Source organism: Acinonyx jubatus, chromosome D1 (genome assembly GCF_027475565.1).
Source record: "Acinonyx jubatus isolate Ajub_Pintada_27869175 chromosome D1, VMU_Ajub_asm_v1.0, whole genome shotgun sequence".
In the NCBI taxonomy this organism is placed as follows: Eukaryota; Metazoa; Chordata; class Mammalia; order Carnivora; family Felidae; genus Acinonyx; species Acinonyx jubatus.
Genome location: NC_069390.1, coordinates 99,847,071 through 100,423,786, shown reverse-complemented (window position 1 = coordinate 100,423,786; position 576,716 = coordinate 99,847,071). Strand labels below are relative to the sequence as shown.

At 44.4% G+C, this 576,716-nt stretch overlaps 1 protein-coding gene, 2 long non-coding RNA genes and 1 other non-coding gene across 17 annotated transcripts; 1 reads left to right on the top strand and 3 right to left on the bottom strand.

The window, feature by feature from the left end:
• Window positions 1-41,870: 41,870 nt before the first annotated feature.
• LOC113593141 (uncharacterized) lies at window positions 41,871-46,894 on the bottom strand. The gene is made up of 2 exons (XR_003413190.2): window positions 45,840-46,894; window positions 41,871-42,041 (listed from the first exon to the last, which is right to left on the bottom strand). It is a non-coding gene; the product is annotated as an uncharacterized LOC113593141 (long non-coding RNA).
• Window positions 46,895-150,012: 103,118 nt separating this feature from the next.
• Window positions 150,013-574,931, bottom strand: CADM1 (cell adhesion molecule 1). 13 transcript variants are annotated; one of them, XM_053204083.1, is made up of 13 exons: window positions 574,866-574,931; window positions 564,551-564,677; window positions 217,132-217,278; window positions 215,418-215,570; window positions 208,858-208,995; window positions 206,780-206,938; window positions 193,728-193,827; window positions 189,819-189,991; window positions 185,104-185,184; window positions 174,130-174,162; window positions 166,800-166,853; window positions 155,151-155,282; window positions 150,013-153,084 (listed from the first exon to the last, which is right to left on the bottom strand). In XM_053204083.1, the coding sequence occupies exons 1-13, from the start codon at window positions 574,914-574,916 to the stop codon at window positions 152,966-152,968; spliced, it is 1,467 nt and encodes a 488-aa protein (XP_053060058.1). In that variant the 5' UTR covers window positions 574,917-574,931; the 3' UTR covers window positions 150,013-152,965. The 13 variants fall into 13 exon arrangements, with proteins under 13 accessions (XP_053060058.1, XP_053060059.1, XP_053060060.1 ...); XM_053204084.1 differs by lacking the exon at window positions 166,800-166,853; XM_053204085.1 differs by lacking the exon at window positions 185,104-185,184.
• Window positions 373,976-378,116, top strand: LOC128311935 (uncharacterized). Of its 2 annotated transcripts, none has more exons than XR_008290669.1 (2): window positions 373,976-375,739; window positions 376,115-378,116. It is a non-coding gene; the product is annotated as an uncharacterized LOC128311935 (long non-coding RNA). The 2 variants fall into 2 exon arrangements; XR_008290670.1 differs by having other exon boundaries at window positions 373,976-375,943.
• On the bottom strand, window positions 515,781-515,865 carry TRNAQ-UUG (transfer RNA glutamine (anticodon UUG)). The gene has a single exon. It is a non-coding gene; the product is annotated as a tRNA-Gln (tRNA).
• Window positions 574,932-576,716: the final 1,785 nt, after the last annotated feature.

Genomic DNA, 576,716 nt, shown 5'->3' with positions numbered 1-576,716 from the left:
TCAATGGAGGAGCTTCAGATGACTCCAGCCCCCACTGCTATCTAACTAAAATTACACAAGAGACTCCAAGTGAAAACAACCTAGGTGAGCTTAGGTAAGCCAGAGAACCACAAGAGATAATAATATATTTTTGTTTAAAGGCACTGGATTTTGAAGTGGCTTGTCAGGTGAAAATAGATACCAGAACACTTGGTTTTCAATTCATATTTAAAATGTGGCAATAGGAAGACTGATTATAGGCATCTGGGCTAGGCAATATTGGGCTGGTGGCCTTCATCCTAAAAATAGTGACTGAACCTTTCTCATTACCAAGTAGTATTCCGCTGGACATACAAACCACATCTTCTTTAGCCATTTGCAACAACATGGATGGAACTGGAGAGTATTATGTTCAGTGAAATAAGTCAGAGAAAGACTTGTTGGGTTGAACACTGGATGTTGTAAGTGATGAATTATGGGAATCTACCCCCAAAACCAAGAGTACACTGTATATACACTGGATGTTAACTAACTTGACAACAAATTAGATAGATAGATAGATAGATAGATAGATAGATAGATAGATAGATAGATAAAACAGTGATTGAACCTTATCTTTAAGACCTTAAATAATACCTGTGCATGGCTTTGCTCTAGATCACCAACACCTATACTAGTTGCTCTAGTTCTTTCCAGACAGTTCTTCAGAAAGAACACTGTGATTTTTTTCTTAGCCTGAGATGAAGTACCTGCTGAGGCCTCTCTCTGTGCAGGCGAAGGCAGGGCGATGATGAGGTAAGGTACATAAGCTACTCCATGTATACACCATAACTCTGCTTCCAGCTCTAATTTCTGCAGCTTGCCTTGTCTCAGTCCTCAGGGCATGCAATGGCAGACAAACTCCCTCCCATCCGCTTGGGTGGCTTTTCTCAGCTTAATCTTCTCCCCTCTACTGTTTCTTAGTCATGACTTTTTCTTCGGCTTTCCGTCTCCGAGAACTTTATGGAGATCTTTCTCTAGTTCATGGAAAACCTCCAATTCTGTTTTATTTTTGTGTGTGTTGTGGGGGGTGGAGAGGTTAATTTATTGTTTTATTCCTTTAAAATCATTTAAAATTTGATTTTAGACCATTTTTAATTTGGATAAAAATAGATGTGTTCACTCTACATTCTGGAATCTATGTTTTATCTAAATTTAAAATACTTTAATATGTCTCCTAAAAAGTTTCTTGGCTTGAAGACTTGAAAACAATTTGTTTTAAACTGGAAACCAAAAAATACAGAAAATCTAGATTCCATTTCCGGTTTGGATGGAGAATCTTACAGAACCGTCATTCTCATCCTAATAACCAATGCAGTCTAGATAACATACCAAATCAGAGATTAAAGACATTGATCAGAGATAGGAGAACACAGAGAAACCCAAATGAAATAAACTCCAGAAAATTAAATTGGGAGTCCCTTCTGGGGAAGAAAAGATCTGTCTTTCTCACCCCTAGTGAGTCTGTAGGAGGAGAAGAAATCCACTATAACACAATAAGGAGAATTTTGAAGGGAAGTCAAAAGAACTTGTTATGACCATGTGTGAACTGGCACAATAGATTGGAATCCTGAAGATCCACAGAGCAAGCACCATCCCTCCAATGCCCACGGATCCTCACAAAGCGTTTAGGATAGTACGCCAAAAGGAAGGGGCAAAGGAGAACTGAGAGAGCCCCCCTATGACACAGGAAGGACCACCACCAACACAGAGTAAGACCACCTCCCTCCTCATGAGGGAGGAATACAATAGGGATCCAAGAAAAACCCAACAAAAGCATCTCAAGCTCTCAGGCTGAAGGCAAGGAGAAGAGCTGAAACAACCAGGATCTCCAGGAACTCCAGACTTTAATCTGAGGGAGATTGGGATGGAGAAGAAAAGCCACAAGAAGACCTCGAGGCTTTTAACTACTGCCGAAAGACTGGGCAACAGGTAGAAAATCTGAAAAGAAATCGCTGTATTTATCCCAGGTGTTCACAGAGGGTAGGAAAGCTACCCTAAGGAGATCTAGGGGTGCAGCAACAGGACTGAGAAAGACATTCCTGGACTCAGAAAGAAGGGAGCTAGACTCAGGAGCAAAGAGAACTCAGAAGACAGATGGGTTGTAAATCAAGGAGAGATCTTGCATAGTTCAGAAAGCTTATATTAGTTCCCAGAGCTCTGGCAAAACTGAAGGAAATGTCCTGATTTTATCCTTAAAGTATTGAAGTTGGTGATACATTGAATGAAACTAAAACAACAACAAAAACCAGACCAGTTCAACTATAGATCTAGTGGTAAAGTGTAAGAAGGGGTGTGCCCCTCTCTGAGGACAAATATTACTTCTGTCAGTGCCTAGTCTCCTTTTATACAAAATGTCCAGAAAAAAAATTTTAACTCACAAAAATAAAAAAAGAAAGAAAGAAAGAAAATGACACCCATGGGTCAAGACAGTAAATAGTAGTCATAGAAGCAGATGACCCAGAGGACAAGAGGTCTTTAAAATAACTCTGATAGGGGGACCTGGGTGGCTTGGGCAGTGGGCGTCGAACTTTGGCTCAGATCATGATCTCAGGGTTCATGAGTTCAAGCCCCACATCAGGCTCTGTGCTGACATCTCAGAGCCTGGAGCCTGCTTCCAATTCTGTGTCTCCCTCTCTCTCTGCCCCTCCCCCACTCTCACACACACACACACACACACACACACACTCTCTCTCTCTCTCTCTCTCTCTCTCTCTCTCTCTCAAAAATACACATTAAATTGTTTCAAATAAATAAAATAACTCTGATAAAAATGCTAACAAATCTAGCTTTAAGATAGATAAGATGAAGAGATTCAAGATTTCAGAAGCATGAAAACAAGAAGATAGAATGAAATAAAAATATAAAAATAAATTCATGAGATAAGCTTAACAGCAGAATGAATACAAGCAAGGATTGGTGAATTAGAACAAGTAAAAAGAAACTATGCAAACTGAAATATAAATATCAGAAAAATAAGAAAGAAAAATAGTTAAGGGTTCCAGAAAGAGAGCACTCACGATCAGTAGAACAATGTCAACAGTCAAACTTATGTAAATGGACCATCAGAAGGACAGGAAGGAGAAATAGAGAAGAAATATTTGAGGAAATAATATCTAAGAACATGTACCTGGGAAAATCAACCTAGAGCAATAAATTCTGAGACACATGCTATTAATAGTACTAGAAAAACTATGCTGAGCCCCCAAGAAACAAGGAATATTGTACTCCTAAGCCATGTGGGAAACCTATGCAAGGACAACCTTCATCCAACACACAGAAGACTGGAGAATCTTAGGAAAAGGATGGTGAACATTGAACATATTTAGGCAGAGAACTAAAGCTAAAACAAGAGTGAAGACAAGAGTGCAAGACTAGTATGCGAACGTCAGAAGTTCTGAAAGAGTAGAAATAAAACATCTCAAATGAATGAGAAGACTAAGGGGAAAATGGGGGAAACAGAATAAATTCACTGACTGACACATAGTAAGTAGGAGGCAGAGGATATCACTTGAGTCTTAGAACTCAATAGAAGTCGCCCCTGTAAGGAAAAAGAGGACTACAGGCATTAAAATTTATTAGTATAAAGGTACATTCTGGCACAAATAAAACACAATTTCTTAAATGCCAAAAGAATTTTTTTAAAGAACAAAGAAAAAATATCATAAAGGAAAACATCAAATCAACAAAGATAGGCAATCCACAGTTTTTTAATGGGCAAAAGATTTAACAGACACTTTGTGAAAGAAGATATCCAAATGACCAGCATGCATATGAAGAGATGCTCAACAGCAATTAGCCACCTATTTAAATGCTTCAGAATGAGCACATTTTAAAAACTGACAGAACAAAATGTTGGAGGGACTAGGGAATAAGTGCAAGTTGTGCACACTGAAGGTGGTGCACAAATTGTACAACTACTTTGAAAGACTATGTGAGCACTGTCTAATTTTGAATATTTGCACAGATTATGACCTAGCAATTGGGCTCCTGATATGTATGTCCCCAACAGAAATGTATGCATATGTGCACACACAGACATGAACAAGCATATTCATAGCAGCTTTACTTACAAATGACCAACACTGGAAGCAACACAAACATCTATCAGCTGTAGAATACCTAAGTAAAGGGCAGTATATTCATAAAAAGGAATATATTACAGTCACAGTGCATAGCTAATGCATCTCTGGGACATAAATTTTGAGCAAAAAGGCCAGACAGAAAAGAGTACATACTATATCATTCCATCTATAGGAAGTTCAAAAGTAAATTTTGCATGAACCAAATGTAAAAGAAAAATCAATAAAAAAATTATAAACTAGTAAAAACAGTTGCAAAATAGATCATGCATAAAGGACTAATCTCCCTAATATATAAAATATTTGATTTTGAGGAAAATACCAAAACTCTATTTTTTAACAAGTGGGAGATGGGGCAAGTCATGAGCAGACCATCCACAAGAAAAGATATATAAATGTCCTTTAAACATGACAAAATGCTCACTCATACTAAGAGAAACATAAAATAAAACTACATCAAGATACCATTCCTTACCATCAGATTGCCAAGAATTCAAAATCTTGACAACATTCTGTTAGCAAGGCTGTCGGGAAACCAATAATTTCACACATTGCACATGGAAGCACAAAATAGTATCACCCGGTGGAGGGAGGTCTGGTAATATCAAACAAAACTGCATATATCTTAACCCTTTGATTCTGTAATAACCACTTCTAGGATTTTATCCTGAAGATATACTATGTGAGGTGGTGGACATTAGCTAAACTTACTGTGGTAATCATTTTGCAATATATGCATATATCAAATCATTATGCTGTACACCATGAACTAATATAACGTTATATATCAGTTAGATCTCAATAAAACTGGGGGGAAAAAGATACCACTCCAGAATGTATATAAACTTCTGGTTTCTAGCCCAACTTGTAAAAAGCTTGGAAGGCATCACTTTTCATCTCTACAACAAGAAAAAACAGCCAAGCGATGGTGGGGGGAAGAGGGGAAAATGGGTGATGGGCATTGAGGAAGGCATTTGTTGGGATGAGCACTGGGTGTGGTATGTAAGCAATGAATCCCGGGAATCTACCCCCAAAACCAAGAGTACACTGCATACACTGTATATTATTCAAGTTGAGCATAAATTATATTAAAAAAACAAAACAAAAAAACGCTGGGGCGCCTGGGTGGCTCAGTTGGTTAAGCATCCGACTTCAGGTCAGGTCATGATCTCACAGTCCATGAGTTCGAGACCAGCGTCAGGCTCTGGGCTGACAGCTCAGAGCCTGGAGCCTGCTTCAGATTCTGTGTCTTCCTCTCTTTCTGCCCCTCCCCTGCTTATTTATGCTCTGTCTCTGTCTCAAAAATAAATAAAAACATTTAAAAAAAAAGCTGAGCAAACTGGAAATCAACAACTGTTCTTAGGTTCATCAGAGAATTGGAGTCAAAGGAGAAACCACTGCCCTGAGAAGTGGACAGGAAAATACAGAGAACCACAGCCTACTGGGAGCAGAAACCAGCACTAGAGCCACCAACTGGTAGGAAATCAGTAGAAAAATGGAGGTAGTTGACTAATTAATTGGTAGGGACTGAATGTTGAGAGCCAAGAAAAATATCTTGGGGACCATGCATAAGGGGACCTACACTTTCATGAGCTTTATTTACCTCCAGGAGTCTCACAAGTTCTGAGGGCAAAGTTCTAAGAAAAATCTCCCCATATTTCCAGAAGGGGAAGGGGAAATTAACCATTTTGAAATATACCCAGAGCTTTCTCTTTTCTTTAACAAAGGCCTGCCCTCAAGGAAAAGTCTTTTGCCACCGCCTAAGGGACCTGGAAGAGGGGAAATACACAACTCCAGGCTCCTCTTGCCTTCTGGTCTCACCTAAAGGGAAGCAAATAAGCAGAGAAGCACTTGTGAAGCTCACAGCCTTGGGCATAGCTTCAGTAAAGACTGAGACCTGATCTAGGACGAGAGAACACCTCCTGACCCCCACCTCACCACCACATTAAGAGGGCTCATGTAGGATATCAGGGAAATATAATGGAAAGAACTGCAAGTTCTACACCTCATTTAAAAGGAAGTTTCAGGGCGCCTGGGTGGCTCAGTCAGTTAAGTGTCCGACTTCAGCTCAGGTCATGATCTCACGGTCCGTGAGTTTGAGCCCCACGCTGGGCTCTGTGCTGACAGCTCAGAGCCTGGAGCCTGCTTCAGATTCTGCGTCTCCCTCTCTCTCTGCGCCTCCCCCGCTCATGCTGTCTCTCTCTTCCTGTCAAAAATAAATAAACATTAAAAAAATTTAAAAAATAAAAATAAAAGGAAGTTTCTAAGGGGCGCCTGGGTGGCTCAGTCTGTTGAGCAGCCAGCCAACTCCGGCTCAGGTCATGATCTCGTGGTTCATCGGTTCAAGCCCCGAGTCAGGCTCTGTGCTGACAGCTCGGAGCCTGGAGCCTGCTTTCAAGTCTGTGTCTCCCTCTCTTTCTGCCCCTCCCTGCTTGTGCTCTGTCTCTAAGATAAATAAACATTAAAAAAAAATTTTTTAAGAACTTTCTAAGGAAACTGAAAGATAGCAGAAGAGACTTAAGTAAGGAAATTTGAGCCTGTGACACGTATATAAATAGTTATAGTGAACAGCAAACAAAGCCTAACTCCTAGCCAGATAAACATAAAACCTCACATTAATGGTCTATCTTAGTTACTTTCCCTTGATATAGCATGTCCAGTGTTCAACAAAAATGACAAATCATGCTAAAAGGCAAAACACACAATCTCAAGAGACAGAGCAAGCATCAGAACCAGACTCAGATATGGCAGAGATTTTGGAATTATCAAACCAGGAATCTGAAATAACTGTGATTAATATGCTAAGAGCTCTAAAGGAAAAGGGGAAGCAATGTAAAAACAAATTAGCAGTGTAAGAGAGATGGAAAGGATAAGAAAGAACCAAAAGAAAATGCCTGGGGTTGGGGGAGTGCCTGGGTGGCTCAGTCAGCTGAGCATCTGACTCTTGGTTTCAGCTCAAGTCATGATCTCATGGTTCCTGGGATCAAGCTCTGCCTCAGACTCCACACTGACAGCACAGAACCTGCTTGGGATTCTCTCTCCCTCTCTCTGCCCCTATCCTGCTTGCTGTCTGTCTGTCTGTCTCTCTCTCTCAAAATAAATAAATAAATAAACTTTAAAAAAAAAGAAAGAAAGAAAGTGCTAGGAACCAAAAACACAGTAACAGAAATGAAGAATATCTTTGATAGGCTCATCAGTAGACTAGACATGGCTGAGAGAAAGAATCAGGGAATTTGAATACATCTCACTAGAAACTTCCTGAACTAAAAGACAAAGAATTAAAAAATAAGTAAATAAAACAACAGAATATCCAAGAACTGTGGGACAATTATGAAAGATAGAATATATACAAGATGAGAATACCAAAGGAAAAGAGAGAGAGAGAGAGAGAGAGAGAGAAAAGAACGGAAGATACACCCCATAAATACCAAGAAACACATGCCCACACTCATTAAAGCACTATTTGTTGTAGCAAAATATCGCAAGGGACCTAAATGCTTATCCATAAAAGACTGGATAAACAAGCAATGATTTATCCTCTGACAGTGTCACAGTACATAGCAATAAGAAAGAATGGGGAAAGGTCTCTATGAACCGATATGGAGTGATTTCCAGGATAAACTGTTAAATTTTTATTTTTTTAAATAATTGACTTTTTAAAAAAAGTACAAAAGTAATATATATTAGTTATGTACTGTATATATTATTTATAGATATATTATGCACAGATACAGATATATTAGAATACTATTTTTTGTAAAAAAAAAAAAAGAAGAAGAAGAAGAAGAAGAGGAAGAGGAGGAAGAGGAGGAAGAGGAGGAGGGGGAGGAAGAGCATACTTTGGCAAAAAGAAACTCAGAAAAGATAAATTAGAAATAAATAAAAATTGTTATCTTAGTGGGTGAGAATGCAGAGGTTAATATGGGCATGAGAGGGAAATTTCTACAAATAGAACCTTTATATGGCTGTGACTATTGAGCCATGTAACCCTTTTGCATATTCAAAAGTAAAATTTACATCAATAAAGGATGAAAAAGCAAATCCTCAAAGAGAATGCAGAGATAAATAAACCCAACAAAATACTGGACGAAACCTAAATGCCTACCCATTAACAGTTTGGATAAACAAACTATTGTACTTATATAGCAGTAACATGACCATGCAAAGAAAAAGAATTTTTGAAAAAGCTCTCAAACACAGCATTCTGGTTGTATACACGTCATGGCCTATATTCTAAGATTTTCTTGTAAAAGCAACATATCTTGAACTTTATTCCAGAAGTTTGTTGCTAGAGGTGTTGTTGGTAGAGTAATTATGAAGCTCCTTATTACGTACAGTACGTATGTAAATGAATACATATGATGAGATTTGGGGGAACAGGGCTCTCACTGGGTAGAAAGGACAATCAGTGTGCCATGAGCAAAGGTGGGTGGTGCTGGATTTCAATGGAGTTATCAATATAAACTCACAATTTTGTGAGGTTTCCTAGCTCTGTCCACTGAAAGGACAAATGACGTCCAGCATATGTAATCTCACGCATATGTATCTCCATGCCTATCTTCATGTCATTCCCACCCACTTCCCATAGGTAACAATTTGATCTGTTTCTGATTTGTCCTTATAGAGTTTCTTTCTGCCAAATAAGCAGACACAAACACACACTAAATATTCTTACTTATGTTTTCATACACAAAATGGTGGGGGAGGGGGGGGAGCATATAATGAAACTTAATGCCCAGTATTTGATGTCTAAACACAAGTCCTCACTAAAAGAAACCGGGACTCCTTAAAGAAATGACTGATTCTAGATAGGAGGCACAAAAACTACAAAGTAAGCTTAGAACGTTTCTGTGCTAGGAAGCAAGGGAGACTCAAAGACTAAGGAGGATACCTCCGAAGGACATAGGAACTAGCTTGAAAGGGCTCTGATTAGAAAAATGTCAGACAATTTGAGCCTCAAAATTACTAGTGAAGATAATGGGCTATAATACATCGAATTTAAAAATCCATACATTCATAGTGATACTTAGCAAGGGAGAGAAGAGGAGAGTAGAAGAAGGTTCTTAATGGGAGAACGCCATCTAATAAAGGCACAAAGAATGAGAATTAGAAAAATCACCATTTTGCAGTCATCAATATAATTGCTTCAGGCAAGAATCATTAATGGATCCTAAAACCACTGGGTTAGAGTTTGTCAGGGAACAGTGTATTTACTTCTTACTTCAGCTAGTATTTATAGTTTACTTCTTAAGTATCAAGATAATGAGCTATTAAAATAGAGAGATCTGGAATACACCAGTTTATCCAAGTGACTAAATTTAGCATCACCAATAATGTAACGATCTGATATTATCTGCCTCCTTATAGGACGCATGAGAAGTACACAGCATCGACTATGTATCCTTGCTAAATATATAGAGATAAATGTACTGAATCCAAATCTAATCATGAAGATATAACCATACAAATCCAGATTATGGAAGACCCTACCAAAAAGCTTGCCTGGATTCTTTGAAATGTTAGTGTCATCAAACACACACACAGACACAGACAGACACACACACACACACACACCCCTTAGGCTGTAGGAGTGTTCTAGCTGTAAAAAGACTAAAGACAAATGGTAACCAAATGCAACATCTGACCCTTGATTGAATTTGGGATTGGACACGGGGACAAACTACCTTACAAGAAATGTTGGGCTCCATTAGGATAAGCCGAAAGCGGGCGATTCATTAAATAGTATTATTGTACTAATATTGAATCTCTCAGGCATGAGAACAGTGCTATGGTTTTATAGGGAAATAGTCACTCTTAAAAGACTCACACTGACAATTTGGAGATAAAATGTCGTGATGTTTGCAACTTACTTTCAAATGGTTCAGAAATAAAAATATATGTGCATATAGTGAAAGACACAAAGAGAGCTAGCTTAAGAGCCCATGGACGAGAGAAAGAGTGAGAGCACAAATGTGGCAAAACGTTAACAGCTGATAAATTCAGGGACAGGATATACCAATGTTTATTATTGCAATTTTTTTATAGGTTTGAAATTTCTCAAAATAAACACAGAGACAATATACAAAAAATTAGAAATAGGGATGCCTGGGCATCCGACTCTTGATTTTGGCTCAGGTCATGATCTCATGGTTCGTGAGAGTGAAATCTAGCCCCTCAATGGACTCTGCACTGAGAACCTGCTTGGGATTTTCTCTCTCTCCTTCTCTCTCTGCCCCTCCCATGCTTGCTCAATCTCTCTCTTTGCGCCTCTCCCCTGCTCATGTTCTCTCTCTCAAAATTAATAAGTAAACTTTTTGAAAATCAGAAATAGTTTGTAGGCTTGTAAATGAATTAAAGTAGGAGAGAAATACATTTTAACATAATGTGTCACTCTAACCAGGTGAATTACTTCAATTGGATATGACTGAGTAGTTGTGCTAGTTGGGATGATGATAAAACTGTAAAATGTAAAAAGAAAAAAAGATGAAGTTATGTTGTTTTGAGCATTAATAAAAAGTATACAATTTCAACAAAGAAAATTCAATTTCCTCACATCTCTGCTAAATAAACATTGAAAAAGTTTAAAGACTATCATTTAGGTTTGAGTTCAAGGCAGTGGATTTAATGTAATCATTTAGCTCTGCTCTCTCACAGATTCCAGATTTATTGTATTTTAGCTTTGGGAATAAACCCATGAGGACAAAGTAATAGAGAGGAAACTATAATAACAACATTTTGAAAGTTACAAAATAGAAGGGCAGGTAGGACCTGGCTCAGCAGTGAGAGAACACTGAATCCTAAACCTGTATAAGGAAAGCCAAGGAGCAAGTCAATTTACCTTGCAGAACTCCTGACTCAGAAATTGGCAACGTGAGGTATTTTTGGAAGTGACAGGTGAAGGTGGCTTAAAAAGAGGACTGGCCAGAACTTTGTTCAAAAGGCAGTATCTCTTTTGTACCCTCGGTAGCCCTGAGTCTGTCCATTCTCCATAAATTGGAAGGTTATTCTCTGAAAGCATACAATTACGCACATGCCATACTGAAAACAGAGAAATAGACTAACAGCTTCCCAGAGACTACTGAGAACAAACCTCCAACCTTCTTTCCCCACTCGACTCCCAGCAAGCGGACAGACAGGCATTTAACCACCACACGGGGAACTGGAAGGGTCCACACTGTGTGACCAGCCCAAAGAAGAGACATGAAGGGAGAGAAACAGGAGGTGCCCCAATATGGCAGCCCAGACAGATCACACCAGTTCTGTCCCGATGGCATTTACATTTGTCCCTGACATGCTCCTCTTCCAGGTATCAGCTCTACTTGTCCCCTTGGCTCCTTTGGGACTTAAGTCAAATGTCACCTTGGTGGGGCAGTCTTTGATTGGCTTACCTAAACCTGCAACCGTCCCATGGGCTGCGTGAGTGGCTTAGTTGGTTGGGCATCCAACTCTTTTTTTCTTATTTTTACTTTTTAATGTTTATTTATTTATGAGACACAGAGTGCAAGCAGGGGAGGGGCAGAGACACAGGGAGACACAGAATCTGAAGCAGGCTTCAGGCTCCGAGCTGTCAGCACAGACCCCGATGCAGGGCTCAAACCCATGAACCGTGAGATCATGACCTGAGCCGAAGTCACATGCTTAACCGACTGAGCCACCCAAGCACCCCGGGTATCCATCTCTTGATTTTGGCTCAGGCCCTGATCCCAGGATCACGAGTTCAAGCCCCACATTGGGCTCCGCATTGGGCTCCACACTGAATGTGGGATTTTCTATCTCTCTCCCTCTGCCCCTCTACCCACACCAAAATACATTTTTTTAATTTAAAAATTAAAAAAAAAACTGCAACCATCCCAAGCCTCCACCCACCAGAATTCCCTATCCCTGTTCCCTATTTTATGTCTCTTCATAGCAGTTATTATCACGTAATAACTGTTGTACTTGCTTAGTTTGCAGTCTTTCCCTTTTACTAGAATGTAAGCTCACTGAGCGCTGGGCATTGTCTCTGTTTTATTCTCTACTACATTGCCAGCATATAGAACAGTGCGTGGGACAGAGTGAGCACTCAAATATTTGTGGGATGGATTACTGAATAAACAATAAATGAATGTTCACTGAATACACAGCACAGTAGACGGAAATAGAACCACACCAAGAATATGGTAAGGAAGAAAGGGAGCCAGGGAGGCAGGAAAGAAGGATGGACAAACCCACAAACTTCCATAGACAAAAAATAGGTCATTTACAAAGGATCAAGAATGAGAATGGCATGAGTCTTTCAATAGCCATAACAGAAGGTTGATGCACTGGGGCAATTTCTTCAAAATTCTTTAAAAGTCACTTCCTCCCTAAATTCTCCACCCAAACTATCAATTAAATGTGAATTTACACTGAAGATGCTTATAAACCTGCCTTAAGGCCTTTATACTAGTATTCCCTCTATATGAAATATTCTTCCCCAAAATAACATCATGGGTAACTGCTGCACTTGTCTTTTCTCACATGTCAGCTTCCCAACAAGGCTATCCTGACTTTTTCTAACTATCCTTGCACTCCTGATCCAAATATCCCTCTGAGATTCAGGCAAGAGGGCCTCTGACATGGGCCAGCATTTTATAGGGCCCAGCCTATCTTTCTCTCTCTCTCTCTCTCCCTCTCTCTCTCTCTCTCTCTCTCACACACACACACACACACATGTATTTGAGAATATATGGATACCTCTGTCATTTGGAATCTAGCCCTCCAAACTGACTCAGCACGATGTCTTAACTGTAAACATCCACTCTCATGACTAACAGCATCCAGGCCCCAGGAAAAAGGCATCTCTCCATCTTTTCCCCCATGTCCCTGACATAAAGGGAAACTGTCTGAATGTATGAAGGTTTGTGGATTGGGCCACTACCAACATCAAAGAGGAACACTGCTTTGGAGTGTAGGGAGGATTTGAACGGCAGAAACACTTAAATAAGAGACAAATTAATTAACTTGTCAAATCGTTCCTCCTAGATAGCATGAATGCAATAGATTCTTACATAAGAAAGTAACGTTTTCTAGTGGTGCTGTATATCCATTTTCTTACTCTTCTCTGAATTCCAATTTGTGCCTCCAAGCTACTCACAAATGCAAGAGATCTCCACAGCAGTTGCATGTGGCAGCTGAGGAATATTTTGCAATAGAAATGATCCATATTGCTTTTAAATTTATATGTATGTACGTCTAGTCATATAAGTCAAGTATGATGTCAACTAAACGGGTCCTCACCTGAACTCTTGCTTCAGGCTCCACAGATGTTTGGTACAGGTCTATCTGATCCCCTCACTTTTCTCTACTTTTTCATTCTCCTTGGCACTTGCCACTTCCTAAAATTCTATGTAATTTACTTATTATGTTTATTTTTGTCATCGGATGTTCTCTGACAGAATATAAGGTCCATCAAAGGCAGGGATCTTGGATTTTGTTCACTGATGAGCCTCAAACACCTAGAAGAGTGCCCAACATAAAAAAAAAGGTTTACTTCCTAGAATTTTTAATAAGTAAGTGTTGAATGACACTGAATGAAGGAATCAGTCAATGGCTTGATTCTGTGTATTGTCCTTTAAAAAGGAACAGAAGCAGGTGCACCCCCAGAACAAAGGATAAAGCAAATAATAAGATGATATGGGGTTCACACACACGGAATCATTTGTAAGACTCAAAGAGCATATCCAGGATGATGGGGAAAGGATGTACAAGACCAGACCTAAGAGAGAATCAAAGAAAAGATGTGGTTTATATATCCAACAGAATACTACTTGGCAATGAGAAAGAATGAAATCATGCCATTTGCAGCAACATGGATGGAACTGGAAGGTATTATGCTAAATGAATTAAGTCAGGCAGAGAAAGACAGATACCATATGTTTTCCCTGTTATGTGGATCCTGCGAAACTTAACAGAAGACCATGGGGGAGGGGAGGGGGAAAAAATAGATACAAACAGCGAGGGAGGGAGGCAAACCACAAGAGACTATTAAATACAGAGAACAAATTGAGGGTGGGTGGGGGGGCAGGGAGAGGGGAAAATGAGTGATGGGCAGTGAGGAGGGCACTTGTTGGGAGGAGCACTGGGCGTTGTATGTAAGTCAATTTGATAGCAAATTATATTCGTAAAAAAAAAAGAGAGAGAATCAAAGAGCATGTCCAGGATGATGGGGGAAGAAAGGTGCAAGATGGTGGCCGTGCAACAGGCCTGGAGACTGGCCATCCAGACTGGAGCAGGTCAGAAGGCTCCAGAGAGATTTCAAGAAAATGAAACGGACTACATAGCAAATATGGCTGAACATATTGAGACAAAGTAGACACAAACGAGGAAGTATTTGAGGTTGAATTACTGACAATAACAGGGAAAAATAAACAAACAAGATAATTATTAACTCTAGGGAACAACGTGTTAGAAGAGGAAAAGTAGGCAGAGCGGACCACATGGTTTATCACAGTCATAATAACGTAAACATGAAACATGACTGTGTGGGGGACCAGGGAGAAAGACAACCAAATCCTCATTTTCCATATGGAGAGTCAAAAGATTATGCCTGAAACAAAAATCACGATAAGTAGTCATATAAGAAATGTCTTTGGCAACACGGGGTAAATACGCAAAGAACCAGCTAAGGGACTAGGGATGGATTGTTTCTGGAAAGAGGGATATGCAGGGGTAATGACAGAGGAAGACTTCAGTTTTTCATCATAATCCTAGACGAACAGCTGATTTGCTAAATCCAATGCATACAAAATTTGATAATAATAAAAATGAAATGAAATACGGACCAAACCCACAACACCAAATACACATACAGACGTACTGACATAGCTGGGTTAGAGACAGTAGTTACTTACGGTAACCAAGGTGTCTCTGAAGGAGGGAATGAGGTGTGGTGTGGGGGGTGGTGGGTGACTCTCCTCTTTTGCTGCATTTATTTTGATATTGTTTTTATCTTTCAAAATATTTCTTAATGTTTATTTTTGAGAAAGAGAGAGAAAGAGACAGAGCATGAGGAGGGGAGGGGCAGAGAGAGAAGGAGGCACAGAATCCGAAGCAGGCTCCAGGTTCCAAGCTGTCAGCACAGAGCCCAACGCGGGGCTTGAACCCGTGAACTGCGGGATCATGACCTGAGACAAAGTTGGACACTTGACCGACTGAACCACCCAGCACCCCTATTGCTTTTACCTTCGTGAAAATGTATTCATGCATGATTTGAGAAATTAGACAAGATACAATACATAGGTGGGGGGAAAGAATGCTATTGTGAAGAAGTATCAAATTAACAGTTAATCTGGGGCAGCCCCTGTTCTAAACATTACTGGGAATAGAAGGTTGAGAAAAGGAAAGAGGCAGAAGCCTACGTGAAGGTAGGAATATGAGCATCAGAGTCCTGCAGATACCTGAGCCCGAGGAGGACTTCCAACTCTGAACCAGTAACACAAACTTCTGAGTTCTAGAGAGGCATGATACGTCTGCAGAGAAACTGGTCCTCAGACCGTATCTGTGATGAAACCCCAAACTGGCCCCTCACAGGTGAACACACCAGTAGAGCCACGAGGGAAAAGAGGCCCTCCCATTCCCGTACCCTAGAATTTGGGTTTGCATCAGTCTGTGGGGGTTTGGTTTGGTTTTGCTTTTTGTGTGTTTTTGTTGTTGTCCTTGTTGTTTTGGCTTTGGTTTTTTTTTTTTAAGCCAAGAGAGTGCCTTCCTAGGAATGGAGTGCATGAAGCCCGCCTCCTGCCCTCTGGCCAGCCTCACAGATGGGCCACTCGGGCTAGCAGCCACCCAGCCCTGCCCTTGAGTGTTCTCGACTCACTCAGCCCTGGCCTGCTCCCCTGCCAGAGGCCTCTGGGAGCCGTAATACTGTGGGCCATTACAGCAGAACATTGCCTCTGCTGCAGGGACAGCTGGCTCGCCCCCGGAGAGCTGGGCCTCAGCAGATGTTACACTTCCCTCCCCACCATCGCCAGCGAGCAAGGGGAGCGTGTCTCCTACTGGACAGATCAGTGCCAGCCAGCAGGCCGGCAGGAGGCCTGAGAGGCAGGGCCTTTACCTAAAACAACACTCCTTGTCTAGTGATAGTTCAGAAAACATGATTTTTTGTGGGCTTTGCTTTATTTTGGGTCAAGGTGGTGTCTGAAAAAGGAAAGAGATTATCAAATCACAATGAATCATCTATCTACGCATATACTAATGCTTGCCTATCTCATTTATTGACACAATCGGGACTAATCAAGGCATAGTGTAATAACTGCTAACATTTGTTGAACTGTGTGCCTCACTCCATGCTAATACTTCATATCTGTTATCACAGTTAATCATCACAAACTTAGGCAGGACATGCTATGATCGCCCTAATTTTACAGATGAGGAAACGGGAATGGTGTTAAATAACTAGCCCAAGATAAAGAAGTTTGAGGGCCAGGATTGAATCATTTGTCCTAGTTTTTTTTTTTTTTTTTCCTAAAGTTTTGTTTTGTTTTGCTGAGAGAGAGAGAGAGAGAAAGAGAGAGAGCACACTGGGGAGGAGCAGAGAGAGGAGGGGAGAGAGAGAGAATCCCAAGCAGGCTCCACCCTATTGGTGCAGAGCCCAACGTGGGGCTGGAACCCACAATCTGTGAGACTATTACCTAAGCCAAAGCCAAGAGTCGGACACTCAACCAACTGAGCCACCCAGGCACCCCTAGTCCCTAGTTCCTTATACCCTACTGTTTCTCTTAAAATTAGGAGGTTTTAAGCTAGACACTCTGTCCACCAAGAAAGTTTGTATTTCCTTTAGGCTGTGGTCCACCGAACCATCTGGGGTTTGAGGACAATGAAGTTAAATACACATGGTTGGGGTTGGGGCAGAGAGGCACTGGTCTGGTGATAGCCCAGACTGTCTGGACTTGGGGTAAAGGATGAATCCACATTGTGGTCATTGGTGGAACATCAAATCCATTAACTACATGCCTGTCTCTCAGTGGCTGAGAAACCCTGCCAGGCTGAACATACAAGAAGGTGGCCTTCAGCCTCTGAGGCCAGGCAAGGTAAGGGCAGGCAGAAGCAGTGGACAGGACTCCAGCGGTCGGGGAGGGAGAAGGGTTAGCATCACAGGGTTAGTCAGAGAAGGTTACCTGAGATGCCACCAGAGTCGCTGAAGATTTCTGAACAGGGCAGAGTCATCATTACAAAAAAGAAAATTTTTTTTTTGGTATAGCAACTGTGTATATATAGCATTTGTATGCACAATGGGCTGGAACAAGGAAAGACTGGAATTAAAGAAGCAGTTCAAATGGTCATGAATCCATTCTTCTAAACCTTAAAGGCCTCATGGCCATGAAAATAATGAAAATGACATTTAAAATGATCAAAACAGCCTTGCAAAGGAAAGAGAACCCCGGCTTCCACCACCTTCTAAGAGATGCCCTCTGAACTGCCTTCCTGCCTGATTCCTTCTTCATTCCTTCTGTCCTCCTGCAGGAGAATTCTCTGTTGACAGTGACCACCGCGGGGCCAGGAGGCCAAGGATGATTTCTTTTCCGTGAGGACTGCTTTGCAATCGCCCAGTGCCAGCAATACATATGCGGCTGTGTGTAGAGAGGAGTTTGCATTGAATCTGTTAGAAAGGAAACTCCAAAAACCTCTGTCGGAAATGACAGCTCTTGACAAGATGAAAGGAGGTGTCTTGCTCAGATCTTCACTTAAAACAATCTGGAGTTCCATTAGTATTCATTGAGGAGAGGCAGCATGGAACAAGAAGAAGCCCCATGAATAAAATTAAAACTGGTACTGACTCTCAGCGCAGATGGAGGGGGGGAGGGGACTGCCAGGAGCTGGCTGGTGCTTTTGCAGCCCTGATTCTTAGGGGCCACATGTGGGCGCGTGTCCATTTCCATCCGGCCGGCGTCGACAGCTGCCCCACCCCCAGACCTTTAAGCCAACCCACAGCCACGTCCCGACTTCCAGGAGTGAAGTCAGCCACAGGCAACCACTGTGCTTTTCCCAACAGTCCTCCCGGAGGGACCCATCCAGCTCCTGACTCTCGGCTCCCTTCTGTGTTGAATTCTTACCCTGCCCTTTGGACTCCATGTTGCTACTTGTCCTAATTATGATGCTTGTGTCTTTGGCAGGCCTTTGGTTTATAGATTTCCCCCTCCCCACCCTGCCAGTCCATTCCACAGTGGACAGCAGCATACCCTGGCCTGGTCTTCCCACTGATCCCTAGTCTCCCAGCTCCAATCCAGCCTGCTTTGTTCAGCTTAAGGTGAGGCTTTATACAAATGGGCAGCAGGGCAAGGCCATCTTCCCACAATTGTCCCTTGCAAAGCCCATCTGGCTAAACCTGGTCACCGTCTTCGTTCCCTGCGCCAGCCCCAAGTGTATAATGCCCACCTAACAGGGACCAGGAAGGGGAAGGGAGAAGAGTCCCCTGGAAGGTGAAACTATTCCAGGAAAAAGACTTGAAGATTCCCACTTGATTTTTCTCAGCTCCCTTCTGTGATTCCTACAGGGTTAGGGTGACCCGACTTCTCTGCACCTCCGGTACGTCCTCAGCACTTATTTGCAAGGCCACGTTAGCCCCTAATTGTGTCTGCAGCTGTAGCTATCAGCCCCATAAGGTCCCCTGTTTGGGGAAGCATCTCCGTCTGTCGCTGCTGCCCGTATGTTTCCCATTTCCTAGACCCGCCTGAGCAGCTGTCTCCAATGAGCCACAGACGAGATTTCTGCTCCAGAGAATCCAAGCGGGGCAGGGTGTTCCCGAGGGCAATGTCCGCGGCACCAGGCCTGTGTGCTGTGACTGACCGGGGCCTGGGAGAAAGGGGGCTGGGGCGCTCGGGGGGACCCCCACGCTAGAGGGGCCACCCTGCATACAGTTTTCCAGGTTCGTTTTATGACCGAGAACAAAAGTTGCTCTCGGGGATGTTCAAGGGCTCTGGAAAATGCTGTTACAGGCCCACCCGCCCTCACAGTGCCCTTACTCCCCTCACCCCTTCCCTGCTTTGCTCCTGCCTCCCACAAAGTCCTCCCTTCTCCTCATCTCTGTTTTGTTTTTTTTATTTTCAAAAATCTTTTATTTATTTTTGAGACAAATACAGAGTGTGAGCAGGGGAAGAACGAGAAAGAGGAGACACAGAATCCGAAGCACGCTCCAGGCTCTGAGCTGTCAGCACAGAGCCCGACTCAGGGCTCGAACTCACAAACTGCAAGATCATGACCTGAGCTGAAGTTGGACACTTAACTGGCTGAGCCCCCCAGGCGTCCTTCCTCATCTCTGCTTCTTGAACAGCCTGAATCTGCTCAAAATAACTGGTTAGACTTGACTCTGCCTCCTGGTCTTACGAGGCCAGAGGCCAAAGTCCCTCATGAGGGACTGCCAGGAACCCTCTTCTGGTGAGGGCATGAGGTCGTGGGCCCTGGAGTGACTGGGGACTGGGGGCTCTGGACAGCTACTGCCTGCACACGGTTGCTCTCCTCGGGGAATCTCTCTGTTGCACGTAGTCCACACACAAAAAGGGTGGGATGGGAGCTGCTTTGGATACAGTAACTAACTCTCCTCCCCCCTTGTCATTCAGGTTAACTTCAGATGCCCTCGGGTCATTGCAAAAGGATTCAGAGCTAAAATATGGTGTCTCCCTTAACGAACTGCCTTTAAACAAGGTCACAGCTATACCCCCATCACCTGCCAGAAGCTGCCACCCGAAGACACAGCTGGGAAACGTGGGTGATGGTCACCTGGGAGGCAGAGGTGGACACCTTGGTGACATGAGCGAGTCAGAGTTCAGGAGCGTGTCTGTGTGCACAAGTCAGGGGCCTCAGGATCAAATTCAGATCTCACAGCCACCAGGATGCTCTCCTGACCGGCTCACAGTGCAGGGCTCTATCCTGTGCATGCTGTCTGTGCCCCCCCCCCCCCGAGGATGTGCATGCTGTCCATGACCCCCTGAGGATGTGCCTCCTCTGCCCTTTAACAACCACAGCAAAGATCTCCCCAGGGCTTACCCTGCACTGTGCACCTTGTATGGATGCTATTAACCCCCTCACTCCCCACCAACCGCACTTTAAAGCAGGTTCTGTTACTAACAACCCTGTATTTTAGATGAAGAAACTGGCAGAGAGGGGAATTAACCTTCTGCACCAGCATGTAGTGGTGGATGGATGTGGAGGCTGGAAGCCCGGCTTTACAACTCAGGTCTCATAAGTACCAGCATCCGATTCTTTTCTACGGCCATGTGCCTTCGTTTGCGTATTATGTGTTGCTCTTGCTCTGTCGTTGGTCATTTTGGGTGCCTATGCTTCATCTTTAAGTCAGATCAGAAGACACTTGAAGATCGTGACTCTGCTAGACGCATGTTTGTACTTTTCACAGCATCAGCACAGAATCCTACACGTATAATTGCTTAATGAATGATGAGTGAGTAACATGGTGAACAAAACAAGAGACACTAAGCAATTTCGGTCTTTTCTCTAACTTACTTTGCCTCCTAAGAATCCCTCCAAGAATATACTTTACTCCCCTAGGAGAAGTTATTTTAAAAACTAAATAACTAAGTACTTAAGAAAAATTCATCCCTCCTGATGAACTGATGCTCCTGCTGCTTCCCTTTTTATTTCTGCTACCATGAAGCTCAAGGCGGTCTTTTCTCTTTGGAAGTCTTGGTATACTTTAAATATTCTGCTGCAATTATACTCCCTTTATTATTTCTTAAATGCGTTATCTTTGTTTCCTTGTTTTAATTGCTTTAGAATCTTTACCCACATATTTGATCGTAAGCTACCTCATTTTCTCTTCAGAGTCCGATAGTCTGGAGTAGGTGTGCCTCAGTTTCCTCATCCATAAAATGGGGATAACAATAGTTCCTACGTCACAGGGTGTCATGAGGACTGAATGGGTTGAAGCATGAGAAACACCTGAGACAGAGCCTGGCAAGTAATAAGCACTTGGAGAAGAGGGAGGAGGGAGAATCAGAATATTCTTCCAGGTGTCCATAGAACATGTACATGCACGTGTGTGGAAAATAACTTACACCCTAGGTTAGCACTGTTTCTTGACCTCCAGGCTTGTACAGCCAGCCACGTGTCTGTTACCTCCGCGTCTACAGCTGATAGACATCTCAAGATGCCCCAAAGTGAACTCCTACAATTGCCATCCCAGATCTTTTCTTCCCCTCATCTTTCTCACCTTGGGTGATGGCCATGCCATGATTCCAGTTACTCAGGCCAAAACATTTAAAGACATCTTTATGCTCAATTTCCTCATACCTCACATCCAGGCCAGCTTGGCTCTACCTTCACAACAGACCCAGAAGTCCACCACCTCTCATCCCCTTTACTGCTGTTGCCCCACTCAGAAGCACCTGGAATCCTAGCTTCCAGCCCAGCTGTATCTTCCCTGCTCCTGTTTCCAACGAGTGATCCTGCCCAAACAGACTCAACTTGTCATTGTACTCACTGTGGAAGCCGACATCTTCACCGTGATCTTGATGGCCTGAATGTGTCTGCCTGACAGGTTCCCTCTGGCCCTCGCTCCTTCCCTGCCCCTCAACCTCCACATACCTCACAGCTCTCCCTTACCTCCTCTAGGTCTCAAATGCCACCTCCTCCTAAGTCCTTCCCGACCACTTTGTCCAAAACTGCAACCTCCCTACACACACCCCCATCCGTCTCCCCAGCCTTGCTTCTCTCAACAGCGCTAGGCACCAGTAACTTACCGTAGGGAGACACCATTTAGTTTACTGATCCAGGCCAAATCACCCGGGCTGAGTCCCAGATCTGCTCCTCACTAGCTGTGTCATCTTGTGCAAGTTACTTAGCCTTTCTGTGCAGCTTCCCCGTCTTTAAAACGGGATTATTGTGACAATTAAATGCGCTGACATGTATCTAGAACATCTGACATAAAGTAAGCACTCGGTAAGTGCCAGCTACTATTTATTTATTAATTATCTCTCCCACTAGAATGAAAGTTCCCCTAGGAAAGGAAGAGTTGCTTGCCTACTTTGATCACTGCTCTATTAGCAGTACGTAGAGAAGTGTCTGGTATTTATTAGGTGCTCAATAAATGTTTGCCAGATGAATGAAGCTACACCCTGGGAGAAAGCTCTTATACAGAATGAGCAGAGATTTGCTTAGAAGTAGCACTTGAAACTTTAAAAACAGAATAGAGAAAAAAATCTTGGATGCAAAGAAAAATTAACAACTGGATTTTAGGGGGTTTTTTTTGGGGGGGGGGTTGGCATCTACAGTCAGGGGAGACGTAGAGGAAGATTCAACAAATAAAGCCAAGAAGTGGCCAGCAAGGCTAGACGAGATGCAAGATAGCATGCTATCACAAAACACCAGGGAAAAGAAAACTTGAACTTGCAGCAAAAGCAAACAGAAAAGGAAAGTTGTCAAAATAGAGCTGTTCTCATTTCACACACAGAAGTCAGTCTTCACCAGGACTCTTTACAGGAAGCCCCTGTTTTCAAGTGAGGCATTGTTACGAGTTACTATTTATTTATACATAATACACTTATGATCACTATTTATGTACTGTTGCTACGTGCACAAAAATCTCTCTCCCTTTCCCTGTTTTTCTAGTCTTATATTATAAAGTGTGGTTTTTGTTTTTTTAACATTTATTCATTTTTGAGAGACAGACAGAGACAGCATGAGCGGGGGAGGGGCAGAGAGAGGGAGGCACAGAATCCAAAGCAGGCTCCGGGCTCTGAGCCGTCAGCACAGAGCCCAACGCAGGGCTGGAACTCACGGAACATGAGATCATGACCTGAGCTGAAGTCGGACAGTTAACCGACTGAGCCACCCAAGCACCCCTGTTTTGTTTTGTTTTGTTTTTTAAGAATAGGTGCAAGCTGGGCATATGTGTATATACTTGGTTCCTAAACGAGATTAGACCACAACCTTCATTAAATTCTCATTTATTTTTTACTCAGAGAACTCAAAATCTCTTTGTGGACTGAATCCATTAACACATGTATTTAAAAACTGATATGTTCTAGATTAGGGGCTCGAGAGAATACCCACTCCCCACCTCCCCTCTACAGGTATTAATTGATTTTCTAAGTTCGTTCACGGCAACCGAAACACGGAGGACTAGAGAGCTTGGGCTCCTCTTTTTTGTTATCTGCCCACAGCTACAGTAGCTGCCACGGGGTTAAGAAGCAAATGTCTCTGTCACCCAGAAGCACCACCAAGAGGCCCCTGTGAAACTGCAGGACCCTGAGGCTACCTTTAATGGGCTGCAGAGAAATGGGAGAATAGAGCAGCCAAATCCTGAGGGCCTCTGGCATACAAAGCGGCCAGAGGAGTGTGCCAGCTCCCCAGAGTTGTGCCCCGGAGTTAAATCCATAACACTCAAGACCAGGTTGTAAATTTCAGGCCATAGTTCATTAACTCCAGAAGTTCAAAACGATACCCCCTGCTCCTCCAGTCAATGCGGCTGAGAGTTTTCCCGGCGTGTGATGATCCATCAACAATTGGATTCCAATATCTTTTGCTTCATTAATAGAGTCACACGGGCCCCTCCTACGGAGATGGGTAAGGCTCCCGCCCGCATGCCTGCTTTCAGGGTTGCATCTTTGCCGGCTGCATCTTGAGCCTCGAGCTCCAGGCAGATTCCCAGGTGTGCCTTTTCCTGACCAGGATCTCCAGTTTGACCAAAAGCTAGCATCAAAATGCCTTCCATGGGGCCGCTTTAGCTTTAGAGAGAGAGAGAGATTCCCGGTGCTGATTCAAGGCAGTGCAGATCTTAAAAAACGCCATGCGGTTTTTGCAGTCAGTACTATCTCCTAAAACTCATACCTGCAGCCTACTTCCCTTTCAACCTGATGGTTTTCTACAGTCTAAGATGCAAGGCACGCCTGCTGGGCCCCTGGGAAGTCACTTCCTCTACACATGTTGCCTAAGCAGTCGTCATACCCCAGACCGGGACTGGGTGAGTCATAACAAGGGGTTGCGTGAACCACTGCCAAGAAGGGGATCGTAAGCTCAGGGTTTGTGAGGCTGTGGGTGATCCAGAGTGGCCAAAAGCATGAGAAAACAGAGGTATGAGCACAATCTATGCTTAGGGGACAGTCTAACTGTCAAAACAGGAAACCATAATCTGGCACTAAGTCTAAGGACAAATTCGGACTTGGGAATGAGGCAAAGCCAAGGTCAGGAGACCATCCAAGGAAGCAACGAGCGAGGGCAGCAGCGAAGGCAGGTGGATTTTAAGCTGTTTGCCGTAAACATCATGTGAGGTATGGTGGGTCAGGTTGGCTTACGAGCCCTGGGTGGGATCCTGCTGTAGGGGCTCCGAGTCACAAGGCTGTCCCCTTCCCTTACCCAAACCTCCCTCCTCCACCATCTGACAGCCTTTGAAACCGTAAGAGAGCACCACACACACAGGAGGGCACCACCACTACGATTTTCAAAACCTTTGTGAAATTCAAATGAAGCTTTTTTCCTTAGCAACCCTCCCCACTGGGGATTCTTTATTATTATTTTTTTTTTCGAGATCCCAAAGTCTCTTTCCTTCTAAGCCACTAAAACTACCTATATCGTGGACCCCATAAACCTCCATTGCCCATAAGCACTAGTAACATTTTCTGCCTCCTGTTAATAAATTGTTCCTCTCTTTGCACAGCAGAGAAAGATGAAGACGAAATTGGGGGGAATTATTTCCCAAGTATTGTTTCTCTAACAATAGCAATCCTTGCTCCTGAGAACTCTATTTTGCTTAATATGTTCTTTCTGCAAAGTGGTAAAATGTGACAGTGTAATAACCCAAAAAGCAGCGTGAAGGGCCTGATTCCCCAAAGTGTCCACTGAGAAAACATACAAGTGTTTCCATCAAGAAGGAATTGTGTGCATTGAGGGAAGGTAAGTGCACAAAATAAGGGTCTGCAACAAAGTGGGGTCCAGGCGTCAAGGATTAAATGTTTGGATTCTTTGCTTCACAATAGAAGCATTTGCAGGAAGAATGGGTCTCCATTTCTTTCCTTAATGGGGATATCACACGCACACAGCCAGTGAATGTCTCCTTCAGGATAAAAGGAAAATTGACTGGTTTAAACATAAAAAAAGCACCGGGCCAACAAAAACAGCAATAATGCTGAACAAAATCAGAATAGATTTCAACGACAGTGGGCCTCGGAGCTAGGTATTGGGGAGAACTTCCAGACATCATGTGTTATATCACCCCTGAGATATACAGCCAAGGAGTATTTTGGCGACGGGTCCAAAGTGATCTTTTAAGTCACTTCAAACATTTGCTGGCATCGGACAGGAGGAAGGGGCCAGATCTTCAAGTCCACATATTCTGGAAAACATTTTGTTCCCTCTCAATTCCTTACTGTTTCTCCCTTTTCTAGTTAACTCCTGAACATACCTTTGGATGGCAGCATGCCCACACAACACCTGGCCAGATGGGAAGAGGCTTGGAAGGGTGGAGAGGCAGGTGACACAGCCTGAAGTGTCAGAGGGTGATTTGCCAAGAGAGAAGGGTGGGATACTGGTCTGAAGAGATGAAAATCGTAAGCAGCAAGAAGGAAGGATGTATCACATTCTTGCCTGGTAAAGGTAACAGGTTTGAGGCATACATAGCATGGACACCAATGCAGGTCGGGCCGAGAGATCCAGTGCCCAGAAAGAAACTTCCTCTGTGCCAGGCAGGGCTGCAGGGTACTGTCAGGCATGTTTTGTCCTGCACGCAGTGCCTTCACGCATTAATGGCCCCTGGCTCCACATTTCACTCTTCACCGTGTGACTCTGCAACGCCTCTCACCAAATGGGTAACTTATATCTCCCTGCTCCTTGACTTTGGGTTTGGCCATGTGACAGGTTCTGGCTACCAGAATGTTAGCCAACATAATGGCCAAGGGCTCCAAAAGCACTTGTGCCTGCTTCATGCACTCAACCAGTGTCATGAGAAGACCAGGCACGGTCTAGCCTGCTAGTCCCAGGGGGGGAACGAGGGACATATGGGACAGAAGAGCACTGCCCAAGCTGAGCATTGCCTCTGGCCATCCCAGCCGCACAAATGAGGTGCAGGAGATCAGCAGAACCACCCAGCTGAACTCAGCTAACTCCCCTCCCCCTCCCTCCATTAGCCATGAGATTTGCAAGATAGAAGATTGCTATTTTATGCCTTGGAGTTTTGGTGTGATCTGTTACACAGCATTTTGTGGCAACAGCTAACAGATACAAGATGTCCAGCTGAGAAAGATGAGTGGTAGCTGAAATGCAGCCTGCGTTCTCCTGTGCAAACCAACCTGGAGCTGGGTCACCCGGAGGAATGGACTCTACTTGCTAAGACACACAAAGGCACCACGTGGGTTAGTGGCCACCCTCGTAAAAATCAGTGCTACCTACCCATTTTCCCATCCCTCTTCTCCATTCTCCTGTCCCCAATGCCTAAAAGCCTCCTCTGAGCTTCCCTTGGCCTCCTATTAGCCTGAAATCTAGATGCTGCCTATCAGCCTTGTTGCAGACAACTCTCTAGACTCTCTTATAACCCTGTCCTTCTAAAGCTGCTTCCACATCAGTCCCCTGGCCTGGTCACCCCCAGGGTGACTTTCCCTTCTTCCTTCTTCAGCACAGTTGGGTACTGGCTTGTCCCACCAGCCATGGCCCCAAAGCTCAGCAGGCTCTACACCTACCCTGGGTCAGCTCCCTGCTGCACTGGCCACCTTCCTTCCTCTAGCACACAGGGTCAGTCATGTTCTAGAGGCACAACGGGGTGCAGATGCCAGGGAGGCGACATGCCTGCAAAGCTCCTCTTACCAAGGTAAGACAACGATGCAGAACACAGAGCAGAGGGTGGTTTGCATCATCAACGAGCTACAGATTAAGGGCTCTCAGTGTTCAGGGGAGAAATTTACTTTGAGTTGGGGGTCTCAGGGGAGGTTTCAAGGAAGAAGTGACTTTGAACCAGATCTTGAAGGATGGAAAGGCTTTGCAGAGAAAGGGAGGGTAGGGAGGGTAAAGCCCTTCAGGCAGAAGCAGCAGGAGAACCGGGCGGACGCCTTCCTCAAAGTTACGAAATCACCTTAGAACTGCTGAGAGATATTTGGCGTGGGTCCATATGCAGCGCTGGCACACGGGGATGGGGAATCTCCTTCCAAAAACCTAATTTGTCAACACCCTGGGCTCGGAGGAGAAAAGCAGAAGCCAGAGTCTCGTTAGCTTTGAACGTCCACAGTCCCTTGCAACCGAGTGGCTGCTGTGACACAGACACAGCCTGTGTAAATAGCACCGGATGGGATTGCAGCTAATAGGGTTATTAATACCTGTCACATCCCAGGATGGCAGAATAATGCGGAGGTTTTCTACTATAGATTAAAACCAACCAACAGGGAATTCTCCGAGTCTGGCAGCCACAGCTTTCTCTTCAGACATCTTTTCCTCCAGCCACGCGGACAGGGGTAAGTAATTGTCCTGGGGAAGGATTGTCACCGTGGTAAATGCAAAAGCAGGAACAAACCTGCCTCACTTAGCCTCAGGCAAGAACATGGGTATTTGAAATTCACAGATAATCCCCAGACCTTGCTTCAGCCTGCAGCTTTGACCTCTTTTCTGGCCCAGGCAGTCACCCCAAAGAAAAGCCACCTTTATGCGGGCTTCGTGCGTTCTGCTCGTGGCAAGAATCAGAACAAGGCAGGGAGCTGGAGAGCGAAAGGGGATAGAATGTGGGGTCTGGACGTTCCGTTCCGCAGAAAGAAGCTGGGCTCTGGAACTGGGGCTCAGGTGGGGCAGTTCCACTGGGGCCAAGCGCCTTGTGAGCTGGTGAGTGTGAGCCTCTCTATTCCCTTTGGCTAAGGTGCCCAGGAGTCTTGAAGAAAGGGCTCCAGGAGTATATAGGTCAAAGGGTAGAATAGAAAGGGCTCCAAGAGTATATAGGTCAAAGGGAATATATAGGACAAAGGAGGTTTCTCCTTAAGTAAGACACTTCAGGGCCACCTCACCTGGAAGAACATCCATGGGAAAAGGCACCAGGTGGTGAGAACACAAGCGCGCACACTTTTGTGCGCTTGTGCAGAAGGTATCTCAGGAGAGCTTGCACGGAGCTTCGCCCTGCTTCCCCTTCCAAGTCTATTTCATCCCTCACTTCAAGAGGAAAGCTCTGGTCATTAGTGGGAGGCTAGGAACAACTTGGGGAGGGGACTTTAGCTGCTGCCAAGGGATGCGTGCCCCTCCTTAAAAACTCTGTCAAGAGTTAGGGGCACCTGGGTGGCTCAGTCGGTTAAGCAGCCGACTTTGGCTCAGGTCATGATCTCATGGCTCGTGAGTTCAAGCCCCGTGTCGGGCTCTGTGCTGACAGCTCGAAGCCGGGAGCCTGCTTCGGATTCTGTGCCTCCCTCTTCTCTCTGCCCCTCCCCAGCTCCCTCTCTCTCACGTGCTCTCTCTCTCAAAAATAAACAAACATTTAAAAAAATGAAGAAAAAAAACCACTCTGTCAGGGGCTCCAAGGGGGCCCTGGGTGAATCTCAGATACTCAGTACAGCAAGAAAAACAGGAGAACAAAAGCTGGGACTCACACTAGCCTCTTTGGGTGGGACCACTCCACAGTCACACTGGTTTAAGCCTCCCCTGGAGGAGCCAGGTTCTCAGGAGAAGGCCCCAACCCATGACATAGCAACGTCTGTGGTTCTCTTTGGAGAGAAAGGCTTGGTTGTTCTTGGTTGTTTGGATCCTTCCTTCTTTCCCCTTTGATTTTCAGCCACTCCTGGGAGTCAAATTCTTCACTCTGCTGTTAGGGACTGAATTGTGCACCTCCCCCCTCCCCCCCCCCCCCCACCCCAGGCCCTCGTCTGTATGTCGAAGCCCTAACCCTCAATGTGACTATATAGAAAAGAGCTTTTAGGGAGGTGATTAAGGTTAAAATAGGCCATAAAGATGGGGTCTTAATCCAATGTAACTGGTGTCCTTATAAGAACAGGAAGAGCAGGGCGCACAGGTGGCCCAGTCGGCTAAGCACCTGACTTCCGCTCAGGTCATGATCTCACAGTTCGTGGGTTTGAGCCCCGCGTTGGGCTCTGTGCTGACAGCTCAGAGCCTGGAGCCTGCTTCGGATTCTGTCTCCCTCTCTCTCCCCTCTCCCTCTCCCTCTCTCTCTGCCCCTCGCAGAGGCGCAAAAATAAACATTAAAGAAATTAATACATAAGAAGAGGAAGAGATGCCAGGAAAATGCATACGGAGGAAAGACCTAGGAGGACACGACCATAGGGCTGCAGTGTGCTAGAAAGGAGAGAGGTCTCACCAGAACCAGCCCTAATGGCACCTTGATCTCAGACTCCAGCCTCCAGAACTGTGAGAAAAGTCAATGTTTGTTGTTTAAGTCGCCTGATCTGTGACAGTCTATATGCAGCCTGAGCAGACTGATACACCTTCCATACCCATTCTGCCCCTGGGCACCTTGGTGTCTTACAGGAAAGGAGAAGGAGTCATTCTGGTTCCAGGAACCACCACAAATTGGCGTGGAGGACAGGAATACCGCAGACCAGATTAGAGGGCAGTATGGCCAATTGGTTAAGGACATGAGCTATGAATTGATGAGCTCAGTCCATGGGAAGGTTACTTTTCCTTCCTGTACAATGGGATAAGAACTGCTCTTATCACAGAGTTGTAGTAAAAATAAAGTTAAATAACAACACAGAGTAGGCACTTAATAAAATGATATCCATTGTGTTTATTATATTTGATTGGCCCTATCACCACCCTACAATACGACCTTGGACCTGGTTTCTCCATGTGAAAATAAGGAAGGTAGATGCTTGCCATCTACCAAGTATGGTGAGAGTTTGAAAAGAGGCAGACATAAGGAAGAGTCAAGGAAGAAAAATGCCTCAGAAATCCAAGAGGGGGTCTATCAACATCATCACCATCATCACCACCTGGCTGCTATGCTACTTCCCTGGAGGACTGAGGCCTGGAAGTCATGCCTTGAGATTTCCACCCTGTGCTTTGGCTTTTGCTCCTTCAGCAGACTCACAGGTATGGTCAGGCGGAGGGCCTGCTGCCTGCTAACACAGCCACTCGCACACGCGGAAACCCTCCTTCCCCATCGTTCCTGCACCACCCAGCCTCCACAGTACAAACGGCAGTGGGTGGGAGGGCAGGCAGGAAAACTGAGTGAGTCACTGTTGCCCCTTGCCCCTGCCATCTCTGCCAGGCCCTGGCCCGATGCCCACAGGAAGGGAGTGCCCTCACCTCCGACCCTCCAAGGTGGGGGCAAGGGACGGTGAAGAGGATACAGGGAGCCCTCAGAACAAAGCCCCCATCCAAATGTAAGCTGCATTGATGGGAATTAAGTGACAAGCCCACCCTCTCCATCCCCTACCTCAGCAGGAGTCTGGGAAAAGATGATGCCCAGCTGCTGGCAGCCCAGAGAGCCATCCTGGGTGGTCAGCCGTTTACAACCCAACCCTTCCCTCTTTCCTGATAATCCTTCTGCCCACCCAGCAGCTGAGGCACCATGCCAGCCTCAAGCTGAGCAGGGTTCTCAGACATCTCCAGATGATTCACAGGCTGGCGAAACAGACCAGAACATGAGGCCTTTAGGGGTCCCAGGTGCCCCTGAAATCTCAGGATTGAGATCTGCACTGGCTTTGTCTCTAGAAGCCACTGACACTCCCTCTCTCTCTCTACCAGAAAACTCTGGGAGGCCCAGGACAGAGGAAATCAAAGGCATACTTGGAAGGAGATTGAGAATATTCTGGAATGCATTCTCTGGGGCCAGGGCCAGCTCCCCATGAAAAGCCTTCACAAGTCCCTCCTCCTCTTCCCCAGCTCCTCTGAAAGAAAGAAAGAAAGAAAGAAAGAAAGAAAGAAAGAAAGAAAGAAAGAAAGAAAGAAAGAAAGAAAGAAAGATGGTGAGAAGCGCAATAAAATCAGTAGGTGACATTGCTATTAATCCCAGGACCCTCGCACATAGAACAATTTAAAGAGCTGGTAAAGAAGCACACATGAGAAGTGTTATTCCTGAGTGGGGACAAAACACTCAATACTACCAGAATGAGGGAGGCCCCTGCTCGCTGCCCTCCGCCCTCTCTGCTGTTTACAGTAAAACTTCATCACAAGATGCTATTAAGCTTGGCAGTTACTGGAAATGCTACTGTCGCTGTTGACTTCCATAGCCCCAGGAAATTTTATCCAAGACAGAGTGGATTCAACAGAGAGACCCAAACCACCAGTTGTTCCTCTTCAGAAAGTAGAAGGTGCCCTAGAGAGAGATATTAGCCATTCTTGGGCTGGGGAATGTCGGCTGCCTCCCCCTGCTCTGTGGGCCATAAGGACGATAATGAAATCAGCAGAGCTGGTGGGATAGATTCCAGAGCAAAATGAAAAGCAGTTTGGCCATTATGAGGAAGGCCAGAGAGCACAGTCCAACCTCTTCTGTCTTCTCAGCTACCTTGATGGAAGGAGAGAAATAGCCTATTCTGTGATCTATAAATAAAAAAAAAAATAGACACGGGGCCAGCTTGAATTATTTGGGGGAGCGAGGCAACAGGATTCACACTTGTCTGAATGATAGTGACAAGACACAAGGATACACTTACATATGTCAGCCACCTACAGCACTTTCCACTTCCCTTCCCCAAAGCAGATACAACCTCTGGATATAAGCCACCAAGGGACTTGTTTAAAATTCTCTGTGATTAATTCATGGCATTTATCTTACTTTCATCTGAATTTTAGACGGGAGAAAAGCTTTGGTGCCTCGCCCAACATCCTGAAGCAAAGCCTTATTCATCTCCCTATCTCTGGTGACACATCAAGGCATTCAGTGAGCGCTTCTTGAAGGGACGGTGTTGCCCACCGGAGCCAGACGGGCAAAAAGCGGTGGGCTTTCAGCAAGGAAACTTGGGGTCGAATCTTGGCTCCATGATTTACTAGCTTTGTAACTTTGAAGCATAGATTCAATTTCCTCTTTTGTAATTTGGGGATAATGATGCCCAGGTTATGAGGCCATTGGGCAGATTAAATGAAATAGAGATGCTGAAGTGCTTATCACCGTGGCTGACACATCAATAAATCTTGTTGAATCTGAATCTCAGGGATCAAATATTGACCTCACCCAGCCCCAGAGAGAGATGCCCACACCCCTGAATGGGGCACAGTCAGCAACAGGGCTTACCGGCTACAAATCCAGTGTCAGCTGCTGTTGCCTTCCAGCATCTCTGAGCCACTGGTTTCTATTTCTTTCCACCCACTCCCCAGCTTATGTATGCTCAGGGAAAGCTAACGAATTTTAATATCATCCTAAGTTAAACATCATTATGAAAGTAAACCTGCTGGAAAAAATCATATAATGCATCCCAAGGCCAAATGTAAATGGTTTTTAGATTTTCCATTATTTTAGGTTACCTGTGCCCAGGAGGTACTGGGAAGATAACCTAAATTCATGCGGATAATCAAGAACAGATTATAACTTCTGGGTGGCCTGCTCATTCTAGAGTCTAAAGCAAAGATCCTCAACCTGATCCCACTGAGAATCTACCACTTGTGGTCACTCAAGATAGGGACGGTAAGTGGGCAGATGATCCAAATTCCCGGGTGTGGTGACTGCCCTTGCTAATGGCTACCCTTCAGCAGTAGAGAGGTCTCCTGTTCTGGAAGCTTCTGAATAAAAGAGTTTGCCTCCGTCCTGAAATTTACTTAAACCCATCTGCAGGTGCCACTCTGCCCCAGTCTCAGATCAATCTCAGTTGGAAATGGGGAGACCAGCATACATCTCTCTCTCAGTGATGAGTCACTCACTCTCCATCTTGTGTCAGCTATTTGTTCCCTAGATATGACGTTGTGGTTATTGTCTTGCCCAACGTGGAGTAGTTCCAGAGCCAAGCTTCCTGCCTGAAAATCCAACAGTGGTGATGTTCTCCTTAACCGAGCCAGGGTGCCACCAGCACTGTCATGTATACCTGTAGTCTATGCCCTCCAGTGCCCTGGGAACCTTTGCACATTGTCTTCCGGGAGTTCAAACAGGCATCCTGGATCTAACATCCATCTTTGCACTTTGTTCATACCACTCCATAGATTATAAACTCAAAAAGGGCAGGTTTTTATCCAATGTATTCACTGATCGTAGAGCTCAATATTTACTGACTGAACGTCTTGCCTGTCTCTTTCCTTCGTCTCCTGGTTTTCCAGTCTTTGAACACAGGGACTTGTGTTTCCATCTCTAGAACACCCAGTCTCTGACTTTGCCCTAAAGAAGGTGTAGGGTATGGAAGAAAGTTCAAGGACTTCTTGAACAAATGTAGATTTAACTCTCAACCATACCATCTTTAAGTTCTACGCAGGCCTGGGTAAGCTGCTTAATTTTTGTCTGAGCTTCCTTACCTTTATCTCTAAAATGGGTAGAGAGCACTTACAGACTTGTTTAAAGGATTAAATTATGTATATAAAGTCCCTAGCAGGATTCCTGGCACTTAGATGAGGTTCAGCAAATGTTATTCTCTTCTCACTTTCCCTCATACAGAGATGTCTTCAAGAGTCAGTGGATAACTTAGATAACACTCCTTGCATATTTTGATGCCTAATAAATGCTAGCTTCATTGTCCCTATGTTCATTCAGTCCTGGAAGAAAACATTCACTGAGTTCCATGATGTGCCAGGCTTGGTGCACAGTGCTGGGGATATGGAGATGATAAGACATGGGCACTACCCCCAAAGAACTCATGCCTGGGGTAAAGGGAGGAGACAAGTCAGCAGATGATTGTATAAAACTAGGTAAGAGTGACAGTCAAGAAATGCACAGACTACTTGGGGGCCTTGAAGAGGGTACCTACCTTTGACCATCTGACTCCACCTGTGCATGAATTCTTGTGCTGGCTCAGCCAGCTGGGACCCATCCCTGACTGTAGCAAAGGCGCCAGTGATTGATAATAATTGGCCCTGTTGAGCCCCAAGCTTAACTCTCAGGCCACAGATCTATAGGATATTAGAATGCGGAGTTTCCCAAAACCCACTGAGCAGACCACTCCAGTAAACGGTCCCCTTCTTTCTACTGATCCCCTAGCCCTTCGGTGGCAGTAGGGACTGCTGCCAACTCCTCTCCTCCTTCACCCACTCCTGCGGTAGCAAAGAGTCTTTAAAAAAAAAAAAACAAGCTTCGAGTATTATTTTGTGTGGGAAGGGAAAGGAATCTAACATTTCCTATGTACGTGCTTTTGTGCCAGGAAACCTACTGGACATTTTACACATTTGCTCATGTAACTCTCACGGCCTCTCTGTAGGACAGGTAAGTATTGGTTTGCCCATTCCACAGATAGGGAAACTGAGAGTATAAATACTTGTTTAAAGTCACAAAGTTACCAACAAAGTCTGGTCTGGTCTCGTACAGCTTTGCAGGTTGTCCAGTAGCCATAGGCACTCAGCTGAGAGACTGAAATTCCACCTGTGTTCTGCTCACCAAGATGAGCACCTGGCATGGGGGTGTGCCCAACTGAGGGAAGGGACAACTGTTTCTAGGCACACAAGGGCACAGTCTGCTTGCCTGTCACCACCCACCAGGCTGCACCTGCCTTTCTCTTCTGCAGACCAAGGTGCCATATGGGCCAACAGCAGCCTTGGTTGGGACCCAGATTAATCCAATTCCAGAGTGCAAGTGCCCCCCCTCCCCGCCACATCCCCTGGCCCTCAACACCCCGGCATCTTCACTTTGTGGTTGAGGACACAGGGCCACTACTCACTGAGCACTGCCCTGTGCCGGTTGTTAGAACAACACTGCAGGTGAGAATTGCCCACCACAGCACACAAGAAAACAGACTGAAAATGGCTACAGGCATTGCCCTAAGTTACATGAATAAGTTCCAGAACAAGGACTTGAACTTAGAATTTTTTGACCTTAGGCACAAATTCTCTCATTATGCCAGGCTGCCTGAAGAGAACTATTTGTTCAGTCACAGAGCTTTCTCGCAGAGCACCTAGGGTTAGAACGTGGCCTTCTGATTCCAAATTCAATGAACAATTTCCATTGACTGGTTGGGGACAGTCCCAGTTATCTATTGGCACATGACAAACCACTCCAAAACAGTGACTTAAAAACAGTTCTTGACTTTGCTCAAAAGCCTACAATTTGGGGGAGGACTTGATATGGATGGCTGATGTCTTTTCCATGCGGCTTCAGCAGGGATGGCTTGATAGGGGCGGAAGGGCTCACTTCTTTTTTTTTTTTTTTTCTATTTTCTTCAATTTATTTTGAGAGAGAGAAGGAGGGAGGGAAGAGCAGTGAGAGGGGGAGAGAATCCCAAGCAGGCTCCATGTTGTCAGCACAGAGCCTAATGTGGGAGCTCAAACCCACAAACCGTGAGATCATGACCTGAGCTGAAATCAAGAGTCAGATGCTCAACTGACTGTGCCACCCAGGAGCCCCTGGAGAATTCACTTCTAAGATGACTGTCACTTAAGAGCTCAACGAGGGTTGTCATCTAAGGGCCTGGATTCCTCTCCATGTGGACCTCTCCACTGGAGTGGCTTGGGCTTCCTCACAACACGGTAGCCAGGTTCCAAGAACAAGACTTCGAAAAGACCTGCAAAGTTTCTTCCCACCTAGTCTTGAAAGTCCCAGAATGCAATTTCTTCTGCATTTCACCCATCAAGAAATCCAGAGGTCAGCCCAGATTCAAGAGGAGAAGAATCAGACTACCCCTCCCAATAGGAGTAGAAAACAATGGGCAGAAATCTCATTCACTACAGACTTTGGTTCTAGAGAAAGTTATCATTGACATTTTCCAAAAAAAAAAAGATTTCATTCAACTGTTACAGCATCAAACTGCCTTGCTACACAGATAGTCGAATGCCCAAGCATGGGGACAGGCACCCTCACCCCTGACCTACAGCGAATGTGACAGCCAGGAGGAGCGGAGACGATTCTGCGCCCAAAGCATTAGGGCACATCACAGGCCTGGCTGCCCCTCACCAACAGAAAAAAATCACCAGAGCAAAATCAATCCACATACCATCTGGTCTCCATGCACTTGCTGACTCCAGCCAGGCCCTCTGCCGCTCACTGTCACAGGTACTAAATTCCCCTGGACATGCATGCCCGAGAAAGCCAGGGTTGAAAAATACTAATAAATCCATCTGAACATTGTGCTCTCTTGGGGCTTATCACTATTTCAGTTCTAGTCACAAAAATAACATACTGTAAAAGACTGATTAGTCATCGGATAATTGAGTTCTTAAATGTCAAAAACAATATCGTATGAATATTCAACAGATCATGCTACTGAAACTTACCTGTTCCATCAACAATGACTAACATTTCTCCCCCATTGTTCTTTCCCAGAAATTATGTTAATATGACTTTTCTGAGGTGATGAATGTGGTTCTCTTTAAAACATATTGTCTTACAGGTTAATGCATAATGAGCTGGTGAAAAGAAAATGGCTTAAGAGTCATGCTGGATTCGCATCTCTCTGAGTTAGCTTCATCTCCCTTTTCAGGGAGAGGGGGTACCAGAATCCCTTCTAGCAACAGACAGACTTCAGAGCTCTACTCTTTGTGAATTCTATTTATTGTTTGACTGATTGATTGATTGATTGGTTGATTGACTGGTTAGTTGCCTAAGATGTGGGGGAGTTGCAGTGTTTTCACACAGCTTAAATTTAAACAAGGACCAAGGTTCAAGTTGTGTTGGACACTGGTGCATAACCGAATTCCACAGAACGTTAGAGTATGGTAGGCTAAACCTAAGAACTTACCTAGGTTTTTATGCACACACACACAAACACACACATACACACACACACACACACACACACACACACACACACACACCCCTCCCATCGGATAAGGGGAGGAGCCGGGTGAACAGTTGTGCCTGGGCGAAATTTTGAGCCTGGGGTCCAGAGAGGAAGAAACTTTCCCAAGCAGATCCTGCTTTCTGTTAGCCTGGCCTCAGCAGATGCTGCAACAGCTGGAGCCAGGAGCAGATTGGTGGGGTGGGAGCTGATGTTGGAGGCGGCTTGCAGGCCCCACAGTGTGTCAAAGGCCTTGCTCTTGGTGGGAGCAACAGGATATGCCAGGCACCAACTGCTCCTCCAGCCAGACGGTCTGCTCCGGAAGCTGTTCTAGCTCTTTCTAGCCAGAAGTGTGAGCATCCCTGGCTGGAGTTCTTCACTCCCAGCCGAAGCGCAGCCTCATGGGACTAGAATGTGGATGAAGATGCTCCGGGCTCACTGGCTCAAGGACTTGTAAGCACGCTTACCATCCCGTATCTCACCCCTGCTCTGTCGCCAGTCCATCTCTGCCCCGACCTAATCCCATTACACTACCATCTACTTCCAGGACCTCACAATGCTTCTGTTCTCCCCCAGTAGAGGCTTCCTGCCTCTCCCAGCCATCCTGGCAAACAGTCATCAAAACTTCCACAGGTGCAAAAAGTGTCCTCAAGCGTCGCCATGAGCGCTCACCCCATAATGTTCCTCGGTCGGTCCCCAAATACCCTACGCTTCCCCATGTTTCTGTCCTACAGACACTGGACTCCCTGGTGAATAGAGTAACACAAACCTCTCCAGAAAGCCACTTCTTTCCCCTCCTGAGGTTCCAGGAACTCAGAAGAGCAAGGAAACTCTAAATGATCATTCATTCATCCCAGAGTCTCCTCTGCCCGCTGCCTGGTTTCAAACGCACAGGCCCTGCTTTATGCAGTTGGGCTAGTCTACTGTCGTCTGATATTAAAGCAGCTCAACTTAGGGCAGTCCAGCAGGCCACGATGATGGTGTGCTGACCCCACACAGCCCTCACACCAGGCATCAGGGAGGAGGATGGGAGAGTGACCGGACAGAAGACGGTTCCTGCCCTGGAGGGGCTTACAGGCCACTTTCAGAAGCAGGGCGCCACGGAGAGCTACCCTGAGCAACTACACAGGCAGACAGCCTTCTGTTGCCCCAAGGGATGCCTTGGGCTCAGCTGCCAACCCACTGGGCCAAAACAGACTGGAAACTCGGCCGGCCCTAACCCTTGCCAGCCTCGTCTTATAAACAGAGGGGTTGAATCTTCTTAAGCATGTTTTTAATTACTGCAAAAATGTTTCATCCTGAGCGGCAGTGTGGTTCCCAGTTACCCACATGCAGATTGATGCTCTCCGTATGAAGCGGTTAGCACAGACATTTAAAAACAATTAGGATCGTGGTAAGGAAGCTCAGGAAGAGCTCGTTAGGTGGGGGGGTGGAGGGCGGGATGGGAAGTCAGGCATCGTGCTCACCAGATAACTAAGTTATTTGTACATTTGATGGGAAGGGAGAGGAATGATTGCTTTTTTTTTAATATTTCCCTTTTGATGTCAGACAGGAGCTCTGGACACAAATATACACACACGCATACACATGCACACAAACACACACAAGGAACATTTCCAGATAACCAGACAAAGGTGCCAGGAGCGTAGTGGCAATGAAGAGGGCTGCAGAAGGGCAGGTACCTGCCGGTGAGGCCTCTGACACCCAATTAGAGCCGGTTCTAGAGGTGTGGGAGAGCAGGACCCACAGGGAGGGGTGTGGCACATGCCTTCAGAAAGTGGTCCCTGGAACCAAGAAAATGCCTGGTTGTGGGGGTGGAGGGGAGGGGACTGCCTCTTGGGGAACGAGATGACTCTAGCTACACCTGCCTTGTGTCCTCAGTCAGTGCTAGGTAGGAGGCAAAACCCTCAGGGACTTTTGTAGGGTGGTGGGTGGAGGAAGGGAAGGGAAAAGGAAGAAAGATCTCTTGCCAGTCTTACTATGGAGTTCCTCTGTTCCTTCAAGAGTCATTGCAAGATGCCTCTGAATCCTGATTGAATGTCTGAACCCAGGCCTCCAGTGGGCAGTGAGATTTGTGTGTCTCATCCAACACCTGGGCTTACTTTTGCCTGCCCATGGGAGGCCTCCAAAGACAGTGTTCATGTTAACCCACTTTGTTCATAATCATATATATGTATATATATATATATATATATACACACACACATACACATATATACATATATGTGTGTGTGTGTGAATATATATGTGAATATATATATGAATATATATGAATATATATACATATATATATATATATATACACACACACACATATATATATATATATTCATTCACTCCAACATTTACGGAGGGGAGCATGCCATGAAGTATGCCAGGAGTGGATGGAAAGGCCCAGAAAAAACTGGGTAACCACAGTCAACAGTCTCAACCTCTGCTTCCATCCACGGGCCCCTCCTGGGCCTTCTCATCATGTTCCCACCACAGGCTGCTCCCTGAGGTCCATCACACCATGGAAAGAGCATAGGCTTTGGAGGCAGTCTGATCAAAGTTCAAAACCTGCTTCAACCACATACCAGCTGGTAGCCTTGGGTAGTTACTTAATTTCACTGAGGTTGTTTCACTCCATAGATTAGGAGCTGATGGGAAGATTAACTCAGATGACATAGAATATAGAGCAATTCTAACACTAACGACACTGGCATGGGTAGTAATAACGTCACATGGATCTCGTTGTACCTCTGCTTGTCCTCACAGATCTGAACGTACCAGCCACAAAGGTCTTCTGAACTTACACATTCCCTAGGGTCTGTGTCTCAGGCCAATGGTTCTCAAATTCTTTCTGATCATGACCTAGTACAACCTCTTGGCCCTATCTTGGCCCTACATTTTCCCACTTACTGGAGATTTTTCCAGAAATGGTGCCAAAAAGTTTCAGGTACATTAGACACATTACAGTCTTGTTCTCTGACAATGCCAACAAATATTATCCCAGTCAATGAGGAGAATGGTACTATTTTAAATAAGTATCAGTGACAACGTGCCTTTCAACTCAGCTCTCAGTATATAAGTGAACCACAGACCATGCTCCCAGATTTATTTCTAGAAGGCTTCTCGCTGAGCCCTGGGTCAGAAGCAGAGAACTCTTAGCAGAGGGCATTAAACAACCAGTGGGAGCCAGCTGCTGCCCCTCTGCGGGGGCGGATCCAGACCCCAGAGCTCCCCAGCGGTCAGCCCAACTATTTGCAAGCACCCAAGACACTGGGAGTATTTTGGAGCGCTGATGACTTTGTAATTTGCAGAAACGCTGGTATCTCCATATGTCGCCGCAGAGTGGGATTGTCTCACAACAAGCATGAGAGAATCGCACCTCGGCGAGTTCAGTAAATTCGTCTGTGAAACATATTTCAATTCCAAAGGCAATTTCCTAATTAGCAACAACACACAAAGCCTTGGCAATCTGAAAGCAGTTCTGGGTCTCGGGCTAAAGTAAGCCTGAGAATGAGGCATCAGCTGCATCCGTGGTCCAAGACATGGGCTTCTGAAAACCCGAAGATCTTGCTTTGGAATCGAGTGGAGGCACACAGGAGCCAGGACGCTTAGGAGCAAACAAAGCTGTGGATCTTCCTCTCTACCAGACCCATTCTCTTCCAAGCTGAGCTGAGAAAAAGGTGGGCTTAGTATACAGCAACGTGAATTCACTTATTCAACATTCACCAAAGACTTGCCAAGGGTGGGACCAAGAGAGACAGGATTTTCACTCTCCTGGAGCTGATAGAGGACTAGAAAACACAGAAATTGCTGAGTGATTAAGGAGTAGCAGGAAGGGTGGTGACGAGGGTCCTAGCTAGTCTGCAAGGGAAAGAAAGTTTTCTCAAAGGAAATGATGCTTAAGCATAGTGTGACAGATTTGAATTCCAACCATATCACTGTTTTACATGTCAACTGTGGCAAGTTAATCATATTCTCTGAGTCTCAGTATTTCCACCTATAAAATGGGCACATGATAACTACTTCATAGGCTCACTATAATGATTAGTTAAGATAATGGACTTATGGTGCCTGGCACAAAGTAAGGCACTTAATAGGTGTTCAATAAAAAGCAAACAAAACAACGCCTCTTGCTATGGTTTCAGAAGGCCTCTCAACTTGTGGCTGATGAGATGCGCAGGGGGCACAACTCAATCTCCCACCCCACCCATCTCCAAAAGAGTGCTGACACATTATCTAAGTGGACTGGTGGGGACCCAGCCAAGAATCCCAAACCCTGTTTCTAAAGGGAATCTGTAGCACCTGGGGCATCTCATTAGGAAGCCTGCCTGATAAGAAGGCCTCTGTAAGTAAATCAGATCCCATCAAGTCTTCCAAGCCTGGAACTGAGGTCATGAAGGTGGCCACCATGAAGAGGAAGACCCAGTGTGAGGAGAGAAGACAGCTGCAAGGCTGGAGGCCCTGCCTTTGTAGGAGCAGCAGTGTTCCCCCACCTCTAACTCAGGGTCTCGGACCCTCAGACTGTGCTCCCAGCTGTACCCTTAACTCAATGGTCTACATCACCCTCCCTTCCCAAGTTCTCACCTTTCCCATCCCTAAAACGGGAAGAATCTTTTCCTATTTTTTCCCCAATGTCTTATGCAGTTTGTAAATGCCTGCGTGGAAATGTGTGTTAAGCTCTCAAGAAGAAATCCCAAGGAGTGTCACCTGCAGCCAATCAGTTCGTCCTTTTCTCCCTGCAAAGCAGATGGCAGCACAGGGACCCCCAGGGACGGAGGCATCCCCTTCTCTCCACCTACATTCCCAAGCTGCGTTCCTGGGCTCTGCTGAATTCCGGGGGTGCACCCAAAGCACCTCGGGGACCCACTCTGCCCCTCCTCCCTTCACATCTCATGTCATTCCATCTCCCTTCCCAGGGGCCACACTCTCACTCACTGATCCCAGAGCCCTGAGCCCACTCAAGCTTCTGGCCGCCACCATCAGAGGCCCTGGGCATTTGATTCCTCGCTGCACGGGGCTGCACGCTGATACATTTGTACCACAGGAAGCAGAAAACTAGTTTAACATCTCATTTATTTCATAGATGAGAAAGTAATTCCCTGCTGAATGATTGTCCCGAACCAACAATTCAGAGAGGAGGAATTTACAGGGCTGCCAAGGACCGGGGTGCGTTACTGTAGTGCCGTTATATAACAGAGCTGGAACCTTTTTTCTCTCTCCTGTTAGCCTGAAGAGAAAAGCCATTAAATATGATTAAGGTTAAGAGATTGCTAAAATTACAAACAGCCGCCATTCAATTATTTTGCTCTATAAAATGCAACACAGATTGGAGTTATTTCTCTGAAATGTGTTTTTAGAAAATAACATAACACAACTAATGTGGTTTGATCTAGCAAATCAGGTTCCAGATACCACTTCTAATGCAAAGCTAAAAGGTTCATAATTTAACTCAAAGTTTGTAACTTAAAGTCGTCAGGTGCTTACTTTATAGAAAAGCTTTATAAAGAGAAAAAAATCAATACCATGCCAACTAATATTCTGAAGTCATCTACAGCCTAAGAGTCAATCAATTTTATCACCCATTAAAGGAATAGACAGAAAAATGTAAAAATAAAATTCTTAAAGAACCAGCAACAACTTGGCCTAACAGGTCCGTAAGTTGAGGGAAGGGGAGAGCACTGGGCAGGGCGGTGGGGAGGGATGGGGGGATGGGGGAGTAGAGCTCTCCAACATTTTGTCAGATGTCACGGGGCCCAAGTTGGGGACTGAGGGTGTTTGTCCACAGGCAAGGCAGCAGGGAAATGGAAAAGAAACTCCTCCAAATCTGTTCAATCCATATGGCTCCAGAGACTATTCCTTGTGGCAGAGAGAAGTCTGTGAGGACAGCCTCTTGCTGCCCCTGGACTTACGGTTCACACAGCAGATGACTTACTCTGGGCTTAAAAAGAATAAAAAGCTCAACTACACTGAAATGAATTTTCTGTCCAGTTTATGTTGAATGTTAAAATAATTGGAAATTCAGAAAAACCTGTATGCAGATATATTAGTGGCTGGAGACTTCTGGTTATTATGGTTAATAAAACACAAGAATGATATTACACTCTGCTCAGAGACTCTAGTCCAGGACTCACCGTCCCTCTAGACAGAGTATAAGCCATTTAGGAGAGTAAACTTTGTACACAAGCTAAACACATAAAGCCATGTATTAGGATTGGACAAAACATCACAGGCCAAATAAAAGCTAGCTAAATGCCATATTCCCAAGGGCAGCTGAGGTGAGCTTCTACTGTCAGGAACCACACATGGATTTTTCTCTCAGCAGTGCCAGCAACTAAAGAACAGCATTCTTGCACAACTGGTGGCCGAGAGGGAACCAGACAGGTTCTGTGCTCTGCGACCACGTTTTCAAGCCTCACTCATATCCAAAAATCGTAATACAGTGGACATGAACAGTCCTCTACGAGATGGAACAGAGGCAATGAATGTCAAAGGTTTGAGAGAGAGAAGGCTCCAGGGAAGGGGGATGGACCACTTTGCGCAGGCTATTAGGTACAGGGATGAAGTTCTCTAAAGCAGAAACAGAAAAACACTAAGGCCAGAAAAGGATTTCACCTGATTTGTTAATGTTATGTAGATAAAGAGAAAACAGGACTAAATATTTTTTCATGAGCAGAGTCCCTGAAAATCAATGACAAGTGGCCATTGGGGACAAGGCAGGGACACAAAGGCTGTCCTCACCCAAGATGCTTTCAGCTCCCCAGGGCCCCCCCCCACACACACACCTTCCAACTCCCATCTTGCAAACTTCTTACGTTTATTCATACTGCTTGTTGAGCACCTACAATCTACACTAAGCATCATGTTAGGACTTTAGTTCCTACATTCAAGCAGCTATTTAGTGAGGGAGAGCTACAGACGGACCAATAATTATAAATCAATATGATAAATGACAGAGATGCAAAAAATATACAGAGGATGATGCCCTGACTCAGGAGAGTTGGAAGAGGCTTCACGGAGAAGGGAGGTGCTCAGCCTGGTCTCAAGGGTGGGGTGATGTTAGCCAGGTAGGGGGGGCAGACAGAGGGAGGCAGCGGAGGGCCTTCCAGAATGGCAGAAGATGAGTCCAGAAGGATAGACTGAAGCCAAATTATAAAGATCCCTGGACACCACCCTAAAGATGACGGAGAGCGCCTGGAGGAAGTTTCCAGCAGGGCAGTGACATGATCACGTGTGTGTCTGAGCAAGACAGCCCTGGAGGCAATACGGTGGATTGAAGGAGAGGGTGGGATGAAGGCAGAGAGAACAGGTTGGAAGAGAAGAGGCAATGATCCCCCAGAGAAACTACCGGGGTCTGAACGAAATCCGTGGCTGTGGAGACAATCAGGCAGTGACTGATTTAAGAGGCATTTAGACAGCAGACTCTCTGGCACTTGGTGTTGATTAAATGTGAGCAATGAAAGAAAAGAATTCAGTTATGCATCTGCAGCAGAGATATCCAGCAGGCATCTTGGAAATAAGGGTATGAGGCTCAGGAGGGAATTCGGGGCCTCACAGGTACCACAAACTCTACTTGAGGTCACAGAGGGACAAGGCCATCCCACGTCCCGGAGAAGGACACTCACAGATCCCAGATTCATGGGCACGTGTGACCCTTTGCTGGGGCCAAAGTCCCTAACTCCACATCAAAGCAGAGATGGTGTGAAATGAAAAAGAAAAAGAAGATGGGAAAACACAGGTCTCTGTGGCAACCGTGCTCTCTGGGCCTCCGTTTCATCCACGAGATGAGATGGTTGTACACAGGGGAGGTACACCGGATCAAGGGGTACTGTTTTAATGAGTTCATAAGTAAAGTCCCTTAAAAGTCCAGAAGCAGAACAGGGTGCTTGGGGCCCAAAACACCAGAATCAGGGTGATGTGGTTACAGATTCCCAGCTTCTCCATGACATCGACCCAGGACACTGTTCTACTAGAGGGGTTCAAGGCGATCAGACAGAAAAGGTATCAAATCAAAAACAGGTAGGGGGTGCCTGGGTGGCTCAGCTGGCTGAACGTCTGACTTCGGTTCAGGTCATGATCTCACAGTCTATGAGTTTGAGCCCCGCATCAGGCTCTGTGCTAACAGCTCAGAGCCTGGAGCCTGCTTTGGATTCTGTGTCTCCCTCTCTCTCTGCCCCTCCCCCACTCATGCTCTGTCTCTCTCTCTCTCTCTCTCTCTCTCTCTCTCTCTGTGTCAAAAATAAATAAACATTAAAAAAAAATTTTTTAAAAACAGGTAGGGAGTTGGATCATGGGGTATTCAGCTCCCTGGCACCAGGAGATATTCTGGGCTCTGCTAGGCCCGTATGTAGGTTTATCCAGCTCTATCCACCTTACCCAGGGCCATGGATGGACTCCTCATCAATTTCTGCCACATTCAGCCAGCTCGGGGACAACTGGAGCTGGAAAAGAGGTCTCAGGTCCTGCACCCTGCATTACACAGGAGATGCTCAGACTTTCCAGCAGCAGATGTCCTGCCTGGGCCCTGGTAAGGGCTCAGCCATATCTCTACTCTGCCTCTTCAGCACCTTCTGACTGAGCAGGGGCAAGGTAGGCTTTAGGTGATGAGTCCTGAAAGCTCTGCAGACTCGGTGTGCTTTCAGAGGGAACACAGAAGACCCACAGAAGGCTCCAGTGGAGTCTGCATAGAAGGTGAGTGGAAGAGTGAGTTGCCAAGGGCACTGAGCACCCATTCACCTTTGGCAACTGCATTTGACCTCAAGGCTGTCTCGGGAGCATGCTATTCAAATTCCCTCTACTCTTCCAGGCTCGATGAAATATTTTAGGGGAAGAAAAAAGACAAAGAAGTGCCACAGCCATGGGTTTGTCTAAAACTATAGTCAGGCACAAGAGACACCTGTCCTGTAAGAAAGTTCTTATTATGCCAGAGTGGCTAACCAGGCATGCCTATGCCTGATTTTATTCCAACCCTCAAAACATCACCTCCCGCCAGCCACCTTCCATGACACTCGCTCTTCCACCCACTTACTTGCTTCTCTGCACTTGGCCAACTTGAGCCCAGGACCAACAACTGGACCCACATGGTGAGAGGCGGGCTCACTGCTCCCCAGGAAAGCGAGAAAGAAAAGATGTTAGCACACTGCCAAGGTTTCTGTTGTATAATGTTGTGGCAGGCGAGGCTGGGGCTCCTTTATATACTTAATCATGTTCCATTTCCAGCTGACACAACTCAACACTTTATGACACAGCACCACTTAATAAGACTCACTATCAACTTAGGAAGGGGGATGATAGGCTGGGGGAGGGAACAATGAGGGAAGATGCTGAATGGAAAGGATGGAAATGATAGGACTTTTTTAAAAAACCAGAACGTCTGTTGTCAGTTTAGATTATAGTCTAACAACCAGGGCAGGTCCTTAGGGGTTAGAAGCATCTCCCAGGCAGAGCAAAAGCTTGTGTACAGAGGCACTGAGCTGGAAGGAGCCAAATCCTTTCCTAAGAAAAAGGGATAGCTGTGGGCATAGGGTCGGGATGGCATTTATCTTGGCTTCTGAGAGCAAAGAGACCAAGGAAAGCAGTGGTTCCTTTTCACCATTCCTGACCTGGGCAGCTGTCCAAACTTCTATCCAACCAAATGACTCCAACCAGTCATTTCACTGAAGCTAAGGGGAGCATTTTGTCTTTATAAAATGTGCACACCAAATAGTTGCCGGCCTCACACCGGGCAGCCTGGAAAGAGTTGTGGATCTGACAACAAACACTGGTTCTAGCTTAGAGATGATCAAGAGCTGCCTTGAAGAGAGAGAAGTTTAGAGTACTTCTAAGGAGGCTTCAACATGGAATCACGGAATTTTCTTGTTTCACCCATTGGAAAGGTAGGCGCAAACATACACACGGCAAAGACATAACTCTCAGTGACCCAGCCAGGCCCCAAATCCGGGTCCAAATCCTCACAGCACTGCACCTTCAACAATACCTCACTGCCTCTGCAGAACGAGGGTGCGTCTGCAAATGACTTCAGAGGCATCTGCTGGTCCATCTGTCCATTCATCCTTCCTCCCTCCCTTCTACAATACGAGGCTGGGTGTGCGCATGGGTTAGTGCAGGGCAGGAGCATAAGAGGATGAATCAGACCACACCCTGCCTGGCTCCCTGCTCTCCTGACTTCCAAGAGTGAAAAGTATCCAGACACGAAGAATACATCCCAGCCCAATATGCTAAGAGTTAGTGTAGGTACATAGCGCTGTATGGTATAGCCTACAGAGTAGGCCAGTGGGATGGGAGTGGAAGGATTTGGGAGGACCTTACTAAAAAAGGCCCGATTTGAATTGCTCTAATAAACAATAGGTGGTAGTCAATCACAGGGGAAAAGAAGGCATGCTAGGCAGAGAGACCCCCAAAATGCTCCACAAAACTCTCTGAGCCTTTGGCTTTAGGTGCCCCATTCTGTTCCGGCTCTCCTGCCCTTTAGAGCACTCCATGGAGACTCTCTCAAGGGCAATCTCATAGTCATGCCACAACTGTAAAGCATCTATAGGATTTGGCAATGAAGTAACCCTAAGACACCATCGTGACCCAACAGCTAGGTCACATCTACCTGCCACTTCACTCTCATAGCACCACATCTCACATTTAGTCATGTCGCTGTATAAAGGTCTTCCTGCTCTACTAGATACAAGGAAGGTCCTAAACACCAGGAACCGCTTGGCTGTGTTCCCAACACCCAGTGTGTGTGTGGCATATAGTAAAGGCTCGGTTAATACTGTCCACCCGAAGCATGAGTCAACAGCGGAGCAGAAACTTATTCTCACAGACCGGAGAGCAAACGGAATAAAAACCAGGACAATAAATTTTGATTATTCCTTCAATGAAGTGTATGGTGGAAGGGAAGACAGTACAGAGAGGAGAAACGCAGGGTTTCGCGAGGGTCTTAGGAGGGGAAACTTTTTCAACTTTGCTCTCAGAAGAGAGGATCAGAGTGTCCCCCCTTGACAGCTTTGGTCCCCCAACCACTCTCCATAGAGCCCAGGGCACATCTTCCCACCCCTCCAAAAAACACCTGTTTGAAGGTCTCTGTCCCTCTCTCTATCCCATGATACCCTCCCCATGAGCTCCCTGCTCAGAAGCATCCAAGCCCAACCCCCTCAGGTGTCAGCCCATCTGCAAAGCCCTTTCCCTGTTGTATTTTAGGCCCCCTGAGCAGGTGCCTGGCTCACAATACCTCAACTCTCCTTTAGGGAGAAGATAAGACACTGGAAGCAAAGCTCAAGGCTTTCAGAGGCCTGAGGCTCCTGGGCACTGAAAGCACTGATCTCTCAGAGCTGGGTGTTTCCTCCAGGATGGGCACTGGCTCCTCTTACCTTCACTATCACAAACTGCTCTGGGCGCCTGGGTGGCTCAGTTGGTTAAGCATCCGACTTTGGCTCAGGTCATGATCTCACAGTTGGTGAGTTCGAGCCCCACACTGGGCTCTGTGCTGACAACGCCGAGCCTGCTTTCTCTCTCAAAAAAAAAAAAAAAAAAAAAAAGCCTGCTCGATGAACCCGGGAGCTGGGTTGGCAACAGCTGCCTGGCCCCTCCCAGGCCCCGCCTTTGCGGGCTGGACGGCCAGCCCCTCTATCTAGCTTCCACTCCCCTGTGTGACCCCAGGACTGCTTTCCAAGACCACATATCCAGTGCCTTTTCCCTCCGCCTGACTGGAAGAAAAAAAGGGACTCTCTGCTCAAGAGCGCGGGAAGCATGGTGACTACCCATCACCAAGCCACATAAGGAGAGAGGAACTGGTAAGGGCTCATAGAGAACGAGAGCTTACAGCATGGACCATCAGCCCCTTTTGTCTGGATCCACAGAACGACCCCACCAGCAGAAAGGATAACAATCCCGTCCTGATGCTTCTCTGAAGACAGAACCACCACTATGGAAAATTCTGGTAACCTCATGTAAATTGAAAAGGGAGTTCCCCGATTCTTTTTCTTTCCTGAATGATTGGTTGGGAAAACTTGGCCTATAAATGTGCATGGAAGAATGGTGTTGTCTTGGAGGTGAGCATGATGTCATGGATAGAGCACAAACTTCAGAGATCATTCTAGATCAAATTCTTCACCTGTTAGTAGCTGTGTGCCTCAGGGCAAGTTCCTTGGTCTCTCAGACCCCAAATTGCTCATACACACAATGAGGGTAACGATAGCATCTCACAGAGTTGTTGAGAGGGTCGGAAATAACACAGGGGAGGCACCCCACGCTGTGCCTGGCACACGGCAGGTATCGGCACATCAGACCATGTTATTATGACGAGAATATAGGCCTGAGAGCAGGCCTGAAGACCAGCACAACGTGTCACCGCCCCGTGCTGCCTCACGCCTCCCTTCCCCAATTTGCCTGTGTGCTTCAGAGCGACCAGACTTGCAGACAGCCTGGGGGTCAGGACCAGGAGCGGCAGCCGAGGGGGGTGGAGAAGGGACGGCATGTTCCCCCAGCTCACCCTTCTCTCGCTAACACGACAACGGCAATCAGCTTCTCCTCTTCCCTAACCTGTTTCCATGGTTCCCACCCAGACTGCCTGTAAAATCTGTCACACTTTTAGCATAATATGCAGCGAACACCACAGCAAATAGCTCTGTGTCAGCAGCAGGGTCCAGGCCAGGCCCTTCCTCCTGTTTCCCGGGGAAGCTTCTGGCCCGGGGGGCCAGTCTGGGCACCTGAAGCTCGGATCTCCTTTGAGTGCTCCACTCTGTCCAAATTACCTGTGCTCGCCAGGTCCCTCTCACAGGTGGACCCATTAGCAGCCTTGCGTGTACACCTGTCAGCCCTCTAATTACACCCTTCCGTGCAAGGCTGGCTGGGAGAGTTCCACGCTTTCTGCTGGGGATCTTGCTTCATGCTGTTGTCAGAAAAGTTGCGGCGCAGCCCGACTGTCCGAGGGTAGCTGCTGCCCCGGGTTGATTATTTGTTTTTCATTCTTTGTGGGTTTTGGGTTTTGCTGTCTTTGGTTTTGCTTTTTTTTTTTTTTTTTTTTAAGACAAGCTGGCTTTTGAAGGGAGGACTAAAAACAATGTCAAGTTGAAAGAATACAGAAATGAAGCCAGAAAACATGACTTTAAAGCTCCCTTTCCTCATTTATTTGCTGGGTAATCATGAGCACGGGGTAGAACCTCTCTGGGTCTATAGAATGGGAGTGACCATAATCCCTACCCCTACAGACTTGTGACGATCAGACAGGACTATGTATGAGGAGGTCTATCTTCACTACAAAGCAATAAATAAATGTGCATTATTCTTGTGGAACCTTGAATTTTGGACCCGAGACCCAGTTAACTTGTTGAATGACTTCGGATAAATCACTTAACCTGTTTTCAGTCTCTGTTTTCTTAAGTATAAAACGAGATTAAGAACCTATCCCGTCTTCTAGAACTGCTGTGAGGACCAGCCACGATTAAAGACATGAAGTCACTTTGAAAACTATAAAGAGCTCCATACCTACAAGCTGGCGGTGTCCCTTAAGGGAGACCTGCAGGTGAGAATGGTAGAGCCTTGTGCTGGAAATTCTACCAGCCCCATACTTTGGGCATGTACCACGGAGCTGGGGAGTAGACACCAGGAGGCAGGGGACAGGCAAGCCATGGAGGGAGTCTCGGTGGGCAGTGCAGAGCCCACAGATTACAACAACACTTACTGGGAGTTTGCCACGTTCTAGAGGACGAACCACATGCTTCGTGTATGTGGTCTCACTTCTCCTGTTAGCCACACGAGGACTAACAGAACTCCCAATCCATAGATAAGAAACTGAGGCCAGTGGCAGAGCTGGGGATCTACACACCTCCATCTGATACAAAAGCCAAAGAATAACAACAGCTGCTAACAGTTCTGGAGCGCCTACTGTGTGCAAGGCATGTTCTGATGCTTCCCATGCATTTATCCATTTTGTTCTCTCCTGTGGCGTAGGTATTTTATTGTCCTTATTTTACAGATGGGAAAACAGAGGCACAGAGAGTTTAAGTAACTTTCTCAGGATCTCACAGCTAGTAAAACCACCACACTCTTTATGCAACCCTTGAGTTATGGACATCCCTCATGTCTAAAAAGCCTGATCAGGGAGGAACAGGGGCCAAGGATTCTGACTGCTCAGATGTTTCACCCCAAAAGGGGAAACAGCTTCTTGCTCAGGATCTAACACCAAAGCTGTGCCCTAGCTCTACCCTGCACAGATGAGGGTGTGCTTAACCAAGATCTGTCATTTTTGGTCATGCAACTAATACTACCACCAGTTTTGTGAGTGATGATTTAGAGTTGCAAAAATATTTTCTTACTCATTACTTACTCATTGCTCATTACTTACTCATTTTCTTACTCATTGTTTTATTTGAAAATGGCGATATGGACCCGTGGATGAGAGGGCTACAGGCTAACATGGAATTAGCTTAGGTATGAGGGGGTGGGGGGGATGATGCATTTAGTGAATACCTTATGTTCCATGTCATGTGGTCACCTGCAATAGTCCCATCATACACGTGAGAACTCTGGGGCTCAAGACCCAAGTAACTGGCCCAAAGTCCCGACTAGTTAAGAGGCAAAGCTAGGATTTGAACTTATCTGCACACATTCCATGAAAGCCTGAGACGTACAACAGAAAACACCTCTGAGAGCTCTTAGGACACTCACCCCAGAAGATGGAGGGGTGACAAGCTAGGGAGAAAGCCCAAGGATAGGAGAGCTAGTATCAAATGCCAGGGGAGGCAGAGAAATCCTTAACAGAACATATAATATCACTCCTAGCAGAGAAGCTACAAATCATTGCCACTGTCCCGAGGGTAGTGTCCCCTCCACTAATGTGTGTGTGTGTGCACACACACGCACACACACTCCTGCTCCTCCATAGCCCAGACAGACAGAATACACCCCACGTGACTCTGAGGCCCCAGTACCCACTAGCGGCCTCACTGGGATGTCACCACCAGAAGCATCGATCACCAGCTCAGTCTTCATCCTCCCTGACAGCAGAGCAACACTCTTCACTCACCTCTGAGGGGCCTGTCTCTCTCAATGGACTCTGCTGGACAGATACAGAAAGTGAAATCCAGAGCAAGGCCCACCCTGCCCCAGGAATCCCACTTTCTAAAGAACACATTTCTCAATGCAAAAAGAGGGCCATGGAAAGTACTGCCCAGCAGAAAAAGCACCCCTTCCCAGGCCAGTTGCTGCACAGCCCTGTCCCCTCTGTCATCACAGATGCACCCAGCCCTGTAACTGGCCAGGCAGCATAAACAAAAGCTATGCCTTTGGAATCTAGAGAGCTGGAGTCAAGTTCCAACTTTGCTATGTGTCCTCAGGCAGTTTACATCTTCTCTCTGGGCTTCTTTTCCCTCCTCTGCAAAATCAAGAGGTTGATCTAAAAGCCTGGTTGGGCTGTAAGAGTCTATACCCACAGTCTCCACCAGAACAGGTCATTTCCCACCTCCCTGCATGGAGTACAAGGGAGCAATCAATGATGACTAGCAAAGTGTAGCTCTTCCCTGGAAGCTAGAGATCTGAGGTCCTAGGGTTCCACAACTCCTAAAGGCCAGCTCAGGTAGGAGTATCAGGGAGTTGCCAACCTGACTCAGGATAAATCCTGCTCCTGCCAGGGTGTCTGGCTCAGAAAGAGTGTTCTGAAAAGGACTGCTCAATAAAAGGATAAGTAAATGAATGAGCTTCTTTGGCTTTCTGCCTCCCTCCCTCCATTATCTTCTGGTCTACCCAAGGTGACTACCTCTGAGAGTCGGCTTCAGGACCCCATCTGGCCCCACAACCACACTTGGATGATGGTTTGCCCGCAGTGCTGGGGCCCTCATCTTTCCCATGCCCTGATGGATAACTGCCCTCTATGCAATGAGTAGCCCTTTATCTGACAGGTAATTGGCCATAGAGAAAGCCAATTAAAACAGCCTGTATTAGTGAGAGGGTACAGGTATGTATTTGATTACAGACACACAATGAATTATTTTAATTTACAAAGAAAACTCTTCTGGCCTGGAGAGCTTGTTTTGGTACCAGAGAGACAGATCCCTCCAGAAGTTGAGCCCCGAGGTGTCAGGGAAGCTCAGTGGGCCAGAAAGGCTCAGGATGCAAGTATTTGATTCACTTTTTTTTTTTTAATTTTTGTTTATTTATTTTGAGAGACAGACAGAGACAGCATGAGCAGGGGACGTGCAGAGAGAGGAGGAGAGAGAACCCAAGCAGGATCCCCACAGTTGGCACACAGCCCAATGCGGGGGCTTAAACTCACAAATTGTGAGATCATGATCTGAGCTGAAATTAAGAGTCAGGTGATTAACCCACAGAGCCACCCAGGCACCCCTTGATTCACTTCTTTAATCTGCATATTATTCAATGTCTGTACAGCTGCCTGGGGGTCAGCATCCCTCTTCCTGTGATGCCCATGCAGGGACGGCCCCCTGCAGCATCCATAGACAGAGGGGCCCCCTGCAGCATCCATAAACGGAGGGGCGCCATTTATTTCTACGGGCAGTGGGCTAAGGAGAGGAAGTGAGTCCTGGGACAATGTCACCTGGACACCAGAAGATGCCTGGGATTTAAAATCTGTGCACTGTGCCAGAAGCGTACCCCACTTTGCTGGACAAGCCCAGTGTGCCTGAGGACTCAGCTAAGTGCCACCTCCTATGGAAAGCTTCCCTAGCTGCCTAAGCCTTTGCAAGGAACCCAAAGCACTTTTCCATTTATTTATGAGGTGCCCAGAGACAGCCGGGTGGTGAAACACATACCTAGAGCCAAAGTATGTGGATTCAGATCCCTGTTCTGCAGGACTTTGGGCAAGTCACATAACCTCTCAGTGCCTGACTATTCTCATCTGCAAAATGGGCTGACAGCAACCCCCTCATATAGTTGTTATGAAAACTGAAATCAGCACTGGCACATGCTTCCTGCCTGTCCTCACCATGGTCCTTGTTTTCTGGGAACTCGCCAGTTCTGAGGGCAGGAGCCACACCCATCTCTCAGAGCTCCATAAACACTTGCTTGGTGAACAAAGGATGGACTGGGCGGTGCCCCTTCTCCAAACCGGACTCCAGATGGGGCTCACACCTGAAGGACAGCATGACCTGTCCCTTCAGACGACTCTCCCTCCCTGCCTTTCTTTCTAGGACAGTGACTCCTCCCTCCCACATCAGTTATACTTAATGCAAAGTGAGGAGGAGAAAGAGAAAAGAATAAACAGCTGAGAACAACCGGCTAGGCGCTCCCAGCCTCTGGAGAGGGAGGCAGCGGCATCAGCCCCTCGGGTGTGGACCCCGGGAGGTGCTGGTGACGTTAAATGCCGATTACCCCCTGGGCTGGTGGTTACAGCACCACGGGAACCCACCCCCTGAAGCGCCTGATTGCTTAAGCATCTCTTTGCAAAATGTTTACTTTATTTATTTTTTTTCCATGAATGTTTAATCAGGTACCTTGACGAGGCGCACAGCAGCTCTCTCCGGAGAGCAGCCGGGGGTGGCGTGATCAGCGCTGTTTTCCACGGAGGGCGGCTGAGCGAGGCCACTGCCCTGCGCCCTCCGCCTCCCTGTGCCCCGCCCACGCCCGCACGGTCCCCCGCCCACTGCGCGAAGCCCAGGGTGGCCAGCTCCCCAGCTGGCAGCAGACTCGAGGTGCGGCCACATAATCCCATGTGCCACGGTCTGGTAGTGCTCAGGGCCCCCGTTTTTACCCCGTCTGCGGTCTGCAGAATCTGGTCTCCTCCCAACCCCCCCGTGGGGGGGGGGGGGGTGGGGATCAGAGAGGAGGCAGAGGCCCTCTCAGGCAGCCCCCTTGGTGAACAGCTTGACCTCTCAGAACCCCAGACCTCAGCAGGAAGAAACCCTGGGCTGCCCACTTGAAGCCCTAAAGTGGCTTATTAATCCCTCTCTCGTGGACTCCCATCAGTTTTCTTGTGCAGAGCCATGTGCAGGAACAGGGACCAAAAAACTCTGTCCTTTCCTCCCTGACCCCAGTTCTGGCAGAAAAGGTTCCCAAGGTGGGGTGCCTGGTGGTTCAGTCTGTTGAGCTTCCAACTCTTGATCTCACAGTTCCTTAGTTCGAGTCCTGCATGGGGCTCTGCTCTGATGGCTCAGAGCCTGCTTGGGATTCTGTCTCTCCTCCTCTCTGCCTCTCCCCGGCTTATGCGCGCGTGCTCTCTCTCGCTCTCTCTCTCAAAATAAGTAAATAAAGTTAAAAAAAAAAATTAAAAGGAAAAACAAATTTTCCCAAGGTAACTTGCCATTTTGATGGCCTTGACCGCAGAGGCAGGCAGGGGTCATCTGGGAATCCTAGCAGAAGGGGGCAGCCGACCCTTCTTCTCCCCCTGCTCGGTTCCCCACCAGCTCTGAGCTCTGCTTCAGGCGGCTCCTGGATTCCTCCCCCTCCCTTATCCCCAGCCTCCTGGGATTATGGGGAAAGCCATTACCTCAGGATTAAGCTTCAGCTTGATTCTCATCAAAGACTCTGGTCACCGAGTATTTGCTTAACACCAGACCTTTCAGGCCCCATCAAATTTAACAAGGCCTGACAGATTTGGGATTAAACAGAGAAACCCAGACAAATCCATACTTTCATAGGAGCCCCCAGTGAGTGCAGCAGGACAAGCAGGATGCTTGGACACGGAGACCCTCAAGTCAGTGGGGTGACGGTGGCAAAGGCTGCAGTGCCCAGGCAGGCACCCCTCACCTCTTCCCAGCTGCCCCTGCATTGGATTCGATGCTCTCAGCCTGCTCGGGGCAGCCCTAACTCAGGACAGGGAGCACTGAGAGAGGAGAGAGGACTCCGCCCCTCGGAGTTCCCGCCCAGTCCCCACCTGGGCCCTGCACTTGCTAAGAGCCACTCTGATCTCCCACGGCCTCCCTCCCTCTGCAGTGGGTCTCAATGGCTCTCCTCACATCTCACCCCTCCAGCTCACACGGCCACCAGCACCACCCAATTCTTAGCTCTTAGTCGAGCCGGATGTAGACCGGTGACAACCCCAAGCTCCGGGACAGCAGACCCAGCGCAGCCTTGCAAATTGATTTCAAAACTCATTTTGTCAAGAGCTCTGGGGCCACAAAGCCGCTTCAAATCCAACTGACCAGTTGTGTCGCTTTGAGGCAGCTTTAAACCCTCAGTTTCCCCATCACTAACACGGGAGCCCATAGTAACTCCCTTCTCAAGAGAACCATCCAGGGAACGAGCTCAGAGCAGCTAGGTGGGATATCCCTCTTGTGGCGCTTGGGAAAGTCATGCCGAGGACACCTTCCTTCCTCCCTTCCTCCCTCCCTCCCTCCTTTCTCTCCTGCTTATTCGGTTATGCAACCAGACTAATTAAAAAATAATAATAAAACGCCTCCACCTCTTGCTTCCTTGTTAGTGTTTCTACCAGAAGGAAGCACATTGTACCTTCCCCTCTCCCGTCTTCTAAAAGGTGCAGAGTTGGATGAAAATTATACCCAACCAACACCAGAGGAGTAGCAATTGTTGCATTTCTTTGAGGCCTGCTGCCTGATTTCTCTCAGGCTCTCTGCCCAGTTCCTTTTGGCCTTGCCTGACTGCTAATTTGCCCGCCTCCGAGCGCCTGGCTTGGGCTCAAACTTCGTCTTTAGAAGCGGGGGAGATGGGGGGAGGGGGTGGTGGCGGCAGGCTAGGGAGGGCTTTGCTTTAACTTTTATTATAGATACAAAGAAAAACAATGGCTTGTGTTTACTGAAAATTAATTTTTTGGAAATTACTTTGTCATTTGTTTTACTCTTCTTAATTAAAATTTACTCGGTGAAGAGAACACCCCATAAATTAACTCAAATGCAACAGCAAATTAATTAGCATTTAGTTACTAGACATTACTCACAGGCCGGACAAATTGTTTTCAGGCTGTCGTCTGCATTTGGCATTCGGGGACACAGGCGGGGCTGGCAGGGTCCCATGGGTTATTTTGGCCAGGGCTCTCCAGTCTTTGCTGGGATTCCTCTGTCACCTGCCCTTCCAGGCACTCAGGACACTGTTGGAGCAAGACCCCTCTGAGCACAGGTCTGGGCAAGCCCTTTGTATCTTCATCTGGGGATACTCCTTCCCTCCCTGGAAACAATCAGGAAGAAATGTGTCATCAGGATAGCAAGGTGGTGTTGGTGTAGTCTTGCCTGGGGGCCGGAGGATGGGCACGGTGACCTCAGAGGCCCCTTTCGGCCACAGGGGTCCTAGGTTCTATGAAACACAGGCTTATGAAACGAGCGCCAAGCTCTCTCTATCCTTACGGTTTATGAGGAATTCCTGTCAGACCTGAGGGAGAGCTTCCCAAAGGAAAGAACCAGAGGGCAGAGGGTGGAAGGAAACTGTTTCTGCTGACAAACCATTCTTATTTCTTGCAAAAGGGGATAAGAGGCTTAGAACAAGGTGGTTAAGGACCGGGGGCAGGCCAACCGAATTGGAATCCAGCTCATCTTGCCCCTGTGTGACCTTGGGCAAGTTACTTAACCTCTCTCAGCTTCTGTTTCCCTGGGTCATAATAATCCCTATCTTTGAGGGCTGCTGGGAAGAATGAACAAGAGAATGCATGTAAAACCCTACAAATGGGGCCTGGCACAGAGCAAAGCCTCAGGCATCTCTGGCAAGGTCTGTGAGGATGGCTGGGTGTGCAGATGCACGGGCTTGAAACCCAGGCAAGCCGCTTACCAGTAACCAAACTTCTCTGCACCTCAGTTTCCTCATCTGCACAGTGGAGACAAAAGGAGGCTCTTGTTTTGAGGAATCAAAGGTTTAATGCTTGAAAGTGCTTAGAATAGTACAATCGTGTCCGGCACATCATAAATGCTCAGTAAATGGTTGGTGATGACGAACAGGTCAGGGGCGTGGAACCAAAAGCTTGTAAGGGAGCCAGTTCCCCCTCAGTTATCTGAGGAAAACCAAGCTGCCAGTGCAGAAGCGGGCTCTTCCAGAGAGAAACTTACCTCTTCACCGCACCAGGCCCTGCAAATGAACAAGCAAGGCAGCCCAGCCTGGCCAGCTTACAGCAGCACCAGCACGGCTAATGCAGCCTGATTCCCTATCTATGCAGAGTGGCAGCCCCAGAGTCCCCCTTGCTGACAAACAGGAGGGAAGGGCCTGAATTGAGCCCTTGCTGATAAACAATGATGCATGGCGGGCTTCTCCAACAAAACCATGCTCCTGCAGATTGCTCCTTCCTCCCGGAGGAAGGTGGACAGGGGAGTGACCTCCATCTGTGATCAGAAGAAGGGTCGTTACAAGGAGGCCTCTGACCCTCTCCGTCCTCTCCTTTCACTACACCCCAGTCTCCTTCATCCACCGAGAGAGAGGCCCCTCAGAGGTGGTCTACTGGCAATTCCAACGGCCAGGCACCAAGGACGGGAGCAGGGCAGATGCAGAGACAGCAGTTATCTCAGCAGGCAGGCTGCCCCCTCTTCAGTGGCCAGACACTGCTAGGACAGAGCCACCTAAAGCACCAGCCGTGGCTTTGCTGAGTACCTTGTTAAGATCAAGTACCCTGGGCCAGCTGAGCTGGTTCAATCCTAGACCCACCTGTTAACCTTCTATGTAGCCCAGAGGGAGCTAGTGAGGTCTCTGTGCCTCAGTTTTCCTAGATGTAAAATAGGGATAATTACAGCTCACAGGGTTGTGAGAATTATAGGAATTAACACACATTAAGTGCTTACTTAACCCAATGCTTGGAATGGAAGCAGCACTGTGTAAGCACTATCATAATTTCTTCCATAGAACATGTGCCATCCATTCACTTAACTCATTTTTAGGGAGCACTTATCAAGCGGAGGACATGGTTTTCGGTGCCGGTAGCACAAGAACAAGTGAGAAACATACTCCGGGCACTCGGCACGGGTTGTCTGTTACACAGTGAAGTGCAGCCAGCATTTTCATGTAAGTGGTGGTGTCCCATCAAATCCCACACTGCCTGTCATTTTATTTCAGTCAACAAATATTGACGGAGCATCTACAGTGTGCCAGGCACTGTGAGAGGCACCGGGGATATATCGGGCCACACAGAAATGGCCCCTACCTTCAGGTTATACAGTTTAACAAGCATAACAGAGTCTATGGCAGATGTTGTTGTTACGTACTCAGCACCCATCACCCACTGTCTTCCTGCTAGAGCCCCCATATGATCTGCTACCGCCCCTCTGGCAAACCTAGGAGCCTGATTGGTTTGAGTGTCCCCGCCTTTAATCTTTCAAGGAATGGGTGAATTAAGTAGTACAGAATAAGATGTAAGAGGAAGGGGCTGAAGATCTGGGAAAAGTTTCCTTTCTCTCTCCCACCAATGGTGCACGAGGGTCCTTTTTCTCCACATCTTCGCCAATACGTGTTTCCTGTGGTTTTGATTTTAGCCATTCTGACAGATGTGAAGTGATAGCTCATTGTGGTTTTTATTTGCATTTCCCCTGATGATTAGTGATGCTGAGCATCTTTTCATGTGTCTGTTGGCCGTCTGTAGGTCTTCTTCAGAAAAATGTCTCTTCAGGTCTTCTGCCCATTTTTTAGCTGGATTTTTGGGTGTTGGGTTGTATAAGTTCTTCATATATTTTGGGTATTACCCCTATCGGACACATCATCTGCAGATATCCTCTTCCACTCAGGAGGTTACCTTGTTTGTTGATGGTTTCCTTTGGCTGTGCAAAAGATTTTGTTTTGGTGTAGTCTCGACAGTTTATTTTTGCTTTTGTTTCCCTTGCCTGAGGAGACATATCTAGAAAAAATGTTAAGCCCCATGTCAAAGAGATGACTGCCAATGTTTTCTTCTAGGAGTTTTATAGCTTCAGGTGTCACATGTGGGTCTTTAAGTCACTTTGAGTTTATTTTTGTGGATGATGTGAGAAAGTGATCCAGTTTCATTCTTTTGAATGTTGCTTTTTCAGGTTTCCCAACACCATTCATTGAAGAGACTGTCTTTCCTCCATTGCACATTCTTGCCCCTTTTGTTGTAGATTAATTGACCATATAGTTGTGAGTTTATTTCTGGACATTTTATTCTGTCCCATGGATCTATGTGTCTATATTTGTGTACTTAGCATACCATTTTGATTACTACAGCTTTGTAGTATATCTTAAAATCTGAGATTGCAACACCTCCAACTTTGTTCTTATTTCTCCAAATTGTTTTGGCTCTTTAGGGTTTTGTTTTGTTTTGTTTTGTGGTCCCACACAAATTTTAGGATTATTTGTTCTAGTTCTATGAAAACTGCCATTGGTATTTTGACAGGGATTGCACTGAATTGTAGATTACAAATTGTAGTATGGATGTTTTAACAATATTACTTCTTCTACTCCACGAGCATTGAATATCTTTTCATTTGTGTCATCTTCAATGTCTTTCATCAGCGTTTTAGACTTTTCAGAGTACAGTCCTTTTGCTTCCTTGGTTAAGTTTCTTTCTAGGTATTTTATTCTTCTTGGTACAATTGTAAATGGTATTATTTTCCTAATTTTCCTTTCTGCTATTTCATTATTCGTGTATAGAAATACAACCTATTTCTGTACATTAATTTTGTATCCTGCAATGCTACAGAATTCATTTATTACTTCCAATAGTTATGTGGTGGAGTCTTTAGTGTTTCTTAGTATTATATCATCTGCAAATAACGACAGTTTATCTTCTATCTTACCTATTTGGATGCCTTTTCTTTTTCTTGTCTGATTGCTTTGGCTAGAAATTCCAGTGCTGTGTTGAATTAAAGTGGCAAGGATAGATATTCTTATCTTGGAAAAGCTCTCAGTTTTTCACCATTGAGTATGATGTTAGCTGTGGGTTTCTAATAAGTGGCCTTTACTATGTTGAAGTATGTTCCTTCTAAGCCCACTTTGTTGAAAGTTTTTATCATGAACTGATGTTGAATTTTGTCAAATGCTTTTTCTGCATCTATTGACATGATCATGTGGTTTATATCCTTTCTCTTCTGGATGTGGTATATTATATTTGATTGATTTGTGAATATTGAAATCATCCTTGTATCTCCAGAATAAATACCACGTGATCTTGGTAAATGATGCTTTTAATGTATTGTTAAGTGCATTTTGTTAATATTTTGTTGAGGATTATTACATCTATGTTCATCAGAGACATTGGCCTGCAGTTTTTTCTTCTTTGAAGTGTCTCTGTCTGATTTTCCTATCAGGGTAATTCTGGCCTCACAGAATGTATTTGGAAGCTTTCCTTCCTTTTCTATTTTTTGGAATAGTTTAAGGAGAATAAGTATTAACTCTTTTTTAAAATATTTGGTAGAATTCACCTCTGAATCTATCTGGTCCTGGACTTAAGGTTTTTTGGTGGGGAATTTTTTTTTATCACTGATTCAATTCCATCACTAGCAATTAGTCAGCTCAGATTTTGTATTTATTCCTGATTCAGTTTTGGAAGACTGCATGTTTATTTTAATTTGTTGGCATATAAATTTTCATAACATTCTATCATCCTTTGCATTTTCATAATGTCAGTTGTTACTTCTTCTCTTTCCTTTCTAATTTTATATATCTGGGTCCTCTCCCTTTTTAACTTGATGAATCAGCTAAACGTTTATCAATTTTGTTAATCTTTTCGAAGAAACAGCTCTTGGTTTTATTGATCTAATTTTTTTATCCTTTTAGTCTCTATTTTGTTTGTTCCTGCTCTGACCTTTCTTCCTTCCTTCCTTTTACTAATTTTGGGTTTTGTTATTCTTTTTCTAGTTCCCTTAGGTCTAAGGTTAGAATGTTTGAGATTTTTCTTATTTCTTGAGGTAGGTATAAATTTCCCTCTTAGAACTGCTTTCATTGCATCCCAGAGATTTTGCACCACTGTGTTTTCACTTCCATTTGTCCCCATGTTTTGTTTTAATTTCCTCTCTGATTGCATTATTGGCCCACTGGTTTAGTAGCACATTCTTTAGCCTCCACATGTTTGTGGGTTTTTTTCACTTTCTTGTAACTGATTTCTAGTTTTATACTGTTGTGGTCAGAAAAGTTACATGATATGATTTCAATCTTCTTAAATGTATTGAGACTTGTTTTGTGGCCTAACATGTGGTCTGCCCTGGAGAATATTCCACATACATTAAAAAAGAATGTGTTTTCAGTTGTTTTGGGTTGGAATTTTCTGTATGAATCTGTTAAGTCCATCTGGTCTCTTCCATTGATGTCAAAAGGTGTTAAAGTCCCCTACTATTTCTCCCTCTACCTTTGTTAATATTTGTTTTATATGGTTAGGTGCTTCAATGCTGGGTACATAGACATTTACAATTGTTATATCCTCTTGTTGGATTGATCCATTTATCATTTTGTAATGCCCTTTTGTGTCTCTTCCTACAGTCTTTGTTTTAAAGTACATTTTGACAGATATAAATATTGCTACCCCAGGGTTTTTTTTTTTTTTTTCCTGTCATTTGCTTAGAATATTTTCTTCCAGGGGCATTTGGGTGGCTTAGTTGGTTGAGTTTCCGACTTCGGGTCAGGTCATGATCTCATGGTTCATGCGTTCAAGCCCCATATTGGGCTCTGTGCTGACAGCTCAGAGCCTGGAGCCTGCTTCGGATTCTGTGCCTCCCTCTCTCTCTCTCTGCCCCTCCCCCTCCCTTGCTCATGCTCAGTTTCTCTCTCAAAAATAAACATTTAAAAAAATGTTTTTAAAGGAGTATTTTTTTCTCATCCATTCACCTCAGTCTGTGAGGGTCTTAAGGTATGAAATGTGTCTCTTGTAGGTAGCATACAGATGGGTCTTATTTCATCACCCATTCCGCCACCCTGTCTTTTGATTGGAGCATTTAGACCATTTATAGTTAAAGTAATTACTGACTGATAGGTATATACTTATCGTCATCAGTTTGCTAACTGTTTTCTAGTTGTTTTGTAGTTCTTCTCTGTTCCTTTTTTCTCTTGCTGTCTAGATTAATTTTAGTGTTATGCTTTGCTTTTTTTCTATTCCTTGTGTATCTATTATTGGTTTTGGGTTTGTAGTTACTATGAGGCTCATATATGACATCCTAGGTATACAGCAGTCTGTATTAAGGTCATGATCACTTAAGTTCAAACACATTCTAGAAGAACTTCTTACCCCCCTCCCCACATTTTATGTATATGTGGCCATATTTTACATTTTTTTAGCCATAATTTTCTTAATCCTAATTATGGCCTTTTACTTTATACTTAAAGAAGTCCCTTTAACATTTCTAGTAAGGCTGGTGTAGTGGTGATGAAATTCTTTAACTTTTGTTTGTCTGGGAACCTCTTTATCTCTCCCTCCTTTCTGAATTTTAAATTTAAACTTGCCAGGTAGGATATTCTTGCTTCTAGGTCTTTTTTTCCTTTTTTTTTTTTTTTTTTTTTCCTTTAAGCACTTTGAATACATTACACCACTCCCTGCTGGCTGAAGTCCTAGGGTACTCCACACAGAGATACCATGGCAGGTGACTGGATCTGAGCAGGGCATGGCCAGGGAGTCCCAGGTCGCTCCATGCTAGAGGCACCTCACAGAGCAGCGGGAGCTGAAGTGGGTGTAATCCAGGTGGGGGGGGGGGGGTGGTCCTCAGGGCATTCAGTGCCGGGGGCACGTTGGTGGATCATGTAGAGCCGAAGCAGTACAGGCCTGGAGTGTTCTGGATGCTTTGCACATGTTTCACTGTGGTGAGGGGGCTGGAGCTATGGTGAGTGCTGACCAGGAGTGTCCTAGCATGTGCCCCCAAGCTGGCTGTGTACTGAGCCTTAGTGGGATGACTGGGGCTGGTGTGACCCAGATCCCCCACCGTTTGGCAGAGTTCTAGAGCTGGATCCTTTATATTCCTGTTGTGCTTTCAATGAGGGCTTTTGTTCTGTGCTCCAGGGCATCCAGGGCTGATGTGCCAGGCCACCCATTGCACCTGGAAACCTGCTGTCTAGATTAATTTAGGGGAATGGAAACTGTGGCACTCACCAGCCTCGCCAACCAGGAGAGAGTTCCAGAAGCTCCCCCATCACCATTTGACAAGACTATAGGACTACTTCCTTTATCTTCTTCTTGCCCTTTCAAACCCAGGCTTTTTTTGCCCTGTGCCCCAGGGCTATCCCTCCTCTGGGTGGGGTTGCCTTCCTCACCATGCCTTTGGCTCTCCTGCCTTCTCTGTGTGTGGTCTGTCTTTTCTTGTGCAGAAGCTGGTCAATGTAGATTTGCTCTGTCCATGGAGGAGGTGAGTGAATGGCCTTCCTCTGCTACCATCTTGGACTGGAAGTTCCCAGGGTTTCTGTTCTTGGCGGCTAAAGCACCCTGTGGAATCATAGGCTAATAATAATACATCTTACTATTAACAGCTAACATTAAGAAGTGCCTGACATTTCACAGTATACCTGTACATTTATTCCTTGATTTGATCTCCAAACCAACACTGTCGGAAGGGCTTTCTTTCCAAATGGAGAAGCAAAAGCTTGCGCACGTGTGGTGACCTGCACAAGGTCATTCAGCTGTAAAGTGAGGAGCTGGTTCTGCCCATCTGAACTCCACCTCCGGTGTTCTCACTCCTAGACAACTAGAAGAGCAGCTAGAATGTTGCCACAGCTCTAGAATATTTTAGAGCATCTCTCCTGGAATTGACTGTAAGCAGTTGTTTTTGTTTTTTTAAATAAAGAACTGTTATTTTTTTTTAATGTTTATTTATTTTGAGAGAGTAAGTGTGGGGGAGGGGGAGGCAGAGAGAGGGAGAGAGAGAATCCCAAGCAGGCTCTGCACTGCCAACATGGAGCCCAACATGGGGCTCGAACCCACCAACTGTGAGATCCTGACCAGAGCCAAAACCAAGAGTCAGATGCTTAACCAACTGAGCCACCCAGGTGCTCCTTGACTGTAAGAGATTTTAATTAATAACAGCCATGGAAAGGGGCTTCCTGCTGTCTCGAGAGGAATCCAGGCATCCACTAGTGTTTTTCTTTCCATAAGGCTTCAGTAGATCTGGTCAGAAGTAGGAGATTTTTGTAGCTGTCAAAAAGGCAGACAAAGACTGCACCTTAATCTCTTGGGCAGTGACCTCCATTGACTTCTCCCAGTGGAGAGATACAGTTCAGTCCATGGACACTGGTAGAGATCACTGAAGAAGAGGGATGATCTGTGGTTGCCCTTAGCAGTGACATTTGTATCATCTCCCAGCACTGCTCTGGGGGGACTTGGTGCCACGACCAGGAAAAGAGTGCCAACACGAAAGAAGGAGCCACACGAAAGACCTATTAACAAGCACTGGTTCCAAAAAAAGCAAAGGACAGAGTGGAGCTAGATGCAACGTGGGGGATCTTGGGCCAGTAATTGTTCAGATCAGGAGGAGGGCAGACCAGGGCAGAAGCCTGCACGTGTTCGCAGTCAGAGCGAGGTAAGTCAACAAAGCAAAGACTAAGGTTGAGCCCAGGAAAATGACCAGAACCTGCAAGTGGGTGTGATGTCAGGGAATCCTCAAATAGTGAAAGGGAGGTCCCATAGGCAGAGTGGAGCTCAGACCAGATGCAGTGGAAAGAGATGGTCCAGCTGATGGCCCCTTGACCACACTGTACATTTGCTCTCCTGAGAGGAGCTGTGTACCGATTCTGAAGGTTTCAGAACAGGGGTGTTAGAGTTGCCCCTAAACCATTAATCCTGGTTCAAGCATGGGATGGGGAGCTGGGGAAGGAGTAATACTCTACTGTTACAGTTGAGGACTGTCTGGGGAACAGAAGAGGAAACAGAAATGACATCCTTTTCAGGAGAGTCACCAGACCCCCAAAATAAGATGAAGTAGGACCAACCTGATCAAAAACTACAGTGTGGCAGCAATCACAGATGCCAAGAGGCTGGTACATTGGGAAACTGGTCCCTTTACCTTTACAAGAATCCCTCAATGGTCCCTAGAAGAACACCACAACCCAGTAACAGCAGGAATAGGGAACAGAAGTGAAGGGTTTGAGAAGCCTGTGAGGGCTGAGAAGAGAGAGTAGCAATTTTTTTATGGGTACCTATGCCCTTCCACTCTGTGTTGCTGTAGCCTGGGAACTTAAGGTTACATACATGCCTGTCATAGAGTCTACTCTCCATTTTTGGAGCATGGATTTGAGATTTGCAAAGAATCTGAAGTCTTTGGGAGGCAATCACATTGAATAAAGTGGGTGACCAAGGTGGATAACATATTTTGGTCAGTAATCACCACTTTTTTTGGTTAACTGTTGCCATTTCTAAAAATGAGAACCCTGAGACTCAGAAAAAGTATGTGATTGCACAAGGTCACACACGTCTGCTCTTAGAGTTGGCACAGTTGAGTGGCAAGCCCAGGCTTTGAGTTTGGATGATGATTCTGCCAGTTTCTGTGTCCACCAAATAAAGACACAAATACCCATCCTGCAGCATTGTTCTCAGGGCATAATAAGACGACAAATGGAAAGAGTTTAGTCCAAAACCAGCCACATCACTGGCACTAAAATATTAGTTTTCCCCTTCTTCTACCTTAGAGACTTGCCTAAGCAAGGGATCACATTTTACTCTTTCTGTATAGTCCAAACTCTCTCGAATGCTTCAGAATTTCTACATTACAAGCCTGGTTGAGTGTTTGACCTTCTGGAATGAATTCTGTGTGAATAATGTTATTGATGTCAATGAAATAAATCAACATTGTCTTTACTTTTGGTCTTGGCTCTTACTTTCCATCATCTGAGAGATACTGAAATTCTCCATGGCATGCTTGGGCTCTTAGCTTCCAGCTCACAGCAGAAATGGCAACAGTGAACAATAACGAGGCACCTACTACCTAGCACCCAGATTTAATTTTTAATAGCATTCTCTAATAAGGAGAATCAAGTTTCCTTGGATAAATGTCTGATTCTGAGACTTGGTGCAAGAAATACAGAAGTTGAGCCTGGAGCATCTTGTACTACCAAAAGAGAAGGAAGTGCTCCAAAAAATAAAAGGATGGGCAAGTCAAAGGGACACAGGAGTCAACGTAAAAGAACTCTTATTGACCAAAGCCAGAAAAATTTGAGCAACAGAATAAATTATGTAGCATTTTTCTTACAACAAAAATACAAAATAAAATCCTTGAGTCCATACTGTTGTAAATAAATGGACAGGTACTAAATAATTATTTGCCTCTAATCTTATATGATCCAGCAGGCCTATGAAATAAGAATCATAATCTTTATTTTCTAGAGCAGGAAACTGAGGCTCAAGGGGTTAACTAACCTATTCAAGGCTACCCTGCTAGTTGTGGAAGAGACCAGAGTTAATCCCAGCCCCCTCCGGTGCTAACATCTATGCTCTTTTTCAATACTGCACACCATCCCAAGTTAACATTTTATTTCAAAATGTATTATCTGTCTACCTAAAACATACTGGAATAAATGCCAGGACTTTATTGTTTCTCTTCATCACTGAAAATGCATAGCAAAAGTTGTGTAAAAACTTTACTCCCGTTCAGATTTCGTTCCCGAATGAAACTGTTCCTGTATCTAATTTTAACTCCTCAGCCATCCTTCTATCTGAATGTGCGAAATCTCTGACCTTTTCAATATTTCCATTGGGCCATTGGACAGCTGCTCCATGCATCACTATGGACAGCTTGACTTTGGTCTTAAAAATGTGGGTGCCTTCACACAGACTTGCTTCTGGCATTACTCCATCTGCATATGCCACCTCCAATTTGCCAGGGCTCTCACCTGCAGATTTATTTGCTGCCGTCCAAAATGTGACTTTAAATTTTTGCTCTAAACATCAGCCACTCACCTGCATGTCAATACAGGGCCACTCCCACTCTCTGACCGCCAAAGCTACTCCCTCAAAGACAGAATGATCCACTCTGTACCGTATCTCAGTTTCAATCAAGGGTCCTCCTCCTCCACGAACCACTCAGAAATGTCATCTCAGCATACTGGATTCACACCACCAAGTGATGCTCAGATCTCTTCATATAATAGCAAGACTCGACTCTCTACCAAAATACAATGTCACAGTCGCCCTGGGACTCAGGGATACCACTTTTAATAACTTACCCTGAGGCAATAATTGAAACACCAAGACTTATGCAATGTTCACTGCATATTATGTGTAATAACCAAAACTTGGAAACCATCTCAACATCAACAATAAGAAAATGGTTAAATAAATCATAGTATATAACTACACTGGAATATTATGAAGCCTTTAAAGATCATGTTTTAAAGAATATTTAAAGACATGGGAAAATGTTCAGGATATAGAATTATATTTAAAAAAAGAAAAAAGCTATCTTCAAATGTATAAAGGGATGCTAATGGAAGAGGGAGTTAACTTATTCTGAGTGGCTCTGGAGGGAGAGAGTGAAATAGTATCAATAAGAGAAGGCCACCTAGAAACATAGTTGGGGACAATTATAATTTTTCTAATGGTTATAGCTGTCAAAAGGTGTAAAAGAGGTCCTCGGCAAGTCATGATCTCCCTGAGACAGGAGGAATCCAAATTGAGGCTGGGCAACCCCCAGATGGGGACATGGCAAAGGAGACCCAGGCAGAATGTGAGATCGGTCCAGATAACCCACAAGGGTCCTTCTTCCCCTAATAGTATAAAATTGTGTCAGAAGCTTTTGTATTCCAACCCTGTATCTGAGCATGATCAGTGTTAGAGACAACTAAACAAAAGAGGCCTGAAGGGTGAAGGCACAGATCTCCCCACGTGACAGCTGCCCGGGGTCCTATCTTATTACAGCATGGTTAACCCCCACTCAGACGACATGGGTCCGTCTTTGGCCCTCCCAAATCAAGAGATTCTTTTCTCTTCCTTAGTGGTCTATTTTGCATAGGACAACCCTCACATCCAGACATTTTCCTCTTGTCCACTTGGAGCCCATGTGTCTGTGTGTATCCTTTTAGTATAGAGAATTTTGGTTATTTGTTGAAGAGATTTACAATACAGAGTTAGAGAGTGAGAGCAGCCCATGATGACTTCTATCATTCCTTAGAAATAAGTTCACTATTGTGTACCTTATTACTGCAATAGCTTTTGATCAGGGTTATGTGATATAGGTTTAGTTTTACAAGGACTTTAAAAAATATTGGACAACTGATGATAGGCCATGAGAAGGGCTGGAGAAGTTCTGTTGTAAAAACCTAAGTAGAAAAGATTTGTATGATACAAATAGGAGCCTGAGGAGTGATGTTTTTAAAAAGTCTAAGGACGGGGCACCTGGGTGGCTCAGCCAGTTAAACGCCTGACTTTGGCTCAGGTCATGATACCATGGTTCACAGGTTTGAGGCCCACATCAGGCTCAGTGTCTCCCAATCTCTCTGCCCCTCCTCTGCTCACACTGTTTCTCGGTCTCTCAGGAATGAATAAAATGTTAAAATAAATAAAATGTCTAAGGAATCATCTAGCAGATATTGATTCGTAATACCATTCTCCAATAAAAAGAATCAAAAGCTCCTTGGAAAAATGGCTGGTTCTAGGTGTGGGGCAGGAAACAGCTATCTTGAGCCTAGATCATCTTGTAATATCAAAAAGTAAGGAAGTGCTCCAAAAATAGAAGGAGAAGCGGTTTAGGGAACCAACCTGAAAGAGCTCCCATTGGCCAAAATTGGAAAAATTTGAGCAACAAACAATGTAGCATTGTATTGTGATCCAGTTATAAAATAACACCATGATGTAAATACTGATGTAAATAAAAGATTAAATAAAATCAACAAATGGGGAAGAAGAGACAAATGGCAAAAGAATTCCAAGTAATTCATGTGGCACCTCTGTCCTCAATAAGGGATGATCATCACTCCCCACACCTGAAGTGTGGGCTGCAACGTGACTTCCCTCCCAAGAGTGCAGTGTGGAAAAAAGTGTAACCTCACAGCGGATTAAGCTAACAGACACAACCTCGGCCGGGCAATGAAGTCAGCACCAACAGTGATACATCGCGTGTGTGATGGCAGTGGCTCTTCACATGGCCCAATGAGGAGGACACCCTCCCTCTGTAGTTTTGCTCCTCAAACCCTTCACAACCCCAGTCTAACCATGAGGAAAATGTCAGCCAAATCCTAGCTGAGGCACATTCCACAAAATACCTGGCCAGTCCTCCTCAAAACTATCAAGGACATCAAAGATTTTCAAGAGTCTACAACACTGTTCCTGCCAAGAGCAGATTAGGTAGACACGATGACCAAATATCATGTGGTCTCCTGAGTGGGATCATGGACGGATAAAAGATACTGGCGACAAACAAGGAAATCAAAATAAAATACCAACTTTAGTTAACAATATGATATCAATACTGACTTGTTAATTATGACAAATGTACCACACTAATGTAAGATATTAACAATAGACAGAACTGGGATGGGCTATCTAGAACTTTCTTCCATTTTTTTAAAAAATTTTTTTTCAATGTTTGTTTATTTTTGGGACAGAGAGAGACAGAGCATGAACGGGGGAGGGGCAGAGAGAGAGGGAGACACAGAATCGGAAGCAGGCTCCAGGCTCTGAGCCATCAGCCCAGAGCCTGACGCGGGGCTCGAACTCCCGGACCGGAAGATCGTGACCTGGCTGAAGTCGGACGCTCAACCGACTGCGCCACCCAGGCACCCCTCTTCCATTTTTTATGTAAATCTAAAACTACTCTACAATATAAGTAAGTCTAAGGAAGACCCTAGAGGATTTGGCCTGTATGAGTACATTAGGGAAGGTAAGTGAAGCTAGATGCTCAGAGAAAGAGACAAAGCAGATGAATTTCCTACATTGGAAAACCAACAAGAACAAAGCAATAGGCCAGGAGAATGGGGGAACATTGGGGACAGCCAGTTTCATCCTGAACTTAGGGTTTTTGCCTGGCTCCTGCGGAAAATGCTCGAGTTTATCCTATCCTCCTAATCTGAAAGAGATAGTCTGCCTGGTTGGAAGCAAAGCAAGGCAGAGCAAAGATCAGAGGCTTTGTGTTAAGCAAGACAAAGCTAAACTCTGAAACTCTGCAGTACACCAGCCGTTTGAAAACCTGTTTTTTTCTCTAGTCCCAACTCCAGGACTTACTCACCTGGAATAAAGTCGTTCTTTTCATTTTTAACAAATAGCTGAGCAAGTCGATGGCTTAGGCGCCTTCCAACAGAGAAGACGGGGGTTAGACCTGGAATTGGGAGCAAGGCTACAGGTCCACAAGGTGCCATTTGGAATGGCACATGGGCACGTCTTCATTTTACAATTGCCAATTCATGTTTCTTGGAAGCAGAGAACCTGGAAGTTGAAAGGGAGGGTTTGGCAGAGTCCCTGGCTGCTGCCATCCTGGTGACACTGAGGACTGGAGAGGTCCAAGAAAAAAGAGGTCCAGGAATAAATGATAGGCTGGGAAGCCAAATACATCCTTCCCAGCAATGGGGAAACCAAATTTTAAGAGGGCTCTCAGAGCATAGTTTCCTGTGACTTCGAACCCTGTGTGCTTGGACCCTGCCCCTTGGGCTCTGGTCGTGAGCAGGTCTAACTCTGCCTCCCCACCTGTAATCTGCCAGACCTTGGACCTCCTTCATCCCAGAGCTGATTCCTCCCAGAGGCTTCTCTGGACCCGGCTGGCTCTTTGAGCTCAGAGGGTGCCCTCAAGCAGCACCTACTTATTTCTCCCACTTGCTCACATCCCAAGGAAAAGGAGTAGAGAAAAAAAATTTGGGGCGGGGGGGGGGCAGTTCTTATGATTAAAAAATTGTCTGGGCAATGTTTTATGCATGCATCTGTTATGCTAAAATAACCATCCTTTCCAACCAGGCCCACCTGCTGTCTTTTTCAATTTTAAGTATTTCTAAGTAGCAATCAAATCAGTATAATTTGTTCTTTATCTCGGCAAAACCATTGTGAAAGAAAAATGTGACCATTATGTTACATCAGGGAAAAATACAAGCCCTTTATTTTCAGCCTTCTCTATATTCTATCAGATCTCACAGTTGTCATTATGCCAGTTGTATTTAATGTTGTTCAAATGAACAGAGCTTTCTTTAATCACTACAGCCTTCTTTCCCCTAAATGCTTTTTCCAAGGTTATGGTTTTCCGAGATAAATACATAAATACCAATGTTATGAATACGTTAAGGGTATCCAAGAGACAGCTTTCAGGATTTGTAGCAAGAACCTGCTGTCATTGGAGTTACACAATAGCTGGCTGATGTTTTGAGAACGAAGTTACTGGGTATTAGGAGAAGGCCTGATACCCTGCACCGAGGCGGAAGGCTATTTTGAGCAGATCACAATAGACTACTCAGCAAACGCTGACTTTATAAATCTGGTATCAGGATCCTCACTGCTAATAACCGAAGGCAGCAAGTGCAGAGCCATGAGCACCTGCCCGTCAGAGCTGGGCCACAGCGATCCATCCCAGGGCTTCTGGATCATACCTGCAGGCAGGGTCGCTCACGTGGACCTGACACTAAAGGCAGGCAGATGTGAGGGCTGAGGTCAGGCTTTCAGACCATCTACCACAATAGATTTGACTTGCCGTTTGCAAATTAGGAGCAAGAGGTGTAAAGAGGTTAAATGACTCGCCCAAATGCGTTTGTCCGGTTAGCGGCAGAACTGGGATTCGAACCCAAGCCAGCTGAAATGTATTTCTGCTTCACCTACACTTGTGAGCACTTCAGCCTTTTAGCAGACATTACATGGGACGATTCCAAGCTTATAGGAATCCTGCATTTATTCATGCAGACACTTCCTTAGCCAATATTTACTCTTTGCTGAGATGCTGAGAATAACTATCAACAGCTAATACTTTTGAGTGCCTGCACCGTGTTAAGCATTAAATGTAAATGAAAGCATGTACCACTCCAGGTAGCCCTAAGGGGTAGGTGCTATTATCCCCATTTTACAGATAAGCTAGGTAAGGCACAGCAAGGTTAGGTAGCTTGCCCAACATCCCACACACACACACTGAGGAAACCAAGATTCATACCCAGCAATCTTTGTGGAGTCCACACCCTGAATCGCTACAAAGGGAAAATGTGTCCATGTCATTGTAAGTGGTGAAAAAAAAAAAGTGTTTGCTGAATAAAGCATTGTATCTTGCCCTTGAGAAACTTACAATACACAGAGGAACCGTTTATGTAAACAAATAACAGAAATGCAAGATATGATATAATGTGTCAAAAGAAAAACATAAACAACTACTTAATGGGAATGCAGAGGAGGGAGTTATGAATTCCAACCAGGCACTGGGTGGTGGGGAGGGGGGGCGCCGGAGGAGCAGAGCTCTGGGAAGAGTGGGGGTGGGAATGTCAATGGTGGGGGCAGGCACAGTGGGTCCCTCTGACGGTCTGTGATCAGGGCACATGGCAAGATGCCACTTCTCAGGTCCAGTAAGAGAACAATGGCTAGACTCTTGAACTATCAGATTTACATCCAGGTTTAAAGGAGAGAATATAAGCAAACGTAATTTATAAATTATAAGTTGCTTATTGATTTTATGCATAAGTGGTGGGCTGTGAGCTCCTCTAGGGCAGGAAAAACTTCTTATTCACCGATTGCATAATCTTTGCTTAGCTTGGTGTCTGACAGGCAACAGGCATTGTTGACTCATAGAAGTGAGGGAGAAGGACAGGAAAGAAGGAAGGAAAGAAAAGAAGGTTAGAGGGAGGTGGGAAGAAAGAAGGGGGAGTGGGGAGAGAAGGAAAGAGGAGGAAATTCGTTAAGATGTAAGAAAGGATGCTATGTTAGGGCTCTCCAGAGAAATGAAACCAAAGGCATCACACATACATATATACATACATACATATGTATGTATATTCAAAGATTTATTTTGAGTCAAGTTCCTGCACCTGAGGGGGCTAGCAAGTCTGAAATCCACAAAACATGATGGAAACACAGGCATCAGTTCATGCTGTAGGCTTGAGGCAGAAGTTCTTTTGGGGGACAGCGAGGATCTCAATGTCTGCTTATAATGCCTTCAACTGATTGGACAAGGTCCACCTACATTATCGAGGATAAGCTCTTTCACTTAAAGCCAGCTGATTGAAGATGTTTTAACCACGTCTATAAAATACCCTCACAGCAATGCCTAGATTAGGGTTTCATTAAATTACTGGCTACTGCAGCCTAGCCAATTTGACACACAAAACTATCACAGATGTCATTCCAAGAGGAGAAACTGACAGACCGGGGCACAGAGGCGAGGAACAGATGCCAAAGTCAGAAATCGACTTTTACCTTAGGGGTTTTGGCCAGGGGTCTGGGAGGGAGGGTGGGCTGCAAGCTGAAGCCATCACAGGCAGCTGGAGATCGCTGAAGGAACATGGGTGCTTATGGGGTACCTGCTCTTCCACGTCTGGTGGGGGCGTATGTGGAACTTGTTAAAACTGCAGGGGCCCCACTCCCAAACCTCTAAAACAGAACTCCAAGGTGGCCCCACCAATAGGAACTTGAAGCTCTCAGGTGATTCAGACATCACCAAGATGGTCATGTAGATCCGAAGACAGACTACCACAGGTGTCTTTTTGTAAGAGGATGAACTCAGGAATCTTGCAGACCTGCATTTATATTCTATACCCACCACTCATGAGCCAAGTGCCCACTGAAAAGTTACCTCCCCAGAGCCTCAGTTTTCCCATCTACAAAATGAACCTCTTCGTAGTACATCTAGGGTGCTTGTGGAAGAAAAACGACACATGTAAGGACAAGGCAGACACTCAAAGGTGCCCACCACAGACACGCACAGGACTAACACTAGCCACGTAGGCACAGTCAGTACCTAGTGCTGTGGGATCCCTGCAAGCCTGTTATCCCAAGGCTCCGGGATGAAGTGCTGGGAGGCCGTCCTGCGCTGACCCTGAGCCACAGCCAACCCGCTGTTTGCACAGAGCACACTGGTCACGGCAGGGGTAGCAGAACCCTCACCCAGGATCCTCTGTGTCACTGCTGAGATAACGGTCTAACCTAGGGAAGGCCAGCCCTGCCTCTTGGCTCAGGAAAGGCTGTGAATTCAAACACGGCCTCTGAGGCTCTGGAAGTTGCCTACTGCTCAGGTGGGGATTGGGATGTGGTTGCCAGGCTTTGCTGCTGTTTCTGTTTCCATTATACCAAAACGGTTACAAATTAGCTTCCTCATCTGCACACCCAGCATGCATGGGAGCATCTTTGGGAAGCATGGGTTTTTCCATGTCTCCAAAGGTCTTGGAAAACTAAAACCAAAACGTTTTCCTCAGGTATCCAATGTCCTAGAAAGCAGCAAAGTGATGCGGAAAGGTAGAGGCTTGAGGGACAAAAATCTTAGGCCGGTCTTACTGCTTCCCACCTCCGTGAGGAACACTGCATAATCTCGCAGAGCCTCAGTTTTGTCACCTGGAAAATGGGGAATATAACATCTGAGTTCACGGTCTGTAGGGACCAAATGGGATAATGCGGCACATGATGGCAGAGTCCCTCTCTTCTGCAGTACTTTCCTCAGGCTAAGCAGAACCACGCTCTGGGAACTAACTGCCCGGAATCTTCCCACCTGCCCCTCAACGCACACCCCCACACACCCCCACACCTCTGCCATTTGTCTGGTTGATACCATCTTAGGGATTAGGATAAAACTCACCACGTTCAAAAAGTTATTCTAGGGGAGGGGTCAAGATGGTGAAGCAGCAGGGAACTTTGTTTGTTTTTTGCATCTCTCGTCCCTGAAATGCAGCTAGATCCACACCAAACCGTCCCGCACACCTAGAAAACTGATCTGAGGATTAACACAACAATCTGTGCAACCTGAACCACAGGACTCGCAGGTATGCGGTGTGGAGAGGTGAAGTGGGGGAGACAGAAGCCACAGAAGGCAGAGAGCTGGTTTAGCTTGGGGGGGGGGGGGAGTACAGGAAGAGTACTCCGCACCCCCCCCCCAAAGTAGCTGGAGGGAAAGCAAAAGAGTAGACTGAACAAAGAAGGGAGAGAGGGGAGGGTTTAAATTCCATTAAGAGTCTATAAACAGGGGAAGCGCGAGTCTGAAACTCCGCAGCTCGACACCTGGCGGCGCTCTGGTGATAAGGGCGAATCCCCAAGAGCAGAGAGCGGGATCTGAGGGGGGACCGACCGCAGGCCACATGGGGAGAGGCAGTTCCCCTGCAGGGAGGACATTTGGTGGAGGCTGTGCAGTCTCCCCACGGGCCAAGGTTGCAGAGGACCCCAGAGAGCAACCACCTTCCCTGGTCCTGGAACAAGGTCGTAGGGGGTGAAGCCTGGTGCCAGGTGTGTGTTGTGACTTACCATAATCCCAGAAATGCTGCTGCTACACAATTGCATGAGCTTTCTCTGGGGCGGGCGGGCACCTGGCTGCAGTCTCTGGGCAACAGCAGGGTCTCCCTAACTTTCCTGCTTGCGGCCGGCACCGGCCAGTGCTGGGTGAGACCGTCCAGCAGAGGAGCAGAACGGGTCAAAGCCGCAGTCTTGCAGAAGCGAGGGGTCGGGAAACACAGCCGCATCTGAGATAAAACTCAGGAGGGAGGTGCCGCCTGGCAACCCGACGGCTTGGTCACGTACAGTGTAAAAGCCAGGAATGGACGGGAGCCAGAAACAAAGAACGGGTGTGCAATTGCCAGCTGGGAGAGCACGGAATTCCGTACCAGAGACTAGGTATCCGGGTGATGCCATTTTCACCCCTTGCCCGCATGCGCACACACGCCTACACGCACCGCAATGATCCACGCCAGTAAACTGTGCAGCGCCATCTAGTGGCGGATGGAGCCATTACACGAAGCCCCGCCCAAATGGGCCAACAGCCCTCTTGACCATCACTAGAAATCTCTCCACCTGCTTAGTTGACGGACTATAAGGCGTTTCGTCATTTGACTTCTGGGGGATACTGGATGTAATTTCAATCGTATTTCATTCTGTTTGCTGGTTCATTTTTTTTTCTTTTTCTTTTCTTATTCTTGAATACAGAAAGAAAAAAATTTTTGTTTTAATAAAACTTTTAATATTTCCACTATATTTTACTTCTTTGTAAATTTTTTAAACTCTATTTTACTTTCATTTCATTTTTTATTTTATCCATTCTTTAAATTTTTCAAACCTATTCATTTTTTCTTTTTCCTTTTCTTTCCCTTTTTTCTCTATTCTATCAAGCTTCTTTCAACAACCAGACCAAAGCACACCTAGGGGCTAGCATCCTTTATTTGATTTTTTTGTTTTGTTTTTAATTTATTTCTTATTGTAGTAATTATTTTTCTTCCTCCAAGATGAAGAAATGAAGAAATTTACCCCAAAAGAAAGAACAGGGAAAAAATGACAGCCAGGGACTAACTCAACACAGATACAAGCAAGGTGTCTGAACCAGGATTTAGAATCATGATTATAAGAATACTGGCTGGGGCTGAAAAAAGCATAGAATCCCCTTCTGCAGAGATAGAAGTAAAATCCAGCCAGGACAAAATTTAAAATGTTGTAACTGAGATGCAATCTCGAATGGATACGATGGTGGCAAAGTGGTTGAAGCATAGCAGCAAATCAGCATTATGGAGGACAAACTTATGGAGAATAATGAAGCAGAAAAAAAGAGGGAAACTAAGGCAAAAGAGCATGATATAAGATTTAGAGAACTCAGTGACTCATTAAAAAAGGAACAACATGAGAATATAGGGGTCCCAGAAGATGAAGAGAGAGAAAAAGGGGTAGAAGGGTTATGTGAGCAAATCATAGCAGAAAACTTTCCTCACCTGGGGAGAGACACAGACATCAAAATCCAGGAAACACAGAGGACTCCCATAAGATTCAACAAAAACTGACCATCAACAAGGCATATCATCATATCATAGTCAAATTCCCAAAATACTCAGGCAAGGAAAGAATCATGAAAGCAGGTAGGGGGAAAAAAAGTCCTTAACCTACAAGGGAAGACAGATCAGGCTTGCAGCAGACCTATCCACAGAAACTTGGCAGACCAGAAAGAAAGGAGTGGCCAGATATATTCAATGTGCTGAATCAGAAAAATATGCAGCCAAGAATTCTTTATCCAGCAAGGCTGTCATCCAAAATAGAAGGAGAGATAAAAAGTTTCCCAGACAAAAATTAAAGGAGTTTGTGACCACTAAACCAGCCCTGCAAGAAATTTTAAGGGGGAGAAAAGCCAAACAACAACAACAACCCCCAAAAATCAACAACAACAACAAAAAAGACTAAAAGCAGCAGAGAACAGAAGGACCGGAGACCACCACCAGTAACTCCAACTCTACAGGCAACATAATGGCAATAAATTCATGTCTTTCAGTACTCACCCTAAAGGTCAATGGACTAAATGCTCCAATCAAAAGACATAGGGTACATAATGGACAAGAAAAAAAGATCCATCTATATGCTGTTCACAAGAGACCAATTTTATTTTTTAAATTTTTTTGATATTTATTTTTGAGAGAGAGAGAACAAGCGAGTGCAGGGGAGGGGAAGGGGCAGAGAGAGAGGGAGACACAGAATCCGAAGCAGGCTCCAGGCTTTGAGCTGTCAGCACAGAGCCCAATACAGGGCTCAAACTCACGAACTATGAGATCATGACCTGAGCGGAAGTTGGATGCTAAACCAACTGGACCACCCAGGTGCCCCATAAGAGACCCATTTTAGACCTAAAGACACCTTCAGATTGAAAGTAAGGGAATGGAAAACCATCTGTCGTGCTATTAGTTGCCAAAAGAAAGCCAAAGTAGCCACGTTTGTATCAAGCAATATAGATTTTAAAATAAAGACTATAATAAGAAATAAAGAAGGCATTAGATCATAATTAAGGGGTCTATCCATCAAGATCTAACAATTATAAACATTTATGCTCCAAATGTGAAAGCACCCAAATATATAAGTTAATCTCAAACATATAGAAACTCATTTATAGTAATACCGTATTAGCAGGGACTTCAACACCCCACTTACAACAATGCACAGATCGTCTAAACAGAAAACCAACAAGGAAAAAATGGCTTTGAATGACACACTGGACCAGATGGACTTAACAGATATAGTCAGAAAGTTTAATCCTAAAGCAGCAGAGTACACATTCTTCTCGAGTGCACATGGAACATTCTTAAGAAGAGATCACATACTGGGACACACATCAGCCATTAACAAGTCCAAAAAGATCGAGATCATACTGTGCATATTTACAAACCACAATAGTATGAAACTTGAAATCAACCACAAGAACAAATTGGGAAAGACCACAAACACCTGGAGATTAAAGAACATCCTACTAAAGAATGAATGGGTTAACCAAGAAGTTAAAGAGGAAATTTAAAAAATACATGGAAGCCAATGAAAATGATAACACCACAGCCCACAACCTCTGGGACGCAGCAAAGGCGGTCATAAAAGGCAAGTATATAGCAACCCAGGCCTTCCTAATGAAAAAAGGGCTCAGATACACAACCTAGCCTTACCCCTTAAAGAGCTGGAAAAGGAACAGCAAATAAAACACAAAACCAGCAGAAGATGAGAAATAAAGATGAAAGTAGAAATCAATGCTATCAAAACCAAAACAACAACAACAACAACAACAACAACAACAACAACATTAGAACAGATCAATGAAACCAGGACCTGGTTCTTTGAAAGAGTTAACAAAATTGATAAACCACTAGCCAGTTGGATCAAAAAGAAAAAGGAAAGGACCCAAATAAATAAAATCAAAAATGAGAGATCACAACCAACACAGCAGAAATACAAACAATAATACTACGAGCAATTATATGCCAATAATATGGGTAATCTGGAAGAAATGGACAAATTCCTAGAAACATTTAAACTACCAAAACGGAAACAAGAAGAAATAGAAAATTTGAACAGACCCACAACCAGTAAAGAAATCGAATTAGTAATCAAAAATCTCCCAAAAAACAAGAGTCCAGGGCCAGATGGCTTTCCAGGGGGGGATTCTACCAAACATCTAAGGAAGATTTAACACCTATTCTCTTGAAGAGGTTCCAAAAAATAGAAATGGAAGGAAAACTTCCAAACTAATTTTATGAACCCAGCATTACCTTGATTCCAAAACCTGACAAAGAACGCACTAAAAAGGAGAACTCCAGACCAATCTCCCTGATGAACATGGATGCAAAAATCTTCAACAAGATACCAGCCAACTGGATCCAACAATAGAGTAGAAGAATTATTCACCACGACTAAGTGGGATTTATACCTGGGATGCAGGGCTGGTTCAAAATTCACAAAACAATCAACGTGATTCATCACATCAATAAAAGAAAGGACAAGAACCACATGATCCTCTCAACAGATGCAGAGAAAGCATTTGACAAAATACAGCAAGATTTCTCGATAAAAACTCTTAAGAATGCAGAGATAGAAGGATGATAACTCAAAATCATAAGAGCCATATATGAAAGACCCACCACTAATATCATCCTCAATGGGGAAAAGCGGAGAGCTTTCCCTCTAAGGTCAGGAACACAACAGGGATGTCTACTCTCACCACTACTATTCAATGTAGTATTGGAAGTCCTAGCCCCAGCAATCAGACAACACAAAGAAATAAAAGGCATCCAAATCGGCAAGGAGGAGGTTAAACTTTCACTTCTCACAGATGAAACATCTTTCACAGATGATACTCTATATGGAAAAGCCAAAAGATTCCACCAAAAAAATGCTAGAATTGAACCATGAATTCAGCAAAGTGCAGGATATAAAATCAATGTTCAGAAATCAGTTGCATTCCTATACACCAATAATGAAGCAACAGAAAGAGAAATCAAGAAATCAATCCCATTTACAATTGCACAAAAAACCATAAAATACCTAGGAATAAATTTAACCAAAGATGAGAAAAATCTATACACTGAACACTATAGAAAGCTTATGAAAAAAATTGAAGACAGAAAAAAATGGAAAAATATTCCATGCTTATGGATTGGAAGAACAAATACTGTTAAAATGTCGATACTACCCAAAGCAATCTACATATTCAATGCAATTCCTAGCAAAACAACACCAGCATTTTTCACAGAGCTAGAACAAACAATCCTAAAATTTGTACGGAACCAGGAAAGACCCCAAATAGCCAAAAAAAAATCTTGAAAAGAAAACCAAAGCTGGAGGCATCACAATCCCAGACTTCAAGCTGTATTACAAAGCTGTAATCATCAAGACAGTATGGTACTGGCACAAGAACACTCAGATCAATGGAACAGAATAGAGAACCCACAAATGGACCCACAAATGTATGGCCAACTAATCTTTGACAAAGCAGGAAGGAATATCCAATAGAATAAAGACAGTCTCTTCAGCAAGTGGTGTTAGGAAAACTGGACAGTGACATGCAGAAAAATGAACCTGAACCCCTTTCTTACACCATACAAAAAATAAACTCAAAATGGATGAAAGACCTAAACATAAGACAGGAAGCCATAAAAATCCTTGAGGAGAAAGCAGGCAAAAACCTGTTTGACCTCAGCCGCAGCAACTTCTCACTCAACACATCTCCAGAGGCAAGGAAAAAAAGGCAAAAATGAACTATTGGGACCTCATCAAAATAAAAAGCTTCTGCACAGTGAAGAAAATAATCAGCAAAACTAAAAGGCAACCGACAAAATAGGAGAAGATATTTGCAAATGACATATTGGATAAAGGGTTAGTGTCCAACATCTATAAAGAACTTATCAAACTCAACACCCAAAAAACAAATAATCCAGTGAAGAAATGGGCAAAAGACATGAATAGACACTTCTGCAAAGAAGACATCCAGATGGCCAACTGACACATGAAAAAATGCTAACATCACTCATCATCAGGGAAATACAAATCAAAACCACAATGAGATGCCACCTTACACCTGTCAGAATGGCTAACATGAACAACTCAGGCAACAACAGATACTGATGAGGATGTGCAGAGAGAGGATCTCTTTTGAACTGCTGGTGGGAATACAAACTGGTGCAGCCACTCTGGAAAACGGTATGGAGGTTCCTCAAAAAATTAAAAATAGAACTACCCTACAACTCAGCAATTGCACTACTAGGTATTTATCCAGGGGATACAGGTGTGCTGTTTCAAAGGGACACATGCACCCCCATGTTTATAGCAGCACAATCAACAATAGCCAAAGTACGGAAAGAGCCCAAATGTCTATCGATGGATGAATGGATAAAGAAGATGTGATGTATGTGTGTATATATATATACATATACATATATATATATACACACATACATATATATACATACATACACAAAATGGATTATTACTCGGCAATCAAAAAGAATGAAATCTTGCCATTTGCAACTACGTGAATGGAACTAGAGGGCATTATGCTAAGCAAAATTAGCCAGTCAGAGAAAAACAAACATCATATGACTTCACTCTTATGAGGCCTTTAAGATACAAAGCAGATGAACATAAGGGAAGAAAAGCGAAAATAATATAAAAACAAGGAAAGGGAAAAAACGTAAGAGACTCTTAGATACAGAGAGCAAACTGAGGGTTGCTGGAGGGTTTGGGTGGGGATGGGCAAAATGGGTTAAGGGCCATTAGGGAGGACACTTGTTGGGATGAGCACTGGGTGTTATACACAGGGAATGAATCACTGGAATGTACTCCTGAAATCATTATAGCACTACATGCTAACTCGGATGTAAATTTTAAAATAAATAGATAATTCTAACTGAGCTGTGGATGACCCAAACATGTTTAAACATGTTCACATTTGCAACATGAAAGAGAAACAGCCTTGGAGACCAAAGTGCTTTGGAGTATACACATCCAACAAACAGCCCAGCTCCAGCTGGGTCACCTTCATCAAGTCATTTTGCTTCTCTGAACCACACATTCAGCACCCATAATACAGGGATCGTCTTGGGGGAAGAAATGGGACAATTATGCACGTGAAACAGCACAAGCACAGATGTTGGTTAATCACGCCAAGTGAGCCTCTGGTTGTCGGAATGTGTGCATTAGTGGAAGCTTCCAGAAGCCCATAGCATTCCCTGCTCCCTCTGTCCACAGCAAACCAGGCTGTGAGTTGCAGTGCCCTTCCCAGAGGACAGTCTGGCTGTAGGGAGTGTGCTGCCGTGGACCAACAGCTCCAAGACCTCCAAACTAAAGGGAGTTCTCACATAACCACAACAGCCAAGGTGACCTGGAAAATCCTTCATGAAGTAAAGAATTTAGCTTGCACACACCTTTTCCCCCCTCGCCCCAACCACACACTCCTATGCCTGTAGATTCTCTGTCTTCTCTAGAGGGGGAACAGGCGAGCTACCATACAGGTGTAGGTGTTATTCTGAAATCCATCTTCAAGGCCAGGATAGGCTCAGTTCAGAATCTTCTGCCCTTTCTATGCAGGACTGTGCAGTGTTTTGAGAGGGGCACTGAGTCATCAAAAAGACAGCCTAGTTTGTTTCTAGCCCTACTTGCTAAGGCAGGAAAATAGGTTATTTTACAAAGATGTGTGACTGCACAGGTGAGGACAAAAGGGGTTTTCTCAGTTAATCGGAGAATTCAATTCACCATCACAGCCCGTTGCCACAAACATTGTGTAACGGAGATGTTAGACCGAGTAATTAACATTGTACAGGGGTGAAAGGGGGGGAGAGTATCGGGATTCATCTAATTAGAGGATTCTCAATGCTGGGGTGAAAGGGTGAGGTCTAATAATAGCTAAGAAGGAGATCCCAGCTTCCCTGATCTCCAACATGTGCCAGGAGCCCTGCACAACACCTCGGGATGAGCTCACTCACTCCCAGCAACAACTCAATTTGATTTAAGGCCCATTTTAAAGATGAGCAAACTGTGGCTGAGAAAGGTGATGTGTTTTGCTAAGGTGACAAGATATGGCGGAGTTGTCTGATCCCACATTTCCCTATTTTAGCCACAGTGATGGCAATCCTCAAAGTAACACAGCACATGGGGTCCTCTTACCATTGAACACTGGGAGTTTATAACGGACAGAGTGAACGGCAATTCTTCCAGAGTTTATCTACAGATGTTGCTCTAGGAGAAAGACAGCCAGTTCCAGGTCCTTTGTCCTAGTCCCTGGAAGTGACATTGGAACCTAGGAGATTAAAGGGAAGGGGGGCAGGGGCACCGGGGGCCTCAGTCGATTGAATGTCTGACTGTTGATTTCAGCTCAGGTCATGATCTCGCTGCTTGTGGGCTCAAGTCCTGTGTCAGGCTCTGTGCGGACAGCTCGGAGCCTAGAGCCTGCTTCAGATTCTGTCTCTGTCTCTCTGCCCCTGCCCTGTTGATGCACTCTAATATAAAACATAAAAAAATAAAATAAAATAAAAAAGGGAATAGGGATAGAGGAAATGCTATTCAGGAGTAATGACAACAGGGAGACGGTCCGCTTTGACAAGAAAAGCTTTCTTTCCCCAGTCCCTACCACCCCTCCTCCTCCTCCTCCCATTTTCCCTAAGATCTGCTGCCCCACCCCATTCTAGGAAAGCTCCCTCGGAACCTCTGGCAGCCCACGGAGAGCCAATCTGGCTCTGGAAAAAATATATATCACTAACGAACATACGTAATAATGCCTGACTTTACTAGTAATACTGGGAAATGGAACTAATCATGAAAAGGTTGGAAAGGTTTTAAAAGGAGCAAATGTACAGTCAAAATGCTTTCTACCTAATACTTATTCGATCGGATGCTCTCATTCAGGAGCTCCCAAGATGCCTCAGGATGTGAATAATTCAGATTTCACATTTTTACAACTTCTGAAATAATAGCATTCAGTATTTATTAGAATATAATAACCTACTGTAAATTTTATTTATATTATATAAACATTACACAAGTACATAATAGCATAGGATTATATAAATTATAATCGTTAAATCCTATTATTTTACTATTATAAAAATAACGGTATTTTGCACCAACAAAAACACCAATACTTTTGTATGCAAGCATAGTGTAGGACCCGTATTACCATCATGAATTATGTTCTTTTTCTGTATTACCTCCCACAAGGCTGGCAAATATTTTTACAGCTTCTTGAGAAGCACTTTCTTTGCACATTAGCTCATGTGCTCCTCGCATCAAAGGCATGACAAAGCAGGAATTATTTCTATACACATTCTGCACTTAGCACAACAGTCTCAGTGTCATACAGTTTGAAAGTGTCTGAGCCAGGACTTGAACCCAGGTTCGAGAAGTCCGGATCCCGAGCCTTGACCCGGTTTCCTCTGTCTGCCATCCTTGCTTCCTTTTGATGGTGGGTTGGGCCTCTAGCTGAGGCTTCTGTGCAGTGACTCTCGTTATCCAACCTGCTCTCTTCTCTGTCAAACACTTCTTCCTTTCCAGGTGGAGAGGGAAGGCGAGAGAGGCAGCGGGTGGCCAGGCTGGCCATGGCAAACGTCCCCCCAGCCCTGGCTGCCATTCAAAACCTCCAGGTTGCTCCCAGCCAAGGCCGAGCGGGGGGTTCTGCTGCTGCCAGGATGGAAAGGTTACAGTCATCTCTCCGGGTAGGGTGATCAATAACATACACAAATAGTCGTTTTTCACTCGGAGGGACCTCTTGACAAGAGCTAGGAGCAGGAGCTGCAGACACACTGGGAGAGAGCACACGTTTTTTTCTTCTGGCCTGGGCTACCAGCTGCACCCACCAGGAGCCACACAGGTGGAGGCAGACAGTCACCCCGCTGGCGACGCCTTAGGGAGAATCCGGCAGAGGGAGGGGCGCAGCAGCAGCCGCCTCTAGGGATTCTGCCCCGGGACCCACTGGGTCCTGGGATGCAGAAGGAAGGTTTGGACAAGGTCGAGGAAGAAGGCAGCAGCCAGGCCAGCGACAGCGGGATCACAGAAGCAGGGCTCAGCAGAGCTAAAGGCAGGGCTGGCTTCACAGTGCATCATGTGACCTCCGTGGTCACACAGGGACCCGTGCTCCAAAGAGAGCCCCAGGCCTGGGGTTTAAAGCTCTGCAGGTGTCATCTCCAATTCTTAATCATTTCATCTTTGAATTTGGGGTCTGTAGGTGAAGGCTGATAGGACCACGGAACATGGGCTGGGGCTTGGAGCATGGGCTTGGGTGGTTCTGACCCTCCTACTTCCTGCCTCCCCAGGACAGGTGCCCAGCAGCCCACTCCCCTGGGGTTGCAGGTACGGGAGGCTCCAGGGAACATACCCCATGTACCAAGTCACAAACCCGAACCTCTGAGCCGGTGAAGGTCAGTATCTGCCTACAAGTACGCCGTGCCCCAGCAGGCACACACTAAATAGCAAATAAACGCCAGGACACATCCAGGGAGAGAAAGAAAAGAGCTTTCTTCTTCCTTTTTGAACAAGAAGCCCTACACTTTTATTTTGCACTTGTCCCTGGAAATCATTGGCTGACCACTGAAAGGATACATATTACATGGGGAAATAGACACAAAGATGTAGCATCATCCCCGTTAGACTCCTGCAACAGAAATGGAACAGGGAAGGGATAAAACATGTAATTCTAGACACTCCTGTGTCCTCCGGCTACTCTCCTCCTTCACCCCAGGCTTCTTTTCTTTATTTCTCTTCCTTCCCTCCTATCAAAGCCAGATCTTGGCTGACCCTTTGCTGAAAAAGGTATAGTTATTCATACTGTAAAGATACTAAAAGATACTATGGATACTCATTCTATAGATACTGAAGATATTCATACCATACAGGTAATAAAAGATACTACAGATACTCATACTGTGAAGATATTGCAGATACTAAAGACGTTCATACTTTATGATACTAAAGGGTACTAAAGACATTGATAAGGACATCAGATCTTTACCCTCTCAGGGAAGCCAGGACCGTTTTGTTGTAAATGATGTTTAACTCAAAGGAGTTACTAGTAGATGGATTTCAAGTACTTTAAAAAGTCAATAGGATAATAATGATAATAGATAGCCATGATTTATTGAATGCCCACATTGCCAGATGTGAATAATAAACATTCTCTCTAATCCTCACATCGACTCTGAAAGGAACAGAATATCACCTCTATTTCACAGAGGAAGAAACTTCAGCTCAGAGAGGCATTTTGTCTGCAGTCATGCAACCAGGGAGTAATAAAATGGAATTTGAATTCACGTTTTTCTGACTCCGTGAAATTTTAGTGCAGAGTAACAGCATGTTACCGCTCCTATGCATAAGGACAGTACTGGATTTAAGAAGGAGGCCAGGAGGGCCTTGAGTAAAGGAAAGAGCTCTTGCAGGTCTCCATGCCCAGGCCCAGAGGGCTGCTGAGACAGGTAGAGAACTCTCCATGCAAACCCATGCAGGAAGGGAGGGTAGTCCTCACGCTGTGCATCTAAGCTGGCCTCTGTTCATCAGGTTAAATGTGACAAAAACAGTCAGCCCAAACCACGTACACTGTTTTTTTTTATTTTTTATTTTTGAGAGAGAGAGTGAGAGAGACAGAGCATGAGCAGGAGAGAGAGAGAGAGAGAGAGAGAGAGAGAGAGAGAGAGAGTATCTGAGGCAGGTTCCAGGCTCTAAGCTGTCAGCACACAGCCAGACATGGGGCTTGAACTGATGACCCATGAGATCATGACCTGAGCCAAAGTCAAAAGCTTAACTGACTGAGCTACCCAGGTGCCCCTCATCCACAGTTTCTAATTAAGGTTGCTGGTAGCTCAGGTCATGGAGAATTCATAAATTAAAAAAAAAAACAAACTGAAGTCCCTTTGTACAAGCACTGTGCTAGGCACTGGTGGGTCAGGGTAGATGAAACAGGTGGTCCCCAGACCCCACTGGATTTCCAGTCCTGGTAGGGCTGTGACTTCAAATGAGTTGGACCACAGCCAGATTAAGGAATACATTTTTCAAGTTAACCCAACCTACTGGACCACACAAGTTTCAGAGCATTCCTAATACTTACTATAAAGATACACTATTATGTGTCCTATTACGTCGTTTCTTTCTTTAAAATATTGCTCATGACCAACTGGATTGACTTTAAGACTGATGGATGGGTTACAGGAAAACTTTGAGGAAGAGATGCAATCAAGTAACTAGTCATGTGCTGAGAAGCTCCCCAGTTTCTGAAGGAACATCCGATGAAGAGCCCTTCACCCAGACAGAGGGCTCAGGGTGGGCTTCCTGAAAGAAATGACCTCGAAGCTGAAATGTGAATCGAAGAGAGGTAAGCAAGAGCCAGACCATGCAGAGATTGTGAAGTTCTGTGAAAGAATTTGGACTTAACCCCACGAGCCATTGAAAGCCATTGATGGGTATGAAACAGGGTTTGTCCCAAGAACTATCAGCATATACTCTAGTTCTCCTTTTAGGCATGGCTCAGCAATGCATTTTCCTCTCCCTTTTGAAGTCCCATGGAGCCAGGAGACTTGTTTGGTACCATGTAATATGAGCTTAAATGATATGTGTTATTTTCCGTGGAAGCTTTAAAAGCCAATGAACGGTTTGCCATGTTTATTTTCCCCTGCCATAGTGACCCTTAAAATAGAATTCAGCAATTCTAACTGATAGAACAGAAAGAGGCATGATTCACTGAAGTTACTGGTGAGTGCTAAGAAAAAATGATAAAGCAGAGAGGTGAAATATAAAAGCATTACATGACGACTTCACTGAAAAGGTAATTTTGAGTGAAGAGTTGAAGATGAAAGAGTTAGCCATACAGATATCTGGAGAGACAGCATAGCAACCAGAAGGAGCAGCAAGTGCAAAGGTCCTGAGGCAGGAGTGTGCCTAGCATATTTGAGGAAAAACAAAGGCACAAGTTTAGCTGGAGTGAACCAAGCGAAATAGAATGGGCAATGTTTCCCAGGCCCTCTGACTATGTAGTATTTACTCCAGGAGCCACAAACCCTGGGACTGTGGATCCACACAACACAATTTGGGGAAAAAAGGCTCCAGACTACCTCGGTTTAGAAAACGGGCAATGACGTGGGTGGATCTTGCGGTCATTATGGTAAGCAAAATATGTCAAATGGAGAAAGATACATACTGTATGAACTCGGTTGTATGTGGAATCTTAAAAACGAAACAAAAACAAAAACAACTCCTCAAAAAAGAGACCAGACATGCAGTTACCAGAGGTGGCTGACTGGGGGAAGGCGTTGAAGGAAGGGGGCTGAACTTTCAGTTCTAAGTATTAGGAATATAATGCATAATAAGACTACAGTTAATACTGTTTTATAGCATATTTGAAAGTTGCTAAGAGAGGTTTATATATACAGTGGAATACTACTTGGCAGTAAGAATGAAATCTGGCCACTTGCAGCAACATGGATGGAGGTGGAAGTTATTATGCTAAGTGAAACAAGTCAGTCAGAGAAAGAGATACCATACGTTTTCACTCATAGGTGGATCTTGAGAAACTTAACAGAAGACCATGGGGGAGGGGAAGGGGAAAAAAAAGTTACAGAGAGGGAGAGAGGCAAACCCTAAGAGACTGAGAACAAACTAAGGGTAGATGGGGGAGGAGCGGGGAGAGGGGGGCCATGGGTGATGGGCATTGAGGAGGGCACTTGTTGGGATGAGTACTGGGTGCTGTATGGAAACCAATTTGACAATAAATTATATTAAAAGAAAAAAAAAGAAAGTTGCTAAGAGAAGATCCTAGAAGAGAGAATAGAGGCACAAGTTCTCATCCTAAGGAAACAAATTTGTGACTATATGAAGTAATGGATGGTAAACTTACAGCAGTAATCATTTTGCATTTGCAATATGCGTAAGTCACTATGCTGTATACATAACGCAAACTTATACAGTATCATACACCAAGTATGTCTCAACAAAACTGGAAGAAAACAAGGTGCAAAGAGTGGCTGACAGGCTTGAAAAAGCAGAATATTCTTTATTTCTTGGATGGGTCCCCGGAAGCTTACCTGCTGGGATCAGGACTCCTGGGACTTCTGCAGAAACGGTATCACCCTCTGTGGTCAGAGGGGACAACTGTCAAACCTTCTTCAACTCCCTCCTGAGAAGTGACTTGCTTTAAGCAAACAAGTTGTACTGAATTGCCGGGATTTTAAATCTTTTCTTGCTAAAAATAAATCTATTGTGGAAAATCCCAAAAGATGAAGCGCATCTCTAACCTCAGGGGGTGGAGCTCCCCTCCCTCATGTACATGGAGCTGGTCTAGCAGCTCTTATCATTAGCAGTAATCTGGGGTCAGGAGGGGTTGCCTGGCTGTTCTCAGCTACGTGGGCTGCTTGCTGATTTCCCAGGGCCCTTGAGAGAGAAACACAAATTTTGCTTCAGAACAGTGCCTGTGTTTATTTAGCGGTAATGATCCTTTCCTTAAGATTCTTGAGTGCGTGGCTCTCCCTATAGTCCCGAAACCCACCTTGTCCCTGATCACTCCAATGTCTGCAATCCTGAGGGTCCAGGAGATCAAGGCCATGCTCATCACCCTCCAGCCAGGACCGAAGGGAAAAAAACCAAAACCAAACAAACAAAAAAACAAACCGCTCCCATGGTCTTCTCCAGGGTTTCCAGGAAGGAAGGAAGGAAGGGAGGGAGGGAGGGAGGGAGGGAGGGAGGGAGGGAGGGAGGGAGGGAGGGAGGGAGGGAGGAGGGAAGGAAGGAAGGAAGGAAGGAAGGAAGGAAGGAAGGAAGGAAGGAAGGAAGAAAGAAAAAAAGAAAGAAAGAAAGAAAGAAATTTCACCTGTCAGAAGCAAACTGCAGTGACAATTAGGCCACCTCTGCTCCTGCTGTCCCCAGCTATGTGGGTATTCCTCACCTTCCACATAGGCTTAATACTAAGAACTGCCTTGTGTCTGTATGGAGGGCTGAGTGTATTTTGATCTTTCTTTGCTACAAAGGCACACACTTATTCCCAGGTGGTCTCCTCATCACAGCAGGGACCTAGATCAAGAGTACAGATGGACTGGAGCAAGCCCCAACCCCAGCATTGGGAAAGGAGCATAAGGCACATGCACCATCAATTATTTCAGCCATTTTATCCTCAAGTAAGCCATTTTATCATCAAGTAAGCAGCTGCTAGATCTGAGACTAAATTACGAATTAGGCATAGACTCTGCCTACTGGTGTAGGTATATAGGCATAGATAGTACCTGTCTATATGCACAAATATTTATGAATGTATCAATGAGAACATCTGACTCTCACAATAATACTTGCATGAAAAGCTAGAGGAAGAGATGGTTAGGAGTAAGGGATGTGCAAGGAAGGGAGAAAGTCTGCAAGATGAAAATAAGTAACATTTGATTGGGTCTTAGATGAGCAGGGGAGGGTATCTCAGATGGGAGTAGCCACATATGTCCATGTATTGGGCCAGCGGTACTGGATAGCACATACCAAAGGGGAGTCAAGTAATGAGCCCACAGGCCTTAGCTCTAACCATCCCACAAAGTGTAGCTACATCATTCTTTCACTGCCTGCAAGGACCAGTCATCACCACACAGTCACATACACATGTAAAGGAACTATGTCCAAGGTCCGTGCCTAGTAGAGGGTCTGCAGATACGAATAATCATCAGTAAAAAGAACTAAAAGGATTTATTGAACACCTCGTACTTAGCAGAACCCACGGACCTTTTTGTGCTTATTTTCTAACTTATTCTCCCAATAATCTATGCTATTGTTGCTATTCTTATCTTATAAATGGAAGAACTAAAGTCCATAGATGAAGTCTCTACTGTAAGGAACTCACAAATGAGCTGTGGGGTGGGACATGCAGTATAAAGATAAGCTGGAATTGACAACATTGACCAACGTTTACTGAGCATTCACTGCGTAATGGCGCCAGGCCAAGGGCTTCACATGCATTCATCATGAAGTTTTGCAATACCCTATCAAGGGGATGCTGTTATTATACCCACTTTACAGAGAAGAAAACTGAAGCATAGAGAAATTAAAGAGCTTGCCCAGCATCACATACCTAGTCCAACTGTAGAGCCTATAACTTACAGGCCCCTATGCCTAACTCCGACAGTTCACTTCTGCCCACCTGTGCCTACCTCATGGGGTGCACAGAGCAGGGACGAGGGGACGTGGCTGAGGGGGCACACACTGTTGGCACCACTGGTGAGCATGGCTAAGCTGAGCCTTCTATGAAGGGTTGGCTTTAAAAGCAAGAAGCTAGGACACAGACTGGTTTCACTCCAAGCCAACAGTCCTCAAGAAGCTACTAAGGGTGGCATCTAAGTCCTTCATGGTTTTGCCCCATCAAGGTTTGACTGCAGGCTTTTTGCAGGCTGGAGCACTTGATTTTCTTAGCTCACCAAGAAAAGAGTCCTATTTCAGGGACTGTATGATATTAACATTTAGTATATATAAACTTGGAATGTCAGTTTATTTTTTTTTTATCAAGAATTATATGGTCCTGAGACGGGGTAGTTCTGTTCACTTGGCTTTCTACATGAGGGGATATACTAGTCAACTCATAATCAGATAAATAGCTCCTATTTGCTGAGTTCTTCCTCTGAAATATACACATGAAGAATTATCTAAGTAAGGAAAACAAAAGAGGTAAATATCTCTAATATGCAATGACATCACACTAAGATGAACTGATATATGTCTATCTCCCCAAGAAAGATGGTCTAGCGAGTGAGACAGAAATACTTGAAATAGAACAGTCACGTTGCTCACTTTCATCACCGAAACAAGGCTGACCATAATGTTTCACGTCTGTTGGCCCAAACTCTGTCTGCTTTGTATGGTCACTGCCTTGGTGACTCTCTTTTCTTTTTGCATCGTGGCTGAGCAGTGTCACTTCTGATTAACACATGCTTCCCGTAGGTGTGTTAATACATTCAATCAGGTTACTGTCAAGGCTTGCCGCCCAGGGAACCATTCTGTCTCCTGAAGGTGACTTTGCAGCTCTCTGCTCTGTACAGATCTTAAAGTTCAATTCTCAGCGGACCATCGTAGTTCCCTCATCTACAGATCCTCCGGAGATGCCTCACTTCAGCCCCCACATACAGGCAACATCAGAAAAAGATACCCAACGTATTGGTAAGCAGCGAGTTTTGCTGAAGCAGAAAACTTGTACAGGAAAACTGAAATTGGAGACTTGGGTTGGACCACGGAGCACCAAAAGCTAAAGTCATCGCTATCAAAACTCACCTCTGAAGCCTACTATGGTGCTGGATACCAAGTGTATCAAAGCCAAGGAAAAGTATGTGTCTATCTGTCTACCTAGGTGCACACACATGCACAGAATACCTGCCCTGCGTGGAGCTTTTATTTCAGAGTGGACACTACCACATCATCTGCAGGATCATAAATTCGTTTATTCACTTTTAAACTCACTGTTGTCATTCACTCCATCCACACTTATTCATTGGGTGCTTTCTACGGGTAAGGAAATCTCAGAAAGCCATCTTCTGATGTAACGGCGGCTCTCGCTCTCCTCCCCCCAGCCTTAACACAGAAGAACAGACTCAGAAGAGGAGGACATACATGCTCTGTAACCTGACCAAACTCAGCCCGTCCACCCCCAAAGAGGCACTGAACTGGGAAAGAGTATGTAAGATAAGACCATACCTCACTTCTGCTCCAAATCCAAAGCCTGGTTAGGGTTGGAGAAAGTGGAAGAGATAAGTCTGACTCTGATCTGGGATCTGAATTTTAAACTTGACTGCACTATGGCTTTCAAATACCAAAGGTGCCCATAAAATTCAAGACTTGGTCAAGGTGCCAAAGGGCAAAAAAAGTACATAGTTGGAAGGAGACGCTGTAAAATAGGAAACTTAAATCTAGTCCGTAAACGTTTAGAGGATTCTTTCTTGGCCCAATTCTCCCCAGCCCAGGGCCCTCACTATCTGTGGTTTCTCCTCCACCAGCTCTGACATGGACCCTGCAAAGGCCTCCTGCTAGGCCCATCTCCTCCTACTCTTGTCCCAATCCTGGCCGCTTGCACAGCCAGTCTGTTTTGAAAACCTTTGTGATCAAGTTCACCCCCTGCTTAAAACCTTCCATCACGTTCCCATTGATCTTAACAAATGGCAGACCACAAGAGCAGAGTTTATGGTTAAAGGGACATACCTGGGAATCCGATGTGCTGGGTTTAATCCTGGCTTTAATCCTAGCTTTGGGCCAGTCAATTGCCTCAGTTTCCTCAGTAAAATGGGGATAGTGATGGAAGCATCCGCTCACGGCACAGTCACGAGGATCTAATGCACAGGTAAGTGTGAAGCTCGTACAACAGTGCCTGGCTCACAGCAATCCCTGTATAGGGTCCCATGTTGTCATTATCTTAGGGAGCTGGAGATCTGGAGCTTAGTTAACGGGGAGTGGAGAGGTAGGTTCATGCCTGTATCCTCACTACCTGGCATGGAGCCTGGCACGTAGGAAGTGTTCAATAAATATTATTGGGTGGATGGAGGAGATAAAGTCCTCCTCCTAAACAAAGGCTTCTGGCTCGAGGCCTCGAGTACAGCTTGCACAGGACCCTGACGCCATCTGTACATCTCCCCTTCCCCAGCTCTAAAGGCCTGTGCAAGGGGCTGCGGTAACTTAGCAACCAGAGCTTCCAGAGACGAAACTGCAGACAATGAAATCAGGCGCCTGGTCCCGCCCGGGCTGGGGAGCAGAGCATGTGCGAACGGGAGCCTGTGCCAGACCCCATCAGGCCTGGACACCAAGGTCATGAGCAGGCCTGGCCCAAATTTACCTCGGGCTTCCTAGAAGGAGTATCTGCAATAGGTGAGATTGCTCTTTCTCCAAGTGTGGGGAAGTAAGACAGGCTCAGGAAGGTGAACGGACAGGAAGCTCTTTGGGACATTCTGAGGCCGGGGGAACAGCGAGAGAACCGGGGACCTTGGGTACCCCAGGCTCAATAGTGAAGGCCGGGAGATTTGCAGAAGGGTCCAAACAATCCATAGACCAGCCACCATGTGAGGTCCCAGGCTGGTGGTCACGGTGGTCAGAAGAGACCCCAGGATCCTTCACAAGCCACACTTAAACAGACAAGATGACCTCGCATGCTCTGGCAGGGGAGGCAAGGCCAAGCACAGGAAGACAATGGGCTGGAATATGCAAAATAGGATGCTGCCCGCAGAAGGTGTGTCCCTGGGCTGGCAGGGAGGGGACAGGATTCTGATAACCAGCCCAGAGTGTGTTCCCACTTGGCTGCAGGCTTCAATCTTCCCATCGTAAAGTAAGGAGATGGACTAGAGGAGCCCCACGGTCCCTCCAAAGCTGTTGGCCACGACTCCGTGCCAATTCCCACCCCGCCCTCCAAAAAGCATTTACTCATTTGTATTCCGTAAAAACAAGAAAAACAAGCAAAAAAGATCCCAAGTTCTGTCTCCGAGCACTCCACTGTCCTCTGGCCAAATACATTTTGCAGGGAACTTGTTTGCAAGATATAAGCCTTGGCATATCCTGCTCCATCATCCTAACCCCCCTCCTCCCCCTTCCCAGCCTGTGGGGCCCCTACGTTCTGCTCAGCAGAGTCCGAGGGGTGTTTCAAGTCACCCAGAGTGGGGACATGAAGTGGGTAGATCTGGGAGGGGTCAAGATGCCTGGGATCTAAGGACACCAGACAGGCCCTTCGCACCAAGCACCCGAAGCCACAGTGTGTGAGAGGTGGGGGGTCAGGGAAGGTGCAGGGGGACAATCAGACCTGAGACTCTGGCAGGGTCTTCACCAATTGTGACAGGCAGGAGCCGGGAGCTGGGCCGATGCTAAGTGAAAGGGAGTAGTTCGGGTGTGACCCTCGAGCCCGGCCAACCGTTAGTGCAAGCAGAGGAGGGGCCCCTGGAGCAGCGGCAAGAAGTGGCAAGCCTGGGCGGAGCGAGGGGTGACTTGGGGAGCACAATTTAGCTAGGCTACGGCAGCAGGGCCCAGCAGGCCGAGAAACCGGAGCTGGGAAGGGACCTTATGAGGGAAATGCCTGCCAAAAGGTGGTCACCTGTAATGAGGCAATAAACGGGGTAATTACCCGGTAATTACTGGCCCTCCAAGTGTCTGGGAAACTGCGGGTGAGAGCTTGGCCAACTCAAGGCCTCACGTCTCCCTGGAGCTGGAAGCCCAGCTGAAAATTAGACAGTGTGGAGGGGCTAGGGTGAGGCTGCTTTGTGAACGTGCACTTCATCTTTTCTTTCCTCTGGCCTTTCCTGCTCCTCTGGCACAAGTTCAAGGCTGTCAGCAAGGGTCTGAGGCCTGGCTTTGTGCTGGGAAATGTGCTGCTGCAGAGATCCACCCCCACCCCCCCCCACCCCCAGCATCTATGACGACCAGAGCCAACCACACCCCACCTGCTTCACCCACAGACCTAACTGCCCACAAGAAGTCCGGGACAGACACTGAACAGAGGTCAACTCCATTGTGTTACTGCAGGCTAGCAACCTGGGGTCAAAATGCAGCTTCTTTGCACAGTCTCCTCCTTTGAGCCCTGGGTCCTAACCCTATAACTCTTTTCTTCCCATTGGCCAAGTTGGACTAGTTAACCTGTAAAGTATGGGCATGATTAAACATGCCAGTTGTCTAGAACTATTAGAGCCAATGAGCAAAATGGGTTCATTAGCTCTGGCTGAGGACACGGTAGAGGTTCGGGGAGGATGTGGAAATGAACACAATCGTTTTTTTTTTGGTGACTTTTTATAGATCACATGTCACTTTGTTAGTTTAGGAGCATTAAAAATGTATAACAGAGCTTGTTCTATTCATAAAATGATCCTCTTTGGCATATTAAAATTTAAAGTATAGTTTATTCAGGCAGTAATTACACTTTTGCTAATTGAATTTACCTTTAAATATTTCAAAGTTTTGTAATAAATTGAGCTGCAAGATACCGAGCCTCAAGGTGTTTGTATTCAGTGGTGTTTGAGAAATAGGCAAAACCTTGAGAACAGGAGAAATCACCAGCATGGATATCAGATGGGAAAAGTTTTTGTTCTCTGGCATTTTCTAGTACCTATAAAGACAGGAGCCTAAGTAATAAGTGACATGGTCCTTCATGTTAGAAACCTCCTTCACGTACATTATTTTGATTTTCACAACAGAAGTAGAAAGAGGCGTTTGCATTTAAAAATAAGGGAAAGGGCACTCAGGGAAGCTGAGCAACCTGTCCAAGGTCACACAGGAATAGCAGAGCTCAGGCTTGTCTTGGGAGCCCAAATCCCATGCACGCTCACTGTCAGAAAAATTCTTGACCAAATGCCCATCAAGGGACAAATGGATTGATAAAACAGGAAATATACAAACAATGGAGTTTCATTCAGCCTTAAAAAGGAATCAAACTCTAATACCTGCTACAACATGGATGAAACTTAAGAACAGTATGCTAAGTGAAATAAGCCAAATAAATAACAAAAAATTAAACATTGCAAGATTGCATTTATGCAAGGTACGTGCTTAGATCAGGCAAATGGAATGGGAGCTGCCAGGGCAGGGGGTGGGGTGGGTGGGTGGGTGGGGTGGATGGGTAGTTTTTATTTGATGGGGACAGAGCTTCAGTTTGGGATGATGAAAAAGGCAGGCACAACACTGAATTTCTGCCAGTGAATCTACATTTAAAAAATGGTTAAAATGGTAACCAAGAAAAGAAAAGGTTCCTTGACTGTAATTTTTGCTTCCAAGGAATCCGTTTTATTTATTCAGTCACGCCTTTCAGCACTTCCTGCTTCTTCCACACCCTCCATTTCTTTTTTGCACACGGAGAACCAAAGCTTCGCCCTGGCTACCGCAAGATTCTGTTATGAACCACCCTAAACCAATTTGATACCTTCTGTAGATAGTTGAGGGCCATGCTCTCATTCCCAGGGGGTATGTTACAATAAACAACTTTCAGGCCGGACTCTCTCTCGTGCATACAAATATTTATTAGTAAGCCGGCCTCAAGCAAATAGTCTTCCACAATAAACAAAGAAGTTCCAGCCTCTGACCTTTGGGGCCACCTGACAGCACACTGCTGGAAGATGAGGCAATTTTCTAGTGGGGGGGGGGGGTGGTTAGGCATCGGGCTTTGAAATGCCGATTAGTGGCTATAAATAGAACTGGTTTAAAATCTTAGGGTGCTATTCCAAAGAGCATATGCTACTCCTGGACTTGGTAAATTTATATACCTTTCCCATATTGGGCAGGGTGTGTTCTGGTAGAACATTCTGGCCAATGTTCCTACATACTTCAAACTCTACTTGTTTCAAAGAAAGCCATTTCTAACATCCGTTATGCTAATTAGCAAAGCCTTTGGTGTTGATAAGAGAAAAAGAGCTGAAAATCTTGCTGTAGCTGCCCAGAGAGTGTGGCTTGTGCTTCAGTCTTTCAAATGTCAACTATCCAACCCTGAAATATGTATTCCAGATGAAGATTCTTCACATGGTGATTAATCGCCCCCTAGAATTTTGATCCAAAGGAGATCTCTCTGTTAGGGTTGGCAGATAAAACACATATAGCACTTGGGACATACTTACACTAGGAAATATTTGGTATTTGTCTGAAATTCACATTTAACTCTACGTTCTGCATTTTTATTTGCTAGAGTTAGCAACTCTGCTCCCACTCTATACTGTACTCGAGTATTTTGAAATAAAGTACAGAAATATAACCTACACCTTGTGCAAGAAAAAGACATTTTAATGTTTCCCTGCTTTGTGAATATTCCCAAGCCTGACTTCACACGCTGCAGGAAGCTGACTGGTCTGAGCAGAGGCATACCCACCAGCTACTTGTCTTAAAAATTCATGGAAATGAAGGGGTGTTCCTGGTCTCTCTGTGGTCCCTCACTCTCAGTCCTTTGACACCTGGGAACATAACAGCTGACATTGAGATCAGAATTCAGCAAGACCCACAAGCAAAGAAGTCCTGAATCTCTTTTCTGTATGTGTGCGAAATGGTATTGCCCCCGGATGCAGGAAAAGTGTCTTATACTCTTACATGTGATACTGCACTGCTCCTTCTTGGTGGACAGGAATTACAATGATCTGATATTCTAGGTGGTTTCACATTAAAATCTCTTCCTTGCATAGAGGGATTTAGAATTCACCGGTAGAGGGTGGGTAGGGAGAGGAATAATAAAGACAGGATAATAGCACCTTAGCTGAACGATTTTAATCATTCTAAAATAAAATGAATGTAATTTTTGCCCCTAAACTGAGTTTTATTTTTCAGAGTTTTCCTAATTTTAATTTTTATTACGGGGCGGGGGGCGGGGAGAGGATGCTCAGGGCAAAAATTGAAACATTCAAGAATCTGAGGAAGGCAAAAGACAGGAGGGAGACCTGTTCTTGCTTACTTAAATCAGTCCTTCCAAATGCCCCAGAGAAGGGGAATGGTTTTTAAAAAAAAAAAAAAAAAAAAAAAAGGCAGTGCCCCTGGATGTGGTACCTCAAGAGCTTCTGGGAAAGGTCACTGAGCAGGTCAAACCCTCCTCAGGGTGCTCTGGGAGGCCAGGCTCCCACCACCCCAGTCCCAGCAGCTGCAGCTTAATGAAAGGTATGATTGCCATGGCAACCTCAGTAACACTTTCAAATGGATGGCCAATTATTATTCACTCATTTACTGTTTATTGTAGCGATGCCAATCACAATGAACTCCAGGAGTGTATTAATGGAGATGTGATCTGAGCCTGGGGCCCCCGAGGGGAATGGCATTGTAATGCCTCATTCATTAGCATAGTGTGTTCAAGGTGGGTGGGCTCGCAGCCACTCCCTCCCGGAGCAGCCCCTGCACGTGCTCTGCACCCTCACAGGCCCAGAGGCCTGGAGGCAAGCAAGAGGTCACTCACTGCAGGACTCACTCCCCTGTAGGAAGGCCCCAACGCGCACTGGCATCCTAAAGACACAGACAGGTGGACGCGAAGCTTGCTCAGCCCCAGCAGGTATTTTCAGCAGGAGCTTTATTATTTTCACCTTCTCTTTGGACCCTTTCCCCATTTCAAATTCTATAAGCAAATACGCTGTATTGTTAAATCCTGGCCAAGACCTGAGGTGGGGTGGGGGTGGGGGGGAAGCAGACCAGACTGTTTCCCTATCCTGATGACTTTGAAATGGAGGTTTCAGGACACTGGGAGGGGAAGGTGTAGGTAGGTCTCTTCCTCTTATGAAGACTGTCCACCCACCCCAGGGCCTGCTCCCAAGTGGAGGTCACAGGAAGACAGGTTGGACGGATTATGCCAGGCATTCCCGGAAAAGGAAGAAAGAGGGCTAGCTGGGCACAGGGGAAGCAGAAGGATCTCTTAGATTTGTCAGGAGGGAGTGTCTCAGAGGGAATGGCTTATTGTGTATGCACAGAGCCCCAGCAAATACCCTTCCTATTCTCCAATCCGTTACAAGAGAAACGGAACCACCCCGCCTCCCGGTTCATGTAGGTCTGGTCATGGGGAGGTCAATGGGACCGGCAGGAACAGAAAACCAGTGCCTGCTCTGTGTATGACCCTGGCCCAAGGGAAAGGGTCTGCAAGAGTCTCTGCCAACCTGGTGGGAGGGGACCCTAAGGTCAGATTTCACTTAATTTAAAAAGTAAATAGAGTAGTAAGCCATTCCTTGCACGCTAGAGTACAGGGTAAAATCCAGACTCGCTACACTGGCTGGCAGCTTGTTACCAGGGAGACATCTACCCCGAAGCAGCCTGTTCTCCAGGGGGGCAGCTCATTCTTGCCCTGCCCGCTGGTTTCTGGGGTCCTGAGGCTTGGAGCCCCACCCTCATTCCTGCAGCACCTCCCACTCACTTTGCCAGTCCGGACGCAGACAGACTGGGGTGGGAAGGTGTAAAATGACTCACTTGCTTTTGCTTGTCTCTGCCTCTGCCCATGCTCAGGATGTGGGGGCAGTGCGAAAGAAAAAAGAAATATCCTGACACCCGTTAAAACGAGGAGGAAGACTTTATTCAGGACTACCAGGATTGTGGAGAGAGACTCAAGTCCAAATCCAGCAAGGACAAGTAGGGATTTATAGCCAAGGAGCAGAGGGCGTCAGCAGTGGGTAGAAAATTTCCAAGAGGAGACATCAAGGGTAGGGGGTTGGTTCTTGCTGAAGGCAGACCACATGAGCATATATCAAGGGGTGGGAGGGGGGACACTCTGAACTGGTGTCTCAGGATCCTGGCTACAAGTGGACTCTGCAAAGGTGAGCACAGAAGCCCAAGGTCACAGCCAAGGAGAGAAGACTGTTCAAAGGAACCTGACCAAAGTTTGGGTGGCAGGGGAAGGGGGGGGAGGGGAGTCTTCATCCACAACCACTTGAAGGGAAGTGGGGACAGGGCAGAAGAACAGGAAAAGTTGGATGGACAGGGTAGGGTGAATCTTTGCTTTTGGACAAAGTCAGGCAGCACTAGCTGGGAAGAGGGTGGCTACAAAGCAAAGCTCCAGAGGCTGGGTAAGCCCAGCAGGGAGCTAGCTGTCCCCTATGCTGGGGTTTAGGCTAATGTCAGGGCTGCTAGCAGCCATCCTAAGGCATTTCAGGTATCCAAGAGATTGAGGAAAGGCCTGGGGCAGAACAGAGAGGGATGCAAATCCTACCTCCACTAGTTTGTTCTCTGGTGACCTCAGATATGCTCCTTGCAAGCTCATTTTCCTCTTCAAGGAGGTGGGGGTGATGTGACCACCCTCGGGATCGATGAGAGTTCCTTGTAATGGTGTTTACAAAGGCCCAAGTGCTCATTGAAGGTGAGCTCCCCATCCTCCCCCCAGTCCCCGAGGGCCAGAGGAGTGAAAGGCTCTTTCTTCCAGTCTGCAGGAAGAACTTGAAGGATTTTGTCCCTTGTCATTTACACCCCACCCTTGGGATGCTGCTTAGTTCTCTTTGTGCACGTGGTCAGCGTTCATCCCTCTGGATGATTCCCACCTCATCCCACCCACAGGAATTCCCAGGGAGCCAGTGTACATGCTCCAGCTGCTTCTTTCCATGGTGCTGAGGTGTGGAGAGGGCTGGGGAGTAGCAGGGTGACAGAGACCTGCCACAATCACAGAGTAAGGGGGCCGTGGTGCCAAGACCAGCGACGTGACTCCTGACTCTCGTCAAATGTTTCTGAAAGGAGGAGACCCAGGGGAGGTCTTGAGGGGGCATGCATGGGCATGGATCTAAGAACCGTGCCCAGAAAGCAGACCCAGGTGGGGAGCAAATAGGGGGATAGCTCTGACAGTTTGACTAACTCAGCTCAAGAACGTCTGGAACACTTTTTGTGCCATAGACGGATTGCATGAGACACTGGAAACACAGGAGTAAATCAGACTCAGCCAGGAATGCCAAAGAACAAATAACAATACCCTATCATATGGAGGATACGGTAGAATCAGAGACCTGTGGAAACACGGAAGAGAACTACTGATTCTGCCTGGAGGGTCAGGAGAGGCCTCCCAGAGGAACAGAGTGTTCATTTTGCTGTTCGGAAAAAGGACTAAGACCTACATCTGCAAAGCACAGGGCAGGGCGGTGGGGGGAGATGGGGGAGGCGGTGAAAACAGGTGGCTACTTAGAAAGCTGAGGTTCTAACTACAGACTGAGGTGAGCACCAGCAGACAGGGTAGGAGAGATCTGGGAGACAAGCATGAGTGAGGCAAGAGGTATGGAGATGCCAATAGTCCTACCAAGAGACAAGGCCAGTATGGATTTGAATTCTGGCTCCCTCACTCACCAGCTATGGGATGCCAGGCAGTCCTTTTAGCCTCACTGGTCCCCAGGAACCCTGCTTATAAAATGGGGGTACTAGATAATACCTCCTTTGTAGTTGTGAGAATGGGTAGGCTATGAAGAGACACCCAATATGGTGGTCCTGGCTTATGTGGTAGGCAGTCAATCCACATAGGTTCACCTTCAGGCAAAGTCACAGGAGGGATGTGTTTGAAGTGAAAGATACACAAGTGTCTACTGCATAGTAGGCACTCACACAGCTGTAGAGATAATAAATTGAATCTAGGAAACGGGTGACACAGGAGTCAAAGAAGATCCAAAGGTTCTAGGATCATCTTGTCGACAGACACTGAAGGTAGACAGGTGGGAGTTGATGTGGCTGACTTAGGAGCGCTCCCATCTGCTCTCCTAACTTCCAGTTCTTCCCACATGCTGATGGTGGCCTTGTCCCGGTGCCGAATGCTGGAAGGGGGCTGGTCCTATCTGTGGTTCATTCCCTACACATTTTGAAAAGCCAAGATTAAAGCATATGTACATAGGCACAGTCCTTCAGTTTTCCAGGGGTGGGCAACCATTCTGATCTCTGGGGAGAGCAATAGAAGACAGTCATGTTAAGAACAGATCATTGGATGCCTGGGTCAAATTTATCACCTAGCTTCCAGGTGCTCATCTCAGGGCCTCATTCCCTGAATCCTCACAATAAACTTGTGAGTTTGGTACTACTACCATCATCCACACTTCACTCAAGAGCAAAGTAGGTCCCAGAGAAGCTAAGGGACTTGTGCAAGATCCTATAGCTCGTTAGTAGGGAAGGGAGATTCTAACCAGATTACCTCAGTTTGAAGCCCTTGATTTTTCCACTCCCCTTTCTAACATGCCAGAGACTGAAAAGAAAGAAACGTGTCTCAGTCTGTTCCAGCTACTATAGAAAAGAGTACCACAGAATGGGTGGCTTGTAAGCAAGAGAAATTTGTTTCTTACAGTTCTGGAAACTGGGCCGTGAAAGGTCAAGATGCCAGCAGAGGTGGGGGCTTGTGAAGGTCTGCTTCCTGGCTCATTGACTTTTAGTGTATCCTCACACAGTGGAGGGGGCAAGGGAGCTTTCTAGGGCGCCTCTTAGAAGGGTACTTATCTCATCCAAGATGGCTCCACCCTCATGACTTAATTACTTCCCAAAGACCCTACCTTCTAATAGCTTTATCTTAAGGATTTAGATTCAATATAGAAGTCTTATGGGGACACAAACATTTAAGACACAGCAGATGGGAACGCAGGCACCAAAAGAATATCAGAGTATGACAGACTGAAGAGTAGATATAGGGGTGGAACATTTATGGTGGGTCCCATCCTCCAGCCTCAAAGGGGACAGCATCTCCCAGCCAACTCACCTTCCCCTTGAACGGTAGCTGCTGGCTGAATCCTGCACTTTCTGCCTAGGTCACTCTTGACCCTGTCCTCTGAGCTCACCCCCCCAGCCAACCACCCTATTTATCCTAGTGCCCATAGGAGGCTGGCCCTTTTCAGAGAGGCTCCCACTCTCCAAGGACTCACAGTCCTAAGGAGATTGGGCCCACACGGCAGGAACTAATTCCCAAAGAAAAATAGGCTGGACTGGCCAACCCAGACAACCTAATGCAGGCCTCCCAACACCTGAATGATCTCTCAGGGCCACTGAGACTCAGATCCAGAGATACCCATTTACAGAGACCCCTCTTCTGTGAGGCCCTCCTGGCTGCATCATCTGGAATAATTGTTGTTGTGGGATAACCACATACTGGACATTCTACAGAGCATGTTATGTATATTTCCTCATTTAATACCCCCAGCAACCCAACGAGTAGATTCTACTGATCCCAGATCAGAGATAGAGGAACTGAGGTACAGAGGGTTTAAGTCATCTGTCCCAATGCCCACAGCTAGTAAGATACAAGACAGGGTACAGATGAATAGCCAGATGCAGAAGTACACAGGGTAAGGTGTGGAAGGGTCCCAAGTCCAAGACTTGTGTCCCCATAGACTTGGGATACACCACCTCCCACCTTGTGGATATGTTCTTCAATTTGGAGCTTTCTGAACTCAACACTCCGGGGGGTTTCACAGAGGCTCCCTACCATAGGCATGATCAATGATTAACTTCATGGCCCCTTTCCTCTCCCCTGAGGTAGGAGGAGAGCTGAAAGTTCTGGCCCTCAAATCATACCTTGGTCTTTCAGAAAGTGGTCTCCATCCAGAAGCTATGTAGGAGCTTCCTGCCTCCAGACATCTCCTTAACATACAAAGACATTTATATGACCCAGAGACATTGCAAAGGATTTACAACCTCCGTGTCAGGAATCAGGGTGAAAGAGCAAATATATGTAGATCACAGAATTTGAAAATTATGAGGAGTGATGAGCTAATAGGGCATGAGGACGTTGGACCAATGCCATTGCGGGAGGGGTAATTGGGTCCCTGGAAGGAGGACCTACTGAAATGGGTCCCTCAAGGCTGCCCACCCTCAAGGTAATCCCGGACAAGGCACTTAACTCCGAAAGCCTGATTTCCTTCATTAGAAGAATGGAAGTGATAATATTTGGTGTTAAGTCACCGGGTTGCATGGAGACTTAATGGGATAATGCACATGAAACACTTTATCAACTATAAAGTACCACCCAAATAGGAGGCTTTATTATAGATGAACACATGCATGCCCACACTCGTGCATCCACAGGTACCCTTTCATTCATACACACTCTTGCTTTAAAGAGGAATTAGCATAATGATGCAACCCCCTGTGAAATCACATGCTGGGACTTCCCTATGCCCTCGATCCTCCCTCCGCCATTACCCACTTAGACTGAGTGGGTTCAGCAAGATTGAGGAGGGGCTGAAGAGCTTCGAGGAGAAGCAGGTGGAGCTGGAACAGACCGCTCAGCCCACACCTGCCCATTCTGCCTGCCGTTTGCTCTTGTTTGCATTTCTGTAACTCACAGCACCTGGGAACCATAGGCACAGCCCCGCCCCTGGTGGAAAAATGCTTGGCAGAGCAGGGCTAGCCTCGGACAGGTGGTTCCCACTTGGCAGCTTATTTGGGGTACCCACTGTTCACTCATTCGTCTTCCAAGGCAACAGGATTTACTGAGCACCTACTACATCTGTACAGAACTGTACTTCACACTGGGAATCCAAAGATAACCAAGTGAATCCTGCCTTTGAGACACTTACAAAGGCAGCTCCACAAGCAAGGCCAGGGGGTGCATGACAGCGAGCACACTCAGGAGTGATGGGCAGCTTTGTGTGGGAAACAGTAGACTGTCCAAGTACTACCAGACAATTTACGGATCAAGAGGTCAAAGGCAGGGAGCCAATCCCAAGAGGGCTTGATGCTACGCCGATGAACTTTGACTTCCTTCTGTGTGAATCAGAAAGGCACTAAAGGTTATTAGAAAAGGAGGGACATAGACTGGACAAGTTGCTTTTTTTTTTTTTTTTTTTTTTTTAGTAATTTTCCCCTCTTTTACTGCATTCCTCTTCTAAACTGCCAAGTTATGTAAGTGTGCTAGAACCACTGAAAGAAATTCAAGTTATAGGAAGAAGACCTTCACCATCTCTCCTGCCCCATTTCTATCACAACTCTATATGGGAGCTTCTCAAAGCGTGTGCCCTGGAACAGCAGCATTGGCATTGTCTGGGTGCTTGTTAGAAATGCCATCCGATTGTAGTTAATGCTGTATTGTATGTTTGAACGTTGCCAAGAGACCAGATCTTACAAGTTCTCATCACAAGAAAAAAGTTGCAACGATACCTGGTGATGGATGTTAAGACTGACTGGTTCGTAGTAGGGCACCTGGCTGACTCAGTGGCTTAAGCATCGACTTCAGCTCAAGTCACGACCTCACAGTTCAGGAGTTTGAGCCCTGCGATGGGCTCTCTACTGTCAGCATAGAGCTGCTTCAGATCCTCTGTCTCCCCCTTTCCGCCCCTCAGGTCTTCTCATACACACACACACACTCTCTCAAAAATAAACGTTTAAAAAAAAAGACCTACTGTGGTAACCATTTTACACTATTTGTTTAATTATGTTCTGCACCTGAAATTCAGGTCAGAGGTCAATTCTATCTCATTTTTTTTTAATGGGAAGAAATTGGAAGGATTGGAGGAATGACACCTCCTTGCACCCATTGCAGATATGCCCTAGTACAAAGTTAAGCCCCCACCTTTCGTCAAGCCATTATTTTGGTGCTCTCATGTACCATCTTAGCATCTTAGTCTCCATTTTGGATATCTGGTACACGATGATAGAGAAAAAGCACAGCCTCCATTAAGACCTAACAAGAAGGCTGTATTAGGCACCATGGAGTGGACGGGTGGAAAAATGTTATCTGATAACATCTGATAAATAGATAATACAATCTCTTATCTGTTGTCATCCACCAGCTCCCAGTTGGTTGCTTTATAGGCCAAACCAAACTATTGCATGTGCCTTGAGAAGGCCTGATTACTCCCATCTTTTCTAGTTCTCTAATGGTGGCAGTAAGCTTGTCATACCCCTGCTCCCTATAGTTTATATATGGTCTTGCATTTATTCCTCTCTGGGAACCAAAAGCTAGGTGGGCTCCCATGTGGGGTGACCCACAATGACGGGTTTCACTACTCAGTTACGCAACCTCATCTCATCTTAGCTAGATCCAGACCTTGAAAAACATCTACACCCAAAATATATTCACGGATGGGGGAAATACGCACTAAGAAACCGTGGGGAGGAAGTGTGCAGATACGTAGAGACTGGTTTGTCCCCCAAAACCATCAACAGCTTTTATTTCTCCCTGAAATGTCCAAGGGTCTCCAAAGAGAAGTGTATATTCAGCTACAGTGTTTATTAGAGCCACTACAGTTTGTTTACTGGTGTGAGACCAATAAACGCTTAATTCCAAGTGGGGCCTTCGGTGGCCCCTTGTGCACAACCTAAAGGGCCTTGTTGACCTATCCCCTGGCCTTTAGGGGTGTGGTATCCACCTCTGAAATTCCTCCATCCACAGAGCGGCACTTGGCAACACGCATGCCTCTTTTGAGCCTTCCTTCCAGGGAGTAACCTGCTTTACCTTAAGCAAAGCCTTCCACAGTCTTAGCAAGACCCAACTGGGTTGTCTAGATTTTCTCTCCCAGTCCCAGAGGACATCAGATCTTGCCACAGTTGTTTACAAGAGACACTGATGGGCCTCCTTTCTGCCATCTTATCTTTGGCAGGATTCTTTGTTTTCCTGTTTCTCAACCCATTTATTTCCCTTATGATGGATTCTTTTGGTTCCACTGAAGTCAGCCACCACAGCAGCCACTGGAACAATGGGCCAATTAGCCACAGAGGCAACGACAGATACTCAAGTCCCGAACCATGCCCCTAGTGCTGCCAACAAGATTCGGTCTTCCCTACCAGAGGAAAGAAATTATTTGTCTGGGTCTCCAAAATCCTAGGTGTAAATGGCCCCTTTCATCCCCAGCTCACACAGTTTCCTGTAGCTCTTCCACAGAGGTCCAGCCTAAAGGACAGGAGGGAACATCCCCCTTCATTAGGGCAAATTATCTTAATGTTAACATTTATCCAATCAATCAAATTAGCTAAGCACCTGCTATTCCTAGCCATGCCTCGGCACAGGATCTTTGTTGTGAGGCAGGCCAAGTAGCAACTGAGGCCAACCCCAACATCTCAAACCCATGCAACCCAATCCCATCTCCCCCAGTCTCCTCCCAGTGGAAACAGCCCCCACCTCCCCTTAAAGCAGCTGGTGAGCAGCCCCAGTTCAGCGGCGGAAACCCTGGCCATCCTCTGACTCGTGGGAACCTCCCCTTGGGCATCTCCAGGCTCATGAGTGGGCCTGGCCTTTGTGTGCATCAAAGGTGTGCCTGAAAGTTTCTTTCCTCCCCTGTGATAATGTCCTCCTCATCAGAGGACCCATCATCCCAGGGGGCCCGTGCCTCGGCATCCCAGCTCTCCCGAGATACGATAGCACCTCACGCCTTTGCGTAGCAGCCCATACCCATGCATCTTCGCCATCAGACCTGCCATGACCTCCAAGCCTTGCTACTGCCTTTGGACCCTCCCGGGCACAGTGTCTGTACCAGAGGAACAACGTGCAGCCAGCACATGCCTCTCCAAAGCCATCGCTTCTCTGGTATGTTCCAAACCTCTCCTTACACATAACTCCCTTCCTATGGCGTCAGGAAAAGCACAGATCGATGGCCAACCCACTACTCCAAAAGCTTCTTCATTTCCCCTTCTGCATTTCCTTTTCCACACCGCTTCTGACAAGATCTTTAACAACCCCTAGGGCATTCTTGGGACGTCCCTGTATTTGAGACACTCCAGAGGACTGGCCATATCTCCCCATGTGGCAGTGGCCGGCCAGCATAGGGTTCTGCCCCCACAGCACCCTGTGCCGGTTTTCAGTCTCCTGCCTGGCCAGCCCGTGGCTAGAAGGTGCAGGACGGTCAGTAAAGCACCCTCCAGGCTGGCGAGGCACTTTAAGACCAAAAAACAAAGCATACCAGTCCATACCGTTCACAGTTTTATGCTGGATGACTTACTGACAGTGAGGGAATCTGGCAAACGATGATCCGGGCGTACTTGACCACCTTACACAGCTCTTCAGCGCCCAGTCTGGGCCTTCCGCCCCAGCTTTTATGGAGCAAAGGAGTGGTGGAGATCCACGGGGTAGTTATCTAAAGTGGGGCCTTCTGTGCACCAACCACCCCTAATAATTACCTAAAGTGAGGTCTTCTGGGCACCAGCCACCCCTAATAGTTATCTAAAGCGGAGGCGCACCTGGGTGGCTCAGTCGGTTCAGCGTCCGACTTCAGCTCAGGTTATGATCTCTCCGTTTATGAGTTCAAGCCTTGCCTCGGGCTTGCTACTCTCAGCGCATAGACCGCTCTGTCCCCTCCTTTCCCTCTGTCCCTTCCCTGCTCGCGCTCGCTCTCTTGAAAATAAACAAAACATTAAAAAATTAAATCTAAAGTGGGACCCTCTGTGCACCACTTTAGGGAAGGTCAGAAAGAGCCTCCCGCATTTGGGTCAGAACACACATTTATCTCCATGGGGTGTGGAACACATGGCCCCAAGAGGGGTCCTTGCAGGGCAAGAACAAGATGCAGGGCCAAAGATGGGCTCAGTGTTGTCAGCCCTCCTGCACCGCTCTTCCAGCTGCAGATGACAGGGAGGATAGGGGACCTAAGAGACACTGATCCAGAGAGCGGCTAGTGCTCTGTGGCTGGGGGGGAAAAGGATCATATTCTTCCTGGTGTTTGAGCAAAGACACAGGAAAACTGCCATTGGTGGTTGCAGGTAGTACAGCAGAAGGTTTGCATAGAGACTGGGGAGGCATGGGTGCAATCAGTATGAAATTATAGGTGAGCAGAAATGGTGAGTAAGCAGTACGAGCCGACTGGGGAGAATACAGAGCAGGTGCACACAGAAAAGCCGATGCTGAGAGAGAAAAATCAGGCTGCCCTAGGGGGACAGAGAAGCAGTTCCCAGGGGTTGCTGCGACCCCAGACTCCCCTTCACCTGAATTCCCCACACAGCCTGGCGGCACTGAGGCCCCTCCCCTCGGCACCTGTGGCTCTCTGGCTCCACCGCCTCTCCCCCCTTTTCACACACGCTTGAGTGTCCTTCTCGGGATCTCTGCTCTGCACAACCACAGCTCAGACAAGAACAGCAAAGCCACAGAGCTCCAAAGTATTAGAGTTTCCAAGATTTTCCAAATCTTGAAGTTACTTGATTTCAAATGACAGCTGTGCCAAAAAAAAAAAAAAGAAGGAAAAGAAAAAGACAATACATTCACTTGTCATTTACAAAGTGCTTTCTATGTACATTATCAATTTTGACTTTATCCCAACGAGGAAACAGAAGCTCAGTGGCAGGGAATAGCTTCTCCAACATCACACTATTAATAGATGGGGGTGGAGGCAAGTCCCTGAGTGTCAGTCACCTGTGAGCTTTGCCATCAGGTGACCGACTGCCCTGCTGAGATGACACCAAGGCCTCGGGGACCTGTTACACTTCATGCTTCACTCCCCGACCCACATCCCCTTTGTCACCTGGCTGTGGTTCTACAACCATTTGGTCCATGCTTCAGTTGAGCGGTGTGAGTTCTAGTTCAAATGAGGATTGTGGCAAATAGATCCAAACGTCCAGCTCGTGATCCACGTCTGGACCCTGCAACGCGCCCTGAGGGGGGTTACTGGGCGATTCCACCACTCAGGAGGGGTCTCTCCCACGGAGGAGTGACCTGGGGGCTAACACCGCCATACCTCTCTGGTAAGCCCTTTCCTCAACTAGATCTCCCCAAAAACACATCTATTTTAACTTTGGAGTGAGTCATTAGCCTCCACCAAGACAGGAGCACAAATAGGTTTAAAAACTAAAAATAACTAACATTTATTGAATGTTTATTATGCTTCAGGCATCGTGCTAAATTCTTTACAGACATTCATTTAAAACTCCCAATAACCCTATGAAGTAAGTATTATTGTCCTCATTTCTCAGATAAGGAAACAGAAGCTAAGAGAGGTTAATTAACTTGCCCAGGGATACGGGGCTAATACATGCCAGAACCCGGATTTGAACCCAGGCAGTCTGCCTTCACTAAGCCTGTCAGATTAGCCAGATCCTCTCACAGAGTGCAGGCCCTGAGGAAATGGATCGTGAGAAGAGAGCCTGCTGGTAGGCAGAGAGGGGCTGGGGGATGCCCACAGTATCTGGTGCTCCTTGACTGGATAAAACCCAGTCTAGGGCCCTAGGGAGTCCTGAGCATCTTAGAAGAGGCCAAGGGCAAACCATAAGAGACTCTTAAACACTGAGAATAAACTGAGGGTTGATGTGGGGTGGGAGGGAGGGGAAAGTGGGTGATGGACATTGAGGAGGGCACCTGTCGGGATGAGCACTGGGTGTTGTATGGAAACCAATTTGACAATAAATTTCATATTTAAAAAAAAAAAAAAAGAACAGGCCAAGGGCACGGGGTGACAGTCTTCGAGAGTAGGTAGATGATTCCAAGAGGAGGAGAAGGGAGGGAAGAAAGCAGCTTCCCAAGAGGACAGAACAACCCTTCTTTACACATTATTAGCTGGGAGCCAGGCGCCATTCCTCCCAGACTTCCGTCATCCTGTAGCTGCCTCAGGCCTGGTCTAGAGGACAAATCGGTACTATGACCCCAGACAAAGCCCAGGAGCAAACTGTCCCATCTGGCCCCCACCAATGGTCTCAGGTGCTTCCCAGGGGAATCCCATGGTAGAATTCCTAGTCTTCACTGAGACTTCACAGCCATACACTGTCACCGCCTGGTTAGGGAGCAGAAGCACCAGGCTGGACCCAGAACCCCCACCCATGACTGTGGCTAAGTCAGATTTCCTCCCTGGCCTGAAGGTTCCCCTTCCCAAAATAAAACAAAGGCATTCAGTGATAGTATGGTGATGCCTCATACTCCTTCCTGCCAGCTCAAAGTATCCCAAAGAGAAAGAAGGTCAGCTCTGGAGCCAGGAAGACCTAGGTTCAAGTCCAGCCATGTCACTTAAAGTTGTGTGAGTCCGGGTGAGTCACAGACTGCTTCACACCTCACTTCCCTCAGCTGTGCAAACGGCATAGGCTGCTCCGTGTGCATCCCAGGTTTGCTCGAATAAGATCATGCCCATGAAAACGCTTTGAACTTGGTAAAGCCCTTTGTACGTGCAAGTGCCAAGTACGAAAATCTGGGATTTGTTCCTTCCTCAGCGTCTCCTGAAGCCAATCTGCCAGCCCTACAGGGAGCAGAATCCAGAAGGATGGCACAGAGCCAGGACCACCCTCTCCCCCGCCCAAGCCCACTCAAGACCCTCACCCAGGGTGGGCATACGTCCTCTCAACATCAGAGGTGACTCTCCTTTGCCGCGATCCCTGCTGGTCTCTAACAGCCCTCCTCATCCCAATGTCACCTCAGAAAGTCAGATCTGCTCCCTGGACTGTAGTCACCTCCAAGTTGAACTTGGGATCGTGAGGGTTTGTGACAGGAGGTGCCCAGCCCCGTCTGCTCTGGAAAGTAGAAAGAGCTCACCGTACCTCCATCTCACAGTCCATTTTTCAAAGTTTGACGTCAATTTGCGGCCTTAGATTGGTTTTTGTTTCTCCGTACTTTGTTTTCTTTTTTGTGATGAATGGTTATTGTCAAGCTGGCTTAGAAGAAGCGATAGGCAGGAGGTGGGGGCCGGGGCGGAGATAGCACAGTGGTGGGTTTCTTAGTTGGGTTATTGTTTACATTTCTTTTTTCAGGGAAGAAAATGGAGTGGGAGGTGGCTGAGGTCACAGCCGGGTCATCTGAGATGTATCCCCGGGCTCTTGCTGTGGCTGCCTGCTCCCTTTGTCCAAGCCAGGAGACACTGAGACCTCTGCCCCTCTCTCTTCCCCACAAGTACATGCCTGGTCTGGGGGACAGGCGGCATGTCACGGCTGCAGCGGCTGATGCTGTCAACTGCAGATAAATACAACCAAAACAGACCCAGAAAATTATTTCCTCTTAATGGAAAAATTATCAGGCCCTGAGCAGCCTGATCTAAGGGCTTTTAGAAGTGCACAGAGAAATATACTTGAGTCTTCTCCCCGCCTCCTCTTTTCCCCACTGTCCCTCCGGGGAGGGTTCTGCAAAATCCATCTTCTCCCAGATTCTGTGCCGGGGCTTTGCCCGACTTGTGGACAATAGGATCTGAGAGATCGTGGCTTAGGATCACAGAGAGAGGTCTCTTAGGGTCTCCAGGGGTATGACCTTGAAAGGACAAAGACATCACCCGGCCTACCTCTCTCATCCCAGATAAGTAAATTGTTGTTCAGAGACAAGTGACTTGCCAAAGGTTCGCGGTCACTTAGCCGCTGGGACAAGAAACTAAGGCTTTTGACTCCAATTCCCCTTCCCATTGCCCCAAACAGCCGGGCAATCCTTCCAGATCTCTGAAGCCCCTTGCAGCATTCACTTAAACAAACAGTCCTTCAGGCCCAGGGACATTGGATTTTAGGCAGGCCGGCGCCTTATCAGAGATGGGGCTTGTGGTACAGTACGTGGTTTGTCCACCATTCTTCCCTTCGTACTCTGCCATGGCTCACCGTCTACAGAGTAAACATCTCCACCCGGCTGGCTCGATGCTTGCATCTTGCTTTGATTAATGAAATGTTGGTAGATGTATCATGAGCGGAAGCTCAAGTGTGCTTATGCAGTTTGGCTCAGTGGTTTTTCTGCTTCTGCCATCTGCCGTGAGGCTGCTGATCCCAGAATTACAGACACGTGGAACAGATTTGAACACAGTCCTCGGCCCGGAGCAGACCTGCCACCCTCGTCAACAAACATACCTGTGAGTGAGAAATAGAACTGCTTGTTGAAAACCTGTAGTTTTGCAGCATTATCACAGCGGAAATCTGACCGCTACAGTATGGCAACCCTCCCTAGCAAGGCAGGGCCTGGCCCAGCTTCTTCTTCTCCTGGTCGTCAGGGACCTCCTCAGGGTTACAGAGGAGCAGGAAGGCAGGGCCGAGAGATACCGATAACGCTGACAGGTGGCCCTCTCCTTGTGGAGCAATCTTCAAGGGCCCTCACTGGAGGGGCTGACTGCGGTAAAGTCTACATGCTTCTTTTTCTTCTAGGTGTCCCTCCTGGCAGGATACCTATTGCATGAGTTGGGAGAGGCTAAGTGCTATCTCAAACAGTCCCCAAGTCTCAGGGGCTTGAATAGTGCATGTTTATTTCCCAACCGTGTCACAATCCAAAATGGCAGCAGAGACGAGAGGAGAGGCGGACTCAGGGGCCATTTATCTAAAGTCATTCTGCCTTTGAGTTCTCCCCCGGACCCACTTCATCCAGCCAGGTGTTGGGCAAAAAGGATAGTGTGGAAGACCCCGTAAGAGCTTTTCAGGGCTGCGTCTGGAAGTGGTATGCATCGATTCTAGCTACATCTCACTGGCCAACACTCAGTGAAATGGTCCCATTCATTTGTAGAGGAGTTGGGGAGGATAGAGATGTCTGTTGAACTATGCACTGGGACCAGGAGAGGAAGCTGGTACTTGAGAGCAGCCGACCTCTGCTGCCACCATAATGTTATTCTTAGTCCACACCCGACTAGTCCCTCCTCTCTGCCCAAGACAGCAGATTATCTTATACGAATCCCCTGTGGCTAACCTCTCACAGCCTCTTGGAATTTCTCAGGGTTTCACCTGCCACTGGAACTCTGCCTCTCTTCTCATCTCCTCAGTTCCTGTAGCCTCGGGTCCAAACTCCCCAGCTACGCCCAGACTCTTCAGACTGACTTGTGTATGGCCTTTCTGACTGTGGTGTGTTTCTCTCCAGGACATTTCTTCTTGGACCCACCCCACTTCGTCTCCTTCTCCAGACACTACAGCCACTGTTAAATTTGACCAGCCTTCTGAGATACCACATTCTGGCTATGCCAAGAGCAAGAGCTTCTGTTTAATCAGAATAGCAGAGGTTATTTTGAGTTCTTAACCAGGAGAGTCACATCCAAATGGAATTGGGGTTCTAAGAAGTCATTCAGCGACTGACTGAGGTGAACGGGTGAACTAAGGGTGGACGGAAAGGGATTGAGATTGAGGAGAGGAGAGCAGTTAGAAGATGACTGTCCAGCATTCCGAAGAGAGAAATGGCAAGGGCCTGCACTAGAGCTGATGCTGTGGAATGAAAAGAGAAGGAGGCACCCAAGAGATGACGGGGAAGGTGGACTCAAGTTTGGAGGCACATTTAGCTTCAGGGATGGAGAGAGGGAGGAGGCAGGGCCGAGCCCTGGGTTTCCAGCCTCCACAGCATCTCTGATTGCCTGAACCCACTTGCTGGCCTCCCTCAACCCAGCCCCACCAAGTTGCAAGGCTGCTCGGCCCTTCCAATCTACTTGGAAGGAATGTGGAGTTACATTTAATTAAAAGTATCTACACAGAAACGAGATTAATTAAGTCTCTTTTACCCAGGAGCCCTCTCTTTGTGTTCACTTAAATGAGGTTTTAAATGTTGTCTCAATGTTATATCTGGGCAAGATTTCTCCAGACAACACTTCGCATGGTTCCGAGGCTCCCACATAGCTGGCTGGAAATTATTTAGTGATGAGAACAATCCAAGGGCAGTCTTCTCCCCCCCCTAAGTCAGTTGAGCTCCAGGCAGGTGGGGACCTTGGGCCACAGAAAGTCAAGTTTTATAATGAAATGGAGGGAAGTTCTTTCAGACAAGAGCTAACTCCCAAGGCCACCCCTTGATGCAGAACAGGTGGTCCAGAATGGTCTTCTGAGTCATGTTTATGGAGTACTCACCTGATCCAAGTTGTTCTGAATACAAATATGGCCTCCTGGAGCCAAGTGGCTCAGGCAGCATCACCCACAGGCAAGATGTCTCTTCCAATCAGCATTTTGTTAATGTAGCTCCACATGGGAGCTGGGGGCCTGGTTGAGCCCATGGGAAGCACCCCAACCACCCTCACCATCCTTCTGCAAGCTGCTGACCTTTACCCTAGTATCTTTTCTTAAAACTAACATTCCAGAAAAGTGCATCAAGCTGGGTCATTCTCAGGAGACACTTGCGGGAAACAGGAGATGTGGAATGCACCCTGGGCATTTACTATCACGTACAGCCAAGCATGTGACCCACTACAAAGCCAGTGGTGGGACAGGATGGAGACAGGGCAGGTGCAGCCACCATCACTACCTTAGCCCCTCAGCAGGTGTTCACTAATGAGCAGCCTTGAGACCAAAGGAGGCATAGAGGGAATGAGGAGCCCTCAATTGGTCCTTGAACTTTTAGAGCCTAATTAGGGAAGAGGTCTATACACAGACTGATCATTCCTGTCTCTGGGTTCTATCATTAAAAAACAAAGGGGGGGGAGGGTTCCCCCTATTGGATCAGGTGGTGCCTGTTGTAGGGAAAAATTTTGTAGGGATATTCAATTTAAAGTATTGCCCAGACTTGGGTCATTATTAATTTAATTTGATAAGCATGTCTTAAGCACCAAAAGGAGGGTGAGGCATTGTGTCAGATGCTAATGCTAGAAGACCCAATAAGATAAAACCTCATTCTTGGTCTCTCTCAGTCCCTGGAAAAGGCGACGAGCATCCAGCATCTTGGAGGAGCTGTGTCTTTAAGTGGCATGCACTTAAGTAGCAGGATCCATGCTAGGAAACCCTACCATCTCACACACCATGCGAACAGAGAGGAGGACCAGAAGTCTGACCTGAGGGTAGGGGATCCTGGAGAACTTCCCAGGAAAAGTGTATCTCAAAGCCTTACAAGATGAGCAGAGATGATCCAGACAGAGAAGGATATGTTCCAATAGGTCAAAGCCCACTCTGCTTAGCCAGGGCACCTCCAGCAGCATGGTCCTCTGCAAGAACCCAGACTGGGAGGGGCACCTGGGTGGCTCCATCGGTTAAGCGTCTGACTTCGGCTCAGGTCATGGTCTCATGGTTCGTGGGTCTGAGCCCTGCCTTGGGCTCTGTACTGCCAGCTCAGAGCCTGGAGCCTGCTTCGGATTCTGGCTCTGTCTCTCTGCCCCTCTCCCTCTCGTGCTCTGTCTCTCTCTCTCTCAAAAATAAATAAACATTAGAAGAAGAAGAAGAAGAAGAAGAAGAAGAAGAAGAAGAAGAGGAGGAGGAGGAGGAACCCAGAGCAGTGGAGCACAGCTACTTGGCTTCAACCCAGTTCTACCACCTACAGATGGCCAATACTCTGTGCCCATGGCTTCCTCATTGGTAAAATAAAGGAAATGATTCAGTAGGTGTTTCAAATGGTCTTGTAGGATCAAATGAAACAATTTCTGAGATCAGCCCATGCCAGCCTCTCCAGAAATCTGAACTTCCCTCCTCACCTCTTGTTCTGACCCAGAAAATGTAGTTTTGTAGTCAGGTGTGTTATTTCCAAGCAACAGAACAGATTCCTGGCAGATTTAAGCAGAAAATGAATTTATTTAAAAGATGTCCAATGGTTCCCAGTTATCAGGAAGGTCATCAGAAAATGAGGCTTAGAAAACGGGCAAAGGGAAGACAGAGGGGCGCCTGGGTGGCGAGCTGGTTAAGCGTCTGAGTCTTGATGTCCACTCAAGTCATGATCTCACAGTTTATGAGTTCAAGCCCTGCCATTGGGCTCTGTGCTGATGGTGCAGAGCCTACTTGGTGGTATTCTGTCTCTCTTTCTCTCTGCCCCTCCCCTGCTAGTGCACTCGCTCTCTCTCTCTCTCTCTCTCTTAAAATAAATAAACTTAAAAAAATTTTTTAAAGAAAGAAAATGGGTAAAGTGAAGATAGACTTTGCAGCCAGGAGCACCAGCAAAATCGGGTCACAGAATAGAACTCCTACCCCACGGATGGGACCAGCAATCTCACTAGTGGCCGTCACTGGAATCACATGTCCCTGCCACCATCTGCCTCCTGGGTTGGTCAGCTGAGAGTGGGAGCACCAGATTGGCCCAGCCTGGGGCATATGTGAGCCCTGCTTGGAAAGCAAGTAGTGGGACTTTTCCATTCCTTCAGAGGAAAGCACAGTCTGCCTCCCGCTGCAACTCAAATGACGGGGAATCCCCATACGACTAGCAAAGCAGCTCGATGCTGCAGAGGCCCCACAAAGGAAAGAACAAAACAAACGTCCACCACAATCCTCCACCACCCGTGTCCTCTCCTCCACGGCAGCCTCCCTGTGGATGGACCACCAGCAGGTGTTCTCACCGTCGGGACACTCCCCAGGGGGTGGCCAGACTATTTACCCCATGAGGACGGTGTTCTCCAGCTCCGAGATTCTGCAGTCACACCTGCTGCTGTCACTGTCCCCTCTTCCGCAGCTCACTCCTGAGCCCCAGCTCCCATTGATATGGTGAGCACGAGCCTCCTGTAGCTAAAGATTAATTGGTGGGGGATTGGGAGATTTCTCTTCCATAACAATGGGCTTTTCTGCTTGTATTAATAAGATGCCAATTAGGATATTTACATTTCGGGTTCAACCTGAAGTTATGCCCACTTTCCAGGAGGTGGACCAGAGGGGTGGGCTGTCCTAACTGGCTGTCAAGTGGGTGGATGTCAGGGCGGTCCTCGCTGGTTGAGGCTGAGCCCCTCCCTCCCTGGGACTCTGGGAGGAAGGCTGTTAGCTCTGGGGGAAATTCAAATGAAGCCAGGTCTCCCATCCCATTCCTTCCGTTAGGTTCCAACTCCTTGGAGCGGCTTCAGATAGCGTCTTATTATATATGCCAAATGTGGTTTCAGGAAAAAAAGAAAGAGAAAAACTCTATTAGACACAAGAAATCAATTCTGTTTTATTTTCACTTTCTTGCCCCAATCTCCTCTTGAGACCACACCTAATGTCATCCTCCCCATCCCCGCCCCTAAGGAAAGCTCAGGACAGGGATGCCGGACATTTGGCATGGGGTCGCTGATTCTGCCCGGACGTGGCCACTTTTGTTCTCACTACAGGAAGTAGGCGCCTACATTACAGAGTACTTTCACACCAACAGTATGCTTAACACAAAGCGTTGCAGAGTCCCTGGGGGAACACAGGCGTCATGGGGTGCTAGGTCCTCTGCCTGGACCATCTACAGAGAAGCCAGAGCACTTTCCAGCCTGTGCTAGAAACTTGACACAGTCAGGAGTTAAGGTGCCTGTTTCACAGGCAGGTACTTCATCATGCCCTGTCCTGTTCCATTTGTTAATTGTTTCGTGCCTCCGTGTGTGGCTTCCCCAGCCAGCCTGTGCACGTCTTGAGGGCATGGGCCACAGCTTCCGCTTCTCAGCTAAGGCCATAGTTCCAAGCAGCCCAGTGAGGGCCCAGTTAATGTCAACTGGTTGGCTGAGCTCAGCATCATCCCTACCAACCTGACCCTTCTTCTGAGGGAGGGACCCTTCCCCAAGCCGATGGATGGTGCGGTGGAGTTTGCGGCGGGGAGACCTGCGTCTGACTCCCCACAGACATGGCCTGGCTTCCCAGCTTCTGCCCTGCTGCCTGTGCGAGTGTCCTGTAGCTGCTCTTGCTGTAACAAGTGGTGCCAACTGGGTGGCTTAAGACAACAGAAATGTATTCTCTCATCATTCTGGAGGTCTGACCTTTGAAATCAACATCACTAGGCTGCAATCAAGGTGTCCCTCAGGGCGGGGCAGGGGTGGGGAGGAGTCTGTGCCTTGGCTCTTCCAGCTTCTGGTGGCTTCTGGGACTCCTTGGCTTGTAGCCACATCCCTCTAGTCGTCAAGGCCAGCATGTTCAAGTCTCTCCCTGCTCTGTCTTCACATTGCTGTGCGTGTGCGTGTGTGTTTGTGCACGTGTACAATCTCCCGCAGGCTCCCTCTTATAAGGACACTCATGATCGCAGCTAGGGTCCCCTTGAGAAAATGCAGGATGACTTCCCCATCTCAAAATCCTTCACGGAAGCTCATGTGCAAAGACCCTCTTTCCAAATAGGAAACATTCACAGGCTTCCAAGATTAGAAGCTGACATCTTTGCGGGGCATATCCGCCTACTACCGCCACCCCCTCCCCCCAGCCCCGTTACCTCTTCTGATCTGGAACAAGTGTCCAAGGGTCCTAGACTTGCTTCTCTGAGTCTCAGTTATCCCTTCTGTGGCCCAGGAATGATTTTTCCCCATCCACTGACTTCACGGGGTGGTGGTGAAGACCGAAAGATAATACATAGATTGAAAGCATTTTCTAAGCCGTAAAGCCCCACACAAATGCGAGACAATATTATTGCAGTGGGAGAGTGGCAAGTTCAGCACTTGAGAAAACTATCAGGTTTTAAAACATGTGAGGGAATGGAAACCAATGTTATTCAAAAACCTCATTTACAACCCCCACCAAAGCCTCCCGCCCTCCCTACCTCCATTCTCTCCCGTGGCTGTAGGGGTGTGACAGAGGCCTGTCTTGGGGGTGGCTTTGTGGCCTGAAAACAAATCATTCTTCACAGCTTGCTCCCAAGTCCAATAAGCCAGAAGGAATTGGTAGAGAGATTTAACGATATGTATTTCAAGAAAAAGATGAAAATGTGTCTACTTTTAGGAGATGCAGTAAAAATGCATCGGCCCCACAATAAACTTTGCAGTGAAGATGCATAGAGGGAAACATATAACGCAGTCAGGGCAGTAATGTCTCATTTATAGGGAAATCCTCTCAGAGATATATTAGATTTTGCCCCCCACCCATGCCCTACAGCACAGCGTCTGCAAACTGGGGGTCTCACTCCTCCAGCTCCCTCCAGCCTCTGCAGGAGGCACATTGTCTCAAAGGCAGCCTGACCCGTGGCCTCCCTCTGATGTCCCTACAAGACTTGCCAACTGAGTAGTTTGAAAATCAATTACACCCGGGATGGGGAGCGATGGCCCACAGACCATCACACACCCACAGCTGGCTTCTTGTTCTTATAAATAAAGCTTTATCGATTCACGGCCACACTTGTTCCATCTATGGCTGCTTTGGTGCTACAACAGAATCGGGAGGTTGTGACCGTATGGTCTGCTGAGGCCACTAGCTCACAGGTTCTCAGGCAGAACTGTCCCTAAAACTAAAACTAAAATAATAGCTAACACGTGGGAGCCTTCCTCTGTGCCAGGCACGGTGCCATGCCCATACTGACATTACCCTATGTCACCCTCACACGTGTCCCCAGGAAGCAAGTAGTACTAGTCGTACCGGGGAGAAGACTGAGGCTCGGGGACGTTCAGCAACTTTCTCAAGGTCCCAACGGCTGGAGACCATTCGAACTGGGATTCATCCCCAAGGCTGTGCAACTCTGCCGCCCTCCCTCTGGCCACCGCTTACAGCGTCAGCTTTCCAGGTGGGCATTCTCAAAACCCTCCTGCAGTCCTCGGCAGCTTCCAGTTGGGTGGGATCTTATTTTCTCCATCTGATTTCAGCACACCACCTGCCTACCGGGTTCCCTGTGCCAAGGAAGGGAACACGGAAGGTCTTCCTGGCTTCCTCCTCCTCCCCTTCCCTCGACTGCCCACCCGCCCCTGCTCCCCGTCCTGGTGCATGCTCAGGCTGGCTCTGCTGATCTCCTTCCACATTTCCATGTCCCAGCTGGGCCTGCCTGCCTGCCCTGCTCCTGGGTGAGTTTCTGCCTCTGTTCTCAAGGCTCCAGTCTGCTCCAAGGGGGCACGGGGAGAGAGGATGGGAAGCCAGGCATTTGCATTCCACTTCCCGGGGCTGTTCAGATCTTACCTGCAATTCTTCTGACAAATCCTTATCAGCGATGCCCATGGCGAAGTCTGTGGTGACTTTGTTCATTCTTATTAGCTCTGCACAGATTAGCTCTTCACAGCGCTTGGCTGGTTCATACCGATTCTTGATAAATGTTTTGACTGATTTTCCTGACTTGGGAACGGTTGGGGACTGGGGTGGGGTAAAGGTGGAGGACCGTGAGGAGAGGGGTGCTGGTGAGCCGGAAGGAGAGAAAATTGTGGACAGGATTACATCTGGGCTATGAAATATTCATCACATGCCTGCAAGAGCAGGGTCACACCGCTGCTTTGCTTCTCTCGGAACAGCTTCTCCACCCAGGCAGCGCTTTGAAATGCACCAGCTCAGGCGGGCTGGGAGCACCCCCGCCCCCAACTGGCCCCACCACCCCCCTCTGCCCCAGAGGCTTCTGAGGAAAGGGGGCGGAGAGAGCTAAAAGTAGGAAGAACAAACCGGCTCACTTGGGCTTCGCTGTCTTCCTTGGTCTCTCCTTTCTCACCTGCTCATCAAGAACAGCTTTTGATGGTGGAATACTGATGTTCCAGGTAGACCTAGCTGGGTCCCTCTTCTCGCCACGCCGGGAAGTGCGCCTGAGAACTGCGGTCCGCCTTCCTCTCCTTTCCGTGAGCTCCTCCGGCACCCCCACCTTCGAGGATTTCAGACAGGTGTGGATAACAGTGTTGTTCATCACTGTGTCCTGTATTTCTCCCATTAGACCGGAGTCTGCTTCAAGACTCATCTCCCCCTCCCAAGCTCCTAGCACAGGACTGGGCACATGAGATGCTGGAAAGAAACATCTTCACTGAGCCCACTATGCTCCATTCCCTTGGCAGGGCTGGCCAGCAGATACCATCACCCAGTGCAGGCATCGCTAAATGATGTTTGTCTTCTACATTCTCTTCCTGAACCTAGACGAGGCTTTCCAATTTTTCTTAGCACGAGCCTCCAAGCAACTACTTCCAACCCGACAGAATTGACTAGGACACAGACCCCCATTTGCCATCCTGGTTCTCGGGTCTTCCCCTCTAAGTTCCTTTCAAGCAGACACCATCTTTCTATTCTGAGACCCCGTAGGGTCCCCGAATAAAGGACACGTTCGGTATGTGTTTGGAGACGAAACAGATGACCATTGTCCTTCCGACGGGAATGTGCTCCTGGACCTGCAAAGGAAAGGTATCTCACCACTTTCCGTAGGTATCTGCTCAAGGCTTACTCTCCAACAATCCCTTCGTGTGCCTAACCCCAATCCTTCATGCCGTAAGTAGGATACTCCTGGGCTTTTCTCTCACGGGAGATGCCATATGCTTTGAGGAGTTCAGATCTCCTTTCTCACTGCCCTTCGCCACTGCCCACAGGGTTAAAAACTCTGGAGCCCGGCCGCCTCAGTCTGGAGGAACCCAACCCATGCCAACCAGATGCCCCTCACTCCAGTCCCAGGAAGATGACCCACTGCCCACAGCAAGGAGGCCTGGAAACTCTTGAAGGCCCTCTCTTGCCACAGCCACAGTTTACTCATTAGCCTTTTGCCAGATTTATCTTCTCCCTGGTAGCCTGCAGCGCTTTGATTTGTCCTGCTGTCACCAGGACTAATGTTGATGGCAGCACCCCCCGGGGGCGCGGGGCTCTCCAGCCTCCTGCCAGAGGCCTCGAGGAAAATGGATGAGCAACTGACCTGCAAAATAAATACCAGGCTTCCAGGTTCTGATAAAGATTAAATATTGGAGGAGTCATTTCAAATGAATATATAAAAGCAAATGGAAGAAGCCTTTTAGACACCGACAGAGTGAAATACAGGCAAACAAAGAGAGACGTCTTCGGGGAAGTTCAATGGCAGGGAAGTTGGAGGCTCAGAATGCAATCTGCCCACAAATACCCCAGCTTCAGCTTCAGGAAAGATTCCAAAACAGTCATCCCTGCTTCCCTCCCCCTTCCCCACCCAGACAGTGAAGAAGAGAAAGCGCTAAGCTCCAAAGCCACATGCCAGTGTGATGCTGAAGTCAGCTTTGCTGACGCTGGCCCATCCAACCGAGGGAGAAGCCCCATTACTCAACACCATCTGCCTTTGGCGTGGGGCAGCCAAGAGCCAGGATTATTGGCGGGGATGGGGCTCTGAGGCCCCAGAGGAGGGAGGTACTGGGGAAGAGCAAGGTCAGGCATGGCCGAGGCAGAACGGGGAGCGGGGAGAGAAGCCAAATGTCAGCAGATAGAGCCGGTGTTCCTTGAGCCTGGGGTAGAACGAGGTTTCTGGTCAGAAACTGGTGCAGATTGATTGCACATCCGGAAACCCAAAGTCACCGGGATTGCACGTCTAGACTCCAAGGCTGCTTGAGCTGGACGGGAATAGGAGGGACCTTACCTCGCCTGTGCCTGCTAGGGGCTGGGCGCTGCCCCAGGCACTGCACGCTGGGGTCTCACTGCCCCCGGGACGGCCCAGGTGACGTGGGTGTAGCCCTCCACGCTTTACAGGGGAGGTCACGGCTGTGGGAATTCATGCCAAGAGGTGGGGTGCAGAGAGAAAGGGGGAGGTGCGCTGACTGAGCTCTGAGGGTGGCTTGAGCACCATGCAGATTCTTTATCTAGTTCAGCGACTCCTCACAAGCTGGGCTGTGGGTGCTACTCCCCCCATTTTTACGGACTAGGCAGCTAGGATGCAGTGAGGTTGACAAGATGCAACATGAATGCAGGGGGTCCAACTGTGCCCCCAAATCCCATTCTCTCTCTAACAGGGATGATTTGTAGACAGCCTTGGGGGACGGGGAGATATATGAAGTGTCACTGAGTTTTAGGTGGAGCCGTAGAAACTGAGCCTTAAGTGGGTTTGTATGTGAAGGCCAAATGGGGATGTCAGCTCCCTTCATCCTCTTCTTCAAGCCATGGTGACAGCCCAGCCAGCCTGCAGGGCCCTGACTCCCCTGGCCTGAGGAGTCTCCAGGGAGGACTTCTCCCCAGAAGCTGGGTTGCACGGCATCCTGGCTGCACAACGCCAGGGTTGTATGCTGCTCCCATAGAGCATAACCTGCAATGACCACCATGGCTGCCCAGACACAGTCCAGCCCCCCAGCCCCATCTTCCTGAGGGCACAGCTCTTCCCACAGATGGAGCATAAGGGAAAAGGGGGTGCCCAGGACAAGGGGTAAAGTGGATTTTTTCCACATTTGGGGTTCAGAGTGAGCCTGACATGGGCTGGCTTCACTTCATCTTAATAATTTAGTTCAGATCAACAGATATTGATTGACTGAGTACCTGCTCAGTGCCCCGTCCCGTGCTCGCCACTGAGCATTCAGAGAGGAACAGGACAGTCCTTGCCCTCAGGAAGCCCACTCACTGCGTGGTGGGGGAGACAGACACAAACGGTCAGCATGCTCGGTAATAAAAAAAAAAATGACCTCGTTGTCTCTGCGAATCAATTTTTGCTCCCCAAAGTACTCTCCTATCCATTTTCTATTCCATTCCCGTAAAGTAGGTGTTGCTATTCCCATCTGGGGCCAAGAAATCCAGAGCCTAGCAAGGTTGTGAGGTCTGCCCCAGGCTACCCGGCAGCCAGCGGCAGGTCTGGGGACAGCCCTGGGGACAGGCCTCCCTGACCCTCCTCAGTTCCGCCCACTGCACCGGTCAGGCCTCTCCCTCAGGCCTCCCGCTGCCCGGTGCCTTCAGGGAGCCAAGAGCTCGTTCTTGGGTCTCTGGTGGCCCCGTAGGGCTCCCGACAGGCCGGGTCATTGGCCTGACAATCACAGAAGAGAAGGTCTATGGAGTCAGGGAAGAATGAAGTGTCCAGAACAATTCCCATCTCCTGGCCTTCGCTTCTCCCCGTATTACTGTGCAACTGTTTCCCCGGGCACCAGGGCAATTTAGCAAGTGTATTTTGCATCACTCAAGCAATTTCTGACATTAACTCTCCCTGGGCTTTCTTGGGTCACCTCTCCTGCTCTGATACCACCTGTCCTGGCTGGAGACAGCAGCAGGCGCCACCTGGGGCCAGCTGGGTCACCTGGGAGACTGACCCGCTCCAGGCCGAACTCTTAGAGCCAAGTTTCTCGGCTCTGATGGCTGGCTGGGATCTTTGATGATATCCTTGCATGGCCCCGGAGCACTTTTGCGGCAGACAGGATCGGGCCCATTTTACAAAGGCAGAAACTGAGTCACACTAAAGTTGCTTGACCTGCCACATAGGAAGGCTGCTGACTGATTTCCACGGCTCATTTCCCCCCCATTCTTCATTCCATCTCCCCCAAGAGAAAAAGCAAAACCGCTCCCGTTTTCCTCCGTGCTTTGGCCCAAGGTGATATTCAAAATATTTAACATCCTCTAATGCAAGGGCATGAGCCAAGCAGAACAAAAGCCTCAGGGCCCAGCAGGGTCCTGAAAGCCCCCCATCGTGCCAGGTGGAAACCCTTTACTGTGTACCCTTTAGTGGGGTGGGAGTGCTGGAGGAAGGGGGGATCAGGGGAGGGGCCGGAGCCAGGGGAGTGAGTGAGAACTCAAGGACCTTGAGCCCGCGAGTCTATACATGTTTCAATGTTTGATCCTGTGCCGCCACATCGGCCCTACTTGTGAATGCTAATCCTCCAGTGCTCAATCGCCTTCACTTGTCCCCCAACCCTCCTCCTCCTCCTCTCTCCCTCTCTCTGCTCTTCTCTTCCACCCTTTCTCTCTCTTTCCTTTTCACATAAAGATGAAAGAAAGGGGAGGGTTCATTCCAATACTTTGAGATCCCTTGCACAGATGAGGACATCAGGATTTGCAGACGAACAAAAGGGAAAGTTAGGAGAGGCTGAAAATTACCGCGTGCCTATTAAAAATCAGCCAGGCTGAAGCCGTCCTGACTAGCAGACAGGGCCTGTAGCTCCAGGGAAGTGGTACTTAAGGGAATTTGCAATTAAGAGGAGCTTGGAGCCTTGCCACAGATTGCTTCCCTCGTGTGTGTGTGTGTGTGTGTGTGTGTGTGTGTGTGTTTTAATTTAAAAAAGAATCACAAAGCAGGGACCTAAATGGAAGATGACAATAATGTAAAGTGACAGATGCTAGTTTGGCAGAAAACACCAGGAAGACCAAGTTACTTACCTGTAGCATTTGTGCCTCAGCCACACGCCCAGCGCTCCATCTCAGTCTGCAAGGCAGAGTCTTGGTGGCTGTCCAGGGACAGCTGTCCAAATTCCTGAGAACCAGGCTCAGCGTCCAGGTCCCTCCAGCCCACCCTGGGTAAACATGGGCATCTGCAGGCGGGAGCCCCAGCCCCAGCGGGCATGCCGGCTCCAGGAACCCTGCCTCTTCCAGCTGTCCTGCGGGGGGCAGGGAGCTGAGCCACCCACACCAGCCTTTCCAGGGACCTGGCAGCCCTGTCTGCCAGGAGCCACATAAATCGTTCAAGATGGCTTGGTTTCTGTTTTCAGAAGCAATTGACACAGGGGTCTGGGAAGGACAGTTTGTAGCTAAGGCCTGGGACGCTCAGGAGGAATAGGGCTGCTTCTGACGGCCGGCTTTAGGAGTAAGCAATCGCTCCGTGAGCGATTCCCCACCTGTTGGGTATCAGAATCATTTGGGGGAGCTTTATAAAAATATAGATTCTTAGGACCCACCTTCAGATACCATGATTCGGAAGAGCCTGGGTAGGATCTGTGGATCTGTGTGTTCTTCTTTTCAAAATCCCCCACATGATTTTGATGTGGGTTTGAGAACCAGTGGTCCATGTGGTAGGATCTGGAGGTGTTCTTTCCCTAAGAGCTTCCCCCCTACTGCTTGTGCTGGCTAGGGCCTCCTTCTCTGTGGGTAACACTTGGTGAGTAGAGACACAATGACATCTTAATCAGCCTTCTAGATCCTTCCCACCCTATCATCTAGCTGAAGCTGGGATTGCTGGGGGAGGCAGGTGCACGGGGGTGTGTGTGCGCGCTTGCGCAAGTGCTCCGCAGCGCGGGGGGAGGGGATCGACCACGGCAAGGGCGGGGGTGGGGTGGTGCAGGACACCGAAACAAACAACTCCCCCATCAGTATGGGGCTCCCTGGCCTCCCCGTTATGCTTCATTGTCACTTTATTAGCCACCGCTTGGCCACCTGTCCATGACAGTCACCCTCTGGAGCATTCCTCGTCACCTCCCCGGCATCGATTTTTACATGCGGTCCTAACACAGCATCACACGGCCCTTCACGGTTTACAAAGTAGTTTTCACGTATGTCATTTGTATCTGCTGTGGACAGCATTTTTGTGCCCCGCCCCCTTCCCCCAGTTTGTATGTTGAAATCCTATCCTCCCCCCCCCCCCCACCACAAAGTGATGACTTCGGAGGCGGAGGTGGCGGGAGGGGGGGGGGCCTTTGGGAGGTGCTTTGGTCATAAAGGTGGAGGCCTCCTGAATGGGATTAGTGCCCTAATAAAAGAGGCCCCACAGGGCTCCACACCCCTTCTGTCACACAAGAATACATCAAAAAGACTCATCTATGCACCAGGAAGTGAGCCCTCAACACACTGAATCTGCCGGCACCTTGATCTTGGACTTCCAGCCTCCAGAATGGTGAGAAATAAATGTCTACTGTTTATAAACTTCTCAGTCTATGGTGTTTTGTTACAGCAGCCCGAAAGGACGAAGGCAGCATCTGTGGGGCCACTTGTATTTCCATTTCACTGGCGAGGAAGCGGGTTCAGAAAGGAAAGTGACATGTCCCAAGGTGCACGATAGGTAAGGATTAGGCAGAATGGGGCCCCCGGACGCTAAATGCTGTGTCTTTCTAAAGACGTGTATAGGTGTTCAGTGAACAGGGCTCAGGGCACCAGCACTCTGCAGGTGAGCGGGCCTGGGTCTGTCAGGGTCAGGGATAGCACCTATCCCCTAGGTAATCAGAGTAGATCTTATGTCCTCTCCCAACAGGGCAAGCCTCACAGCAACATTCAGCTTTTGCCTTGTTCAGAGGAGCGGCCTCTTGTCCGGATCTATAACGTTTTTTTTTTTTAAGTTTATTTATTTACTTAGAGAGAAAGAGAATCCCAAGCAGGCAGAGTGCTCCATCCCACAAACCGTGAGATCATAACCTGAACTGAAATCAAGAGTCAGACGCGCACCTGAGTCACCCAGGTGCCCCAGGATCTATAACTCTAAATAAGGTTCTCAGCTTGGCTACGTGGGGGCCTGAAAACATGGGATGCACGGCGCTGACTCTCCAAGGTGATGCGTCTCGGCCCGTGGAGAGGGGAGGGTTTCAGGGTGAGGCAGGTAGCTGCCCCTGTCCATTATCATGGCTGCATCTTTCAGGAGCCAGGGCCCAGCGATGGAGCCCGAGCACATACACGTGCAAACACACACACGTACATACACAGCGGCCAAGCCTCTGGATCTCAGGCACGAGGACTCTCCCCTCCCCATAAGAGAGTGTCTGCAAGGGCAAAGATTCAGCTCCCTCCTCAGACAGGTAGATGCCCTAGGAGACTCAGGTTGCTGGCCTCCGCATCCTGGGAATGGGGTCACTGTCCTGGATTGGTGGAGGAGAGTGGCTACCATATGGGGTCGCCAGCTCCACTGGGGATGGGGAGGCCCAGACTCCAACCCACCTCCGTGCCTCGAGAGCTGTGGGACCTAGAAGTTGCTGCTGAACCTCTTTTAGCTAGAGCTTTCTCCACTAACCCATGGTGTGGTTATACTAAACATTCTGTCAGGTCCCACACAGTGAGTCCGTGACTTCTGTGATAGGCTTTCTCTTAAATATAATGGCTAATATTTACTGAGCCAGCCCTACGTGCCAACTGCTTTGCGCACATTATCTCATTTAAAGCTCATAATGAGAAGAAGCTTTTATTAACCCCAGTTAGTAGACAGAAAAGAAGTTCGGAGAGGTTAAGTAACTTGCTCAACATCCAATGGCTGTTCCGTGACAGAGCGAGGACTCCAGAGCCCTAGGCCTTACTTAACCACTGTTCTTCTCCTTTTTTTTTTTTTTATCTGCTTAAGAAAAGTATTTCTTGCTCTTAGAAACAATAGTCCACTCCACAGAAATAAAATTAGCTTAGGTAAGAAGCAGGAAACTTGTAATATAATTAAACCCAATGCTACTACTATTCAAGCAGAAACATTCCTGAAATGCACAACCAGGACAACCTTGCTTTGCCTTTGTTTCGCAAGCCTCTTCTGAGTCTACAGTGGATGTCTTTTGCTTTTACCAACTGGCAGCCGTGTGGCCTTCTTTGGGGAAAAAGGACCCCAATTTCTCTCCGGGGAATCACTCCTGTCCCTGCTCTGGATGTCACTGGCTCCAGGGAGTAGGGGGGTGGCTATGTGTCATGTAACTCTGGAATGATCGGTCAATCATTTCCCTGGCTGCAGTGCGGGTTTGGGAGATGTTCCTGTGACCCTAGACAAATCCAATGAGACACAAGACATTAAAAAAAAATTGTTTTAATGAGTCTGTTGAGAACTCCTTTCTCTCCCTGTGACATTGGATTTGGCTCTGGCAGGCTGTGGGCTCAGAGCTGGGAACAGTCACCTTGCCACTGCTGAAGCCCTGCCTTAAGACGCTGACATAAAAGGGAACGGGACTGGTAGGTGGAAATATCGTGCTGCCTGAATCCAGCCATTTCTGAAAATCTAGGTCTACCCTCCGGAGTTGTTGGTTACATATGCCAATAAGACTCTGTCTTGATTTAAAGCCTATTTGAGTCTTATGTCTGTCACTGGCAAACAGGAGAGTTCTAACTGATGTAAGACCAGCGTTCCAGGAGTCAAGAAGCCCAATTATCTGGCTTCAGCTCCCATCCTCATGGGAGGTGAGCCCCTTCCAAGGTGACACCTCCTTCCTAGGAAAGACTACCATGTGGCTGGCATTTCGGGGGCTCCCTGGACCTTTGAACTGAGGGGTGCCCAGAGTTTCCCTGACCACAGAGGTCGCCTCTGGGACTACTGGAACGACCGAGCTGGATACAAAGGCCTGAGAGTTGGTTGTGAGAAGTAGCCTTTCGCCTCCCTCAGGTGGCGAGACACATCATCGCTGCCCCGTGCATTTGAACAAGATCTGTCCTCTCCCTGCAAGCCACTTCCTGGAAAGGTCACGCACTAGGGAACACTTCTGGACAGAAATGTTAAATAAATCAATTCATAAATATAGATTCACATTTGGCATGCCCTGAATTGTCTCCTCCGTTCCTATATTGAAGTCCTAATGCCAATATCTCGGAACGTGACTGTATTTGGAGAGAGGGCCTTGAACATGAGGTCATGCGGGTGGGTCCCAGTCCAACATGACCAGTGTCCTTATGAGGAGATTAGGACACAGACACATGCAGAGGGAGACCACGCGAGGACACGAGAGAAGGCGGCCATCTGCAAACCGAGGACAGAGGCCTCAGGAGCAACCAGCCTGCCCACACCTCGATCTCAGTCCAGCCTCCAGAATACCGTGAGAAAGTAAATTTCGGTCTTTTAAGCGACCCAGTCTGTGGCACTTTGTTGTGGCAGCCCTGACCGCAAACGAATACCGTACAGAAATTATATAGTGATAGAATTACAAGACTATATACTCATATATGCATATACAGCTGTGTGTGTCTGTATCTAACTACATATGGTTGACTCCATCTATCTCTTTTGTATGCATATTCTTGCAAGACATCTCCATGGGCCCTTCAAGGTCACAGGACAAGAATACTTTCCTCCTCTGCACGCGCGGAACAGGTGCCCCTTGTCTTGGCCTGCCCACTGAATGAACATCTACTTGCCTGTGAGGTGGGCAAGTTTCTATGAGCTTTCCAAGAGAACCGGAGTCACCTCCTGCTCTGTACACACCTCTATTAAGGCCCTGATCCCATCGTGCAATAATTGTCCGCTCAGGGGTTGTCTCCCTCCCCAGCCCGCGGGTTCCTTCTCATCCTGGCCTTGCAGGCAGGGCCCGGGCTGGATGGAGAGGGTGCAGAACGCTGGGGGCGACCCCGGGCTCCCGAGCAGTCTGCTTGAGAAGTCACTCGTGGTGGGGGGACAGGACAGGAGTGTGGGGATCTCGTGCCCCCTCCGAGGGGATTAAGGGCACAGCTCGGAGCGCTCCACCGCTTGGGGAGCCCAGCTGATTGGACAAACAAAAGCCTCAAGTTCCGGGACCGCGGAGAGAGAATTGCAGGGGCTCTCGACAGCAAATTAGGCATTTAAAGCCAAGCGCAGTGGCTTTCGGAGATTAAATGCATTATAGATTTGCTAAACGCGAGGCGAGCCAAAGAACGCGTAGATGGCTCGGGCTCCCCTTCGGGCGGCCGTGTGGGCGGGACGCGGCGGGCAGGACGCAATCACGCCGCCAGAATGCCAGGCACGCGGGCTTAATTTTTCATTTGCAGTCAAGGCCACGTCCCCCCTTCTCCTAGTCCCAGAAACGCGGCCCTGCGTCGGGCTCACGGACCGTATTGCCGAGAGAAGGGAATATTATCCGCAGATAACGGTGTTGATGATGGGACGCAGCCGGTGCCTGCCGATGAGAGTGGGGATGCTGGACTGTCCGCCCCCTGGCGCCCTGGCGGGTCCCAACGCTCCTGCAACCCGGGGGGGCCTCGCATCCCTTCCTTGAATGGGGGGCACAGTTAGCCTCCTTGGAAAGTCCTTTTATTCTTTCATTTTATCCTCACTCTTTTTTTTAATCCAGGAAAGCAAACAAGAAAGTTCTAGAGTGCAGGGTGTTCAGAGAAGGGAAGCAGGTGCCATAACAGGAGGTGGAACAGTGGGAGTCAGATCAGGGAACCGGGGTGGGGGGGGGGATTCTCGTCCCTGCACCTGCCACAGACTCTGCTTTGTGGGTCTGGGTAAGGCCCTGGGTAAGATCCCTCTGGACCCATTGTCTGCACCTCTGAAACAGGATTAGGACCCAGTGAGCCCTGGGATTCTGTACTTCACAGGTGGGGAAAAGTCTTTCTGCTCCTGAAGAAATATCAGAAGACAACTGGGTGATTCTCACTCAGTCTCTTCTGAAAAGGAGACAAAAGAAAATTAACTGGAGTTGCAGCTTGAGGGACTCAGGTTAGACCAAAAACACCCGAATTATCACAGAGGACAGCTGTTGAAGCAGGGACTTGGATACACCAGGAAGTTTCAAAACTTCCTTGTCTCTAGAACCTTAAAGAATCACAGCAGTACATTAGTCCTGGGTACACTAGGCATAGACCTCCTGTAAGGTGGAGGATGGACCTCACTGCTCCCCGAACTCCCTGAACCAACTTAATTATATCTACTGTTTACCAAGTTCCTTCTGCAGGCCAGACACACATCCAGGCACCCTGCGTACCTGGTTTCATGTAGCCCTCCACTCAGACCCAGCAACGGAGCGTTCTGTCCCTAAAACAAGCACACACAAGTTCGGTGACTTCGCCAAAGCCGCCGCCAGCTGTAATCGGGAGCTGAATCTGAACCCCAGGTCTGACTGCTTCCAAAAGCCTCGCTTTTTCCAAGGCACCCTTCCTCTCTTGCTAGGACAAGGCAGCAGGGAAGGTGGGTGGTGAGGGCTCTGAGGGCATTTCCACACAACTTCAGACAGGAACCCACTGCTCACCGCTCCGCTGAAGGAACCACATTCCTTCCGCCAAGGAAGGGCGCCATCTGAGCAACACGTACCGTGTCCTGCAACCTCCCTTGCAGAGGTGACTGCAGAGTCCCGGGCTGGGGCTGTGGATGGGAAGGAGAGGCCTCGCAGGACTCCCCGCCGGCGGGCACAAGCACCCAGCCTGGGACTTCAGAGACTCAGGCTGACAGCAGCCACTTGTGATCAAATATTCCTTTTGCTTCTTTTTCGGGCTCAGAGAGTTGCTGCCACAGGGCCACGTGCTTCCTGATGGTGTGGAGGAGCCGGCCATGGAGTCCTGGGAGAGAGAGGAGGGGTGGTCAGCCTTGGAAGTATCGGGGCAGGGGGTGGGGGTGGGGGCGGGTGCTGGGCCTCTGAGCAGTCCCAGCACTGTCAGCGTCTCCGTGGCTGCAAAGCCATGAGCCCACGGCTCTGTCACTCAGCCTCTGACACAGGAGAAGCACGCGGGGACACTGTGGCTTCCAGAGAGAAAAGCCCAAATGGTCCTGCTTCCCCCAACCCTCCAGTGCCCATAAGACACAAGGTTCAAACGCCCCTGGGTGCTGATAGGAACCCAGGCCGAGAGCCCAGAGTCGTGGCTGCAGCTGAGCCCCGAGAGACGCACTGTGCGGGGGGGAAACTGCCAGCTTTGCATCACCGGGTGCATGTGACCTGTTTTATCCTCAGTTTCTTCACCTGTCGACAGCAACGATGAGGACACCTGCCTCAAAGAGCGGTCAGGAAGGCTAAACGAGTCCGTGCACGGACAGCGTCTGGAACGGTGCCTGCCACAGAGCGAGCACTGTGTGAGCATCAGCTATTAGGGTTGTCACTGTCGTCCCCACTGCTACTATGAAAGCCACTGGGAAGAGATAGCAGAGGGAGCAGTACAAACACAGGAGCAGGAGGAGCAAAAAGGTCTGATTTCTTTTTTGTGTGATTTCTTCCCCCGCACCCAAGACCCAGCAGCCCGGCCCCAGGCTGCTTCCTGGATGCCACCCCCAGCCTCGCTCAGGCAAAGGCCCTGCTCCACAGCACAGGCTGCGGGGAGAAAGACTGGGTGGACGAGGGCCACCAGCCAGCCCAGGCCTTAGCACCAAAGATGTCCCCCGTCCCAGGAAGCTCCTTACTCCCGAGCAGATTCTCATCTATTGTCACCTCTGAGAAGAAGGCAGTGGGGCCACACGTTCGCGCATATATGCAGTTATTTGGCACACAGTGCACTGGGGGCTGACCGCCCTCCTCCCTCCTTCCCTCCTTCCTTCTCTCCCTTCCTCCCTCCATCCCCCTGTCCTTCCTTCTTTTCTTCCTCCTCCCTTTCTCACACCTCCCCTCCCTCCTTCCTCCCTCCCTCCCTTCTGCTCGTATTTTATTTATTTTAGCCTGGATTCTCCTCTTCCCACCCCACCCCCTTAATGTACTCTCAAGGCAGGTGCAGACACACTCGTGAAAAGGCAGAATCCAAGGTCAGATATTAAGGGATGAAGGAAGCCTGTGAAATTACCAGGGTCTGGGGTCTGGAAGGTGGCCCAGCTCAACCTTGTTGTTTATTAATACTGAGGTTCTTGCCGGGGAGAGGAGAGGCAACATTTTTTTTCCCCCAAGTCCAAACTGCCCCTGGGCGGCCCTGGAGCCCTTGGCTCCTGAGGTGACTGAGGGATTGGAAGGGACAGGGGCTGGCCCCCCACACCTATGGCTCAGTGTCCCCTTCCTCTCAACATGGACTTACATGGCTATTAATTTCATCAAGACGTTCCCGGCATGTGAGACTCCGGCTGCTTCTTGATGCCCAGGCGTCTGTGCATGTTTGTTTAACACAGGGGGAGCAGACCAGAGAGCAAGCAAAGGCTCAGAGTTCAGGAAAGAGCGGGCTCACGTGTGCGGGTACCAGTGGGCAGGTCTGACTGACAAGATCTTTCAACAGCCCCGGCACACAGTTCTGAGAAGCCGTGAAGCCAGAGTGGCAGGGAGAACAGGGCGGGAGGAAAGGGAGGTGCTGGGAGAGGGTTCCAACAGAGGGGTCCCAGGGCTGGGGCCGTCACCCTTCCCTGCCATCCCCAGGGTCTGGGGTGTGGGCGGGGCCTCACATCGGGGACCCACACAGTCTTGGAACCTCGGTCCAATCCGTGGCAGGGAGAGGGGCCCCTCCCGACCCATGGTAGGTGCTGACGGGCTCCCGGCCTCTGACGGAGGACACTTGGCTGTTCTTTGTACCCCTCTCCTCAGCCTCAGCCACCCCCTCGGGGACATGATGAGTCGTTAGGAACAGGGAGAGCACAGCTGAGCGCCTCTCCCCAACAGACCTGCTCTGCATTGCAGATGGCAAGAAGGAAAGGGGTTCCGGAAAGGTGTTTCCAAGATTCCAAGTGTGGTCTTTCAGTGGCTGCGTTCTCTGATCTCTGCCTCGGCTCCCTTGCACCTTTCACAAGCCGCCGCCGTGAATGGGAGGACGGGGGCAGGGGGCTGTACCCCTCCATGGGCCAGGGACAGAGCTCTGGGCAGGAGAGAGCACTGTGCGTCGGGCCCCCGCTCTCTGCAGCCCTCTTTCTGGAGTGGAAGCCGGGCGCAGCTGCCTCCCACTACCTGTAACGTCACTCAGACTGCAGGTGCAAACCACTCCTTGCAAAGGGGTGAGGGGAGGGCTGGTTGAATGGCGGACCAGCCCCGTGGGCAGGAAGCCACTCAGAGGCCCTTCCCAGGTCCCCAGGCTGGAAAGTCAGTGGGGTCACCCCGGGATTCGAAGGAAGGGGAAGCGCCTCGCCAGTTCTCTGGACGTGGAGCCTCCGCCCATCCTTGTCCTATCACCTAACGGTCCTATCACGTAAAAACCTTCTGCTTTTCCCTGCACCCAGACAAGCGCTGAGCTCACTTAAACTTGTGGCACCAAGACGCGACTCAGGCAGCATTATTATCCCACCCCGCCCCCACTTTACAGGTGACAACACTGAGGCAGAGATGGCTTCATTAACTCACTCCTAAGGACCGCACCCCCCTCCCACCTTAGGCTTTTAGGGAAGGATGCTTACCAACAACCAGAATTCCCTGGTACTGAAAGTTCTTCTACTAGTCTGACTTGCTTCCGACCTCTACAAGGACAGCCCCTTTCCAGCCGTGAGGATCAGCTGAGAAACACATTGCCAAGGGGTCCCCCCTTCAGGTGAAGCAGGAGCTTCCAGGCAAGGCTGCCATCTTGGAGAGAAAGTCCTCAACCCCGAAACCCAAGTGGCTGGCTATATCTGGAGCCAACTCCACTATGCGTCTTTTACTGCGTGGAAGGGGAGGGGGGCTTGGAATTACTTTAGCTATAGATCTCACAATTACTCTCCCTCTCTCTAATTTGGATGTTAATGTATTAGCTGCAGCTTTGCCTAGAAGGCTAGAAATTGTTTCCCCCCGCACCCCCCCCCACCCTGAAATTATACATCCAGATAGAGTAGTGTTCATTAAAGTAAGATTAGGAGAGGATAATATGTGAGAGGTATGTAATCTTTTGCAAATGGTTAGTAAATTGGAACTACCCCAATTACAATCTTGTTCATCACACAGGGCTGAATGACTCTGCCTGGGACGGGAGTCTCAGCCACAACTCTGCTCAGCTCACATTTCATAAATATTGTATACACATGATATTCTCAGCCATCTGCTTCGCTGATCGCCGAGCACATTTTCTGACTTTCTGGTTGACTGCAGAGAGTGACAGGAGCAGGGCGGCCATCCTGCCTTCGCGCCTCGAAGCCCAGCTGGGCCGGCCCTCCCCAAGGGCTCCGCGACATCATGTGCCTGAGGCACGCACCCATGCACCTCACTCAGCACCGCGCCAGGCTGGATGGGGCCCTCCTCACCGGGAAGATGCCCCCACTAATGCCTCCAAGTGGCTCCCAGGGTCTCACGGAGCCGGCACCCGGGGGCTGTGGGGCTGTACTAGCAGAGATCATCTCTAGAAGGGGCACACGGAAGCTGACTTAGAGAACATGCTCCATCCCTGGCCCAGGATCGTGGGGGGCCCGGATGATGTCCTGGGTCAACTGCAGGGTTCTGCCTCTGGCTGGCAGGGGCCTCACGTGGCGTGAGGCACCCTCGGTTTTCAGGGTACGCTCGGCCTCACAGCTAGGTCAGATTTTCCACCCACCCCTTTGGGTGAGCCAGAGCTGCTCCAGCCGGCCCCTTTGTTTCCTCCAAATCCCACTTCTTTCAAAGGGGCAGTGAAGTACAATGATTTAGAGTAAAGATTCTGACCTCAGAGCGGCTTGATTTAAATCCTACCCTGCTATTGGCCAGTTGTGGGATCCTTAACAAGTAGCTTAACCAATCTGTGTTGAGCTTCCCCATCTGTAAAATGGGTATAATAATAACAATACCTACCCCTTAAGGTTGTGGTAGGACAGTACCTGGCATACAGCAAGTGCTTAATGAATGTTAGCTATTATTTTATTGCAGAGGTATTTGGGATCTCAGAATTCCCCACAAACAGCACATCTGTCTGAATCTGCATATATGTGGCTAAATGTAAACTCTATGTAGGAGGGAACCAGACAGAGAAGGGGCTGGCTCCTTGTGTTGGCAATGTGCCTGGCACCAGGTTTTACTGGGGTTATTTCATTTCCTTCTCAAAGGTCTTTGAAGCATGTATGTTTTTGTGTTCATTGTACAGACGAGGAAAGTGAGGCTCAAAGCATTTTAAAAAGATTTGCTGTTGCTGCCCTTTAAACGCCTGCAATGTACCGTTTTACAATAAAACCCCAAATCCTTAACACGGCTTGTAAAATCCTCCATGATCCGGCTGTAGCCCCACTGCCTTGTTCATCCACTGCTGGTCCCTGGCACTCCCACCTTGCTGGCCCGTCCCTTTGTCCACACCACATACCATCCTGCCTCAGGGACTTTGCACATGCTTGTTTCGTCTGCCTGGGCTTGACCTCCTTGTCCGTTTTTGCTGAAATAATTCCTGTTCATCCCTCACGTCTCAACTCCTGCTTCTCCAGAGAAGCCTTCCTGGGACAGCACCCCCCCCCCCCGGCCTGGAGAAGGCCCTGCTTCCACATGCTTTGATGGCAACCCCCATGTCTCCTTCATAGCATCTCTTGCAATTGTAACTGAATATTCCACTGTGTGCCTGTTGTTTGCTTCACTGAGGGCAAGACTCACGGGGGCACCGTCTGTGTTAGTCAGGAGAGGGTGGGCCATGCCACGGGGACATAAATCCCAAATGTCTTGTTTCTCTCTCATGCTACGAGTCCCACGTGGGTCAGTGCAGACCTCCTCCACCTGGTCACTCAGGGAAGGGGAACAGGGGAGATGCAGCACCTTGTGGCGGTACCATAGGGAACACCCGCCCTTCTCAGGGGCTGCCAGGGGGAGGAGAGAGACTGGGGAATCGTGTGTGGGCACATCTCCTCTGCTCTATGCTCTGCCCGACGGCGGCGAGGCGGGGAGATGTGGGGGGCAAGTGGGGTATTTGATCTGCCACAGAGACCTTACCCAAGGTGTTCCCTGACATGTTCCCCGCGCCTGGCACGCTGCCTGGCACATATGGGAGCTCCCCAGGGATCTGCGGAATGGATGAGGGTGGTTGTCAGGGCAGGGCAGTGAGGATCACCCAGCGAGTGGGGGAGCTAGGCCTTCAGACCACGACCCTCCTGATTTCAAAAGCTTTGGCCTTCACACTCTGCCTTGTTATCTCCCCAGTTGGACAGGATGCTTTTCTCCTCCCTACGGAGAGGACAGAGTAGCAGGCGGTCACATACTTGATAGATTTGTTTTTCCTGATGAAAGTAATGAAAGCTGCATGTCCCCCAATCAGCCTCGCCATTAGCCATCGAGCCACTCGCCAGAGACAAGGGGCAATTCACATTCAGCGAACGTTTCTTAAGTGCCTACTGTGTGCTGGGTGTGCCATCTCAGCTGGTGTGCGTTGAAGCCCGGGGCTTCCTGCTTTCCTTCCGGGCAGGGGTACCGATGCTCCATGCTCGGTAGTAAAGCTGGAATCAGAGGTTGGCTGGCTCTAAGCCTCGCACCCATCCCCCCTGCAGCCAGTATCTCCCGGAGGTTAGCAAGCCAAGCGTCAGAAGCATCTGGGGTGCTTGTGGACACGCAGGCTGCCTGGCCTCCACCCCTGCAGCTTCTGATTCAAAAGATATGGGTGGGGACTGCGACTCTGCACTGGTAATGAGCTCCGGGTGATGCTACCTGTAGGGCCAGGGCTCACCGTTGGGACGCACCTGCCGGGCAGCCTGCTGCCTGGTGGCGAAGGGCGAGGCGCGCTTCCCTCGTTAACTTGGCTCCGGTGTCTCGGCTGGGGAGGTGGGGATCAGGAATGCAACACCTCGGTGGCTGCTCTTTGGCACTTCTCTGTGAGACTGCCTGCATCCAAGTGTATAAAATGAGAGGGTTGGACTGGACGAGCTCTGAGGTGCTCTGCAGATCTGACATTCTATATTCTATGATTGGATGAACTAAACCAAAGCTACAGATCCCATTTAAGTCTCTTCCTAGGCGGGAAGTGCTACAGACTAAAAATTGTGTAACAATAAACGCCTAGGGAAGTCAAGGAGGTATCGAGTAGCCACTGTGAGCTCCGTGTACTGCAGGGCTCTGGGGAATCCAGGACAAGTGTGAGATGTGACCCAGCTGCGCCAGGCACCAGCAGCCTGGCGTGGAGCGGAAACACACGCTTGAGACAATGAGAGGGAAGTGTGTCAGGATGTAACCAAGTGCTAATTGGTGTCTGTTTAGGGGCTACTGGCAGGGTTTGGGAAACCCCAAGGGGGAGGTACGACTCCGGGAGCCCAGACGCTTGACAAGTACCTATAACCAACATCTGTGTAACCCCGTGGCATTTTAATCTGTGTGGTCGCCACAACCTGGGGGCGGGGCGGGAGGTGAGTGTTTTGAGGGTGAAGAAACAGACTCAGAGACTCGCCCAAAGCCAATTTTTATTATGAAGAAGTTGGGATTTGAACCTAGGTCTGCTGACAGCAAAGCTCGCGTCCTTCGGGGGACTGGGCAGGAGGGACGAGACGGATGGCACACCTTGCCCAGGCCACGTGCAGGGTTCTGAGATGGAGGAGGCGGGCTGGGTGAGGCGTATGCTAACTCAGTAGTCCCAGGAAGCCTTCCCGGGGTCCCTGATTAGGCTGGCAGTAATGCACGTCATGGGATGGCTGCAAGAAGGGCTTTATATGGCTAATGTGGTCATCCGCCAATGGCCTGGGGAGCAGCCAGGGCCCAGCTAGGGCAGTGCACTGTCGCAGTGCTCCTCTGGGTCCCGGAGGCTCTGGGTTTCTACTGCCTCTCTCCAGGCGGCCATCTTTGTGTGCACTGGAAAACAGGCATGCCTTCCAAGAAGATACAACTGGGCATCAGGTCACCGTGCTTGGCTAGCAGAGGGTGGGCTCTGGATCCCTGCCCTTGATCTGACACTCTTGTCAAACGAACGGTCTGTACAACTGTGTCTGGTAGCCTTGTCTCCCTCCCACCACACACGCACACCGGGACTGTCACCCTCTCCTTACCCAGGGAATTCACTTCCTCGGGGGAACTGGAAACCTCTGTGCCTTCAAGCCACTTCGTCCCTCCTTCCCCACATGCTTTCTAGCCGAATCCCTCCTACGAGGGGCTGCTGCTGGGGCTGGAAGCGGCTGGCAGAATAAAATCCACAAGGTCAGAGAGAAAGCACAGCCAGAAGCAGTGGCTATCTGACTTTAAGGATGGTGTAACAAAGGAGACAATGCCAGGAGGCAAGGCTTTGGAGGCATCCCCTCCCCTCATCAAACTGTTAAAATGGAATACCAAGCTCAAGTCTTTATCACAAAAAAAAAAAAAAAAAAAAAAAAAAAAAAAGTAGCAGCAGCTGAAGAGTGCAAGCCAGGGAGGGGGGAGAGAGAAGAGAGCCACACTGAAATCAATACCGGCCAGGACAAGCATTATCCCATGTGGAACACCTCAAGCCTCTGCCTAGAAAATTTGATTGGATCTTCAGAAAAACCTATTAGTGTGTTGTCAGGACCTTCTGGTGATAACTGACCAGCTCCTGCCAATCGATGTGCTTCACTTGTGTAGCTCCTGATTTTTTAACAGCATAATTGTTTTTTTAATAACGGGCTGGCTCAGCCACTCCAGCAAGCGGGGAGTCAGAGCCAGACTCCCAACTTAAAATATAGAGAAACACGAGGCTCCAGCCACTTCTTCCTAATTGCACAATTACTTTGAGGAGCGCCACGATGGAAGAAGGTGGGGGGGGGGGTGCGGTGAGGCTTGTTGCAGCGAAGCCAAGTTAAGGAAAGTCACAGAAGTAATTACACAAGTCAAAATTATTTGCTAAATGAAATCCGTTCGTCACAAAGGAACCTTTATTTAGTTTTTAAAGAAAAAGGGCAAAAATTGCACCATCTCAGCACGGCAAGGATACCATAAAGCAACAGTGGAATTAGCGGTCAATTATTACAGCTTCTTAATTTTCAACCCGAGAGCTTGCAACGCATTTTATTTGGGTTTTTAAATGCACTGTAACAACAGCAGTATTTCTGCTCTTTACCACGCCTTGGATCTGAGATGTCAAAGTACTTTACAAACAAATAACTCCAAACAATTTGGGATTGAGGCTCTTTATAGATGGAGAGCAGGGCCCAGGGAGGAAGCAATTTGCCCAAGGTCACGGGCTGAATCAGAGGCACAGCTGGAAACACTACTCATGAATGCTGGCTCCTGGAGCCTGAGCTCATCACCACCAGCCTGCCTCCCTCCCACACACACCAAAACAAAACCCCAAAGCCGGAAGACAGCAACAGGGCAGAGAAGTCACCTGCCCTCCAAGGCTCAGGGTGTCCACACTGACAATTTGCTGAACCGATCGGAAGCTGGGCGCGCAGGTCAGATATCTCTGCACACTGCCGTGGCTGAAACCAAGAGAATCAGTAGCTAGTGAAAGTTTACAGTGTTCTCTGCATATGTGGGACAGCCCAGCTTTCCATCTTGATTCCCCTGAATATTTGTCAGTGTCTTGCAAAGCGTCAGCCTTCCGGGCTTGATGGCTCACTCACAGTGGGACTCTGCCCACCTGGGCTGGCTCCCTCAGGAACCTGGCGCGGTGTGCTCAGTGTTGGGGTGCAGGATTCAGAAAAGGGGAGGAGAGAGAATGAGAGGGTGGGAGGAAGGAGGCAAGAAAATAAAGACAAGGTGGGGCTGACTTCAAACTTTCGCAGGCCCTGGGACCTCCTCTTACAGAGCCTCTATCCCACACTATAGCATTTCTATTACAATCCCCCGAATACAATTTATACGTGATTATTTGCCAGTTCAGTTTGGTTGTAGTTTACTGGTTGACAACATTATAGTTTTGTAGAGATTTAATTAAACATTTAATAATTTTGATTTTATAATTTTCTTCTCTGTATTTTGGAGGGTTTTGTTTTGTTTTGTTTTGTTTCCTCTTTCCAAGTCCCAAATACGGTCACAGGCCCTGGAAATGTTTAGAAGACACAGGCACTACCCACATTGACCTTGACGGGTAAAAGAGCCCAAAGAGATAGAAGAAGGGAGGGATGGGGGAAAACAAAGTTGACCAGGACAGCAAGAAAGCAGAATCAAAACCAAACTGAAACAAAAATTTAGCAAAGTGGACTGAGGGAGTTCTAGAAACTATAGAATTTCTGGTTAGAAAGAAGGAAGGCAGGCCTTACCAGGCTATTTCCAGGAAAGAGAAAGCCCACTCCAACCATAGATGAAAAAAAAATCTCTCATTATTCACTAATTTATTGAGCACACGGCCAGATACCGCACTTGGCTTCAGAGATACAGAGCTGGATCAGATACAGTCTCTACTCTCAAGGAATTTACCGTTTTATTGAGGGAGACAGAAAGGTAAACAAACAGTTCAGATATGTGATAAGGACTCAAAAGGAGGTGAGTGTGGGAGGCTGGGCAAGTGCAGAGAAGGAATCCAGGAGAAGGACGCTTGGAGTATTCAAAGGCACAGAGGTGTGGACGGCAATGAGCTGGAGCTTGAGGAAGGCCCGGCAGGGGGTGCGGGTACCGGAGGGCCACTGGGTGAGGCTGAAAAGCCAAACCAAGTTGACTCAGCCTCTGAGGATTTGGATGGAATCTGAAGCCAAAGGTCAGCCAGGAGTGGTTTCCAACCAGTTTACTTCCGTTTGGGACTGTGATGGGGCCAGGGCACAGGCTTGGGGAAACCAGAGAAAAGGCTGTCCCCCTCTTGCGGTGGGAGGTAAGGGGCCTGTGTGAGGGAGGGGGCAGGATGAGGTTGGGTCAAGTTGGAGAAGCGTTTAGGGGGCAGAGGGGCAGGAGCTGGGAACGGGTTGGAAGTGGGGGATGAGGGAGAGACAGGGATGAGGGAGGACCCCAGGGCTCATGGCCGCTGACCCTGTTTTCTGGAAGAGGGAGAAGAAAGGAAGGGGCAGGTGTGGAGGAAAGTTTTCATTTCCCCAGAGCCCTGTGATCCTAAGGCGGGTGCCATGCTAGAGGGATCATGTCCCAATAAGGCCTCTGAAAAGCTGTGGGAAAAAGCCAGAAAAACCCTTTGAGGGGTGGGGAGAGTAGGGATGGAGAGAGTCACTGGTAGATTATGAGTGTTTTAGGGAGCACTCCTGGCCAAGACAGAAACAACCCAGAGGCCAAACACTAGACATCTGTTCTTTCAGCCTTAGAAGAGAGGGGCTTGAAGTCAATAGGGACCCCGAGAGAACACGACTGAAACCTCTAAGACCACTCTGAGCGCAGGACTGGGGCTCCTGTTGCGATTCACGGTTGAAGGGGGTTTATTGGAAGTGAGCTAATGAAAGCTCCGAGCTATCCCCAGAAGTCTGTATGGCCCCTGGCCAGCTATACAACCTACGTAATAGCTAGTGTGATGGTGGGGTTGGATTGAGACACGGATACCTGTCAATCACGGCAAATTCATTGGGTTAAACTCCCATCACCCAGAGCTGACCCTTTCCTACCGAAGGAAGTAATGAGCTAGAAATAAGTGCCATCTGAAGCTGAGTCTAAGTAAATCTGTGCTCATGGACATCTCAAGCCACAGCTTCGGTTTGAGCTTTCAAACAGATGGATACTCTAGCATGAAATTGCCAAGATTAAGAAGAGAATGCTGGTTTAATACGTGTGGCTGGGGAAATAGCCCGGGGCGGTCCGTGGAGCTGGATTCCCGAATCCTGGCCCAGGACTCGCTCAGCACTCACGGGAAGTAAACAGCCCCAGAGCGAAAGCAACTGCGTTTCTTGCCCGGTCTTTGATGTTGGCAAAGGGAAGACAAACGAGGGATCTCTGGTTTGGGGACGGCATGAATGAACCACACATGTCCATAAATAAACCAGGAGCCCTCCAAACACGCTGCTCATTTGTTCACACAAAAGCCGGGCTGGCAGCCCTCTCTCTCGCCGAGCCATGTTCACAGTCGGATCCTTAATGCATTGTGAGCGTTCAATCAAACTTTTAGTGGTGAAACTCTGGGAGCAAAAAGCCAGCTAAGCCCAAACGGTCCCTTTGCTTTTCCATCTTTTGTGGCTGCCTGGCTGTGCTCTTATGGGTTTCTGTTGTCAACAAACTCCTGGCTTGCCTGTGAGCACTCCAAATTATTGAAAATGACTACAGCTTAAGACTGGCAGGATGATTGTTAAAAACAGCCCTGGCATTAATCATAGCTTAAGAGCTTTTGGAAAATGATTCTAATTCAGAAGGGGTGGCTTACAAAGAGGCTTGTCGAAAAGCGGAGCAGACATCAAATTCTGAAAGGTGAAAAGCCTCCTTGGTACCCACACCTGGCTCCTTCTGAAATCCAGCTGGCAGACGTCTGTGGGGGGCACAGCTCGTCCCCACCAGCTCAGCCCATCTGAGACCACCTTGGGTTTTCCACGAGTCTCAAGGCACCCCGGCCCCCTGAGCTGGGGGCCCCCGAGACGGGAAAGACTTCTCGGGAGTACCCACAGTTAGGAGTCTTACTGGCTGTCCTTGGAATAAGGAGGAGGTGGCCGGGCGCCTCGTATTCTGTCAAGAGTTGGAACGCCTTAGACCGGTGCTGAAATAAGCTGTGTGCACAGAGGCAGCTGCGTGGGCAAACACATGGTCAGCATTTGCAAGGAGCCAGGCAGGGCAACGAGCTAATACTTCTGCCTTTTGCCTGCCTGGCACAACAAAGGAGAATGATTTTTGCCATCAGCATTCTCCCTATCACGGACTCATTGCACAATTTAGTATGATTAATGGTTTCCATTTAGGAGAAGCCGAGAACGAGAACAGTGGGGGCGCGCCAGCAACCCGGCTGGGGGTGTTCGCGGTTACAACTAGTGTGCAATTGCAAGGGCAAAGGGGACGCGGCTGGTGCCTGCCGGCCGTGCCCTCCACCTTCCCTTCCCCGCACGACTGGGGAGGCACTATAGGGCGAAGAAGCGCATGGCTTTTGACATGCATTTGCACAAACAAGTCTGAAAACTGCCCCCTTGTGATGCACTGTCTGCTGTTTCGTCCTTGTAGCCTTGAAACGTTTGTGACCAGAAGCGACTCCCTCTTGACCTGCCAAAGGGAGCTTCGGTCCTGGAAGTTCCTACCTAAGGGCTGGGTCTGAGGCAGCGCGGTGGCGGGCGGTGCGGCGGGAGCTAGCAAACTAACCCACCACCTCTGTCTCTGGAGCCTGCAGGCTGGAAGACCTAGTCTCAGCTCCCATCTGCTGGCTCTCTGGGGAATTCTTCTTCTCCGCTCTGCAGGATCCTTTTCGTCCCACTTCTGACCGCACGGCTTCTGGTCGGATCTCACAGCTGCTGGAGGTGAGCGGTGAGACCGTGGCCGCCATAGCCAGAGACTTGTGGGTGCTGATAGAAACCAACCGGGAAAACAGAGGATTCAAGAGGGTCTGCATTTTTTTTTTTTTTTTTTAAAGCAACAGCTTTTGCAACCGAAGCCAGAAAAGGGAGAAAATTCGTGATCTTGGCTGGGTCTAACGTGACTCAAGACCCTTCTCGATGCATTGGTGTCTCTGCAAGGAAATCTATTATTTTCCATAAACTGTCTTAAGCATCTCCCGGGCTACATTTCTGGCTGTGTTAAGAATCAAGCCATCAAGAACAGCTGTGAATGTTATACACTTTCAGCAGCAGCAATGGGCTTTGGCAGGAAAGTGGGAGCAAAAAAACCCAAGTAGGACATTTCAGTTGACAGTAATGGCATTTTCCCTTCCTTGTCCAAACGATAAAAGATTCATGCTCCTAATTGCAACACTATAGCTGCCCCCATCACTTTATTCTGGGAGAGGAGGTTAGAGAAAACAGGCCTAGAGAGAGGGAGAGAAAGAGAGAGAGATGGATAGTAATTTCGTCACTAGCTAACAGAGACTGATTAGTGCAGAAGACTATCTTCCACAGCAATACTTTTTAATCAGGTCTGCTGTGTCTGGGCAAACAGCTTTTGTGGATTAGCTAGACTGGAGCCTGCCAGCATCCGTTGCAAGTTTAAACGATGAAATACACAACTACAGAGAAAACAAACCAAAAAGAGTAATAAAGTCACACATTTCAATATTCAGCAACCATTAAGGGATTTAAATATTTGCTTGCTATTAAAGGCTTGCATTAGGCTCTTCCAACACCAGCTCTGGAAGACTGAAATATCAATTACAGATCAATTTTCCCCCTAAGTAAACACTAATGCAGGATAAACAGTATTAGAAGATGCAATCGTCACATTGCTGACTTCAGGATGGACTTCCTGCTGGTAACAGCAAGTTTAAGCCTGGTGATTAATTAACCTGAGAAGATAGCACTTAAGGAAGATTTAAGGCGATCATGTCTGAAATAGGACTGTGAGCCAGCCCACATTTGGAGGGCAGCTGAAGTCCTGGACCTGGGGTATGTGCTGATCTGACCCTCTCTAGGTTTCCTCACTTTCCCCGGAATCACCGCCCCACAGCTCAACACCTCGAAGGATTAGGAGGGAGTGGCAGGGCATCGGCCGTGGGTGTGCTCGTGAGAGAGAAAGCACCTGACTTTGAAGTCAGGTTCCTTGTCCGGAGTAATTCCCTAGTTGAATACGCAAGACCTGAAGTGCAATTCCCGGCACCGACCAGCGGGGGCAGTAGACTTTGGAATGAAAAATACAAAAAAGAAAATTTCCTACGTAGGGGAGAGCCTGGAAACAGAGGATGGGAAGACTTGCAAAAAGAAACTTCTTGCTTTCAAGTCTCAGTTTTGGGGCGCTCACATGATCCTTGTGCCTAACACCCTCTTTCTGGCATGTGTAATGATTGGGGGGTTACTTGGGGGAATTGAATGATACGGCTCTTACTGGAGGCACATTGGACAATTTTGAAATGAACATGGACAAGGCAAGGAACGTGGCTTGAATTTTTCTAACACGCCGTACGTCACGTCACTCTGAAGGCCCTTCTCGGTATATGCTGACAATAGTGAGGCTTTGCTCAGCTATTACCAAATATGTCATTCCCTGTGGGAGAGAAGAGATATTCCGTCCCAGCAGGACCATGAGGACGATGGGCTGGCCGGTGCGTTCTTCACGGCCCCTGGCAAGCTGCCTACGCTGACGTGCTTGTCAATGTCAAGGTCTGAAATACAGAATTGGTGACCTGTCAGACTAGGTATAGTGAGACCCAGCAACGGGGCGCTCAGCTGGTGTCCCCGGAATAAACTATTCCTTGCCGAGTGCCTACTGTGTGCCCACCGCCGTGTGACCATTGGCCTACGAGGTCTGCGGATGACAGCCAGGAGCCCTCTCTTCCTTCGCCCGGACAGTGGCTAAGGACACCCAGCTGCTTCATTTTCGAAAGATTTCCAAAGTATACGTGTATGGCTGTTGGGTAGGCATTTCTCTCCCAAGGCATGTGGCTGCCAGTTTTTTATGACTAAGGGCTGTGTACTTGGTATCCTGACCAAAAAGGTCTTAAGTGAATTTTATAACGAAACAAAACGCTCTCACTCAAGCGGGCTCTTTCTACCTGTAGCATGGCGAACGGCATGGTTGCTTTAAGGTTCTGGATGTCAGAATCAAAGGAACATTTCTCCATGGAGTAAGTCCACGGGCAGTACAAGAATTACATTTCAAGCAGACAGAGGACAGTGAAAGATTGCACCAATTAACAGCCGCATATCACCTCGGGGTTCTAGTTGATGTATTTGGAGAATGCAAGCAGGCCAAAGCATTTGTGAAAACCCTCTGGAGGAAACGAGGGCCATTTTCACTCCCAGACCAAATGAAGGACCGGGCTACTTATCAGGCTCCTGCTCACATGGACTGCTTCTGGCACCTTCTCATTTGCATACCCTGTGGAACTCAACCGGCAACTGTGCAGCGAGGGGCCACCTCACGTCTGCCTCCGTTCAATGGACTTCTTGGGTCCCTTCATTGTAGGTTACAGCTGAATCGGGAGCCTCATGCTACAGACGAGGGGGTGGGGCTGGGGTCACTGAACGTGCCACATGGCCTGGAATAACCAGTGGATGGTGAGGATACAGGGGTGGTTACACCTTCCAAGGCAAGCGTCAAGAGGATGTGAGGTGTCCACACGCAGAGGAGCCCAATAGCTCCCTTCACTTGAGCAGTGACCACCTCTTGGTAGCCGTGGGGAACCTTCTAGCCTTTCACTCCCCCATTTCCCTCTCTCCTGTATGACTGACTGTGGTGCCTTATCTGCTAAGCTCCTCCTGCTTATCTCGTGTACGTCTCCTAACAGCACTGACGGTGAGCCTTACCTTCCAGAGCAGGAGACCAAGGCCAGGTAGGCTGGGTAACTTGCCCGAGGTTTCACGGCTGGTAAGTGGCAGAGCAGGGCCTGGGGCCCGTACTCCTGATCTCTGCCCTCTATCACCTCTGTAAAAAGCTATGGTGGATTAGAAGATCCCACAGCTCGTGCCTCCCCCCCCGCCCCCCAGAGGCCCGGACAGGCCCTGGAAATTTTGACTCCCATGCCTGGGCTGTGAGGGCGCCAGAGGACCGACCCCGCCTTCCGTGTCTCACTCATCTGGCTCTCGCCACACAGGCCAGCAGGCTGGCTGGCTTACTGCCCTCGGTGCTAAACCAGGCTTTCGGGCCCAGCGGGGGCCGGCTCCTCAGGGAAGCTGGTTTGGCTCTCCAGCCCATCTCCCTTCTCCAAGAAACTCCCCCGGCACTCTTGGGGCTCCTTAACCATCTTCGGCGAGGCCCCCACGTCTGAGGACCACTTCATGCGTTCGCACAGGTGGAACGGATGCCCTGGCTAGTCTCCAGCGACTACCTTCCGCTTCTCTGCGTTTATCATGACACTGAGCACCCAGCAGATGCCAGGTAACCGAGTATCTGATTGGCTGATGTTTTACAGAGACAGGCAAGGGACCAGGCCCGGGTGGAGGAGGCTGACATGAGAGACGTGGCCTTTGGCTTTTCTGGAGCTTACCTTTTCTTCCACTGCTGAGCATTTCCCCATTACCTGCCCGAGAGAGAGAGAGAGAGAGAGAGAGAGAGAAGGAAGCTCAACCCCGCCCCCCCCTCCACCCCGCCCCTCGCTGGGCTGATGGTGGGAAAAGGGCGGTGTGGGGCTGCTCACGTATAGTCTGTGCGTTTATGAGATCAGTCACCATGAAGTGCAGTCGTTGCTCCCTACGGCCTGCAAGGCAAGAGGACCACACACGGATCCTGCTGTCCACCCGCCCTGAGATCGCAGCGGCCTGAACAGGGACAGAGACGGGTCTCCCACAGGCGGCCAAGCCAGTCCTCCGCAGATCACACCATCTTTTTGTTAAAAGAGAGAGAGCTTGAAATGAAGAAGGCGGAATGAACTGTTAAGACACGAAATCCCAAAATAAGAGACAGGTGGAGCAGCCAACACAGGGACGTGGGTGGGGGTGGTGGGTGAAGGGGGGAGGGGCCGGCCGGCCCGCCGCCGCCGCATCCCGCACACCTGCACAGATCGCTGAGTCAGCGCTGCCGGAGCACCTGGAGCACCGGGCCCACCTGTCCGCTGCGCGGGGAGAAGAGAACAAGGGCAGGGAGGGTGAGCGGAGGAGAGAGAGCGAGAGAGAGCGAGAGCGAGCGAGCAGTTCCGAGCCGGGGCGGCTGCATCTCCCAGCACCTACTGCCCGCGTTCGTTCTTTCGCGTCGCTGCGCCCGACCCTGGGGAGGAAGCCGGCCCGCGCCCGCCCCGGGCGTCGGTAAGAAGTCCAGAATGAGATGAAGGGATCACTTGGTAACATTAATTTTTTTTTATTAAGAAGACAGATATTTTATAGTACTTCTTTTTTTTTCTTTTTTTTTGTAAAAATGGTATACATGAACCAATACAAAATGCGAATGGGAACATATGGATATGAAATTTCTTACACCATAACATTGTTCATGTACACCTCGAAAACAGAACTGGCCTAAAGGGAAAAATAATACGTCGGGGTGACTAAAGAACAAGCTTATTTGGCATCAATGATACATCCTTCATTATTTTATATTCCTTTAAAAAACACAGAAAACAAGTTTGTTCTTTCTTCACTCTAAAAAAAGTGATCAACCTGTACAAAGTAATACTCAACAATACATTTCAAACAGTGCACTGTATACTTAAGAAAAAATACATAAACCAATATACAACTAAAATCCATAATTTCCTGTTTTTGCTTTATTATTATTATTTTTTATTTTATTTTTTTCCAATGCGTGGGGCCTACACTTTGCAATCTACCTGAGACGGAAAAACACCAATCAGAACACATGAACCTGAGACATGTCAACATCGTAAAAGCCAGAAAGTTACATCAGGAACACTGCACTACCATACACTTTTCAAAACAAAGATGGAAGTTCCCAAAAATGAGATGCCAATTTGGTGAGCAATGGTAGTTGTTTTCTTTTTCTCCCCCCCCAAAAAGAACAACTGAAAAAAACCTTTTAACGACATGCTAAATGGTTCTCACCCTTTGATGTGGTTATACTATGGTCAGAATGGGCACTAAAGGGCTCGGGATAGAGCTGCACGTTATAAAATTCATCGAAAAAGGGATGTTCGTTGTGGCTTTTTGTCTTGGTTAAGTGCCTAGGGATGGGGGTGGGGTGGGGAGGGAAACAAAATGCTGCTCAATATGGATTTTCTTTTACATACCGGTCCGTTCCCAAAAGGCCCCCATATTGCAATGGTTCTATCAAAGGTTAAAACAAAGACAAGAAAAATCAACACACTTGCAAATAACAAAGAGTTGATACTTTTTTTTTCCCCCTTAAATAAATCAGCGTTAAGTTTTTCCACATAATGTAACAATAGTAAAAATGCACCTTGCAAAATCCAAAATTACTCACTGAAAATGTTATATAATATATATTTATATATATATAGATCTCTTTTTTTGATGCCATCTTTCCATAGGGACTGTATTCTGGAGTCTGGAGCCTTACCAACACATATGGTAAGAGTTTAGTTTTCGTCCTTTGGGACTACTTCTAGATTTCCTAGACGTTTCAGTGAAAATCCCCACATTTCTTTAAAAAAAATGTAAATGGTAACTTGACTCCTCTACCTTTTCCCAAGGCTCCCCATCTAAGATATGTTCAAGGTAACTTATTTTAGTAGCTATGCACTATGGCTGCCATCATGCGAAGATCAGTAATTTTTTGGCAGATGGTTCTTAAGGCTGAGGAAAGAGGCCAAGGCTAGTGTATGAAAGGTAAAAAGATAAAAACACTCACATTTGAGTTTTGATTAAGTAACTGAAAATCCCTACATGCTGTTTTTCCACCTCTGCTCTGACCTTTCGAGAACTAGATCGACAGCAGACCAGTGTGAGAATAATACCGGCCCTTCTTCTGTACCTCCTGCCTTTGTCAAGCCAAATCTGAAGGAATGAAAGTTTCACACGGATTCGAGTTGGAAATCCCAGCATGACAAATATCTGTAATATACAGTACATGCAGGCCACATCCTACTGTCTTCCTCACTAAACACAAAGGAAAAACAAAACAAAAACAAAAACCAAAAAAAAAAACAACAAAAAAACCCCCGAAAAACCAAACCCTGTCCCATCCAGTCATTCACACACCACGCGGACTTGCTTTTTTCCTACAAATTAGTGAGAAGTATGGCCGATTGGGAAAGGTGGATGGAATCGTTTGAAACAGAAATAACCAGAGCAGGACTTTCGTTCCCCCCCCTCCCGACTTCCCCTCCTGTGGCAACTCAAATTTGTCCACTTATATAAAAGGAACAGACCTCACCTGCCAGGTCTGTTTGGGGCGTTGAAAAAGGAGGAGCCCCTTCCGCCCCAAACCTTTCCGGACAGTGCGGGGTCTCTATGCTGAGCCGTCTACAGACACAGAATTAAAGACAGATTCGATCTCATTGTGACACGCCTCACTTTGCAGGTAACCCTGTACAGTAATGTAGTTCCACAGCAAACAGAACATTTTCTGAATCACAGTCTACGTTTCTAGTCTTCACTGCTCTACGTATTTGAAACATGGGTAGCAGCAAAGAGTCCTCGTTGTTTGTTCACCCAAATCTTTACGACAACAGAGTAAGAATGCATTATGGACACACTAAATTCTGAACTATGAAATCTAAACTGTGCTGGTTCTCCTTTCATGAAACTGAATCTTGAACAGAAAGCAGTTACTTAAAAAATAGACAAAAAAGGAAAGGAAAAACAACAACAAAATACGGGGGAAAAAGATTCTAAGGAATCCCAGCAGGCAAATTCCAAAATGGGAGATTTTGGGGAAAAAAAAAAAAATCCCAAAATTTTTGGGCAAAATAAATGTGCACAAAGGAAAAAAACAGAAAGAAAGAAACAGCAGGAAAAAAAATTTAAAAAGAGGAACACAACGAACAAACAAAAAAACAAGGCACAGAATTTTCTGCAATCTACCCAAACTAAATCCAAGCATCCAAGTTTGACTTGGTAGGAAGAAATGAAAATTTTAAAAAACCAACCAACCAACCAAAAAAAAAAAAAAGAAAAAAAAAAAGAGGTGTCAAACAGCAGAGTGTACTTTCAAAGAACATTTTTTTTTTTTACACAGCAAATCCCAAGCCTTCCCAGTCTCGCACCTTTCCACCCATTCATAAAAAAACACACGAATTTCTCGCAAGTTCCAATATCACTGTCTCTTTATCATCTAAATAGGGCCAGTTGGACACCTCATTGAAACAAAAAGGCTGATCTAGATGAAGTACTCTTTCTTTTCTTCGGAGTTGTTCTGTCCTCCTTCTGCATTGATTATAGCTGTGTCTGCGTCTGCTGCGTCATCGGCTCCTTTGGCTTCATGAGTGAAGTATGTACCTGAAAGATGAAGGGGTAAAGCACCGTGACTGTCTGATGGCCTCTGTGTAAAGTGGTACAGAGATGGCAACTTGCTTTATGGCCATCATCAGCCGAAGTGGTGTGCAGGCAGCAGAGGGGAAAAAACAATTGGAAGAAGAGAGCGAGGTGGATGAGACAAATGGGGATCCGGGGGTTCCAAAGGCACCACTCCAACTGAACCGCTGCGATATAATTCAGCAAATGAGACATTAGAGCAGTGATTATGACCAGAGAATGTCAGCAGAAGAAGACGTGAGTGGGAGCTAGAAATGCAGAGAGCTGGAGAGCCGCTGACTAGCATAAACAGTGCAGGCCACGACCAATGACCGGCAATGTGCGCGCACATGGTTAAGGACCAAAGCAAGGAAGAGCAATTAGCCAATTAATGAATTAGGGCCCTGACGATGTTCTACTGTCGTCTCAAATCGTTTGTTTGAGCCCCCGTCTCCTGGCTGCGCGAGTCACCGCTGCCTGTCCGTCAGGGAGGCCTCGCCGGGGCGTGTACGGGCACGTCGGACCGTCTCCTGCCCGCCCCCCTTCGGAGTGAGGGGTCCAGATCGCCACATCACTTGATACGACAACAGGCGTGAGCAAGGCTCGGGGTCTGTCTCAGGGGACGCGTGATTCTCGCTCGTGGTGTCAGTGTAGCCTGGACCCGGATTCATGGATTCGCTAATTGGCAAGGCCATGTTGCAATGACAACACACAGAACGTTCCAAAGCTGGAGACGCTCTCATCGGCAAGTCCCAACCCTTTACGGGAAAGGTGATGGAGAAAGACAAGGCCTGCACCTCGGTATGACGTCTGGGGAGAGTTTATGCTGCCCACCTAAACCACACAGCCCCTCCTCCCGTCATATATCCTCCAAGATTCTTAAAGGGGGAAAAAAAAAAGGCTGATAACGTTTGTTGTGTTTTCAGGTTTTCGTGAGTGACAAGTGTGAGCAGACAGGTGGCCAGATGTTCCCTGCCTGCATCCCTCCTCCCTCGGCACAGGACACCCTTTGCCCCCTCGTTCTCCACAGCTGCTGAGGAGACTTGGCCCCGCTCTCTGGCCTTACCCTCCTGGCTCTACCCCGCTCAACACCAAGAGGCTGGGCGTTCTCAGCCCAGCAGGCCGCCTCCGGGGCACGGGCAGAAGTACGCACAGCGCCGGGGGTCCCCAAACGGTTTATGCTGGAGACAGGCATTGTGGGTTCTGAAGGTGGTTTCCAGTACCTTGGACATCCACTGCTGTGCTCAAGGAATCCTCCCCAAACCCCAGCCCTGTGCTCACTATGCAAGTGCCTGGAGTTGATGCTCTAGGGCGGCCCCACACGCTCACAGCACAGCGCTCGAGAAAAACACCGGAGGAAGACAAGGGCTGACAGAGAAAGGGCAGAATAAATTACCAGGCGCGGGGGAGAGGGCTAGAGCAGCATGGGGCACAGAGGAGGAGCGTTGGAAAAGATGATTGCCCATCCAGGCTGCACAGTTGATACGTCTGATGATTAATGGCAATTTAAATCAATTGCACCGATGATTTAAAAAATACATATTTATGTGGCTTTTAAGGCACATCCAACCAAGGCAGGATTCTAGCCGCTGTGACCAGCTCACCCCAAGTTTGGGGCCAGGGGGACCAGAGCCCTGTCCAGCTGCTGCCCAGAAAGCAGACGGTTATGGGCACGTTCTTGGCGCGCTTGTCGTTTGGGGGTTCACGCCACACCTGGCCCACCGGCCCCTATTTTTACAATTTTTGCTCTATCCCCAATTACGGATTGCAGAATAACAAATCTAGAAAGCTTTTAGAGAAAATCGAAATCAAGACGTGCCACTCATCAACTCTCAGAGTCCTAATCAGCAGCTGCTAAGATTTCTGTTTTTCTTTTCTTTTTTTTTCTTTTTTTTTTTTCTTTTCTCTTCTCCTCTCTCCCAGTTTCAGGACCCGAACAGCCTATGCGGCCACGTGACCCAAACTGCCTAGCAAGGAAAACCTTGCCGAGTCCCCAGACGCAGGGGCTGTGGTGACGGGAGGCCTCCTGCCTACCAAAGCACCTTGCTTACCTTTATGTCTGGCAAAGTAGCGCCCCAGAATGATGAGCAAGCACAGCATGGCGAACACCACCACGGCCACGACCCCGCCGATCACGGCATGATCCACCGCTCTGATGGCGCCTTCTTCACCCGCTCGAGAATCTGTCGGGATCAGAAAAGGAACAGGGATGTAGAGCTCATCGCAAGACACCAGCAGCCCTGGCCGCACTGCCTCCAGGTCAGAGGTCACCTTCCCTTACACTGGAGGAGGCCGAGAGACCGTCCAGATGGATCAAGTCACACCAAGGGAACAGACTGACCTGTCCAGTGCCGAACCGATCTGTGCTCCCCACAGGGCGAGTTCACTGTAAGCAGCAGAGAAGCACTAGTGCGTGTGGAACCACGCTTAGGGGCCAGGGAGAGGAGAAACAGTCTGCGTCCAGTCCTGGCCTGGTCTCAGCGCTCGCCCTCTCTGTGTCCGGCTGCGGGTCCTAGTAAGGAGGCGACCTAACGACTTAAGGGTTCTCGGAATGGCACCTTCGGGCGGCAACAGGAGCTGCGGAGGGGAGGCTAAGGCAGCTTTCTGCAGGTGCCCAGCGACTTACTCCCTGCTGGGCACAGGCACAGGCAACCCAGCTCTCAAGCCACAGCTGCCTGGAGATAAAACAAGGCTTAGAAGACTAAAGTGACATGCTTGCTACATTTAGGATGCATGAGGGAGTAAGCCTCAATCTAAAGCCTAAAGACCTATCTCAAGAAAAGACAGCCGGGAATAATTGTCCATTGCCACAGACGGGTTTTATTTTATTTATTTAACACTTCACGGTGCAATTAATTTTCCTTTATAAGCATCACTCCCTCAGGATGTCTTCTTGCGACTGAGCGACGACATGTTTGGCCGGGGAACAACTCCAAAATGAACCCAGAATGAGCTATGGCGATGCGGAATGGATGTATGGCAGTGTAAACAATTTTAATTTAGGAATGTGGCTACATCACCCCTTGCCGAAACCCTAATGGCACCCGAGATTTATAAATGTAGTAAGAAACAATTATTCTCCTGTTGATTAATACATTAACATTTTGGAGTGGAAGCTAAACCATTGTCTTTTTTTTTATTGAGTCGAGTACGACACCTCCATTAAAATGATTTACTGGCTGTACCTTACAATTTAAGCACAGCAGCAACAGAAACGGTAAAAATCTTTTAACTTTACATGATTTGTGAAGTCATATGTGAAGGATTTACCATTTAAATCTTTCAGTACAAGAAGCACATGGCCTATAAATCTGTCCCCCTTGCAGTTGCTGGACGCCCGAGAGAAATGCATTTCACCGGGAAGACGGAGAGTGCAAATTCAAGTCAATTTTTAAGAAAGATTTATCTCTGTCTCTCTCCAAAGAACAGAGCAAATCTCTGAAGCCTCCACCTCTAATAATATTTGAAGTTTATCGATCAAGTGTACAGATCCGTGACAGCTAAAGGTAATGGTGCTCTTTTGAGCCGAAACCTGATACAACGCTTTCAGCAGGAGGGCATGATTTACACTTTCTATCGATATTTCCAATTCTGCTCTGAGATTAAGTACTGAAGGATGTGGGGGAAAGAACTCGTGACTGAGGGTTCCACGAGAAATGCTTTAATTAAAAGAGTTTAAATTAAGAAAAAAATGAAGCATTCAAAGCGTTTCATTAAGTTACCTTTCGAAGGACTACCAAAAAACCCAAAAACCCCAGCCCAAACAGAAATCCCGAATCAGAGGCGGCAGCGGCCGGTCGCCCAGGACGACGGGATGATGGGAGTGTAATTGGAGAAGGGAGATGGGTTGGAGGCAGAGTGCACTGCAGCCAATTAGCCCGCTCCGTGATGTGCGAGCCCCTCCAGCAACCTAATAAGCTCGACTTGAAACGTGGTGGAGAGGAATCGCCCTCCTCAGCCCCAAGTGTTACCTACTGTGGATGCAACAGCCTCTGTGTCTTGAAAATCATTTCAACGAGGCAGAACTTGGCCACGGAAACTTTTTCTTTTCCTTTAGAGACAACAGAGCTTGTCGAAGGGGAGCGCTCCCCTCCCCGGGGTGCCCCTCCAACACAGGGTACCTGCTGGGGGATATAGTGCTTCACACCCTGGAGACTCTCTCGCCCACCTGCACAGATTCGGAGTCGCTGATGGGAAGACCAGAGTTGGGAGCTGTGTTTTCCTTAGGGAGCTGTCAAAATAGGGGATCTTGTGGGAGTGAAAATGAACTAACCTCCCATTGCCATGAGCTTCAGACCTATTGAAAAATAGAGTCTTTCAACTCATTCTACAGGTCTTAGAATTGCATGGGGAAAACAAAGTGATACTAGCCATCGAGGAGAGGGGAAAGTTAGGGGTAAGAGGTGAAGAGAGGCTGAGAGCAGAGAGAAGCCGTCCCATGTAGGGGAAGGCACTCTCACGTCCACTGTTAACAGGCTGTCTCCTCCGTCCCTGGCACGGGAACATTCTCGAAGCCAGAGAGACAGAGAGAGAATCCCTGCGATAAAGAAAAACAGAAAACCTCACGGGGAGGTATCTGCGGGATTAACTTCTTTCGCCAAAACTAATCATTTGGCCTTTGCTGCCCAGGAACTTAGACCTAAATGTGCTGAGGGCTGCTTTTTTCCCCCCTGCACTTTGCCCACATTCAGTACCTGGGTTCTAGTGATCTTGCCCACCCTCAAGGACATACATATTTTACAGATACTTATTTATAAGGGTAATCTCTCCAGCTATCTCCTGATACTCACTTGATAAGGAAGTTTACTACCACCAGTTAATCACCAAGACATTTTTCCTGCCTTCCATTACTGCAGACGGACACAGAAGGTAACTGATGTTTAATTTACAGGGAACACTGAGGTGTGTGAGCTCCTCACGGCCTCCTTCCACCCCACCCCACCCCGGATTCACCGGCACCGGCCACGGCTTGGCGTCCTCCGTGAAGAGAGGAGCCCTTTCCTGCCTCCGTGCACTCCCACATTCCGTTGCCCTGCGAGGGGTGGGCGGGAGGGTTTTCATAGTGCTGTCGATTGGCTCGAGGTGGCGGGGGAGCAGGATGAAGGCTGGTTACCTTCTACCAGGGCAGGACTGCCTGCACCTGTGTGCCCGTGCCTCGCTCAAGGCCGGGAGCAAGGGCACGAGTCGTTACACAAAGAGGCAGTGGGCAAATGGAGGGAGTGGGGGGGGGGGGGTGGCAGGGAGGAATGACTGGCGTGGGCAGGGAGCATCAACCACCACAAGGATCACAGCTCTAACAAAGTCCGTCAGCCACCCAGCCTTTCCTGTCCTGCTCCTGAAGGAACAACTCTGCCTATGCCTGAGAAATGACTTCTCAGTGGAACACTTGGGAGAGTATCTGTCACCATCATCCAAAGATCCTGCTCCTCTTGGGGTGCAGATCTTTTCACTCTGGTTCTATGAGCTTTCCTGGGGTGTGGGGGGGGTGCATCTCCAGATTTTCGGTTCCTTTTCTGAATCGGGCAGAGAAGGAAATCAAAGAACGAGACTCCACGGATGCCTCCAGCTCCTACACTGAAAAGGAAACGTGAGTGCGGAAAGCACTTATAAACACGCCTGGTACTCAGGCGAATGGACAGGTCTTGGGCTTGGAAGGTAACGTTTCCTTGTTCTTTTAAGAAACGAAGCAACAGGTGTTACTAAGAGCGCTCATATTTCCGGGACTAAGCTTTGTCCCCATCATCCTGGAGGAGGAGCCATGTTCCTACTCGTGTATGCTCCTGGCGTCAAGGTTATCCCAGCCCTGAACCGAGTGTGTTCGGGGGAATAATGTCGCCCCAATCCTTTCACGTGTGAGGCCAAGTAACTTTGGCCTAGTCGTCCCATAGCTCTGGATTTTAGGTATGCCCTGTCAACGCAGGGAAGAGAAGAGGTTTTGCGGGCCCTCTCCTTCCAGCCTGTACTGTCCCCTCCTGCAGGCCCGTCTATGGCTCTAAGCGTGACACGAGTCTCTTTAAGGACAGATCCGTCATGAGCTGTTTAGTATTCGTGAGTTGGCTTTTCTTTTGGCAAAAAGCTGGGACGACTTGGCTCCAGGTGAGAGTTTACAAGCTGCCTGCGGAATGTTAAGTTGGCCACTACTGCTTGGGTCACAGCGTTGGCCACCCTGGGCTCGCATTAGCATCTTAGAAACCGTGAGGACAAAAACATTTCAAAGAAACTCCCAAGAGTGATGCCCCAAGAGCTCGGATTTCTTTACCTTGGGCCAGGTGACCTGGCCCGCTCCATTCCTCATGGGCAACATAAAGGCAGTGCTCTAAAGGCGGTGGTCTGCCGAGAAAAGTGATTGCCAGAGAGGAATTTCGGTCCCCCCACCCCCCGCGCTCCAGGGGACTCCTTTTTCTCCACTTGCTTTCCTTCCTTAAATTATTTGCCAGAGCTGTCCTTAACGCAGCGCTCCGGGGGTCACGCTGCCTGTGCTAAAACAGGGCCCTGCGACACATCTCGGTTTCTATGGCTACTTCGCCACCTGGCATGGGACGCCTCACAGAAGCTGCCAAGAGAATGCCTTCACCGTGGATCCATGATAAGCCTAGAAGGCTCTGCTGCCAGGGGCGGGGACTCATGGACAGCCAGGGAATGGCCGGTATGTCCTAGACAAGCTCCTGGCAGACAGGGACTCTGGCAGAGGACGTCACTGAGCAGAATGCTCGCTGCAGCACCACTGCTCACCTTGCAGCCCGGGGCTGGTCTCCTTGCCGAAAAGGACGCCCAGTCTCCTCCCTCTGACGAGCTGAAGTCTGATCCAGTTAACATGTAACACACAGTTAATACTACGGCAGGGGACCGCTACCCGGTGTTGGCGATCCCTTCACATTTCCTAACATCCCCGGCTCAGGCTAGCTGGCACATTTAAAACCTTGGGGAGTGTGGAATACACCTCTTCAAAGCACGTATTTATTCTTCCCCATACCTCACAAGCTACCTTAGGGCTCACCTTAGAAATTAACGTTTAAAACACGGAGGAGGTTCTGATGATACTGGTCTTCCTGCTTCTATTGGACAATTCCTATGTTGGACCTTCTCCCTTTCCCCATCTAATGAATGACTGGGGGAAAAAGTTAGGATTCTTGACTTTTTACAACAGTTCTGTTACGTGGTTTAGTTTGAGACTTTTTTTCCTGGGCTGAGGTCTTCCCGGACAAGTCAGTTTAAGTACAAACACTTGCAATCGTGTTTATAACGGAAACGTCGCCTCCAGCTTCCCGGGACCCTAGGGATTAGTCTACCTCAGAGGCCTCTTCGTGACTGTGCTGTCATGTGCTCCTTCTTGCCAGGAAGACATTTAAAAAAAGCCTGATGGTGGCTTTTCCAAATCTGAGGCAAAACCGAAATCTGAGCTCACAGACAAAACCAAAGCAAAGCAAATCCAACCCTGGTGCCTTCTGAAAAAATGGAGCCGCTCATTCCCATCACCTACGGTAGCTCCCTTCGTGGCAACAAAAATAAGTGTGCGTTTGAAAGAGCACAACTTTATTACTGAAGGGGAACAAACTGAATGGCACGCGCTGACAAAATGCCACATTATTTGCTAATCCTAATATGTTATTCTTCCTTAAGATTTGCTTTCCTCAGCACCAATTCAATTATAGATGCTACAAATCCTTCTGACATTTAATTCCCTCTTGTCAGAGAGTAGTAAATGTATACAGTACATGCACAGCTTTCCCATTAAGATGTTAATATATATTGGGAGCACACTAGCCTCTATGCAACATAACCTTTCTTTTCTGTCTTCTTAGAAAGCAGAAGGGGAGGAATCAGTGTAAGGCAAAAGAACAGTCAAGATCCCATAGCGCATCCCAGGCCGCCGGTTCTACCCTTCACCTGCATTTAATTCTAGCAATGGAACTGCAGCTGCACTAACATTTCAACGGCACGGTGTGAAGCTACTTAAAGGAAAACTGTGGCCCGCGTCCTCCCCTGTCACCCAGAGCTCAGGATGCGTTCCTTGAAATTAGAAGTACTGCTCCCAGGCTTTGGCTGTACATCGTCACTACCCAGTGATCAGGACTCGGGCTCTCCTAGGTTGTCATTGCCTAGGCGATCTCCAGGAACAGGCCCACACAGGAGACGCAGAAGAGTGAGGATCTCATCTCCTGCACAGCCCACTAGAGAGTGCGCTGGGCCCGCCGTTGGGTCTGGGGTACAAGTGGGGCTCTGTTACTTGTCTCCGTGATTTCAGGCGGGTCGATCAGGCCCTATGAGCCATCGAGCACAACCAGACACTTCACGGGGCTGTTCTGAGAGGCCGGTGTATTGCTGAATATGAAAGTGCCTCTCTGGGCCAGGCCTCGGCATATCATAGGTACTCAGCAAGTGTCTGTCAGATTTAAATCTGCTATATTGAAGGCCAAGGAGAGCGTTATCCCAGTTCTTTTAATATTACTGACTCAAGGCAAATACTTATCAAGGCTTTGGGGGAAGGGCTGTCCGCACACTCAGCACTGCTCTCAGATGGTAAGATGCCCCATAAACACTTGCTGAGTTGACTAAGCCCTCTTCCATTTTTGCAGAATGGCACACAGTGTGACTGATGGCCTAGCTGCCCTGTGTGGTCAAGGCTGAAGGCCACCTGGGCCAGGTCATGATTCAGGTGTACCATCGGAGTATGAGGATTTTAAATATTTGCTGTCAGCTAAATATGAGAACAAGTATTTTTTAGGTTGATTTTTCTCCCATCTCAAGTAACTTGATTTAGTTAATTTACCCAACACTAGAAATGCCTTAATGAACAGGAGGGGATCCTCCCCAAACATCCAGTGTCCCCAGAGACCAAGAGGCACACTCATGAGTCTGCCCCACTCATCTCATAATAAGCACTTAGAAGTATGAGTGCCTTTTCCATTTTAAGCAACAGGAAGGCACAGAAGATGAAACCACAGTTTTCCTTAAAAGAGTATACATCTGATAAAGAGGACAGTCATAAACTATTTCAAAACATACATTTCCCACTAGAATCTCTCTCTGGAGAAAGATGCTTCTGTGGACCTCAGGCATTTGGGGGTGTGTGGAGGATGGATTAATGAATATGGTGAAGTCACCCCAAAGCAGTGTCCAACCTGTAGAACTGGAATTCACATTTTGTGTTGTAATCTGGTGACTGGCTAGTTTGGAGAAAATGTTCCTATTTGATGGCCTCCTTCCTCCCCATGAGGGAAACAGTAGCATGTTGGATTATGGGAAGATCAGCAATCTGATGACCTTCAAACCTACATTGTGGGAAAGCCATGGACAGGCTGCCACAGACCCGATGCGATTGTTTCAGCCTCCTGCCTTGTATTAAACACAATTTTAAAAATAAGGAGCTCTATATGTTTCAACCTTTGTGACCCAAAACTTCCCTATGGCCTAGAGAACCATCTCAGTGGGAAATAGATCTCATAATTTTGGACACTCGATGCGACAACGGCACCGAAATCATCTGAGTTTAAGGACTTCTTTGAAGGAGAAAGAGCCTGGCTGGATGCTGGAGGAGATCTTTCCAGGTCACTCAGCATGTGGTTCTACCCCTGATGGGCTACAGAGAGCCCGACTTTTCCCTCCTCGTTCCCTGGACCCCTGCATTAAACTGAAAGGGGTCCAAGAGGAAAAAGACTGTCATGAAGACATCATAATAAGGGAAGGGTGGATTTCACAGGGGAAGGAGAGCTGCTCTAAAACTAAAGTCTCCATTTCCTGCAGAGGCCAGAAGAGCCATTTGTTCAAATTCTGACCCCGCCCCTTGAGTAAATCACTTAACTTTCGGAGCTCTCGCTTCCTCGTTTGCAAACTGAGACTAACAACCCTTCTTTGAGGATTCTCCTAGGATTCTCCTGAAAATCCTCTCACGGCTGGCTCACTCTCTCTGTCCCCATGGCCTTCCATGGTGAGCTTATGTTCTAAGCTAGCCTCCACCTCCTCCTAGCCCCAGTCACTCACTCCCAGTGTACCCACGTTTATTTCTTCCACAGCATTTGTCACTGTCTGCCATCATCTTGTGCTGTGAGCCTGGCTGCCCCACTAGAATGTCGCTGTAAGAGCAGAGGTCTGTGCTGTGAGATCCCCAGCAGCTGCAGCTCCTGGCTGGTCTTGTTTACCACTGCATGCCTGGTGCCCTGCCCAGAGCCTAGAAGACGGAGAAGCTCGAACAGTTGTGCCGAACAAAGAGCAGGTGAGATATGTGGAAGTTTTCTGAGCTGGAAAGGACTGGATAAATACAGGCTAACTACTACACCTTAGCTTTATGGGGCCATACCTTGAATTTGTCTACATAGTCCAGCTAGTTTTTCTTTACCATCATTATTGCTAGTCTACCACAGAGATGAAATCGCCTATTTGCCAAATCTGGGCCATAGCTTAGGTGGGGGCAAGGAAGGAAAGACACCCCCCCCCCCATGTTATGTCTGTTGAGTTTTTCACACACATTTCAAGCAAGTTCAGCCAACTTTGAGGACACTCACAATGACCAGATGGTCCTGTATCCTATCTCAGAACTGATCATCTGGACTCAAGGCCTTTAGGTGCTTCCATTAGCTAAATTTAGACTGTATTTTGAGCCCATGTTTCCTTCAGAATCCTTTTAGGGGACACCTAGGGTCTTCCATAATACCTGGCACGGATTATCAGGGCATTTAGAGACTTCCTTGCACCCACACTTTTCTACCGATCGTGAGGGAGATGTGGGGTTTTTCTAGATCACTTTCTCATTTGCAGGGCAAGAGTGGAAAACATGTTTTGGGGAAGCATGACAGCTCTGGAATTTCTTGTCGGGGCCTCTGCTTCAAAAGCAGAAGACTGATGGATTGCTCTAACAGTGCCAGAGGGTCATTCCCTGGAACACCGTCTATTTACCAATGCACTCCACTCAACAGTCCCCAAAGGCCCTTCCAGTGCTGAAAGGAGGGAGGCCGTGCAGACATTTTTTAAAAGTTTTAAAATAAAATAGAAGGATCAATATGCTTAAAGCTATTCTATTCCACATGGGTGGCAATAACCACCAGCTGTCACCGGGAAACAGCAGATGTAATTGATAAAACAACTGAAAACTCGTGTGGATCCATCGTCAATAAAGTTAGCACCCAAAAAAGTAAATGAGAGGGTTCAAGGTGGGACTGGACAAGCTCCCCAGGTCTGCCAATAATTAAATCACTGAGCTACACACAGGCATAATTTTTTACTGCAGGTTAAAGAGGAGGACCAGGTGGGCAACTTGCTCTGCTGGGTGAGGATGGAAAGCGGTATGTTGCTCATGAAATTGTCCTTGGTTGAGGTAGCGGTGGTGGATGGGGGAGGTGGGCAGAAGACAGACCATCATTATTTCTCAGGAAATGCAGGATAGAGCATTTATCCATAATAAGGCAAGGATGGAATTTCTCCCCAGATGGAACAGGGGATGGGTGGTAATATTATTCATTACCACAGTTTAGCATTAAATGCGCAACACCTACTCTCATTTATTGATGGACTGTTTAAGACGGGTGTTAACCTGTTTGTCTTGTATTATAATTGAATTCAGTCTCTAGGCTACAGAAATTTGAGAAGTTCATCCTTTCTCAATCAATATGCTCCCCTTCAGTGACCCATTTCAAGACAGCTTCATAAAAAATAATGTATTTTGTTTTAATAAATTTAAACACAATGACAGCTGCTCAATTTTTATTGGTTGTTTTTTTTTTTTTTTTCCCTTCAGATGTCTCTTTGCTGCCGAGGGAAGCCAAGCTCACAATCGATAGTAATTGATTAATCAGCATCCCCTTTGAACATAGGTGCTAATCAGTTTTTGATTAGTTCATCAAACCAGATGCAAAGGCAGCCCAAGCCCGGCCTGATAGATCATCAGTGTTCTACATGACTTATGGGTCCTGGGCAACACAGGACTGCAGCGTTCCTGGAGGGGGCGGGGGAGGGGGCACGTAAGTATTAATTTAACCAAATTATTAGGAGCACAAACAGTTGTTGGTTTATTGCTCCTGACTCTGGGTGATTGATAGAGCTGCAGCAAGGCCACATCTGACTTGGTGCAGAGCTGGGAGACACCCAGAGTATTTCCGCAATTGATGATGCTTGAGGAAGGGGTAGATGGCGGATTTAGTCCCATTTTCCTAAAGAGAAGAAAAATGACTTCTGCGTATCTCAGTGACCTTCATCTGACTAACAGGCCAAGAGGGATCAGGCCAATGAGAACTCCGTCCTCTTTTAGGGTCCTTGAGAAGTTCCAATCGCCAGGGCCACTGTGTCAGAGAGCTGTTTTATTGAGGGTCAGGACACGAACCGAGAGCACATTGCTTACGACCAGCCTTACGTTCTAAGTAAGGAGAAGGACTTAGCTCTCAAAATCGGGCTAATGTTTTTGCAACTTCTCTAAATACACCGCCAATAAGAGGCAAACATGAAACACTCCCCTGATGGGCTGGCTATCTTTCTAATCTTCTACTTATTTATCCGAATTCACTGGGACTGGGAACTTATTCATCCAACGAGTATCAATCGAGTGCCTACTACACGACAGGCATACAGCAGTGAACAAAACCAAAACGGCCTCCCGGAGCTTCCATTCTGTGGAAAAACCCGACAGCGAAGCTCACACTGCGACATGGTACATAGAAAAATAAAGGCATCCTCCCCTTTTTAAAGTTTGACAGAAGCACATAGGAGGCAATGAATCTGCATTTTGAGAGAGACTAGTGACTCTATCTTATTTTCTCACTGGGGGAAACCTGTCGTCAAGGACTGCTGCCACCTTAACAACCAACTATTCAAGGGCGCTCAAGTGAAATCTCTTCAGGAAGGAGAAATATGGAACCCTCCCAAAGGCTGGAGTAAGGGGCCACACACAGTCCTACGTCTTGGTTCCTCTATCGCAGTAATAAGGAACTGGCCTTCCTTATTGACTTATTAAGAACTGACTGATCCAAATGTTTAAGAAGCTCTAGCTGGTGGGCACTGAAATCCCAGAGCATCATGGCACCTCATATAATTGTTTAGCTCTGACCATTTTGAATCTCCTTGCCACCACCCCCCCTCCTTTTTAGGATATGCTTCTTATTCTGGATTAGTAACACCTAAATCCCTGAATCAAGCATGAAACCTACTTTTGCAAGAGCTCAGTGTGCTGTGAAAAAGGTCTGAGGTGGATAATTAGTTTACATCATGGTGTGTGACAAAACAATTGCCCCCCTTCCTCCCGCCCCCCCACCCCATGCTTCTAAGATACCTATGACATGGCTTTTCTAGTCCATTCTACAGAAGCAGATGGTCAACATGAGCTTTTTCTTTTTTAAATAAAGATCTTCTCTCATAATCCAACATCCTGACACTGCTTTGTGATGCAAAAAAATTTCTCTGGAACCATTCTACATCTAGAACATGAAAAATTATTTTAAGCCACTGAACACAGAGTGGCTTCAGTGCGATCCCCAAGATGACCTGGCCTTCCTTACATTAACGCCGTCAGTCCCAATCTGAAATAGATGCCCCTAGCACGGGGAAGAACGGGACATGGGGAGGAAGAAAGCGTTAATAAAAATTTGTTTTCCTTCCGTCTCAAAATCCACAATTGCTAATTAAGTGCTCAGGAAACCAAATGGGCATTTTGCAGGCTGGGACAGAGCGCCCACAGGTTGGACACCGCAGCGCCTTACCTAGTGACTAGCCCTTACCTGAGAGGTCCTCACTGTCCAGCTCTTCTGCGGAATTGGGCAACTGAGTAAGGCCTTACAAGTAAAAACAAATCGTTTTTCTTTCCATTCCTCAAGGGACATAAACAAAACACTTAAGAACTGAGGATGAATTTCTTAAAAAACATGAGCCAAATCTCTTGCTCTCTCTCTCTCTCTCTTTTTTTTTTGGATAGCTTGAATGCATTAATCCAGAAGTACATTTCTCCAATTGTTTCATTTTGTTATTGATACACAATCAAGGCAGAAAGATTCCTCAGTCTCCACTTTCAAAGCACATGAAACATGAAGATGAATGTTTAAAATCACTCGTTCATAACAGCGTGCAGAATGAAAAAATAAAGGCTGATTGTTAGCTGTCGATGCTCTGACACAGCTCTTAAAATACAAATATATTTAGATGTTACATACTGATGTATGTAAGTTTGATTTCACATTTTACCATAAATTGAAATCCTTTGCCAATACTGACAAATACATTTCATTATCAATTTATGACAATCTTGGATCGCTTATTTCAAAATGGTACAGCATCTGCTGACTACAGATTGCAGGTTGTGTCTTCATCAGAAAATCTGATTTCGCAAAATGACTTCTTAAAAAGGAGAATTAAAAAAAAAAAAATCAGTGGTTCTCCCGAAAAATAAAACCCTCAAAGCTGAGAAAGCAGTCAGGTCAGGAGATAATCGGGCGGGGGGCTTGCAAGGCCTCTACGAAGCCACCACCAGCGGTGGCTGGCTGTGACAGCTCTCAGCCAGCTCTGATCTGAATTAAAGGAGGGGAAGAAGGAGGTAGATAAACAACAGGAGGCTCAGCTGGGGGACAGATTCCATTTTCTCATGCTTTACTTATGCTCCTTTAATAAAATGTTCACCGCCACCAAATGTTAGACAATCAAGGAGGCCTCTGCTCGTTCCTTAACGTTCTGTTCAAAGTCCTGGCCGATCGCTGCGGATCCTCTACTTTGCTAGTACTTGTCTAATGGGATTTGTCGTTTTGCAAGACTCTGTGTGGACCTATAAAGCTGCAAGGACTTTGGGGAGAGCAGCGGGTCTTTATTTTTCACCTTTCCCTTCTCTTAGAGCCAAGCACAGAGTATACTCTCAGCAAGCATTTGCTGAACGAATGACGTGGGAGTAATGCTCAGTGAACTACCAGCCAGAGCATGAAACAAACGCTCTGGAAACCCGCAACGTCAAACTGATCGTGCTACTTAAAAACAAAACAAAACGAAACCAGGAACAAAAAACAGGAAACAAAAAACCGAAGTAACAGAAACAATCAAGTAGAAATGGTCAGTAAAAGTTTGGATTTTGTAGGTTGTTTTATAAAGCAGTCAAATGAATATTGATGGCTAGGCTGGTGCCATGAAAGGAAGCCATCATATCAGGTCTTGAAGAAGAATTTCCATTATGAACCCTGGGTGCCAATATTCAAGGGCAGGTGCCAATTAGAAATGGGAGGGTTTGAGCCCACGGATGGTTCCCAAACTATGGATTCGGGCAACAGAAGGGAAAGCAGAGAGTAATGCAATCAATTATAGAGGCAAGTGAGCAGGGATGCTATCCATTTGTTCTGAAATCTGATTGGCTGAAAGTGTTCCTGTTGCTAATTGGCTTTATCCATTGTATAAAGACTGATGAATACAATTATTTGAATAATTGTTATAAATGGGCAACATAAAGTACTTCTCTGTAGTTAATTATGAATTTGCAGTTCTCAGAAGGCTAATCCCTCACTTCTACGTGGCCCAACGAATATCAAAGCTTTCTATATACGTGCTTGGCACCCACTGAACCATATTAAACAAGGATGTTTCAAGTAGGCAGCTTTATTGCTGAATGCTTGCTTCCTTGGGGAGGGCATTAGAAAGCTAATTTTAAAAAATAAAGACAAATATGTTTATGAAATATCATTGATATGCAAAGTTTCCCATTAAAAAGCAACAGACAGTTGATATACACCTCATTAAAGATGAAACTGTCATTTTTAATGGCATAAATTTAAAAATATACCAAATCATCTGGAATCCACTGCTCAGATTACATCCGAAAGTGGGAAGCCATTTAGGTTAGTGGCGTTAAATTTGTTTTTGCAATACTGTTGTATTTTATGAATCTATAGTGCTCTGCCATAGTTGGATAATTTTTGAATAAATATAACTGGAAGAGTTTACTGAAGCACTGAGTATATACGTGAGGACGAGCAAAATTTACCTCCTAAAATTGCTTTGACTTAGGCAGTCAGTCCTCTTTCATGTTAAAAATTACACACCTCTTCTTAAAGAAAGGACGATGCGTTTCGTGAAACAGACAATATTCTTCAAAAGGAAACTTCACAAATCAACAACATGTGGGGAATCACTTCTTGGGTTTTTCTCTTTAAACTCCCATATCGTTTGTTAAAGCCCTTACCTTGTCATTTCTAATTAAAATGTATCCAATACATTTCTTTAAACTTTGTTAAACAAATGAAAGGTTTAACTTTTGATCTGTATGGAATTTTTTTTTTGAGCAATTAATTCCGAGTAATCCATACATGCTAATTTCATGTCTGCACTATCGGGGTCTCTTCTGTGGAGACGTGTTTTCCCTCTTCGTGGTCTATAAGGTGCTGCACATACCCGAGCCTCCTTAGCGTCCCTCTGCACGTGTTCCTTACTCCTCCTTTTTAGCAGACATCACTGGCTTCTAAAAGTGGTATAATGTGGCAATCTTTAACCAGGTGAAGGAAAACCTCAAACATTAGAAACAGCAAGAGATCCTGGAGATATTTAAATAAAGTCAAGGTCAGAGTCAAGCAAAATTTAAATGCTTGTGGGTTCAGTTCATTAGGGTTTCATTTTTTTTTTTTCAGATAACGTCATAAAAGAATGATCAAAGAAAACCTGAAGGAAACAAAAACGTAGCCCACTGGCTCCAGTACCATTTCCAGTATGAAAAAGTAGGCGATGGTCTCTTTCTTACCTAAGTGGCAGACATCTGATCACTTGGCCATATTATGGAAACTGTTACTTCCATCACCAGCCATAAGAGTTCAGACGCCCCCGGTAGTTTTAATCTAAAAGCTCAGTCATCCTGTTCTTCCTGCTTTGTCAGCTTTTGTGGAGAGTTTGTCCCTTCTTCCCATTGGCAGAAATTTGGTTCACGCCGTTAAACAGTAGCACATTGTTTCCAAACTGCATATCAAGGCTGAAACGCAATCTTCAGGTCCTGCAGCCATTCGTAAACCTCTTTAGCTTTGTTCTTGAGTAGAACGTACAATGTCTGCAGAGTCCCTTGACTGAATGACAGCCTTTGAATGCCACTGTTGCGTACTTGTACAGAGAGATGTGCAGAGAGGTGCATACACAGAAATGGTGGACATAGAGGTTGTAATAATGCGCACTGCTGGCTATTTTTCTTTAAAACGGGCTTCGGAATTTCCCCACAATTGAATAGAAAGCAATATGAGAGTTTCAAGTGCTTTTAGGATTCTCTCAAGGCTTGCACTACTAAAGAAATAAGTCAGGGAAAGGGCGATTCAGGGGGTGCTTTCCTGAGGGCAGCGGACTAGGGTAGGAGCATGTGTATCTAGCACAGGCCAAAGATTTTGAAATAAAACTGAAAGTGAAAAATGACTTCAGAGGGGTTCCTCGTTTGAGTCTTACCATAATTACGTACTGAATTAAAGACTGCTGAAAAACTTATCTGGGATATATCAATTCATGAGATCACCAGCCTCTGATATGTCAAGAGGTGGAAAGCGAAAGGACAGGTAGACTAGAAAATAATAAAACAGGGAGGAGAGAGAGGGGAGAGAGAAAGGGAGAGAGACAAAGAGGAGAGAGAGCGAGAGAGAGCGAGAGAGAGAGAGAGAGAGGACCTCAAACCCAGAGGAAGCCAGCTCACTGCAGTGCAGCAAAAGCACAAGCGCTAGTCCAGACCATGGACATGCTGTCACCCAGAACCTCACACAGGGGAGGCGGGTGGGGGAAGGGAGAGGGTACACGCAGGGCTGAAAAAGAACAAGGCACAAGACACTTACAGAGAAGCGCCCACATTTGAACAAACAAAAACCATCACACGCACCCACACATCAATAATCATAAGGACGACGACACCATCCGTGCTTTAAGTCACTCATGCATTTCTGCCATCAATTTCAGACCATGTGGTACCAGGATTTGGCAGAGTGTGTTTTTTGTTTGTTTGGTTTTTTTTTTGTTTTTTTTTTTGCATTGCTTAACATGCACACATAACACAGGATTCTTCCTGTCCAGGCCTTAAGGATGAGCTCCAAAAACACAAATGCTCAAGATCCTTATTCAAAGAAAATCCCTTCGGTCACCCGAGTCTAAAAATCCCATTCTTACACTCGCTTTTATCTTTACCATCAATTAGATCCTTAAAAAACACATTGTGACTGATTGTGGTTTGGTTTCTTTTTGGAGAAAATCCATTTCATTTTGAATCATGCCCATGCACTTCTAACCTTCCAGCACATGCTTATTCCAATCAGATATTGGTAAGAACAAATGGTCAACATACATAAACAACTGGTGTACTTCATACATACTCTAGCAACACAAGCTTGAATAAAGTATTGTAATGAGTCTTCAAAGGGAAAGATTTGCGGAAATGATTTTTTCCCCCTTTTTACAAAAGAAAAGAGAAATAGAGAAAGAACTCCAGTATGGAGATTTTTAAGACAAATCAAGTGGCCACGACTGGCTGACCTAATACGTCTTGTCATTTAAGTTGCCAAGTTCTCAGACCATGACATTTTTCTAGGCCCGGATCTCTATCGTGAACATCTCAAGGTTACTCTCAAGTGAATCCAAATCAAATGGTTGCTGTACTGAAGAAGTTGGGTTTTAGCCACAAGGCACTCAATTACAATCAGTTCCGGATCTTTATCTCTCTGGAAACCTGGTCCCCTGCTTTGTAGTTTCCATCGTATTCTACCCCCGTTGACGACTAACCTGAAGATGGGTCTTCCCTCCGCCAAGTAAAATTCTAGATATTACTGTTGCTTTCATTACAGCTTCTTGCAGTAGGCTGGAGGGTATGCTGTTCGAGATGGTGGTAGGACCTCTTGGTGAGGATGCTGTCAGGACTTTAGACAAGTCAGGAGGATGTGTTTATAAATGTATCAAACAGGGACCAACCTGGGCTATCACTTCTCTCCTTCTGCCGTTAAGGAACTGTGTGTGTGTGTGTGTGTGTGTGTGTGTGTGGCCATCGTTTTTTTTTTTTTTTTTCTCCCCAAGATTTCTTGGCTCTAGGTTGTTTCCCATGTACTGCCAGCCAGTGAACAACATCCTACTGGTGTATTGCTGGCTTGAACACTGTCCTTGAACTAATAAGGCAGTGGTTGCTTCTCTGTTTCCTGCCACAGGAATGCTATAAAGTCTTATTCCAAGTGTCTCTTTGTTATACCACAAAAAGAAATCACCATCACTTTCTTTCTAGACAGAAAGACCTAATCAAAAACCGTGCCCTAGACCAAGACTGGCCCCTAAGCTAACTTCTCATTTTTCAGGTCAGGGAACAGATTTCCTACTTGGAATACCTCACCCGACTCCAAGACCTACATCCATTAGATTCACATAAGTATACAGGTTTTATTGAAGGGACCTAGCAAATAGAACTCTGGAGTCTTAGGAGATAAATGATCAATATTTCTTCAAAGATCTCACACAATTCCAGAATCTTATGGTTACATTTGACCCTGGAGTCAATTATAGGAAGCTCAGAACTTAAAGCATCTTAAAAAGAATAGAACAAAATCTCTTGAACGACATTAAAATAGCCTTAAAGCTCTGAGACTAATCGATAACAGTCAGGAAGTGCTCAATTAATGACGAAACCTACAAATAACCAACCTTAATGGAGCACAGTGCCTGAGCCGTAGCAAGCACTATGGGGCATTACCTTAGAAAGTGAGAGCTTTATACCTAACTGACTTCTCCCGATTGTCAGTGTAACTGGCCCTTTAATTTTTCCCTTTGTGCCAACAACAGGAAAGGGCCAGGTGAGGTGGGCAGGGAGTGGGGAGGGATTTACTGCTCTTCGTACCTAAGTTCATTCTGCTTTCTTGGGATTCCTCATCACAAAGCGCAAATACGGGGGCGATGTGCCAAGCGTCAAGGCCTGACCTTCAAGGACAGCTCACCCAGGACAGGTTTTGCTTAGAGATTTCCAACTGACAAGTCCTCAAACGTAGGTCTGTTTTAAGGAAGTCAGTCTGTGCTAGGAAGAGATGCTTTGCTAAAGGTGCATGAACAGTAAAGTGTTGGCTGATCACCTCTAGGCACTTAAGCGATGCATTCCAACACTGTACAACATGCAAAGTGATTTAAATAGGCCCTTTACCAAAAAATTCCCTGGAACTCAATTATTAAAATTCTGCCCAATTTTTAACTAACGTATCTTTCTCTAAGCACAACATCACCAGGGTTGAGAGTTAAGAAATAAAGTCATATACAGATGAAACATAATTCTAATTTTCTGACTGAAGAGACACAGAAAAGTTAACGAACGTATTCCAACCTTCTAAGGTAGGATGAAGTTGTGAAAAGGATAGCCCGGTGGCCTTTTTTTTTTTTTTTTTAAACCACTTTTTGGTTAAAACCTTAACCAACTTTCTAGTTATTTTGCCTACAAGCTGCCTGTACACAAATGATTTTGTCAAGTCCTACTTAATGCTGCTAAAACTTATATATGGTGTCATTCTTCGTCCGGAGAGGGATCCTGCCAAATGCTGGTGTAAATAGCGTAAACCTTCACGCACGCATAGTGATTGAGAGCGAACTGGCGCTGGTTTGCAGAGGCAAACGGGATTGGGAACATAATTAAGAGAAGAGTGATGACCTCGTGAATTTAAATGGGACTCTTCTGTTCTCACCTGTCCTTTGGCCTCAACTAGTAAGTGATCCGAATGACCCCTCTTCCAAGTGTACCTGGGATTCTAGCCTATAAATGAAGAAAGCAATTGGGTCTTTAAACCAGAGGCTGTGATTTTCAGGCAAGTATTTGTTTTTGGAGTCCCTTGTATTTTGGTGTCTGCCTGGAGTTCTATCAACAAGGGCCATGACCTGCGTCCCAGCCAGTGAGGCGGCTACCTCGCCTCTGTCACCACTGGCTGCTGAACTCACAACAGAAATGACAAGACCCGACATCCTTTCAAGCCTTAAAAAATTATAGTATATTTATGAGATCAGTCTACTTGAAACACGATTTCCCTTGAAGACTGCATTTCTCTTTTTCCCAGGCTTGCCTTGCCTCTCAGCAGCGCTGAGAAAGTAGATAAACAGTAATGTGATACCAACCGTGAACTGCGGGCTCTGTCGTCGCTGCTGTGTCTACAGACGGGAACAGAGGATTGGAGGAAGGGAGGAAACAGGAGGAACGGCATGCAAAAAAAGGGAAAATGGAAAAAAAATGGAACAGATAATATATGAGCAAGCTTTCAAAGAACATCGCGTGACAAGCAATAATAAATGAAAAGCAAAAAGCATTTGAAGTGAGTTGCACTGTTTTAAGACATGCCTTCAGCTCAAAGCTGCGAGCCAGTGAGGAAAACAGTCAATTCTTTGGTTCTGGGGGTCTTGCCGGGACACATCTACTTGCTAGTCAATAGTCAGGGGAACATGCAGAGTGAGGAGAAACACCAGTGCAAACTCTTAACGCATCAAGGCTCAGGACTGTGACAGAAGAGCCCAGTCGGAAGGCTGGCCGAACAATGGATTCATACATTCAAACATTGCCTTTGTTTCAAGCCAGCCCACGCGGGCACTCGGCTTCGTGCCTGCCAATTAGGCATCACCGCAGCAATCACACTTTCAGGATCCTTGTGAGGCTGGTAGATGCCGGTAGACGAACACATGAGCTCAAGGTTTCCATCCCGTGTGTTATTCCAGCAGGGTTCAGCGGGAAAGTTCAGTTAACTGGGAGGCCATGGGAATGAACATATTAAAGGTTTCCGGGTGAGTTTCGGTACACACCCCGCCCCCCCCTGCCGCCACGACCCACCACGGATCCGTTCTTCACTCTGCAGCTCTTGCTGTCGTACAGCCTATGAGCAGAAGACGGTCAGGGAAATGGCCACGTCCACACCATTTGCCAAACGCCACTTGTGATCATGGGACGTTCCACGAATTAAAGGACCCAGCCGTCCCCGTGTTCACAGTTCGGAAGCACAATCGTTGTGGTGAGCTACCAGGAGCCCTGCCTTCACGGCGGCAGCACGAGACGGCACGTTCGCTTTTTCGCTGCCAGACGCGCTTGCTGGGGAAGAGGATGTGGTCTGTCTCTTCTTCTATTTCCCATGCTGTTCGAGTTTCCTCCTCCTCCTGCTAGGCTTCAAACCAGGCCGGCTGTCCTGGCTCCTCTTCACAGGAAAACTGCTCAAGGGGCTCAAGAAATTTCCTTTTTATTTTTGGCTAGAGGGATAGTGGGATAAATACCTAACAAAATGCACGATGACATTTTTTTCCAGTCTTTTTCTTTTTTTTTTTCTTAAACACCACTCCCATGGCCAACTCAATTCCAAAGTCAACCCATCTGGCCGCACTTCCGTGTTCAGCTCTATACCTCTCCAGTATGTTTCCTTCCACTAGCCCCTTCTGGCCTGAAAACGTCGGTGATACGGGCACAGCAGCTCATCATCTCTAGCTGGGGTGGCGTTCGTGGCTAAAACTGCAGGTAGTTACCTGTCCTTTTTTTTTTTTTCCTCTTTCTCTCATATAACGCAGCTACTTAAGCTGGTAATTATTTTTATGAATCCTAGAGACTTCCAAAAGACTCTTCCGGACACGACACAGGCAATGTTTAAATGCACTGGGATGCCAACTTTTTTTTTTTTTTTTTTTTTTTTGGTCATATGAGCCTGGTGCTTCTAGTTTGCAAATCTGACCCATGAATTCACACCAGTGTTCCTCTTCAGTTGCATGCTTTCCTTGGGACCCTATACCATCAAAAACTTGCAGCCCTTCTAAGGAGCCAGAATTAACCAGCAGTCTGAGAAGCCACTGCAGCTTAATATAACTTATAGCTGAGTTTCTGAAGATTAGATGAAGGAAAGAAAGACATAAAATACACCGCATAAGAACACAATACTTACTTACAAGTCAAGTCTGTGTGCATAAAATAGCAGTAAAAAACAATACCAAGAATTGTACAGTTGAAACATCGCTATACCAGACTGTCATGATGCAGCTGACACATCTCCTTACTTGAAACATTCAAGTCAAGCTTTAGTTTGAGGTGTTTTCAATTTCAGGGGCAACATCAAATGCACATTTGTACAGAAACATTTATATGCAGGTTAATACATTTTATGGGTAGGCATTGGCTCCTTTTCAAAATTAAAAAAACAAAACAAAACAATAAACACTTTGGCTTATTTTTATAGCAGCATTTTCTCATACGCTGTATCTTTTAGCAGATGAACAATTAGCATAGACTGAAAGAAAGGAGGTGGAGTAAATCCTAAAGGTTAGAGCCCTAAAAATCGTATCTCAGCATTAACCAGTGACTCCTCGATTTACTGTTTCCTACATCCCAACACTGTCCGCTTTATCACGAAATTAATCTGAGTGAACCTGGGCGTAGGCTTCTCTGTGGGTACTAGAAAATAAAGGAGAAAAGTCCACAGTGCAGCTTGCTTTCCCATTCTGGGGATGGGAAATCCATCAATTGCACCCAAACGGGGAGGAAAAAGGAATGCCGGGAGGGGGAAGAAACACCTTCGAGGACAGTTCAAAGCAAACACACGTTCACGTCAAACCACACAGTCACTGCGGCTGGAAATGGCAAAGTCATGGTCAGCAACGGAGCAGGAGAATAGAGCAGACACACAGGCTGGCCACAGAGTTCGAGCAAGGTTTGAGGGTGTGTCAGGGGGCACGCTGATTCTAATTCTCTGAGAGCACCTGGTGCGCTGTGTGAACAGAGGCGGTTTCGAGTAAAGAAGGAAAAAAAAAAAAAAGCAAAAAAAAAAAAACCCCTTCTTCAGAAGTGACTTTGTGCTCCCTGCAGGAGAGCACTGTCGCAGAATCTAATTCTCCTTCATAATTGCATTATGACTTCGTGCAGAAACCACAGACACCCTGGCTCTGAAGCAAGTGTGGCTCCGTGAGGTAGGATTTATTAGGGGCGTCTCCATCAGAAGGCTGCTGAGACGTGTGGGCCCGCCCCTGTGAATCGGCTTGTGGGGTCACTCTGTCGTCGGACAGCATTCTGAGGGTATGGGCAAAATGCGAGCGGTAACCTTCCAACACACGTCAGCAATGCTGCGCTTCACTTGAAAAATGACAGCTCCTAATTGTCCCAACGAAGACTTCTTTAAACTTCATTTTGCCTTTAAGAAACTAATCTCTGAGCTAGGCCCCGGGGAAAAAGAGGTCACAAAGAGTTGAGTTGGGCTCTCGGTGGCATAGGGTTATGAACCTGAAAAGGCCTTGCTGAGCTTCTGGCCCTATGTTAATTTTAATTACAAGAAGGGCAAATGTATTGGACGCTTATTTTAAATGGTCAACAACAACAACGACAAATCCCGTGGTTTTGCAAACCCGCTAAGTGTGTACGGCCTTAAGAGTCATTCTCTAGCTGCTTTATGAGTATAATCAAACAAGGTGGCCAAGGGCAGGCCCTGTGCTATTTGAAAGATGCGCATTTCACTAAATATTGACTTCTCGGTCCCCCAGCCATACACACAGTTTATGGCACCTTATCTTGAATAAATTAAACATCACCTATATTCCATGTGGCAGTGTAAGATACTTACAAAATGGAAAGGCTCTGACAATGTGTGAGATTAGAGACAGTAGCCATTTAACCAAGTAGAAAAAAAAAATTGCTGCATGAGAGGCAGCTGGGCAATATTTAGTAGAAACAGTCATGTGTAAGCTCCACTGTGGCACATTCTAATCCTTTCATATGGATTCTCTCCAACTTAGAATTGTTCATTGAGTGTGACAGACTGGGGGTTTAAAACTAATCCATAAATTAGTCCATGGTCTCAAACACAACGGGTGCCATAAATGAAAATGAAAATCCTAGAACAAAATTAAATTCACAACCTTAAATACTTTCTCTTCTCCAATTGCTCTGTAGTCCTCCTGTGTTACAATGCACAGATTCCCTGCAAGACTGCATTTTGGGGTGTGTGTGTGAGTTGGGTATACGTTAAAAAATACACAGGGTAATAACCCAGAGAACCCAATCTGCTCAAAAGCAGAGCTTAATTGTAAAGAATTTAAATTTTCCCATTTTGATTGTCATAAGCTTAAATGAAAGCATACTAAGCAGTCCAGACATATTTAATACACTTTCCCCCAGTTTATTTTCTTAACTAAAGTCAATAAGGAGCCAATGGGTTTTCTTAATTGAATTCCCCTTCAGTTTGTGTTACGGGGCTGCTTTAAATCTAGACACTAGGGCAGGCAAAGAATTCCCCTGACAATTTTATTTTCATAGTTGTGTTCTGCTGGCCAATATATATTAAATATATGGTTTTTTTAAAAAATTCTTTTCTTTATTTATTTCTGACTTATTTGAAATCTATTGAAAGCAAAAATACGTGCTGGAAAATTAAACTTCGAAATTTATTTTCTACCGGATTCCTGGTCAATTTTCTTTCCAACTATGTTAGGCTTTAATTAAACTCCCATTTCTGAGGGCCAGGAGAAAGGGGACAGGAACACACTGGAAGCTACAAAGGTCCAGATAGGAGAGTCACGATAAAACTCTCTTCCTTCTTAAAGTCACCCTCCGCTCCTTCCATAGAACAGCTGGATGGGGAGTGGACTGGTTTTTTTGTTAAGCAATTTCAAGTTTTGTTCAGAATCGTTCACTACTGCTGCTATGTCCCTGAGATCTTTTCATCTGCAAACCAGATGTTCTGAAAATCATAGGATCTTGTACAGTGGTTTCCTCTCACAAGGAAACAACTCCTCTGCCCTGGTGTGGGTGACGGCTGGGCAGGAGGGGCAGAGAGGGGGAAGGCACAGGTGAGGAGAGGGACGGAAGGGGCACTGCAAGGGAGGTGACAGTGCAGAGGGAAGGGGCTCTAGAAATAGTCACTTCTAGTCTTCTCTGCTTACGTGCTGGAGGGCTGGTTCCTTCTAAGTCCTACCTTTCCAACCAAGACGGATCCAACCATCACTTTCTAAGCCTGAGAAACCCATGTGTTTGAGGCTAGTTTTCTGCACTGTGGATAAATAATCTCTTGGATTATTTTTAAACAAGGAACATGAAAGTATGGAAATGATGATAGAAGCATTAGAAAAATAACCCTCAGTTCCTATCTCTCAGGCCTTTTTTTTTAAAAGGCAGAATCAGGTGACCTTCATCAGTAGAGTATTCTAACTCGTTTTATTCCCTCCTAAATCAGTGTGGGTCAAAAACTGGCTGGCTGGGGCGCCTGGGTGGCTCAGCAGGTTAAGCATTCAACTTCGGCTCAGGTCGTAATCTCGTAGTTCATGGGTTCAAGCCCCGAGTTGGGCTCTTTGCTGACAGCTCTGATTCTGTGTCTCCCTCTTTCTCTGGCTCTCTCTCTCTCTCAAAAATAAATAAACATTAAAAAAATTAAAAGACAAAGTTGGCTGGCTATGATGCTATTTGTAATGTAGGCTTATACTTGCCATCAAAATAAAAATCTATACACTGGAGACAGTATGAAAAAAAAATGGCCACGCAATTTTGGGCAAAAACTTGACAAGATGGCTCATTACAAAGATGTCTCCTTCATATTTGGTAGCACCTAATAAGATTCTTATTTGGGCACCTGGATGGCTGAGTTGGTTACGCATCCGACTTCGCCTCAGGTCATGATCTCATGGCTCATGAGTTCGAGCCCCGCTTTGGGCTCTGGGCTGACAGCAGGCCTGGATCCTGCTTCGGATTCTGTCTCCCCCTCTCTCTCTGTCCCTCCCCCACTCTTGCTCTGTCTCTCTCTCTCTCAAAAATAAATAAGCATTAAAAAAAAAAAAGATTCTTGTTACCACGCATCCTGGCCTATCAGTAACACTCAATACGCATTCAATAAATGAGGAGTGACAAACAGTCTTAATGGAGTAGATGCCAACTCTAGAAAAAAGGTAAGTTAGTAAACATTCTAGAATGAAAAGTGTGTATTTCCTAGCAATGGTGGTGTGATACATGCCTGGGACATAAATACACACAACGTACACACACACTGAACACAGATGCTTGAAGTAAAGTTGGGCCTTGGTGCTTAATTTCTAAAATGCCACCCTATCTTACCCACATTCTACCCAGTCCCTGATGGCAGACGGAACTAATTGTCCTGTGATGCCCTCCTTGCTCCTCTGCCCATGCCACCGAGTCAGCCCTTACTGCACAGTACCTCCTGTAATTGACTTCTAGTGTGTACAACCTATTCTCAGTGCCATATTTTAAGGGGTTCAAGGAATTTTCTGTCTCCACAGGCACTAGCATGAAGCTGTCCACATTACAGGGGCTTGGTATTTGATGAATGAATGCCTAAAAGCAGCTAAGCATATACCCCTCGCACCACGCAAATATCACAGAGTGATATATATAACCCACATACCCCTAGCACAGAGTTGGAATCATTAAACCAAGACCCTGGAGAACAGCAGCGTTACATGAAGCAAGGCTCTCGACCGTAATTCTGTCTTAAGCACAGGCGTACTTCTTTCCTTTGTATGTAAGACGTGGAAAACATGTGCTATGGTGTTGGACTTCCCTCGCTTGGCATACTCTGTGAACTATGGCTGCACTCTCCTTATTGTGACTGGATACACTTTACGCACACAATGGCTGACGACATTAGACTATGAAAGCCAAAATAACGTGAGCCTGGGGTTGGGACCCACTTTCTCCAAGGTATACTGGGTTTTGAGTGCTTAGACACCCGTAAGAAAAACCTTGCTGTTTTCTTTCCCAAGAAACACAAAACACTTCATTGGATACATACTTTTAAAAAGGGAAATACTCATTTAGAGATGACCTATTTCATGCCTGTGAAAGGATTTCTAAATGTGTTTCAGGATTTGGCCCTATAGCTATTCATCTCTTATTCTAAAGTGATTTTAGTGTTTTAATTTATGACAGTCACATGTGTAGTATGACCTGCATGTTGAACTCCCCCTGGGCCTGAATTTCCTACTTAAGCTGCTAAGGGTGTTTAAAACAGTGCTGAGTGCAGTCTAAGGTACATTCCTCGTTAAGCAACTAACTCCGGATGCAACTGGGCAGAGACAGTACAACATCCACATTATCTTGGGAGGGAAACACAAAATATTTTCCTAAGTTGACTATAGGGAAAAGTTGGATCCAACTGTTGGACAGGAGCAAAATCTGTCACCCCAGGAATAGGTAATTCTACGTACATCTCATACGCAAAGTCAACTAACTTCAAAGAAAATTCAAAACAAAATAAAATAAAACAAACCACCCCCCCCCCTCAGCCCCCCAGGAGGGTGGTAAGTTTTTCTTTGATTTTAATTTAGGAGGGAAATCTGCATGAAGGACTCTGACCCTGGGTAATGGTCTGGCTGTCTCTGTATTTTAACAGAGGACTCCAGGGACAATTTAGATTATGCAGTTTGCTCTTCAATATTACAGCATATATCTTCATGAATTAAACTACGTGGACAACTTGGCATGATATTAAAAAAAAAAAAAAGGAAACGAAAAAAAAAGGAAGTGGGGGCTTACCAATAGCAATAGTTGAAACAGAAGTATATGGTCGGAATGTCAATGTGCATGGGATGGAAGAGACAGAGAAGAAACTCAGGGCAAACCACAATGAGACTCTGGATGGCTCCCATTTCAGTTGGGTCCCTCTAATGGTTTTTTATTTAGAAAGGGATTCTAATGATACTAAAGGCCTAATAGTTGTAAGGCTGCAACAAGGTCAATGTGGCAAGTTGACATCAAATATTCCTTTCAGGACTCTAGAGCCTTCAAAAAGTCCTCCCGAGAGAAAGCTACCGCTAGATGTGAGCCTTCACACAAAGGTCAGGAGACCGACTCCACGCAGAAAGCACGGGACAGAGACGCCCAGCTCTTCCCCCTCCACCACCCCGCCGGGTCTAGGACTCTAGGTGGCACCAGCACATCGGATTGGGCTCACAATTTCTTGCTTTCAAGGGTCCCCAGGATGAAGCTTTAATGTGCTTTTGAGGGAGTCGGGCGACTGGGGGACTCAGTGGCAGTCTGCCTCCCTGACAAGGGGAGCAATTCGATATCCTGCTTATGGAAGGTACAAAGTAACACAGGAACACTTCCTTTCAGAGAAATCAGAAATCAACTATGCCCTTCGAGTTTCAAATTTTCTTCTATTGCATTTGTACATTTTCTTGTAATGAAACTCTGACCTGGGCAATGGGTTTCAGTTATTGCATCTGAGTGGGAGGAAAGAAATGGATGGCTATGGGCTGCCTCTTTCTCTTTCTTTCTTTCTTTCTTTCTTTCTTTCTTCCTTTCTTCTTTCTTTCTCTCTCTCTCTCTCTCTCTCTCTCTCTCTCTCTTTCTTTCTTTCTTTCAAGCTCAGGCTTTATGTACGTTCCTGTCACTGGATTTAGCTGTTGCAGCTTTTAAGGCTAATGGGGGCTGTAATGCAGCAAACAGTGCAAGAGAGAAGAGTGCAAATTAATTTAGCTATCCATTTGTCAAGATCCAGTCTGGAAGATTTTTTAGGAAACAATCTTAATCTCAGGGATAGCCTGGACCTTTAAAATGGGACACACAATCATTCAGCTCCATAACCTTTAGTCTGTTTGAAGTAAGGAGCAAATGTTAAATTCCACAAGTGTACTTTCTGGGCAAGATAAATATATGTAACACTGCTTGTTAAGACGCAGGAAGCCCATACGATCACATCCGTTAAGGCAACGGATTCTACAATGCTGTATGAGTGGCAATTTTACTTTATTCTTGGGTATGCCAGCAAGAATCTGGGTGCTCATTACCACAGATGCCTTTTGTGTGTAGAGAGGGTTCAAGCGCTAATGTTGAAAGGCTAAGGCACATCTACGAGATCATCATGCATCACGGGGAGACCCGAGGCCGGGAGCAGAGAGAGACAGAAGCAAAGACAAGTCCGTATGTAAAGGCAATTTCTATATGGACAGAAATGCAGCGTTGTTTGTTTTTAAAATTTCCTCTTAACCAGAGTCTCTGTGGTTGGAACAGTGATCACAGAGAGTTGCAGCTGTTGAAGGACACAAGATTAGCTTTACTCTGGGGTGAAAAATTAAAGCTGTGAGTGGGGGGGGGGGAGTAGTTCAGGGGTGCTAAGAAAGGTCTTAAAAAACAAAACAAAAACAAACCAAAAACCCAAACCAGCCTAAGCTAGCGAGAGGCTAGCCACAAATGAAAAGCATTGTTCCATGTAATGGAGAAATGGGGTATTTCTACAGAGTGAGTAAGACCTCCACTGCCTTGCAATACAGACCTGGCTAGCCACCTAGACGGAACCTTCTACAACAACGAGAGGTAATAAGGGCTGACTGATCCCTGGGCCCCTTCTGCAAAGATGAACAGACTAGTTGCAAAGGACAGTGGTGGGTGGAGGTGTAATTCACACGGACATCCAAAGGGCCGTTCATGGGAAATTTCAAGGAAACCTGCCGTTAAGAGCTCCAGCCCAATTCAGTTTACAACCTGGATAAGGGGCAAGAGATCACGAAAGGTAAAAACCTAGCTCCTGGGAAGTTGATAGCCTGGCTGACCTGGAACCAGTTAGGCGGGAGCAGCTTTGCTGTGTTTAGGAATGAGACAGAAAGTGGGAGGAGTCTATGCGCCATGGGACCAAGCGGCAGAAAGAAGGACGTGGAAGAAGGGAAACAAATAGACACTGAAGGGAATTTAGGAAGCAGCCTGGGTGGAGTGGAGTTTAGAGTGAGACACGAAAACCAATTGATGGATTTTCAGAAGATTTTAAGTGAAGTGCAGGCACTGATGTTTTCATAATTAACCTTCAGAAAAACCCTCGCTAGTGGCTCTTTTTTTAAGGTTCTCTTTGTCCCACTGTGAAGGTTAGAGAAAGTGAAGAAAATGAGATCAGGTGATCTATTGTCCTACTTCGTGAACCTCCTCTTCCACGGAACACTCTGGATTTTTGTCACGCCTGTCTCACCGACTCCCACGAAAACCAAACACATCTCCAGAAAGTCAGTGTCAAGGATGGCTGCCCGATCTCGGGTGGTAAAGAGGGCCTACACACGGAGAACGATCACTTCAACATTCAGTGGTTTAGAAGAAGTCCTGTGATACGACTGTATCCTGGGGCATGTGGCTCAGAGACCTGACAGTGTCTGCGGATAATGGAATGAAGCGGGAAAGCGGTCTTCTAAAGAGGTTATTATTATTATTTTTTTCCTCGCAGAATAACTACTTTTACGTGTTCTGGAGGAGGTACCTGTAAACAGTGGTTCGGGGAGTCCTTACCTAAGGAAATCCTACACATCTAATAGACGTGATGCAGCCATGACCTTTCCCAGCGTAGCAGGTGGGAGAAGCATCAAGGCTCCCAGACGAGCTCCCTCAAGCAGGAGGAGAGCCGCTGGGTATCAGAAAGGGATGCATCGCATACCCTCTCCCTTGGTGGTCGGCAGACACAGGAGACAGTGAAACTCATTTTGGAGAGTTTCAGACAGTCCACCAAGATAAAGCCACAGAGTTACAGCAGCTGTGGCCGCCTCTTCCGCCCCTCCAACAGTTAATGGAGGGCAGCAAGGGGTACGTGGGTGCCCGGCACGGAGAAGTCAGTGACTCCCCTCTGACCTCTTGACCCAGGCAACACAAACAGGTAGTAACACTGTCAGCAGATACTCTCTGGGGCAGGAAGGAGGGCGATGCATTTAGGAACACAGCCCGCAGGGGCATGTTAAAGGGTGTGTATTTTCTTTCGTACGAACGAACGATGGAATGAAGACAAGGAGAAGATCCAAAGCCAGAATACTTACCATTTCATCAACCGTGGCTACGCCTAAGCTACCGGCATGTTCTCTAATAGCCAGGCTGCTATGTTCCCTAGCGTTTTGCTTTGAACGGGGATGCTGGAAAAGAGAATCCTCTTAGGCACGAGCTGCAAAATATCTCATCTACTGTTAAAGGCCTGGATGTTGAAGATTTTCTGTGGTCCTTAGGAGTCAACGTAAGAATAAAGTATCTAACGCCTCTGAAGTCCCCAAATAAAGGAACGGTTAAATTCCAAGGATTCAAAGGGAACTGTCAGCCTTCTTGCATACATACCAGAAAGACAATATACATTCAGGACATTTTCAGTGGTAATGAAAGTACCGTACCTGTGATGATGGTAAGGATGGTGGTGGTGGTGGTGGTGGTGGTGGTGGTGGTGGTGGTGGGAGGGATAGTTGTGGGGGGATCTGGATAAAAAAAAAAAAGGAAAATCAAACCCACAGTGCTGAACACAACAATGATCAGTAATGACAAAACGAAGGCATGAGGACACGGAGATGTTTGTCTGATGACTTCCCCCTCTGCAGCCACAAGCCTCCCTTCCCCGCCTTCCCCCAAAGAGTTGTGTCCTGTGATCCTAACCCAAAACCTTAAATGGAAAAACTGAGACAAGAAGAAAAGAGATTTGCATTAATGAAGCGAACTAGGGATGAGGAGATGTGAAGGAGAGAAGGGAGGAGAAATCAAACCAGGACACCCCCACCCCAGTCTGATTTCAAAGGTGAGGTTAAGCCAGCCCCGCCCCCGAGAGGGTACAGCGACTGTCATTTCGTGTTATACTTTCGCAGATGGGAGAAAGGAGGAGGGGTGGTGCCGTTCTAAAGGGCTCCCGTCGGCCAAGGATGAGCGCGTTCCCGCTCCCCTGCTCTCCATGACGGCTAACTTCATTATTCCCCATCAATACATCCCAGCAGGAAGGAAAACTACTTCTACACACTTGTAATAAATACAAAGAAGACAGAATGTCACCGCTAAATATCAAGTTCCAGGCATGTGAGATTTTACCGAGATTTTATTTTTTAAAAGTCAATAAATTTTACAACTTATAAATATTAATACGTTAGTTGCCTTTGCTCCCGTTGAAAGCCCGACCTAAAGCGGAAGGTGGCGATAAAACCAAAAGACCGTCTTCCATCTTGTAAACAAGGGAACGATGTATAAACGAGGCTTGACCCTCAAAGCCAGGAATCCCATAGGGAATCCTCCGTCAGATGTTTGCTACATTGCATATTCTTGTATCAGCTCAAAAATTATTTGGGGGACAGGGGAAGGGCAAATATGAAAGAGAAAAAAGAAAATCCTAAGCACAAATGATCAAACTGAATGTGTTAAATTGTCAGCAAGACTTTGAACTAAGCAATCATTCTGCTATAATAGCGCATAAGACGATTTGAAGGCTTTTGATTTTAAATTTTATCTAAAGCACGTCAACTTTTTCTCCCTGACACATCTGGTGTCCTTTTATCTCCAAGTGAGCTCTCAGATTGTCTAATTAATACATCAAAACTTTAATTATATACTGCACCTTTATTGGCTTTGCTACAACTTCCTGAAAGTTTGTGAAAACACTATCTTGGTGCCCTGTTGTAAGGTCTGCTTAAAATGATTCCTACTACTGATCAATAATCTGGGGTTTTAATTTTCCTCGCCAACTTCTCTCACGCACACGCAACGTAGGAATGTGTTAGGGAGGGCTCAGCAGCAAAGTGTTCTGTTCTATGGGAGACTTTGCTCATTGAAGGTGGGGACACGGGCAGTGTAAAAGCAGCCTCACCCATGAGTCCAAAAAGGAATTCATTAAAAAATAAATAATACCAAATCTCATCCTCCTCCAAGAAGCAGGCTGATGATTAAATTAGTGGTTTCAAACTACCCTTGTAGGCAAACAGGCAGAATGTCGTCTTGCTCCTTGGACACTTTCTTATGGAGGCCCCAGGTAAGGAAGCATTCTGTGACCTAGCAGATCATTTGGACGCACCCACCCCTTGCTGTAGGCACTGGGACAGATACAGATGAGCGAGGTGCGCTGGCCCCCGAGCTGAGCTCTGAAGACATCCTGTGCCTTCTCCTACCCACCTCAACTGTACCCAGGGACGTGCCTGCTGCCCAGCATGGGGGCAGCTAATGCGCTTCTTCTGTTCTGGTTCAATTACAGTACTTATCACCTGAAAAGGAACATCTGTACCCGAGAGACTTCCCCTGATACACTCTAATGCTATTTCTGTACCTACCTTTCCAAGTATTGGCACAGAACGTGTGATATCCACAATGCAATCAAAGGGGACCCGGAGGCCCGGTTTTGAAATATGATTTTGAAAATACGATTACGAACGAGGGGTGGGCCAGACTAACAAGGGCAGAGACTTCAGAAAAAAGGTCACGGGTCCCTTTCATTTTGTGAAAATCACACACTTCCAATTATTTTCATCACTACTGGGGTAACTGTTGTCCTTCACATCTGGCTCAAGTGACCCGTTAACAGCGAGAACCTCATTGCTCAGATCGTTTCTAGCAATAAGAGCAACGAGAGGCCACTATTTAAGAAAATACCGAGTTGGAGCTAATGAGCTGTGTTTGACACATCGAGGCTAAAAGAACCAAACCAAATGGGACTCAGGCAGTAACCAGCTAGATTCTCCAAGTATAGAAGCTACTTCCAGAGAATTAAACATTTTAAAGGCACGTTAATGCTTAGTTCATAAGGTACTTTGAAAATTACCCTGGTAGTATGAGAAATCACCTTTGAAAAGAAGAGCTACTCGCAATCTTCCCAAATTGCTAGAACATTTTATTAATAGACTAGCAACACCTCAGGTTGGTAGTCTAGCCCACCATGCCGAGCAGTGCTACTAGCTTAGACTGAGGGACGCAGGTAGCATAACGTGCTGGGGAGGTGTGTGTGTGTGTGTGTGTGTGTGTGTGTGTGTGTGTGCGCGCGCGCGCGCGCTCACCTAAACAGGTAGGTCGCCGTTTCCTGGCTTTCAGTAATGCACTCTAGCCCAGAGAGTAAATTCTCAAAAACAGTCTTATGTTGGAGGGGGGCATTCTACTGGGAAGCAGTGAGAATAAGAGGAACTACAAAGAAAGACACAAATGTCCCTGAAGACTTGGCAGTCGAAGTATCGTGGCTCTGAAACATAGTTAGCAACCCTGGGAACTTGGGCAGCTTATGTGATCTTTCTAAGCTTCATCTGCCATCTGTAAAATAGGATGAGGATCTTGTTACCTCCTGACGTTACTGTGGAGATTAGAGGTGGTCATGCACGTGAAACAGTGGGACAAAGTGGGTGCTCGACAAATGCCAGCCAGAAGCTGGTATCCAAAATTATTCAATTATATCTGCGGTCCATGAAATCCACAAAATGTTCCTTATCTTGAGATGTGGGAACAGCAGGTACATTAAATCAGAATTGCTTTTCCAAATAACTTAGACTTCTGAGTCCAGGAAGCAAACCACAGACCAGTGGGAAATTTGCCACTGGTTTTGCTCACTGTAAACCTGGGAGTGGCATTGGAGGGGACTTGCAGGAGGCTCAAACCCTCACGCAGAGAGAGCAGAAGCGGTGTGGAAGCAGAAGAGAGGGATATGCCTCCCACTCCCCTTTTGCACGAACAGACTCTGAACAGTCTGAGGACCAAGGTGGCTCCGTGGAACGTCAACTGAGAATAGGGCATGTGGCACCCCCTCGCACCTAAAGGAACAGCCATCCCCTCTCCTCGGCTCTCTTAACCCCTGGATTAAGGGGTTGGATGGCAGGACTGACACCATTACACGTGCGGACCACAGACAACACGGGCATAGTGCCCAAAAGAAAAGAAGTCTCAGAAGTCTACAAATAAGGTGAGTGGATGTGATCCTGTAATTCTGCATTATGTTGAAAGAGAAAAACAAACAAACAAACAAAACCTCAAGTACAGGTTAAGGATTAAATTGCCACATCCGTGTTGATGTGTTATAAAGCATGCTTCTATGCCTTCAAAAGGAGTGACTCCTACTTTCTTCGTAAGGAAGGTGGACAGGTTCTAGGACATAAAGGTATAAATATTCTGTGGGTATAGTTGTGTGCGTATAGGTGTAGATTCCCATATACTTACACTTGGATTATTTACCGTGCTAACATGGAGAAGGAAACATACACACATATCCATAGATTTATAAGATACTGAAAATTTCATGCCTATGGTCACTCATTCTGGGTCATGTCAGTTCATGACTATGCTTCCTGGCATAAAACCAACCAAGAGACTTCAACTGGCCAGAAGAAACTCAATTTGCCATCTTAAGACTAGAGGAATGCAGTGCATTCCTCAACTAAGTTGAGAATATTCAACGTACACAAAATGGACAGTAAGCTATAAATGTGAAAAAGTTTAAAATGCCTGACACATAGATGTTCAATGAATATTTGCTGGGTTAGAGAACGTAATTCATGATAATATGCTTTAATAATCCTGTAAAAAGATATTCAGAAAACAGACAAATTAAAAAAAAAATGCATTCGTGTCTAAAGGAGTAGCTATTGGTGGTTTATGTAGCTACCAAGGACCTTATAACATATATATTTTTTTCCCAAGTATTTACTGGCTTGTGACATCTTCCGGAATGTAATAACTTCATGCTGAAAACAGGATACTTGTGTTCATCAAAGCAGGAGAAAGCCTAGCTGAGGTTTCACAGGGAAATACCACTGGGAATAAACTTTCTGAGCTAAATAGCCATTAATTGGCAAGGCTGAATTTTGCAGTCATTATTTCTAACATCATCTCCATTGCTTGTGCCTGAGGACACAGCTTTCCTACTCAGCATGACCAGGGACTGTGATCTAGCAGGAAAGCCCCGCAATTAGAGGGAGAGAAGAAAAGTCACTGCCCTCCCAGGTGGAGACACTGGGGTCCACCTCAGGCCAGGCTTCTTTAAGTTCTTGAAGAAAACACACTGGCTTTCGGTTTTCAACTTGACCAAAAGCTCTGAGAGTGATTTGCAAGCAGCGGCTACATGTGAATGAGTCTCGTAGAAGGAGTGTTTTATCTTTGCACGTACCGTAAACATACAGCATATAATCCGAGTGAGCTTTCCCCACTATGTTGGAAGCTTCACAGCGGTATGTACCATTATCTGTTTTGTTTAGGTTATTGATGAACAGGTTGGGCCCGGACAGGACGGCGTGCTGAGGCATTTCGTCATCGACTCTAACCCAGGTCACCATCACAGGCCTGCAGAGGAGAGAGGAAGAAGACAGGTGGCTTTAACATCTCCCACCAAGATGTCTGCGTCGGCTTCTCACCCACGCATTGAATGAGTCACATGCAGGGTGACACGATTAGAGAGGGCCCTGCTGGACATATTTTCAGTTCACAGAATTACAGCTGTGAAGTCTTCCCCCTCCAACAAAATCTGTTTGGAATATACTTTTTGGTCAACATTATCAGGTGTTGAAAAACCTTCAATAGGACCACAAACTGGAGCCTCATTATTTCCGGTTCATCTTTAAAAATCAGCAAATAAACCAATGTGCCCTATTTTTATGTCCTGCTGTGTGGTTTCACACCAATTCAGACAGGACAGAGCTCACCCGTTGTTAATCATCTCATTAATTAGGGGGAAAAATCAAATTCTTGGCTAGTGATATAACCATTAATCTGATGGTTACTAAATACCAAGACCCTTGCTTAGAAGCCAGTTGTGATCTTTAAATGGATTTGGAAGCATAAGAGACTCTTAAAAACGGAGAACAAACTGAGGGTTGATGGGGGGTGGGAGGGAGGGGAGGGTGGGTGATGGGCATTGAGGAGGGCACCTTTTGGGATGAGCACTGACTGGGTGTTGTACGGAAGCCAATTTGACAATAAACTTCATATATTGAAAAAAATAAAAAAATTATAAAAAAATGGATTTGGAGTTTTGCAAAAATAAATGGATTTTTTTTTTTTTTTTTTTTTTTTTTTTTTACATCTGAACACTGCTTTCTTTTGTCCTCTGCATTGGAAAAGCCACCTCTATTCATTCTAGAAGATGCAATCACTTCCTTTCTCCATTACCCTTGCTCATAACCTGCCTCCTTCAACCCAGTCCACCTTTTCTGTGTGTTCCTTGGCAAAATGCCTTGCTTTGCTGGCTCTCCAAGCCCCACACACTGTTACCCTCCCCCTCTGGGTGCACCGGCAGGCCCTGTGGCTCAAGGGTGAGGCTTCCGGGTCAGTCACTGAGGGGCACATCTCCACATGGGCTCCTTATGGCACTTTTTCAGAGGCATGTTATACCATGTTTGGGGGGCCTGGGTGGCTCAGTCAGTTAAGCATCCGACTCAGTTCAGGTCATGATCTCATGGTTCATGAGTTCGAGCCCCTGCATTGGGCTCTGTGCTCTCAGTGTGTTGCCTGCTTTGGATCCTCTGTCTTTCTTTCTCTGCACCTTCCCCACACACTCTCTCTCTCTCAAAAAAATAAATAAACATTAAAAAATGAATAAAGTATCACATTTGTGTCCATCAGGGAAAAGCAAATTTCACAAGATGCTCCAGAGCCAAAACTGCACACGCAGAGTATCTTTCAAACTCACTGACTCTAAAACTCCCATTCTTCAAGACAGCTCCCTCAACCTCCTATGAAACTGGGACCACAGGGAGGACTGTGCCTGAAACTTTCATTTTGTTTTTCTTTAAATTAAAAAAATAATAATGTTTATTTTTGAGAGAGAGCGCGAGCAGGGGAGGGGCAGAGAAAGAGGGAGATACAGTATCAGAAGCAGGCTCCAGGCTCTGAGCTGTCAGCACAGAGCCTGACGCAGGGCTTGAACTCACGGACCTCGAGATCATGACCTCAGCCGAAGTCAGACGCTTAACCGACGAAGCCACCCAGGCGCCCCTGAAACTTTCATTTTAAAGGAAGGGCACTAGAGACACGAGAACAGAAGTACCTTCCTTTCGGTCCCTGCTGCTACCTCCACGAGCGGTGACATGACAAGACCCAAGCTTAATGATGAACCAACACTCAAGTTAGCCCTGTCAGGTAGCATTCCAATTTTCAAATGGGATGTGAAGTTACAATTTTTCTTTAATTACACATGGGCTTGTCATCACAGCCCAGTAAATTATTTAAAAATTAGCACTGCATATGTCCCCCCCCTTGCAGGCAATGGAAAATGGGTCTGCCCGGCCATCAGATCTAATGCCCTGCTGCTTGACAGCTGAAACAATCAGTGGGGGTAAGTGCTGAGAATATTCACAACATTTAATGGCAAGTTAAATTACCATTTTTATTGTATGCAATTTCTTGGGAAAATAAATAGGTAATATGCTGGAAGGGATAGCAGAGTAACGGGTGCTAGCTCATACGACCACACACTCATTCCGATTTGAGAAGAGGAACAGACGAATACCCTCTCTGGCATAAATGTCCTGAAGGAAACATGTAATTTACTGTCCCCATGGCACATTCAATTGAACGCAGTACCTTCTTCTGGGGGGGAAAATACAGAAACAAAATATAGGCTAGCAAAGCCATCTCCGGTAAATGTGGTTAATGTGGCTGTATACAGTGGCAAGAGGCCTGTGAGAATTCTCTTTTTCTCCACCGGATTGTTTTGGAGGTAAGACAGGCCACGGACTAAGGCATAATCCAGTTTACAAAAAGAAAAATCTGAATCTTCTGCAGAGTTCAAAGGAGACGAAGACCACTCTGCCAAAGCTTAAAGTGTTTCAGAGCAAGTAACTTTGAAATAGCAGAGGAAAAGCGAAACAGAGCCAGGACCACCTCCTATTTCCTAAAGGTCATCTTTAAAACCCCGAAGGGTTAGTGGAGACAGACGCAGATTCTGGTCCACAGAGAGGGAAGCACAAAACAGGGAGGGCTGAAGCGGGAAGAGGGCGGACAGCAGCCAGCATCCCCCTGGTTCCCCTGTTCTCTTGTCATGGATCACTCCTTAGCCATCACGGGGACAGCGCTTTCCAGAGATCCTGGGGGAAGCTTTGGTGAGACGCTCAGAGCATGAGGACTGCGATCTTGATGTTGGTTAGCAAAACTCTGAGGGGGAAAAGAATCTTAGCACAGGGACGGCAGAGGGAGCTCAAAACAGAGTTTACTGTTGGGGACCACTCAGAGTTTGAGGGCTCCTAATCCCAACATTGACTCGTTCCAGCTCATGATTCCATGGATTGTTTTTTTCCCCTAAGAAACAGCTCAAAACAATCTTCACTCTCCTGGAAAGATGAGAGTCTCTCCTCTCCCCGGACGAAACTGAATGAGGTCTAAAGTGGCCCCACTGCATGGCTGTGATGAGCTACTGTAGTCCCTCTCATTCACTTGCATGCAGTTGGCAGGGAAGCAACTTCCTTGTACATTTCAGTCAAATAAGAGGGTTAGTACATTCTTTCTTTTACGCAATGGTGTGTAATATGTTCCTTGAGAAAAGTTCTGGGACAATTCCTTACCAATAAAAATATTCCCATGAGTCACTTTTATTTGAGAGAAGGAGAAGCAAAATTAAAGGTAGGGCAAATTCATTTTCTAACGGCTGGCCCTAATCACAGCGGCTTAATTTAAGTCTGAAAACCGTCTTTCCAGCAGCTTAGACATTAACACAGAAGTAGCAGATATATCATTAGATTGTGGGCATACTAAAAATTTATTAGGATTATTTTCTTGTGAGAGAAGATAGTTCTGGCAATCGTGTTGATGATAATAAAATAGAATTAGCTGAGATTTCAATCTTAGCTGGCATTTCATTTTTCTCCCAATCCTGACCATTAAGAACCAACCACAGATATTTATTCCCCCTTTCACTGAATATTCCTTATTTCATAAAACAAAACAAAACAAAACAAAACAAAAAAACCTTCCATCCTTTACAGCAGGAGACAGGTGACAGGCTGGTGAGTTGCAAATGCACATCTCCGTGTTGTGACATTTACTGCTCATGACCCTCTTGCCAACCTTGGCCTTCAGAACTTACTGGGGCTTGCCGATGGCTTCACATGTTAACTCGAGCGCATCCCCTTCCCGGGTTAGGCCTTGTAGAGGATAAGTCATCTGAATATGCACTTGAGGCTTATCTGTGTGACAACAACACAAAGTATAATGTTTAGCAAATGGTATCAGGCAAAAAATCAGACTTGCAAGCCGCCACAAACCCCACACCACCAGCACTCGCTCTCTCCCCAGCCTCATGCCTTCACGAACATCCTCCTAATTAGTTAGTAATCCTGGCATTTGCTCAAATTAAATTGACTAATAACTCTAAGGAGTGAACCGTGAGTAGATAAGAGATTCATAAGCCAACCGCGCCACATCAAACGTTTCCTGTGAAATACATTTTGTTACATTGAAGTTTATCTCCAAACTCACTCAAGCTAAAGGAAACTCATTTGCCTTCATGCTGAGGTGAAGCCACAGATATTTGTGGTGCTCAGAATTGATACATTTTATCATATATCACATATTACTATGTGACAATATGTTGTGACAATGCATATTAATAAGTTTGCCTCTTCTATGCTCTTGATTTCAAATGGGAAAGGCAAAACTTCTGAATTCCACTCCAATGCCCTTAAGAATGAAGAACTGGGAGGTTCTGGTGGTCCCAGTGAAACTCTTTGATGTCTCAATGTATACATGTGAGAAGGAAGGAAACTGACAGGTGCTGAGAGCCTACTATGGTGGGAACCATCATTGTTGGTGGAATAAGCCAGTTTTAGGGATGAGAACACTGGTACCCAGAGGATGCAGTAGCTAGACCAGGGTCCTAGGGAAGACGTAACGAGAGACAGCCCTGCGAATGTTGGGATTGCTGGTTCAAAACTACATTTCCCAATGGCCATCCAAAATTAAAACCAAGTACAGCATCCTAAGGCAGTCAAGGACTCCAGTAAGTGACACAAGTATTCTTATATCGATTAGCTACTGAAAAACTGTGTTTGGACCTTGTAGGGGTATGGGTAGGAGCCATGAATGACAGGAGCTGTGGGGCACAGGGAGGGAACCAAAAGGGGTTGGGATTAACTTAGATATATTACACAGATATATTTACCAACAAAACCTGAATGGAATCGGGAGGCTGTTTTGTTTTTTTTGTTTGTTTTTGTTTTTTTCTGTGCTGAACTAACAAGCTATTAATCCCTAAATCAGTTTTCTCATTTAATTCTGTGGCTTTGTAAATGTATATTTTTGGAAATGTACCCAAGAGTAATAAATGTGAGAGGGCAAGACATCACTTGGCTGAAAGGTCAAAACAATTTCCATAACTTTACTTTCTCAGACAATCATACCACCTAAACAACAGCTCCTTGGCCTTTTACAAGCAGTGCTTAGCTCATTAACATTCATCCTATGGACTGAGAGGGAAATCAGAAATATGGCAGGGCTCAACTGATCTGGGCCCATATGCAGCTAACAAAGCTGCACGAGGGAGTCCTCTCTGGGGTGGTTGCTTTCCAGACGCATTGGTACAGTCTCGTTCCCATCACAGATCTCTCTCTTATGTCTCTGGAACCCATGTGGCATTGCAAACCTTTTAAGAGAGGCCTCTTGTATACCACTGCGCCCTGCACGCCGTGAAATGGTAATGCTCTCTGGGAAGCTAAGTCACCTGCCGGAGGATAGAAGTTAGCAGCCCCCAAAGCTCCAGCAGACCCTCGCAAGTAACACGGCTGTATCCTTGGACTCGTTGGCAAAGGCAATGTTTGGGAGCAAAATGGTGTGGAGGTTTCTGGGGTACTGGTAACTGGGTTGGGAAAGCAGTCACTAGAGAAAGGCAGAAATACTCAGGATACACAGGATGACCTTGAATGGGGACTGGCTGCTGGGCAAAGGCAAGAGCTCCTGGGCACTGTTCTACAGACTACAGCTTACACTAAATACAACAATTGGGTGACATATGTGGGCCTATTGTTTTTGGTGGCATACACATAAACACAGAGCTGGCTGGTGAAGTTTATTAAAAACACAAAATACAAAAATAAATAAATAAATAAATAAATAAACAAACAAATAAATAAATAAAGGGGGAAACACAGACAGCTGAAGACCTGCTTCCTTATATTTCACATTCAGAAACAGCACCACTTAATGGGGTTCCTGGTTAGGAAACCTCTTGTCATTCTTCCCCAAGAAACATTCTGGGCAAGACTAAATTTAAAGCCCCAAATCTGGGGGCGCCTGGGTGGCTCAGTTGGTTAAGCATCCGACTTCGGCTCAGGTCATGATCTCGTGGTCGGTGACTCTGAGCCTGCGTTGGGCTCTGGGCTGACAGCTCAGGGCCTGGAGCCTGTTTCAGATTCTGTGTCTTCCTCTCTCTCTGACCCTCCCCCGTTCATGCTCTGTGTCTCTCTGTCTCAAAAATAAATAAAAATTAAAAAAAAAAAATTTAAAGCCCCAAATCTGGGCTGACATGCAGCATCTGCTTATAGGTTAATCTCTGATCTATGGAAGGACTACATTTTCCACGTGCTGCTGACTCCCGCCCATTAATTAAGAAGCAGGATGCCTACCGGCCTATGTGGAAGGTTTTTTAGTTTTTTGTTTTTTGTTTTTTTTCCCCTTGTGTAATTTACAAGCAAACAGAGAGGGTATGTTTTTCCGCACAGTGCGCCAAGGGTCTTATGTGCTCAACTTCCATTAATAATAAAGGGAGTGTTGAAAATCTAATGCAGTTTTGCCTCTTTTCAGTGCCACTGACTTTTAGTTAAATGCTTTTTTATGTTATTATGGCTGTTTCCCAGTTGCCTACTACTCACAGAAATTAGGAAGAACAAGCTAAGGATTTACGATACCTGGAACTTATTTTTATATATATATATATATATATATATATATATATATTTTAAATAACATACTAAACCATAGAAAATACACCTTCAACTTTGATAACTGATTTTCCCAATTTACTCCTCAGGTTTTTTGGAGAAACATCTACCATCTACTTATGGGGACAGCTGCCACAGTTACCTTAACAGCTAGCTGAAAAGGTAAACATTTATCTTGTTTGTATTATACAGAAAAAATGTCGTCCTCTGTTGACACATGCAGTATTTATAGGCATATTATCTGTGGGGCAGCTGAACTACCTTCACACCCAGCCGACGAACCAAAGAGCGAGAGTCTGTGAGCCAAGACCTGTGCCCTTCTTTTGCCCTGAAAGAGGAACTCAGGTGTGCTCAACAGTTGGACTGGAAACCCTGGGATTCCACTGGTACCTCTGGAACTCAGGGATGCTACATTTTCCCAGGAAGATCCAGACTATAAAGTGAGTATGTCAAAATACCGAACAATCCAGATGGCTGACTGACTAGCCCAAAGATCATCATTTATACTTTAATTATGTTCATAAATCAAATGTTATAACCCACCAAACCTATTCTGAGACAGACCCAGACTCCAAGATTTATTTTTAAGTAATGAGGTAAGGCCAAGTACGTTTTCTGGGTGATCACTTTACGCCTCGGTTGGTGTTCTAAGGCACAAGGCTACCAGCCAGACGACACTTTCTGCCCAAGTGCAATAACTACCCAGAAATGTATCGCGCAGAATGGCCTAATGTCATTATAAAATGGAACTGCTATATAAAAATAAGAAAAATAGTTAGGTCTGTGCACTTCTGGAGCGTTAGAGTTATGGAGATGGCATCACCAACAGCCAATCAATTAGGTCGAGTGATCTGAGGTTTTCATAATACACTGTAATTTTTTAAAACCCTATAAAAGACATTTAGCAAGACTCTTACAGCAGGCAGGATTTGTTCATTAGTCAAAGTTGCACAGAGGGTTAAATACCAGGAGGCTTTAGGTCACACTACAGTAGCAACCAATTAAAAAAATAATATTAGAAAGACATTCCAATTTGATGAGGCTTTCTTTAAATGTGCTTTGCTCTCTCCATAAAGGGAAAAAAATATATAAAAGGAAACTCTTAAAGAGGTTAGAACGGCTTGCTGGCAGATTACAATTGATTTCATGCCAGTCTGACCTTGCACCACATTCTATGATCTTTCCAGAAGATGAAACTCGAGACTCTATAACCTGTATATCACTTTCTTATGTAAATGAAAAGCCATCGTCTCCTCTCTATATCACAACACCAATGTATCGGGTTTCGAAATTTATTAATTAAAAAAAAAAAAAGGGTACTCTGCAGTTTCCTTTTGCCTGGGAGGTCATCCTTCCCATGTACCAGTCAGGAGTAGAGCTGAGGCGGGAGGAAGACGCCCCTGATATCCCAGCACGAGACTTATTACCACGCGGGGCTCCCGACACTCTCTCCTGCTAAGAATTTCTACTTCAGGTGATGTGGGCATCCAATGTCCTTGGGCGCTCTGACTGCAACCAGGTCCCAGGGCTTGGGTGTAAATTTGCTCCTGCAACTACATTCAGGATCCAGGCCCCTCATGGCCCTTCCTTAGCTTTCGTCCAATATTCTGAATATCCATCAGAGGGGGACTGAGGATGCCTGTGGAGCAAATGCGGATGGTTCCAGGGCCTAGCAGGGAGAGCTCAAGGGCAGTGAGGGCCCAGATGTATCAGAAGTTTGGGTCACCACCTGCGTGTTCGGCTGGGGAAGCACCAACCCAAGAGTCTTTGTCAATCATGGAGGATTACCGCAGTTTGCAGGAGCACGGCGATGCAAAGATTAACCTGAAATTTGGTGAGTATTAGGGGTTTTTTGAGCTCAAAGCGAGACTCGGCCCCCACGGTAGGGCTGCTTGGATGGCTGCAAGAGGGCGGCTTAGCCCTGAAGGAAGACAACTTCTGGTAGCGTGAGGTGATCGGGCCTGGTTAGGGAACAGTCACAGCGAGCTTTCAGAGGACCTCCGCATCTTGCAAAAGGTTTGCTTTCTAATGTCATGATACGTTCATGAATAATTTTCACTGCCATTTATTTTGTCTGTGTGCAAAAGGTGAAGGACCTCCCGCAGCTACATCTGTAGTAGAATCGGGCGCTGCAACTGCACCTGCGGAGGACAGAGCCATGGTCTGACAGAGTCAAACCTGGTGGGGGGCGGGACCGGAGGGCACGCGCCCCCCCCACCGCGGCAGGAATGCGGTTCCTTCCCGTTGCAACTTGCAAGTCGTTCTGTGGATACCGAAATTACTGTTTACCCAACAGAATCAAATTTTATTCGGCGACGTTTGCGACAGAAGGTGGTTTCCAGAGCTTGTGAAGCGGGCTGCACACTCGCACAGTACTCCTCCCGGTCTTGGAGAAATCTTTAAAATTTTGGAAGTGAACCCTGAGCAAGAAAAGTCTTAGAGCGTGATTTTCTCCCAAAGAAGGTCAGCTCTGTAAGAAGAAAAGTGTTCGATCGCTCTTTTATATCCCTGGTACCTAGTACGTTGCCAGTGCAGTAGGCATTCGATACTTGTTTACCAAGCTGATGGATGAATAAGAACGTGGAGAAATCTACCACGCAGCATGAACTCCTAGTCCAAGCTCTGCTACTCACTAAAAAGAGAAAATCAATTTGTGAATACATGCTAACCCTGTTATAAGATAAACTGGGCCCATTAAAATTTTTGAGGGCTTATGTGAGCATACGTTGATTCGAATAGGGCAACACCAAACTAAACATGCTCTAGCCACAGAGCCTAGGGAGAAGGTTTTTTACAGAGAAGACAGGGAAACAAAGCAAAGGACATTATTTGATTGTTCGTGGCTTAAGCAGTTGCCTTATTTGGGGAAAGCCTAGTTAGCGGTTCCTGAATGGTTGTGGCTTCAGTTTCATTTCTTTGGAGTATGGGGACTTTGGCTCTAGTTTAGGGTTGACCCCATAGGCTACCCAAGGCATTAGAGCCACCCCAGTCTTGTTTAGTCACTTCGACAGCCCTCAGCACAAATTATTATTGTATTATTCTTTCGAAGGTCAATCCAGCTCCCCAAATGTGAGATTCAGCTCAGATGTTCTGATTTGCTGCCTCCATTTCACTACACATATATTTAGCATTTCTGGCATAGCTCAAGCTGGTACCTTAAGGGAAATCATAAAGGATGCTGTTTGACCACTGGCTTTAGATTTTCAGAGTTTTAACTCCACAACCATTTATCCTTCCCCAGAATCGAATTTGACCTTGAGTTAAAAACCATTAGGAGCACACATTAGATGACTACTTTCACTGTGTAAGTGTTCGATGCCCACAAGCCCCAGGGACACGTCTTCCCCCAAATACGTCAGGTCAGACAGAGAGATGGTGGAGGACAGTCCTTTGTAAGAGGCCTCTGCCTACCAAGCGTGCCTTCAGAAGAAGGTAGGGGTGATGGCTTTCTTCCTTGAAGGATCATGTCATCCAAGTCTTGCTCATAATGCATTTGGCCTGACATTTACTCTTTTTTTTTAATGTTGGTCCCTCAGCCTCCTGCCCCCTCTGGTGCCGCAGAACGCTCCGTGAACAAGCTACAGAGTTAATAATAATGGGAATTTGGCCCCGCCACCGCTCTGTGACAATGCAAAAAATGACAGCTTAAACATTCGTTTGAATCAGGGGGTCTCTGTGAGGAATAATAAACACCAGAATAACTTCCCTGAAACTCAGTTCACTGCTTTTAAAAAAAAAAATAAATAAAAGAAAGGGAGAGTGGGAGGCAGAAGGTATTCTGTTAAAAGAGGAGACTGGAGATCAGAGAGAAACCGGCCCAATCGGGAAATGCCAGCTATTAGGCCGTGAAGAATACAATCTGGGAACAGAAATGAGGGGGGGGGGATCGATACAGAAGCCGCTTTTGGAAACTATGTCTTATTCTCCACTCCGAGCAGGAAAGATTTTCCTATTTCCAGGTTTTTCTCCCTCCTTCACTGCAGGGCACTGTCGATACCAGAGAAACATTTATTTTGGCACAGATAAAGAACAGGTTTTGATCATCCCCTCAATGCCCAATTTTCCCCCAATCAAGGGAATGAAAGAAGGAATCTAGCCTTCCCTGGATCTTGGATGAACAGGAATATGGATTCACAAACTATCTGCCTATGGGGAGTCAATAAAACTCATTTTGAAAATGATGCCTACGTACCCGATGAACCATCAGATGATAATCAGAGGAGGGAAGTTATTCAAACATCCATTTCTATAGTCTTTGTTTTCATTCTCCCTTTCAAAACTCATCTCAATTTCTCTCTCTCTCTCTCTTCTTCTTCTTCTTTTTAAAATATGTACACACACAAAACCCTCACAAGATGAGGATTTTTGCAAAACATTTTAAAGAGCAAGGCTGTGATGGGAGAAAGCAAAGGACACACGGCAGCGATTCAAGAGCTGCGGATTCACCTCAGTCCAGAGCGAGGCTTTTCCCGCTTTGCACGGCAATCTGAATTCCATACCGAGGGTCACAGATCCTCTTTGAATTGCCAGCTTATGTCGCTATGTGTTGCCACCTTGATGCTATTTAAACAGTTTTCTTTTAACGCTCAGACAGTGAACTGTTCTCCTTTAAACAGGCTTTTATTTGACAAGAGTACGTTCCTGCAGATCTGAAGCTCCACTAACCGTGCCACGATTGTGCCACGCTCCGCTATAATCAACCGTGTTGTACATTTGAGCAACGCTACCTACGCAGACACGCGGAAGGAAAAAAAAACGCGCAGAAAGAATTTAGGGTCATATAGCTCAGAACATTAAAAGGCAAAACTGTTCTCTGCCTCACATCTAAGGCAGGAGAGCTTTGAATGCCAGCTTCCGCGCATAATTATTTTCTGTTTTAAACATTTAACTGCGTGCTGCTGCTGTATCTATCCTTGCTGAGGCTCACAATGAAAGCTACAAAACTAAGAGCCCTACTGTATGTTCGTCATTCCCGGCAACGTTCCTATGAGAAAACCTTATTAATGAGCTTGCAAACGAGCACCCAACAGGGAAATGTCACAAACAAGAGTGGCTAATGCCCCAGAAAATCAAATAACTGAACACTTGGCTGATTGTGGTGCCTTTCATATTTATAATAAAAAAAGGGGGGGGGGCTTTAATTCACTAATTCTGAAGGGGTCAACACCTTGCTGAACAAAACAACTCATTTATTTATGTTCAGAAATCTCCAGATGATCAATTACATTGATGTTAATCACTTCAATGCATACCACACAATTAATATCTGTGCTCACCACAAACTTAAAGATTATTAAAAGTATGACAGCATACACATCTGGCTGATTTTTCACATAATTGGGCACACCAATTTCTCCTGGTACCACAAATAAGGGTCCTAACAAACAAACACTGCAAGACTCTGTGTTCAATCAATTAGGACTTAAATCCACAAGACGAAAGCGATTCCAAGTTGCCGCTGGAGCCTGGTCTTCTGTACAATATGGTAGCACTCTATCTCGCCCCTCCTCCTGTTCCCGCCATATTTAGGGTAAGCTATCTAGTGACATACAGTGTGGGTGTTCATTATTTCCTTTTTTAAAAGTAATTTCTTTGTTTTTTTTTTTAACGTTTATTTATTTTTGAGATGGAGACAGAGCATGGACGGGGGAGGGGCAGAGAGAGAGGGAGACACAGAATCGGAAGCATGCTCCAGGCTCTGAGCCATCAGCCCAGAGCCCGACGCGGGGCTCGAACCCACGGACCGCGAGATCGTGACCTGAGCCGAAGTCGGACGCTCCACCGACTGAGCCACCCAGGCGCCCCTAAGAGTAATTTCTTAAAAGAACATAATTTATACAGAATTCAAATCCATTGTCTGCCATTTAACCCTGTTCATATCCTGACTAATACCCATTTGTCTTTGATGAGGTAGAAAAGGTTTCCATAAGGCTTCATGTAACAAAATGGGTCAGGACTGAACCAAGTGGGTATATTTAATACCAACTCCATTAGGTCACATTTCCCCAGCAAGGTAGTCCTATTTACCCAGAAAACAGCAATGCTTAATCTGAGGTTCACGGACAAGCTCAGTATTTAATGGTAATAACCTAATGCTTATAACTGTTATCATCAGGAATTGTTTTAGGTAGCAAAGAAAAGGACATTAAAAAATAATAGCTATATATTTGCTGTGATGTTTATTAAACAAAATACATATAGCAAATAAAAATCCTAACTTGATAGATATTTTTACACAGGTCTTTGTTAGGGAAAAGTGATAGAGTGACTTAAAGGCAAATTCTTTATTATTATTATTATTATTATTATTATTATTTTTATTATTTATTTTTTTATTTTTTCTTTTTTTAAATTTAACATTTATTTATTTTTGAGAGACAGAGAGAGAAAGAGCATGAGCAAGGGAGGGGCAGAGAGAGAGGGAGACACAGAATCCAAAGCAGCCTCCAGGCTCTGAGCTGTCAGCACAGAGCCTGATGCAGGACTTGAACCCACGAACTGGGAGATCATGACCTGAGCCAAAGTCGGATGCTCAACCGACTGAGCCACCCAGGCGTCCCATTTTTTTATTAATTTTTAAATGCTTATTTATTTTTTAGAGAGAGAGCGAGCGAGTGCATGGGAGGGGCAAAGAGCGAGAGGGACAGAGTACCTGAAGCAGGCTCTGAGCAGTCAGCGCACAGCCTGACGCAGGGCTGCCATTCACAAACAGTGAGATCATGATCCGAGCCAAAGTCAGACGCTTAACCAACTAAGCCACGCAGTTGCCCCTTGAAGACAAATTCTAAATGAGGTAAAGGCACAGACGACCTGTGGATATGGGAAGAAAACTGGTCCTCGAATCAATGAAGTTAGGATAAGTCTTTAGGATAAATGGACTCCTTAAATTGTAAGCAAATTTGGTGAATATGTAATTTTGTTCCTCTTTTCCAGGTCTACGGGATTTTTATTTGTATCTGTTTATTTATTTATTTATTATTTTAATGTTCATTTATTTTTGAGAGGGGGGAGGGGCAGAGAGAGAGGGAGACAGAGAATCCGAAGCAGGCTCCAGGCTGTGAGCTGTCAGCACAGAGCCCGACGCGGGGCTCAAGCTCACGGACCATGAGATCATGACCTGAGCTGAAGTTGGTCACTTAACCTACTGGGCTTCCCAGACGCCCCAAGGTTTATGGGACCTTTAAAGGGCTTTTAAGAAGGTTAAGAGCTGCTGACTTTAAGGGTTTGGGCCGACTGAAAAGTGAGGGTCTAATGTAACTCCTCATAGAAGATCTCAAATAATTCCACATGCATGCACACTGGCTGCTGAATCTCATGTACTTAAGTATCTCTTCTTTTCTCACTGCCATCAAGACACGGGGCTGCCTGTCTGCAGAGAGAGATGGGGTTAAACCACCAAGTGTTGGCCAATGACTGACAGAGCTTTAGCGCCCAATGACTGAGTGCCTTCGGCATTTGAGGCAGGAGGCTTTTGCGTTATCGTACAGCTGCTGGTGTTCAGGAGAGGAAAGCTGGTAGGAAATGAGGTAGAGAATTCCAGTCGTGTTTGAAGGAGCTACTTAAGGAATTCCTAGCTGACTCTGCCAAGTAGTCAGTAATGCTCCAGGAATGGAGGGTAGTGAACTGTCAGGTGACTTTCTTGAGCACAGAGTCTTATTTAAGATGCCAAACCAGACTCTAAATTCCCATTCAGATTAATATAATGGTTGATAACTCTTAACCTTCTTTTATGCAAAAAGCCTTTCTCTTTATATACATTCTGTATAGGGAAGTATCAACAGTAAAATGCCTGTGTGGTTCACTTTGGATAACAACAACAACAACAACAATAATAATAATAATAATAAACCCAGCCTCCTATACGAGGGTGCCATGTTAGAATTCACAAGTGACAGACAGGTGTGTCTTCGTTTTTGGAAGGCACTGGTCACTTCCCTCTGGTGGAGGGCCCGCGGTACTCTGTAAGACTTAAGTCAGTCAAATGGATTCAGAGAGGAAGCTCTATTCCTTTTCCTAGAAGGACAAACCTCTCTTGAATCTACAGGACACGGAAGACAAAGACACTCTGGGGACCCGAAAAGAGTTTAGGGGTGGGGACTGGGTGAACTTCTAGTCAGGTTTCACAAAGGAGTTAATGTATTATTAAAGCTAATGGGCCCCTACAAGGAAAGTTAATGGATATTAAGTTTGCTTAAATGAATTACATATTAACAAAGTCACAAGAAATCTACTATCTGCCAATTTAGATAATATCTGATCATTTCTGTTTTCCCATTATAGGGACATTACACCACAATAGTTTTAGTGATATGAAAATTATAAGCATGATGCCCATAATGAAGCTACATAATGAAGGAGATGAGATGAATTAACAAGAAAAACCTGCATTATGTAATGTTAAATTGAGCCCAACTCACAGAGCAGGAAAAGGTTGAGAACGAGATCGGTGTCTTAGGAGCAACTTTTTATACCTTTTCCTGGCCCCTGTTTGGCTCGGGCAATTCAAACGTGTGATGGAGACCACAGTGGGCTGAACGGTGGCCCCCAAAAGATAGGCCCAGGTCCTAACCCCGGAGCCTGCAAATGCGACCTGACTTGGAAAAAGAGGTCTTTGCGGATGTAATCAAGTTCAGGATCGTGAGATGGGACCATTCTGGATTAGCAGGGTGGGCACTAACTCCCACAGCAAGTGTCCTTACAAGAGACATGCAGAGAAGAGAAGGCTGTGTCGAGGCAATGCAAGAGACTGGAAAGAGGCAGCCACAGATCAGGGAATACTGGGGCCCCCAGAAACCAGAAAAGACAAGGAAGCCTTTTCTCCTGGAGCCTTTTGAGGGAGTGTGGCCCTGTCAACCGTTCGATTTTAGACACCTGCCCTCTAGAACCATGAGAAAATAAATTTGTTGTTCTAAGCCACCAAGTTTGTGGTAATTTATTAGAGTGGCTCTAGCAAATGAACGGACGGATTCACTGGTGGTAATGCTTTGCGTCTATCAGACCTCCCCCCCAGTCACTCCGTTTCCAACCAAACTCTTACAGCATTTCCACGATGTACATTCACATATCAAACTGCAAGTTTTTCACAGGCCTCTCAGTTATAGAAGCTCCCTGATTAAAAAAAAAAAAAAAAAGTGAGAAGTTGGCTACTTGGTTGCAACTTTGCTGCAAGGATGGTTTTGTGCAGAAAACATTTTGGCGAGCGGAAGAGTCCAGAGAGAAAACAAGGGGAGCATCCTTAGTTCATCCGGCACAGTGAGGAGACAACCCCACTCACCACGATCTAGCTGCTACTGATGAAGCTACTGAGATGGTGGCACTGATCTCAAAGAGTTCCACTTTTAAACTCATTGCTACACTTTAAGCTGAAAAAGGAAGAGGATGTGCAATGGAAAACGACATGCTGATGCAGAATGGGAATAAAAGCCCCTCTATAAAAAAAAAAAAAAGAAAGAAAATTCAGTACTTCTGATGGGGCCAAGAAAGTGGGAGGGATCACCTTAGGTTGTAAAGTTCACAAAGGAATGATTACAGTCAATATTCACAAAAGGCAATTAATTAAGTCATGTGGTAGAACAGATTGGGATCATCTTAAAGTTTTGCATTTGGGTTAAACGCAGTATTTTGAAAATCCTCACTGGCAGTCGATAACATGGCAGCGTTTCAGGAAAATAATCCTTTGATTATTTTACTACTAAGACAACAAGATATAAACTCTATACTATATAAAACATATGTATTCAATAAATGGCTTCTGCAATGTTTCTAGGCAACTGCTCCTCTGCGTTCTCGGTATAAAATACTCGGTTACCGCTGCGGTTTGAACCTGTGTGTCCCGCCCTCCCCAAATCCGTCTGTCGAAGTCGCAACGCCCGCTGTTGAGGCTCTGAGGAGGCGGGGCCTTTGGGAGGCGCGTGCGGGCTCAGGTCCTGAGGGTGGAGCCTCACGCACGGGATCAGTGCCCTCGGACCTTGGAAAGCAGCCCCCAGAGAGGGCGCTAGCCGCTTCCGCCCCACGAGGACGCAGCGAGAAGGCGGTGGCTGAGAGCCAGGAAAAGGGCTTTCTCCTGAACAGAACCATGCTGGTTGGCCTTCATCTTGGACTTTCCGGCCTCCAGGGCTGTGAGAGAGAAATCACCGCTGCTTATAAGGCACGCCGTCTCTGGTACCTGGTTAAGGCAGCCCCGAGCGCACTGGCAGGTACTCACACTGTACTTCCAGGTACCGCTGCGTCTGCAAGTTTCCGGTCACGGCAGGGTGCTCTACCTGGCAGATCACTGGGACCCCATCATCCTCCTTGTGAACCTTTAGCATCAGCTGGCTCGTCACAGTGTACATGTCTGACCACTCCTCCACCTCCGATTTGCCTGGGGGACACAGGATACACCGAGACCTCAGTCGAGTGAATTTCTATCACCCTGATTTTATATATTCCCCACTGCTCGCCTGCCCCACCATCGCCACTTTAACAAAGGTGATGGAAGTCACCTGGGGCAGGGTAAGCTGTGGGCAGATCACGGATAAAATGGTAACTTCCTACTTTTCAACCTTGCAGGATAGTAGGTAAGATGTATTGCAACCCCACATAATATATACTATTTTAATTTAACTGTATTACATATGCGTCTTCTAGCTTAAAACCTCCCACCAAAAGGCAGCTGAAAGTTGAACCACCGTGCCATCTGACTGCTGACGGCGTTTTGGAGGAGGAAGAGAAGCGCTTTTCACCCCTACAACCATCTGAACTTGAAACGTCTAGTAGGCTGTCGTGCGGTTTAAAAATTCCAGGACATCATCCAAATCTCCTAAGTAATTCAATCAGGAATAGAGATATAAACAAGCCCCTCTGCCCACCCCATCAGCAACAATTAGGAGGGAAAGTGACTAAATGGATTTACATAATTGAAATTGTAATTGAAATGTTTCAACTCTGAGACTTTTGGAAGACCACGGAAAATGTAGAGCAAAGTCAGATACAGGCTTCGGGCCAGATGGGAGACATGTCCAAGAACACCCAGAAAAGGAGGGAGGAGGCTTCCGGATGGGATGAATAGGCCAACGTGGCCCCTTTCCTGAACTCAGCACTCCCCGGGACACAGCGCACCATTAACTTTCTTTTAATGTTTTGTATTTATTGGTACACATTTAATGGCTCAATTCACTTAGAAAAGCAGAGGGGAAATGGGAAACTCCTTCCTTCCAAAGCCATACCTAGGAAATAGGAGATTAAAACAGAGCAAGCTTTTTGAAACTTAGGCCGTTATATATAGATTTATCTCTTCCTAGATATAGATTTTTATATCCCCTTTCTAAAAGGGCTTATTCTTTTCTTCCTGGCACTCCTGATTTATTTAACAAGCACACACAGAGCACTCACCTTGCCCCAGATACCAGCTACAAGCTTTACAAACATTCACTCATTTCATCTTCCTAAGAATCCCATAAAATCTGTAATAGTAATACCCCCATGTTAGCAGAGACTGCGGCACACAGCCAGCATTTCTGTCCCATGACCAGAGGAGGTTAGCCCCCGGGGACTACTTGGAAAGGGATAAGAATGCCGACATGTACCTACAACTCAGGATGACTGACACTTAAGGGTCAAATAGGGGACGGGCTGTGGCCACGGCGATGACGAAGGTGGCAGACGTTTGCAGGATCTGCCTGTGCTGCTGTCACAAACTGGGAACTTGGCAAAAGAACGGGCTGGTGAAACGGGCAACTGAAGCACAGGTGCCATGAGAGAAGGGGGGCCTGCAGATTCACAGTGAAGATAAAATTCTTAGTCCACTTGGCAGAGCCGTCCCTGCAGGAAAGCACATGGTCCGTGAGCGGACAGTGCGGTAAGGCATGCTAGAATGACCTGGAGTTCAGCATGGAGGCTGTTAGACTGGTTTTTTTTTTTAATGTGTAACATGAGAAATTGGGGTTCTGACCCACCCTGGGTCACAGGGTAAATGAGAACCTGAGTTCAGTGACCCCTCTAACACCTCTTCCCGGTCTAAAGAGTTCTGGTGTATAAGTCTAGTTCTGTCTGGGCATTGGAGTAAATATCCAGGAACACGTATCACCACAAACCCTCAAACCACATAAGGAGGATATGCATTAGATTCAATAAAGTGCCCTTAGGCTTTGGCTTCAGATGCATTTAGCAATTGATTATAAACCACACTTATATGGATATTTTTGTTTTAGGGGCATGTCTTGCATTTATCTTGCATTTCCACAAAGGTAGATGCCCTTGCAGGAATCAGGTGCCCACTAACAGGGGCAGCCCGCGCCTCACCTTTTAGCTCCTTGTTCCCTTTGAACCACCTGATAGTCGTGGCTGGTTTGCTGGCCATGGCGGTGCAGTTGACTTCGATCTCCTCGCCTTCCACCGCGGTGTCTTTCTGGATATCGATCATCAGATTGCGTGGTGGGACTACAAATTAAACATGTGCGCTTTTTAAACACAGAATCCATTTCTGCACATGGCCTTCTTTTCATTAGAAACTAGCACCACTGCTATCAAAAAGAGGAGACAAATAACGGACGTTCCTGATGGGAATTTAAAACAAACCACTACCAGAGGGGAAAAAAGAAGTACAAAGCCATTATCAAACAAGGTGAATCATATCATGCACGAGTTGTGAGTTTAGAATCTCTCTCCTAAAGTCACCTTATAAAAAATGCCCATTCTCCCATTCCCCTAACTTTTCAATGACCAAGCTGTAACAATGTAGGTATCAGATGAGCTGTCAGTCGGTTATTAGAAAATTGAACAGGAAGTAGATACAAACGTAAGATGAGTAAACTCTATCGAAATTATCATCCTTATCTGGAAGGATGTGAAAGGACTGCTTCTCCTTGAACTCAATCCTTGGATTTCAATCTTCATATAAAAGATTCCAAAGACAACCAGCTTTGGAATCAAAGACCTGGAGTCCCTTAAAACAATCACCACCATAAATATACGTAGAAAAGTTGTGCCTCGGAACCAGTTGCATTCAGTTAAAAATATTCATAGAGCACCAGAATGCAATCATGACCTCCAATGGATGGCATGGTAAAAAACCACTGGCTATGAAGATGCAGTAATATAGGAAATGCCAGTTAATTTGCATTTTCCCACGTCATTTTCCCACATTCTGAAATCTCATGCTCCAGATTTTAGACAGCAGAGGTGAACAAGACTATTAAGTGCTTACAAGTCAACTTTATACATCAGAATTAAAGCCACTCTTTTTAAAACAAACTAGAGCATATGGAATAAGATGGTCAGGATAAAATATTTTAGGGCTACAATGCTGAATATCAAATCCAGAGTATGTAAGATGATGGGGATGGTGAAGAAAGTACGTTATCTTGTATGGAGCTGAGTTGGCAGTGAAACTTTGCATAAGGTGCAACCTTACCTCAAGACTGAGCTTCTTGAAATAAAAATCAGTAAGAATACTGAATTCAGGAGGGTGAATCTAAGACTATGTGCCCTGACCACCATGAATAAGCAAAGACAGTTCTGAGACTTATGATTAATAAGTTTCTCAACTCAGAAGAGAAACAAGAAATTAAATATGCATAAACATGCCATCCCGATGATCAAGTTGAATAATACATCTCTGATACCGCTTCAATAAATTATGGGATTAAACCACGTATTTGGGATTTCCAACTGTTCCAGCCCAATGTAAAATTCTGTGTACGGGAAGACTTTTACACTGAACTGAAGCCCTTAAAATTCCTACCGAGAACGACAGAAAAGGGAACAGACATGTTGCGTATGTTTCTCAGCAAGACAGTGTGTAGGGGGTGTGTGTGGAGGGGTAACTATTAGAGCAAAACCAGGCCTCTTCTTTGTTCCCCGTGTAAAAGGAAAAGAACACATTTGCTCAACTGGATGTGTTGCCCAAGTGATATGGCCCAAGTGGGTAGTTAAACGTGGCCAAAAACTACCCTTGCTTACGTTAATAAATAAATAAATACATAAATACATAAATAAATAAATAATAAGCAGAAAGAGAGTCTAACATCCAATGTGGAATTGCACATCTGCCAGCATTTTAAGAGACACAGAAAACCAGTTACAAAAGTAAATGGGATGACTTCAGCTAGCTATTTCCTTAACAGAGATATTCTTGCCAGATGACAATCAGGACAGTTATGGATTTTCATCACGCACCTAGATGGTTGATAGAGAATACACAGAGAGACTGGATGTTTAGGACCAACAAATACTATCCAATTCTAAGTGCAGTATCATAGGGATATTGAAACAAAATGCTATTGTTAGAGCAAATGTCAGAGGAGAAGGCTGCCCAAGCCTAGAGAAAATAAGATCTCGGTGAGCTAGGAGGAACAAAAGTAAGAGGCGCTAAGATAAAACGCCAAAGAGTAAAAGACGCGGGAATGTCCCCCTACAGATGGAGGAATCAAAGTCGAATGAGAATTCTTGTCAAGGTTCAGACAAAACTAAAAGTGATTTCTGATGTTGCCATACGCGATGATTCCCAATGAGAAACGTAACTGAAGAGATATTCCTCAGTTTAAGGAAATTCAAACTGAGTAGCGGAGACTCAAGGAAAGCGGTTCTCTTTGGCCATGACAAAGAGGGCAGATAGATAGCGTTCTCTTTCCTAGAAGTTACTACAGAACGGAGTCAGCTGCATTCCAGCTTGTGTGCACAACTTTGTGGAGGAAACCCTTAAGGCTCGCTCTGTGGTAACCTGGGGATCTTGATGGGAAGAGACCCAGGAGTAGTTAAAAAGGCTGCGGCACGTACTGCTGTCAAGTCTCAATGACACCCAGCCTCCAACACAGGCTTTGTCGGGTATTTGCTTTCTGTGTGTTCCTGAGTATCTTTCCTCCACACTCTCCTTGTTCATGCTGAGCCTGAAGACGGCTTTAGCTCCCCTCATCACAGGCTTCTCCTAACCATCACTAGGTGTTCTTCAGAGGTATTCTCTCTGCAAGATGGAGACGGTCATGGAGACGATGGCATGCTCTTTCCACATTACCAGTAATGTCTGCTGGTTCAAAAGAAGGAGCTGGAAAAGGTCAGGTATAAATGAGGCCAGAGGAATACTTACCAATGCCTCTTAGATTTTCTTTGGAGGCTGAGAGTCTGACCGGCAGCAAAGAGACCCTCATCTGGATTACTAGTGTTTGACATGGTCCCTGCTAACTCTTCCTCTTCCGCAGCAGATATACCGTGAAGTTCCCTAACCCTTCAGGGTGATGCAGCGCTGTCTCCTAGGGTTATCTTCCTGAAGAGCTAACGTCACCTAACTTTGTGGCTAAGGTACACATATGGAAAATTTCCCAAGTCTGGGAAAACAGGACCAGTGCAGAAGAATAAAGGACTCGTTTAGTGTGGAGAAGAGCATCCTGAGAGAGTGGAGTGATTTTTTTTTCCAAGTCCACAATGTTCTTAAGATTGTGGCCAGGATTTCTGACTTTACAAATATGAGAAGAAGAAAACAGTCAAGTACAGTGGGAGTCGTGTGGTTTACAAACATAAAATCAAATATGATCATGTGAGTCCTAATGGTTTATTGATATCAGTAATAGAGGTGACATCTCTCTGATTTTTTTTTTTTCAAAAGCAAGAAAGCTTTGGAAAATATAAATGAGGCAATTTAAGGGTTTCTGAAAAAATGGTGCAGGGCAAGAAAAACTTAAAGTTTATTTTGGTCTGTTAATTGTCCCCCGTTCTCCCTTTAACTCCATAACATCTACTCTAATACAAAAGTGGTTAGTAAAGTATAAAAATCCATTTATACGAAAAATGAATTAAAACTGCTACTAACCAGAGAATACACTTATACATGCTCTGCTAAACAGACACATTTAGTAAAAACTGCCTGCAGCCATTAATGAAAATAACCAAAGATGTATGTAAGGAGGTGCATACAGATGAAAACCTGAATGAAAATCACAGAAGGGAAATACTAGAAAATAGCAAAGAAATGTCAAGGTTCTTCTTAGCTAACCTCAAATCTATAAGAGTGCTCATTATAAACATCAACGCCCACAACATTAAAAAAAAAATCCGCAATATCAAGATGAGTCACACGTTAATTACAACAAAAGAGGAGTCTTAAAGCTGATCAGTATGTGAAATCTCACTCCCAAACCCTTTTAAATAATTAGGTTCTTCTGTTCCTGGAATCTTAAGAGTGAACACTAATTTTAAAAGGACAGGACTGTAATAATATTAGCTACTATTATCAGTAACTATAGTTATCTTAAAGCGGCGTATTCTATTTCTCGGGCCACTGTTTCCCTGAATACTGGTATAAAGAGAGTCCTGCACCATGAAAGGAACCAACTGACACAAGTGTAAGAAGTGAGTGGATATCCTACAAGGCACCCAAATGCACGCAGAGTATCATTGGAGGGTTTTCAGTTTTTACACGGATAACATAAATACGCATCATAGTACCCAACAAATAACCACCTCTGAACTCTTAGAATTATGCTGAAGGTTTTCCTGAATGCTTCCAACAACTAATAGGCACATGCACTAAAAGCAGTGTCTTCCACTCAACGAGAAGGTAGACAGCCGTGTGAGTACCTATATGGAGTCCTTTTCAGAGGAGCATGGATAGAAACAAAGACGCTAACAGGTCACTCTTCATTCACTCGAATATCTGAAAATTCTAAACCTTAGAAAAAAGGTTTGAATAGATGAGTACCAGTGAAAATTGTCAGATTTTGGAATATGAAAGACTCAAACACTGATGACAACAATTTCACTCCGTCAAAGAATCCTACAGTCAATTCAATGGTAAGAATATTAAATGAACACATAATATCTGCAGCGAGAGCATCAACTAGTGTTACTTTCAAGTATGTTTAAGTTAATGCTTCCACACAATATAAGCAGGAACCTATTACCTCTAGAATAATCAGACCTCCAGAAGGATTATAGGCATAAATGCCTCTCAAAAGTCTAGTGCCGTTGTGCTGACTCCCAACCACTGGGCATATTCAGTCAAACGGGGCCGATCTAGTGGGTCTGAGAACAAATGTACCAGATACTGGAAACTGACAGGCAGTCACTGCTTGCCTGTGGCCAGCTATGCTCCTGAAAACAAAAGATGTGCACCTTTGGGGAAAAATCTTGAAACGGCAGCATTTGGGATTTTATTAAGAACAACCTAGGCCAGAAGGCACAAAGGATGTGAGCCAGAACAGTGGGGTCTGTTTCAAGGTCTGTGATTCTAGATTCTTACCCGTGTGCTTTGTGAGGGGGGCAAGATGGCTAGTCTCTGTTATTATCATTTCTCTCTGTGAGATAGTCGTGTTTAAAGGTATACGTAGAAAAATATCCTGAAAACTCAAAATGCTGCAAGTTCATTTCCTTCTGTTGCTGTTACTCTTGTGGAAAGGCCAGAAACGATGACGGGTCGATGGGCAGATGGTCAGTTTGGAGTCTGTGCAGCCAATGACTTACTCCAAAAAGCCAACAGTGTTTTCAAATACTTCTGAACAATGAGGTGGACAGAAAACTTCAAGTGCATGTATGTGATTTTGCACGATACCAAAACAGTCATCCTTCCATGCTTATTTCTACAGGTCTCATACGGGTTAAGGCTAGAATTAAAGACAGACATGTACCTCTGAAAGCCGTTAAAGCCATCTACCGTTAAACACAGACCACGTTAGAAACTGCATGACCTGACATGAAACGTGACTTCCTGAAATCAGTGTTCCTCTTACCGAGAACATGTATGTAAGTGCTAGGAACATGTTTTAGTTTAATGGATAAAAAAAAAAATGTATTTTCCCTTCTACAGCTGTGTTTAAACAAAGTAACGGGGCAGCAGCTCCACGCGTAAATCCATTAAATACATATATGTTCACACACACCAAGCAAAAACGTCCTTCATGTTTATCTTTCCTTCTAATCTTCATATCATTACACCGAAAACCTGTACTCTGCCACCTCAAATAGACTTTGATTCATGATCTTTCTGAAGGTGTAAATCAGAGATCTTGCCTCATGTTAGAGCGAACGTCCTTGATAACTCAGTTTCAAAAACCCACATCAGCTGGTATTATGCCCTGGTATACAGCTTTGTCTAAAAAAGGTGACTAACTCAGGCCATCTTCAACACAGGGATATCTGCTGACTGTATCAAAATATAAATAGGGAAACGTAGCTACTGGGAATTTCCAGAAAGTCACAATCTGGTGATCATAACTGAAGACATTCAACTCACTAGAGGTGTTCTTAGCAGCCTGTCAACAGTCCTTGCTTATTATCAGCCTTCTCTCCCTAGAAACTCTTAATTCTTTTATGTCCAACGGTTGCAATTTGTGGCAAAGTGTGTGTTCATGGGGTATGATTTTTACAGCATAATCTAGAGCATAAGCAATACACAAGGCAGTGAGGAAAGCCAAAGATAAGGAGATCAACAATACTAAATGAGATGTAAGTCAGAAGAAAGAATCATTAAGCGGGTTTTAGAACCGCGCTCTGCCACAGGGTAGAGATGTGGCAGCCCATCTCCTCCTTCCCTGAACAGAAGAAAAAAAAAATCCCGGTAGTTAGAAGCAATGACATTTCATGTGGCGAGTGACTCATCGGAGGGCTCTAAATTCTCTTGATCTTTGCTTCTGAAGCTTGAGGGTTCAAGCCCAAGAACACATGGAATCTATAAAGACCGCTGATTGCCATTCCTTAGAGTGTTTGGTAAAAGAGGCTATTTTTTAAAGTCAGCAAGATGGGTGGTGATTCTTCCTAAAACAGGCTTGAACAGCAACACCATTAACCATTAACCTTTTCCTTGTTGCTGGAAGCCACCGGTAGTAAGGGCCACCCCACTCCGTTTCCCGGGACGCGCCCCACGCGTCTCTTACCCAGCACTGTGATTGTGGTGTAACTTTCCTGGGGAGGGTCAGTGTAGAGCTGGCAAAAGTATCTTCCTTCATCCGAAATCGAGACATTTGTCAGCGACACTTTGAGTTCACTGCTAGAAAAATTCAGCAACTGAAACCTGCTGTCCTTCAGAGCTGCGAGACAAAACACAGAGGCAGTGATTAGGAGGAAGCGGACGGACCATCCATTTTCCTTACCTCGGGGAGGAGGAAGTCAGGTGACTGGAAAGGCCGCTACAGAGTAGAAAAATCGAGTCAGTCTTTGTGCACCTGTTGGGTACTTCTTCATACTTCCTGAATTACTGTTTTGCGCTTCAACGATAACTGCACGTAGACAAATAACCTTGCCTGAAAGGAAAGTGACACACATGGGGCCTGTGGGTGTAAGAGCACACGCAAACACACGGACGTGCAGGCACGCGCCCACACCCACGCACACGCACATGTGCTCCCTGCTGTCAGTTTCAGCACGTGCTCATAAATCGTATCAGATTTTCCATTGGAGTTCGGCAAAATGAAAACAGAAGGAAGGGCAGGCTGTGAGGATCCTCTGGACGCCCAGGGACTAGGATGTACTCCCCTTGAAAAAGAGTGCTTCCAAATTATGAAACCCCCCAAAAATCATTATTAGTAATTTGAAAAACAACATGGAAGCAATTTAAAAACATTTTACAACAAAACAATCCCATTTGCATTCAACTTGGATGCATCTTTGTATCTGGTATGGTTGGAGGTGAAGCTTCCCGAAGCCCACGACCCAGGGCCTCCCAAAGCCTCAGGCCCCGCCTACAGTTTTCCAGCTTCAGCTTCAGCTTCACAACAGCAAAACAGAGGAGGATAAAGTAGGAAATCAGAGTCACCACAAAAGTAACGTTTGTGGGCTTTTCATTCATTTCAAACATTCACCTTTAAAGTCCTTCTACTAATTTTGGCAAAGGCTAGATTCATTTATAATGACCAAAATTCACTTTAAGAATGACTGGCTCCTCTCCTTTGACCTTCCTTCACCCTCTTAGATGCTCCTTGGGTTTATCAACTCTTTCCACACTTCCTGAATGTTCTGGGGCGTTGGGGAGGAGGGGGACAAGTAGATGGGAAGGGATGTTCCTCTACACGTGCTTTGATGAGGTACCGATGTTCTCAAAGAGCAGTTTTTTGAAAGACCTGACTCTTGGTCTTGCTAAGCTCAGACATCCATCTGAACCATTTCTAGGATATACAATTGAGTTTCAATGATTAGCTTCTGTGATATCATATTCGGTAAGGTTCCAGCACATGGTAACCTCCATCTACCAGAGGCTATGGTGATAGGAGAGTTTGGTTTTGTCTCCATAGGCACAGATTGCCTTGGAAACTTCAATCTTCAAACCAAACAGATTACCCTTCAGAATGCTATATTTTCTTTGCCTTACCCTATTTGAGTTGTTGTGTCCGGGACTCAATTGCAATTCACCTTGAATTACTACAATCAATTCCTATTGCAAAGTAAGACCGCTTTACTTTTAAAAGGGACCATTCAAGGTTTCTATTAGGTAGAAAGATTATGATTGCATGTCTCTTCTTCCCTCTGAAGAATTGACTAAACTTTAAGCATCTAACATTAAATTTAGAAAAGGAGGCCTTGGCAATCTCTTTATCAAGACAACATGTAGGAAAAAAAAAGTTGCCATCTAATACTATTGAGATGGAAACTTACGCCTGAAGTCCCTGAAATAAATGGTCTGCCTGTTGGGATTCAGCAGCTGGATCACAGAGTCGTCACTCTTATTGACTTGGCAGCTGATGGTCGCAACTTCTCCCTCGATCACTGTCACGTCTTTCGTAAACAAATTCTGTCCATCACCTTTAAAAAAAAAAAAAAAAGGAGAAAAGAATTTCCATCGATTAAAATTTGGCTCATGGCTCAGTTAAAACGAGAAGCAAGAAGTGTGTTAGAAAATGGACTCCAGAAGCAACATTGGTGTGGCTCCCTCACTCATCCCAGAGAGATCCAGGGGCCAAATGCAACTAAGCCTGGAGTCAACGCGCTCTCAAAAGTGGGGATGCCAACGTTCCAGCTTCCGCTATGTTATACCAGTTAAGGAGTGTGTTGGAGAGGTACGGAAAAGTCAGAGAATTCACTTCTCTAAGAAGCTGCAGCTGTCACAAATGGAGTGGGGGAGAAACATATACTCAACCTCAGCTCACACGCCCTTGAGCTAAGCTCTTTGGTCGCCTCACAGAAAACTCAAGGGACCACTTAATAGAAGTAGGGGAGGAGGGCTCAGTAAATAACTTTCTCTCGTTAGTGGCTGTCGACATTCCCAAGGTGTAGGCAGGTCAGTTGTTTACTGAGTGGGAGTGAGGACCTACCCAGCTAGGACTCTCTGGAATCTCCATCAAATCCTGGGAGAGCTTAGAGTTCAGTCTGTTACTCTGCTCTCGGAAACTAACACCTTGCAGACTCACTGAAAGCCCCAGGCAGTCCCAAACCATGCCCCTTCTGCAGCTTGCCCATCTAGCCACTCAGAACATCTCTTTCAGAACACATCAAAAAGTTAAGGGTTACAGATCCACTGACATGGGCTTCTCTCCAGATCTGCTCTAGTTTGTTGCTTCTAAGATTAGTGACCGTGGCCAGCGTGCCTCATGAATGTCCCATAGGATCCACAGCACGGGTAGGAGGAGAGCAGAATTCAATTCAATAGCAAAAGATGAAGCAACTGTTGAATGTCCAATTCTGCACCTGGAATAGCAGAGGATATAGAAATACAGGACCCTGTCCCAGCCTTTCAGAGGCTGCAATGTCGGCGGGGGCGGGGGATGGATACCTAATCTTCACTTACGGAACAAAACATGCAGAATGGGCAATGGGTATGTACAAAGGTCGGTCGGGAAGATTGCTTTTTGGCTGGATGATCTCAAGTAAATTATTTCAAGTCCCCGAGCCAGTGTCTCATCTGCAAAATGGGGACAGTAATTCAAAGTCCTCTCCCAGAGCCGTTGGAAGGATTGAGAAAGGTAATAAATATAAAGCGCTTAGCACTGTGTCTAGCTTCTTATAAAGCTGAATAAATGAGAGCTGCCCTCCTCATCACCATCATTTCTGTAGTTGTCAAATCCAAACATTTATTAGGCAATTCCACATGCTGGGGGGTAGTGTGCATGCAAGAACGAAGGCTCACACTCCCTCCTCTCAAGCTCTCTAGGTAATTACAGATCAGGGTGGTTTATTCACTCCTCCCGCCAAAATACAAAACAAAACAACAACCCCAAAACAACTGTGTCACATTTAGAGACAAAGGTCAAAATAAATCCTATTGCAAAAGAGAGAGAGAGAGAGAGAGGGCGTGAGAGCGCGCATAAGTAGAGATGCAATCGTTGTAAATGGAGGATATCCACCTGCTATCGTATTTCTGCTGAAGGATCCTTGTTTGCCAGGACACAGCGAGGAAGTGTGAGAAGGGTGTGAGATGGCATTAAGCCAAATCCACCTAGAAGCAGACCAGCCTCTGACAGAGGATTAGAAAGGAGAGGACTAGGGGTTAAGGACAAAATTATTAGAGCCGCAGATAAAACAAAAATTCTTGGTGCTCGAGGAGTAAACCGAATTAACCTAGGTGTGCGAACGCAGGCCCCCAGGGCTGGCGGTGAGCGGAGAGGGTAAATATTCCCTAGCTTGATCCAGCACTGAAAGCTTAGTGGGCTGAACAATGTTACAGAGTAACAACAAAAAGAAGACGTGATCAAAAAAAAAGCAAAACCAAAACCACAAAGGAACGCTTATTTTTTCCTCTGTGGATTACTGGGACAGACACGGAATTCAGAAGCCAGCTGGAGGGAGCGGTGTAGTCCCAGATTTGAGAAAAGAACAAGGAAAAGGGAATTCCTGCCAATCAAGCAAGCTTTTCAAGGTGGCTTTACTGGCCCTGGAAAGAGTATGTACAGAAAGGACAACACGCTAATTTCCTCGGGGTAACCCAATCCAGTAAGAAAATTAAGGAGACGTGAAACCGCACAATTCCAAAGCTGTGTTGGTCTTAAGTCATGGGAGTTGCCTTGAGGAGATTAGAATACCAAATGGGGTCCACTGGGGTCTACTGGGCCATGGGCAGAGATTTCCTCTACCTAAAGAAATCTATTGCCAACATAAATAAGAATCTTCACTTTATAGGAGGAACCTAAAGAAAGGCTAGCTGGTGATAGGCCTTAATCCCCTCAACATAAATCAAGGCCTTCCACTTCCTCACCACTACCTTGTAGGTACTGGAACTTATTAAAGTCAGTGGTAGTTCCACTGGACCCTGATAAAACAGTTTCTGTGGAACTAACTATACCATTTAATTACAGTCTTTCCTCGGCATGCTAGTATATGCTTTCTGAAGAGCGTCTACATCCACGTTAAGGCTCTCAACCATTTGCACAGGAGACGGGGACAAAGAGAAGTTGACCATGATGTTGTGTGTTAAGCAATTAAGGTCATAAAACGGAATCAGAGGAGTTTTGTCTGTTAAAAAGTCTGAACGTTCTTTTTTTTTTTTTTTTTAACTTTTATTTATCTATTTATTTGAGAAAGGGGAGGGAGGGGCAGAGAGGCAGAGAGAGAATCCCAAGCAGGCTCTGCAAGGGGCGTGGGGCTCCAACTCACAAACCATGAGACAGTGACCTGAGCCGAAATCAAGAGTCAGTCGCTTAACCGACTGAGCCACCCAGGCTCCCCAAAAAGCGTGAACATTCTTAATTATTACTCAAAGTAACGTAAGACCAGATCCCTTTACTGTGTTGTCACTGAGTAAATCATTCAGGTAGAGTTTTTGCCCTTGTGTGTGCGGGCAGAGAATGTGCTCTGCAAATCCACGGTGGTACCATCATCATTACTGTGTTATTTTTTGTAACTGCTAAAGCCAACCTAAAATCCAATGTCTCCGAAAATGACGGTTCCTAGCTATGTTAACATGGTCATAACACTAATGTTAAAAAATTACAAGCGATAGTGAAATATGTTGCTCAAAGAGATCAAAGCGCCTTGGCTGACAGTGGCCCAAGAACGTCACTGCAAAAATCACCAATAAATTATACGGATCAGCTGGACAGCAGTTATATTAAATAGAACTCCATACTTTGAGGTGCCGTAAGATGGCCGCAACGGGGTAATAATGACCTATTTATTTGAGGCAAAGAAAGTGAATGGCAGTGATGAGAATATATCTATGTCAGTACTCTTAACTGCCTGAAGCCTTTATGTAAAAATAATTTCTGCTCACAGCCTCAGATATTTCTTCCAAACAGAAGGGTGCACTGTGACTTGATAAATTTCCCCTTGAAACAGATATCATGACAATTAGGTTGTTGCAAAACACAACTTGATCTGGAGTAGAAGGGTACACGCAGGCAACATAGGTGCCTTTCTTAAAATAATCCACTTAAAAAAAAAAAAACCTTGCTGATTTTCTAAAACTCAATTAGCAGATGTACTGTCAAGGCAGAAACAGCACATGTTCTGGGCAAAAGAAATCAAGTAAGTACAAAATACTGTCGCCATTAAATAAGGGTGTTAACAGCAAGGTAATTTATTTTAAGGGCGGAACAATGTCTGACATGTATAGACATTTTTGACTGCTAATTCGTGTACACGGGTGAGGTTTAGGAGACAGAATCAAAGTGGATTTTAATTTATACCAATAATAGTATTCCCTATAACTTCTCTATTTGCTACCCCCCGCCCCCCCCAATTTCTAAAAACACAACACTGGCACTGGAGAAGCCTGTTCACTCACGAGCAAGTTTCCCGTAGTAAACTAGAAGTTGCTAGGACATTTATTTACAAGACAGACAAAGCACATTGTCTAAGAAAAGAAAAAAAAAATTTTTATTAGTAAAGACCATTTCAGCGGGGTTGGTTAGGGCTGGAGGGAGGGTGGGGGTGCCATTGGCTTATAAATCCCTTATTCAAGTGGCTTAACTCATGGATTCTTTCCTGAAACCTCATTTTGCTAGAAGCTCTATTTAAATGGCTTTACACCACACACTAGCACTGTCTGGATTCTACTCCATCCACAATATGGCCACCTGAAGGGGGTGACAGGGCAAATCTCAAAGCCAGAAGCCCAGATGAGAAACGGGGAAGGGAGCACGCGTCTATACAGTGCTAGGCACTGTGCTGGTCGCTCTGCACACGTTTCCCTCTCAAACTCCTGGAGTTCTCAATACCCCCACGTCAGAGACTAAGAACCTGAGACCCAGAAACATTCAAACAAGTCTCCTAGCATAACTCAGCTAAGTGTCGGAGCTGGTGTTTGAACCCAGTTCCGTCAGCTTCTCTGGCCCCAAACGGTTTGTAGTTTTTAGCCAGCCAACATCGGGATCGGCTGCCAAGGTTCTACTGGCTCAGCCTTGGAAAATTTACTTGTTTTTAAAGAGGGTTATTTCCCTACGAGCAACTTCTGATATTTTTTTTTTATTTCCATAATTTACCCAGAACACAATTACACACTTCAAGATGAGAGAGAAACTGTCCTGAATGTAAAACACCTTGTTTACTACCGCTTCTCTCCTTCAGCACTCAGCACACTTTGCCCCTGGAGAATGCCTTTATTACCGGTGCATGGCGGGCATTGGCCAGCACCGAGAGCTCGCCCCCGCGGCCTGGCTGTTGATCAAGAAAGCACTTCATTTACACCGGGGGAGTCTCTCCAGTCAAGTCTATAATAAAAGGGCAAGTCATAGTCAGAACAGAATTTGGTTTATACTATGGCAACTATGTAAACTCTTACTGACACTGAGGAACGCCGAGCACTCTTAAGTGGGAAGATAGTTTGCCCAGAGAAAGAGCAAATAGAGTCCCCTGACCTACTCCTTCAGTAGCAAAATCGTATCAGGGAAACCTTTTTAATCCCCCCAACTCTGCTATATGTTAGACTGAACCTCACATTAAATCAGCACAGTCAGGTTGTCTATCAAAATAGGCAAAAGTCAAACCAAAAATACAGATTGTTTAAAAAAAAAATCCTGCCAATGATCAACGTAGCCGTTAACTTCAAGGAGCCACCACAGTTCTGGAAATTTTGCACTAATTAAAGGCTCAGGACTATGAATTCTTCTCCTCTAAGAGGTATCTAAGTTTAGACTTTCCAAAGAGTCAAAAAACTTGTTTATGAGAACTTTATATTTTATTAGTCTGTGAGCCCTCTGTGTCTTTAAAAAAATTTTTTTCCAATGTTTATTTTATTTTTGAGAGAGAGAGAGAGACACACACACACACACACAGCGTGAGCAGGGGAGGGGCAGAGAGAGACACAGAATCTGAAACAGGCTCTAGGCTCTGAGCTGTCAGCACAGAGTCCAACGCGGGGCTTGAACTCACGAACCACGAGATCATGACCTGAGCCGAAGTTGGACGCTCAACTGACTGAGCCACCCAGGCATCTGGAGCCCTCTGTGTCTTAAAGTTTCAAATGGCTTTCCTCCATTCTCCTTTCTATGAGATCCCCATTTTTATAACCATGTTAAAGTATGTGCCCAACCCTTACCTCTACCCAAACAAAACCATCACCAACAGAGGCCTGGTGATTCCTGGGACGCTTCTGAGAGCTAGCACTAGAAATGAGTACATTTCAGGAAAAGAAAATTAAGATTCTGTTGAAATCCAGAGGGAAAAAAAAATCTTTCTAAATGCGTATGTTCCCCCAAGTCAACGTAAACACAGTGTTCACGACAAATCATTAACAAAGCCATTAAGATTTGATTTCTATCTAAGCAATTATTGTCAGCATATTTTGTACATTTCCTTTAAAAGGCTCAATCCTATCTTTCAATTCATTAAACTGTTCCTTGCATTTACAGCGTTTTATATCAAATCAGAAACCTATTTGAATTAATAAGAATTACAGTAAAAGTAATTTGAAAATAAATTATTTGAAGTTCAAGCCACGAAGGCTCTTGATGAAAGAGTTTAGTCCCATTTAAACATTACAGGAACGTTTTCAGTCATCCAAAGTGTAGACGAGAGACAGTGAGAACCAGTGTCCAAAAGGAGGAGTCCATCAGCATGCACCAAGGTTAAGGGCAAGCCCACTTCAACATAAATATAATTCTTTATTTCAGAGAGAGGTGACACTTCAACCTTTGTGGATACTTGAATATTTATTTAAAATCAAAAGCATTCAATCCGTCTGCTGTTTACAAAGCTTCTCTTAACCTTTTTGATCCCCGTCCATGTTCTGCTATCCCAAACAGTGAAGTTGAAATATGTCGATTGTCTGTTCCAAGGACTGCTACTCCTGGTCAAAGTAATTACGAATGCGAACTGCACGGCTCATAAGCCTGGAGTTCGAATAAACCGAGTCCACAAATAACTGCAACATCGACCAAAACATTTCATTTGTGTCCCCTTCTTCTTCACAGAACGCTTATGAAATCAAAGGTCAACAGAACTGAAAGGAACAGGGGGATCGACGCTCTCATTTCATGGATGAAGATACTGAGGCCCGGCCAAAAGCAGAGGCCACATCTCCTAACGGGTCACCAAGGTATTTCTGTTCTTGGCTATTTCTGAATAACATGTATGGATTTGTTTCTAATTACAGAAGTGATAGGTGCTCAAGGTTTTTTTGTTTGTTTGTTTGTTTTGTTTTTTTAAGCTTTGTTTTACAGGTAGCGTCTAGAACGCTATATATCCTACGGTATGGAGATGGTCAGGACCTCATTAAGAATCTCCTACAATAGAATTAGTGTAGTGTCACTTGAGCTTCTGGAAGGAAAAATACACCGAATTTAATCTAATCTCCTTTTATAATCAGTTAAAAAAAGGTGAGGCAAATTTTTGAACGGCAAGCTAAAGAGTAATCTTCCTCAGTGCTGGTTTTTTCTTCAATTAAAATTGTTGATTTCCCCTGAATACAAAACAAAAAAATATCATCTGACACCACATTAAGCTATTCATGAATATTCTGTATACACATTCTTGTTTAGTTGACTAATGGCAAATTAACGCTCTCTATTTTAGCTTAAACACATACTATAGGTATGTTTGATTAGCATTGAATTCCAAAAGCTGATTACTATGCATGCTTTGATTATGTAATTACATAATAGAGTATAATGGCTCCTTTGGAGTCATTATGATCTATATGGCAAATATGTTTCACTTTTGCTATAGTTTAAATACACGTTGAGATGACAGCTCGTAACAAGGCTCCACTTTTCAGTCTTATCAGCTAAATGGGCATTTCCCCATTCATCGTAACATCTCCTTGACACCAATTAAGGCCTATTGTGTCAGGCTGCATGCACTCTGAGAAATTCCCTTTGTTTTCTTGGCATTCAAAAAAGGACATTAATTTAAAAAGCTGTATTAAGCAAAAGGCCTGGTTTAAAAAAAAAGGCTGAAATTCCATCCTTCATCCACCCTTTGAAAGGTCTGCAGGGAATCACATCTGGTTCATCAATCACTGTTCAGAAAACCACAAGGGGGTTAAAGATGGAATTTCACCTTTAACTCCAAAATGCACATAATGGGAGATCAGCCAAGAATATTGATGCTGGTGGCCATGGCTGGCCACAACGCGTTCAGCTCAGGGTCTAACTAAACATCAACCACACCGAGTTATACAAAGGTCCAGTTCTGCAAATCTCAGGCCTTGCAAATCCCTTGTATTTTGAAGCTGCTTTTGGAAGGGGTAGCTATGAAACAGCACAGCCAGATTTTACCTCCACGGTTCCCAAGGCTAATTTTTGATGTATCCAAGGCCGACAAAATTTACCTGGTAAAAAGATTTTGGATAATTCCGCCATCAACTTAGAAACCGGAGCCATCGGGTTTTAAAAGAGGACAAAACGTTATTTTAAAGAATTACGTTAAGTTCCCCCTGTCCCCATGAAATCCTTTAATCTTGTACTACCTCATTTGCAAGAATTGCTGTTTCTGCTCTTTGCTTCCAAGAGAGCGATCCACGATCCATGCGGAACCAAAGGCGCCCAGAGTCTTAACTTTAAATCAAGCTGTTTTTACCTTTGTGTCTATTGGTTTTCAACATTAGGGCTGAAGAGCTGAGGTCAAGCACAGTCCAACTGGTATTTACATATAGGAGGAGAATCTCTTGTGTGAAAGGAAACATTGATTAGAGGTGTGAAAACTCTTTCCAAGGAAGACAGGGACAAAAGAAAGTACTTATAGTGTCTGTGCCTGTGCTATTTCAATTGTAACCATCACATTAGCTGCCTTCCTGTTAAAAGACTCTGAGCTCAATAGGACTTTTTAATCAGAGCCCCCAGCACTAAAGGGGCCAAGCAATTATGACTCTTAAGGTCTAAGCTGCCGTATCCCATAAAATGGAGAGGTGCAATCCCCTCTATGATGATGTTTATCGGCAGTCCTGGCCATCCACTAAGGACTAGAACCAGCTTTTCCACTAAATTTCGCTTATCAAGGAAACGAAGGGCAATCAAAGAAATGAACGTACAAATAAGCTATAAAAAAAGAGTAATGATCACTGAATTGTTTGGCTCTTAACACTGAAAGGTGAAAATCCTAGACTTGTTTTTGCCACGACTTCCTTTTCATAGCCGGGCAGGTTTTGTGGCTTTTGGCTGATGAAAAAGATGGCATCTGTTTTTGAAGGGAGGAGAGCCCAACCCTGAAGAAAAACTCCCCCCCCCCCCCCCCCGCCGGCGGACAGGTTTTACGAGAATTAAACAAGGAACCCTTGACGTCAAAAAGTCACTTTTATTTGCTGGTTAGGACGGCAATGAAGTCACCCTGTGGGAAGAGGCCTTCTAAGCCTGCTAAATCTGCTTAGAGGCTCTTGGGAGAAAGGGGGCTCTTAAAAACGTTCATTAAAAAATAACGACCGCCATCCAACTTGGACTTTGGAGGAGAACGATCTGAAGACAGAGGCTTCTTACAAAACTAATTGTGTTGGCAAAGCAAGTAGTTTCTTCTCAATGGATTTGATTCTGTGATGCTCGTTTATGGCAAAAGAAGAAAAAAAATGAACAGTTTTTAGACTGAGCTGCTCCATAGCAATTCAAAGCTGGGTGGTGTTCCAGCATTTCAAAACAGATTATTTCTGTTAGACAAAATGTGAAGGCTAACTGTTGATCTTGTGCCTCAACTGCTCCGCTAATGAACTGATAATACGATATTCTATTCCCTGGGATAGATCAAATGACGACTTCGTAGAGGGAGAGCTGGGCGTGCGAAATTCTGCTGTCTGTGCGCATGGGCTATTGGGGAAGAAAATCATATTCCACCAGGGAGGGATCCTGGAGACAGAAGCTGGTAGCTGACAAAACGCAGGCTCTCACAGCCTCTAACAGGGTGGTCTTGGGTCCACACCAGCTCAGGCCTGGGATGACGGGAATCGACAATCTTAATTCACATACAGAGCTATCTACTTTTCCCAAACCACATGCTACTCATAACTAAAGGTGAAGATTTACATGATTAAAACTCAAAATACATACTGAAATTTTTGGAAACCCACAAAAGAAGATGTAAACATTAGGTTATATTATTCCTAAAAAGACTCAAGGCAACTTGGACTTCTCTCTTACCCCAGAAGACCTATTAACAGCCCAACCATTTGTAACATACACTGCAACGGCCTCCAGTGAGATCTCACCCTGCAAGGAAATACGATGTTGCCTCTTTTTCTAACCAAACGAAAAATCTAGGATTTCAAGGCTATGTGGATGGCCTACTCTACTGTGGTTACTTTTACGGAAGTGATATTTGTCAATGCCCCTAAGTCACAAGCTGATTAGAGATGCAGCCTGTCTGTGACAGTTGCGGTTACTAACTGCTCCTCTGTAAAATACTTCAAATTGAATTTCCTTAGGACTCCAACCTCAAGTCTCAATGAAGAGGGCCCACGTACTTCGCTTATTTTTTATGCTCTGATTTTAAGCACCTAATTTAATATCATTTTCCCTTTGATAAGAGGTACCATGATTAAACTTGGGTCATTTTTTGCTTGGACTCACTAAAAGCGGATTCTTCTTTTTTTCTTCACATTTGCCTCCAGGACGTCAGAAGACTAACAATAAGATATTTAAAATCACAAGGCTATAACATGTAACAATAATTATTATACACAGGGAAGAAGAGGGAAGTGACTGCTTTCCTCTAAGTCTAGAGGCAAGAGAAACAAATTATTTCTTTTCCACAGTGTTCATTATTATTTAAAAAAATTTTTAATATCCTGAAAGCTCCCACTATTTCCTGAGGGGGTATTATTTTAATCATCGGCCTGGTAACAATACCTAATATATTTTTTAAATGTTTTCTATGTGCCAGGCGCTATGCTTCTTTACATTTTCTCATTTATCCCTCGCAATAATCGATATGGGGTTCATTTTATTTTAGCATCCTCCCCATTATACAGACGAAGAAACAGATTTCGGGAGGTTAATTGAGTGGTTGGAACCGATATCCGAACCCGTGCCTATTTAACTCTAGATCTGGTGCTATTAACAATTACACGATATTAATGAGGCTTTATGATGCCAAAAGAACAGAGGGGAACTACTGGAAGAATCTACTGTATCTCATTTCTGTGATTTAGGAATAAAACTAAAGTAATACTCTAAGCACATAAGGGAAGCTTAGCAGCAATCAGTGCGTTCTAATATCGCAACACTCATAAGATGAGCTCTACGTGCTCTATACCCACAGCCTAAACACTGGCCCTTCGGTATTTAGCGGAAAGATGCCTGTTCTGCCAACGGGTCCGAATTCAAAGACGGCTCAACTGCACCTTCAAGCATTTACAGTATCTGCTTCGAGGGTGTTCATTAGCATTGACAAGCTACGTGACTGAAATTTGGCTGCAACAGCAAGCCTCTCTCTACATCTCCTGGTTCGTTTTCCCTGCCAACAAGAGCCATTGAAAATCTTCCAAATTTAAAGCTTAGAGCCGACAGGACAAGCGAGTGAGGATATCAGTTGGAACACATCAGATATGGACTTAGAGTGAATGTCAGCTTCAACTGACATTACTACAGAAACAGAAAACGAGGAGATGGGAGGCGATGGAGGTTTCATATTCTCATTCTAGAGAGTACGCCGAGTGTGTGTAATATGGTTTGTGCAAGAAACAGCTGTAAACCCATGATAATCATCGTGCTGAATAATGCTGCGACATTCAACTTACTCACATCTCCTACCAGGAAGCCAAGTAGCTTCGGACTATTATATGAACTGACAATTTCTTAGCTGGAAAATCGGGGTCCGTGACTAAGGCCCTTATTGGTAAGTTATTCCCTGTATCCTCTGTCAGTCATAAAGCAAGTGGTGGTGTTTTTCACCTCTGGGCTCTTGAGTTGCTGGTCGCAGCTGAGTCTGGAGGGGGCATGCGAGTGAGAAAGCTCCTGTGATGTCAGGGTCTGAAGAACGGACTGTCTATGGAGAGTGGCCAAAGGAATTCCAGATTCTACTTTTCGTGGCTGTTGAGACCCTCCTCCCCCCGACCCTGCAAAGCCTGGGTCAGTCAGATACGCACTGTAACCATCTACACTGGTGCCATCATAAAAAATGACTTGATGAGCATCATCTGAGTGTGGGTTGCTGGTTAATCGCTGAAATTAGAGACAAGTGACAAGGACACGTGCCTGGTCTTTCCCTCGTAAGTGGGTACTGGAGGAGAAATGAGACCATCAGGACTTGGAGAACAGGAGTTTGTGCTGTGGTTTGAAGCCTACTGGCGGGACAACTGGGAGCAACTCTGAAAGTCTAAATCTGTTTTTAGATTTAGAAAGGGTAAACAGTATCTTTCTCCGGGGTTGTTGGAAGAATCGAGGGAGGAAACGCATGTCACGGTATTTTTTTTGTAAGCTCCAAAAAATGCTAAGTAAGTGACAGAATCTTCTCCGCCAACTTCTTCATTAGCATCATCACTAACTCCATGCAGCCTCTGTCTATATATCCAGGACCTTCCAACAATTCTGACAATTGTCCAGAATTCACTGCAATTTTTCCCATGTCAGAGCTCTCGCGATTCTTCTTTTCATTTTAAGGCTAACTTAAAAAAAAAAACCAACACAGAGCAAATTAAAAACATCTTCATCACTTACGTTAAAGGGCAAACTAAAGCTGTCCCAAGAAAAGTATAAGGCAGACAGCACGTGCAGGCAGAGGGCTGGATATCTGAAATTAGGTTCAGTTTACAGCATTAAACACATGACTTGTATCTGGGTTTCCCCCATTTAACTGTAGGACCATGAGTAGTTCTGAGGACAATCCTGTGTCCTCAGGATGTGAAGGGTCACCGGTGTCAGGTTACACAGCATCCTCAGTGGAAAACCTGGCTGCCATCCTGAGGGATTAGAACATTGCACAGAAGCGACCCTTCTGTAGCATTGGATCTCTAAATGCCACAATTAAAGTGAAATGAGGGGCGCCTGGGTGACTCTGTCGGCTGAACATCCGACTTTGGCTCAGGGCATGATCTCCTGGTTTGTGGGTGTGAGCCCTGCGTCAGGCTTTGTGCTAACAGAGTGGGGCCTGCCTGGGATTCTCTCTCCCTCTCTTGTCCCTCCCCTGCGCGCGCTGTCTTCTCTCTCTCTCTCTCTCTTCTCAAAAATAAGCATAAAAATATTAAAAACAAACAAAATGGAACAAAAGCAGTTTCCACACAGCTTGTTGACCTCCCCACTTTCTTGTCCTGTGCTTCCATCCAGGGAAGACCCCAGGAGTTAACGGAATGTGTAGGATTACCAGGCCCTTCTCTGAATAATCTCAGCCAGTGAGGCCTGTGTGTGTGTCCTCTGTCGCTTCCCTCCAATGCTGGCTGTCACTTCTCGCAGATGATTCTTTCCTTTATCATTAAGTGCAAGAGCTTTGCGAAAGCTACTGGCGTTGAGATCTTTCCTGCTTATTAATGAGTTCCTGGGTGTGTCCAGGGTATCTGAGGTCTTTAGAAACCTAACCTTCAACTAAGTGCTGTGCTACTAAGCGTGAGGGGGTGTGATTTTTCCCCCTTCGTGTGACACTGGAGGAAAGAAAAGTGCATAGACAAAATAATATTTGGTTTAGTTCGACAATTACACTTTGACACTAATAGACGTTCTTAGGGAAAAATAGACCTTTGGATGTAAGAAGCAAATCAATAAAGAAATTGGGGACTGACACTAGGTATTGACATTAATTTCTTATATTATCATTACTTGATCCAAACTACCCATTACTATTCTATTTACAAAAGCAGGGAAGCTGACCGTGGAGGAATCCCTACCTGTCCTGCAGGATCCAGCTCAAAGTCATTAGCTTTCTCTGTGGAACCCCAATGTCTCCCCAGGTTTCTAGGCTTCTGGCTCATGGTGCCTTGTACTTGCCCTGGTCTCCGCACTCACTACACTGAGACTCTGTGGGCTGTCTCCTTCTTTTGATGCTGATCTGGGTTCAAATGTTGGTGCCAGACTCTGGAGAGGCTCCTTTAGCCCTCTAAACCTCAGGTTTCTCACATGTAGTACAGGCATACAAGTATCTCTCTCACTAGGTTATTCTGAGAACCAGATGAGACCAGCAGCCTATTTGTGCTGCAGGAGACTTGGCACACGGGTCGTGTGCCCCCCAGCCTAGGTTCCTTCTTCACCTTTGTGTTTCCAAAGCATCACACAGTGTCGGCTTACACAGCGATCGTTTGGTGCAAGCTTTCGAATGAAGCTCCTAAGTGAAGGGCTGTTTTAAGACCTTCACAGGTCCCGGACACTCTCATTTTAGGAGAGAAATAAAAATATATTAAGGTGTACCGTGCCCCACCTTAAGTATAGTTTTGAATAAAAAATTGCAAGTGATTTCTGTCACTGTGCTTTTGGAATGATAATTCCAACTGCATATTTCGTTCTGAAGCCAACAGTTCTCTTTGGCACGGCTCAAACATTTTCACAAGGCTCTTGGAAAGACGTGGGGCCTAGTATTGTGTCTCTAGTGCTCGACGGAGAAAGAACCCGGCTTCAAGAAGTTCCCGATGTTGAGGGAGACAGACACATGTACTCACAATGACAACACGAAGTGGTATTCTAATGTGCTGTGGGAGCCTGGAGGAGGCCGAGGGGGGACGACTCCTTCGGGGTGGGGGTACGGGTCCTAGAGTGGGCAAGAGGAGACATTTCAAAGAAGGATCATGACATGTTTAGAAGAAAGGGAAGAGTGTAGCGCGCTCTGAAAAGTGAGAGGAAGGGACGCTTTCTGGAAAGGTCATTAGGTCCAGGTATTGAAGGGCATGGTATGCCAGGCCAGGGAATTTGCACTTTATCTTGTAATTAATAGGGGGCTAGTAAGCAATTTTAATCCAGGAGGTGATATGATCACACCTGCGTTTTGAAAGATAATGTCTAGGAGGAGAGGGAGGAAAGACTGCAAGTAGGGAAAGGGCCTGAGCCAAGATCAGTTAAGAGACTCCTGCCAGAGTGCTCACAGCTGATAAGAGCCGGTCAGGAAGTACGGGAGAGGACAGCAGAGCCCAGGGTGGAGGAGAAAGAGCAAGGAGATGAGAATGTTCGAGGTGAGTGAGGCACATGGGCTTTCGCATCAGCAGGTTTTCCATTCTGCAGAGGGGAATGACTGTTCCTTTGTCACCTCAACGGAACCCCAGTGCGTGGTCAGGAAAGACCAGCAGCGAGCTAACTTTATAAAGGAATTACAAGGCAAGTGCACACACATTCTCATGACTTCTGCTATTCGCCGCTGAGATGGGTTTTGGTAGCGCTCACTGGTACCAGAAACATAATCAGGGAACCTGTGTCCCTCACTCCCACCACCATTAGAGCCCCGCTATTCAGCGTGGGAACAGCAGCAGTTTTGTAAATCCCAGGGATGTTATTAAAATACAGAATCTCAAAGTCATATCGGCCTCCTGGGTCAGAATCTGCATTTTAACAACAGACTCCGATCATTCATACGCAGGGTCTGAGGAGCTCGGGCCTAGAGCCCAGTAATTCTAACTGCTCCCTGACATCGTGTGCACAAACAGGAGACTGCTGGCTTACCCAAGGAAGACCTTAGAACAGGGTGTGTTCCTCTAACAACCTGTTTCAAGGAAACTGGTGCATCAGTGAGTCATGGGATAAAGAAGGTCATGAAGCACTACCAAGTGATTCTCCAGGGACAAATGTGGCTTCAGCAACTTTTTTTCTTAATGTTCATTTATTTTTGAGACAGAGGGAGACAGAGCATGAGCATGGGATAGGGGCAGAGAGAGAGAGAGGGAGACACAGAATCCGAAGCAGGCTACAGGCCCCGAGCTGTCGGCACAGAGCCCGACATGGGGATTGAACCCACAAACTGTAAGGTCATGACCTGAGCTGAAGTCGGACACTCAACCGACTGAGCTACTACCCAGGCACCCCTTTTTGTTTTGTTTTTAATGTTTATTTACTTTTAAGAGAAAGAGAGACAGAGTGTGAGCAGGGGAGGGGCAGAGAGGGAGGGAGACGCAGAATCCGAAGCAGGCTCCAGGCTGTGAGCCATCAGCCTAGAGCCCAATGCGGGGCTCGAACTCATGAACCGCGAGATCACAACCTGAGCTGAAGTCGGATGCTCAACCGACTGAGCCACCCAGGGGCTCCTCAGCAACTTCGTATTTAAAAACAGATTTTGAAAATTCAAGTTCGCGCGAAGATAAACTGATGCGGATCATTCTCAAAGTCAACGGGAACGAGAATCTAGTATTCTTCCTCGAGTTTCACAGAGGAACCGTTACACAAATGAAAAATCCTCTCCCACAACAGCTACCCGACTGCAACCAAAGCCAACACATTATCGTGCATTCCGCTGCAAAAACTGTTGTAGCCGGCAAGCTCACACCGAGTGGGTCTGTCAGTTCACACGCGGGACCTGCTTCATTTTCACCTCTCCGGTTTTACTGTTACTGTATGTTCTGTGCCAGTGCGTGTTGAGCCGGTGGTGACAAAACAACAAATAGGGAAATAAAGCAAGTGGTCCACAACGAAAACCGCAAAGAGGCTGCTGAGGTTGCGACAAAAGTGATGAAATCCAACTACGTGATTGGAAGGGAGGGGAGAAAAAAGCTCTCCTACCCATTACCGCGGGCCTTTTCACTCTGCGTCTGTAGATAAAATTTGCTGCAAAAATACAGGTAATGACATAAACAGAAGCTTAAGAGAAACAGTAAGAGCCTTAAGCTGGAGGCGGAAAAGAAGCGGGCGCAGAAAGAGCCTCGTAGAACGCTCAGGGGAAGAAGAGGTAAGCAAGTGTCACTTCCCCGTGGCCTCTTAATGAACATCCACGCGTCAGCCCGGAATGCGCCCTGCCACCCGGACCAGGCTGATGGCATCCTTAACAGCTGCTCAGAACACTCACCTTGAAAAGCTTGGGGGAGTTGCTTCCTAACATTCTGAGGCTTTACGTACCCAGAATTTCAACCCGTGTGTAGGTTTCCAAATAAGCCTTTATAATTTTTTTTTTTTTTTTTTTTGGTTGGGGGGGAAGGAGGGTGGGGCAGCACGATGGTCCTTGCCACGTCTTATAGCTTCTGTTCTTTCTATTTCTTAACATAGGGCAATCGCAACTGGCTGGCACTTCATTCCCCCGACAGATTTGTTCTCGTCTGAAGGCTTTCGGCATTTTTACCACTGGCGCGCCCAGATGCCTTTACTGCAGTGGAAGCAGATCTCTGAACGGTTTTCTGCTGGGTTACTAAAGTGCAGTTTCAGAGAGAATAATGTTCTGAATTTTGGGCTCTTAAAAAAGTCGTTAGGTTTATGGGCAGTCATGCTTGTCACATTTAGAGTGTGAATTACGTACTTCATGGAAACACAGTTAAACCCCCACAGTTGTGCGCAGCCATAATTTCTGCAGAGAAAAGACCAACAATCGGGCAACTTTATTACTACTACTTTTCATGGATAAGATGCCAAAATCAACCCTCTCAACATTATAAGGTAGTTTTTCTTTTTAAAAAAGTTTTTTTTTTTAAATAAAGAAAAAGAAAAAAAGAAAACCCCTAATGGGCTACTTGCTGTTCTATTCACTTTTTAGATTTGTCAATTTTTGAGTGACTGCCAGCACCAGGGACGCTTTGTAGCACCTTGTACTTGGGATATAATAAAAACATGAAATGATTAAAAATACTGTGAGTGTAACTGCAGAAGGGACTATATATTCTGGGCCCCAAGGAAGGCCGTTTCTTTGCAGAATCAGACAGACTCCATTTATGTTATTAAATTGTAGCACCATTCACTGTCCAGGCTGGAAGCTTCCCGACACGTCAAAAGCACTAATATGTCCAAAGCACATATGAGAACATTAACCTTTAGAATGCTGGTGTCCTCTTGCCTTATAAATCAGGACTGCGGGAATTCTATATCCTGTCCTAGGACATCAGTTACAGGTCACAAATGTTTATCGGTCAAAAAACTGATTCTTTTTACCACTAATTTTCCTATGAATAATAATGATTAAAAAAACGATGAGGGTTGTAGAGTTCATAAACAGAATGATTCGTATACATGGTACGACTAAATAATGCAAATAATAAAAGCACCAATGAAATGCTGCTGCTTTGAACCCTAGCTCTGTGCCAGGCACTGTGGTGGTAGTTTTTTGGTTTTGTGTTTTTAAAGGAAAGGTTTTTATTTTATTATTTTAATATTTTATTCCTTTATTTTCAGAGAGAGAGAGAGAGAGAGAATGTGAATGGAGGAGGGACAGAGAGAGACACACAGAATCAGAAGCAGGCTCCAGGCTCTGAGCTGTCAGCACAGAGCCCGACGTGGGGCTCGAACCCACAAACCGCTAGATCATGACCTGAGCGGAAGTCAGACGCTAAACTGACTGAGCCACCCAGGCACCCCACTGTGGTGGTTGTTTTGCACACATCTGCTCAACTTTTTTTTGGAACGCATCAGAATTACCCAGAGGGCTCACTTGCTGCCCTCCCCCACCCCCCAGGGTTTCTAATTTGGCAGGGCTGGGGTAGGGCCCGAGAATTTGCATTTCTTTCAAGTTCACAGGTGCCCCTGATGCTGCTGATCCAGGGACCACACTCTGAGGACTGGCACACATAATCTCGCTGAATCCTTCCCCCAGGTCCCTTTCACAGATGAGGAAACTGAGGCTCAGAGAGAGGTGCTATACCGCTTGCTAGCTGTATAGATGTGGACAAAATACTGAACTTCTCCAGGTCTCTAGGGGGATGACCATTCCCATGAGAACTTTCCTCGTGGCCACATCTTGTCCTTTCCATCTACGTGTCAGCCCCCCGACTTTATCTGAACATTAACCCGTGTCCCCTTTCTGCTGCCCATTCCTAGTGCTGTATCGCCTCCGATCTGTGATCTGCCAGCAGTGTTGTGATTACACGTCATGCCTGTCTTTCTATTACTCCGATATTGATAGATACAATTCTGTGGTGATGTATTGCCTGCCCTTTCAAAGGTTACTGCCAGCAGATGCTAGGGATCAATACGGTTCTTATCTGTCACAAACCACAAGAAAAGCATGGTAAACAAGGTTCAATGAAAGGCCTGTGAACAGGTCAAAGAGACAACTCGGAGGTGCACCGCGTCACCAGCTTCGTTGCCCTACAGCCTCTCCGCAAGCTGGCTTTGGATCTCAACTCTCTGTTTAAGATTTGGGTCATGTAACATGGCGGTGCTCAGAACCAGGCCCTGGGTCCAAAACCAGCCCTGGTTTTAGCCTGGCTAGTCACGGACACTGGGACACGAGGCCAAGAGGCCACAACTCTACTTTTGTTACACATGCCACCAAGATCAGTGAGATATCTGAGCTCTCTGGAGGCAAGGGCTCAATGAATCCAAGGAGGTATCGTAGGTTCCCTTATACTTTTTTGTTGCCTCCATCCATCTTTCAATAGGCAAGGTCCCAGCTTGGGGGAAAATGAAGGTAAAAAGGCGCATCTTTTTTTATTTCTTAAGTTATTTTATTTATTTTTGAGAGACAGTTGGGGAGGGGCAGAGAGAGAGGGAAACAGAATCCAGTGCAGCCTCTGCACTATCAGCACAGAGCCCAACGCGGGGCTCGAACCCACAAACCTCGAGATCGTGCCCCGAGCTCAACTGACGGAGCCACCCAGGCGCCCCACATCTTTTTTATTTTTTAGATGCTTATAGCTCTCTACATAAGAAAACCACATGATAGTTATAGATGCCCTAGAAATCTGTTTTGGTTTTATTTTACTTTTTAATCTTTAAGAACATGCAAGTCAACTTTCTGATTTTCTTTTCCTCCCAAGGGAAGAGGTGCTTTATCAGAAGAAAACAGGCCTAGGGCCCCCCCCTCCTCCCCCCACCCCCAACCTGTTAGAGGCCTGCCCCTTTAAGATGGAGTACAGCCCAAGTGGAGGAAAGGAGCGTTTCCTCAAAGGACTCCAGGCAGGGATTTTGCCACGCCAAGGGCCCCGCTGCTCTTCTGCGCAGTTACCTCCCTCTCCCACTCCTGGCTCGACGCCTTTCCTCCTCATTTCACCTTGGTTCCAGACTCCCATTTGCTCAGTCCTACCTCAAGCTCTGGCACCTTAGTCAATTAACTTGCTTCTCCATCAGTCTGGCCCATCCTCAGGATGACAGCTCGTCTTTACCCTCTTCTTTGAAAGTGCTTGGACTGACTTCTCTGGCTTGCTCTTAGCACAGCCTCTAATGACCCACGTGCACAGAAGAAGCCTGGGCGAACAGGGCTTAGCACTCTAACAACTCTGCCCTTCCCTGGTTTGTAGCCTGAGCTCGCCGTATCAGGAAGCTGCCAATGCGGCCAGAGGGTCTCCATCTTTGCGCCTCGTGGCCCCTGGGTGGCCTAGGTCAGACCTACCTTTTCACGGTGACGATGGCTATGGTTGCTGACAGCGGGTCAAATGGCCACATGAGGATGGCTGACACTGACAGATGGCCGTGCTCGTTCCCCACGTTGAAATCAATTTTAAGAAAAAGATTGCCAAATGCTTTTATTGACACTATCAGTATCTTGTAGGAACTGGCAACGTACAATTCATCCACTTGCTACCCAGGCCAGGTAGTTTCCAGCACTTAGAGGGATGTGTAAGCTGCGAGAGAGCACCCACCAGGTGGGCCCAGGGTCCCGAGGTCGTACCTATCGTGGGCACGAGGTTTCTCCTTCATAAAAACCACCGAATATGTTACCTAGAAGCAAACTGAGAAAGAGTGCACAAAAATGAAGCTATTACGAAGTGACGATTTTTGCCTTTGCCTAGCTTTCCTGAGCTCTGGAAGGATTCTCATTTTACTGAAAGCATTTGTTATTCAACGACTGCATTAGGAGTCCTGGGACCTCTACACCAGCGATTTTAAGAATTAATACCCTTCTCAAATTTTAACTTTCATGCTAATTATTAAATCATACATTCTGATGGAAGTAAAAGTAAAACAAAAAAGTATAAGTAAGAAAATCCCATAACTCTGAGATAATTATCACTGATATTTTAGTGTGTTCCTTTTTCTTGCTCTATATGGAATGTGTGTGTCTAAAATTCTTAATTACTGTGTTAGAGTACATCATAGATGCAGCCCAGAAAAGTCGTTTAGAAACAATCTGAATATATATGAAGTGACATGTCTAAGTTTTACGATTTAAAAAAATGCTTCAATGAAAATCCTTCTGCATAAATTTTGGTTCTGATTTCAGTGTATTTTGAGCACATCTTCGTAACATCAAAAATTTCATGTACTTCTATGTTTTTACTATTCAATTTAAAGAACCAGCCATCTATCTGCTCCGTGCTACATATTTTTTGTTGCTAAACATAACTCAAGATAATGACTCCAACCTAAAGGAATCTGAAGATCCTTTGACCCCCTAACAAACTCTGTGGCATCCCTTAGGATCTGAGGCACATAAAACAGATGATTTTTATTCTTACTTTTAAGGCATTCAGAATCTAACACAATGAAATCACCTTCAAAATTTAAGTCACGGGTATGCGATTCCTATAGAAAACACTGAACACACTTGTAATGAAGGATTAAACGATGGGTGTACCCCTATTACGAAGGGCCATCAGGGAACCTTCACGGTGTCTCACGACTGGGTTATGTGCCAGCCCCGTGTGCTTCCCTAGCACCCCACTCGGCTCATTTCCACACTCGTGCCAACTGCCACATGCCCCACGAAGCTGTGCCACTAAGAGAAGCAGGTGATCAGCAACTATTTCCTCGGAATCAGGCGCTGTACCAAGCTATGCAAAGGAAGGGCGCCCACTTCCCTCTTTTGCCACTATATCCTCCGCATTCCCCACATCTGGCATCTGGCAACAAATATTTGTGGAGTGAATGAATGAGTAATAAGAGAATTAACCTTACAACTTCATTACCTCAAGCTTCCCTGTGCTCTTGAGATGTTTGTTTGTTTGTTTTAAGTAACGTTTTGACATGCTTTAAGACTTCTAGAAAAGTGGCAACAATAATACAGTGAGTTCTCATATACTTCCCCTAAAGTCAACACCTTACTTATCAGAGCTAAGAAATTAACATTGTATGATACTACTGATATACTACTGCATCTGCTGGACAGTCTCAGGAAGCACTGGTCAGAAGGTCCAGTAGAATGTCCCTCCGGTCAGGTTTCATGTTCTCTCCTGAGCGGCTGAGATCATGGCTTTAGGGAAGAATACGGCAGAGGTGGTGGGCCCTCCTCCTCCCATCAGTACCGGGGGATACAGAGGTACGTGATGTAAACCCTGTGCCCGTCGTGGCAAAGGTGACGCAGGCCGGGCTTCTCCAGCGGGAAATGACTACTTTTCCCCTTCCATTTGGTAGGATCAGAGCCACTCAGGTCCAGCCCACACTCACGGGAAGGAGGGGTATTCAGCTGCACCTCCCAGAGGGAGAGGCGTCAAAGAATTTGTGAACACATGTGCATGTTAAAACCAGCAGAGCAATTAATAAATATTTGGGGGAAGATACTTTGAGGCCATGTGACCATCCTATTTTTCTCCTTAAACTTTCACTCATTCGCTTGAGCATTCACTGGTGGATCCTGCCTGCAGTTATTACTACTGTGGTGTTCAAGTGGCAATTCTTTGTTTCTCTTGCTCCTTTCATTGAAGTTCTTCTGTGTAGAGTTTTCCCTTTTCTCCTATTTCCTCCGCCACTTATTTAGATTAGTACGGACTCAAATGGATGTTTATTTTATTCTTCACTTTATAATCCAATACTAGTGTTATTACTATTAGTGTTCCAATTGCCTCACCTTTGGCCACTGGGCGCTCATTCTGTTATCCCCAGCATGGCAGTTAGGGGGAACTTAAGACGAAGTTACCAGGAACCAATGGAAACAGCCAAGCCAGGAAAAGGGCAGAAGAGAAAATGAGCCCATGGAATGACATTTTAGAAACAGATTTTCGAAAAAGATAAAGAGGGAGAAAGTGCATTGTTTCAAAGCAAGGACGAGAACAGCAGAAGATCTGGGGATCTGCTGTAGTCTGTGTCTATACATCTCTTTTCCAATCCCAGCGTGACACTTTACATCCTCCTAAGGCAGCTGGGTGGTGAGGGCACAGTAGCAAGAGGGGCAAGATGAGATACAGAGTCAAATTCTAACAGACTTAGATGCTCCCTGCAGACCGCTGCCTCCACCCCGTATGGTTAAATACTACTCAATCAGGATCAACATTCATTTTTTATTGATGCTCTTCTGAGACAATGGCTCTTTTATCTGTGTTTCATCTTCCAGCTACATTAAGACCAAGGACACTCTCACAGAAGATCTAAAGGAGGAGACCCTGATGAATTGGGAGTTTAAAATACAAATGGAACTTCCTTTGTCAGTCTTGACTTGTTTTATTAACATCTGAAGGTTGATTTATAGCAGATTAGCAGGCGGGAGAGGACTGTTTGTCCAATCACTTTACTTAACACACACAATTAGGAAAAACAAACATTCAAAAATGGCTCCCTTCTATGAGCTAATAGATGGCACCTTCAGTTCTAGAACAGTCACTGCCATCGGTCATGTACCGTAGTGACCAAGGACAGGTGTACCTCAAGACCACGGAACACACTCAGTGCAAAATGCAGGTGAGAGACCTAGTTTTCCAGGAACACAAGGAAGTATATCTATGGTAATGATGGCAGGGTCAGGAGGACTGAGACTCAAATCCTGTTGCCACTTGTACGAGCTCTGTGACCTTGAGTACATGATGTAACCTAAGCCTCCACTTTGCCATCAACAAAAGTAGAAATATTAAAACCCATTGCAGAAGACTGACATGAAGGTTAAACCAAACGGGGCGCCTGGGTGGGTCAGTCAGTTAAGCGTCTGACTTCGGCTCAGGTCATGATCTCACAGTTCATGGGTTCGAGCCCTGCATGAGGCTCCGTGCTGACAGCTCAGAGCCTGGAGCCTGTTTTGGATTCTGTGTCTCCTCCTCTCTCTGCCCCTCCCACACTCGTGCTCTGGCTCTCTGTCTCTCAAAGATAAATAAAGGTTAAAATATTTTTTTAAACGATGTGAAAGCAGTCATTGATCTAGGCAAGAATTCCAAGTAGAAGAAAGAGTAAGCACCAAAAGCCTGCAAGTGGAAATAAGACTGTTGTTTTCAAAAAGAAAAAAAAAAAAAAAGAACGACTAGACAAGAGTGAGCAAGGTGGAAAGTGGCAGGAGAGGAAGTCAGAGACACAGGAAGATTCGGGATTATGTAAGATCCTGTAGAACACACTAGAGCTTGACTTTCCCCTGAATATGAGAAGGAATACAAGTTTCAAGCAAGAAACATGGCATAATTTGGGCTTTTCCTCTGCTGTGAGGATACTACAGCAATTAGAAAGGTAAAATATTGGTCTACGTGCAAGATGATAGTTTGAATCAGAGTGGTAAGTGAAGAAAATGGTAGGATCTGGACATATTTTTAAAAAAAGAGTAACGAGGGGCTCCTGGGTGGCTCAGTCTGTTAAGCATTCGACTTCGGCTGAGGTTATGATCTCACGGTTCACAGGTTCGAGCTCTGCATCAGGCTCAGTACTGACAGCTCAGAGCCCGGAGCCTGCTTTGGATTCTGTGTCTCCCTCTCTCTCTGCCCCTCCCCTGCTCACACTCTGTCTCTGTTGCCTCTCTCAAAAATAAACAAACATTTAAAAAAAGCAAAAAAAAAAAAAAAAAAAAAAAAAAAAAAAAAACACCAAAAAGAAAAGCAAAAAACAAAAGGACACATGTGCCTTGGGCCTGACTTGATAAACACCGGCTGGTATCTGATAATGACGATGAGGCCCTCTCACTGTCCTCGTTTCCACACCTAAAAGCGAGGATGAGCTGGAAGTAGGGTGTTTGCAGTCACCAAAGCGAAACACCGTGGGGGTATGTGAGTGGTCATATTTTTTCATCTCTTTGGAAGGAAATGCATGCATGCAAATCATTATGTTAGTAATGAAAAGTCAGTCAGAATTAAGGAAAACTTCAGGCATTCATTCGACCGTGTTTGCACTTGAAACACGGCATAATGACGCCGGCCACACTCCACTCCCCACCCCCTTCCTGAGTATGCTTCTACCAGTGAAGTTCACCCATTAAAACCAAGGAAGCCACACATCCTCCTGTTTTTAAAAGTTCAACACCGATACTGAAAGTTACTGGTTCCTCATCAGAAAAATGAGTTTAACCTCAATGAGGGGAGGAACCTGCGTGTTTTGTTCATGGTTTCTTTTCTAGGGCCCAGAACAGTGCCTGGCTCTCAATCTTCCTGGGCTTCTGGTGTCTTAGGTATAAAGTGGGTCATGCCAAATCCGGGCACCTTGGCTGGAACATCCCTGCTGTTGTATTTTTTAAAACTCCTGCATGTTCATCGCTTCTCACAGCTGCCCGAGCCCTGTCTCTGTCAAGACAATGGTTTTCTGTATGTATTTTGGGTATTCTTACAGGGCCCAGCACTCATAACTTCGTAACGCGGTGGGAAAGGATTCTCCACCTGTGTCATTTGCACACACACGCCTCCTACAGCAGCCTGCCTTTCCAGATGTATTTGGTCAGTCAAAAACATGACTTAGAGTGGGAACCATCAACAACAAAAAAATAGATGCTGTAAACATTTTAATTGAAAACATTTAGGGGTGCCTGGGTGGCTCGGTCGGTTGGGCGTCCGACTTCGGCTCAGGTCATGATCTCACGGTCCGTGAGTTTGAGCCCCGCGTCGGGCTCTGTGCTGACAGCTCAGAGCCTGGAGCCTGTTTCAGATTCTGTGTCTCCCTCTCTCTCTGCTCCTCCCCAGTTCATGCTCTGTCTCTCTCTGTCTCAAAAATAAATAAAAGTTAAAAAAAAAAATTAAAAAAAAAAAGAAAACATGTAGCTATACATTCGTTGGCTAATCTCTTGGTGTCAAGTTGGAACTTTTTCTTTGAGGCGGTCTGAGGACCCATGAAGTTGATTCTCGGTGAGCATATAAACTAGTAAGACGGTGGTCCTCAAATCATGGTCTCTTGACTGCAGTGTCCCATCAGGAGGAACACTTGTTAGCAATGCAAATTCTCAGGCCCCCCTCCAGACCTACTGAACCAGTAACTCTAGGGCCGGGGTCCAGCAATCAGCTTCCACACACTCACAGGGGGACCTGACATCTCAAAGTTTGAGATGAGTTTGGCAGGTGGGGGGCCAACATTCAAGCGTGCCGTGAGCATCAGTCAGTCGGATCTGCAGAGGGACCGACACGCCCCAGTTGTTCCAGTGAATCGGTCGCTGTACTTTACATCAAAGTAACATTGAGGCAGCTATGACCCAGCATTAGGCAGCCATTCTTCAGAGTGACTTTGACAGAGGCCGCTCGCAGCAGCAGCAAAATGGAACGTTTTCGCATCGTAACCAACATTTACAACTCTCAATTTTTCTAGTAATCAGCAGGGATCTACGCACAAGGGCTCGCTGGGCTACTCTACGCTGCCTACGGCCTCCGCTGATGATCTCCAGGAGAGCAGAGAAGCAGCCGGTCACGGTGAATGCTAGGTCTGTATCCCATCAGCCACCGAAACCCCGGTGCGGGTGGTGGGCTCCCACCCCCATCGGCCACGCGGGACTGGGCCACGGAGAGGCTTGCTACTTCCCCAAGGAGCAAGCCGAGACATGCGCCGTGTGCCATCTTTTCTCTATTTACTGACTTAATGCTCGCTCCTTCTTTTATTACCAGCTAATTTATAGCCACACGAGTGTAAACATTTCCTGGGTTCTTTTATCATTCACAACGTTGTTCTGTCAGTAATACTATCTGTCATTCTTTGTAGTTCGGTAAGCTCTCTCAAACCCAAGATATCTATATTTCTAAATGGAATCTGAGATGAATTTTGATAAACATGTATTCTGTATCTTAATAAAAAAGGGATTTCCCCCCCCAACTACCTGAATATATAAATGTTTAAAAAGTTTCTGAAACCTGCCTTTGCATTAGGTGAAAATTCAATGTCAAAATAATATTAAAAATACACAAAACTGTAGAAAATTGTTTTAACCATGATGTGATAAATAATAAATCAGGATGCAAGTTCCTCTGTGATTATGGGTTTTCTCCATTCTTTAAGCTTCTCGCCTGTTCCACATCAGTGGATCGACGGCCCTTTAGTTTAACAATTATGCACACAGGCAATCTTGTTAGGACTTGATAGAATGCTGTCACTGTCTTTGTCCCTGCCATGCAAAGATGCTACAGTCAAAGTTATGATGCACCAAGCTGCTGTGCACTGAGGCAATGTGCCCAAAGAAGAAAGTTCCAAGCAAAGTTCCAACGGATTGAATGGACGGTTACGTGCTTGGGGGCGAACGTAGGAGACAGAACCCAAATATTTCTCTGTTTGTAGGTGATTCTCCATAATTACAGCTGAGACCGACTTTCAGCTCATTTGGCTGGCTAGTACATCATGCCCCCTTTTGGAAGCGGATGCATTTCAGGTGCGGAGCCTTCTCCAAAAGCCAAAAGCTTCATTTTTAGCAGTGCAGTCTCCGAGGAGGCCAGCCAGCCTGCTATCTCCTTGAGGGATATTTACTTACATATTCAGTTCAAATTTACAGTGCCTGGCTTGCGAACGAAATGCCACTTAAGAAGAGAATGCCATACCATTGTGGGAGATAAATCAAACAAGCACTTCCTATTTTAGCACACGCTGGAAATCACACATTTCTAAAGCAGTATGTAGGTTATCTGCACAACAGAAACACGTTCCACCCCTTTCAGTGCATTTCCCTGGCTACTACACAAACTAACCTAAAATTGCTTTCTTCGGCAAAAGTCTCCTTACTGAAGAAACCAATTAACCCCTCTGTTGCCTTTGAAGAATATGATGCCGCTAAGGCAATGGAGCTATGGGGGAAAGTTTAACCTTTGGGAAGGACACTTGCAAACGGAGGGAGATCTGGGAACAGGCCCCCCTGGAGGTCAGGATCGTATTTATGACGCGGTCAACCGGTTGAATTCAGACCTCCGGGGAACAAAAACGAAGTGAGGTTGGTCCTGTTAGCAAAAGGATTATTTACTTGTGTGAGACTATATCGTTAACACATACCAAACTCAGAGAAGTGGTTTCACACAGCTGCTCCCTACTGCTGCTGATTTCACTGAATCATCTCAGTAAGTCTTTACCAAGAATTGTTTTTCCAGTAGTGTTGATGGGTTTGCATTGAATCATTCACACCACTGGCCTTGCAGCGACAGCCCACAGGTTTGTGAGGCAGCTGGCTCGGGGCAGCGGGGGGAAGAGGCTGTACCGGGAGTTATTAGCTGGAGATGGCTGTTAACAATTTGGAGGCATTCCGTGTCCTTAGAAGACATTCTTGATTTTTACACTCGAGCGTCTCTGGTCTGGCCACTGTACTAAAATATTTGCAGATGTGGGGATATGTATTTCAGCTTGGGAGGTGGAAAAGTTGCTGGAAAATGCTGGAGGCTTATTCTCAGTCCATCCTCTTCGTGCAAAGGAAAAAATAAAAAAAATCCTTACCACCAGGAACACAAGCCGCTCTCTATGAGCTCTCTCGAGCAATCTCTTCGGTGAGTCCTATAGTTACCTATAAAAGGTAGGAAAAGGGCCACAGAAGACCTGAGGCTCCAGGCTGAGAAGGAAGGAAGGAAGGAAGGGAGGGAGGGAGGGAGGGAGGAAGGAAGGAAGGAAGGAAGGAAGGAAGGAAGGAAGGAAGGAAGGAAGGAAGGAAGGAAGGAAGGAAGGAAGGAAAAAAGCCACAGGTCTGCAAGGAGGGAAGGACCCCCGGCCCCCAGCTCAGTGCTCTGGAAGTGCTATTGAGGGTAACCAGAGCAGGGCCCAGCACTGCCTCCATTTATTGTCTGCAGATTTTCTTCTCTGCTTTCTTGATGAAACTGTCAATCTTCATAATGGTGTTAGCAATCACAGGGATGTGCTGCGAAGCGGCTTTAAAGGCATCTGATAAAGAGAAAACCTGTGCTCTCCCGGTCCTGAGCCCCTCTTTAGAGTCAGTTACCGGTGATAAGGTTGGGCATTCTGACTTGTACGGAGTACGAGAAATTTGACTTGGCAAGTCAAACTGCCACCACCTCGACGGAGCAAGTGAGACCACAGAGCCGTACCCTTCAGTCCCTCACACGGGACCACCTGACATCACAACGCTGCCTCGTTCTGGTTGGCCGCACTGAGCAACGGGAGGTAAAAACGCTCAGGCGTCAGGTAGGGACCTATAACGTTTTGTTTTGATTTTTAAATGTTTGTTTATTTATGGGGGAGGAGGGGCAGAGAGGGAGGGAGACAGACTCCAAAGCAGGCTCCAGGCTCCGAGCTGTCAGCACAGAGCCTGACTCGGGGCTCAAACTCACGATCCGTGAGATCATGACCTGAGCCGAAGCCGGACGCTTAACCGACTGAGCCACCCAGGCGCCCCAAGGACCGACACTGTTGGACTCCTCAGATCAAATCATCTCTCGATTCTAGAATGGCTTCTAGAACTGGAGTCTCCATGTATGAACATCTGGTGCAACTCTAGCGTGTCAACTGCGTACCTTTGACATGCTGGTGCTTGAGCAAATCCAAACCAGCCCCGGGACCCACACTTTGCTCCTGTGCAATGAGACAGGGCAGGTTACGGACCCCAAGGGGTCAACGAGAGCTCCCCAACTCTCTCAGTTCCCCCCAGACCACGGTCAGAAACAACGCACAGACCTGAGAGGAGAGCCTGCCGTTGCTCCTCAGGGCAGTCTTACCCCAGCAGCTCACCCAAGCCAAGTGGGCAAATTGTCAAACTTCAGCAAGCTTCAACGGCTTCTTTGTAGGCCCTCCATTTCTGTTATTCAGGTCTCCTAAATTGCAAACCATTCAAGGGCAAAGTGAGGTTTATGCTCCCAATTAGTTGTTCTTGAAAACTAAGAGCTGTACTACACGTTAAAAAAGGAAAATTCTTTAGTACATACTCTGTGGGGGCCTCCAAACGGCAGGTGGTTCCACACACCATATGTGATCCAACATCTAAAGGCACCGAGGGGAGTAGAGGGCAGAGCGGGGCCTCAACTCTGACTCCAAACCAAAGAGGCCAAGAAATTCAGATTCAGAATGGCAAAGTGGCGTGAGATTCTGTAAACGATAATACCCATCAAGGCATGTGACGAAGGATCTGTCATCCAGCCCAGCATGCTCCCTTTCCCCTCTGCGAAAGTGGACCTGCCCTGAGCCATGCCCAGTGGTGCACATTTGGATAGGAGCCCCAAGAAGGAAATTTAGGTCCCTCTGGATTTTATGAGGCTTCTAAGGAACAGCTTCTCTGCTCCAGTATCTTAGAAAGTTGACTGTGCCAAAATAGGTCATTTGTCAAGCAGTTATGTGCTGTATTTTTCCTGCTGGAAAATGATGCCTTCTGTGAGGCAGGTTTAGGCAACGAGGAGGATTTGTGTAAAAGTGTGAAGCAGTCTACTCCCACTATTTCCTTCTCCTCAAATACGCCCCAAAAGGGACATGCATTTAAGCAGCACGGCAGGCTGGCATGACCAAAATGACAGTGCTCTTTCCAATTTATACTTCTCAAAGAGAATAAGCAGACACGCAATAACAAAAGCCTTTAGTCTAGATTTCATATCAGACACTTTGATGAATAGTAGCCTAAAGGGCAACATATTTATAAGTTTTAAGTCTCTCCTGCAACACAAACTGTCCTGATTTATCCCTATGATAAAGGCAGTTCGGAGAGCTACTTTCACATATTTATTATTTTACAGAGGGGGAAAAATGTTGATTCAGCCCTCAATCTGCCACTGTTGGAGTTATAAACGTTGGTAAGAGACCAATGCTGATGTCTATAAATATTAATCTATTAGCCATAAGTTCTGGGCCTCCCTCCCTTTCCTTCCAGAACATTTCCCCCTTCTTCCTGCTCCATCTACAGGATTTGCTTTATTGGTTTAAGTCTCAAAGGGACTGAAAAGGGTAGCCTCTTCGAAGCCCATTACTGACGGGTAGCTGATGGCCAGCAAAGCTCCAAATCAGTGTTTATTAAAATAAAGCTTTACGGACATATGTCCATACCCTCTTTTACCCACTGATAAAAACAGGTGCTCTTATCTGCCTGTATATACTCCCTGCTCTTAGCCCTACTCCCAGTAAAAACTTCAGTATGGAGTACTAGCGAAAATTATTAAATTCTCTTATTTAAGACATAATCCTCCCTACTCAGACCCTTGAATCAAAAAAAAAAAAAATCATAACAAAACAAAACCTCCCACTTTCTCTAAAATCCTATTTGCTCGGTTTAAGTCATAGTTAATAAATCATTTTTGGGATACAACTCAAGTCACTGCTTACTTCAGCTACCTGTGAACCACTGGGAGTTTATTCATTAGCAGGTACGAAAAACATCTGAACACAACCACCAGATTGTGTTTGTCTACAGTGTCAAAGTGAACTGTTCATTAGCATTTGTGAGAAACGATCAAGTCACCAAAGGGTATTAAGCCAACCTGGATGAGGGATAGAGGCTTAGGGACTGATGTGTTAATTCACTCTCCTGGATTAAACACACCAGAGACAGGTCCTTAGTACAGTTTCGTCTTCATTGGGCTAAGCATCGGGTCGGAAATGGACGTCCTCCCAGGAAGTCAAGGGCCAAGATATATTATTATAGCTGCTGCCAAATAATTAAATTGAAGTTCTTCTGCATGTAAGATTTTGGGCTAAGTACAGTCAGCTCCTTACTCTACATTGCTGAGTATTTGTATCCGTTATAGGTGAACACGGGTTACAGTCTTTCCTATTCTAAGAAGCACTTCTTGGAGATGGAGACTCTTAAGAGAGACTCTACCATACAAAGAGATGAAGGAATTTCAAGGCAGTTTTCAGAAGCTCCACTAATACCATTCTTGGCTGTATTTGAAACAGGCTTGGTAGAAACACTCTATGTGGGGGTGGGCTTGGCTGCCAAAGACCCGCTGGGATGTGGTATTCCATGTGGGTATGCATCTTTAATTAGTCTCAATAGATTCTGTATGTATTCAACATTAATCTATACCACCTGTCCCAGACTAAAAGCATGAAAATAGTTCTTCCCGACCACTCTCTCCCAGAGCAAGACTCTGTTCCTTCTTCCAGGAAATTCTGAAGGCTCTGTGGAAGGTCTTAAATGTTGGTTTAACATCACTTCTTCTACTATAGATTTTTTTTTAAAGGAACTTGCAAAGACCACTGCTCTGTGATTTTGTTAAAGGCAAAAGAAAGCAGTTCAAAGATACGTTATTAAAAATCCTGACCTGAGACACAAGTGTGAGCCTCGCACTTGCATTTTAATTGTAGACCGTGCGTTTCTCATTTCTATTAAGCCTCCTAGCCAAAGGATTATGTTCAGCTGCAACATTTCTCCAACTGTTGTATCCGCTCAGAAATCAATTAGCTTTTTAAGCTCACTCACTATAAACCTTTTTTTTTTTTTTTGCTTATCAAATAGTTTACTTGGGTTTCATATTTGTCCGGGTGCATACAAACAAACGGTGCTCATATTTTAACATACAGGAAAAACACAACACAAATTAACTTCAAAAGCCCTTACAATGAAATAGAACTTCTACAAAGACTAGATCATTAGGAGTTGAGACTAAAACAATGTATACATCTTTGGACTCTCCAGTGTTTCGCGAAGCTTACATTTTCAAAAGGATCCGATGCTAGCCATGTGAAGAGGACAGACTTCACGATGTTCACAAATAACTCAATAATTACTTTTCACAAGTATAGGGCCTCAAAAACAAGAACGTTCTGCTTTATTTCCTGACGAAAGAAAGCAACATCACAAAGTAGAAACGATGGACGGGCAGACAGAACGATTTTAACTTCTGCTTCATTGGTAAGCGGGTCAGAGGCCTTCAACGTCAGGGTGGCGGGGTCAATACAGAGCTGGAAAGATAAACCACTTCTACAGCAGGCCTGTTTCCTAGAAAGCTACTCAGTCTTCAACTCATGAACACGGTAGGTATCCTAGCAAGACACTAAAAGCTGTGTTTCTGACATGAGGACTACAGAATGAAGCTGTTTTGCTCTATCAAGTCACCTACGTTATGAACGAGCACTCGAAAAGGCCTAAATGGCTAACGCTTTGCTACATGTCAGAATACAAAAAAGTACAGAATCAAAAAACAAACAAAAACCAAATAAACCTTTGCTTGACCACAACCACCAAGCGTGGAGCGTCACCGCTGTCTAAATAAAGTATGTCTATACCACTGTGGTGGTCCGCCATTTTGCTATCACAGCGAATTTGGAAATGTCTCTTAAAGTGTTCCTCATTAACTGAACATATTATTTAATTCTGTGCTAAATTTCACAATAGCTCTTTTAACTAGAAACGAGAAACAAGAAGTCATACCAGATATCAGCTTGATAATTAAATGAGTTCACCAGTGTTTCAAAGACGGAGGGAAAAATGAAACCCACTGATCTTTGTTACTAGAAGCATCATGATTTTTATCACATACTTACCCAAAGAACTAGGTACCTTAAATGCCAGATACAAAAATAAATTGTGTTTGGTTTTTAATTAAGTCTTTATCTTTGTGTAAAAAAATAAATTTAGGCCTGGGGGTTTAGATTGTCATTTTACACACAAGTAAATGGTAAATGCCTTTCTACATGCAAAGCCATTAGATATAATTATGCAATGGGTAAAGCGTGTATCACACTATAAATGTCATTTGGTTTTACAGTTATAAACTCATCAACACTTATCAAAACATCGCCTGGAGAAAGAATGAGATGGCTACAGCTAGTGACAAATTCAATGCCATCTTAGAAAATACATGACAAAGAAGTGTCATAGTCAAACACACACTGACATAGTAAAGTGGCGATCTCCATGCCCATGTAATAGAAATTCTGTTTTCTCCAGAAAAGTCCCCCAAGCACCATACATTGCAGTGGGGTTTCGAGGTCTATTTTCCTCTGTGAAAATCACACCCCTACCCCATGCTTCTGAACGTTGACATAAGGTGTGTGTAATTCTAGCCAACTTCTGCAGGTAGAGGAACGTGAGAATTCATCTAGATGAGCTTTAGGGTTTGATTTCAATTGCTTATTCAACCACAAACCTAGTGCTTCTTAGTTAGTAATCTCTTAATGGAGTCCTGTTCAAATGGAAACCCAGGGACTATCCCTGCTAGGTCCCCTTTAGACAACAGGGGTTTGTTTCATATTTCTTGCTCTGAATCGTGGAATGGCCCAGGTGCTTAAGCACGAACACCAGGCTGCGCCAGCACACTGTGTTAAGAGTTCTCCTTTCTGAGTGCCATTTCACTCTCCCCATCAATCCGGTAGTTATCGCCCAGGGAGATTTGTCCCTTGAAAAACAAAATGGCTGGGCTTAAAAAAGTCTACTTCTTCTCCTGTCCCCATTTCAGTTTCACACAACTTGTTAATATAAAATCTTGACAATGGTCCAGGGTAATAATGCCATTGGCAGTGTTTCTGTTGGGGCCCCTCCCGTCCTTTGTAGTTCGGTGCCTAAAAACTGGGGGAGCGAACAATGACGAGAGCAACAAAAACTGGAAGGGAAAATAACCAGCCCTTGAATACGTAATAAAGAAGGAAGATCCATGGGAGGAGATTTTGGTTTCTGTAGACCTCAAGGTGTTATTATACCTTTCCTTGTGGGCTAGACGCTTCGGACGCCTGTAAAGAGCAGTATTTCCTGGGTGGGGAGCTTCCCTGGGACCCAGCAAGCGTAGGAGGAGCACAGACCTTGTGTCTTCTTCCCATATTGGGATTCGGAACCTGTCTTGACTCTTCCCACAGGCCCTGTTCCTCTGCAACCCCTTCTGAAGAATTTGACTCAAGGTACCACCTCCCCTCCCCACCAGCGTCCTTTTCAGCTGAGCAAACAGAGGTACTGTTTCCCCTTCAGGCAAGATCACATTCCAACCATTCTAAATGGTCTCCACCCACCATTCTCTAAACCAGCTCAAGAGGATCAAGAATTAGCAGGAAAACACTTGGGGGAAAGCTGGTTCTTTCAGTTCCACAATAGCCCTTTCCCACCAGGTGTCACTGCCCAGAACCAGGTCCACTAACAGCTGCCACGTCAGCCCCACACGGCTGCAGAGATATGATGACGTCTAAGTGCCTTAAGAGCAACCTTCTCTCTCCCCCGCTTCCTGCTCAGCCTTCGCAGCCTGATTAATTCCAACCCATTTTTCAGATCTCTGCTCGAACACCATATCCTTTATGAGGCCCGAGACAACTCCACCGTCTCCGGGGAGGCTCAGGACCCCTTTCAGGAGCCCACCGCACCCTGTGCTTCCCCATCCCGGGACGCATAAGCTCTTAAATTGCTTTACAACATGACCTTAGGAAACAGATGCTTTAGCGTTTCCCCTCTATATAAGATAGAAAAATCTCTGTCAATCAAATTTGTATAGTATATAGGACTGAAGATAAAAGGCATACGCAGTTCTCTGATAGCAAAGAGACATATGGATTCAAGATATTATAACTGTTTGCTCCTTGATCCTACTCTTGTATTCTGCAAGTAGCTTATTAAATAAGAGTGAAGCAAAACTGAAAATAAAGGTGTTTCTAAAGGGATTTCAGAGAGGGTTGGAGCGGAAGGAGTAAGAATGCATTTTAGTTAAAGGTTCATGTTAACTTTTTAAGAGGACTCGGGGAGCCTTAATAAGGAGACAAGAATGCATTAGAAGACAGTGGTGCATTCGCTCTTTAACGGTCTACATTTCTAGTTTTCCACTAACAGAGAAGTATTTTTTCTTTAAATTCAAGCTGATCCCATTATCACCAATTTTCAATTTACCAGTCTTTTCAAACAGCCACAGAACCTCCAGAAAAGTATCCATTCTATGACTCAGGTTCGCAGAAGCTTAGTTAGGACCATTATTTGTATTTCATTTCAAGCTTGCCAACTCATAGCTTCAGAAGGAGGGAAGGAGAAAACAGGTTATTTAAAATTGATGTGTTTTATCATTACCCATCATTAAAAAATGATGCTGTTGTACCATCTCAGAAGTAGCAGGCAGTGAATATTTAATGCTTACGCTAGTATTTATTAATTTCGCATTTCTACAGTTCTTTATAGAATGCCTATTTTAAATGACTGTGATTTATATTTTTAACAGACTCTCTGGCATTTAATTTCTACTCGCAAAGCATTTGTATTTGTGCTTAAAAAACTACTCAGTACCACCTATAAATCGAGGAACTGTTTAAAACAATAGGCACCATCAGGATTAGGAGGGAAACAAGTCACCAGTGTAAGCATTTGTTAGAGACAGCATATGCGGGCATATTCAGCGATGATATGCCACTCACCTATGTCTCTGTAGAACACACTTAGACCGCTAAACCAGAGCCAAGCCAACGAGGCTTGGTGGAGACGGACGGAAAAATATACGTGACGATATGCGCATACATCCACACGATGAAAAAATAAAGTATTATATATAAAGTTATACACAGCCCCGGCGATACGGAGAGCAGCAACACACACGTTAGTTCTGTGTGCTCATTACGTCGTAAATATCTGGAGGGCAAGAACTGTCTTTTGCGTGTAAATTTCATTTTTTCATGCATCTAATAACAGACTCCATTTTTATTGACAACTATATTTCCTTCATAATTGGTTGTTGATTGGAATCCTGCAAAAAGCTCTGTGTGTGCAAACGAGCCACTAGTACCCTGTATGCTCAAATCATCCCTAGACTAAGCCAGCATTCTGCTTCTCCCATTCTCCTGTCCCCATACTGTCATCTGTGTCCCGCTCCTTCCCTGCGCTAAGCATCCTACGAGCTCTGCAGAAGCGGACAAAGAAAAGTCGATCTGTGCCGAACGCTAATAAAGACCACATTTTCTCAACAAGATTGCATCCAGTAAATTGCGAGCCTGAGGGCAAAGTACAGAATGGGGGAGGCTTGTCAGCAAGGGAGCATCTCACAGGGGTAGCCAACAGCCGGCCTGAGTAGACAAGAACATATTGCTGACCAGCAACACCATGCCCACCACAAAGTCGGCCACAGAAATATCTTTTGCTGTGACAAGTTTTTGTTTTACCTCTTAGTGTTGTATACAGCCCTGACCCCCTGAAAGCTCCCACTCAGCCACCAGGCTCTAATGCTGTTACAGAGACTCAATGAAAGCTTGGCCTGACAAAATCCGCAGGGCGCACAGCTCCCTGAAATGCATGCTAAAGACTGAGGTATGCTTTCTTCTTTAATTTAGTAACACAGAATGTGCGGAACACCATCATTAGCAATGACGACAGCAACGACGGTCCCATGGTCCGCTGGGATCACGGTGACCATTCCCCACAATGTCAAGATTGAAGCAGAACTTAACTAGTAGGGAGGCTAGTTATAATCACCCCATTATGTCCCTTCTGATGACAGACATTAATTAAAGCGATACAATTACACAGGGTCACATTGGTAAAGAAGGGAGACTCAGAGACCCTTGTATACTTCATAAAGTCTCTGCTCCAAATGGGTTTTACACACCATCCCCATGCCTGGGTCACAGGGAGAAGGCTTCTATTAATGGCATTTAATTTTTTGCTCCATAGTCAAATGACACGGATTGTACATTTACCGCGGACAAATGCAGTAAATACTGAAACTACAAAAAAGAATAAACTACATTTCCCTTACTCAAAGACCTTAGGGTTTAGCTGTAGAGACAGGATAGACAAATAAAATGGAGCAGAGAACAAAGCCACTGGGTGAACGCTGTGGACACTAAGCTCCATGGAGCCCCCTTTCCTCTTGCTGGCCAAACGCAGTATTCCTTCCCTTCATCAGTTTCTTTCCTCTGCTAGCACGCTTACAGCACTCCTCTCTACCTAGCCTGCAACTCTCAACCCTCCCCAGTCACGTGCTCGTGCCCCCTTCCAGAGCCACTTGTCTGAGTGATAAACCCCTCCCTACCATGCCCTGTGGATTGCCATGAAGCCTCGCCTGATTATGTTGTGCAGAAGTGATCTTTTCTGCCTCTTTGAGTTCCAGGTGCACAGTTATAAATGAAAATAATATCTGCTTCCTGAGCTAAAACGCGGAAAAATATGTAAACCACTTCGAACAGTAACTAGCACATAGTAAATGCTCAGTAAGTGTTAGCTATATTTATTATCGATCACAGTTTAAAATATGTGGGAGAGATAAGCAAGTTTAAGAAAAAGAGTTTGTCTTTCAGACTCAGGATTTAGTAGGATAGATAGGACAGGTCTTCATATAACTAGGATAAAGGACAGGATGTGATAAAGATCATACAAATGTTTCAGAAAGGAGTAGGGGTTAAGATGGGAGAAGGAAAGCCTAACTTCAAGATTACTATGGAGGGCTCTGAAAGTCAGGGAAAGAAATATGGACTTTAGCCTCAGGATGCTGAAAAGATTGAAGGCGGCTAACCGTCTAGAGTGTGGAGGGAACGGAGTAAATTGGTATCACGTACCGCACTATACAGCAGGAAGAAGAATTCTACAGAAGGTTTGTAAGATGGATTGAATGATGTGTGTGTGTGTGTGTGTGTGTGTGTGTGTGTGTGTGTGTGTATGTATGATGGGGGTGAGAGATAAGGGGACCATACGAGAGAAGGGACCAGCGAAGGGCTTACCACAGCATTGCCAAGGAAGCGATGTTGGCCTGAGCCTGAAGGAACAGTACTCATAGGTAGGAAAGATCAGATCCTAGAATACAAAGAAGGAGGAGGAGTTTGTACCCCCTGACCCATCTCTGGTGGTGTGGAGGAAGGGTGGAAGGAACGAAGGGAGATGCCAAGAGTGAACCTGGAGGACCCGGACTCCGCCACAAAGAGAAGGCTAGAGGGTGTGGGCAGGGAAGAGCCGATGATGCACTCAAACAGCTGAATGATGGGGAGCTTGACATTTTCAGTGCGAGCTCAAGGGTAGAGAAAGCAGCAGAGGTGGAAGCATCTGAATCCAGAAGACAGCTGCAGCAGGCCCTCACAGATCGCTGGAGAGGGAGTAGGCAAAGTCCCAGGATCCGGCAAGGCAGTGTCTAAGAATGTCATTCCTTCCAAACCTGCCTCCCACTAGGTCCTTGTGGGCACACTCTTAAGAACCAAAAATCAGAAAATTAGACACATTAGCACTTGTTTCTAATGACAGTATCTTTAAAGAGATGTTCCGAGGTTGCAAAAAAAACGGAGTTTGGGTGGAGTTGATACCCACCAATGGGTTATCAAGTGAAATTAGACAAATATAATGTTTTTAATCCCTCAAGTCAGTATTTCACAGACTGCCTGACTGAGAAGTGTCAGGCTAAAAATGGAAAAATCTCGTGTTTGGCCTTGATTTTCTCCTGAATGTCGGGAGATCTACTTTATGCTAAAACTGCTTTTCCTTTCTAAATGAAAACAGTTAAGAGCCCAGGGATTTATACCAGGGATTCTGTATTAAATAATGCTGAAAGAATTTTGCTTTTTTTTTTTTCCAACTTCTAGGAGAAGACTGAACTCTTCCCTATGCTTTTAAAGAAGAGAAACATTTAAGGGCCTGGGTAAATGTTATGACTCTCCAGATTTTATTGTTCTGTCCAGTAGCAGTAATGAAATCTTTCCTCTATGGTAAACATTATCCCAAACAAAAGCCCTTTGGCAAGAATGGGGAGGGAACCAATTTATGAAAATACATGTAATTTTTCACACAATCCCAATATATTGAGCACATATTTTGCCACAGGCACCAAATTCAGTTTAATTAGGACAATATTCCTTCCTACTTCTGAAATATTTAAGCTCCTACCCAGCTCACTGTGCTGCAATGTTCCCCTGCCCCCAAATGAAATTATGACAAGCCAGGACCCTAGGACAAGGATGTGACTTGCATAACTGCGCAGCCACGCAAAACTAAGCCCCCTTCTCCTAAAAGGGCAACAGACTTGGCCGCACTGCGTGCTGGTATCAGGCCACTGGATTTAATCCAGTTAAACAGAAGCCTCAATTAGTAAGACGTTTGCTATCCAGTTAAGGATGTGAATCCTGAGTTAACAACCTCTATAGGCGATCTTATTTCTGTGTTTTAAAAGTTATCAAGTGAGAAGGAGCACAGACAGTGTGGTGTATGCAGGGGAGGCACCAGTAGTGGGATTATCCCAGACAAATACACCACCTTTCCCGGGGGGCTGTCAGAAGACCAGAGACTCCTCGTTTGCAGCCGGCTGTTGCATTCTTCCAGGGCTTGCTGTGGGTAGTAGATGTAAATGTAGCCACATAACAGAATGGCCTTTTTCCCCCCCACTAAAATGGAATCCGTGCAGTTTTCTTTCTAGAGGGGTTATAAAAATAAGCTTTTTATTGCTTGCATCTCCAAATTGCTTTATTCGGCATAGTGATGAAAAATGCTGAAATGTATATATAACATGGCCACCAGATAAGAAAGCAGGGAACGAAAAAGAACAGGGGATTAATTATCAGTCCTACAGAATGAACTTTACTCTGATAAGGTAAGATAGTCCCTGTAGGCACAGAAGATGAAAAAATTATAGCATGCCTAATACACAGTTATTCATACTGTATACAAATCAAAGCAGGCCTCACACGGCAGCCATGGCTGAGTTCTTCGCGGATCCACAGTGTACCGCCATCATCAGAGTGAGGCAAGGCCGTCGGCTCCGGGTGTGTGGCAACACTGGTGACCAGGCCAGCAGACAAGAGGACGTCAGAAAGGTACATTTTCTATCAAGATGTGGCTTTATCAACAAGTTTGCTGATCTGCCTAGGAATGTGGTCTCTCAGTGATTAATGATGGGGAATTCTACCATGACAAGTAACTTATCCTTAATGTGTCCTGCTCAAAAACAGGCAGCAAAGAGCCGCACATCTCCCGAGACAGTTTGTCAATTTCAGCTCCTCAACGGAATAGAAATAAGAGCTCACTAATGACAACTGTGAGGGCCATGGCCTCTCTGGCCTCGACCTAATGTTAGCTATAAATGGATCGGACTCCCAGAAGACTGGGAAGGCCACCCAAATACAACACAGAATGTATTTTTCTCCATTAGGGAAAGGGGCTGAGAGAGAACCAGGCTGGGTCTTTTTGCCTGAGCCTCCCTAAAGCCATGGGTCACGGAAGATGCTTGACCACAGTTATGCCAAGCCATTCCAAAGAGGCCTACCAAATCTCTGCAGAGCACAGGGGCCAGGCTTTCTCAAAGTACAGGGAAGGTCCAAGAACTCCTAATAAAAATAAATAAATAACAGGAGCATTAATTTAGCTAACATTGAGAGTTTGGCTCTAGGGAATTATTCCCCTCAAGATCTGAGCTTAAAGAGCATATCAAGAGAAATGCTATTTTTACCTCTCAGAGGGAAATGGTTTTTTTTTTTTTAAAGGGGGGGCAAAGATATTTTCAAAACAATTCTCAATTTTTTTCCCAATTTTCTATTATAAATTATGCATAAACTTACTTCGAAGTCATTGGAGCTCTTGAAAATCACTGTTATCCAGCTTAAGATACTGATAGCCACTGCCGGTTTCATCTGTCAAATAATGAAACTTGTTCTTCAAGGAAGTTATTTAGTTCTATGAGAGTTTAAAATGAGTCTGCTAAAAAAAAAAAGATGGATCTTCAGATCAAGAGCCGATAGGCAGTACAAGGTACACCTTAAGTGGAAATACATAAGCTGCCTAAAACTACAGCAGTTTTCAATGAAAAAAAAAGCTTACGTCCTACTATAAAAAAAAGAATTTGCTTTTCAGCTAAACAACTGATGTGCAAAAGGGAAGTGAAAAGTTATAATGCCGTATGTAATAGCTAACTGAAGAGGGGGAAAAAAAAACCCCGTCACTGACATTTAATCATGGAGTTAAAGAACTGGTTCACTTTCCAGGTGTACTTCTATTTACCATACATTGCGAACGGGCTTTACAAACTACAGTGTGTATCAAAGACATACAGATCATCTGTCTGGGAGTTTTACTGAAACTGTGTAGTGTATCTGGATCCAGGAAGTTCCTTCTAGTTCTTCTCCTAACTCTCGTGTTTTGGTAGGCTCTTAGTAAAAATAAGAATTGATAAAGAAGCTGTTGCTGGTTATTGTGCGCCAAGTACTACTGGATAGTTTATTCTCTCAAGCTACCCTCACAGTATTCCTATGGGAAGGTTCAGTGATTAACCTCATTTTACACAGGAGGACACTGAGAGGTTAGGTAACCTGTCTAAGGAGCACAGCCTGATTGGTGCTTAAGCGAGGGGGCAAACCCAGTGCCATGTACTGGATGGCTGGAGCCCTTACGTTCCAGCATCTTATTTCATGTGTACTTTCTCAAGTGTGATGACCTGGATACATGACCATGAAGAGACTTCAGAACTTAACCTCAGTGTTCAAATACGAATCATGATGCTAGAGGTGTCTTAAGTTCTATTGAGGGCGCTATCGTTAGCAATCTGGGTTAACAATCGCCACTGAGCTCCTATTAGAACACTGGGAAAAACATAGCTTAGAATGCCCATGGGCTTTGTTCTCTCATTCATTTCTAGGAAAATGTTGGTTATTTGCCCTCTTGGGAGTTGTGAGGGGAAGACCAAGGGTTCTCCTAGGGATTGTTACAGCTGACAAATGACCAAGGTAACTCCCCATGGAGGCTGCCTTTGGGTTTCTGGCCAACATATCTTCGTACACCAACCTCCTCAACAGGTAAAGGTAGCAGAGACAAGAGGGCTATGGATGAGGGGACGTCGGGGGCTTGGCAATGATTTACAGGGGGAAAGAAGGGTCTACAGATGAGGATCCACTGATACTAAAATGGCAAGTGAAACTACGTGGGGGTAAGAAAGAAGAATCCAGGGCTTAGAGTAACATAAGGTCTTCCACAGAGCTCAGAAATTACTGGCCTTTAACGCACACTGAGGCAAATGGCCCAATGAATTCATCTTTTGCCGCTCTGTGGGCTGAATTATACTCCACACGATATACTAAAGACAGCCATGAACAGCTTTTATAGCTTTGATAAATGGCTTTTTAGTTTAGGTTGCATTATGAGAACAAAACAAGTGGTCGTGAATCATAACATTTTATGGGTCTGCTGCTTCATATAGTTTTCTAAAATTAAGCCTCTAAATTATACTCCACCCTCATTAGGAAAAACGTCCCAGAAAAAGGAAACCATCTCAGAGGCAATGGTGGACCTGTGCGAGGACAGCCTGAAGTAGGAATAACTAGATGGGCGCTGAGGCACAGAGGTGGGTGGTAGACAGAAGACGTGTTGCTACCCAGGAACCGAGTGGCAGAAGACAGTGACTGTGGTCAGCTGGAGCTCACTACCCAGAAGCAAACAAGCAAGCCAACCATTTCCCAAATCCGTGTGCCAGAATGCAGACACAAGAAACCATTCCTGCACAAAGCCAAAAGGGGAGGGGGAAAGGAAGAGGTTCTAAGCAAATCAGCAAGTGTTTACTGAGTATTTGCCATCAACTGAGTGTTGTGCGAGACCCTATAGAGTTTTAAAAGGCAGCATAAAAAAGAAAATAAAGGCCGTTTCCCTCAAGGTAGTTACCATCCAGCTAGGGAGATAAAAGAACAGAGAAGAATTCAAAGCAGCATAAAATTAAATGCCAATTTCTCCAGAAGCGACTACAGCTACACTATGGATATTTTGGGCAAGGTGAGATCTGTGAGGACAAGTGGGCAAGATCTGGGCCAGGTGCCCTGTCTGAGCTCCCAGGGCACCGGGCACCCCAGTCTTAGCACCTACCAGGCTGCTGAAAAGACCTGACCTTGCCTGCATCCCCTGCTGTGTAAGGTCTTTGAGAGCAGAGGCCATGCCTACCTTGATCTGTGTGGCATCTCCAATATGGCGCGCTCAATCGATACCTCTGGAATTGGACTGAATGCAATCCAGGGAGAAAGAGTGAGGAAAAGTCCGAAGGGGCTTGGGTCTTAGGATGATGAAATTATTGAGACTTAAAGAGGCATTTCAGGCAGGGGGACCCGCAGGAACCAGGGTGGAGGCTTACAAGCCTCCTGCTGTGTGTATGTAGCACGTATGAAGAAAAGGTAAAGAAGACCATGGCTGGACGGGTGAGCACTTTAGTGTGAGGACTTTCTGCTCCTAGAAATGGGTCATTTATGGCCCAGAGAGGATTTCTTATGTTACTGTTACTAACAGAAACAGATGTGAAGTATTTAAAAAATTTTAAATTTATTTCTGAGAAAGAGAGAGAGAAAGGGGGGGGAGGGGCAAAGAGACGGGGGGCAGAGAATCTGAAGCAGGCTCCACACTGTCAGTGCAAAGCCTCATGTGGGGCTCAAAGCCACGAACCATGAAGTCATGCCCTGAGCTGAAGTCAGACGCTCAGTCAACAGAGCCACCCAGGTGCCCCAAATGTGTCGTATTTTAATACCACTACTGCCAGTGTTGGCCATTGCCAGAAGAAACCAGTCCCGTTTCCAGCACAACAGAGGGGGACAATAGCTGGCCAGTCCTTTGCTAGAATAATGCTCCCTCCCTCCATTTCTCTTCATTAGATTTTAATGTCAGTTTCACTGTTCCAGTTTACCAATTATTTAAAGGTTATAGTCAGTCAGACAAGGTTTGTTTAAAAAAAGGCGGGGGGTGGGGGGTGGGTGGGTAGATAGTGTTCAAAAAGAATAAAGCACATTCATGCAAGTTTAGAATCTGCCACCAACCACAATTCTAAATGCTCAGTTTTCTCCTGTCTCCTCCTTACCATTACTACATCCCAACATCCAAAACACATGGTCACTCTGATAGACTTAAGAAAAGAAAAGAAAAGAAAAGAAAAGAAAAGAAAAGAAAAGAAAAGAAAAGAAAAGAAAAGAAAAGAAAAAAGAAAAGAAAAGAAAAGAAAAGAAAAGAAAAAAGAAAAGAAAAGGAAAGAAATGAAAAGAAAAATTTTCTAGTGTTTTTAAGGTAGGTTTAGGCGGTATATTAAAGTCAAGGTTATGTATTACTTCCTGCTTTAGTGTTTTCCTGTTTCTTTTTAAAGGCATTTAGCTCAATAACCACCACTTTCCTCTTTCCAATGTTTAAGTGGCTAACACAGGATTTTTCTAAGCTTGTTCCTATTAAATGAACTGGCCAGTCTTTACTTCCTAGTTAAATGGACTCTTTCCAAGAATGCCATGGAAGACCAAGAATCCAACTGGTTCAGTGGCTCAGTCCAATGAAGCATTCACCCTCAGCCTCTGACAGCTCAATCTCACTCAATGCTTCCTGACAGTATGAAGGATTGCTAATTTCTTACGCTCTCACTGGTGGTTCTTAAATGCTCACCAATGAACCAAATGTTGATCAGTCAATGCCAAGGAATCAGAAACCAAAGTGCCAACTCCCTGATTTATACAGTCCAAAGACTCAGGTTTAAAATCAGATCAAACACCTCAGAATTTACTAAACTGTTTTAATAGATGCACTCACAGTGAAAACATTTGTGAATGCGATTTATAACTGAAAGGAGAAAGGCTATTATAGCTCAGGATATCTAACATTTGTTGGGCACTTACTCCGACAGAAACCGTTCAAAGTACTTCAGATGCATTAACTCATATGTCGTTGGCAAAAACTCACTGAAGGAGTATGCTTATCCCAATTTTACAAATGAGGAAACTGAGGCAAAGAGTTTACTAACTTGTCCAAGGTCACCCAACTAGTAAGTGTCAAAGCCTGGCACCTTTGATAGAGGTTGGCAGGTACAGTGTCTGGGACGTAAGGCAGTATAGTGAAGGGAATCGGTAGATTTGGACTGGAACTTTGAAGAAAAATTAACATTCATTAAAGAACTATTGTGTTTCTACATTTTTCACTCAATCCTGAAAAGAATTCAAAGTGGGTATTGGGAGCCTCATTTTGATAGATGAGGAAGCAGAGTTACCTGGTAATTTGTCCGAGAGCCCATGGGAGGCCATGGCAGAGCGCCCTGGAGCTGCCTTCCTGTGGGGACCGTGAGTCCCCGGGGCCCAGCCTGGAGCCTGAAACCCTGACACTCAGTATGTGCTTTCACTTAGTGTTTTCATCTATAAAATTATCAAAGACATGGTTGTTGTGAGGAGAAAAGGAAATCAACTTTTTTTTTTCCGCCCAGGTTTAGGGAGGTATGACTGACGAATACATACTGTATGTATTTAGGTTGTACCATGCAATTCTGTAAAAAGGTGTAGACCGTGATTTCATGTACCTACCTATACACAGTGAAACAATGACCACAGTCAAGTTAATCAACACCTCCATCACCTTCCATAGTTACTGAAACGATTCCTAAGAAAGCATCATGAACCCTCTAAAGCCACAGACCTAAGTTGTAAAAGCACAGACAGTAATGGGCACAATCAGCTCTCAGTTCTTCTAAGGGCAGTGGTATTTGAGACGTGTAGAACGTAGGTTCGTTTTTTTAACTAGTGACCCGAACATTGCTACTACCCTATGCCCACTGAAGTTTATTTTGCATGTAGGGCAAACATGTATCACCTATTGTAATTGATATTCAACAAGGGTAACATGATGCCACCTGATAATCCTCCTTTTCTCTCTCTCTCACACACACACACACACACACACACACGCGCGCGCGCGCGCGCGCACACGCACACACATGCGCACACACACACAGAGAAACAAAGAGAGTTGCATTTTCTTTAGGCCACTGAACACCTATTAACCATTTTGTTAAAGCCCAGGGCATTCGGCTTATATACTAAACTCATTACTGTATGCATTTTAAAAGGAATTTAAATGCACTGACCTGACAATGGACACAATAATGAAACAAAACTCTCATTACCATCCTCTAAATAATACAAAAAAAAAAAATTAAACCTCAGGAATATTTTAATGTTAAGATAAATGCCGCTTCAAACCCAGTCTGTGGCTGCTTAGGATTTCTAGTTTGAAACGAAACCTAACCGGGGTAAAACATACATTCTGGTAGTTCAATTTGTTGCATGTTCTGGATAGCGCCTGTCTTTATAGAACTACCTTTCTCCCCAATTAAGGAACAATTTTGCCAATCAGTTTTCCTGGCGACTGAGCCTCACAAAAGAGAGAGGAAGGGGAAGACGCAGTGGGGTCAGGGAGGTCACGGTACCTCCTGTCACATCACTACTGATTAAAGAGACTCTGAAAGAACAGAAGGAAAGTGCATTTCAAGAACAACAGAACCTTTCAGCGAAAGTACGAAAGTATGCTCGCCTAATTGAAAAGCAACTCGAAGCTGTTATTTTTATGCCCCAAAATGCTGAATCATTCTCCAAACAATTTCGCAAAATCAATAAAAGAGAAGTAGTTCTCTGACGACCCCTTATCCTCACCGTCTCCTGTTTGAAACAATGCCTTTCCTTTTCTCTCCTGTTTAGATTGAGGGCCAAGCATCGAAAGAGAAGCAAGAACACGTTGCGTTCTCTCAATTAAGAATGGCATGCTATACAAGGAAAGGGCCTCACATATATTGCAGCCAAGTTTTTCTCCTGAAGTTTCTACACTGATAATCTCCAGCGCTGATAACAAGGTTCTGGGAGATGTGACTAACACCTGCCTCCATAGGGTTTGTTAGATTATTAGTTGCTGTTTTTCCACTGAAAGGTATGATGGAAGGAAGGAAGAGAGAGAGAAGGAAAAGGGCAAGTCCAGGTGCCTGGTTTAAAATCAGAAAAACAGGGTGGTCCTTTGAGATTCCGTGATCTGACCACACAGATACACTGCGCAGCACTGGAGATGTCTGGTCACACGCCCGGGAGAAGTGTTCAAACACAGAGAATTGTACTCAAACGATGTCACGCTAGAGCCAGCCTGGGCGTGTGTGGGACAGTGAAGATGGTTGTGGAGTACAGGGACACCGGGAGTGGCCTCTCGGATTTGGCTACGGCGAGATGCTGAATTACAAATTGCTACCAAACACAAATCTCAATGATCTCCGTAGGTCGATTAAAGAAACAATCTGGAGAATGGGTGATCTAACCATTCCTCTTGGGGTCTATGACATCTATCAAGGCAGATTTAGTCGCTCAATATGTACTTATTGAGACCCCAACAAGGGATGGCAGTGAACACATCTAGATCCCTGTCTTCACGGAGCTTACATTCTAAAGAGGGGAGTCAGGCTATAAAAACATAGTAACACATGTCAGGTGATGATCGGCACTTTGAAAAACACAACAGAGGTTGGGGGCAGGTGGAAAGTACCGTGCGCGGGAGGCCGGCGTTTTATGCAGGGTGGTCCGCAAACCCTGTGTGATGAAGGGACACGATCAGAATGTGGAGCACATGGCGGAGAGTGTGAAATGGGGATCTGGGAGGATGTGTCTGTTGGCCCCTGGCAAACGGAGCAATAAAACGGGCTCTCCAGGGAGAATGGGCTTGGAGCATTCCAGAAACAGCGAGGGAAGTCAGCTTGGTCAGAGGTAAGAGATGACAACAGACAGAGCAAGGCTCGGCTTCCGGGAATTCACACTTAGGACCAAATCAAACAATACCTCCCCCTTCCAGAATACCAGGAGAAAATTTACATTTTACAGCAAATATTTCAGATGAACTATTCACTGGTTTTGCTACTTAAAGAATTTGATGATGGTTTGTTTTATATAATTGACAATCATAAACCTGTTTCTATATAACCTAGAGTTTTGAGCTAGTTTATGCTAAAAGAGCACACTAAAGACAAAACAAGTAAGAATTACGCTGGGGTGTAACTTGTGACCCCTCCCTGACGTACCTTCCTCCATTTCCCTCTCACCACCCCCACTCTCCTCAGGAAGTTGGGTGCGATGTCCCCTGAGTTCCCGCACACTCTCATGTGTTCCTGGATCATGGCACTCATCATGCTGCCCTGTCAGCGTCTGACACTTGTCTCCTTCCTCTCGAGATAAAAAGGGCTTTATTTACTTCACCACAATAGCCTCTCACTGCCCAAGAAGTTTGTGGAATGGAGGAATGAAAAGTTCGATAGGCACTCGGCTTCCCCATCTTGACCTTATTCTGGAATTGCACTCTGGAGGTTGATGGCTCAGACAGGCTCGACCCCACTGGCCTCCCTCCCTGTGGGGCCTGGGCCTGTTTATCTCACACCACCCCCGGCTCAGGATGAACAATCTGCCTCCTGTGCTTAAAAATGTCTTTTGGGGCTGGCTGTTCTCAGGAAGAATGGAGAAATCTGAAGAAGGTGAAACATTTCTGGAGATGAGAGATAAAAGTATTCCTTTTTTACATATTTGCCTCCTCAGTAACTGTTTACCTGAGCAGCCCTGTGTGCTAGAACCCTCCAGGAGCACCACCTGTATACTAGAACCCTCCGGGAGCAGCCCTGTGTACTAGAACCCTCCGGGAGCAGCACTTTATACTAGAAGTCCGATGTGCTAAGAAGTCACTCAGCTAATTCCCCTGCTTTCTCTAAAACATTTCAGAAGTTGGGCACACTGTGCGGGAGGAATGAATTTTTTCCACCTCATTTGTGATTTTGAGTAGGAAATTAAAACCTGTACACAGGAAAAGAAAGAAGGCCTGATGTATTTGATCAGGGTGCTTTATGAGGAATTTATTATCAGCTAGGAATATCAAATGAGAAACAGAAACGGCACAGAAGCCCAATAAAACACCAGCATTTGACAAAATAAAACAGACGCTGATGGGCTGGTGCTATTGATGGCGGAGGGGATAAGGAAAATAAAAAGAGGAAATTAGAACAAATAAGATGGATGATGTAATTAAGAACTGAAAACAAGCAGAGAGGACGAGAAATTTGAGCTTGCTGGCTCTGGAAAGTGAGCCATTTCAGCCTTTTTAAAAAACACAAAGTGAGGTATGTTTAGATTCCACACAGATCCTAAAAACAACTCTATATTTAAATATCCAAACCTCAAATTGGGTCCACGGTAGGTTGAGGGTTTGCACTGACTGGTGTCCTGTCTTCAGCAACCCAAACCAGCTCGGATCGCCTTCAGCAGCCTGACGTTCACCCACTCCCTCACTCCTTGTTCTCCTCCAGCTGCCTTCAAGATAGCATGGGGCCCAACAGGAAAGGATCGCTATAGCAACCTGGGAAGCTCTTTTTATCTGAATGGAAGAGGTTCTGCAGAGCCGGGCAGGAAGATCCAAAGGGGAGAGCCGTGAGGAGTGCCCACTCTCAAACCTTCCTAGAGATTCTTAACTGGAGGATGTGTGTTCCAGAAAATGATTAATGCTTTGAGAAAAAAAAAAAATGTTCTAATTGAACGTACAGTAATTCCGAATTTTCTTTTTGTGTGACAGATAAGATATAATCATTGAATTTCTTTCTCCAGAGGCTTTGTAGGAAAAAACCCTTTGTGGAAGCAATATCTTTGGTGTCTGGAAGATAGTCTTTTTATATGAAACAAATTCTGCATTGGGTTACTAAAAGCATCCACCTGCTTATCAATCTAAAAGCTGCATCTTTAAAGGTCACAAGTGAAGGAAAATCAGATAGACTCATTCTAATTCCTAGCAAACGGGAGCTCATTTCTCACCAATCCACCCTGCAGCGCTCAGTAGCATGACCTTTCACTTACAAAGAGAACAGCAGATTTCTGTCTCTCATGTGCTATCCCTCCTTCCTCTTCAGGAATTAAATGCAGTTTTGATATTATCATTACACACTTCCATAATATTCCACTGAAAGGACCTATAAATTAGCATCACTTAGCCAGAATGTCCAGCCAAATCTCTCTCACCATCACTTGGGCCCGAAAGGGAATATTAATTAATAATACAAAACAGTTGTGGGGGGAACAACAGTGGAGTATATGCAGCACTACAGAGTCCCAAGTAGTCTTCTAAAACCTGTGATCTGCAGCAGTGAGTGAATAAAACAAATTAAAAATGAATATTTGATTGCATGTTCCTCTTTAAATTTGGCCTGACAAATATAGCTGGGAAAATAATTCTAAGAGCCTACGGGGCAGCCTTTCCTTGGCATCTCCGAGAATACAGGCATCTGAGGGACACGAGAAAGCGACTGGTAGACGGGGAACCTATGGAAAACACACCAGGAGAAGAATTTCACGTCTGAGGGCCATTAGGACCAGGGGCTTGTCTTCGTTCCTTACCACCCGCTGAAACAACAGCTGGCGGGGTCGGTGACCTGGTGTGATGGCAAACACACTTATTTCCCGACAGTCGCTGACAGCCTCGCTCCAGTCTGAAGTCCAAAGATTCCAAATACACGCGTGCACGCCAAAGCCAGAGTACCCGAACGGAACGCAGGCTGTCCTGTTTACAGAAGATGGCAGGCGACTGTGGGACTGTATAATTTTCAGAAGAAATCCTTTTTGTCACTTCATGCAGTAATTTCAAGCAATCTAAATTTAATTACAATTAAGTGTATGAAGTTCCTTAATAATATGCAAGGGATAATGGAAACCAAAAAGCAGTCAATTTCATTTCTGCATGCCTCCGTTTCCCTAACATGAAAGGACGACATCACAGCCCCGTCCAAGGCCAATTTAAATTCTGTGTGGAAGCCAGAACAAATCAGATGCTTAATACATTTTATATTAGCAATAATTAATAATTCAGAGACGACAAAGTTTCTTCTGAAATAATAATAATCTACACTTGTAGAGCGCATTATGGTGTACTGAGTACATTAGCACATTTGATCCTGCCAGGAACCTCTGTGTTAGGCAGGGAAGATGTTACAATGTCCATTTGGTAGATGAGGAAAATGAAACCGGGCCGCGGCTCAGCAAATGTCACAACGGGGCAGCTAGAACTCAAACCCTGGTCCGATCTCGACATCCAGTGTCACTTCCACTATCCTGAAACGGGATTAACATTTGGTCAGAAATATTGTTTTCTTTTTGTACATGCTGAGTCAATATTGATATTCCAATTGAGGAGAGGAAAGGACACCCCTTGCTATTTGCATATTGTAATAGCCTTTGGGATAATTACTGGATAGATCTTTTGAAAAAAGCGGGCACATGTTTACCCTACTTCACAGCTTTTAGAAAAGTAGGATACATGACATTTACCAAATGCTGCAGAACAATCAGCTGTCATTTAAACAACAGCAAAGAAATAACATTTAAAAAGAAAAATAAGCAGAAAACCAAAAATTTCAGTGACTTCTTGAGAGCTAAAAGGTAAACGACAACTACGCTGTCCTACAGAGACCCGACACAATCCTATAAAGATCTCAGGGTTTCTTATTCCACAGCGACAAAAACGGACTTGTACCTGAAGTTTCCACTCCATAGTCTCATCTACTCCAGACCCATTCACTTGCAACAAACAAATAAACGTTACAGTGTACCGCTCTGGAGGCAGTGTGGCTGAATGAGACAACCATCCTCGTTTTTGTCTTTTTTGTTGCTTAATAATATTATTATTGGCTATGATTAATTCTGTTATCATGCTGCTTAAGCTAAGAAACAGCCCAGGATTTTGCAGATTTTGATTGGTAATCAACATATTGTAATTTAAGACCTAATTTCAGGCAGTAGTAGAACAGAACGAAAAGCAGACCTCCTCTCTTCTAAACCATTAGACCGGTCGTTCTTCAGAAATTAATGTTTCAGATGAGACCCTAGGATGAAGAAAGGGAAGTTAAGAAAATCAAGACAGCACATCTTAAGCACCAAGGAGAGATCCTCGTATCAAAGTGGCAATGGTTTCCCAATGTCCGCCATGGTTCAGAGTACCAGGTGGAGAGGAGTGTCCTGGCAGAACAGGTCACAACAGGACAGTGCTCATATGGCCCGTGGCAAGGACCATGATCAGAGCCAGCCTGCCTCTTCTGACGAAACGTCTAGGTGGCCCACATCTATCTCATGGAAGGCTTCTGAGGGGGAATCCGAACTGCCCTCTCAAGTCACACAGCTGCAAGAAGAGGGGCCTCGGCTGTACCCGCAGGGAAATCCAGCCATCTCTCCATTGGGGTTAGCAACCCTCACTGCTTCCACCACCTCCCCAAATGCTCCTTTCTTCAGCTCTTCTGGTTTTACTGCAACCAAACTACAGAAGCTACTCTCTTGAAACAACTTCTTAGACACTCTATCCAACAGGCCGCTCTCATCTACCTCCAGCTCCTCCGGTATTTGACAATGTGCTGACCTCGCTGTCACCCCCAAACTCTCCCCTTCAACTTGGGAAGCCCCCATTATCCTGGCCAACGTTTCTGGCTCTTGTACCCTGCCTCCAATTTCTCTTCCTGCCCACTAAATGTGGTTATTCCTCTGAAGGTCCTTGTAAGTAATAAAGTGGAGAGCGGGGGGGGGGTCTCAGGTGGTTGTAGAACTTTGAATAAATACTTGTGATAAAGCTCCCAACTCCTGCATAGAATTTTACCACCTTAATGAGACGTAATGCTTGTTACCTACTAATTTGCTTAGATGCATTTTATTGAAAATTTGCTATCAATCCAACTGTTAATTGTACACAGAAACTCCCAAATCGCTCTCCAACATTCAAACACACTTCTACTTGATGTCCATACTGACAACAGAGTCCGGGACATTTCCACCTGGATCAACAAACATTCAGTAAGTCCACAACAAAATAGATCACACCGATCCATGCAGCTGCCCCTCCTCCTGGCCCTCCGTCACTGTTACAGGCATCTTCCGTAGTCATTTTGCCTCCTCTCATTTGCCATCAATTGCCCTGACTTTGCACGTTCTACATCCCAGCGGTCTTCCTGTCAATTCCCCACTGTGTCTGCCCCGGTTAAAACTCTCAATGCCCCCTTATACCTTGTCTCTGCACTGCAATCTCCCGTCTTCAGTCTCTCCTTTCTGCAATCCATTCGTACTTCCACTCTTTCCCCTTCTGAAACGTCTTCAGTGAGTTGGTTGCTCTCTACTGAAGACAACGCAAAGTCCCTAATGGGATACTGAAATCTCTGAAGGATCGACTATAATCCATTCTTCCATATCATGATTACTCTCCCAGGTTTCAAACTAGCCTACAACACTCCATTCTCAACATGACCTGGCGTTTCCCGCTTCCATGCTTTGTCTCATGCTGGTCCCACCTTTGACTATTACATTCTTACCTATCACAACTCTTTTCCGTTTGCCAATGCCCAGTTTAAGGGCATCTTTTCATAAAGCCAGTTTCGATCAGCCCAACTACAAGTGAGTTCTTCCTCCGCTGGAGTATCGTACTACTTTCTGAGAATTTTCTTATAGAGATCATTATGTGGTTTTCTTACAATTAATCTATACATAGCTCATCTCTTTTTAGAGGAGGAACAGGAGCTCACTAGTGAATCACACACCCAATCCTACACATAATGGGTTTGTCTTAATAAGTATTTGACAGATGAATTAATGAATAAATCAGTGAATTAAATTCCTGACTTCCTACTGCCAATTTTTTTTAAGCAAATCAAGTGTTTAGCAGATTGCAGCGTCTAGGTAGAGCACACTCCTTTTGTACCCAATGGATATGATGCTTCGAGTACTCCTGAAGCATCCTCCCCTCCTTGCCATACAGTAGTTGGCTTTGAAGAATAAATTAGCACAAGGGCTTCACGGGATATGCAAGAGAAAATTAACTTCTCATAAAATGGTTTAGTCCAAGTTTATTAGAAGGCTCTCAGTTTTCCTGGTTTGCTTTGCAGAAAATTTTGTGTTAACTGTGATCAGAAGAAGTAGAAAGCAGAGCTGCATTGACAGAACTGCCTGGGATCAGAGAGACCTGGATGATGCAATTAAAAGGTGGACAGACAGGTAGACAGATGTTCAGCTGCATGATCAGGAACAAGATTGTATAAAAAGGCTTCTTTGATCATTAGAGATACTGCTGTAATGAAGCCCTGGATACCTACTCGGTGTTTCTGCCGGCTCTCATCTCCAGCAAGTGTCTTATAGAAAAAATAAGGCAAACACAAACAGGTCCACTGCCAGCTAGTCAAAGCTGCTTGGCATTTTTTTCCTGTTGATTAAGCCACAAATAAAATCATACGTGTTGTGCTTCGAACACGGGCAGCGTATGCAGTTCGCGAATCTTTATAGAACACGTCTTTCTGAAATATTTCAGCATCCATTACTCTGCTGAGATCAAGGAACTAATATATATTCAATAGAGTATCCTACGTGATCCAAAACATCCCCAAGGGCCAGAACATGACACAAACGGTAAGCACCGAAATGGATTTAAAAGTCAAACAAACTATAGAATGGTAAATTTGGAAAATGAAGGTAAATTGTGAACAAGCAGGCAGGACACTGGGGCTTAAGAATAACTAGGTCTTGGCTATTTAGAAGAACGGAGAGCTGCACTAATGTGGATGGGCCATAGTGGCAGAGCTAAATGTCATTCATATTTGCCTCTGGAATGCACTGCATGGTACCTTAGAAGTAAGGCTGGCTTCTCATTTCATTTCTGCATAGTTTAAAATGAGAGTAGATTCCCTGATCACACACCAGCTGACAGGGATGTAGGTGGTAATTAGGGATTCTCTGGGGAGTAATAGTTGCTGTGAATAATCCGCATAGTAGAGACTTGAGCACAGAGCTCAGCCCTGCTACTGACACCCTTCTGCGTTAGGCATACCAATTCTCCCCTCGTCTTGGGTTCCTCCTGCCAGCCGGAGACATTCGTAACACTCGTGACTTGTGGGGGAGGGATTTTAGGAGTATAAGATGCCAGGGTATTGCTCTCCTCTCTTTAGAAGAAACTATACGCATGGCTCGTGACAGCATCATTTCTCACATAATCTGTGGACTGGACTGATTCGGGCTCTGGAGTTAGAGGGTGGGGGCGGGGGGAAGGGAACAAGGCAGAGAAAGCACAGGCGAGGAAGAGATCCAGTCACTAGACCTCCTTTTATGGCTCAGAGAGAAGGTGGATGCCCCAGTAAATCATACTTTCAAAGACAGATGGTCCCCTGTAACCACACTTTCCCTTCCAGAGCCATCACCCCATCCCATACACGACTTGAGCTCCACTCACCCGCGGATCACTGATGCTGTTACAACTCCGAAAGACCTGATTGCACTCTACCAGCATGGTGGGGTCTTTGAGGACAAAATGGAAAGCCAACGTTTTAAGTTACAGGTTGGAAAATCAGCTCACACGCGCGTGCTTTCCCATTTCCTTGTCTTCATTTTACGGTTACCAAGCCCATTCTCAACACACTTTCATTGGTGCTCAGGTGCGCTCCTCAGTCAGAGGCCCCCTGGGCACTAGGTGGCCCCTGGCAGCCTTTTGCACCACCACATGAAATCTCAGTATTAGGACCCGATCTGTCATGTTACCTGAACACTGTCAGGTCAGACTCTCTCAGAATACTAATATTAAGAAGATCACCATGACATCTGCCTACTGTAGGTAACAATGATCAACCGTAAAGGTAATCTTAAATTGGGTTCTCTTTCAAGATATCACTAACTCAAATTGCTTTTGTCATAGTTCTTTTCAAAAAAATAGTTTCAATTTAGAACTGGAAGGAAACATGAAAGAGTAGGCTTGACTGCCCGTGAAGTTCACTGCTATTGCAGTGCTAAATGGGCACAGGCTGGGAAGACAAATGAAATAAGACAAATGCACTCTCCCTTATGCTCAAGTACGGTATTTAATACAGTTGAACACTGCATTTATTTTTACCTTTGACAGGTCCACAAATGGCCACTTACTTTATCTGCAGATGGGATATTCTCAAAAATATATATTTTTTTCCTGCCCCACAGGAGAACAATTTCCATCCCCGCAGGGGTCATTAGCAGCAAAAATTGGTGACCACTGTGTCTATGTACTCTCCCCTCCAGCCTTCAACCATCATGAAAAATTAAACACCAGTAACTGTTAATGAATTCCAGAAACAATAGCTGAAGACGAGGGAGAATGGCAAGCCGAGACACCAGTATGTATCATCATGGAAAAGTGTTTAAAAGATATTTCCTCTAAGTTAGGAGATATTTATACAGTATATAGAATCTCCAAGTTGGACTGCTTTATTATTTTGAAATTCATCCTTACATTCCTGCAGAGTTTTACAGTTTGACCTATTTGTCTTAAGGTTGGACTGCATTATACATTCTTAAGAAGCAGGAGCAAGACAGAGATGGCCCTGAAAATCACCATCAACATTGTAATCAGTCTCTTTGATAGAGGTGATACGGAACACTGACACTGCAGCCGCCATTTTCCCTTAAAATGGTATTCTCGTTCATTTGAAGACAGAAGCAGAGGCCCCTGCCTTGAATTTGCAATGTTTAAAACTGGGAGAAATACACTATTTGATTCAATGTTCAAACATTAACAAAGTACACTCAAGGAATCTAAATCAGAAAAAAAGGAAAGAAAACTTTCCATGAAGGCATCCAATATTCCTTTCTGATTGAAAACTGTGATTTCAGATTAGCTACTCTAAATGCATCATAAAAGGCAAATGCAAGATTTTTCACTTAACCCAGTCTAAATAAGGCTACAAATATGGAAGAAAAATATTAAAGTAATTTTAAGAGGACCTACCTAAATACATACAACTCATAGTACTATTAGCTGCTCAATGATAATCGTGGATAATATGCCTAGAGACAAGTTGTTGCAACATAAGAATTTTCAGGGGGCGGGGCTCCCTCAGCTAAGCTAAAGCATGGCAATAACTCCTACCTTCTTTATCAACAATGCAGTTACTGACAGAAGAAAATATTTTTCTGACTTTTAGGCTTTTAATACTCATATCCTCACTTCGAAAATGGACCCTGTCCTCAGACAGGAATGCCTTCTCCAACAGGGAGGAAGGTCTAAGATGCTGTTCTGAGAAGGATCAAATTAAGGGATCAAACAATCCAAGATAGGATTTCGTGTTAATATCTGGCTTCCTTCCCTTTTTTTTTCATACCAATTCAAGGTGGATTCTTAAGCACATGTAAGTACAGCACACAGAGGAAGTGCTATCTAAATTCTGCCCTGAGAAAGAACTCTTGAAACAGAATTTTCACAAGTCACATTCCTGAACGTGTATAAAGGGAATGCTCCTATCTTTTACAATTTATCTCAACAGCCTAGATCTACTAAGATTACGCTGGAAACAAAACTATGAGAAGGGAAGGGAATAAGGAAGGAGAACACATATGGTGGCCTCCTCAGTTTCTCATGATCATCATTGATCACGGTCATCCTGAAAAGGTGAATACATTATTTAAAACCGTTAAACATGCGTGTAGGCTCTGGTCATGAAATCACATTCATCCTCATCGAGCTCAGTGGAAGGTGGCATGTCCCAGACTGTGTAAGTTTTGGGAGGGGAGCCTCTCTATCCATCTCTGAAGCCTTAGCTTCCCCCTGAACAAAGCCTTTTGCCCTCCCCAACCCCCACCTCCACACAGACCTTTAGCATTTCCTTTATCGCTCATGGTTTTCTTTTGCACTTCAAGGGATTTACAGTGAATGATGGCAGCAGAATCCCCAGTCTAAAGCAAAATTCTGTATTGATATTTAGGATGATTTCAGCATCAGCACATTAGAGCAAAAGCATGGATGAAAGATTCTGGTTATTATTCCCAAAGCTGACTCACCCTCACAGAAGAGCCCAAAGCCACCGAAAAGGGTTTTAGTTTTGAAAAGAGAAATAGGATAGCGTGAGCTGACCGTGGCTAATGGAAAAGCCCAGCTGTGGTTTCTATGCGTAGCTGTAGGACACAGCCTGGGGGTGGGGGGGGTGGGGAGGGACAGGGGGACCAACAGTAATGAAATGTGGGTGTTGGGAAGTTTAGTCCAGAAAGTGTTAATGGTTTCTGGCTGAACCAAGATGTTCAACTCAATCATCTTACCAGGCTTACTGAAGTCAAAACAAAGTGAAACCAACAAACGAACGAAAACCCTCCTCTCTACTGGGGTCTTTCAAGAGTGCGTCACATGAAAATGTATGTGATCCTTTCCAAGACCCAACATCCCGTTATCATTTGAAAGTCACATGTAGACCTTTGTGCTTACTGAGACTATAGCCCCAACCCACTTTTTGTGAGTGGTGATATAGAAGAGTGCATAAAATCTCAAATTCTAGAACTAACCCACTCCTGGCCTCACTGCTAATTAGGTGCGCAACCTTCACCAAGTTACTTAATTTATTTAAAAAAAAATTTTTTTTAATGTTTATTTGTTTTTTGAGACAAAGAGACAGGGTGAGAGTAGGGGAGGGTCAGAGAGAGAGGAAGACACAGAATCCGAAGCAGCCTCCAGGCTCTGAGCTGTCAGCACACAGCCTGATGCGGGGCTTGAACCCATGAAATGTGAGATCATGACCCAAGCTGAAGTCGGACGACGGAACCACCCAGGCGCCCCCAGTTACTTTTGAAAGTTACTCACTTTCCTCATCAGAAAAAAAAAAATATTAGTACATATCCCATAACATTAAAGGATTTAGTCATAAATGCATTCAAAATGGTTATCACACATGAGGGGCTTTTTGGGGGGAGGGAGTGGGAGGTAGGTGATGGAACTCTTAGGTCTTGACTACATTAATTCATTTGTTAAAGCTTACAGAACTGTGGACAAAAAGCAAAAGGGAAGTTTTACTGTATGGTAATTTTTAAACAAAATTAAAAATATTTATGTATGTATGTGTTTCAATTGCACTGGGGAAAGAATTCAGTAAACACAAAAACAAGGCAGTGCCTAGCACAGCATAAGCACTTTATAATGTTCATTACTGAGGTGGATTTTGTGGCTGTAGTTATTAGCAAGGCGGGTGGAAGACATGTAACCAAGGTGGCAAGAGCCGGGGGGCCACTGGGAGACCCAAGTGGGGTTCTCCTGGGAAGGCAGATGGATGGAAGGTCCAACAGGGAGGAAATGGCACCCTGCCAATCCGTCACTGGGTTCCAGCTGGGAGCCAGCTGGGTGAGTGGGGGAATGCTGCTCCCAGGTTAGCAAGAAGACACATTACCAGTTGCAATTACAAGATGCCAGAAGAAAAAAGAAGAGAAAAGAAAAAAAAAGAGCAGCTATTTCTGCTGCTAGACATGAAAACAAACCAACTGAGAAAAGTGCTTTGATGAGTGGAATATATCTGCTGGGTGTGTGGGCCGGTTTCTACCTCATCCTCCAAAAGGGAGGGGATGAATAATCCCGCAGGTTCAGACGCAAATGGACGTGGTACAGAAAAGCCAGCCAAGTATACGTTCTATTCTTAATAACCTTAAATTCCGTTCTCCTTTTTAGTGTAAAGGCTCCGCATACAAAGTTGGAAAGAGAATTTCTTTTTTTTAAGGAGGCAAAAGATACGGGGAAAACTCAATATCAGATACCAGTATACATGTCAACACTGAGATTTTCTATGCTTGCGTTTTAAAAAATGATGTTTTTGCTCTAGAGCCAGTAAGACATTGGACGCCACAGACCATATTATGTGTTGACGCTCCCCGATGGGCAAGCACAGGAAAGGAAAGCACTTATGTGGCTGTAAAAATATGTTTCCCTCTCAATACGCAAGTCTGTTTTTCTTCCTGCAATAAACTACATTTGTCTGATGTGGTATCTGATAGTTTTATAGTGTTTGTTCACATACTCACTAATTTGCAAGATTGGGTAATTTGCAATGGGTCTCATAGGTCATTAGTGCAAATTAACAGCATTCTGCAGAAGATAAAGCAAGAAAAACGGATACTTTGTCATACTGTACAGTTGAGCATCGTATTTCAATTTAGGAATGTGACACCTTGTATTCATTCTTCCACAGTAGAAAAAAAATGGATTTCTCCACTGCCACCCCTTGGTGGGGAAAGGGGGAAGCATTTTTCCAAGAGATTTTAACCCACCTCTTTAATCTCTAGGTCGTGGTATATTTTGAAAATATACAACCATATTAACATCCCTGCCTGGCACTCATCCACCCTAAACAGTTTACTATTTATATTTGAACCTGAGAAGAAGGCACAAAGGCCTCCTTCCTACACAGTCCCCTAGGCCTTCTTTTTGGCATGGGAAGCACACACATTTTTGCAAAATTACTCAATGTATACGGCTGAATTCTATGGTTTTCATTAAGAATTCAAGAGACGAAAACCGTCGGCTTCCATAGGAAGGTGACCAAATCTACAGGGATATTATGTACAAATAGTCCGGTTAGAATAATAAACGCTGCATGTGCTTTATAACGTTAGGCGTGTGCAACATGGATTCGTTTGTGATCGGACTCTTGGATTTCTGAAAACGGATCCTCGCTTGCTTTGAGATAAACTTAAGTAAATAATGTTTGCCATCAACTCTAAATGAAGAATGACAGTTAAATTTTATAATCGTCTTCACAGCTTCAGGACTTACTTTATATTTTCTCAGGCTCATGACCCACAGGTTGCCATAGCAACTAGGAAATCCTACCTTATCAAGCGCTTACATTTACATTTCTTGCAGCAGCTTCCCTTTATGAATTAAATCCATCATGGTTTTCTATTCTCAAAATAAAAAGTTCTTAGGATTATCTTGCAGAAACAAGGATCAAATGCTTTGATAGAAATACACTATGCAAAAGTTAATTCAATGGCGGTTTTCTTCAGGAGGAGATAGAACTATGGCATAATAAACAGCTTATGTCCAAACTTCTAGGCTTCAAAGAAAACTTAAACAGAGACATTGTGCTAAAGATGACACATCGACTACCGAGGCATTTCATCTCTGAATTATCAAAGAAAAGATCTGATTGGATATCATACTTCAAACAGGTATTCAGACAGACCAAGAATTAAAACCGCCTAAGATAAAACCTTGCTACATGCACATATAAATATTAATAAAATGGATAACAAACAAATATATTTAAATTCACAACTCAAATAAGGAAAACGAAACAAGTGACAAGCTTCACCTTACTAGTCCCTATCTTCCCCAGTCCGCTTTTGTCCTTGTTTTTGCAGTAGTCCAGTTACGTGGCAATGGGAGATGCCTGCCTTTTTGTTTACGACTGTGCACAATAATTACGCACGTGGTGGGAAAAACCCACCAACCCGCCGTCTCTGCTCTGAGACGGAGAGGAAAGGAATAACCACTCCTGTTACTCAGTGCTGCAATCTGGAGCTACAGGGCCCTGTGTCTCACCACGCAAGACACAGACACGTAGAGAGGAGCCGCCGAAGCTCAGATGGTGACATGAGAACTCATTCAACTAACTGAGAAGCCAACTTCTGAGAGACGCACTGGGATCCAAATCGCTCGCAGCCCTCAAGTCACCGCTTGACAAACGCTTAATGGAGATGATGTCGAGAGAGACAAAAATTAGATCCTCGCCTCACCTGCCATCCAATCCCCAGAAGGGCCAGAAGATTATCTAGACTCCCCCTCACGGGTTCCTTCCAGCTCAGACAAGTCTCTGATTATGGATACAGACCTCAATCCAGGTTTGCATGATCAGAACGCACTTTTCCTCTTACTGGTTTCAACGTATGTCATTCCAATCCTGTCCTTGAAATTCCACTCATTCTGTGTTTGCAGCCCTCTGCTTCCTCCAGTCAGCTTTTGCTTTTTTGTCCTTTTGGTGTCTGCTTCTTATCCACACTTTGATTCTCAATCTTTTCTCTCCTCTCTAGCTTGGAGAGTCACAGCACAATGAGATAAAGGATAAATAGCGCATTGGCTGGCCACAATGGGAGAGGGATTCTATCAAGTTTTAGTAAAACCTAGGTTTTACTTCCTTGCACCACCCCTGGCTCCCCTCCCTTTTTTATTTTCTGCAGCTAATAGGGACCTGGTATCTTGACTGCAGATTTTTTTTTTTTTTTTTTTTTTTTTTTTTTTTTAGGATGGGCAACAACCCAATTCTAAAGCTTACCAAGAGGTGAAGCATTGAGGGTGACCTTAGTAGTTTATTAGTGACTCATGTTAGAGCTGGAAACAGACTGGTCATTCATATCAGGATATTCAGTTCTGATCAAATTCTGTTACAAAAAAAAAAAAATTAAAGTATATGCAACGGAAACTTTCAGGCAGTGTAACATCTGATTTCAATTATATACAATTCTGATGCAGTTTTCTATGTATCAAACCACCTCAAGCAATATTTAACCTCACAACTTTACGATATATTGGGGAGGGGGGAAAACAGAGACACATACATACACATATACATCACCTACTAAGATCAATAGTTATCCACCTGCTTTAGCAGTACACCATTTTAAAAGATTCCCAGAGTCATGGAGATAGAACAGACACTAGGAAAACATTTGTGTACTGAACACAGTTCAGAAGAACTGAACTGTCATATGTTTTCTAGACTTCTAAGTCATTGAGAATTAAGATTATCTTAAATAAATTATTGAGCAAGAGGAACCACCACAGGATTATCTTCCCTAACCAATTTAGAAGTAAACCAAAACTTTATTATTTTTAATATTTATTTATTTTTGAGATGGAGAGAGACACTAGCATGAGCATGGGAGGGGCAGAGAGAGAGGGAGACACAGAATCTGAAGCAGGCTCCAGGCTCTGGAGAGCCCGATGCAGGGCTTGAACTCACGAACCACAAGATCATGACCTGTGCCAAAGTCGGATGCTTAACAGACTAAGCCACCCAGGCGCCCCTAAACCAAAGCTTTAAAACAGGAGACATTTCTGGGAAGCTCTTTGATGAGTACAACTCTACTGTACTGTAATGAAATTCACAAAGATGAATCAATAGCCAATATACAGACAAGCAAGAGTTTTAATTTGGGTAATGCACTTTTTATTCATTACTGGGCCTCAGTAAAACCTGCTATCCAACTTATGGATGCAGCACTTAATTACTCATGCTTCACTCTTCAAAAGGAGAAGTATTTAAGTTGTCCATCAGTACATCATGTAGAATAGCACCCAAGATGCCCTGAGTGAATGACAGAGAGTCAGAATGTGAGAGCTGGCATCATGCTGTTGGATTAAGACAGTTAAAGTATTCAGGCCAAACACTCATTACAAGATTATTTATAACATGTATTTTAAATGCTCTCATTTCTGTTAATCTGGATTTTCATACTTGAGGACAAATTTAATTTCCCACACTGCAGACATATTTGTTATAGGTACGCCTCCAACCCATTTAAAGTGTTCTGCTGGTCATGCGTGCTTGTTAAAAACATCAAGCAGAAGCAAGCACGTATGATAACTAGAGCCTAAATAATTTTTTGACAACGTAATTTTCTTTGCAAAAAGCAACTTACAAAGGGAAGATGTCCCAGGTGGCCAGATTCTGCCAATCAGAAAATAAGTTCCTCATATGGCCCTACCTTCTATCAGTAAGAAGACCAAAAAAGCAGTTGCTCTGTTTCCAATGAGACAAGACGACGAGAAACTATAAACAAAGGATAAGGTCTGAAAAACATTTTTAAGTGGGTTTTCAACTATTCAAGCCAAAAAAAAAAAAAAAAAAAAATGCTGAGGCCCAATTGCTCACATCACCTAATGCCAAGGTTGACACTGACCTGTTGACCTTCACTGACCTATTGACCTTTGTGTTCGTCAACAACTTAAGATCCAGGAGGTGCTAAGCACCCAGGTTCTTCCTGTTCTAGGTGCCACACCCAAGTCTTTAAGTGAAAGGTGAGCCTTTAATCGCGGAGGTGAAAACTTCCAAGAAAAATCACTGGAATTTATAGATTTAAAATTTTAAATGTAGATTACCCTTCAAAAACAGTTGTTTGAAAGGCCACATACTTCTTCAAGAAATGCTGCTGTCACTTCCACACAGTCTGAACCACTCCTTGGACTGTTCCTTTCCATGACAGCCATTAGGTCACACTCTCTAGGGTTTTATAGCTACACCTCTGTTTTCTTTTTTTAAAAGCCGTAACTACAAGGTCCACCTTAACAACGTGATTCCAAATGACTTTGGGCTGGTTTCAAATAAATCATCCCAAAGGATAAAGACCTGCTACTGCTGAGAAGATTCAAATAATCCAAACAAAATTCAGAGAAATAGAAAAAAGGTTTTACTCAATGGCAACCTTAACGAAATACGTCTGTGTGACCTTCTAAAGTGATCACTGCAAAAAACACAAAGTGTGTGTGTGTGTGTGTGTGTGTGTGTGTGTGTGTGTGTGTATTTTTAAACCTACGATAAGGTTTTTATTCTTAACGGGTGAAAGTTTTAAGTATCACAAGGTTTCAATACTCTGGAGCAAAACATTATATTATCAGCTGAAGAAATCCAACTCTCTGCTCTAGAAGTAACTTTTGGGAAACCTGGGGTTGAAATTCAGATATAAGAAGGGTTAAAGTCATAGACAACAGTCGATGCACTCTTTATATACGGGAAGCGTAACCACCGTTCATTCTAAATCTGTGTTTTCACTTACTAAATATATTACAAAGAAATGAAGACCACGAAAGGTAATTTGCATTCAATACAAAGCTGCCTATGGAAAACACTAGATTCTTAGGGTGAATTCTAACCTAATCGATTCCACTTTTCATGCCTGGATTTTCTTATAGCAAAGTGCTGCTGTCCACAGCCCCAAAAGCTTTTTCGTAGTTTGCGCTTTTTTTTTATTTTATTTTACTAACTCTCATAAACTAGAACTGCTACACATAACACAAATGCTAACACATCAAAGTCTTCCTTTTTGAATGAATTTCATATATTCATTCATTCTTCTATTTATTCAATCAATAGATACTGAGGCGCTGTGCCAGATATAAATATGATTTACCCTCACTCTTCACTTTATCTATATAGACAATGAGCATTCAATTAAGCTACATGTTATATAAAAGGTAGAGATTTGCTTCCACAACCTGGCAAGAAACGTTTAAGCAAGGCGTAAACTGTGTTCAGAATTCAGAATTAAATCAGAAATACTCTGCTGAAACCAGTAATTTTGGGTTTCAATTTTCTTTTATCTTCTTTATTCTTACACCAGCTATAAATCATATCACTACCCATTCATTCTTCTAAGACATGAGAACATTTAAGTGAACGTTCTGTTTATTCTTTCTCTAAACCAGTGACTAAATTTAAATAAAATGTTCTCGGGGTTAAAGAAACATGCCATTTCTTTTAAAGTTGTCAACCCTCTAAAAAGTTAAAAAAGGAAAACCGAAAGAAGGACTGTCAATACATCATTTTAAACATACTAATAGATTAGCTTTAACCCATAAGCTTTTCAGTATACAACCTAAGAATTCTGTCAACTGAAAAAATATAAAATAGAATAAAATAAAATAAAAGAGTAGGTGAATGCGGGGGCATCATGAAATCACGGTGCTTTTGAAACAGTTCATTTTCTTGGAGCTAGACAGTTATGCCAATTTAATCAACCAGAGAAGTTTAATAAAGAACTTCAATCAGTCCTTTTTTTTTTTTTTTTTTTTTACTTTTCGTCAATTAAGAAACAGGAATTCGGTGCTTATAAATTATGTAGAAGTGAAATGGCAGATCAGGAATTCCAAACTCCCCTTGAAGTGCAGCAGTGAGCCATGCAGCCAACAGAGCAGGCACCATGGACCACGGGCGGAAGCTGGCTCTCCCCACCGAAGTGTGACGTGAGGCCAGCCCCTCAGTCTCTCTGTACTCCCATATTCTCATCTGTAAATGGGGATAAAGACAGTATCTACCTCCAATTATTGCTTTGAGGTTTACTGAGGCTTTCTCGGCCCATGGTGTGGCGCTCAATTTTAATGATACTGTGGAGAATCATCCCTGGCTGTAAATTTATACGTATAGTTAAGAAGGGAAATTGAGGCCGATACACTTGCTTTTTGTGGTGACAGCATTAATGGAGGATGGGATGCTTAAAACAAAACAAAAACACCCCAAACTGATCAATTCAATCCTTGAGACACCTTAAATTTCTTGACTATCTAAAAGTTTATTTAAAAAAAATTTTTAAGTTTATCTGAAGCAGCACCTGAGATGCCAGCGCAACTCCAACGCAGGGCTCGATCTCATGAGAGACCGCTCATGAGATCATGACCAGAACTGAAATCAAGAGTTGGACGCTTAAACCGAATGAGCCACCCAGGCGCCCCTAACCGTTTATTTTAAATTCCTTTAAGGAGAAAAATAAGAGAGGAGAATCATATACGCACACAGGGGAAAGACAAAAGAGGAGAGATTCGAAATGAAAAAGCCAAGATTTATGCCGCAGGAAATCCACGGCCAGCCGAAAATGCCAAGACAAAAGGGGGAAATCCCAATGTATCTGGACCCATAATGAAGCTTTCCATATGATCCCAGTTTCTTTCTTAAATTACACTGATGACAGTGTTCTAAAAGTGTTATAGTACCTTCCCTCTTAAACAGGGTAAAATGAAAAGAATTTTACCTTTATTGCTGATTCAGGTCACACTGGCATCCTTCTCAATGTTCTCAATGAAGTACTTGATCAATGATAAGCTGCTTGAGGCTACTTGATTCCATTTCTCTGATCCGCCCCACCCCTACCCCACCCCCACTCTGTACCTCTCAAACTTCAAGTTTTCTGTCTCCATTGTGTGTGTGTTGGGGAGGGGGGAGGTTTGGAGAACAAATAACGAAGAAAAAATTTTGTACAAGTTCCACAGGACTATAGAATTAAGAAGCAATTTGGTTATGGTAAAACCCTGGGGGCTTTTGAGCAATCTGCCTCAATTTTAAAGCAAATACTTTGACGTATTTTGTAGCAGCTCGAGAGCCTTTCTCGTAGCCTTCAGGTATGTTCTAGATAGCTGAGGTCTGCTACACGGTCCCCAGATAAGTGAGGTGGCACTGTGGCGGCCACATCACCAGATCCTAGAAAAAAGAGACAACACTCCCTTCAATAAAAGAGGGGAAGGGAGATTCCTTGAACACATTTCAGTTTCTGACCCAGAAATCCACTCTTTAAAATGAAAGAAAAGGAATACTGTAGGTAACACAAAAGTCTGCGGCATCTTATCATTTCACTGTGCTTTGAGCAAGCTTTCAGAATCATCTGATAGCAGGGGATTCTATTAGTTACAAGCATTATACGCTGGAAAAACAAACAAGTGCCACTTTACATAGTTGAACCAATTCATGATATGACACCTCTATAAAGCAGGGAGAAAGATGATCTTATTATATCCTGTTTTCCAGGGCTGTGTAGAACTACACCTAACTTTCCCCAAGCCCTGTTCAGGTGATGGGAGGATACCGCCCGATGACTTCCGTGGCACCAGTTTTATTTAAAAGCCTAGTTGAAGTAAAACAACAACAAAGAGGTAATAGACATTTTAAATATTTAATCAAGGAAGACCTCTGAGGAAAAGAACAAACCATAAACGTCATCATGACCCTCGACGCTAACATTTGTGGGGACCTTACTGTCCATGAGCCAATGGGCTAACGCCTCTTGTTCTGCCCTCATGGTGGCGCTGGCGAGGACAGTCCCATTCTACTTGGCTTCCCCAGATGAGCAAAGACGGCTGGTGAGGTCAGAACCGTCTCACAGGAGAAAACCCCACCTTTCCTCACGAAAAGCTTTTGTGTTTACGGTGAGGTAAACAGAACAGCTTCATCATTTTAGACCCATATCCTTGGTGTATATTTTCTCTTGCTTTTTTAAAAAATAAAGTTCATTTATTCATTTTTGAGAGAGGGAGAGAAAGAGAGAGAAAGCAAGGGAGGGGCAGAGAAAGAGGGAGACAAAGAATCCCAAGCAGGCTCCTCGCTATCAGCACAGAGCTGGACGTGGGGCTCAAACTCACGAACTGTGAGACCATGACCTGAGCCGAAATCAAGAGTCAGATGTTTAACCAACTGAGCCACCCAGGTGCCCCTTCTCTTGCTTGCTGAGAAGAGATTAAGTAATCAGATGGGCAGAGAAAGGCCAACGGAAAGATGCCCTATATCCAGAAAACATAACAGTTTTCCCAAACTTGAGGGAAGGTCTTCAGATTAGTTTCCACCTGCGGGCACAGGGAAAATATTTTCCTGCTTTAAGATACTTTCCCGTCCTTTAATTCGTTCATCAACCATTGATGCAGATGTGCCGTGCAAACTTCAATAGAACATGTTCCCTACCTGCAAGAACCTCATAGTCTAGAATGGAGGACAGAAATGTAAACACTGAATTATACAACGATGCGACAAAACAGTGACAGCCCCGTGAGGGGCTGTAACAAGTGAGCTAGGCAAGGTGGTGATTCGTTAACTATCAGGAAAAAATATATGGATTTGTTTCTTTCTCTGATGCTGCTTCATTTAAATGTTAAGACTCTGGCTTTTGGCTAAGTCCAATTTAAAATGCCCTAGACATTAAGTGCACTCATAAGACATTGACGACAGATTAACAGCACTTCTTGGTAGGTGTGTTTGCTCCCCACCATCTTTAGCAAGTAATTCTACACTCAAGCATCTCATGTTTTGATCACTGGAGGGTAGGATGCTACATAAATATACTGCTGAAATGTACTAATCCATTAAGAGTAGCCTCAAAATAGTTGAAATCATAGGACTGTGAGATTATAGTCAATCACATTCAGAAAACACTTCAAAAAATATCTACTCCTCCTTTTTCCATACCAATACTAGAGTAACAAGATTTATCAATGAATAGTGTATTTAAAACAAAACTGCCCTCTACATAAAATAAAGAGCATACATTGACCCTGGCTTAGACTACATCTAATTTATTTCTTGCCCCTCCCTCACCAGAAGTCAAACCAAAGGTAATTTGTGTCTGCATAAAACCAAAATTGCTTGGCTGTGCTAATACTCACAAAGTCTGATGACTGTCGCCTAAATCCTATCTTAATAACAACACTAACTGTGCAATAAGAACTCTGACATGCTCTTGCTTGTGGTGAAGTAGCAAGGAGATAAACCCAACCTCCACACGGGTTCAGTCAGATGTCTCAAAGGTCTTGACATCGCTCTTCCTAAAGCATCAGGAAATGTTGGGAGTATAATTTCTCTAAACAGTGTGAGCAGAAAATCAGACATTGCCTCTAAAATTGAATCAAGGTAGGGGAAAGTATGTAGGTCCTCAGAGGAAATAGACTAGAGAAGCCAAAAGAAATAATATTGGCCGCAATTTCTCATGTCAACGCAAGAACGGTCTCTGAACAAAGATCCTGAATGGAAACCCAATTTTACACTAAGCAGTGACCATGTATATAATAATATTTGCAGACAATAGTGATTATGCTTTCTCGGTTTTCCTGAATAATAATTAGCATGTCAGCAGTATGGACAATAGCTTCCCAAACGAACAAAAGGGAATTACAAACCTACCAAAATGTCCCTATGCTACCATGCTTCCCAGAGACAAAAAAAAAAAAAAGAAAGAAAGAAAGAAAGAGGAAATGAAGCAAGCATTTCCAAATGTTGGAAGACAACAAGTATTTGTCAGATTTACATTATGATTTCAAAGTATAAAAACACATGTGTACAAACTACTGAGCTCTTGATATAACCATAAGGAGGAGGTGAGCTAGATGTTCTGCTAGTTATTACAATCATCTTTAAAAATAGCTTGGGCATTAAGAAACTAAAGGGGGAAATGATCATTGTAGATGGTATTGGCTATAGTCTAAAGTCTAAGGTTAACTGTGGGACTTTGCAAAACAAAGCTGATAGGCAGCTGATTGGTTAGGGAAAGCCTATGATCTCACAGACTGCGAACTTCCTCCATGCAGCCGGGCACCAGGCACCAGGCTGGCCTGCCACTCTGCATCTCCAACCCCTTCCTACACCTAGTCGAGCAGATGACTAAGCTCTTTCCAGTGTGAGAGGTTAACATGTGCCATTTCTAGCCTGGGGCCGGAAGATCAGGCTGCTCCTCCTCCATGCTTTCTCTTTCCGCCTTCCAAGAGGCTGAAATCGCAGGACCACCATGACTCCAGAAGCTCCACGTGGAAAGTAGCTGAGCCACCATTAGCCTATGTCCCTGGATGGCTGGGTGGAGCCAGGCTATCCACAGACCTGGAACATCCACCCTAGACTATTAAGTAGGAGGAATTTCTAAATATGCAACTCATTGCAAATTTTAAGCTTTCTACCCTCACCTACACAGTCTCAGAGAATTGCTAATAAAGATGCAAGAGTATCGGTAACAATACTACGCATAATGTTCTCAATGGACCCATCGTGGAGTGTCCAGTTCATCTGGCTGGTCAACCAAGTGAGTCCACTGGACCCAGGACACCCCTGTACAAATACCACCACTACCTCAGTTGATCTTGGACTTGTAAGCATGGGGAAGGGCAGGAGTAGACGCCATTCTCCTCGGGATTCCCTAATCAAAACTCACTGGTAAATACTGTGTAAAGGTAAGTGGCTGAACACTGGGGAGGAAAGAATGGTCAGGAACCACTAAGTAATTAAGCTAATGAGCCCAGATCCCTATTATGCATCAACGTAGTCACTTTTCCTTCTCATCCCCAGTAAATTATTTCTTCTGTGAATGTAAAAAGTTCACACACACAAAATAATTGCCCCTGCCCTTCAACTTCAAAGGACATGCCTCACTATAATTGATGTAAGTGAGCCTTACTAATTTCTAAGAAACATGAACTGGGTAGACAAGTAAGCACTCAGAATGAAGAGTCGAAGACTATAGTATGATCATGTGGAACGTGTTCGTTCCCCACTCATTAATGAAAGATTTCTTTTAAGCGCCTCTCAGGTACCCTGCTGGATGCCACAGATATGATAGTAAACTCAGGGCACATAATTCCTGTGCTCGGGAACCAGTGACAGAATTCCTGGAGCCAGCTTGTACGGCAGACACAGGGCCAGGGGAAGAGGAACCGTACCGCAAACGCCCACCAAGCAGTCACCCACAGATCCTGCTAGAATCGCCAAAACACAGATTGTCAAGAGGAGTTCGTCTCATAGACAAAGTGACCGTACAGAAACAAATAACTCTCCAGCCAAATCAATTGCGACCCTGACATATCGGCATCTAGAGCAAATGGTCACTTTGAGTGAGAACTTGTTTTGTAAATTAGGGGAGGAAGTTCATGAAACGTTCGAAAATTCCAAGCAAGCCACTGGGATGTAAATTGTGACCAGGTTCTTAGCTGACACGTTCAACAGTTTAATTTGGGTACGGCTCTCAGCAGTGCTGGGCATATGTGAGAGAAACAGATGCCCTGAATCATTTCAGAGTACATTCCTGTCAGAATTGTCCTTTGTGACACTAAAATCAATTTCTTCTGCCTTTACGAACAGTTCTACCCAAAGAAAAAGGGGGGGGGGAGAGGGAGGGGGGAGAAAAGCATTCTCTTAATCGAATGTCTTCCCACTGAGACAAAATTAAACCCAAATCTATTAAACAGTCCAAATTTATGTTCGATTTTTATAATTAGTGTTGCTTTGGTAGAAAGGCTGGTGATAGGACGGGATGGGACACGATCCATTTGCGCTGAGAACTCCCAAGTTTTTGATGTGTCCTGGGGAAAGGAGGGAAACCCCCAAGAGTTGTTATGTAACAAAGACTCCAACTTGTGTCCAAACTCGCCCAGAAAAGCACACGAGAATGGATTCTCTTTTACTTGGGAATTTCACCTACTCACCCAAACTCAGAAAATGTCTTCACACCTTCTCTCCTTGCAGACGGTCAAATTCACGTGGCCACCTCTCCTTAGACTCTGTAGGGCATCTCTGAATATACTTCACGACAAGGGCCTGGAGAGTTGGCTTGGAAACTCAATTAAACTCAAGGCTCATGTTTAGCCAAAAAAATAAATACTAAATCAAAACACCACCAAACAAAAATGGGAACACACATCGGGCGTCTAAACATTGCGACGTGTCACCTCTCCCCTGAAGGAGGAAAAAGTTCCCCAGTTCCCTACCTCGAGCCACTCCAATTAAAGACGATTGTTTTTTTTCTTTCCTCTGTTAGTTATCTTGACCTACCATAAAAGCCTATAACACTCTACCTAAAAGCAGAATAAGTAATAATACAACGTCATGCGATTTTCACTAGGTTTGGAGGATGTTTTCTAGCACGTCTCTCTTCACCTGCTTCCCAATATTGATTTAATGCAAAGCCATTACCAGCTCCTCCAGCACGTAGGCATTCATAAAGAGAATGCCTGGAAAGTCACCTCCCACCAGAACCCGAATAATTTTGCCAACTGTGGCCATGCCTGAGAATAACCTTAATCTCCCAAAGGAACTCATCATTTACTGGACTGAGATTCCCTTGACAGCCAAGGAGGGAAGAAGGAAGAGGCAGAGGTTTGGACCACGGTGTGTCCTCATTCTGAGATAGAATGCCCATCCCTTCCGCCTGGCACCTTCTCTTGCTAAAGCCAAGAGGAGACACAGGCACCAAGAAGAGCACTGAGCAAATGAGGAGGATCTTACCCAGACAGGTGGAACCACAGACTCATCATGAAAGTGCTTTATGCTGCCAAGAACGGCCATTTTGAGCTGACACCCAGAGAACTGCCATGTCCCTTTAGGGAGGATACCTGGTTGGCCTTGATAAAACGACACAAACTCCAATATCTAGCTTAGGGCCCTGGAACAGAAGATTTAGCATACTGGACATGATGAAAAGCCACGCCGAAGGTTCCGTGGAAGTATCAGACTAACATCGTTTACAAGAACAAAACTGACTGTATGGCAAGATAAAGCACAAGAAAATGCCACATGCTGTACCGACTTCCCAGGCAGCAAAGTTAATGAGTTGCAGATCACGAGCACCTCAATGTAAAACCACAGTGTGTGCATGTTATGAAATTACTCTACAAAAGATTGCTTAAGCAAATTTACAATGAAAAACAACATCAAAACACCAAGGAGGTGGAATGAATATAAACATGAAACACACTTAAACACCTAGGATGTCTCATTTTAAGGAGGAAAAAAAAAAAAAAGATCCTCAACCTTCAACAATGACTTTTTCAAGCTACAGAAGCAAGATCAAATAAGCGTCCAGGTTGTCTTCATAACAATATATATTTTACACAGGCCAATAAGCCCAACCACAGAAAATTGATCTTCAATTGCCCCTGCAGCCATGCAGACAGCACGCGGAAATCCATCCGTGGGCACTCTTCAAAGGGTCCAAGTGAATACACAACACCTGGAGATGAACAAGAAAAATTTAAATGGGGCCCGTGGGTCTCTAAAGAGCAGTTTCTAACTGGCCCATAAGCTAATAAGAGTGGATATAAACTGTGAGCAACCAGTGCCCTACCAGGAGGAACATTTATCACACTAACATGCCTGTAAAGTGGAAAGGGTTCATCCACATGCTCTCTGCAGTTTCCATTAGAATGTTAATTGTTCAAACTGAAGAAAAGGAGACATAAGGAATGGCTTTCACCATCACATGTTAAGTTTATTTTTGTTCCTCTGACCAGTTCCCAAGGGGCAGGAGGCTAATGACTGTTCTTCATCATCAACCGCACAGGATATTTACATCCATCCTGTAACCATGACAGCTGTGTCACTAATTCCCTAACTGCCTCCACAACATGAACCAATCATCTGGCATGAAGCTGCAAGATGGAGTGCCCTGCGGTCATTATTCACCAAGCACTTTCATTAACAAACTGCCCTTAATTACAGTGGTAATTGCAAAATTATTTCATAGCAGCAATTATTTTTCTCAGCCAATCCAGGCTATTTAAGTAGGACACTGCCTATGAAAATGGCAAAAGGCCAAGTAATCTATGACCAAAGATATGTTTTAATTGTACTACAAACTTAGTTTCAAAAGATTGCATCAGAGGGCTTTGAAATTGTATTACACATCCCATTACGCACTCCACACACACACTCCCACAAATAAAGCTACCCTTGTCTACTTTGTAGTTTGAAAGCAAAATGCATTTATAACATTCACAGGAAGTACCTAAACTGACGCTATTGTCTAACAAACTAAAAATAAGGAATTTGTAGATCTACACCTATACTTGGAGAATTGCTGAACACACTAACCCACCCATTAGGGACATCATCGCCAACCCCCCACCCAACACCCATTCCTTTCATGTAAGAGCCCTTTGTTCTTTCAGATTTATACACTTAGGTACCCGGCTATGAGAAGGAGTGCTGGTATACCTATCTGTTGGCTTTAGAAAACAAGGCACAGGCAGGTTTCCAGAAATCACACCTTGATCATCAAGATTACAGACTGAAATACATCTCTGCTTGGTTTCCCTGTGTTCCAACTTGAGACTTCTTCAGCATTTATCCCGAAGAAGAAACCGAAGTCACAGTGTCCTATTTGGGAGTTTTCCAGGAAGTCACTGAACAAGAAATGTGTGACTTGGAGGGATGAGGGAGATGTGGTTGAATCAAGATACAACTGTTAATACTGCAGTCAGATGACATGAAAACCTGAATACTATTCTAAGGAGTCTGAGTGTTATCTGGTAGATAGCAAAGACCTCTGGGAGGCAAAGGATGAAGACTGACTGAATTCAAAGAGTGGCAATGCATATAGAGCAACAGGGTTGAGAAATTCACAGTGTTGCAGGTAGAATTATACTTGGTGACTGTTGGGTACAGACAATACTAAAAGAACTACTCATAGATTACTCTGAGGTTTCCAGCTTGGAAGAATAGGTAGATGATGAGCTAGGGAATGCAATGGAGATCTGTAATACATTTGAACATTTTAAGTTTCAATCATCTATAGGATATTACCTAGAAATATTTAGGGAAGGAGCTAGAAAGAATAGTTAACATTTATTGGCTTAGTTTTTATAGGCTAGGCATGGTGCTAAATGCATTAGATATATAAGCTCAACTGACACTCAAAACAGTAAGATCTATGGATTACATCCTATTTTTACAACCATTTTTATTTTTTATTTATTTTTTTCAACGTTTATTTATTTTTGGGACAGAGAGAGACAGAGCATGAACGGGGGAGGGGCAGAGAGAGAGGGAGACACAGAATCGGAAACAGGCTCCAGGCTCTGAGCCATCAGTCCAGAGCCTGACGCGGGACTCGAACTCACAGACCGCGAGATCGTGACCTGGCTGAAGTTGGACGCTCAACCGACTGCGCCACCCAGGCGCCCCTACAACCATTTTTAAAGACAAGGAAACTGAGGCTCAATGGTATGAAAAACCGCCCGGGGTCATTATGGCAGAAAATGCTAGTTACTTAGCAAATATTCACTCTTCCCTTTGCCTTTCGTGACAGAATCCTGCCCCCCCGCCCCAGCTGTCCATGGTAAAGATAACATTTCCTACCTCCTTCACATCCAGGTCATGCGCTATAACTGGAAGTGTTGTGTGGGATGGAAACAACAACAACAACAACAACAACAACAACTGGTTCTGCTGAGAGGAGCTCTTGTCTTTCCTGGTGTCCAAGAGGCAGCTGCACTAGCCAAACCTCCAGCAGTCATCTTGCACTATGACCTCCAGGGCAAAAGTCACCAACTGGAGACAGTGAAGCAGAAATAAAGATGGAGGCTAAGTTCCTGAAGATTTGGATGGAGGCTCTGAATGGACTGCCTGTCTCTGGGACTTCTTGGAGGTGAAAATAAGCTAGTGTTTAAACCACTATTTTGGGGGGGGGCCTCTTTTAGAGTCAAATGGAATTCCTAAACGATACAGTCACACAGGTAATAAGGAGCAGTCAGGATTTGAAAGCCTTCATCCTGATTCCAATTTTTATCCTCCTAACAAAAGGGCTAGATGGATCAGGAGAGGTTGAGGCTACAAGTGCAGACTGTCAATTATGGGTGCACGCACATCTCGACAGTTCCGTTACTTCGGCTAAGACAAAAAAGGCAAAATACTCAGCATCATTGTAAAATGAAAGTTCTATCATTAGGTAAATAATCTGATGATAGGGAATTAACACCTTACCAGTTTCAGAGAATTAAAATAAATAATTCTAACATCCCCCAAATCATCAGGCACAATTTTATCTTTCCATTGGGGTCGCATTTTGGGGTCCCGTGGAATATTTTTATTAGACAGTGTTATGGAAGAATTGATGGGGCACCTGGGTGGCTCAGTTGGTTGAGCCTCCAACTCGCGATTTCGGCTCAGGTCTTGATTCCGGGGTTGTGGGATCAAGCCCCGCGTTGGGCTCTGTGCCAAGCATGGAGGCTGCTTGAGGTTCTCTCTATCTCTCCCGCTATCCCTCTACCCCGCCAGCTCCCTTAAAAATAAATAAATAAGTAAATAAATATAAATAATTGGCAAGTTATCTATGTACTGAGTAAGTAAGAAATCATCTAGTTCCTTATTTTCTAAATTTTAATTAGATGAACATCAACTTCTGTAAAGAAACAAAACACCAATGATTTTGCAATAAGGTTAGGTTTCCACATAAAAATAATCTGCAATTTCTCCTCTCAAAATCATTAATAATTTATAGGCTACGATCAGTTATTATGTTAGATTTCCTGCACAGGCAGATGTTTATAGATATTTCCCTATATTACACATTGGTGAAGAATTGCAAAATTAGCGTTTGCACCTTCCCCAACAGAGTATCTGAAAGGATGATGTAGTTAGGGATTTGTGATGACAATACCCTTCCAAGTCAAAGGAAATAGTTTCTTTACATAATTTAGGAAAAAACCTTCAACATAAAATATAGGCATTCCCAGAGAGAACTTATATTCTCTTGTTTAATTATTACTTTTGAGGTTCATGATTTAACTAGAATTCCAAATCTAGTCTTTGTGGCAAAGAGAAGAGACAAATGGATTATTCTATCTCAAGCCATATTTTAAAATATCCACATAGTTCATGCTTTTAACAACAGTACAGCCAGTAAGTGAATGTATTTCATTTTGATGATTTCATATATTGCATTAATGAGAAAGATTGAGGCATATTATCTTAGGATCTAAAATATTGTGTAATTACAAGTTTTATGCCAGCTTTCAAGTAATTTAGTTTTTCAAAGATAGTAAAGGGAAAAGAATCTGAGCTAGACAGACAGCCTCTCCCTTAACAATGAGAGAAAGTAATTCAACTTAACAATTTTGGTTTTCTCCCTGAAGAGCTGTGTGATCAGTGAGAAGCACTGGATTAATTCCATATTCTCTCTGCTTATATATGTTTTTAACATCCTCTGGAGTAAATACGCTCGCAAGAAGCACATAGCACGCGGGAGAAAATGTATACTGTGTAGGACACTCTCTGGGCTCTCCGTGGTGACTAAAAGCAAACATAATAAAACAATCTGCCATAAATCCTGTGCTTCTCCATTTACCTATTCTTCTCGGAGCACTTTAAAACATGCAAATCATATTCCAATGCATGCTTAATGTTTGACCCAGATTACACAAAAGAATGCCAGGGCAATAAAAATCTTCATGCGCTCTGGTTGCAAATGTTCAAGGGTAAAGACAGGCAGTAAACTACTACCACCATAACGTCGTGGATTCTTCTTCCTAATACCCTAGTTCCAATAGCTGCTAACTACCAAAACTTCCTGTGGTATTCAGGTCCTACAGTAAATCGTCCTCCACGATTTCCTGACTACGTTAGCACCACATGTTTGTCTTCCTAGTAATTTCGCAACAGAGGTGTGACACTCCAGGCAAAGCATTCCATAGGGTTAGAGCACTGCTTGAGGGAGCCAGAGGAATGCAATCATCACCCACAAATGCACCATCTGCTGTGGCTTACTGCTTAATTAAACGAAAACTGGTAGGTTCTTAATTCTCACAGCTCATAAAAATAAAGGTCACAACAGAGTATTAGCATCATGCATCATCCGCATAACATACAGTTGCTAAAGTATATTTTGCCAACCCGTCACTCAAAAGAAAAAAGAAATACACCATCTAGCTGACGCCCAAGCATGGCAAGATCCCATCACTCTGATAGCAGATCAGTGACAGTACAGCTGAACTGTCAGCCTGAGGGAATAGAAGGTTCAGATTTTGGTCTTTGTTCTTTACCTCTCTCCTATAGCACTTGCCAAAAAATTCTTCCATACGTTACAATAAGACCACTCACGGGTTTGTCTGATGGATCACTCATTCATGTCTTCAACAATTTATCAAGGGTTTCCGCATGCAAGACATTTTGCTTAGTATTCTGGAAGATGCAAAGATGAATCAGACACAAGTTTTAAGTACGTATAGCTCCTGATGATCCCACTGTGTGTGTGTGTGTGTGTGTGTGTGTGTATAGTGTGTATATAATAGTTTTATTGAGATAAAATTCATATATCATGCAATTCACCCAGTTTAAAGTGTGCAATTCAATTGCTTTTTAGTATCTCCACTGAGTTGTACAAATATCACCACTACCTAATTTCAGAACACTGTCTTCATTCCAAAAGAAATTTCATACCCATTAGTAGCCACTCCTGTTCTCATCCCCCAGCTGCTAGCAGACCACTGATCTACTTTCTGTCTCTCTAGTTTTGCCTCTACTGGACATTTCATATAAACGGAATCAAATAACATGCGGCCTTTGAGCTGCTTCTACTTAGCATGGTTTCAGTGTTTATGTCACAACATGTATCAGGGGCTCATTCTTTTTTGCTGAATCAAGTATTGTAGAGTGGGGATACACTGCATGATTTTTCAGCTAATGGACATTTGGGTCATTTCCATTTTCTGGTTATTTTGAGTAATGCTGCTATAAACATTCATGGACATGTCTGTGTGTGGATTTAATTCTCTTGGGTATATAGCCAGGAGGGGAACTGCTGTGTCAGATGTAGCTCCATGTTTAACTTTTGGAGAAATTGCCAGGATGCACGCTTTTGCACTGTCGATTGGGCTATTATGTCACCACCAGCAAGGTACGAAGATTCCAACTTCTCCATATCTTTGTCAACACTTATCATTGTCTGTTTTTTACTTTAGTCATTCTCACGGATGTGTAGTAGTAGGATCTTACTGTGGTTTCCAGTTGAATTCCTCTAACGAAGTTGAGCATCTTTTCATGTGCTTTAGTGGCCATTTGGAAAGAGGCACTCTATGTTCTGAGCAACTCTCAATCAGCCATTTGGTAGAAATACATGAAGTGCTCTATTTGCAATCTTCCAGCACCTATGTGTGACACTTCCCAAACCACTAATACATTTTCTGTAAGGTCTCTCTGATGTTGAAATCCAAACACCAGCACAAATGTCCCAACACAGACCAGTCTTGATGATTCTACAGCGTAATTTTCCTGGGGAGTCGGGTCAAGTGGTGAGTGAGGAGAGAAAATCTCCCTTGACTAGTTCGTTCTTTCTAGCCCATTTCCCACATCTACTGGAAGTCAGCTAATAAGAATTTCTGAAGAAAGTAAGTGACTTGGGAGTTAGTGTTCCAGGACAGGGAGTAGGGAGCCATGCAGAGAACCCAGCAGAATGCACAAACACGGAGCTCGGGAGAAGGTCGGGATTAGAGGTGTCACGGGAGAAGAAAGAGGCGCAGTCCGTTCATACGGTAAAGAGAAAAGCTCTACATTGTTCTTAACGCCTTTTGAGCCGACTCATTCTAGTTTGAAACAATTGAGAACTTAATTCAGTGATATAGTTATGAGATGCTGATGAATGAAAATATCTCATCTTCCTTACTGCACCTGTACAAGTGATCACGTGTCTCCCTGCAGGCTTCTCTGAACTGAATCATGCACTCTCAACTTTCTTCGCTCTGGGTTTGTTTGTTTTTTTTTTTTAACTTCCTAACGTTTCTCTCCAAATAAGGCGACTAAAACCAAAATAAATGAACAACACCAACAATAAAGATGTTGATTCGGATGCCATGGTGTCTACACGAAACAGAAGAAGGCAAAACGGGGAAGGAGTCACTAGCACTCCTGTATACGATATACTCCAGGCCCTCAATCGATAACTCTGTTCTCTCTCCTTGGTGTGTCTGTGGAGAAGGTGCATGACAGCAGAAATAGACGGAGACCTTAAAAAGCAATTAAGGGTGAGGAGTTTCCTGCCAAACGGCAAGTACAGATGTAACCTGCTTCCCCCACAGAGCTTAGCTTCATTTCATGGCCAAGAAAAAGGTTGATAAATACTCTATGATGAACAAGTGATCAAATTTATAAAAACTAAAGATGAGGAATGACCAATGGGAGAACACAGGTGCTATGGAGAGGCTGCACCGGTTTCCGCGCTTCCTGCTTCCTGTAGGTGGCACCAAACTCCTTGAAGAGGAAACAGAAAGCAAAGTTAAAAGGCTGGTGTGTGACTACAAGGAAGCGCTGAAGAATTCGCTTGTGAGCTGGCAATTTCTCTTTCGAGGCAGCTTTTCCTCACTGGTATCGGCAAGCTTTAAATTTCAGAAGTGATTCACCTGTACCACGCTATTTATGAGCTTCTTTTCTTTCCCTCTAAGTGCCCAGCCTCACATTAACAGTATGACCAGCTTCGCTGCTCAGCTCAACTGTGTCCATCACTGCTGGAATGGAAGGTTCGTTACAGCATCTATTAAAAGGATTTTCAAAGGTAAAATAGCATTTTAAGGCCATTAGGACCCCTTAAGTTAAGATCGACAGGAAGAACTGTTACAGAACTGTTATTTACAACCATCAACCAGAAAGAACATGGTTTCTGGTGCCCACAACAGCCACAGGTAACCGACAATAACTTGGATTACCTTCTCAGAAATCTCTCACACACCTACATGCTCCGGATCTCTCAGGCTTTGGGGCCAAAGAGGGTCTCTTACAGGAACACATCTCAGACGTGCATCTCCTGGTGGCCCTGCTCTGGGAGGCAGTCTTGGATCAGATCAGATCAGAGTCCTCCATAAGGGTCCCTGCCAAAAAGCAGCAGGGTCGTGGAGGGGAGGAAGGGTGTGGGGAAGGGGGGCATGGGGAGCCCAGCAGGTCGGTCAAATTGGAATAAAAGGAGGATGAACGGAAGGGTGTGTCTCTGAAGGAAGACACAAGCAAGTGAGAATTAGATATTTTGTCCCAGGTTTTCACCATCATTCTCAAGACCCGATTTTTCTAACAAACATTTCCTGCCAACCTTCTGAAATTTTTAAACAACGGCAGCCAAGACTGACTTCCATTCGGCACAATTACATAAGACCAAGCAGTGCATTGCTCTCATTTTTGGAGCTTTGTTTTAAGCTCCCTCATTAATCTTTCAGTCTTTTCCCATCTCTGCTTGACTATAACTGCCCTGAATTTATCCAAGCCTGCAGTATGCCAGGCTCACTGGTGTCTAAATCACCGAGAGCTGAATACACATTCTACTCATGGGACTCCACACTTCCATCAGAAAGAACCAATCACAGCTTAGGAGAGGTAAACCTCTTTTTAATTGTATTCTATGATACTAACAGGCATTCATTACACATGGACCTTAAAACAAGATTTGCTCTTGGCTGCTCATAATTGTATTTCTACAGCAGTTTAAACCGTTGGCACCTGCAATTGCTAGCAGGCCTGAGCTAAGAATTTCTATTATCCCAGTTTTAAGGGTTACATTTAAAATAAAACTCAGAGGGGCAAAACATTACATATACACATATTTACACAAATTAAATACTATGCACAAGTCAATACCTTCTGCACACAAAACTACATTAAACTCAATTAGCCCTAAGCAAAACTACAGGAAGCAGGTTTTCTGTGAACCAACAGAGCTGTTGTATATAATAAAGAATATAAAAGCTGCTAGATTAGAGTTCCGCAGCACTGTCAATAAATGCTTTTAAAAGAGCATTATCGATACTTATTTCTAAATTAATTAACATAAATGAAATTAACCTAAAACAATCCAACCCAGGGAAATTCATATACAAATAACCTCACACTTTTGGGTTGTAATAAAAAAGAACTTTTTAAGCATGTATATGTTGTCTGGGGCTTTTCCAGAAGGATATTCCTAACTATGAGCCATGCAATAGTCACCAAACTAAAGGACAATGTCCTTCTTGTTATGGTTTCCTACTTGATTATGACCAAAATTAAATTATACAAATATTTCACTAAATATCTTCTCAAACCTTATAAATATTAATATGAACTCAATCTCCTATGTGCTCAGCATTTAAAAATCCATTTAAAAATCTTGGAAACTAATTTAAGATTTCCATCTAGAATACAAATTAGCAAGTCCTCCTCCTAGCTCTGTTTTGCTCAGCACCCATATCTGCACATTTAGTACTGAATGTCAGTTGGTAGCACTTAAAGATGATGAATATTAAAAGCATGCTTCTGCCCGCTAACATATTAGAACTTGGCAACCACTGAATTTGTCATAAGCTATGTTTTCAGTGAACAAACTACTGCCTTTAAAACACCAAAGCATTCTGTAAATTCCCAAATTGTGAAAAGGGTACGCAGAGGGTGAAATTTTATTATTAAATGCATCAGCTTGAGAGGAATGCATAAAATTAAAATCTTTTTTTAAAACTTACCACCCTCCAGTACCACTTGGCTATACTTTCTAAAATATTTACTTGAGGACTGCATCTGAACAATGACTAATAATGCCAGCAAGTATTAATTGAGCAAGCATTCTGTGTGGGCACCGAGCTAAGCATTTGACACACGTGCGTCCGTGCTATTTTTAAATACATGCTATTTGATCTGCATGCCATCTTTTACACGTACAATTCTATTTGTATGCACGCATGCTCTCTTCACATACACACGACATCAAATTTTCTACCCCATGAGGTAAGCTATTGTTATCCCCAGGGAGGCTGGAAGATTTACTTGCCATCCTGCAAAACTTATTACGAGGAAACATATTTTTCTAGAAGTTATTTCTAAATTGGCCAAGCCACAAGAAGGCTAACGTAAAAGACCGTTCATAACTGCTTACGCCATTATTTTCACTAAGAATTAGTATTTTTATTTTTCACTAAAAATTCAAATGCATGGAATTAAAGCAACAAGAAATAAGGGACACATCTCCAAATGCAAGGAAAGCAGGATGTAGGCTTTTAGTGGGGGAAAAATAAAGGAATGAGATAAGAAAGTGCTTAATGGGGAAAAAAAATAAGTTTGCCCTGAAGAGAGGCTAATTATTTCAAAAGGGGGAAAGTGTGTGGGGGGGGGGGAACCACATGGGAAAAAATCTGAATGTAAAAAATGAAGTTGTAGGTTTGTGGAAAAGGAATCTTTGGAAAGGAATTTTAATGTGTAGTCAAGCTAGCTAAGATTAGAATAAATCTAATTAAGTTAAATGAATTTTAATATCAAAAATAAGCTGGTGTAAAATTAGAATGTGGTTTTCTGTTAAAATTTAGGACAAAATTTTCTTGAACCATCGGTCTGCTCTTGATAAGAGATTATAAAAGGTTTATCTTTATGTTTTAAAGTAACCTGCCTATAAAAACAAAGAATTTGTGTCTTGTCAAAATGATTCCCTCTGTCTTCATCAGGTCTTTGATTACTTAAGAAAAAACCGAGTCTTCTTTATTAAAAGCACCAAGTTTTTTTGTTCTGTTTTTCTTAACTATTTACACCCTTCTGTATTTGCCTGCAAACTCTCTATCACTGTGGTTAAATAGATAACCAAGTATTGTTTCACAGTGACCTATGATCCTATCTGATCAAGGATTTTATAAACCTCTTTCAGGTTTCTGATAAAGTTCCCCAAACCAAATTCTAAATAGCCTTTTTGACCTTAAAATGAACTTTGGGATTTTCCAGAGGGTCCCTGGACCATCTCAAAAGATGTGTTCTCTCTCCTTAAAACAAAAAGATGTTAAACTAATTAGGCTTATTTGAGGAGTTCAATTACATGGAAAATATTGTCAGATGAAAGGTCATACTAAGCCTTCTTTGTGTTGTACTGAGGCATACGTTGTAAGTATTCCACAAGTTGTATGAAATCCCTAGAAATCGAATACATCCTCGTATAATGTTATCAGTCAGAATTCTAGTTATTATCTCAAAATGTGTCCCAGAAACAAGCAAATTTCCTTGTTAACTGCACTGTAATGAACTCCCATCAGATCTTTTATCATGGCCATTTTTGATTTTCTTCATTTGTAAATCATTATTGTTCTACGGATGCTTTGTGAGTGTGTCAGCAAAAGCATTTCATCTTCCACCAGACTCATGGAAAGTACTATAAAATACAGGTTCCTGGTAATTTTAAAATAAAAAACAAACAAAAACCTCCCACTGAACTGGGTAAGAACTTTCTGAACTAACGGAAAAGCTAGATTCAAGTAAAACCGGTATTAATTACACGGAACTGAATAAACGGAGGATGATTATGATTGTTTCGTGATTTTTTTAAAAACATTAATTTTTTTAACGTTTTGTTTTTCCAGATTTAAGGAAGCCTTTTTCTCTGTTCTCTTAAACTACCTATGACTTAGAGAAATTTGGTAAAATATGCCTTTGTAAACAAAGATGGAACCTTTATCTTTCTCTCCCTGCCTGATCCCTCTAGAATTCAGAAACTCTCAATGTGTATTCTTATTTTCATGGCAATAGAGGTATTTACATAACTAAGAATCTGTTCTCCTTGTAACAGGATACAATTGAAAACACTGCTTATAATACCAAGGCTCTGACTAGTATGTCATAGTTTAGAGATGTACAAAGACTCAGATATGACCATACAGCTTTAAGGAACGAAGGTTGACTTGATGAAGCCAAAAAAGACCCTTGGAAAAATAGGACTGGTACCTGGTTCCCAGCGGCATTACCAGGTGAGTAAAGATGGTCACTATCTGGCAGGCACAAGAACCCCAGGATATATTGGAGACCCCAAGAAAAAAAGAATTAACTCAAACATATAAGTATTAAAGGTGAGGAACCAGACTTGGCTTCCTAGCCTTGAAATGCTTTTAAAAGTCCAATCAGAGATCCCTTATAAAAAGTTTCAGCAAAGTAGATTAAAAGATTCTATATGGCCACTCACTAGTCTTGTTTACTGAGACCAGACTTATTTTGCAAACAAATTTGTCTTACTCTGATTACCTCTGGTAAAAATGGGGGTAACTGTATGAAGCAAAAAATCTGCAACCTGCCTTTTGTGGCTATCAGATTTTAGTCCTGTTCATTGTCTTGCAGGTTGTGTTTTCTACTTGTACACCGAACTAGATTCCTGAATTATAGTTTCGTCCAGCATCTGGTGAGAACTCTCCAAACCAACACTTCCCGTTTTTCTCCCACCTTTCTGACTTGCAATCACTGAAAATGAAAACTACCTTTTTCCCAAAGCCATGCAAGCTGAAGTTAAACTTAATATCAACTTCATGAGAATCACCACAACCACTCATAGTCAACACTCTTCATGACTTGCTGTACCCGCCACTCATTCACGTTCCAAACCAGGAAAATCCATCCGATTGCCAGCACCTGCCCTCATTCTACCTGAAGACGCTTTGAGCTAAACATCTACACAAATCTCAGAACTCAAGCTGTTTACAGTTTGCTCCATTCCTTACCATTGTTTTTCTTTTGTTTCCCTAGAAATGCCTCCTATTTAACCATCAAAACCCTAGAGGAGAAAGCAGGAAAAGACCTCTCTGACCTCAGCCGTAGCAATTTCTTACTTGACACATCCCCAAAGGCAAGGGAATTAAAAGCAAAAATGAACTACTGGGACCTTATGAAGATAAAAAGCTTCTGCACAGCAAAGGAAACAACCAACAAAACTAAAAGGCAACCAACGAATGGGAAAACATATTTGCAAATGACATATCGGACAAAGGGCTAGTATCCAAAATCTATAAAGAGCTCACCAAACTCCACACCCGAAAAACAAATAACCCAGTGAAGAAATGGGCAGAAAACATGAATAGACACTTCTCTAAAGAAGACATCCGGATGGCCAACAGGCACATGAAAAGATGCTCAACGTCGCTCCTCATCAGGGAAATACAAATCAAAACCACACTCAGATATCATCACCTCACGCCAGTCTGAGTGGCCAAAGTGAACAAATCAGGAGACTACAGATGCTGGAGAGGACGTGGAGAAACGGGAACCCTCTTGCATTGTTGGTGGGAATGCAAATTGGTGCAGCCACTCTGGAAAACAGTGTGGAGGTTCCTCAAAAAATTAAAAATAGACCTATCCTATGACCCAGCAATAGCACTGCTAGGAATTTACCCAAGGGATACAGGAGTACTGATGCATAGGGGCACTTGTACCCCAATGTTTATAGCAGCACTCTCAACAATAGCCAAATTATGGAAAGAGCCTAAATGTCCATCAACTGATGAATGGATAAAGAAATTGTGCTTTATATACACAATGGAGTACTACGTGGCAATGAGAAAGAACGAAATATGGCTCTTTGTAGCAACATGGATGGAACTGGAGAGTGTGATGCTAAGTGAAACAAGCCATACAGAGAAAGACAGATACCATATGGTTTCACTCTTATGTGGATCCTGAGAAACTTAACAGAAACCCATGGGGGAGGGGAAGGGGGAAAAAAAAAAAAAGAGGTTAGAGTGGAAGAGAGCCAAAGCATAAGAGACTCTTAAAAACTGAGAACAAACTGAGGGTTGACGGGGGGGTGGGAGGGAGGGGAGGGTGGGTGATGGGTATTGAGGAGGGCACCTTTTGGGATGAGCACTGGGTGTTGTATGGAAACCAATTTGACAATAAACTTCATATATTGAAAAAAAAATGCCTCCTATTTAATACCTAGGTGTTTATGCAATATAGGCCTAACTTTGGGAGACTACCTGGATTACTGCCACCTGAAACGAGTCACAACTATTCTCAGGACTAAGAGATAGGTTCAATGACATATGAAGCAATCTACTGTTCAGCTACTAGCCTGATTCTATTCTCCACAGCCATCAGCTCAGCTTTTAATATATGAAACTTCCAGGGAAGCTTCAGAGGAAAGTGATGGGGATCAGGGCAGGCTGTCCCCAAATATGCCACTTTGGCATACTGATTACTTTGCATTGAAGTTACTTAAGAAACAGCCAGTTCACGAAGGATACTCTGACCCTCCTCTGTCCTCCTGAAAGCAGGAAATGAATCTCGTGTATTAAAGGTACCCTCTCTATACAAAAGGTAAAAAAGACATCCTTATCACCAGAAATAGTAAATTCAGGGCTGGAAAAGCTGTATCAATAAACCCTGTTAGTCTACTAATTTACTACTCCAGGCCCAAACCTCTTTGGTGAATTCTTCACAAGTTCATTGTTGCTTTGTTTGAAAGGTATAAAAGTTGCCTGCTGTGGTCACTGCTTTGAGAGCCCTATTTCCATGAGTTCCCATAAAAACAAAATTAAAATTGAGGTTTTCGTTGTTGTTGTTGTTGTTCCTCCTGTTCATCTGTCTTGGGTCAATTAATTATCAGGCCAAAGAACAGAAAAGGGAAGAAAGGAAAAGTTTTCCTCTCCTCTGAAGCATCAGCACATCAAAGTTAGAACAGGAACCCCAATCCAGGTCTATGGCCAATCCCCTCTACACTACTCTGCAGCCCATTCTCTGGCATATAAAGCCTCCGGAAGGGCTGGCATTTGAGGGACACTGCTCGTTCTACTGGGACCAGGGCTTTAATACCTACTTATTTTACATGGGTGTTAAGAAAGCCTTCTCATATACAAATCTTGTTTCTGCAAGAATTCATTCATCCAGAAGACTAAACAAAACTGCACCTGTGACTGGAAAACAGAAGAGATTATTAATTTAATGAGAAACGGATTGTTAGGATCACTTGATTTAGCATATGGAAAACCAGCTAGTTTACTCTGTCAAATGTCTACACAACGTACCTGACCTGTTCCTAGACTGGAAGGCGGGAATGTAATGGTGACTAGAACTGGACTGTGCAGCCAGGGTTCACAGTGTTACCTACTCCCAGCCATGTGACGAAGCCTTAATATTCTTAATATCCCATTCTGTAAAAGGAAGATGTCAGGACCTAGTTCACAGATCACAGAGGAGATGAAATGAAATGGCACATATAGGGTGTCGGACATACAGTACTCAATAAAAGTTAGCTGTTGTCTTTCTTTGGGGTGTCAGATTTTATCAAAATATCTTTACTACTTGCCTTGAATGCTACATGGCCGTTTAATTTATCTATTAAGAACTGTCTTCCACTCAGTGAGTATTTTTTTCTACTCAATTTTATGCCATCAGCTCCACGGCTCTCCAAATCATTCTAAATTATCCTTCTGTTTCCCTGGGCTTAGCGAGATTCAAATTCTTTTTCAAAATTATATACTAAGATCTTCTTTTGGGGCTGATTTTTCTAGCTGCTTAATCACTTCTGTTGACCTCTGATTTTCTACCAGATTGGCCGAATCTTTCTGATATGATGACATCTAGAACAATCTGAATTAACCTTTTGAGAGCCTAAAAATTAGGACTTATTTAAATTCTGATTTCTGCCTTCCCCAGCACTTATCAACATGTTCATTACTGCATGCTAATCTCAACACTTCTTCCGTGTCTTACTTTGTGACAGATGTTTTGTCCAGATTTCAGAGTACACTTTTTTTTTTTTATCTCCCTCTCTTATTGTGAGGGAGAAACAGTGCAATTACTTCTAAAGTTGTTGTCTGCATGAAATTACACTTTCCAACTATATACTTAGTTAATTTTTATAGGTTTTCATTCACCCTTTCAAGAAATATTTCTCTGGACCATATTAGGTCTTTGCAATGACAAAAGGATACTAATTTAGGTGCCAGGTTCTGTTGTTCACCAACGTCACACAAGTTGTCTGAAAGGAGTAGTTAAGATTCTTAAGAGCCAAATTAATTAGGTATTATTTAGAAATATATATATTATATTTCCATTTCTAAAATAAATCTCTCCGGAAAATGAGATAAGTGGAATCTACACACAAAGGAAAGAAATATGGAACTACTGCTTTTTTTTTTTCCCTATAGCTACATAGATTATGATTCGTTTCAGAGGAAATTATGGGATTATGATTTTTTTAAATTCTTTTTTCTGTACTGATTTTCGCAGGCATCCTGTTTCTTCTACTAAACTTTTAATCTAAAAACACTCTGTATCTACCCTCAGTGCAACCTCAAAAGATTAGTCTCCTTTTAATGAAAAACTAATAAATTGGCAGTTTTGCTTCCCTTGTTTTATCTACCAGTTTTCCACTTTGTTAAATTAAAAAAAAAAATTCAAATGAGTAAATTTTAAATATCTCACTGGCTTTTATTAATCAGTTCGTGAATTGGGCAGCATCCTGCCTAGAAAGTAGAGAGGAGCTCCAAAGGGCTGCAGAAAAGCAAAGGTTTTTAGAGGTAGACAGACAGTGGGAAACAAGAGAAATTATTAGCAAAGAATCCATTGTTTTAGGCAAGGTCAAACTGAAGGGGTTTATCAGTAAATTTCCTACAGCTGTCCAAGAAATTCTCATGTTGACTGATACAGGTTACATTTCTGGGAGGTTGGAACTATAGTTAGGTTACATATTAAGTCTTGGGGGCTGTGGTTTTCTTTTTAGCAAATTAAAGAAGAAAAAAAAATCAGAAAATTGTTTGGTGTTGGTTTGTAAATAAAAATTCTGCCTGGAATGTTGTATGGTATACCAACACCTAAGATCAGGAATCTCAGATCCGAAAAATGTCCCTCCAATAATTATCACACTTGGTCCATCTGTTTTGCTCTGTCTGCCTCAATAATCTCATTTCTGGGTTGGATCAGTATCTTTCTAGGCTTCTATGTTGCGTTTTGGGCATTTTCCTGAAATTTATTCTCTATCACTGGCTGGGTTTTCTAAGTAAAGTCTGCTTTTATTATTTACAATGACGATTTATTTTACTTATTATAGTTTTCATTTCATTACACCCGTTCTAAAATTCTCATTTGCTTCATGCAACCTCTTTCTGTATCTCATTGAGTTTACAAAGCAGAGCTTTGCTTACAGTTGGTTTCATAAAGCAAATCTGTTTAGGATTTTGCTGCAGATTCCTACAACTTCTTTGCTTCAGCACGGTTGATTCTGTCCTCATTATGCATCTATAATAGGTGGTTTGGTTCCTTTTTCACACCCTTGAGCTTGGTTTGTTGACCTTGGTCTTCCATGCTTACCACACTTGAGGTCTGCTTTAAAGCCCTTACCAGTAATTGAGTCTCATTAACGATTTGACAAATCTCTTCCTTGCTTACCATGTACTAGCAATTGCATGAGATGCTGGTGATTCAATGAAAAGGAATCCACCTCCACCCCAACTCTTCTGTGGAACTTCCTATTGGGGGGGACAAACAAAATCCACACTAATGACAAGAAAGGGGGTCAAAGGATGATTGGTAGCAGGCCCAGATCCTGGTGCCTGGCTTCTAAGCACCCAATGTCACAGACCAAGCCAGAACCTGGGTGGGAGCGAGGAACCTGTTCAGTAAGAGCAGACCCCATCCACCACCCTGCACCACAAACACACACAAAACAACAACAAAAACTCGGAGTGAATCAAGGGAGGAGCAGGTATTTGCCAAATCAACAAAAGAAATTAGCAGCACTGGAGAGGAACAAAAGGGAAAATAGGCCAGTAAAAGGAGAGCAGGATTCCTTCACTAGAGGCAGAAAATGGCTGGGTGGGGGGAGGTGGGGAGTGGGGAAGTTTTTTTGTGGGGGGGGGCATCATGTCAGGATGGGGGTCGATGAAGAAGGGGCAACTCTTAATCAGGGAAAAATAAAAATTCCTTCCAAAAACTACAATGGGCTCAATGCCTGATATTCATTGTCGTTACTTCTGGGGATTTGTTTCCTTTTCAGAAAATTTCACGGGTATTTTAAAGGAAATAAGGAAGAAATTGTTCACAGCACTTCCAGTCACTTTGCTACATTCTTGGAAGTCCGCGGTTCAATCTCAAATGAACGTTCTCACTAGCATTATGTTCAGTTATTTATGCACTCTAAACAATGGGTGTTTTTAGGCAAGATTTCCAAGCCCATCCAACTAAACAAAAGAGCCTCCCCTACAACACACAGACACACATTTCCATCCCGAAAGCCCTGCAGGCGAATCTGTGAAGCTTGCCATCATAAGACTCATTTAATTTGGAATTAAATTAAGGGCCCAAAAGGTATGCACATTGTTTAGGTTATTCCAACTAATGTCCTAAACTTGTGATTTCAATGGTTCTCCATCCAACTGATGACTCCTACTACAATAAAGAATTCCTGAACCATGGAACCAACTGACAAAAATAAATAAATATCACTCACAGCTTAAAAGAAAGAGCATTTGCATAGTCCAATTCCTAACTCACAGAGAGTAAATATCTGGGGGAAATTCTCATCAAGATTTTTATCAAGTCTGTAACCTGTAAGGAAAAAACTGGGGTGCAAAGGCTGGTTTTCCAATAAAAGCACGCAAAGTTAGGAAGTGCCACCCAATGTCTGAGCTACACAGTTGGTACACAAATATTCACACAGGCAAAGCTAGCTAAAATGATATGATGAAACCAAAAAGAAATACCGATCTATTTTTCTTCAGCACAGTGGTAAGGTTCCCCGTGGGAGGGGTGGGGGGGGGGGCGTTATTTGATAGATTCCTTTATTCTATATGCATTTACTGATCCAATTTCCCCAGTTTTTGTAAAGTTTTCTAACAATGCCCAGCTGCCTGAAAACAGGAGGGGAGAAACAGATGATAGGGAAAGAACCTGGCTGGAAATTACCAAAGAACACCAGGAGGAAATCTATAGGAAATTGGCATTTCTGAGCCACCTTATTATTCCTGAGCTGGGTACACAAGCAGGATATACAAGGGAGGACCAGCCTCCTCTCTCCCCATCTCCCCACAAAGGAAAACAAGAACAGAACAAGGGATGGCACCAAAAAAGAGAGAAAACAGCAGGCTCCGGAGAAAAGGCAGAGAGGGGCAGGAGAAGTTAAGATTTCAAAGAGGAGACTAATAGAGTTTGAAATATTGAAAGTGGAGCAGATCTATTAGGTGTGGCAAGTGTGTGCGTGGCTGAAGTGGAATGAAGACGAAGGTCATCTTACTTGAGGGAGGAGAACTGTGAGATCCGGATATTAGCAAAGTCATCAAAAAGACTGGAGCAAAGTCTTATACTTCAGTAAGACCCTGTGTTGAATCGTGGAGGAAAACATGAGACTTCTCTTGAGGCAACTGTGGCTCCGGAATGGTTACTGCGGAGGTGAGGTGGGGCCGGGACAATGGAGAGGGACTTAAAGTTGAGTTGGCCTTTACACATGCTTGGTAAAGTGTCAGTGTCCACATCTAAGAATGGGAGAGACTAGACAGCCAGTTAGGGAGCACCTTCAAGCCATCCTTGGCCTGATGCCCCCGCTGATTTGAAGGTAGACTGTAGTGGCATCTGATTTGTATAGATTTCATGAATTGAAGGTCATCCCGAAATAATGGGAGTAATCTGAGTGTAATCAAAGTCCAGAAATATATTTAACCCCTACTTCTCAGGAACGGAGAGAATTTTTTAGTAAGTGATGTTCCTTGGCCATTCTGGGATTTCCCTGGGCTCCCAAAGACCATCACTCTAGGTAGCCAAACACTGGCTGACATCTCACCGTTCTGTATGTAGCACTCGTAGAGAAAGAAAACTTTTTCCTTCGTACCTGGCTGGGTTCTTTTGGCTGGCCTAATAATTAAGCTGACATAGAGCAGGTTTACAGGAGAGAATTTTAATTTCATACCTAAGGGAGCCCCAAAGACATGAAACTTCTTCATAGGCAATTGAGGTATATATGCCATTCTGAACTAAGGACAGAGGGGAAGGGGAGAGGGGTCTGGGGCTCCATCAGGGAGGGAGACCATTCACAGGAATGTAGGAAGAGCAAATGTTTGGTAAGCAAAAGCTGTTCACTGCCGCAGAGACAGGGACACGCGAGGACTCTGTACAAATGGCCACGCGGCACCCCCAGCTCACCACACCCGCCCCCCAGTCTTTGTAGTTGTCTTTGCTGATGCCTTTCTTCCTGCACCAGGCACTCTATGGAATTCTGAGAAGCAATTAAAAGTGGGGCAAGAAGCTCCCTGTGGGTCCCCCCCCAGATCCCCAACTGTCAAATATCCACATGTCAAAGCGGCACACTCCAGGGTGAACCCCATCACCCTCTCCACGTGTCATCCTGCACACTGAGCACTGTCACTCACCTCACCGGTCCTGGACTAGCACCCACTTCAGATTGCTTACTGGTCTTTCCCTCTGGATGTCCCACTAGTGTTTCCAAATTAACGTGGCTAAAACCACGTTTATAATGTCCCTGCGTCCCCCTGCTTATCTATACACTTAGTCAACCAAGCCAGTAAGTCATCTTCAAAAACTTACTTTTTTCTCCCTTACCTTCCCCCTCCCTCCTCCCTCCAACACCAACTGGTAACCAAATCCAAAGAATTACAACTCCTTTTGAAATTCCACTGGCTCTTCCCCAAGCTGACTGCCATAAACTTAGACCATCTTTTCTCATCTGATCCTCCAAATGGCCTCCTACCTAGACTCCCACTCCCCTGAAACATCCCCTCTGCTATCACCAGGGCAGTCTAAGTAATGATCTGATCACATCACTTCCTGAGCTAAAACCTTCAATGGCTCCCTGTGCTTACAGAATGAAACTCAGAAGGACTTCAGCTCCAAGTCATGCTCTTCTTTAAAAAATAAAAATAAAAATAAATAAAAATAAAAAGAGAGCAAGTGAGCGAGCAAGACAGAAAGATAATACCTGCCATGCCTCCCTCCAAACTATTAGGAGAACCAAATAAAAACGTATATAGAAGCACTCTGAAGACTATAAAGCAGCATCCGTGCTTCTTAGCCTTTACGGGGTCACAGTCCCTTTCGAGAGTCTGATAAAAGCTCTAGAGTTTTCTCCAAAACACAAACACACACATCTCCCTACATGCAATATTTGGCAACCAGTTTCAGAGCATCCATGACGCTCAATGACAATCCAGATTAAGAATTTACTTAGGTATTTATTATTTTCACGTCGGTACACAGAACGAGAGTCAGCATCATCTAGATGGCATTTCCAGCCTCACAAACAAGCAAGTGGCTCTCCTGTGGGCAGTCTGATTATTCATGCAGATGTCTAAAATATTCATCATCAGGGTCACTGGGCACCTCGTGAATATAGGCAGAAAATTAGTACAGTAGTTAGGGTACAGGGCTCAGTCATTTCATCTGAGTGCAGCTGTCCCTCCACACACAACTGTTTGAAAAGAACAGGTTATTTTGAAAACAATCAGCTGAATTGAGTTAAAACAACAACAACAACAACCAACTGGCCAGTGGGCATTCCTCTCTCTAACTGAATGAAAATGAAGCAAGGTTCCTTCCTTTTCACATAGTTCATTGATGCAAAAACAGACCCGCTGAAGCTATTCCATAGCATAAATGTCCATTATTCATGAGTCTGTTTTCTGCAGCTGCATCTTTCACCAACCGGCTTAGGCTCTATTTGTCTATATGTCTTTCTACATGTTTGTGCATATTTACAGTATGTATTTTAGTTCTCGGGGAGCTGGGATGTAGGGAACGATGCTTACTCCGCACATTTGCAAAGAACACATCACACAGAATCTCGCCAGGATGTCGCATCTAAGGGCAGCAAATCCAAATTCGTCACCATAGTGTGGGACTAAAATCTTCTCCATTTTACTGACCAATAATGGGACCTTAATTACAGGTGATGAGGGTGTGCCACTGAAGTATAAATACCACCATACACATTTACCGGCATTTAGAATAGTAAACACCTACTCCACAGCCTACAACATCACATACAAGGGGGCTCTGTGTACGAGGAAACATACATTGTGACCACAAAAACGAAATGTGTTCTTACTGTAAGAACGTAAGCCTAAAACCAATGGTAGCCTTTAAAAATAACCACATTGTTGGCTGTTCTTTGCTTACCTTGTGAAAATTAGTGTTTGGGCACACATATCTTAAAACATCCCTTAGAAACAGGAACTTAGGTCTTTTCTTTTGACGCATTTCCAAAAAGCAGTCATTGTAAATCAGTCCAAGGGCCTTAAAGCTGAGCTCTTCAAAAATACCTGCATTTCCCTATTTTGTCACGAGATGGCAATATCACGCATTGGTAAACCATAAAATCATTAAGTCTTAATGTATCCCTTTGGAAGTGAAGTGCTCAAACTTCATGATGTCAGGACCTTTTAAAACTTTTTTCTTTAATGCTTATTTTTGAGAGAGAGAAATAGAGAGACAGAAAGAGAGAGAGAGAGAGAGAGAGAGAGAGAGAGAAAATCCCAAGCAGGCTCCCCACTGTCAGCACAGAGTCCTAAGTGGGGCTCCATGTCACCAATGGTGAGATCATGACCTAAGCCGAGATCAAGACCCAGATGCTTAACCGATTGAGCCATCCAGATGCCCCATGGACCCTTTAAAATTCTTAAGATTATTGAGGACCCCAAAGAGGTTCTCTTTACATGGGTTACATCTGTCAATTTTTATATTCTAAATTAAAATAGAAAATCTTTAATATTTTAGGTAATCCACTTAAAATAATAATAAATCCATTACATGTTAACCTAAATAGCATATTTTTGTGAAAAAACTACATTTTCCAAAGCAAAAAGATTAGAGAGAGATTTCTGCAAATCTCTTCAATGTCTGGCTTAACAAAAGACCCCTGGATTCTTCTGCTTCTTCATTCAATCTGTCGTGACAACATTGTTCTGATTGAAGTACATGAAGAAAATCCAGCCTCATGCAGACATGTAGTTGGAAAGGGAAAATAGTCTTTTAAGAGTCTTTTCAGATAATTATGGATATTCTTCTTTGATACTATACCAAAACTCAACAAGATGTGGTTTCTTTATGCTAAGTTAGAAAGTGGAATTGGAAGCCATATAAAAAAACCTTCATACTCTGCTATGTGAAAAGCCACTGATCTATCTTGCAGTTGGAATGCATTTTTACCCATGCCTAAGTTTTCTTTTCTTTTTTGACATCATGCATTGGTCATTTGGAAAACAGTGCAATCTGTCCAAAACTGTTTGGAAACAGTTCAATGTGGAGATCTTCCACATGTGGACACATCTCATTATGACAAAAGTAAATAAATTACATTCATTAGTATCACCACAAACCTCATCAGAAAAACCTTTAAGTATCAAGGAAGCTGTTAAGTTCACAGTGGAGGCCACGTTTTCTAAAATCCTTCTTTTCACTTAAAATAATTTGATCTTAGAGGTGCCCGGGGGGCTCCGTCGGTGAAGTGTCCGACTTTTGCTCAGTTCATGATCTCGCGGTTGGTGAGTTCGAGCCCCACATCGGGCTCTGTGCTGACAGCTCAGAGCCTGGAGCCTGCTTTGGATCCTCCGTCCCCTATCTCTCTATCCCTCCCCTGTTCACACTCTGTCTCCCTCTCTCTCAAAAATAAACATTAAAATTTTTTTTAATTAAATAGTTTGATAATTAAAAACAAACACTGTCCTTTGTCTCTCTTAAAATGACACGCTCACTTTGATTTAAAAAAAAAAAAAAAAATGCTTACCTCCCAAGTCTCAATAGCCAGTTTGTTCATCATTCTGTCACGTAAAAATGCCGTTCTGTGAAACGTTCAAACAGTTCCGCTTGTAACTCAATGTCACAGGGACTCTTCTTTGAGACCGTCATACTCTGGTTAGCAGGGAAGTACTCTATATGTACCTCCCCTCTCATCACACAGACTATTCAAATGGCGTGTACTCAGCTCAAGACTGAATAAATGTAATAACTTCTACTGCTCCATCAGGGCCTTATTCCAAGTACGTGGAATACGATTTCCAGGGCAGCTTGGTGCCAACCAACTTGATTCAGGCTAAGGTACCAGGAATTTTACCCACTGCTTTCAGCGGAAACAACACACTGAAAAAGGCAAATGACATTAGAACTAATGAGAAGAGTTTCCGTTTCATGGATTTCCTGAAAGGATCTTAGGAGATCCCCAGGGACCCATGGACAGCAGTTTGAGAATAACATTTCAGAGTTTATACAAGACTTCCCAATATATTTTATTCAGTCCTAAGTACCTGGGAAATATGTCGGTTAAGCATCCTGACTAGCCCCATCTTATAGAAAGCAACACCCCAGAATATGAAATTATTTACCCAAGATCACACAAGCCAGAAAATGGCACAGAGGAAATTCACCTTGGGGTTTTTTTGTCCAGTCTGTATTTTTTCCACTATATTACATCGCACAGAAAATTGAAATGGGTTTATGTCAGCATTTAAAAATAAAACTGAGTGGCAAATTTGGAGGAAAAGGAGAAGACGGGATTCCTGGTACAGAAAAACCTTCATCACTAAAACACTTGGGGGTAAGGCCCTATTTAATTTTCTCATTAACTCTTCAATTATACCTAGTTTTTTGGCTTCTGTCCTTTTCAAAAATTTAAAATACAGTCATTGGGACCAAAAGGAACCAAAACATGAACTCAGCAGACACCCAACTGAAGTCCTTTCCTGATGTGTCTGTTCACAATTTAGTCCTTTTATATAGCAGGACTACTGGAGATCTCCAAACCATAATTAGAAGCACTACCATTTCACAGGAGTAAGGTTAAAAATCAGGGTCGGAGGATTTTTCCAACTTTCTCTTAAGAAGCGGAGCACTCACTGCTGTCATCACACAGCCCACTTCGGATCCTCTGTCCCCCTCTGTCTGCCGCTCCCCTGCTCTCTCTCTCTCAAAAATAAAAATAAAAATAAATGGGGCACCCAACAGTTAACATTTTACATGGCATCTCAATATGGGGAAAAAAATGGGAAGTTCTTCTACCCGGGTGGAGCACTGTGTTGCTATTATTATTACCCTTAAGGATTCACTACATGCTTGAATTTCTTTTTTAGGTTTTTATTTTTTATTTTATTTTTTTAGAAATCTCTAGACCCAACGTGGGGCTTGAACTCACGACCCCGAGATCAAGAGTCGCACGCTCCTCCGACTGAGCCTGCCAGGCAGCCCACGTGTTTGAATCTCTAAGGGGTTTACATATATTTTCCATCTCACTTCATCCTCAAAATTTCAACGTGACACCTTCACGTTATCACCATTTTACAGATGAGGCAGTTGAGGTTCGGAGAATTAATTAACATGTCCACTAATACACCTAGTCAGTAGCTAAGTGTAAAACCAAGGCTGTCTAAACTCGGCTGGCTCCACGTGGAAGCTCTTAGTTCCTGCCTTTTTTCAGGGGTTTCCAGGGCCAGGTGCTTTGAAATGCACCTGCACCTATACCCTTGATGGTGTCCTGCAGTCAGTTACCTTCCTACTGAGACTTAGTTGGTAGCATCAGTGCTTAATACATAAGTTAATTTGGTGCGCTGTGGACATTAAACCTCACAGCTAACGAATTTCATTCCTTCCATATAATTGTTTATCTTTCTAGCTTACCAGTTTGCTATTCAATTACTTCTCAACACCGACTCTCCTCTGAGGTCCTACCTTTCACACCTCTACTGAGAAGTCTTCCCGCAGGACTGGAGGCGGGTGCTCTGTCTTCTTACTCTCAGCTCCCTTGGGTCTTTTCTATTGTTCTTTCTTAACGCGGCTTAGCCTTTCCTATGCATTCAGTATATCCCCCCAACTGAGCGGTAATTTTTTTTGCCTTCTTTGTATTCCCCACAACTTGTATCAAAACAGTCCATACAAATTAAATGCCCACAAATGTTGTTCAAAACACTCTATGGAGTTGGGATAACGATTTATTAAAAATCTATTTCCTAAGGAACTTGTAACAGATAAACATGTTATAAGAGGGTCATACTGGTGCTTCCAGTAATAAATCAGCTCAGGGATAACCAGAGAAAAAATAATTACCATTACTGAACTGAGGTTGAACTTGAGAGTCCCGCTTCAAGAGACTGGCTGGGAATAACCTAAGCACACAGCTGATGGCATACCCACTGGCCACAAGGGGACTGTAGTATCTCGGGGTATAAAACACAGGTCTGGAAGAACGGTTCTTCTCAAGTAGCATATGACTACATTGGGAGAAAGCTCACACTTGTGCAAATGCTGGAGGGGGAAGGAGGAAGAGAAAGAGGAAGAAGAACACGAACACCACCATCACTGCCGCCAACACACGTACAGTGTTACTATTAGCCAGATGCTATTCTAAGCACTCGATGTAGATGTAGGTTAATTCATTCCACACTCACAAAAACCCTAAGAGGTAGGAGCCACCGTTAACTGCATTTTATAGATGAGAAAATTAAGTCACAGAAAAATTTAAGCAATTGCCTAAGGTTACACAGCTAGTAAGTAGTAGAGCTCGGACGCAATAAATTCATTCAAACTAGTTAAATATTTGCCTAACACTCAATTACCTAATGTTTATGTCTCAAATTTTAGAGAAATTACCATTTGGAGAAAGATTTAAAGAACTGCTAAGATCTAGGCACACACATGTGCACTCTATTTAACTTTGAATGTACTGTCCTTTTAACGAATGTTATAAATCCTTGAACCCAACATGCTTTCAACTATCCTAATCACTTAAGCCCTGTGAGGGCTCCCAGTGACCAGTGGCAGCTGCTCATGAGCAGGAACCATACTGGGCAGGAACCACGCTCTCCGCCTGCTGCCATAATCGGTCCCAGCATCCCAACGCTGGTCTATGGCATGGCTCAACCCTCCTTAAATACCACGCAGTTACATCTCACTCTGCTTCCCCTCCAAATATTCTGACTCCCCAATCTTTTCTGGCATAAAACTGACAGAGGGGGCAGTGATATACGCTTCATAAAATCCTGGACCTTCTATTTTCAGGTGGTTTGTTCCATCTTTCTGACCATCTCAGGAGGCTGTGATTAAAAGAGCAAACAGACCTAATCATAGCCTTTGTCACACCTGCTTCACCAAGGCTGCCCTTACCTTTTTGCCTCTTCCCTAATTTTCCTTCGGAATTTAGTTTTCATTTTTAACACTGTCCAATTATTCGGTGACATATGGCCATACAAGCAGCCATCTAATACCAGAATACAAGGACATGAAGGAAAGAACATTAGACCCAAAATTAATTACTAGTTGGGCAACTTTCATTTGGCAAGTCTCTTAACCATCAACTAAGAGAACGAATTTCCTTTCAATCTACCACACAGAATAGGTGCATCAAAGCTTTTATTGGAGAGCTCAGACACTGAGTACTCTTTAGTCCGCTACCTCTCCAATCTAACAAGAGACATAATATTTTAATTAAATTAAAAAGAAGTACAGAAAAAAGTGCTGATCCCAGTATTTTAAGTTGTATCTGTATTCCCAACAAGATCACCAAACTACCTAAGATCACATTTAAAGATCGGCCTACTAGGTCTGTTCTATCATCCCAAACCAGGGCATCCAACTTATAAAAATCGGATTCCAAGTTACCCAGCTGCCATAAAAAAGTCCCGTTCCAGTGTGCCTGCTGAATGCTGGCTGACTTCACACATGATTCTTCCCTGGGTCCACTCAGATGGTATCTTTCTCCCTCCTCCATGACTGAACAATTCTTCTGAGCATAGTGACTACTTAAGATTCATATCTGACCTACCTGAAATGTTTATTAAATAAAAACAAAGACAAAAGAACATATAGGCCTATGGTTGCAATTCTGCTTTAATGGCATCTGGGTCATGTCTATGATTATCTTATTGTATCTTTGGTCACAAATGTAAGCCCCACTGTTCTGACAATCCCTTTTATGATATGTCTTTCTAGGAACTCTTGAACACCTACAATTGGCTGTACTAAAAAGAGTGTTTAATGATGAGGCTAATACAGTTGTTCAAATGTAATAGGATTTTAGGATGGAGTTGTGGAATGGAAAAAAATTATAATACATATAGTATCTTGGGATCTATTGAAAATCAAATTTCCCATAGTCTGAAAGTCACAGAACAAAATAAAATTGTAGTCCATGCAAATAGAAGAAAACAGTGGTATAAAGTCTGTAAAATGCAATTTATTTCAAAATTGACATTAATGTGAGTCGCCATGCCTACTTAAGAACTGATAATATATCAGTACTTTCAAAAAAAATAATAATAATACTAGCTCAAATAGAAAAAGAAAAGCCCAAAGTTATCAGCTCTCAGACTGGTGGAGACATCCACATATTCCCAAGTACTTTCTAGATCTATACCCTCCTTGGTCAAAGTCATAATCATTTACTCACTCAACAAATATTTCTTGAGTATTTGTGGCTAGGCACCAGGTATATTTTAGTGAGCAGGACAGGCTCATATTCTGATCAATTAAGAGGCCTCCTGCTGAGCTATCACAAAGCAAAAATAAATAAAAGCTAGTAAATGATCAGTAATGACAACCAACTAGCTTTAATTAATAAGCTCTGAAAGCCTGAAATGGGGTATTTATTCCACCTGCGGAAGATTTAGAGTTAAGGAGAATATAAAATAAACCGGCAAGATAACCTCTATATAAACAAAGCTCTCCACCGAGGAACGTGAGAACTAGAAAATTCTTTGTTTTGCAATTTTCAGTTTGAGTAAGATAACAAAGTTTACAAAGAAACACTGTGCTTTTTGCTCAGGAGATAAAACATTAATCTAACTGTTGACCTAGAAATAACATGAAATTATAAATTTGTCACATGAACGCTTTAAGGGAACAAGCAACCTAAGTAGCTCACAGCAATAGTTAGTGGTGGATTCGGTACGACTGTATTTACCAGTGTGAGGCAGAGAATTCTAGGAGGAGCCTTTTTTCCCACTATTTTTGACTTATTTTGAATAGAAATTAAGTAGCAGAACTCCTTTACCTTCTGAAGTTCAAGTCTGACACCTGCCGAAATGACTGTCGACTCATATATGTAACTTAAGTCTCACAGCAACGCAAAATTACCAACACAAATTTAGTAAATTGGGTTGCACGTTATGATACAAACTGGATCAGAATACGATTTGCTTCTTGCTTGTCAACATAAATGCCTTAATATCTAATCCAATGTTCTAGACTGAAATTTTATGAATTCATAAAAAAAGGCATAGCCAATATATAAGATCCCCAGTTATACCCATCTACAAAGCAAAAATAAATTATGCCAGCCATTTGTCATAACTGTCACTGAAAACTAAGTAACAACCGAAAGGCTTTAACTCACCTTAAGAATTGTGACTACGTTCAAATGTCTATACTGGCAAAGCCTTAATATCAAACTATAATAAGAGATTAACATTTCTTCAGAGAAGTCAGATTACAGTAATCATACAGAACCTAGAAACAGAGTTCCAATTTGATGCACGAGACGGTTGCGTGTGTATTCTGGCCTGAATCAGTCTTAAGTAATACATGATGTAGTATCATGTTTCTAAGAGAATCTAGGAAATCCAAAAAATTCTCTGTCTCCTGAAGGAGACTAAGGGAAGATAAAGAGAATCTAGGTGAAGAAAAGTGAGTAGAGAGGAGATAAGCTCCTTACTAGTGTCTAAGTCTTCTAGCCAATGGCTAGTACACGTGCTCAACCCCTACAGGCCCGAAGACAGAAATGACCACATGGCAGGCCTTCCTATGCTAAGAATAACCTTCCCTATCCCTGCCTCTCAAAATAGTAGGCATCCTCAATATTAATTCTCCTCTTAATTCTCACACTAGATTATAAGGTCATTACAGATAGAGAATATCCATCCTTGAATATAACCTGCTATGCCTAGGCTGGTAAATTGTACCTACAGTGAGCTCCATGAAAGCGTCATTTTTTTAAGTAAGGAAAACTTTATTAAAGACTTTCATTAAAGACATTTCAGCAAGTTAAGAGGAGGCACAGTAATTCCACTTCTAAGAATTTACCCTAAGGAAACATTCCCAAAGACACACAAAGGCTTGTGTGTATGGATGTTCTTTATGGCATTATGCATAACTATAATGATTATGATGGTAATGATAAAAACAATTATCATATGTTGTGTCCCTACTTTAAGTCAAGCACTATGAAAGCACTTTGTCTTACCTTACTTACTTCTCAAAGCTGCCCTGGAAGGTAGATACTACTATCTAAGCTCACAGAAAGGAAGATCATTCCAAGGTCAAACAACTAGTAAAAGATGGGGCTAGAATGTGAACCCAAAAGGTCTGGCTCCGAAGTCTATGCTCTTAGATGGAACTTGCCATGTACCAAAGCTTGCCCTAAACACTTCACCTTCCCATCCCCAGGTAACCTGCATAGGAACCCTCTGAGGTAAGCACCACGGTTATCCCCATTTTACAGAGAAGGAAACTGGGACACAGAGGTTAAGAAACGGACCAAAAATCCCCTAAGTAAGAAATGGTAAACCTTGGATTTAAACCGAGGCAGTCAGGCTACCTTTGACTGTTTTTTTTTTTTTCCTTCTTAAAGAGCAAACGGCTAGAAATGACCTAAATATTCAAGACTGGTTTAAATATATTTATGAATATGTGGTCGAGGCAGCAAAATGAAAAGGGCAAAAAGCTGGGAACTGTCAGTGTCTCCATTTCTCCAAATTATTCCATCAGATTATGCACATCAATTATCCTTTATTTTTATACATAAAGTTCACATCTGTATCCTATATATTCTAAAGAAGCTAGCGTAGAATAACAAAGAAACCACTTAGAAGAAAAGTCACAAGGGCTGCCTGGGTGGCTCGGTCGGTTAAAACGTCCAACTTTGGCTCAGGTCATGATCTCGTGGTTCGTGAGTTTGCGCCCTGCGCCCGGCTCTGTGCTGACAGCTCGGAGCCTAGAGCCTGCTTCGGATTCTGTGTCTCCATCTTTCTCTCTCTGCTTCTCCCATGCTCACACACTGTATCTCTCTCAAAAATAAATAAAAATTAAAAATTTAAAAATAAATAAAATAAAATAAAATAAAATAAAATAAAATAAAATAAACAAAAAGCTTCAGTGGAGTTTTGATAAAATTTAAATGTTGTCCAGATCAAAGCACCCTAAATACTCACCTGCTTCCGAATGTTTACCATGCCAAATTCACTTCTTGGTCTCCTTCTCGCAAGGTGGCTCAAGATGTAAACACATCCACACTCGTGGATCCACTCAAGCTGATCTCTACTAAGGGACCCCCAGTCCTCCCCCCAGGTCTTCTCCTGCTTCCAACCCCAACCAAACTGCAAGAGCAAAACCAACTATCACATGTACGTAAATCCTCTCCGGTCCAACCTCTAGCACCGATCTCAATCCCAAACTTCAATACCATGGCTCTGTTTACTGGGCATTTCTCCTTCACTAGGTAACTTTTTTGAGTCAGTTCAGCCAGGCTTATGTATCACATACTCATCCAACACCCTGACTGTCTGACTTTAGTTTGTCACTAGTTCCTAGTACGTCTCCAATCGCATTGTAGATTACGACTCCAGGGGCCACATATGCACAGAACAGGTGCCACTGTCCTCCATCCTTTCATGCGTGAGAGACACCACTAAGTGACCACAGGATGCCTCCCGCTGAACCCAGACACGACTTGACAATCCTGCTCATCCCAGTCTTCCAGCTCCACCTCGCCCCCCCCAACGTCCAGAGTTGGGGTGTAAGAGGAAACCCAACCCCACCACTGTTGTCACATTTTGTTAACCACGACTTCTCCAGCCACTGTGACACATACCATTTCTCATATGACAACCGGACAAGTGGAAAAGCCCTGTAACTGGACTCTGGTACAAATCTCTCTATTCCACCCTTTGCACGGCCTCTCTCCAGCTCACTCACCCTCAATGGTTTCCCATTACGCGTCTGCAGGTTAAAAAAAAATGTATGCCCCTTTGTCAGGGGTATAAGAGCCTCTACAATTTGGCCCGAATCTTCCTGTCCAGTCCTCTCACAATCCTTCAACACAGCTTTTCAGGTATTTTTCAGTTTAGCATTCTTTCACCAAAATCTTAGACAAATTGTCACAAAATCTTAGACAAAATCCCAATAAATTAAGCTGACACAAACAGCACCCTCTGGGTGGAAACAGGCTCAGGAGGGTCAGCTGCAGTATCCTCTACTCTGGGGCCCCTGGCTCCTCAGTAGGGGCTGAGGCGCGCGCTTCTGTAGAATCGCAGGGAAGGACCCACGGCCACCATGCATACCACAGAACATAGGAATCGAAATCCGATCCCTGACCAGCAATGGGTTATAAGCTTTTTGGAGACTACAAAACCAACCAGGGGAAGAACTAATCAAAAGAGCCCAAACACTTAAATCCAGGGTCCCGCGATACACACAGACATCCCCCCTCCTCATACATAAATTTAACATGATTTTCCTCTGCTCTGAAAATGTCAGTGCTCAGCAAGCGACAGGACAAGGTTAACAGAATCGGACAGAAAGGACTGGATAGAGTTGAAAGCTGAAGGCCTGCGAGTTTATCTACACAAGCAACACGAGTTCGCCTGGCATATTCCCAACTCAGCCCATTGCCCTCCAGCTGCATAATAGCAATAATTTTTTTAAACACCCTCATTCTGTCCTACCACGTTTCATAGCATGGAAGGCCCAGCTGGACGGTGTGTAGGATTTTGTCAAGCTGTCTTTAATCTTTTAGCTCTACCTCCCTTCCTAACAACGGAGCGGGCAAGTACTTAAGTTGCTGATGTTTACATCCTGCATGTTTTATTGTTCGTTTCCAGGAAGCACTTTTGCTGATGGAGGCCAGGGGCCCGGTGCCATTTTGTCAGAGCCTAACCATGGAGCCCCTTACCCAACCACCAACCCTCTTGTCCCCCCCCCCCCCCAGATGTTCGAGCATTTCTTTACTCGAGTATTTTTGTTTACATTTCAATTTGATGTTTGCTTTTTTTTAAATTCTAAGTTCAAAAGGAAAATGTGCACGCAGCTAACGGTTTCTCTGAAAACACAAGCTGAAATCATCTTCACTAGGTTTTCCGGATGTCTCTTCTTGTATCATGTATGCCTAACCATTCAGTTAGATCATCTGCTGATCGTTGCCACTGAAACCAGACAACCTCTGATGGACCCTTCTGTTCATGTGAATCCTATTTTTTTTTCTTTCTTTAAGTTGCACTTGCCAGAGATCCTCAGTCTGCAAACTGTACGGGGCACGTCAGACGTAGTCCTCATCAAATATCCACGTGTGGTTTAGCAGTATCCTGACAGCCTTTTCATCCCACATTGACATACTTTGCCACCTGCTACATGGCTTGACTTGTATTTAAAAGTTATGGGCTTAGGGGGTGTGAATGAATGTCGACATGAGAATAAGCAAAACAAAATTAGATTAACCTACAGGGGTAAAATTTTATAATACATTACAAAACCAATTCTAGATAATTTTAGGAACCTATTGTTGGGAGACGTTTCATAAAGCTGTTTTTCTGTTAAGGTGAATAATAGAGAACTGACCAGCATTCTTTTTGGAACTCAACTTTTCCCTGGGTTCTTTGGGGTAAGTATATGTCAGGGAGAGACTAGACTGGGCCAAACAGAGATGGGCGGCCCCAGAATACACGGGATGTGTGAGAGCTTGCCCCATACTTCAGTCATTAGCTTTTTGTTGTGTTTGTTGTTAAATGGTGCCAGTTTCGAACAGGGACCATTACTGGCCCCCAACTGCTAACAAACTGCCTGATTTAATTTCTACCCAATCAGATTAAGTATAGCCCCACTAAAGAATAATACCATACATTGTCAAGAAAGAAACATCTATTGATTTATTTAAAAAGTCAAAGATGGGGCGACTGGGTGGCTCAGTGCACTAGGCGTCTGACTTCGGCTCAGGTCATGATCTCACGGCTCGTGAGTTCGAGCCATGTCAGGCTCTGTGCTGACAGCTCAGAGCCTGGAGCCTGCTTCGGATTCTGTGTCTCCCTCTCTCTCTGCCCCTCCCCAGCTCACACTGTGTGTGTGTCTCTCTCTCAAAACAAATAAACATTAAAAAAACTTTTTTTAAGTCAAAGACAGAATGAAATGGACAAAATGAGCATACAAACATACCTCTTCCATGGAACACCAATGAACTAGGACAAGGATACAGCGGAATAAAACGATCCTCACTGCCAGTACAACTGCCCAGGACAGACTGCTATCAACGACGGAAACTTCTTTTGCATTGTCAAGTCAAAGGTCAGGATTAACTTCAGTGACAGACTTCCTATGCAAAGGATGTCCAGCTTACTCATCGTGTGGCAGGTCCTTAGCCCCGCACTGTCCTTCTTGCTGTCCATCTCAGTGCACTTCCTCCCCATTACACTCACCCATTCAATAACTTCAAGAGACCGATCCAAAGAGGAGAGCAGGTGTGCACAACGTTGTTGTCATCTCCCGACCTGGAGTTATTAGCACCTCCCGTCACTCAGTCTGGCAGGTCCATTTTAACATCAGCATCGCACGCACACACACACACACACACACACACACACACACACACACACACTGCATCCTTGAGAAAGGAGACCATTTCAGACTTTTTGGCGAACTATTACTTAGATACTAGAACATTTATTTCATGTCATTATAAAATTAAACTTTACCTCTGGGTCTTTAAAAGGCTAATAGTTCAACTTCCCTTTTTGACATGCAAGATGATAAGATTCTCCTGACATGAAAATACGAAAGGGCAATTCTCCTAGGCTGCTGAGTACAGCAGATTATTTTTTTTCAACTATATAAAAACACGTACAATAAAATATTTAAAACCACACCATGTTCCTCATGTAAAGAAAATATAATGCCCTCACTTCACTGCCTTGCTATAGCAGTTTCACATCTCTGTTCTGCACATCCAAAGTGGATTTTAGAATAATTCATGCTGCTGCCAACCATGTATCACAGCTCAGCTCTCGCCCCCAGTATCGTCCATTACACACAACTCTAGCCTGTTTGAAGAGACAGGAAAACATTTGACAAAGTGGTGCATGAAAAAATAAGGTTAATATAATGCTCTGCTTCCTTTTATGCAATTATATGTATTTTTGAGGAGATTCTTCAGGAATGTATTCAAGAACGGAGCATTCATTTTCGGAAGTTAATTACATATTATTAAGTTCCAACTATCATGGGAAATCAGTTCCAGCACTTAGGGTGTGCTTGAGGATAGAAAAAACAAACCACACCGAGATTTATTCGTTAAGGGTAAGGTAGGTCATTCTAAAGCCACATTGTCTGTCATGCCTGGTAGGTAAACTCTACCAGAATAAAGTTGGTAAGAGTGAAAAGATTACTATTAAAAGTTTTCTAAGTTTGCTAATAAAGATGGTAAATTACTGGGCTGAAATCTTGTCATTTGTTAATCAAATTTAATAGTAATTTCTTCCTGCAGACACATGCAGAAGACAAATTATCAATTTCTGTAAATCATAATTAGTTCAGAGGCAGATTCCAATTCTCCTAAAGATTAGCTCAGTGTAGTTTAAATTAAAGGCACTCAGTTACCATACAAATTGTAGCAAACCTTAGCCTTCACGGAGACGCTTGAGATCTCAGGTTATGACCACTTGAAGGTTTGTGGTAATAACTCAAAATGCTTTTGCTCTGTTATATTCGCTGATACCAGTTTTCACTGAGTGCGCAGGCAAGAGACTGTGGAGAGGAGCGCTAAACACAGTTCTCACCTATTCTGTTTTTTCCCCACGTAGATGGCTTTGCTGCCACTGAGACTGAGGGCCCCTTCCAATCTTTAATTTTCTTTAAGAGTGGATAAGTGCCGTGAGCAAAACCGCTCACCACTGCTCTTGAGGTGCTTATTTAAAAAGAAATAAAACATGATTAATTTCAAGTGCTTTACAATTAAAAATATATGACAGGAGGGTCATCTGGGCAATTTAACTACACCAGGAAGGGTCACAGGCCTCTGAAGTTTGAGAAACCCTGAGCTAGACTCAATGCACGTATTTATTGTCACTGGTAGCATATTAGATTATTAAAAGGGACATGCTAATGTGACATTTTACTATTACAAAGGAAACTCAGTACTAAAATTAGAGCATAAATCAGGCAGATATGCTTCCAGACATGCAATCAACTCTGTCTTCCACTCATCTTCCTTTACGCATCAAGGGGTTATATTAAATTTCATTTTGTATTTATTTGTTAACTATATGTGTCGCTCCTTCCTAAGTTCCATGTGAGCAACAGAAATCTAGCTGCATCCTGGTAAAACAGATTAAGCTTAATGCAGATAAAGCAAGACGATTAGGGTGTCAGAAAAATATACTTTAAAAATCAAGACTAAAATATAAACCTATTAGTTTTGAATATTTATCCAGATTACATTTCATATGCAAGACTCTCTTCCATAGAGCTCTACTTTATTGCAGAAAAGCACCTATACCCATAAAATAGCAAGATCTGTCTTCGAAAAAGAACACGACGACCCAACCGATTCTGTTCCCAAAACAATGGCTAGTTTGGGGGTGTAAACGGCAGACAACATAAAGTAAATCACTGTCATGAAATAATAATTAGCACTGTAAAAATAACCCCCGCTGCCTCCGCTGACTAATGCACAACTCCCTTTCGAGCCCATATTTCAAGTCTGAAAGTCACCAAATGAAATTAGCACTTTCATTCCAAAGGCAGATTCTGTTGGTATTTTTTGCCTGGAAGGAAAGGGAAACCATTTCATACTGTCTCACTAATCCAAAATAGCAAAAACTTGTCATCTCTGTTGCTTAAAGGGAAAGCTGTTTGAGGGCTTGGCAGAGAAGATCACAGTTCAATTCCACGGCCTTCTCTGCCCCCTCCCCCACCCACCCCGCTCGCTGTTCTAGATCCCCCCACCAGCAAAGGGACGAATGATGCTTATTTCATCCAGACTGTACTTGTCTGTGGAACTGTGGAGCTGGGCAGTTGGGGGACTGAGATTCCTCCATTATAAGGCCAAGGTCATGCGCCTGACACCCACGTGGACCAATTAGTTTTAATCCGTTTCATTGTCTCACCAGCTCTAAGGTTAGGGATCCCACCACAAATGTATGCTATTGGTCAGAGGGTGACAGAGGAAGTGCCTGAAAATGATTCAGTGGATACCCAGCAAGGAAGGAAGGGAGAGAAAGAAGAGGGGAAGGAGGGAGAGAAGGAGGGAGAAAACCAGGCTGAAAGGAGCCTTGTAAAAATCTTAGAAGCGCGTTGTCTTAATGTCAGAGAGCCTATGACCACTGTCTTTTTATGGAAAAGGACAACCTATTCGGGTCATATATATTTAAACATCAACCAGGAATACACAGCGATTAAGAAAATGGCTAGCTAGCTAATTTATTCTGCGTCTGTCCTACACTAACTTTCAAAAAATTAACTAAATCTATATAAAATTAAACAATGCTTTATGAATTAAACACTATATTTCATGCCTTAAAAGAACTCAGCATATTACCAATTAGCATTTTCTTTGTTTTGAATTCATTGAATTTATATCATCCTTCAACACTGTTTAGCTAAGGCAAACAAAAACAAGAAAATCACATTATTCTTTCTAAGCCATATAAAAGTGATCTGGAAAGTCACGTTTAAAATCGCTATCATGGATTAGCTTAAGGCAATTATTTTACTTGCCGAATTCTTTTACGAGAAGTTAAAAAAAAAAAAAAATCAAGCTTCTTGCCTAACAAGAAAAATGAAATCCCATTAGTTGTGTCTCCAGTGGATATTAACATTCCTTTTGTTTAGAAAGGTTAATATCCCCCAAATAAAGGAGCATACAGTGCCTGTTAAAATAATTACATCATGACATTTTAGAAAGGTTGGCAGATAGACGTGGTTGGAAGCAAAGAAACAAACAAAAGTAAAAGCGAGTACTGTTTAAATTATCCATGACTTCGACAAAAAAGGGAAAGCACTGGAAATCCCACCATGTTTGCAATTTCCTGCCGGCTTGTCTGGTCTCTGGGATTTGGCTTTTCTCCCTCTTCTTCAATAGCTTTCCGTCACAGAAACTTAAGAAGATGTACCTTCATGCTCTGAATCAGAAGGTCTATTATCTGAAAAGGAAACTACAAATCTGACAACAGAAGTATTTCACAACAGATTGGTGGTTGATGGTATGAAGGGCCAAACATCAAACCCAAGTCTTTCATGGCCATTTGGGAGTCCCACAGTGGGACTCAGACAGTATTAGGTGTCATTACAGAACGGCTTTTCTTGGGGCACCTAGGTGACTCAGTCGGCTGGGCGTCCGACTTCAGCTCAGGTCATGATCTCGCGGTCCATGAGTTGGAGCCCCGCGTGGGGCTCTGTGCTGACAGCTCAGAGCCTGGAGTCTGCTTCCGATTCTCTGTCTCCCTCTCTCTGGCCCTCTCCCACTCTCTGTCTCAAAAATAAATAAGCATAAAAAAAGAAAAAAAAAGAAAAAGAACGGCTTTTCTATCCTGGACACGCGGCTCTAAAGGCTCAGTATCTGTAAGATGGAAACCAGTGAACAATTACAGTTTTTGAATTCATTCCTATAAGACCTAAAAGAAAACACTTCCAACTTCCCACAAACAAAATATGGCAACTCTGATCCTGAGGCTCGAGGCAGAGAGAAGCAATTCTCCCCCTAAGAGAAACAAATCATTAATCTCCCAAAACTTCAGATACAGCAAACTTTTGTTAAAATCCAAAGTAGGTGCAAGAGTAATAGAAAACCCAATCAGCTCTCTCTCTGATTCTCTAGGGCATAAACACTCCTGTGCAGCTCAGGGCCAGGGACCTCAGGGAAACAGGCAGTGACAGGCAACACAAAGAGGAAGAAAGACCAAGGCTTCCCCACCACCACTGAAACCATGCAAAGCGTCCTTGGTTCACGATAGCTCAGCCTCTGGACAGCGGGTCAGGGAATCGAATTGAACAAGTACTTTAAGAGGCTTTATTAATACTCCCAAAAGTCCTAGAATGCTTTACATCAGTAATTCCCTTGAACATCAACAACAAACTGTCCATATGCAGTGATGAAAAGGCCACTGCCTTAAGAGGCTAAGAAACAATCTAATGAAAACAAATACATGCCCCCCAAGTCACCATAACAAAATTTCCAAAATAATATAGATCTGCTAATGAGAATCCAGTGCAACATCCCAGCGGACAGTCTCACGGCAAACCTGTGAAGGAAAGGCTGTCCCAGCTCTATACAAAGAGTGGCCATCCCTACAGTATTGGGCTCCCCAGCACTGACTGAGGCTCCCTGTCAGGGCAAGAGGCTCTCTTGCAAACACAGCGCCCTGCACTTCAGAAGCAAACCCCTGCACACTGGCTGAACGAACGACTGAATGAACGCTTTATATGAAACATGTCCAAAATCGAAACCACTAGCCACATGTAGCTACTGAGCGTTTGGAATGTGACTGCGATTGTAAAACTGAAGTTTTAATTTTACTAATTAGGTTTAAATGTAAACAGCCACATGCTGCTATTTATACTTAAGTTCAATTCTATAATAGACCATTTGTTCAGCTAAGGGAATGCCAAGTCTGTTATATATCTTCTCTGTGAAATCAACTCCCAATAATTTTCTATCAGTTCACAAGTCAAAGGTCGGTACCTACTTAATGCGTCATATGGGTGATAAAAGTATTCTGATACACACTGAGGGTTTTGCAACTTGTAAACCTCATCTTGTCCACAGTTCCCCGTGGGCATACGTATGCGGGAGGTGGTGAGGGAGGATGGGGGCAATAGGAGGTATTCTCATATTCTCCTTCAAAGTCATCGTTCTCAAATAATCTGCAGGGAACCTTTCACATAATTCACTCAACAAGTATTACCGGACATCTACTATAGTGACAATACACAGATACAGTACTACAAAAACACATTTGCTACATACAATGCTTTTATAGGTAGTATATACCCAATAAATGTGGGATAGATGGATGAATGGATGGACAGACCAATAGACAAATGCCGAGGCCTTATTCTCCAGATATTTAGAATCCAGAAAAGACCCAGTAAAACTTTATCATTTCCCCCTCACAAGCCTGCCTCAGGTTTCCTCTATCAGTAGCATCCACTCAAACCGAAACCTTCAAGTCTTTGAACCACGTCGCTTTTGCCTCCTCTGTGTTCCTCAGACCCTTCTCCATACACTCTTGGTCCTTATGATCTGCTCCAATGGGGGCCCATTGCCTTTGGACCTCTTAACAGTCTCAGTGCTGATCTCTCTTCTTCCAGCGTTGCCTCATTATGATCCACCTTCCACAAAATTCCCAGGGTGACTTTCCTAAAATGCAAGTCTGAACTGGGCACCCTTCTGGTTAAAATCCTATAGTGTGTTGTTCCTCTTAGTAGATAAAACGCAAATTCCTCACTAGGGTACACCACCAAGGTTACAACACCTTGGCCAGGAACAATCTTTATGGCCTCATCAGTCACCTGCACTTTTTTTTTTTTTTTGGAAACAATAAATTCCTTTAAGTGTGCTGTTTATATGTTTCAGACTTGAATTTTTTTTAAGCCTTATACTGTATATCTCCAGCACTGAGTACAGTACTGCATAGGCATTAGGTGTTGAATATATGCTTACTGAACTAACTAAAATATAAGAAAAAAAGAGAATTAAAGACAGAAGTTTGCAAGTTATGTTTACCATATAATACAAATGGATTATGTATCAATGATAAAAATGAATACACACAACTCAACTCTTTCATGCTGACAGGGAAAGAGTGAATTTGGAAGATAGTCTGAGGGGCATGTGAGTGATAGTAAATTTTAAGAGAATTATCACAAACATTATCAATTATCAGCTCGGGTACTGTAGCAGGAGTCGGGAGAATGGAACTTTTACCCCATTCTCTCCATGCCATCACCTTTGCCCACTGCCTTCCCAGATACCACCCAACTCATCTCCAAGAAAGGTATCATTTTGACCTATCATGAGGGCACAGAGTCGATGGCAACTGGGGGGTTACAAGTGGGCAGGACCACTGAGCGCTGGAAGTTCAGCACCTGTTCTTAGCACTCTCAAATTTTTGCTTCTCAGTTTCAGTCCTTAGTATGGTTGGCGAAAAGGCAATAAGGTCCCAAGATTTAGGACAGATAGAATTGAAAGCATCCCTTGGGTTCAGGCCTAAAAGCCAAGGTCCAATCCAGTTTCCATGAGAGGTCTGTGCTGCACATTGCAGTCTCAAATGCTGGCCTTGGATGGCCTATTCTTGCCTACGCTGGGAAGAGAGGGTCATAAGTGGGGAGAGGTGACTGGCAGGTTAGCCTGAAGTCCTTGCAGATCTCATTCCAAGTCCTAATAACTAAGAAGAACAGAGTATTCGATTTGTAAGGACTATAGAGTATGTGAAGGGAAATGGGAGAGCCAGCTGGAAAAACCAGGTCCAGGTGACATGGATTACCAACCTAAGTCAATTTTACTCTTTAGATCCAAAGCAGTGGTGGGTTTTGCTTGTTTTAAACCACAGACACAACAGAAAAAGCCTAGTGTCTAACAGAGTAAATAATTACTAAGTATTTAATCCAGCAGCAATATCCAAGCTGACCCGGAAGCAACACAAAGAATGAAAAATGTCAGGGAAAACAGTGAAGAGGCTATTACCATAATCTAGTGTGAAGAAAAACATATTTATTTTTTTTAAATATAATTTATTGTCAAGTTAGCTAACATACAGGGTATACAGCGTGCTCTTGTCTTTGGGAGTAGATGCCCATGATTCATCGCTTACATACAACATCCAGGGCTCCTCCCGACAAGTGCCCCCCTCAATGCCCATCACCCCTTCCCCCCCCCCCGGCTTCCCCTGTCAACCCTCAGTTTGTTGGCTGTATTTAAGGAAATTTAAGAAAAATTTTAAAAAATATTGAAGAGGATTAGCTGGTAAAAAGATAAAAGAAGTTTATCATTCACTGAGGACCCACCATGTGCCATCATTAGGCTAGTCACTGGAATTAGGCTTCTCGACTCCATAAATTAAGCATGATCATTCCTGCTTTCAAATTAAGTTACAAGGCACAGAGAATGTGTAACTTAGCCAAGGTCACATGGCTGGTAAGAGACAGGCAAGCTCGAATCTGTCTGTGGTCAAGGACCAAGCAAGCTCTTTCCACCCACACAAGACCGATTGCCAAGACCAGGAAATCAACTGATGAAGCAGGGCAAGCACAAGAAATACAAGGAGGTTTCTGAGCCTTGGGGATGGACCGTTTTAAGTGACCCAACAATTTCTAAAGCCAAGTGTGTCAAAGTACTGGAGACAAAAATTTCAATGTGACATCATCTCTGCCTTTAAGAGATTTGCAAGTGGCCAGAAAAATCACAACATAAAATAACTTAAGCCCTAAATACCACTGGGAGGTCACGAGATAAAGCAAGTTTATGTGCATACGAAATTTCCCTGGAATCTGTAGGACTACAATAACTGGAAGTTTTCAAGTAATACTGAAATTAAGGATAACCACCTCAGAGTCTCCAGAGGGTTCCTTGATATCATTACAAAGAAGGACTCTCCACAAATTAGTGATCATTAGCTTAATTATAAGATATTATGCATTCCTTTTATGCACCACCAATACACTGTAGGGAAGATTTCCCTAAACATCTCTAATGTATCCACCAATGCCAGTTAAGGGAAATTCTATCTGTGCCCATTTCCCCTGTAGTTGAACAAAAGCAGTCCTATACATCTTACAGAAATTTAATTTGCTAGAATGACACTAATGCAAATGATCCAACTCCAAAACCCAAAAACTTTCCACATTTTCAATCCAAAACACAAAGATAAGGAAATAATTTCAAAGTCATCTTGAGAGAAATCAAGTTACAGAGAAACTACCTAGAAATCAAGAACTAGATAGATTTCGTTCAACATCAAATCTCGCACACACGGGCACCCACACACTCAGAAAACAGGTTGATCGCTAAATTAATCTCTTATACCTTATGGGTTTTTGTAACTCTTTTCCTGAGTTCTGTAACTCACATGGGAGAAGTACTTACTATGCCCATTTTATGAAATAAGAAACAAGAGCATAGGGTCAACCAACTTGACCCAAATAACCTATGATTTTGGCAGAGTTGACAAATATCAAAGTATTAATGATTCTGGTACTTCTGAGATCCCCAAATGCAAAACCAGAGGCAGAGAGGACAAAGCCCCTTCACCAACGTAGAAAGCATTTATTCATGTTACCCACTTACTTTCAACGCCTAACACAGACCCTGGCACGTAATGTGGGCTTGATGAATTGCTTTCAAATGAATAAACAAACGAATAAGGGAATGTCAGTGGATGAGGAGTCTGGTGACCTCACTGTATTTTCCATTTCCCTACAAGAGATTTTTTTTAATGGGCTATAAAACATCCCAAGGTTTTGGGGGGGGGGGGTGTGTGCGGGGGATGGTGTTTTAAGTAGCACTTACAGGGCAAGGAGTAGTCTGCATAAATCCCAGTGTGGCCTCTACCTGGTAGTATATGAGAAATAACACCACCATTCGGGAATTAGTTCTACCTAGTTATAGAAATCTGGCAGAGTTGTTTTTGTTTTTTTAAGTTTAATGCACTATCATTAAAACACACACACACACACACACACACACACACACATACATACACACACACACACCTGAAGATAAATGTGGTAACAGCTTTAAAAAAAATACCTCAATTATCTTCAAGGTATATATTTTCAGAAATGCAACCATTCTTTGTATTTCTACAATTCTTACAAAACGGGGGAAAGGGTATTCCAACTCTGTTGTCAAAGTACAACGCAAACACTTTTATAATCCCTTTTTGGAATTTTCATGCCGGCCCACGAAAATCAACTGGCTTTTAGAGGAATCTAATAACACAACTAGGAAGAAAACTTCAATGTGTGCTCTCTCTCTTCCTCCCCTCCTGGCACAGAGTCTCACAGGTGACAATGAAGGAGTATTCCTCGGGCCCTCCAGGAACCCCGGCTAGATTCGCCGGCAGAAAACCCAAGCTCCCCCGAAGGGGTTTTCTTCTGCTTGCCTATCCCACATTGCATTCGGGTTGCAGACAGTACAAACATAGCCGCGTGTAATACGACAACTTTGCTCTATTAATACTGCGAAAATAAACAAAAGAAAAAGGATTTTCCTGTAAGAAGACCTTTCAGCACTGAGTTCATTCCCTCATTTATAAATGTTTACTGAGTTCCTGCTGCGTTAAAGGTGAGGTGCTAGGAACTGAGTCTTCTATTCTTGCCAATTTCCCCACCACGGCTTCATAAAAATCCACATAAACCATAAAGAAATGCCAAAGGGTGCAAGCGCAGAGGTGATCACGGACTTTAAATCAGACGGCTTTGACTTTAGCTCTCTCTCATTAGTCAGTGGTCTAAGGCATGTGACTTACGTGTTCTACACTCCATTACCTGTTACATAAAATGGGGTAATAGGATGGTCTCTCTCAAAAAAAGGTGTTGCGAAGCTTAATAAAATAATGTATTTTTAGATAGGGCTGATCACTTAGCATATGCTAAGTGATAGCTGTCTGTGGTTAACACGACATAAAGATCCACGCATTCATTCATCCTACTTCAGTGAGTACTTAGCAGAGATCTCTCACGGGTTAGGCATGAAGAACTCAAGAACCAAACAGAAAGAGCCAGGTTTCCTTGGAGCTTGCAGGCTGGTATAACAGATTCTAAACAATTACTTGCTCGTCATGTGGGTAAGGGTTGCAAAAATTTCTATTTTTCTCTAGCAGCTTTATTGGGATATAATCAACCCACAATAAACTATATATGAAGGGCGCAGCCTAGTAAGATCTGACAGGTATATAATGCCCTGATGCCACCACCACAACCAAGATAACCAACATATCCACCATCCACCAGATTTCCTTGTGCCCATCTGTGATCCCTCCCCCTCCTGTCTCACCACCTCCCACCACTCTCAGTCACTGATCCACCTTTTCTCACTGTAGTTTATTTTGCATTTTTCTAGAATTCTACACAAAAGGAAGCATACAGTAGGTATTCTTTTTATCTGCCTTATTTCACTCAGAATTCACTCAGATTCCTTCCTGTTACATCAATAATTTTAAAACACACTGGACAATAGCATCATCTCATCTAGTCCAACACACGAACCTGTACCCTTTGCTTCAATTACCATCCCTCCCACTAACAAACTCTAAGTACAAATAAATCTAGAATTAGCCACTTTTCTAAGAGTCTGCTTCCCAAATGCAGCATGCTAAGTCCTATTTCCCCGTTAGTCAATGCTTCACATACCCTTTGAATATTTCATACTGACCACTATTATTATTGTCAGTACAGAAAGATAAATGTTTTGTGCTTCTCACATCAAGCAAACAAAACTAAGATGAGTAATCTTGAATCTATCATCAAAGCAGACTCTCGGGATAGCTTTGTATACATATATGCATTACCATTTTTTTTAAATACTACAAAATGAGAGGCGCATCTGTGTGGCTTGTGATAAGATGGTGGGAATTTTTGAGAAACTGTTCTACAGATGTTCCAGCATCTAAAATAGTGTTCCTATGAAGACTGATAATTTTCCAGCTGAGTGGTCAAGTACACTGCTCAAAGGCATGAGCTTCTGGTAGAGACCCAGTGCAGATGGCAAGCAAGCAATTCCCTTTACCACACTATTAGGTAACTTCAGGATATAAAAATTGGATTAAAAATGCTCTCATTTCAATATCAAATTTCTTCTATTTCTAACTAGTACAGTAGCTCAAGAGGAGACAACAGATATCAAGCACCAAGTACAAAGGCTGGCACATAGTAGGTACTCAACAAAGCACAGCCATTGGAATGGCATCCCCGGTAGAGGACCAGGCCAAGACACATATACGACATGGTCACATCATCAACTTCTTAAAGAAACGTGTCTGTCCTTGACTACAGTGAATCTAAAATTTTCAGTCATTCATCAAAACTGCCCATCTCCTATGTATTGAGGCCCAGGCTCGTTGGCTAACAAACACTTAACTGTTTACTATATGTACCAAGTACTGAACATGACTCTTTTAAGGATGAGATGGACCTGACTCTGTCTTTGTTGAAGGCTCTAAGTTTCTTTAGTTTAACTATAAAAATGGTACATGCAAATACACACACACACACACACACACACACACACACACACATACAGAGGCTTCGTACTGTTCCAAATTCATCTCCTTGTAGGGTTACATTTGAGACCCTTGAAAATAAGGTGAACAGGAAAATGTGACATTACACAAGCTTCACCCAACGTCCCTCAACTGTCCTCACAAGAGCCTTGACAGATCAATTCCTAGGGGTCCTTCATTCAAACCAATTTTGAGAGCCATGAATAACAACCACAGTAATGGCTACCAGGCATTCATTGTGCACCTACTGTGTGCCAGGCACTGCTATGTCAAATTCTACAGGCAACTGTCTAAGAATATTAATCACATAAACGAGGGCATAAATAAGCCTTTCTCTGGCAACAAAATATACCTGTTATTCTGACTTTTGCTTAAGTCACGTATCTAAAAGCTGACACTGATAGTGTATTTGTTACTGAAGACTCAAAAGCAGGCAAATCATGTAAGCACAACCACAATACAAGCGAGCCACTTGAAAACAACGCGTACTTCGTGCTGTGTGGCTGCACCCTAACCAACAACGTACAGCGAAACGAAATTAGATCGCCGATAAAAGGTTTACATTCTTAGGTGTAGATGAAATGGAGCATTTGCCAAAACCTGCTAACGCTGCTTACGTGACCATTAATGGCAACAGGAACTGTACCTGAATAGCATCAAAAGGGGGACTTGAGAGAAAACCATAAACACGCACATTCCAGATGACATTCTAGAAGCAAATGCTGACACCCAAGAGGCATGCAGGTTAAGCGGCTGCAGCAGAATGAAAACATTTCAAAGCCAGATACATTTCCTGTTGAAAATTCCTTACATTCCATGACTAAATCCTAAAGGCTGCGGAGCCCGCGGCGGTCTCCAATTGTGCTGACGCACAGAAAGACCGGTGTTGTCAGCAGAGGCCCCAGACGGGCACAGTTGCAGTCTTCAGGCAAAATGAAAGCGTCTGGGAGGCAATTCACACGTTTTCAAAGAAAGCTGAGGACTGTGACCTTGAGCCCCTCCTAGAGGTGCTCTTACTTTAAAGTCTTACGGGGCCCCTGCAGCCTCCTCAAAAGATCCAACACGGATTTATTTTTTTAAGATCGCGATTCTGCAGAAAGATGAAGCTGCCTTGATACATCTGCGGTCCTCCTGGCGATCACTAATAGTTACTGGGTACAAATGTACTCGGCATTCAAAGTACTCAAACTACGTCGTAACCTGTAACTTGCGTTTCGACTCCCGAATCCCTAGAACATCTAAAGGGTCTACACCGAACTGAGAACGCCCTGCTTCGTGGATCTCGAATTCTGCTAAAAAGGTGTGGTGGGGCTGGGGTGAGAATCTGCTCAGGACACAGGAAACAAAAAGGCACCTGAGCAAGTGACACAACACACAACACACAGCACACAACACTGAGCCACCATTAATACCTACTCGCTGCCTCTGCAATCTCATTAACAAATAATCCTTTTTACACTAGAGCTACTCTACTGCCAGGTTTTTGGACGTTCGATGCTGGGTATCTCGGTAATTCTCTTGCCAGAGGTAAGTCAGGAGGATTAAAATGAACCGGTAGTGTTGCAGTGAATCGGCAGCCCACAAAGGAAACCAAAACGTATAACCCAGATTCTACCGATGACAACCCCGGCTCTCACTTGAAACGTTTTAAGAATCCCAGAGTAGATCCGAACACTACTGCCTCTGAATACATTGACTGGCAGGTGTGGTGCCTCGTTGAAGTGGACCCCAAATGGTGTATGTAGCCATCATTTATGATTGCTTATGATTCTTTGCCCTATTTTGCATCTGACGGAGAGGGAAACAATTCAGAGAACCGAACTGATGTCAAGGAAAATTCACACCGTACCCTCAGACTGCACACGTGTGTGGGCTTACATGCACCCGTACCCACGCACGCACTCACAAGACAGCAACTCTGCCCCAAGTCAGACACCCAAACCGCATCCCTCTATATTCTGACCAATTTTAAACTCTGCTGTTTCGGTGTAGGTGTAGGTAGTTTGTCTCATTTAAATCGTGGAGTAATATTATTCAAAAACAAGTTCCAACAATGGCTTGTAATAAACTCTTCACTGAGGTTAATGATGCCTACACCTATGGCATACTGATGAGGGACAACTGCCCAAGAAGCACTCGGTATAAAATAGAATACAGTCAAGTGCCAACACACGGCCAGTCCCCTTTGCCCTGTCTTGTACCACTGAGAATTAACTAGATGAGCCATTCAGAATGTTGAGGCTCCAAAGAATGCACCCTGATAGCAGAAAACTGACAGGTTTTGTATTTTACCTTTTCAACCTGACAAGGTTTGCTGTTTTCTATCTTATCTTCAGGAGAAAAAAGAGCTAAGCGCAATTCCCACAGGACTCAGGAGCACAGAGACCCAGTCAACAAAAATAGTTTTAATTAACAGATAAATGTGTGGTTTCGTGGGTAGGAAATTTACTTAAAACCGTTTCAGGGAAATGCCTGGAGAATAATCGTGTAAACAGATTATTAGGATTTTTTGAAAAAAATCTCTCTCTAATACAGTCTTCCATATCTAGGCAGATCTTGGCAGAGACAGATGGCCTAAGCCTCTATTTAACAATGAATGATTAAAAGCCAAGGAAAAGAGGCAAGACACTACTTAATCCTTCACAAAGAGACGTCAACAAAGCTATGAGGTCATGGAGTATTTTTATGTTTGTAACCCCAAAGGAAGTACTCCTCATTGTTTCAAACGTGTACCCCCAGTAACATCACTTTTGCAAAGCCAACGCAGATACTGCTTTTATTAGATGTCTACACAGTTTTTTTTTACCCAGAAAATGGAGTCCAGCTGTTCTTTCACTCCACAGTCAAGCACCTACTCGGTGTTAGGTGACACACGCAGGGGTAAAGCTGTCATGATGTGCTAAGGCATCTGAACTTCATGTTTATCTCATTCACGGGTTTCAAGTCCCTACCAAGAGAAAAATCGGACAGGCACGTCCCATGCAGATACACCTTCCCTTAAGGATTAATCGTACAAGCCTCCGGCTGACCCTTTTGCCTCTTGTCACTACACTCTAAGTTCCCTTGGCCCCACAGAGCAAACCTGGCAGCCGTTCCATGATCAGCAGGATATGGCCTAGCTGTGCCAAAATACCGCATGCATTCAAGCACCAGTGACCTTAAATGGAGGTCATTATTACCATCTCCCACCGTTTTTTTGACAGTTGGCTGCTGTTCTCCGAATGTCAGCTAGAACCCACTAAATTCTACTGAATTGTTCAACTTGTCGGCCAAGGTTGATTAGGGATGCTGCAGGTAATGACATTCCCATGTTTAAAAAAAAAAAGAAGAAAAAAAAATTCTTGTGCGAAATGTGGTAAGAGGGATTCAGAAACCCAGGACAGTGATAGATTTGTTTATTTGCCAAGTCTGTTATAGGGCAATTTTCCCTTTTAAGCAGCAATCTGGATGACTAAGTTAAGAATAAGATGAATGCATGCAAAAGCACAATAGAGGAGGTTTAAGATAAACAGAAATTTGTTTCCTTAGATTCAAGGTCCACTGATCATTGCATCAGTTCAACTAGGAAAGGCTGAAGAATGTACTTTGTGCCCTAATGGGAAAGGCTAAGATTGCTGGACTATTCGGTCCCAGTGCTTTCACTGGAGCCTGAACCAAATGATCTTGGGATTGCTTCTTATAAATTTGAATATACCCATGATCCTTCTCAGTGAAATTTCAGAGACGTTCATTCTTATTCTGGCAGTGAGTGTCTCTCAGCCTCAAAATCTACAGCTCCTGAAATATTTGCTTCTTATAAACTCTTTTTCTAAGGCCAAGTTTTCCTTTCAAAAGTGTTCCTAACATTTACATTATATCCACCATTAAGTCTCGTTTATACTTGAAATCCTCCCAATTAGCATACGTTCTTGTATCCTCCTTTCACTCGTTCTTTTCCTTTCTAAGCAAACATTTGCTTAAATCAACTCCTTCCTTGTATTCCCAATGGAAATACCTGGACTTGGTCTGGTAGAAGCAGACATCTATCATGGCCATAAATGTCACTATTTAAAAAGTCCCCCATGCATTTTTCACGGCAGAGCAGAATATAAAGCAATGCGGAGGAGGGGGAGAAACAAACAAATGAACAAAAAACCTTTTACTTAATCTGTCTGGTAGGAGCCAGATCCACCCTGGTAATATCCCACCCCTGGCACAGTTCACGGGCATCTACGATGCTCCTACATCAGTCAGTACTACACTTAAGTCCCTGACAATATCCCATCTCCGATTCTATTTTACATTTGGCAGTGGGTCGCTCTTCTACTCTTGAAAATTTTCAAGAGCATCGCAACCCCATCAATTAATATACTACATACATAATCAATGCCCAAAGTAGTAAAATAACCACTTCAGACTTTATGATGTCAATGTGGCCATGTACCCCACTTAATAACAGTTTCATTAGTATTTACTTCACTATATCCGGCCTCTACTTTGGAAAAGAGAAAGGCATACAATGGTAAAACATAAATTCTTTATCAGTTTTCAGCTAAAGTAATTTGTAGATGGTTACAGAAAAACTTGGTGGGCTTGATCTCCATTCCCTCTGTAAGACATGCTGGCATGGTCAGGATATTCTGAATAGTCATACATGCGGACGTCCCCAGTATGCCCATGCAGCACTGGTCTCACCAACTGGGTTGCATGCTTACCAAGCGTTTCTTGGGTTTGTTCCCAAACCTGTTCATTCCAGTTTTATGTATTAGTGCAGTTTCAAAATGTAATGAAACAGTATGTAAACAGAAGATACCACGTAAGTCAATGAAGTGGGAGTACAAAAAAGAAAGCGATTTATCGTTTCTACTGAAATTCAGCAGAATGTTTGAAAGGACTTCATAAAGATGAGTCGTTTAAAAATTACCACTGAACTGGGGGGAGGGTGCCTGAGTGGCTCAGTCGGTTAAGTGTCCAACTCTTGATCTTGGCTCAAGTCATGATCTCATAGTTCGTGAGATCGAGCCCTACGTCGGGCTCTGTGCTGACAGTGTAGAGCCTGCTTGGGATTCTCTGTCTCCCTCTCTCTCTGCCCCTTCCCCACTCGCTTTCTCTGTCAAAATAACTAAATAAACAAATACACAAATCAATCAATCAATGAAAATGATCACTGAATCAGAGGTAGGTTGATTAACTGAAGAGTTTGAGTGGGGGTGAGGGGGAGGGGGAGCGGGATGGGGTAGTTTTTAGTAAAAGTTGAGAAAGATTCTACATGGAGATGGCAGGACAATGTCTTTAATTCTTCCTCCAATTTAAACAGACATGGATTGGCATCACACAGGTTGTGTGGTGAGTATAGCTAGAAAAGAAAATGCCTTGACCTAACATCAGATATGGGCAAAGAAAAAAATATGTAGGTGACAGATGCAGATATAACTGTTAAAATTAAGAGTTCAAAGTATGTATTACAATTAGAAGTCTGATTAGTCAACTACTAGTGCCAAACTGGACAGGAAGCTTTCTGTAACTTTTTCATCACCTCCTATAAGCTCAGGTGCCCTGAATACAGCCAAAAAAAAAAAAAACCACACACAAAAACAAAACAAAACAAAACTTAAGTTTTTTTGTTTTGGGGACCCCGGTTTATGCATATTTTCAAAATATCCAACCAAAGATGCTAACATGCTCATGTTGCTAATCTTGCTTAAACCCAGAAGCAATTTCGAGGACTTGAGTATTTAGAAATTCAGTCTCAGTAATAGAGGATCTCACCCAAGTGCCCCACCCACAGTCACAGTTAGCATGGGCACAGCCATCTACTCATCTGGCATTTGTGAGAATACTGGTTTATCCAGGAGGGCTGCTACGGGCCAAGCAGCAGGATTAATCCACACACTGTGTGGTCCTATTTTCATCCAGATTAATGGCTCCTTTTTGCTAGGGCACATTTATTTCTGTCACTAGGGTCACATGTTATCACATAGCCCTCCACAGATAGCACCAGCATATTCTACACCCTGCACCGATCATATAATGCATGCGCATTTGGAATCATCAGAAGCAAACATCACATTTCTCTGCAGCATAAAAACAGGCGAACAAAAAGACTTGCTAAGCAAATTGCCTGTCTCAGTGCCTCCTTGATAGGAAAAGTCAGGAACCTACTTAAATATTTATTTTTAATTCCTCTGGCTAGGATTCCGACATGCAAAAATACAAAATGCATAACTTTTTACTGTCAAGTGATGTCCAAAGCAACAGGCAGTGCATTTTACATGCAGGTCTTCTGTACCACGTTTTGTAAGGCAGTAAAGAGGGTTAGTCTTCTGGTCCCTAGGAGTTCACATCCCCTGGGACATCTTGAAAAAAGTCCCTTTCTATATGCAGCTAGTTTCTAATCGCTTTCTTCCTTCCACTCATGACGACAGGCAAAGAAATCAGCCTTTTTGTTACCAAGTCCGTGTGATGTAAACAACTGGCATTGGAGTCGATAAGGAGAACTAGCATCCCAAGAAACGATTTACGCCCAGATTTCTTAGAACACGCGCTGTCTTCCAAATAGGTCAAAATAATTTACAAAAAAGCGAAAAATGAAGAAAGAAAAAGCTTCCTTAAGGTATCAGATGAGTAACACAGAGGAAATTAGAAATATATAATTTGACTTACCCAAGGTCACAGTAAGACAATGACACACAAAAAAGGTAGACCTAAATTGCCTTCACCTCCAAAGTAATCTTTCTACATTATTTCACCAGGAATTAATGTGAAATGGTCTGAAAAGAGCTGAGCACTTTCAAACTATTTTACATGCAGTCAATCCTTCCTCCGAGTTAGCTAGCATCCAGGCAGGTGAAATTTGGGAAACCTCACACCTCGGGTGGGCCATGCCACGCTCCTCTATATGCTGCAGAAAGCAAAAGTCAACAACATGCCTCAGGACTGTTAAGAGGTATTTTGCACATGACATTCTGAATACCGTTAAAGATAGAAGCTGACAGACAAGCGTTGCTGGCTAGACAATACATCTTCCTTGAGAAAAACATCCGGTCCCCACACGGAGCAAAGTTAATGTACAAAGTACGGACCTATAAATCAAGAGTCCTCTTCAGTATGTTCTGTTTAAGTGACAATTTCAGTTTTCTCTTCATTCTAATTATGAAACTAATGCATATTCAGCACAGAAAATGAAAGAGGAAAGAATAAAGGAGTAAAGGGTTCACAGGAATCCCACTGCCCAGAGTCAATCACTGCTAACATTTTCCTTCATTCCACATTATTGTTATTTTTCTGTGCCGTTTTAGTATATCAATATATGCACGCGTTTTATGTTTTTAACATTATTTTAAGGGGATTATTCAGCAGCCTTTGGATTTTATTTTCATCACTTCAGTAAATTTAAGGGAATCCTCCTCTGGGAACTCTAAGAGTGTCTTGAAAAAAAACTAACTGTAAGATCATCTCTAGAAGTAAAGATTTCCTGTGTCCAGATTTAAGTGACTCCTAAATAAAGGAAAGTCTCCCATTTTCCACGAGATGATCCCTTCAAACAACAAGGCTCTGCCGTTTGTTTTTTTAATTTTTTTAAATGTTTTATTTATTTTTGAGAGACAGACAGAGACAGAGTACGAGCGGTGGCGGGGAGCAGGCGGTGAGAGAGGCAGACAGATTCCACGAAGCAGGCTCCAGGCTCTGAGCTGTCAGCACAGAGCTTGATGTGGGGCTCGAACTTGTGAACCACGAGATCATGACCTGAGCTGAAGTCTGATGCTTCACCGACTGAGCCACCCAGGAGCCCACGTTTGGATTTTTGTTGTTGTTTTTTTTTTTTTTAAACACAATTTGCCCCTATTCTGGACTGACGCAGAGATGGCTAAGCGCCTAGGTGTATTTCCTTCAATCAGTGATATGTATGTGTTCAAAAGCACATGGACTGTTACAGAGCATGTTTAATTTGGAAAAGTGCTTTGTTTCCTCTCACATTTCATTAAGCGCTCCCCAGGCACCTGAGTGTCTTCATTATAACCGGAGCCAGTTTTGTAGGGATACCTGAGCGAATCACGTTCCCTGGGAGATTACTTCCGGCCCGGCACTTAACATTCATATGGGACACAGCTGCTACGAAAACCGATTCACGAAGCAAGTGGGACAGCTCTTACACATCCTACAGGCACGTACTGGGGACCCCATAACGAAGACACGCGTGACACTGTTTTAGCTGCTCTTTAAAAGGCTTATTTACAGTAACATCCAGCACTTGCAATCGTCAGGTCATCCCTACATTACTAAATCTCTGAGATTTTTTCTTCCTGACTCTGCCAAGTGACTTTTTGAAGCCTCGTAAGCAAGCATTCATGAAGGCCATTCTGATGTTCAAAGCAGTCGAGAGGTTGATCTGTATGAAATAGGAGAGCCTTTGTAAGATTTTGAATATACTGAATGATGCATTCGCAAGATAATTTGGGGAGGAAGAAGTCCTAATATTAGGGGCACATATAGTGACATGGGCTTGTTGGTGTTTTTGTTTTCCTGTCTGTCCCTTGGTTACCGTGGCACTGAGACTGCAAATGCTATAAAAACCACATTCGGGTGTAAACAAATCTGTATAATGACCTTTAATACAGTGCTTTCCAACACAACCCTCTGCAGTGATGGAAATGCTCTTATCTACTCTCTCCAATATTGTGGCCAATGGCCACACGTGGCCCTTGAGCCCTGGTGATGTGGCAAATGCAACTGAAGACCTGCACTTTTAGCTTCCGTTAACCTTCTTTTTTAAAAAAACATTTTTTTAACGTTTATTCATTTTTGAGGGACAGAGAGAGACAGAGCACGAGTGAGGGAAGGGCAGAAAGAGAAGGAGACACAGAACTGGAAGCAGGCTCCAAGCTCTGAGCTGTCAGCACAGAGCCCGATGGGGGGCTTGAACTCACAAACTGGAGATTATGACCTGACCGAAGTCAGACGCCTAACCGACAGAGCCACCCAGGCGCCCCTAGCTTCTGTTAAGTTTCAGTAGCCGCAGGTGGCTGGGGGCTCCCCGGTTTGCCAGCAGCACCAGAGGGCTGTGCCAGGCCTTCCTTCCAGCTCCCGGGCACCTAGAAGAGTGAGCAAAACCTGGTGTTTACTTTGTGCGGGGGAAGCAGTCATAATGTGTTAAAATGAATCCTAAGAAGGAAGGCCTCTCTTCCTTAAGAAGGGGATCAGGCAATCCCCACAAGGAGCAGACTGTCCTTTGTAAAGGCCTCCAATAACCCAGTCTCCCTGCAAAGCTGCCACTAAAAGATCATTTCCACCGTTCAAGCATGTATTTCCTATGGCACCTTTGCAACCCTTGGGCAAACCTGCAAAACGTTAGAGAGGCTATTATTGTATTCTTCAACTGCTCTAGTATTCTATGGGAGTGGTTCACTAGTTGTTCGGAGCAAGTAATACAACCTGGACACGTAAGATTTTATAACCCCACTTGCTACAGGAAACCTGGCAGAAGATGCATTAGTTAACACAGAGTCACAATTTTATTTTTCAATTAATCTTTAAAACTGGGAAGAAAGAAATTACTCTCAGATGTTCGGAGAAAAGACAGTTAAGTCACAGAGTAAATGAAAACATAACATCCCGGCGCCACATAAAATTCCGAACAAATTTAATGGCATCCTGGCATCCTGGCATCTCTGACAAAAAAGGTACATTTGCATTTATACAACATTAACAACTGAAATAAAATCAAACCGCCTCGCTCACAGAAGATTTCTGATTTCATTAATATCCTTACAGATTTCACCTGTCCGCAAGCATTGATTAGCCAGGAAAAAACAGCACTGTGTCTGATCAGGCTTCCGACTCCAGTATTAATTGAAGCCAAAAGCACAAGCAAAAATCGAGCCACAATACATTATTCTGAAATGCTGCCGCAGGAAAAAAGGCACAGGGCTGATTCCATCCGCTTCCATTTTCTTTGCAACAAATCTGTCATTTAAGACTAAGATGTTAAGATATGACTTATCCTTGCTGAAGTCATCTCCCTAAAAATGCAGATCTTCCAGCAGGCTTCGTAGCCCTGATCTCTTCCTACAAGTTGCGCCTGATTCGAGCAGATAATTTTGCTCTCTTTAATCCAGTGAAACTGAATAAGTTCTCGGTGCTTCAAAAAGAAATTATAGGGACAAAAATTCTCTCACCAGAAAAGTACAGGTAAGATTCTAGTCTATTTATTCATGGGGAAAGTGTTCCTCAGGTTGCCATGGAGCCTCCTCGAGTAGTAAGGAAGACATCAGAGCAGATGTGTGGTGCAGGGGCCTCAATCACAAACTGCACACGTTATACAGAGCACGATTCAGGCTCACAGAACACTACACTTCACTGAGGGCTGCTGCTGACCGCGTGTTTGTTATCTCCCACAAAATCCACGCGTCGAAGCCCTAATCCCTCACTGGAAGAATATTTCAAGATGGGGCTTTGGGGAGGTAACAAGGGTTAGCGATGTCAATAAGGGTGAGATCTCATGAGGCAATTAGTGCCCTTAATAAGAGACATCAGAGAGCTCGTCCTCTCTCTGGGCACAAAGAGGTCATGTGAACACACTGCCGGAGGGCACCCACCTACAAGCCAAGAGAAGAGGTCTCAGAACAAAGTCTACATCGCTGGCACCTTCACCTTGGACTTCCCAGACTCCAGAATTGTGAGAAATAAATTTCTGATTTCTAAGCCCCCACAGTCTGTGGTATATAGTTCCAGCAGCCCACGCTGACTAATAGAGCTGCACCTCCGAGTTCGATTTTGTAGTTGGCAGCCCTGAGCCCTCTATACCCACCTATGAAAGCAAGAGCCGGAAACACCAGAGCGGATGCCCAGTGTCACCACAACGCAGCCATTAAGGAATTCAAAAGTACTGGCTATTTAATCTACACTTAAAATAAATATTTCTAGGGGCACCTGGGTGGCTCAGTCAATTAAGCATCGGACTTCAGCTCAGGTCATGATCTCACAGTCTGTGAGTTTGAGTCCTACATTGGGCTCTGTGCCAAGCTCAGAGCGTGGAGCCTGCTTCGGATTCTGTGTCTCCCTGTCTCTCTGCCCCTTCCCCGCTCATGCTATTTCTATCTCTCGAAAATAAGTAAACGTTAAAAAAAACAAAATTATAAATAATAAATAAATAAATAAATAAATAAATAAACGAACGAACAAATAAATAAATAATAAAGATTTCCACTACTTGCCAATGTGGAGTAACCAGGATCAGATTCACCCTACCACGTGAAACAACAAAAACGGAAACAAAGTAAGAGAAACCAGGGATTTCACAGCACTGGATGTGAGGCAACAAAGGATAGCAATTCCTAAGAGTCGTGAAACAGATGACGTGAGGCCTACTACTGCCCCGAACCTACTTTTTGGACAGTTTCCAAGACACAGCCTGGGGAGGAGAAACAGGTGGAGCCCAGAGAGACCAAGGCACCTAGAGTTTGCAGGACCAAGAACCAAGGAGGAGAGAGGTATATATAGGAGTACCCTATATATCTGCAGAGGGCCCATCTCAAGCATTCAACAGAGCATTAATTCATACATAAGTGTCAACAACTACCTGGGACTGGGGGAAGAAAACACCATCTGACATGTTAAAGGAAGCAATGAGTAATACACACCATGCAACGAATAGTGTCTATTCCCACCAGATAGAATGAAAACCTCATAATTTCCAGAGATTACTCAGAAAGGTATTTCTTTGGTAGTGGGAATAGTCAGCCCTAGACGAAACACTGTTCCAACACTACCCAACAAATCTTAAAAGCAGAACCAAAAGTATCAAACTATTTCCAACTAACAGGACTTCATACCAGAACAAACCTCAAGAATACGTACAAAAGTATCAAACTCCAAAGAAGAATTGCACAATGTGTAGCATCTAATCAAAGATTAGTAGGCATGCAAAGAAGCAGAAAAAAATAAGACCCATATTAAGAAAAAAAATCAAAACTCACGCGGACTGACACAAATGATAGAATTAACAAAAAGATTAAAAGAACATAACTGTATTCTACATATTCAAGATAGAAATACGGAAGATCTATTTTTTAAAGCCCAAGTGGAACGTCTAGAGGCAGACTTCAACGTGTGAAATGAAAAATACACTGAATAAGATTTAACAGCTGACTGGACATTCCAGAAGAAAAGATTTCCTTTGAAGACAAAACAGCCCAAAATGAAACAGAGACAAAAATGGAAATAAAAACAAAATCGTTAAGCTGTGGGGCAACCAGAGATGCGAGGTCAGTGAATTCTAACCATAAAAACATAAAGAAAACTACATGCAATCATAGCATTATAAAATTGTTCAAAACTAGATAAAGAGAAAAACTTAAAAGAGGCCAGAGAAAAATATGTTCTAATGAGAGAAAAAAGATAAGGATAGCATAGGATTTCTTGTTAGCAATACTGCAAGCAAAAAGGCACTGGAAAAACATCTTTAAAGCTTATAAATAAAATATATGTCAACCTAGAATTAAATATCCAGTGAAACTCACTTTCAAAAATAAAAGCAAACTAAGATAAATATGTGAAAAAAAAATTTTGGCCTACAAAAGCTGAAAGAATTCATCTAATAAATCTGCATTATAAGAAATGTTTAAAAAGTTGCCAGAGAAAAGGAAAAGGATATTAGATGGAAATACAGGTCTAAAGAAAGTACACCAAAAGTGGTAACTACACAGGCAAATGTGTAAGAATATTCTATTATTTAAAAGATATCTTTAAATATTTATTTAAATTGTTTCTAAAAGCTGAGGCATCTGGGTGAGTCAGTCATTGAGCAACTGACTCTTGATTTCGGCTGAGATCGTGATCTCATGGTTTGTGAGATCAAGCCCCACGTCAGGCTCTGTGCTCTCAAAGCACAGAGCTTGCTTGGGATTCTCTCTCTTTCTTTCTCTCTCTCTTTCTCTCTCTCCCTGCCTCCCTTCCTCAAAATAAATTTTAAAAAATAATAAAAAATAAAAGCTAATGAGTCAACCAAAGAAAAATAAATGTTGTGGAGTTTATAACATATGTAAAAATCAGATATATGACAAAAGTAGCACATAGGCTAGGAAAGAAAAAGAGAAGCATAGGATGGGAGGACTTTATACTCCACATGAAGTGGTATAATATCACTTGCAGAGTAACTTTGACAAGTTAAAGACGTATGCTATAAACCCTAAAACAATCATAAAAATGTTTTTAAAAAGAATTGTAACTAATAAACCAACAGAGGAGACAAACTGGAAATATACAAAGTACTTAACTCACACAAAGGGCAGAAAAAGAAAAACAGATATGACAAAACAAACAGGAAGATGAATCGACCTAAGCATGTCAATAACCATATTAAAAGTAAATGGTCTAAACAACCCAATTAAAAGGCAGAGATTGCCAGATAGGATAAATGTGAAAAGCCAAGCCCTAACTATACACTTCCACAAGAGAAGCACTTTGAATATAAAGACACAAATAAATTAAAAGTAAAAAGACAGAAAAATAGATACCATGCCAACATTAAACCTAGTATAAATACTTCCCATTAGCATTGTTCTTCTAAAGTCTGATATACATCAAGTGTAAAACTCTGCCAATGAATCCAGATGATATTAGACAAGAAAAGTATGAAAACTGTTTGCTCCAAGTTTAGTTTTATATGTTTTACAAAATCATCAGTGAACATATAATTCATTGTTACAAATGTCTTAGTAGGATCATACATTTTTCACAGAAATCAGTGCCAGGAAAATGTCTGCCTTCAATGTGAATTCATGTGCTTTCTTTAATCAGATAAGTATTATATGAGCCAAAGTTTTCCTTTATGTCTTGGCTAACAGAGCTCAATGCTCAACCTATTGCCAAACTCTAAAAATAAACCCATCCCGGTCACTTAACAGGGTCCACACTCCCTTCTTCTCATTGGTTTTTGACCTCTCCTAAAATTATTTCACTTGCACTGTAATATTAGAAGCTACTTTGAATATTTTTAAGAGTTGTCTTTTATAACAGAAAGAATATCGGGAATCAAACATGAGTGTTTGCCCTACCGCATATAAGATGTGTGAATTTAAATCAGAGAGGTTGAGTAACTGCTCCTAAGTTCCATTTTATACTATAAAGTGAGAATAACAGTGGTTACTTTGCTTCCCTCTCAATATTTAAAAAAATGTGTAGTATACAAACTTAAAAACATAAAATAAGGTTAAGTTAGTATTAAAGTTAAAGGATTATAAAAATTGATGTGGATTAATTTTTTTAATGAAAACTTGATTATTTTCAAGTTAACAAAAATCCATGAAAACTTAGATGCACCTATGGGGTGGGGCACCTGTGTAGCTCAGTCGGTTAAGCGTCCAACTTTGGCTCAGGTCATGATCTCATGGCTCATGACTTCGAGCCCCGCATCAGGCTCTGTGCTGACTAGAGCCTGCTTCAGATTCTGTGCCTCCTACTCTCTCTGCCCCTCCTCTGCTCATGCTCTGTCTCTCTGTCATCCATTTGCTAAAAGTAAAAAAAAAAAAAAAAACGTTAGATGGACCTATGTAGAACTAAAGTCTGTTGTAAGAGAGCAATAAAGTGAACTGCCAGAGTTAGATTCCAGAACTCTGAATGCAGAAACAAGAACAAGGGAAACACTGGCACTCACTCTCAAGTGAGCGTGGATGATAAAAGGCATCACCCAAACCAGGCCTGGATCTGCAGAAGTATTAAAGATGGGCCCCCAAAGGCTTGTGAATTCAGGTATGTGTGTGTTACTCCTTTGATTGTCAATTAACATTTCTGCATAAGAGGAAAGAAAAGGAACATGGGTACAAGGACACAAATTGCTCTGATATTTTATCAAATGCAGAATTGCCCTTAAGCAAATCTACTCCGGTACCAGGCATTCTGCTCGAAGCTGTGAGGATTCTCCCTCTGGCCTCAGGCAGAGCCTTAGTTGTGAGGTTCACCTGAATTTTAGCATTCCAAGTGGTCAGAGGAACCCGCAGCCTAGCTCTCACAGGGGCGAAAGAACTAGTCTTTTCCTGAGTAGAGAGCAGTGAGCTACACAACAACAACAACAAAAGAATTCAGATGGTACATAGGTAGCTCGTCAAGAATATGGTCAAACCCGAAAAGACAAGGGGGTAGAGCTGAGTGTCTGCAAGAAAATAGTTCATAAAATAGATGAGTGGTTTCACACTTTTGGTGAGCATCTGAATCACCTGTGGAACTTAAAAATGCAGATATCTACCAGCGACTATACCAGTGCGTCTCTGACATAATCCCACTTTGAGAACTCCCAATATTAGTGTCATTAGGAACCAGAATTTTGGGCATAAAAATGAACAAAAATACAACTTCATGACTTAAGTAAAGGTCGGATTTAAAGTAAAAATTACATACACTGAGTTTGAATTGGAAGAGACAAGATGAAGTCATTATGCATTTTATCTTTTAAGACAACAAAATTGTATCTCCGAGCTCTGTACGTTAAAAAGATCTAAAAACAATGATCTATCCAAAAGCAGTAAGCATCCCCTAGTGACCAGATTATGGTTTCTAAATAACATTTCCCATTAAAAGGAACAAGCTCCTAGGAGAAACAGTTTATTCTAGGTCTGAGAAAGAAAAACAAATGTTATAAAACAAACCTGGAAAATCTGACACCAGGAAAGAAGGATGTTAACAAAGATTCCAGAATCATGTTAAAAGGTGTCAAGAACAAACATGAAGAGGCTCTTGTGGCAAAAACAGGATCACATGAGCATCAACAGAATAATAAATAATTGTAAAGGATTGAAGGGTAACTATGTTCAAAGCTATGATCTCACAATACTAAAAGAAAATAAAACCTCCATGATGGCTTTTGAAGGGTGCCAGAGAAGCAACTATTCTGAAAGTTAGTAAATAGAGGTAAAGAATCAATCCTATTACTTTGCCCTTCCTGTATCTACTGCATCTTGGGGTAAACAGCGAGGGGAAGTTTCTCTTTATGAAGGAATGGGAGACTAGGATCATCACCACTTTGCAGCCCTTATTTAAAAGAATAGGGGCGCCTGGGTGAATCAGTCCATGGAGTGTATGACTCTTGATCTTGGCTGAGGTCACCATCTCCCGGTCCTGAGATCAAGCCCTGTGTCCTCAGGCTCCAAGATGAGTGTGGAGCCTGCTTAGGATTCTCTCCCTCTCTCTCTGACCCTCCCCCATTCTCACATGCACCCTCTCTCCCTCTGTCTTTCAAAATAAATAAATAAAATTTAAAAAGACTCAATAGAAGCAATGATCTTCAAATAGTCACTAACCTCACACACACAGGAAGGTACAGACATCATGTGCCAACCTATGAGGCATTCTTGCCTTTCAGGCAACCATACCCCCCTCCCCCCAAAAGAAAGTCACACCTGTATCAGACAGACTTCTAGTTTGATTTACAGGAGAGCAAGAGATAAAGAAACACATTAACCACCACCATAAGGCTATAATAAGCCAGATCAGACTGTAGGAAACTCTACAGAACATATGGTCCAGGTTCTTCAACAAACTTGAAGGGAGAAACAAGAAGGGGGGAAGGAGAAGCTCTAGGTTAACAGAGACTTGACCTATTTATCATCCAGAATCAAGGTGACTTTATTCAGCTCTTGACAAAAACAGACAAAAAAGCTTGGCTCTTGAGTCAAGCAAACAAAAAGTTTGGTAAAAATAAGACAATTATAGAATTTGAATACTGGCTGGGTAAAGAATTACAGTTAATTTATTTATGGAAATAAAAAAGTATTATATAAATAAATAAATGTATGCATATTAAATAAATAGATGTATGAAAATAGCATCTTTAAAAAAAAAAAAAAGTCCTGCCTTTTAGAGAACTACACTGAACTCTTCATGAACGAGATGATACAATGTCGACAATTTGCTTTAAAATGATCCACTGGTGGGGGTGAGGGGGAGAGGAATGGGTGAGGTTACAGATGAAATAACATTGGCCATGAGTTAGTTACTGATACTGAAATTGAGTGATGGGAACATGAGGTCCAATACACTCTTCCCTCTGCTTCTGTGTGTTTGACATTTTCCATATAAGTTAAAAAATGTCACAAGCAAAAACAAAAAATACAAGATTATGGCATTAAAGTTCACATCTGGGTCATCTCTGAGGAAGAGAGAATGTTGACAGGGCATGAGGGAGATTCTGGGTATTGGCAAAATTCTATCTCTCGACCTAAGTAATGGTTACTCAGGTGTTTATTTTGTGATAATTACTGAATTGTGCATTTATGCCTTGTGCTACTTTCTGGTGTTCTACTTAAAACAAAACAAAACAAAAAGTTAAGATTAGTCTGAAGAAACCTAGACTATACAAACACAGGAAATGTACTCGACAGGACGGAAGTATTTAATACCTTGTAATGCATAATACATAGTGTTTTAGAAATTTATGGACATTGATCAAAAAGAAAATGACAATGTGTTGTGAATGTTGTGTTGTAGCCTTTAATCTTATGGGAACTCATCATAAGACTCAGACCCATAACAGAATCAGGACATACATATTAAATGCAGAGAATATGCTAATAGCAAATAGTTACGAAGCATCTATTGTATTAGTTGAGTTAAAAGGTGTTTGTAAATTCTCTTAACTATTCTTTCACATAAGATACTCTTTCAACTTTCACTCATCATGTTAAATTCATTTTTACTGATCGACTAGCCAGTATATGTTTATTGGTATACTGTATGGTATAAAGATGAAATTACTGTCTTGTACATACAGATGAAAGCAAAGTAAATAAACATGTAATTTACTTTGAAAAAGCCAAAGTGAGTTGAGAGGCCATGTTTCTGAATGGTTGCAAAGCAAGATCTTTGGTATCAGTCAGTCAGAAATCCTTGCTCACCTGACAAGTTCTATGATAGCAAATACACTCTCTTTTGGTGCCTCAGTTTCTTCATTTGTAAACACAGTAGCAGTATTATCACTTCTGGCTACTCTGAGGATTAAATGAGATAGAACTCTTAGCTCAGTGCTCAGCATACGGTGCCTGCTCATTAAATATTACCATGTAGTTATGACTACTATAATTTTAAAAGGATCCGTCTTGTAAAACGATAAAAGAATCTACCTCTCCTTTGGTACTTTCAAAATGCTCCCTTGAAAGAAACAGGATCAGGGCGCCTGGGTGGCTCAGTCGGTTGGTTGAGCGTCCGACCTCGGCTCAGGTCATGATCTCACGTTCCGTGAGTTCGAGCCCCGCATCCGGCTCTGTGCTGACAGCTCAGAGCCTGGAGCCTGTTTCAGATTCTGTGTCTCCCTCTCTCTCTGACCCTCCCCTGTTCATGCTCTGTCTCTCTCTGTCTCAAAAATAAATAAACGTTAAAAAAAATTAAAAAAGAAACAGGATGAAGAAACGATAAAATAGAGAATGCTGCTAATAAGGTTTCTGGGGGAAAAAAACCATTTTATTTCAACTAAGACAAAAAAATGAAAGGGGTCTATGACACAGAACAACCGGATGGCTAAGAATTCAAAAGCAAGATGCTGGGTAAGTTAAAAATCAAAACCTAATTGTTGTAATGGTTTCAAGCTGGGAAAAAAAAAAAGTACAACCGCTTTCAGACTTGAAAGTTTACAAGCCAAGGCAGACTTCGAAGAAAGTATTCAACAACCCTAAACCACTGGTTGAGAGAATCAGGTCAGGCGGTACAAAACCCCATGGGAAACCCACCTGAACCAGATAGCCATGAAAAGTACATTGGCTCTTGTCTGAAGCAGGTACCACTTACCTGGGTGTCAGGAAATCGTCCTCTTCACTAGGGGTCCCATCGGGTAATCCCCGATGACACTGGTGGCCCTGGTCTCCCTCCGAGGCTCCAGAGTCCCTCATAGCCCACAGGACTTTTAAGGTCCTTAAATATGTGGTATATTTTGACAACAGCATGTTTTATAAGTCATTTGTCATCAGCAAACTTTAGACAAGGTTAATGAAAGTTCTGTCACTTTAATGTCTAGCCGGCTTTAAATTACAAATGTCATGCGCCACGACTAAAGAAAGGGCACCGCAATAATACCATAAACCATCATCTCCAGGGACATACAGGTAATTGCATAGCTCATTAAAAAACTGTTTTAATTATTAATTGACCGTGTCAGAGTTGTCCTTTGAAGTCAATTTTAATTTTTTTTTTCCTTGCAAGCATTATGATTTCAAGCTGACCTACAGAACTTTGTGTACACCTAAAAAACTGCCAGCAGAGGTTGCTAAGAAAGCTCTCTGATACTCAGAATTACTTTCCAAGTCATTTGCAAATAATTTGCTTATTGAGGGGACGGAGACAGCCAAACATTTTTGGAGAGGTGTGGTCTATTCCGTTCACTTTATAGAGGCCATGGAACAAAATAATAATAATAATAATAATAATAATAATAATAATAATAAATTTGCAGTGGAAAGAGCAAGCACTCATCATTTTAACTTTTGTCCACGAGGATGCAAACAGTGACTGCAATTTTTTGCAGAAGACCACAGGGCAATCTGCTCAGGATTCAGTTGAACTTATGAATGGGACAGCTCGTTAAGTTTCTTATATAATAAGTAACTCTATAAATAAGCTGTTTGCAATCTTCAAAGCTGAACGGTCCTCAATCACAATGGGCGACAAGAATTCCGATACCTAACTCTATCCCTCAAGTTGCTCCATTCAAGAGAGAAACTATTCGTCCTACTTTATTTTTTCCACATGAATCCAGAAGGTGATTTAGAGATAAGATGATGTCCATTTCTGCAAAAGATGCCAATGGCATCTAGAATAAAATGACTAATTCTATATTTATAAAGAGACAAGCATCCATAATGTCAAACGACAGAGTTCTCACTGATTTATTAGCAAATTGAACTTTCACTGGAAGAGAAAAGAATTTCTCAAAATGGGGATCTTATAAATTAATCCAGTCCTTCCTGAAAACCATTTTAAAAAGACCATGCCAACCTCAAGTTCGAATGATTCCTTGTCTCGTAAAAATCTGGGGTGAACGGGTCTGATAGCAAATTTCTGGAACAAGAATCCACCTACAACACAACCTGAAAATCTGACACAGGTTTTAGATGGTTAGGGCACGGACACGAAGCCAAGCTCAGGCTATTTCCATCAACACAAACACTGACAGTAAGTTTGTCCACCAAGTTTACGGGGCCAGCAACTTATAACTCAAGCCCAGGATCAATTTGTGGACTCGGCTGTTGTTAATGACCGTGCAGGGAGAGTAACAGCAGAAAACTGACAGCGACATCAGGACTCAAAGATCATCTCCCAGAATGTGAAAATGAGGAAAGTCAATTCTGCTGTACTGTCTGCACCTTGAGAATTAAACAGCAACGACCAAGCAATAACAGGAATCATTCTCGTTGGAGGCTGGTGCACCTGATTCTTTTTCTGCCACATCAAGCAGAGGTTGGCAAAAGCATGAAAGGAAGAACCCGTTCTACCCACATTCCCCGCATTATGGAAACTGAGCAAAGATACAGAGCAAATCACCTAAGTAAATACACATTCAAACATTTAACTAAACTACAAATACACTAGGAAATGGGGCCGGATGGCACAGGGGTCAGCAAACTAAGGCTCACGAATAAAATCCAGTCCGCTGCCTGCTCTTCTGTGACCCCTGAGCTAAGAATCGTTTAACTCTCCGTTTTTCTTTTTTAAAGTAAGCTCTACGCCCACTATGGGGCTTGAACTCATGACCCTGAGATCAAGAGTTGCACACTCTACTGCCCCTCGTTTTCACATTTTTAAGCGGTGGGGGTAAAAAAAAAATTTTTTTTTTTAAAGAATAATATATCACAACTCATGAAAGTTCTATGAAATTCACATTTCGGTGTCCATAAATAAAGTTTTATTGGAACACAGCCATGTTTGTTCGTTTACATATCGTGTGTGGCAGCTTTCACGCTACAACGGCAGAGTTGAGGGGTTGTGAAAGATACCGTATGGCCCGCGACGTCTGACATATTTACTAACTTGCCCTTTACAGAAAAACTTTGCCAACCTCCGTTATAATGAAATGGAACCGAAAATCCTACCCAATCTTTGATGGTGTATCAAGCAAGCTAGCCCGATCCCCATTCCTTCGAGCAATCCTGATGTTTAATAATTTACAGATTTTCCCTCAAAGAGGAGATTTTACAATGAATGATAAATATCTCCAGCTAGAGGGTACAGCAGGAGTGTCTCCAAATTGATGATAAAGTTCTGTCTCTGGTACACACATATGAGTGCAATACAATGTACAATATTCTAATTAAATTGAGGAATGGCTGCACAAGCCATGTTTCTATTAGCCAGGTCTTATTTGATTTAGCAGCAGTAATGAACGCTGAATCAGGTTAGGGTTGTTAAGCTTATCTGGCTTTGCCAATCTACTGAAATTAGGATAATAAAACTGCAGATATGTAATATTGAAGACATTTAAAAAGAAAATTCGTTTATCCTCAATTAAAATATCCACAATACGGACAATAAACTTATTACTCCTCCCTCCAGAAAGGTTAGGTTGAAGAAAATAGCACATTATAAAGAATTCAGTCCGGCATGGGGACGGGGGAGTTACATTTTAGAAGATCAAAAATAGCCTCGTTTTCTTGTGATACCAACAGCTCACACATTTGGGGGGGGGGGGGCGGGGAACAACAGGCAAAACACAGAAGCTTAAAATATTCTCCGACAAAATGCTGCACTAGATTTTTGGCTTCAATGAAGCTAAAATTCTCTACGTGGAGTAGGGACCGGGTGGTGATCCAGCTTCCTAAAATGAGCAAACCCCTTATGCGGGCATGTTACAGGATCTGCTTGTTTGAGTCCCTGGGGGAAAAATGCGGTCACCACCTCTGATCAACTTTCCTTCGTGAGACCAAAATAAAAGTTACGACTCATTTCATTTTCTTGATTTCACGAGTTTATTGACATCAACACACAGAAATCAACTCTAGACTGAAACTATCAATCATCTCGGTATGTCATAAAACACGTTATCTTTAATGGTATTTGTTTTAGGTACCAATTAATTTTACGAGGCAATAAGAAAACGGCAGCCCCTTCCTCCCCCTTCCATATATCTAGACAAACAGATAGAGGCCAAATCAATGGGCTGAAAACAGTGTATTTGAAGTCAGCTAGGAAGACGCACTAGTTCCAACCGTCAAGACATGGATTCCCATGTCTCAGCAGCACCATCCCATTCAAAACCAGAGCAGGCAGACTATCCCCAGAAAGGCAAACACGCAGTTCCTCTATTTCCCCATTTCCCCTAACTTACCATCCATAAACCGGATATACTAAATAAGTCAGACAGGAGCCAAGAAGAGTACCATCCGAGAGGGGGAAAAAAAAAGTACAAAATGCTTGGTTCGCAGCCAAAGAGAAGTTTCACAAAACTACACCAGCGCTGATGTTGATCTCCAGCAACTCGCAACCCGCACATGCCAGCCCTGATGATTCTCTTAAAAGTGCTCTCTTCAAAATATTAAACCATCCATCAGTGTAAGTGATCCCATTAAACAATCTCTGGGTATGCCATCCAGCTGAGTGAAAAGAAAACCCTAATGATTATCTGAAATGGGAACCAAATGATTTAAAGGGAAATCTAAAATATTTTCTGAGTTTATCAAAAGGCAAATAGTAATTTTAAAGCTTTTTTCTACTTTCCACCACCAAAATAAGTAAGCAAGCATTTAGACGAGTCTTGGAAGACTTTGGTTGCCTAAACCCTCTCAGTTTTTATCAGAGTTAACAGAGAGTGAGATTGCATAATTGGCAGTAATTAAGCAAAGGTTAGAGAGTCACACATGTGTGCCGACAAAGGGATTCAAGCATCCGCCTTGGATAAGGATGGGGAACTGGATCGGACTGTGTCCAAGCTTTAGCTCCAAAGTGATTCATTCAGGCCACATAAAATAAACGACTACAGAGACACTAGCTCGGACTTCAACGAGGAGCTTAATATTTGCCTTAAACTTTAATGATACTTTTAAAAGAACCACAAATGAGCACATACCTCTCAGAAGGGCAGAGATGTTTCCCTTTCACACAAGCCCTTTTAGAAGACAGGTAATAACTTTCAAAACCATGCAAAATACAATTCCAGGGGAAAATCACAAACTATAAATACCATTCAGAACTAACTCTTTTAACCCACAGAGGAGTAACAATGGGAAAGCTGAGGAGACACAAGGTTCATGGAATCTGCACCATGTACTGAAAACAGACTTTGGAATCTGATGGACCTGCTTCCTATCTTGGTTCTAATTTTCACGAAGCTATTTGATCTTGGGAATGTCACTGAGCCTGTCTTCTTATTTGCAAAATGGGGACATCTTACTCATTGGGTTGTTAAAAAGATTCAATGGGAAAACCTACATAAACTATTGAAAACAGTACTTGGCCCATTTCCTCCCCTACACAATTCAATATTCATTGAATCTGAGAATGTGCAAAGCAACGCTAAGACACTGACTCTCAAGTGTGATCCATGAAATGATTTTAAGTGGTACATAAATAAAATAGTTTCAGTTCTAATGTTTGAGATTTTAACCTAAGCATATTAAAAGAAAATACAGCCCAACAAACCTTAATTTCACGGCAAATACCGATCTGGATGAGGTTGGGCTTAAAAAAAAAATCAACTTGGAAATATAATGTCAATAATAATAATGGCAACATATGAGAAAAAGTCATACAAGAAACAAACACTGTTTTTGAAATATATATATACATTAGAAAGGATTTCTGTCTTCAACAAGTGTACAATGTGAGGACTGGGCGGGATCACACATGAGGTAACCAATTAAGTACCCCACATATTTCAAGTTCAGAGTTATTCAAAAAGAATGGTGTTGAAAGTCCCTCTCTTCTTGGCTCTTTTAACATGTATCACATATAAAAGCTCTTTAAAAATAAATGAGTTGAACAATTGTCATGCTGTGTTGCAACATAAGCTGATTTGGAAGTCCTTGTACAGTAGCATATTGGGGATTTGTATGTTAAATCTTCTCTTTGAATTATCCGGGAAATCATTATTTTCTCACCTCTATTTTCTCTACAGAACACTGAGAAAAACAAAGGTTTCTGCTGGTTTAAACAGCCAAATCGCTCAACACCCTTGGAACAACACAGGGAACAATCTACTTAGAACTGTAAGATCCGAGAACACCAAACAGGTTTAGATTTCAGCAAGTATCATCCTTAGAGACCATACATGCTATAGGAGTAAGCTAAATTTGCATTTGAAAACAGTGAAACACACCAAGGGTTCTTTTCAAGGAAAAAGGGTAGCAAAATAAGAAAAAGAAAGGGACTTTATGAGTATTCCCAAGGAGAACCACAGGTTCCTGAAAAGCTCACACAACAGGCAGGACCTTGAAATTCTCACCAATCTTCAAACCAAACAGAACTGTCTTATCATCATCTCATAGTGCATGTGATATAATAACTTTTGCTTCTTAATCTCTACTGAAGTGGTCTTCCTGCAAGATTCCTCTACAACATTTTAACAGTAAACCTCCATGTCAAAACTTATCTACACACAGTATTAGCGTGAAAAAAAAAAAAAAGGCGGGGGTGGGGGAGGTGGGCAGTGGTTAATAAAAAAATAAAAAGCTACAGGCAACTGAAGCCATGCTGAAAGGGATCTAATACCCAGGGAGGATATAGTTCTATGGTGGAAAGGTAGAAAAGGGGAATATTCCATGCAAGAGGAAACACATAAAACAGAGTAAGTAAAAAAAAGACAGCTAGCAGTGACATTCTCTGAAATACAAGATTTGCTTCTATAGTTTGGACCATACAAGGTGAGAGCATGTTAATGACTAATTAGGACCCTATATTAGCTAACAGGCAAGAAGAATAAAGCTACCGCATATCACAAAATCGCTCTGTCATATTGACATTCATTCTACCTGTCGCTAATGCATGGATTTTCTTAGAAGCTTTATGATCCAGCGGTCTTGGAACCATGGCTACAGCAGTGCCCACCTGCATCTCTGGCTAAGTACAGCCGCACAGAAGAACAGACAGAAGTGGTGAAATTAACAAATTATGTTTCTTCACAACTTGCTTGTAAGTATACATACTGTAAAAAAAAGGCTATAAAACTAGGTTTGGGATTGGATAGAATTTCTTAGATAAGAAGTTCTGAAATATATTCGTAAGAACTGCTTCCTTTAGGGGCACCTGGGTGGCTCAGTCGGTTAAGCGTCCGATTTTAGCTCAGGTCATGATCTCGAGGTTCTCGAGTTCAAGCTCCACGTCGGGCTCTGTGCTGACAGCTCCCTCTCCCTCTGTCCCTCCCCTACTCGTGCTCTGTCTCTGTCTCTCAAAAATAAATAAACGTTAAATAAAATTTTTTTTTAAAGAAAGGAATTGTTTCTTTTGAAAGCAGTATTTCAGTTCAAACAGCTAATCTTTATTCTGGCTCTTCTGTTTTCTGCTATTTCAGTTAACCATCCTTGATCACCTTTCAATACTAAGAACAAACAGCAAGGAACTGAAAAGAAATCAGGAGCTCAACGGACTCCAAGGATTCTAGAGAGTTCTTGGAAAAAAAAAATGCAACTGATCTTCATCTGTGTAGAGAAACACAAATCCCAGGGTCATTGCCACTAAATCGGCAGACCAGCGTGATGAGTGCTGCCGTCAATATGGCTATTCTACCTTGACTTTTGAATGTCAAAAATAATATGGACAGAATTGACTAAGCAGTCTCCGAGGTACTGCCTTTAAAATTTTTAACTTTATGGCCATTAAATATTGAACAGATAATTGGATTTATCCCCTTCAGTGCTTTATGGATGTACAAAGTACCTACCTTCTCCTGTTTTATTCAAATTAATGGTGCTCTTTTAAAGTGTCTGCCCTGAGCGTCTGCTATAGCACACTATAGCCAACTCATTAAAAAGGATGCTTCAGCTTCTGCTCGCCGACTCTTTTCCCCCTTTGCAGTGAGAGGGCAAAAACCACACTGAAACCCACCTCAATAGTTAAGGGCAAATCTTTTGAGAGTCACCCTGAAACCCAGATTCTTCGCTCCCTAAACTCAAGTACACGGTGTGATTTGGCAGTCGGCTAGCTGTTATCGTGGGAAACCACAACACAGAATCCGTATCTTCACTTTTTAATTAAAACATTTACAAACGCTTCTTTGCAACTGGGTAGCTTACTCTTACATTTTTAAATCAAGTCTGGAGAACACAGGCATGCCAGTATCTCTCCAGAGGATTAGCCAAATGAAACCTCGGATTGTGTATTGGGCAGGGGGAAAAATACACCCATGGACAGGCTGTGCAATTCACACTACTGATAAGGGACTTCTATCAAATATGACTAACACCTACAAACGTACAATCGGGAAATAACTCTGGTAGAGGTGGTAGTGGAAAGGGGTTAATGGAAATAATGTTTTCATTTTAAACAATATAAATCCACAACTGGCATATTCCATTGGCCCATGACCTCTCCTTACCCAATCCTTGTTCAAGTCATTTGCTAGTGTAATTGAAACCTTCTTTGAGAGTCTTTAGATTTCATTTCAGGTTTGGGGGACAATGCAACTAAAAGACATTTACCATCCATCTTTCTTAACATTCCTAATCTAAATAGAAGACCCAAATCCAAGACTGTGCTTTTGATGGATCACTCGCCTCCCTATACAGTAGAGCTTAAAGAGATCTCATTATTGCTTTCAGAACACTTACAGAAAACATACATTCATACTCATTTTCGTTTTTACCACCCAGCTGAACAGCATATGTTTATTTTCAAAAATGTGTTTTTAAAGGAACAGATAGGTTTTCAATTAAATAATTTGAAAAAGAAAAAAAACCAAAATAAAAACAACAGACACAAGTAAATGAAGCTGGGAGGGGGGGGAAGCTCCACCAGACAATTTAAAAAATATTAAATGTGGAAATAAGATTTGTTGCTCCTGAGCACAATGATAAAGATCCTGCAAAGCTTTCCCTACATGTGAGTCCCTTTAACACCGGTCCCCATCTATTAATTTCTCTTAGAGTAGAAACAGGCTTAAAGAAATACTTCCATCTCACTATGCAGTACCCTTAATGGGACTCTACTAGGGAAACACCCCTCCAACGGTCACCTCAACTCAGAATAATGGTTTCTAAGTTTGTCTTGGAATGCATAGGGAGGTCTATCTAACATGAAGCCAAATTGTTTTCACCACTTATATCTAGGAAAATTTGAAGAACTTAAGGAAAAAAAAACCCACACAACCTCAGCTTGGTACACATCAGATTAGGAGCAGTCTTAATCAGGAAGATTTCACATCTGGGTGGCCCGGGGGACTCAGTCAGTTAGGTGTCCCACTCTTGATTTTGGGTCAGGCCATGATCTCATGCTTCATGGGCTCGAGCCCTGCGATGGACCCTGCACTGACCGCGTGGAGCCTGCCTGGGATTCACTCTTGCATGCACGTTCTCTCCCTCTCTCTCTCTCTCAAAAATAAATGTTAAAAAAAAAAAAGATTTCACATCTGTTCCTCAGAAAATCCTTCCCAAACACACATAGATAAAAGCCGTAACGTCAACATTCAAACTGGCTTCTCAGAGCAGTTAAGAAGCTAAACAAAGACCCTCTCCTTTCAGACCCACTTCTACACTCTGACTTACAAGTGCAGTAACAGGTCAGTGTCAAAACTACAAATGAAGTTTGCTGAGAGCACTACCCCCCTGCCCCAGACACTAATTCTAAAGCACCTTTCGTATCCAAGCTGCCTTTTTTTTTAATGTTCATTTATTTTTGAGAGAGAGAGAGACAGAGACAGAGAGACAGAGCACAAGTGGGGGAGAGGCAGAGGGAGAGAGAGACACAGAATATGAAGCAGGCTCTAGGCTCCGATCTGTCAACACAGAGCCCAACACGGGGCTCAAATCCACGAACCACGAGATCATGACCTGAACCAAAGTTGGACGGTTAACCAAAGGAGCCACCCAGGCGCCCCTAAGCTGCTTTATTTCTGTGTACTGGGATTTTTCCTACTTAAGAACAGGATATAGAAGCAGACACATGCAGATATTAAGATTACATGGTTACCTCCAACAGAATTACCTGCTGGAATGGAAAGAGCAATTGACAAGTCTGTCGTGCCCCTAATTCTACAAATCAAGGTCTGTCCTGGAACACCATATCCCCTGAAGCCGTGTGGCAGTTCACTAAGCCATGCAGGATTAACTGTTGGGCATCCGTCATTCCACAAAACCTAACTATAAGTTTGAACAAGAAGATAAAAGAGTATCTCACAGGCAAGGTCTGCAAATTCCAAAGATTTGAAGAAAGCCCATAAATTTCATCACCCAATGTGGGAGGAACACGCTAATATCCCATGTGGAGCTGGAGTATATGTCCACCATACATATTAAATATATATTTAGGCCTTCTTGTTTTAATGAAGACACATTCAGTCAGGAGCCTAACTCTTGAAAAACGTGCATGGCTTAATATGCTTACCACCTGAAGATGTTTTCGGAGTTCAAGTAGGAAATTAAAAACTAGTGAAAAGTAGCATGAGTAGGCTTACAAAGGAGTCAGAAGAAGAAAAAAGCCAAGCAGGTAGCAATAGTGTATGGAATCAGAGAACTTCATCCCCAAGATACACAGACAAAGGGGCTAAGAAAATGTCACAAAATATCTGGCACTTGCCCCTTCTGTGAACCAAGTGTTTCTTATTTTCTGCTATACAAACCACTCAGGCTGCCTGCAAGAATCAAGAGGGGCTTTTGTTCTCTTTGAATTCCTGAAAAGTAGATGTAATTTAAAAAAAAAAAGAAAGAATAAACTCTCCTAAACTTTAAGAGAATTAACCACACTTCCTTTAATTCAAGGACCAACTTCCTGTATGGATACACACCGCACTACACCTTTATGTAGAGTTTGGAATTGGAGAAGCATGTTCGTGCCTTATGTATTTAAAAATTAATATTAAACAAACAAGAGTGGAGAAAAAAATAAAGACCTAAAAATCAAAAGCACACTGAAGCAAATTAAGACAAATGCACTTCAAATTAATCACACAACCACGGTGAAGGGAAAGGAGAAAAAGGATAATACAAGTATGACCTCAGGATTTTAGTATATACTCTCTATGCTAAAAAGGCATAGAGGGAAAACAGCAAACACGTCTGGAACCTTTTTTAGGTTTTCTGTAGTCATGTGGGTGAGACAATTCTGAAGCTATTTTTAGATGTGTTCTAAGACTGAGTAAATGAGTAAATGTGTTAGAAGCCAAGATTTTCACTGTAGAAGGAAAATTAAATATAGAATGGAGATAAGCACCCAGTGGGAATGGTGTGGCCTTGGAAGTACCAGTGGGAATCCATGATTTCTAAACTACAGCATGTGTGCACGCCTGTGTATAGGGTTTTTCCCAATTCCTACAATGGCACGCAAGTGAATCTGCTCCATTGGTAAGTAGCACACGGAGCACCCCAATACGGGTTTCTAAAACCATGCTCTGAAAGAAGCCAGAAATTGCTACAGAAATGGTTGATTATAGGGATAAAGCAGAGAAGGTACAAAACAAGCCCAGAAAGTATTAGCAGAAAAAAAGCTGGTGCTCAGAAAAATGAGAGCATGTCAAAAGAACATGGAAGACAATTTCAAAGGGGCTCCCACTGGTTAAATCTAGGGGAATTGGAGCATAAAAATATTTAAGAAAAGTAGTAAGTAATAAAACATTAAAAACCAGTCTGAGTCAATACCATTGATAGAAAGATAGACGATGGATGGACAGATGGATGGAAGGAAGCGTTCCCCTTTACAGGGAAATATAAACTACTGATGGGTAAATGTTGATGCTATGGTTGCAAAATCATAGAAAAAACTGGGTTCGTGAAAGAAGGGGCAATAGAAGTGAAATCCAAGGAGAATTTTTTTTAAGTTTATTTATTTTGAGAGAGAGAGAGAGAGCATGTAAGAGGAGAGGGGCAGAAAGAGAGAGAGAGAGAGAGAGGGAGAGAGAGAGAGAGAGAGAATCCCACGCAGGCCCCGTGCTGTCAGTGCAGAGCCCGATGTGGGGCTCGATCCCATGAACCATGAGATCATGACCTGAGCCAAAATCAAGAGTCATATGCTTACCTGACTAAGACACTCAGGTGACCCAAGGAGAAATTTTTGAAAAGAGATTTGCATGCATGATCTTAAAGTGTGTCTGTCCCCACAGACTGCTTATTGGTTTCACGGGAAAAATAGTAACTATACATTAGAAAAAAAAAAAATCAGACAACACCTTGAACAGATAAGTAAACCATCCATCACCAATGAAGGGCAGGGCACTGAGGGCCTCTGGACATAATTCCTTGAAAAGAGCCATGTCACTTAAGTACTATTCCAGCTAAGAATATAAAACCTTAATCTCATCAGGAAGAAACATCAAACCCAAATGAGGACCTTTTATTTAAAAAAAAAAGGGGGGGGGAGGAGGGATATATATATATATATATATATATATATATATATATATATTTTTTTTTTTTTTTTATTTTTTTTTTAATGTCAATGTCCTCTAAGAAAGACAGTCTGAAAAACTGTTCCCCCATTAAAGATGACATAAAACCTAAATGCAGTATGTGGTCCTAGAATGGATGTTTGTCTTGCAGGGGAGGTTCAAAAGGATATTCTTGAATCGACTCACAAAACAAAAGTATGAATCGAAGATTAAAGCCTTACAGCAATGTTAAATTTTCTGAAGTTAGCAAATGTATCATAGTTATTTAAGAAAATGTTCTTATTCTTTGGAAATAATACTCTTAAGTATCTGGACACAAAGAACACACCAACAGGATGTATGTAATTTACTCTCAAATGGTTCAAGGAAAAAATGTAGACAGAAAGATGGAGAACAAGGGGCAAAGAAGTGTTCATAAACATACATGATAAAATGTCATTTAAATAAGTGGAGCAAAAGGTCACTAAGAGGTGAATCTCTATAAAAGGCATATGGGTTTCTTTGTAGTATTCCTGCAACTTTTCAGAAAATCAGAAACTTTCTCAAAAAGTGAAAGAAATAAGAGAGTTGCTCTCTCCCACACAACCCAGTAAATTGAAAATGATAGTTTCTAATCTCATAACCCTATTTCTGTTAATATCACCTGCATGTGGAGAAAGTGTTATATAAAGACGTGTCACAGCACTATTTATAAAAACAAACAATTTAAAAACAATTTTTTAACATATACTCATTTTTGAGACAGAGAGAGGGGGAGGGAGAGAGGGGGATAGAGAGGGAGGGAGACACAGAATCTGAAGCAGGCTCCAGTCTCTGAGCTGTCGGCATAGAGCCCAATATGGGGCTCGAACTCACGAACCACGAGATCATGACCTGAGCTAAAGTCAGATGCTTAACAGACTAAGCCACCCAGGTGCCCCCCAAAACCAAACAATTTTAATTTTAAAGCGCATGTACTTCTGCCAAAAAAAAAAAAAAAAAAAAAAGATACTGATTAAATTAGGGTATATAAATTCACAAGAACACTATGCAACCTTTAAACGTGTACATACAAGTTTATAATAACAGTTGAACACACATATTAAGTGAAAACAGAATTAAAGATATACACAGGATGATCCCATGTTGGTCAAAGAGGCAGATAAAAAGGAAAAACAAATACAGAAAAAAAGACTAGAAACAAATCCAAGAAAATGCCAACACTGGTCATCTGTCCCCTAGAGATGGCTCAATAGATAATTTCTTTCCCTTCCGCTTTCTGTAGACTTCAAATATATAATGCTTATGCAACAGTGTCATGATAAAAGTAAGCTTTATTCTTAGAATAACAACTTAATAGAAGTGCATAGAAATAAATTTAACTGACATAAGATCTTCAGGGACACCTGCTGTATAAAGAAAATGATACTTACTGCGGATGCTCAGCTATCCAAATCTAATTTGAACTACTTCTGGTCCCAAAGATGGGAAATGAAAAAGAGAGAGGGGAAGTCATGCTATAAGACTGTCTTTGGTAGAACTTATTTAAAGTTGTAAATCCACACATTCATGAGCCATTGGCGCCCCCTTCCTCATTATTCTGAGCCATCTGACGATGGGGAGATCACTTAATAACCATCCCTCCGCACCTTGCCTCACCCCACTTCGAAGGAGGAGAAAAGAAGAGCAAGACACTGACAAGGACGGAACGTGATGGGGGTTTCATCTCTCAGCACTGGGCTCTGTTGGGCTCAAAAGTCACGCTGCTTCCCACTCCGACTCGGGTGACCGGGAGCAGATATTCAGGCTGAAATCCTGCAGTTCAGCCCCAGTCAGGGACTAGTATTCTACAGGTGGGACTGGACCAGCCCGAGAACCCTGTCTAGAGAACTGGTCTCTGCATATACGGTTCACTGTAGTAATCATAAAGAGAGAGGGGAGGGCGGGGTAGAGGGAGAAGGAAGGAAGTGGGGCAGGTGACAGAGTTTTTAGAAGTAGGTGACAATGATGAGATCTAAATGTTTGGGTAACTGAAAGAAAGGTTGGAAGGAAAACTGAAGCAGCACCCCAATTCATTTTCTAACAGCATGTGCGGCTCCCACAGCCACTGCCAAAATGTCAGGCTATTTTTTTAAAGGGGTTATTAAGAGCACTGCATATGGCAACAAAGAGGAAGTCCCTTGATTAAACAATTACAGCTCACTTCCGGTTTAAGATTTACACATGTGCAAGCATTTAACTGTATTTACTTCTCAGTATAACCAGGTTTGAGTCACCTTAAACTTCAACCAGATCTCATAATTCAGCCAATGAAATAATTCAAAAAAATTTTTTCCAACTTGATTTGGATGAAAAAGTCAAAACACTTCATTTAAAACCTATGTGAGGCACATTCCAAAGAAAACACTCATTGCTCCTTCAGATTTCAAATCGAATCAATGTAATGACTGCCCATCGCAAAGCAATAGAAATGCAAAAAAAGAAAATCAGTTCTACAATGGACGATTACCCCAAGTTCCGGTCATGTTTTATGAATTGTCTCCAAACTTGTGAAAGAAATCAATGTTCATTAGTTTCTAGAATCGCAAACCTATCTGCACTAAACCATAAAAAATGAGTACAAGTAGACCTACAATTTAAAGACTCCATCAGTTGGAATGAACCAAAATATAGAACTTCTCTATGGTCTCCAGGTTCCTTTGCAAGACAGAGCCACTCCCGAAGAGGGCTGACTGGTTTACCACTGTTTCATCGTCTCTGCAGGCATCTTCTTTATCCGCAAAAGTTACAACGGCCTTTTCAGACATGAGTGATGAATAACAAACATTCAAAAATATGAGTGGCCTTGGAGCATAGCTCCAAAAAGCAACTGCAGTGGTTATGCCAGGGCATAAATAACACCCAGCAACATTATCAAATTCTAAAATAAAGAACAAGAAGGTGGGAGAAATAAGTAGAGAAGAAGCCGAGAGAGAGAGAGAGAGAGAGAGAGAGAGAGAGAGAGAGAGAGAGAATTATGGGGAGAGGGACAATTTCAACATATAAATAAATGCATACATATATACATACATAGTTTCAACATATAAACGATGAGAAGTGGAAACTCACTCACTCCTAGGACTTTCCTCCAGGTCTTCCCCCACAACACTGAACAGCAGGGCTTAGTATAGAATCGATTACATTACTTCTACCTAGCGGTGAGCAAATATTATTCCAGTTTTACCTCTTGCCTCTTCTACCCTCAACTCACATTAACAGAACTTCTGGTCAGATGTGCACATCTGACTCAGGTCACGAAGTCAGCGCCCTGGTGCAGGGGCTGGAGGGGGCCTGACTTCAGGCTGAACTCCTACTGATGCATGCAGGCAGGAAGACTTACTTCCAAAATCCCCCAGCCATGTGAATGGAGAGTTCCTGACCCTGGTGATTTCTGTTGGCTATCCCCAGAACAGACAGAATCTGCACGTCACAGAATTCAACCTGATTTATTTAAAAAGACCAAACGGACCCAGTGACAATGTCACTGCTAAGAATATTTCTGCAAAAAAGCATTAATCTAAGTCTTGCTCCAATGCCCAATCCTGACCATCCTCCATTTGAAACGGATGGCTCTCTCTAGCACCCCCCACCTCTCTCGCCCTGCTAGGTTTTCTCCATAGTTGTTCTCACCCTCAAAACCCTATGAAAGTTTTTGCTTGAAAAGAAGTTCTACAGAGGGTGGCATATTTGTCTGTTTAGTTTAGTTCACTAATACACCCAGTGCCTGGCACACGACACATACAAGACATTCAATAAATGCCCATTACATGGATGAATCCTTCATTAAGCTAAATGATTTCTTAAAGCTCTTCTTATTCAAGAAGAAAAGGCAAAAATTAGGCAGGGAATCTTTAAAGGGTTATAATCGGACAGATAAAGGGTTATTATGTTTACTATAAAAAGCCTATTTACACTGATTAAAGAGCACACACACATTCTTAAGTGCTGACTCAGAAACCAGTAAGGAATCTAAACAGTAACCACTAAAAAGAACAGTAAAGGGTTAATAAACATTTGGAGAAAAATCCACCAACATCAAACACTAACACAAAACAGTATGTTTTCTTCTGAGTAACCAGCAAAGATTCTTAAAACTACGATTCCCCAACACAATGACAGTGCAGTAAAGTGGTCATTCCCAGACGGCAGCAGTGAGACGAAAACAACCATTCCAGACAGCAATTTGGAAATAGGACTTTCAAACTAAAAAATGTCCATATCTCTGACCCAGGCATTTTAACTGCGAAACCTCATTCCAAAGAAATACTTAAGTATAGACAAAGATCAAAGACATTCATCAAAGCATTATTTATAACAGCAAAATTCTGGAAGCAGTCTAGAGGATTCACAATGGAGAAACCAATCAGTCAATTATGGTACATCCACTAAAGCAACTACCATACAGTCTTTAAAATGTATGCTTGAAGAATTTTTATAAAGACTCAAGAGTGAATAAATACAACGTCAAATGAATAAAAGCAAGCTAAATCTTTTCTGAAGCATGCAGGGCGATATAAAAGGCAGGCAGAAGATAGTATCAAAAGTATTTATCTCTGTGTGGTAGGATTATAGGTGAATTTTGTTCTCCGAACTATACTTTTATGGATTTTCTTATTTATTAAAATAAACATGTTCTAAGTGTATAGCAGAAAAAAATTTAATGGAAGAAAGGTTCATGGAAGAGTTGGGATAAAATATGCTTTCAAGAGTTGTCATTATTAGCAGGAAGAAGAATAAAGTCTTAGAAAAAAAGGGGGCAGACGTTAGCGGTATTTGAAAAGACACAGAACTAGCATTTTTAAGAAATCGAACACCCCTAATCCCTTTTAAATAAAAAACAGCAAAGAGCAAACCACAGCTCTGAATAACCTCTATAAAGTCCTTTGATCCCAAAATTATATTCTTTTTCTTTTAATGTTCATTTATTTTTGTGAGAGAAAGAGAGAGAGTGCGCAAGCAACTGGGGGAGGGGCAGAGAGAGAGGGAGACACAGACTCTGAAGGAGTGTCCAGGCTCTGAGCTGTCAACATAGAGCCCGACAGACACAGGGCTAGAACCCACAAACTGTGAGATTATGGCCTGAGCCAAAGTCGGACTCTTACCGATTGAGCCACCAAGGCACCTCCCAAAATTATATGCTAAAGATTTTTCTTCTAAAATTCAAATGAAATTTGACAGGGAACTTAGTAAGTTTTATTTCCTAACTCAAACAGCTACGAAAGAGGAACAAGCCCGAAAAGAGAAAACACAAGGTATCTATGGCATTTGCACCATCCTCTGCCATGAATATAAACTAAAATTATTGATAATAAATGGACTTTTCAGTAAATCAGCCAAATATAGACTCTCTGATCACAGTGATAAATCATCTGCTAGGCAAAGGTGAAATTTACCAAAGGAAAAAAAAAAACCCACCACCTCTATCTTTATGGATGGTCAGAAGGAAAGAATTACTACCCAGGCTGTTATAGAAGCCCTTTTTTCTTAATCTATACAGGTGGAGTAATCATTTAGACTATTTTAAAGCAAATTCAAACATTTAAAACAGAGATGACAATTGTGCTTATGTGCTCACAGATACAGATCTACAGACCTAACATCTGCACATGCTCTTTGGAAATCTACAAGACTGTGTCAAAAGAAATAAGAACATCCTTTGCAGTCATCTGACAGCACTGCTTCATGAAATTACATCAGATCTCTGTCCAAACCAAGTTTCGGGGCTATCCGTAGATGTAGTAAAAAAGAATGTGAAGGAAAGGTAAGAAAATTCAAGCAAACCTATTACTTTTCTTTTAAGCTCAAATATATTTCTCAAGGCTAAACATCACAAGCAAGATGCTTGGATACCAACACTTTACTTTATAACCTTTGCTTTGTATCTAGATCCAGAGGGAAAATCGTGTTTACAAGAACCACGAGACACGTGAAAAGCAATAACCAAGATAAATGAAAAAAATGCCAGGTTAGGTGTTAGTCAGAACTTTATTGCAAAGGTTCTTTGTTTTATGAGATGAAGAAATCTACTTTTCCTCCTCTCTAGCGTTACATATTGAAAAAGCAAAAACATGATTAAACTATTCTTTTAATGTCATCTCATCGTTTAGAAAGAGCTAAAGGAAAACAATTTGCATGCAGGCTGAGCACGAGAGTGCATCGTGTGGAACCCAATGTCAAAAACTAAAGTTCAATTTCCAGTGCTAATCAAGGATCTAAAATGGGAACTCTGTTCTTTTCCCTACTAGCTACGTGAATTTGTTTTTTTTGTTTTTTGGTTTTTTTTAGTTTCATAGTCTTGATTCAGCACTTGTAAAATTTGAATCCTTTTTGTTTTTTAAAAGACAGAAGTATCAGGGCACCTGGGTGGCTCAGTCAGTTGAGCATCCAACGTCAGCTCAGGTCATGATCTCACGGTTCATGAGTTCGAGCCCCACATCAGGCTTGCTGCTGTCAACAAGGAGCCTGCTTTGGATCCTCTGTTCCCCTCTTTCTCTACCCCTCCCGGTTCGTTCTCTCTCTCTCTCTCTCTCTCTCTCTCTCTCTCTCTCTCTCTCTCAAAAATAAGTAAACCTCAGAAAAGAAAACACAAAAGTAGCATGGCAAAGAAAACATCAGAGGCAATTAGTGCTCATCCGCTGTTCTTATTCTGGAAGAAAGGGAAAAAACAGTGGGTCAGAAGTTTGGGATTCTTTTAACAGTGCGTGCTTGTGCAAGAGGAAGCAAGAGAGTACCAGGGAGATTCAGCATAAAATCGGGAGCGGCAAAGCAGGTCTATAAAAACCAAACACATCTGTGATATTTGGACCTGCCCTTGCTTCCATTTATCAGCCATCGCTACAGATAAAGCAGTAGGTTGCCAAACTCCCCCAAATAGGTATTAGAATCATCTGGAGAACTTTCAAAAATCCCAAAACCCAGGCCACACCCCAAACAATCAGAAAACGAAACCAGGAACCAGAGGTTTTGAAGCTCCTCAGGTTTGGGAACCACAGACTCCAAGTATAGAAATAAGATAAATCCTTCTACCTCCCCTTTGAGATTTACCATAGATGTGATTCCAGGAAATTTATTTAAAGAAGAAAAGAAGGAAAGGAAGGAAGGAAGGAAGGAAGGGAGGGAGGGAGGGAGGGAGGGAGGGAGGGAGGAAGGAAGGGAGGAAGGAAGGAAGGAAGGGAGGGAAAAAGGAAGGAACACAACACCAATGCATTAATCTCTTTTTTTTTTTTTTTAAAGAAAATCATTTGCACACATACTCACTGTTGCCCCTGAAGCTGGCTCAACACAGCACTGAGAAAATCATTACCAAGGTACATGGCATGTTATGCTGACACGGGTTTATACTGCACAGCCTCATTCCTGTAAGGATGCAGATCTGGGTGACAGCAGAAGGGAGAGAGGCTTATCACAAACTCAAAGCGAGGCTACACAGATTCCAAGGTGACTACCCCAGCTTCCTAGTGACAAATTGGCAACAATTATAAAGAGATGTCTGAAGAATGTGAACTTGCTGGGCCTGGCCTACCTTAGTTTTTCTCCTAATCAGAGAGATTAAAAGCCTCTGTTAAATTCAAAGAGAGAGAAGGAGGGAAAGAAGAAAATCCTAAACCCTGCAATTCCAGTAAAAATTAAAAAAAAAAAAAAAAAGACTCCTTGCACAGGTTCAACACCGTCTAGAAGGTTTTGCTCATTGCATAACATTTGCTTTCCCCAAGCTCCTTCTATCCCCTGTATCTTTAAAAAAAAAAAAAAAAAAGTTGAAGTTACATGTGTTCTGTTTGCACTATTGGTTCACGCGATCCAAAGAGTTCATCGTGTACAGAGCACCACCTGTGTACTTAGCTTAAATCTGTGGAAATCTTTCATCCCCAGGAAAGAGTATAGATTATTTTTATGCCATCCAAATGGGAGAATGTCCCAGATAGCAGATGATGAAGGGGCCCCAGAGGGACCATAACGCTAACACGCTTACGAGCACTACAAAATTTGGCTTCCAAGCCGCCTCTCCGTTTGGCAATGCTTCCAGCTAGCTCCGTGAATAGTAAAGACGTAGTCGCTACCAGTGTGGTGGAAGAGAAGGGCGGAAGGCATGAAGCATGTCCTTGCACATGTGACAGCGTCGGATTTAAGAGACGAGAAATTCTCTTAGAAGAAGACCAGGAAACTGAGCATCTCGACTGACATGCTACAAACAGGGTTGTGCTCCGCCACCATAGCATAGGATTAAAAACACAAATCTTGACCACTCTTCAAAGACCTAAAGGTCCAGCTGCGTAACATTTTTTTCCCGAGTGCCGGCTCTTGGCATTTTGGTGATTTCTGCGACATTTACAAAGGGCCAGCCTTCGACAAAGTATTCCTCTTAACTTCTTTCTTGTCTTTTTTTTTTCTTTTTTCTCTTTCTTTCTTTCTTTCTTTCTTTCTTTCTTTCTTTCTTTCTTTCTTTCTTTCTTTCTTTCCTTCCTTCCTTCCTTCCTTCCTTCCTTCCTTCCTTCCTTCCTTCCTTCCTTTTTAATATCACATAAAGGTGAAGGGAATACTTCTTTGCAGAACAGATATGCTAGAGATGAACCTGAGTTGCTCTCTTTCATCCTAAGTTTTCCTCTGTCTCTATCCTGCCATGAAGTCATGATACATCTGTGACAGAAAAACTCCCATGGTAACACACTGACATCATAAACACCATATTAAGACTTGGCTGCAAAAGCCAAAGGAGATGATGGGCTGGGAAGGAAGAAGCTATAATTCAAACAAATCTCTTCCATAATCGCTATGGGAACGCTAAACATTACTGGCCAAGCAAATTGCTTTTTGTAGAAGTGTTCTCTTTTTTGAAGTTTGCCCCAGTGTGAAAGTCCCTCTGTAAGTCAGAACCTTAGCATTATTTTAATGTACTGTTCTGTATTTAATAATCTCGGGCTTCAGACATTAGTCTGTTACCATGGGAATGACAGCAGCACAAATGCAGGATTACGGCTATCAAGCAGGAGAAAAGAAATTATGAATAAGCCTCGTTACGTTCAATAATTAGCAGCTACATGGAAAAAAACAAAACCATGAATTTAGGTTGGTGCATTTATCTCAGTGTTTGAATACAACTCCGAGTGTGTTATTGCTTTAAAATGAGATTCTAACAAACTGCCAAAAAATCCTTGACTAGCAGTTGCTACTCAGTGTTGTGATTTTAAAAACTCATCCGGTCCGTCCCTTACTTCTGTTTTAATTCTTGCCCTGCAGAAGACTGGGAACCGGTGGGTAATACACAACATCCCAAGATGGATTCTGGTACCTCGAGCCAGCATTTCTGGGGGAAAAGCACGACGATACTGAACATCACGGGCTCCTCTGCCTTAGTGAACTGCAAAAGGAACTGTTTCCAGGAAGACAGTGTTACCCTCTCCCACCGTGGAACGTCTCCGTGTCAAGATGGTTGCCGTAGAATGGTCCTGTTGAGCACAAGGCTTGAAGTCTTTCTTCTAAAGTGACAGTAAGGGACTCTGTACTCTTATTACTTTTACCACAATGACTAAGCATTTCATGCAGTTAGAACTCTTCTTAGCCAAGCCCGCAACTTTACTAACTAGGAAAGGTAAGCAAGATGGTGAATATATATTTTGAGATATCAAAAGACCGCTGAAGCAGGTCTCCTTTGAACCAAAGACTGCACTCAGATATAAAAGCATGTACGAGAGCAGTGCCGTGGCATCTAGTCTCCCCTCAATACTGCCAGACCCCTGGCATCCTGTGGAATCCAGCTCACTCTAGGAAGAGTGGCAATTTTCACATTACCCCATCTAAATCAGGTGGCAAGTCCAAACCCTTCATCTATTCTTCAACCAGTGGACATTTGATGGCTCCTTGGAACTTTGAGACTCCTCAGCTCCCCTCTTCCATGAGGCTTCTGCATTCTAAGGCAATGGCACGACACATCATTGGGGGAAAGTAATTTTAGAACGTGCCATCCAAATCAACTGGTCGTGAATAGGCTCTGATTAAAATATAAAGAGCTTTTAAAATAATTTAAAATGATTCACTGGAACTAATTTAGAGATATTTTAATCTCTGAATGTGCAGTGAACTGTAGTCTCCCTTGGCCCCAGCCTCTCCTTAGAGACGGACATTTCTAGTTAGGACTTTGCCACTGGGTAAGAGGCACCTAAGCAGTGCGAACTACACTGCCCATGACTGCATTTCCCTCTGCCTTTCTGATTTATGTTTTTCCAGCTCGGGCCCCATTCCCTTCCACTTGCCAAACCAGACTGTGTGTATACTTCCCCTTCTTGGTGAGCACTGCTCATCTGTTTACGAGGCTAGATAGCCGGATAATTTTGCACACAACAACGTGACAATTATTTAAAAATCACATGAGATCAAAGGACCTCAGCTTACATTTTTTAGTCATCTGTTTGAATTCCACTTTAGATTAAACCAAGGAGTATTTTCCCAACATAATGTACCAACGTATTCATGGAGATTCTACTAAAGCCACCTGTGAACCAACACCCAAGTTGCACTTAACTAGGATTTGCTACCGTGACTATAAAGTTCAAGGGGGGATCTGCTGCTGTGGAAAAGTGCCTTCTTAGACCCCACTACAGGTTTCTTCACAAAATCCTTTGGCGCCTGATCTCCAAGATTTCCTGAATCTCAGCCAAAGACACCAGATAAGAGGCGGAGAGCAGGTGTCTATGGTGTTGCTTTCTAGACCTTGCTGTTTCTTTCTGGTTAAAGAGTTTCAGTTGAAAAGATGAAATGAGGGGAAGGTCTAGATGTTGGAATGGTCTGATAAAGCACAGAACTCCCTGACTGAATCTTCCCAGCAATCTGAGGAAGGGGGTATTATTATACCCACTTAAGAAATAAAGAAACAGAGATCTCCAACAATTAGGAATGGAAGAGTGGAATCCAAACCCAACACAACCCCAAACCCAAGTTATTTTTGACTACACGGAAATCCAGTCTTCCCCAAAACAGGAACCATGTCTTTTGGTCTTCTGTGTGACCTCAGAGGTGACACACACAAAGAGCTCTTGACAAAACATGTAGAAGAGCATCTACAGGAAACCGTATAGTGTCTTTTGCCAAAAGGTAACCCTCTTGCTCACCCCAAACCAGAGAGCACAAGTCAACCATAACTTACTACCACAGCATCAGAGACGAGGGATGGAGCCTTAAACATCCATCCATTCTGAAGGTGATGTATCCAAGCATAAGATGATCACTTACCTAAAAGCAAGAGGAGAGAAAACACTGTAAATAGACACCTCTTAGACACTTTATCTACAGACATATTAAAATAGACTTTCATTTTGTAATCAACGTATTTTGAGCACAGAAGTATAAGAAGAGTGATCTCTTCATCTCTTAATTTTTCAAGGCTATCTTGCGTTTTTTGTTACCAATGATTTAAAGTTTGGTCTTTTTCCCACTTTACCCTAGAAGACTTGGTTTTTTGAGATGCTCTAACATCTTTGAAAGGCTGGTGAGTCCTCTTCTCCAGGAAGTGAAGTAGAGACACCTCTTTCATATAATAGCTTCAGTGGGTTCAAAGTCCTCTTGCAGTTTACCCCACTGACCCTGTGTGACAAACATCTGATAGAAGACTGGACTGTGGAAGAGCCCTTGATCTTAAACATGCATCAAATGGCTTCAGAATCCCCCATAAATTCTAACTCCTGAAAACGTGGGGTGCCTGGGTGGCTCGGTCGGTTAAGCTTCCGACTCTTGGTTTTGGCTCTGGTCATGATCTTGTGGCTCATGAGTTCGAGCCCCACGTTGGTGCAGAGCCTGCTTGGGATTCTCTCTCTCTCCCCCCTCTCCTGTTCTCTCTCTCTCTCTCTCTCAAAAATAAATAAAAAATAAAATAAGTAAATTCCTAAAACTGTACGTGATATATGTACAAAACAAACACAAATACAAAAGGCAAATACAAAAGGTATATTCTTTAACGTACATGACACATAAAAAAAATTGGGCAGGGGCACCTGGGTGGCTCAGTCGATTGAGTGTCCGACTTTGGCTCAGGTCATGATCTTGTGGTTTGTGAGTTCAAGCCCTGAGTCAGGCTCTGTGCTGACAGCTCAGAGCCTGGAGCCTGCTTCAGATTCTGTGTCTCCCCCTCTCTGCCCCTCCCCCAATCATGCTCTGTCTCTCTCTCTCTCAAAAATAAGTAAACTTAAAAAAAAAAAATTGGGCAAGATCAGGTGGCAAAAAGAAGTCTGTAGCAAAGAAATGACAACTACTTGGATGCTAACTAGATGTGTTATAAAATTCAAACTTTAAATAAATTAAAAACCAAACAAACCAAAGAATTACCAGGAAAACCTATAAAAGGTGAGGATATCTGTCGTGTGTGTGTGCGCGCGCGCGTATGTGTGTATGTTGTATGTTGCGGTGGGGAGCTCTAACAGATAACATGTTAGAAATCTTCGATAAAAATAGTGTGGTTTTGTTGCATACATAAACAAACAAATGGAACAAACCAAAAAGCTGAGAAACTCACCCAAGTACACTTGGAAAATTACTACATGATAAGTTAACATCTCAAATCCATGGAAAAAAAGATGAATTTTTTTAATAAATGGTTGTTTGGAACTGGATGCCCATGGAAAAAATTAAACTGCATCCATATCCCACATTATATGCACTCCAAGTGGATCCTATTTCTAAATTGAAAAATAAAATCACAATTATTGGAAATAGAATATAAGAATTTGAGTGAATGAATCCCATTGTAAAAGGAGAGTGAGGAAAGGCAGTTTTCCAGAAAGAAAAACTAAATTTGTCTACGTAAAAACTTATTTAAAAGTAAAAATATTTTGCATAGGAAAAAGTGCCATCAGCAAAGGACAAATGACCTGCTGGAAAAAGATATTTGCAATGGATTACAAAGAAATAATATGCTTTAGATACAAAGGGCTCCTTTAAAAAAAAAAAAAAATTCTACCAAAAGAGCAACATCCCCAAAGAAAAACAGGTAAAAGAGCAGAGAATATACACAGAATAAGTGAAAATGGCTCCAAACATGTGAACAGATGTTCAACATTACTCCTAATAAGAGACATGCATTCATTTCTCACTGATCAGACTGGCAAAAATCCAGACGTTTGACAACATACTCCATTTGTGAGGCCAAAGGGAAACAGCACCTTTGTGTGCTGCTGTGGGAAGGCACATGGTACGAACCCCTTACGAAGGGGATTTGGTAGATTCTAGCAGAGATGCAGATTTGTGAATCAGTATTGAGGCAGAAGAAGAAAATCAGTGAAGGGGGAAAAAAAATGGACTCTTCAATAAATGGTACCGATGGAATTCCAGAAAATAAACGTAGGAAGAGCGATGGAAACCGGAAATCACGTGGCAAACACCAAAAGCAAGAAAGGACGCTAACATTACAAAGGGAAACAGTAATTTCAACGTGGACAAATGTGGTACATACCACCTTAGCCTCCTGTGGTAGATGTTAACATCTGGGGAAACTGGATGAAAGGTCTATGGGAATTTATCTTGGCAAGTGTTCCGTAATTCTGAAATTTTTAAAGTTTACATTGCTTTCAAAAACTAAATAAAAAGCAGGGGTGCCTGGCTGGCTTAATCGGTGCAGTGTGTGACTCTGGATCTCGGGATCATGAGCTGAAGCCCCATGTTGGGCACAGAGCTTACTGTAAAAAAAAAAAAAAACTCAATAATAAACATTTCTTAAAAAGAAATGTTCTCTTTTTAAAACGGCGTTGAGACAATGAGATATCCACATGGAAAAAAACGAAAATGAGACCCTCACTTCATGCCATACACAAAAATTTGGTAAGTTAACTAAAAGCAAAAAATGAAACTCTGAAACTTTGAAAAAAATTTGCATGACCTTGAGCCCACCTACATTAAAATTAACAACTTTTGTACAAAAGATAGCATAAAGCAAAAAAGGCAAGGCATATACTTCAAATGCACATACCCGACAAGGCAAAAGATTAGTATTCAGAATATAAAGAATTTCTGCATATCAAAAAGAAAGACAAAACAATCCAATAGAAAAACAGACAAAAGATCTGATCAGGTGACTGACAGAAGAAAACCCAAATGGCCAATAAATATAAAATGATTCTCAACCTCACGAGTGAGGGAAATACAAATGAAACCAAGAAGATATCTTTTCGCTGCCATCACATTGGCAAAAATTTCGTTGTCTGGCACCACCAGTGTGGGAGACAGGAAGCTACTGGAGCGTGCGCACAGCGCCTATGAGAGCGTCCGCGGGTGCAGTCACGATCGTCAGCAGGGGAGACGTCCAAAGCACCTCCACTTCTGGTTATGACCCTAGAGAAATTCCTCCACGAGTTCAAAAGCAGAAGACGTAGATATGGACAGGAATAGTGGTGGGAGCACTGAGAATCAGAGTCAAATGCTGAAATGACCTACAAGCTCATCAGAAGGCGAATAAATGAATCGACAGTGGTATAGCCACCAACCCAATAGAGTAATACACAGTAGTAACTACAGCTACCAGCATCGAAATGACTGAATCCTACAAATACAGGGTGAAGGTAAAAAGCAAATTTCAGAATGTGGCAACATGATGATATCTGTATCATTACGCTTAATAATTTATTAAAACCATGCAAAACTACCGCACGTTACTTAGGGACACGTGTTTGTAGGAAAAGGACTACAGCAGATATGGAGGTGATAAACACTGAATTCAGGATTCTGGTTTAACCCTTGGAAGGAGCACAGCAAATGATGGGAGGGAGAAGCAAGTAACAGTTTGTGCATATAATAAAGCTCTACGATGTGATCAGACAACGTGGCAAAACTACGTGTGGTTGTTTCCTGTGGTACTTTCTATAAGCTTTTCCATGAATGCAAAATGCATTAACTTCAAAAAGAATATGCGTAATAAAATACAGATCTTTACTATCAAGTGATTCTTCAGGTGGATTTTGCTGAACTTTGAAGAGTTTTTGCAGTTTTTTTCACTAAGGTATTTCTTTTTTCTGGATTGTTATAGTGGTATAAAAACACACAGGGTATCTTTAGATTCCACATTCTAAGAATAAGGCTGCCTTCTATTTCCTTAAAAATACCCAAATACTACCTCCCCTCATTATTCATGTATTCAGTTGTTTCCTTAAGTATTTCTAGTCGGAAAAATTTTAACCAAGTCCCTCTGGAGTATGCTAACCCCTAGAATATATTTAAGATGTTAAGATATTTAAAGACATCTGATTTAAAAAAAAAAAAAAAAAGATCATTTATGATGCTTTAATGAAGATTAAATAACCAAATAAAATTGCATTTTCCATAATAAATGTCAGGTTATACATTACTATGCTATTTGTATGTTGAAAGTGATATATAATGGTGAAATACCGCACAGTTGAGGAAGCATGATAAAAATTTAATAATCTAGTGTCGGGTTTATATACAAGAAAGGCATTTTCCCACATCACACTCAGTATTAAGCACTATGGCTCCTGAGTCCCCCCACAAGCAACCTTAATGAGTCCCCACCTCCAAGGTCAACACACGCTAGCCTTAGAAATGCTGCAGAGCCTTAGAAATGCTGCAGACCGGGTTCACCTATTTGCTTCACTTATCCAAGAAGATGAGCTCCATTGGCTAATAATGTTAACAACGAGGACAGGAACCTAACTTCATTTCTCCCACATACTAATTTCACGAAGGGAAAAACTTCAGTTCGATGGCTCCCCAACCTTGGTTTACTGACTTTCAAGTCACAGCACGCAGTGGCTCGATGACAATCTGTGGCCACTGTAAGGAGAAAGGACACGTATCAGGCACAGGCCAGCCACACCGCAGTGTAGAAAGGCTGGAGCATTCGATTTCACTCAAGGCTGCCTAAATGGCTATGTGTGCCCCACCCAAAAAATCTGATGGTCAATATTATCCTAATGTCAGTTTCAAAAACCCATTCCAAGGCCGTAACGTTTATTTCAAGTGGCCGGCTGTAGTCTAAAGCCAGAGTGTTAGTTTTTGTATATTAAATAACCATCAGCAACTTTAAATGGTAAACAGGCCTCTTAACTATCAAATATCTAGAAATGTAGTGTTCTCCCGGCTCTGAGGTATTGGGGGGGGGGGGGGGGCGGCGGGATGGGGATAACTTGCCTGTGGGTTCAGAAACTGAATGAGAAGTTTCAGCCTGAAGTCCATTTTCAAACAGAGCCCTTGAAAAAAACTTGGAAGAAGGTGGTAAACGTTGGTATTGACACCTTATAAACAAAAGCCACACTGTTCAATGAGAATAAGAATGAAGCAAGCAATGACATCTCCTTAAAAAAATTATAACAACAGTCCGATCTGGTACTAACTTTCCTCTGCCTGGAGAAACTGTGTCAATTTTAGTTCCTTAAACAAGAGATATTTTTCCCCAGCACAACAGCTCATTTCTTTCTACTACAGTTAGCTGGCTGTCCCTGATCAGCTGAAATCCCCACACAGCTCAAGCTCTGGGACTGAAACCAAAAGGAATAAATCAATGAAGGCCTGGATTCCGATCCTACGAGGCAGGCCAGCACTCTTTTAAGATGAGGAGCAGCCAAAAGCTGTGGGGAAGTTCACAACTGCATTGGTCCGTGATCTAAAATGACAGTACAGAGCAAGTCTCTGCCCCCATCTAATCCTAGGAAACCTCCTTTAATCCTTTTAGTATGCCATATTGCAACACAAAGGTGCCATACAGCTCCTCCTTCCAGCACACAGCATTCAGAACCAACTTGACTCCAAGGAAATTAGTTAAGACATCGCTCTTGCCTGGAAGGGTTCCTAAAGAGTCACAACCCTGACATACAAGAAGTCTATGTTACTTCATCACCCAGAGGCTGGGGGGCAGGGGGCGATGCTGGCCACAAAATACTTATTCCAACAGAAAAGTTCCATCTTGATGCCGTTCCAGAAAGACAACACTGGCAGGAACCTCAAGATTTTGTGCTGTCTGCTGCTCCTAAAATGAAATAGATTTTAGGGGCGCCTGGATGGCTCAGTCGGTTGAGCGTCTGACTTTGGCTCCGGTCATCATCTTGCGGTCTGTGGGTTCGAGCCCCGCATCGGGCTCTGTGCTGACAGCTCAGAGCCTGGAGCCTGCTTCGGATTCTGTGTCTCTCTCTCTCTCTCTCTCTCTCTCTCTCTCTCTCTGCCCCTCCCCCGCTCACGCTCTGTCTCTGTGTCAAAAATAAATAAACATTATAAAAAAAGAATTAAAAAAAAAAAGAAATAGATTTTAGTTCTAATCCAGTAACATGAAACAAACCAAAAGCAGACAGACCGGCAAATATGAACTCTAGATGCACAGCATCACACACTGTCAGTTCAAAGGGGGCAAAAGGCGGCCCAGGAAGTTGTAAAGTGTATGAAGAGATGAACAACAAACATTTAAAAAAAAAAAAAAAATCCTGATCTAGTGAACAGGCATAAAGGAGTTCACCTGAGCAGGAGGCTTCAAAGGCTAGATAAGGAAGGACAAAGCAAGAGGCTTACGTGGAAAACTCATCAACAAGCCAAGAATATAATAAAGCAAAACTAAACTTCAATTTCTGCAGGAATACTGGCATCTCGGCACTCAAAGCCAGTGCCGTAACCCCTCTCTGTACACAAAGGAAATGTGAAATCCTGAAATCCGCACAGCAGGTAGTCACTGGAGCCAACTACCAGGTAGGGCTAATCCCCAAAACGAGATTTCCTAAGAAATCGTATTCTCCGCTTTATCCCTTTTTTTGTTTTTTGGGGGGGTTTCCTCTTGTTTGGTCTTTCTCTTCTTTCATGGTTAAATATTAGCATACCAAAGAAACGAATCTTGAAAAACCATCTTCATTCACTCACTGCATCAAGTCCTCTTGAACCCGAGGGGCCCACCAAGATAAAGGGCCGTGGAATTATGGGTTTTTAATGAAGCAGCAGCCCGACTAAGTAACTGGGGAAGAGTAAGCAAGAGGTGATGGAAACAGACCCGGTGGCAACATAAATCCACGGAAAATGCGCACGGTCTTAGGGAACCCGCGCTCCTTCACCCCTCAGGCACAGTCTTCCGGGGGGGGGGGGGGGGATGCTTCCATATGCTTTAAAAAAAAAAAAAAAAGATCCACTTTGCGGCTCCCAGATCTATAGCGTTAGGGCAGGGATAAATTTCAAGCTGGCAAAAGTCCAACTCCAACAGTTGCAGCTGTAGTAGCCGCCTTGTTTACAAAGCAATTCAGGAAGCTTTTAGAGGGCAGAGTGCACCAGACAGAAGGGGGTCTGTAAGCAAAACATGGATGGATCCCAGTGCATTCAGAGCAGACAACACATCTGTTCCCAGGTCCCCCTTGGAAACCTGCCGAATGCGGGATCCAAGTCAACTTTTAATGCTCATGTGTTTTGTTGTTTTCAGAAGAGCATATCTACGTAAAGCACTCGAATCAAAATGATATGCTAGTAGTTACCGAGCCCCTGGGCCATCCCCCAACATTCTAACGGAAACACTGAGAATAACATGCCACACAAGGTTTTGAGCTGACTCCAATCAACTGCGACCTGGACTACTTTGCTCATTAAGGACACCATGCAGAAGCATGCCTTCTGTTGCCATTTTAAGCCTCTTAGAAACTGTGCTCCTTCGCTTGTCTCTGATGAGGTCTGTGTCCAGCAGAATTATCTGAGGACAGGGTACGTCCCAGAATCAACCTCCGTTAGCCTAGCTGCTTTCCTCGTATCCAGATTTCAGTACTCTCGCTTGTTTCTGCCAGCCCCCTTTAGTCCTTTATGATGCTCTGTCCTCGCCATTTTTCTGGCAGTTTAATTCAAAATTCCTCTCTAAGAAAGAAAAACACAGCCAAGTAGTAACGGAGGTAGGGAGGAGCACGGGCAAGAGCAACAGAAGAAATGCTGACCAGGAAGCACAGACCACATGCTGCCTGTTTTCGGAGTATCACCAAAAGCTGTAATGACGAGGACACGGGTGAGAATATGATGGGCACAGATGGGAGCCAATAAAGCAGAAAGGTGTTCTTTGATGCTTAAAATGGGTTAAGGCTAAAATTTGGCTAAGAGGGAAAGTAACCAAGACATATAAAAGATGGGAGAGGAAAAGGGTATTTAAAAGAGGTTAGGGGCGCCTGGCTCGTGACTCTTGATCTTGGGGTTGTGAGTTGGAGCCTCACGCTGGGTACAGAGATTACTTAAAGTCTTTAAATAAAGAAAAGAGGAGCTTAACAGGAAGCCTAAAATGTTTGATCGATTAAAATTACAAGTATGTGTAAAATCTGTGCATTCCCAAGTGTGGCTGGCATAGCACAGTGTTCGCACTCTCAGGACGGTGACGCCACAGCAAACCTTTCTTCCGCGAGTTCTCCGGGTAGAAGAGCTGAGAGAGCCACAGTAAAAGACAATCCAGGTGTTCCCATGACCATAAACATGCTTCTCCCGTACTCAAATGAAAAAGCATATACCCTGACGACAAACCACTGCAGATTTACAATGGGAGTAAATGCTAAGCATAAAATCCTAACTGTGGCTCTGTGCATGCGGCACATATACAATAAACCAGCATAGAGCCCGGCCCTGGCATACCTCTCACTGTGTAATTACACATTAATTACACGTTTAATCGTACATATTAATATCACCTGGTCTATAATTACAATGCAGTCATGTAAACCTAATAAAGGAAAACCAGAATATTTGCATAAGACTGGAAATGAAAAATAAAAGGGCTACCCTAACGAGACGGGGATAGGAATGCGTATCTGTGACAAACTGTGTCAAGAAGAATAGAAAGTGATTCTCCTTCCTGAACATTATTTCAGGCCCATTTAACACAATCTGTACCACTCAATGAATGTGCAGTGTCCTACAGACATCAAATCAGATTTGGATAATGTTCCTGACTTCAGATAAAATTTCATTACTGTATTTAGTTATGGAATGATAGGAAATGCTTACATTTGAAACCCAATAAAAACTGAGTAGGCTAAGAATGAGGAGAGTCTCACTCCCATCTCCCATGTGATATTTAAACAGCAAACCAATCCTACCCACGGTGGCCCCTCACAGTCTGATTTAATTTCACCCTTAAAATAAACAATTAGGAAAAACTGCAACGCCTTCCGGTCAAAGGAAGTAAAGAGGTAGAAATTCTAGTTTAGAAAAAAGTGCTTCACAGAAGGAAAGTTAACCGTCAGTCACTTGTCGCCTGGAATTTTATATAGACCCTCACTGGCAAACCAGCCCTTCTTCGGTTGAAGTTTTAGTTCTCTAAATAGAACCAGAGTCTGATTAAAAACAAAACAAAGCAAAAATCACAAAGTCAATTAAAACATAGCAAATGCTCTGAACTAAAATAACAACTTAAGACTGTAATTAAATCTCTTCATTCTCAACATTGTCTCATTTTTATGAGGCACTTCCTTACCAGACTGAAAAAGTTTTTGTGAGCGACATGACAGACTTCAACATTTTTTTTTTTAAATGTAAAGCGTGGAAATATTCTAGCTTCCCTTTTTTAAAAACATAATGCTGTTCTGCTTTCATAAACAGCTTTATGAAGCAAACTTCACTGTTTTAGAAAATCATAGTGAAGCTGCTTTTCGAAAAGTGACTCACAATCTCAGGTCTGCACAAGGAGAATAATGCGGTCTTCCAACGGATTCTACAGTGAGGCAGTCAGCATGCCAGGGACACAGACCTCCTGTGAGTCATTAGCTGTCACGAAAAGAGAAGCAAAATCTAGTTGCTGAAATTCATCTTGCATCAGGGCTGGCCTTTAGCGCAAACTGACTGCCAGTAGGTGAGGTCCCCACCTGCACAACAGCGTTTACCGTGAACGCATTCAGAGCCGATTCGAAACTGTAGGTATTTTACAAGCAGCGAGAGTCCTTACCCATTAGAAATGGCTAATAAACAGCCATGCGCCATAATGGAAGAAGGCAATGTTTTCCACCAGAAATGATATCATTTATCTTTTCCAAAATTTTATTCACACCTCAATTACTGCTCATCTGTCACCATCGCTCCTAAAACCCAAAGCAAGTAATCAACAAACGATAAATTCTCCCTGAACTTCCACTGTGTTAACACACAAGAAATTAAAAACTACCGGGTTGCCTGGGTGGCTCAGTAGGTTAAGCATCCAGCCCTTGATTTCGGCTCAGGTCATGATCTCACAGGTTTGGGAGTTTGAGTCCTGCGTCAGGCTCTGCCATGGCGGAGTGGAGCCTGTTTGGGATTCTCTCTCCCTCTCTCTCTCTGCCCCTCCCTCCCTCTCTCTCTTTCACTCTCTCCCTCTCTCTCTCGTGTGCGCACGTGTGCTCTCTCTCCCTCAAAATAAATAAATAAAGAAATTTTTAAAAGTAGTAATCGCCCCCTCTAAATAAAAAAAGAAAGAGGGGCGCCTGGGTGGCGCAGTCGGTTGAGCGTCCGACTTCAGCCAGGTCACGATCTCGCGGTCCGGGAGTTCGAGCCCCCGTCAGGCTCTGGGCTGATGGCTCGGAGCCTGGAGCCTGTTTCCGATTCTGTGTCTCCCTCTCTCTCTGTCCCTCCCCCGTTCGTGCTCTGTCTCTCTCTGTCCCAAAAAATAAATAAACGTTGAAAAAAAAAATTTAAAAATTGGGTAGAGTAAAATTTAAAAAAAAAAAAAAAAGAAAGAAAGAAAGAAATTAAAAACTACCATCTCATTCAGCTATTTACTTATTGTCGCTTTAAGGTTTCTCGGTAAAAAACTAAAGAAATACCTGGGTTGAGTGGCCCATGATGGGACAGGGTAGGGGTTGAGAGGACAGCAGTGGAAAGACCGCATGTGCGCACGCAACACCGAATGTTTGCCGAAAGCATTATCATTCGACAGTAAATTTTTCTTTCAGCAAAATATTTAGAGAATTACTACTTTGCAGATAACAAAGCATGAGACCTTCCATTCTCAGCCCAACTTAAACCAATTTTTGTCAGGTTTCCTCCTCTGCCAAGACCCTCTAATCTTAATCATCTAAATGAGCAAATCACAACTGGTCACATTTACTGAGCGCTTACTGCGGGCCAGGTCCTGTTCTAGACACTTTGCCGTTATCAACCATGCGATTCTCAAAACAGCTCAAAGAGGAAGATGCTATAATTATGTATCTCCACTATCCAGACAGGGAATGTGTGGCACAGTGAGATCACATAACCCGAACATGATCACATGGCTTGCAAATGGCAGAGCCGCCACAGGATCCCAGGCAGTCTGGCTCCAGAACTCAGCTATTACCCACTAAGCCAAAATTCATCTCAAGCTGACATCCACCATCATTATCCTATCACACTCAGGAGTGATCCTGTATGGAAATACTACACACACGTGCGCACACAGTATAGAACTGTTAATCCATTACATAATGCGGCATTGAAATGAAATCTTCAGGGCGCCTGGATGGCTCAGTCGGTTAAGCGTCTAACTCTTGATTTCGGCTCAAGTCATGATCACAACGTTTTGTGGGTTCGAGCCCCGCGTCGGGCTCTGCATAGACAGTGTGGAGCTGGCTTGGTATTCCCTCTCTCTCTGGCCCTCCCATGCATGCTTTCTCTCTATCTCTCTCAAAATAAATAAACTTTTAAAAAAAGAAATGAAGAGGGCGTCTGGGTGGCTCAGTCTGTTAAGTGCCCGACTTCCGCTCAGGTCACGATCTCATGGTTCGTGAGTTCAAGCCCCACGTCGGGCTCTGTGCTGACAGCTCAGAGCCTGGAGCCTGCTTTGGATTCTGTGTCTCCTCTCTCTCTGCCCCTAACCCACTCACATTCTGTCTCTGTCTCTCTCAAAAACAAATAAACATTAAAAAAAAAAATTAAAAAATAAATAAAAATGAAAAAAGAAATGAAGTCCTCATCTAGAACCATTTGCTAATGGGGGGGGGGGGGGACCTTGATTATACTTAACCTGATGGGACTTTTTTCTTCATGATAGTATGTGACTATAGGGAACAGAAAATGAAAACACTCAACACTTCTGTGCAAAGGGCACCTTTATGATATTTAATAGTATAATGTTTTCATTAGTTCGGGGAGATCTGGTTATCTTAATATTCATCATTTGAGCCCCCATAATTAGGAAGAAGGGAAAAGTCATCATAAAAGAAAAAAAAATCAAATCAACCACTTATAAAATCAGTCTCTACCCAATAAACACGAGTCTCTCTCTAGCCATATAATTCTAGGTCTCTGGAAGATTCTACACTGCATATACAAAGACGCTGCAGCATAAAATGGTAACTCTTGCCAAAGATGCAGAAGTTCAGGAAGGCAATGAAAGGGACAATAAAGACTGCTTGAATCACAAACAAAATCACGAGCCAATGAGCATCTGGCAAAGTTAGACCCAATCACAGCCAGGAGGGAAAAGGCAAGGACGAAATAGGAATTTAAGTGGAGGGAAGGACACTGTGGCATTCTGCAACTTTCTCGGAAAAACCACACGGCGAAAACAACAACAACAAAACAATCAGCACTTGATTCTCTGTTCATTCTCAGAATTTCAGAGTTGCAATTATAGCTTAAACGTTGTTAAATATAAAATAAACTATTCCTAATTTTTGGTTGCACTTACTAGGATAAATTTGAATCAAAGCTCTTTATCTCTATTTACTATAAAATTCTGATACCTGCTTTAAGTGAATTCATTTCAGTGACCTTTTCCAGGCATCAATTACCCTCTAATAAGGAGGATTTCCCGAACAACAGCTGCATTTTAAAAGGAACTCCGTTTCAGACTTGGATGAAGTAGAACTCGCGTATCTTCTAGCAAAGTGGTCTAAATGAGGGTGAAGTTTTGAGTCTGAAAAACCGGTTTCAAATCCGGGTTCAATTGCACAGTGGCTGCAGCGAGTCTGGGGAAACCCTCTTAACCTGTCTCAGACAGTTTTCCCACTGGAGAGTGGAATATTCCCTGCCTTACGGGGCGCGGAAGAAAAACCGAGACAGCACGGTGAGAGCAATTTTTAATCTGTAAACAACTAAGCAAATGTTAGTTACTCTTCCATTCATCCCCCCTCTTCCATGCTTTGACAGTTGACTGCACCAAGCATTCATCATTCATATGTTACATATCGAATGAGTCTTGATCATACCTGTTGGATGCTGTGGAAAGTAGCTCAAGTCGGCTGGAGTTAGGAATTTTCAGAGGTTTCAAGAGAAGATGCGTGGGGGGGGGGGGGGGGAATCAGCATACAAGGCAAAGAAGCAACATGACATTAGAGTCGTAAAAACAAGAAGCAATGGAAACGTCCTAAGAATTTGCGCCCAACTAGCATAATTAGGGGAAGCTTGCTGGAAGAAGCAGCAAGAAAGATAGATAAGGCTAGGTGATCTTGGGTTTAAGAGACCTTACATCCACCTCCTTACATTTGCTTCCTCCCACTCCTTTTGTGTCCCTGTGAAGGGACCCCCCCCCCCCAAAACACACATGCTGGCGACAGAGCAGTATGGGGCTCATGAAGACCTTCAATTCATTATTATCTCCTGCACCACCCGCCAGGCCTCTCGTGCAGCTCAAAACAGCGCAGGAGCATCGCTCTTCGGCTGATAATGCAGAGTCACACCATTAATACACAACTCCACTGAAGACACGGACAGAAAATTTTAGCTCCAGGTCATGCGTTTATGAAGAGATAATCAAAGACACATTTTTGTGAAAAGCAGGAATCATATTCAAAGCTGCGCATCTTTGGCCAATTGTCCTCGGCTTTCCTGTATTAAATCTCCCGAGTGAAAAAATATGAAACAATGTATTTCTATTTTTGCCCATCAGAATCGCTAAACCCTGATATGAAGAGAACTGCTCAGATTGTAAACATGGAAGGAATAAATCTGCTGGGTAACAGTAAACTCAAGTAGCACAAATCACATCTAGCATTCTTGTAGACTCTCCTTATCAGTATTTAAGCAGCAGAGACAGAACCAACCACCACAGATAAAAGCACACCACACTGTTTAAATTCATCTGGTGCTCTGGTATCCTGGTACTCTGTCCTATACAAACCTAGATGCGTATTTTCAGATTCAACATATGGCCACAGTACTAACTTGTTGGGTCTCCTGTCAGAGACCGCAGCCACTGACCGCCCCCCCCCCACCCTTTATGCTAATTATAAGGATCACAGACACCCACAGGAAAAAAAAAAAACACTAGTAGATTTTGTACTTGCAGTCTTAACAACTCGGGCAAACATCGTGATGGGTGGGACCAGCTAAAACCAAAGAGATTTTGAAACGTTCTATATAATATTCTGGCTTTTACCAAACTATTCAAATAATTACTGCCTAGACTGAGTCTTATCAAACACTGGGCCTTCGGCTGAGCATGACAGCAGAGAGGAGAAGGGAGAAAGTGTCTAAAATAGAGCAAAAGCATTTTCCGTGAATTGAGAGGCTTTTGAGATGGACATTTATTCAGTATAAACAGATTTTATGTTAATTCGATATGTAAGTGTAGGTACATTTATAGAAACACAGGAGAGAAGGAAACGTTTAAGGGGAAATGTGGTCCAATACATGTCTTTCTTTAGCCATCCAGGGGAAAATAGATTTCAACTCACTTGAAAACCGTCTGGCTGGAAACTACACAATTTCCCCCCAGTTAACTCATTAAACTGTTACATCACCTTGACAGTCAATTCCTACAAAGTTAAATGCAAATCAAAACATTTTTAATTGAATCATGCAATACATGACTACGCCAGCCCACTGTTTATGAGAAACTTGCGAAGTAATTCATTACTGGGCTGGAGTAACCACCTCACCCCCCACAGACCGAACTCTGATGTTTCACGCAGCAAGTCTTAAAGCAGAGGGCGCCTGTCATGAAAAGTTGCTGCATTCATACTTACCGACCTCAGATTATAGCAGGGATCTGACGCTTTCACACCTAGTTCGGAAGTGGGTAAGAAGCCAGGGCACCTGGGTAGCTCCGTCGGTTAAGCATCCGACTTCGGCTCAGGTCAGGTCCATGGGTTCCAGCCCCGTGCTGGGCTCGGTGCTGACAGAGCCTGAAGCCTGCTTCAATTTCAGTCTCCCTCTCTCTCTGTCCCACCCCCATTCGCTTCCCCCCCCCCTCAAAAATAAACATTAAAAAAATTAAAAAAAAAAGAAGTGGGTAAGAAGCAATATTGAAGAGAGGTGGAGGAATTCAACTTGATGTGAAGAAAAATGTGCTCCCCATCCTCTCCTAGCCTTCACATGTTAAAAGAAAAAACAAAAGTCTGTCTTCAACAAAGTAAGACTGAATGAGGAAACTAAGAAAAACATTCGCCCTTACCCATCCTGGAATGCAAAGGTCACTTGCGGACCAATGGTTGTGCTCTGTGTATCCTGGTAACACACAGAAGAAAACGAAACTTCCTTAGTAATACAGCTCAAGGGCATAAGAGGACTGGAAGACTCCAGTGGTTTATATTATTAGCCTTAACAAGAAGGGGCAGTCCGCTGCTTCATGTGATCTATTTACAGTCAAGATGGCTATATTTAGAAAAACTCTACAGTCCATGAGAACTGAGAGATGAATATCAAACTACTCCCCTTCCGGGCCCCCAAAAAATTCTATTAGCCTCAGGAAAGCACGAGCCATTGGGAGTTTGCTTTAGCTAAAATCCACAGCGGAATCTGAACCGGAATTATTATTCCATATTATATACTTAAAAAAATCCTGCAGCAAATTGCATTCGGTGCAACACTTTAAATTGTTCCATATTCGAGATCAGAGTTGATACATATTAATGTCCAAGAGCCTTATAGCCCAAACCCCCATGTTTATCACTACCTGCAAAATTAAATTAAACATACCACATTAAGCAACCAACCAAATTCTATCTCCATTAAACCCAAGCCAAGAGTGAGGCCTTGACAATAGGACTGAAGAGATTAGAGCTTAATTTAAACAGAGTGACTACAATAAAACAATTCCAATGTGAGACTTCACAGGAGCAAGTACTTAAAGCACCTCAAGACAAATATTTACATAAACTATACAACATCATAATCTACTAAAGATAAAAGATTCAGAAGCCTATTAAATCACAATCTAGAATATAAATATTGCAGAAAGGAAGAAAAGGAGACTGCACTGTTAACTGGTCTTCTAAATGAATGCACAAGGAAGATTCTTTTGAAGTCAAGAGACAAGATCAATAAGGGGTGAAAATGTAAATGTATTAACAAAAAGCAAAATGGGTCTCTAATTTTGCTATGGTCTGTTCCTGACAGCATATTCCGCTTCCCAGACAGACCTCTTTGAAGTTTTTATACTTAGAATTCCCTCCCCCTTTTATTGCATCCTTAGAAGGTCACACTCACTCACCTTTCGCTCTTCTCCCGTTCCTAAATAATTTCCAACCATTCTCCTCTTCCCTCACAGACCATCCCCGTTTTGATCTCCCGCTCTCTTTGCTCACAAGTGTCCAATCCCTCGAAAATACAGAGGCACTCAAGCAATTTTAAACAGCATTTCTATCCTTTCCCCAATCCCAGTGTAAGGTACAATGTGTGCCGGGGACTCGCTCTGATCCTTACCACCTTGCCTTTAAGAAACACCACCATAAACAGACCTAGTCCTTTTGAATTTTCAAAACTCAGGACTATCTGTAATAATTATTACAAGTTATAATCGTCAGAGTTTCCCAGTTTCCAAAAATCTCCCAGTTAATGAAAGCTATGTTTTCAGGTTCATAAAGCCAATACCCCATCTGGTCTTTTAAAGTAGGAAATTCACTGAAGCCTCAAGAGAATTAAGAACTCTTTGACCATCAACCTGAAAATGAGCCCCTGAGATTCAATAATCTGATTAGTTAAACTGGGTGAATACATGGACAGAATGGACCTTGAGTGGGAAGATCCAGATCTGGGAACAGATGCTAGAATCAGGCAGTGGCTTCTATCCAAATCCAAAGTCAGTCACTTGGCTCTTCTGTAGAGATTAGTCAAAGGAACACATTTTTGTCCTTAGCCACTTTCATCTCAAATGTGCCCAAGCCCCAAATGATGTTTATCTGCCTAATGAGTTGTCTTCTTGATCAATGAATTCAGTTTGAGACTTCCTGTGACCTTGTCCAGAAATTCTCCCCCTCTCCAGTGTTACTTTGGGATGCTGTTGAGAGTATTTTTCAACAGATATGTGTGTGTGTGTGTGTGTGTGTGTGTGTGTGTGTGTGTGTGTGTGTGCGTGTGTGTATCAAAATCACCGGAACTTAAAAAAAAATGCCTAAGGTCCCATACAACTACTGACTTAAGATTCTCCAGGGAGAAGCCCCCAAGCAGGTATACTGTATAAGCTCCTTAGCTCTTTAAGCTCCTCTGAAAGATCTACCTACCATTGGTATCTACCATTGGTTAGGCACCACTGACTTGGAATTTAGACAATGGGTATAAGAGAACAGGGAAAGGCACGGCCACACAAGATCACCACGTAAACAAGGAGACAAGCCAGGGCAGAGAACTCGGATGGTTGGGACCATCCCCTGCTCCTCTGCTGGTTGAAGGCTGTCAGCCAGGCTCTGGCCCCATGGGCAAAGGAAACATCCAACAGACCTGGCAGTCCTCTGGAATAGTCAACAGGTGGCTCCAGGGGGTACGGACTTCGAAAGTTGCCATTATACCACTAGAGCTGGCATCCTGGGGTGTCACAGGTGTATTGATAATTGACTCAGTCTGTTTTGTTTACAATTTCCTGCCCAACGAATTGCATGTTTCTGCAGATGTCTGACAAATTCAGGACATTCAATTCCTCAGCTGCCACCGTCCTGCTGTTTCCACCCTCCTCATCCATTGGTTACGATGGTGTCCAAAGACACATTCACCAGCATTAGGAAAGGTCATTAAAAAGCTCTTACAACCATCTGTACCCAGATGGACAGGTCTCCAAGCCAAAACGGGAGAGGTTCCCCCTCACAGGAGGCCCAGAGGACCGGACTCCAAACGGTGCCACAGTTGGTTTTTTAATTATTGTTTGTGGGTCCTGAATTATTTACATTTGAGCTGTAAATCTTAATGACCCATGCCGTGTTCTTCTTGGCTTACCGATGATGAGCAAAGCCAAAGCAGTTTCATTTACCTGATTCAATGTTGCTGTAGGATGGGGGCCAAAGAAAAGCGCATCTTCCTAAATTGTCTTACACGGGTTCTTGGAACAAGTCATTCTTGCCTTGGATCCTTGTCTAGGTCATTTGCCATACACTTACCAGTTAATCCGCCTCTGCTCTTCACAGTCTTTATCAACCACGGCACATTTTCTATGCAAATGACTCAACTTGTGCAGAAATGTTTAAAAATCCCGTGTTCGCTGAATTTTGCACTGCACGCACACACAAAAAACTGGTTTTGTTAAATTACACTACAGGCATTTTTTCACAGTGTGCCTATAACGTGTTACGGATACTTAATATGGTGACGCCAACTTCCAGAGCAAGGGGTCCAAAGACCTTAATGCATCCTCCCTGACGAAGTTTGGCAAGATCTTTGCAACTGAAACCGGAAACCTAGAAAGAGAGTCAAACGGCTTTACTAGAACAATCCTGCCTGTGCAAATCACATTAATCCACTGTCTCAGCTAGCCTCAACCACATGAACAAGGGAAGAAAGGATTCCTTTGCTCACACCTGATGACAAAACTGGACATCTCTGTCCTGAGCGATGACCTTCAAAGCAGCACGAAAAGGGAAGTGGGAATTCCTGCCCTCCAACCTCTACACCTCCAAGAGGAGCGTCTCGGCCACACCTTTTCCACAGTGACTGCAGACAGAACTTTCGCGCTGTTTCTGCCTGCCCTTCACGAGAAGCAGACGTGCTCACCAGCGGTGCCAAACTGTTAGACTCATCAAGTTTATGAACACTGCATACAAAATGCAAACATTTTCTTTCATTTGGGCAAACATTGGCACAGGAAACTTTCTTTCCAATGTTAACAGCAGGGAGCTTAAATAAAAGTTCAGTTTCTAGAAGGGTGGGGGAGAGAAAAAGCTAATTCTAAAAATATGTCATCAGCAGCAATGCCATTGCCAGAGAAAATTGTACATGTTTCCCTCAAGCACGGTTCACTCAAATGAACTTGACAGCTTCAGAGATCACTTAAAAGAAAGAAAATTTGTTGCATGAGGCCTGCCAGATACAAAAGGGATCGTGTCTCAACAGATAAGACTTGATAGATCCCCATCTTAAATATTTCTGTGCAGTGATTAGGTGAACTCAAAATTAGCGCTTTGTCACACATCCACACACGGGCTTGTGCCCTAAGGGTATTCTGCCACCCGTTCACGGGAATCCTTCCTGGAATCTGGCAATTAACTTTAAAATCTTGCTACTGTCGTTAGTTCCCTAGAAGATGAATTAAAGGACATCTGGGCATGCCAGTAAGATCACACAGCTCAACTTAAACAGCATTTCCCCCCTGTCCACAAAGTGTGTCCAGGCAAAAGATAAACTATTTTAACTGGGTTACAAATTACAGGCGTTCAGTGCCACCTCTCAATTCCACCAAATGCCAGAAAACGCCGCTCTTGGGCAGGCTTATTTCCTCAAAGGGAACCATTCAGGAGACTTTTCCATTCAAACGTAATATTCAAGTTACTGAAAACCCCGTAAAAATCAGGAGCGAATATGCTCGTTTGACCCAAAGCTGCGGCTCTCAAACACCTGATTAAAAGGAAAAGCAGGCAGGCATTACAACTCCCCAGAAAGCCACAAAAATAAAAGGCTCCATCTTCTTGAAGATGATCTCCAATTATGAAACTATACTGGTTTGAAGACCTGCCCGGTGCGGCCGCGAGTTGCAATATACCAATCAAAAGGCTCTCCCCTCCCAACGGGGACAAGATGGCAGCTAAGCTAGGCCGTCAGGTGTAGAAGCTGAACACATCTATTCGCCTTCTCACCCTCTTAGCCATAACCTAGATTTCTGGATCCTGGTGGAAACTGAATAGACCCTTTTACAAGTGCAACTCCTCAGAACAGCACTGAGAGTTCGCTTTGCCCTTCCAGGAGATGAGAGCAAAACCATAGGCTGATCTTTAATATTAAATATTTAATGTGTTTTTAACACAGCCTTTAGATTTGATTCCAGACTTAATGCACCTGTCAGGAAACTGACTGCTACGGTTTTATTGCAACTATACATTTTTCTGACATTCAGAAACAGATTTTCTAAAGATTCTGTACCCCGGAAAATTCCAGGCAAAGTTCAGTTTAACCATTTTTGAGACGCACGCTTGGAAAAACATTTTCTTCTGGAGCCAAAGACTGAAAACAGGTTTCTAAACACACTAAAACATAAACCTAGGAAATGCTACAAGCACTTTTGTTTTCATATCTGCGCACTTCCACAATGGCAAAGATGAAAGCCAAGCCTCAGTGACAATGGGGCAGAGTTAACTGTTTGGATTTATGTAGCCATCCATCTCCAACATTCAAGGGAACCCCAAAGGAGGGCAACTGGAACATCAGCTTGATGCTGGGAAGCCTACATTTCCATTAAATGGTGAAATTACAGAATATGCATAAATGATACGACCAAATGTGGAAACTCTAGTCCCCACACCCCACCCTGAAAGAAAATCCTCCGTTGTGTGCTTTAACGCTCCTCTTTAGGGACTCCACTTGCACCTGGATAAAAATTTAAATACCCATCACTTCAGAAGGAATAGAAAAAAAAGCACACTAACAAAAATCAGAACTTTATTTTCTTGTTGCTATGCAACAAAGAGGGGTAAGGGGCGAGAGGGCACATCATTTCGATTAATACATTATGAGCATTTCCAAGAGGGGAAATGATTTTTAAAAACACACAGCCATCTATCCTTTTTTTTTTTTTTAATTAGAAAGAGAATCTTTATCTTTGTATCCGTTCTTATTCTACCCAGAGTATGACAGCAAGCTCACTTTGAACATTATTAACTAATACTGATTTAAGTGAAGGGGACCTCTTGAAATTTTTACTCCTCTGAAATGCAGAACACATACATATTTTACCAAAAGGTTTACTATGCATATTAATCTTTTATGCATTTTATTCCTCCAAGCGTGAAAAGAAACAAGTTGAAGTAATAGAGGTTGCCAGGTGTTGGTGGCACCCATTCCACTGTAATGACAGCCATGACTTAAGGTTTTGTCTCGCTCTACTCTTCATATGAATTGCAAAATCTTCAGGTTGCCACAGCAACTCTATATACCGACAGGTAAGCTTCAGGAAGCATCCCGGTCATCGTTCCCATCTTGTTTGCTTTGCATCTGAACGCTCTCAACTCTGCTGCAGGGGAGCACCAGGGGACGGCTCCCCTTACAGAGTTATTCTAGCGCACTGTCCGGTCGCGGCAATTAATCATTCCTGCTTCTTGAACTGACATATCGAGGTGGGGAAACGACATCCTAAATGAGCAGATCTGATTACCTGGGAAAGCAATTCTTCAAGATAGCACAGCTAACTAATAGCTCCATCTGCTACACATAAACACGTTCCAGAGCCCCCGAAGTAATGTCAGAATACAACTCACAGAGTTGGGCCCTGTACGCCAGGTTTCTGTACGTCCCCGCAGTTGTTTGACGAACACCAAAAGTACTTGAACTTCTCTTCATCTATGGGATAACTGGCGCCGTATCATGTTAGGATCGTGGGCCACCCAGAGGAGTTATGTTCTAGCAGGTCTTCTCAGTCTGTTTTTTTTTTTTTTTTTTTTTTTTTTTTTTAACGCGCGTGAAATAAAACTTCAGCAGGAAGCTAACCTGAAAGGTACACCAAGAGCTGGTAGGACGGGCCAATGGTAAAACCAGCTTTTCTAAAAGAAAACGGACCAACAACGGCAAAAGCCCAGTGATACGCTAAAGAGGATCTTCTATTTCCACCACATTATTTCACAGTATGTAGTACAAAAGACCCGCAGCTTGTTTTAAAGTGATTAAATAAAAATAGAACCTTTCGGAATCGTGACAGTGCATCACAGCTCTGTAAATTAAACTGAAGAAGGCTGCGGCTAGGACTCATGGATAAGCTTAGCAGACAGTTAAATACAATTTGGCTACGAGAAACCTAGCTGCACCAAGCTATTATAGACCAAACTATAAATGGCTCTCTGGATTTTTTTTTCCCAGAAATCTAAACAACCAGCTGCTTAATTCACCCTACACACTGTTTGCTCTTTTATTATTAACAGATCTTCGCTAATATAAATCAAATTCTAACATCTCAGTGTTGGGTGCTTAAGGACACTGCAAGTTTCTATTTTCCTGACCAAAGTATTGGCATTTTACAGTAGCTGAATTTAACAGTGCTTCTGTATCAAATGGGAACAGGCGCCCGTTCTTTCCACATTAGCTGTGATTTTAATAACATGCCAAGCAAAACAGGCTAGCGTAATAAGTTTCATTGCACCCACTTCAACAACAGATAAGCACCTCATTTTCATACAGTTTCCACTTGTTGCTAGGTAACCACACCATAACGAGACATCTCTCGGCATTATGCAGAATGCATCCTCTTTGCCCAAATCTGATGTGCTCTAGGCATTAAATACTCTTATTTTAACCACACCTATCACTCAAACAGTTTAAGCTCTGGCTTGGATGGCAACATAGGCTTGGGGGGTTGGTGCTCCTGAGGGGGTTTGGACGTGCAGAGATCCTAAAAGATATACTACAATAATACGTTCCTCTCTTCCCCAGAGCAAATGCGCTGCATTGCCCAATGAATGGAAAGCCTGACACTTCATAGATCAAGTAAACCCTCTCAAAAGATGTCCATACGATGCCCTCTTAACAGTAGACAATGTCAATTAAAAACTTCCTTACTGCTTTACGCGACCATGAAGGGAACTTTGTAAGCAGGGGTCTGCGTGGACCCAGGCTTCACCTGCGGGCTTCAAACAGAAACCTTTAACTAGGCGCATCTAGGCCAAAGCGGGAACCCCATCTGTCAGCCAAACAAACCAGCTTTCTGCCGGAGAAAGGGGAGGCTCTGCGGGAACAGATGCGGCCCGACCTAAGACACTGAAGGACTCCGGCAACAAGGAGGCAGGAAGGCCACCTGCAGGAAAGGCAACAGACACTGACATTTTAAAAAGAAAATAAATCTTAGCGAGCAGCACACGGCATCTTCCAACCATGAATTTTCCTTGGAGCTTCAGGAATATTTGATCCTACATGATTAGTGGAGGCCACAAAAAGGTTAGATCACCTCAACTTACCAAGGGGCCCAAATGGTCCCTCTCACCCAGGATATAAAATTGAAGGAAGCTATTGGCATTCCTCTCTTCTTCGCTTTATCATGTTCGCAAATATTGTATGTGTGCGTGTATGTGTGTGTGTGTGCGCGCGTGCGCATGTGCGTGTATTGTTGTGTTTTGTTTACAAATTGAACCCTGCGTTGAGCAAGTCTATGGGCACCATTTTCCCAATGGCATTTGCTCACTTCGTGTGTGTCACATTTTGGTGAGTCTCATAACATTCCGAACTTTTTCACCACTAGTGTTATTTGTTAGGGTGATGTGTGATCAGTGACTAGGACTTGCTAAAGGCACAGGTGACAGTCACTGGTATTAAGTGTGTACGTTCTAAACCATGCTGCTGTGCTTACTATAGTGTAGACTTAACTTTTACATGCACCAGGAAACCCAAAACTTCCTATGACTCGCCTTACTGCGGTGGTCTGGAACCACCCCCACAGGACCTCTGAGGTGTGCTTGTCAATTAGGAGCAGTACCCCAAGACACAGAGCCAGATTCTGACCTCCAGCCTCTTCCTGAACCAGACCCTTGTTGGCTACAGTTTCAATGCCCCCAAAGTACGGCTGCCTGCTCTCTTCAGAGGCAGTGGGGAGGTGGGACTCAGGGCAGCTCCACCATGAGGCTTGGCTTGCTAAGCAATCCTTTTTCCCTTCTTGTTTTCACCCCTGTACTCTGAGAAGCAGGTGTTCAAGGAGTTTTGCCTCCAGGTCCTCCCCAGGTGCACCTGGTGAGGAAGCATCTGGCAGAAGTATCACCCCTTTACTCTACGTCGGTGAGGACGAGGTCCTGGCAGGCTCCGCTGCACCAGGTTTAGTTTCACCCCAGGACACCCCTCCTCTCACCTCCCCACACCTTTTTCCTTCGGCTCCCTCTGGGTCTCTCCACAGCTTACGTGCGTGGTTTGGCCAATTTTAGTTCTTTGAGTCGGAATGGCAGGACTAGGTCACTTACATTCACAGAGACAGATTAAGATGAAACCAGAAGAGAAATCCAACGCATAAGCCAAGAGCCAAGAAAACACTGCTGTGTCTCCCAAGACATGTATCTTAACAAACTTCACTTAATCTGTTCTGGAAGTCCATGAAGGCTGCGGGCAGAGGGCATGGGAACACCTGAGGGCATAATGAGACCATCTTGAGTTCTGTTCCACATAAGAACGTTACTTGGTCTGCCCGGTTCACATAAAAAAAAAAAAAAATCACTTAGTGACTCCAAGTTTAAAATGACCAGTAGCCAGATGGAAGAGGTATCAATTAAAATTCAAAGCATGCATACTCAATGGTCCAGCAATGCCATTCTTTGGCACATATCCTAAAGAAACTCTAGGAAATGCGCACATGGAGGCATGTAGAGTCATCTTCATTGAAGTATGACTTACAGTTAAAAAAAAAAAATCTGTAAATGGCCCACACTATCTAGGGGAATGGCTAAAATGGCCAGGCTTCTAGGACACTGCTGGTCAAAGATGAATAGAGTATAACACCACATGTGCTATCCCATTGAGTTTCTAAGGATTTTCTGTTTACATCTTCGACTGGATAAGTAGATAGATGGGTAGCTGAAAAAGGACAGAAGTTAGCTAGGATGGATGAGAGCCATCAGTGATGATTTCAGCCCTTTGTACAACATTCTTTAATAGGAAATATATTCCTAAATATATATTTGATATACATTCATATTAAGTATTACTTGTCTAATTACACATTAAACAAAAAAAGTACATTTATATATAGCAATCTGGAAGCTCAATTAAAGGCGATAGTGTCAAGGACTGAAGGAAATACGTCAGAGCTGTCCAAATATTATCAAAGGACTAGCAGATGTACTTGTCCTACGCCCTCTGAAGGAGTCAATTTTGGAAAGCATTCCAAGACAAGTGTGCAAATACTTACAGGGGAAAAAAAAAAAACAGTTCTCAGTGGATTGTGACTTTACGTAAATTTTAAATATCTAGGTATTTAGTCTTTTATTTCAGCTAAATATCTAGGTATTTGTGGATTCCTTTAGAAAAGAGCCAACTTACCAATATAACTAGCCTACTGCCACATGGCAATACATCCATTAAATGGAAAAAAATAAAATAATTCTTGTAACGCCTTCAGGATAATTGGCCATGGGAGAAAATATATAAATGGGACTCATTTATGTAACAGTGAATCCATTAAGAATGGCAAGAGTCCTTGCATCTGGTGGATTTTTTTTAATAGTTTGGAATTGTGCCTAGAAGTCATCAGATTTGTTGCTAGTGAACCCCCATCTGTCATAGCTTGAATCTGAACTATATATAGCTCTTATTCCCCAAATCAATATGTTGTGTGTTCATGTAATCTAGTATCCAGTCTAGAAGCTTTGCAATTGTTTCTAAGCTCCTAAATTCTTATTTTCACTATTTCTTTCTTCATTATGATTCTTAATACACAACAGACAGAATGTAGAGATATCATTTTAGACACTCCTCTCACCAAAGCTGAGCTGTGGAAGAAAAACAAACACAGACAGAAGAGTGTGTGAGGGCACGAGTGGAAAGCCAGGAAGGAGAAGATCATAAAACATTGCAATTAAGAGGTTACTGCCTCAAAGGACTTCACAGGAACAGGTCTTGGACAAGGCAGTTTGAGTAATATCTCATCTCTGAGCCCAGGTATTCAGCAAACCCAACTCTCCAGAGTGTCAGAGAACCCACAGGGGAGCATCTAAGTCACTGAAATGTCACAGACCCACTTAAGTCCCACTTATGGATGACATTTAACTATTAAATGGAGGACAAAGGGCCATCACCATTTACTCTAATATACTTTTCATACATGTCTAATCTTACCTTGTTTTCCAGCCTAAAACAGGATCAAAACATGTATCAAAAAGGAAAAAAGTGGTGAGAGCCAAAGGGGACAAGAAATATTTAAATTTTTTATTTGAAATTTAAATGTGAAAAAGTTTTTAAAAATTTAGAACTCAAAAAGCAGAGCAATTTCTTCAAGTGTGGAATAGGTAAAACCATCAATCCATATGAATGGTCTTGAAGCAAAATATATTTGTATTCTAAAAGATCCCAAGTCACTTATTTATGCAAAATGGAATTCAATATATTAGGTGGTTTTTTTTTGTTTTTTTTTTTTTTTTACTGTTTATTTAATGTGAGAGAGATACAGAGAGCAAGGGCTTGCACATGAGCAGAGGAAGAGCAGAGAGAGGAGACAGAGAATCCCAGGCAGGCTCTGTGCTGACAGCACAGAGCCCGACGCAAGGGCTGATCCCATGCACTGTGAAATCATGACCTGAGCCAAAATCAAGAGTCAGACACTTAACTGCCTGAGCCACCCAGGTACCCCTCAATATGCTAGGTTTTTAAAAAGCAGAGAATCAGGTATTATATTTTGAAACAATTTTCATCAAATGGAATGCACTAAGTTTGTTGAGCTCTACTCAGTTAATCGCGCCATGAGATTACCAAAAAAAAGTGATTTTTGATTATTCTAAACAGTGTCCGAAACAAGGATATCCATGAGGGCAAGGACTTGATATGGCTTCTTCCCTGCTCAATCCCCAATGCCTAGCAATGCCTGGCACTCTGTATTTCCTGAGGGGATGAATGTATGAATGAGCTGAGAGCTTGGAGAAGTTTATGAAATCAGCAGGTTGGGGGGAAAAACGGACTCACAGATTTCTCTAAAGTCACAAGCCTTTAGTACAAAATACATTAAAATCAAAACCAGAAACACCCACGCATACCTATCAGGGTCACCTTTATAACTTCTAAAGAGCATGATTAATGAAATGCCATGAAGAAGAAGGTAACACAAAACAAATTTAGAAAGAAGAAATAAGTTGATGTCTTTTTAAAAACAAACACACAAACAAACAGAAAGGTTTAATTTTTAAGTAACATCTACCCCCAACGTGAGGCTCGAACTCACAACCCCGAGATCAAGAGTTGCAAGCTCCACCCACTGAGTCAGCCAGGTGCCCCAGGCTGACGTCTTCAATTGCACGACTTACTCATAAGCCTCCAGAGCTCCCACACTGCTTTTCACGCCATCATTCCTCTCCTGCTGATGGCTGACGATGGACTGACTACACAGGCACACCTATCCTATAGAGATCTCCAGAGTTGGGCATTTAGAGACCCTGACAGTCTTTGTTTACTGAAGACTTACCTCAAAACTTCATTTACTTTGAAAGGCTTTCTTCCTATAATGTGTTTCAAAAATAAATTCCATCAACATTAAACCACATCTTCTTGAATTATAAACCTGTCAAGCCAAGGGAATTAGCCTTAAACTGCCCACCAACATCAAAGCAAAGGACTGGAGCCTTTGGTGGAGAACCACCTACCTGATGTATAGCTCTGTCCCTTGCTTTCAGAGCCATGCGAAGCAGAAAACAAAGGGGTTATCAAATTTCAGTAATTAATATGAGTAAACAGGAGTTGAGCTAACAAAAGCAATTACTTGGAATTTTAGCACGATTATCTCAACATTTCATGTTTTGCCTATTTCAATGGAAAGCAGAGATGAAAATGAATGCCTCAGGAGCGGAGATGTGGTCATTTCATTCAAAAGTTACCATCCACCTGTGTAGCACAGTTGACAGCTAATTTAATACTCTCCTCTAGATAAAATAAATTACTCCCGACTTCAGTTTATGAAGAAAAGACTCCCTAGTATTTTAACTCATTTTTGATCGAAGAAAAATCATTTAAATTTTCTGAATTAGAATTGGTAGGGAAGGCAGGAGGCAGTAAATGTTTGTAGCTGACGGTGCCTTTACGATTTGTTGACGTTGCTGGAAATATTTCCCTTTGATATTACCTTCTGGCTTGGGTCTGCCTCTTTTTGCACTTCCTTTTGGAATCATAACTGAGTATTTCCGCCACCTTAATTGTATGAAAAGGGAAAGGAGGGGTAAGAACTGCAATTTCCCTTCTCAAAGACACAAACAAGTACCCGAAAACTGGGAAAACAGATTGACAACTACTGCGTGAAATATACAAGTTTTATCTGGAAGTAAAATAAGGATTCATTTCGTATTGTTTAATGTATCACTACATGGCCTCTGATTCTGTCATCCTTGGACCATCCTTCTTCCTCATGGCCCACATCCAATCCATCATCAAGCCTATAGATGTGACCTCCCAAAATACTACTCAAGCCTGCCCACTTCCTTTCTTGCCCCTACACCACCCAAATACAAGCCGCCACCACCTCTTGTCCAGACAGTAGCCTCCTAAACTATCTGTACCCACTTGCAACCACTCATACTCCTCTGCATTGTAGCTACCTTGGTCTTTTCCAGAAAGTTAGGATGTTATCCCTCACTACCTGTTTGGAACCCCTCAAAGGCTTCCCATACCTCTTTAAGTAAAGCCCAATCCCTCCCAGAGCCTGCAGGGCCCTAGACAGGCCGGCGGCTACCCAGCTCCTTTCTGTGTCCAGCCATAATGGCGTTCCTTCAATTTCTTCAATGCACCTGCTTCCCTCTGGAAAGCTCTTCCCGCCCTTTATAGCCTGGTTAACTTGACACCAACCCTTCAGATCACAGTTCAATAATCACTTCCTCGGTGAAGCTTTCCCTGGCCATCCAGAGGAGATCTGATTCTCCTGGTATCTCTTAGTATAGGATTTCGCCGCACCCTACAGTTTTCTCCTCCATGACACTTGGACCATGTTATAAATGCACATTTATGCGATCGCTTGGTTAATACATAATTATTTTAAATATATTTAGTAATTGCTCCTTGCCTGGAAGGGGCATGAGAGCAGAGGCCAAGTCTGCTTGCGCTCACCGCTGTCCCCTTCCCGTCCCACACCAGGACCTGGCACATGGTAATTAAATTTTTTTAGAGAATCTTGAATTAATGGATGCATGCATTATAATTATCCATTTGGGATCTGCCTTCCTTAGTGGACTGTGAGGTCAGAGAGATACTGCCTTTTTCCCTCTTGGCATCCTCAGCAACTAGCCTAGAGCCTGGCACATGGTAGACTGTCGATCAATAAGTGTTTAATGAATGCCTGAGAAGAGCAAACAGATGTTTTTAAAATATAAAGGAGTAGCTCTGTCCAATGATCAAGAATTCCAATATCTGTATTGCTCAAGAGAATCAATTACCCAAACTTCCTGTGATGTTGTTCCGGGAGAAGGGATTCTGCTGACACGAGTAAGGTGGCCCTGACAGCCTGAGGGTATTACACATCCACCTACTTAAAAGTGCTCCCTTTAGACAAATGCAACATGCTCAGCTCACCCATCACAAGTGAAAATCTGTCCATGCAAATTTTTATTTAAGCAGGAGTCTATCTGCTCAGGAGGAGAAAGCAATCAACGCCTGTGCACTCGTGAGAGTCGGATTCCCTACCTGGGAACCCCACAGTGCAGTTCCTCAAATGGTCAAGGCACAGCTTCCTGGTCCAAAGCAGGGGAACAGAAAGGACAAACAACATTCCCAGTCACGGTTACCAACCTCCAGCCTGCCAAGTTCAAGGTCCCTTTAAAGGGTTCTCTAAGTCCAATAGGTGCATTCAGATAATGCAGCCATCTATCTGTCCGGGTGTTTGGGGGAGACAGAAGCACAGAACCCAAACCATTGCAACACCAGGAGACTCATCTGTTGACTGCCGTACGGGGGCTTTTCTTCTTTTGCAAAGCCATGTAGATAATATTTCAACAATAACCACACATTTCTCCCTGTGGTATAGACACATACAAAATGCATTAGGAAAAATGCCAATAACTGAAATGCTTTTCTCAGTAGCTCTATTCAAGTGAGTGTCTCACAGGTGCCACAGAAGTGCACAGCTTTCTGAATCTGGTTCCAAAGGGAGCTCAAAGTCAATAAGCCTCCTCAGCTATCATCCAGCAGGACTAAATCACTCCAAGGGCAAACCTTTCTGAGTTATGTGACCATTTCTTTTGCAGAGTTTTACCGAAAACGGCATGCCATAAACCAACTTAATTCAAGGTAACCCAAGCTGCTGGATGCAAAGGAGCCCAAGAAATGAACAGAAGGAAGAAAACGCAAACGTTTCAAATTACAGAACCTTCAGTCATGCCGAGAAATGAGCACAAATTAACAAACCAAGAAGGTTTCCCAGGCCCTGTAAGGTATCATTCCAAACACAATCCCCATTCCCCGTTACAGAAAAAACCTGTCATTACGGTGGGGGTTTTGCCTTTGAGAGGGGTCTGGCCAAGGAAATCCTTAGCCGACCAGAGTCACGCTACGCAAACACGCTGCTTGGTTCAATGATGTTCAGAGGACATTCTAGGATGCCTTTTATGTTGTTGTCTCACGAGCCGTGGACAGGAGGACAAGGGAATTCTCCACTCAGAAAATACTCAATTATTTTAATAGGATTGCATTTTAGATTGACAATGTTTAAAATAGCCCCCTGGATTTATTAGCCTGCCAGCACTTCAAATAAGTAATTTTAATGCTAGGATCTTTTAAGTTTAAGTAAATGACTGGCAGTGAGTCAAAAAAATTTCCTCCAGCTTTCTAAAACACAACACTTCGGCTATCAAATGGAAGCTCATGAACTCAGTAGTAAGGACCTTCACACGGGGTTCTCCACGTCTATGATTTGCCACATTTTTAAATGCATGAGTTTCTCTGAACTTTTATTTTTTTAGGACTCCTCTTTGATTTCCAAAAATCATATTCTGGCTTGACAAGATATTGGTTGATTGCAAGGTTCAAGTGAACCTGTGACAAAAGTACCCTATTCTTTAGTCCCTAATGCCTTATTATGACTTCCCCTTTCACCCCACCCGTCCCTCCTCTGCTGCAGATAAATCATTAACTGCATACAGGACCTACCACATGCAAGATCCTGGATTAAGTGCTCTAAAATCAGCCAAGTGATTTGCATTTCTCTACTCCGCCCAGCCTGGGTTGGGATCCAAGCTCCACTATTTCCTGCTACCTCCCACAAGTTTCCGAACCATCCAAGCCTGGTTTTCTCATCTGCCAAATGGAGAGAAGAGTTCTCCGGTCACAGCAGTCTTAGGAGGATTATGTGAGATATCTGTCAACAACACTGAATAGTGCTGATGCACAGCAAGGATTCACTCGCTGTTATCCCTTACTGTTACTGGTTTTCACCCACATTCCCACTTGAAGCCACCAAATCCCTACCCCAGTCCCAACTTTAATGGACTGAACCACACTCTGTAAGAGATTGTCTAAAAAGGTGACCTCTGATTAGAGGATGGTCATGGATGTTTCACTTTTTCATAGTTGCTACCAAACTCCATCGTAATATGGTAAAGCTTCCGGTTAACTAATAACCTGGGCTGGGAGGCACACACAGCCAAGGGTCTGGAGCAGGGGTTGGCAAACTGTGGCCTGTGGGCCGAATCAAGCCAGAGAGCTAAGAACGGTTTTACATTTTTCAATGGTTGACAAAAGAGTAATATTTCATGACATATGAAAAGTGTCTGAAATACAGATTTTCAGTTTCCATATTAAAGGTTTATTGGAACACAGCCATACTCTCTACCTTGTGTATTTCCTATACCTGTTTTCACATTACAACAGCAGAGTAGAGTTGTGGCAGAAATAACACATGCTTTAGGCCTGTGGGACATACCATCTGATCCTGTACAGAAGTGGTGAACATTTAAGAAATCTGCAGAACCTTCTGAAAACCATACCTGCTACTGCTTGAGTATCTCCACAAAGATGCTCCAAGACAGGGCTTAGACTAACCTCTACCATGGTCATGGGGGCTCTGAACTTGACAAAGGAATGTTCTACTGTTCATCTGACTCATTGACCCTCTCCACCCATTAAGTGAGAAAAAAGTGTATACGTATATACACACTCCTATAGAAATGCTCACTTTGTGCGCGTGAGACGATACAAAGCAGGCAAGACAGTCCCACATTTGTTTCTCCTGATTCTGAAATCCTGCATAGCTTTTAAATTGGGTACATTTTGCTACAGCTTCTTCCAAAAATGCTCCTTGCATCATAACTCACCTTCTTGAGCTTCATTGCTGCTTTGCTCTCAGGTAATAATTGCGCTTTTCATACTCACTCCCCACCCATTTGTTGAATTTTGTTTCGGGGCAGCGACCCAACTGGCTTTCTTGTCTTAACACTCTGGCTCCAAGTCTCAAGTTCCTTTGTCAAGTACTCAGGGACTCGTTGGGGGCTTAACTACAGCTGAGGTAATAACCATGACAATGAATGTAATTGGTTAGCTCTGCCCGGGGAGCCGAAGGCTTGGACTTGATTCTCAGTGGACCCTTTAGCTTCTCTGTCCCATGAGTTGGCACTTTATGCTCTTGGATCCTCATTTTCTTAGCTGGCTCTTCTGATAACCATGCACACATAGCCACCTTCCTCTGCACCCCAGTGGTAGGAGAGCCAGTGCCTCTCTGTAGGAGGACTTGATTGTTAAGGTTCCGGAACAGAGGGACCAGCTGACTCGTCACGCGATCCCTTCTGCCGCTACGGTAGAGCGTGGAATGCGATGGCAGCACACTTGATTTCTGAGGAGGGAAGAAAGGCCCTCTTTCAGTGGTCACTCAATAAATTAAAGAGCTGTTACAAAAGGTACCCGAGTCCGATCTGACCTTTGTTCTCTTCACTTTACTATCAGCTTCAATGCTCTGAATAGCACGGGCATCAAAGATATGAAAGAACAATGGAATCCAAGTTATTCTTCTGGCAAGGGAGAAAAAGGTCCGTTGGAGAAAGCTGCTGGGCAGCACGGAGAAGTCTGTGTCCTAATACACCACAAAACCTGGCACAGTGGTAAGTTCTAGAAGAACTGACAACCTCAGATGGAATGTTTCTTCCCAGGTGGAGAGTTCTACCCCACAAGACAGGGTAATGCTTAAGACACCCAAGACCTACCCCAGAGGTAGGATGGAAAACTCCAGCACGCTGTCAAACCACCATTCTGACCTTGTTCAATCTGTTCATGACTTGAGAAGGAAAGCCTTTTCCTTTGTCCCTTTCCTGTTTGGGGGGAACCGGAGGAAGAAAGCTAGGTTCAGATAGGCAAGCCTGAGGGGGAGGCCCAATGCTCTCCGGCCTTAAGATGCTAACACCATGTTAAATTCCACGGCCATGCCACGTCTGCCAAAATCTGCCAGTTTTTCGTCCTCTGGCTTCTTCTGAATATTTCTGCAAAAACAAATCTTGACTACGGAATGCTGTCCTAACTGCGTCCAAAAACTGGTGGATAACCAGCAGTTTCGTGGAAGAGACAAGTGGAGGAAACAGGAACATAGCAATACTGCAATTCCACATCCCTGAAATCCCTCTTCACCAGAAAATATTTAAGTCCCAAATCCTAATCAGACCCAAATAAAAACTTCAGAGTTGGAACACAGAGCTTAAAAAAAAAAAAAAAAAAAAAAAAAAAGAGCACGCTTTTTGCCAGCTTGCTTTTCCTCAAAACCATTTTCCTGCCACAGATTTTATCTCTTACCATAAAGACAATACCCGTAACCAGAAGTTACTTGTAGACAGTACACCCAACTCATCACCAGGGCGAAGAAAAGGAGGGCGTTTGGGGCAATTTCCCTACTCTCCATCACAGGAAATATATCACAGAAAGGAAAAACCAGGAGAATCTCCACTAAATGCACAGCCCCCAGGCTCCATGTGAAAGAAAACAGGACTACAGAACATCGGGGGCTGGGTGATGGCGGGGTGGGGGCAGGGAGTGTGCCCGGACCCTGAGCAAATGCATTTAGCATATTAGTTGTCCTAGAAAGTCAGAGGGATTGGCAGAGCACATTTCTGTTTTGACATCTGGCCCATAACAAAATTACTATTGATCTGTTGTGAGCTCCCAGCAAAACAGTATAACCTAGTCTCAGAACAAAGCATCATACACTAAATAACAGGCAATAATCATCCTTTATTTGTGCCTTTGGTCCAAAATCACCTCTTTGCTGGTGTTCTGCTTGGTCCATTTTAGGATGAGCTTCCTATTCCTAAATAGAGGGGTCCAGACTTTTTTTTTTTTTTTTTTTTAACCCCAGTACAGGATTTACCAGTACAGGAATTCTACCAGTACAGGATTAATCCTGTCTTTCAGTAGCCCGGTGGCAGCAACAGCCTAATGCTGACATCTACCTTGAGCACACACTTCAGTTTGTTGCGGATTCTAGAAACTGACAGGACAAGCATTATTTTCCAACATCTGTTCTACAGGCAGTAGGGGAAAGAAAAAAAAAAAAAAAAAAACAACGACGAAACAAATCAGACAGAACTGTTTGTAGAGGTTTGGGAGGGGTAAAAAAAAAAAAAAAAAAAAAACCAGAAGAAAAACAAACCATCCGCCTTATGTCTAATATATTTTCACGGCTCTAAAAAAAAATTATAGATCAGTGCCACTCACAAGTGACACTAGTTTCATTAAAATGATCATTGAGGATTTTCAGTGGGCTATATTTTTCAATGATGCTACTACACCATTAGAGTTTGTTCCAAGGCACCACGATCCTTTTACAGCCTGGTTTAGCTGGATGCTGACTATTTGTTGTCCAGACTGGTAAACCCCCTCCTCGTTTCAAGCCTGGGCCATATGCACCCCCAAAATACATCACTGCCTTCTTTTTAGAACAGAGCTGTATTAACCAAGAAGCTATCTGATGGTTTCTTTTACCTGCATCAGTCAAAAGAAGACAAATAATATAGATCAAGTGCACCTGTGCTCTGGACTGCATTGATTTGTTGCATGTGTGGTTAAATCCTGTCAAGCAGTATTAAAGGTGAAGCATTATCATCAGAGCACCTACTCCGAGAGGCATCCAGGGAGTTATCCGTGGACCTTCTACCTGCCCTGCACAGCAGCGACGAAAAAGACTTCTCAAACCCATCCTCTATGAGCCCCCAGCCCTTCCAGCAGGGGACCCAGTAAAAGGATTTCATAATGAAAGGTTAACCGGGTGTTCATTACCACTAAAGAGGAAACTGGCCAAGAGGTAAAGGAACGAGGTGGAAGATATATATATACTGGGGGCTCAAGGAAGACCACGTTCCCAAAGGTTTGGTGCCATGGCCATTTTACAGCGGCTCATCTAGGATGGTTTAGGTAGTCTAGAGGTGGACCGGATAGCTGCTCTCTTCTAGAAACTGCTCATTACTTCAAACGTCTTTGCCTCCTCCGTCCTACCCTTACTGGCCCGTGGATCACGGATCCGCGTAGATGAATACACTGAGAGGCACTACACATCTCTATTCGTGGTCTCCGAGGATGTGGTCGGCTGACAGACTGCAGCTTGAAAGGCCCAATTCTTTTAAGTTTTGCAGAGATGTCCACGTGCTGACCTCAGCAATATGAAAGGCATACGATTATTATGCAAAGTCACGAATGTACACTCATTTCAGAGTTATCTAGGGGAAATTGTCAGATCAACTTTAGTGACAAAGCACAGCCAAGTGGTGTTTTGAGAGGGGGAATCCATAACACTCCAGTAGCACAGAAGGTCTTTTAATAATATCTGCACTGAGAACATGAACAATTGCTCATTTTTTCCCGGTTTATTTCTTCCCATCAAACCACGGGAGTAGGGTTCTGAATTTCTAAAGCAAATCACACTTTGAATAAATTCTGTTATGCCTTTATTACAGGCTAATAATTTAAAAAAAAAAAAATCTGTTCCCTCTGTTAACAGCTCCACAAATTCAGCTGCGCAAGTGGCAAAAGCTAGGAAATACGGCGACTATGTATCCTGGTTTTGCCAAGGCAGGTCTGATTTCAAATACTCTACCCCTTTGGAACCCATAAATCATGGCAATGTCTCAGAACTCCACCCATTTTAATGTCCAAGCTATATTTCCAAGATTCCCATCGACACGTGGTCTCGGCAAAATAATGTCAGCATGAGCTTTTTTCTCTTCCCCCTAATCTCTTGTGCTCCGATTTTGGTTCAGAATATGTAGTCACTGTACCAATATGCTAAGCAGCAAACACTTCACCTCCTGACAGAGCTTCTCCCTATCCAACCACACATAATACACGCTCCTTGTTTAACTACCTATATTCTCATAGACCCTCAGCTCTTGGAGGGCAGGGATTCTACCTGTCTTGTTAACCATCAATTCCCAATGGTGCCTAGCACATGACAGGTGCTCAACAAATACTTGCTAAAATCGTGAATGAAAAATAAATCAAATACAAAGAAATTACACCCTCCACCCAGGAAAATCTCAAGATAAGAAGTGCAATGGGATCCTTTACTACTGCAGCAACATGAACTGTGCCTCCTCACACCCGAGGATCCATGTATCTGACGCTATACGGATGGCAAAGGGGAACCTGGAGGAAACGCCACCCACTCCAGAGACAGCACTAAGTTCAGAGGGACCGGGAGGTCACAATTTGAATGATGACCCTATTGACTCGGGTTCTAGAAGTCTTCCTCCAGAGCTTCTGAGAAAACTGTGGACACTAAGTGTCCCTTTGGCTTTCACTCTTCTAGTATGATAACCAAGTCAGGTTTACAGGATTTGGGGATTCAGGATTTTGGCAGTCACTGTTCTTAAAAATGTGGAATAGGAGCAGACCTGTCTTCTCTTCTGGAAAGAGAAGAATCAAACAAACGGCTGGGCCTCCAGGGAATTCAGTTGCCGCTTTCTCGGTTCCGTCCCTGTAGGCTTAGGACTCACATACGTACGTACATGCTGGCTGAGGGTATCTCCCATTGCAGGAGGAGGGTAGGATGTGTCATACCTTCCAGAAGGATAGAACGCACCAATCAAAGTAAGGGCATGTGCCTCGGTGCCTCGAACGTTTGACCGCTCAACTATAAAAATGGATAAAGTTTAGAGATGTGGAATATGCCCTGAGACAGAAACGACGTTAAAAAAGCGAGAAAGCTGTCTGATTTCTACGACAACATTTAATGATTTTGACTCCTACGTGGAACTGCAAGAACACCAGAGAGACAGTTAAGCTCACTGCTTGGGAACAGTGGTGGATTTGCATCAGGACATCCAAGAGCAGGCGGGGGATTTTTTTTTTTTTTTTTTTGAGTGAGAGAAATTGCTCGTTTTGGTATTAAATTTCTTAACATGATCAAATTTTACATGAAGTGAGCAAGATACGGACCCTCATTCACACCAACCGCCTGGGTGCCACAGGCTAATATTTTCAGAAAGAAATACGGGCTCTGAAATCAATGAAAAGCCATGCTAGGTCACCTTCGGCATCCCTCTCGTTATTTTATAATCCCCAAATTATGTAAAACCACATGTGGCAACTCTGGAAGTCCTGAGAGTTTCAACTGATCTTAAGTTCAATGAACAACTTATAATCGAGCGCCTAAAAAGCCACACCTATAGGAACACACAAGAAACGTGATCGTTCCCTCTACCCTAAGCTGATGGTAATAGGTTACTGAATGTGTATTGTTCCTAAGAGCTGGGCATGGCGCTAGGAACCCCAAATTCTGTGATACATTAGGATCCGAACCCTGCCTTCACAGAATTCAATCCACATGGAGCCAGGTGAACAGGCAGGAAACTATAACAAAGGGTATGGGAAGTACAGGCAGGTGAGAGGCATGTGCTAAGTGGGGAGGGAGAGGAGAGGAGGTGCAAGGTGGGTGGGGAGTGGTGCACAACATGGGGAGATCACAGAAGCCTACCTGGGACCAGGTGGAGGAGCAAGGTCAGGAATGGTCCGACAGAGCAACTGACTTCTGAACTGAATGATTCGGTGATTAGGATGTCAAAGGAGAGTCAGGGCAGAGCAGAGGACAAAGGCATAGAGATGTTAAAGCATTTGATATATAAGGGAAGCCAAAACAAGACTGCAGTTGTGGATGCCACACTAAATAGACAGTGACGAGCAAGGATTAGGCTCTGGGGTGTAAGTCAAGGGACCCATGAGTGGACATCACAGAGGATGATATATGACAAATCATTCCGTTACAGCTACTTAAAAGCAAAAAGGCCTACTTCTCAGCTATGTGTTGAACACAGTCTGTGGTCTTCCAACCCTGAAATTCTGTGAGTCACTAATTCCAAATCCCAGCACCCTGCACACCACCCCCCCCCAAAAAAAGCCACAAGATAAGTTCAGTTACATACAAGAGACTAGATAGAATATGACCATGTCTCCATCAGTGCAGGTACATTAGTCAAATCCAAGAGCTCCCCTTCCCACTGGAAGAGCTAATATAGCCTTAACAACAGGCACCTACCACAGGCAATGATTTACGACAGATCAGCAATCACGCATATTTGTTTCACTGGATTTACTCCTCCTAGAACTAGCAGGGAAAAAAAGAAAGTAGGAGAACACTTTCAAACTGCTACCTGCTTTGCCGTTTGCCAATCTACACTAAGATGCTAATATTCCCAATAAACAGGCTTGTCTAAAAGTAACTTCATATCACAGCAGCTCTTACAAAAGGCCATTTGCTTCTTCTGAAGCAGGAGGTTACTGGCATTAACAAGGATAAGTGCAGCTGTTTAGTCCAGCACCCCTGAGGACAGGATACATGATCTAACACCTTTTACTTAACAAGGTTCCAAGCCAAAAGAGTACTTTCATCAGCATGTTTATACGCTTACTTGCATATTCTAATGCTAACAGTACCAGATGACAGTTTCAGAAGCAGATACAAGAGGGGATCATTTCTCCTCCAAGCATATGCCAAGGCATACATCCGAAGAAAATGTTGCCTTATTGTTCCTCGTACACTCCAGGACCTCTTTTACTGAGAACCAACTTTAACTATTCTGATGCCAAAGTCAAGTAGATAAAACATTCTCTGGCTCAGAGCCAAAGGCTCCCAGGATTTACTAATTAGGTGAATGAAGGGAAGAGATTTGAAGACCAAGAGAAAGAACAAATCTGCATGTAGAGATGCAGTTAATAGGCCTCACCCACTAACCAGCTTCTCCAAAAGCCCAACACCGTGGCCTTCTGACCATCGCCCCCACCGCCACTTAATATATTAATTATGCACCAAAATTAATTGAGGTTTTGATAATTGTGCAACCTGAGCACAAAGCCCCAAAGCAGCGTAACTTGGAATCTTCTCCAAAGCCCTTTGGGTTTGGAAGCTACAAGGCAATGGTTCTGGTCCCAGCTATGCCTCTCTCTCTGGAGTTCTTAATATCTGGCAAATCATCAGTAACCTTCGATCTCAATTTCTCTCACCTGTAAAATTCAACGATTACATGTGCCACATGCAAAATTTTTCTAGATGGAATAAAAATGATTAAACACGTGGTTATAAAGGGTTTTAGTGTCCTCAGAAGATAATATATCTCAATACTGAAGAATTATAAATATCCCCAAGGGGGGGGGGGGGGAAGCATTTAATCAGGCTTTTAAAAAATATATTTTTGCATGTCTAGTATGTACCAAGCATTCTGCTAAGTTTGTGGAAGCCACGATAAAATAGCCAAATCATAATATGCCCAGAGTCCCTACATTTCAGATTACTGGGGAACATGGTCATGAGATCCATTAAGTTATAACCTATTCCACCCCATTCCGCGCTACAGGAAAAGAAGAGACAGAATGTTATAGGAGCACAGAAGGGAGTACCAATTTTTCTGTATCATATCTAGGTATGAGACGCGGTAGTTGGCTGGGTTTTACATACGTATTCTCTTTCTTACAAGTCACATTCTAATATCCAAATGAACCCAGTTGGTAGCCAACACTGGGTCCATTGACATAACTCCAGGTGGAATTAAAGAAACATCGCTCCATGCAATTCCAGTAATGAAAAACATAAAAGATGAAAATGAGTATAGCTGCCAGCCAAAATCAAACATAAATCCCAACCAACACTTCATGATAAAAACAAAATTCATTTGCAAAAACGCATTCGAGAAGAAATCAGTAAAGAGTTAATACAGCCTTCTACAAACTTAAGAGAAAAATATCTCTATAAAAACATACATGTAATAAGGCTACAGATCATTGGTTAGCTGCCAGAAAAATGATGGAATATGGTATAGTTTACTTATTTCTTTTTAATGGCTCCAACATTCCACCTGAAAAATTGGTCCCGGAGCTGTATAATTGGGGATAAAAATTAAGTGACAGTTTCCATTTGTCATGATGAAAGCTGATCACTTGTGTTTTTTCATTTATCCACGCTGCCTAAAGTGGTTCCTAAAGTCTACCAAGCCAATCTTTTCCCTAGCAGTGAAAATAATGCTGTTACTAAAATAAAGGGAGAAATGGAATAAGCTGTTGGCATCTGAACACACATTTCATTCAGGTTCCCTACTTCTTGGGTCTCTACCTCCAAAGAGTCTCAAGGGGGAAGCCAGATGACAACTTCTGGGGTCCCATTAACATGATCTGAGAATAAGCCATTGATGGGTTCCATTGTTTTAACTTATCAATACTATGCAATTACTACTATTTCACATTGTCAGTAGAAAATCAACTCCTCGTCATCTTCCTCCTACGTAAAAGGCTGCTTAAATGGCAAAGATAGGGCCAGTAGGCAGATTAGGGCCCCGGAGGGAGACACTCACCCTGGATCCTATTAAGGAAGGAGGGAGTCCATGGAGCCAAGTGTTGTCACTGGGGTTATGTTTTGGGGGACAGGGATGTGGAGGGGGAGGGGGGTCTAAGTATGAGGCATGGTAGAGGACCACGGGGGACTACAAGAGATCAGCGTGACAAAGACACTTCTAATCTTAAAACACGAAGTTACATGAGTTTGGCCTTTGCTCATTCTGATCTCAGAGCTTATTTGGAAACAGGAAGGCAGTCTCTCACAAATGTATTTAAAAGCTTAAAAATAGATTTATGTCCCACTGCCTTGAACTCTACACCTTCCCTTTCATTCTCAAAGGGGCTGGTTTGAGTTTGATTGGATTTTCGACAGTGACCTCTGAGGACACGATTCAAAACGAGAGTGGAACCAAGTAAGACCAAATAGGAGTAAAAGAGCACTAGCTTTAGAGCCGGACCTCGGCGACTGCTCCTCTCAATGGCTGCGTGACGTCCCAGCAAGTAATTCAGCCTGCCAGTGTCTCAGTTTCTCGTGCAAACATTGGAGATTATAACAGGATTAGGAATATTCAAGGAATGCGTAAATCGCCTGGAATAATGACTCGCGCATAGCGAATCCCTAGTAATGTTACTACTATTGCTATGAGGCCATGTAATTGCAGTTAAAAAAAAAAAAAAAAAAAGAACCATGTAGTCGGACATAGAAATACTAACCAGAAATTTAATAAAATTGTAAAGGTACTGCTTCCAGACAGAAGAACATGTGCAATCAAGCTTAGAAAACTCCAGGGTGATTATTCATATGAAAGTATTCACTTTATAAAGACTCAGCTTGGAAAGCACTCCTCGTGGTGGTAAGCATTTCAGTTCAAAATGGTGGGACTACCGAATGCCTATCAGAGATCAAGAACCACAAGTGGTTCAAGACTGACCAAGACAGCACCCCTGCCCTCAAGGAACTTACAACTTTATACCGTTTACAGAGCACCTACTATGTGCCGGTGGCTGTGCAAAATGCACCACGTGCTTTACTGCTCTTGATGCAAGGAGCCAGGCCTTGTCCTTCCCATCCCACAAAGTCAAAAGCTAGGACACAGGAAAATGAGTTACCGGCTACGCTGTTATGAAACAGCTGAGATTTGACGCCAAGAATGTTAACCCTTGTGGGTCTGACTTCAAAGCCCGATTCCCGCTAGCACATCACACGGTCTTCCGTTTACTTGTAATTCATCAACTACTTGCTGGGGACGGGGTCAGGCAAGTGAAAGCTCACATGTTTGGAACTGGTGCCAAAAGATGTTAAACTAGAAACAGCCACCGAGTGTTTCTGAGATGAGAGGAGCTTTGGAAAGGCCATCCCCCTTTGTAGATTAAGGGATGGATGAAAGAACTAAGCCCCAGAGAGGCTAAGTAACTCACCCGAAGTCAAAACAGAGTTTCATGACTCAGATTTTTGTAAAAGAGGTGTCATTTTCGTACTGGTTTACGCTGTAACTTGTCAAACTACTATCCAAAATGAGCTAAACGGGAGAAGCCTAACAGGACCCCAGAGGCTCCAAAAGAGTCGGGCTGGAAATCCAGACTCAACCAAGAAGCAGCCAAGAGCAGGGTGTCCTGGAAAGGAAGTCTTGCGGGGGGGGGGGGAAAGGAAACACTCAAATCAGAATCAAAGAGCCATCATCAACCTCTGCCCCTACCCTCCAGAAAGCCCAGGCGGAGACCCCTGGGATGTGTCAACCGGCCAAAGGGGTATAGAGCTAGAACTCCGATAAACGGCTCAACTCAGATATAGGCACAAAGAGGCTTTGGGGACTCCACCAAAATAGGTACGATCTATTCCGTTAAGTCTCAAAATCAGGTAAGTATGGTAAAGCCAAACATGTCGTTATCCACATAGCTCCTCTGATTCTTAGGACCAGTGGAAAGTATACTATAGGACGACTACACTGTGATCTAGGTTACAAGGTCTGGACAAGGGTATTCGGTGCCAGTGTTAGTTTCTAGCTGGACTGTTGGTGTCTATATTTCAAAGAGGCCAGTGGAAAGCATGGGGGCCTTAAAACCTACAAATCTTTGAAATGTGGATCTACAAATCTTTGAAATGTGGATCTGTCATTTATTAGCTATCTGGCCCGAACCAAGTCATTTAATCTCTGAGCTTAAGTCACTTTCTTCACCTGTAAAAAGAGAAACAATCCCCAGTTCTGGTCTCTCCAGGACTGAATAAGAGAACTAAATTCTCTTGCTGGTTAGTGGTTTATTGCCTCTCAATTTCAAATTCACCCTTGATGCCTGCTCTGTGAAAATGGATCTGGACCCTTTAAATATTTTCCCCTTAACCCAAGGGCATAATGTCTGGCTTTGTCAGTAGAGGGCGCTAGAAGGACACTGCAGAAGGAACAGAGCTGCTCCAACAACGGTCCCCTGAAGTGCGGGGATTCCCCAGTTCCCAGGTCCTACAGACCAAGGCGACTTGGTCCTGCACAGGCTTGAAGCTTCGCCAACACCCTCCCCAGGCAATGTTGTGTCAGAACGCCCCAAGGAGACACCTTCCCCTGAATGGTTTTCCCCAGCATCCTAGAGGGATCTGGATCTCAGTACGGATCTCAGCCTGGGGTAGGAGGAGGGGGGCTGTCCTTTGGATGCCCTAGCTGAGCCACCCCAGTGCCCTGGCTGCTGCTTATATTCTTTAACTGCTCTTCCTATATTCTTTACGTTTCACTTTGCTTCTCACTAGCAAATCCCTTGTTGCCCCAAACCCCCGTTAAGGTGAATAAATGAGCTTTCCTGTTCAAACTACCGTGTGGCTTCTCTCTTGACTGGACCCAGATTAATAGAGTTTCCTCGACTAGTGTTGCATATACAGCACTGCATATCCTAACTGTAAACGCTGGGTTCTTCTCAGTCCCATTCTTAAAAGACAATCCTTTCCCTTTCTGATTCTGCTTTGACCAGAACATGAACTTACTGCACTGCAAAAATCCCTATATAATGTAAGTGGAGTAATGAATAAGAAAAGAACGCCCCAACAGTTTCCACCAAATTTCTGATTAGAGACAATGAAGGCTGCCGCACAATTAAACATCCTCTTGTTCAGCGTGCAGCTTACAAAATTCTTTCTGCAACTTCCTTGATTGACCTAAAAACAATGTGACAAAGTGTGAAAATGCCTTCTTTTTACTTGCCAAGGATATTCCCCAAATGATTGAAAGCATCAAATTCATTAGCATATGAAACTTTTAAAAAATGTTAGTAGCCATTTTATTTCCTCATTTCTCAAGTAAATAAACCATAATATTTTCAGGGGGGAAAAAAGATCCTAGAACACGGGGAAGGTTACCTATCCTAGACTAACTGAGGAATATTTTGGGGACAAGGGTGAGATCACCACTCCCAGGGAAAGAATGAAACACAGTGAATTGAGTAGCAACATTACAAAGCCAACATGTATTTCCTCACTTTGTAAATGTACCTGCTTAATCCTTGGGTAAGGAATATAAAAACTCATTATTCAAGATGTCATGTATTGTTGGCACATATCGTGAAATAAAATTATAACAAAAATATAGAAGATCTCAGACGTATTAAGTTCCTGTCTTCAAATTCTTTATTTCCAATCCTCACAATTATTCTTCCTCTAAAAGGAAAGCTGACACAATCCCATGTCATCTGTATTTTTACTGCTGTCTCAAAGTCTCACCTAATTATCAATTTAACAAGGAGCAGAGACCAAGGAAGGAAAAAAAAAAAAAATCTCATCTGTTAGGCAGGCACCTTGTCCAATTTCAAGAGCCAACCCCCATCTTAAAACACCCCAAAATAGATACTGTGAGCCACCACAGGACCCCAACATAAAGCAAGGCTCCTCATTAAAAGTTGGAACGGACCCTGCCAGGGATGCCTGCAGGGATGCTCAACAAAAGCAGTTACATACCCCATGCCTCTTCTGACCTAGATTAAATTACTGACAAAACGGACAGACTACCCAAAACTGTGAGCAACGCAGCCTGCCAATGAAAATAATGATTATGCTTGGGTACAGCACACATGCTTTCTGCTCAGCTGGTCAGCGTTTTCAGTTCAGGGGGCTTGGTGGTCTTACCAGCCAACCCCTTCCCTGCCAAAACCAATAAGTTACCTTCATTTCTTAAGCCCCCTCAGGGCATTGAATTACTATCCGTTTTGCACTTAAGGTCAGTCTTGTAAAACTGTTTCATCCCCCTGGAAAAGCCCTAATCAGAAACAGCCCCTACTTAAAACTCAGATGGAAGAAAATTCAAGATTAGGTGTGCTTCGTGTAATTTTCCACTGTCAGTCTCTCGTATTTGCATTCTTAAAAGTTGCAACCCCTGCCTGAGATGGCCAAGTGCATTTCCTGGCAATGTCATCACTTAACGTTCTCGCTGTTTTAGACGAAAACATGTATTTCCCTAAGCCATGGTGTAACAGAGCAATATTTCAAAACGGCTTAACTTTATAGTTCTGAACATTCTAGTGAGTTCAACAATCTTGTATATTACAGTGAAACGAACACATACACACAACCCCTGAAGTGTGCATTGTGTTGGATTTTTTTCATCTTATACCAGGGAGAACATGATTCTGCCAGATCTCTCTAGAGCAAAACAAAACCTGTTCAGAAAACGAACAAACCTTGGCCCTTTTTTTCACTCGTCCATTCATTCATTCATTTAACTCATTTGTTTATGGAATAACCTCCCACTCTGAAAAGCTGTTAAAAACTCTGGGTAGAAAGGAAGCCCTTTTTACCCCACCCTGTGTGTTTCCACACTACATGGGAATCCGGCACTGTCACTCTTTTTGGACCTAGCAAATTCACCCACCAAAAATTATGGTCCTCTGCCCTAAGGAGGGGTCTGACAGGTGCCAGTTTCAAAAGATAACTTTCAGGCCTTAATGGAAGATGCTGCCAAGAGTACCATTCCAATAAAATACCGGTCCCCAAAGGCCCATCTTTCCGTCTGTTTCTTTCTACCCATATTCAAGTTTGGGTTCCCAGGCACACTCCATCCCGCTAATATGCCGCCCACAATTCTTAACCATCCAGAGTTTTTTATTTCTGGTTCTAGACTGTGCTTCCACTCTAGTAATATGGGAGGAGGTAACCGGCTAAATGCATCTTTGATGTTGATGTGATCTCTCCAGTTACTGAATGTCTCATTGAATTTTACACTATACAACTCCAAATGCAGAAAGCAGACGATTCATTTTGCTAACTGTTGTTCAGTATAGATAGCCAGCCCCATAACTATACACTTTGATTTGGTACATGAGAAAACGTATTTTTCATTACATCCCTTATCCTCCTAATGACATCTCCAAACAGGATTTTAAGAACTGTGAAGCAGAAATAAAATTATGCTCAAGTTCCAAATTGATCTCATGGAATGGAAAATGGCCATCATTGCCAGTGCGTATTAACGGGACTCAAAGCTAGCAAGTTTCCAGTTCAGAAAAATTTCTCAAGTAATGATCATCTTTCAAATGCCCCCGACATTACCAATCACAACAGAAATTCTTTGATGGACCTAAACAGGCTGACGAGGTGCTTCCCACCCCCCTGTCCTCCCCCCCCCCCCTCCACCCCCCTGGCCGCTGCCTCTCCTCCCCACACCAGCTCCTTTGTGCCGCACCCAGCCTTCACCAGCAGCTCTGGTGTGCTTCCTTCCTTTTCAATAATGAATCAGGGCTAACATTTCAGTTATCTGGATTTACACAAAAACCGAAAGGAGCCATGAAATTGCTTCTGTAAAGCACGTTCTGTGGTGACTTTTAAATAGCTTTAAGAATAATTTGGAAATAAAAATACTGCTGTAGCAAGTTTTATGTCTTCTGCACACATATGCCGGAGCAATTTCTTTCTCCCAGAGATAGAAGGGAGGACAATGTCTAAACTTCGTAATACACAGCCAATTATGTCCCCCTGTCATCTCACTTGTATTAATTATCTGCCTTCCCTAAGTTATCAAGACCTAAGAGAACACTAACAGCCGCTTATTTCACATTATGGCCGTTCTACTACAGAAAGGGTGGTAATTTATCTCTGCGCCTTTGTGCATTCACACAGGTATGTAAAAATTCAGCACAACCCCAGGCTTTCACCACTTGCAGCCAGTTAGAGAGAGAGAGGTCAGTTACTCACAGCCACACGGCTCCAGTTCCCCTCCCTACTGCCCTGCATTTGCTGAGGGTCCACCGGAGGTGCAGTCTGTGTTGGGATTTAAATACTGATTTGCAGCCAAACCCTCAACTGCAGTGAGTTATATGAAAACGAAAACATTATCGGATTATTCATAGAGCAGCAATAACTGTTATTTATTCAAATGTCCCCTACAGACCACTGACGGTTATGAAATATCCACTGGATTCAGCTTAAGACACCAGCAATCCCAACAAAGAGGCTCTTCTTGAAGGGGCCATACCTTGACCCTGAAAGTGCAGGAAGCACCCAGGTCCCGGCTGATTTAGGCAGAAGACAGGGGTTCCTAACTGGAGGCAGGGGGCACTTCTTTCCTAACTACAGGGAAACAGTCAGAGGAGTACACGTGTACAAAGGACCAGTACGACGGGTTACAGTCTGGAAAACATTAAAAGCCAGTCCCCTCAAGAGAGTCCTGGGAAGAGAGGACAGGTGTGCATCCAGTGCTAGAAGAGAACAAAAAGTTTCCCAAAATAGCCTCAAGGCAGGAAGCCGGTTGTGAAGGCGAAGGGGGGTGGGGGGGGAATAGTTCCAATAGTGAAAGGTGTCAACTTTCTTAACCCTGTTAATTTCTTATGTAACTTTCGAGGTTCAAAGGTTTTCTGGGGAAAATCCTCCCCATAGACAAGCTGACTTACACAGGGAATAGAGCGAAAAGCTCGGCTTTTGATGCTGTCTTGTCTAGGTGACCCAAGGTTTCCTCCAATTACATGAGCCAGATTTCCCTTCTAATCCCCTTGGCCAGAAGCTAGGAAATCCAGCTGAATTCTAGCTCTCACGAACTGTACTCTAACCTGGAAACTAGAGGTGAAAGTCAAGTGCTTCATCTGCTCAGATGAGCAGCTTCCCTCCAGATCAGGAGCATTTTAATGAAAGGAGACTTAAGTGAATTGTTGACATAAGCATTACATGTTGTCATTTAATATCAACAGTATGTTTGATTTGTACACAGTTATGAAATGTCATTCGGACCAGAGAGTTATATTGAGGTTTACCACATTATAGGAATGGATTTCCAGAGGGAAGTGAACTGATCTGTCTCAAAATAAAATGTGTTTACATTAACACTTGGGGGAAACAGAGAGCCCTGCAAACATAGATGGAGAGATAAAAAGAAGATCGGTGCAAAACTCAACTTGGACAAACAATAGAATGAAAAACAATTTCTGGGCTCAGTGCATATGTAATCTTTCACTGGATCTTGCAAAAGATCAAGAAAAATGCAAAGTGTAAGTTTATATGGTAAAGAAATAGCCCTACTGGGAAATATTGTACTTCAGTCTCCAAATTAATTTTTAAAAAATTTTAATGTTTATTTATTTTTGAGAGAGAGAGAAGAGAGAGAGAGAGAGAGAGAGAGAGAGAGAGAGAGAGAGACCATAAGCAGGGGAGGGGCAGAGAGAGAGGGAGAAATAGAATCCGAAGCAGGCTCCAAGCTCCGAGCTGTCAGCACAAAGCCCGATGTGGGCTCGAACTCACGAGCCGTGAGATCATGACCTGAGCTGAAGTCAGACGCTAAACCAACTGAGACACCCAGGTGCCCCTCCAAAATAATTTTTAAGGGGGAGGAAGATGGGAGGGATGAACGTGGAGATAGAAGAAAGGATTCAGGAGGTAGCCTCACCTTCTTAAAGGTAAAAAAAACAAAAAACAAACCCAAACCTATAAGCATCTAACATTTGAATGATAAAATCACATTAATTAGTTGGATTAATTTCATCTAATTACTTGGTAATTAGAGGAAGAGGCACTCATCGTGGGGTACAGGCTTTGAACGGTTTCTTCCCAGAGGTGATGAGGATTTACACCAAAAACTTACTTTCTTCTCAAGGATCCAAGTCAAAGAGGCAAGCTCTCTTGACCATTAAAATAAGTATCCACTTCTCCCAAGCTGCAGCCTAAAAGATGAAGTTTAAACACTAGAATTCCTTAGCCCCAAGATTAACCAATTGAGCTAAACAAATACAGGCATATTCCAAAACGGATCACCTTAGATAGCCTCCTAGATCTAAAAGGCACTCCCCCCAACTTTTATTTCTTTAAATGACTACGTAAGCTTAGCATTTTGATAGGAAAATGAAGATGGAACAGAAGTAGGTGTCCTTTATTGGTCACTTCTAGAATGCTCTTTAAGAGGGGCGCCTGGGTGGCGCAGTCGGTTAAGCGTCTGACTTCAGCCAGGTCACGATCTCGCGGTCCGTGAGTTCAAGCCCCGCGTCAGGCTCTGGGCTGATGGCTCAGAGCCTGGAGCCTGTTTCCGATTCTGTGTCTCCCTCTCTCTCTGCCCCTCCCCCGCTCATGCTCTGTCTCTCTCTGTCCCAAAAATAAATAAAAACGTTGAAAAAAAAAATTAGAATGCTCTTTAAGAAAAAAGACCTTGTGTCTCCAAGGACTCGGAAACAAAACTGACCCAGGTGTCTCTCCTAGAGTCCAAGTAAGTCTTCCAGTTCTAAGCCATTAAAGTTAACTCAAAGGAAAACCTGAAGGAAGCTCTCACAGAAAACAAACAAAAACAAAACAAAAAAACCACCAGGAAAGCAAACAAACAAAACAAAACTGCGCGATGAGCCTTTGTTTACAACAGATCTTAATTCTTTATCCTTCACTTGAGGAAGCTGTCAGGTCTTTGGCACCTGGCTAAAAATAGCAGAAGTAAAGCAGGTGACAAAGATGAATGGCTCCCAGAGACACAATTCAAAGCAGAGGAATTTAAGAAAAACTTCAGCCGTGTGTCCAAGAGATACTTTCCTGCCAGGTAAATCAAGGTGGAAGCAGACTGCCCCTCCTCCAGCAGCAGACCAATCTGCCAGGCTGACATTTCTCTTCAGTGTTTCATGTTCACTTCTGGGCTATATTTTAAAAAATATTTTCAAACCCTAAGAAGCTAGTTTTGCCACAGGGTCAAGGGAAAGAGTTGCAGTGTAACCTCATAAAATGGAAAGACACTACATCATAGCCCCTTTCAAATTCCTTGAAAGCTCCTGGCAAAATGACAAACCAAAAAGCACATTACAGTCCAGGAGGAGATGGGACGCACGGTGCACGCCTGCCATTCCGGATCCGAGGTCGGTGGGGATCTAGTTGCCCACCGTCGAGGCCACACCCCCTCCTTGTGAGGCTGAGAAGGCTGGATCCTTCCTCAAGTTTATTTCAGGTCGGGCACCGCAGGAGACGGTCAGAGACCATTCCTTTAAGCAAATCTCCTAAAAGATGCGCCTCTTATGGTGCTTACATTGTATGTCCGCCCACCCCGCCGCCTTCTGAGGGACAAGTCTTGCACCCTATCTTCTGGTATTTCAGGAAGAAACCATTTCCCTGCCCCTCCCAGCTTTCTTGCTGGTTCATCCTTTAAGAAGGCACGCAAAACAAAAACTTTCAACTCCTTAGAGTTGAACTGGAGAGCGTTTCAGACCTTCCTTCCATCCCATGGAGCTGGCATAACTTCTCCAACTGGCCAAGAATGGAAAGGGCTCCAGAAGGGAGGAGAAGTCAGCTCTTTCTACGCTTTCTTTTTCAGACTCTTTATTAATATCCCTCCTGCACCTCATGAGCTACCAACTCTAGGTTCTTTCATTTTTTTCACAATTGCAAAAGCAAAACACAAATTCAGAAAGTCTCATTCATACACAAAGCTCCAAAACTCATGAGCAACCGCCCATGAAAAATTCAATCATTTCTTTCCTAATCTTTAATGCATTTTGAAAAAACGGGGGGCGGGGGGGGGGGAAGGTGTATGCAGGAAGGGAGGAGTATTTCTAACAGAAGTACTTCAAAGAAAAAACTGGGGGGAAAAAAACAAAACATCAAGACGGGGACTGGGGGGAAACTCCCACATGTACTCTAAGATCTGAAAATGTGAGCAAAAGCCCCGGAATGTTCAATGACTCAACTGTGGAAAAGGTTCCAACAGAGTCCAGAACCTTAAGAAAACCTTTCAGTATTCAAGGAAAGCCACACTGGTTCTGTGACCAGCACGGCCAACGCTCCTACCAAAGCAGCCTCTTCCTTAACTGAAGAGAACAACTTTAAATTATCTTCCCTGCAAAACCAAAAGAAAACCGTCTTTTCAAATGCTCTTCCTCCTGAGAGAAAAGAACCTGTTAATTTGTTGTGTGCCCAACATGGTGAAATATTTTACAGATCGCTAACGCATTAGCATTTCTCTCCATTCACAGCAACTCCGTATCCAAAGATCAAGTTGACACAGCATTCACACTCTGCATGCTTATTTGGAAATGCCAATAACTGGCAGGGTCCAAAAGCAACCTCAGGGTTCAGGCTAAGTATTCGGTAAGAAGCGGAGCCACGCTTCTGCCTTTCGTGTCGAACGTCCCGTAGATGGAACAGTGGCACACTTCCTGGACAGCAAACAGAACGAAGGTGGTTGGGGAGGGGAGGGGTGGTTTCTTGGTCATGCATTTGCTTTTAAAAATCAATGCTGGCAGGGGCGCCTGGGTGGCTCAGTCGGTTAAGCGTCCGACTTCAGCTCAGGTCACGATCTTGCAGTCCATGAGTTCGAGCGCCGCGTCGGGCTCTGGGGCTTATGGCTCAGAGCCTGGAGCCTGCTTCCGATTCTGTGTGTCTCTCTCTCTCTCTGCCCCTCCCCCGTTCATGCTCTGTCTCCCTCTGTCCCAAAAATAAATAAAACGTTAAAAAAAAAAAAATTTAAAAATCAATGCTGGCAGAAGAGCTACAGTCCTAACAGTTTCGGCAAAAACCTGACACATTTGAGTCAAGTCTAGTGAAGCAGATGTGGGCCCTTAGAGAGAACACTTCCCCCCAGAGATGCACTGTTGTCACTAATGGAGAAGAATAGTTGGAACTGGGTGGCAAATCTGTGCAAGCAGGGATCTGCCCATTCTGTAAGATAGTACAAAACATATTGATGCAAAATGGAACCTTCACTTAAAATCAGGAGGTGAAAATTTGACTCTTCAATGTTATGGCAGGAGGGAGGACACAACTACACTTTTTTTTTTTTTAACTACAAAGTCACAAGTGATATTATACATACAGAGGCCAAGGCATAACCTCAATTTGACTTTGTGTAAGTTTATCTTAAATCAGAGGAGTTTGAGCGAAAATGTTTAAGCAAAAAGAAAATTCTTAAGGTCTCATTAAACTACCATTAAAGGCTTAGCCCTTGTGTATATAGATAAGACATACGATCCGCCGCATGTTACAGTGGGAAGAGCAAGGCACAGGAAACGCAAAAACCTGAGCTTTGATCCTGGTCCTTCCACTACCTATGATTTTGGGTAAATCACTCAAATCCCTTATAAAGTAGGGATGGTAATCCCAGTCTGCCTCACAGGGTTTTTTGCAAGGATCAAATGAAATAACACACGTTACGTGTGTTTTAAACCTCAGAAACACCCCGTCAATTTACTATTTCCAATTACAGTAATGTTAAAATTAGGCACACTGGAACATCAGTTAGCCAAACAACCAAAGGACTTGCACGGTTCCAAATCTACCACTCCTCGCCTACTGTTCCTTCTGCTTAAAACACTTTGCCGCCCCGTAAGGACAGGAACCTCGGTCTTATCCACCTCGGAATTTCCTCAAAGTTGGCACAGTGCCTCGCACAGACTTCATTGTCTGCTCACACACACTCAGTGTCCACTAATGCAAGCTACTAAAAGGGCTTTTGCATACGTTTCCCTAACCCCCTCCTCGATCCTATGAGGTGGGCTGCAGAAGAGGAAATCCGCTCAGAGAGGTCAAGTAACTCTACAAAGTTCAAGGCAGAGGCACGTGCATGCCAGGATCAGCATCTAAGCCCTGGTCTTTCAGTCCCCAACTATTCTTTCCTCTCTGCTGCTCCCCTCTTCACATTGTAGGTGCTCGACAAATTGAATTTGATAGAAGTCTTCATTTTAACCATAATGTTACATTAAAAAGACGTAACTTGAAATAAGCATTTGCGTGTAAACTAAAATTTCAAACTAGACTTCTAAAATCCACAGGCTTCACCTACACAGGAGCTCCCCCAAAAATGTGTCTAGGATTTGCAGACAGATCAAAACACAATGGAGAAATTCCAAAATTTCTGAGTAAAGAGGTAGGAGAAGAAATCTGGAACCTGTGGTCTTGCCAGAAAAATCCTTAAATAATTCAGCTCCCGTTTGTGTAAATAATTAAGCAATTGCAACTTTATTTAAAGAGCACTTACATGAATGTAAATGTCTAGGCTGCCAGGAAAGTGGAACAGACTTTAAAAACCTCCCCCCCAAATCTCCTCTCTGAGACGAAAACCAGCCTAAGGAGTTTCAGCCTGATAGGTAATTGTTTTGTAAAATTAAAAGCCACAGAATATTGGAGTTTAGAATGGAAAATGTCATCTCAACCGTAACACTAATAAAAACAGCTAATGAATAAGCGCATTCTGGCAAGAATATATAAAAACTGCAAAGCCCAGTGTGGACAGTGCAGAATACAGAAGGAATCCATGTGAGGAAACATCAAATGAAGGATTATCCTTATTTGTGAAGAATCCATTCCAGCAAGAAATTGAACTAGAGACCTTCTGCATCCAAGAACAGCAGGACTACCTGTGGCACTCGCAGAGAATAGTTCTGGGCACACATTCCAATTCCCCTCGAAGTCTTAGCCGAGAAAGCCACAATCCGGTGTTCCGGGGCACTAACGGCACCCCTTCCGAGTCTCCGGAGAGTCTCCAAACCACGTCAAGCTCCAATCTTCAAAAGCATAAACGCTTATGTGCAGTAACAACAGGACTAAAATTACGGGCTTTAGAACAGTGTGCGATGCCTTTCCAGTATGTTCTACAGCAAAGAGCAAAAAGGGGCAAGGCCTTCACAGTGAGACGCAACCGGGATCAAGGCCCAGCTTTGTTACCTGTGTGATCTCCAGACCCGAAAATAAAGTAATCCATCCAAGACTCGCTTTCCTCATCAGTGAAATGGGGATAATCACAGACACGAGTCAGGTTGTGGAATTCAGCAAGACCGTGAATATGTAAAACACCTGGCAGACAGGGTGTGTTCACAAATGTCAGCTCTAACAACCACATGATGATACACCCTGCCCTGTCCGCGCACGCATTTCTTGCAAGTTAGAAAACCAGTCCCTAGCCTTCGCCTCCAATCCCGCATAAGGTCCCTTTTGTCCCCATCCGCACTTAGCACTGCTCTCATTTATAGGGGTTTGGTAAGCCCACACGTCTTCAGGAACACTGCTTCTGAAACTCACAACCTCAGGAACATCCCACCAGACATCTCTCCCTTTACCAGATCCTCCGGAAGAAGATGAAAGGCCAGCCCAGATATCAAACTCAATTGCTATTTCCACATTTACAGATTTCTAAGTTAAGGCCTACGTACTCAAAGATCTAATATTTTTTTTAATTAATCAAAGCCCTTCAAAGTTAAGGCAGGGCAGACACCAGCCCCCCTTTCAACTTCATCTTCGCGGATGACGCATAGCAAGACTCCACAATTCAGTTAATCACTCATCATGTAAACAAAGAAACCTCTCGAGAGCCAAAGAGCAACATGTGCATGGATTCAGGATGCAGAGGGGTTTTTTTTCAACAGGAACAATGCAATCTATTCAGTAGAGAAGAGCACACCGCGCCAATTAAATATGTTGGGTTCCATAATTATAACTGCAATAATGAATGGAAAGGAGTGTTATTGCTGCACAATGCACGTCTGTATCCCAGTCGGCAATTTGTCTCTGGTCTGATCCCTTTAGATTCTTCCTCTGATTAGATCTTACTGCAGATTACTCTCTACTACAAATGTATCTATTGCGTTGACTCCCCCCGCTCCCCACCCAACATAAGGTTTAGCTTTAACAGAGAAATTGAAGCACCTCCCTCCCCCAAAATAAGTATGTTGTCTGGTCACAGTTTTGTATTTTCTAAAACATTTGTAACTACCAGGTCGCAATTAACATTTTCCCTAGTAAAACCAAAAGCTAGGAATAAGATTTTCAGACCTGCCTTTCTCTCCCCAAAAGAGACACAGAGCTCTCCTCCCCACCCACCCCCACCATCCCCAACAGCGAGAGGCAGGCTGAGCAGGCAGGGTCTTCCCTCCTGGAAAGTCCAGTGGAATGGGGGGCGTGGACCAGCTGTGAACCTGAAGAGACTAAATTGGAAAGACTTTCACACACAAAGTTAATTCAGAATGGCTTAGTCACTGGTTGCAACCATCTCGGAAATCTGAAGAATTTCATTCTGGACCATATGTGCATACGGTTTCTCTTATCCTCACGCTTATGCTTCAGTGGGTTCAATAAATTTTAGAAATAAATTACCTCCCAGTACTTCACCATAACAGTCAGACTTCCTGGCCTTTCCACACTCAGGCCAGACTTTCTGTGTGTATGTGTATAATTTGTTTAACCTTCTAGTAAACCCTCTACTGATTTCCCACAAATAGGATTTAAATTTTGGAACCGTACATGTACTTAGATGCTTTGGTACCTGCAAAGCAGCACCCGAACCACTGGCACCTTTTTTCCTCCCCTCCCGTTGGCAGGTAGGCTCACAAAGAAGATTCTGTCTCTAGAGAAAGCTCCCAGCAAAGCTCGGGCTTTTTAAGCATCTCAATCTTATCTCCTGGCACCAAACGCTAGGGCCCAGCCAGTCTGCACAGGGTTAAGAAGGCCACACACCCGCTCCTGTTCTTTTCATCGAGGCGCACTCCCCAGTGCAAACCTCTTCCCGTTGGCCACGGGTATTGGTTTGTCACAAACAGTAAACAGCTCTTAAGATCAGTCCCAAAGGCCAGGCTTTGCAGGTGCAGCAAGTGTGTCACACAATACGATATTTACAAATAGCCCGAAACAACACGACTCCGCCGCACGCAGCTTGACTGGGAAGTTTGACAAAATCCTCTCCCACAAGGAACCAAGTGCTGTAGGAAATACGTCTCAGGGTCTGCAAGCCACGCATTAACTTTGCACTGGGTTTTCAGAATTCCCCCTAAAGATCTTCAGATGCACTACACGCAGTCTTTTTTAAAGGGACAATAAACGGTGAGCACAGAATGGTAACAGCAGTAATGAAACTGTTTGAGTAATTAACATGGTCAGGCATCGTCCTATCCTCTCCCGTCTCTGCTCTTTCAACACTGCTGCTGTGTTTCCGGCCAGGATGACTGAAGGGGAAAGCCACCGGATACTGCCCACACACCAGAAAGAAAAAGAGCACATCACTTCTATCGACATTTGGTCACTGGCTATTCCCCATTTTTCTTTCACCAAAACCCTTATACAGCCACAGTCTGGTTGCTTTCAAGTATATGGATTAATTTATTTCAGGTTCCGAGCCTATGAATTTAGGCTAATTTGCATGGCTAAGCAGAAACGCTCTGAACACAATTAGACAAGAGATCTTTAGTAGGAACAGATCTTTAGTAACTCTGGGTTAGAGACTGCTAACCTAAAAGAGGATTTCAGTGTGGGAGTTCATTAATTCATTCAATAAATATTTATCGGACCCCTAACATGTAAACGGCACGGTGCTAGGTGGCATATAAAATTAATGTAGCTACATATACATAATAAAGCTCCTATTCTGGCCATATTTATAGTTTGGTACGATGAAATGGAAACAAATAACTAATCAAAATGGAATATTATACATCTAAAGAATAAGGAGTTCAGATGAAGCCAAGGGGATCGAGGAAGGCGTCATCTTCACATAGAAATGTAAAGGGTGAACGGTATCTCAATATAAGGAGAGATAAATGATAAATATTCTTAGGGGTAAGCAGCTGCCAACCACGGATGGCAAAGTGAGACAAAGACTGGCAGGGGGAGCAGTTGGTGAGCCCAGCAGGCCAAAGAAATGTGCTTTTAGAGCACTGAAGATCTGGAGCCAGGTAGGGACAAGACCAGTATTAAGGAAGATAAATCGGTCTACAGTACATGGGATAGACGGGGTCTGTATGGACAAAAGCCACAAGGGAATAAATAGCTGACCCTGAACCGTGGCAATGGGAAGTCCGATGTAAGAAAGGTTTTATCAGAAAGGTCAAGAGAACCTGGGGACGAGTGACGCCTGAGGCACGGAAGGAAGATGAAGAGGTCTGCGGACACTCAGGCGTGGGGCTGCCTATAAGGACAGACTGCTAGGAAAGGAAAGAGGGCGTGGACAAGGACAAACCCGGCTTAGGACCTGGCGTGGGTGCTGGTTGCAGGCACAGCCTTTCTAATTAGGGGTTCTGTCTTTTTGGTGTATATCTATTATCTGTTTAAGAACAGAGATGGGGAATCGGGAGAGAAAGTCCTGTCTCAGACAAGAGAAGGTTTGGGGAACAGTGGGACTCTAAGGGGTGGCAATAACAGCAGGCAGTTGGCAATGTAGTTCAGGCTTAAAAAAGGGGGGGGGGAAGGGGGGCCAGCAGGAAAGAGCAGCCCTTGAAGCCGTGGGAGTGAATGAGGTCAAGAATGCCAAAGCGGGCGCCCATGGAAATGAGAGAAGAAAGCATCTGAGGACAAGACACGGGGGAAACATTTAACCGAAAAAGAGCCTGCACGAGTGCCACCCAAAAAAAGCCACCCCCCACTAAAAGGCAGAAGCAGTGCTGCAGAAGCAATGGAGTTTTTAAAAGGAAACAAGTTAATGGTGCCACAGACGGTAAAGAGCACGCTTAACCAAGGGCCCCAGTGGTGTTGCTCGGTGACCTTGAGGAGTACCTCCGCGCAGCACGGGGACAGGGGGCGAAATTGAGGGTCCGATCCCCAACAGCAGATCGCTTCAGCGGGGCAAATCCGCGGCAGGAGAGCAGCAAGGCAGGCAGAAGTTACACTCACTGGAGAGCAACGGCCTCGCACGTGCCCTTGCGTGACATCCAGCAGCCAAACGTGGGCCCCTCGGGTTATCCGCCAGCCGTCCTGCTCCGCGCCCCGTCACCCGCGCCGCTGCGCTCCCGGGATTTAGGTCTGCGCGCCCCAGCGACCAGCGCTCAGCAAGGTGGGCTGGCGCCATCCGCGGCCTCTGCTGATCCGCTGCGTCTCATCTACTACTGAATGAAAACGCAGAACACCAGAGCAGAGACCCGGGAGCCTATTAAATATTCTACAATTTCTTTTTGGTGTGGAGGAGGAGGAGGGAGGAAAGAAAGGAAGTCAGAAAACCATCATTATGGTGGGAAATAGCTGAGTATCAACAAGGTAAGGGGTGTAATCTAACAAGACTTAATTGTTCTGTCCCAGCACAGCCTGGGAGTCTATTTGTTGGACTTGAAGGCAGGAAAGGCTTAAGGAAGGCCCTTCAAGGTTGTATATCGGTCAACACAAGTAGCACCTATATCGACCTTTTTTCAAGGGTTCACACATAAGAGGCAGTGGGGTAAAGGATAAAAAGGGCAGAAATGAGGAAGGGGAAAGAGGCAGGGACATCACTCTGCTCTGCAGCGGGGCGGGGTGGGGGGTAGTGAGATATGACCTGACCTACAAAAGCCCAAGGTAACCTGTAAAATAGGCACTTAAGACAGCTGGCAGAAGTAGATTTCAGAGCACTAACCCTGTAAGACTTATTAAAACATGGATCCTTCCAGAAAAATGCACACAGAACACGGCATGCAATTTGGGAGACTCACAAACCTGACTGAAGGCGATCCATGGGTCTCCCCAGGGGAGATCACAGACTCTGTGTGGTTAGCCCCTCTGCTTTATCTCACCAGCTTGTTTTTCTAGTTCCTACAACTTCTGACCACAACCACTGGAATAAGTGTATTCCTACCTCCATTCACTATCACATCTCCTACAGGAAAAAATAGCAGAGGCTAACTCCCAATATCCACATTAGCTACAATATTTGTATTTTCTGGTCTCAGGTAATCACTTCACATGTCATTAGCCATCTCCAAATAAAAAAACAAAAAAAAATTCCAAGCCAAAACTGATGCCCGTGTCAGAATTACTTTTCACCTACACACAGCGGCCAAACTTTAAAAGAGAATGGGGTATATGTGTACATTCATGTTTCAGAATCCTATTATAGGAAAGTTAATACAGATCTGCTTCCCTTCCTTTGTAAAATTCCAGGCACCTGACATTTCGCTGCCATTGGGTGTTCTCTGAAAGGTTATGTTTTTATAATGGAAAAATTCTCACTGACCCACTGGGGTTTCTACTTCCTCACTCATCAATTAAAATCATCAGCAAATTTCAGCTTGCTTTAGTGAAGTACAGGTAAGTGTTTTAATGCTCCCAGCCTACAACAGGAGAGGACATCGTTGAAAGGCCACATCCACCTGGTCATTTACCAATCTACACCTGAAGCTTGAAAACATAAAGCTTTCAGGGGGGGAAGCCAAATTTTCTACAGAAATACTCAATTTTCCAGCTCCCAGGCGCGCGTTAATTCTTTCCCCTCGGGCCCATTACCACTTGTAAGAAATGCTGCCTTATCTTCGGAGATGAATCCTCTTCCATTCAGACTTTCTGCAGCCTTGTTTGCGGGGGGTCTGCTGATGGGGACTGGGGAGGCACTCTGCATCTACCTCCTTTTCCTTCACGTTGAATCAATTAGCAATGTTAAATATTTAACACATTAGTCTTATTTCACTGAACAAAACAAGGCGCAAGCAGCCTGGGTAGTGGCAGCACAAGATAGGGAATGGACCGGCCGTGGAGAAAATCGAATGAAGGGAAAAGCATGTTTTCGGTGAATGTGTATTTTAAAATATATAAAAATCTATTCACAATTCACTGAAGATGGATTGCTTGTTTCTTTCCTTTTCCTGACAGGTCCTGAATCTTTATAGAGAAAATTAAATTAAAGCGCATAATGGGTTTATGTAGCGTAGTGCACACTGGAGACATTAGTCACGTCCCTGAAGCATTTTTCTCGTTTTCTAAGCCTGACTTAAACCCCGGTTCCCCATTGATGAGGGAAGTCCATACGAACCCACAAACCACATCTGCACTCTGGTGTGCCTTTTTCCACATTCGGTGTTGTCCACAGAGGCTGCTGACCTGCACTCAAAATCATCCCAGATTATTACATTTCCAGAACAGTTTACAGGAAACACTGAAAAGCTAATAGGGTCATTCTAGGGAGAAATGATTTTGTTCTCTGCCCCCCCCCGCCCCTGCCCCCCGCCTCTAAAACACTGTGGCATTAAGTGGCAGAGGGAAAAAACAAAACACAAAAACTCTGAGCTGTCCCACAGAACCCTGAATAGATGAGTTAGACAATTTCTACTCAAGCACACAGGCCAAATCCGAGCGTGATACAGCTAGAAGCTTAGAAGCAACACCAGGTCACTTGGGGATGTCGTTGGTGTGGTCAGGCACATTCTGTGCGAGTTTCAGCATACTTTATCAATCTCCTAATCTAGTATGATGCTTTAAAGTGATTACCGGGAGGCACTCCTGTCTATCTAGCGCGGAGTTTACAATGTTACAACATCGGGCTGCCCCATGGAAATGCTCTTTAAGAGCTCCACAAACTGTACAACTGCTTAGCAGGGCAAATCCAATGCTAATGAGGAAATGGAAAAGAACCGGTGATTTCTGCCATGTAGCCAGATTTCATTAGCATTATACAAACCCCTGCGTCATACTATTTTTTTTTTTTTTTTTACTGTGAAATGATTACAGCCCTTGATCTCTGTCTGCCTGGGAGCACGACCACCCCAGCCCACGGTGTCAAGGCCTGAAGGAAAAAGGCATTTTGATGGGGTTCAAAGAGAAAAATAAGATTCCTATGGCAAGCTTCCACAATAATCTACTGTTTGAATCTGGCGGTAGTCTCATCCTACCCTTAAGCAAGTACCTTTTAGTGGTTGTAGACAGCTATATTCTGAATGACAGGAGAGGTATTTATAAAACTTAAAATCAGCGGAAAGAAGAGGTCTGGTTAATGCCTTGGCATATGAAGCCCACAGACTTCCCATAGGGATCTCAAGGAGGAAATAAATTTACTTTGGTTACAACAGCTAACATTGACAGAGCCCTTACCAAGTGTCTTATACTGCAATAAGCATTTTACAGATATAAACAGACAGAGATATATATTCTCACACCCTCACAAGGGAGAGATTAGAACAGAATCTCTGCAGATTAGAATGATGTCTAACAGATAAGAAAACTAGGGCTCAGACAGGTTAAGTTACCTGCACAAAGTCACACAGCTGGTATGGAAAAAGCTAAATCTTAATCCTGAAGGGTCTTATTCTAGAATCTACTCTCTGAATTTGAAGTCCTTAGAATCCCCCCCCCCCAAGTGGTCAATTTTGATCAAACAGTCTCTATAACATTTTGTTGGAAAGAAAAGTAGAACTGATGTTGTTTACGTTTTAAGGGGTGAATTTAAAATGCATTTGCCTGGGTTGTCCTTGGTGTTTTGATGAGCACATTAGCATTAATTCCAGAACAGATTTCTGCTGGAATGGGTACCAAGTCCCAGTTCAGAGTGGGCTGCAAACCTGATTTCCATGTATCCAATCCATAATGCATTATGGGACTCCAGCAATACAACCAGGATTTTCAGAGATGTTCACTTAACCATACAGGTAATTAATAATTGATAGGTTATTTACTTTCTGGTCAAAACACTTAGAGCTACAAATGCTATGGAAAAGCCTCCAGCACTTCCCCCACCTTGGGCCACCCTAGCACCCGCAAGGCCTCCAAGCACCCTAGGTCTACAAAGGTTCTTGGTCCACCAGAGTGAACGAAGGCAGAGCTAGTTTGACATTTCCTGCTGACTGTGATTAGAACATCTTTTAATGAAGCTCACTTCAAATCATTTTAAATCCATTTGCTCATGTCAACATCAATGTATTCAGCATTATCTACCAATTAGTAAACCGGAAAATATTCTTTAGATAATCTGAAATCTCGGTAAAATATTCAGCATGCCATTCATTTACTATAAACTGTCCTGTAAAAACAAATTAGCAAAACCAGCTGTCACAGGACAACATAAACATCCATTAATACAGCCCGACTACTTCAGTCTCCGGCGAGATTTTTTAAGGAAAGACAAAACGCGGTAAAGATGTAAATCAACAAGAATTTCCAATGCTTAGCACGCCTTCATGCCAGCACACTGCACCAATATTCAAGTGTGCATTTGCCTCCCCTACGCGTGAGATCGAACTTGGACTGGGAAGAAAGGGGTTAAATGAAACATTCTTGACAGTTCTTTTACTCAGGAGCTCAAGGCTTTGTGCTGCAGTAAGTCTAGAAAGCCAGAAGAGTTCTAACATATGTCATGCTTCATAAAGATCAGAAATGTCAAAGAGCGTGAAAGCTGACCAAAGAGGAATGTGATTATGAATATGCAAAGGAGCAATCAATTCAATCGCAAGACCCCGATTTTGCACGACTCACTTCCACAACACCGCAGAAAGAATGCACCTTCCAAACTTACAGGAAGCCGGGGAGTAAGTACATCACTTAGCAGCCAACATTGACTCGTCCTTTCCACAAATCAGCCTGACAAAATTCTATAATTTAAATATGGCAATATTTCAATAGCCACCTTCCACTTAGGACTCTTTCAGTATTTTTCATTTTAATGCATTGGTTATAAATAAACTGCGGCAGCACCTGTTAAGAGGGATTAAAAACGCTTTTATATTATGAGAGACCGGGTGAGAGCTTGCTCTCTGATGAACACACTCGTGATACGCGGAAGACGTCTGTAGTGAAAGAGCAGTCTTCTTCAACAATGATTTCGATTTCAGAATCTAAATTAGGCCTCAGTCACTGATGACTACTTCGGCCTTCTAAACGATATGGAACACTTCAGAGTGGGTACCTAACACAAAGGCTGCCGATCACAGAATGGAATGTGCTGGAAGGCGCAAACCCAACTGATTGAAGGTAGAAAGTCTGGAGGACACACAGGCCTGCGCTTTCCTTCGGAGAGCCATGATCCCAAAATGATGGATGGAAGCACCGGAACCAGTACCAAAGATGCCCAGGTCCACAAAGTGTTTCCTAAATGTTCCCCAGGCCACTCAACTTGCTAGGACCTTGCCATGATGAGTTTTACTAAGCATATCAAGGCATAAAGGAAAACATTCTAAAATGGGGAACTTGTCCCCAAGCCCCTCCTCAAAGGCTGTGAGGCATGGAAAAAAAGGAGCCATTAATAGGGCCAGTTGGATCAATACCATTGTAATCTTAAAGCTTTTTTCAAAATGATGAAAGCAAGCTAAGATATTCTCATTTGTTCAAGAGTGAATGTGTTTACAGGCATGGTAGGGTTTGCTTCTAACTCTGCAGCAAGCCGAGGCTAAAACATCAGGACCCTTAAACAAAAGGGGAAAAAAATTTTTCTTTAAATCACAAACCAAGTCACATCTATGCATCCTCTGGAGAGAAATCATAAACTTAAGTTTACACTTCTCTTCTTGACATTAATTATTAAGAAAAGCTTTTCATCTTGATTATAGCCATTAATAAATTAAAAGTGAATATATTTCTATAAGTATTTCATTTCATAACCAGGTGCTACACTCAGCCTGTGGGTTTCATATACAAAGAGACTCATTAAGAGCATTCTGCATATGGTATCCATAAGAAAGTAGAAACTAAGAATTTGCAACCTGCAAAATTCGCTACTTCCAATATTTACCAGAATTCACCATTTTTCCAAGTACGGCAAAACGGGTGCATGCTCACTGAAAAAAAAAAAAATTAAGCTAAAACACAAGAAAATAAAATTCCAAATAAGATTGTAAAGCACCACATTATGTGAGATGGGACAGGACTGAGAAAGAAAGGCTCCGGGACAGCCAGATTGAGGGCTTTCGCTACAATAACGAGGGCTCGCCCAGAACAGGTGATTTGCCAAATCCAGAAGAACAGATAAAACTTCATGAGAGGATATTTGTTTCACTCGTGAAAAGACTAAAATTTCTAAAGAAAGCAAGTAATAACTTAGTTGTCCTGGAAATGGCCAACGTACCTTATGTCTTAGCAGTGTGTGGCTCTTTCAGAAAGGCAAAAAAAAATCTGCCAGTGGCAGGGGGTGGGGTGGTAGACTCCTCATTATAGTTCTCTTGTGGGTTTTGGATTTTGAATTTTTAAAAAGAAGTCAGATGCTCCAAATTTTCATTTATCCCAGGGTTAGTAAATAAACCTAAGTCTACAGGAAAATCCAGACAAGGGCATGACATCTACCTGAAATGCAAAATACAGATTCCACCCTATTAGAGGCTGGCTTAAGAGTTAAACAGTTCTGCCAGGACAAACACTTACGTAAGCTCAGATTTCCATTTCCGTAGTCAGAGTTCTGTCTAACTACAATCACCTACCTTTCCTACAAGGCACCTCAACCACTCCATTCTAACAATAATAGCTAACACTTACACAGTGCTTCTTCCTATGTCCTGGGGACTATCCTAGTGATTTTATATCTATTAACCAATTTTAATTCAACAATTCTATAAGGAGGACGCTACTATCCTGTTTTACAAACTGGGTACTGAGGCCCGGACAAGGTCAATGACTTGCCTGAGGTCACAAAGGACGTAGCAGGGCCAGGACTGGAACCCCAAGTGGGCTGAAGTCAGGTGTGGCTGACATGGCTTTTGGACGGCATGAAACCAAGTCATCTCTTAACCCTGTAAGTGGAGCTGTTCATCATGACCGTATTATCCTCGATTTCCAGAGCTTCTGTTTTACCTTCTGATTCTGTAACTTTGGATAAGTTACCAATCTACCCATCTATTTCCCAATCAGAAAAATTTCATAATGCTGCTTCATAGGATACTGGGAGATACGATACAATGCGAGTTAAGGCACTTTGTAAACTACAAGATTTGTCTGAAATGTTAGTTGCCATTATAACGATTAAACTTTTCATAATGTCATCTTCTCGCCTCCACATTAGACCACTGGACAGGTCCATTAATTAGATGTGTTAAGAATGAAAACTAAATAAAGAACCAAGTGCCAGAGTAGTTTGAAATTGTCTTCAAGTAGTACTGATTAAACTAGCCATTGACAATGAAACAACATTCTTGGTAGGGCATTGTGTCAAAAAGCCCATTTAGCTGGCCTAATTTATTTCGCTGGAAAAAAAACCATAAAAACCTTACAGATACTATTAGAAAGTAAGCTCTCGCCCATTAAAAGTACAGTTGAATGGGAAAATTTTAAGAAATGCAATACATTTGTCAAAAAGTCAAGTAATATTTCTTGCCATTCATTAACAATTATAAAGCACTAATACTTCAAAGCCTGTACAAATTAGGGTGCCCGCACAGGAAAGAACCGTGCAATACTATATATCACTCAATACATTTACTAGGTGCCTAATATGCAGACACTGCAACTGCTTTCGATGCAGTGGTTAAAAAACAAAACCCTGTGCTAGTAGAGTTAATAACAAAAGGTACCATTTAGAGAGCCCCTAATGTAGGACAGGGATTGTGCGAGGATATTACCTACCAAACCTTAATCCCTGGGATCCAACAATAGGCAATAGGCTCCTAATTTTTCAAATGTAAGGCCAAACCTGTGCATGGATTACTGTAAGGAAGTAAAGGACCCAGACGTCCAAAGCGGCCTCACTGTCTGCAGTGCAAGCTCCCTTTCCTCACATCATCCAAAGTGTCTCAGACTTTAACCAGAACACCTCTAACAACAGTGGAGAGGGAATTCATGCACCAGGTATCTTGAGACCCAGCCAGAGTACAGAGCGTGGCTAGCCCGAAGAATTTTATGCCCGTTTTACATTCTGTTCTATGGGGTAATTTATGGGCTTTATTTTTAAGTTTTTTCCTCAAATCTTCTAGTGAAATTGACATACCCAAAACTGGGACCAAGTAGATCCTATGCTAGTGTCAGGGAATGCATTACACCATCCTACCCGTTGAAAAGATGGAACGCACATATGGCAAATCAACCAAACCCCTTACAGAGGGGCCTGATCAACAAACAGACAGGAGCACAGTATAAGATGAACACCTGTTACTCAGAGAGTAAACTGAGCCTTTCTCAAGGAAGAGAATTTTGAACCTGATAGTTCAAGCGAAGAATTAGAAATGGCTATAAAAGAGAAACAGGTATTCAAACTGAAGGGGAAAAAAATGACAGATGCAAAGAAATTGAGGGAGCGAAGAAACCCGGTAAGGCTACCCAGCATTTGGGAATGGGTATGTAGACCTGGGTGTCCATAGGGCAGTGACTGCCAAGCAAGAAAGCACCTGAAGGACTTGTTAAACGCACATCACTGCCCTTCCCCGACCCCACCAAAAGTTCCCAATTCCCCAGGTCTGGAGTGGGGCCTGAGGATTTCCATTTCTGCGCATTCTCCAGCGATGCTGCTGCTGCTGGCCTGGGCACCAGGCTGGCTGTGTTTCCGGGGGATCAGAGGGAGGAGAGAGCATGCCCGCTTGCAGTGTGCTGGAGGGCTGCAAAGACCAATGGCCACTGAGTCATGCATGCCCTGGCTTAGGATCTGCAGAGGTCCTGGCTGAGATGGGGAGCATTCTGCATGGAATGAGTAGTGAACCGGGTAATGAAATAAGATTTGGTCTGGCGTGCAAGGGGTGCACGTACAGGAGCTGGTAAGGCACTGAGCTAAGCAGATGGCTGTAAATCAAGGAAAGAGGAAGAGAACAAGGGGCCATGGAAGGCACAGTAAGGAGAGGAGCTGGGTCCAAACCAACTACATAGAAAACAATCAGCAGAAATTGGCTATGGACTGGCCAGGGAGAAAGAGGTCAAAAATGACTCTGAGTTCCAAAGAGTAAGTCTATCTTACAGAAGATGGAGGGGAAATTGAGAATGGCTGCTGACTTGTAAGGGTGAGGAGAAACAGTTTGTGTCTAAGTTTCTGGTATCAAAAGGCCATCCTGGAAGCTGTATCCTAGGGTTACGTAGACAGCAGAGCCCACACAGGGAAAGGAAGTATAACAGAACTTTCCAGTAGATCTGGGTTTTAGAGTCCTTGGTCTTTAGAAGAAGGGGAATAAATACATGGGTTCTCAGAAGGAAAAGCATATATAAGAATAGAGTGCCACCTTAAAAGTCATCACAAGAGGGACGGACGCCTGGGTGGCTCGGTCGGTTATGATCTCACAGTTCGTGATATCACAATTTGTGGTTTTGAGCCCTGCATCCGGCTCTGTGCTGACAGCTCAGAGCCTGGAGCCTGCTTCAGATTCTGTCTCCCTCGCTCTCTGCCCCTCCCCTGCTCACGCTCTCTTATCGCTCCCTCAAAAATAAATAAACATAAAAAACAAAAGTCATCACAAGAAAAAAAAAAGTGTCATAGCCATGCCCGGTGACAGATTTACCAAGATGTCACAATGCATACCAATATCAAATCGTTATGTCGTACACTCGGAACTAATAAGGTGAGAGATCAATTTTACCTCAGTTAAAAAAAGGGAACTGAGTGCCTACGCTACAGTCATTAGAGAGGACTCTCAAAGTAAATGCTTCCATCACTAAATACATCTAGGTACATGTGTATGCCTACTTATGAACCTATCGAAGTACAAGCTTAGTTTTTAAAAATCAGAAGTTAAATATGGCATTCTTCAAAATCCCCCAGTTTGCCAATATTGGAATGTTCATTGATTATTCGCTGCCACATTAGTGTCACTCTCTCACCTCTCACCAAGTTCCCCGCAGAAGCCATCTGGATGCAAGTCTGTGTTCTCACATTCACAAATCCTAAACATTCTTTTCTTACCATATAAGGAACACATTTCTAGTGCTATTGCTCTCTTTAAAATAAAGGAAAATGACCTACAGCTATCCTGGAGCGAGAAAAGATTGTTGTACATTGTTAAAGATACTGATAACATTGTCTGATAATTAATAGCCTGAGTGCAGGGGTGGGGATGGGGCAGGGGGCCCGGCAGTGGGGGGGGGGGGGGGGGGACTCTGATTTCACATTTCAGATAACTCTATGAGATCCACTTGTCACACCTTCCAAAGACATTTCCACGAACATTTTCAAGAGAAATAACTAACATGAGGACAGGTTAGCGCTAAGTGTCACGTGGGTTTGAGCATCAGAGAGAGCACTGGTCTGAGTGCTCCATCAATCGGGTGCTCGCTGAATTACCTCAGGCAACGTGCTTAATTTGACTACGACTCAGTTTCCTCATCAGTCATCTGAGGTTTAAAACGAATCTACCTCAGCTGACCAAAAAGACCAATTAAACAGAAAGAAGTCCAAAAATAGAGCCACGCAAACATGGCCAATTGATGTTCGACAAAGGTACTGAGGTAATTCCAGAGAGAGGATAGTCCCTTCAACAAATGGCTCTAAAACATTCATATGCAACAGGGATAAACTGTATGCCAGCTACCTTCTACAGAGTTCACTCAGAATGAATCACAGACCTACATGCAAGATGCAAAGCTATCAAACTTTTTTTTAATGTTTATTTTTGAGAAAGAGAGCGCACACACATGGGAGGAGTAGAGAGGGAGGGAGACAGAGAAACTGAAGCAGGCTCCTCGCTAACAGCACAGAGTCCACACAGAGCCCGATGCGGGGCTCGAACCCATGAACCGTGAGAACATAACCTGAGCCGAAGTCCAACGCTTAACCAGCTGAGACACCCATGTCCCCCAAACTATAAAACTTGTAGAAGAAAACCAGCCAGAATCTTCATTACCTTGAGTCAGGCAGTAATTTCTCACTTACTTCATTGAAAAGCATATTCCATCAGAGGCTAAATTAATAGACTTTACAAGAATTAAAAACTCAGGGAAGGCCGCTATTAAGAGAGCAAAGACAAGCTAGGGACGGGAGAGACAATGCAAAGCACACATCAGACAAAGGCTTATCCTCAGCCCCAGGACTCGTAGCATTCAAGAGTGGGGAAAAAAACCATTTTTTTAAAGGGACAAAATATATGAACAGAAAACACTTTACTTAAGAAGACACCCAGACAGCATATAAGCACACGAAAAGGTGCACAACACTAGTCATTAGGGACATACAAAATAAAGCCACCGTTAGAAGGTGCAGGACGGTCAGTAAGGCATCCTCCAGCCTGGGAAGGCACTCTAAGACCGAAAAGCAAAGCATGCCTCTCCATTCCCTTTACACAGAGTCTCTTTCAGGGTAACTTAGCGCCGGAGGATGGATCCAGGCAGATGGGCAGCCATTCTCTGCAGGTATTCTCGGCCCAGTCTGAACCTTAGTCCCCAGCTTTTATGGAGCAAGGGGCATGGTGGTGAGGTCACACGGTAGTTATCGAAAGTGGGGGCCTTCTGGGCACCACCTTAGGGAAGATCAGAACAAGCCTTCCCGCATTCCAGTCAGAGCATACGTTAACCTCTGTGGGACCTGGAACACACAGCCCCGAGGGAGGTCATTGTGGGGCAAGAACAAGATGGAGGGCCATAGGTAGGGTCAGTAGTGTCAGCCCTCCTACAGCCATCATGAAATACCACCATACATCTATAAGATATGTAGCTGTATACTACACAGATTTAGGGCTAAAATTAAGCACACACGCACGGACAATATTAAGTGCTGACAAGGATACAGAGCAAACGGTATTCTTATGCACTGCGGCAGGAATGAAAAATGGTACCCCCACTCCAGAAATGAGTTTGGCAGCCTAAGAGTTAAACAGGTACATCCCGTATGACCTGGCAATCCTACCTCTAGGCATCATATTCAAGAGAAATGAAAACAGATGTTCACAAAAAACACTTGCACGCAAATATTTATAGCCACGTTTCTCAGATTGCTCCAAACTAGAAAGAGCCTTAAGGTCCTTTGACAGATGAATGGATAAACTGGTATATCCACACAATACAAAGAGATGACCTACTAACACACGTGACGACATTGATGAATTCCAGATACAATGTGTTAAATGAAAGAAGCCAGATTCAAAAGATTGCATCCAGTACGATTCCATCTACGACATGGTAAAAAAGATACAAAACCACAGGAATGGAGGACAGACCGGTAGCTACTTGTTTCGGACTTTTGTGAATTAAAAGTTAGGTAGACTAAAGTCCATTCCCTAAGCTTACACTAAAGGGCTTAGATGAACAAATGTAACGCTAGGGGTGCCTGTGTGGCCCAGTCGGTTGAGTGTCAAACTCACAGGTTCAGCTCAGGTCATGACCTCAGGGTTCATGAGTTCCAGCCTCGCATCAGGCTCTGACAGCACGGAACCTGCTTGGGATTCTCTCTCTCCCTCTCTCTGCCCCTCCCTCTCTCATGCTGTTTCTGTCTCTCTCAAAATAAATAATAAGCTTTAAAAAGAAACAAATAAATGAATATAACGCTAAAGGAAGTAGACGTCCTATCCTCCTAAGAAGAAATGCAGACATACAGCATAATAAATCACAGAACTCCAAGAATCAACTCAAAAGATGTCAAAGAATACTTTAAAATTTTTTTTTCACCGTAATCTTGGCAAATGTACTAAACTCTGTGCATAAAGAACAAAATAAAAGCAAGCCATATGACTTTTTTAAGCAGCCAAGTCTTCTGGATATAAAATGTTGAATTTGTCTCCCTCTCTTTTTTAAATAATCCTGGGGTGCCTGGGTGGCTCACTCGGTTAAGCAGCTGACTTCGGCTCAGGTCACGATCTCGCGGTCGGTGAGTTCGAGCCCCGCGTTGGGCTCTGTGCTGACAGCTCGCAGACTAAAGCCTGCTTTGGATTCTGTGTCTCCCTCTCTCTCAGCCACTCCCCCACTCGTGCTCTGTCTGTCTCTCAAAAATAAATATTTTTTAAAAATCAAATTAAATAAACTTTACACCCAAAGGGGGTTGGAACTCACGACCCCCAGATCAAGAGTCACAGGCTCTTCCAGCTGAGCCAGCCAGACGCCCTGTAAACATGTGAATTTTTAATAACAAATCCTTTACATTCTCCCTTTGTGTCCCTGCAAAATTTTATATTTACCTTCAAAATGAAAGGTTTATTTTACAAATTATTTAACTGAATTCCATACACCTCCCTTAAAGTCAAATTAAACCATCAATATTTTTAAATGTTTATTTTTGAGAGAGAGAGAGAAAGAGAGAGCACATGCACAAGCAGGGGAGGAGTAGAGAGAGAGGAGGACAGAGGATGTGCGTTAACAGCACACAGCCCGATGCTGGGCCTGACTCAAGAACCCTGAGATCACGACCTGAGCCGAAGTCAGACCCTTAACCAACTGAGCCACCCAGGTGCCCCAACCGTGAAAATATTTTTAAGAGCAGAGGAAAGGTTTGGCTACAAAAGGTCAGCATGAGTGGGTGTAGGCAAGTGAGGGAACGGTATCCTGAGTGGCAGTCATACACCATGGAGTAGTGACATGACTATGCATTCATCAGAAGTTACAGAACTGTACCCTCAAAAGAGCAAATTTTAGGGGGCGCCTGGGTGGCTCGTCAGTTAAGCATCCGACTTCAGCTCAGGTCAGATCTCACACTCCGTAAGTTCAAGCCCTGCATCAGCCTCTGTGCTGACAGCTCAGAGCCTGGAGCCTGCTTCAGATTCTGTGTCTCCCTCTCTCTGACCCTCCCCCATTCACGCTCTGTCTCTCTCTGTCTCAAAAATAAACATTAAAAATAACAATAATAAAAAAAGAGCAAATTTTAGCTTATGTAAATTTGACAACAAATTCCTAAAAGCATCAATTAAACAAAGTATCCCTAGAAACACTACCTATTCATAGAATAGTTGTGAGAACTTACCAAGATGATGGATTTCATGTGCTCAGAGTAAGCACTTGGTACATCTTAAAATTATTATGGTATTGCCATGGTCACAGTATTCAGTATGCAATTCACATTCAAATCACATCAATTCATTTATCAAAGATCAATTCTGTCCTGGCACAGAGCTGGCTTCTGTAGTAAATAAAGACGTATATTTATGTCCACACTCTCAAGAGCCTCAAGAAGGTAACTTATGTACTGGTTACACAATCTAAAAAGCAAGTTTAAAATTCAGTTAAAATTACTTAGGGACAAAGTCAACACTAAACTATCAACAATAAAAGATGACCAAGGCCAGATAATCCAAGATCATTTCCATGTAGTTTTTAAGTCTACTGGGTGACCAGTGATTTGTTTGCCTTTCCTTTTCACAGAGGCGGAATTACCTCACCTTTGAGGCTTAGCCAGAGAGCCTGAGGCCAACATTACAATGGATTCCTAATCTCTAGGCATGCATCAGTAGATGGCAGTCATGGGGTTGGGGGGGGGGGGGGGGGGAGGTGGTGGCCAGGGGCAGGTTGGGTGATAGAAGGCACCCTAACCCTAGAATTAAACACTCTGTGGGCATGATCCACACAGAGTAAATGCAGACTTTATTAGCACCACTGAATACTCAGACTACTCAACATTTACACGATAAAAGAGTCAGGATGATAAAGACTTCCTGGTTTAAAATTCCCCTGGAAGTAAGAGGGCTTACAAATCAACAACTGGGGGCACCTGGGTGGCTCAGTGGGTTGAGTATCCGACTCTTGGTTTCGGCTCAGGTCATGATCTCACAAGTCAAGAGTTCGAGCCGCACATCGGGCTCTGTGCTGACAGTGTGGAGCCTGCTTGGGATTCTCGACCTCCCTCTCTCTCTGCCCCTCCCCCACTTGCTCACTTGCACGCTGTCTCTCTCAAAAACAAATAAACAAACATTTTTTAAAAATCAACAACTATATATACCTCATATTGCGGTAGCTTCACTTGGGCATCCTACTATGCTGGTGAACCATGGCACATACACCACAACTAAAAGTTAACACACTCACTTCTACAGAAAACGACAGGCGACACCCTAAAAATAAATATAACATCCAAGCCTTTTGGCAGTCTTAATCTGCCATCATTTCTATCAATGATTTTCAAATGGCGGGTTTTAAAGTAAATTTAAGGGGCCCCGCCCAGCATTTCTTTAAATGAAAGACTGGAAACGAAAGGACTGAATGATATAGGATACAATAGAGTAGGATTAGAGACAAAAATGAATGGATACATTAAGATGCACAGGATACAGAGGGTGGGTTTGGGTTGATAGAAAAGGGAAAGGAAGGAAAATATGAAAGCATACTGCAGAAAACCAAACAAATAAATAAAGGCATACTAAACATACTAATTTATTGTGCATAAGTCATGGGCAAATAATATTTTGAAAAAGACTGCCTTGAATCTTAACCCATGCAACCCTCTTATCTAAAACCTCTTCTGGGGTGCCTGGGTGGCTCAGTCGGTTAAGTGTCCGACTTCGGCTCAGGTCATGATCTCGCGGTTCGTGAGTTCGAGCCCCACATCGGGCTCTGTGCTGACAGCTCGGAGCCTAGATCCTGCTTTGGATTCTGTGTGTGTCTCTCTCTCTGCCCCTCCCCTGCTCACGCCCTGTCTCTCTTTCTCAAAAATAAATAAACATTAAAAAAAAAGTCTTTTTAATAAAACCTCTTCAAAAACATGTTTTCATACTCTTCCCAAGGATAAGAATCCAATGGTTACTTCCAAAAAAAGGAATTCCCTGTCTAGCTTTTGTAACCAAGGCAGGAGAGAAAACAAAAAATGTAAGCCTGTTTTCTGAATTTGTACTAAGTCACCAGATGCATAAAGTACATCCACAGTGTCAGGACTGTGACCTAAGATCAACCTCACTATATAGCTTTGACAGATATCACCTCTGTATTGAAACAGTCAACCTCAAGGCAAGGGTCTGAAATCGTGACTCTTTTCTGCTCCGCTCTGTGTGCTAACAAACTAAGCTTATACACTGAAAATGGCCATAAACAGCGGGCCCATGTGTATGGTCTTCATAATCCTATTTGCATTGATGACTCCTCTCTAAAAAGACAAACTGACTGTACTTCTTCAGGCCGCTGAGCCTCTTCTCCAGATTGCTAGCTGTTGCGGTTGGTTTCGGGGGGACTGGGACACCGCCTCTCCATACACACACACACACACACACACACACACACCGTACACATTCGATACAAGAGTAAGGATCTAGCAAATCACAACCAGATGAAATCCTTAGGACCACAAATTCCATTCCTAAATTTCCTCGTATGAAGTGTTTATATAATTTTTAAAATAAGAGAAATCCAGTATTGGAGCCACCAAAAATTCTTTTAACAAAGAGCAAAATATCCATCAAAGCATAATTCGTAGCAAATGAGTAGCTGAAACAAACAGGTTACCTTGCAAAGCGATAATCGAAACAAAAAGGTACGCTGGAAAACAATTGAACTGTGGGAAAATAAAACGGCTGGTAGATATCCAGGAAAGAGTTAAAAACCTGTCAGTATAAAGGGTTTGAGAGACATAAACACTTCTTCAAAGTCCAGGGTATCTACACAAAAATAAACAGTAAATACAGAGTTTCTCCAAAGGCTAATATATTTACATGCAACGCCTATTTCTTGCTCTTTTTTTAATGCACTACCCACTGCAATTGATTTTTTTTAGACCTTTCAAATGGCAGGCTTTGTATCTTTTCTTTTTCTGTAATTACAAAGGTAACCCATATTCATTATGTAAGTTTCAAACCATATACAAATATAACTTAGAAAGTAAAAGTCCTTCACAATCCCGCTCTCCAGAGATAACCATTGTTAATTGCTTTGTGTATTCTTCAAATTTGGAATGAATATACTAACTAGATGATATGCATTACAGATATATTATACATAAAATGTAAGGTTTTTTAAAAATTTTTCTTAAGTTTATTTATTTATGAGAGAGACAGCATGAGTGGGGGAGGGGCAGAGAGAGAGGGAGACACAGAATCCAAAGCAGGCTCCAGGCTCCCAGCCGTCAGCACAGAGCCTGATGCGGGGCTCGAACCCACACACCGTGAGATCACGACCTGAGCCGAAGTCGGACGCTTAACTGACTGAGCCACCCAGGGGCCCTGCTAATAGAATGTAAGTTTTTTAACAGAAAGAGGATTGTTTCACATATACAGGATTCTGCAAGTTGCATTTCTTCAACTTCCTGATATATATCTTGAAAATCTTCTCCTGTCAGCAGACCTAGATCTACATCACTCTTTTTAATGGCTACAAAGTATTTATTATATGCACAGACCATAATTTATGTCACCAGTCTCTCAGAGATAGACTTTTGGGTTGTTTCCAATTTTTTTGCTATTAAAAACAATGCAGCAGTTACATCCCTTCTGTGTATATGTTTAAAGTATTTCTGTAAGCTGAATTCCATAAAACAGGCTTTTGTGTGGGGTCATAGAATAAACTAAGCTTTTTTTTGTTTTTTTTTGCAATTATCCACTTAACTTTAATTCATGCTACCAACAATCTTCAAGGTAGCAGTTGCTGTAATTGCTTAATTATTTTGATTTTCATCTTTAATACTTTTTTTGAAAATAATTTATCCTACTCAAAATTAATTGCATAGGTATTAAATCAAAAGGTATGCTTTAACACATGCCTGATCACTTATTGGAAAATATGCATTGTCTGGGTGCCTGAGTGGCTCAGTTGGTTGAGTGTCCGAGACTCTTGATTTAGGCTCAGGTGATGATCCCAGAGCCCTGGGATCGAGCCCCTGGGGCCCATGTTCAGCGTGGAGCCTCCTTACTAAGCTTCTCTCTCTCCCTCTGCCCCTCTTCACACTTGCACTCTCTCTCTCTCTCTCTCTCAAATAAAAATTAAAAACAAAGAATATACGCATTGTCCATACTCTGCCTAAAAATATTCCAGTTTTACGAAATTTCATGTATCCCAAAAATCATTCAGAAACTCTTAAATCCCACATTAGAACCTGGAAGTTCTTGGACTCAAACAGATTCACTGTAATCACAGGTTTCTGTTTCCTGTTAGTCTTCCAAAAGAAGGAAAAAAAATGCAAGGATCCCCAACACACATGCAGCTTTGAAATCCAACCCCCAAAACCTACAAAACTGTCACTCCTAAATGAGTGCATAAGAAGCTCAAATACAAGAAGTCATGACATTCAGAGTCTGATTTCCAGTAAATCACCCAGGACACATTTCATGGCAAACAAAATACTTGCTGAGAAATACAGTTGCCAAGGCAACCATCACTGACCTTTTATGTTTTATTTATCAATAGTATTGCTGAATTATTCCCATTCTTGAAAACAAAGGGGAAAAATGCATTATAAACAATGATAATTAATTAAGGGTCCCCGGCTCCACAATAAATCACTCCTGCCAAATCTGTGTTTACCCAACAGACGTGCTGTTATCACTTTCGAGTTCTTGTCTAGCCTAAGGATGGAGACGGCAGGTCCCAAAAAGGCATTCACAAGGTACTGATATTAAACTTGATATTCTACATGGAAAGAACAGGAGAGTCAGTTCTCAGCAGACATGTGGACACATAAGGGAATTCTGTGCTATATCACAACGCCTGGCACTTAGTAGGTACTTACTCTCAAAATATGGACTAAATGAAATTTAGAGTCAATACATGCAGGACTGAATACATCACCTATCTTTCAAATTAGTTTAAAAGACTAGAAATCCAAGCATTTCACCATTTAGGATCTGCCTTTTTAGAAGCCCCAAATATTCTCATCAACCAAATAGCATCTCCATTTAGAAAAGGAAAAAAAAAAACAAAAAAAACCCTATTTTTTTAGCATCCTAGCATATGGTCATACCTGCCTGAACCTGACAGAAAGAAGGGAAAGAAAGCTGGCAGAAAAAGAAAATAGTATAGAATTCCTAGTGTCCAAAATAGGATATTAAGAGCATTTATAATGAACTGGATTTATTCATAATCCTTTATCAAGGAGGCAGCAGGGTACAGAAAAGAGAGCCCTGGGCTGCAAGTCAGAGGCCTGGAGCTTGGTCCTGGCCGTGGATTTATTGAGTACATCACTTCAATTTTCTGAGCCTCAGTTTCCTCGTTTACAAGATAAGAAGGTTAGTCTGTGTGACCTCTCCAGTCCCTTTAGCTCTAAATGTCCGTGACATACTCACCTGCCTTCCCTCTAAAAGGGAAAAAGATATCAAGGACACCTCAGTGGCAAAGCATCTACCTTGGAAAGAGGAGCACTCAGCCCCGAGCAAGGCCAGTGGGCAACCAAGAGGACTGCGGTCACCTTGGCCGAGGCATTTCAACACCCCCCCCCCCATCTCCATCCACCCTTGGCAGGCACAGCCTGGGCCGCAGCTTTCCCAGGGAGATGCTCCCACACACCATCTAACTTACACCCACCCTTGCTCCCATTCCTTGATCTCAGAAGAAAACGTGGTCTCTTCTCCCCCCCCCCCGCAACAAGCAAATGCCTACTCCTGGCCTTCATCATGGCGCCTGCTTCCTCAACCATCAACTCTTGCTTCTTTATCGTCTGTCTCCCTCGGCATTAACTCTTCTTCTTGATATATATAAATATTTTCAAGTCTCTCTATTTTAAATATATATATCTTTTTAATCCCCCTCAATCCTACATCTCCTTATTTCCACTTCCTTCTGCCTTGCCCTACCTTCACCAGCTAAGTCTCTTAAAACACTTGTCGGGACTCCTGCCTCCGAGCCTGCACTCCCCACGGCTCACTCCACCCACTGCCATCTGGTTTCCACTCACCACTGCACTGGGCTCCCCTGCAAATGCCTAAGTGCTAGGTCCATGAATGGCCTCCTTTATCTAATCTTACGTCCCTCTAGCTTTTGACAGTGCTTCTCCTCCCTTTCTTAGAAGGCTCTTCTCTCTTGGATGCCAAGACAAAGCCTTCCTGGTTTTCCTCAAAAGCTGACAGTTCCTTCTTCGTTCCTTTCACTGATTCATCTTCTGCCTTCCTATAACTGTCGACGTTCCCTGAAGTTCTGTCCTTAGCCCCTCTCCTCCCTGTTCCCAGTGTATATATGTTCTTCTTAGGAGAGCTTGTCCGTGACCATGGCTCCAAATGAATGCCGGAGAGCTCAGCCAGACATCTGCACACGGGTATGCCACAGACCGCTCCAAAGCTGAGCAGTTGACCTTCACCCCAGCACTGCCTGGGAGTCTCAACTCCCTGGCTTGGTTAGTGGGCTTATCACCACTTAGATGACCCAGCCAGAACTTGATCATTAACCTAGATTCCTCCTTCTCAGTCCCACATTCAGCCATGAAATGCTATCCGCATCAATATATCCTGAAGCGAACTTCCTCCCAAACTGCTTAGCAAGTCCCTGATTCGAGGCCCTTATAAACCTCAGCTTTCAGCTTCTTCCACGGCTCCTTCCTAACCGTCTCCTCTCTGTAACCCCCTGCCACTGCATTCCACACCCAGCCTATCTCATCCTCACCACCCCACCTCTCCCTCCACCTACTCCAGGCAACTCACCCTGGGAAAAAGCCCAAACTCCTCACTACCAAGTTGGTCCTCCTCCTTTCGACTCCCACGTACCTTCTCCAGCTGCTCCCTCAAGGGTTTTTTCCCCAAGCCATGCCAAGCTATCCCCAGAATTCCCCATGCTTTTTATGCTTCTGTACCTGTCCATATACTATCTCTCTACCTGGACAAACTCCTAATACCATCTCCATGGCTCTCTCGTACCTATCTTTCAGACCCATCTCAAGGGCCCCTGAAAGTCTTTTCTGACTCCAAGTCTCCATACTGCATTAGGCACTCTTCTATGCTTTCTGTAGCATTCCCAAACTATGTCTGTTGTTGGTCTTAGCATACAGCATTGTTATTTTTATGGTATCCTGCATCTGAATCTAAAATAGAAGTCCCTGCAGGGAAGAGACACTACACAATTCATCTTTGTAAATCGAGCACTTATCACAGAGTCTAGCACAGAGTAGGTCACACACACACAACACACACACACACACACACACACACACACACACACAGATACGCATGCAATGTTTACTCAAAAGATATTAAAAAACCAAGGACAAAATTATAGTCATATTAATTTTAATCTTGGATAAATACGCCCTGACAAGGTTCTCTATATTCACTGTGGCACAGAGAGTCTTCCTGAGTTGAGTACCAGGGCAATTTCATTTGCCACTAGAAGTAGAGGGAGGAAGACCTTACGACCTTGGTTTCTCTTATAAAATGATCATTTTATAAGAAACATTTGCTAGGCACCAGACATCACAGACTCTTCCAAAGGGCTCTTTCGAGGAGTTTACAGTCCTATAGAATCTACAGAATATATTTCAAGAAGTCTGTAGTGAGGTGCTGGTTTAAGGGCATTCCTGGGCATCAATATCCTTTTAAAATGTAGTAAAACAAATAGGACCACACATAAAAATTTTGTTTTCAAATGGAATGGTCATTCCTCATGTTAAGTTTTGAAAGTTAACTCAAATGTCCTTCTGCTTCTTCTCAGTTTTGTTAGTTATTAAGCTTCAAATCACTGTCATTGGGCAAGCAGTGAACATGCAATAATTATTTCACATTTTTCTTTCCCCTTCTCTATCATCTTTAAATCCACAATATCTCCATCCAACTGATGTCAGTAAATCCAGTCTGTCCCAACTTTTCTCTCAAACTCTTAGAACTGTTTGAATGAGGTGTTGAGCAGCTGTCAGTTATGGATTTGAAAATAAAAAAGAGCCTGAAAATTGTACGTTCAGTATAAAAAGATTAGGTGAAGCAATTCAGAATGTTTAAGAACTTTAAATCAAGTTAAAAGCAGTTACTATGGCCAGACCTCATGAAGCTCCGCTTAAGAGTCGCATTAACCTGGCAGTCAAAACTATTTAAAATGAATAATGTTTTTTTCACATTTCACTCATTTTCAGCATCCAAAAAAAAGAAAAAAGAAAAAGAAAAAAAAAAAGATAACAGTGTGAATTGGCATACAGCAATACAGTCATGTAAGAGTAACCTTCAAGATTTAGAGTCCTAAGGACAAAGATAGAGCTATTAATCTGTGGACCAGATGAGCTCTACCCCTGAGGACAAAAGGGATAATTCCTCAAATAAAGAAAGGACAATTAGGATATTCCAGAAGCTTTCAGACATGAACAGCAAGAGAAAAGTCAAGAAAAAATGTGCACTTTGGATGCCCACAATAGCTGAGTCCAAGACTCAATACGAACCTGTTGACTTTGGGGTGAATGTCAATGTCTTACAATGCCCCTTCTAATGCCCTCTCTTACCACTATGGGTGAGCATAAGAATTCAGCTTTCTAATTCTGAGTCTAGAGCCCTGCTGTCCAAAATGGTAGCTACTACTCACAGGAGGCTATTTCGATTTGAATTAATTCAAATGAAATATGGTTAAAAACCCAGCTCTTCAGATGCAGTAGCCACATTTCAGTGCTCAAGAGTCACACGTGGCATCCGGCTACACTGGACAGCGCAACAGACGATATTTTCATCGTCCCAGAAAGTTCTATCGAGCAGCACTGGAGAGCATGGCTAGAGAAAAGATCTTCAGATGCTAAACTAGCCAGCTCCAGTCTCAGAGCTCCCCGGCTAAACTACAGATAGGACAAGAGGAGTCATCTCCTCGAGGTAATGTGCAAAAAACTTCCACAAGGATGGATCTTTCACACAGAAGAGTTCAGGCACTACAGACCACAACTCAGCAGGCTGCCATATTAGGCCGGAGCTACACTCTCTCTACTCAACTGCAAATCAAAATGCTCCCGCACATCAATTTAATTTGTGACCCCCTGCTGGCTAATATGTGCTAAGGAACCACGCACGGTCTTTCTGGACTTTACACAGCGTGTTGAAAACGAGGGTGGCAAACATTAATCTACCTAAAGAAAAGGAGCTGCCGTTAAGCTGACCTAGATTCTTCCTGCCATCCTGCAAGTGCTCCCTGTGCTGCACTAGGATTTGTTTTTGTTGTCTGGGTCTGATTGTTAAAGAAGCACACTTCCAGAAAAACAGCATCCCTCTAGCCCTCCCTGCTCCCGCCTGCCAAAGCTGTCACTCACTACGTGAAATGCAAGGACAGTTGTGAAGTTCATTAATTTGCTCTTTATTCAACACCACAACCTCAAGAATCTTAATTAAACATTTTAAGTAATATGGACAGGCTGAACAGGCTCTCCACAGTTCCCTATACCGTGATTAAAGGCACAATTTGCTGTACTACAAATTGTACACTGAGAACTGAACTCACTGTAGTACATTCTAGTTCAAAACATGGAACCTGGTTCCAGTGTGGCCACATCCTAGCTGTGTGACTGGCTAAGTTATTACCTAATTTCATTCTTATGTAACCTCCTCCCCAGAGCTCATTCCCTTCCAATGAACCTTCCCTCTCCCCCGTTCATGATCTTCAGCTATTTAGATAACAGACTTCCACCCCACATCAACCCTGCCTATCTCACACCTACAATATTCTCCTGTCCTCTGACTAGTCTTTCCCGGAGTTCATCACACTTCCTTATCCTGTCCCCGAAAAACACACCTTCTTATTCAGGTTCTACCTCTAGGATCTGCCATTCGCTCGTCTCCGGAACCTCACTCACTGTCAGGCAAATATCAGTACTGCAATATGGGTGTGTCACCTAAGTAAGTGCATCAACGCACAATGTAGAACGTCAGTTACCAACTCTTTACAGATGACTTTCAAATCTGTATTTCTAGCTCTGCTCTCAATTTCTCTTCTAAACTCGAGGATCACATTTCAAACTACCTTGTAAGTATTTCCATGTTCTTTTAGTAGCTCAAGTTTAATATATCCCCAGACCAAGCTCACTGTCTTCCCTCATTAAACCCATCATATGACATTTTTATTTCTGTGTATTGGAATAGCTGTTCCCTTAAGCTACTCAAGTTCGAAATCAAAGCACATCTTCACTTCTAGTTTTTATTTTCTCTCACCCCCATTTCTAGTCAGCCATCGAATCCAGTCAATCCCACCTCCATTCCTCCTTGACTGCCCTAGTTCAAGTTTTCATTAAGTCTTACTTGAACTATTACACCACTAAGTGATCTCTCATTTCTTTTTTTTTAATGTTTATTTATATCTGAGAGGGAGAGAGAGAGAGAGAGAGAGAGAGAGAGAGAGAGAGAGAAAATGAGCAAGGGAGGGGCAGAAAGAAAGGGAGACAGAGGACCCAAAGCACATGTGTGGCTCTCAAGCCATGAGATTGTGACCTGAGCTGAAGTTGGATGCTTAGCCGAATGAGCCACCCAGGCACACCTCCTCCCCACCTCTCATTTCCAATCTAAGCACAGACCATTGCCAGATTCACATTCCTGGAGCATCAATTTGATGTTACTTCACTCCCCAAAAACTCTTCAACAGTTCCAAATGACCCCCTGAATTAAATCTAAATTTGCCATTCAAAGTTCTTCCACAATCTATCACCAGCTCTCTTTCCTTAAGCCCACCTCACACTCCATTTTAGCTTTCCTACCTGTAAACCTTGATTCATGTGATTCTCCCTCAAGCCGGAATCTCCTTTCCTCTCACCTCTGTTTTTGTTGTCTTTTGTCCCCAAGGACACCTCTTTTGTCCCCAAGTTTTCAGCACTTGGTTTCAGAACTGCACTCCAACCCCCTGCCAGCTCCTCCATTATGTACCCTGATGGAAAGACAGAGAGGACGAGAGGACGGGGGTCTGAAATCTCAGGTCCTTATCCAGTTCTCTGCTGTGGCCACCCTCACACCTTCTGGGGCCCCACAAAGACTAGGAAGAGAGGAAAGAGGAGACAACCGAGCATTCCTTGTTAATGCCCACGGCTTTGGCCCCACCCCTGATGGGCTCTCCAGTCAACTGGGTGTCATTCTCTCCAGCCTTGTTTTGAACCAAAAGGACTCATTCTGTTTAGGCGAGTGGTCTCCAAATCTTTTTCGAAAAGCACCATTTCAAAGAGAATCCTTTGGCGATCCAAAGTATAAATGTGGAACTTCTCTCACTGAAATGGTAGAGTGCTTTGGGAGCTAGCACCAGGTAAGTATTATGAAATGAATCAGCTCTGATCACTTATTCCATTATAAGGAGATTACATATTCATTTTTTTTTTTTTAAGTCTATCCTTTTCTTTCTCCTTTAGTTCACGAAAAGTTCAGGTCACAATCTTCAGGGTGATGACCTCATTTAAAAAAAAATCCTAAAACCTTGAAAAATATTCTATTAAAGCAGAACGCTGTATGTGTTCACCTTATGAAACAGGGATAAAAAGATATAATCATGGGTAAATTAATATGAAAATGGGAGATCAATTTTGGTTAAAAAAGAGGTGAAGGGAAATTCTACTACTACTTTAGCCTGAAATTCTAACTTTCTAGGCCTGATTCATACAACAGCATGAATGGAATGGAACGCTTGAGGAATAACATTTCAAGAGGAAAAGAAAACTGAACGGGATAGTTATTTAAAGAATCATCAACTTGTTTTCATGCAAATGACCAGAATAATGAAATAAGCAATCCTGCCAACAGGACCTAGAAGCAATTGCTTTTAAATAGAGGATGCTTGAAGCATTAACCACCTAATTCTAGAAGAAATTGATTAACTAATCTCTTCTTTTTCGTGAGTTAATACCAATCATATACTATACGTTAACGCACCGACGAAATTTGTATTTCAAAGATATAATTTTTCTTGAATATTGTTATCAAATCATTCACTTGACACTAGGTCATGCTGATAAAGATATATTTACCAAGATTAATGGTGGAAAGGAAGGGTTTAATGACCGCAACTTGAAGGATTCCTTAAGAAGGCAATCCCTGAAAAGATGTCTACCCAAAAACGGGGGGGGGGGGGGGAGAAGAATGTCACATGCTAGAAATCAAGGCAGATAGGTGATCCCAGTCGAAACCTCAACTAATTGCAATGGTCCACCCACAATGCCTCAGAAATGCCAGCCGTGTAACCTGAGACAACACAGAGCTATACAGCTACAAGGGGAGCATCGATAAAATGCTATGATTCTCCATAACTCAAAGCATTTAAAGCACCAAACACAGACTAGGCTGGATGCCTGCCCCAGGCGGGGAGAAAAGAAGTCTAAATGAATGGATGTGAATATGAAGGAACACTTTAGAAATAGGCCATAAAAAACAAGTTATGATGGGTCCTCCGCCCCCTCCCAGGACTGTCAGGAAGTTAGAGTTATTGAACAGACATCACTTATGACACTGAGAAAAAAGGCTGGCTACCCCCTCCCACTAAAAACGCCTTTACAAGGTCACAGATAGATCAGTGTCATAAATGCATTTAAAAAATATTACAGCAATAAACTCTGGTTAGAGTGGGTTCCACCTCTATGTTCACAGGAAAGAACAAACTCCAAACTTCTCTTAAATTAAAAGGTGATGTTAGCACACTCTCTCCTCCTCGGCCTGCATATGAAATCTCTCCCATCTTCCATGTGAGGCCCACAGGAAACCTTTCTGTTTAAAACTAGATCTATCATAGGCAAATACGCTTAATTTTGCCACACGTTAGCACCAACGACAGAGCCACGCCAACAGCGGAAGCATCTTCAAAAGACAGACGGCCTCACCCAACCCATTTTTTGTGAAACCCAGCAACAAGCCATTTCTCATGCTTGATCCGACTACTGAGATCTATTTTTTGATCCTGGAGCCACTGACTCCACATATATCTTTATTACTGTACAAGAAAAACTGTTGCCCTGAGGTTTAAATTTCCCTAAGTTCACCATGCCTCTCCTGAGAATATATCTCACTTTTAAGACAAGACTCTCATGAAAACTGAGGTGAGGAGAAGCAGAAGGCCTCAGAGGTAAGTTCCTTGGTTTGTGGCCTCAACTATAAAGTGCCAGTATGGCAGCACAATGACTCAAAGTCCAGCCATCCCCGGACTGTGAAGTGATTCAATATATGGAAAGAGGTTCTCTTATCTGGACTGGTAGTCTATCTAAACCTCTCCAACAATTGCCCAACAACCAGGTATGAACAAACACACTAGAAGTCAGTCCTTCAGGCTATGAAAAAGTCAGGCATGTTGATAGCTCTTCATCCATTATGAGAGAACAAACAACTTGTAAGAATTCTCCTTCTCAAAGCTGATAGTAAGGTAACCACTAAACTACATTCGTTAACCCAAAGGCCTTAGTGCAAATTATATACTCCAGCTACCAGTATCCATAACAAAGGAGGAAAGATAAGCTGTATATATATTGGAAATCACATAGTAGAGGAAGAAAAAAAGTACATGAACAAAAAACCTGTGGAGTGATCATCTTTATACTGGTCTCCAAGACTGAATTAATATCATATTCTCTGTTCACATTTATGCTGAAAGAGCTAGAAATGGTTTAACAGACCATGCATACCTAATTTCCAACCCATTCACACCCTCAACAAATGTTTATTGAGCACATAGTACATACAGGTAAGGGATTGTGCTCCATGCTGTTGAGGATGTGAAGATGAATAAGAAGTAGTCCCTCCTACGGAAGTACAGAAAAACACATACCCCCGGGCACATGTCAACTTATAATAAGGTAGGAGGTGTTCAATGTCACGGCATGGCTAGAGAAGTTGTAAAGGAAGCTGAAAAAAAAAAAATTACATTCAGGCTGGAAATGGCATAAGATTTGAAAAGAAACACTGGATTGGATCTTCGTGCTGACACGGAAGCCCAGAGAATGGAACATTTCTGTTGGTGGAAACCACTGGACAAATACAAAATGCACAGGTGTATGTAGAGAGAGAATTCGGGGCAATTCGAGAAACACGTTTAACAGGAATGAAGAAGCTAAGTCAGATAAAGCCCTTTAGGGAAGGGCTGAAGAAGGACACACAGAAAAGGCACATAATCCACCTGAAAGGTGGCAGTTAAGTTTCCTTGAGGAATCGGTGCTCGAAGTGGCTCTCAACAGCCATGTCAGAATCAGCCATATAGACAAGAGTGTTTTGGTAGACGGCGGAAGATATAAAAAAGGGAAAGGCCTGACAGCATGGCACATCCGGGACACGTTTACTTCGCTAAAGTAAACAACATGGGGGGTAGCACCTTGAGCAAGACCTAGCGAGACGAACGCGGTGAGTGAGGCTGACACAAAATGAGCTGGAGAGAAAGACAGAAAGTGAAGAAAGGCACTGTAGGCCAGGCTGTAAGAGTATCAGCTTTATCGTCAAGGTGCCAAGAAGACATTTAAAGCATGATTTTAAGCATGAAAGTGATCATCTAAGGTGTGTTTTACCAAGATCTGCCTAAACACGAGTGTTAGGGATGCACTACAAGGGACGAGACTAGGGGTAAATGGGCCAATTAAGGGGCTCTTCCATCAGCGTATAACTACTTCCTCATCTGTAAAACAAGGATGAGGGTGAAGTCAGACACTGGTGGTGAAATAGAGGGCATGCAAGAGAGAAGCAAGACTTGGTAACTTACAGACAGGCAGGGGACAGCAAAGGAGGGACTACTCTAAGAGGTCTTCCAGATTTATTTAACCCATTGGGTAGATGGCGGTACCCTGCGTCAAGACAGGGAATACAGGACAGAGGGAGGTTCGGGGAGGAAAGAAGCTGAGCTCAGTGTTAGACATCTTGAATTAAAAAAAAAAATAGTTAAGTGTTCAAAAGTACAGGTTTTGAAGACACAACTGGTTCTGCCACTTTATTACTTAAGCCTCTTGGACAAGGGACCTATCATCCTCTCTGCTCCTCATCTGTAAAATGCGGCAAGAGACAGAACTACTCCTAGGGTGGAAACACTAAATGAATGACAGCTTCTGTTTGTCATTAATATTTTTTGAGCTAAGTATCTGTGGACTGAGACGTCCAGTAGGCAGTTTTAGAACATGGGCTGAGGTTGCGGTGCGAAAGGCTATGAATTTTACAGTACGTATGCCACAACTGGAAAAACAAAACAAGACAAAACAGGGTGGGAAGAAGGAGAGGGCATCGAGGCTTGAGATACAGATTTGCCAATTTACTGGATGAAAAGAAGAGTCAAGAAAGACTGATGAGAAGCCAGGTTTTTAAACATCACAGACACGCACTGCATTATAGGGAAAGGGGCAGTCCCGATTTTCCTGCAAGTAATCTGGTGAATTAAATGAAAAAACAGGTACAGAATTCTCCCAACGACCCAAGAAGAACTATTACCCTGGAAGGATGAAATGGAAGAGACATGAAAATAAGGTTAAAAAAAAACAAAAAAAGGCTTCTAAGTAACATAAAGCCAAATGGCGGGAAATCATCAAAATAAATATGAGAGCTGAGGATTTTCCTAATAAGGAAAAAGGGTATAGGCAGATGTTAACAAAGACTGTGGAAAAGTATTTTTAAAAGACAACTCTACCTATTATTTTTGCAAAAGGAAAACCTGGAAGGATCTATGAAAAAAGAATGAAATTGGCTCTTATGGGAAGGTAAGTGGGAATGGGCCAGAAAACACATGCAAGGGAGTAAGGCTTACACAGTTTTGATTTTTGAGCCATGTTAATGATTCACATGTTCAAAATATATCATTCAATCAACAGGTTTAGAAAAAAAAAAAAACCTGAAATTGAATATAAACAGAAACAAATGACCCTAAGTATATATTTATAGATCTAATTGATCACGCGCGCGCACAGACACACACACACACACACACAGAAGGAACTAATTTGTGACCTTGTAGATACAGTAGTTTGTCTATCCTCTGTGGGATTTATATTAAAGGCAAAAAGAATGGCAAATATTATTGAACTTTATTTGGTAGGTTCGTTGTCTACAGTGGTCTTGACAGAGTCATTTCAAAACTTTTTTGTATTAATTCTAAGACATTGGCATGGCTGGGAACCAAGGTTCTCACCACGGGAAAAGAAAGATACAAGTAAGGAACAGGACAAGGAGAAAAAGAACATTGGGGTACTATACTCGAATTGATATAGACAAATAGATAACGTGTGTGTGTGTATATATATATAGTATAAAGTTATAAATAAGTATATACTTATTGTGGAATATACTTATATTTATTCAATATAAATTAATATAAATAAAATATACTTAATATAAATAAATGTTTTTAATATTATTTAAATTATTAAATGTATATTATAATAGATAATAAATGTATTATTTATTTTTACATACTATATATGCTATTTTACATACTATTTTATATACTATAAAAATATACACATATATATCCTAGTTCTATCCACTGAAGCGTGAAGTCAAGAGAAAGTAGCCCACCGCCTTGGAACTGAAATACCACTCCTCTGCTAAAAGGAGCCAAGACTTCTTGGAGAAATAGCTGATTCCAGGTCTAGGGCAGGGAAAACACAACATGAGCTTAGACATTTTCTTACAACATAAAATAAAAAAAGCACTTAAAAATTAAAGGAGATATATCAAAAGGAAACAGCCAGACTGAGGGGGTTCCCACCCGACAAATGTGAGGGTAATGAAATATACTACACTGAATTTTCTTTTTTAAATCTGAGTCCACTGTGATTTTCAAAAAAGAGGAGAGGAGGGGGAACGGTAAGTTCTTCTTTAAACAAGAATGCTTCTACTTGATACAGAGAAATGACAGAATTAGAAAAATTACCATTTTGTAACCACCAACCTGATATTTGATTCAGACAAGGTTTATCACTTCTGCCAAAACCACTAAGTGAAGTATTGTTCGAGATTTTCAGGATTTTCAGTCTCAAAATATCCCCCAAATTACTTACTACCAAGGGATAAAAATGGAGAAATCTCTAAGTCCACCTAAACTAAGTAACTAAACTGCTATCATCAACCAAGGGATCAAACTTACCATCACCACATATAGGACAAACTGAGGCGGGGCTATAAGAACGTGTCACCATCAGCTATGCAGTATTCTTGACTATGACTATAATCTGAATCAGACAATGAGGAAATGATCCATCTGTGGAACTGTGAGACATTCTACAAAACATCAGCTCTGGAATGAACAAAATATCAATGCCATCAGAGACACACACACCCACCCCCAACTCCTTAAAAAAAAAAAACCTAAAAAGGTGGAAGGTAAAAGATGCCTTAGATTCTAAAGACAAAGAAACACATATGTAGACTATCAATGGAACAAATGGGGAAATTTGAATATAGACTAGGTATTACATAATATTACGGAATCAGTGTTAAATTCTTGAGCGTAATAAGGCACTGACGCTACATAGGAAAATGCCTTTATTCTCGGGAGTTGGAGCTCCATGCTGAAGTATCAGTTCAGAAAAAAACAGGAAAAGAGATAGGTGAGTATGCACAATTCAAAGAGCTAGGTAAAGCAAAAGGACAAAATGTTAACACTTAAATCTAGGTAAGGGGTTTACAAGCATTCATGATACTTTCCTTTTAACTTTCCTGTGGTTTAAACATTTTTCCAAAATGAAAGTTAAGAAAAAATAAACTACAACCCTCTGGAAGACAGGGACCAGCATACTCAACTATAAATGTGCCTAACACAATGCTTGGTATAAAAGCAGGTAACTCAGGCCACCTGGGTGGTTCAGTCAGTTAAGCATCCGACTTCGGCTCAGGTCATGATCTTGGGGTTTGTGAGTTCAAGCCCCATGACGGGCTCTGTGCTGACAGCTGGGAGCCCGGAGCCTGCTTCGGATTCTGTGTCTCCCTCTCTCCCTGTCTCTCCCCTGCTTGTGTTCTCTCTCTCACACAAATAAACATTTAAAAACAAATTTTAATAAACAAATAAAAGCAGATACTTATTTTAAAAATAATGTTTAAATTCCCATTTTTCTACCAAATGACTTATGGGTTAGTTACAGAAAATACCAAGTTATTGATTTAAATGTAGAATATAAAATATAAGAGGCTGAGTAAAATTAAAAATTCCTGTCTGTGTTTAAAAGCCCCAAAATTTGAGGGGCTCCTGTATGGTTCAGTCAGTTAAGCGTCCGACTTGTAATTCCCGCTCAGATCATGATCCCAGAGTTGTGGGATTGAGCCCTGCGTCAAGCTGAGTGTAGCACCTGCTTAAGATTCTCTCTCTCTCTCTCTCTCTCTCTCTCTGTCTCTGTCTCTCTCTCCCTCGCTCCCTCCCTCTGCCCCCCTTCCCCTGGGTGCTCTCTCTTGTGCGCGCGCCTGCACATGCACGCAAATTAAAAAAAAATTTTTTTTTGAGATTATAATCACTGCCAGTTTCTCCAAGGAGACTGGATGATTCCATTTACTTCCAAAGAACGTTCAGCTCCAGATGGGACCTTGCTGCCACTTCGTTCTTCAGTTTCACCTTAAAGAGAGTTGAGTACATCCTGAATCAATTCTTTCAGCCTGGTATTTTTCAGTATTGACAAACACGCAAGGGATTTACAGTAGTAGCGGTAGCCAGACATAACCCCTAGCCCCTATCCGTGAGTAGTGACTGTTTTAATAAAAGCCAGACATGGGGGCGCCTGGGTGGCTCAGTTGGTTAAGCGTCCAACTCTTGGTTTCGGCTCAGGTCACGATCTCACCATTCACAGGTTCCAGCCCTGAGTCGGACTCTGTGCTGTCAGAGTGGACCCTGCTTGGGATTCTCTCTCTTTCCCTCCCTCCGCACCTCTCCTGCTCACTCATTCTCTCAAAATAAGTAAATATTTCTTTAAAAAGTCATATGTATAAAATACATCTTTCTCAGGTGCATTCATATACAGGTTATTTTATTTTTTAACACCCTATAAACTAGGCTGCTTTTGCTGTTTTTCACTCATGACTAAAGCACTAGGTTTTAGTATTCTGTGACCTAAACTGGGTACACCGTTTGCCAATCTGGCCCAGAGATGGGAGAGATTTGCTTCAGAAAAGGAAAAAAAGCAGCGACTAACATTCATGTGATTACTAACAAAACTAAAAGAAAGCAGACAGAGGTCTCTTCACAATGATACGCACAAGGAAAAGTGAAGTTCAGTGTCATTTAAGCTAATCTGTACTTGAACCTTTTAAGAGATAAAACCATTTGAGCGGTAATTTATTACTAAATTAACTTGGGGTTTTTTTTCTTCCTATCTATGAAGTCTTCATTGTTTAAGGAAAGGTTTCTGTAAGAGGAATGAAGCCATGCTCCTTTGCTATTCAGAAGAGTGAATCAAGCTGGTGACTTCTAGGCTGGGTAGCTTGGCTTATCACAGGCATATTCAGCAAAGAGCCAAACACAGAGCACATTTGGACATACAACCTTTTCCCAACACTATCCGCAAACACTCCATAATAAACAAGTGTTTTCATATCACGGAATTATCATGGTATAGAACCTTCTACCAGCAAGCTCTGAACGCTGCAAAGGACACCAGACAAGGAAAAAAAATAAGGGAAAAACAGTGGCAGATAATATTACCAGATAAAGGCTTTGAAAAAAATCCTTAAGATAATGAGATTAGGGGCACCTGACTGGCTCATTCAGTTGAGCATGCGACTCTTGATTTCAGCTCAGGTCACGATCCCAGGGTTGGGGGATCGAGCCCCACATTAGGTTCCATGCTGAGAGTGGAGCCTGCCTGGGATTCTCTTTCTCTCTCCTTCTGCCCCCTCCCCGGTTTATGCATGCTCCCTCTGTCTCTCTCCCTCTCTCTCTCTCTCTAAAAAATAAGATATAATAGAAATGTTTTTAAATATAATATATAATGAGATGAGCAGTTAGACTGAAAAACAAAGGTTTCATTTTTTTTCTTAAGCGAGTGACAGCGTACAGGTCTATGTGATCAACTAAAATGCGACCATTCTGATGCTAGAGATGACACAGCTTAGATAGGCAGGACTGCCCCCAAAGTCAAAGCTATTAAAAAGGCCCGGGTTTTAGCACACTGTCCTTCTGGCTCCCCAGGTAGGTACTTCTTAGTAACCAGACATTGTGAACATGAGCACCAAACACTCTTCTAAGGTGGTATATCTCTTGGATCATCTTCAGAGGGGTACATTTCATTGATGCCAAGTGCACTGCTCCCTGGCACTCTGACCCTTCTGAAGTCTTCCCACTCCTAAAGACTGGACTTTTTGTCTGAAAGTCTTACTTTGCCAGCGTGTAATTTGTTAGGTCAATTACACCATTTTCGTGCTGTTAGTAAGTGCCCATATTCGAACGTGAATCACCAAACCGGCTCAATGCACCGTCAGCACACCGTTGTTTAAAATTGTCGCTCAGATAATGGCCACAATATCTGCACACTTCAGCTTACGGTAGAGAAACGTACTCACATATATACCTACAAAGCAGAAAAAGAAAGGACTGTGTCGGGGTACAGATAAGCACATGTTAGTTAAACCACAAGCTGCGAAGGGAAGACGTTTATAAGCAAGGGAGGCGAGGAGAATCAGCAGAGCCCATACCTGTAAACCAAAACAGTTGAGTGAAAAGCAGGTAAGAGCGCAGTTTCATGCAAAGACAACTAGCTGAAGGCTGGTAGCAAAACCACACTTTCTTCCTTGGTTCAACAGAGAAGCACCTGTCTTCCAGTCCCATCAGGAAAGGGCTAGAAAAGTAACAAGAAATGAGGGCAATTAGAGGAGGACTGAGAAAGCAGTTAAGGAAGGAACAAGAAAGAGAAAGACAGAACAAGGTGGATTGTGAATCCGACGTGAGAAGCAAGAATTTGAGATTAGGTTTTCTGGAAGGGCAGTGTCATGACCATGTCCAGAAAAGAATCACAACACGGGTAGGTGGACTGATGTCCTGACTGGCGGAGGCTGGAGTCAGGGGAATTGGCTGGGAAGCTTCTGCTAATAAAACATGGTTTAGAGAGGACGTGGAGGCTTCCGGAGAAAGAATGTCGTGGAGAAACAATCAGCCCCATTTTATTTCAGTCCAAGAGTGAAAACCAAGGAGGGGGGGAGAGAAAAAAAAAAAAGAAGACTCCACATTTCAGGGCCCTGGAGACCAGGACGGCTGTGGTGTCATTTGCAAAAATGGACACTTTGAGAAAAGTTGATACCTACGACAGGAAAGATGAAAGGTTCCGCTTCTGACATGGTAACTTCTACGTTCCTCCCAGCCAAGTGGCGAGCAGTACAATACAGACAATGGGAGAGATGGGGCGGGTGAACCCTTTTTAGGCAGATTCCTCCCTGCCCCCCTCCAGGGACCTCACAACTTAATTCCAATTTGACGCTGCGGTCCAGGACTGGATGGCTGGAGAGCGAGCGCCTACCTTACCAAGGAAGGCTGCCAAGGGCAAGATACTTATTCTAGGCATTTTTAAAAGCCCATGTCACTGGTATACCATCTTCAAACACCAAGTAGCATTTAAATATATATCACGGCGCTTTCATTTCAAGACTATTTAACATTTCTGAAATATCTAGATCAAAATGTTGGATCAAATGACTATATTCCAGCAAGATATCTACTAAGAGAACAAATTTTGCCCACCCACCCCACATCTCTCTTAAGATAATCACCCCATTCAAGACACCTGTCAGTCATAGCAGACTTTTCTTAGTGCTGCTTCCTCTCAACCTTGCCGCCAAGGTGCTCTTTTGAGTAATAATAAAGGCCACATGTCACTTTTGCCGGGCATGTATATAAATACCTCCAGCTCCCTTTCTTCTAACCCTAGTTCAAGGCCAACTGCACCAAAGCTTTTGAGAACCAGCACTGGAAGAGCTTCAAAGAGAAACTGCCCATTAACCACAACAGCAGCTGCTGGCTAGAGCCTGCAATTTAAATCTCTGAAAAAGAAACTGTGGCTTCTGAAATTTAAACAAGGAGGTGCCACTTGTAATTACAAACATTCCAGTGGGTCCCTTCCTTCATTGATGGTTTCCAAACAAAGGCTTTTTATTCAATTTTGGTGGCGCTCCCCAATCCGCGAATGTAGGCATTCCTTTGAGCTTTTCTTGTGCGGTGGCCAACTCAGAAGAGGGGCGCGGGAGGCGGGTTTCACCTGGCCAGGAATGCTCAGACCCTCAAAACCATTTCATGTGTAATTACTTGTTTGGCTGGAAACCAAAAAACCAAATGCTTCAGATTTATAGTCCACATTAAATACATTTGAGCAAGAACCTCTTAACACGCACACACGCCCTCACATTTCACGAACCTTGGAAAATGGAACCAACCTATTTTCCCCTAAACCAAAGAAGTTCATAAATTAACACTAAAGCGTTCCAACAGTTGTAGCTGAAATTACGAAATTCCTATTTTAAATCAACGGGGCAAATATTGAGAAGGACAAATAGTAACCTTTTCTCTCCTACCCCCATCCTGCAAAAACAAGGTACTTCAGCTTGCTGTCTGCGTTTCCCACACCAAAGAAGGCATTTTGTGATCACTTTGGTTACAGAACAGAGGCTGAAATTAGCATTTAGCCAGTTCAAGATGAGAAAAGACATTTTTTTCTTCTTTTAAGTCATATATTCACAAAATGCAAAGGCATTTCTACCACGGAGGCATTTAAAGATAAATACATGAATGAGGTATCTCACAGCCATCAAACTAAAATAGCCCTGCCTCCAGAAGTCCTCGGATGGAGAGTATTCATTATGAGAACAACTGGAAATGGCCAATCTCTCCATGGGTGCTTTCCATAGCCTGCCACAGTCAAGAGATTAGCTACAATTACGGCATATTTACACAACCGTATTTACACAACAATAAAACTCATCTTATCCGATCCAAACAAAACCTTGCTCAAAATAAACCAAACCAAAGGAAACCAAAGGTCTACTTGCAGACAGTAATCTGCGCTCTGGCTTCTCTTGTTTGTGCCTCAGCTTTTCCCACTAGTATAAGCCTTCCCTCTACCTTGGCAAAGCATGGGCAGGGCCAAAATTCTGTATACCAGTTGAGAAGCTGTACATTCATGAGACTGTTATGAGAGGTGGGGAAAAGGTGACTGTATCTTAGGATAATCCTTCTAAAGTAAATGATGGAAGAAATGATAGGATGTCCAAGATTTGTTTAAACGACTCTGGGGAGTGGAGGAAGAAGCGTACAGAGGACAGACTGACCACTGGTGGATAATTTACTGAACTGGGTGACTTCCACACGGGGTTAATTATGGCATTCTCTCTACTCTTGCATGTATTTGGAAATCTCCATAATAAAATGGAAAAATAAACAAAACATGAGCAACGTAAAAAAAAAAAAAAGTCATCTTGCAAACACAGTTTTTTTTGTTTTTTTTTGTTTTTTGCTTTGCTTCAAAAATAGTTGTCCTGGGGCGCCTGGGTGGCTCAGTTGGTTGAGCGTCCAACTTCAGCTCGGGTCATGATCTCACGGTTCGTGGGTTTGAGCCCTGTGTCGGGCTCTGTGCTGACAGCTCAGAGACTGGAGCCTGCTTCGGATTCTGCGTCTCCCTCTCTCTCTGCCCATCCCCCACTCACGCCCTGTCTCTCTCTGCCTCTCAAAAATAAAGAAAACTAACAAAAAAAATTTTTTTTAATTTAAAAAAAAATGTTAAAAAAAAGTCGTCCTCAGCTCTCTCTCTGCTTAAAAGAAAAGGGACAAATACCCGGTAAGAAAATCAAGCGGTGTTCTTGTTCTTGACTTAAGGATCCTTCCTTTTTTCCTTCGTTACATGGAACCAGTTCTACTGTTACTATTCATCCTTGAAAAGACAAATCAAGAGTTTAAAAATCAAAAGCTGCGGCTTCTGAAGCCCAGTTCTCACACATCTGACTTACTGCAGTGACACAAATCCAGGAGCTCTCCCCTATGAAGGTGCTTTGGACGACATTCATGTTGTAACTGCCAAATAAAGTCCACAGATTTCAGAATCATTTGTCAATACCAAAGACAACCTTACCAAGAACTGGTCCTTTTATCTCAGAGGTCACTCCTCTGATCCAGGGGTTTATTACCTAGAACAACAATTAATCTTGCTGTCTTCTCAATATAAACTAGCCTTAGCCAAGATACAGTTCTACCCATGATCCACATCCCTCACTGGGGTATCCCTGCTGGGAGGTGGAACAGAAGGTTTGCTGACTTGACACCAAGGGGCCTGCTCTCAGGGGGCCAGGCTGGGTAACTGACTTATCCTCAGTTTCATGGTCAGCAGGGTCCTTCTCTGTGGGCTTTGGCTGCCTCGCTGTAAAATTATGAGATTTCACCAGACGATTTTTAACATCCTTCCCTTTGCAAAAATTCCATGATTATAAGAATCTCTAGTTCCTGAACAGGTAATAAGAAAAAGCAGCTTTGGTGTTATGTTCCATTTTCTATTAAATACATGGCAAGGTGAACATGAATATTGTATCGGGTGAGTGTCTGTATACATGCATATATACGTACACATGCGTGTATAGATATACATATCTGTATGAGTGCGCATACACACTGACTGATACCATTAGGCGCTTATATGGGACTAATTGCTCCCAACTCAAAGCAGCAAATTTTCAATTCTGCAACAGATGTCGCTGTGTGATTTCTCCTTTCTGTGCTGGATTTTCAGTGAAAAATGCCCAGCGTAATGGTCAGTACTATTCTTCACAAGAAAGAGATACAGCATTTGAATACTTAGGATTTATTTCTTATAAATTTTCTTCACATGCTGGTAAATTTCCATTCCAATGATACCATAGATTAGTTTGGCCCAATTTAAGAGAGCTCCCCACACAAAAACAGGCCTTTTGTCAAACACACACACACACACACACACACACACGCATACATGCACACACACACACCCATTTTTAAAATGTACAAGCTAAGCGGCCAATTAGGTATTAAAATGTCACTTACAAAAACCCAGAGAATGAGACAGTTTATATTCACAGCAATATTATCCAGTTTTTAAAGCCTGAAAATCATTTAGCAATGCAGGCCAAGGAATTATAAAAATTCACGTAGGTACGAGGCGAAAATGTACCAGGTGCGGGCAAAAGCCACCAAAAACTCCAAGAGCACCATTAATGATATTGAAGACTGGGGATTTCCATGTTTACGGCATTTCTTTAAAAATAAATAGTCAAGACTAACATTAGAGTTTACAAGATACCTTACCGATCTGACATTCTCTCTCAAACCACTTCTTGACACATGTCAAAAAAAAAGTGACACCTCTTTCCCTTCAACCAGTAAGTCCTCCAATGACCAGGAGTCCTCCAATGACCAGGTAGCTAGCACAATCTTCTGTGGAAATTCAGAGCTGGGAAAAAGCATTTCAGAATCTCTCTTTTAGACCCGGGAACCTGTTACCTTCTGGGCTTTTAGAGGGAGTGGAGCAAGACGAGCAGTCAGAGAGTCCAGGCCCAACTCGGGAAGAATATGAAGTCAGGAAGTGAGGGAGGAAGCGAAAGTGTCCTGCTTGTAAGGCTTCTTCCCTGTCCCACTCCCCTTCACCAGGAGGGCCATTCGGGAAAACTGCATAAAGCATGTACAACATCCATATGAATAAAGCTCTTTGTTCCAGGGAACTGCCTGCTCTTTTATTCCCCCCTTTTTCCGTATTTGTTCATTTCAAAAGATTGCTCAATGGGCCTCTTGTTCCTCCAAAATGTCCCAGGCAAATAATGCAAGCTTGTCTCGTCACACAAGTCACTAAATGAAGCCTTGTGCGTCTCCAGTGACACACTGTAAATATAAAGTGGCATTAATGAGGGATATTTTATCAAAGCTATCACAGACAAGTGCAAGTCCCTCCTGTGGCTATTCAATTTGATGCAGGGAAAGGCAACAATAGCAGGGCGGCACTTCTGTAAAGTCCCCATCCCCGGTATACAAGCCCCAACAGGCCAGGACGAGCAAAACTCAGCCCCTGGGCTTCCGGCACCATCACAAACGTCCACCCATCAGCCATCCTCTCTAATGCTAAAAAAAGGTAAGAGGAGGGTAGTCAGCCACTGGTTCACTCGGGATGAGAAGCAGCAGCACGCATGCACCTAAAACGTAACAGGCGTGATTTACACTGAGGAGTGAGTTTCCACAACCCCACTTTAGCTGCATTTCATTAACATCCATTGACTCCAAACATCACAGGAGAGATGGGAGATCTTTTCCAGGGGATAGATGGATCCAGTTGCAGGGGAAGACAGAACCAGGATCTACTACTGCCCAATGGCCCCGGATAGCTCTCCCAGGGAGGATGTAAATGAAACACGCCTAATGAAGTTACAAGGCAACACCAACAGGTTTCTCTAACCTGACAGTGGTACCTGCAGGCCTCTGAGAAAGCTTAACCGGAGAGGACTAAGGAAGCAAAGTCCCCAGTGCCCACCTAAAGTCTACTCTGGATGCCCAGGACCTGGGGGCTGGGCCAAGGCCCCTTCCCAAACCCATTACCGAAAAAGGCGTAAGAGGAAAAGCAGATTGAAAGAAAGTCATCTCATCCCCTCACTACAAATCAAACCCAATTACTTTCTAATTTGAACACAATCTGATAACCAGCGTACAAACAGGGATGCACACAAGAGCAAGAAGCTGCTTCCATGGTAACTGGCAACAGAATTTTCTTGTAGCTTTGACATGCACGGTTGAGTTCCAGACCGCTCCTTTCTGAGTCTGCAGACATCCCTCGCTGGGAAGGCAACTTCTTACCGCGAGATAGTTACAAATATAGTACTGTCGCTACTACCCGGTACGGTCAATGAGCAGGCTGGGGACAGGAGGTATAATCTAATCCTACTCCGCTGCCGGGCGGCATTGCACGGCTCCCATTTTTAGTTAAATGGCAATATCCCCGACCAGCACTCCCCCCCCCTTTTTTTTTGCAGCCAATACAAGTCTATTGTTGCCTCTATTATGCGCCAGTTACCGAGCCTTTACTCACGCTCACGTTTAACTGACACTGGCGCTTTTTACAATGCAGCAGCACGAGGGATCTCTTTCAGGAACATTTTATTGAACCCATCCAGTCAGAGACATCGCCCGAAATGAAGTTGTAACCACACCGGCATAGGCTGAACCCAATTATCTCGTAACTCATAAATTAAGAATTCACAGAGGAAAAACACATAAACAACATCCGGAGACAAGCAGAGGCATGGAAGCAAAAATCCTCAGCTCTGGAACCGAGCAGCTGCCAGATTCCCACCCCTATACATCCCCGATAGGTTCCCCAAGCCCAGCGCCCTTGCGAGCCTGTTTCGGGGGAAAGCAACCAACCCGGCATCCCCCAAATGCAAAGCCAGCACCCCAGACATCCCCATTTCCTACAGCGTGTCTCCTGCGGTGTTTACGTAACTGTGTGTCCTCTAGCGTGTAAACAAAAGGCACAGCCCAAGCGGAGAGGCGCCCGGGAAAGGCACGGTGGCCCCAGCGCTGCGCCCGCCGCGGCCGGGGGCTCCGCAGGTGGGGGCTGAGCTCTCGGTGTCCTCCGCCACTTGTTGCTCGCGGGTCCTGCAGCTCCCAAGCTGCAAGGAGGGGCTTTGCAGGCGCGGAGCCCTGCTGCATCCCTTCCCGCACCCCAGCCCCCCGCCTCGGCCCCGTGCCTCTCGGTCCCGCTCCCAGCCCGGAGCCCGCAGCCCGCGACCGGGGGCGCGGGGACGCCGCGCGGTAGCCGAGCGCGGCGGTGGCGGGAAGGGGAGGCAGGGTGCAGCGCGGCCAGCCTTTCCGCTGGGGAAGAGCTCCGGCTCCCTTTTGTTAGCAAAAGCAAACACTGCCCTCTTCTTTCCCGACCGCGCCAACGCGCCCGGCACACGGGCAGTCACACATCGTGCTCCTGTCGAGTGCTCGGCGTCTTCGGGGAAGGCGCCGGGCGTGCAGAGCCGCCCCTGGGCAAATTCCCAAGACAGCTCCGCACGCAGGGGGCGCCCGGAGGCCCGCAGGGTGCCCGCCTGGCCGCAGAGGCCGCGAACCTCCCTCCACCACCCCAGGGCTGCCGAAAAGGACCGGCAGCATGGGAACCCGGCGTCCCCACTCGCGGCGGAGGACGCCGTGGCCCAGGCGGGCTGCGGGCTCCCGGCTCCTTCCCGCAGAGGCGGCGACAGCAACCTCCCCCCCACCCTCGCTCCGCGGGGCCGGGCCTGAGGAACTTTCCCTGCCTGGAGCTGGGCCCGGGAGCCCCGCAGCCGGGCGGCGGGAGCGGGGGGAGGGGGGGCGGAGGGCAGCGATCTGGCTGGAGGGAGACACGAGGGGCGCGCGGTTCGGAGGACGGTGGAGAAAGGCAGAGCGCGGGGACAGCAGGAGCGACCAGACAAGTCTGGGGATGTCCTGTAGATCGGTGAGAAATCACGCCGGAGGCGGCTGCTAGTCAGCCATGGGGAGGTCTAGGGGATAGAGAATTAGGGGGCCCGCTGGAAAGGTGGGGGCGAATGGGCAGCTCTGGGACGGGAGGACCTGCAAGTTACGGGGACAACAACGAGTTTGGGAGGGTCCGGAAGGTTGGGGGTACCTTCCATCCATCCCCTTCTCCCACATTCTCTAGCCCCCGGGCCCCCCATTCTCACTCCACTCCGCACCCCGCGCCAAGCCGGGGAGAAAAGGTGTGGGTGCAGCCATCCCTGAGGGCTCCAATTCCCACCCAGCTGGGCAAGGGAGAAGGGGATCACCGATCCCCTCTGCCCCTTCCATCTCAGCCCTGAGTTTCCTCTCCACACTCCCTCGGATTCGGATTTAGGAAGTGGGGGAAGGTTGTCATGGAAACGTTTCCCCCTTCCACGGCTATGGCTACTGGGGTGCCTTAGGAGATTTAGAGGGCCAACCGGCCGGTGCCCACACCTACCTGTGGGGATCAGTGCCGCGGCGGAGAGGAGCAACAGCAGAAGCCGGAGTCGGAGCCCGGGAGGCGCCGCCGCCGCCGCCACCGCCGCCACCGCCGCCGCACACTGGGATCCGCTCGGCAGCACAGCACTCGCCATGTCGGGCACCTGCCTCAGACTGGCGGCGGTGGCTTCCTCCGGAGCCCGAGCGGACAACTAATGAGATGCTAATGACATGCACCGGGGGCGGAGTCCGGACCGGCCAATCACAGCGCCGCTAGCCCAACCCGGCTCTCGGAGGACTCGCCCCCTCCCCCACCCCGCCCCCTGGCGCTGGGGTTCGGCGGCGCGCCCGCGCCACCTAGGGGCGGGGCCAAGGGGAGGGGCGTATGCAAATATGTTTATGTTAAAATTCGTTTTCGCTTCCCCGGGATGAAGGAAAAAGTGTTCTCCTGGGCGCCCCGCGTGTAGGGGCTCGGGCTCCAGGGGGCGGGTCTCGCTTCTCGTACACCTATATTAGGAACGTATACAGCAATGGCTGTAGCCGACCGACGACTGGAGAATCTCCCTAGGAGGCTCCCCTGCTCGGTACACCGAGTGCATCTGGCCTGGAAACCACACGTTGCAAATTTCCGTCACTCACCTTGCACCGAAGGAATAGATCTTTGGGAAACGGGGGCTGTTCGGGAGTGGAGAGTGAGAATGCAGGTCCCCGGATTGACAAAACAATCTGGGAGAAGTGCATGCGTGCTTTGCACGTCCGGCGGAGCGGGAGAGCCCGCTCAACAACCTAGCGGTAGACTAGGGCATAGTTGGGAGAAAGGAGCCCTAGTTGGGCTCTGGGATTTTCGACTCGGTATCTTTGCGGTAGATTTTCAGGAAAGGTGGGTCGAGGAGGGCCGACTCAGGCTCCCCAGCGTGCTGAAGGTCTCCTTCCTGGCTTTTATACTTAGCGTATTTAATACATTTGACACATATGCAGTAATATATATTTACGACTGTACACATTCAACAAAAAATCTTTTCTGTCAAGGCTTCGGGGTGGAGGGCGGAGGCGGGGGGTGTGAGGATAGGGTCTGCCATCTTCCTCCTTCGAGGCTCAAACCCACTCCCTCCTCTATGCCCCCAGTCCCTGCTAAGGCGGCTGGGGACCAACAGGTGCTCCGAGCTTCCCGTGTCTCTGGGAGAGGCTCTCCCGGCTGAAAGGATTTGCTTCTCCGGACTCGCTCTCTCTCCCCGAAATTGCCTCTGCTTTCTTTTCAACCAGGCAGCCGGCTCTCTTGTTTGTCTGCTTTTTAATTACTTATTTTCTTCCCCTCTAGAAGATCGTATGCGCTCTGACCCTCTGTTGCTCAAGCATCAAATTGAAGGACGAGCCATATTAAGTGTAAAGGTTTATAATAATTTAAGTATTCATAGAATGCAGAACAATAAGATGTAGGAAATACAATTTGCATAATAAATATCAATATCACAACAGCTAAAACAAACCATGACAAATTATCTGTGGCTAAATGACCAAGAGATTACTGAATGTAAATTGCTAAGTCTGAGCTGTAGTCCAGAGGAGCTGCGCGAAATGACTTGCCTGGCCCTCTGTCCTCATCTTGCTAAAAAATAATAAATAAATAAATAAATAAATAAATAAATAAATAAATAAATATTACATATCAAAAAGGAAGTCAAGATCTGCCAACCCACCAAATAAGTTACACTTAAAAACAGCCTCCCATTATCCATTATGCATAAAATTTCAAGACTACCCTGTCTTCACAGTCCTGGATATTCTGCTCAGTAATTACAGGCTCCGATGCATGAACTACAGGCAGTTCTCAGGAAGTCAGCAAAGCTCCAGCAGACAAATAGTGCTACCTGAGGCAGGAAACCATCACCACATGGTCACCAGGATAATGCCCAGTCTGCAAAGTCCTACCTATTCTTATCCCTTCCAGAAGTACAGCTACCTGAACAGACCAAAGGCAGAGTCCCACCAAAATCAGGATAAAAAATTTGAGGCTATGTGTATGTTGAAAGTGATGTGTAAATTATAAAGTAAGATCCTTTATGCCAGGAACTCTAGCCCCCAGCTCAGAGTAATATTTATATTTGCCACTATTATTATTATTATTATTATTATTATTATTACTACTACAACTACTCTTGAAATTAGTGAGTTTTTATTAAGTAGTTTGCATACATAATCTCATTTAATACTTAGAATGATCCCCATGGCACATAGTATTATCTCCCATTTTATATTTTTTAAAACATAGTGAGAAAGATGGAGCAATTGCCCCAAGGTCAAAATCTCTAAGGTGCAGACAGAGCTTATGCAATTAACCACTATGCTATACTGTGCTCAATAAATATTTGTTAAGTGAATGAATAAACATCACATCACAATGCATGAATAATAAGCATAGGATAGCTACATTTTTAACATAAGGCAAAAACATGCCAGCAACTGAGAAGCATTTTTTTTAAATAACAAGATTGCATTACACTCCTAAGGAAAAGCATTCCTTATGAGGCTGAATCTCCAAGAGAATCTAGTTAGGCCCCAAGCCTCCCACACTAGGAACACAGTATGGGGACATTGGAAGATGTGCAGTGTTTTCATCTCCCTTCATTCTCTTGGCACATCAAATGAACACCTACTCAAATTTCCAATTGGCAAAGAACAATATGGGACATTTCTGTAGGAAATGCTAATGCTGTGTGACTTACCTCACCAGAGAAATGCAAATAGCTTTAGAAATTCCACCCAAAAAACGCCACCTGTGTCACAAGTTTAAGGAACTTGTACGTCCAACTTCCCAGGTCATCGGACGTCTTTAAGCACTGGTCTGCCTGGAAAGAACCAGAGCTGAAAATTTGGGATGAGGCTGTTGCTACCCTAAACACTAGCCACACTCCTCTCCCCCCCTCAGCTCTTTCACACTGAAGATCTCGCCAAGCGATTTAACATATGGAACATGTGAAGAACGTATCAAATTCCCGCAGCCGCTAAGTAGAAGTTATGACTACTCTGGCTTTCTCATAGTAAAACTCGTCATTTTCTGCTTCGTGGACCAGAACTCCTCGCCAACTACAAGTTCCAACGTTTTTTCCCCTTGCTACATGGATTTAACCAATTTTGAAAGCCAGATGGTGTTTTTGCCATTTATAACTGATAATCAATTGTTTTGTGAATTTAATTTTTCAAGAAAGAACTGAAATACTTATCAGAATTACAGTCTGGGGACTTCTTGTGTTAGAATAAAATTGCCAGAAGCACCGAGAGCCTAGTCCTTTTTTTTTTCTGAAAAAACTTGAAAGAGCGAGAGGGAAAGAGACCCGATATCATTTGCCTTCACTAAAACAGTTGAGAAATATGGAAAAGCATATATGAAAAATAAACATTAGTGGGAGATTCATGTGCTGTGGAATAATCAATAAGGACTAGTGACGTTTTGCTTTTTAAAATGCTAATTGTTTGAGGGGCGCCTGGGTGGCGCAGTCGGTTAAGCGTCCGACTTCAGCTAGGTCACGATCTCGCGGTCCGTGAGTTCGAGCCCCGCGTCAGGCTCTGGGCTGATGGCTCGGAGCCTGGAGCCTGTTTCCGATTCTGTGTCTCCCTCTCTCTCTGCCCCTCCCCCGTTCATGCTCTGTCTCTCTCTGTCCCAAAAATAAATAAACGTTGAAAAAAAATTTTTTAAATGCTAATTGTTTGAGTATCCACGTAGAAAAAGCAATAAAGGCAAATTATTAGGAAAAATAAAACAATGTTTAGAGTCAGCATTTGCCCTGCGACTGGATTATTTGAGTATCCACAGGAAAGTCGCTTAATCAGTTTATGGAATGAATGTTTTTGTGTCTGTTTCCTCATTCCCTCCACACCAGGTCAAATTCATATGTTGAAACCCTAACCCTTACTATGATAATATTTGTAGGCAGAGTCTTTGGGAGGTAATTAGGTCTAGATGAGGTTTGGGTTAGATGGATCCCATCCTCATGTTTTAGGAGTCGATACCAGAGCTCTCTCTCCACATACAGGCACGAAGGAAAGACCATGTGAGCACACATCAAGAAGGCAACTAGCTACCTGCAAACCAGGAAGAGGGCTCTCACTGGAACCTAACAATACTGGCACTGATCTTGAACTTCCAGCCTCCAGAACTGTGAGAAAATAAATGTCTGTTATTTAAGCCAGCCGGTCTCTGGTATTTTGTTATAGCAGCCAGAGCAGACTAAAATAATCCCTAAGCCTCAGCTTCCATTGTCAAAAGGTATATTAAAATTACAATAAATGTCAGCTTTTAATAGAAAGTCTTCCATAAATTAATGTTAGAATATTGGACTGGATAGAGTCTTGGTCTATCTAGTAAGCAGCTCATCTGTACTTAGATTAAGACTAAGCAGCTCATCTTTGGGGGCATCAGTCTATGAATCTTTATGAAATATAAAGCCCCCTAAATCCATACTCCTAAATGAGTAATTAACCACTTTACCCACAGGTTTATTCTTCTAGAATCATAGAGTTGACAGTAAACTTGCATATCGAGAGTAGAGTATCAGTTTGAAGGAAAGATATGTGGACTTATAAACTCCACATAAACTGGGTCAAGGAGCAGCCCCAATGCAAGAAGAAGGGAAATTTGCCTTGGAGACCCAAGTCACAGCTGCAATCAGATATCTAAGAATATATCTGGGTATTTGTGGTGGATCCAAATATATATTCAATAAAAGAAAAAATGTATAGAGCACCCCGATGGAACAGTCATATTTTTTTTTATTTTTTAATGTTTATTTATTTTTGAGACAGAACACACAGGCTGAGGCTGAGGAAGGGAAGAGAGATGGAGACAGAGGGTCCAAAGCAGGCCCTGCACTGTCAGCGCAGAGCTGGTTGCAGGGCTGGAACTCACAAACTATGAGATCTTGATCAGAGCCGAAGTTGGATACCTAACTAAGTGAGCCACTCAGGTGCCCTGGGACAGTCATTGCCAAGTTCTGGGAATATAAAGGTTAATGACAAACTACCTACTGGCAAGGAACTCAGAGTATATTAGGGAAGACGGAAGACGGATTTGTCATATATGTTATACGTGATAAGTGTTTTTATAATTAGGCACACGCGGTCCTGTGTGAACAGATAAGGGACGCACCTAACTATCCCCAAGGGGCAGTTGTGAATATCTATAGAGCAGGGGAAAATTCATGCAGAGGAATGCTCCGGAACTGAGTCTTGGAAGTTGAACGAGACTGTACAGGATGGACAGGGAAACTATTGAGGGCCAGGGAAGGTATGAGTAGGGGAAAGGTCATTTGCAAGGCCCAGAAGCTTAGGAGAGCATGGCGTATATTTGGGAAATGACAAACAGAATGGCTGGTTCCCAGGCTACTGACCAATAAGTGCCAAGAGAAAAAGCTGGAAACAATGTACAACCAGGGAATGCCTTGACTGACATGCTAAAAAAGAATCAGTTGCTGATTCTAGGTAACGGGAACCAATTCAACTAGTAAGAATTCATGGTCAGGATACATACTAGAAAGATTATTCTAGTGGTATCATGGTAGAGAAATCTTAAAATGACTCCTAGTTTCGTACTTTCAGCATGTGAGAAGATGTTGGTACCGTTCCTGCAAGACAGATATCGGGGAATGGAATGGGCCTATCTGAGTGTTTACTGTTATTTCTGGGATGGGCAATGGGAAGAAGATGATGATCTCACTTCGGAGGTGTCTATGAAATATTCAGCCAGGCAATAAAAAACCATCAAAAACGCTGATCAGAGCTGGGAGTTATGAGAGCACATAGGTGGAAGTTGAAGTCATGGACTTGGTAGCAGAGGGAGGGGAGGTGGGCACCTAGAGAGAATATATTGAAGGACATTTTAAAAATAAGCCAGGAAAAATACCACACATGTACCCTAACCCCTAACCCTAAGCGTAACCAAACCTCAGCCCTAGATGTGAGAAAGTAGCTCCCTGAACACACAATACGAAAAACTGGGAAGCAACCTCGTTGTTTTGGAGAGACCCCAAACATTTAAGAATTAATAGAATTTCTGAAAATGGTGTGAAGGTAGAGATAAAAAAATAAAATGAAATGAAAATAAGCCAGGAGTACAACTATGATGAACACAAATTATTTAAGAAGTTGGTAGAGCTTGAAAAGGAGGGACATGGGGATAGGGACAGAAGAAAAAGAGAGCTCAACAGGGAAGAGACAGCGATTCACCATGTCAATTGCTACAAAGAGGTCAAATAAATACATTTCATAAAAACTACGAAGGGGCGCCTGGGTGGTTCAGTTGGTTAAGCATCCGATTCCAGCTCAGGTCACGATTTCGCAGTCCATGAGATCGAGCCCCATGTTGGTTGGGTTCTGTGCTGACAGCTCAAAGCCTGGAACCTGCTTTGGATTCTGTCTCCTTCTCTCTCTGCCCCTCTCCTGCTCTCTCTCTCTCTCTCTCACTCTTTCTCAAAAATAAACAAACATTAAAAAATTTTTAAAAATGAAAATAAATAAAAACTATGACGACTTGCCATTCGAGATAAAATGCTGAGGACCAGAATGTGCCTGGCCTCTAACTGAGTATAAATGGTCTGATTCAAGTTTGACAAAACAAGGAAAAAGACATGTGCTAATTTTGCTTATCTTGCCAGTAGGGCAGAAAGATGTGATTTGCTAGTGATTTTCTAATATGGAAGAAACAGCTTTAGAGTTTTTCCATTTGACATTCAATTTCATTGACACTGACAGACAGCCTTAGGTTGGATAGAGGGATTGTTGCGACAGAGGCAACTCAACTAATTATCACATATAGACCTTAGTTTTTATTTTTGAACTAAAATATGATTGGTCATGAAGCTGTAAAAGTTTTTCCCACACTTTAAAAGTCATATTTTCCTGATATGATATCGTAATTGTCAGATCTAGCTTTGTGATAATTCCATAGCCGTACAGCACAACTTCCCAGGCAGCAGGATTTGAGCAAGATCCATTAAAAAACAGATATTGATATCTATAGATTTTCATAAGGCTGCAAATATAAAAGAGCCATATTATGAATATGAGATTGTATCACTTGCATTGCTAAAAGATGACAATGGTAATATAACTTTTTGTAATATGGGTTGTAAACAGGACAAGTCCTGAATAGAAATTGTCTTGAAAATCCATCTTGCAGTCCCAAACAGGTGTAAATTTGGGGAGGATGGTCCCAAAAGCCCATCCTCAGGGTCTTATGAGGGCCCTGACTGAGTGTTCATGTTTGTCCTTTGGGTTTCAAACGATACTCCAATTCCTCACCCATGTTTTGAATTGGATATTCTACATTTGTTTTCTTCTCTTTTTGGGAAAAGAGGGAAACTTAGAAGTTAGAGGGCTAGCTAAAGATCTAGTTAGCCAACAGGCCCACGTTTATTCATTCTTCAAACTCTCAACTTAAGTCAACCCATTGTGTGACTGATAGCAAACACCAAACCCTAAATTTCCAAAGAAACACATGTAGTTTAGCAATGTACCTCACATTAAAGTCAACGCCTGCCTAAATCCCATTTAGCTCTTTGAAAATGCAGGGGTTTGTCAAAGGGTTCCAGAAGAGGAATATTTATTCTACTCTTTTGCAGATTTATATGGGTTTATTTATTTTTCTTTTTTAAAAGTTGTTTCAGCTCTCCAAGAATACCCTTCTGTCAGCTAGCAGGAACCCCACGTGGGGCTTTGAATATCTTCTTTTACCTGTCCCTAGACTGTGAAGAACTCAAGTTCAGTTTGTTTAAAGACCGTGTTTTGAAGAAAAGCGAGGCTTAATTTCAGTCTTTCATGTTCGTTGACAGCATTGTCACTCGCTAAGCTATTTCTCTAAGACTTTCGTTACAGTACTAATATCTCTCTATATATTTTATTTATGTGGCTTGGTCTGTGATGAATAACACATTTATGCAAAAATCTCAATATATCCACAAGATGCCAATACACAGAGCGGCAAACTCTTCCTGCGCTGCAGTTAATAAAATGCAGTAAATAGCATATAGTTTCAGAGGCAATTAGTACAGTTCATGACTTCAATTACAAAAAAAAAAAAAAAGCCCTTATGATTTCTAATAATTGTTATTTATCTTTCATCTAAAGTGTTCCTCTTGTCGGTGTCAGCTTTGGCCCAGAAATAGCATTGCCGGTGGGGAAAGCATACAGCCACAGCTCGCCCGATAGGATGAGGAGGAGAAACAGAAGATCAGGACCCTTGAGCCTACTACTTCTCTTGAAGAGCTACTCCATGGGACTATGAGTTGATCTTGTTCTGCTGTGCTATCCATTCACGCCCTCCCACCGAAGTCAATTACCCGGCTTCTCAGTTCATAGAGCCAACCTGAGGAGAACATTTTCCTGGCTAACGCAGAGGAGGAGAAAATCTCGTGAAGTCAATCCAAACTTAGGAAAGGATACCAGGTCCAAGTTCGCAAGGTCTCTGGCATATTAGTCTCCTGCAGAGGCACTGTGGAAATCAAGAGCATCTTCACCTCAGATGCCACCAACTCACTTCATCTGATTCCATTCTTGGGTGGACATGAAACAAGCCCAGAGAAGGGAGGGTCCCCAGTCCTTTGCCCAGCCCTCCATCTCCAGGCAATGCCAGTGGGTCCATGTTCTGCTCCTAAGGGATCTCTCAAGACAGCTAACACTCCGGAGACCCTAGAAACCTCATACCTGCTACTTAAAGTACTCTGTCCCCTCTTCTCAAATTTACAAGGCAACCATCACCCTTGTATTCGGGGAAGCCGTGTTATGCGGGTACATGACATATGCTCAGCATCTACTGCAAAGAGAATTTCTGATTTACAATTTACAAAATGATCTCTTCCACCCTCTGGGTTTGCACTGTGGCTCATCCAGGGGCTTTTACTCAATATGTGTTCTGTTAGGAAGATGACAGAGAAAAAAATAAAAAGTCTTGCGCTAATAAAACTGTCTTTTGATTTAGAACAAATCCTATTGAGGACCTAAGGACATGTCATCACGGTACCATCACTTCTGCATTATCTGATTCTTCTCCCAATTGGCATCCCTGACAGAGAGCCATATTCTCTCAAAACCAATGATACGGGGGTATTTGGAATAAACAGAAGAGCTCCTAGTCCGTGAATATCTCAGATTGCTATGGATTGTGACTTTTAAAGCCAGTTCCTAGGAACTCAGCCTTTTTATCTTCAAATGTTCAAAATTAATTTGCCGAACCATACAGATGGGCTCTCTCCTCTCACTAAACCTGTCTTTAAAATCACTGAGGTTTAGGCTGCACTTTCCAGGTGGAAGCAGAGGGGAGGTTTTTTCTAGTGTTTCCTCCTTCTTGTTTTTTAACTATGTCATTGATTTATTTATTTTGAATAATTGAGAAAAGAGATCTGTTTTGCAGAGGGCAAGAGGGCTGTAGCTAATGCACAAACATCGAGTATACAAAAGTAGCTCAACTCAATTATCTGGGGTCTGGGGAGACTCCAACCTACCCATTTCTGTTTCTCAGAAGCAGGCTAAAAAATCACCCAAATGGAACTGGTTTGCTGAATCAGGTTACAATGGCCAATTCCATATTCTCATTATTTTCAAAAGATTGCTCCTCTGCTCCGAAAGGCATCACAAATAAACACGAAAAAGAGAAGAGAAAACTCACCTTCTCCCTGGAAAAAGCTCAACCTTAAGGATACGGTAGCGCTCTTGCTCCCTGGCATTTCCACAAAGCCCCAAACTCAGAATCACTGAAAGGACATGGGGACAACAACCTAGAAGCCACATTAGGGAAACTCTACTCACTGCTAAATAGTCTTTCTATTTAAGGTATTTACAGGAATTTTTAGGGCTCTTACCCCCCGTAACATGTATCATTTTCAGACACTGTATTTCAGTTAAACCCTCTACTCTTGAAGGAATTGTCATTTTCCTGAAGGTGAGTTGCCCATCCTGTTGACGTTTGTTTATTAAGGTCAAAAGGCAAAAGGGAGAACAGGAGGCACTATGTGCCAGGATTGGGCTACTTTGCTTTCCATGCAAATGTCTTCTTTTTTAGAAGCTCTCCTTTTTTTTCCCCCCCTCCACGGATAAGCCTATCACACAAAGGCCCCTCTGGCAGAAAAAAACTGAAATAGACTTATTTTGATCCTAAAAAGGGCTAAGGGGACATTATTTAAATTTCTGCTGAGGTGATCAGATCGTCAAATTACTTCACTGGTAACAGGAATACTACAGAGAAAATCTGTATTCAAATGCTTTATTACTATTTTTCTTTGGTACATTTGAAATGCATTTTGGAAGCCATCAATAAAATGAAAAGGCAACCTACTGGACGGGAGAAGATATTTGCAAATCATACTCCAGTAAAGGGTGAATATGCAAGATATATAAAGCATTTCTATGACTGAACAACAACAGTAACAAAACAATTAAAAAAATGGGCAGAGGACTTGGGTAGACATTTCTCCAAAGAAGCCATACAGATGGCCAACAGACACATGAAAAGATGCTCAAGCTCACTCATCATCAGGGAAATGCAAATCAAAATCACAACGAGATAGCACCTCACACCTATCAGATTGGCTAGTATCAAAAAGACAAAAAAATAACAAGCGTTAGCAAGGATGTGGAGAAAAGGGAACCCTCATATACTGTTGGTGGGAACGTAAATTGGTGCGGGCACTGTGGCAAACCAGTATGGAGACTCCTCAAAAAATTAAAACTAGAACTACCATATGACCCAGCGATTGCCCATCTGGCTATTTATCCAAAGAAAATAAAAGCGCCAATTCAAAGAGATAAAAGCACCCTTACATTCATCGTAGCATTATTTGCAATAGTCAAGATATGGGAGCAACCTAAGTGTCCATCAACAGATGAATGGATAAAGAAGAAGTGGCATGTGTATACAATGGAATATTACTCAGTTATAAAAAAAGAATGAAATCTTGCCATTGGTGACAACATGGATGAACCCAGAGGGTATTATGCTGAGTGAAATAAGTCAGACAGAGAAAGACAAATACCGTATGATTTCACTTACGTGTGGAATCTAAAAAACAAAATGAACACACAAAACAAAATAGAAACTGACACATAGATATGGGAAATAAACTGTTGATTACAAGAAGGAGGAAGGATGGGAGTGGGTGGGTGAAATACGTGAAGGGGATTAAGAGGTACAAGCTCCAATTATAAAATAAATAAATCATGGGTAGGCAATGTAAGCATAGGGAATGTGGTCGATAAGATGGTAATAACTTTGTGTGGTTGCAGATGGTAACTAGACTTATCATGAGGATCATTTTATAATGTATAAACATATCGAATCACTAGGATGTACACCTGAAACTAATAGGATATTGTATGCCAGTTATTTTAGTAAAAAAAAATGCATTTTGACAAAGGTATACAAATTTTAATCAGAGCTGAGAAGTATGGAATAAGAGAGAAGCATCAATATTTCCCTCAAGGTTTAAGATAGTTTTTCCTAATATCTCTCTCCAGGAAGCTCAAATGTTGAATGGACTTGCCTTCATCTTTCTTTACAATTGCTTTCCTGAGTATTTTAAAATTAATCAGTCAAGCAAATATTTATTGACCAATATACTATGTTCGGCACTAAGAAAGATACAAAGCCATACGAGACATGATCTCTTGTCTCAAAGAATTTATAATTGAGTTAAAAAGGCAAGATCTGTGAAAAGTTAACTAGTAGCTCAAGGCAGTATGTGGGAAGCATCTAATACGTAGGGGGGAAATCTAGGCAAATATATTAAAATCTGTTAAATCATTCCTTATTGTACAGATATAGGTACTTCGAGAATCAGTTTGTGTCCCTTATGCAAGTAAAACTAAGAGTTTATATAACATAATTGACTATAAATACAACCAAATTTCAAAAAGCGTTAGTACATTTACACATCCAAATGATACACCTGCTAATATTGGTGCTGTTCCCCTGACTTGCCAAACTGAGGGGGGAACATAATCAGAAACTGGATGCAAAATTTGCATATAATTTCAGTTCCTATAACAAGGCTCCTTCTCCCTTCCTGCTCTGTTCTCACTTCTTTGTTGCCACTCAAGAGCCTGAAGGACACGGTAGTAGGCCGATTAATGGCCCCCAAATAGCCAAGTCCATCCAGTCTCCAGAAGTTGTGCAAGTTCCTTATATGGAAAAGTGGTCTTTGCTGCAGACGAATTAAGGCAAGGGTCTTGAGATGGGAGATTATCCAGGTGGGCCTTAACTGCAGTCACAATTACCTTCATAAGATCGAGCTAGAGGAGGATCTGACATACACACAGAAGAGGCGATGTGAAGACGGAACGGAGGGAGGTTTAAAGATGCCAGCCTTGAAGATCAGAGTAATGCTACTGTGAGCCACGGACCAGCAGCATCAACCAGAAGTGGGAAGAGGCAAGGAGCGCATTCTCCCGGGAGCTTCTGAAGGCACTGCAGCTCTACCAACACCTTAATTGGGCCCAGTCATACCGATTTTGGACTTCTGGCTTCCACAACTGTGGGAGAATACATTTCTCTTGTTCTAAGTTGGGTGGTGATTTGATACAGCAGCCTGGAGAAACTAATACAGACACTAATGTTTATTTGAGTGTTACCATGGGCCAGTTACTCCACATAAGACATCTCATCTAATTCTTGCGAAGACTGAGTATCATTATGATTATGCGGCTGAGAAAATTGCAGCTCAGAAAGGTGAAGTAATGCTCACAGATCTAGCTGATTGAAGCCCATACACTCTCTGCAAGGCCATATTTTCTCAGTGCCTTTCTTTTCCTTTGATTGGCAGTCATTCCTGCGTCAGGCTACGATAACCCAGCCTGGTATGAAATGTAACAAGCTTCAACGTGCACACATGTAGATTTCTTTCGCTTTTGTCTGCTTTGCAGTTTCTGTTTTAATCCAACGCGCACACTCACATCCTGACATTAGTTTCGAACACAACACAACACAACACAACACAACACAACACAACACGCGTTGCCTTTTTGCTGTGGAGCCTGCCAGTGATTTGGGTCTGGGAGTCACCGTATGGAACAGGCCTTTACGGCTTAGCCCCTACCTGGCTGGGAGAGGCGCATCTCGGCCCCAGACTGAAAAGAATTCCCTTCCCCCTGCCCCCACTACTGTTGCAAACACAGGTATCTGATGGTGACAGTGTGCTGCTAGCTAACGTTTCAGCAAAGGGGGCTTTGTAATAGAGAAGAGGGGCCGACGCGGGGAGGGAGGGAGTTAATTTTGTCTCTGTTTCCTCTTCTTTCCTTTGATGGCTGCCCTGGTCTTTGAAGTTGGGTAAATACACAGCATGGTGGGAGGGGATGCCAGCTGCCCAGACACCACTGGCAGAAGACTGAAGAGCTGTCGCCTTCCCTCCCCAGCCTGGGAGGTGTGCCCTATTGCAACACTTCTTCCCCAGGGGGATTGCACGTGGGGAGCTGTCAAATAACAAGTCCCAGCCCGTATACCGGTTGTGAGGCCTTAAGTGAGATCCGTCCTGGACGCGGGATTCTGACTCCCGCGTTGTCCCCTCTTCAGCTCATCATCTGTGATGTCAGAAAAAATAGCAAGAAAGGCCCTCTGTCTCTTTCCTCTTGCCTCCCTTCCCCTCTTCTGTGTCCCACCTTCTTTGCAAACTCGCTTTGGAGTTTAAGGGGCCGCCTTCTGTTTTCTTCTTTCCTTTCTATTAGAATGTAAACTTCTAGATGGCCTATTCACACTGGAAACATTCATTAAGCACTTACAGTATACAATGTGATGTACTAGTGAGCCAGACAAACTGCACAGAGAGGGCAACAAGCAAGCAGCAAAGGGCTGTGAGGAGAATGCACCTCGTTTTTCCTGCAGGAGAAGCACAGCATGCCTTTCAGAGGATAGCTTCCTGCCGAAGCAGACGCATCTGGATGCCAAGGAAAGCGTCCTCCAAACTGTGACAGAACAAAGCCAAACAACCAGGAGACAGTTCAACCCTACTGACCAAGTGACTGGGAACTACCAACCCTGAAGGTGGAAGAGTCGAGGCAAAACAAAATCAAATGCAATGAGGAAGCTTTTGAAAGGGAGGAAGGTGGAGACACCGGAGGTCAAGTCAAGACTGCATGAAGGGTTGGGAAGGAGGAGCCGCGCTCAGCAATCCACAGAATAGGAGAAAAAGAAATGAGTAAAAAGCATGTCCTCTCACAAAGAAAACTGTAACCAACCATGAACAAGCTCGGGTAGAAACTTCTGGGGTCTGTTACTGGATCTTATTAGGTACCACTGTTCTCTCCTTGGGGCCTCAACTAAAATCTGATGGTTTCTAAGAATCTCCCAAGTGTAAGGAAACAAGATAAATATTGCCATTATGTCTATTGAAAGTGATAATAATTCAAATTTGTGGAACACTTAACCAGATACACACAAGGGTTGATGCTAAGTGCTGTGTGGAATGGAATGTTCTCTGGAAGAGGGAGCTACTCTTCTTATCTGCATTTCTTTACCTACAGATAAGAAAACTGCGGGTTGGAGACATTAAGTAGTTAACCCAAGGTAACCGTTAGTAAGTGTTGGAGCAGTTAGAAATCAGTTGGGAACTTGGACCTAAATATGTCTAATCCTGAAGTCCATACTACATTGTCAAATATATGGTAAATAATATGGATGTACACACACACAGGTGCACACACAGACACGTACCCTCATTAGCACCATTCTTATAGCTCTTTGGTTGTCTTCAGATCCCTGATGTCACGCCTTCAAGTTCTTTCTGCTACTCTTTCTCGAAACGTTGGTCAATTGTCCCTGGAGATGGTGACGCTTATCATGCCCTCCATAATATAAAAAATAGCTACTCACCTGTAATTCTTTGTTTCCTGGACTGTTCTTCTTAACACACCTTTATCCTCCATGAGGCTTTATTTTAACGCTCAGTATAATACTCATTCTCTCTTTCCTCAAGGCAAATTCACAATTTTTTCTCAGTCAGTAAGGGTCAACATGAGAATACAAAATAAATGCAAGGAGCCAAGCTGTATCTTTCTCCATAGGGCAGTGAAGAGCCCAGTGAATGAATGTACTGTAGTTCGGTGCCTTTAGACTCATTGGTTGAGAGTATGCCCTCCCTGAGTTAGCTCAATAGTACTTAGTGGCTCTCAGTTTTAAACAGGCATCAGAATCACCTGGAGGGCTTGTTAAAACACAGATTACTGGACCCCACCCAGAGGTTCTTTTTTCTTTATCTTTTTTTTTTAAGTAGACTTCATGCCCAGCGTGGGGCCCAATGCCAGGCTTGAACTTAGGACCCTGAGATCAAGATCCTGAGATCAAGACCTGAGCTGAGATCAAGAGTAGAACGCTTGACCGACTGAGCCACTCAGAGTAGCTGATTCGGTAGCCTCGGGTGGGGCTCTAGAATCTACATATCTAACAAGTTCCCAGATGCTGCTGATGCTGAACTGGGTGCCACATTTTGAAAGCCACTGGGGTCCAGGCACCTGGGTGGTTCAGTCGGTTAAGCATCTGATTTTGTCTCAGATCATGATCTCACGGTTCATGAGTTCAAGCCCCGGGTCGGGCTCTGTGCTGACAGCTCAGAGCCTGGAGCCTGCTTCGGAGTCTGTGTCTCCCTTGCTCTCTGCCCCTCCCCTGCTCACGCTCTGTCTCTGTCTCTCTCTCCTAAAAATAAATAAAACATTTTAAAAGAAAAAGAAGACCACCGGGGTCAACAAATGGATTAATAAAACTAGTAACAATTTTTTTTTAATGTTTATTTATTTCTGAGACAGAGAGAGACAGACCATGAGCGGGGGAGGGGCAGAGAGAGAGGAAGACACAGAATCTGAAGCAGGCTCCAGGCTCTGAGCTGTGAGCACGGAGCCTGAGGCAGGGCTCAAACTCAGGAACTGTCAGATCATGACCTGAACTGAAGTCAGATGCTTAACCAGCTGAGCCACCCAGGTGCCCCTAATACACCCATTTTAAAACGAAATAACATTATAATCAATTCGGATTGCATGGGACAGTGCTAAACGGATATATACATAAATAATCTCACAGTATATATGTGTGTGTGTGTGTGTGTGTGTGCATGTGTGTGTAAACAGATACATGTATATACAACTGTCCAAAGCATGTTCGTTCAGATCACTTCTTTTCAGCCACATGACTTTCCCAAGAAGTAACATAACCCCGTGTGTCTAAGACAGTGTCTGGACAGGCCTTAGTTCAAATACCCAATCTTCCAATTACTAGCTGTGCTATTTTGGGCAACCCACAGTGAGCTAAGACTCATCTCTAAAATTGAAAAAGATGAGTGTGTACTTCGTGGTGTCGTCGTGAGGACTGAGATAACACAGGAGAGGCGCTTCACGCACTGACACTTGACAAATGGTCCGCGAACACAGGTGCCATCGTTCCGGTCCCACAGCTCAGGTACTAGAAGCATAAGGGACTTGCCGAGGGACCCCAACCTGCTGGGGGCAGAGCTGAGCCTCTGGATTGCCAGGTGCAGATTCCCGTTTAGGTGATCTCAGCACGTTGCAGATTCTGCAGGCAGCTTTGGGGACGGTAGTACCTCGGTTAATGAAGCCTCGGGGAATGGAGTCCTTTTATTCCGCATTTTAAAAGCAAACAAAAAACGCTTCATAAATCATTTGAAGAAAAGCTGCGTGTATTCACAGCTGCCCACGACAAAAATACCTCTGAGCACAGCTTCTGTTTGTCCCTTCCCGGGTGAATGTAAATAGGGCTCATCCTGGGCAAATCTGTAAAGGCGAAGATTCCTTTATTCCGCCTCCGTGGCAAATGTCAGGCATTCTCTGTCCTCCTTTTCCTTCTCAAAATAGGCAAGGGCCTGCTATCAGTCACTTAGTCTTATTGGCAGATGGACTTCAGTGTGAGTAAGTTGTAATACACAATCACATTTATAGTTCGAGTCTTTCATATTTAACTTTCATATTTAACTTTCAAAACTTTTCATCACGAACCTAAATTTCAGGCGTTGGCTGGCAGACAGAGAGAAATGAGGGAAGAGAGCCCTGGGATATCTTCTGTTTCCCTGGGACCCTAAAGAGAAGTGTGTGCTGGGAACAGTCAAACTCTCTCCCCCCGCAGCTTGCTGGGAGTGGGATAGAAGGGGTGCAGTGGGAGCCTCCCGAATCTCCCGTGCCCATCACCCATGCCCCACCAAGTTCCCCAAGTAAACACATCGGTAAAAGCAGTTGGGGGGGGGGGTGCGGCACCTGGGTGCTTAGTCGGTTAAGCATCCAACCTCTGATTTCAGCTGAGGTCATGATGGAACCCTGTGTTGGGCTCCGTGCTGATGGTGCGGAGCCTTCTTGGGATTCTCTCTCACTCTCTCTGTCCCTCCCCCATTTATGTGTGCATGTGTGCATACACGCTCTCTCTCTCTTGAAATATTGCCATCCCTATATTTCTTCACAGAAATTCTGAAACGGTCACTGTCCCAGACTCTCTCTCTGCCACATCCCTCCCTTGTTTTTTTTAATTTTTTTTTTTTTTTAATTCTGAGAAAGAGAGAGAGAGCATGAGTGAGGGAAGGGCAGAGAGAGGGAGACAGAGAATCTGAATCTGTGCCTTCAGCACAGAGCCTGATGCAGGGCTTGAACTCACCAACTGTGAGATCATGACCGGAGCCAAAGTAGGACGCTTAACGCACCCAGGTGCCCCTCCCCTCTTTTTCACACCTAACCACGGATCAGGCTCCTGCCTCCAGCTTGGAACAAATTACTTAGCTTTCCTGAGTCTTAGGTGCCTCACTTTTGAAGTAGAAATAAGGACTCCTTCATTGGGAACAGTCTGAGTGATGGGGGATACTGTAGATAAGGCTCCTAGGACAGAGCCTCCAGCTGGTGAACACTTAATAAATGACTATTCATTTCGTTTGCCAATCTGTCATTTGCTTGGCCATTAAAATACACATATGGGCATCTACTATGAGCCAGGAACTAAGCCGGCCCCTGGAAACACAATGACGGGCAAGGCAGTGTTCTCTTCATGAGATAGCTGATCTAGTTAGGTGGTTCTCAATCCTGATTTGCATCACTGGTGGAAGGAGCTTTCCCTGGACCCCACCCTGGATCTTCTCACTTGGCATCTCTGGGAAGGAAAATGTATTAAAAGCTCCTCTGATGTTGGGGAGGCAGAGCCAATGTTGAGAACCGCTCAGGTGGGTCCGTCTCTCCTCTCCCTTCCCCCAATCCTCCCCACAACGTTAAAGCTGGTTCTTCCTCTTCCTTCCCTTTGCCTCAGTCAGCACACTGTAGGTATTCTGACACATCCTTTGTTATTTTAGTTACGATTCTGTATTTTAGTTAGTATTTACTATTGTTTTGGATCTTTGTTTTCCTGCATCCTGGCACACATCCTTCTACTCCCTCCATATTTCTATATCTGGTCATAATGTTTATGACAGAGAAGTTTGTCATTGAGATAGGTCTTTTTTGTTAATAATGGTTATGCCCGTAGACCTAAGCATGTGGTCTGGGTGACGGCTACTGTTTTTCTAGAGCCTTCTTAGCGACTTGCTCCCTGTCTTCAGGCCCCACCACAATGACTGGCTTCCTTCCGTTCATATTAATTAATGTAACAAATTGTGGTAGTTGAGAGTTCAAATTTCCCATCTACATCAGGATAGTTACTGGTTGGCAAAATGATATCTTCAGACGCCAGAGGCCTTATGATTACTAAGTTCATACCAAGTGCTGTAATTATTATGATGATTTATCACTCAAAAAACCCTCAATAGTACAACCAAGTCCTTCAAAGAGCCATCCAATTTAGCTCAGAATCAATACCAAATGTTATCCAAAAGTCAAGTTCTGTTGTAAGACACTAGACCCATGACTGATCGATAGGCAGATAGACAGATACGCAGGCTATAGGCTGGTCAGTTATAATTCTAAGCTGCCAGTTTAGGGGGGAAAAAAGAAAAGGAAAAGAGAGGAAGAAAAAGGTTAAAATCCCAAGATTGGATGGAATGAGCTGAAGTGTTTTCAAATGGATTTGAGAAACTGAACTGTTCCCAGGCGGAAAGATAAAATGTAAAGCTGCAGTCAGTCTGGCTTTCTGGCTCGCCTAACCTTTTTACTGCCGGATAATGAGGAATCAGCTATAATTTAGACACAGTATTCTTTTCACAGATTATATTGAGGTTTAGAGGGTGGGGGAGAGGAAGGGGAAAGGAGAGAGACTCACTTTATAGCCATGCATCATCATCCCTCTTGGGCAGAAGAGACAAGTAGGCCCTCCCCAGGAGGCACGTCAGGGGAGCAGTGCCCTCTGTGTGTGTTGTTGTGACGAATTTCAAATCAAGAGCGTTCTTGAATTGGATTTATTACAATTGGAAGAAGAGAAATTGTAATCTTTATGAGCCAACGACATGGAGCCTTATAATAAGGGAATGAGGGATCATTTCAAATTTAAAGCAAATTAGATTACTGGGGTCAAATTCTTTAGCGGAAACATCATGCCTTCAGAGCCCTGCACATGTATTTGATACCCCTCCCCCCTCCGCCCAGGTTTTGCGTCAACATTGAAGTGTGTTTTAAAAACATATTTAATACTCATATGCAGTGAAAGTACCTTAAAAAGTCAAATAATGAATGGACGGGAGAAGAGGAATCTACCAAAAGAATTCACTGATTTTTAACGTTTATTTATTTTTGAGACAGAGAGAGACAGAGCATGAACGGGGAAGGGGCAGAGAGAGAGGGAGACACAGAATCGGAAGCAGGCTCCAGGCTCTGAGCCATCAGCCCAGGGCCTGACGTGGGGCTCGAACTCACAGACCGCGAGATCGTGACCTGGCTGAAGTCGGACGCTTAACCGACTGAGCCACCCAGGCGCCCCAAGAATTCACTGATTTATACACCAGAGCTCGCTGTCATTCACTTCCAGACCTGTAAGGAACCTCACCAAGTCTCTAAGTAGAAGCACACACACGCCATTCAGGAAAGGGTGTCACAGTTACAAATTTTTCATGCAAGGAGATTTTCGAGTTTATTCTTTTTTCTTCATGTTTATTTTTGAGAGAAAGCAAGACAGAGCATGAGTGGGAGAGGGGCAGAAAGAGAGGGAGACACAGAATCTGAAGTAGGATCCAGGCTCTGAGCGGTCAGCACAGAGCCCGATGCAAGGCTCGGACTCACAAACTGGAGATCCTGACCTGACCCAAAGTCAGATGCTTAACTGACTGAGCCACCAGGCACCCCTTTTTTTCTTTTTGTTTCCTTTTATTATTTATTTATTTATTTATTTATTTATTTATTTATTTATTTATTTATTTATTTTGAGAGAGAGAACATGAGCAGGGGAGGGGCCGAGGGAGCGGGAGAGAGAGAATCTGAAGCAGGATCCATGCTCAGTGCAGAGACCGATGCAGAGTTGAGAGTCAATCTGTCGACTGTGAGATCGTGACCTGAGCGGAAACGAAGCATCAGACGCTCAGCCGACGGAACCACCCAGGTGCCCCCTCTAGCTCTTTCAATTGCTTTTTCTAGTATTCTGTCTCTGAGCAAGACCAATACATTCTCATGTCTTTCCGAGCGCTTGCCTCACGATTTCAGATCTTGTCTCTAACCTGTCCTTTGTGTTTACCCCCAGTCCTTCAAAAACGCCCACCACCCACATTGTTCTGATCTAGGACATTGCCCATAATTAAGTTTCACTGCCAACCAAAGATCTTTCCCATGATATCATTTTGGAAACGTGTATATCGGCCCCTGCACGTAGTATGTGCAATATGTCTCCATCTTGCCGTTCTGTCAATTCCCCACCAAAGCGGAAGCCAGCGTGGCTCCCCTCCTCCAACCCTGAGTCTTGCCACAATTCCAAGCTTCTTGGGGTCTATCTACTTCTTTTTCCACTTTCCATTCCTTACGTCTCTCGAGAAATTGGCAAAGTAATAAAAAGATTCTAGCTCTAATCCAGCTGCGGTCTGTGATTCATTGAAAACTAAAATAAAGAATTTGAACCCAATTCTGGTCAGGGAATTAATAGGGTTTGGGAGAACACAGATGAAAATAAATAGATGCCACTTTCCATTCTCCCACAGTTTTGGTGCTAGAACAATGGGTGGCTGGAAGTTCAAAGCTTTTCCCTTCTAGCCCTGTCAAGCCTGGGAATGTACACAATGATATTTGCCTTCTAGCCAATGGTCTCAACACACCTTGTTAACACATCTGAATAATGACCCCCATTGCAGAGGCAGTGAGTGAGAGACAATAATTAGGCATCGGGCCAAGCTGTTCTCAGCCGTGGTGGCTGGAATTAGAGTCAAGGCTTGTGTGCACCCCCCAGACTATTTACTTTTCAGCCAATTCAGCCCAGAGGGACCTCCCTGGCCCCTTTCACTAGCATCTCCCTTGAAACACTAATGGGCCAAGAAGACCCAGAGTCGGCTGTGGAATAGTAATTTTTCTGCTCCTAAGAAAGGTCTCTTTGGAGATCCCTTGTGCCAAGTGGAGGTTTAGATGATCCAAACATTTAAGTGCATATTGACTGCAGTCAGATACTGTACCCTGACCCGCATCACAAGCTCTGGACTGTATTTCTCTGGAATACTAGCTTTTTATGTATTAACCTTCCACCAGCTCCCCATGGAACAGAGCACAGGCCAAAATCAAAGGCCTCGACAGGGGTCAAAGTTTTACCTATTAAGCTGTGTGGGAGCTTGACCTTGAATACTGAGTTTTGCATTAACTTAATATTGCTACAGATTCTTTAAAGAATTTAAATAATTGGGTAACCATTTTGCTTAATTCACTCTTGTTTTGTCATTCCTCTTTTTTAAAAAAAGACTGGGGAGGGGAGGAGGAGCCAGCAGAAGTGCAGATTCCTGTCTTGATCCAACTTGTGAGGTTAGGATTTGCTCACATCCAGCTCACGTTGCGGGAGGGCTTCTAAGGGGTGCAGACTCTCCCGTGTAAGGAAGAAAGGAGGTTTCAGGAGGGAGGGAAGCAAGAGAGGGTGTTAAGGTGTCATAGACCAGAAACCCTTGAGCTGTAAGAGACATTAGAAAATCATCTGGTTCAGCCATCTGCATTTAGATAAGGAAAAACATGGGAATTTTCTCCTATTGGGAGGAAACTGGGATCCAGGTTAGGTAACTGGTCAAATGACTTACCCAAGGTCATGCATCTAGTGAGTGTCAGAAGCACCCCCATCCCCGGTACCCTGCCTATAAGTACAGTGCTGGCAACAGAGAGCTCACCTCATCCACAGAATGGCTGTAAATATCTGTTCCTTCATCGAAAAGGATGCACCTTCAGCCAGATGGCTAGAGTTATAAAATTAATACTATTTTTTCCCCCAAAACCTCTTTTTAAAATGGAAACCGGAATAGCACAATGAAAGGTCTGTCCAAGAAACATGAGATGCACATGGGATACGATGCTGTCAAGGACAGGCTGGCAGGAGGCCCTCAGGAAGCCTCATGGACTTCAAAACAAATTATTATAGTGATTTCAATCAGCAGATGGGATTCCGCAAACAATAACATTTACAAGGTAATCTCCATTCTAAGTACACAATTGCCATTTCCCAAGAGCCAGTTGGTAGGAAAGGGTTTAGCCATCCCAGGGCAGATGCACCTGCTTCTGAATATCTTCCCTACCTTCAATTAGCTTTTGGTTCAACATATGCATAAAACACATTCTCGTGCTTACCTAAACCACCCCCCCACACACACACGCACACGTATGCACATGTGAACACACAGGGCTCCTCAACTGGCCACAGGATAGCTCATCTATAGGATGTTAAGACATGTAAGTTTCAGACTTGTTCTCCCAATAGTAAAGAGCAAAACAGTGCAGGGCAGCGGTGTTCCCGTATCAAAGAACAAAGTTGAAACTCCCATACAATTATGTTTGATCACAGTAGAAGGTGAAATCATTAGATATTAGCGAGGTGCAGTGGAATAAAAATGATGTGTTAGCGGGGGTTCATTACACTGTATTTTCAGAGCCAGGAAGATCAATGCGTTCATGCATCATGAATTAGGCTCCGGCTTTAGCCTTCTCTGCTCTCCGGAAACCCAACATGATCTATCACCAGCCATACATCACCGTTTCAGGATTGCACATTAACGAGAAAGCTGCAGTTTCCGCCTGTCAAGCTGACCAGCTGCCTCTTTCTCTGCAGAAGGGGGAATATTTCTGGTTCAGGATTTTACTTTTAAAACAAAAAGGGGCTTAAAAGGTCAGTGTCAGCTGGACAGTCACATGGTCTGATCTTTGTGTTGTCCCAGGGCTCTGACTGATGGTATTGCTCTTCATGGCCTCTGACCAACCTGGATCCAAGCCTGAGGGGGCTCGTCATTATCGCTTTAGATGTTAGATGAAGACACAGCCTTGGGACACACCTAGGGTCTCCTGGGGTGTGCCCTCTGTCCCCCCAGGGTTTGCTGGACACCACTGGATATATCTAGAAGTTTAAAGGGAGACTTGTATGTTGAATGCCCACTACCCTTCTATCTTTCCCACTCCCCGCCTCTTCCCTTAATAGAGACTCTTTCACCACCCAGCAGTTTGCATTCACACTTTCCCTTCATTTATTCTCAGTCCACCTCACTTCCCCCCTGCCTGACCCCACACCTGCTAGTGTGGCCCCTCTTCCCTGCTGGCGTTCAGATACCCGCAGACAGTTCTGATCGCTGCTTTTAATCGGCGTTTAGCTGGTCTGTCCATATTTAGTTCTTTTAATCTCTCCTCATCATTCAATCCCTCCAGCCTCTTCATCATCTTTTTTTTTCTTTTCTTTCTTTTTTTTTTTTCTTTTTTTTTTTTTTTTTTTTTTTTGGTGTGTTGCTCTTTCCTGAGTTTTATCCAATTTGTCTACATCATCCTTCTGGCTGTGACATGCCCACCGGCCCTGAACTCCATCACTGCAGGAAGAGTGGCTGGAAGGGCTTGCATCCACCCTCCTCTTCTCCCCCCAGCACATGCTCAGGTCTATTCCTCACCAACAGAAGAACAGAGGTTTGGGGGTGGGGGGGCGGAAATTTGGGCTGGGTGAGACCTGCCCCTTCCCTGTCTGGCTCATAAAGGCAGTAGAAGAGGTGATGTAAGAATAAAAGAGATTGGATGAAGTTAAGTCCATGGAAGAACTTCCCAATAACCACTCCTTGGGGAGCAGAAGAGACCGTGGCCTCATCTGCCTGGGCTCTGGGAAAAGGAGGTGGTCTCAGGAGGCCCCACTGTCCTCCTATTTCTAGCCAATAGGGCTTGTGGTAAGTTTCAAGGTTGATGGCTTGGTGTCTGTGATCACCTTTAGGCAGCCACCCCCCACCCCTAGATAATATAGGACCTATGATGAGACTAAGCATGCAGGAAGGGGTCTCCAGCTTCATATCTGAACATGAGTAAGAGCTGGCTGGAGGTTTTGGAGGGCCTCAGTTTGGGGAATTACAAGTTTATAAGGAACGCTGAACTCAGCAGCAGGAGTTATGGACCACAGACATGGTTTAAATGAAGACATTTACTGATGGAGGCATGGAGCAAGATTGTAGCTCGAGGTGACTCATCCCAGAACCACTGGAGGGCCATTTCTAGGGAAGAGAGTTCCATCAGGGCTGCTCAGGAGAGGGCAGATTTTTTTTTTCAATTGGATGGATAAAATGAAGTGCCCCTATATTGGTGGGAGGCTTCCTATTCGTTAGGAATTTAGAGTCTATTCTTTGATTCCATTCAGGCTTCTTCTCAGATGTCATTTCCTAGAAACACCTTCCTCGAAAACACCACGTAAGGTACTACCCTACTTAGCTTTCTGCCCACTTTCCTGAATATACTGTGTTCCATTCGTTTAGCACCATATTGTCCGAGTCCCCCACCAGAGTGTCAGAAGTCCCAGAGAACAGGACTTCCTCTAAGCAGCAATGGCGGTGCCGGACACGGGTCCCATGTTTGACAGTGGACCAACTAACTGCCGCTTTGTTTTTGCATTGCTTCCACCAGACATATGAAGCGTATGGATCCCAGTAAGGACTCATAGGATCTGGTGAGCTTTGATTCTCCAGGGATCTCCAATCAGAGCCCCGCTGAGTTCAGGGCAGAGAGAATGAGCTGAGAAAACCTGTCCCCTCCACACTGTTTCCTTCTTAACAGCTGGAAGTGAGAGAAAAAGAAAATGTCAATTGTAGAAAGAAGGAGGTAGAAGGCTCAATCCCCCTGCCTCCCACAGGCTGCCATCAAACCTGTTTATCCTGTTTTGCTTTTAAAAGCCCTGTACCAAGGAGATCTCCGTCCCTGGCTCTTTCCGCCATGAAAACAGAGTTACTGTGTCTTTCAACTACCACCCTGGTTTTATGAATGATTTAAAGCTCAGCAAGAGACAGGGGAAGAGTTTCTGACTCTCTCGAAACGGGTACTTCCCTACTTCATGCCTAACTCTGAAGACTAGTGAGATCCTGATTGATCTCCACTCCCCTGATGCTAGTAATCTGTTCATATGCTCTGAAAACCTACAACCAGGGTTCCTGAGACCTGTGTACGTATGCTAAAAATCCACTTCACAAATTTTATAGTTGCTCTGTATCTCTAGTCATACAATTATACTTCTTTGTTTTCTTTCTTATTCCCCGCCAACCATTGGAAACTCCCTTGAGAACAAGACACTTTGCTGATTAGTTCACTGCATCTTGGACTCTATGGCTGGCACATAATAGGTGCTCAGCAAATACTTGTTGAAGGAAGGAATGAATATATCCTATAGTGTCTGGTCTCCTTAGATCTGTAGCTCTTAACCCTGGATATGCATTAGAATTATCCTAGTCATTTTAAAAATCTTCCATATCTGGATCCCATCCCAGACCATTTAAGTCAGGATCTGTGGAGATAACTGTCTAGGAGTCAGTACATAAGGCTCGTGTGATTGTGGAGAATGGCAAATTCAAAATCAGCAGTGTGGGCCAGGAGAGCTGATGGTGCAGATGAAGTCTGAAGGCACTCTTCCGGAGAATTCCTCAGAATCTGTATTTTTTTTTTTTAAAGCTCCAGGTGACTCCAATGTGAGCAAGGATAGAGAACTACCACTCTATCCGCGTTTGTTTGTAGCTGTTCTGGCTTTGCTGGGACTATGTTTGTGTTTCAGATATGGCATTGGATAGAACTGTCATACCCCGAGATTCTGTGGCCATGGCTCATTACTCAGAATGGGATGAAGGAGATGAGATGGTACCAGGACCTACTCCTTTAGAACATGCGATGGGGGAGCTGACCCACTTGCGAGAATTCCTGAATAATGGTCTTTTCAATTGCAGTGCGGACATGAGGTCAACACCAGACATCTGTGGAAAAGTTATGAAGCTACCCACCAGGAGGGAAAAGAATGCGGCAAAAGTGAATTGGGGTGGGTGTGTTTAGAAGTTCAGACAGATTGCCAGTGAGCATCAGTAAGGTCTCTCTACAGAGTATCAGGGCCCCAGAAAATGGGATGGAGTTTAAGTCAGAATCACTGACCTTGTGTGGTTAGAGAGGAACCTAGTTGTACAAATCAGAAAGCAGAGCCTTCTAGAACAACAGGAGATTGATGAGGCTGGTGGGCTAGGAACTCAGGGTGGAGATGAAAACAGAGACCTCCGTAACAGAATAAGGTGCTTCTAGGGAGCTGAAACTCACAGAGACAGCTGGAAGCATATGGCTCTGTGGTTGGCGTTAGGGAACAGGAACCTGAGTCATAACATAAAGGGACACCCAGCGCCAAAGTCATCAGATGGCTGGAAGGAGAAGATATAAGCTACTTAAACAATTCCTACCATGTCGATTCTGTCCATGGATGCCTAGAAGATTACCTGGCAAATAAGAGGTTTTCAGTGAATGAGAATGGAAGAAGCTAGAACGGGCTTGATTCTGCAAGCAGGTTAGCATTATTAGTAGACCTAGCTGTTGATTTTTTTTCTTGAAACGGCTTTGTTGATATATAATTCACCACCCCATAGACTTCATCCATTTGAAGTGTACAATTCGATGGGTTTAGGTATATTACATCATTAATTTTTAAAATTGTGGTAAAATATAGATAACATAAAATGTGTCATTTTAACCATTTATGTGCACGCTTCAGGGGCATTAATTACATTCACGATGTACAATCCGTCACCCCCATCCATTTTCAAAATATTTCATCACCCCAAACAGAAACTCTATAACCATTAAGTAATCACCGCCAGCCCCCGATATAACCTCGAATCTACTTTCTGTCTGTATGAATTTGCTTATTCTACATATTTTATGTAAATGGAATCACATAGTATTTGGCTTATCTCACTTAGGAGACTTAGTTTTTAGGAGTGGGAAGGGTGGAGGTACCACAGGGAAAAGGGGTGAAATTTGAAAAGTACTTTTTTCATACTGGTGGTGGTAATGACCTTCCTGCCAGTTCTGTTCCTAACATCTTGTTTTGTCTGCTTTGTTAAGGCTCCGAGAGTTACCATCAGCCCCTTTCAACCTTGCCTACCCACCACCCCAATCACCTTGGACACAACTGGATTTTCTCCTCAGAGCTGTTTTTCTAGCTAGCAATAGAGCAAATATTAAGAAGCTGTTGCCGCTTACCAATTAAAGACACGTTTCCATAATAATTAGTGGAAGGGATGCTTTGAAACCTGGGAAAGAGTGTTGAAGTCATTCTCCTTCTGAGGGACGGCCAGTGCATTATCAACCCAGAGGGAGGGTTTCTCTCTGCTCAGATAGGCAGCTCATTTCAGGTGGCTTCTTCTAGAAGGTTCTGCTGCAAGGGCCCCTTCCCTCAACTCTCTGTCTCTGGGTCTTCTCCCTGCTGTTTTCTCTTGCCCCCCCCGCCCCAACCCCCTCAGCTCTTTCTCTTAGGATAGAAGCCAAATTCCCTTAGTGCCACTGGGGGCTCGGCTGAACCGCTGGTATTCACAAAGGACCCTTTGAGGCAGACGTGTGCTGGTAGTTGCTGAGGGCTCAACAGAGAGGAGGGGACATCATAGATAGGTATCATTTGCAGCAGAAGGTCAGGATCCTTCATAGCAGAAAGGTGTTCCTGTTCAGTCTGGGCAGGTAGGCAGAGACATACTCCATGTGGGAACAGACTGGAAGCCTCGCGATGCTCTAGATCAGGAGAGCCAAGGACTTGTGCTCGAGAGGAGGATGGGGAGGAAAGAGGGATGAGAGTTGCAGTTGGGGAAAGAAAGGAGAACGAGGCGGGGGGACGGAGAACCGAGAGACAGCTTTGCCTGGGAAACACCCACTGACCTTACGGCCGAAACCACATTTGTTGCTCGAGCACAAAACTAGAATTCCACAAAACTTGATCGCAAGTTTTAGTCAGGGCCTCTTGGTTCAGGTATCTAGCTTGAAGAGTATCTGGTGGATTTAACTACAGACGCACCTCAAACAACACATCACACTTAATGTGGCTCTCTTTGGCCAAACAGTTTCTCTTCCTGCTTGAATTCTGTTTTCATCTTCTTGGTTCTGCATCTTTGACTATGCCCCCTGCTACTACAGACAGTTCACCAGTCTATGGAAATTTTGAATGGTTTCTTTCTTTTATACTAATTGTAAAAAAAAAAAAAAAAAAAAAAATTCTCCGTTTCTCTGGCAGGGATTTCTTAAAGTTTTTTCCTCTGAGTACAGAATCCCCATTAACTGTATTTCTATAGCCCTAGCTATTGCTGTTTATAATAGCTACTACATAGGTCCATGCAATACTGAACGATTTGTGTATTCATCCTCTGAATTTTCTGTGAAACTACCTATAACCCCAAGAACATTATCTTTTTATAGACCATAGCTTTAGTCTGTCTCTGCTTTTTGTGCTGAGTTAATGTGAGGCACTGGCGGGAGTTTTATGCTTCCTGACATTTTTGGGAGGTGGGGATGGAGTAGTAAAGGAGTAACTCCTCGTGTTAGTAATAACCAGGCAAGTTTTCCCCACCATATAGAACTCGTTGACCATGTATTATATTTTGTGTTACTTCATGTCCAGGTGCTTTTTACTGAACAATGTCATCTTCACAGCCATGTGAACATGTCAACATTTATGTGCAGGAGGAACACAGCATTAAATGAGTCAGTTGCTCATTCCAATTGGAGATTTTATTTTTAATTCCATAAACTGGGCATCAGAACAAGCAGTCCAAATGTTCCAGAAGAGGCATTTAGACTCTCTTAAGTGGTAGGGCTGCATTCCGCCAGTTGGAAAACTTTGTTCACAGAGAGAAATGGACATTTTCTGCCTCGTGCTGCCTTTTTGTCATCCGAAATGAGACTCAGTCTGGTGTACACTGAGCCTCTTCTCGGGATCCTGTGGAATGGCTTTGGTGATGGTAGCACTAAGTAGGCTATGTATTAGCTTGGATAAGTAAGACTTGCCGCTATAATAGAAAACCCCCCAGATGTCAGAGGGTCACCAAACAGAGGCTTATGACTCACACTATACTTCAGTGAAGCTGTTCCTAGCCCAGCGGCTTTCTACGTGACCATGGGGGACTAAGCTTCCGTCCATCTTGTGGTCCACCCATCTTTAGATTTTCACACTTGTCCTCACTCAACTGGAAGAAGGGAACGGAGGTCAGGGATTATGGGGGAGAAGACCTATGGGCCAGACCTGTAAGTACAGAACCTCTCTTCAGCCTACACGTCTGTGTTTCGAAGTCATTCCTCTGGTGATACCTCCCTCTCAGGGAGTCTGGGAAATGTGCCTAGGGGTGAAAGGAATTGCGACTTGATGAGTAGATACAGCAGTCTCTGTCACAGGCTGGGACAGCCCCTTGGCTTTCACTGCTTCCCCCCGTTTGCCCATATGCATGCCCCTGCTTCCCATTTCTCTGCAGTAAGGACAGGATAGCAGTGAACACGTCCCCTCTGCCGCTTAAATCTTACCATGCTCCTCAAGAGTATCTGTTATGTGCTAGGCGCTGTGCCAAGAGGTGCAGAGGTGAGAAACCGTGTCCCTGAATGGGAGGCTTTAGAAACAACTTGGTGAAAATGGAAAACACCTCCTCCTAAAACATTAGCAGGGAGGTTTCCTAAGAAGAGCCAGTAGCGAGGGGCACCTGGGTGGCTCAGTCAGTTGAGCGTCCAACTTCGGCTCAGGTCATGATCTCATGGTTCGTGAATCTCGCTGCTGTCAGCGTCGACCCTGCTTTGGGTCCTCTGTCTCCCTTGATCTCCGCCCCTCCCCTGCTCATGCTCTCTCTCTCTCTCTCTCTCAAAAATAAATAAAACATTAAGAAAAAAGAGAAAAGCCAGTGGTGAAAGAGAGATTTTTCCAGAATACACTCCCCTTCTTACAACCCTGCAATTGGCATTTTCCATCCACCTGCCCACCTTCCCACTCTACTACTGACAAAATGAAAAATCTAAGGTTCCAAAGCTAATGGATGGGATCCTTCCCAATCTGGCCTCTGCTCACTTACATCCCTCCCTCCTCTCTCCTGAACGCTCCACCCAGCCTGCATCCCCATCGCTCCCAGGAGGCAACTGCTTCCTCTTCATTCAGGGCATCGAGCACACCCCTCTGTTCCTTCCCCTGGGCTTTCTCCCGGTGCCGGCTGGATCCTTTTCTGATTTAGGTCTGAACCTGGAGGTCATTTCTTCTGGGAAGCCTGCCATGACCTTGCCCCCCTCCACAAGTCTGAGAGAGGTGCTCCTTCTAGGAACCCGTATTTTCCCAGTGACAGTTCTTAGTGTTTGCCTTTTTCCTATCTGTGTCTCCAAGCACAGTTCCCACCTTGCTCCTCAGCACCTGCTGCAGCGCCTGGCCCACGGGAGAGGCTCAGGCAGAAGGTGAAGCGCGGCTAGGGCCGAGCGTCCACAGTCGCATCTCTAAGTGCCCGTCATTGCGCCTGCTGCACCTGTAATTTATACCCACGGGGAAATCAGTGAATTTCCATCACTAACCCAGATTTTCTGTTCTGTCATCGTTGCTGCTTTTTGTTTTTATTTTTGCTTTTCCTGAAACATCACACGTCAAGTGGCCACCGCCCCCCTCAGCCCAGAGTGGCCTGGATGATGAGCTGCTCCTGGGCCTCTCGCTCAGGACTCCACGTGCTGGTACAAGCCACACGTTGACTGGCCACGGGGATGCACAACAAGGCAGTTCTTCCCGGTGAGTCAGGGCTTCTGTCCCCAGCTTCTGTAGGTCGTCACAAACATACCTGGCCGGTCCAAACTGCAACCTGCCAGGAAGGAGGCAGCCCTCGCTTAATAGGAGTAGGGAGGGGGTCCTTCGCAGGGATGAGCATTCCTGATCCATCAGGCTTGCTGGGGCCCAGGATCTCTGGGAGACATGGAACAGGGTTTTCTTTCATGAAAGAAAGAAACTGCACTATGACTGCAGATCCGTGGGTCGCTGCACTGATTCCTTCCCACACACACCCATTCATTCGTTCATTCGTTCAGTACTGGTTGAGCCTACGTGTTCCAGACCCCGGGGTTACAGAGGAGAACAAGACAGGAAAAACCCTTGCTGTCTTCCAACGAGGAAGAGAGAAGCTAAAGAAATAACACAGAAAAGAAAAATAAGAAAACGATATCTGGAACTATTGCAGATAGTGAGAAATGCTTTCTCGGTCTTCATGGAGAAGCCATATTCTGGCTGCAGAGGAAGAACACACGGTCCTGTTCTGGGTCCAGTGATACCTCTTCTCGCTGTTGATGAGGCCCCCCTCACCCTCTAAGGGCATCCGGATACTCTGACAGCTCCACATTCCCATGCTTCTCCCTCTCCGACTCCTGGCAAGAATCTGTAGCTGCTCTCGCAGGCCCGTGTCAGGTCATTCCTCACCCTTCCTGAACCTGCGAGCAAGAAGGCAGCCCAGAAACAGTGGGGCAGAACCGGGCATCACTTGTGTTCTGTCTGGCGGGCATTACCTGTGCCCACACTTCACACCCGTCCCCTCCCTGAGCCCAATGCACTTGGCTGCCAGATTGGCGGGCTCGGCTCTACCCAGGCCCCGAGATCAATTCTGACTTCGGGCTGGAAGAATTCAAGCTGCTGTCATCTGAATGTTGATTCGCTCTTGTCACCCTGGCTGCTTGCTTGTTGTCCCTAATCTTGTGACTCCTTCTGACAAGTGGATAGTCTGACATACACCTCTGCCCCTAGGTCCCTGGCCTTGGTTATTTTGCTGGTACTCAGGCCCTCAGAGGTTGAGGATAGTCCTTGCTTAGGTGTCCTGGCCTTGCTTAAGTCTTCCTGTCCCCCTGAGAACTGTGCCTTGCCCTTTGACCTTGGTACCTGCCAACAGACCTCCCCGGAGGTGGCTTCCTGCCTCCTGGGACTTCTGAGTGCTGCCTGTATTTGACTTCTTTCCTATGTGCATGTCTGTGCCCATCCACCCAGCAGGTGACACACAATATTTCCCATGGATTCCCCAAAGCTAACTTTTTGTTTTACTTTCATGTGGTCTTTTACTGTATCTATCAAATTCTGTGTTCCCCCTACTGGATTGGCCGTTCAGTACCCCCCACAGTGTTGCCCCACCTGAGCAGATGAGCCTAATCCTAGATCTCAGAACCCCTGCTGTCTTTCCTGTCCAAATGCAGTTAATCAGTCCGTGTCCAGCTGTGTTCTAAGATATGACTCTGCCTTCCCCTTGGGACACACCATCCTTCTTCCATCTTTTAGTTTCCTCCAAGAGGTCTCAGTTGGGTAATCAAGGGGTAATCAGGGCATCAGATAGCCAGGGTGCAGAGAGAGGGGTTGATGGAGTCCTTTTAGCTATAGTTGAAAAAAAATTCAACAGAAGGCCAGGGCAGCTGTAGGCGAGACACGGCAGCCTTGCTAAGTAGGGATCTCAAATCCCTGTGGTCTGAGGACAGATGTCCCATAAACCCATGTGCAGCCTAATTTATATTGGATGGTTGGTTCTGCCATGGGAAGGTTATCTTGCTTATGCTGGAAGCAAGGGTGCCCGGTGGGATTCTCCTCTCTAAATCCCTCCCCGTGCCCAGGAGGGGAGTACCAAACCTTCCCTCCAAGGGACACGGTTGAAATCCAGCATTTGCCAGCCTTGTCTTCATAGTCCTGACATGGTAACTCTTCCTCCTTCTTCACTTGATATGCCTGGCCCCAGGTTTTGCCCTCCTGGTTTCCTATTTGTTCCAGGCATACCTCCAGCTTAGGTGCCTCATTTTGCCTGCTTCCAGCTAGCTGTTGCTGTTTTGTTTGTTTGTTTGTTTGTTTTCTTTTCCTTTCTCTTTTTCCTGTCTTACAGCATTCATTCTAAATCCTTATTCCCAAGGACCTTACAGTCTAGAAAGAAGACAGTGACACACATGGTTACTGGATACAGTTGTGGTAAATGTTTCCCAGGGAAACTTGAAAACTTGATGGAGACATGACCAACCTCATCTGGTGGGTTGAGAATGCTTTCTGTAAGAAGAGACTTTGCAAGCAAGGGAAGAGGCTCTGGGGTGGGAGTCAGGCGTGGGGAGACAGGGAGGGCATCAAGAGCGTTTTAGGCTCAGTGCAAGAGCACGGACAGAGGTCATCTTTCCTCTTGGCTTAGCATTTCCCATACTGTCTGCCCAGGCACCAGCCGCCTGGCTTCCTTGGCTCGAGAACCATCTCTTTTGCCCTGTGTCGAGGGAGCCCTGTGGGTACATTCTGGAACTCCTGGGATTCCTCCCGTCTTGACTTTGGCTCTGAGGGGGTTAGAGTGAGCTGTAGGAAATGCATTTAGAGGATTCCACATCTTCATTCTGCACACTGGGCTGAACTGGATGAGAGTGAGGGTTTGCAGCCTCAGGGAGTCTCTCCAAGGCTTTCTTCAAGCCCCCTCATCCCTGACTCCGTGGGCCCAACCTTCTCTCTGCCACATGCTCCTGAGGTGAGGCCCTGCGCCTAGTGCCGTGCCCGGCTCCCGGAAAGCATAGCACAAGTGTTGGCTTATTGGATTAGATACGATCTGGGTCAGTGTAAACAGGGAGAGGAAGAGAAACAGAAGAGAGGAAGCCAAGGAAGATGACTGTGAGGGGAGAAGTTATCTAATTTAAACTTGAAAATTATCTATGAATAGACTGGACAATGTATTCAAATCTCAGTCTTACATAATTTAATCCTACGTAGATGCCGCTGTGGTCTTCCTTGCCATCTTGTGTGCCTGGATGCATAGAGCATCCTGGAGAAGCCAAGCAGAGCTCTTTGAGGTAAGACAAAAATAAAGGCAAGAGATTTGATAGTTTTGAGGTGAAAGGCAGCAGCAATGGGACACCTGGGTGGCTCAGTCGGTTGAGCATCAGACTCTCGATTTTGGCTCAGGTCACCATCTCACATTCCATAGGTTCGAGCCCCACATCGGGCTCTGTGCAGACAGAGAGCAGCCTGCTTGGGATTCTCTCTCTCCCTCTATCTCTCTGCCCCTCCCCCACTTACTTTCTCTCTCTCTCAAAAATAAACAAACATTAAAAAAAGAAAAAGAAAAAGAAAGGCAACAGCACTCATTTAACACAAAGTGGGCCCTCCCCCGTGGAGACCACTCTCTTTATACATTTCTCAATACTTCCAGTCAGATTACATGCACTGCTTTTTTGGTTATCAGAAATATCCAATTGATAGAAATGCCTAATATCGGGGCAAAACTGTAATTTCTCCTGTTGCTCTGGGTCATCCCTTCTGAGATCTCTTGGAATACATCTGGTTCCTTTTCCCAACGACTTCCACTCAAATGATCATATTTCCCACTGTCTTGTGGAACTATACCCTGCTGGCTCAGCTCTTCTCAGGCACTGGGACTGCAGGAAAACACTCAGAGGGCCCCTGAACTACACGCTGTGGCTCCTATGCTGCCCTCAAAGCCCCATCACTAGGTCGTGACTGCTTACAGGGACAGACTCAGCCCTCTGGTCCAGCTCCTGTGACTGGGGTCGTGTTTCTTCTCTAACGCCTAGATTTCTGCTTCAGCTTCCTTCCCGGGACCCAATACCATGGACTGGGACCTTGTCTTCCCTCACAAAGCCTTCCTAGGACTGGAGCCAAACCCCAGACCCTATGGATGAGTCTCCAGTATTTGATGCCAAGTGCTTGTCCTTGGCCCCTTGCCTGCTGCCAGACTCTGCTGGTGCTTTCTGGCTCTGCCATTGACATTAACTTGCTTCATGACCTCTGTTTCCTTGCTTCCAAGCCTGTGAATCGAATGTATTGGAGTATATTGGTGGTTATACAAACTGGCCACCTCTTGGAAACACATGGGGGAAATTTACAGAGCACCACTACCCAGGATAAACACCTGGATGAAGCAAGCCAGGCTCCTAGGATGTAAAGTGTAAGAAAGTATCACACACGGGGGTCCACCACCACTTGCATGACCCTGAGAGTCATCTCTGCTCACATTTTGTGTCCCAGGACTCTTGATTACCTCATCCTAGTTCCTGTCCTGTACCAAGGCCAACCCCCAGAAATTCTGATCTATTTGGTCCAGGAAGAGAACCAGGATAAATATTGGTATTTAAAAAAACAACCATAGCGAGGCAGGGGTTTAATAAGTGCAATCAGAGTTGAGAATCACTGCACCAAATGATCTTGCTAGCATCTCTTACCCAGAATTGTACGCCGGGACCCTGAGACTCTTAGCGGTACTTCCCTACCAGGGCTTGATTCTGGGACTTGGCTACTTACTTGTGATGAACCGACTGTCTCCTGACAGATCTCTTTCACTTTCAGATCCCAGCCAGGCTCAGTCTAGCCCATCTTCCTCCTACCTGAGCTTTGTTCTGGCCAACTCTTGTTGTTTCCAGGCAAAGCCTCCTGTAGAGAACCGAGGTTTCAAATCCACCAGCCTGTGAGCTCTCCTTTGGACATGTGCCAGGTGCCTGTGCACCTTTTACAAGATGTGATTTGAAGAGTTTGGCTACTGTAGTATCTGGTATGCTCCTTTTCATTCATTCGACAGGAATGCACTGCATACCTATTGTGTGCCCCGCCCTGGGTTATTTTCTGGGGACAAAGATATACAGATACAGTTCGTGCCAAGAGTAGTTGATGGTAGATCAGCCTTTCCTGAAGCATACTCTCACTGTTAACGGGCATCACACAAAAACAAAACACAAGACATTTCCTGGTAAAATACTTTAGGAAGGCCTATTACTACAACACTTCCCTGCACCTATCATATGCTGACACGGACTGTGCGTCTCGAGAGGGTGAACCCAGTATAAAGTGATTCCCAAATACATATGACCACCAAGCTCCCGTTTAACATGCAGAATCTTCCAGAAGACGCTTTGGAAAATGCTGTCACAGATCTCAGAGTGCTAAATCTGGAATCAACATTCGATCTAGACATAAGAACTCCACTCATGTGACCCAAGGTTGCATTCACTCTCTGAGCAACCACATCACTCTGTTGACTCATCACAAGCTGGAGGCTGGCTAAATTGCTTTGGGTTGTTTCTCACACAACCATCCTTAAGCAGGTTTTTCCCCTTCAGAATCTGGGCTATTGCTATTTTTGGAAGCTGAGCATAGGACCTATCAAGTTTAGCTTTGCGGGTTTTGGCTCATGGTTAAAGACTGTTGAGATCTTTTTAAATCTGAAGGCTGTCCTCCAACGTATCAGTTAGTTTTCCCAGCTATCTGGTGTCTACAACTTAAGTAGGAAGGCCTCCCTCCAAGCTTCTGAAGAACATGCTGAATGAGACAGATCCCTGTATCACACCACTGGAGACTTGCCTCGGAATTGGCTCTGATCTTTGAGTCAACACTATTTGGGTTTAAATCCACCTACTTCAGCCACCACTGAGCCCACGACCCTCCATCTGAGTCAAAGGATAACATGAGGGGCTTTGGGAAACACTACGGAAATCCAAATTCCCCTGGCCTACCAGTCTGGTAATACTTCCAAAAAGAATAAGGCTAATTTATCACAAGCAACTCTTTCAAAGAGGATAGCATTTTTAATTTTTGTGATTATAAAAGTAACCTAGGATCATGTTAGAAAATAGAGAAAAAAACCCTAGTATTAAAAATAAAATTGGAAAGCCTGGGTAGCTCAGTTGGTTAATTGTGAGGACTCTCGACTTCGGCTCAGGGCCCTGCATTGGGTTCTATGCTGGGTGTGGAGACTGCTTAGGAATCTCTTTCTCCCTCTCTCTCTACCCTTCCCCTGCTTGCACTCTATCTCTCAAAAATAAATAAGTGAATAAATAAAATTAGAGGCCTCCAACATCTAACCACCCAGAGATAATCTTGGTTAACTTCTGCTATGTATCCTTCCAGCCTTTTATTATGCACATAGATGGATCTATTCAAGAATATTTATCGAGCACCTTCCATGTGCCAAACATTGTTCTAAGGATAGCAGTAGACAAAGGAGCAAATCCCCTCCCTGCAAGAATCCTTGTCTACATGAAGCTTACATTCTAGTAGAGGTTTATCAACAAATGAATGAGTAAATAAATGATATTTAAACACGATCTTTGTTAAAAGATGCTTTCAAAAATATCCTGCTTTTTTTTTTTTCCCAAGTTGACATTGTATTGGAACAGCAGCTATAGCTGGAATTACTTTGTGTTAATGGACCCAGGTGAGTTTCTGATGATTTCTGTTTTCCTTATAAATGCTCCCAATGTTCTCTTTTTTTATTATTAAAATTTTTTTTTACATTTATCTATTTTTGAGAGACAGAGAGAGACAGAGCACAAGTGGGGGAGGGGCAGAGAGAGAAGGAGACACAGAATCTGAAGCAGGCTCCAGGCTCCGAGCCATCAGCCCAGAGCCCGAAGTGGGGCTCGAACCCACGGACCGTGAGATCATGACCTAAGCCAAAGTCAGACGCCCAACCGACTGAGCCACCCAGGCACTCCCCAATGTTCTCTTTAATAGTGGGATCTAGAATGTGGGGAGGGTGGGGCAAGGGGTGGGTGGTGATATGAAGTTCAGCAGTTATGGTTTCCAGAATGCAGCTCTGACCTCTCTCTGAAATTTGGGATGAACATGCTTATCTGCGCTCACTTGGCACCTCTTCTGCCTCGCTCTTTATCCAAGATTACAGACTGTACTGCCCCAGTCCCACCTGTCCTGGAGGCAATTTGTTCAGATTTGAACTCGTCCACGGGCACCTGTTTACTATCCGTCTATCCATCTGAACTCTACTTGAGTTCACGCTGCCCTTCCCGAACAGGAGTTAGTCTCCTTGGTGGAGAAGGCGGAAGTTAAAAAGAGTTGATAAGTGCTCTCTCTCTGCTGTCTCTTACTCTGGCGTCATCTGCCCAGAGTTGTGGCTCGCCCTTCCCTGTCTCTTGCACTGAGCATGCAGGGGGAGGATTATGGAGGAGTCTGGAGGAAAGCTCTTTTAATTTTCATTAGTCTCAATAACTCCCTTTAAAGAAAAACTCCTGACAGTATTCTTGCAGGAATGAGATACTGTGTTGCCCTTCTGTATTTGCCTGCTCCTTCATTTTACAAATAAGGAAACTGAGGTTTATGTTCGGCAAAGGGCATTGCATAAATCTGATCCCAAACTGGAATTGTACCATTCATGTGAGTCAACCTTGTGGTATCTGAGAAAAAAGAAAAAAAGAAGTCTTGCAAGAAACAGATCACTAGGGGAGGAAAAGGACCTCAGGAGAAATTTAATTGAGAACCTTTCTCATGGGGAGAGGACAATGGATTTCACTGAATGAGCCCCAGATTGTAGCAAGTTTTCCCTGGTTGCAGACGACCCACCGGGACCATTCTGGTCTGTTCCGCTTGGGGGAATGGCAAAGCCCGTCCCCTTTGCCTTCAGCTTTGGGCCCCCACATAGGAAGGCAAGCAGCTGGTTCTTCTCCATATGTGGCCTCCCCAGCCTAACACCGCATTAACTGAAACCATTCCTCGGGGGAGCCGACTGACATCTCTCTTTGATTGGCTATTGACAGTCATGCTGGGGCTTCTAAGCAGCTCCTTGTTAACCTTGAAAGATGACTATTTTAGCTTTTTTTTGGAGTCTCTGTCACCACCTGCAGACAGAAGCAGATGATTTAAGAGATGAGCAAGTAGGAATTTTGTGACCTTCAAGCAGAGATATCCCCAGAATCAGTGGACACCGTCTAATCGCTACCTGACTTGTCTGTCTTTATGTCCTGGCCCTATCCTCAGCTCATTGTGTTAGATAAGAGGTTTCACATTACCCTTTGAAGGGCTGGGATTACTGAGCAAACTCAGAGGCATCTACAACACTGGTCTCTGTAAACACTTTACAAATGCTGTGTTAGTTGCAGACCTGGGTAGATGCCATTTTGGCATAGCAGGTGCCATCTTTTAGGGCAAAGGGTGGGAAGGGTCGATACAGCTAACATAAAAAATCAAGTGAATTTAGTCTATTTAAATGTGCAGATAAATAAAGTAATTTCACTTGTGCATTTTCTAAACCAAGACCAAGAAACATAAAATACCCTGTAATAAATAAGAAAATATAAATTCTGGTTTTATTTTATAGCCAGGAGGGTTAGAAGAAGGCCAAGAGGAGAAAAGATGGGGCTGGGGGTGGGGGGAGAAAGCCTGGAGACTTGGGCAGGATCGCGAGAGAAGAAAAGGGGCTGGCCAAATATCCACTATCTCTGAGGGGGGCTGCCTCCCTGACCGTCTCTCCGAGATCTGAGATCAAATCCACCGCTGTTAATACCCAAAGGGGGTTCTTTACTCTTAAACGTTGTAAGAGTAGCACCAAGGACAGTCAGGTCAGGACTTACTGCGTAGAACGAGCAATATGGTCTATTTATAAACTGCTCTACCTGGTATACCAGTGGAACTGTGTTTCATTCCTGTGCCACATGCCCTTAGACATTTTGTCCTGGTCCTCTCAGAGCCCTCTTCTCTGGTCCTGCTGGATCAGCACTGGCCACAGGTTCTTCTCCTTCGGCCTCTCCTGTCAGTGGAATCTGGACCCGTCCCTTCCTTGTAGCAAAGCTGATAAGCCAACCACGGAATTGTGGTTGGCCTCCAACTGTTCGCTCCAGAGTATACAGATGTCTCCCTGCATTCTCCTCCTTAAGCTATTTCTGCTTCTATTTCCTACCATGCATATTCATGCAAATGCAGGAATTTCAGGAGGTGCAATTCTCTTCCAACGTAAGCCTGTTCCACGAATGCCTTCTGCACCAAAGCACGTCTGCAAAATGTCTTTGGAAGTCTCTCCCAGCTGTTGAAGAAGGGGTTTTACATCTTCCATGAGTTTAGGCAGGAAAAGAGCAAGTGTTGGGTGAAAAGCTGCTTGGAAGGCTAACCCCCTTCATTAGCAGCTCTTCCCTCTGTGGTCACATCCTGTGTCCAGCCATCACACGACCTTCAGCCACAGAAGCTGGGGCTGAAGGTTGTTTTATTTTTATTTTAAGGGTTGTTTTCTTTTAATTGGCTACTATTTCCTTCTCATTATGTGTAGCCTATGCTTTTATACCTTCCCCTGATCCCTGATCTTATTCACTGCCCTCCATTGTTCATTCTATCACGGGTAGAATGTCTTCCATCGTGTGTCTTCCATCGTGACGATTTGACCCAGGGCTTTGGACTTCGGTTTCTTTTCTGCGGAAAGCCTCAGCCATATGCTATAGCCTGGATCACTGTGGCCTCTCCCTCCAGCTCTCATCAATACTCTGAGGCCAACATCATCCCAATACTTCCAAGTTCCAGGATTATAAGTAACACCCCCAGGACCACCCAACCCACAGAGTTGGCTCTAACTCTATCCCTTCACTCCCTTCTTGGCATTTATGTCCCACTGGTAGCACAGCCAGTCTCTCCCCATGAACCACGAGTGCTTGGGGCTGGGTTAACACCATGAACCAAACCATCCTCTCTCCTTCTGTCCCTCCTTTTGCGAAAACCAACTGCCCAACGTTTACCAACATCGTTCCCAGCTTTGCCTCCTTTGAGCTGCTGAGAGTGAAGGCTTCTCTACACAGTGGAGCTATGTATGCAGTCATATTCATCTCAATCTCCATGAGGCTGGCGGGTCCCAGGGTGCGAGCCAGAGGAGAGATGTAATTACCAAAACTTAGAGGGGTTCCAGACAGAATGAAATCATGAGGATTCTGAGGTCTGGCTAAATAATCTGGTTCCCTTAGCCAGTGTAAAACAGTCCTGGATCAATGCTCCCCAACTTTAAGGTTTACACACCCCCTGGAGATCTTGTTAACACACAGATTCTGATCGAGCAGGTTGGTGGAAACAAGCCTCTATGTGATGCCAATCCCACAGACCCTACCAGGCTGTGGACCATGCTTTGAGTAGTAAGGGTCTGAGATTCCTCTCCCGCAGCGTTCTCAACTTGTTCCCGTGATTCCTCTTAGCTACCTGAGAACCACCATTTGTAAAATGAGAATACGGAGCTGCCTGATCGCTAGCCCCTCATGGTGCAAATATGTAGAGCTCTGTGTAATGTGCTATATCCTGCTCAGCTCAAATGTCACCTCTTCTCTCATATCCTCCTCAATTCTCTGGTGGAAGTTCACAGTCTGAGTTCCCTGCATGCTTCAATGCAATTCAGTTTACAACAGTTCAATTCAGTATAATTCAGAAGCCTTCACGGAACATTTTTGATGGGTTAAGCAGCAAGTTTCCTTTTTTAAGAGTCAACACGTGAGGATACCATTAACAAAAGTAGGTTTGGTTAAGGAAATAGAAGGGTAAACTTGGAGAAGGGATAGATAACCAAGTCCCCCCCACAAAAACAAGTTCATTTTATTTTGTTCCAGAAACTTTCTTGATAACCAAATTTATATATAGTATGTGCCATGTGCCGGTCATATGCAGAGGTGAAAACACAGCACTACACGGCATCCTCTTGAACTAGACCATGTGTATTGGGAACTCAGCCCCAGCGTTCACCAGCTGTGTGATCTTGAACAAGTCACTTAACTTCTCTGTGCTTTGGTTTCCTAATCCTTAAGATGGGCATACTAACAGTATCCACTTCAGAGGGTTACTGTGTCTCTGGGAGAATTAAAATGAATTCATATTTGTAAAGCACTTAAAATATTATTGGTACATGACATTTTAAAGAAATTGTGGTCAACGAATACATGTTCTGGAGGTGTCACTCAAGAAAAGTCTGGGTAGAAGATGTACATTTGGGAGCTGTCAGTATGTAGGGGTTTTCAGGGCCTAGGAGCAAAAGATACTTTCCAGGGAGAGGGTAAACTGTAGCACGAGTGGCAAAGAGGGAAACAATGGATCTTTAGGGAGTATCGTTACTTAGGGGTGAACAGAGGAAGAGGATGTGGTGAAAGAGACTGGGGAGTGGCCTCAGAAGTAAAGACCACCCAGGAGAAAGTCAAATCAGAAGCCAAAAGCAGAGAATTTCAAGAAAGGTGTGGTGGTCAACAATGACCAATGCCATAGCAGTACCGAATAAGATAAGGGATAAATCCAAGCCATTTGTTCAGATGGCCAATCAAGCATGTTTCAGGCTACATATAATTCTTACTCACATCTGCCTTCACCCACTAAGCCGAGAGTCCTTAACATAAGGGACTGAGTTTATTATGCAGCCTTGTATACCCAAGGGCTAGCACATGCCTCCAGCATAGGAGGGCTTGCTCAGTGCTGTTGAAATACTGTTTTTCTTGCTAGACTGTCTAATGACTCCTGTTCCTTGGTGGGCCACATCACCCTGCTTGTCTACTGAATAATGGGACAATAAACAAAGGCCAGAGGGGTGCCTGGCTGGCTCAGTCAGAGGACCAGATGGCTCTTGATCTCGGGGGTGTGAGTTTGAGCCCCACGTTGGGTGTAGAGATTACTTAAATAAATAAATATTAAAAACACCACCAACAACAAAAACAAAGGCAAGAGGATCTCCACCCCTCTCCTGCCCTTTCTTCTTGGAAGGCCCTAAGGGAAGGGCGAGGCCAGTCTTTCTGAGTTCTGGGCATCCTTTCCACAGGAACTTGGGTCGTTGTAGAAGTTAAGATGAGGTCATAGTAGGTCTGCGGTCTGGGAGAGCTGGCCGGTGAAAACCTCAGGCAAGATCATCTTCTCGGTGTGCATAGCATCGCCAGGCTGTGAGGACAGCTCTTGCTCTTAGCCCGATATGCCCTAGCAAGGTCCTACAGCTTGTGTGCTGTCTTGTGGTCTGTCTGCCTCCAACACTCTCTGGTGACAGCCGTCTTTGCTCCTGGGAGACCACACGTTGATGCTGCTGAGGGAAAAATTCCTCTATCGGGTGGCAGGTTGGGCTAGTTGACTTTCTAGGCACCTCCCATCTTCAAGATTCTGGGAGCCCAGGCAACCATAGAAGGTGATCGGGAGAACAGAGCCCAAGAACTTCTCTGGGTGGAGGCAGATGATGGCAGAGCAGGGAGTCCTTGGTAGATGGGACTATGCTGGATGTTTAGGCTTCCACCGGGTTATAGGATTGAGACTGGCAGGGCGGAGGATGGTGAGCCCAAGGAAGGAGGGGGGAAGTGTGTGGGTTGTAGAGCTGCAGAGCCCCCTGCTGAGAAACTGAAGTCCCTTAGGCTCCCAGGTAAGAGGGAGGAAGTAAAGGGGGGGGGGGGGGCGGAGGGGGAAGATCTGACTCATGCTAGTGTTGACAAATAGGCTGGATTCCTTTAACTCCGCTGGACTTTGCCCTTTCAGGATGTACAGCCAGCGTCAGCACACTGCTAATGGGGCTTTGAGAGTCTCCTTTTGATGAGCGCGTCCCAGAAAGCAGGTATTAGCCATTTCTGCTGGGGAGGCAATGAAGGCATTTGCAGCTGAAATCGGCTTTCCTGGATGCCCTAATAAAGCAGAGACTTTCAAAGCCCCATTAGCAGTGTGCTGACTGCAGCTGTACATCTGTACTAGCCCAGTTCAGGAGGGGAGCTTTGGACACTCATATCCCAAACCCTAATGAATGAACTGCCTTCAGACCAAAGGCAAGCTCCTTTTCCATCAATAGGCTGTGAGCTACTTAGAGAAGTTTCTCACTATCTCGGGGGCCCAGTATGGTGCCTGGCACAAAACAGACTCTCAATAAACCCTTAGGAATTGCTAAATGTCTTTGTGTGTGTGTGGGGGGGGGGGGGTCTTCTGCTAAAGGGACTTGGAGCGTCACATTGTGGACAGCTTCAGGCATGGCATTGGCCCTCGGTGAACTCTCAGTATGTTTATGAGCTGGATGAATGACAGCTGGGGGAAGGGGGAAGAGAAGAGACAGTGTGAAAGATAAGGAAAAGTGGCTCTTTCCCATGTCTTCCACCTGCCAGTTCCTAAACTCTATTTCTCTCTCAGCCAGGAGTCACCGAACTTCTCTGTAAGTAGCAGACCCCACAGCCCCCATGTCACCCTGGAGTGAAGCCAGAGGACCTTTCTCTTGTTAAGCCTCAAAGGTGGGAAGTGGCATGGGGACAGGAGGTGGCCCTCGTTGCCAGGCTCTTTTACAGGTTGTGTGTGCCAAGGAACTAACATTGACAGGGTGATCTTGCTTCTGGGTGAGGTCGCTGAGCCTCTCAGAAGTTCCGTGCCTTGTCCAGATTCACACAGATGTAAATGACGGAGCCAGAATTCAAATCCAAAATCAGGCTGCCTGCTAAGCTCGTTGTCCATCAACATCTTCCTCCTCCACAGTCCAAAGTCAGTTCCTGGGGAATCGGTGGGTGGCCCCATGCAGCTTCCCTGTTAGCCACCAGCTTCCACCCGCCCAGACAGTGTTTCTCTGGATGGGTCTGCCCACCACACTTCTCACCTCTTTCTGAATGCACGTGGTTTCAGGCGAGACCTTCCAAGATGGCCCTGGAAAGGGAAATAAATAATACATACATAGGTGGAATGACAGAGGTAAATAGACAAATATCTCATTGGCCAGAGCCGCCTGCCCTTGTATGTTTATCCTGGGTGTTTGTTTGACTCCTCCCGCGCCGGGTCTTAGGAAGGTCTTCTGTGAGCCGCTGGCATGTGACTGGGGCTCTTTGCCCTGTTGTTCTGCCATTTGAATATTTCCAGTCAGGATTTAGTCACTGCACATCTTTGAGAGTCCTCTAATCAGAGAAATTAACTCTCATCAGACACAGGAATTAATCTTTGTTAGTGTTGTCGTCAGTCTAACTTCGCCTTCCTTGGTGCCAGACGCGGAGGGCATGCCTTAGGAGGGAGTGGCCACCATGCCTGCCGAAGGCCTCAGAGGGGGCCCATAGGGCTTCACCTCAGGAATGGAAGCTGGCCTCTCCTTCCACCTGAGTTGAGAGGTACGTGGGACCCCTGATAGTTTCTGCGCTGGTGTTCCGCACGGGGCAGTGCCGGGTGCAGGCTTTAAAAGCCACTGAGTGACTAGCATGTATGAATGATGTCATGGCGGGCAGGGAAAGGCAGTCCTTTGGGAAGGATGCCAGATCAAAATGGCGACTTAGATGTTGGCACATGATGAGGGGCAAGGAGTTCTTTAACAGTCACTAGTTTGTTAAAAATACACATATGTGTGTATATCTTCAACAACCTTCAATGGGTGTGTGTGTGATGGGGTGAGGTGGGGGAGCAAAGGGTGTGGGGACAGACACCCAACAGCATTTGTGAAAAGTTTGGAGCCCACATCAAGGCTCACAGAATTTTACCAACTTCAGGCCTAGAAAACGTATAAATATCAAAGAATATCAGATTGCTGCAGAGTAAATAAACATGATGTTAATACCATCTTCCGTAATATATATTTCATGTCCTCTCATTTGCTCATGAAAAATATATTATGGAGAATTGTCTGTTAACATCACACTTACTCACATGGCAACACTTGGTTTTGTTAATGTCAAGCTATCCGTATACTCGTCGCTCGTCATCATTTGTTGTCATGTACATTCTACAGCAGGTTTTTTTCTTAAGCGACACCATCCTCTTGAGCATGTACTTCTTTTTTTGTGGTTAGAAAGCCTGAAGGTCTTTGTTCCTGAGTGTTTCTGAGTGCTAGCCCGGGAATCAGGAGAGATGCCTTCCCTCTTGCTTTGTCATAGTGTGCTCTGTACCCTTGGAAAAGTCACTTCCCTCTGCAACCCCATCTGTAAACCGTGGTTCTTAGGACAAGATCTTTCGTGAGCCTTTGAGGAGCTTGTGAGAAAGTCGAGTAGGGGAATGGCCTTAGCTCTCTGTGGTGGAGAAGAAAGGGGATCGGTGTTTTTTTGTTGGGGTTTGTTTTGTTTTTAACAATTTGGGGCACAGTGGCCCGAATTTATGCCACTTCCAAGGCCACATGTCAGAGCCACAGGAGTATCCCACCTGGATAGGGCTCTCTGTTTCACACTCTCCATTTCTTGGATGATTGCTTTCTCTGCTACTGGGATTTAAAAAAAAAAAAAAAAAAAAAACCCTTCAAGACAAGTCACTTTCTCATTGGCCTGTGACATGCTACATGAACCATCTATATTACGGATGCAACCACGGATGCCGCCAACGTTGATTCATACCTTGGTGACCTCATGGATCACTGACAGCCAGGCCACCTGGCAGGCTGCCTGGAAGTCACCGGGGCCTGTCGGAAGCCCCAGCCCCACCTCCATTTTGCAGGTGCCCACAGGCCTGGCGGCTACCCTTGGGCTTCCAGCGTACTCTTGTCAGCCTAAGGAACAATCGCATCCTTAAATCAAAAGTCAGGAATTCTAGGAGGAGCGGTGTGGCTCACAGAACTGAGTGGTCACTTGCAGAAGCACAATGAGATAACAAAGTCTCTTTCAGACACCTTTTCATAATCCAAAGCCCTAGGTAGCCGAGAAACAATGCACTCGGCCCGCCTGAGTTCTCGCTATCTTGTTGACAGAAGCATTCACTGCGAGGCTTCCTGGGCATCCTATTATGGGGGAAAGGAGGGCTCTGACCACTTCTGCATAGTGTAGATTAATCTGCGGGCTGCATGACACCTTCACTTTGTGGTCTTTGTCTCCTCTGGTGTCACGAGGGAGGGTGAGTTGTTCTCGCTGGTTTTGGACACTTGCTTTTTAATCTTTTTTGCTGCCTTTGATTTTTACTTTTGGCTCCAGGGAGGATGGGTTGTCATGGATAGAGCCTTGTGCCTTGTTTAGCATGCTGTGTGATGGAGGAGTGTAACTCTGAACGCTTACCAGTGGGTTCACGGCCAAGGTTATCACATCTCCCTTCTTGGCCTTCATGCTCAAATGATCTCATCCGATCAAACAAGGAACAGAACTGTAAAACACTCCCCCCCTCCCCAAAACATAACCTCCTCCACTACCACCACATTCCTAACCTCCCCTTGCCCAAGTAGAGTTGCAGGAGACTGGAGACAGATTAAAGGAAAAGGTTGAGTAATAGAGGTCAGTGTCATTTTCTGAGAACACTGGTCTTTAGACATCACTTAGCATTAGAAAAACTCACTATTTCTCAAACTTGCAAATTAACCCCCCTATTTAGAGCTTGGGTCTTAAAAAAAAAATCTTTTTTTTTTTTGAATGTTTATTTATTGTTGAGAGAGAGAGAGAGAGAGAGAGAGAGTGGGGGCGGGGCAGAGAGAGAGGGCGACACGGAATCTGAAGAAGGCTCCAGGCTCTGAGCTGTCAGCACAGAGCCTGACGCAGAGCTTGAACTCACAAAGATCATGACCTGAGCTGAAGTCGGATGCTTAACTGACTGAGCCACACAGGTGCCCCTAGAGCCTGGGGCTTAAAATAATGCTAGACACTTAAAATATACTAGTAATGGGACTAAATTTAAAATACAATTTCTCTCCTTTCCTATGTTCTGTGAGAGTCAGTGAGCAATGCTATAGAGAAAAAATAGTGGTTTTGAAAGTGGATTGGAATTTGTCTGCATTCCCACCATCTCTACATCCCCATGTGCCCCATTTACAAGTGGCAAAGTGGGGGTGATAATACCTTCTGTGTTCTTATTGTGAGGTTTCCAGGGTGTAAAGAGCACGGCACACAGTAGGTGTTCAGTAAACACGAGGGCTATTATATGGGATAAATAGTTTCAGAGCAATGTGGCTAGCCCTCTCTGTCCACATGTGCCAAGGATCGACAATCGAGGTGAGTGACACATTGGATCTGTGAGTGGCAAGGAGGGCAGATTCTCCTCCCTGGGGCTCCCTGTGATTTGTCAGGGGGATGCCTGACTGCCTTGCTGTAGGTAAAGAAATCAGTCTTTCTATATTTTTCTAGGTAGAGAGGGATAGTGGTGGCTTGGGTCCTGCCGTGTGAGATTTATCTGGCTTGAAAAAAGACCACTGGCCACCATCCCCTATCAAAACCCCTTGGGGCCAGATACATTTCCAAATTCAGAATTTTTTAGGTTTTTAGAAAAGCAATAGGGTACAGTGACAATATGTTATGTAACACCCCCAGCAGAGTCTGGGACAGTCACTGGTAAGGAAAAACCATTCAGATTTGTGCAGCAAATACTCATCCTAAGTGGGATAAATGAGGTCTACAAAGAAACCCAGGGCAGTCCGGGTCAGGTTTTACTGCCAAGCGAGTTATGAAAAATCTTTCAGTAGTCAGAGCTTTTTGGATTTCAAAACTGCAGATTGCTGATTTATAATAATACTAGAGGAGATGATAAGTAATAACAACAGTTGCATTTAATAAGTGTTTTTCTTGTGCCAGGGACTCCAAGTGCCTCATGCATATTTTCTTATTTTGTTCTCTAATGACAGTCCTGCACAGTTGGTTTCATTATCTTCCTTTTAGCGATGAGGAGAGTAAGGCTCAGAGATACTAAGAAACTTGCCCCAGGTCACACAGCCCAGAAATGACAACTCTAGAATCTGAACCTAAGACCAGCAGATTGCAGAGCCCACGTGAATGAATGTTTTCCTCGCATGGTAGAGGTGGTCTTACCCTGGAGTCCGGAGAATTTGTCTTACAGATGATGGAGTATTTGTAAGGGTATTTGAGCCAGGCTGGAAGTGTCTTAAGTCGGCTAGTGGCTGAGAGGTATGAAGGGAAGAGGGGTGAAGGGAGTGTGGATGGCACAGATGCAGCCGTTTTAGAATTGGCAAGCAGGCTACATGAATGCTCGCCCAGCCCAGACAGCCACTGACCTTGGTCGGGTTTCCTACACTTGAGGAAAAGCTTCCTTCAGCTTCGAGAGGCTTTACTTGGAACTCAGCTGTCCCGAAAGGGTAAGCGACCTGCCTCAGGCTCAGACCAGGCCTCGTCTCTGTGTGTGACCTCTATTGTGTGGGTAGAGTACTACAGTGGGGGAAAAAAAAGTCCTAATGAGCCTTAATGTGGGAGGAAATGGCCATCCTAAAAATAACGCCAGGCCCTGTGGAGTAATGACATCATTAGCCAACTCCAGCCTTGAGGGATTCTAAGCACTTTTGACTAGACATTTTACTTTAGCGCGAGATGTATCAAGTAGATCTGTTATGCTTGTCAGCCCAAGCAAGGGTTGCAAGGCAAGAACTAAGTGAAAGGCGCCCGTGAAGGGCCGTGATACTTCCTTTAATCACATTTTACATAATTGGAATAGTTGCTATTTCAGAATCTTTGGCTGGGCAGTCTTCATGACCACAACAAAACAGACCTGAGAAGAGAAGAAATTCTATGGTCTGGAGAAGACCTGACATTTCCACTTAATTCTGAGTCTTGGGGAGGAGAAGGGGCCCTGGGAACCTGACCGACCGAAAGCTGTGGAGAAAGACAGAAGGAGATGTGACGGAGAATTCCTCCCCCCCAGGACTGACCTTCTCTTTTCAGCTGACGAGTGAGCAGAAGGCTTTCTCCTCCCCCTGGTCCTTGGCCTCACGGGACGGTGCATGAAATAGCCCTCCCTCCACGTAGCCTCCTCTGCTAGACTGTGAACCCCGTCAGGTCAGATTGGGCCCATCCAGACCTTCACTCCCAGCGCTCAGCAAGGCACGTGGCAGAGAGTATAACTCTTAGTAAAAATTTGTTCAATTAGATCAAACGACTGCGAATTCATTTTATAAATGGTGGGGGCTTATTTTGCATATCTCTGTTTGTTCACTTGTAACAGGCTGTCATTCATATACGCCAACCCCCAGAAGAGAAGAGAAGAGAAGGCCAGCCCCGCTCCCAGAAGGCATAGCTGTGAAGTGCGCTTTGGGCTCGGAGCATCCTAGGCTCCTGTCCTGTAAGTAACGACGAAGAACCTTCGTGTCTCCCATCTTCACGGAACAGATGACATTAAACCTGATCGTGTTTCCAAGGCAAATCAGTCCACTGTCAAAACCCAGACCTGAGGGTTCCCCCCTTTCGCATTTCATCAGTCCTGCGGTGAGCACGGCCATGGGCTCGCCGTGGGCTCACCTCCCCGGGGGGTGCAGGAAAGGTGAAGTATGACCACTCTCTGCATCTGGCCACTTACTTGTTTCTCCCCAGAACAAAATGTCTGTTTCCGCTGCTTCCCTCTCTCCTCCCTCCCTCCTGTGTCCTCCTTTCCCACTTGCAGTCCTGCTCGGCTTTCCCTCTCTTTGCTCTGGCCCCCTGGGGCCTGTCATAATTAGAAAAGGAGGAAGGAGGGGAGCCATCGGAGCCCATCAGGGCTTTTGAGGGAGCTGGGACTGCGTGCTGGGGACCTGGGGCTGCAGAGGTTTCATTGTCTTTCTTCTTTTCTACCCACGGTACCTGTCAACGCAGGAGGGCCCTGCGGAAGGTCAAGGAGGGTGCAGTGCCAGAAATCCATGGCTCCGCGTGGAGATACGCGTGTGGAAAAGTGTGTGTGAGTGTGTGCAGAAAGATGTGTATGACTGTGGTGTGGATTTACGGCGTGTTGTGCCTCTCCTTCAGATGGGGGAGCCACGCAGCAAGGGGGTTTGTGTTGTTGGAAACCACAATCCGCGTCAACTTGGGGAGTCCACATTCTCTAGCGACTCTCTTTGTACTCTCCCGTTTCCCGTCCTCACCTTGCCCCTCCCCAGGTCCTCTGTTCTACCTTCATAATGAAAGGAATGGGGCACTTGCAGTAAGTGGGAAGAGCCATCCCAGGGCTTTTCTGCCTGTCCCCCAACACCAGGTCTTGGCATGAGCTGAGTATGCTCCTGCTCTGTGTGGTCACACACAGGACACGGATGCAGGGCTCCCAGCTCCTGCTGGGCCACAGCCTCACTCCTGTGCTGGCATTTTCCTGGGCGATGCTGAAGGGATCATCAATCTGTCTCCTTGCTGCTTTTCTGCCCAGCCCAGGGGACGACTCTGGCCTATAAATCAGCTCAGGACTGAGTGGGAGAATCAAGGAAGGGATAGGGTAAGGAGGAAAAAAGCTACTCAGAAAGGAGATAGACCTGATGTGAGGCCTGCAAAGTCAGGGCAGGAAGGGGGGCTGATCTTTTGAGGAAATAACACAAAGAGAAAAAAGTGCACCAACGTGGCAGGGCCAGATCTGGGACAAAGGAGATCTAGAATCTGGTCTTCAAGATGTTATTCTAAGCTTCTCGCTTCAGCTAATCTCTCTGGGCTACAACGAGGCCATCTGTTAAGGTGGGATCTCACCATGCCCTCACTCAGCATTGTGCATTCCTGGGAACTAGAGCATGTGCGGAGAAACAAAACAAATTCGTACGTGCAAATTATTCAAACCTTGCGTATTTGCTCATGCAAGTTAATTAATAAAAAGTACCCATGGTGAAGATTTCTAAACAGCGCTGTAAGTACAGGGAGGCAGGAGGGCCAGTGGGAAGAGCATGGGCCTGGAAGCCAGCCTGTTTCTGATTGTCTGAGTCTCTGGATACCAATCCACTAACCCTTGGCCAACAGCTCTGTTCTCTCTTCAAGATCAGTTTGAACTCCAAACTTGCGTGACGAAGCTATGTATCACCACTGTGATATGTAACACCCACATTTTTCTCGTGACTCTTCCACATCCTGGCAATGGTTGACGGGCGCCATGGCTTGGAGGAAAAAGGTGGGGTCCATCCCTTTGGATGTCAGCTCTAGCCCAATGCTCTCCAGGCATGTGCTTGACCATCCCTTCTGGGGCAAAGTCTGCCTCGGGGACTTTTATATTTGGAGAGGCAGTTTGGTAGCTTGAATAGCTCAGGCTCTGGAAACAGACAGACTTGCTTTTAAAAGCTTCCTCTCCTATGTGGCCCCCAGGGGAGATCTTTAGCCGATCTGAGGCCCTGTTACCACATCTGGATCACAATACCCGCCTTGTTCATTCTTTGTGCGCTTTAACATAGTGCATAGAGAGCACGGAGCATAGTTCCTGGAGCATAGAGGCACTCAATGAATGGTAATTATTCCTATGATTGGACCATTGAAGCCGAAGCCTGGGAAGGAGAGAAGAAGAATGGGAATGAATCTATCCTTCAGGCTGATGTCTCCCAGACCAGGGAAAGCGTGTGTGCACACGTGTGTGTGTGTGCACACGTCTGGCTCTGTGCATATGTATGTGTGAGAGCAAGTGTACAGGTGTGTGTAAGAATGTGGGAGGATATGTGCACATGTGTGTACGTGCACACGCACAGGTGAATGTGCACACACATGTGGCTGTGTGTGCGCGTGTGGACGCGGATGTGTGTGTTGGGGTTACATACTTAGCAGTTCTCCAAGTGGACTTTGCCTTTGTACATGCTCCTCTCTCCTCCTGGAATGTCCTTGTCTCCTCCCACACCTCCTGAAGGCCTACTAACTTATCGAGATGCCACTCCGATCATCACCTCCTTGTAGCCATCCCTGAGCTTTCTGGGAAGACTTGGTCATTCTGTCCTGGCTTGCTTCTGCCTTTACCTGGGGAAGCAGCAGCAGGTGGAGGGGTTACCGAATGGGCTCTAGGCTCACATACCACAGATGTGAATTTCAGCTCTTCAACTTGTAGCTAAGTGATCTCAGATGAGTTACCTGACCTTGACCTTTGGAAGCCCCAGCTTCCTTATCTGTAACCTGGAAATAATAGTAGTATCTTCCTCACAGGCCTGAGAGGAGGATTAAACAATATAATGCATTTAGAGCGTTTCGCACCAATATAACGGTACGGAATAAGCACTCGGTCCACATCACGTATCACCATTACTCCTACTATTGTATTTGCTATGCGGTATTGTAACACTAGAATGTTTTATTTCCATATGCGTTTCCTCAAACCTTTGAACTCTGTGAGGGCAGGGACTCTTCCTCTGGCACCTACCAGTAACTTGATACCCGGTAACAACCTAGTAAATGTAAAGGAAAGAAAACTATTACTTCTCTCCTTCCTTCCTTATTCCTTATTTGTCCCATCCCAGGCTTCTCTGGACTCCCACTCGTGTTACCATCAGAAGGCAGGCTTGGGGGCTAGAGTGTAGCCTCATCCCCAAACAAAAGACATTCTCAATCAACACACAAAGGTCCATGCTGTGTCTATACTTAGCAGGCATTCTGCTCGCACATGTATTACATCACCAAGGCTATTTTTTCCGGCTGTTGTCTTCAACAGGGCTCAATTGAAACGCTAGAAAGCCCCTTCTGGCCCATCAGTGAGCTCGAGGCTGAAACCCTGGTAGGACAACACCCTACTGTTGCCGCTCCATAGAAAGCCCCCTCAGCCACCCTGGTCTACTCATCCCTCAAACATGCAACACCAAACCAAATTGCACCCAGTCACAGACAAGTGACCCCCAGATGCCACAGTGCGAGATGCATACAAATGAGGCATTGTATAGGATGCAGGCTGGCAGTCTCCCTAACTTGTTCTCCGGCCTTAGTTTTCTCCCATCCCTCCATCTTTCAAAGGGATCTTCAGGGAAACACGAGCCTTCTCAGTTTCTAAGGTGGTCTTCACGGAGGCAGGACCTTGCATCCAAGAGACGGGAACCAAATCATGCTCTCTTAGGTCCAAGATTGTGCTTGGATGACCCCCAGGGTACCCAGAAGCTGGCGAATCAGAGCATTTCCTGTGCTTCTACTACTTGTCCACAGGCCAACACTTCTGCTCCGAGGCGCTGCTCTGGAATTTTTTCTCAATCTGTCATTTTCTGGGCTGCCTGTCTGGCACGACCTTTAAATCCCTTGCAGTTGGGACTACTGCCTTGAAAATTCAACAAGGATGGAATCTCTAGGATGGAATCTTATTTGCCTTCTTTCCTGCGTCTGGTTCCACCCCTCCACATTCCTCTGTTCAACGCAAGAACCTTGCTCCCTATAGATGTGCATGCTATATCCCTTCCCTTTGGCCTCACTCGATCTCTGGTCTCTAGAATCCCTCAGACATTCATCTGCTTTGGCCTGGTTTTGTGTGAACAGACATATATATGCACACTAGACTCTTTGGGTCCACCCCAAGGTCCCAGCCAGCAAGGACCAGCCAGCTGTTCTCAGAGCACCGGCAACTCCCTGAAGCAGTGTAAAAGCTGAGTGGCTACGAGCTCCACCATTCCCTTACAGGATAGGTTCTGGTGCCTTTCCTGGGCAGGAGGTCTGGCCGAGTATGCATGTGTGCGCACACACACGAGCGGGAAAGAAAGAGAGGGCAATTCAGCTCTTGACACATTGGAAGTGAGGTGCCTAGAGAATATTCACAGACAGGTTTCTAGTAGACACCTGAAGTAAGAAGGGAGAATTCAAGGGAGAAGTCTGGACTGCAGACTCAGACCTGGAATCAGCAAGACACGTGAGATCACTGCATCCACGTGTCTGCCGGGAAGATCACGAAGGATGAGAGTGGATGGGAGCTGAGGCCCGAGGTCTGAAGATGCCTGGTGTTCATGGGCTAGGCAGCAGGAAAGGAGCTGCCGTGGGATTTGAGAAGTAGCTGGGAACACAGAAATAGAATTTGAGAAGAGGGGCTTCCCCAAAGCCAAGACGGAAGAGAATTCTAAGAAAGAGGAGTGGTCAGTAAGGTATGGCCAAAAAGTGACTATGGGGTTTAGTCATGGGACGGCCCTGGTGATTCTTGAAAGAGCGGTTTCAGGGATCTTGGGGCAAAAGCCAACTGAAGTGGGCTGTGGAGTGAATGAGGGGTAAGAAGTGAGGATGCTTTGGAAAAGCTGACCCAGAAGGCAGGAGGTGCGACCATGGTAGCCAAAGAGGAACACAGACTGCAGGGCGGGCGGGCTTGATTTTCTTTTTAATGGAAGAGGCTTGAGTAGTTTTGACCCTTGAGGGGAGTGGACCGAGGCAGTCAAATATAATGTTAAAGGTAATGGTTAGAGAGGGGGAAAGGGATGGAGAGAAATTCCTGATGAGGCAGCAGGACACAGACTGCTGAGCACAGGTGGGGAGATAATCCTTCGACAGGAGAGGGACCCTCTGTGCCTTTGGATTGGATCTAGCAACCAACTATTAGACAAGGAGCATGGCCAGGAGGACGTCAGGTGGTGCACCGGTGGCCTACAATCGAACATTTGGCAGAGATAATCCACACAGACAAATTAGAGTTGCCTGAACTTGAAATCTCTAAAATAATGAAACTCTCCAAGTGGCATTTCACGGGCTCTGACCCACATTGGCAGTGACCCTGAAATGGGGCAGGAGGGAGGGCAGGTGACCCTGAAATGCTACCGCATGGCACCTGCCTCGTGCTAATGGAAGATGTAAATCTTTCCAGGAGGAGAGGCCTACCCTGGGAGGCACTGCTCTCCCAAAGGGAGTGCCGGGCAGGGGCTTCCCTCTGGGGACGGACGGCGAGGTTCCTCCGATGGGGCCTCTCCTTGCCTGCTGCCATTTTTCTTCATTATTTCTGCTATGTCACCCGTCATGTTGTCAGTTTCCTTTCAGAACGGCGATAAATGGCGCCTCTCATGTGGTGTCCTTAGGGGACACCTGTTATTTATTTCGATGATGGGCAAGATGCCACAGCTAATTAAGAAAAATTGTGGGCTGCCCACAGCCAACCCGTAGTTCCTTGTCAGCTCAGCCCCACAGTCCTTCACCCCACATTGGGGCCATTTCCCCACCAAGAGCTTGCAGGGGACAAAGACAAGGAATAATGACATCACTCCCTCCCACTACCCCTAGAAAGAGTTCCATACCTGTCTTCCTGCTGAGGTACAGGAGGAGTCATAGGCCTATGCTGGCCCCTCTGCAAAGCCTCAGGCCTCCAGGGGGGTCGATCCAGTCCTTCCCTGCTCTCCAGCCTGAGAAACCTAGAGACTCCACCAGCAACATTTTCTCCCTCATGACTTGGCAGGGAAGGAAAGGGCACTTTCTGTGGCCAGGGCCTCCTGGCCACAATGACCCACAAAACTGAAATGACACCTTGTGTGTGCCTGGATTACCTGAGTCACCCTCATCTGTTTCTGAGAACGTAAGACATTGCTGCCCCACCCATGTGAGTCTCATTTCTTCTGAATTCTCCAGATTTCTGGGCCCTGCTGAAAGAGGCAGGTGTATGGGCGGGGAAGATCTCACTCAAGAGTGGCAGCTCTTGCCCTCTGGGGCCAGAAAGGCAAGAAAGGGGCTCAGGTTGAAGTGGGAAGGTTATGTGGGGGTTGGGAGGTATCAGAAGGGGGTGTGGAGGGACGTGGATGGAACTTTCTGTGAAGACTTTAAAGGGGGGTGGCGCACATCCTGGGGGGTTTGAGTGGAGGCTCACTCACCGACCAGGGAATTGCCTGGATACTTCCTGTGCTCTCCGGCCCCTGTGTATTTCAGAATTCTTGGCAGAAATTTTCATTTCACTTCTGGTGCTCGAGTCACCTCTGTGACTTGTGGACTCTCTATGGTCTTGACGAAAGAGACCAAATGTCACTGGGACTTAAGAGCAAGGCAGGGGTGACAGGTAGGACTGTTGTTGGGAAAGGCTGGCTGGAGGTTGGGTCCAAGTCCAGAGCGAAGGCGCCGGGCGCTGTCTGTGCCCCAAAAGGGAGCCAGAAGAAACCTGAGCCTCAGGCCTGGACCCGCAATATCAAGCTCATTGTGCCTTCTCCGTCCACGGGGTTTGCTCGGCTTCCAGCCTTCCTGCTGGTCAGGCTATCAGAACACTGCCCGAGAAGAAATTACATTGTATTCCGAGACTCTGATAACTTCGAGCAGGCTGTTTTCTTCACACTGGGACCCAGTACAGCCCCCCACCCTCTTCCATCTCTTCTTGGATTTCGGGTTGTGCTTGCTTTAGCGCAGAGCCCTGGAGACAAAGGCCCCTCCTGTGTGTGCCTCCCTCCTCCTGCTCACCCTTTGTGGCCGCTCCCTGCCCCCGCCCAGCCCTGACACGCTCCAAAGGGACAAGACCAGCGGCCCACAGAGATGTGATCTGGGGCTGGCATTGCAAGGACCGGACCGCTTCAGGAATTGCAAATGTGTCCAATTAGAACCAGCAGGGCTAATCTGAGCACAGGCTGCTACAATACAGAAGGAAACAACAATTTGCCGGGTTTCTCTGACTCCCCAGGTCCCGGAAAGAAAACAGTCACTTGGAGAAAGGGAACAAAGAAGAAAAGGGGAAGGAAGACACACACAGATGCGTGGGTTTGGACACCGTTCTGCCCTGCCCAGGCCAGCAGCCATTCGCTGGCTGTTTTCTGCACACACATGCCAACACCCAGTCTCAACTTCACCAAGACTCCTGGTCAGATGCAACTTGTAGAAACCACTGGGAACCCCTGAGAAGACCCTTACATTCTAGATCTAGACCTAATCCTAGAGAGGAGGGTTAACCCCTCCCAAGTCCAGACTAACAGTGGGTCAAGAGTCCCACAGGCAGTGAGGAATGCTGTTGTGGAATGAGCAAAGGGGCCCTTATCATTCCTGGAGGTGCAAGCCTTTTGAAACCTTCAGACACTGTGTTTTGTATTTTTCATAGGCAACTGTGCCTCTGAGCCCTGACCAGCTCCCATAAGGTCAACTGTTAGGCTAACAGGTTTGGTGTAAAAACGAAGGAAGGGGAATATGCTGAAGTCAGAACACAGCAACAGAAACCTCTTGGAAACTCTAGGAAGCCGAGACTCAGCCAGTGGGTTTGAGATTGTGACTACTATCAGGAAGAGTGAACCGCTGAACTAATGCGCAATGCTGGGGCTGGGCTGGGGGACAGTGGCAGGGACCTTGGTCAGCACCGCCAAGCTCCCCTGGACGGCAGAGTCAGCCCCGTGTGTAACCACAGCGTGGCTGGTCTCCGCTGTTGTCTGAGGTCTCAGGAGTCCGGTTTGACAGCTTTTCTGAATCTCCATGATTCTGGAAAATGTTTCTCCGCGATCAGGATTCTGTACCTTCTCTCTGAAAGAATACTCTATTCTTGTCTCAATTCAGTTTATTTAGTGAGAAGTGGGTCTTAACGTGTGTCTAAAAGTTCACCGGGCAGATGTTTGGGTTTTTTTTTTTCCTTGCATTCATCAGCAAGCACGTATGGGTGGTTCAGACTGTCCAACTACTGTGCAGGTACCGCATTTACAAAGATGAGGTCCCTGACTTCAAGGAAGATACAGTTTAATGCGGGACACAGACATAAAAATAATTAACTATGATAGAAGGTTGAATGAAATAAGGCCGAAAGAGCAGCATCTGAAGTGACTTGGGCCTGGAAATTCAGGTTGAGTCTCAGCTGAGGTCTGGCTACCTGGGAAGTGTGGCCATTGGCCTCTGTTTGTTCTGAATGAACTCAGTATCACTCAACATTCAATTCCTTCCTCTGAATATCTGCTTTATTCCTCCTGCCAAGAATAACTTGATGTGGTCGTCTTTCAACCAAATGACGGTAATGATCATTTCTGAATGCCCAGTGCCTGACAAGTATCTTTAGGACTTGTAAGAGTCACTGTATTAATAAGTGGAGGATCTGGATCTACACCCCAGGATGACTCTTTCTTTTTTTTCAATGTTTATTTATTGATTTTTGAGGGTAGGGGAGAGAACACGAGTCGGAGAGGGGAAGAGAGAGGGAGACAAAATCCCAAGCAGGCTCTGAGTGCTGTCAGCGCATAGCCCAACACGGGGCTCGAACTCACAAACTGAGATCACAACCTGAGCCGAAACCAAGAGGCAGACATTCAACCAATTGAGCTACCCAGGTGGCCCCAGGATGTGTCACTCTTCGGTGCTCTTACTTTTGTATCCATTTTAGGCTAGAATTCAACTGCTCAAAAACCATTTTGGAATGAGACGGGTATAAATAATTTTTTTAAAAAAATCTTCCTTGATTCTTTTAATGATCTTAAGAGTTAGATCACAATATTCACTTCTTGGGAAGTAGACAGACTTAACCCTGCTTGAAATCAAGATAGCAACACCAGACAATTCCATAGTGCTTTAAATTTTTCAAAGACCTTGCCTTGCATCTACATTATAGCATTTCTTCCAATTAACCACTTACATACACAGCCAGATGGCACCAACATTAGTTACCCTAAATATAGTATCTATTCAAGTAACATTGAATAATGGCTAACTCTAATTCATGACAGGCACTTTCCTGAGTGCTTACATATATTAATTTATGAGAACCTATAAGGAGTCATAGCTGTGATGACCAATTCAAAGATGAGAAAACTAAGACACAGAGCGTTAAGTACCTTGCCATGAATCACAGAACCAGTATACGCAGAGCGGGGACTTGAACTCAGGTAGTGTGTCTTTTAGGTATTATGCTGTACTAAGGAGAACTCCTTCAGCAATTTCTTGAGCGAGGCTTCCAGCTATAAGGGGACAGCTTTTCATCCCAGTTCCCAGCTAGCTGAAGTTTGTCCAAAGCTTGTATGTTTGACTTATTTCTTAGGGGTTTTCAGGGGCAAGCTGTTTTAAGTCTTCAGTGGTGATCAGGAGGCTTTAGGCAAAAAAGCTGAGACATAAAGTTGTGTAAGAGCATGGCATTTGGGGGCAACAGTGCTCTGTAGGAATGGCTGCAGGTGCAAAGGCTAGAATAATGTAGATGAGTATGAAAGTGACTCGGAACCCCAGTGTGTGCAGGGCCTCCCACTCAACGTGAAGGAACAACCACGGAGCACGGAAAGCAGTGTGGGTCTGCCGTAGGGTTGAAAGAAGGGGACGGGCACCATGTGGCGGTTCGCTCCTCGTCTGCACCAGAATCTGCAATTATTCATGTGTCGGTATGAGGGATGAAGTAGGAGAGAGAGCTGGCTCCTCTCAGTAAGCTTTTGCAATGGTTCAAATAAAAGACGAAGACATGAGGTTGTGGCCATTGCCAAGCTAAGACAGTGGCAAGGAGAATAGAGAAGATGGGACAGACCAGAGGGCTATTTGAGGACAAGTGGACAAGACTTTGTAACTGGGTTTGAAGAGACAGAGAGAAAGAGAGGATGTGCTCATTCCTGAAGTTTCTGTCTTGGCTAACTTGGGAGATGGTGACACTATTAACTGAGAGAGGGATTACAGGGCTAACCGGTTTCTATGAGGGAGATAATCAGTTTGGTTCTGGAAATTTTGCTCTTGAAGTGCTCTGGGGAAATCTAGTTGTAGCCACCCTATAGGTACTTAGAAATAGTGTTTCTTATAAATCAATAACAAAGAGGACATCTTTATAGAGTAAAATGTACAAAGACAACAAAAATGTAATTTTCCAAAAAATAAGATATGCAAGGAGACAATAAACAAATAGAAAAATAAAGAAACACTCTCGAAATGATGAGAAAAAAATAGGCGAGATTAAAAACAATGGTGTTTATCTATTCTTGGCAAGGGTTTGGGGAAACATACTCTCACCCTCTGCTGGTGGGAATATACGCTGGTACAATCTTATTTGAGGGTACCTTGATAATATCTTTGAACAGCCTTAAAGATATTTGTATGTTTTTCCCAGAACTTTAGCCACAAGGATGCTACATTGCTGTGTTCTTTATGGTAGTGAAAAATGTTGAAACAAGGCTAATGGAAGAGACTGGAAGAAAAGTTTGAAAAAATGTAATACAGTTGTACTGTGGAAGGCTGTACAGCCATTCAATAATGTAGAATTATAATGATTTTATTTTTATTTTTAATGCTTATTTATTTTTGAGAGATACAGAGTGTGAACAGGAGAGGGACAGAGAGAGAAGCAGACACAGAATCTGAAGCAGGCTCCAGGCTCTGAGCTATCAGCACAGAGCCCGAAACGGGACTTGAACTCATGAACTGAGAGATCATGACCTGAGCCGAAGTCGGAGGCTTAACTGACTGAGTCACTCAGGTGCCCCATTACAAACAAAAATTAAACAAAGAGAATTAGCAAGTCATTATGTAAAGTGTAATCAAAATTTTTGGAAAAAATACACTATATACCCAAAGTGGAGTATTTTGCACAGAAAAAGTCAATGGAGATAGGTATATGTCAGAATATCAGTAGTGATTATCTCTGGAAGTTTGAATTTCAGGTTTTTGCATGCTGTCTTCTTTTCCCATACCTGCATTTCCTAATCTTCTGCAGAAACCACGTGTTCTTTGTGCAATTTCAAAAAGTAACTGAAGATCTGAAGTATTGGATGATGGAGATTATATTTACAAAATGAATGGATCTGAAGGTTAGGCAGAGGTGAGTAGTGAGGAAAAGAAATCAGGAGTCACCGGCTCGCTAGTGAGGGTGGATGAAATCAACCAGGAAGAGCAGGTAGACACACAAAGAGTTCTGGAAAATGACAACCTTTGTGGAGTCTGTGAAGGAGCCTGATACGGGGTGATGGAGAAACTATGGCAGCACCAGTCAGTAGTGTCCTGTGACAAAGAGCCAAGTGAGAGAGGTGCTTTAAAGAAAGAAGTAGCAGTTTGGTTACGTGCAGCACAGAATTCAGGCAGCTGATGGGCTGAGGAGTGGTTCCTGGGCATAAAAATGAGCTGGTCCGAGAGATCTCGAGGGGTGACGTTCAGGAGAGGCGAGGAGGCAGAGGCCAATGGTTCCAGGCTGGGTGGTGAATGCACAGCAGGGAATAGAGAAGACGTGTGGGGATGGCTCTCCGGGGGACGTTAGTGGGTAGGAAGACAAGAGAAGTCTTGTGGGTAAGAAGACAATAGATCTGAGGGAAGCCGAGCCAAATAATTAGAGGAGACTTGGGCATGTTTTCAGGCTGAGTTAAAGAAGCTGTTACTGGAGAAGAAATTGAAGAGATGAAGAAAAGTGGGGAGAACGAATGTGAGGGAAATACAAGAGGAAGGAGTAAAGAGCACGTGTGGTTGGACTGGCCTTGGGCTGATGGGGGGGTCTGTCCTGAAGAGAGGAAGATCATCTCTCTCCTTGGGGTGGGAGGGAAGGCGACCTGATACTGGGCTGAGCTGCCCCCATCTGCTCTTCAGGTCTGTAGGCTTTATCCTTCCCAGTGCTGAGCATCCCTCCTGCTCTGAGAATGGCCTCAATTGAAAACACTTGCCTCATCCAAGGCTACACCCTGTTTTGGGGGGCCTCCCACATACCATGAAGGTCCAGCTCCATCCTTCCAACCCAAACAGTGCTGAGGGCCATTTCTGCTCCAGAGCTCTCTCCGGGGTCAGCTGAGACCTTGTCGTGACTGCACCACAGCCCCGTTTCTCCCTGTGCTCAATCTTGATCACACGCCTCCCCACGCAGGTATCATTCCAGAGAGCACCCCCTAATGAACAATCTGAATGTTGAGCTCCTTCTCAGAGTGTACTTCCCAGGGAGCCCAGCCAGTGACAGAGAGTGTAAACTTAAATGGGGGTGTATATCAATTTGGGAAAGAAAAATTGCATACCTGTCATGTTCAATTTTCTTCTTTAAAATTGGAGGCAAGGTCATTTCTTAAGAGTAAGGAATGAATGTTATTCATTGCAATGTTGTAGTGTTAAAGGGAAAATTAAAAATAACAAGTATGCAGCAATTAAGTGAATGGCTGAGTAAATTCTGATACATTTGGACAAAATACATGATTATTAAGAATGCAGCGAGCGTATCGACATAGAAAAATTGTGGCTTAGTTGGAATAAGGAGACTCAAATCCCGGGAAGAGGTTTGCAAAATGGTTCACAAGAGCCACCATGGAAACAGGAAAGGGAGCTTACTGGAGCATGATAAAAGGAATGCAAATAGCCTGATGGTTCCAATCAGCTAGTTATGTGATTCTTCCCAATAATGTTGACATGGAAGCAGTGGTGAAGAAGACAAAGCTAAATTAATATGGTAAGAAAAGCAGTCCTGTTCAAGAGAGATTGTGTAGTTGAGGTGATTCACAGCCTAGACTCTGGAATCGAAGTCATGGGTTCAAATCCTGATGTGACCACTTAAGAATTCAGGGCAGGGCTGGCGTCTTGGGTGGATGACAGGTGCTGTTGGTAGGGTCCTGCACTCAAGAGGTCCTATACCTGGTTAAAAGCTCTGCTGACACTGTCTTGAAATTCTTAATAATTTTATCTGCAAATTATGTTTTGTTAAATCTGATGGGACAACGGACTCTGCATGTGAGCAGAGGAAATCTGCACCTGTGCCTGGCCCTCAGTCCTTGCCTCATTTGCAGGTAGCATTCCGGAAGCTGTGTGGCTTTTATAGCATGCTTAATTTGTACTCACTGTGAGTCTTGTTGGACTCTCGTGCATCAGGGACCCACCGACTTCCATGCTCATGTTTCATAGCAACTTGTATATAACCGGGCAAGTAGGGCACTGACGGCACCAACCAGGCCACCTTTGCCCTTTACCAAGAACTTGCTCTGGACACAGGGCAATGGCGTTCTAAGAAAGCCAACCAAGGAGGGCTATCATATCCTTTCTCACACCCTTACTTTCCTGCATTAGTCAACCACTTCTGCTGCAAATCCTGCCATCCGAGGAAGGGGAAAGATAGGACAACACAGAGTTCCCTTTCCTCTGTCTTTCCTCACTCACTAGTAAGCTGAGGATGAGCACTGATAGAAAGCGTGCATAACACGATGTGTGCGTATCGCATTTCCACTGCTCTAGTAAAAGTACAAATGCATATCCAAGCCATGAAGTACCATAGTTCTGTATATGAGTTAAATGCTCTTATATTTGCATTTAAGACTGGCATTTCGGGGTGCCTGGGTGGCTCAGTCAGTTAAGCGTCTGACTTTGGCTCACATCATGATCTCACAGTTTGTAAGTCTGAACCCCGCGTCAGGCTCTGTGCTGACAGCTCAGTGCCTGGAGCCTGCTTCAGACGCTGTGTCCCTCTGTCTCTCTGCCCCTCCCCTGCTTGCACTCTGTCTCTCTCTCAAAAATAAAAAGACATTAAAAATTTTTTTTAAAAATAAAGACTGGCATTGCACAATATAAAGATTAGCTGTAAAACTTATGTTAATTAATTTAAAATTTTAACCTTACTTAGAAGGATGATTTCTCCTATTATGTGTCATAAGTAACAAAATATTTTTAATCTTTTTGTAAAGTTTATTTATTTATTTATAAAAGAGAGAGGAGGGGGGCGCAGAGAGAAAGAGGTAGAGAGAGAATCCCAAGCAGTCTCCACGCTGTAAGCGCAGAGCCTGACAGGGGGCTTGATCTCACCAACTGTAAGATCATGACCTGAGCAGATATCAAGAGTCAGATGCTTAACCGACTGAGCCATCCAGGTACCCCAGTAATAACATACTTTTAAAGAGAAAAGCTTCATCTATTTGTACCTTTACGGATATCTCCCCCACCCCCACACCCAATGTTTGAACAAGGGGCCGTGCATTTTTGTTTTGCACTGGGCCCTGCAAATTATGTAGGTGGCTGTGGCTGGGAGGTCTTGGGCAAGTCATTCAACTTCATTTTCTTTATCTATAAACTGATTTAAAAAAATGAAGAAAGTCAGTACACATACAGAGCTTTCAGTAGGGCCTAGCATAGGTAACCCCATGTACTTGCTAGTCTTAGTAGAGAAATAGCTCCAGGGCTGAATCTGGAGGGGTAAAGAAAGGAAACCCTGGTCAGGAAAAGACGGGAAGAATGTTAAGAGTGGAGGTCTTGAGGAGAGTAGGATCTATGCTAAAGGAGATGGAAAGAGAAGAAGTTGGGTTTGGAAAGTGGGCTTTTTGAATTTGGCAATGGAACAGTTTTCCGTGATGACAAGTTCTGGAGTGTTGCCCCGGTGGTGGGTCACTTAAATGGAATGGAGGCTAAATCTGTTGAAGGAAAAGGAAATCACAAAACTTTGAGGTTAAGTTACTGGATGAGTCATCCACTCGAACACTAAAGCCATTTGGGATGACGACACAGATTCAGGTGGGGAGAAGATTTATGAGCCAGGGGTCAAAGATCTACAGGAATCCGTGAGAGTGATTGAGGTCAGGAAACGGTTGCATTGGGAAGAAGGTAGTGCGGTTGGATATGCTCAGAAGCCTCAAGAGAGGAGGACAGTTGAACACAGCTATCTGTTCCAACGTGAGTCTAGGCTCCAAAAGGCCGAAAACAAGAGCAGCTAAAATACAATACAGGAAGGACCAAAAGCATATATTCAATCCTAAAGGCAAGTAGGTTGAATCCAGAGATTAATAGGGAAAACACTAAGATTTGATTGGGAGGTAATAGGATCACAGACACAGACGTGAGCCAAAAACGAGAGAACAGCAAAGCAGAGAAAGGAACAGAATACAGAGAGTCAGGGAATCCATACGGAGAGGTCCAATAATCGGATGAGGCCCATCAGACTAATAAGGGATCCAGTTACATGCCTCCTGGCTTCTGCTGCAGACAGTCTTAAGCAGCTCCTGGGAACCCGTATGAGCTGTTGAAAGCCCATCTTACCCCTGCCCACAGAGAGTAATCACTGCTGCTAAGTTCTCTGGAGGCAAGCAACCTGCCATCTACCAGTGGGTTGGTGAGCGTGTGATATAAACACATGCTCAGAACAGACCCCCGAGGTTGCCAGTGTCTGCCATGTTTTTAGGGCACCCTCATATTTGGTTTAAAAAAAAAATCACCTGGGCTTTTCTGGTCTCAAGAGGTGGAGGTGAGGTACCCTCAGTCTGGTCCTCACATGCCCTCTGTGATCCTAGCCCAGGCGACACAGGCGAGCTGACGCTGTCTGTGCTGGCTTAGTCACGGGAGGCCTTCATGGAGGCTCCCAAAGCCATGACCAAGGTGCTCAGTCCTCACAGGCACCCAGGCAGCTCTCCCCGCCCAACATCTCCCTCCTCAGAGGTGCTGTGTTCCCTGGGGCTCAGGTGTCTGCCACTCTAGAAACCATAAGCCCCCTCCCTCTCTTCCTTTCCCTTCCTGAGGATCCAGTCATCCGCTCCAGGGTCAGAGGCAGGCCCTCCTGCTTGGCCAGCCCTCTCCTTTACAAACCCTGAACCGTAAAGCCCACCAAGATCTTCCCGTATAAGACAAATCCTATTTAATCACTTGATTGTCCCCGAGTTTTAACAGAAAAGATGGCACCTGCCTTTGTGCTATGAAACAGAGGTAAACCATATTAACCGAGGGAAGAAATTTAGACCACACGTACACAAAGGCCTGTGGAAGGGATAGAAAGAGGGGTGGAGAGGAGGGAAGGAAATACCTTTCGTGCCTTTGTGTTGAGCCTACTGCAGAGAACAAGACGTAGGTAATTTCTGAGTCGGTTATTCTGCTCCATTAAAGCCTCAATAAACTGCCCTGCTGTATGCAAATTCCACGGGATTGAACACGGTCTTTGGTGGATTGAGGGAAGGGAGCAGGATGAAGACGTGCAACTCGTTAGGCGTCCCAGAGACCAGCCACGGTGGCCGGGAGAAGGAGGCTGAGACTCAGACAGGGACTGACCGGACCTTGGGTGTCTACTCCACCGGAGGAGGCAGGTTCTCACTGTGCCCAGTGACCTTCTGCTTCCTTCATCTCCCCAGAAAATGACATTAAACCCAGCTGGCTCCAAGCTCAGGCATACAAATGGATATCAGAACGCATGTGCCTGAGGTTTGGGGTGATAAAGAAAATGTATTTCTGAGCCAAACACAATAAGCAAAGTGCACAAGCCTTCCCGGGGATTACTTATTAGCCAAGGGAAAAGGGAGTTGGGGGAGGGGGTGGGAGCAGGGGTGAGGCTGGGAGTCCTGCAACCACAGAATCCGGGCAGATCCTGGTCTTTCACTCCCATTTCTGATAACAGGATGGAAAAGTTAGAACACCTTTATTATTATTATTATTATTATTATTATTATTATTATTATTAATGGGAAAACAGCCGTCTTGGGTCTCTCATTCCCAGTTAACACTCACCACACCACCTGAGCTCTTAACTCAGTGCCAGGGTCAGGGAGAGACTCTGAAAATAATAGCAGCTGCCGTGTTTTGCCCAGAAGCCACATCTTTTTTTTTTTTTTTCCTTTTGTGCTTTCTCTGTTTCACCTCATTCATTTCCAGAAGTGGTAGCAGGACCATGCTTTTTGTTTTCTGTGTGTGTGTGTGTGTGTGTGTGTGTGTGTGTGTGTGTCTTACAACCCTGGCGAGGGGCATTAGTATGGAAATCAATATTTGCTTCAAATGTGAAATTTACAGGAAGGGCCTGAGGGAGGAGAAAGAAGTTGAGGCAGATAGCTGGAAGGCTCAGGAAAAGGGACTTCCTGGAGAATGGCCAGCCGGCACAGAGGGAGAAGGCCACCCCGGAGGGAGGGGCCGCTCCTCTGGCAGCACAGGACCTGACTGGGAGTCGCTCCGTGGAAGGTCTGGTGCAGGGGCTGACAGGCAGGAGGGGAAGGTCAGGAGGAGCCTCGCAGGTGGGCTGGGTAGGTCTAAAGGATGACCTCTGAGAAATGGTGGAGGCGGTAATCCTGGGCCCACATCCCAAGGGGTGAACTCAGACTGGCACCAGGCCGGCCCTGATGTCCAAACAGGACTTTGCAGGCAGTAGAGATTCTAGAAATCTGTCAGGAGGCCAAGCTCTGCTTCAGGAAGGTTTCTGTAGTTTGCCACAGAACCTTCTGCAGTGGCTCAGGTATAGGGAGGGGAACAGTCCCTGAGAGGGCCAGAGAGAGCCAGCTAGGGCTGGGTAAGATGATGGGAACTTGACCAAGTGGACAAGGGTGCAGAGTAACCAGGAAACCAGGCCAGGAGCCCATTGCGCTGCCTGGGCCATCACCAGTAGGGCCAGCTAAAGCTTGGGGAGCACACAGCAGACCCAGGCCCACCAGATACTGGGTTTAGGACAGCAAAAGTTAGACTTGTGCCTGCTGGTATGAATGGAGCTCTCACGTGCCCCACACAGGAGCCAGCTTCCACTCAGAGCCCAGCAGAGTCAGCCTGCACATTAAAGGTCCTCAGGGCCTATAACTGTATGGAACTGAAACCTTGCAGGACCTGGCAGACCCGGAAAAAGACCAAGACAGGGATAATCAACACTCAGTGGTTCTCCAAATGAAGAAATGGCAGGGACCCAGCGTGCCTCTGCAGGGGGAGAAGAAGGGTACGATGTAAAGCAGCAGCAATCCAGGGCTTGGCTACTGGCCGGGGGTGACCAAGAAATCCTCAGAAAATCACTGCCCTTGCTATGCCTCAGTTTCCTCACCTGAGAGAAATCGTATTTCATAGATAAGAAGCTCATCTACATCTTAGGTTTGTGAGAAATGCTCTAAATATTTCTTGAAATCAACTTGAATCCAATTCTGACTTCCCATTCTACTGGGCAAGTTGGAAATTCCGTCATTTGACACATACCTTTTGACTTTCACTCGAACCAAGTACTGTTCCAGGCACAGAATATATGGGCAAAGGGGGTAGGATTCTTGCTTTCAAGGAGTTTACATTCTGTAGGGGATGGCAGGTAGAGGGAGGGGTGTGTGCGTGTGTGTGTGTGTGTGTGTGTGTGTGTGTGTGTGTGTGTGTGTAGGGGGACAGACAGCAGCCATGTAAACAAATGAATCAACCAATGAGTATGATGATTTCAGGAAGAGGTAAATGTTGTGTTTTAGTGGAGCCCATTAATGACATAGTCATCCTAGCCTGAGTTCTGCACCACTGAGAGCAGATGTATGAGTCAGACGTGGAGGCCCAAACACCAGCTTTATGGCTCATCAAAGGGAGGTTGGAGGATGTGGCTCAGGACCATAGCAACAATGGGCTTCATGGTGCTAGACGCCGGGATTAGACAGACTCACACGCCCAGCCCCAGCAGCGATGGTCAATCACAGGCCTCCCCACACTAGGGCAAAGCCTTTACCACTGAGTCCAGGGAAGACTGGCGTTCAGCACCCACCCCCCACCCCCTGCATGATGCAGATCCCCCCTGAAAAGGTAGTGTAGCTGAGCCGTGTAGTCTCGGCAACTTCTCCAAACAATCAGATAAGGCACACCTGCCTTGCAGAGAAGTGAGTAGAGGCTGGGGAGAGACTGGCCCTGTCATCCTGCCCAATGGAAGGATCATCCACGTGGAAGGACACACCAGCAGTGTTCCCTCCTGAATCTATAAAGAAAAAGTACAAAATCAGAGGCTGGAAAGTAAGGGATGGGGAGGCGGGCACACTGGGATTACTTCCACTAGTGTGGTAGGAAAGGTTCTCTGAGAAGGTGACATTTGACCAGGGATCCAAGTATGGGAAAGAGCTACCACGTGAGTATTTGGGGAAAGAGCACTCAAGACGCAGAGTACGGCTCGTGTGTTCAAGGAACAGAAAGCAAGCCAATGTCTCTGGAGTGAGGCACAAAGCAGGGAGTGATAGAGTCAGAATGATGGGTGGGGTCTGGGTCACACGAACCCCCTGGGTCCAGGTGAAGATTGGATTGTTATTCCAATCGCCAACAGTAGCCCCTGGAATGCTCCACATGGGCAAGAACCCAGAGCCAGGGAATGGGCCATCCTGGAGGAGAGCACGCATCTCTTGATTCCTCATCCAACGCTCTTTCTGAGATTACGTGCCCTGTCTTCCCAGGGAGGGAAGTTCCTTGTCCCAAGTTCCTCAGTCTCAGGGAAGATCAAAGGGCAGCGCCCGCAGGCAGCACTTGGGAATGTTGCAGGTGCGGTGTGCAGGAATGAGCTAGAACAGCAGCCACAAACCTTCAGTCTTTGCCCAGCTGCTACAGGCTGCAGCCAGGTGAAGAGGTACCAGAATCGAAAGGAGCCCCAGAGAGGAAAAGCCCCAACCTCCCCCTTTCCATGGGAGCCTGGTCCAGCACGGCGAGGCAGCCCCGTCAGCTAGGGGTACACCCTGGGGTCCTGGGGTCCTGATTTAGAGTTCTTTCCGCTGCACCACGTGAAAGTAATGCCCTCATTTTCCTCACACAGTTTGCATCTTCTTAAAGGCAAATGAGAGGCTGCAGAAGCATTCCTGGAGCATCTATCACGTTCAAAGACTTTCTGTGTCCCGACTCCACGTTCAGTGCCTCGTTTCTTTTCTCTCTCTGTGTCACCCTCTATCCCTCCCTTTCTCCCTCTTGCAAATATTTCTCGAGAGCCTTCCAAGTGTCGAGCTCCCTCTGGGGTCTGGAGCCTCCCTGATACTCGATGTCCCCGTCTACAAACAGGCCAGTTGTGATGGCCCGCCGCACCCCCATCACTGGTTGGTTGTGAGAATTAATGGGGTGACAAATGCACACTCTAAGGCTTTGCTAAGCCGGAGGGCACATGTTTTATCATTAGCTGATGGAAGGTAAGGAATCTCCTGGCTGGCCATAACAATGCAACCCTCACTGCCTTGCCAGATGTCTCCCCCTCCTCACCCGCCCTCCATCTCCCTACCCTGTAGCTTCCCCTTCCCGGGCCTCTGAGCCTCTGTTCTCTCTCCTCCCCCTGCCTCCACTACCTGGACGGGGGTGGGGGGAGGGGGAGACTCAGCAGGACACAGCAGCTGGTATTCTGCCAAGTGCCTGCTTTTCTGACCTAATTATCTCAATGGGCTTGCCTGGGGCACAGGAGGTCAGGGCACATATGAGAGGTCAAACCCCAGACCTCCAGGTCCACTGGGAGTGGGCGTTCCCTTGGCAGCCTCCCAGCCCCATCACTGGTCCCCACCAACAAGGCATTGTAAGTCTAGGAAGGCCAGAGGGGAAAACAGTAGCCCAGGGGCTATACATCAGGGTTTCTCAACCTCTTCCAATTTGGGCCAGATTATTGTTCGTTCTGGAGATGAGACTGTCCTGAGTGCCGTACGATGTTGAGCCATCTCCCTGACCATTAGATGCCCAGAGCACCCCCCACAGTCGTGATGACCAAAAATGTCTCTAGATATTGCCAGATGTCCCCTGGGGTGGACGTAATTGCCCCCAGTGAACACCCACTGGTCCAGAGTATCGCAGATTCACCTATAATAATCTGTGACGTAAACACCAGCTCAACTCTTCCATTATTTTAGTGTTAACCTGTGTGTTTATTTTTAAAATTTGCTCTTAAGCATTCTCTCTGTGAATGTGTGCAGCAGTACATGACTAGGAGAGTTTTTCCTGATGTAAAGTGGATCTGGGAGCACCTGGATGGCTCAATGGGTTAAGCAGCCAACTTTGGCTCAGATCATGATCTCATGGTTCGTGCGTTTGAACCCCGCATCAGGCTCTCTGTTGTCAGCACAGAGCCTGATTTGGATCATCTGTCCCCCTCTATCTCTGCCCCTCCCCCACTTGTGCGTGTGTACTCTCTCTCTCAAAAATAAATAAACATTAAAAAAAAATAAAGTGGATCTGTTACAATGTGGTTGGTGTATGAGTGAACAATTTAAACATAATGCAAAAATTGCATTGCTTCTGTGTGATTTTGTCCTTGGAAGCACAGGGTGAACACAGAAAGCCAAAGCCAGCTGATCTGAGACACACAGGAATACAGAAGACATGTGTGTGCACATCAAACATTGGACAGGAGTGTGAGACAGAGAGAGGAGAGGAGAGAGGCATTCCTTCGGGGCATTACAGAGACTAATGCTCCTTTTACAAACAGTCTCCTTCCCTTTTCCTCTCTTTTTCCAGAAGGAGACTGGGAAGGCTCAGGTTGATGGAGGTGGGGGAGGGTACCAGGTGGAGTTGAGTTTGAGAACAGACAAAGTCTCTGGACTGTTAGGGAACCAGAGACAAGTGATGGAGGAAACAGTAGTGAGTGAAACTGGATGGCTTGAACTAATGGGTGGAGATCAGGAGATAGTCAGGTCAACGTGACAAGGATCTTGTACCAATCAGGGGAACAATGAGTGGACTGATAGGGATGGAGTGAGTTCCTCATTCCTGGATGAACTTGAGAGAGGGAGGAAGACCAAGGTAGGAGTATTGACTCCAAGACCTGCATGGTTTTTCATGGTTTTTCCGGACTTTAGGATTTCGTCGTTTTGCGAAAGCTGCTGTAGGTGATGACCATTTTGAACAGGGAGTGAGCCCCGGTGTTTGAGGAGGATCCATCTGGAAGGGCCTGAGAGGTCCTCTAGAGGAGGAAGAGGTTTTGGGAAGGCTTGCAGAGGTGAGATCTCAGGGCCGATAACTTGTCACAAAGTAACGAGGGCCTAAATGTATGTGCCGAGATGGAGACTAGGGGGGCTGAGGAAGGGGGGACTGACAGGGTTGGGGACTGATCAGGTTTGGGGCAACATGAAGAAGCAACAGGTAGAAATTCTGAAGCTACAAACGTGAATGACTAAAATGACTGCCAGCCACAGGGGAAGATAATGAGTCTGGTTTTATGCTATGCTATTTTTGAGATGGGACATGCTGTCATCTGCTTGATGATAGGTTTTACGTAGCAACCATCATTGCATCTCAAGAGATATCTGGCACACTGCCAGGCACAGAGGAGGCACCCGAGGATGATTTCTTGACCGTTAGTAGGAAGAGTCCTGGTACAAAATGCAGTCTGGATACCTAGATCTCGAGCTAGGTATAGTACAGAGAGCTCATCAAAAAAGTATACACCCCATCTCTGCTGACTCCTCCGGTAGCATAAACAAGCTTATGCGACACTGAGACCAGGTTAATGTGGAGGTGTGGACAAACTCAAGAGGTATTTGCAGTTTCTCAAGATACTCACAGCTCGTATTACACAAAAGCAGCACTCACAGGGTCTAGACAGATTGAATGCTAAGTGACACTGAGGTTGTCCAAATAGAAATGTCCAGAAGGCAGTTGGAGACACTCAAGTGGAGCTAAGGAAAGAGGTCAGGGGCTGGAGCTTGAAATACAGGAAACACCACACTCCAAGGAGAGTCCACGGCTATACCTGGCCGCAGGTAGGCCCAGGTAGGGAGGTGAGAGGGGAAGGGGGGAAGGTGACCAGGGAAGGAGCAGTGCACTGCTGAGGCGGTCCCAGGAGGAAGGAGACAGTGTCCAGGGGGCAGAGTTAGTGCTGTAGGCCAGGAAGCAGTGCTCTGAAGAATGTGACCTGGCATTCAGGTAGGGCTGTAGGTAGCAGCAGCAGATGCAGTTCTGAGTGGGGAGGACAGACTCTGTATTGCAAGATGGCACAGATCTGTGGGCGAAAAGGAGAGGGAAGGAGGGGTACAGAGTGACGATTCTGCCTGTGAATGGAAGGTGACATTTAGAGGTATGTGGTTAAAATAAGCGGCCCAGCCTGTAAGGCCTCAAAGATACAGAAAAAGGCCATCTACGATGATGTCTTAAAGGAGGCCGGGTTGGAACCGAGCCCTAAAACAAGCCAGGCCAGGCAGGGCAGAGCCCAGGGAAGCACGTGTCCATCCGCCCCAAAGTGAAATCCGTTTTTTGGAAACTGATTTTGAAAGGCAACTGAACCAAACACGGTTCAAGCCAGGAAGGTGTGTTTCGAGCGGCCCTGAGTGCCATTTAGTCCAGGGTCCTCTGAAAGTTAGAAGAAAGTGAAGTAATCAGGAACAACCACCAGTTTCCACATGCAGATTTTTGAGATGGTCCCCCTTTAACATTTGGGGACATGGAATGTTCCCTCTCACATTTGTTAACTACTTTAAAAAAATTCTTTTAATGTTTATTTATTTTGAGCAGGGGAGGGGCAGAGAGAGAGGGAGACACAGAATCCGAAGCAGGCTCCAAGCTCTGAGCTGTCCGCACAGAACCTGATGTGGGGCTCGAACTCATGAGCCATGAGATCATGACCAGAGGTAAAGTAGGACGCTTAACCGACTGAACCACCAGGCGCCCCTGGTAACTACTTCTAATGGGTCGCTGTGCATAGTCCTAACTGTGCATGTCTCTGCGTGAGTGTGAGCATTTGTTTAGTGACATGTGGTGGAGGCAGGGTGGAGAGAAGCGTTCGAAGATAAATAAGGCAACAATTCTGTCCTTGAAGGGCCCAAGGTCCAGGCTAGTGGGGAAGGCACTATGTAGACAGGTAATTAAAATAAAATGTGATAAGCACCAGAACAGACTATAAACAGAATGCTGTGCTGGCCCAGAAGTGAGAGAAGCCATCCCCAGAAAAGCTGGGAAAGGCTTCACAGAAGAGGTGATGTTCATCTCACGTCCTGAAGAACAAACCGGTATTTGTCAGGTGGACAGCAGGGGGAAGGCATTGCGATAACACCTGACAAAGGCTGGGGTTCCCGTGGCAGCATTAGCATGGTGTGTTCCAGAAGAGGAGAGACCCGGAGACTCAGGGTTTAGGTACTTGTCAAAGGGAGTGGAAGACGAGGCTGAAACATAGGGTAGGATTGTCAAGGGACTGTTTTTGAGGCCAAGGGACTTGGGTTTTATTTTTGGTTGATGGCGTGCCAGGGAAGTCTTTGGTAGGGAAATGAGCAGATTTAGTCTTTTTTTCCTCTATTTTTCTTCTTTTTTTTGGTAACAGTTCTATTGAGATATAATTCACATACCATGCAATTTACCTATTTATAGTGTACAACCATCACCACAATCCATTTTAGAACATTTTCATCACCCCCAGTGGAAACCTCATACCCTTTGGCACAAACATCCACCCTACCCTCGACATACCCTCAATCTCTTCCCAGCCCTAGGCAACCACCAATCTACTTTTTGTGTTTAGAGCTCTGCCTGGTCCTATAATACGTAGCCTTTTGTGACTGGCTTCTTTCGTTACTGTAATGTTTTCAAGAATCCTTTCCATGCTGCTGAAGAACGTTCTTATGGATGGATAGACTGCATTTTAGTTATTCGTTCATCAGCCGATAGACATTCGAGTTGTTTCCAACCTTTGACTATTGTGAACCACGCTGCTAGGCACATTCACATACAAGTTTGAGTGCGGACGTATGTCTTCATTCTTCTTGGCCATATCCCTAAGAGCGGAATTTCTGGGGCATAGGACAACTCTATATTTACTGTTTTGAACCTTTTCCAAAACAGCAGTTTGAAAAAGGTCACAGGGAGAGATCCATTAGAAGGGTTTCACAGTGCCCCCCATGAGAGATGATGGCAGAATTGGCTGCTTATCTGGCTGTTACTGCCTTGAACTTCCTGACTCAGTGTCTTCTGAATGACAGATGGGAGGTGAGCATTCTACTGTGTTGAAGACACCGTCACGTCCCTTACATGGGTGGCAGCATATGCCTTAGGGTCTCTTGTAAACCAGCAGCAAAGGCTTTCCATCTGAGAAGAATAATATTTCTGGTGTTTACTGGTGAGCCTCACAGGTTAAAAGGTGGTCTCCAGAACATTCCTAGTTCAGCTATGGGACCAGGGATCGAGGCACCATGCCTTGTCTTCCCAGGGAGGGGGTCAAGATAGACAGCAAACTTTTTGGAACAGGTAGTGAGATGAGGTAATAATAATCAACCGTTTGGAGAGCAGGACATTGAGTTCCTTCTGATAGGATGGAATCCAATGGGTAAAATTCCCTGGGCCAGTCTAGAGGAGACTCCAAACCAACACAACCTTTGAACACACGACGCTTGGCTAACAAAGGCACTTCCGGACCCGAGAGCCTGATGAATGTCACTTTCCATTTAAGTATCCACTACCAATGTTCTCCAAGGCTCTGAGTTAGTCTCAGCCTCTCCTCTGTGCAGTGGCCATGTAACACTTTTCTCTTTTCCTGGGACAGGTAAAGCTCACCTACAGATTCATGTCTCATTGTGTGGTAGAGGCCCTGGAGACCCTTCGCCGTATCATGAAATCTCAGCTGAGAATTCATTCATTCCACTGACATTTATCTATCCTGGGCCATGTGCTGAGCTCTGCCCTGAGTATTCAGGTATACTGAACAAGACAAAGTTCTTGCCTTCAGAGAACTTTCAGTCTAGACAGAACCTCTACAAAGGGACCATGTGTGTGCGTGCGTGAGGATGTGCAGACGCAGACTTTGAATACAGTACAATTACTTGCCTTTGAGTTGGTCAGAATGACACTCTTGATAAGCAGTAACTCCTATTAGCATCAGATGGTTATGGGTCGGGACTCAACTTTGCTCTAAAACAAAATGGAACGGCATGTTTTTGTGTGTGTGAATGTGTGTGTTTGTGTGTGTGTGCGTGTGTTTCCTCCAGACATGAAAATCCAGAGAGTCTCAAGTCCCCTCCCTTCAAGCCCCCCTTGACCCCCCCCCCCCCGCCACCAAAATGTCTAGTCGGCTACATGACAAAGGGGGAGGAAATTGTGGGTCAGCAAAACCCAAAGTTTATACAAATAAAGCACACACCAATGCAATAAAGTGTGTAAGACAAAGACTTCCCTCTAAAAGCAGGAGCTAGAAAGTGCAGGGGATCACACAAAAAAACAAGGAAGCAATGCTTCTCTCCCAATTATTGTGCACTCTCTGCTGTATTTTGTTGACCTCGCTGATTTCAATCAGCTTTCAGCACATCCAGCCTTCACCTGCTATGAATCAAAACCTGGAGGGCTCTCTGTTCTCCGTGCTCAGAAAAAAACCCTTTGATAAGGTTGTTATGGATGCAAGGCAGAGCGGGTTGGGCTGGGTGCTTTTCTTGGACTGGCATTACACATTTATGATGCAAACCAATGAAGAGGCAAGGGCTTAGAGTGCAGGGTCTGGAGAGGGGACGAGTCACAGTTGCTGACAGGGCGGGATTTGACTTAGGGAGACTTGGGCACTCACCCCCGTTTGTCTTACCCTGTTGGCACAAAAGGCTCATCAAGGAAGGGCAGGTGCTGGGAGGATGTCACAACAGGTCCCGTTTGAGGAGCTTAGCACTGTGAAGCTCCGTCATTATATCTGGGATCCTGTGAACTGACTTGCCTTTAAGGAAGGTGAGTGGACTGATGGTTCTGAACACTGCGAGCCTCTTTGGCAAAACGTAATCTCCATGAAGGCAGGTTTTTCTTTTCTTTTTCTTGTTTTGGTTTTGGTTTGTATTTTCGGTCTGCTCTGTTCACTGGTCTGTTCCAATTTCTAGAAATGTGCCTGGTACACAGTAGGTAGTAAATATTTGCAGAAGGAAACAATGTGAGGCACCCTCTTTTTCAGAGGCGCGGGGTCGTGGGTGCATATAATGCAAAGCCATCTCTTCTCAGCTCTGCTGAAATTAGGGACTATTCTGGGCTCCAGGCTGCTATAGTGACTGGCTGATGGGGGGTGGGTGGGGAGGATGATAGTCAGTCTCGGAGACAGATGGTGGAGGAGAATCAGGTGGTTCAATTAGCTTGTACTAAAAAATACAGATGCTCAAATACATAGCACCCACCCCGTAACCCTCTACTGTTTCCAAGGGAAAGAACGGAACTCTCCTTTACTTTCTCCCACAATTAAGCCCCCAAGCATGATTTTTAAAGATGCCTTTTATTCTTCAAGGCTACCCGTAACAATTATTTATTCCTACTTGGACGCTATCTTGTGTAACCTTGGTATTAACCTTTAGGATATAAATTTCCTCTTTTGCAAATTGGGGTTCATAAAATTGATCCCACGAAGGGGATGAGAAGAGTAAATGAGCAAATGTATGTAAAGTCACTAGCATATACAGTGTGCTCACATGAATGCTAACCAAGACCACCATGGCCACAGCTACTATGACTAAAACTGATTACTGCTTCTAGATACAAATACGTGTGGGATCAGCCTCTGTGATTGAGGCCTGAGGTCTGAAGACGAAGATGGAAGGAGGAGATGGTTACTGCTCATGGCTGGGACCGCCTCCCAATAACAGATTCCCTATCAAGCCCTTCTTCAGGTCCAGACCAGACAGGAGCCAGTCTTGGTGTCCCTTGCTGGGGGTGCCCGCAGCCTGGGCTTCTCTCACTCTTCTCCAGTAAAACTGTTGGCTTCTCCTTAGATACAACGCTCACCACTCTCCTGTTTCCTCTACGGTAGGGTCCCCTTGCAACTTCGGCCACATAGGGTCCCTTTGCCACTTTTTGCACATAGGGTGGTCATTTATTTCAAACTAGATATTGGGTCACATAATATGATGAAAGATCTGGGGTTACCATCAGGTGGAAAACTCAATGTAAATGCCTCAAGGAGAGGCAGCAGAATGAGATGCTTAAAAATGCAGACGGTGGGGGTGCCTGGGTGGCTCAGTCAGTTAAATGCCCGACTCTTGATTTCAGCTCAGGTCATGATCTCATGGTTAGTGAGTTCGAGACCCATGCTGGGCACCATGCTGACAGCTTGGAGCCTGCTAGTGACTCTCCTTCTCTCTGCCCCTCCCCTGCTCACTCTCACTCTCAAAATAAATAAACATTAAAAAAAATGCAGACTGTGCTGAACTGTGGCTTAGCAGGCAGGTGGCAGAGTTATGTTGTCTGGGTCCACATCTCCCACTCAACCCCTCACCAGCTGGGCAATGTGAACTATCACTGTGGGTTAGGTTCCTCGCCTTGAAAACAGGGATGATAATTCATTCAACACATATTTATTGGTCACCTCTGTGTGCCGGGTACTATTAATAATAGCATCTACTTCATGGGTAATTGTAAGGCTTCGATGAGATAGTGAACGAATAACACTTAGAACAGAGTCTGCTTATACAGCACATGGAAAAATATTAGCTAGCATTATTATTTCATATGGTTTAGATGCCAAAATTGTGGAACTCCAGTACCTGTCATTGGTTCTTTTTTGTTAAAAAAAAAAATTCTAAACTATATACCTAGTGGACCTGTCCACACGTGCTTTTTTTTTTTAAACCTAGCACCTTGAAGATACCCAGTAATTATTTGTGGCTTGGCTCTTCCATTGTTCTATCTCTAATACTTTCTTAACTCATCCCTACTGAGTCATTCTCTCTCCATTTTTAGGTAAAATCTGATTGTCACGGCAGCAATGACAACACCACCTTGTAAGTATGCTGTCCTGAAATCTCACCATCTTCAAAATGCTTTTGAGATATGGTACCCCACTGGCTCCAATGGCTAGAGGCCCATAGCTGCTTGGAGTGTGTCTGAAGATGATGTTAAGCCCTTGTGACCTTACATTACCATGTTCTGTTTCAAGTTGGCTACATCACTGCCAATAGAAATAGGCTCTTTGCTGAGAAGAGAAGAGTTCTTAAGAACCCCAGCCACCCACCTGTTGTAGACAGAGACACTGTAGTAGACTGAATGCCTTTGGAGTTCAGACAAAGGTTTGGTTCCAGGACTACCACTCAATAGAAAAAGGGCCAAGTGGGATTACTGCCCTCCATTTTCTCTGAGAGAACATGGGGCAAAGATACATATTTCAAAGAGCTGTATGAGCATTACACACATAGGAAAATATGTGCATACTTTCAATGAATTTTGCTTCACCTTCCTCTTCTTGCCCCAACAACCTGGCCATCCCAGTGCACCTCCCTCATAAGCTCTGGGCTTGATCATCACCCCCTCACCTGCACCATGCCCTGGGCTGTTGCAGAATGTGTGTGTGTGTGTGTGTGTGTGTGTGTGTGTATGTTAGTGGAAGGGGTTGGGGAGAGACGACATGGAGCCTGGCTCCTTCTCTGATCTGTCCTGCGGGAGGAACCTAGCACAGCAGCCCCACGTGGCTCACATAATACCGTAAGTAAAACACAAACAAAGCAGGGGTTGTTCTGCTTGTCAGCCTCCGAGACCATATGGAGCTGAGACATGATTGTATTACCTCTGCTATACTGCAGTCGAGCTAAACAGAAAAGCCATAATAAACTATTCTGGGGAGGTCCCCGAGCTCCGTGCACAGAGCACAAACAGATAAACAAGAGGGTGGCTGGTTTGTTTCATTTTTTTTTCTTTTTCTTTCTTTTCTTTTTTTTTTTTAAAGAAGGAGCACTAGAGAAAAACAAGGGGAGGGAGCGAGAGAAAAATGGAGGGAGAAGAAAAGGGAAAACAGAGCAAGGGAGAAAGTAGAAGAGAGAGCTATGCTGCAGGACCACTTCAGTAGCATTGCATCTGTAGGGCTTTGCTTCTGAAAGGATTTATGCCCTTTGTGGATTCTATGGTTTCACCTAGGTAGTTGATAGAATCTGATGGTAATTTTTGGCTTCTCCGTGGTATATGTCTCTGCTTGAGCAGAAATTGGGAGCATGGAGAAGAGAAGGTACAAAATGGCATTGAGGAATATGTGGGGTAGCTTCTAATCCCCTCATTTCTCCCCATTTCTCCCCTCCTGTGCCCCTCACCCTCATGATTCCAGTCCAGACAGGTGAGTAGGACTCACAACTTTTGACACTGATCAGACCCTTCTCTTGTCTTCAATAGGGTTGCGTCCAAGTGCTCAGGGAGTCTATGTGTGTGTGTGTGTGTGTGTGTGTGTGTGTGTGTGTGTGTGTGTATTTGAGAGACAGAGAGAGAGAGAGGGAGAGAACAGGGTGTGGGGGTGGGTGGGCAGAAGGGTGTGTGGTTCAGATAGAAGCTACATTACCCCTGCAGTTGGGCAGTCTATATGCCCAATGGAAATCTTTCCAGACCTTGAGGGAAAGGTAGAGAAAATAAATAAATCAGGGAGAAAAAAAAAAAAACCCACAGACACCAGATGTTGCTTCTGAACAAAGCCTTACAGTAGGAAAGAAGGATTCCCAAAGTGGCAACAAACTCACATGGAAATGTCTGCGAGGTTAAGGAAAAAAAAAATCTGTTTGCATGCTGTTTATTCCAGGTGTGAAGAGCAAATACCAACACTTGGAGAACCATTGTCTGTTTTGAAAGTGTTTGCAAGTGTACAGTTCAAAAACGATGCAACCGTCAATGGTAACTACATCCATGTGGCATCTACCTCCTGCTTAAACACTGCAGCCACTCTTCAGAATACTTGACTTCTTAGAAGCTATATAAAATGGTAGATAAGGGAATGAGTTTTTTGATGCAGACAAAGTTGAGCTCAAACTCACTCATCTGAGGAAGGGCCTTTGGGTATCTAGGGCAGGAAAATGGCAAAAGCAAAGTCCTGGAGAAACAGTCCTGTCCTTAGCTCAAGAGGAAAGGTCCAGACTGAAATGGGAGAATGGAGGACTGTGGGGAAAAAAGGAATCAACTGTCTGATTGAGTCTTAAAGTACTATATATTTTTTACAACGATGTACGCAGTTGGATATAAATGTTTTGAAAATTATTGCTAGGTGATCAATCAGTTGGAGCATTTGGGTAGAGAAAAGAGAAACTGGTTCACACAAAACACCAAATTAAAAAAAAATCAGGCAATTACAAACTCCAGGAAAAACAATGTATGAGAAATGACACATAATTATGGCAGGCTGCCTGTCTCGGCAGTGAATAATACTTATGTAGTCATAAAAGTATAAACACAGAGTATTAATTTAACCCCAAATTGTGATATAATTATAAAAGAAGGATAGGGGGGAGATAGTAGGAAGAAGGTGATGGAATATTAGAGAGCAAACACCTCACCTGCAATAAAAGGAATTTAGTAGCTAGGAACTGTCTAAAATGGATAAGTCAAGAAATAACAATATAAATATGTTGTTTAAAAGCTGGAGATAAATGCCAGTAGAAACTACTAAGAGTTGCGAGAGGTTGCCTCTATGGGACAGAGGGGGTGAGAAGGAAGAGATCAGAAGACTGTTATTGTATCATTGAGTCTTCCAGTGATATCACGATATATATAGTGATATATATATATATATATATCGTGATATCACTATATATAATGATATATATATATATATTTGTAATTATGTACATAGATTACTTGGATAAATGACTTTAAAGGATAATTATCATTGTACTTGGTACATAATAAATTCTTAAGAAGTGTTAGCCATTATTATAGCAGTGGAATGGATATGAAAGAGTTATTTTGTCCATTATCTTGCCTTTAGCCAGTACAATACTTATATTCCCTGACAGGGCTGGCCATATCACAAGGTACCAGTGGCTCTGTCAGCATCAGCTGGTTGTGACATTGGCCAAGATGCTATCCCATAGCCCATACTGACCTCAGCAATGTATGATGGCAGGGGTAATCCTGGATACAACGGCCAAGTTGCTACATTAGTATTTTTGTCCTTGTAGAATGCTCAATAATAGCACCCCCTGCACTCCCCCCCCCCCCCAATATGACCATGTTCTAATCCCTGGGACATGTGAATGTTAGCTTATATGGCAAAAGGAACTCTGCAGATGTGATTAAATTAAGGATTTTGAGATGGAGAGATTATCTTGGATTAGATTCATGGGCTCAATGTAATCACAATACTCCTCATAGGAGGGAAGCAAGAGGAGTCCAAATCAGAGGCAGGACAGAAGAATTGAAATGATGAGCTTTCAACACAGAGGAAGAAGCCACAGGCCACACGGGCAGCCACAGGAATCTGAAAATGTCAGGGAAAAGGATTCTCCCCTCAGACCTGATGAAAGGAGCCAGTCCTGCTCACATCTTGACTTCAGCCCAATGAAACTGATTTCAGACTTCTGGCCTTCAGGACAGCAAGAGAATAAATATGTGTTGTTTTAAGCCACTAAGTTTGTGGCAATTTGTTAGAGCTGCAAGAGGAAACCAACGGAATCCCAAACCATAAAAAGGTCCCTCCCGTTCTCTTCAGCCTCCACCATCCCCTGCAGTAGACACCAAGTCTGATAACCTGAGAAACGTAAAAATGCATTTCCATTAAGGTGTTATGAGTTGTTGTATACCTTTCAGAGAAATTTTACATCTTGCAAAAAGATTCCAGGGAGAGGGTCTCAAGGACAGAAATTATTTCCACTCTTATTTGTATTTCTAGTATCGGGCGCAGTGCTTGGCTAATACATGATTGCCGAAAGAATGAGTGAGGTGAGGGGCTAAACACAGAGATGGGTAAACAACTGAATAGGGACCCTACACTCAAAGAAAGACTCCATCACCCCTCATTAGTCAGAGATATTTAATACTCCTTACTGTTAAGAAATTCCTCTTACTTCCTAATTGAGATTCCCCCAAGCTGAATCTTAAGTGCTGTCTTTTTTATCCTCAGTGGATTTAGTGAACATCTGGTCATCAACCAACATCTATTAAGCCACTCTTAGGTTTTTGTTTTCGTTTTCGTTTTGTTTTGTGTTCAGGGAAAAACATCCCGAGTCAATGAACTATTCAGACCAGTCTTCTCTTTGTCATGGTCAGAGCAGGCCAGGTTCCATATTGGGTTTTGCTTTGGGCTCCCGACCAAATGGAACTATGATGGGGTGGAGCTTCTGGCATGTTCTAGCTCTCTCATCTTTGCACACATGTGATTAGGGGACTACAGACGGAGGGACTCCCCTGTTTTCGTTGTCAGCAGTGTGCTTAGAGAAAGAGGAACAATCTAAGACACAGTAGAGATACAGTTAATAAACTTCAAGGATGGCCTTGAACGGAAACATCACACATGAAGCCTACCAATGTTATAAAGTTGGAGTTTCCACCTAACTCTTAGCCTCTGGGGAGGGAAGGCATTGTTCACGGAATGGCTCTGAGTGTGGTACCCGTGATTCCCCTGGCACCCACCACTCCCTGAGTCACTGCTCAGTACCAGCAATCTGGGCTCCTAGAGCTGAGGCCCAAGGCAATTCTTTACAACAATGAAGACTCTCCCCTTCTGCACAGTTCTCTGCCCAGGGTGACGCGCTCCCACATATTTTATATCCCTGGCACATTGCAATAACACAGTGTGGCCGGTGTTATGATCAGGCCCATTTTCCAAATGAGGAAACGGGAGGTCAGAAGGGCTCCTTGATTTATGTAAGGTCACACAATTAGGAAATTTTAGAAACAGGTTCCAGTTTGGGGGCTGCTGATGCCAACCTATGACTGCTTTCCGCTCAACTTCTTCCTTTCCCTACGTCCCCTTTTTTTACTACAAGGAAGGTTCAGCCTGCTTTGCTAACGACACTCAGAAATACAGAGTTTTCAATCCATAATAGTGATAGCTTCAGGGACGGAATGTAAAAACAGTACCAGCCTAGAGGAAGTCCTCCCCAGCCGCTGACTCTTCTTTCATCAGCAGGAATGTGAGCAGTATTATTATGACCATCAAAATACCTTTATTAATATGTTGATGTCTATTGCTTCATACCTACACAGACACGATTTTAGTTTTGAGGAACTTCATCCTTTCCACTCCAGAGCTTTTGCTCATCCTGGAATACTCCGGACCAGAGAATCCTCTCTCCATATCTCACTGGTCCAGCTCAAATGCCTCCTTTTCCACAGAGCCTTCCCTGACTACCCAGGCTCTCCATATTCCAGAGGCACATACTTCTAGTTTGGTTCTTGTCTGACAATGCTTTCTATTATAGTTGTGAACTGTATGGCTTCCCCACTATAACGTCAGCTCTTGGATAACAGAGACGATGACTTACTCATTTTTGAGGGGGGCAATACAGCAGTTAAAGGCTCTGTGTTCTAGCCTGAGCTCTGTCATTGGCTCAACTCTGCAGCCTTTTGAAATTACATCTCTGGGCCTCAACTGCCTTTTTTGTCAAAAGACAAAGAGCCCCCTAAAATTATATACAAACTTTCATATCTATGTGCAATTTCTTTAGAGATAATCCAAAATATTCATCAGATTCTTAATGGGGTCTGGGATCCAAGAAAATTTAGAAACCAATAGATCAAAGAATTACAGGGTTTCCTTCTGGCTCTGACATTCTAAGAATTTGTTCTTAAAAAACCATCAATCCATGGAGCAGAACAGAGAGCCTAGAAACAGAACTACACTTATGTAGTCATTTGATTTTTGACAGAAGTACAAAAGCCATCTAACAGAAAAGAAAGTCTTTCAATAATATTTACTGAAACAACTGGTTATTGATATGAAAAAAGTTTACCCTGGCCATTGCCTCATACCACATACCGAAATTAATTCAAGCTAGATCATAGACCTGAATGTAAAAGTTAACACTGTAAAGCTTCTAGAAAAAAACTTAAGAAATCTTCATGACTTGGGGCGCCTCGGTGGCTCAGTCGGTTAAGCGTCCGACTTCGGCTCAGGTCATCGTGTCGCGGTTTGTGAGTTCGAGCCCCGCGTCGGGCTGCTGACAGCTCAGAGCCTACAGCCTGCTTCCGACTCTGTGTCTCCCTCTCTCTCTGCCCCTCCCCTGCTCACGCTCTGTCTCTCTCTGTCTTTCAATAATAAATAAACGTTAAAAAAAAAAAAGTCTTCGTGACTTGGGAGTAGGTAAAGTTATCTCAGGATACAGACAGGAACAGCCATAAAGCAAAAAATTTTAAATTAGATTTTATCAAAAGAGAAAACTGTTGCTCACCAAAAGACACTATTTAGAAAACAAATATGCAAACCACAGACTGAGAGGAAATATTTGCAAAATATATCTGACAAAAAATATATCTGACAAAAAAAATATATCTGACAAAAGAATTGCTACAAGTCAACAATGAAAAGACAAACAACATAATCAAAAAAATGGGCAAAAGACTTGAACAGATATTTGGCTAAAAAAAATTTACAAAAGGCCAATAAGCACACGGATAAAAAAAGGTCAGCAATGAGATGCCACTACACCCACTGGAATGTCTAAAATTAGAAAGACCAACATCGCAGGTCATCAAAGATGAGAAGCAACTCTAATTCCCACACATTGATGGTGGCAGCATACAACCAGGTGGAAAAAAAGAGTTTGCAGGGTTTTTTTTTTTTTTTTCTCTAAAATTAAACCTACGCTTACCTTATGACCAGCAATGCAACTCCTAGTTATCTATCCACAAGAAATAAAAATGTATATCTACAGAAACTTGTAGAAGAACATTCATAGCACCGTTATTGATTATAGCCCCCAAGCTGGAGACAGAGCAAGCCCAGATGTCCATCAACAGGAGGGTGGATACATCGGGAGGAGACGACCCAGCAATGAAAAGGAACCAATTACTGATACATGCATCAACATGGATGAATCTCAAAAATACCTTGCCTTACATTGTGAAAGAAACCTTCCACAAGAATACACTGTGTGTTATTCCATCCATATGAATTAAAAAATATATTTTTAGTGTTTATTTAGTTTTGAGAGAGAGAGAGAAAGAGAGACAGAGTGCGAGCAGGTTACGGGCTGAGAGAAAGGGAGACACAGAATCTGAAGCAGGCTCCGGGCTCTGAGCTGTCCGTGCAGAACCTGACGTGGGGCTCAAACCCATGAACAGTGAGATCATGACGTGAGCCAAAGTTGGACACTTAACTGCCTGAGCCACCCAGGCGCCCCCATATGAACTGCTTTAATAGGCAAAACTAATACACAATGAAAAGCGAGGAGCCAAGAGGGTTAAACAGCATGGAAGGTTTTTTTGTGTTTTGCATCCATGAAATACAGCCAGATCAACACTAAACCACCCTGCACACCTAGAAAACTGATCCGAGGATTAACACAACAATCTGCACAACCTGAACCACAGACGTCAGCAGATACATGGCACGGAGAGGTGAATTGGGGGAGAAGAGAAGGCGCAGAGGGCAGGGAGCTGTTTCTGTTTGCGGAGAGAGGACGGGATGGCAGGGAGAATACGGGAAAAGCACCCCCGCAAAAGCAGCTGGAGAGAAAGTGGAAAAGTAGAAAGAGCTGCAGGGACTGAACTAAAAAGGGAAAAAGGAGAGGGTTTAAATTCCATTAAGACTCTATAAACAGGGGGAGTGCAGAGTCTGAAACGCCGCGGCTCCATACCTGGTGGTGCTCTGGTGAGACGGGCGAATCCCCAGGAGCAGAGTGAAGTCCGGGCGTGTTCGGGCCACATGGAGACAGGTAGTTCCCCTGCTGGGAGGACTCTCCACAGGCAAAGGTCCAGTGGATCCTGGAGAACAACCACATTCATTGGTGCTGGAACAAGGTCGTTGTGGGTGAAGCCTTGTGCCGGATGGGTGTTGTGATTTTCCAGAAACCCTGAAATGATGCTGCCACACGATTGCGTCAACTTTTTCTGGGGGGGTGGGGGGGGTGGGGGGGGGCGGTGCTGGCACCCGGCCACAGTCTCTGGGCGGCAGCAGCAGCAGTGCAGGCCTGCAAACATCCCGGGTACGGCCGGCACCCGGCCAGAGCTCGATGAGACCCCCCAGCAGAGGGGCAGAACGGGTCAAAGCCGCAGTCCCGCAAAAGCGAGGGGTCGGAAACACAGCCGCATCTGAGATAAAACTCAGGAGGCAGGAGCCGCCTGGCAACCTGACGGCTTGGTCGCGGACAGTATAAAAGCGGGGAGTGGATGGAAGCTGGAGACAAAGGATGGGTGTGCAACTGCTGAACGGAGAGAACAGAATTCAGATACCAGAGACCGGGTAGCTGGGTGACACCATTTTCAACATTCCCGCGCAAGCGCATACGCACCTACAAGCACCAGAACAATGTACCCCTGTAAGCTGAGTAGCGCCATCTAGTGGAGGACGGAACCATGACAATAAGCCCCGCCCAAACGGGCCAACCTCCATCTTCAGGAACACAAGTCTCTCTGCCTGGTTAGTTGACACACTATAAACTGCTTCATAGGTTGACTTCTAGGGGAAAACGATATAATATTTTTTTTAATGTTTATTTATTTTTGAGACAGAGAGAGAGCATGAACAGGGGAGGCGCAGAGAGAGAGGGAGACACAGAATCCGAAACGGGCTCCAGGCTCTGAGCTGTCAGCACAGAGCCTGAAGTGGGGCTCGAACTCACAGACCGTGAAATCATGACCTGAGCCAAAGTCTGACGCTTAACCGACTGAGCCACCCAGGTGCCCTGGAAAACGATATAATTTTAATCATATTTCAGTCTACTTGCTGGTCCATTTATTCAATTTTCTTTTTTTTTCTTTTCTTTTTCTTGATTACGAAAAGAAAAATTCATTATTATTTTCGATTTTTATTAAAACATTTTTCTTTAATTTTTTTCTACTACATTTTTTACTGTTTTGTAAAATTTTCAAATTCTATTTGACTTCCATCATTTCATTTTATTCTATTTCATTGTATTCATTTTTTCAAATTTTCAAAAGTTTTCCTTTTTTTTCCTTTTTCCCCTTTTTTCTCTAACCTATGAAGCCCCTTTCAACACCCAGACTAAAACACACCTAGGATCTAGCATCACTTATTCGATTTGTGTGGATTTGTGCGTGTGTGTTTGCTTTTAATTTTTTAATTTTAATTTTTTTAATTTTAACTTTTTACATCATTAATTCCTTTTCTGCCTTCAAAATGATGAAACAAAGGAATTCACCCCGAAAGAAAGAGCAGGAAGAAATGACAGCCAAGGACTTAACCAACACAGATACAAGCAAGATGTCTGAACCAGAATTTAGAATCAGGATAATAAGAATACTAGCTGGAGCTGAAAATAGATTGGAATCCTTTTCTGCGGAGATAAAAGAAGTAAAAGCTAGTCAAGATGAAATAAAAAGTGATATAACTGAGCTGCAATCTCAAATGGATTCCATGGCTGCAAGGATGGATGAGGCAGAACACAGAATCAGCAGTATAGAGGACAAACTTATGGAGAATAATGAAGCAGGAAAAAAAGAGGGAGGTTAAGGCAAAAGAGCATGATTTAAGAATTAGAGAACTCAGTGACTCATTAAAAAGGAACAACATCAGAATCATAGGGGTCCCAGAAGAGGAAGAGAGAGAAATAGGGGTAGAAGAGTTATGTCAGCAAATCATAGCAGAAAACTTTCTTAACCTGGGGAAAGACACAGACATCAAAATCCAGGAAGCACAGAGGACTCCCATTAGATTCAACAAAAACCGACCATCAACAAGGCATATCATGGTCAAATTCACAAAATACTCAGGCAAGGAGAGAATCATGAAAGCAGCAAGGGAAAAAAAAAGTCCTTTACCTATAAGGGAAGACAGATCAGGTTTGCAGCAGACCTATCCACAGAAACTTGGCAGGCCAGAAAGGGGTGGCAGGATATATTCAATGTGCTGAATCACAAAAATATGGGCCAAGAATTCCTTATCCAGCAAGGCTGTCATTCAAAATAGAAGGAGAGATTAAAAGTTTCCCAGACAAACAAAAATTAAAGGAGTTTGTGATCACTAAACCACCCTGCAAGACATTTTAAGGGGAACTCTCTGAGGGAGAGAAAAGACAAAATAAATAAATAAGTAAAGACCAAAAGCAACAAAGACTAGAAAAGACCAGGGAACACCACCAGAAACTCCAACTCTACAAGCAACATAATGGCAATAAATTCATATCTTTCAGTACTCACTCTAAACGTCAATGGACTCAATGCTCCAATCAAAAGACATAGGGTAACAGAATGGATAAGAAAACAAGATCCATCTATATGCTGTTTACAAGAGACCCACTTTAGACCTAAAGACAGCTTCAGATTGAAAGTAAGGCGATGGAGAACCATCTATCGTGCTAATGGTCGATAAAAGAAAGCTGGAGTAGCCATACTTATATCAGACAATCTAGACTTTAAAAGAAAGACTATATCAAGAGATGAAGAAGGGCATTATATCATAATTAAAGGGTCTATCCACCAAGAAGACCTAACAATTGTAAACATTTATGCTCCAAATGTGATCGTACCCAAATATATAAATCAATTAATCACAAACATAAAGAAACTCATTGATAATAATACCATAAGAGTAGGGGACTTCAACATCCCACTCACAGCAATGGGCACATCAACTAAATGGAAAATCAATAAGGAAACTGGCTTTAAGTGACACACTGGACCAGATGGACTTAACAGATAGAGTCATAACACTTCATCCTAAAGCAGTGGAATATACATTCTTTTCCAGTGCACATGGAATGTTCTCCAGAACAGATCACATACTAGGACACAAATCAGCCCTCAACAATACAAAAAGATCAAGAGCATACCGTGCATATTTTCAGACCACAATGCTATGAAACTTGAAAGCAACCACAAGAAAAATTTTGGAAAGGTAACAAATACTTGAAGACTAAGAACATCCTACTAAAGAATGAATGGGCTAACCAAGAAGTTAAAGAAGAAATTAAAGGGGCGCCTGGGTGGCTCAGTTGGTTAGGCGGCCGACTTCGGCTCAGGTCATGATCTCGCGGTCCGTGAGTTCGAGCCCCGCATCGTGCTCTGTGCTGACAGCTCAGAGCCTGGAGCCTGCTTCAGATTCTGTGTCTCCCTCTCTCTGACCCTCCCCTGTTCATGCTCTGTCTCTCTCTGTCTCAAAAATAAATAAACGTTAAAAAAAAATTTTTTTTTAAAAAGAAGAAATTAAAGAGTACATGGAAGCCAATGAAAATGATAACACCACAACCCAAAACTTCTGGGACACAGAAAAGCAGTCATGAAAGTATATAGCATTCCAGGCCTTCCTAAAGAAGGAAGAAAGGTCTCAGATACACAACCTAACCTTACACCTTAAAGAGCTGGAAAAGAATAGCAAATAAAACCCAAACCAGCAGAATACAGGAAATAATAAAGATTCGATCAGAAATCAATGCTATCAAAACAAACAAACAAACAAACAAACAAACAAAAGTAGAACAGATCACTGAAACCAGAAGCCAGTTCTTTGAAAGAATTAACAAAATTGATAAACCCCTAGCCAGTTGGATCAAAAAGAAAAAGGAAAGGACCCAAAGAAATAAAATCAAGAATTAAAGAGGACAGATCACAACCAACACTGCAGAAATAAAAACAGTAATAAGAGAATATTATGAGCAATTATACACCAATAAATGGGCAATCTGGAAGAAATGGAAAAATTCTTAGAAACATATATACTACCATAACTGAAACAGGAAGAAATAGAAAATTTGAACAGACCCATAAACTGTAAGGAAATCGAATTAGTAATCAAAAATCTCCCAAAAACCGAGTCCAGGGCCAGACGGCTTTCCAGGGGAATTCTACCAAATATTTAAGGAAGAGTTAACACCAATTCTCTTGAGGCTGTTCCAAAAAATAGAAATGGAAGGAAAACTCCCAAACTCTTTCTATGAAGCCAGCATTACCTTGATTCCAAAACCAGACAGAGACCCCACTAAAAAGGAGAACCATAGACCAATTTCCCTGATGAACATAGATGCAAAAATCCTCAGCAAGATACTAGCCAACCGGATCCAATAATACATTAAAAAAATTATTCACCACGACCAAGTCAGTCAGATCTATACCTGGGATGCAGGGCTGGTTCAATATCCGCAAAACAATCAATGTGATTCATCACATCAATAAAAGAAAGGACAATAACCATATGAACCTCTCAATAGATGCAGAGAAAGCATTGGACAAAATATAGCATCCTTTCTTGATAAAAACCTTCAAGAAAGTAGGGATAGAAGGATCATACCTTGAGATCATAAAAGCCATATATGAACGACCCAACGCTAATATCATCCTCAATGGGGAAAAACTGAGAGCTTTTCTCTTAAGGTCAGGAGCAAGACAGGGATGTCCACTCTCGCCACTGTTATTCAACACAGAATTGGAAATCTTAGCCTCAGCAATCAGACAAAACAAAGAAATAAAAGGCATCCAAATCAGCCAGGAGGAGGTCCAACTTTCATTCTTCGCAGATGACATGATACTCTACATGGAAAACCCAAAATATTCTACCAAAAAACTGCTAGAACTGTTCCATGAGTTCAGCAAAGTGGCAGGATATTAAATCAACACACAGAAATCCGTTGCATTCCTATACACCAACAATGAAGCAACACAAAGAGCAATCAAGGAATTGATCTCATTGACAATTGCATCAAAAAACATAAAATACCTAGGAATAAGTCTAACCAAAGAGGTGAAAAATCTATATACTGAAAATTATAGAAAGCTTATGAAAGAAAATGAAGAAGACACAAAAACATGGAAAAATATTCCATGTTCACGGATAGGAAGAACAAATATTGTTAAAATGTCAATACTACACATTCAATGCAAAGCAATCTACATATTCAATGCAATCCCTATGTTATTTTGATAGGGATAACACCAGCATTCTTCACAGAGCTAGAACAAACAATCCTAAAATTTGTATGGAACCAGAAAAGACCCAAAATAGCCAAAGCAATCTTGAAAAAGAAAACCAAAGCAGGAGGCATCACAACCCCAGACTTCAAGCTATACTACAAAGCTGTAATCATCAAGACAGTATGGTACTGGCACAAAAACAGACACTCAGATCAATGGAACAGAACAGAGAACCCAGAAATGGACCCACAAACGTATGGCCAATTAATCTTTAACAAAGCAGAAAAGAATATCCAATGGAATAAAGACAGTCTCTTCAGCAAGTGGTACTGGGAAAACTGGACAGTGATATGCAGAAGAATGAACCTGGACCACTTTCTTACACCATACACAAAAGTAAACTCAATATGGATGAAAGACCTAAATGTAAGACAGGAAGCCATCAAAATCCTAGAGGAGAAAGCAGGCTACAACCTCTTTGACCTTGGCCACAGCAACTTCTTACTCAACATGTCTCTGGAGGCAAGGGAAACAAAAGCAAAATTGAACTAAGGAACTCATCAAAACAAAAAGCTTCTGCACAGCGAAGGAAACAATCAGCAAAACTAAAAGAAAACTGACAGAATGGGAGATGATATTTGCAAATGACATATCAGATAAAGGGTTAGTATCCAGAATCTATAAAGAACTTATCAAACCCAACACCCAAAAAAAACAAATAATCCAGTGAAGAAATGGGCAAAAGACATGAATAGATGCTTTTCCAAAGAAGACATCCAGATGGCCAACTGACACATGAAAACATGCTCCACATCACTCATCATCAGGGTTATACAAATCAAAACCATAATGAGATACAACCTCACACCTCTCAGAATGGCTAACATTAACAACTCAGGCAACAGCAGATGTTGGCAAGGATGCAGAGAAAGAGGATCTCTTTTGCACTGCTGGTGGGAATGCAAACTGGTGCAGCCACTCTGGAAAACAGTATGGAGGTTCCTCAAAAAATCAAAAATAGAACTACCCTACGACCCAGCAATTGCACTACTAGGTATTTATCCTAAGGGATACAAGTATGCTGTTTTGAAGGGACACATGCACCCCCATGTTTTATAGCAACACTATCAACAATAGCCAAAGTATGGAAAAGGCCCAAATGTCCTTCTATGGATGAATGGATAAACAAGATGTGGTATATATACACAATGGAGTATTACTCAGCAATCAAGAAGAATGAAATCTTGCCATTTGCAACTACATGGATGGAACGAGAGGGTATTATGCTAAGCTAAATTAGTCAGTCAGAGAAAGACAAATATCATATGACTTCACTCATATGAGGATTTTAAGACACAGAACAGATGAACACATGGGAAGGGGAGCAAAAATAATATAAAAACAGGAAGGGGGACAAAACATAAGAGACTCTTAACTATGGAGAACAAACAGAGGGTTACTGGAGGGGTTGTGGGAGGGGGTTGAGCTAAAAGGGTAAGGGGCATTAAGGAATCTACTCCTGAAATCATTGTTGCACTGTATGCTAACTGGGATTTAAATTAAAAATAAATAAATTAATTTAGTAATTAATTAAAAAATACAATGAAAAGAGCATAACAGTGGTAGGATGGGTGTGGGGCTTCATTGGGAGGGGCATGAGGAAACTTTCTGGGGTGATGGTTATGTTCTGTTCAGATATGGTTTTGGGCTAGACAGGTGTATGCATTTACCAAAACTCATGGAATTATGCACTTAAGATTTGTGCATTTAGTGGTAGGTAAATTTTACTTCATCAGAAAAGAACCATAAACAAATATTGAACTCTAACGATATACATGCTGAGGTGTTTAAGGGTGAAGTGCACTGACGACTGCAATTTACTTTGAAATGCATCCAGAAACATCCGCTAGATTGATGGAAGATACAAGATACAAGAGGCTAGACAGACAGGTACATGACGAAAAAACAACAAAATGTTAATTGTAGTGTCTAAGTGGTGGGTATATGGGCGTTCACGATGTAATTCTGTCAGCTCTTCTGCTAGGTTTGAAAATTTTCATAATAAAATCTTAGAGGGAAGAAAAAGGTATCAATCGCAAAGCCCCCCCCCCCCCCCAACTACTCAATTAACTGATGTCAGCTCATGATGCAGTGCGTCCCCAACTTTACTCATTTGGATACTCCCTGCACTATTATTTATTTAATAATTTACCTGAACATGACCCACTTTTAAAACGTATAGTCTACGTTCGCCTCATCCCAAGTAATAATATCTGTGAAAGATGTGTGACGTATCCGTTCTATCTTTCATAAGACACACAATGCACATTCATATTAACGTGTAAATGTTAACCTAGAAATGTTTGCTCACATGCCAAATGTAAAATTCTCGCGCTTACCCCCCAAGTGTGCATACCACACTTTAGGAGTTCTGATCCTGGCTGCATGCTTTGGGGGAATTAGAAGTGGAGCATGTGGTCTCTGACCTCAGAGAGCTTGAGCGACGAGCCCCATAAATCTGCAGGAGGAGAGGACAGACTCAGTGCAGATGGGAGCAACATCCTGGGCTGGACACAAATAGTCTGCAGCGACCCTCACCCCATGGAAGGCAAGGACAAAAATCACTGGTGACACACGGGTCAATGGCCTGTCTCCTTGCTCAACACAAGTGGGGAAGAGACCCTTTGAAGCCTCAGCAGCAGACACTCAATTGGATAGACCCTCAGATTTGAAGCTTTGCCACAGGCTTTGAAGAGAAAGAGAAAACCCACACACAATCCAGCCACCTGGTCCTCGCCCCCCCTGCCCCCCGCCTGGTGGCTCCCACCCACCCTCCACCTATTCCACCCTCTCAATTGTCAATTAAAATAAACAGCCTTGTATTCCGAGGCCTGGCTTCAATCTATCTTGGCCGGTAGGCTGCGCACAGATTTGTGGCAGTGCCCGAAAGTCCTTGCTCAACCTTTTTAATATCTGAACAAAGCAATCAAACCCGATAAGATCTAGCGAAGGCAAGATCACTCTTCTGTCCCTGGGATAGAAGCTTATTAGTCTGTGGCCCACATCATCAGAGTTATTGTGCCATGTTAAATTTATTGGTACTATCTCACCTCATTAAATACTTAAACAGACCTGACAGGACAGAAAAACGGGCTTTTTAATTTTTTTCCCCCCTATCCAAAGGGAGCTGGTGTTTCCCATGTCCCAGTTCACCTCTGCCACAGCTGTTGGCAAAGAAAAAAGAAAGCAGGGCAGTGAATGGAAGGTGTGGGCTGGCTGTTTCGGGATTCCTGGGATCCTGCCACCCCCAGCTTGGTTTGGCTGGAGGTGAGTAAAAGCCCCCCTGAAGTACATGGGGGTGTTTCAGTGGTGTTGACATGAAGAAGAGGCCATGGTATTCATTCTCTTTGCTGCCTTGCTCAGACCTGGTTTTGGCTTTACATTTTCTAGGAGGAGACTTTCGGTCATTTGGCAGGGATAATGCCCAGAAACAAAGGTCAGGATGACCGAGGAGAGGAAAGCAGGGTGTGTGTGTGTGTGTGGAGGGGGGGGGGTGGTGGCAGGTAAGCTCTCAGTGGATCCTCCAGCACTGGGACCTGTGGTCTTTATTTAGCAAATAGCCCTCTATCCAGGGCTGGCTGGTGGCCAAGGCCAGGATTTCCCCAGATTCAGAGGGAGAGAACTTGGCAGGCTGGCGAAGCCTTGCAGGGACCCACTAGCCTGAAGGTGTCAAGCAAGTAACAACTGACGAGAAGGGGGTGTCGAAGAATGCTCACGTGTTCCCATGCCTTTCCCCAGCCCCCCCTGCCCCCTGGGGTGTGTCTGTGCATGTGCTGGGGGACGGGGTGGTTCAAGTGGAAGTCTAAGACCCGGAGAGTGCTTGCAACCTAGCAAATATTCCTTAAACAGCTTCATCCAGAGGTTGAGCATTTTTCCTCATTTATCAAGCCAATTGCCTTCTCAGCCAAGGTGATTTGGGACACAGCCTCCGTGCACCCCCTTCCTCTCCTCATATCTCTGCCTGCAGAGAAGGTCTCTTTTCTCCAGCTGTTTCCCTCTCCCAGCACTGGTCCTTGTTTGCACCTTGTTAATAAGGTGGGCAAGGGGCCAGGAAGTAGCTCCCGGGCGCCTTCCGTTCCTAATGCCCTAAATGGCCATGACACCGCGCTTAATTTCCGTTTTAGTGCAACTGCTGGCGGGACATCAGCAGGCCGAGGCTTGGGTCCTGTGACAGTATCTTCAGCTGTGGCCATCAGCCTCCCTGTAATTAGATGCCACTTGGAGCCCAATGCCCCGCAGTGCCAGAGCTCAGTGGACTTACATAACTGTCCCCCTGTTCAGAGCACAAGGCTCTTTACAGACTCTGAGCCTCCCGGCGTTAAAACAGCTGTAATCCCTTGCCCACCCTGGGAGGGAAGGCAGGCCATGACCAGATGGGTTATCTATGTTATCAGCTTAGAATAGCGTGGGGCACGTAAAACCCAAGGCTGGTTCCGAAAACCTAGATGGTTGACATTTACCAACTGGGGAGCGTTGCTTTTTATCTTTTTTTTGGAATGTTCCACAGTAGACTTGGGGAAGTGAGATGGTCAGAAACCATGGGTGCCTTCTGTTGCATTCAGTGCACATACAAAAAAAAAAAAAAAAAAAAGTTCAGTGGGAAACGTTGTGGACGAGCTGCGGTGGTAATTAAAGCATGGCAGCCATGACGAGGTTTGCGGGGCGATCGGAAGGCTGCCTGTGCGTGTGGATATAAAGCCCAGTTTGGTCTGAACCAAATGCTGGTTGAGGCAGAGGGGATGATGGGAAGGGGGGAGGAGGTGATTAATTACCACCGGGGTGGCAGTATGTCTTCATTTAGAAGCTGCAGCCTCAATTATCCTTAATTACTTCCCCTGTGGCCTTAAATCAAGGGCTGGTCCAGAATGGGGGTCAGTTGCTGAGGTACATGTCCTGCACGGGCTGGCAAAAGGTGGAACCGGGGGCTGACGAGTCACTCTGGGGCATGCATGGCGCTGTTTCAGGTCGGCCTTCCCTCAGGGACTGAAGGACAGAACCGATAATAATTAAAATTGGAACCAAGCATACCTCGGATAGACAGAGCATCTTCAGAGGAGTCCAGTATCTCTCCTGATCCATTGGTTTCGTCTCTTGTCTTCACTGACTCAACTGGGGAGGTCAGGAGCGGTGAGTGGGGACCCACGGATGGGCAAAAGAAGCCAGCCGCTCGCATCCGGATACCAGGTGAGAGGCCAAGGTTCCCCGGGTTTACCTGGGTGCTCTCTTCTAAGGCAGGGCTCCCAAACACAGTGGATAGGGACCACATCAGGTGCGGGTTAAAAAACACGGATTTGCACACTGGATGTTTGGAGTTGGAGTCTTCCGGAGTGAGGCAAGGCTATGGGTCTTATGAACACGCTCTCCAGGCGCTCCTTAAGTGGCTGGTATCTGGGAACCCTGCACGGGGCTTGCCTTCCGGCTTCCTTTCTACGTAGGGAGGGGCCGACCCCTTACGTCGGGGAGGGCTCTTCATCCCTGGCCCCTCCCCTCATTCTTCCAGTTCAGACTTGTCAGAGTCGGAGACCGTATTTTCAAAATCCAGGACTTGTTTGAAAGGCAGTAGGAAAGAGAATGAAAACACGAACAGAGATGCAGTGTGCTTTGTTGGAACATCCGTCTGCTCCTCTGGGTGGGGGTGGGGGTGGGCAGAAGACGAGGTGACGTCAGGCAGGGCCGCTCCTCTCCCTTCTTTGAGATGAGTCTCCTCATCTGTAAGGTGGGGGGGCGGGGCAAGATGGTTGCTCAGACCCTTTCCCTTTCTGACACTCGATTTTCTCTAGTCTTCAGGCCAAACTTCTTCCCCCTGCCCCCACATGGTGTGATGTCAGGGAAGGAAGTTGTCTGCTTCCAGGCAGGGAAAAGAGTGCGGGCACCCTAGGTGTCACTCACACGTAGCCTGTTGCTCTCTCTCCCACCTTGGTCTCCCGCTCTTCCCCCTCCCTGTCTCCCTGTCTCCCTGTTAGACACAAATGGAGTCTTAAAGGATGTTACCCTATCCTCTGCCCAATAAAACTCGCTCTGGGCCATTCAGGACCTCTGGCTCATTTTCTGCTTTCATGCGTCCTTTCTTCCCAGGCCAGGGAATTTCTTTTGGCTTCCTACTCATATTTGACACCCAGGTGGCCCTTCTCAATTTGTTGAATATAAATTATGCTCTCAGAGACAAATATTTCTTCCTTTCTTGTTCTTTATATTCTTACTGCCCTCGTATCAAAATGCAGGACACTCTCTCTTAATGGGATCTTAGGTATCGAGTTCTCAGCTCCCTCAAGTTATTAGGAACAGTTAATTGGCAAGTAGCTGTGTCTTTTAGGCTGGTTTACCAGTGCCAGTGGAATTTATGAATCATATCCCACGGAGAAGTCTAGGATGACTCCAGGGTATTTGGCCTTAAACAACAAAGTTGCTATTTACAAATGACCATCGATTGACATTTGCTGTAGCTTAATGAAGCACGGTCTTTGGGAGAAAAGCGAGAGCTCTGGACATAACTAGGTTGAATTCAATTCAAGAAATGTATACTGATGGCCGCCATGTTGCCGCCAAGGTCCTGGATACTGGAGATGGTGGGAAATACCAAGAGGAAGAAGACATAGACAAGTCCCCAGGGGAGCTCAACCTGGTAGAAGGGCACACCCCATGACATCTGTCAGAAGTGATGTGCTGAAAGGTAGTTTTATCTGAAACACACTGAGGAGGAAAGCACAGTTGAAAGAACCTTCAAAAGTTGCAATGCTCTAAAATTTAACCCTGCCCTGTGGCTGGGTTATGCAGTGTCGGCTTTGAACTCAATATATTGGAAAATATTTCTTTCCCTTGTTTAAAATTTTTGTTTCTGCTACCTAGTATTCATGCGCAAAGGGTAGGGGTCTTTCCAGT

Bases quoted from the DNA above. Each gene is read 5' to 3' on its own strand.
- CADM1 (XM_053204083.1), bottom strand. From the start codon at position 574,916: ATGGATCAGGAGAGATACTGGACTCCTCTGAAGATGCTCTGTCTATCC. The intron at 564,678-574,865 runs GTATGCTTGGTT...GTTGTTCTCCAG, and splicing joins AGATGCTCTGTCTATCCGAG to GATCCACTGGACCTTTGCCT. The intron at 185,185-189,818 runs GTACGTGCAAAG...TTTTTTATCCAG, and splicing joins TTATATGCTGTATGTTTACG to ATCCCCCCACAACTATCCCT.